The 576,716-nt window shown below is 40.4% G+C and overlaps 28 protein-coding genes across 30 annotated transcripts; 18 read left to right on the top strand and 10 right to left on the bottom strand.

Annotated features, from left to right (window-relative positions):
* The first annotated feature begins 20,409 nt into the window (after window positions 1-20,409).
* Window positions 20,410-23,019, top strand: LOC135712112 (luciferin 4-monooxygenase-like). The gene is made up of 3 exons (XM_065235087.1): window positions 20,410-20,834; window positions 20,915-21,236; window positions 21,290-23,019. Exons 1-3 carry the CDS (start codon window positions 20,480-20,482, stop codon window positions 22,248-22,250), a joined length of 1,638 nt encoding a protein of 545 aa, XP_065091159.1. The 5' UTR covers window positions 20,410-20,479; the 3' UTR covers window positions 22,251-23,019.
* A 34,066-nt stretch (window positions 23,020-57,085) lies between these two features.
* Window positions 57,086-59,252, top strand: LOC135712053 (uncharacterized). The gene is made up of 2 exons (XM_065235031.1): window positions 57,086-57,255; window positions 57,685-59,252. The coding sequence occupies exons 1-2, from the start codon at window positions 57,127-57,129 to the stop codon at window positions 59,185-59,187; spliced, it is 1,632 nt and encodes a 543-aa protein (XP_065091103.1). The 5' UTR covers window positions 57,086-57,126; the 3' UTR covers window positions 59,188-59,252.
* Window positions 59,253-81,253: 22,001 nt separating this feature from the next.
* On the top strand, window positions 81,254-83,117 carry LOC135712110 (luciferin 4-monooxygenase-like). Its single transcript, XM_065235086.1, has 3 exons — window positions 81,254-81,485; window positions 81,549-81,756; window positions 81,813-83,117. Exons 1-3 carry the CDS (start codon window positions 81,357-81,359, stop codon window positions 83,099-83,101), a joined length of 1,626 nt encoding a protein of 541 aa, XP_065091158.1. The 5' UTR covers window positions 81,254-81,356; the 3' UTR covers window positions 83,102-83,117.
* A 16,259-nt stretch (window positions 83,118-99,376) lies between these two features.
* LOC135712109 (uncharacterized) lies at window positions 99,377-101,151 on the top strand. The gene is made up of 2 exons (XM_065235085.1): window positions 99,377-99,573; window positions 99,640-101,151. The coding sequence occupies exons 1-2, from the start codon at window positions 99,448-99,450 to the stop codon at window positions 101,140-101,142; spliced, it is 1,629 nt and encodes a 542-aa protein (XP_065091157.1). The 5' UTR covers window positions 99,377-99,447; the 3' UTR covers window positions 101,143-101,151.
* A 41,119-nt stretch (window positions 101,152-142,270) lies between these two features.
* Window positions 142,271-143,545, top strand: LOC135712107 (integrator complex subunit 15). Its single transcript, XM_065235083.1, has 3 exons — window positions 142,271-142,393; window positions 142,458-142,753; window positions 142,812-143,545. The coding sequence occupies exons 1-3, from the start codon at window positions 142,318-142,320 to the stop codon at window positions 143,538-143,540; spliced, it is 1,101 nt and encodes a 366-aa protein (XP_065091155.1). The 5' UTR covers window positions 142,271-142,317; the 3' UTR covers window positions 143,541-143,545.
* A 102-nt stretch (window positions 143,546-143,647) lies between these two features.
* Window positions 143,648-144,587, bottom strand: LOC135712108 (ribosomal RNA-processing protein 7 homolog A). The gene is made up of 2 exons (XM_065235084.1): window positions 144,473-144,587; window positions 143,648-144,411 (listed from the first exon to the last, which is right to left on the bottom strand). The coding sequence occupies exons 1-2, from the start codon at window positions 144,528-144,530 to the stop codon at window positions 143,681-143,683; spliced, it is 789 nt and encodes a 262-aa protein (XP_065091156.1). The 5' UTR covers window positions 144,531-144,587; the 3' UTR covers window positions 143,648-143,680.
* A 5,748-nt stretch (window positions 144,588-150,335) lies between these two features.
* Window positions 150,336-151,788, top strand: Sap30 (SIN3-associated polypeptide 30). Its single transcript, XM_065235082.1, has 3 exons — window positions 150,336-150,780; window positions 151,297-151,512; window positions 151,575-151,788. The coding sequence occupies exons 1-3, from the start codon at window positions 150,604-150,606 to the stop codon at window positions 151,701-151,703; spliced, it is 522 nt and encodes a 173-aa protein (XP_065091154.1). The 5' UTR covers window positions 150,336-150,603; the 3' UTR covers window positions 151,704-151,788.
* An 11,393-nt stretch (window positions 151,789-163,181) lies between these two features.
* LOC135712034 (uncharacterized) lies at window positions 163,182-168,213 on the top strand. The gene is made up of 2 exons (XM_065234996.1): window positions 163,182-164,378; window positions 164,440-168,213. Exons 1-2 carry the CDS (start codon window positions 163,182-163,184, stop codon window positions 168,211-168,213), a joined length of 4,971 nt encoding a protein of 1,656 aa, XP_065091068.1.
* A 141-nt stretch (window positions 168,214-168,354) lies between these two features.
* Window positions 168,355-170,905, top strand: APC4 (anaphase-promoting complex subunit 4). The gene is made up of 4 exons (XM_065235081.1): window positions 168,355-168,535; window positions 168,602-168,718; window positions 168,786-168,931; window positions 168,992-170,905. The coding sequence occupies exons 1-4, from the start codon at window positions 168,403-168,405 to the stop codon at window positions 170,900-170,902; spliced, it is 2,307 nt and encodes a 768-aa protein (XP_065091153.1). The 5' UTR covers window positions 168,355-168,402; the 3' UTR covers window positions 170,903-170,905.
* Window positions 170,906-176,736: 5,831 nt separating this feature from the next.
* On the bottom strand, window positions 176,737-179,261 carry CPSF2 (cleavage and polyadenylation specificity factor subunit 2). Its single transcript, XM_065235080.1, has 2 exons — window positions 179,026-179,261; window positions 176,737-178,971 (listed from the first exon to the last, which is right to left on the bottom strand). The coding sequence occupies exons 1-2, from the start codon at window positions 179,172-179,174 to the stop codon at window positions 176,778-176,780; spliced, it is 2,343 nt and encodes a 780-aa protein (XP_065091152.1). The 5' UTR covers window positions 179,175-179,261; the 3' UTR covers window positions 176,737-176,777.
* Window positions 179,262-179,496: 235 nt separating this feature from the next.
* Window positions 179,497-190,580, top strand: Claspin (claspin). The gene is made up of 6 exons (XM_065235008.1): window positions 179,497-180,341; window positions 180,400-180,570; window positions 180,713-182,279; window positions 182,337-183,625; window positions 190,168-190,326; window positions 190,390-190,580. Exons 1-6 carry the CDS (start codon window positions 179,610-179,612, stop codon window positions 190,519-190,521), a joined length of 4,050 nt encoding a protein of 1,349 aa, XP_065091080.1. The 5' UTR covers window positions 179,497-179,609; the 3' UTR covers window positions 190,522-190,580.
* Window positions 188,222-190,004, bottom strand: LOC135712102 (cytosol aminopeptidase-like). Its single transcript, XM_065235079.1, has 2 exons — window positions 189,737-190,004; window positions 188,222-189,676 (listed from the first exon to the last, which is right to left on the bottom strand). Exons 1-2 carry the CDS (start codon window positions 189,965-189,967, stop codon window positions 188,267-188,269), a joined length of 1,641 nt encoding a protein of 546 aa, XP_065091151.1. The 5' UTR covers window positions 189,968-190,004; the 3' UTR covers window positions 188,222-188,266.
* A 4,876-nt stretch (window positions 190,581-195,456) lies between the features above and the next one.
* mtSSB (mitochondrial single stranded DNA-binding protein) lies at window positions 195,457-558,458 on the top strand. 2 transcript variants are annotated; one of them, XM_065235051.1, is made up of 3 exons: window positions 195,457-195,599; window positions 195,672-196,020; window positions 558,435-558,458. In XM_065235051.1, the coding sequence occupies exons 1-2, from the start codon at window positions 195,512-195,514 to the stop codon at window positions 196,001-196,003; spliced, it is 420 nt and encodes a 139-aa protein (XP_065091123.1). In that variant the 5' UTR covers window positions 195,457-195,511; the 3' UTR covers window positions 196,004-196,020; window positions 558,435-558,458. The 2 variants fall into 2 exon arrangements, with proteins under 2 accessions (XP_065091123.1, XP_065091122.1); XM_065235050.1 differs by lacking the exon at window positions 558,435-558,458 and having other exon boundaries at window positions 195,672-196,075.
* On the top strand, window positions 202,096-248,025 carry LOC135712068 (enolase-phosphatase E1-like). Its single transcript, XM_065235052.1, has 7 exons — window positions 202,096-202,508; window positions 224,405-224,560; window positions 232,181-232,317; window positions 232,424-232,680; window positions 232,812-233,149; window positions 235,580-236,159; window positions 244,713-248,025. Exons 1-7 carry the CDS (start codon window positions 202,416-202,418, stop codon window positions 246,704-246,706), a joined length of 3,555 nt encoding a protein of 1,184 aa, XP_065091124.1. The 5' UTR covers window positions 202,096-202,415; the 3' UTR covers window positions 246,707-248,025.
* tara (taranis) lies at window positions 262,436-328,356 on the bottom strand. The gene is made up of 2 exons (XM_065235013.1): window positions 327,619-328,356; window positions 262,436-266,980 (listed from the first exon to the last, which is right to left on the bottom strand). Exon 2 carries the CDS (start codon window positions 266,969-266,971, stop codon window positions 264,560-264,562), a length of 2,412 nt encoding a protein of 803 aa, XP_065091085.1. The 5' UTR covers window positions 266,972-266,980; window positions 327,619-328,356; the 3' UTR covers window positions 262,436-264,559.
* On the top strand, window positions 455,428-456,223 carry LOC135712101 (fatty acid hydroxylase domain-containing protein 2-like). The gene is made up of 2 exons (XM_065235078.1): window positions 455,428-455,691; window positions 455,759-456,223. The coding sequence occupies exons 1-2, from the start codon at window positions 455,464-455,466 to the stop codon at window positions 456,221-456,223; spliced, it is 693 nt and encodes a 230-aa protein (XP_065091150.1). The 5' UTR covers window positions 455,428-455,463.
* On the top strand, window positions 465,141-466,221 carry LOC135712100 (fatty acid hydroxylase domain-containing protein 2-like). The gene is made up of 3 exons (XM_065235077.1): window positions 465,141-465,408; window positions 465,473-465,933; window positions 466,014-466,221. The coding sequence occupies exons 1-3, from the start codon at window positions 465,181-465,183 to the stop codon at window positions 466,117-466,119; spliced, it is 795 nt and encodes a 264-aa protein (XP_065091149.1). The 5' UTR covers window positions 465,141-465,180; the 3' UTR covers window positions 466,120-466,221.
* Window positions 506,751-507,617, bottom strand: ND-B14 (NADH dehydrogenase (ubiquinone) B14 subunit). Its single transcript, XM_065235076.1, has 3 exons — window positions 507,389-507,617; window positions 507,169-507,284; window positions 506,751-506,955 (listed from the first exon to the last, which is right to left on the bottom strand). Exons 1-3 carry the CDS (start codon window positions 507,516-507,518, stop codon window positions 506,827-506,829), a joined length of 375 nt encoding a protein of 124 aa, XP_065091148.1. The 5' UTR covers window positions 507,519-507,617; the 3' UTR covers window positions 506,751-506,826.
* On the top strand, window positions 507,783-516,062 carry LOC135712072 (uncharacterized). Its single transcript, XM_065235056.1, has 6 exons — window positions 507,783-507,862; window positions 513,047-513,274; window positions 513,358-513,618; window positions 513,681-513,794; window positions 514,097-515,544; window positions 515,619-516,062. The coding sequence occupies exons 2-6, from the start codon at window positions 513,052-513,054 to the stop codon at window positions 516,060-516,062; spliced, it is 2,490 nt and encodes an 829-aa protein (XP_065091128.1). The 5' UTR covers window positions 507,783-507,862; window positions 513,047-513,051.
* On the bottom strand, window positions 516,801-519,098 carry LOC135712098 (zinc finger protein 665-like). Its single transcript, XM_065235075.1, has 3 exons — window positions 518,684-519,098; window positions 518,014-518,622; window positions 516,801-517,947 (listed from the first exon to the last, which is right to left on the bottom strand). The coding sequence occupies exons 1-3, from the start codon at window positions 518,986-518,988 to the stop codon at window positions 517,311-517,313; spliced, it is 1,551 nt and encodes a 516-aa protein (XP_065091147.1). The 5' UTR covers window positions 518,989-519,098; the 3' UTR covers window positions 516,801-517,310.
* LOC135712097 (uncharacterized) lies at window positions 519,346-521,654 on the top strand. Of its 2 annotated transcripts, none has more exons than XM_065235073.1 (3): window positions 519,346-519,630; window positions 519,699-520,054; window positions 520,118-521,654. In XM_065235073.1, exons 2-3 carry the CDS (start codon window positions 519,700-519,702, stop codon window positions 521,497-521,499), a joined length of 1,737 nt encoding a protein of 578 aa, XP_065091145.1. In that variant the 5' UTR covers window positions 519,346-519,630; window position 519,699; the 3' UTR covers window positions 521,500-521,654. The 2 variants fall into 2 exon arrangements, with proteins under 2 accessions (XP_065091145.1, XP_065091146.1); XM_065235074.1 differs by having other exon boundaries at window positions 519,680-520,054.
* LOC135712095 (zinc finger protein 28-like) lies at window positions 530,276-532,256 on the top strand. Its single transcript, XM_065235072.1, has 3 exons — window positions 530,276-530,644; window positions 530,706-531,392; window positions 531,456-532,256. Exons 1-3 carry the CDS (start codon window positions 530,352-530,354, stop codon window positions 532,093-532,095), a joined length of 1,620 nt encoding a protein of 539 aa, XP_065091144.1. The 5' UTR covers window positions 530,276-530,351; the 3' UTR covers window positions 532,096-532,256.
* Window positions 536,822-540,024, bottom strand: LOC135712043 (zinc finger protein 37-like). Its single transcript, XM_065235020.1, has 2 exons — window positions 539,629-540,024; window positions 536,822-538,743 (listed from the first exon to the last, which is right to left on the bottom strand). The coding sequence occupies exons 1-2, from the start codon at window positions 539,943-539,945 to the stop codon at window positions 536,826-536,828; spliced, it is 2,235 nt and encodes a 744-aa protein (XP_065091092.1). The 5' UTR covers window positions 539,946-540,024; the 3' UTR covers window positions 536,822-536,825.
* On the top strand, window positions 540,209-543,921 carry LOC135712045 (RUN domain-containing protein 1). Its single transcript, XM_065235021.1, has 3 exons — window positions 540,209-542,484; window positions 542,555-542,652; window positions 542,720-543,921. Exons 1-3 carry the CDS (start codon window positions 540,688-540,690, stop codon window positions 542,922-542,924), a joined length of 2,100 nt encoding a protein of 699 aa, XP_065091093.1. The 5' UTR covers window positions 540,209-540,687; the 3' UTR covers window positions 542,925-543,921.
* Window positions 548,811-550,588, bottom strand: LOC135712063 (zinc finger protein 91-like). Its single transcript, XM_065235047.1, has 2 exons — window positions 549,403-550,588; window positions 548,811-549,336 (listed from the first exon to the last, which is right to left on the bottom strand). The coding sequence occupies exons 1-2, from the start codon at window positions 550,488-550,490 to the stop codon at window positions 549,243-549,245; spliced, it is 1,182 nt and encodes a 393-aa protein (XP_065091119.1). The 5' UTR covers window positions 550,491-550,588; the 3' UTR covers window positions 548,811-549,242.
* LOC135712057 (uncharacterized) lies at window positions 553,470-555,245 on the top strand. Its single transcript, XM_065235035.1, has 3 exons — window positions 553,470-553,868; window positions 553,931-555,070; window positions 555,160-555,245. The coding sequence occupies exons 1-3, from the start codon at window positions 553,543-553,545 to the stop codon at window positions 555,233-555,235; spliced, it is 1,542 nt and encodes a 513-aa protein (XP_065091107.1). The 5' UTR covers window positions 553,470-553,542; the 3' UTR covers window positions 555,236-555,245.
* A 10,018-nt stretch (window positions 558,459-568,476) lies between the features above and the next one.
* On the bottom strand, window positions 568,477-570,690 carry LOC135712046 (zinc finger protein weckle-like). Its single transcript, XM_065235022.1, has 2 exons — window positions 569,095-570,690; window positions 568,477-569,019 (listed from the first exon to the last, which is right to left on the bottom strand). Exons 1-2 carry the CDS (start codon window positions 570,576-570,578, stop codon window positions 568,566-568,568), a joined length of 1,938 nt encoding a protein of 645 aa, XP_065091094.1. The 5' UTR covers window positions 570,579-570,690; the 3' UTR covers window positions 568,477-568,565.
* Window positions 570,691-572,754: 2,064 nt separating this feature from the next.
* On the bottom strand, window positions 572,755-574,984 carry LOC135712051 (zinc finger protein 260-like). The gene is made up of 3 exons (XM_065235029.1): window positions 574,819-574,984; window positions 574,306-574,508; window positions 572,755-574,250 (listed from the first exon to the last, which is right to left on the bottom strand). Exons 1-3 carry the CDS (start codon window positions 574,951-574,953, stop codon window positions 572,897-572,899), a joined length of 1,692 nt encoding a protein of 563 aa, XP_065091101.1. The 5' UTR covers window positions 574,954-574,984; the 3' UTR covers window positions 572,755-572,896.
* Between the last annotated feature and the right edge of the window lie 1,732 nt (window positions 574,985-576,716).

Genomic DNA, 576,716 nt, shown 5'->3' with positions numbered 1-576,716 from the left:
CCTCCGCACCTCTAATTTCGGCCATGCCGCACACGGGTCACTTTTCGTCGCTGCACGCCATTTCCGCAGCTTGATCGGCGCCATTCCGAGACCGCCACCATCATCACAGGTCGTCGGAAGGTCGACAGTCGCCATCGCCAGGACCTTGGTAAGGTCACCGGCCGCCATTACCGTTCCATCCGTTGCCATCACCGATTCGTCCGTCGCCATAATCGCATCGCTTCGCATCGAAAAAATCTGCGCAGGTATGTCCGTACTTTTTTTTATGGCCATGAATAGTTTGCTTTTTGAACCGAGTTTAGTCGAATGAATGTTAAGGAATGATGTGAATATAGATTGAAATTTGAAGTTTTTTCGTTGAGTTACTTATTTTTCTGTCACGGTTTTTTAGCTGATTCGCTCGCCATTGAGTTCTTGGATTCGCATCAGACACATTCGGTTTAGCTTGGTTCGTTTGGATTAATGATGGTAAATGGATCGGATAAAGGTGTTCTTTCGATAAAGATTAGTTTCCGTTAAAGTTTTGAATTTCATTGAGGAAGGGTTTTTAATCATACCGTTCGAGTGGTCCTCTGAGGATCAGTTTCTAAGTCGGGTAAAGAAAACACGACCGGTGGTCTCTCGTAAAGAGAGTGGCGCTTAAGCCACCGAGTTTCACTTGAACCTCGAGCATTCTTCGCGAACGGTTACAAGACCTTTTCATCGATTATGATGAATTGAGCTATATATTAATCGAATTTCACCTGCTAATGCTCAAAAGCATTTAATCAGCATTTTCAATGCTAGTAAGATCTGGGTAACTGTGAATAATGAAACCCTTAATGGCCCGCTCAGGGCTGCATTTTTTATTATAGTCACTATAACAATCTTGGGTCATTAGTGACTTAAAAGATGTTAACCACTACGCTGGCGCCATCTCTGACTCATAAGTGTTTTGACTAGGACCTAGGATTGCTCTCCTTCAGATTGCAGCTTCAGATTTGTGAGAGAAAAAACCTCCCAGCGGTGGTCCAAATCGAAGCGGACCGACAATATCGAACTACTAACTCACTAATTTGTCACATAAACCGTTAAAGAACTATTTTCCCGCTCCCCGTACTCTACTATAGTTCCACTGGGGCACATATCTATTTTTTTCCGGTCCTGCAGCAGCGTTTGTGCCAGCAAAAGTCAATAAGTACAGAAAAATATTATTGATTGTATTCCAAACGGTAACGAAGCAAGACGCTGAGCGGAAAACTTTGTTCCGTTACTGGTATCTACCGGAGTAAAATCCAATAGAGTATGAAAAAAAAAATGCGGAAAACGAGGGAAAAAGGCGGAGAAAAGTCAAATCGAATCGAATCATGCATACGAACGTAATCGACTTGCAGACTTCCGTTTTGCTGGATCTTCCGCCGGTATTTCCCGAATAGTATCAAAAGCTTCATGAATATATCTGCTCCCGCATTCTCCGTAGGTATATACCTATCTGTGTAAGAATAACAGGTGCCCTACCTCCCGGCCACAGCCACTGGACTGCAGCACTGGAGGGATAGGAAACGAGAAAAAGATGTTGTGATATTTCATACAAGAGCAGCAGCAGGAAGCGAGACGACATGGTGTTTCTTACTTATTTTTGCTTGTCTCTAGAAACCTCCCATTCCTCTGCCACGTTCTCGGTTGGCACACGGAGGAAAAATACTGACTTATTGAAGGCAGTTTATGATGTTATAAAGATCTATATCGGAAAAACCTTTTGTATACGTTTGAATCGTTTTCCGGATCTTCTTCCTCGCTGCTGTTACTCCTTCTGTCTCGGGAACGGGGACGAGTATAAAGACGACGACGACGACGAACATGGCACCGGCAATTCATCCTGGCGTAATCCTCTCTCTCTGTGATCTTGGTTCGATTTTTTATTCATGAGCTTCCCAGCGTAACCCGATGGATACGGCTAGAAAAACTGAATATTATTTCAATTGAGCCAGTTTATGAATATTTGTCGTCAATTTTCGTATTTACCGAGTCGATCCGGTGAGTACACTTTAAGGAAGTCGTCTTTGATGGGATTGTTTGTTCGAGGGGAATTCATCGTCGTAGTGTTCGGCTACTTCCCCTTATCTGTTTTCTGGTTGCTGCCATGGTGCCTCCGTATTTATGGTGAAAAAAAAATTGTATTTCAAGCAAGGAAATTAAAAACTGTCCTAATAATGCTAAAAACTTATGTTTTTCAAACAAGATTAAAATTTAAAACGGAAAAATAAATACGGCTCATCAGCAACAAAAATCTAGAACATTTTAGAGCTCTAACCTATCAAATACATTTTGTATACAAATAAATTTCCTACGTTAATAGAAATTACCATCAACATAGAATTCCTCCAGCATCTTACAGTACCAGTTGCTTCTCCGTGTCCAAGATTCCACGATTCCGAACTAGAAGTAATAATGAGGAAGCGAACATACCCACTGAAACCCCAAAATCTAACCACCGAACCCATAGAACTTCTAATCCACAAATCAATCCAAACAGGTGTATCATCACTGGCAGCAATTCCTCTGACCCATTAATCCTTTCCTAATCCAGAAGACGAACGCACAACCAATCCAATGAATTGACGAATGACCAACTTACTTACTTACCAATCATGTTGTCCTCTGCTGTCAGAAGAAGTCTTCTCCACTCTACTCAATCCATGGCCACGCTTCGCCAGCCTCGTAGTCTGCAAAGGGTCCGCAGGTCGCCTTCTAATTGGTCGATCCACCTTGCCTGCTGCGTGCCTCTTCTTCTTGTTCCTGTTGGGTCGCTTTCTAGAACCATTTTCACTGGGTCATCGTGCGACATTCTTATGACGTGCCCAGCCCACCGTAGTCGCCCATTTTTTTTGCAATGTGGATGATGGATGGTTCTCCCAGCAGCTGGTGCAATTCGTGATTCATTCGCCTCCTCCATGTTCCGTCATCCATCTGCACTCCACCGTAGATGGTACGCAACACCTTCCGTTCGAAAACACCAAGGGCGCGTTGGTCCTCCACGAGCATAGTCCAGGTCTCGTGGGCGTAGAGGACCACCGGCGTCTTGTAGACAGTCAACTTCGTGCGGTGGCGAATTTTATTCGACCGGAGCGTCCTCCGGAGTCCAAAGTAGGCACGATTCCCTGCCATAATGCGTCTTTGAATTTCTCTGCTGGTATCATTTTCGGCGGTCACCAGTGAGCCCAAATACACGAACTCATCGACCACCTCGATTTCGGCACCATCAATCTGAACTCGGGGTGGAATGCTAACATTGTCTTCCCTAGAACCTCTTCCTTTCATGTATTTTGTATTTGATACGTTGATGGCAAGTCCAATCCGCCTAGTTTTCAGTTTGATGTATGTTTCCGCCATCGTCTCAAAGTTCCGTGCCATGATGTCAATGTCATCGGCGAAGCCAAGAAGCTGGATGGACTTCCTGAAGATCGCGCCACTCGTGTCTATCCCAACTCTTCTGATCACACCTTCTAACGCGATGTTGAATAGCAGACACGTAACCTGCCGTAACTCCCTTCGAGATTCAAAGGGACTCGAGAGTGTCCCCGATACTCGAACAACGCTCATCACTCGATCCATCTTCGCCTTGACCAATCGCGTCAGTTCATCCGGAAATCCGTACTCGTGCATAATCTGCCATAGCTGATCTCGATCGATTGTGTCGTATGCGGATTTGAAATCAATGAACAAATGATGTGTGGGCACGTTGTATTCGCGGCATTTCTGCAAAACCTGCCGAATCGTGAAAATTTGGCCCGTGGTAGCGCGGGCACTCATGAATCCCGCCTGGTATTGCCCCACGAACAGTCTTGCAAATGGTGACAGGTGGCGGCATAGAATTTGGGAGAGTACCTCGTAGGCGGCGCTCAGCAGTGTGATCGTGCAGTAGTTGCACCAATCCAACTTGTCGCCCTTTTTGTAGATTGGGCATATGACACCTTCCATCCACTCCACTGGTATTATCTCCTTCTCCCAAATCTTGGCAATTACCCAGTGCAGCGCTCTAGCCAGTGTTTCACCACCGTATTTTAATAGTTCACTTGGTAGTTGATCTACCCAGTTGCTTTGTTGTTCTTCAGCCGACCGATCTCTTCCTCAACTTCTTGAAGATCAGGGGCCGGTAGCATGTCGTCTTCTGCGCGTGCTCCAAGGTCTGTTGCCGTGCCACCTTCGTTTTCTGCTGCTTCACCGTTGAGGTGCTCGTCATAGTACTGCTTCCACCTCTCAATCACCTCATAGTCGTTCGTGAGAAGGTTACCGTCCAAGTTCTTGTACATATCGGCTTGCGGCACGTAGCCTTTGCGCGAACTATTTAGCTTCTCGTAGAACTTCCGTCTGTCGTTTACGCCGTTCAGATTTTCCATCGCCTCGCGATCTCGGTCTTCGTGCTGACCTTTTTTCCTTCGGAAAACCGAGTTTTGTCTGTTCCGCGCTTGTCTGTATCGCTTCACATTCAATCTCGTGCGGTGTTGCAGCATTCTCGCCAGTGCTGCATTCTTCTCCTCTACTAACAGTTTGCATTCGCCGTCAAACCAGTAATTTCTTCGGTCCGGGATTGCAGTACCTAGTGCCGCTGCAGCAGTACTACTTATGGCGGAACGGATTTCCCTCCAGCCATCTTCAAGAGAAGCTGCGCCAAGCTGCTCTTCCGTGGGAAGTGCAACTTCCAGCTGCTGTGCGTAGTCCTGGGCAACTCCGGCGTCCCGTAGTTGCTCAATGTTGGGTCGCGGCGCTTGACTGCGATGGGTGTTATGAACCGTCGAGAGTTTTGAGCACATGCATACTGCAACTAGGTAGTGGTCCGCATCTATGTTCGCACTGCGGTTCATGCGGACGTTGATAATGTCGGAGAAGAATTTCCCGTCGATTAGAACGTGATCGATTTGGTTTTCTGTGTGTTGGTCAGGCGATCTACAGTTGGCTTTGTGGATACCCTTGCGGGGGAAAAAGGTACTTCGGACTACCATACCTCGAGAGACTGCAAAGTTCACGCATCGTTGGCCGTTGTCGTTCGATACAGCATGCAGGCTGTTTGACCCGATTGCCGGTCTGTACATTCGCTGAGCGTTCATGTCGCCGATGACGATTTTGACGTCCCGTTGTGAACAGCCGTCGTACACCTGCTCCAGCTTCGCATAGAACGCTTCTTTCTCGTCGTCGGGTCTCCCTTCGTGTGGGAAGTGCACGTTGATGATGCTGTAGTTGAAGAAACGGCCCTTAATCCTCAACTTGCACATCCTCGCGTTGATCGGCTGCCAACCAATCATGCGTTGGTGCATCTTACCCAGCACTACAAAGCCGGTTCCCAGCTCGTTGGTGGTGCCACAGCTCTGATAGAGAGTAGCCGCTCGATGCCCGCTTTTCCATACATTTTGTCCCGTCCAGCAAAGTTCCTGCAGTGCTACGACTTCGAAGTTGCGTGGTTGAAGTTCGTCATAGATTAACCTATCGCAGCCCGGGAAGCCGAGCGATTTGCAGTTCTATGTTCCGAGTTTCCAATAGTAGTCCTTATTTCGTCGCGTAGGTCTGTCGATTGTTCCGATCCGTATTTATTTCTTCAGTATTTGCAACTTTATGTTTTTTTCCAGAGCGGTTTGTTGGGTCTGCCCCAACCCCCTGCCTCGCCGGGGGACCATCGTGCATAGCTCTGTATAGAGTCCCACGCTGGCACTAGGACGGTGATCAGCCACTCCTAACATGGAGAACAGACGCCGTTTTGAGCCGCACCTCCATGGTGAACAGACGCTCAGGTTTGGTGAAGCATTTCCTCTATCACCGTACTATGGTTACCGCGCCAGTGTTTGCGTCGCACCTCTTCACTTTGCTATTGCCGGACTGGCAACATTGCCCAGGCTACGCCACCCAGCTGTGTCCTTGTTTCAGCTGGTAGTCTTTTGTTATCATATGACTCGGGGAGGCGTGAAGTAGAAACTTGTGAGGACCAGGGCTAGGTATTCCGCTGCAACAACCTCAAATTCAAACATCAATCCTTATAGTGAATTATTCGTAATGATTCTATAGAATGTTAACATTAAATATCAATTGCAACAAGAATAGTATAACTCAACTAAACGCATAATTAACGTAAGTCAGTTAGGCAAATTTTCATATCAGCAAAACGCGTGATAAAACTTGTTAACACATATGATTTAGCCAAATGACAAAATTAAGTTAAAGTATGAACGACTGAATATGTTTATCAATAGTACAAAGTAGGGTCAAAAAGGCACAGTAGGAGTAAGAACCATAGTAAGAAGATCCAGTAAAAAAATTAGCAAATATAGAATAGATACCAGCGCATATCCTTGAGAAGAATCTCTTCGATATTATCCTCAAGCTGGTTAAGTAAGAGGGGATGCAAAGGCCTCAAATTCCAATATCAATCTGAGTAAGAAATTAACCAGTAATAGACCCCCATACGGTAGGAGCAAATACACAACTTAACAGCAGCAGTGACAATGTCGCACACTTCCAGGGTCAGTTGTTTATAAACAGTTGCTACCGCGTCGTCAGCGATGCGCGCTGGCTTAACTAGGTGCTTCGAGAAAGGTCAAAGTAAACATTGGTGAGTAAGCATCATACATAGCCGTTCCTACCGCGAGGAGCATTAATTCTTGTTAAAAAAAACAGACACCGACTTTCCAAGAGAAAAACTATCTGTCTCGCTTTATATGTACATACTGGAGAAAAACTATTGTGTAGAGTTTAAGTAACAAATTCATGTATAAAAGGTTTCGAATAATAAAGAATCGGGGCAGTTGTTCTGATGAGTTTATTATCCGAGGTTTGTTAGGTGCGGACGAGCACAGTTCCAACCTCAGGATAACTGATTCATCAAAGAGCTTTTTCCATACAGTAGAAATGGAATTGCATTGTCTTTCATTTTACGGAAAAAGAAAGACCACGCGAGTTGTTGCTCTACGTTGGGCCATTCAACACGGGAGTGAAACATGGATGCGCAACGGAGTATGGGCGCTTCACCGCTACTTCCAGGTTATCAACTCACCATTTAGTAGCCCAAATGAATGACCAAACGAAAACGTTAAATAACCTTCAGATTCTTACTGAACCCGATTACCTTCGGGGACGGGAAAGTTCAGTAATTACATTTATTTAGTAAATTGCATACATGATTGTGAATTTGGCCGCCCTACCTCTGTTCCTCTAGCTTCCTATCTTGTGCGGTCGATACTACTCTTCGCCTATTCCGCCTGGACGATGTCTGTCCGTGCAAACGGTCTTGCATGCAAGTGGTGTTCGGTACTTACGGTTTGCTTCAAAGCAACACTTCCGCCCGGTCGATGCAACGACGGTGGTTGCTGTCTCCTACGGTGCTTGTGTTTACTATTCCTGCACGGACAAATTTAGTTCATGCACGTGGTGCCGTGAACCGGTCCTGGTGCCGGGCATAACGCTACAAAAATACTCTACAAGGGGAAGGGGGTCCAAAGTTGGTGCTTCTTCAAACGTAAACAAACGTTTAACGTTTGTTTACGTTTCATAAAGCACCAACTTTGGCCCTGTCCTCTTTGTTGCATTTTTTTTTCTACATTGTTAGTCACTTTTAAATGCTACGTCATCTATGGATCTTCTCCAATCATTTTAATCAAGCATGAGCTATCATAGTGTCAACTCAGTCTAATGAGTTAATAAGTAGCTTTATATGTGTTTGACTTAATACTACTTTCGACTATTAACTTTGTAGTTCTCTCTGTTTCACCTCAATACACGCATGATGAATCAATATCGTCCATTTTTGTCTAAGCTACGCCAGATCCATAATCATAATGTTCCACCACCCAAGCCGTTTGACAATTTCAAATCTTAATTCCAGTCACGTTTTCTCTAATTAGTCAGCAGTTAGGATCATCCTTTCTTGCTACTACGACCCAAATCCCTTCAGAACCCAAGAGCATCTTTGATACCTTCTTGCGAACACGTTGGCTGCAAGTTCTCACCTGCGTACCATATTCTGCAAACAAACCTCTTGTTCCCTCCACAGCCCAGCATCACCAGTAACCTTCAAGCAGCATGCAAACAAGTTTATTATCTTGCAAATTTTAAACTGAAAATTAACATCGTTAACACGTCACCATCGCAACCACCATCGGCAAGGGAGGAGAGGTTCATATGTTTCAACCCCGTTCAAAGCAGACGACCTTCCCCTGCCTGCGACTCTTGGGTTCTTTTACACTTCTATTGCCCGCATACGACAAGGACCCGACAGATACAGCTCGTAAAGATGAAAAAGCTTTTATTTTTACGGCTTTTCCACACCTTAAACTTTCTCAAAACACACCGGTGCGTACGTTTCCAAAGGAAGCTTATTATGCACTCCTCCGTCAAAGTGTCAAACCACGGTCGGTTGATGTGTTAGACTGCGTTGGCAGGAGAGACAATACGTCCTTTTCACCCACCCACACCGAAGTCAAACGTACTTGACTCCCTCGATTCTGCGAGCACTACATCGACAACTGACGACACAGCTGAATCAACACTGTCATTAATCATCGAACGAGCACTGCTCAACGGCTCATTCACTCAAAAGCGACTCTATGGCAAATGAATAATGTCTTTATTACGGGAAAGTTCTCCTCGTACGAGGCTGAAGGATCCTGCTGATGAGGGGAGGGAAGGAACAAACACACTGCACTTTATAGCCGCCGTCGATGCGTTCATAGGTCGGTGAGGGAAGAAGATGAAAGCATCGCACGCGCCAGAGCGTTTTAAGAAACGGCATATTTTTAAGATGGTGTGGTGTGATATTTGGGTGACATTAAATTTTCATTTAGCACCCAGCAGCAGAAGTAGCAAACGATGTTCGGGTGTAATGAAGCGTAAAATTGTGCGCTTCTGGGAGGGATGACTAAAGTATATAATTATGTGAGATCGGCCTTTGGGAGGGTGGCCTTGGTTTTTTTTCATTTATGTAGATCAAAATAAGTTATGTTTGGGTCGTTGCACAGTGATCGGGAAAATACGTATCACGGCCAAATTTGTTAGATAGTTCCAGATGAATCATTTACTATGGAAGAGAACAGAGGCAGCTGTAATTTTTCGTATACACTGCAAGCAATTTGCACCCGATTATTGTTGATTTTTTTCTTCCAAACTATATTAAATAAAACGATGCAATGATTTATCAAATTGCTAGGATTGAATCATTTATGCCTTTCTCATGTTCATTTTATTCATTTGTTTTCCGTCGTTCTTGTTTTCCGTACTGAGTGTCAATGCTATCGACCCATCAACTCATGGACTGGACATTGAAAACTTGTTATTGAAATACCAATTTTCAAACAGATTGTTTTCGAGAACTAGCTACATTCAGCAAACTTTTGATGTATACATATTTCGTAAGATCACAATTATGACTTTCAAGCACACTATCCAAAACTGCGGGGACAAGAGACGACAAGAATTGTTTGTATAAGACAAAATTATGAAAATTACCTTCATACTAGATATGGCCTATAGCGGACTCTGACACATAGAAGCCAGATATGGATGTACAACGTCATATGAGGATCCAAGATGGTGACTCCCGGTTTACTAGAAAACGGGAAAAACCCCACCTAACACCATACAATATGACTATTTGTGGAATCGGCATGACATGTAAAAGCCAGAAGTGAACGACCGTCAACATGTCGACTTTCGTTTTGCGCAAAAACTGAGAAAACTCACCAAATACCATACAATATGGGTATTTTCCGGTTTGAGGTAAAATGGGATTTCCGGTTTGAGGTAAAGCTTACACTAATTACGCCGTTGCCAAAAATACCCATATTGCAGGGTATTTTATTGGTTTTCCAATTGTCGAGCAAACCGTAAGTCGCCATTTTGGATTCCAAAATGTCGTCGGAAATCCATTTCTAGCTTCAACATGTCACGCCGATTCCAAAAATTGCTATATTGCATGGTATTGGTGAGTTTCCCCAGTTTATGTATATGTATGCAATGCATGTAAAGGACACCACTCATTGTTGCAGGGCACAGCCATTAGACAGTGGACTGTCTACCTCGTATGACTTGGTCAAGTAAGATACCTGGTTGTATTCAATTTACCACGGTATTAAGGGCCAAAAACGTCCGTAAGCAGAGACACTTAATGGCTGACTAAAAGTAAATTGGTACGCACAAAACGACCTGTAATTTTTTTCATGATGAGATAGAAAAAATATGTTTGCATGTAATTTTTGACAACAATCTAAGGAAGAAACTGATTTTGGATTTTTGATATTTTTTCCCAATATTTTTAGATAAATAAAAATGAACCGAAAATATTTTTTTTTTCGGGCCGGTAAGCTTCCCTTTAATTGTTGCTTTACAGTACTTTCATTAAAACTTCAAAGTTACAGCATTAGGTGGTTACATTTCTCTAGTTCGAACGAAATCTCGAACCGTCCACTTGCGCCCGCACAGTGGAAACGGACACGGAATCAGCGCCTTTCTTCCATTTTGCCCGCATTTTCTGGATGTCCTTGACTGCCCCGCCACTTCGTCGAAATCGCTGCTTAGAAATTGCCCAATATTTTTCCGATTGGTCGAAATTCCGGGTAATTTGGAGGATTCATTAGCTTGGGGATAAAATCGATCTTGTTGGCAGCATACCACTCCAGAACCTCCTTGGAGTAGTGGCAGCTGGCCAAATCGGGCCAAAAGATGACTTTGCCCCTATGCTTGTGGATGAATGACAACACACCCTTTTTCAGGTTCGGGTGTTGACTGACTTTGTACGACTTGTATCCTTCCCAGGCAAGGATGTTCCGCACCGTTTGAAAGTTGGCGTTGTACCTTCTGGCCACATCTCGGATTGAAAAACCGGGGTTGGCTGTAATGCACCTCAACACCATGCTGCGCAGCTGACAATCCCTGGTTCCAGTTTTTTCGTAGGTCCGCTGATTCCAGTCCACACTCAGGGTTTCCTTGTAGGTTTTGAGCACTCGACAAACTGTTGTTTTCAGCATCTTCAGCACTTTGGCCAGTTTGGAACCGGACCACTCCGTGTTTTCCAGGTGTTTGTGTACAACATTTTTTATTCTTTCGAGTTCCATTTGACGTTATTTCTGAACGATCGACTACTTTGATCAAACTTGCACCAATTGTTCTCAATAGAAATGTAAACAAACCACTGTCAACGATTTTCGATTCCCAACACTAGAGGCGTGCTAGTGGTGCGCGAGGGGCGTACCAATTCACTTTTAGTCAAGGTAGTCGTGTCACGCCAAGGCACATCTCGAAGCGCGTAGCGAACAAACTTTCTCTGTACACTCTCAAATCTGGCTATCCAGTATGCTTGGTATGGGCACCAGACGAAAGCACTATACTCTAAGATTGAACAAACTAACGAACAATACAGCGCCCGCAGGTAAAGCGGATCTCGAAAGTCTTCAGATATTTTGAACATAACCTTGTTAGATTTAGTCAGGGTGTCATTGTAGTGCGGTTTGAAGGTCAATTCACAGTCGAGTGTTACTCCCAAATCTTTGACCTGGCTCTCTAATGTTTGCCCGGAAATTGAATAATCAAATGTTATCGGGTTTTGTTTGCGGTGAAATGATATCACATTTCATTTATGATGCTGAGCGTCAAGAAATTACGGGAGCATACGATCAACAATCAGCTGCAATTCCTCACAATCAGCGATGCAATTGATAACTACATACATTTTTACATCGTCAACGTAAAATAGCTGGTATCCAGGTGGTAGTAGACACGAAAGCTCGTTGATGAAAAGCGAAAACAGAAGAGGTCCCAGATTACTTCCTTGGGGAACGCCGAAAACGTTCGTGAACACTTCAGAACGAGAAGCTCCAATCTTAACGCAAAGCGAACGGTTCGTAAGGTAATATTTGAACCACGAGATGAAGGATCCAAACACTCCGAATTTCTCAAGCTTGCTCAGAAGAATGTTGAGGTCTACTCGGTCAAATTCAGCCTTGAGGTCAGTGTAAACAGCGTCGATTTGTCCGCTAGAGTCCATGGTCCGAACGCAGAGTGACACAAATTCGGTCAAATTGGTTGTAACTGACCGTTTTGGTCCATGCTGAGCCGTGGAGATGTAATTTTTACAAGAGCTGAAGAGCGCCTCATTGATGATGATCTTGAATACTTAGGAGCAGCAACATAGTGATGTGACTTCAAAATGCTTTCCCTTGTCCTCCCTCCAAATGATCAATAAATGTAATCCCTAATCTCGAGTAAACCGCGAGTAATCGGTCCCCGTTCTACTAACATTAGTTGTAAGAAAATGATATTCACACACAATAATGTATAAAATATTCGGCTCCGCAAAGCTAATGCATTTGAGCCTTGATAAATAAATGGATTATTAAAAAAACAAAAATAGTGATGTGATGCCTTTGTAATTCTGGACATTCCTTTCATCGCCTTTCTTGTGGACCTGGAACATATACGAAAATTTCCACGCCTCAGGAAATTTACTCTCCTGAAGTGACAGATTACAGATTGGGCTATAAAATGGTGAGTTGACAACCTGGAAGGAGCGGAAAACCTAGCCCTGTTCCTCACAAGTTCCTACTTCACGCCTCCCCGAGTCATATGATAACAAAAGACTACCAGCTGAAACATGGACACAGCTGGGTGGCGTAGCCTGGGCAATGTTGCCAGTCCGGCAATAGCAAAGTGAAGAGGTGCGACGCGAACACTGGCGCGGTAACCATAGTATGTACGGTGATAAAGGAAATGCTTCACCAAACCTGAGCGTCTGTTCACCATAGAGGTGCGGCTCAAAACGGCGTCTGTTATCCGTGTTAGGAGCGGCTGATCACCGTCCTAGTGCCAGCGTGGGACTCTATACAGAGCTGTGGTCCCCAGGCGAGACAGGAGGTTGGTGCAGACCCAACAAGCCGCTCTGGAAAAAAACAAAGTTGCAAATACTGAAAAAAGAAATACGGATCGGAACAATCGGCACAGACCTACGCGACGAAATAAGGACTACGATTAGAAACTCGGAACATGGAACTGCCAATCGCTCGGCTTCCCGGGCTGCGATAGGTTAGTCTATGACGAACTTCAACCACGCAACTTCGAAGTCGTAGCACTGCAGGAACTTTGCTGGACGGGACAAAATGTATGGAAAAGCGGGCATCGACCGGCTACTCTCTACCAGAGCTGTGGCACCACCAACGAGCTGGGAACCGGCTTTGCAGTGCTGGGTAGGATGCGCCAACGCGTGATTGGTTGGCAGCCGATAAACGCGAGGATGTGCAAGTTGAGGATTAAGGGCCGTTTCTTCAACTACAGCATCATCAACGTGCACTGCCCACACGAAGGGAGACCCGACGACGAGGAAGAAGCGGTCTATGCGCAGCTGGAGCAGGTGTACGATGGAAAATCTGTAGCGCGTAAATTACACACGGAAGTTCTATGAGAAGCTAAATTGTTCGCACAAAGGCTACGTGCCGCAAGCCGATATGTGCAAGGACTTGGACGGTAGCTTTCTCACGAACGAGTGTGAGTTTATTGAGAGGTAGAAGCAGTACTATGACGAGCACCTCAACGGAAAAGCAGCAGAAAACGAAGGTGGCACGGCAAAAGACCTTGGAGAACGCGTAGAAGACGACAGGCTACCGGCCCCTGTTCTTCAAGAAGTTGAGGAGGAGATCGGTCGGCTGAAGAACAACAAAGCAACTGGTCGATTAACTACCAAGTGAGCTTTTAAAAAAGGGTGGTGAAGCACTGGCTGCAGCGCTCTCACTGGGTAATTGCCAGGATTTGGGAGGAGGAGATATTACCGGAGGAGTGGATGGAAGGTGTCGTATGTCGAAATCTACAACTACCGCGCGATCACACTGCTGAGCGCCGCCTACAAGGTACTCTCCCAAATTCTATGCCGCCGCTTGTCACCATTTGCAAGAGAGTTCGTGGGGCAATACCAGGCGGGATTCATAGGTGCCCGCGCTACCACGGCCCAAATTTTCGCGTGCTCACACATCATTTCAAGAACAACATGTGAAAAGGGCATACAAGCTTTTTGTAAACAAACTATCTAATGCCATTTTCTCACCACTCATATGACACCAACGCAAACCATCATCATCATCGGGTTGGGGAAACTTTACCCTTCCCGATGATGTTGTTGGTTTGAGTGGGTGGCCCTCGGTTGGCGAGAGAAGGGCCTACAAAGGTTTGTTTGCAAAATGCTTGTATGCCCTTTTCACATGTTGGTCTTGATTTGTTCATCGATTTCAAATCCGCATATGACACAATCGATCGAGATCAGCTATGGCAGATTATGCACGAGTACGGATTTCCAGATAAACTGACGCGATTGGTCAAGGCGACGATGGATCGAGTAATGTGCGTTGTTCGAGTATCGGGGACACACTCGAGTCCCTTTGAATCTCGAAGGGGGCTACGGCAAGGTGATGGACTTTCGTGTCTGCTATTCAACATCGCGTTAGAAGGTGTGATCAGAAGAGCTTGGATAGACACGAGTGGCACGATATTCAGGAAGTCCATCCAGCTTCTTGGCCTCGCGAAGACATTGACATTATGGCACGGAACTTTGAGCCGATGGCGAAAACGTACATCAGACTGAAGGCTGAAGCTAGGCGGATTGGACTTGCCATCAAAGCATCAAAGAAAAAATACATGAAAGGAAGAGGTTTTAAGGAAGACAATGTTAGCCTCCCACCCCGAGTTCAGATTGATGGTGATGAAATCAAGGTGGTCGATGAGTTCGTGTATTTGGGCTCACTGGTGACCGCCGAAAATGATACCAGCAGAGAAATTCAAAGACGCATTATGGCAGGGAATCGTGCCTACATTGGACTCCGGAGGACGCGAGAAAAACGCAGTGCAGGTGCAGCAACCAAAGAACCCGTCAAAATGTGGAGCGATAAAAACAGAAGCGAATGACAAGCTAGAATGTGAGAACTATCGAGCGATCACTATTCTCAACGCGGCCTACAAAGTGCTTTCGCAGATCATCTTTCGCCGTCTATCGCCGCTAACAAGCAGATTTGTGGGAAGCTATCAAGCCGGTTTTGTGGACGGGCGATCGACAACGGTCCAAATCTTTACGTTGCGGTAGTTCCTCCAAAAGTATCGTGAATATCAAGTCCCTACGCATCACATATCATCGATTTCAGGGCCACTCATGATACTATTGACCGTGAAGAGCTATGGGAGATTATGGACGAGAACGGTTTTCACGCGAAGCTGACCAGACTGATCAGGGCTATGATGGATGGTGTACAGTGCTGCGTGAAGATATCGGGTGCGTTATCAGACCCGTTTGAAACTCGCAAAGGACTTCGACAAGGCAAGGGGCAGAGTGTTCACTCGGCTGTCGACAGAAGCAGACCACTCTCAATGTGTGTTACGCGATCGTCTGTTTACTCGGCAGCAACCATTGTGTGGTCCTCCTCATTGTTCTTCATCAGCAGTTCTTTCGGTCGATGCGTCGTCGACTTTGGAAAGCAACCGTTTTGTGATGTGAGTGTGAGTGCTGACCACGTTTTGCGTCCATTGCTGCAATGGAAGCGCTCTGTCCCTCGTTGGCGTAACTGCCATATAATCAAATCACTGGAAGCGGCTCCCGTTCTGGTAGAGGAGGCTTATTGGATAGCGGAAGATAAAATGTTTATTGTGATGTACAGGCTCAATCGAATAAACTTTACAGAGCCGAGTTATTCTTTGCGTTATTCATTATTACTGTCTTAAATTTAAAGTTAAAGGAACTGGACCGAGTACTCGCGGTTGTCTCGAGGTTAGTGGAGATTTACAATTTTTTGGATGGGAAAAGGGAAGAAGGAGGTTTGAAATGTGGTTTACGATACAACTATTTAATTAATCCTAAAGCATGAAATTATTTCTATTCACCTTGAAAACAAACATTGAAAAAAAAACCCACACGTACAAAATACAAACTAAACACAAGGTTAATCAAACTTACAATCTAAGGTTAATATCCTTAAAGTAAACATATATGAGTTTCATAAACTCCAGATCGCGTCTAGCCAAAATATCCCGAACTGGAACATTAGGTTGTCTACCTCGAGCCCGAAGGGAATCATAAAAATGTGATCTGACTCCACGATACTCCGCACAAGACCAAAGGATGTGATCAGCGTCCTGGTAACCTTGTCCACATTCACAGAGATTGCTGTCTCCCAACCCCACACGGAACAAGTGAGCGTTTAGACAATAGTGATTGGACATGAGACGAGACATCACGCGTATGAAGTCTCGACTCAAGTCCAACCCTTTGAACCATGCAAACTTCGACACCTTAGGGATAATTGAATGTAGCCATCGTCCCAAGCTCCCTTCACTCCATTGATGTTGCCAGCTAACGAGCGACTGCTGACGATAAATAGAGAAAAATTCACTATAGGCGATTTGTCGATCATAAATGTCGCCTTCCATAGCGCCCACCTTCGCAAGTGAATCCGCCTTCTCATTGCCCAAAATTGAGCAATGCGAAGGGACCCACGCGAAGGTGATGATGAAAGAGCGCACGGATAAAGTACTAAGCAGTTCTCGTATTTTCAAGAGAAAATACGAGAAGTGCTTTACCGGCCTAATGGAACGGATAGCCTCGACAGAACTGAGACTATCCGTAAAAATAAAGTAGTGGTCTGGAAGAAGTGAAGCAATAGTTTCCAAAGTGTAGTGAATTGCTGCCAGTTCAGCCACATACACAGAACAAGGAGCTTCAAGTTTTCGAGAGGCGCTATGAAATTCATTAAATACACCAAAACCAGCGGACTCCTCTATTAGAGATCCATCTGTGAAAAACGTTCTTGCAGAATCAACATGGCCAAACTTTTAAGATGTATTGTATAGTGAACAAGAATACTCGGTTCTGGAAAGTTAATTCGGTTGAGCCTAATCAAATAAATTAATAATTAAAAAAAAAAAAAAAAAAAAAGGCGAGGGTCTTTCCTGCCTTCTGTTCAACATGGCGCTAGAAGGTGTTATGAAACGTGCGGGCTTTAACATGCGGGGCACGATCTTCAAAAATTTCAGCCAGTTCATCTGCTTCGCTGACGACGTCATTGTCGGAAGAACGTTTCGGGCCGTGGCGGAGCAATACACCAGGCTGAAACGTTGAGTAGAGAAGGTTGTATTAAAGGTGAATACGTCGAAGACAAAGAATCTGTTAGCTGGAGGAACTGACCGCGACAAGGGTCGCATAGGCAGAACCCGAGCAAAGTCCAGCATCAAAATTACAGCAAATTGGAATCAAGTTTTGATATCAACATCAAACTGAAATCCTAATTTGATTTCAGTTTATGCAATTCATAAATTTCGTTTTCATTTTGCTGTACATTTGCTCTACAAAAATATGTTGTTACGGGTTTGTTTTCATTGCCTTAGCATAACATCAAATTTATTACTTGTTTTGTTATCAACAGGAAAAATTGATATCAAATTGAGTTTTCAGTTTGCTCTCTCTAATAGCAGAAGTAGTTTTCAATGTGATATCACAGGAAGATTTTTTTGCTCTCAATTTTGATATTTTAACCGTTAAAACGACCAAAACGACAGCAACCTGAGTAATCGTTATCAGCGAAATCACAACATCAAATTTAGATTTCAATTTGATCTCAGGCTTTGCTCGGGAAGCGTGACAATCGACGGAGATGAGTTCGAGATGGTAGATGAATTTGTGTACCTCGGATCATTGGTGACTTCGGATAACAACTGCAGCAGAGAAATTCGTACACGCATAATTGCCGGAATTCGTGCTTACTACGGACTCCACAAGACCCTGAGGTCGGGTAAACTTCACCCCCGTACTAAATTTACCATGTACAAGACGCTGATAAAACCGGTAGTTCTCTACGGGGTGGACGACTGGGTGTTTTCGAACGACGAGTGCTTAGGACCATCTTTGGTGGGGTATGTGACAACGGTGTATGGAGAAGAAGGATGAAGCACGAGCTAGCGCAACTCTATGGCGAACCCAGTATCCAGAAAGTCGCGAAAGCTGGACGGGAACGATGGGCGGGACACGTTGTTAGAATTCCAGACAATAATCCCGCAAAAATGGTGTTTGCCTCGAATCCGGCCGGTGCAAGACGCAGGGGAGCACAGCGAGCAAGGTGATTAGACCAAGTGAAGCAAGATCTAGGAAGTGTGGGACGGTCAAGAAATTGGAGACAAGCAGCCTCGAACCGAGTTAGTTGGCGTAACATTGTGACGCAGGTGTAATCCTGAGGGACGTCGGACCAGGAAAAGTAAAGATTCCCTAATTTTCCTGGTCCCTGAATGCCCTGATAGAGGAAATGGCTCTAATGTTGGCCTATGGATCTTAGGTAGTCGACACCCACCCACATTGACAGCACTTTTTTCAAGGCAGCTGATAACGTTATGATCAGGAGTTTCATGAATTTCATATTTTTTTTAATTAAACCTTTTCCAAAAATTCTACAACGAGTACGAGTTTACCCTCGCGTTAGAGGCACGAAATTACCCGCCTTCACGTTATAAAGATTTTGTGTGTGAAATTATAATCACTCTTTATAGTTTCGATGAGATTCGTGCCATCAAAAATTAAAAGTGGCAAGGCAAAATAATCATATGGGCGGCCGTTTGTGGATTCCATCAACTTTCACCTTAATTGTGTCAAAGTAGTAAAAAGAAGTAGATATTAGCGACAATTTAAGAAGATATTAGAGGAATCGTGAAGATGATTTTGAAAATGTGCATCGCGTGATCGGTTCGAGTTGCTACATGATGCTAATGAACAGTCAGTTCTTCTAACAGTTAATCAATTTTTCCGTCATTTGAATCAGTAAGAATGGTCAGATCTCACAATAGGTGGATAAATTCAAGTTTATATTTTGGAATTCGAATATCAATACGACCATCATGCAATATTGCTCTCTTAACGGTCTAATGACCATTGATCTGATTTTAGTTCATGGACATGGGCATTATGCATTCTGAAATCATTCATTCAGATTTTTCTACGCAAAAGGTACATTGATCTCCGTGCAATTACTTATCCACTAGTTTTTTTTCTACCATAAAGAGGAAAATCAATAATAAATCGGGTAAAAAAATCCACTCACATGATGCTGCGGTGCACAGTTCCGATCACGCTCGGTCGATTGAGCATACGGTTTCGTCGGCGGAACCGCAAATCCATCACCGCCGTATCACGTCCCGTCGATAAAACGTGAATTTTGTGGAAAACGTTTGGACAACCTCCGGTGAGAAGTGAAATGTGTCGACGCAAATCACCTCCAATGTAGACAAAAATAATGGAACTTTTTTTTCTTCTTCCACATTAGGAAGTCACGTTCGATCGGAAAATTGTCATCACATCGTCCGTCGTCCTGATAAAGGTTGAAAATTGCTTCAACAGCTCGTACAAACTCTTAACTCCATTCGTGATGGATGAGACATTGCGGCAAGATGGGAAATGCTTCTGCAAGTTCTCCGTGCTCATCAAACTAAAAAATTCATGGCGACGGAACGTTCTGCCTCAGAATGTTGAGTCTCAATATTTGGTCGATTTTAACAGAATGTGCCTCGAGTGAGGCCAATGAAAACAAGTGAACCAACAAGTCGATACATCCAACGTGGCCGAATTGAAAAGTAAATATTGATTTGGCTCTGCCAATGAAGTCCGGTCTAATTGGTTTACTAGTCAACAACAGTGTATATACCGCACGTGTGGCTACGCCATTAATAACAAAACACCAAGGGGCAATTGAAATATGACATCCACAAGCTTTTTTTATTATTATTACCACACCTCCACCACCTCTCTGTGTTACGCTTTTGCCCATAATTATTACACGCATTGTTTCAAAATCTAGGACCCCCTCCTGATACATTTCCGTTTGATGTGGCTTGGAGTGAAGGTTAAACCAATCACTGGGAATTGAATTCAAATTTCAATTGAATAGTTAAAAAGATAAATTAATCATGGTCCGATACCAACCAACAATGCGTTTTAATATGTAACTTAATATGTGGGTTCATTCCCAGGAATAAAAGCTACAGCTTTTGAATGTTATCGTATTTAAAGTAGTGCAAATCAACTCTTTTTCGAAGTAAACTTCATTTTAAAATAATTATGTGGAGATAGTTACGTTGATGCCAAAGCATCAGAAAGTCTGAAGATGAATTTTAAGAAGTTCAGTTCATAGCAGTATTACAATCGCTTTAATCAGTAGTAATTTCATAAAGATATACCAACGTTTAGTCACCGTACCAAAATCCAAATGAATTGCATCAAATATATAGGTAGACAACTACATCCACTCACCGACTTGCCAGTCACTTTGAGCGACATTACCCCAATGAAGAAATGAGAAAGAGAACACGCAAACATCTATTTAAAAACCAGTTTATCTCTCACTTGGACTCGCTAGTTCAATCAACCTATTATAAAGCCGCATCTTATCATCCACAGCCAGCACCTACTTTAGTCTCTCATTGCACTCGCAGAGGAACAGTTTTCAGTTGTTATGTGATGGCTTCCAGTGCCAGTATTGATAATTCGAACGATCCAAATGTGATCTACGGTGGACCACTTCCAGCCAGCTTTAATCGCGGATGTCATTCGCTGGGAGAGCTGATCATTCAGGAACTATCTCGAGACCCCGGCAAGATAGCGCTCGTCAACGGGGTCACCTCGCTACAACTGAGCAATGGAGGCATTCTGGAGCAATCGTTGGCCATTGCAGGCTACCTGGATGAGCTGGGAGTCACCAAGAATGATGTCGTTGCGGTAGTTAGCGAAAATCGGTTTGAATATCCGATTGCGGTCTATGCTGCGCATTTCTTGGGAGCAGCTGCAGCATTATTCAATCCAGGCTATACGGAACGTACGTTTTATTATCTTATCTATCTGTCACGATAATAGGAGGAGATGAACTTAGTTTTGCTTGTTCTAATCTTTTGATAGGTGAGATGGAGCATGCTATCAGATTGGCGAAACCGAAAGTCATCTTTGTTTCGGCGCATGCTAATCTTACGGTACAGAAGGCATGCATCCGAGTTCGGAGACCGGTCAAATTTGTACATTTTGATAACGGCCCTAAAGGGCGAACCTGGCAGGAATGCTTGGAAAACTCCAATCGTCGTTTCAAGCTGGGTACATTTGTTCCTGAACCATTGAACGTGGAAGAACATGTAGCGCTGATCGTTATGTCTTCTGGGACAACAGGACTTCCGAAGGGTGTGCAGATTACGCAACGTAACATTTTCACTACATGCTACTTCATGGAGTAAGTATGCGAAATTTGAATTCGAGCATAATCTGATTTGTGGACTATTTCAGAACACTCTTGGAGAAAATCGGAGCCGGTCAAGAGGAATTGGTTGCAGTGGACATCCTACCATGGTTTCACGTTGCTGGCGGAGTCACTATGATGAACTGCATACTCAACGGAATGCGACTGGTATTCTTGACCAAGTTCATTCAACGAACCTACTTAGCCTGCATCGAACAGTACCGGCCCAACACGTTAAACATGGTTCCACCAATCGCCGTTTTTCTAGCCAAAAACCCCATGGTAGACGAGTACGATCTGTCCTCCGTCAAAACCATCATCAGCGGAGCAGCTCCCCTGAGTCGAGAGGTTGAAAACTTAATTCGATCACGTTTGAAGGTTTCATCGATTCGCCAGGCTTATGGCATGAGTGAAACTACATTGGCAATCTTGGCCCAAATTGACGCTGAAAACAAACCAGGAAGCGTTGGTAAGCTCCGCGAAGGACAGTGGGCCAAGGTGATCGATACGGATACGGGCCGCACTATGGGACCATACCAGAATGGTGAACTCTGCTTCAAAGGCACCTTGATCATGAAGGGTTACATTGGCCTAGAAGAAGCCATCGACCGAGACGGGTGGCTGCGAACCGGAGACATTGGATATTACGACAATGAACGGGACTTTTTCATCGTTGATAGACTGAAGGAGCTGATCAAGTACAAAGCATTCCAGGTTCCACCAGCCGAGTTGGAAGCAGTTTTGCTGTCACACCCGAAAGTGAAGGATGCAGCCGTAATCGGTATACCGGAGGAGAAGGTTGGAGAATTGGCCATGGCTTTCGTAGTGCCTGCCGATGAAGCACAAGTCAGCGAACAGGAGATCATCAAGTTCATGAACGAACAAGTATCGGTACAGAAGCGACTTCACGGAGGTGTTCGATTCATCAAGGAAATCCCCAAAACAGCTAGCGGAAAAATTTTGCGGCGAGCTCTCCGCGAATTAGCTAAAAGCAAATCAAAGCTCTAATCTTACCTCTAATACGGATTTTAACCATAAGCCACCAGAACCAAATATCCACTAATTTGCAAATTGAGCGCATTTGTCCTTTCCCAAAATTTGGAATTGCTTCCTTTCAGTAGAAAGTAAAGTAATTAACAGTCCTACGCAGAAACTGTGAAACTAACCACCGGCAATCATGGAAACGGAAATCTCCCTACAATTGCCACAAATTCCCCACGTCAAAACGGAGGCGGTACCACCCAAAGAAACATCTCGCCACACAAATGGACCGTAAAAATGCTTTCTTCTTGATGAAATTGTACGAAAACCATTTACCTACTTCTGCCAACTCAGACCACCACTCCTGCCAGTCAGCCAGTCAGTCAGTCATTCAGTCAGTCAACTGGCAAGAGAGTGTAAATGCGGTGACGTTGATGGCGATGATGATGATGATGATGATGATGATGATGACGGAGGGGATGATTGCCTTCGTAGTTTCCGGAAAATTCCAACATCATTTTGAAATAATTGTTCAGATGGATTCCTATCGTACCGGAGCGGGGAATAATGTTTTTGCTCGAGTTAATTATGCTCTTATGATAATAATGAATTCGTTGGTAGGTTGGAATGGATTGACTGCTGGAATGAACTTCCTGCCTTTTTATACTATACAATGTTGGTGGAAAACTAAAATTTTCCACATCCGATTGGTTATCGTTGCCTATTTCAATATCTTATGGATAAATTTTCAAACATCATGAAGTTTGACATCCATCGCAAACATGCTTTTATTCAGGCTAGAATCATATCACTTCAGCGTCTAAAACCAACGAGGTTCTCATGTTTTTGATGTAATTGATGAGTTTTAGTCCAGGCTTAAATAATGTTTCAAGGCAAATCATGAGATTTTAAACTCATCTTTATAAAGGGGTAGCCGAGTTGGAACCCGTTCCCTGGATAATCGTAATCTAAGTTCCATGACTTCAAATTGTCACCCAGGGATGCCAGATTTGAAGACATTTGAATATTTGTGAAAACATTTTGTTTTCGAAGACATTTTGAAGACATTTAATGTTATGTGAAGACTTTTGAAGACATATGCTGATATTTGAAAATTAAAGTATATTTTGGGACACACAATTCAAGCTTTTTTCTTACAACATAATATTTTTGTGGAGCATTTGAGCACTTTTATATATGCATGAAGATGCTCTTGTCTGAGCAAGTATCTCAGCGTCTCCCTTTTGCCTTGCACCATACACGCTCTCTGTATATAATATCAAGTATCTATGTACTTCACTCACCCAACCGAGCGACGAGCGATGTGGAACGAACACAATGGAACACACAACAGCTCGAGGTCACGCACTCTGCGCCAGCGATGCCATGTATCCTCATTTTTGTACCTTTTTCAAATATTATGTAACGCTAAAAAGTGGATTTTCTAATACCCACCCCCTCGTCGTGCACTTCCACCTAATACATAGCGTTTAAGCGAAGACATCATATCAAGAAGACTGGCAACTTTGCCAGAATCCAAGCGACAGATACAATAGCGCTGCGCTTGAGTGAAGGTGGAAGCAACGCATAGAAAAATGAGCAAATACACAAACCTTTCCTCTGAGGATGTAATCTTTGCTATCAAATTCGTTCGAAGCATTTACCTTTGAGCGGCAGATGACGCGATTGTACCTGACTCATAGCGTTCGTATGAGAAAATGGAAGAGTTGCCAGTCTTCTTGATTGGTTGTCTTCGGTTTAAGGCACTGCCGGAGTACTCCCAACCCCTCTTGCATTACATAATATTTGAATGGGCCCCAAGTTTGCTAGTGCAATAAATAGTAATTTTTTTTTTTTTTATTTGAGCGGTTCCATTTCGATTGACGATTTTTTTAACCGACCCTTACCGATTAAGTTGATATTTTGCAAAGTTGTTTGTTATTCCTCAATATGCAACTTTACACAATTGGTTCCTTAGTATTGCACGCGACAAACTTTTTAAACGGGCTTATGCAACTATGATAACCATTAATTAAAAAATACCTTTGCCCCTGCCCAGCCAGCATTTGATCAACCGTTCGAGAGTATTTAGTATCTGATGGAGGCTTCAGTAACCTGTTTCCTACCTAGCTCCTTCCAATAGAAATTGTTACCCATTAACCTCGAGTCCGCCACGAGTAATTGGTACCCAATACCCGAGCAAAGTCTGAGATCAAATTAAAATCTAAATTTGATACTGTGATTTCGTTGATAATGATTACTCAGGTTGCTGTCGTTTTGGTCGTTTTAATGGTTAAAATATCAAAATTGAGAGCAAAAAAATCTTCCTGTGACATCACATTGAAAACTTTTTCTGCTATCAGTGAGAGCAAACTGAAAACTCAATTTGTTATCAATTTTTCCTGTTGATAACAAAACAAGTATTCAATTTGATGTTATGCTAAGGCAATGAAAACAAACCCGCAACAACATATTTTTTAAGAGCAAATGTACAGCAAATTGACGAAACAAAATTTGTCAATTGCGTAAACTGAAATCAAATTAGGATTTCAGTTTGATGTTGATATCAAAACTTGATTTCAATTTGCTGTCATTTTGATGCTGGACTTTGCTCGGGTACTAACCTAGATTACTATTGTTTAAAATGTTAATTAAAAAATTATGGATTTTTGGCTCCGCAAAGTGTCACACACGACTGAGCCTATTAAATAAACGAACTAGTTAAAAACTAAAATTCAAAAATACCTCTTTCGAGAACGATTTGTTTGATCGAAATGGTGTCTTTGACGAAACTGTGGAACAGTATTGTGCCTTTATAGGAAAAAATATGCACTGAAAAATATAATTGTGTATTTTCTTGGTGCAGCTTTTTAAGTATGGGTTTTTGTTACCGAAACAAATATTCTCTACAAGCGGCTAAGTATGAACGTAGAATTAGATAGAAGCTTGCATATTTAGGTAGCAAACACCCAGTAACTTAGCTTTCAACGTTTATTTTCTCAAAACTCGCGAACCTGATTCAAAATCTATGAACTGTAAGGTTTAAGGAAAATATTTGTGCCTTTTTTTTAAATATTTTCAAGATTGGACACTCACGAATTATATTTCAAAAGGGCGTAAATTTCGTAAATTTTAAGAAACGAAATTCTCGAAAATAATAACAACGGGTGATTTAAGAAATCTAAACGTTTTTGTTTTAAATTAAATGTTTTTAATATTTACACTACTTCAACGATAATTGATACCAATAGCACAGACAAACCTATAGGTAGTAAAGTTCTGTCCAGTTAGAATCCGGAATCACTTATTGTGTTGCAGCGGCACGGAAAGTGTTGAATTGTTTAACAGCTGTTTGTTTACCTAGGCGCCCACTTTCTGTGGTATAAATTTCACGGTGTTTCGTGCAGTGAGTCAAAAATTATTCCAGATGGAAGCCTAGAGGAGAGAAAAAATTCTGCAAAAACGTTGAAAATTGCCAAAGTGTATGATGTGCTCAAACGTTTCAGGGAGCGAAAGAGCGTGGATCGAGTGCATCAAGGTAAGCGTCGTAGTGGAACATATGACCGCAAGCTGAACCAGAAGGTGTTGAGAACCGTCAGAGCAAACCCTGGATAATGAAGATAATGAAATCGCACAAAAATACGCTGCTGCTCGCAGTACCGTTCGAAGAATTCGTTTGCAAGCAGGATATCATTCTTATCGAGCCAGTAAGCAACCAAACAGAACGTTGAAGCAAAGTTTCGTCACCAAAACTCAAGCTCGGAAATTTTACCAGCAGGTTTTGACGAAGTACCAAGGATGCCTGCTCATCGACGATGAAACCTACGTCAAAATGGATTTCGGACAGCTTCCTGGCCGAAAATTCTACATGACGACAGAACGAGGAGATGTTCCTGCGAAGTTTAAGTTTGCTTTTATGGACCAATTTGTCAAAAAACTGATGATTTGGCAAGGGATATGCAGCTGCGGAGCAAAGACCAAAGTGTTCGTGACGAATAAGACGATGAACTCGATGCTATACAAGGAAGAATGACTCAAAAACCACGTACTACCTTTCATTAAAACCCATAAAGGTCCCGTGAAGTTTTGGCCAGATTTGGCGAGTTACCACTACAGCCGGGAAGTCATCCAGTGGTACCGCGATAATAACGTAGATTTCATCGATAAAAACAAAAATCCACCCAGCTGCCCGCAGTTCCGACCCATCGAGAGATTTTGGGCAATAATGAAGCGGAAGCTTAAGAAAAGTGGAAAGACGGCTCGGGACGCGATTCAGATGACCAAAATGTGGAACAAATGTGCCAAGGAAGTTGACTCCGGAGGTGTGCAGCGTTTGATGGGAGGAATAAAGAAGAAAGTACGAATTTTCATTAGAAACGAAGAGAAATGATTTGTATTGATATTTTTAAAAGTACAGTGAATTACCTTTGTTTTGATGTATTAACCTTATTTGTACGTCAATCCATTACCGAGATACAGATGATTTTATTATTCCAGATTCTAAATGGACATAGCTCTATTTTCAAAAATGCTACTGTTTTTAAAATACCATAACTTTTTCGTCCAACTTTAACATATTGTCAGTAGTTTACACGTTATATGAGCTTTATTTTTATAAAAAAAAATTATTTTAAATACAATTTGAGATTTTTTAAGTGATTATTTAAATTTCAATTTTTCTACCAAAATACACAATTTTTTTTCGGTGTATATTTTTTTCTAAAGGCATTATAATACTATGTAACTTTGTCGAGTACACCATCTCGATCAAACCAATTTGTTCTGGAGATATGTATTTTTTATTTATGCATGTCATGGAAACAAATGTGTATAATGATATTTTGGCCAGTAACAAACAACTGTGTAATATTACAAAGTCATTCTAAGAACATCGATCCGAAACGATTTGCGAGTCTGCGTGGAACTGCTCAACAAACTTGTTAAAGTACCTTACGGCATCAATAGAAACAAGAGGGTTGTAGTAAGCTGTCGTGTGGGCAGGATGTGTGTTGCGTATTCTTTTTCTTCTTATTTCTTCTTCTTCGCATTTCAAGCTTATCGCTTAGTGTTAGCGGCACCGGTGGTGTAGTGGTTAACGTGATTGCCTCTAACCCCAAAGAGCCTGGGTTCAAAACCAGTGGGCGCCGTCGGGATTTTCTGAGGCATACAATCTCTGATCGATCACGCCTTCCTTCGGAGAAGTAAAACAGTTGTTTCCCGGTCCACGAGTTTATGGATCGATAGGTAAGGCGTCGCACAGTGGTACACACCTGAATAATCATTAATGTAGTATTACAATAATTACACATGCAAATTCTAACTTTTTCAGTTACGAGCTAACGGGTCCATGTCTTCGATAAAGTTGCAGAGCAGTTGATTTTATGGACATTTTCTGAAGGCATCAAGTTCCTACATCTTAACTCTAGGAGATATATTTGATTTTCTTTAAGGACTATCTTAATATTGGATTTTTAAGCTAATTTGTGTTTTTTTATTTGATAAACTCACCATGTTCTAAGAAATTTTTGGCATCATGAAATACACAACTTTGCTGAACATATCAAAGTCTTATTCGACATCAATGTGATATACAGCCCAAACCTCGATACCCAACGCTTAAATTTTCAGGAGTACCAGTTCATACGGTAATCGTCCAAATACAATTCGTTTTAGACCCCACCAGTGCCCTATTACCCACTTTTAAGGGCCGTTGAATATGACGTCTAAAAAATTCTTGACATTCTGTATATCAATTGATTCAATAAAAAACATTGTTGTGTTCTGCAAAGTTTTGTATTTGAATGATGCCAAATATTTCTTAGAACATAATCTTTTAAAAAAAAAACTATTATATCTCCTTACATTTAAGATGTAGAAACTTGATGTCTTCGGCAAATGTTCATAAAACCAACTGCTCTGCAACTTTATCGAACACATGAACCCGTTAGCTCGTAACTGAAAAGTCAGAATTTGGATATATAATACTACCTTAATGATTATTAAGGTGTGCATTTCAAAAGTTGCGGGATATCATTTTGAGTAACTTTTCCGAAGACACTTAGTCTATAAAACGTCAAAAAGGGTAGAAAATGTTTTTGACCGTCTTTATTAACATTCGTGACGCTGTGCGTCGCTAACATTAGTACTCAGTATAGAAAACAAGATCGATGGACAACAAATCAAAAAGAATGTTACACGAGCGCCACCTGTTGAGTGAATTATGTGCTGAACTTTTTACCACAAAATAGGTCTTAAACAATTTTTCTGAAAACGTAAACTAAACCTTCTATTTGGTCCATCTGAAGGAAAACAATTTTAAATGAATGTCACACTACATAGCGCTACCTGGAGTGTGAGTTCTGATCTGAACAACTTTACCCAAGACAGGAATCTTCTATCTACATAGGCCATATGTTAGTTATGGCAAAAATTAAAAAAATATTGCCACAGTGGCACCGCCTGGTGAGTGAATGCTGAGCTGTACTCTTAACCATAAAATAGTTCTTGTTCATCTGAACAATTTTGCCCAAAGCGGGAACCTTCTATCTAGTCAAAATGCTAAGTTAGGACAAACAATTCAGAAATAAATGTCACACTGCCGCCGCCTGGTGAATGAATTCAGAATTAAACTCTTTACCTTAGGATAGGTCCTGTCCATCTAAACAAATTGACCCAAGACGTTAACGTCCATATGCTAAGTTAGGGTAATCAATGAAACATGAATGCCACACTAGCGCTGCCTGGTGAGTTAATTCTGAGCTTAACTCTTTACCATAAAATAGGTCTTGCTCTTCTGAACAATTTTGCCCAAAGCGGGAACCTTCTATCTAGTCAAGATGTTAATTTAGGGCAAACAATTCAAAATTAATGTCTCACTAGCGCCACCTGGTGGGTGAATTCTGAACTAATATATTTTCCTTAAGATAGGTCCTATCCACCTGAAAAACTGTGCTCAAGACGAAAACCATCCATATGAGCAGGATCTATAAATAGCGTTATATAATGTGTATATAAATAAGATGGCGCAATTTGATTATTTTCGATTTAGTGCCATCTAGTGAGTAAAATCTGTCATACACTATCCATACTTTCGACGACCGTATATTCTTGAATATCTTTGCAGAAGGAAGCAACATCCTATTTGGTTGGGAACTCATAATATAAACATCTCTATCATTTTTTTCTGTGATTTGTTTTCCGTCAATCTTGTTTTCCGTGCTGAGCACCAATGCTCCCACACCTGGACCCTACCTATCGACCCATCAACTCATGAACCGGGGACCAACGGCTTTACTTCTCTTCTGAAGGAAGGCGTGATCAGAGATGTTATGCCTCAGAACATCCCGGCGGCACCTACTGGGATTGAACACAGGCATGCTGGGGTGAGAGGTAATCACGCTTACCACTACACCACCGGCGCAGCTATCTCTATCATAAAAATATGCAACTTCATAGGTATAGTTTTGAAATGACCCCTCTCTATGAGAGATCCGCCCCTCCATAAAAAAAAAGTCTGATAATTTAAACATAAATTCAACTAAATTTACTTAGCAAATCATTTGAAATTTCAGAATTCCACATTGAAATTTCGTCAAGATACGGCAATTTGAAATAGTTAGTCAAATTCATCGACAAATAAAGAAGATGCTGCCTTTCAAAGTGGCCTGGGGTCAAATTGACCCCAAGGTACAGACAAAGGGTTAAGAATGGTGGTAAGGTTAGTTGAAAATTATGCCATCATTCAGCGCTAGCATGTATGTAAATGTCTATTATATCAGCCATTCCATAACAAAACAATATAGTAAATCGTTTTGCTATCGAATGACTGATATACTATATCTTAACATCCTGACCAGCTGAGAAGTTGCTGTCTTGTAAAGAGTTGTTCAAATAGCCAAAATCTTTCGATTTGTAAGAATATCAACTCGAAATTTTGCCACTATGTGGTACCAGTGAAATTTCAAAGTGTGCTATATCTCGAGATCCTGGCGATCTGTGAAATTGCTGTCTTGGACAAAGTTATTCACATAACCAATGTCTTTTGAATGGTGAGTAGATTAGTTTTGAGTTCTGCCACTATGTGGCACTAGTGTGCACGTGAAATTTAAAATTTTACTATATTTCGAGATTCGGACTATCTGGGAAATTGCTATCTTCGGGAAAGTTGTTCAGATAACCAAAACCTTTCGAATGGTGAGTAGATTAGTTCAGAATGCAGTAGTGTACATCTGATAAATCAAAATGTGCTATATTACCAAGGCCTTCTATGTGGTTAATTAAAAACTCACTCACGGACTTACTGTCACTGGCAACAATTACCTAGGTCTTTTGGATGTTGGATATGTAGGTTTAAAATTCTCCCGTGGGATGCACGTGAAATTACAGTTAGGGGTTGTCCATAAACTACGTAGACAGTTTATGGGGGGGTTGACAATTATCCACGGCCCATACAAATTTTAAAAATTTTGTATGGACAATTGTCTACGAAGGGGGAGGGGGGTCAAGAATCCCAAAAAACTGTCTACGTAGTTTATGAACGGGCCCTTAGTGTTGTGAAGTTTAAAATATTATTTTCAATCGTTGATAGTAACTTTACCAACGACAGTAGCTTTCCAGGTGTCTGAAATCTCTAGGTATAGCGAATTTTTGTAGTTCATATGAACAGTAGTGCCACATAGTGAGTGAATTCTTAACTAATTTGTCCACCATATAGAAGACCTTAGTTTCCTGAAGAACTTTGCCGAAGACAACAATTTCCCAGTCAGGATCTTGAGATATTGCACAAATTGGAACTTCATATGAACAACTTTTCCGATGATAGAAACTTTCCAGGTGCTCAGATTTTCGAGATATAGCACATTGGGGAAGTTCATATGCACACTAGCACCGCGTAGTGAGTAAATCTTTAAATATCCTGTACACCATGTACAAGACATTGGTTAGGTGTACAACTTTGCCTAAAACAATAACTTGCAACATTGTCAGGATCTTGAGATAAAGCGTATTTTTAAATTTCACATTCACACTAGTGCCACGTAGTGGCAGAATTATCAACTAACTTTCTCACCATTGGAAACGCTTTGGTTAGCTGATCAACTTCACTGAATTCAGCTACTTTCTAAAAGGCCGGAATCTCGAGATAAGCTAAATGTTCTCGCCTAACTTGGGGAATATTCAATGACGACAGCTGGTGGTGATGATGGGCGATAATCGCTATTGGATATGATCATGATGTGTAACAAAAATGATAATCGCATTAAGGTGATTCCCTGAAGAGCCCATTAATGGCAATAATGATGGCTGAGAAGCCGTCCCAAGTAACATTTTAAGTTTTATGAACTATTAAACAACATAAAAAACCCTGTTCAAGGCTACTTTGCCATTGATGCATCCACCAAAACCTCATTAAGACTAGAATCTGTCTAGTTGGCCCATTCTGGAGAAGGTTCTGAAGGATATATTTTCGAAGCTCATCAAGATTGAATTACTGCAAAAAGGTTGTATGACGAACGTGTTGAGAACCATTTGAAACCATATTTAAGCTACAATAAAAGCTATTTGGCAACAATAATAACCTTTTTCAAGCCATTTTCCCTAGCCGCTTGCTGAATCCACTAGAAAAATCATCAATCAAGATAGAAAAGGATTCAAAAATACCATCCGATCTTACCAATATAATTGAAATATAAACTGATCATATAAAAAGCCTATTTAATTTCCAAAATTATTAAAATTGTTCTCATAAAGTGACCAAGTTAAAGGTGCCATATTAAATCTTAGGTGAAATGTACTTGAAAACATTGAAAAAAATAAGCCCACCCTCGGAAAACGTTGATCTCACTTATTATTTTTAATCGAGAAGAAAAATTAATTATTCATCAGATTGATCATTAAGCTCAGCCGAGGTATGTTTTATGATTATCGTATTTCAAATATCTGCTCATTCCTAAACTGACCAAAATAAAGTTATATCCATGGAAATACACATTGAAAACGAAGTTTGTAAAAATCAAACTAAATAATTGTAATATGGCGGTTCATAAGGCTTTAAATGAAGAAAACTTCCTGACTGAATTGTATTTATCTAAAGCCATTTTGCTTGATCCTATCCCGTTCAGATTTATGGCAGCATTTATGGAGGCAAAGTTGCCTGCAAAAAGTTAAACGTCAAAGTTTGTTTATCTTTCGATAGTTTCGTTGTTCGATCATTGCAACGAGGTTTTACTTCAGCGTTCTTCCAGGGGATTTCCTCCCGCTGAATTGGAAGCAGTTACTAAGAAAGTGGGCCGAACTGTTTTGCAACATTTCGCATATATCGCAACAACAACAGCTGGAAGCTCAATCGTTCCCGTAAAATATCCCCTTCTTCCGCATGATTCCCGAAGTGCACCATCAAACGATGCAGTTGAAATTAAGTACGTTTGAATGGAATTTCGAACCTTTCGCTGAATAAAATTACTGCTATGAATCGGAAACCAGCCAATGGTTTGCTGTAGGTACAAATCCAAATTATTTCATTCGTCCGATCTGGAGAAGGTTGGTTTGTTTTTAGACTGTTTTATAAAGGAGACGGTCAACACCGGTCAGAACGTAATGCAAACGCCAGATGCTCAGCCGTTGCTGAAATTGACTTCCCTTCGGTCGTTAACATCGCTTGAATTTTTTATCCTACTTCGTCTACTCTTCGAGATTTCCTTGTCATAAGTATTGCTTTTATTCACAATGAGGATCCTACTTTTGAGTTCAATTTGGAAACATAGTAATTGGGGATTTTATGGTACACTTTAACAAGTCTAAACAACAACAATATATGCTTTTTGCTCTCATTTAAAACCTAATTGTTTTATGATTACTTTTATAATGACAGAACAACTTTATAGAGTATTTTATCTAGGCATTAATAAACAATAGCTAATGAAATTTATGACTGATTTACAGAAAAGTTTTATGGAGGTATTGAGAGCTGCTTTAAATTTATTTTTTAAACAACTTTCTCGACAGACTATAAAAGGTTTTTAAAACAGTATTAAGCTGAATTACTAACCAGAAATGTTTTACACTTTGAAATGCTGTATTTAAACTAAATGGATTGTTTATTTCCGTTATAAAACCATCATAAATCATAGTGGATGCCAAGTAGCAGCAGAATTGTTACTTGGGGTATCACTTCAAGTTTACCAAAGCACAAATTTCGAACATTGTTGAAACAACGCTCATTAAATTTGAACTCCTTGTTTGCTGCACTGTAACAAACGCGAAGTTCCAGTTTCGTTTGTTAAGTGAGAATCGATATTTGTGCTCTTGAAATTTCGAGGCGATAATGCGACCAATCATAAATAAGATATTATCAGCGATTTACGTTAAAATATTCAGAACTGTCCGTTGTGATTATTTGCTAAGTACTAATCAATGAGTTTAACAAAAAATAAAATTACATTATCTTTACATTAAATTTCCTGAGCACAATAGTTTCAATTCTGTTTACCCAGGTGTGCACATACGGGCTCCATACAACTTAAACCGAGCTGAACAAACCAGATCGCAGTACTGTGAACGTAGGCCGCAAGGATCTGATTTATTTAACAACAATGCTCACAAAATTATCCCTGATCGTCTAACAGAACTCCAAGGTCCTTCCTCTTCCGTGTGAAGGAGATTACACAACATTCTGATTCAACAGCCGATTCATCGCAAAACTCCAGTTCACAAATAGCTTGATGAGCCACTGTAGTACATTCGTAATTGATTTGACTATGCTAATAAACATCTAAAAATATTGTCAAAACTCAAAAGTATTGATGTAAATATTGATGAACGTATTAACCAAAAAATTAAAAAGTGTGATTTCATGTTTCAATATTTACCCTCATGTTCCCCTACACAGCAAAAAAATTATTTTGATATCACATCAAAGTGGATGCACTACAATCATGTCGAAAATTTCATGTAATTTTTATGACCACATAAATAAACAAATGCAGTAAAAGCAGCGTAATGTCAGTTCATGCATTGTATTAATGATAATTTTGTCCTTTTTAGCAAGTAATATTACACCATATTTTCGACATGATTGTAGTGCATCCACTTTGACGTGATATCAAAATTATTTTTTTGCTGTGTAGAGTAGCAGATTTGACCTGTTTCTTGGCCATTTATGTCAAGTTGGTTGTGATTTGACTCGGAATATTCCATCGGATACATAAAGAATTTGGACAGTAATCTACACAGCAAAAAAATAATTTCAATATCGCATCAAAGTGGATGCACTTCAATCGTGTCGAATATATGGTGTAATATTACTTGCCAAAAAGGACAAAATTATCATTAAAACAGTGCATGAACTGACATTACGCTGCTTTTACTGCATTTGTTTATTTTTGTGGCCATAAAAATTACATGAGATTTTCGACATGACTGAAGTGCATCCTCTTGGATGTAATATTAAAATTTATTTTTTCTGTGTACGATGATTCAACCTCGACAATAAGTCGTTTATTTACCAAATAAGGCTCTAATCAACCAGTCCGGACAGGATTAAGTATGATCTGCCTAAACAGCTACCGAATTCAGCAAATAAAAACGTCTGTTAAAATTGTTCAACCAATTTCTAGAACGGAATTTTATTCCTGACTATTGGAGAGAGGTTAGAGTTATTGCCATTCAAAAACCAGGCAAACCTGCTTCCGATCAAAATTCGTACCGTCCTATTTTCATCTTATCGTGTGTTCGTAAGTTGATGGAAAAAAATGATGCTTAATCGTATTGACAAATGGGCCGATGCAAATAAACTTCTTTTGGATACCCAGTTGGCTTCCGCAGAGGAAAGGGATTGCTTGCTACTGAGGGAAGTAAAACCGTTGGTCCCCGGTTCATGAGTTGATGGGTCGATAGGTAGGGTACAGGTGTGGGAGCTGCCTCCCTGGCGTCGGTAGCATTGGTGCTCAGCACGGAAAACAAGATCGATGGAAAACAAATCAAGGGAAAAAAAAGGCGCGTTCGACTCAGTGTCCATTGATGTTCTCTTTGAGAAACTATAGTACATAAAAGTGGACTTTCACGAATGCACATCAATTTTTTGATCAACCTTTTGAGAGAGAAAAGTATGCATTTTGTTAGTGGATCTGTCTCATCAAATCGTATCAGCTACATGAGCCACCCCAAGGCTCATGCCTCAGTCCACTCCTGTACAATATCTACGTCAGCGGTTCTTCAAGATACCTTAGATAATTTGTCCGCCTGGGAAATAGATCTTGGTATCGAATTCTCCCTAGAAAAGACCGAGATGGTAGTTTTTTTTTCAAGAAAACACAATCCAGCTAGGTTCGATCTCATACTTTCTGGGAAGACAATCACTGAGTCCATGTCTTTTAAATACATTGGCGTTTGGTTTGATTCTATGTGTACATGGAAGACACATGTGCAATATATGAAGGTTAAATGTCAGCAGGGAATCAATTTTCTTTGTTCAATCGGGAACTTGGAGGGGTGCCCAGTCCGAGGACTTAATCAGGATGTATAAAACAATAATTCGATCGGTGATCGAGTATGGAAGAATTTTCTTCTATACGGCTGCTCACACGCATAGTCTAGTATTAGAAAGGATACAATACAGGCTCGATGAAATCGAGTCATACAAAAAGCCTGGAAGCGTTACCAGGTGTTTCTCCTCTATTATTAAAGTTCTACTAGCTATCAAGTCGGTTCGCTGTGAAGTCATGAATCCCCTTGTCATAGAGAATTTCTAAAAACTTTTACAGTTGCTAGTACAATCGAAGCGTATGTCTTTATATCCCTGGTGCATGACTGAGGATTTGGTGTGATTAGATTATGTTGGGCTTCAATAAAGCAGGAAGTTGCTGGTATTCCAGATCACCTGCGACCAATTGTGGTACCTTCTATTTTCGCATCGAAATATAGACAAGTTTCTAATGATGAAATGTTCTTCACTGATGGATCTATCATGAATGGATGTATCGGCAATGGTGTTTTCAATGAAAATCTTAACATCTTTCGTCAGCTGAGGAAACCCTGTTCAGTGTATGTGACTGAGTTGGCTGCTATATACCATGCGTTAGTGGTCATTGAGGGCTTACAATCGGGCAACTACTTTATCTTCTCCGACTGCCTTAGCTCTATTGAAGTCCTGAAATTGATGAAGCATCCAAAGTATGCAGCGTACTTCCTTACAGAAATGAGAAGAACTCTACATGGTTTGGTGGAGCATTGTATTAGCATCACCTTTGTGTGGATCCCTTCTCATTGCTTAATAGATGGCAAAAGAGGTGCTAGGAAAGGTGAAGTCCTGGGACGAAAGATTGCCTTGATGATTTTTTTCAAATACACTCGTACAATGGCAAAAACCCTGGGATGAGGGTACCATTTACGGTTTAGGGTACGGTTTAGTACCCAAAATCTTGGTTCAAGGATCCTGATTTGACTCGGGACTTCGTTCGTGTTATTTCTCGGCTCATGTCAAATCAAGGCCCATCTTAAACGCATTGGTTTGAGTGAAACAAACCATTGCGATTGTGGAGACGGCTTCCATGTTATTGAACATATTGATCTTGATATCTTCTTTCCTTTTTAAAGATTTCTAAAATCATTAGCGTTCCTCATATAAATTTCTTGGCTAGTTATTTGTTTGTATTCCGTGTTTTTCTTTTCTTTTCTTTTCAGTTTTTCTTCAAAGACGACAAACCGACCGATCTTTGGACCGATCGTTCGACATCTTCGCCAAACCAGCGCCAGCTGTCAATTACCATAAATCATCAGTATCATCATGAAGTCACCAAGGCACCCTGCAGAATCGCTTTCGCAACCTCATAGTCACCATAACAGGAAGAGAAGCAGGAAAGAAACAGTCCGTTACTCCAAGATCACCGTTATCATCAGTCGTTGCACACCGAACATAGCCCCAACCTTTCAATCATAGCATCCTTGATACAAAAAAGCAGCTCACTTTGAACGTTATCTCATACAATTCAATATCTAATCAAATATTTACTCATCCTCCTTTCCTTTCTTAAAAAAAAAGAATTTCCCTAGTATCCCCGAGAAGCCTTGGTTAAACGGCTGCCCCCACTAACACTTAGGTTAAGTAAGTTTTAATTCCTTTTTCATTAACATTCTAAAAATGTTAATAACAAGAAAAATAATGGCCCCTACATACTTTAAAGTTAGGAGGACCTAAATAAAGAATCATAAATAAAGAAAAAAAACACTGTAAAGTGTGAAAAAACGCTATTCCCAATTCAATAGATAATTTAAAAAAAAAAACGAAAATTGATTGGAGGAATCGCTTGCTTAAAATTTCCAATCGCAAGATATTCGCGATCAATCATATAAATTCCTTAAACCTCTAAAACCTTACCTTAATTCGTAGTGTTTCTGGGTGATTGACAAGGTTATGTGGTATTCGGTCATTGCGATAATTTATATGTACCATTTCAATACTGTTACGCATTTGACCACAAACGTTTGGTTGCTGAGTACATTAGCAAAGGGTGTTGAGGCTGGCAGCAAGGTGAGCGAACGTTCAATGAAAATTAACTCTTAAGCAACAATAATTTATGGTGGTTTTGAAAAGAACCGTTTTGTCGTGATGGTTGAGTAATGTTGAGCTATTAGGGTGTTCAACACAGATGAGGCTGGCGAGCTGTATGTTGTTTAGAATGAGACTAACGCGCTTGGCATAGATGACCCACAGCGACTCACGAAGAGCTACTGAATCCGATCAGTAGCGGTGCGGCTTCTTCCTCCTTCTTCGGTGAATGGACGCTCATGTGGGCTGCAGCTCGCTGCTTGCGGGCAGCCTTTCGTTGTGTACTGGAGAACAAACGTTCAAAACTACGCGCCGAAAGCACTGCTGCTGCTGCTGATAATGACCAACCGGACACCACCACACACGGTGATTTAATAAGCACCGTTCGGTGATAATTTTGAGACATAGAGCTGCCTCATGTTCTATGTAAAATAATTATTATTTTCATTGCGGAATACCAGTTTTTTTATCCATATAAATGTATTTTCATTATTACGTATTTAAATGTTCTGATATATTTCATTTCTCCATTACATATGTTTACTATATATATAAATAAATACTGGGTTGGGAGGGAGCATCAGGGTATCATTTGAACTGGGACTGGGCGATTGGAGTGGTATGACAACCGGAGTCTAGGAGGGAATAAACACTATCATTTTCTTTATCCTACCGATTCGATTGTGGTGGTGTGAATTCTACTTCAACAGTTTCAGTGAGATTGACGCGCCCTTCTTTACAAACCATCCTGTAGAAAGCTTAATAAGTATTGCGAATTGCGTTATCCGATTTGTTGGATCGTATCGTTGGAAGGAGATTCTTAAATTCCTGTGGATTTCGCGTAAGTGTCTCTGCTTACGGGTCCGCACCTCCCTTTTTGGCCCTTCATACAGCGATATTGTGAATTCAGATCGGTAGCTCAAATTGATCTTGCTATTAAGTGGAGCTGCATACAAGACAAGATCTTTGAAGGGATGGTGGCTACCTTACATACATACATACAATCGGTGATAATTTTGATCACCATTGCAGCAGTTGGACATTTGTGTAATTTTCAATAGTGATCAATTTAAAAATAATAAAGTGTACATTTAAGCAGATTTGTAGAAAAATTTCCAATCAATTGGCTTGTTTAGAAGTAAAATCCATCCGCTATTGACAGAGTCATAAGTGGTCAAAACCTGACCACTTTTCGTAACGCGGTCGATTTTGGTTTTTTAATATTGCATCCCCAATATTTTACCGAAAGACGTAATCCTTCTTCAAAATGTTTTATGAAATTATGGAATAATAAGATATTATGATAATATTTTGTTTGTGTAAGCAACAAGAAAATATTGTGAAGTTTGTGTTTGACACATAATACCTGCCAATTTTGCTACATGAGAGTCGCAATAAGCGATTTTGTCATTTATCTCACCCACTCTTCGCTCTTTACTCTTCGCGAAGGGGCGATCAGAAAATCGCTCATTGTGACTCTGTCAAAGCTAAATTTGCAGGTGTCAAACACAAACTTTACAATCTTTTCTTGTTCTTACACTTACTTAATATTATCATAATATCTTATTTTTCCATAATTTCATAAAACATTTTTTTAGCCAACATGAATGGAAGGAACTTAACAGGAATTCTTAAGCATAAGATGGTTAAGGGGTAGTTAAGAGAACTTCTTGAAGAACTTAAGAGAAATTATCAAGGAACTTAAAATAAAACCTTAAGCAACAGATGAAGGGTGTGGTTATCAAATTATCTGATGCAGGATGCTCATTTATACCTGAACTGACAATTTTTAGGATAAGACACAAAGCATAGTCCAAAAAATGTAATTCGTCACCTTTGGACTTATTCCTTGATGTCACCGTAAATCCTATCCCTCGCCAAGCAACCATCATTATTCAGTCAAATATTTCTTCATCAAAACCAGCAAGAAGCGGAGGCTTCCGAAAACAGTTGAAGAGCCCTAAAATACCAGCAATTTTGAGCGAATTCCACGTTATGAATATATTTACAAGAAAAATTGATGAGGTAATTTATAAAATGGAATTCGTCTCCCATATATATTTGGCACATTTCTCTTCGTTCTTTTCTCTTTCTCGGCGAAGAAATTCGACAGACTTGGAGCACGTTTTCGGTTTCGCGTTCTTCATCCTCTTTGGAAGCCTTTTGGAACTGTGAGCAGCAGCGTCCGTCGTCGTCGTCTTCGATGGTGGGGCGGGGTAAGTTCACGCGTTGTTCGCTTATGTCAAATTTATATCAAAATATGCTATTGATCCTTCATACTCGGTTCGCTTGCCGAGGGACCATCTTCGCAAAAGTGTGAAAAAAATTCTGATCGAGATGATTTTTCATTCATTAGCAGCAGGGTTGCTTCGACTTACCTCGCTATATTGATTCATTGGATGCTATAATCATATTTTGTACTTTTAAGTTATGAGAAAATGTTGAACAGTATGTATTTAACACATAAATCCTGCCAAATCCGCTTTCAGAGAGTCATAAAATCACATACAAACATTTACTATGACATCTACAGATTTCAGAATTCCGAAAAACATTTTTATAGCAAAGTGAGTTGAAGCAATCTTGATTAGGAGACTGCAGATACCACTTGACTGAACTGCGGTACGTGACATCATCGAGAGCGATGGTTGATGGTAACTGGTTTTGCAAACAGCTTGAAACACCTAAGTAGGAAAAGCTGTATCAACGAAGCAATATAAGAAAGGATTTTTCCTTCAGAATCAACGATAAAAATTCCACACAAAAGAATAAATCTAAAATATCAGTTTAAAAATAACATTCCCATTCTCCCGGAAGCCGTCATCCTTTTGATGTCCTCTAGTGTTATTCACAGCGGGAATTAGTTTCTGCTTGGACAAACTCGAAACGTATGCTAATCGGTTCGTGTCAGCTGCGAGATGGCTACAAATTAAATTGTTGAACGAAAAATGTATATACCTCCACTTGTGAAAACACACCCCAACACATAGCTTTCTCGCTCGCAACTATAGTTCACTGTTGGATGGAAGTTGTTCAACCGCTGCTGGCTGTTCGAAAAGAAAAGTTGCAGATTGAATAATATATTTTATCTGAATACACGCTCCAAGGCAACAGCCGTAGCAGCAGCGGATGATGATAACAGACAACCGGATCCCTGGCCGGCTGGGTGGGACATCTCCGTATCAGAGGTTATATATATAGGACATGTGCCCGTCCACTTCGGAATCCTAGCAGGGCTATAAATGACCGCTATAGGGTGAGAGAAACATACCAGAGTGCCGAGGATCACAGAGAGGCTCTAATTCAATAAAGTCCCGAGATTAGAATAAATTCCATTTAAGCACAACTGCTTTCTATGCGAGGAGCAGGAGGACACACTATCATGACGACGTTCGAAGAGGAGAGTTTCGTCGTCGTGCTATGGAAGAATGAAAAACATTCCCTCTGGTGTCATGATTTAATCGCACACAGAACAAAGATATCGAAGTGGAAGTGGAAGTGGAGAGCGATTATTTATAATTCAGGAATGCAATAGGCACTGTGCATATTTTGCAAGAGGATACTCGAAACGGCTGGCTAGATGATCGCACAAATTAAGAAAAGACCCGCCAGCCGCATTGCTCTTCAAGCGTAACACTGATGCTACTTCTCCTGCTTCCTAGTTTTAGGTAAAAAAAAATGCATCAAAAGTGTAAAAAGTTGCACCTACTCTACAGCCATCGATAATTAATTAAAACTAACTCAACTTTGTGCTGATTGAATTATCATTCGGTTGAAACTTTACACTGTGTTGCCTCTAACCTCAATCACCAATCGCAAAGGCCAGGAGTGTATTGTTTGTTTCCCACATCCACACACGGTCAAAAAAGGATTCACTCAAAAGTGAGGAAATTTTTTGAGGATGAGAATGAGGATTTCACTCAAATATGAGGAAAATCCATGGAAATTTTACTCATTCTAGGAGTATACTAATCGACAGATTGAAACCGTCACCGATTATTCTCATATTCCGGAGTCCGGAAAATTCAACTCACTTTTGACGAAATTGAGTCTACTCGACTCAATTTTGAGTTGGTCTGATTGACCGTGAAGAATGGAAGCGATCATTCCCAGGCATTTTCCACGAACAAATGTGTCCCACTGCTAGCTGTCTGAAACAATCGTACACCGACCTACACCTTCATGCACCGAGTTGTCCGGTATTGTTAAAGAGACACAATAGACATCGGTTAGTTACGTGCTCTCAATTGGACATCGTCGCCGTTGCCTCCCAGCATCATCCAATCACACACATTTGCACAACTCATCACGATCTTGGAGGACGAACAATAAAAAGAAAGCGGGAAAACTTTCGCGTAACGAGAAAATTAAAGAAAAACTTTCTTTGTCATCCAAACCTGGTTTGTGTTTGTGTGTAGTTGTGTAGATGTGCTGCGCGCAATAATGGCCGAACTAGTTCGGACAGATCTGGGAGGGCTGTTGGAAGATAGAACAACACCGGCGATGAATCGAAGCGAATCGAATTGAGTGTTATTCAATTAAACAATTACCGAAACACTGTCAAGACAGAACCGAAGACGGTCGATGGCGACGACAATGAAGGTGTCGAGTTGGAGAATGAACTTTTATCAAGTGGTTTGGTGCTGTAATTGGGTTGGTTTTGTGAAAATGAATTCGCGGTAGGTTTTTCGTTTGCAAAAGTGCAAATAGCATCAGATAAAGATGTAAATACTTAAAGGAAGACGTAGGTTTTAGAGAGACTTTTGCCGTTTTTCTTCCTTTATTTAACGTCGGTCTCTGCTCCGCAATCTAGTGCCAATCACCGACGGACATCGATTGCCATCCATTGACGGCAATCGAATGTGCAGTAAGGCAGCTTCCACACCTGCGTAGGATATCGCACCCATTCACAACCAACATGGGCCGGGACCAACGGCTTTACTTCCCTTCCGAAGGAAGACGTGACCAGAGATTTGTATGCCTCAGAAAAATCCCACCGATCTCGGCTGGGATTGATCCCAGACCCATTTGGGTGAGAAAGCAGTCACGCTTACCTTTACACCGACGCCGGCGCCGGCGCCGACTTTTGCCATTCGAATTGGTTATTTATTTGTAATGGGTTTGCACATTTGTAGTCAAAATATTAATCTTTGAAACTGTCTTTAATTTGGCTAAAAAAAAATTTAACGACGAAAACAAGTTTGATTTTTTTCACCATATAAAAAATATGTGGTTTATTAGATGCGCTCGAGATTAGTAAGATGAAAAGAAGATTGATGATGATTCTGAAGATTTTCAGTAAAAAGATGGAATGTGACTCGAAAAATTAATTTACATAGGGGAAAGGGATGTAATGTCGGCCTAAATTCCCCTAATTTGGGCCCATACATAAATTCAGCAATCGACTAAATTTTAAATAGTGACTAAAAATATCTAGATGAAATTGATAAATAGCAAATTTTTATCGATGGGCCCAATCTTAGATCCATAGGCCAACATTAGATCCATTTCCCCTAAGTAATGAGAAAAAAGATTTATCGTAGATTGATTACCTATAGTGTGAGATTTTCGGGCATGTTATGATTGATGTATTGTCCTCCTAGATCTACAAATTTATTTCAAAATCCAAGATGGCGCCTTCGTAGTCAAAATAGGTTCGAATACACTATAATATTGGTATTTTCGGAACGGCGATAAAAAAAAACTGTTGGTAGCAGAATCAAAAACCAAAGCGACCAAATTAAAAGATTAGCATTACATGGTGGAAACATATCAAACTGCTATAACTTGCTATGTCGTTCACAGATTTTAGTCATTTTTTTCCAATTAATTCATTTGTTAGGCTCAAATGTCCTAAAGGACGCCACGGAGCCGATTGCCATTAAATAATTTTACAATTACAATAAAATGTTAAACAATGATCATGCATTTTCCTTGGAGGCGACTTGAGTTTAGCTTCGCTTTCATCCCTTTTTGTTCTCCCTCTGTTCGGGTCATAATCACTGCGACCAATACATTGATCTTTTATGATATGTCCGTGTTTTTTGTTTAGTGCATGTCGTAGTACCTCATTACTAAGAAAAAGTTACGAGGTATTCGTTTTAGATACAGTTAAATCATACATACTTGTTCTTCTCACAAGAAGCTTCATTCAATTGTGATGTTTTGGAATATTCGAAGCGTTCCAGGACCTTTCCAAAGACGCGCCCGCTCATCAATCAAAATAGATTTTACATGAATCCTCATTCAATTGTGATGTTCGGCATCATTTGAAAAATTCTGGAATCTCTTCAAATATGCAACTTCTCAGCAATCGAAATAGGTCTTCTTAGTGAGAAAAACAAGCGATGATACTGACATTTGGACCATGCATCGGAACCCCGATCCAAACCTCTTCTTGTATCCAATCTCAAAACCGAGGTTCATAACCGTCAACAAGAAGAGCTTCGAGCCTTCGAAAAGGTTATCTACCCACGCTACGGGGCCTCAACTACCTCACTTCTTCCAATTGTTTTTCCTTCAGCAGTGCCCACCGCTTGGCCTTCTCTTCGTCATTTATCCGCTCCTTCTCGGTATAGCCTACTACCCCGAATTTGTAGTAGTAATACGCATAATATATGTATTTGAAAACAGGCTGCTGCTGTTTCTCAGAAGTGTTTGCTTCCTCTCCATTGTAGTTTTCGGCGTTCGGGGACATAACATCTCTTTCTACACGCTAAGAAAAAATACTCAAAATTAAGTTAAAAAAAACTCAACGTTGGGTTCTATCATTTGAGGTCCGCCGTTGAGTGAATCAGAAAAGCGGCATTGGTTAAAATTTACTCAACTATTGAGTAATAATAAATGAACTCAAATATAAGTTTATTTTGATTGAGGTTGCTTTTATGCGCCTTTAACCATTTAATCTTCACAAGCGTTGATAGACGAGTGGTCAACACACGGGCCCCGTAAACTCAACGTCCATAGTTCGGTTCCAGTCTGCCCCGCTTTATTATTTTTTTGTCAACTTGGTCAACGCCAGGATTACTCAAAATTGAGTTTTCTTCTTTAACTTAATTTTACCTAGCCCCACGGAAGCCACGTGATGAGTGAAAGGAACTCAATTTTGGGTACTTTTTTCTTACCGTGTAGGACCTCAACGACTTCCTCGTTTGGTGATGCACCTCCAGTCACTACACCCTCATTCCGTCGTTGGTTGACTTACTCCGTTCGATGTTGTACTGACAGGTTCCGATCCTTCCGCTTGGGGCAGGAATTCATCCGATACCCCTACGTCTTACAAAGGAAACACAAATTTGTGCTCCCTTGATAGAATATGTTCTCCACTTCGATAGTTTGTGGGTAGGGTAACCAACTGCAGACACGATCTCTCAATGTGATAGTCCTGACCAAGGGCGTAGCCAGGTTTCAAGCAAGTGAGCGGCGAACAATAAATTGGCTATGGAAAATTTGACCGAATGCCATTTCACCGAACGCCATTTCACCGGGCCCGCTGCCCACCTCTGGCAGTGCCTATGGTCCTGACCGTATTCTACGATGATGTTGGAAGTGTTTTGGTAATCGCTGGCTCCATGATCTGCACCACGTCTGGCTTGGTTGTAACCGCGTATCCTAGCAACTTGTTGAGGTGTGTCAATTGTTCTTCCGCGAATGCGGTCGTCGATCGGTTTACAACCAAACCATCAATGGAGTGAACCCTCGCCGTCGTGGTGATGGTGATTGGGATCTGCTCACGCGTTCGGTATGTCACCCGTGTTCGTTGAGATTCTTGTCGTAGTCCATTTAGCTTCCTATCGTACAGCATCCATTTCCAATCCGATTCGCACTCTCCTGCTACCTTGGCCCTAGACAGAAACTCCTGGAATTTAATTGGATTTTTGGTCAATTTGAGATGAAGAGAATAACATTCCAAAGTCTTCATATCTAGTTTGATGCTATCCGATGCTCTTTATACAGAAATTGTAGTCATATCTTTTTCCTTTGTTGGGTACATTTTTCCACTGCGACCAGTTATTTGATCTACTGTGGCGAGCCCCGGTTTAATGTATGCCACATCAGAGTGTTGTATCACTATTTGTTTGAGTGATTTTCACTAGCTGACTATAGGCATTATCCCAGTAAGGTATTATAGAACGAATGAACTTTATTGCCTTACTGGGAGAAGTCATCCATACATCTGAGGGCTGTATTATACCCTCATCGAAAAATGTTTTCCTTTTATGAAAAAGTAATGAACAGTTACATAGTAAATGATCCGAGTTTTCACTCTCTAGGTTCCAGAATCGACACTTGTAATCTTCCAATTTTCAATTTTACTTGAACAGTAGCCCGTGTACTAAAAGTACATAGATCTTTTAGGGAGAGACTAATAAGTCTTTGAGTTGTTCCTTTATTAAGTGATATAAATCTTTTGGACTGTCGAGCTGTTTTAGTGTTTTTCCAAATGTTATCTATCATCGACAACGGCGCCGGTTGTAGGATCTGGAGCACGGTTAGGAAGAAGATGTAGATGAGGGTTTTGACAACACGCCGAAGGAGGTATGGAGGAGGAGGGAGGGAGAGAGAAGGAAGGTTTGGTTGGTGTACGGGATGAACACGCGAATAAAGTGAGCTCTGAATAGGAAACTAACTACCGGTGTCATATCCGATTAGTCCGAAGGGGCTTCACGACACTACACCGGTGGTGTAGTGGTAAGCGTGATAACCTCTCACCCCAGCAGGCCTGGGTTCAATCCCAGTCGGCGCCGCCGGGATGTTCTGAGACATAACATCTCTGATCACTCTGAGGGAAGTAAAGCCGTTGGTCCCCGGTACATGAATTGATGGGTCGATAGGTAGGGTCCAGGTGTGGAAGCTGCCTCCCTGGCGTCGGTAGCATTGGTACTCAGCACGGAAAACAAGATCGACGGAAAACAAACCAAAGGAAAAAAAATCTATCATCGATTTTTCCCAGTTCTTTAGTTCCATTCTGAGGCCACACAAAATGGTTCTGGACATAGGAATGGTTTTGATGCTCCCAATCTTACTTATAAATCTGCATTTTCATTACCTTCAACCCCACAATGCCCAGGTACTCAAAATAAGTTAACTGTACTAGTTTTAGCTACCTGCTGTAGTAATTGAATGCATTTCAAAACCAGTTTAGAAGAACATGTAACGGACCTCAATACTTTTAGGGCAGCTTGACTGTAAGAGAAAATTTATATATTTGTATGTTTGTAATTACGACGTAAACAAACCGTAGCACGTTCAACAATTGCCTGTATTTCTGCTTGAAATACGGCAGGCCACTTACTCATAGATATTGATATGTTGACACCAGGGCCCGTTACTCCAGCGCCAACTCTGTTGTTTAATTTGGAGCCATCTATGTAGAAAATTACTGATCCTGGTTGAATAATAGGTCTCCCTGATTCCCATCCAGTGCGACTAGGTTCAGTGACATTGAATAGTATTTCAAAGTTATACTGTCTATTCATCCAGTCTTCATGAGTTAATAAAGAATTTATCTTAAATTCCTTCAAAATACTGAGATGACCCCTAAGGTCCAAAAAACTGTTTTGTTCTTTTTAACCTTAGTGCGTTTCTTTCGGCTTCTAACTGCACATATATATGTAAGGGAAAAAGATTTAACATTGTATCTAGCGCTTTAGAGGACGTGGTACGAATTGCTCCTCTGATGGAAATTGTAGCAAGTCTTTGCAACTTTTCGAGTTTTTTTTTTTTTGAGCATATTTAACTTTTGAAAAAGTATAGTGTAAATTTCTGTTCAGTATAATTCACATAAATGGAGCGTCACATATCATATAAGTTTACATTATATATCATGTTCTGAAAAATTTCATGCAATGTAGCAAATATTGTATACAAAAGCCCATGGATGTAAACAACATTGTTTACAATGTGAAATGAAATACAAGTTTACGTGAATGAATGTTCACTATTAAAATTCAGAATTTTTATCTGTGTTGCTTTAGGAATAAAAACTACACAAATTTGTCGCCAAAGTTTTGGAATGTGATTTATCCTCAAACTGGCCCTAAACATTTCAGGTAAGCAGGGAATTAGCATTCATTGGCTTTTTTGAAACATCACAAGACGGATTTCGTCATTTCCTGGTTATTTTAATGGTTCAAACGGATTTACAGCCCATTCAACTCTTGGGTGAGTAAAAATACGGCTTGCTAGATCTTGCGTGTCCTGCCTGGCCATTTTTTGCCCAGTTATTTTTGCAATATCATGAGGTTCTTCGAAAACTTCTGTGCTGGTCTTCTCTGATCCAGTCAGTGTATCTAAGGAAGTCATATTTTCATTCAAGACCGGTAGAGATCCTGGAAAGTGTACTTGCATCATCAAATTTATAGTTTCTGATGCATTAGAAGTAAAACTTCCGTTATTCTTTTTAAGAGTACCTAGACCATTAGAATGATCGTTTGACAAGTTTATCCCACTGTAAAGTACGCTTTGCTTGATTGAACATTTTCTGAGCCTGTTTCCTTGGATTTTGTAATCTAGTCATAGCTCGCTTGGAATTCTCTTCAGAATTCTTTTAAAATTCTCCCTAAAATTCACCTGTAATTCTCGTCACAATTCCCTACGTTTTCACCTAAACTACCTGTAGAATCCTGTTTGAAATATTCGTTGATTTCTTCTCAGAACTCACTTTGAATGCTCTCAGAAATCCCATGGATTCCTTAGTAATTATGCTAAGATAATCATTTGATTTTTAATCAGGATTTGTTTCTTTTCTTAAAATTGAATTGTAGTTCTCTCATTTGGACTCTCCTCAGAAATACCCAGAAATTCTTCCCATAACTCCCTTCGAATTCTCCTGAGCATTTACCAGACATCAAGAGGTTCTTAGAATTACCTTAAAAGAATTCCTTAGATTTCTATTGAAGTTCTCCTCACATCTAAAATGGAATTCCTGATAGTAGTCTCTTAGAATACTCCTCATAATTCCTTTGGAAATATCCATAAGAATTCCCTTTATGTTCACCACAAATTTCTTCCAAAATCTTCATAGAGTTGGTTGGAAATGCTAACATGAAGCTTTAGTGTGATGATTTATTAGCTAGAGAATGATCTTTAGAAGAATGTAGGTGGATAGTTCCGTTAGAGTACGGCAGTATGAAAATTGAATAGAAGTTGAAAATGAGCGAAGGGCCATTAAAGCGACAGTTTTCAAGATGGACGCACATTTTTGCCTAGCCCGTACGATGTACGCGGGGACTTGAAGTATGTCTCCAAGTCCACAGGCAAACAACTCAAGGCGGGAGTAGCCGTCAACAATGCTGATGATGGTACAGCACGCAACAACCACCCTACTGCTTTCTCTCTGAGATGATCACGTTGGTCATGACGAGAGGAGCAACACAATAGTTGGGTAAAGAAGAACTGCATTATAACACACCATCGACTGGAAATGCTCTCGCGACGTGGGGCTTTAGGTAGTGATGAAAACGTCGCTAGAACTATTCCACAGCCGCAGTCAGTTTATGAGCAACAAGAGGGATTATTCTTTGTCCAGGATTTCGAAAATTTTCTAAGACCCAAAAACATTTTCGTGATTTAAAATCTCACTCATGATTTTGACATTTTTCTTAACTCCCTCAGTCTTGAAGATTCCTCTGAGTTAGAAATCACAAAAAAAATCTCATATCTTAATTAATTCAAATTCAAGATTTTCGGGGCAATTTCAAAGTCGACTCTTTCCAGAGCTTAAAATGATTTACTTGCTGAGTGTGAAGGCACAACTCAATTCAATTCATTGATCTATCCAGAACCGTGTGTACCAAACGGGAAAGAACGAGGCAATGAAAGTGCCATAAAAAACATGTAGTCACTCACTAAGAGCATAGAGGTAACTCTAAGACTAGAAGGTCCCAAAGAAACGTGCTCAACTTTATTTATTTGATCACCATCTTCGACTACGTCGTACAGACTCATTACTTAAAACCTAATTTAATCTAAACGCCTTATTCTAGCACTAAACACATGTTTGGTCAAAATAAAATCAAACTCGCTACAAACATCATTAAAGGAACGCAAACAAGAATTAAAACAATTATTGAATCCAAAGTTCGTTCTGTGAAATGGAATTGCAAGTAACGGGAAATTACGGAATCGTCGAGGAGGAGTATTCCATGGAATCAGTTCCAGAAGTTCAGGACAGTCCACGTTTCCTGTTATGAGGTCAAAGATAAACAGTCGTTGCAATTTGAGACGCCTGGCAGAGAGGGATTCCAAATCAATCAGCTTGCATCGGTCGGGATAACTTGGAAGATTGACTGGATCATTCCAGGGGAGCTGACGCAATGCAAACCTTATAAAACTTTTCTGAATCCTTTCAACCGCAAGGATATGCGTAACGTAAAATGGAGACCAAACCGGGGAAGCATATTCTAAAATGCTGCGAACCAGCGAGCAGAATAGCGTCTTGAGACAATAAACATCGGTGAAACCAGAAGCATGACGACGAATAAAACCAAGCACAGTATATGCTTTAGCAGTTACGATGTTTATGTGTTCGTTAAACCTTAGCTTCGAATCGATCGTAATGCCTAGATCACAGATTGAAATTGCACGTTCTAGAGAATCCGGCCCCATGTAATATTGATGGTGAATAACGTTGTTGCAGCGAGTGAAGGATATTATTTTGCACTTTTTGCTGTTTACGCGCATGCCGTTGTCACCGCACCAGACTATCACACGATGTATATCTTCTTGCAACGCGACACAGTCAGTGGGAGAAACAATCACACGGAAAAATTTTAGATCATCGCAAAAGAAAGTTTGGATGATGAGAGCATGTCACACAGGTCATTAACATAAATGATAAAAATAAGAGGACCGAGAACACTGCCTTGTTTTTTTTTTTTCCTTTGATTTGTTTTCCGTCGATCTTGTTTTCCGTGTTGAGCACCAATGCTACCGACGCGCCAGGAAGGCAGCTCCCACACCTGGACCCTACCTATCGACCCATCAACTCATGAACCGGGGACCAACGGCTTTACTTCCCTTCCGAAGGAAGGCGTGATCAGAGATGTTATGCCTCAGAACATCCCGGCAGCGCCGACTGGGATTCAACCCAGGCCTGCTGAAGTGAGAGGTAATCACGCTTACCACTACACCACCGGTGCCGTTGACACTGCCTTGTGGCACGCCAGATGGTATGTTGAAAGTCCTGGAGCGTGCGGAATTCACCATCACGAAAGCATTGCGATTAGACAGGTATGAATAGAGCCATTCAGTGATCCATGTCGGAAATCCAATGTGGTTCATTTTGGCAGCGATGAGATTGTGCGGTACTGTATCAAACGCTTTCGCAAAATCAACATAAACCGAATCCACTTGTTGCTTCGATTCTAAGCTACGGGATATCGCTGATAACACATTAAGTTCGATGTTGTTGAACGATGCTTCATAAAGCCGTGCTGACTATTGGAGATGATCGGTGCAGCAGCTCTGTACAAAACGGTGTGGATCAGTTTCTCAAATACCTTACTGAGACTACAAAGTATGGATACACCTCGATAATTGGTGACACACTTGTAGCTTCCGCATTTATGGATCGGTACTATGGACGCCATTTTCCATGCATTTGGGAACATTCTGTCTTGGAGCGAACGGTTGAAAACAGCAGCGATGGGCGTCGCCAGCGTAGCGGCGCAGTTCTTCAAAAACACAGGAGGCAAGCTGTCTGTTCCGGGTCCTTTCTTTGAATCAAGCTCATCGAGAACTTTCTGTACTTCGTCTGGAGAAAACTGTATACACGGTAGATTAATGTTATGGGACGGTATCTGTTCAAAACAGTTTTGACGTTGCACGGGTGATGCTTTACTAAACACGCTCTCGAAGAAAGTAGCAAAAAGATTGGCTGCCTCTGAGCTTGACCGAGAAGTACATAGTTCCATCGAAGTTGACTGAGCCAGGGATTCCATTTCCAGCTTTCCGTTTCTTGATGAAGTCCCAGAAGCGTGAAGGATTTTGCTTGACGGTTGACTGAATACTGAGAAAATAGTTTTCATGTGTTGCAGAAAGAATGACTTTGTACTCCAACTCAAGCTCACGGAGTCTAGCTTTGTCAGACCCAGTTTTTGTAAGGAAATATCGGTTGCGCATCTTACGTACATTGTTACGAAGGTTACGTAGCTCAGGAGTCCACCACGGTTGGTTGAAAACAGATATCGATTTGTGTCTTTTTCGAAATTTGAAATTTATGGCTCAGCTCTGGTACTCTCTTCGGTCCCAAGCTAATCGATTCACCCCTCGAAACATAGGAAAAAATCCACTAACCCCTAATTTTATCTGTCAAACTTTCATAGCGAATCAAAACAAACATTGTGTAGTACTAGAATTTCGACTAGAATGGGGTACGTTAATCGTTTGCTTGGGACCAATAGGCTAGTCAAGTAGTGAGCCAATTTAAAATCGTTAGTTTCGTATTGATTGTTGCTTATAGAGCTTCCATCCCGGGATGTCCCGGAATTTTGACATTTCTCGGAATTCCTGAATCCCAGGAAATAAATTTATAAATCCTGTGAGTTTATGAAATTTCATAGAAGTTTTGGAAACTTTGTATAACTTCACGAAACATTGCAGAAAATCATCGAAAACCCTAAAAGTATAAGAAACTTTATAATAGTGTAGTGAACTTTGTAGAAGTTCATTGCAGGGAATTTTGTAAAAGATCAGGAAACTTCCAAAAATTTCGGCAAACTTTGCAGAAGTTCGGCAAAATTTGTATAACTTCAGGAAATTTTGTAGAAGCTCAAGAAATTTCGTATCAGTTTAGGAAACTGTGTAACTTTGGGAGCTTTGTTTCATCAATATGTTCAGGAAAACTCCTAGAAAAGGTTAAGGTTCTTTCCGGAGGTCAGGAGAAGTTGATGGATGTTATGAGATTGAAAAAACAATTATGAATCTTAATAAGTTCAGGGAACTTTTTTTTAGAAGTTCATGAAAGTTTGTAGATGATTATGGAACATTGCATGAACTGTTTTAAATTCGTACTTTTTTAAGTTCAGCAAGTTGGGCAGTTGTAGCTATGGAAAAATTAAAAGTTGTAAGCTATGGCAAAATCTTTAAAGTACTGGGAACTTCGTAGAAGATTACGGAAAATCCCAAGAGTTCGTCGAACATTCCACATTTTCGGGAAACATCATAGAGACTTTGAGTGCATGGAACTGAGTTTAAGTTCAAGAAACTTCTTGAAAGTACAGGAATCTTCGTATAAGTTCAAGAAGCGTCTTGAAATGTTAAATAACTTTGTTGATATTCACGGATTTTTCGATGAGATATCAATAAAGTTCTCTGGATATTATTCAAGGTAATTTTTATACGATAGATGAGGAGATGAAAGTATAAAGTTGATAGTTCCGTTAGAGTACGGCAGTGTGAAAATTGTAATTAGAGAGTAGAAAGCGAGCAAGGACAACTTTAGGAAGGTACAATCCGGTTTGATCATCTCTCTTTACCAAACTCCCCCGTTGGAGAGGGATGCTGAGGGGTATTCCCTCCCGCCACCACTGGCAAAAAGAGATTATCGCCGACTCGCTCATGTTCCGACGATGTGTTTGAAACAGTTCTATCGATTTTTACCGCACTCAAGTTGTTATCTGAAGGAAGGCATCCAGTCGTAGGTTTGGAAAGTGCTGCTATTGTTACCTCTACCACGGAATGTGCTCCTGTCTTGTGCTTTAGTCTGTTATTTGAAATTAAAACTTCAGGCTGTTATTTGAAATTAGCATCTTCAACTATGTAAATCGTTGACTTCACGCAGAAGTAATACTAAACATATAGTCAAAGTACAATTATTATTCTTAAGATATTCAACTGTCCATAAAATTCAAATGACGTCTTCAGATAGTCTCTCAAGATTTCTGGTTGATCAGATATTAGTGAATTCAGGTTTGTTCGGGAAATCTGAAGATCTTAAAATAGTCAAACATTCAATAGGCTCTCTCAAGATGGCAGATCGGCCAGGAAGACCTTCAAAGCTCTCGAGCTGATCGAAGATTTCAATAAAGTCCCCTGAATATTTTTCAAGGCTGATAAACGAAGTATTATCAACAATCAATACGAAACTAACGATTTTAAATTGGCTCACCACTTGACTAGCCTATTGGTCCCAAGCAAACGATTAACGTACCTTATTCTAGTCGAAATTCTAGTACTACGCAATGTTTGTTTTGATTCACTATGAAAGTTTGACAGATAAAATGAGGGGTTATTGGTTTTCCCTATGTTTCGAGGGGTGAATCGATTAGCTTGGGACCGAAGAGAGTACCAGAGCTGAGCCAAAAAGTTGAGCACATTATTTCGGGACCTTCTAGTCTTAGAGTTACCTCTATGGTATTATTGTGAAGATATTCTATTTGCTTGAATTCTAGTAGGCCACTTAAAACAACTCAGATAGAGAGTCACTTCTACTCAGTTGTATGAGAAATTTATCAGCGCTAATTTCCTACAGTTTTTAGAATTTTTTTCCATACCTCTGAGTAGAAGTGACTCTCTCTCTCTCTGAGTTCTTCTCAGTGGCAGTGTAAACATGGATAATTTAAAAATTGCAAAATGTTTGAAGTTCAAAATTTTTGACATTATGAAAATTTATTCAGTTACTGCTGAGGGAAACATTCTCCCTGAATACCTCCTTTTTTAAGCTTTTTGAGTTTATTGATTTATTTCCTTTTAATTGCGTTATACTTGCTTATCTTTTGACAGATACGTGTATTTCGTCTACTACTTGCAGACTTCGGGCCTCCCTTAGCTCAGTCGGTAAAGACGCAGCTGCAAAGCAAGACCATGCTTAAGGTGGCTGGGTTCGATTTCGGGATGGAAAATTTCTCAACTTGCCTGGGCATAGAGTGTGATTGTACTTGCCACACAATTGTACTAATGCAAAAATGGTACAGGCATCGAAAGCTTTCAATTAATAACTGTGGAAGTGCATCTAGAAAACTATGTTGAGAGCACGTAATAAGCTAATATGCGATAAGCAATAAGCAATGCTCAAAGCCTACTTCAACTATTCATTTCATTTAAGTCTAACAAATACTTTTCTCTAGAGCAAATATTCGAAAAATGTTAGACTAGCTCAAAATGTCAGAATAAGATTTCTGAATCAGAAAATACGTGCTATCAGTAGTTTCTTATAACTTATCGTTGATTGAATCAATATCGTAGCTTTATAAATAGTCATTGGTTTCTTATGTGACACGATATTCTACTAGATTTTAATCTAAATTAAACATTTTCTTAACAAAATATTACTTAAGTCCATTCGGGGCAACATGAGCACCACTGATATTTCAACTTAAATTCTTCAATTTTGCATTATTCCTTTCAAAAATATGACTGTATCATGTGAAATCAGGTTTTAGAATAGCTGCTTTGGTAATAAATCAGTAATTCACAAGACTGACAAAATGTAGTATTAAATAGGCAGTATTTGAAATTTAAATTCTACAGAAAATAATCGTTTTTGTTAAAAAAAATATATTAAAACTGTTCATTGGTGACCCTTCATAAACCCTCAAGAGAACATAATAGTCTTACTCGTTGTTTACAAGGTCGCTCATACCACCCCGACCGGGTCCTAATTTTACCCCAACGGTTTAATTTCGAATACAAAACGAACATTTTTTTTAAATCTTCTTGCATAAGATTCAAAATTTGACTTTTAATATTCAATTTGTCTTCATTCCTTTATTTAACGTTGGTCTCGGTTCCGCAATCTAGTGCCAATAACCGACGGGCACCGATTGCCATCTATTGACGGCAATCGAATGTGCAGGGAGGCAGCTTCCACACCTGCGTAGAATATCACACCCATTCAACACACATGGGTCGGGACCAACGGCTGTTCACTTCCCTTCCGGAGGAAGACGTGACCAGAGATTTTTATACCTCAGAAAAATCCCACCGCCCTCGGCTGGGATTGAACCCGGCGCATTGGGGTGAGAAAGCAGTAACGCTTACCACTACACCACCGGCGCCGGCAATATTCAATTTGTATTCATGATGTTATTTGGGCTTGAAACTATCCATTTGGTTTAACATCATTCGAATTTTCCACTGAATCTTGTATGATTACTGATGATTTTCTTAAGGTGGCCAAACTGTCACACTTTCCCCTTCTTATTGATTAGTATATAAGTCGTAGATAAAAGGTGGATTCTTCAGTGGTGTTGAGTACTTAGCACTGATGAAGTCTGCAAGTAGTAGACGAAATACGCGTATCTGTCAAAAGATATGCAATTATAACGGAATTAAAAGGAATTAAATCAACACACTCAAAAAGCTCTTCATGAAGGGATTTTGTTAAGAGGATTGACACAATTAAAAAATTCCTTTATGATGTTATGATAATGAATAATGTCCTCAATTTTATAAAGTATGCATATTTAGACTGCCCCTCTCACCACACTCCAACTTGAAAAGAAGCGGTGATGACATGCAAAGACATTTTTTCGATCTCGTTTAAGACATTTCCTCAAAACATATGGCACCCCTGATACAATGATGATACAATTCAGTGTTCATCTCACTTGAACTGCGAAATGAACGACCAGAATGCTGGTTGATGTCGGACTTGCCGGACTTGTCGGACATTTCTTTGATAACCACGGAATACATCTCAGAAGTGTTCAATGTTGATGGGAATTTTACGCGATTTTTATATGTTACTAGCTGAGTGTGCCCGGCCTTGCTCGGGATTCAATATTAGCTTGAGTTTATGCACCGATTCAAAAAAGTATGCTATATTTTACTGTTTCATTTGTATGGGTACTCCCTTTACAGAGGGGGAGGGGTCTCGAACCATCATAAGAACCTTTCCGGCCCCAAAAATCTCTGCATACAAATTTTAACGGCGATCGGTTCAGTAGTTTCCGTGTCTATAAGGGTCAGACAGGCAGACAGATATTCCTTTTCATATATATAGATAGATTCATCTTCCATACCAAACATGGGTTTAAACGTGATCATAATTCCTATTAATTCTCATTTCTGAAATTCAAAAACCACACCAATTGCCTCGCAGTTTCGAATGGGGTAATCACGATGAGAGGACAAAAACAAGCTTGAAGTGAGAGACTTAAAACAACCGCGTCAATGCTAGCCGGTTATCTCTGTTTATACCCACTACATACAATCGTATTCTAGTCAATCAGCCAGCCAGTAGCAGTGAGAGCGCTGCGCAGTGCGCAACCATAGCCAGTGTATTTTTTTAGTAACGAAAAACATTTGCAAGTTACTAGATAACTTTCTTTATCAGCGTGCCAAATTGTAGCAAACAAAGCTAATCAATTGATTTAGTGCCAATTTAACTGTATCAGACACAGTATCACCTCCAGCAGAATGACAAACAATAAGGAACAGTATGTTTTTTACGGAGGATCAACTGAAGAAAGTGTCGAATCTGGTTGCCGTTCGCTGGGAGAACTTATCGTCAAGCGGTTGCGCGAGAATGGCGACGATATTGCGTGTGTGAGTATTCATATTCTATGTAGGGGAAATGGCTCTAATGTTGGCCTATGGATCTAAGAATGGGACCATCGCTAAAAATCTGCTATTTATTAATTTTATGTAGATGATCGCGGCATTGGGACGGTACTAATGGATATTTTTGGTCGCTATTGAAAATTTCGCTTGCTGAATTTATGTATGGGCCTAAATTAGGGGCATTTAGGCTGACATTACATCCATTTCCCCTATATACTTTGATATCAGCCTTGCTTTGGTTTTGAGTGATAGGTATTGAACATATAATATCAATAATTCTGAATCTAGAATTAATGTTCAACTGCATAATGCATAAAAATTCGAACCCTAATGACCTCTCTCTTTTAAGTATCCACTCTACACACTTCAACTAACGAAATGCATTGCCCCTCACTCACCCTCTCATTCTTGCAGATCGATGGCCTCACCAACGAATCCATCACATACAGTGACCTACTTGAGCAATCCGTCCGATTGGCGAACCGCCTGCATCGAATCGGCATCAAGAAAAACACACTGATTGCGATCATGTGTGAAAACCGCATCGAATTGCCGTTAGTTGCCTTTGCCGCAACCTACATGAACGCAATTCCAATTCTGCTGAACCCTGCCTACACACCTACCGAGCTGGAACACGTCCTCAAACTGACTCAACCGAAAGCCATTTTTGTTTCCTCAATTGCAGTGAAAACGCTTCTCTCCGTGGCAGACTCCATCCCATCGATTAAGATGATCACGTTGATCGGTTCCAAAGAACGTCCTCATAAACGTGTCGCCTTATTCAAAGAGCTGTTCGATCGCAACAAGCTAAAAACCGCACGATCCTTTACTCCTCAACCCGTCAATTTGAAGGACCAGGTTGCCCTCATGGTTCTCTCCTCGGGAACCACCGGTCTGCCGAAAGCTGTTCAACTGACCCACTACAACATTATGGCCGTAATGGCTTACATTCGCGACGATCTAAAGCTCTCGCCAATATCTCCTTCGGCCCTAAGTCTCGCTCTGCTGCCTTACTTCCATATCTACGGTTACATGATCCTGCTCAATACCTGCTGCAATAAACGCTCAATCGTTACACTTCCAAAATTTGAGCCTAATCTGTTCCTGTCTACAATTGAAAAGTACAAAATTGCCACCGTGACGCTGGTCCCACCGTTGGTAGTCTTCCTGGCAAAGCATCCACTTGTGGAAAAGTACGATCTTAGTTCATTGATAGCGATCAGTTGTGGAGCGGCTCCTTTGAGCAAGGAAATCGAGGAAATGGTTCACAAGCGACTTCCCAATTTGATGCTGATTCGTATTGGCTATGGAATGAGTGAAACTTCGCTTGGAGTTTTGACCAGAAACATTGGGAAAGCGGGCAGCGTTGGAAAGGTTAACCGGATGTTCTGGGTCAAGGTTGTAGACCCGGAGACGGGAAAAACGCTGGGTCCAAACCAGATTGGCGAGATATGCGCCAAGGGGCCTATGATTATGAAGGGATACCTGAAGAATGACGAGGAAACACAATCGATTATCGATAAGGATGGTTGGTTGCACACCGGAGATACGGGATACTTTGATGAAGATGAGGACTTTTACATCGTAGATCGGATTAAGGATCTGATCAAGTACCGGGGCTCCCAGGTGGCACCGGCTGAGGTTGAAGCGGTTCTGCTTACAAACCCGAAAATCAAGGATGCTGCAGTAGTTGGCATTAAGGATGAGGCTAACGGAGAGCTGCCGCTGGCATTCGTGGTTGCTCAACCGGGAATGGAGTTGAGTGAGGCGGAAGTCAAGACTTGGGTGGCGGACCACTTATCTAAAAGTAAGAATTTACACGGTGGCGTGCGAATAATTGCCGAGATACCGAAGACTGCCAGTGGAAAGATTTTAAGACGCGAGCTGCGAAAAATGATAACAAAGTCCAAGCTGTAAGATGAACTGCGAGCCAGCCTTTATCTTGTGTGATTTATGAGAGTCGTACCGGGGAGATGATAAGATGCAAGGTGCAATCGAGTTTATTAGTAGATAGTAGTAGAAGAATGTTTCTGTACTGGAAATAGCAATTGCATAAAATAAAGTGTAATTATCTACACAATGAACTGCCTATATATTCGGTTAATGTGCACAGAAACGTTTTTATTAGGATTTTAGAACCTTTCTCTACTAGGCAGTCTGAAAACCTTAGTTTGATTGTTTCCGTCATTATTCTAACAACGATTTATTAATAATACCGTTGCTCTCACTCAGCAACGACAGCGGCCGTTGAATCTGACTCAAATGTGGGTTTCGTTTGCTCAAATTCGCAAAAACGCAGCACTGCACAGTGGTCCAGAATGCAGATTTAGGTGGAAGGATATGTTTTGAGCAGGGAATTGAAACTTTAGACTAAAAGTCTCTTCTACAAAGTGTTTCTTATAGTTAGGTCCTAATTTTTATGACAATAAATTCTAGGATGGTTCTTATTATCATTGAAATCAAAGTTATAGCTGAACTAAAGACTGGAACGCCCTTAAATTGGTCGACAAAACAATCGTTTCTTTCAGTCAAAATTCATATCACAAAAATCTTCCTATTTTTCTTTTGGTAGTTCAATTCATATAGGGGAATTTACGTATTCTCGGCAACCTAAGCAGCGACCTTCTTTCTATAGCCTTTTTCTCTAAGGAACGCACACATATGCAGTATTGGTTTGTTTACAATCTTTTGCTGCCAGCTGCTCTAACAATTTCAGTCGAAAGAATTGTTAAAAACTGTTTTAAAACGCTTTTACAAAGCTCCAATCTTCTCTAGTGAGAGCAAGTATTGTCGGCAACCAGTTTTTCTTGGGCAACCGTTCCATTTGAACTGCATGTAAATCTGCTGTTCTATTATCGGCAACTCGAAATCAGCTACAATTTGTATTGCGTGTGTTGCATTTCAAGAAAACCTTGCTAGATTGCTTTTTCTCAGTGGTGAAAATATAGTTAAATTGAAGCTGAAAGCATAAAGAATCGTTGGCATGCATTCAGCGAAGTGTTTTCGTACGAAAATCCAGTGAAAATAGTGTTTCAATTTGGGTTACCGAAAATAGTCTGTCATGCCGAAGCCGTCATTTCCCCTATTTAAACGAAAAAAATGTTCGTTTATTATTTTGGTTTGCCAAATTCGAACTGCCGTGCGTTCCGCTTAACCTCTTCCATTAAATTTTGCACAGTGGTCTCATCGACCTTATTCGCCGCTGAACGCCAGTTAGATTTCCATGGATTGATTAGCTTTTTGGAGATTCCGTTTGACCAAGTCCAATACCGTTCGATTGGGCGGAGCTCTGGGCTGTTGGGAAGATTGTGGTCTTTGGGTATCACAACCACGTTGTTCGCATCGTTCCACTCGTTTGCCTTTTTTCCCATAGTTGCAGCTCGCCAAGTCCGTCCAGAACAGCACAGGTCTATTATGTTGCTTAAGGAATGGTAGCAGCCGGCACTCCTGGACGTAGATCTCTTGACTGATGGTTCCCGTAGTAACGAAAATACCGCTTTTTAGACCACACGTGAGCTGCCAGCCTAGATATTTTTTCGGGAACTTCGATAGTTTGATGGTTTTGAAAATTTCAGCCACCTTCCCGGAAGCTGCTTGAAATCCACTTTCACATAAGTTTCGTCGTCCATGGCGACACAGTCGAACTTTGTGAGCAGATTCGTATACAGCTTTCGGGACCGCTGCTTTGCCGACGTGTTTTGTTTGTAATCACGGTTCACCACCTTCACCTTCTTAAACGTCGACAACCCGGCTCGTTTCTTGGCCCGCTGCACAGTAGTATGGGAGACATTGAGCTTGCTAGCGACGTTCCGGATGAAGAGGTTAGGATTCTGCTTATATTTCACCGCCACCTGCTTCGTCGTCGCTGTCACGTCCGGATTACGATTGCTGCCAATTCAAGGCTCCCTGCTGGTCGACAGACGGTACCCAAACACTTTTAAAACGTTTGTCACGGTCGATTTGGCCACATCCAGCAATTTTGCCAACTTGGCGTGTGAGAACGTCGGATTCTCTTGCTGCGAGAGCAAAATTTTGACACACTGCTCCTCTTGCTTGGACGTTATTTTGAAAACTGGAGAGCAAACGGTGAAAACTCATCATAGCAACCATTGTAGATACACTCAACTTTCAAATGCAGCATTTATGGTTTTTTATGCATTTTTAACAGAAATACATCAATTTGAAATTGACCAATTTTTGCGCGTTCCAGACTTTAATTTCAAGCAACTCTTTTTATCTCTTAAATTGAACTTTTTAGAGCTATTTTTAATAACGTACGTTCTTTCATATGCCAATAAAAAATTTTTGTTTGCCCCAACCAGAGATATTAACATTTGAAAAGGCATATTTTTAAAAGAAAATCTGCAAAAGATATCGGCATGCTCTGTGTAGAAAAAATTTGCGCATAATAAGGAACAACTTCGTAGACGGAACGCTCAATCGCGTTAGCTTTACGGAGCCAATAATTCATTGTTCATTGTTTTTTTTTTACAAAATTCATTTATATCTAAGTCTAGTAGGAATTGGGCCCGAATACTCGAGGTTAGAGGGATACATTGTTGAATTATAGGATCAAGGGAGGAGCTTGGAGGTGAGGTTTCGTTGTCTCATCAGAGCGTTGTCGCCAGTATGAACGGTAGTGCGGCTCTAGATTCGTGTGGAGTTCGACCGGGTATAGAAGATTTTTTTTTGTTTTTAGTCTTTATCTTTTAAATTTTTAGCCGTAGGCTAGTTCATCTCGTACTTGGGTATAGAAGATACTTTTAGTCTAAAGTTTCAATTGCAGGCTCAAAACATATCCTTCCACCTAAATCTGCATTCTGGACCACTGTGCACCTGGTTCAATCCCAGTTGGCAGTAAAATGTTACTCGATTCTCCTCAAAAACCTGCTTGATTATTAGAAAAATCGAAGAAAATATAATTCAGTCTACGAGAACAGACGTTGAATCTCAAACAAAATGTCTATACATGCATGTGTAAATATTCACATTGCACTAAAGCACCGCCCACGCCGAGTGCCCAACATACAAACCCTTTTTGACAACTTGATGGCACTGGCGTTGCTCAAATCACACGTGCCTCCAGTGCACAGTGGGCCAGGAATTAAATCTAGCTGGGAAAATTTAATAACCCTCTGGTATTACATCCAATTAAGTTTTTCAATTGACGTCTTGAATCAGTAAGTACTATAATTTGGTGGATTAAAATAGTTCAAGTTTTTGCCGCATAGATGGTGCAGCAATGCAAACTTTGTTATTTCGCTCGCTAGAAGTTTACTGTTTTAGGCAAAGATGTTGAACGTAAAATTTTATAAAAAGTTGCTCAAGACATAAAAGCTGTTTATCTTCAAACAACAGAGAGTGGAATTTGGAATGGATTTTTTTTTTAGAGCAAATCAAAATATGCCAGCACCACGTAATGGCCATGTAACCAGATGTTTTTATAAAAGTTTACATAAGATTTTTTATTGAAGTTGGACGTCATTCTCTGTAGAAAAATTAAACTAATTTTCCAATTCTAGGAATAAGAAAATGTTTCTTCCAGAGTCATAAGCGTTTCACACAGTACGATATCTGGAAATTAATGCGAGTCCAGGAAAATCTTAGCTAGGTTTACTAAATCTCAATCTTGGCTGTTGTAGTAAGTCAGAGAAAATTTCCATATGGAGTATTTGAATAGCAACTCTTTGTTGATACCAGAACAATCGGGATATCGGGAAGGTCATTCTTGTGAAACTGCATTGAATTTGGTGTTAGCAAAGTGGAAAGACAACTTGGAGCGTAAAGATACGATTGCTGCTGTTTTTTTTGGATCTGAAACGCGCTTTTGAAACAATTTCTAGGGCCTTACTGTTAAGTACAATCAAGCGCTTTGGAATTACGAGTACTGCATATAAATGGTTTGAAAGCTATTTGCCTGACAGAACTCAACGGACTGTTTTTAATGATTCTGTTTCCAATCCCGTGGGGAATAACCTTGGAGTGCCCCAGGGAAGTGTATTAGGGCCCCTTTTATTTATTATGTATATTAATGACTTGCGACGTGTTTTACGGTTTTGCGACATTAACCTTTTTGCAGATGATACTGTGTTATTCATTGAAGCTAAAGATTTAGAAGTTGCCGTCTCACACTTGAATGAAGATTTGCAGTATCTAAGTAGATGGTTGAAGTGTAAGCAGTTAAAATTGAATACAAGTAAAACTAAATTTATGATAATTTCGCGGAATCGATTAAATGAGAACGTCTCTGTTGTAATTGATGATGAGACTATTGATCGCGTTCAGGAGATTAAATATCTTGGCGTGATTATTGATGACAAACTTAAGTTCAACTCTCACATTGACAATGTCATCAAGAAAATTGCCAAGAAGTATGGAATTCTATGTCGATTGAAAAACGATTTAACTATTGCGAGTAAAATACAGCTATACAAATCAATCATCTCTCCTCATCTAGACTTTTGCCCATCCATTTTATTTCTGTCCAATGCAACACAAATATCGAGATTACAGCGCTTGCAGAATAAAATAATGCGTTTGATTTTGAGATGTAATAGATTCACTTCCTCAACTTTGATGCTAAACGCCTTACAATGGTTGTCGGTGAAGCAAAGAATTGTATATTTGACTATGGTGTTCATTTTTAAAGTAGTTAACGGTTTGCTACCTCGATATTTGTGTGATCGAATTGAAAGAGGAAGTGACTATCATAGATATAATACTAGAAACGCAGATGAAATAAGAACACCACATTTCTTGACTTGTGCTTCACAGAATTCATTATTTTTTAAAGGAATAAATGTTTTCAATTCGATGCCTAGACACATTAAACGTTCAACAACATTAGCAGAATTTAAGAGACATTGCATTTCACACGTTAAAACTGTCTTTTGAACGGTTATCCAGTGATTTTTTTTTTATGAATTGACAAATTATGTATCTTGACGAAGTTATTTTTAACGGATTATTTTGTATGGATAGCTGTTATAACGACTTTTTAATAATTATTGTAGCACTGCAAAAACTATTTTGTTCGCCACGATGGTGATGATGGATTTTTGATATTTGATTTAATAGTAGTAGTAAAAAAAAAATAGTAGTCTACAAAGGTTTGAGCCTCGCGCGCGTATTACGGATATAGAGGACTGAATTTACCATTTGATAAAAAAATGCAATTTTGAAGCTTATTTGAAAGATACCTTGAGTTAGTAGTAAGTTTTCTGGCAAACGTTGGGGGTTCGTGAGCATTCCTGACATTGCTGAAAATTATGATAGCATCAGATTGCGGGGTTACTAGTGTAATAGGATGCTTTGTTGATTGTTCATTAACTCTTGATTGCTTGTAATACTTATGAATAGTTTAGGTGGACAAAAAGGCGAACTAAGAGGTGGACGCCTGAGCTTTTCCACATTTATATCGCTTTGAAGCAACTGTAAACTCTAGAGGGAATTTATATCTGTAACTGAAACCAGTTCGATTTTGTTTGCCAACCTGGTTAAAATGTCATATTTAATTATCTTAAAGATAAATCGTCCAGCTCAAACCTTTGTAGGGGTAAGAGGTGGGACCATCATCATCATCATCATGAATCCTTTCACGCAGGTTGTGTTGGTGCACAGCGAAATCATGAAGACATTCTTCGGACCTTCATGCTGCCTTTGTGCCAAGACTGCCAGGATAAGTTCATAAATGAACTTAATCTGAAGGAACTGTCTACAACATTGAATGGCATCAAAGAAAACATTGGCAATACTTTGGAAGCAAATCACAAATTGCTTACTAACTTCAAAAACCTCAGTGCGACGCATGACGCAGTGCTTGAACACATTGAAGAAATGCTTGACAATATTAAGCGTAGCATGTCGACCGTCACCAGCAGCAACAAACTTATTGCGGTTGAAATGAAAAATGCAATTTCATCAATTCTGGACACACCTTCGGCGGACACCTGCACAGCTGTAAAAGCGGCAGCCAAATCAGCGGCAACAGCAGCAGTAGCGGCAATAACAACAACAACAACGCACTCAATTAACCAACTACCTGCAATAATTTCCACACTCAAGAATGAGTTAGCGGACTCCCAAAGTACTCTAGCATGTGAAATAAAATCTCACATAGAAGAAATGGCAAAATCTCTTTCAACACCAGCCGTCATCATTTCCAAGAATTACACAATTGACGAACCAGCCCCCAGCTGGCGAATCTTGGGAAATAAAAAAGTATGGAAGCGTGACTGGACAGAATATGACGCCAAGCAACATTCCCGCCGTCTCCAGGAAAAAAACGAGGAAAAAGCCAGACTTAGGCGCAAAAAACGAGAAAAGAAACCAGGTAACAACCCCCACAACAATACCAACAAAAACAGCGGCAGTAACAACTACACTATTGGCAATAACAACAACAACAACAACAACAACAACAACAACAACAACAACAACAACAACAACAAAAACAACAACATCAACAACAACAGCAACAACAACAACTACAACTACAACAACAACAACAACAACAACAGCAATAACAACAACATCAACAACAACAGGACCCGAAGCAGCCATCTCTACAACAGCACTGCATTACCTTTGGATAAAGAACTTTTGGCTGCTGCACGAATACAATTTTCTCGGCCACCCAAAGAAAGCGGACTAAATTTCATTAATTTCGAAAAAGGGGAAACTATTAACCCTTATCGAACTGAAAAACCAACTGAGCGAGAACACCCTCCTCTTCTGGACCCCATGCGTCCGCCAATAGTGAGACTTACTGAACAGTCCGTAACTGGCGACCAACGCTTCCTGAAGGCGCGTCTAAGGGACCCGAAAATTATGGACATTGTTCGGACCTACCTCTCCTTCCTGCATGACCAGCCATCATCAACATGTATTCGCGGAATCACCAAAACCAGTGCTATTCTAATGCTAGCAGCTGAAGGACTACCAAAAGACAGAAATCTCCTGCACGAAATTTTCCTGGACGTCCATGAAGAACTTGGAATTACTCGAAACGACGCCTTGGCAGACCTGCAATCCTACCGTACATTCCTGTCCAGTGAACGCACGCAACGGCTACAATCTACTAGGGAGGCCGCCCTCAAATTTTACAATCCTGTAAATTTTCAACGCCGCTGACGCACCTTGAGGAAGACTCATTATTTCTATATAACGATGCTCGGCATGAGACTGAGGTAACTAATAATAACAATGACCATACTTTATCAACCGACGTATTTCCAACAATTTCTTCACACAGACAGAATGCGACTGAAATTTTGATTTACTGTCAAAATTTCAATCGCATGAAAAGCCCAGCTAAAATGAAGGAAATTTATCAACATTTATTATGCTCATCCTTTTCGGTCATTCTGGCAACTGAAACAAGCTGGGACGAAAGCGTAAAAAGTGAAGAAATCTTTGGAAATGCCTTTAATGTATTCAGAGACGACAGAAATTTTCATGCAACACAGAAGAAGTCAGGTGGTGGAGTTCTTATAGCTCTTTCGGCCAATTTTAACTCAGAAATTATCTTTACACCAAAATTTACAGAATTTGAGCATATTTGGGTGAAATCACACATAGCCGGTGAAACGCACGTGTTCGCCTCAGTGTATTTTCCACCAGACCATGCTCATAAAAGCACTTATGAAGCCTTCTTCCAAAGTGCTGAACAAATTCTATCTGACCTTCCTCCTGAGGTTAAAGTTCACATCTATGGAGACTTTAATCAACGCCATGCTGACTTCATTCTGGACTCTGAAAATGAATGTATCTTACTCCCAGTCGTTGGGGATAATGAAACATTGCAGTTCATTTTTGACAAAACTGCTAATTTAGGACTGAACCAAATTAACCACATCAAAAACCAACAAAATTGCTATTTGGACTTTTTACTAACGAATATTTATGAAGATTTCTGTGTGACCGAATCATTAAATCCACTGTGGAAAAATGAAGCGTTTCACACAGCAATCGAATATTCTTTATTTATGCATGAAAACCAAAGACCCAACGACTGCGAATACGAAGAAGTCTTTGAATACAAATTAGCAGACTACGAAAAAATAAAATTTAAATTAAACAGTGTCAATTGGCAATTAATTTTAAGGAATGTAGGAAATGTCGAAATTGGTATAGACGTGTTCTACAAAATTTTAACAGAAATAATTTCGGAAGAAATACCTTTGAAGAAAAAAAGACGTAACAGAAACACACAAAATCCAGTCTGGTTTAACAGACAAATAAAAAACTTGAAAAATCGGAAGCAAAAAGCACATAAAATTTATAAAAAACACAATAGTAGTAATAATTTATTAATTTATTTGGATCTATGCGATCAACTGAATTTAGCTATCAGTACTGCATTTGAAGAATATAATGCAAAAACTGAACGTGAAATAAAGTCCTGTCCGAAGAACTTCTTTAATTACGTAAAAACGAAATTAAAATCTGACAATTTTCCTTCAATAATGCATCTAGACGAAAATGTCGGTGATAGTTCGGAAAAAAACTGTAATCTATTCGCAAAATTTTTTCAAGAAATTTATACGACATTTTCTGAAGAAGATCGTGACCGCGATTATTTTGCATTTTATCCAGAATTTTCAAGGGACATTGGCCTCAATCAACTTCAAGTGCAGGACATTTTGCAGGCTTTAAAAAATTTAAATGCCTCAAAAGGTCCTGGACCTGACGGAATTCCTCCAGTATTTATTAAATGTCTAGCAATGGAACTCACTGCTCCATTGTTTTGGCTTTTTAATATGTCCCTAGAATCCGGAACCTTCCCTAAAATTTGGAAAAGCTCATTTCTAGTACCTATCTTTAAATCTGGTCGAAAATCTGACGTACGTAATTATCGTGGTATAGCCATTATCTCTTGCATTCCTAAGCTTTTCGAGTCAATTATCAACGAAAAATTATTTCTCCAAATCAAAAATAGAATTACTGACATGCAACACGGCTTTTTCAAGGGTCGTTCGACCTCGACCAACTTACTTGAATTTATAGACTATTCATTGAATGCAATGGATAATGGAAACCACGTAGAAGCTCTCTATACAGACTTTAGCAAGGCATTTGACCGCATTGACATACCAATGTTACTCTTTAAACTGCAAAAAATTGGAATTAAGTCAGGGCTCCTGAAATGGCTTGAATCATATTTAACTAACCGCCAACAAATAATTAAATTCAACGGAAAGAAATCGAGCCCAATTCAAGTCACTTCAGGCGTCCCCCAAGGCTCTCATTTGGGACCTCTCTTTTTTATTCTATACGTAAACGACGTATCTTACATTCTCAAAAAACTTAAATTGCTTATTTATGCCGACGACATGAAGCTCTTTTTGGAAGTAAGAAATGAAGAAGACATCAATATATTCCGGAATGAAATACACATATTCTACATATGGTGCAAAAAAAGTCTACTAGAATTGAATGTAAAAAATGTAACTTAATATCATTTAGTAGAAAAAGAACAACTTCAAATATTTCAATTGCATTAGGAAATCAAACTGTAGACAAATGTGAAAGAGTTAGGGATTTAGGAATTATCTTAGACTCTAAGCTAACTTTCATAGACCATTACAATACAATTATTCACAGGGCAAATAACATGCTAGGCTTTATCAAGCGCTTTTGCTATAACTTTCAGGACCCTTACACAATTAAAACACTATATATTGCCTATGTGAGGTCAATACTGGAATATTGCAGTATTGTATGGTCTCCATTTTCAATCACGCACGAAGAAAGATTAGAATCAGTACAAAAACAATTTCTATTATACGCTCTTCGTAAATTAGGTTGGACTTCATTTCCTCTTCCATCATATGAAGCACGCTGCATGCTTATAAACATACAAACATTAAAAGAGCGTCGTGAATGTGCAATGGTTTCATTTGTAAATGATATCGTTTCGCAGCGAATTGACTCAACAGAACTTTTATCAAAATTAAACTTCCATGCAACTCGGCAACTCCGAAATCGAAATTTATTTGCCATAAAACATCATCGCACAAATTATGCAAAATATGGGCCATTAAACCGCATGATGGCCTCTTACAATAAACACTGCGAAACCATTGACTTTACAATGTCTCGGCATAAACTAAAGCAATATTTTTATTCCATAAGAAATAACAACTCATAAAAGAAAAGACAAGAAAACTGACACTACTTTTTTATATAAATATATATTTAAGAAAACAAAACTGTATTAATTGTACTAGTCTACGTTGGTTGACGAAATAAATAAATAAATAAATCTAGAACCATGAAAATAGTATTTAGTATGGAAAGGTTTTTAAAAAAAAGTCAACTCTTGCAATTGAGTTACGGACCTTAACCTAGTCAGTTAAGGCACGGTATTACAAAATCGGAGGAGGTGGGTTAAATTCCCAGTCTGGTTTACGATTTTGTGACAAGCCTCGCATCAGGTATAGGAAAAACATGATGAAATGAGGGAGGAGGGGGGGGGGGGTTAATATCGCCATCATTAACCACGAAACACACTCTAGCTGCTCTAACTAGAGGGATCTCTCAGAGAAAAAAAAGGACTGCGTCCACTTTCCATCACCAATCACTTGCGACACAACGACTTCAGTTCACCAGTACACAATATGGAAGACGCACAGCCAGCTCCTCACCGGCCGAATCAACTCACTACTAACGTCGAAACCGGAACCGACAACTCCAGCATCCGAAAACGAACGTGTCTAATAGCGGCCACGGCACACTTCGATAGGATTTCTGAAACACAACCTCAACGCACAAACACGACGACGACAACCCTGTGTGCCTGTTCAAAACTATTCGAGATTATTTAAATGATGCTCACGTGCTGCAAAAATTACATCGATATGGATCAACCTACGAGTTCCGTGATCCGCTATGCCTCAGGTTACTTTACTGCTCACTCGTCCGGTCTCCATTGGAATCAAATTCTGATGTTTGATGCCCTTTCCAAGCCAACTGGATCGCCAGAATTGAATCCGTTCAACGACAGTTTGTAAGATACGCTCTTCGTTTTCTCAACTGGCGTGAATCAACGAATCTGCCACCGTACGAGGAGCGCTGCCGTTTCCTGAGCATTGAACCGTTAGAGGTGAGACGGATGGTCGTTCAAGCTATGTTCGCTGGAAAGATGCTCACGAGTGACATCGACTATCCTACATTGCTAGCACAGCTAAATCTGTATGCTACCGAGAGACCTCTTCGTCAACGTGACTTTCTGCGCTATATATTATGATTCTGCACTACATGAGCCAATTCGAGCAATCAGCCGGCAGTTCAACAACTTTTTTGGTGTGTTCGACTTCAATGTGTCAGCTGACATTTGTTGTAGCTTTGCGGAGCCGATATTCATTGCTTAGATCACAAAATTACTTTAAAAAAACGTTAGTAAAGCGGGGGCCAATTACTTGCGGTTATCTCGAGGTTAAGGGTAACCAATTGCAACAGATGTATGGAAGGGTAGGGATTGAGAACACAAGGTTTGGAGAGCAATGAGCTCTTGATCTCGAACTAAGCGACATACATATGAAAAAGACAGACGTGAGGGTACACCGATTGCAGCTAACAAGTTGGGAGAACACCAACTACTAAATCCTCAGATTTATCCTTTTTAAAATACATAAATTAAATTCAAATAGTCGAGATATCGACTCGCCAAGACATCTCTAACGGGTATCGCGGGTTTTTTGCTTCGGGCCCTGAGGGATGTGGATAACTCAGATCTGGCAACACGGCGTAAGGTACATGACAAAACAACATGCTCGATATCATGATTACCACCACCGACAAACCGACATGACACTTAATTCTGACTTATGCCCGAAAATCGTAAACGGCCGTTTTAAATGTACAGTGATCCGAACTGTCAAAACCATAGGATTTTTTGATCTAGATAAAAATAATTTGTCCAGAATAGATCAGACACGAACCAATTCATAACTTTTGCCTGCAGGTTCATGCCTTACTTAAATATTTCTCGCAAACACGGAGCCAGATTTTAGTAGTGTGCTTTGATCAGAAATTTTATTGTTTTTGCTATGAACATGCCAAAAGCACAAAATTGCTGCCTGAGATTCCAATTCGATAGAAATGGGAGTCTAACGAACAATGATTGGACATAAGGCGTATAAAGTCGTGGCCCATGTTCAACCCTTTGCACAACGGTTTGTTCTACACCTGTGGGAGAATAGTATATATGGTAACCATCTTCTCAAATCACCATCATTCCATTTTTGTTGCCAACTTAAGAGGACTTGCTGACGAGCAATGGAGAAAAAATCGTTGAAGGTAATTTGTCGCTCAAAAATATCGCCTACCATAGCACCCACCTTAGCCAATGAGTCCGCTTTCTTATTACCCGTAATTGAGCATTTATGGTTGACCCATCTGCGAAAAAGCTTTTATCGTTACTTACATGGTGGTGCTTGATTGCAAAAATTGAGGGAACAACCATCGACCGATGGTGATCTGGTATTCCATGGATATCTTGCATCATAGTCAGATCAAAATTCACAGAGGAACTATAGAAGGATTGAAAGCAACCATGATTGGAAATTAATGAAGAAGGACCAACCTCCAGCGTCATGTACTCATGGTACAAACTCATGAATCTTGTTTGAGAATTTCTGTCGAGAAGTTTCTCAAAGTTTTCTATTACCAATGGAAAGACAGTTCAGTGAAATGTTGGTGTAATTTTAGATTCCAATCAAAGGTTTCGTTCGCAGCTTGAATTTCGAAAGCAAACAAGCAGCTTGGATTAATCTTTACGTATTCCGTTACCCACTGTGCCTAAACTATCTGTGCTGTGCATTGGTCCTATCTATATTTGGAATCTGCTGCAGTTGTGTGGTGTCCATAAAATAGAGTTTGAGTGCGCCGTATTGAAGCGGTTCAAAGAAATTTCTTACGTTTATAGCTCTTCGGCATCCGCTATGGCGTGATAATATAAATGTACCACCGTACGAACATATATCTATTTCTCTTAGGAGAAATAGATACCTAATTTGCAAGCAGTTCTTGTAACAAAGATAGATGCTTCTGCTATTCATGCGGAACTCAACACCTTGATTTGTTTTGCTTCGATCTCTGTTTTCCGTGCTGAGCACCAATGCTACGGACGCCAGGGAGGCAGCTCCCACACCTGGACCCTACATATCGACCCATAAACTCATGAATCGGGGAACAACGGCTTTACTTCCCTTCCGAAGGAAGGCGTGATCAGAGATTTTATGCCTCAGAACATCCCGGCGGCGCCGACTGGGATGAGAGGTAATCACCATCGCTAGGCCTGTTGGTGTGAGAGGTAATCACGCTTACCACTGCACCATCGGTGCTGCTGCGGAACTCAACACATACATACCTGAACGAAGACGTCCATCATCGGAACTTCCTCGATCCACCCGCATTTCATAGTTGTGATCATCATATTACAGGGTAGTTGGCTGTGAGAAGGCTCGATTGTTAACTTAAAAACAACTTGTAAACGTTAAATCTGTATGTGGAAAATCATTGCTTTTATACAGGGTTGCTTCCACGCAATTATTTTTTTTTAATTATGGAAATCATAAGAAATTTTGTACTTCTCAGATACAATAAGAAGTTGAAAACTATGTGTTTATCAATTTCGCTTTCAGAGAGTTACAATCAGCGATTTCATGATTCCTGAGCGTTCACACTCATCCATTGTTAAATTTTAAAAATCCTTCGAATAAACCTCAAATCACAATGTCGCACAACGTCGTGTCAACACACCCACAGATTACATCTTGGAAATAAAACCCTTAAATTAAATCCACAAATTCAAACATCACGTACTGGCTTCCAGCGCAGCTCCTCATTAGCGCAAATGATATACCAGCCATTCAGATAAATGCGTTCTTTCCTGATTTCATCATCAGATTTTTTGCCAGCTCTTCCCAGAATCGATTTAGCTCGAATTCGTTTGCTTCCCGGTACTTTGCGAGATGGATTTCTCACATAAGGGCAAAAGCGTCTCACTTTTCCGCACATCGACGTCGAAGAAAACATTATGCCTGACTTTGGCTGCTTCCCGGTATTTAGCACGTTTTGGGATGACACGTGCTATTTTCCGCCACTCACACCAACCCCTTCTCCATTTCCCCCAAGAACATGACGAGATGTGGGGTTTCGGCACTTTAGGTTAGACTTTTCCCGGTAATCAATCAACCACCTCCGAACCGGGGCGAGAGGATCTGAGTAAGAGGGTTATTGATTTGGGGTCTTCGGAAGGGAAGTCACATGTACTAGGTAGGTACATGGAAGGATGCCTTTCACCTCATCATGTTGTGATTCCACGCCCGCAGGGCTCATCAGCGAGTGATGGAAGACACGCTGGCTGCATATGCGGTGTGACATGTTGGCCTAGAGTGGAGGAGAAATATGTCATCATGACAGCTCCGTATCAGCCGACCGTGTTGTGTGCTTGTGTGGGTTGTTGAGTTTGTGAGCATAGAACACAGAACTGCGGCCTGACAGCGACAAGTAGAGCCACTTTATTTATAAAGATGGATGTCTTGTCTGTTTTTTTTTGCTCCAGCTTCTCCGGAAACGATATGAAGCATAGGAAAGCTGTGAGAGAGACCCTGTGGTTTGTGTCGGTGGATGGATGTTTTTTCAGTCGTCAAACAAATGAAGTATGGATTCAGGCTACTTTATTAAACGTGATGGGTTGTCAAAAATTTCGATGGAAAATCAATTCCAGTCAACTCATTTCGATCCAAATATATAAAGATAGCTTGCAAATATGCTAATGAGCATTAAGTTTTGAAAAACGCAATATAATATAATAAAATAGTATCATTTAAAGTACATCAATACAGTAGTGACACGATTTTGTTAGCCCCCTTTTTGAAAATCTTTTCTAATGTTCTACGAAACCCATGCACTTTTTCCGTGGTATTATTGCACCAGACATCTACATTGAAGATGAATGAAAGACATTTGGAATTACGGTTGGAATTATTGAAAGATAAAACTCTGATGCGCGGTATTTTTTTCCTTGAATTGTTTTCCGTCGATCATGTTTTCCGTGCGTACCAATGCTACCGACGCCAGAGAACTTACCTGGACCCTACCTATCGACCCATCAACTCATGGACCGGGGACCAATGACTTTACTTCCCATCCAAAGGAAGGCGTGATCAGAGATGTTATGCCTCAGAAAACCCCGATGATGCCAACTGGAATTGAACCCAGACCCTTTGCAGTGAGAGGCAATCACGCTCACCATTACAACACCGGCGCTGCTGCGGAGGAGTATTACTGTATTACATTTTTTTTTAAGTGATTCTTTAAATGTGACGGATTAGGTCAATTCCTGTTCCTGTTGCGGAGGTTTAACTCGTGAACCGGTCTCCCGCGCGTGGTCATGGTTTAACTCCTGAAGTTGCCTGGAGTGGCAATGGTGCAAGTACCAAAGCAACAACAACGAAGATGGGATCCGAAATCGAAACCGTGCGTGTCAACTGGATTTGAGGAGGATACGAAACGATATCGTCTATATAATCCTATTTCGAAGAGCTTCATGAAAGGCAGAGCTGTGCTGGTGCATGCTTTCGAGTAGCAACGAACGATGGTTCTGGTGGATCTTGAGAATGTTCTAGCTCCAGAGGATCCCACAATTCCAGGAAACGATTATGCTGCGAACGAATATGAGCTAGCTGGTTCTGAAGACAATCTTCAGATCCGCCTCGGTCACAGGTGTTGATACGCAGCGGAAGGGAGCACGTACTTTCAGGCAAGTACAATGATTTTCATGTTCAATGCTAAGGTCTTCCCGCAAAACAATCTCCCAGCCAAGCCCAGACGATTCAAGCCATTTTGACGTGTTCAGTGATGCTGAAGATGGTTTCAAGCAGAGTTTGGCAATGAAATCGAGCAACACAATGGCGGCTAACGATCGATAATGAAGGATGCGATGAACTCATCGTACACAGAAAACTGGAAGAAGGTGGTTTGAGGCAGGTCGGAAAGCTGTGGGCTGCAAGTGGGTATACAATATCAAGCGAAGGCTCAACGAAGAAGATATCCGGTTCAAGGCTCGTCTCGTTGCACAAGGTTTCAGTCAACAGTACCGATCCGACTACGATGAGGTGTTTGCTCCAGCTGTACCGCAAACAACTTTCCGGACGTTGATGGCAGTTGCGGCAAAAAAAGGCATGACTATAAAGCATCGTATTGCTCAAGACCGTATTCTTGAATGGTAATCTCGAGGAGGAGATTTACAGGAGGACTGGTAATTTGTGTTACACCCGAAAGAAGGTGAAAGTAGACCACATTTGCAGCCAAAAATTTTATGGCAAGGTAGGTCGAAAAATCATTTCTTTAATTTTACATTGCCGAACAACACTACCACTTTTTGCTCGGGCACCCGCGAATATTATCCAAGCCCACCAGAGAGTAAGAATTGCTTGTCTAATATGATCAATCATTGTTTACTAACCACTCTATTTTGTTCGTTGAATCCTGATTCAGTTAGAAAGATTATGGGTCATTAGGCCGATAGGTCCTAAGGCCGGATGGTATTTAAGCCCAAAGGTCATTAGGCCTAATTTAAAAAAAATCCTAACACTTGCGAAGAACATTTGCTAGTCTGAAAACGAGAATAAGCTGCAAATAATAGTAGGATAAAAACAGGTAGTTCATATTTAACTACTATACTATAGAAATTCTTAGCCCACGTAAACAGTTTGCGTGTAATAGATTGGTGTAAGAAAATAATGATCAACTTTTAAAAAAGGAAAGATAATGTGATTGAATATTATGTTCATGGTGCCGAAAATCACCAAAAATGTTTCATTATGATTTCTTATCATATTGATACCTGAAAATGTCTTCAATAACGAAAAAAGGGCCTTATTACAGGTGTCACTACACGGTGATAAAAAAGAGATAGTCATAATAATGGCCATGATTGCCGTACAAATCAAATGGAAATCACTTCACATTCACCGTGATTGAAATAGATTGGAAGAAAAGAAACCGCAGTTTTTAAAAGAATGAAAATTAATGTAAATGCATATTTTATTCGTGTTTCCAAAAATCACGAAACCAGTAAAACTTTAAAAAACTGCTCATGTTTTAAAGAAGGAAAAATACTTCAAACCATTGCTTTTGAATTGATTTCCAAACTTGAGTTCACCGCAGTTCAAGACCCTTCAAACAGTTTTCTACTCCGAAAAAATATAAAAGTGTTGATAATCTTACGAACGTAACTGTGTAAGGAAGCTCGTCAAAATTTATTTTTGTTTAAGTAAGCTGGAAACCATTCGGCCTAATGAGCATTTGGTCTATTGGCCATTCGGAATCACCGAACATCAGCTAGAAAAGTCATAAAATGTATTAGAAATTCACATGATTTGGATTTGCGATTTCCACTGACCTTATAAAGAAATACATATGTGACCTTAGAATCTGAGTAATGGGGATTTTTTTTTATTAACGGACAAAATCGGCCGAAGGTTCTCAGAATGCTATGAAATTTCACCCACAGATAGAGTTTATAATCATATTAATTAAATAAAAATTAAAAAAAATGGAGTGGTAAATTTTCCCGGAAAAGTTTTCGGATCTTCCCGGACATCACGTACTGTAATGCACCAAAATCCGGACACTAGGTCCGAAAATCCGAAAACTTTAAAAAGTTTATTAATAAGCCCAAATACGATTCAAATGTTACGAAAATTTTATTTGGATCCTATAGTATCGTTCATGTTAATCTAACATAATTATTATGTTGCCAAGTGAGTCACAAATTTAATTAAAAATGGAACGTCCGGATTAAAAAACTGTCTGGTATTCGGTGCATTAAGGTACCTACTTTTAAAACTCATAACTCACAAACCAAGCATCGTAGAGCAAATGTTTTAAAATGATAAGTAAATTATCTCAGTAATTCATATAACCTGTAATTTGAAAAAAAAATCAATTTTCCAACTATTTTTTTTATGCTTAGAAAAAATATCTTTTACTGATGAACGTTTCAAATTGGATGTTCATGCCGTTTCTAAGCTATGAACAAAAAAACTAACTTACTGGAAAATTGTATTCATGGTAAAAGACACCCCAGGTATCAATTTGATGCATAACAACTCAAGTAAAAATTCCAGCTGAACAGTAAGAACAAAAGCTGATTAATGGTTGATTTAAGGTGTACGAAGCTGATTAATACCAGGCTGATTATATAGTTGATAAGTAGTGCATAAAGCAAATTTAATCCCATAATTCAACTTCAATATGTTAGCAGAACTAAAAACTGGACAAGACTTATTTAAGCTTAACACTACTCCACAAATCAGCAATGCGCTACAAATATTTTGATAGCCTGGAGAGAATAACTGCACAATATTGTTGAATGTGGTCAGTGTAACGCGTTGCATTTCCGGCATTTCTTCTAAATTCACTGCCTACCCAAGTAACAATTCCAGCTGAACAGTAAGAACAGAAGCTTATTATGGGTTGATTTAAGGTCTAGGGATCTAATAGGATTTTCGTTGCTCTTACGGGTGGTTAAAAGACCACAATGTGAGATGATTAAGAGCTGAATAAGCTATTTTTTAGCTGTCGAAGCAAAATTTTGCTTGAATTAGCTCTTATTCAGCTTTCAATGTTTGTTGGGGTAGGTTCCAATAAATTCAAAACTCATCCATCAACTTCTGGATAGTATCAGGAACGCCAAAGAAGTTCCGGAAATTTCAGAAATGTCCAGAGAACTTCGGAAAACATCAGTAATATTTCGGAAAATTCTCAGAAATCCAATAAATTTCAATAATGTTTAAAGGTTTTCAGGACAGACACATTTATGTTAAGACCGTACGAAAAACGTCAGGGAAACTCTGAGAACATCAGGACAGATAAGAGATTGATTGATGTATCTTTATTTAGGAGGCTTTCAGCCTGAGGCTGGTTCGCCTCCAAACACAGATAAGAGAACCAAAGAGCTGTTCAATTAATTTCAAGGAAATTGCAGGAGCTTTGAAAGTGTTCCGAAATTATCGAAAACTTCAACAACAGAAACGGAAGAGGGCTTTAATGTGAAAAACTTTCAAAGGAAGTTCTGCAAAATTTATGAAAATTTCCAGAACTTCATAAAATTTAATTCCATTATTTCCAAGAAAATTTCGAGAACTTTTAAAATGATCCTTAATCTTCATGAAAGTTCAGAGAACATAAAAAATATTAGAGTTTTTAAGGTAGTTTCAATATATTCATTGACAAGTACTTCGAGCATACGTTGAAAGCTTCAGAGCAGTCCCATTAGCTTAAATAAAACTGCAGGAGCTTTCAAGGAGTTCCAAGGAAATATGAGATATTCCGAGAGAAGGGTCTTCAGGGAAGTTTTATACATATCAGGAATATTTGAGGAACATTAGAAAATATGGACAACTTCTAAAAACTACCAAAAAATTCAGGGAAGTCAATAAACGGTCAGGTAAATTATGAGATTTCTGGGGAGTCTCTGCGAGTTTCAAAGAAGATTTCAAAACCTCAGGAAAAACACGGGATATTGCGGGAACTTATAAAAAATACTGCGAAATTCAGGTAAGTCTATAGAACTCAACGAAGTTCATAAATCTTTCCGTAAGGATATATTTAAGGAAAATGTATTTAAATAGTTACGTCTGTTTGCCTGTGAAAGCACGTTAAACATCCGAAAAGTCTAGAATTTTGGGAAAGTTTAAGGTGTTGAAGAATTAGTCTCGATAGTTTCAGGGCAGCTCCATGAACTTCAGAAAAATTTTGTATTCATGCAGGCGACAACTACTACCTCTACCCGTAACATATACTATTTACTGTACCAACCGATAGATGTCACCACTTAGTTATGTTGTATATTGTAACTATTCGTTATTGTTTCTCTGTCATGTGTTATCCCTTCTCCTTCTTCTTCGCATTTCAAGCTTAATGCTTATCGCATTTTTTAGCTTATTGCGTGCTCTCAACTTAATGTTCTATATGCACTTTCACAGTTATTAATTAAGAGCATTCGATGCCTGTACCATTTTTGCATTGTGTGGCAAGTCCAATCATACTTCTATGCCCAGGGAAGTCGAGAAATTTTCCAACCCGAAAAATTCATAGACCGAACCGGGAATCGAACCCAGCCACCTCCAGCATGGTCTTGCTTTGTAGCTGCGCCTTTACCGACTGAGCTAAGGGAGGCCCCTTGTGTTATCCCTGTGATATGAATATAGTTTAATGCCTCCGCCATGGCAGGACGCCCAATAAATCGGTCTCTTTTAATTAATGATAACACAACGTAGAAAATCGGGTCCTACCTAGTGAGATCATGTTGAGATCGTCATTGAAAATCAATGAACTACATAAATTATGTCGTTCTAATTTCAGGTAATTGGTGTGAACCTTCGGAAAGTCCCAGAAATTTCTGAGATGTCTAAATTACTCCAGATAAGTTATGAATTTTCAGGAGTCAAGAGAGCTCCAAGAAAACTTCGGGAACATCATAGAAGATCAGAAAATGTTAGAGAACATCTGAGAACTTCTGGAGAGTTTCATGAACATTAGGAAATGTGGAAGCATTTAAAATAAAGTGTTGTAAGCTTCATGGTACTTTTAAGGTATGGAGAACCTCAGGGAAGATCACTGCTGTTCCATTAATTTCAGGAAAATTGCGGAAGATTTTGAGAGGATCCCAAATTTTCAATAAATCTAGAGAACTTCAGAGATGTTTAGAAAAAATTTGAGAACCTCAAACATTTTGAGAACCTTAACGAAAATCAGGAATTTTCAAGAAAGTTATTTTATTTTTGAATTTTAGAGAAGTTTCGAGGACTTCAAGGAATATCAGAAAACCCCAGGTAGGTTCCATTAACATCAGATAAATTACAAATTTGTTGAAGAAGTTTCGAAAACTTCTGAGACGTTGTTAAAGCATTAGGAAATTCTTAGAATTTCAGAACTATTTTTGAGATTTCATTTATTTTTGAGCGGTAGGTCGTCTGACATGTTATCACTGTAATATTTAAGATTAAATTTTGAATTAGAATAAGAAACCTAGAAATCTTATTGAATTCTACAATTTCATGGCACCAGTTTTTGTCGTTTCCCATTTAAATCACACTGATGCCAAAACTGGAACAAATTTTCAGTAGTGCCATACCTGGTGCACTTCCCCTAGATCAGCGTTTCTCAATCTTCCTTTTCTTATTTTTTCTTTAATTGGAATTTAATAAGCTCCCAACCCATTAATAATTAGTGTATATAATGTACTGCTTTATGTGTACATATGATTACCTGAAACTTAAAAACAGATTGAAATTGAATCGGCTTGAAAAAGACAAAATTCTCACGATTGATCGCGAGATTGAGAAACGCTGCCGCTCATGGGAACGGGCCCGACTTAGTAGTTAGCATCCATGCTAAAAAGGTTAGGAGTTCAAATCTCATCCATGTGTTAAGTAACAATAAATGGGAAAAAACTGTTGCTCATGGGAAGTAATCCCCATGATAACACAAATCAATAAGCCGAGAAAAAAAATCATTTTATGTTTGATTATTTTGCACTATGGATCCTATATAATGGGACAATCCCATTTGACTGATTTCCCAAACTTTTTCTGAACAAAGTTGTAGAATTTATCTCGTAGCCCAAACGAGTTAACAAAGTTAATGATTACATCTACCCTATGCACTATATTGACATCGCACAAATACACTTTAGCTCCCGGCTTAGCTCCATCGACTGACATCCATAATGAACGCCTGTCCACAAACGAGCATTGTGTCCACCAAAACTTGCGTACGCGATGTCTCTCGCGATCGCGTCGTCTATCCTGTTATTAATTCCCTCGACGGAAAGTTTATGTTCTCTCTCTCTCTTTCTCATGCACATTTCACCACTAGCACCTCGTATGGACCTCACCTCACACGGTCATATCAGAACCAACCGGAACGCCAAACAAGCAAGTGTCGTCGTCATCGTCGTCAGTTAATTCTAAACATTAGCACTTTGATCGGTTGATTGAGTAATAAGCAACAGCGAAGAGGTGCGCTTCAAAGTTCAGTCCCTCCGGGTTACAAAATAGTACTCGAACATGACCCCGGTTGACAGCGAAACAGCGATCGTTTACGGAGGCCCAGACCCAGCGGATTTACTGCACGATGGTTCTCTGGGCGAGATGATGATCAAAGAGCTGAAGCTAAGACCGACCAACATCGGGCTGGTGAGCAAATTATCGTTAGATAGTTGACATACTTTAGATTGTATGTTCATTTTTGCATTTTAGATCGATCCGGTATCGGAGACGGAGCTATGTTATCAGCAAATTTTGGTCCAATCGGTGAAAGTGGCGAATAGTTTACTAAATCTTGGGGTGAAGAAGACGGATACGGTGGCTATCGTTAGCCATAATTGTCTGGATTATGCTTTTGCCATGTTTGGGACGATTTTTGTTGGGGCACCTTTGGCGCAGTTCAATCCTGGATATTTACAAAGTAATTGATTCTTAGTATAATCGTCGGATCAAAATACTCAAATGATAATATTTCAGCTGAATTGACACACGCTCTCAACATGACAAAACCGAAAGTAATCTTCGTCTCGCCAGAAGTAGCCCAGATGGTAATCACCGTTAACCAAAAGCTACAATGCGCTGAGAAGATCATCACATTCGGAAACAGCATTTATAACATGCCAGAAGTAATCCCTTTCAAAGATCTCCTAAGTCAAAAAGTTGAAACTGACACCATAAACCCAGAACCAGTCGACAAACAGAACCACGTAGCTTTGATCTTACTTTCCTCCGGTACGACCGGTCTACCGAAGGGTGTTCAACTGACACATGCCAACATAATGACAACGATCGCCCATTCAAAAGAAGCAGCCAAATTGCTCGATCTTCCCGATCAGCTAGTAGCTTTGGCAGTGACCCCTCTCTTCCACGTTCTGGCTAGCGTCGGACTGATCAACATGGTCACCAACAACTGTCGCTGCGTGCTGATGCCCAAATTCGATGCACATCTGTTTTTGAACAGCATTCAAAAGTATAAGGTCAATCTGATGTCGGTGGTTCCACCGTTGATGGTGTTCCTAGCGAAGCATCCCATGGTGGACAACTACGATCTGTCATCGCTGATGACGTTGTTCTGCGGAGCAGCTCCGTTGAGTAAGGAGATCGAAGATCAAGTGCGGGACAGGTTGGGTATTGCTTTTGTGCGACAGGGATATGGCATGACGGAGACTACCTATGTGATGCTGATGCAGACAGGATTCGAGAATAAACCCGGTTGTGTCGGGAAGGTGCGCATGGGCCAATGGGCGAAGGTGATCGATCCGGATAGTGGAAAAGTGCTGGGACCAAACCAAAGAGGCGAGCTGTGCTTCAAGGGATCGTTAATTATGAAGGGCTACGTCGGGAAGGAGGAAAGTGCCGTTGATCGAGATGGTTGGTTGCATACAGGGGACATTGGGTTCTACGATGAGGATGAAGATTTCTTCATCGTGGATCGAATTAAGGAGTTGATAAAGTACAAAGGATTCCAGGTTCCACCGGCTGAACTAGAAGCGGTACTGTTGAAACATCCCAAAGTGAAGGACGCCGCTGTCATTGGGATACCGGACGAACGTGTTGGTGAACTGGCGACGGCGTTCGTTGTAAAGGAGCCTGGTGAAGATGTTACTGAGGAAGAGGTAAGCTCATTTGTGGCAAAGGAAGTATCGCTGCAGAAACAACTTCACGGAGGTGTTAAATTTATCGACGAAGTGCCTAAGACAGCTACCGGTAAGATTCTGCGCAGAAAACTTAAGGATTTGGTACCTTCCGTTAAAGCAAAGCTTTAAACGGTTGGTGTTTCTATAGTTGTTTATAGTTCTTATAGGTTGTGTGTTGCTATGATAATTTATGATTGAATAAAGGTGTGCGGATGTTGAATCATTCATGTCTACTTATACGCATTAAATTTTCATTCATTACCTGGATGGAGGTTTACATATAACTACTTTGTTGAGGGTAATTCGAGTGTATCTTGAATTGAAACGAAAGCTGCAGCCATAAAAGTAAATTTTACTGTTTCATATTGCTAAAGCCGAATGAATGAAGCGGATAAAATTTGTGAAGTGGAGAGAACAAAAGGCAATGCAAATTATAGGGGCTCCCGATATTCAAGTCAGCAATTACGCGGCATGATATGCTGGAGGTGGGCACAGCCAGCCGTAATTGGAATATTTGTTCACGAAATAGTATTATTTTTTTTTTTTTGATTCTCAGAAAGATTTAAGCCTCGAATGCAAAATTTCAAGATAATCTGATTTTGCATAGCGGTAAAAATGAAAATTCGTTGGAAACCGGTAAATATTTTTTTAGGGATGTAAGATTCTTTGACAGATTTTGCAATCGTATATAATATATAATATATCGTATATAATCGAAAATCGTAATACTTTTAAAATTGATTTCTTTTATTAATGATTGATTTGTAAATAATTTCAGTTTGATATGCATAAACCATTTTTGTATGGTACATAAATTTACCGTTTTGACTCATATCTCGGACACTGAAGGCATTATTTGGTTTCGTTTCTTCGATAAGCTATTTAATGATATTCTAAAGTAAATATCAAAACTATTCGAAAAAATTGTTATTTAACTAAGGCTATCAAGATTCAAACTTCGGACACTTGTCTTTGAGGAGATTCAAATTTCAGACAGAAAAGATTCAAATTTCGACCACCCACTTTGTAAGCTACGTGTGATAGCAATCACTGTATAATATCATTTTTTTCATTTATTATATTTGAATTCATGTTTATTGTCGTTTAATGTTATGAAATTATTTAATAAATTAATTAAACCGTTTTGTCCGAGTCACATTTTCTCACATTTTATTTTTAAATAATGTTGGAAGCGCGTTAATGTTTTCGCGAGCAATTTTATCATTCAGGGTGATTCCTATAAAATATGGTTGTAAAACTGACTAAAGGAACAAGCGTGATATTTTAATATTTTGATATCGTACGGGTATTTCAAGATATAATTATAAAGTGTCCGAAACATGAAGGATTCTGAAATATGAATCAGAACGATAGGCATATTACAAAAACAGTATGCGAACAGTTCGCATCGTACTCTCTTGCCGTGTGGATCTATTTGCATTTTGCTAAAGGAAGTGTTCCCGAGCAAAGTCCAGCATCAAAATGACAGCAAATTGAAATCAAGTTTTGATATCAACATCAAACTGAAATCATAATTTGCTTTCAGTTTACACATTGACAAATTTGATACCAAATTTTGTTTTTATTTTGCTGTACATTTGCTCTTTAAAAATATGTTGTTACGGGTTTGTTTTCATTGCCTTAGCATAACATCAAATTGTATACTTGTTTTGTTATCAAAAGGAAAAATGGATAGCAAATTTGGTTTTCAGTTTGCTCTCACTGATAGCAGAAATAGTTTTCAATGTGATGTCACAGGAAGATATGTTTGCTCTCAATTTTGATATTTTAACCGTTAAAACGACCAAAACGACAACAACCTGAGTAATCATTAACAGCGAAATCACAACATCAAATTTAGATTTCAATTTGATCTCAGACTTTGCTCGGGTTACTACTACCTAAATCTACAGCAAACTTAAACAGCACTTTTCAGTGCTCAATATTACCCGCAAATTGTCTACCTTGATCGACTATTATTCATCTTCGATGACCCTACCCGAGGTAATTCTGCTTGGTTATCGATTTGGTAAATTCCTCTACGATCCTTCGGGTTCTTATAGTAATCTGCTTGCAAATCGAACTGGAGAAACTTGGTTCTGCCACCATGGCGAAAAAAGGAAAGGACAATCTCTTGATCCCCCTTCTGATGAAATTTATTTGACCAATCAATTTGATATGCTCACGGATGATGAGAATGATCCATCATTTAGGCAAAATTCCTCTAAACTTTCCCGGCTTAATGCCTAGAAGGAAAAGGTTCCCCCTATTGTGATTACCACTTCCGATTTCCATGCCCTTCGCACGGCACTTTTGAACTTCGTTAAATTCATGTTTTCATTTCAAATTGGCCACCGAGGTGAATGCCGTGTATTGGCTGAAACCTTGGACGGATTCAAATGTCTTCTCAAGTATCTTACTGAGAAGCAGCACATTTTGTTTACTAACGACACCAACACTGAACGTCTGTTCAAGGATGTCTTGAAAGATCTGCCTAGTGGTGAATCCCCGGATCAGAACAAAGATGAATTGACAATATTACTTGGAGTTGAGCCACTCCAAGTAATCAAAATGAAAAGGAAATCCCGTCCTGGAGATTCACGCAACGGGATTTCTAATTATTTGTATTTAGTTCACTTCAAGTCTAGAGGACTAAGCAACCTTAAGGCCTTAGAAAAAGCTAACTTTATGCTCCATGTCCGAGTGAAGTAAGAACACTTCAGGAAGACTGGAAGAAATTTCCCAAACCTCACCCAGTGCCTGGGATGGAGTCACGGGTCCAAAAAATGCTACATGCCAGCTAAATTCATGAATTGTGGAGATTCCTCTCACGCAAAGGATGTTCAAAATGTGGTGACAACCACACATCCAATTTTTCGGAACGTAAGACTTGCAAAGCGATCCTACAATCTCGTTCTTAGTGTCAGGTAGGAAATGATCCACGTTCCCAACCTGGTTCTAATTTCTCTGTTGTTAACAACGATCAGCGAGGAACCAATTCTACATTCATACCCGTAGGTACAAACAGCTCACAACCTTCTTCTTCATCTATACCTGCTGCTAGCAAAGTTCAGCAAGTGAATGAAGCTACCTATGCTGCTATTGCAACGGGTAGAAATCAAAATCAAAATTCTAGCCACCATAATTCTAACGGAAATTTTGATGATTTAGGTAGCATTCCTCCTCCTAAAATAGAATTTCTACAGAAGTCATATTAATCGACACGATTACTGATATGCTGAAAACTAACTCCATATTTGAAGCTATTCAAACTGGAGTTAAATTTGCGAACAATATCGTCATGACTTTGAAATTCAGTAATGTATTTTAAATAATTAAATATTTTGAATTGGAATGCTCGATCTATTAAAGATAATGAAGACGAGTTATTTAACTTTTTGGGAGTTGCATATCGCCTTTTTGTTTTATTTATCGAAATGATCCTCTAGATGGAGCCGGTGGTGGAGTTGCCATTATGGTTCGGTCGTCCATTACACAGCACTTTGATTTAGTGTATACATTTGCGAGCACATGTTATAGTCACAAAATTACATCTATCATCATCATCGTGATTTTGGGAAGTTCCGTTCCAGTTCCCGCACAGCTGTTGCTGATTTTTACAATACATCGTCGACTATGTACGGCGGTTAAGCATAACGCTTTTGAGTTTAGCCTGGCAAACAAGACTTCTCTGAAGGATATGCAGGCAGTCCATCGGATCGGACGCATTTTATGAGGTCCAATCTCCGTGCACGATAAATTATTCTGATTGTATTATTGTGGATTGCTGTTGAGGGCCATAATGGGTCATTTGGGCGAATTAGTAACTAGGCCAAATTTTACAAAGTGAAAGACTGAACTTAGAGCACCCAACAAACATTGGAAGCAGAAAGTGCTTATTCAGGCAAAAATATGTTTGTTCAGCTTAAAAAAAATGCTTACTAAGCCTTCGGAAGCCTTTGGGTATTCTTTGGAACAATTTTCAAACCCCTTAAACTTCGAAAATGTCCCAATATCTCTGTCTGAGAAGGGACATACATACCGTTCCGATTCAAATTTCGGACGATTCAAATTTCGGACACTTTCATTTTTAATTAAATATTACATCCAGTTAGAAACAAAGTAATAATGTTAGATGATCGTGGAGGGCACTAGTCAAAAAAATTTAAAATTTACAAGGCATGTGGATCATATTCGACCGAGATAATCAACTTTTAAAAGTGTCCAAAATTCGAGTTTAAGTGTCCGAAATTTGAATCGGCACGGTACATGAATTCAACATGATTTGTTAAAAAAAAATTGAATGGTTCAGGATCCTTGAAAACAAAATCAAAATCGCACGCTTAAAAAAGAAATCTCTCGGAACAATTTTCATTAGCCTGTGTCTTTGAACATTTTTAAACAAACTTTTTTTTTAAGCTAATCAAACTTTTTTCTTATTAGAAGATTGCCAATTGGGTTGTTTAGGGGTATGGAGGTAAATACATATTCGGTATCTGCATTAAAAACGGAACCGAAATCCAAAATTTCATCAATTTTGGTACACTGGAACTATTTTAAATAAGTACGATTACCTAGTACCTGAGTATCTGATGGGCGACGACTCGTTGAATTCAAATCTGCGCCAAACGAAGTAACCGTCTCCATTGGTCTCGGTCCTGAGCCAATCGCTTCCAGTCGCCTTGGACCTTCCGTTCAAGGACCTAATGTCCTCCTCAACTGCGCAAAGCCAACGCGTGCGTGGCCTACCCCGAAGCCAGCCGACGTCCTATTATTATAAGCTTCACAATATCCCTGCCGTTATATACTTGGTACAACTCGTGATTTATGCGACGCCGCCAGATGCCATTTTCCAGTTTACCGCCGAATATTGTTCGCAGCACTTTAAGCTCGAAGACACCGAAAGCTCTCCGATCGGCCTCTTTCAATGCCCACGATTCGTGGCCATAAAGGGCTACCGGCAGAATCAACGTCTTGTACAGCGCGAATTTCGTTTTCGTACGCAAGCTGCGGGACTTCAGCTGGCTACGCAACCTGTAGAAAGCCCTGTTCGCGGCTGCAATACGCCTTTTCACCTCACGGGTAACATCATTATCGCACGTCACTAAAGTACCAAGATAAACAAATTCGTCCACAACTTAAAATTTTTCGCCATCTAGCACCACTTCACTACCAACACCACTATTGCTCCCACGCTTTCTACCGGCGACCATGTACTTCGTTTTGGTAGAATTTATCGTGAGACCAATCCTCGCTGTCTCCCCCTTAAAAGGCGCGAACGCCTCTTCCACTGCTCTACGGTCGGTCGATTCCAATGATGTCGATGTCGTCCGCAAAACCAAGGAGCATGTGCGACTTTGTGATGATGGTACCGTTCCTCTGCACGCCAGCTCTCCTAATCGCTCCTTCGAGGGCGATGTTGAATAGCAAGTTCGAAAGAGCATCTCCCTGCTGAGCGGTTCCATATCATTAAAGCAACGAGTAATTTTCATCTTTTTTGATTTGCATGAAACCTTGCATACAAGTTTTTGGGGAAGAAAAACGCCGTTTTGCATACTTGGTTCGCCATTTTGAATCTAGCCTTACTTATGAGAAGGGCCTATGAAAAATGCACATGATATCTTCAAAAAATTGTATCTCGGAAACGGTTTGTCCGATTGGTTTGGTGTCTTGGGCGAAGTTTTAGACAATTGTTGGTGTTATATGGAGAAAATATGCACGGTAAAAAAAAAAGTTTGGTATTTGTGTTTTGAACTAAAATATAAATTTTCCTTTTAAAGTGCCATGTCAATAATTTTTTTATTATCCTTATGTTATAGCTGACTGAAAATGCTATCTAGTGCACAGTAGGTTGTTCTGGAGAAAAATAGAATACGATGAAAAAAATTGTTTTTTAAAAAAATACAATTTTCAAAAAAGCTATTAAGAAAAGTCAAAAAAGTTTGTCACCCTAATTTTATGAAAGTACATCAAATTTGCAAACAAAAAGTACTTCGGTAACATTTTTCTAAGATGCACCGTTTAGAAGATATTACTGATTTAATATTGTTTTTTTTTGATAACTTAATAAGTTTTGGCCCTTTTCGGATGTACTCCGTGTTTTTCCAGTTTCAAAAGTATTTTTTTCGAAAAGATTGGAAAATTTTGAGTTAAAATGACACTGACAGCTTAAAGATTCGAGTGAAATTATCTGCCTTAAAAGTATTTTGAAAAACAAGTTACAAAATCCCACTATCAGGAACAATGATTTCTTCAAGTGATTTTTGGTGCGTTGTGCTGAAAATGTGCATTCAACTCTTGCATATCGCCTAAAAGTTTAATCCATTTAAACTGGATGTGTTTATACTGTGCATATTTTCTCTCTATTGCCGAACATCGCCACAGACATCAAACCGATGAGACAACTCGATTTCGAGATACACCTTTTTGAGAACTGCAAATGTAAGCTCCTCAATTAGCAAGATTCAAAAGAGCGAATTAAGCTTATTTTTCAGGGATGGTGATTGTGCGCAATAAAAAATAACATTATATGTTGGATATCATCAGTTTATTTTTATTCCTGTATTTTTATAAAATTATTGTTTACACAACTTTCTTAACAATATTGAATATTTTGGCATCATTGTCATTACTCATTGTCATTGTCATTACTCAAAGCTTTTCCAGAGCTTGAACCTTGAGATGAATCAAATACATTATCTCTTTCCTTTCTTGCATCTGATGCCATATTTCTACTGGTTTTAAATTCGTCTACAATTTTTTGTACTGACCATGATTTTGGCAACAATGATAAAATTGATAGTTTTTCTTGCCTTGTGGCTGAATTTAAAAATTTAATTTTCATATTTTCTATGACTTCATCAAACTCGTTTGCTTTTTCTGTTTTAGCGTCTAATTTAAAAAGATTTCTTCGTACACCTTCGACGATTTCAGCGCACTTTTTTCCAGAATAGTGAACATTTTTAACCTTACCTAAATCTATAGGTGAAACACGAATAGCTGCTATTCCTCGGTTGAATATTTCGACGTCTACAGGCATCGTGAAGTCTTCATTTGATTTAATTGTGCTTAGCGTTGACTCTGATGGTATCGTGACCAAACTTTCATAGCTTTGCGAATCAGGTACATCAGGTATGGTCTGAACAGTTGGCATCCTTGAGCCGCCGGCTACGCTTTTTTCCTCGTTTTGGGTGAGGTGAGCTCTTGAATCAATATGTAGACGGCAAGACGAACAAACACGAAAATCCTTGGTGTTCAGTGTGGATACCTTGGAAAATCCAATTGATTTTAGTTTTTGGATGATACCATCCGTGAGATATCGCAGCTCTTTCGAACACTGAATGTCTTTGAATGGGCGAATACATCTTATTTTACTCATTTTGTAATCTGTAACATAGAAAATATTTTCCAATTGTTAGTTTTGTACGAAAATATCACAAAACATATAATTAAAATGTGTATTTAAAACTTACCTTTGCACCAAAACGTGTTACACTTTCCTTTACAATTATTATGTTATCAAACAACACTGGAGCTCGTTCAAAAACACAGGATTATGAGCTGAAATTACTATAATCACTATGCTACTAGCAACCTTTCTGCATTTACTGTTTGGTTTTCCCTAGTAGATACTGGATGAATTCAGAACCGAGTCAGACATTATTATACAGCTCACGGGTAGAAATCATAGAATGCTGGGTAAAGACTGTTGGAAGATAGGTAGAGTTGAACGCTCAGGTATCGTCGAACCTTCAGGTACGAGTTTGGAGAGTTGGAGCGAGGTAGATTTGCTGGCGTAGGTATATTGTTATTGAAGAAGATTGTAAATTGTATATACCTGGAATGAATAAAGAGTGCGGCGGTTGTTGATTGAGGTATCAGTCGGCAGCCCTCTAGTTTGATGGAAGGTGACTACTGCGTTCTTTTTATTTATTATTAAGGAACGGTCAACGAGCTAGCCTCGTTATGGCCAGCGTGGCCATGGTGGACTAGTTCCAACAAAGACCATGTTTACAATCACCAACTGTACGTAGTACAGCTAACTGGTATCTGATTACCTGTATCTAATACTTGTTAGCACGTTTTCAGCACAACGCACCAAAAATCATTTGAAGAAATCATTGTTCCTGATAGTGGGATTTTGTAACTTGTTTTTCAAAATACTTTTAAGGCAGAGAATTTCACTCGAATCTTTAAGCTGTTAGTGTCATTTTAACTCAAAATTTTCCAATCTTTCTGAAAAAAATACTTTTAAAACTGGAAAAACACGGAGTACATCCGAAAAGGGCCAAAACTTATTAAGTTATCAAAAGAAACAATATTAAATCAGTAATATCTTTTAAACGGTGCATCTTAGAAAAATGTTACTGAAGTACTTTTTGTTTGCAAATTTGATGTAATTTCATAAAATTAGGGTGACAAACTTTTTTGACTTTTCTTAATAGCTTTTTTGAAAATTGTATTTTTTTAAAAAACAATTTTTTTCATCGTAACCTATTTTTCTCCAGAACAACCTACTGTGCACTAGATAGCATTTTTAGTCAGCTATAACATAAGGATAATAAAAAAAAATATTGACATGTCACTTTAAAGGGAAAATTTATATTTTAGTTCAAAACACAAATACCAAACTTTTTTTGTACCGTGCATATTTTCTCCATATAACACCAACAATTGTCTAAAACTTCGCCCAAGACACCAAACCAATCGAACAAACCGTTTCCGAGATACAATTTTTTGAAGATATCATGTGCATTTTTCATAGGCCCTTCTCATAAGTAAGGCTAGATTCAAAATGGCGAACCAAGTATGCAAAACGGTGTTTTTCTTCCCCAAAAACTTGTATGCAAGGTTTCATGCAAATCAAAAAATACAAAAAATAAAAACTGGAAAAATTTCCCACTTGTTCGTGGAACCGCTCCATAGCTCGTTTCTCTTTACTGAATCGTACGCTGCCTTGAAATCTATGAACAGATGATGAGTCTGCAAGTTGTATTTCCGGAACTTCTCAAGGGTTTGACGCAGGGTAAACATTTGATCCGTCGTTGCTCGACCCTCACGAAAACCAGCCTGGTATTCGCCGACGAAGGATTCCTCAAGCGGTCTCAATCTGTTGAACAGAACACGTGATAATATTTTGTACGCCGAATTCAGAAGCGTAATTCAACGATTACATTAGCAAAAAACACCATCTTAGCGCCCCTTGGTGGAACTTTGTATGGGAGTGATCTGTCAACGAATAGATTTAGTGTCAACGATCAAAAATTTAAATCTTGATTTTAAAATCGAGATGAATGTCTACGGGATTGATAAAAATATCGTTGGGCTCAGAAAACGAAGCTTTATCAGATGATGTATAAAAATCGGTATATTTTTCGAAGTTAAACAACCCAATTTGGGATCCAAAAGAGTGAACCTTTGAATAATTTGAAGATCATAGGCGTAAAAAATGTTTTGAGAACCAAGACTTTGAAAATAGTTTAGAGATCTTGTAAATAGGAACATTTTCAGATGAGGATTTTTTAGCATTTATAGGGTTTCCCAGAAAGTATAAGCACACTTTAAACTCGCCGCCATTTCTACCCCGATGAAGTTTATCGGCTATTCATTGATTTGTTTTCCTTTATTTAACGTCGGTCTCTGTTCCACAATCTAGTGCCAATCACCGACGGACATCGATTGTCATTCATTGACGGCAACCGAATGTGCAAGGAAGGCAGCTTCCACACCTGCGTAGGATATCGCACCCATTCACAACATACATGGGCCGGGACCAATGGCTTTACTTCCGTTCCGAAGGAAGACGTGACCAGAGATTTTTATGCCTCAGAAAAATCCCACCGACCTCGGCTGGGATTGAACCCAGACCCATTGGGGTGTTAGAAAGTAGTCACGCTTACCACTACACCACCGGCGCCGGCCTGCTATTCGTTTATGTGTGTTATTGTTTACTTATTGCTCAACAAGTTTGTAATCAAAATAAGCAAAATGCGATGCACTTCCCCGGAAAAACGCAAACAGATCATGCACTATTCCCAATCTATCAGTTAGGAAGTTGGCGGAAATGGAGAAAGTAAGTTTCGGAGCAGTCCAAACCGCCATCCGGAAGTTCGGTGAAGAAGTTACCTTCGAGGACACATCGAAATCTGACCGTAAACCGGGACCGGTGGACCGAAAAGTGGATCAGAAACTTTCGTCAATAAGAAATGTGCATCTGTTCGAGATTTGGCAAAAAAAACTGAGAACATCGACGAGTAACGTCCAACGTGCCAAGGCAAGAAACGGGCTGAAAACGTTAAAAAAAACAGAAGAAGCCAAAACGGAGTCAGAAACAAGCCACATCTGTCAAACCGAGAGCTCGGAAGCTATATGATAGCCTGCTGTGTGGAAAATTGGTATGTATCATGGACGATGAAACGTACGTCAAATTTGACTACATGAACAAGACGCTTTCGGGAGACCAATACTACACAGTCCGTGAAACTGACGATGCCGATAAAACAATTTTTACCAAAAAAAAATGGTAATAAGGCCATGGTTTGGCAAGCGATATGTGCATGTGGCAAGCTGTCAAAACCATTTGTGACGAAGGAGACGATTAACAATGAAATTTACGTTCGGAGGTGTTTGAATCGGTGTCTGCGGCCCATGATCCGTCAACATGATGTGTAATACAAATGTGCAATACGTGCCAAAAGAGATGAATCCTCCCGGCCCGGTCAACCGGAAGTTTTTGGGCCCTTTCCAAGGGATATCTACGGAAACACTTTAAGGCATTGAATTCAATCGAAAAATTTGAAAAAAAAATGGATAAAGGTGGCTAAAATTATCGCCAAGGAATCCGTCCTGATGGGCAGCGTCAGATCGAAAGTTCGCTTCTTGGCATACGATTAAAGGAAATGCTGATTATTGTCATTCAATTGAAGGAGAATACTATCTGGAAAAATTTGAGTTCATTAACATAACGTTGTTTTATTACAATAATAAATTGTACTTATACTTTCTGGGACACCTGTAATGTTTCACAGTAGATTTCTCCTTCTTTTAAACATGAGCAATACTTCCGAGTTTCAATATTTTCATCTGATGATATTCCTAGATTTGGATTTTTCATAGTATATTTTTACTTCTTTGAAACATGAGCGGTTCCTTTGGAGCTTTTATACATTTTGGATGAACAATGCATCAACATAATGTTGCTTTTTTCTATTTGCTACTGATTCTTTTTTTAAAGTGAAGCTCTGTTAAGGCCTTATTTCTAATGAATCCCATCTGCACTTAGAAAAATTAAGAGCACAAATATCAGCTCAAACAATAACCATCCTAAGTAACAATTTGAATTGAAGGGTTCTGTAGACCATGATTTAGACTTGTTGACTGCTATAAAACCACGATTAAACTTGTAATGTTGCTTGGGATATGATTATGGATACCAATGTATGCTGAAAACCAGGCTTGCTTCCACTCACTTGCTATAAAAACATGATTTTCTGAATTTTGAAATCATTAGATGTTATAATCATATTTTGTACTTGTCAGATACAAGAAGAGGTTGAAATGCAGGTGTTTGACACATGAAACCTGTCAAATTCGTTTTAAGATAGTCACAATCAGCGATTTTACGACTCGCGAGCGCTCACTCTGAGTGAACGCTCACGAATCATAAAATCGCTTATTGTAACACTCTGGCAGCGAAATTGACAGGTTTTAAGAGTCAAACACTTGCCTTTCACCCTCTTCTTGTATCTAACAAGTACAAAACATCAAACATCGAATGATTTCAAAATTCAGAAAATCATTTTTTTATAGAAAGTGAGTGGAAGCAACCCTGCTGAAAACATGAAGATGCATTTTAAAATCGAGAAATTGGTGCAGTTTCCAAGATTTTCAGTGTAAGTCCGTCATCATGTTTCCTATATTTGGACTACATCAAGTATTTTCTAAAATTGAAATAACAGATGTCGTATGATAAAAAGTGAACTATAAATATGTCTGCATATTTAACCATTCGGTTTACTGACCCATTCTACCCAGTAGCTTTCGGCCTAATGGACCATCACCTGTTGCCGAAACGTTTGTGCTTGGCTAAGAGGAACAGGAGACAATACGGGGGCGAACACGAACCACTTTTCTGTCAAACGCGAACCAGCTCGTGATTGGCCGATTTGAAGTGCGTAAGATAGATGTATAGAGATAGATATAGATAGATATAGAGATATAGATAAAAGAGTAAGAAGCCAGTTGTCTCCTCTTCCTATTAGGTGCTTGGTGAAAGTGTCAGTCACGCAAAATTAAACGGAGCCCGTCTGCCTAATGCAGAATGCATACAATTTGTATAGGTTGGACGGATTCTGAGTCCATTTATGGGTGGAAAAGTTTCAACCCTGCAGAATTGAATTGCAAGGTTGCAAATGAAGGGTACGCGAACCGTCATCCATGTAAACGTGTTTGTCAGAGTTCATTGAAGTTAAGTTACGAGTTATAGAAACGTTTGTGCTTGGTAACAAAAGAGATGTGAGCTCTCGCATTGTTTTCGATCGAGCGTGATCTATTGTTTGGTTGGTGTGATGAGGCAGGCTTTTGGTTATTGTTCTTAAAAGAAAAGATACCGCGAATACGATCAAATGCAGTGCTTGGTATGGCAAATGGATTGAAGTGAATGACCGGAAGCGTTGATAAAAGTGCCAGTCACATATACAATTTGTACAGGTTGGAAGGATTCTGAGCCCGTTTATGGCTGAAAAAGCTTCAGTCCTGCAGAAATGTATTGCAAGGTTGCAAATGAAGGGTACGCAATCGTCATCCGTGTGGTTGTGAGTTCACGTCGATCGTGCTAGAACGTGTTTGTCAGAGTTCATTGAAGTTTAGAGCCGTTCAATCCCGTGTAGTGTAGCGACAGTAATATTGATAATAATTCAATGATAGAATTGTTATACCAAATTTATGAACTCGCACCATTGGACATCGATCATTAATATATTAAGTGAGTTAGTTCCAATTGAAAAAAAAACCTCACAGTATAAATCCGGAAATTTCCGTGTAGCTGTTTTTAAAGAAAACTTCTATGCTGGCACAATTTTAATGGATGAATTTCTAAGGTCTTGGCTGTGGATTGATCGGATGTTCTCGATATGTTGGTGTAGTTTTGGGTGTCATTCGCTGATTGTGTGTGAGGATTTAGCAATTTTAGGAAACCAGCTCTTGCTTAGGGGCATCTTACTCTAAACTTCGTGCCTAATATCAATTAAATATTTTTAAATCCCTCGTTAGTATTCTTAAGTATTTTTAATTATTTAAGACCTTGGCTAGATTTCCATCGCAGTAACACTTGATTTTTGTTATGACCGGTTGCTAGTACAATTGTTTATTGTTGACGTGTTGTAGTCGGTCGTCTTGTATTTATAAAAAAATGTATGAGTGTTCAAGGGTACGTATTTTTACTATGCGTGTAAAATAGTCTGATTTGAGATTGTCTATACAAATGATAGAGCTTAAATCGAACGAACAACAACAACAGACTCACATGACTTTGAGAATTTTGACTTTGACTTTGACGTTTAGTTTTCACCGGTAATGATCCAAGACACCTAGCTGTTCACGCTCTTTATCAAATGAGTGTTAGTTTCTTAACCAATTATCCAATATCCACGCAAAACACCTGCCACTGGATAAATAAGCAAATTAAAGTGGTATAACAACCAAGAAAATAAACTAAAATTAAATATTTCTGAAGTATTTTAAAGTATTTTTAGGTTTCATTGATATGACTAATATAACTTGTCAATAAAACTACAGTAAAAAAAATTCTTAAAATTTTACTTATTCGTATTCAGAACAAAGATCTTTTATATGCTGATTTTTAAACTAAAACCCGTTCACTACGAAAAAAAAAGATTCAACACGAGCATTATGCTAAGATTGTTCAGGTTTCTTGCGGGCTTAAATCATCGGATTTGAACAAACGTAGTAGTATTTTGTAATGCAGGAAGCTCTTAGACCTAGTGGTAACCGTTTTTGCTTAAGACATTGGGATCAATCCCAGGCGCTTCTTTAGTACAGAATTCTTTAACTGTACGAATATATTGATATTTTGGCATCGAGTTTTGACGTAGGATTACGTCTTTCGGTAACATATTGGGGGTGCAATTTCAAAAAACCAAAATCGACCGCTTTACGAAAAGTGGTCAGAATTTGACCACTTATAACTCTGCCAATAGCGGATGGATATTAATGCTAAACAAGTTAATCGATTGGAATGCCATCTACAAATCTGCTAAAATTAACACTTTATCAATTTTCAAAAGGTCACTTTTGATAATTGCACGAATGTGCAACTGTTGCTATAATAATGTAAATTATCACCGATTGACTGCGAAATGCGCTTTCCCTAACACAGATTTAAAAATCTTATTCACTCCGGTCACACCGAACGGTGTTTATTCAATCACCGCGTGTGGAGTGGTGGTGTCCAGTGGTCATCATCCGCAGCAACAGCAGTGCTTTCGGCGCGTGGCGTTGTAGGTTGTTCTCTAGTACACGACGAAAGGCTGCCCGCAAGCGCGAGCTGCTGCCCACTGAGCGGTCCATTCACCGAAGAAGGAGGTAGAAGTTGTACCGCTACTGATTGGATTTCAGTTGCCCGTCGTGAGCCGCTGTGGGCCAAGCGCGTCACCATTCCAAACAACATACAGCTCGTCAGCTTCACCTGTGTTGAACACCTTAGTAGATCAGCATTACTTAACCATCACGACAAAACGATCCTTTTCAGGACCATCATAAATTTGTTAAAGAGTATTTTCTGGACACTTGTCAATGTCATCAATCGGATTTCAGTTCCCATAAGTTTAAATCTAACATACCATGTATTTTTAAGGCAACATTGAGTGTGCAATTTCAAAAACCAAAGTCGGTCGTGGCATGAAAGTGGTCTGATTTTGATCCAGAGATGATGGATTTTAATTCTTAATATGCCAATCGATAGGAAATTTTTCTACAAATCTCTTAAAATTGAGGCTTTATCACTTTTCAAAATGTCTATTGCTAATTGCACGCATGTTCAACTGTTGCTATTATAGTTAAAATTATCACCCATTACCTGCTAAAAGCGCTTCCCCAACACAGATTTCAAAATTGAATTCCATCCGGTCTCACCGAACGGTGTACATTCAATCACCGCGTGTGGTGGTGTTCTCCAGTACGCAAAGAAAGGCTCCCCACAAGCAGCTGGCTATCAAGGCTGCCCTCAACCGCTGATCGAATTCAGTTGCTCGTCGTGAGCCGCTGTGGGCCATCTATGCCAAGCGCGTAACCCTTGTTCCAAACAACATACAGCTCGTCAGCCTCATCCGTGTTGAACAGCCAACACAATAGCTCAGCATTACTAAACCATCACGACAGAACGGTCCTTTACAGGATCACCATACATTATTGTTGTTCAAGAGTTAATTTGCATTGAACGTTCGCTCGGCTTGCTGCCAGCATCATCACCCCCAAAGCTCTTTGATAATGTACCCAGCAACCAAACGTTTATGGTAAAATGCATAACACTATTGAAGTGGTACATTTTTTCAGGACGCTGGACATTTTTTCCGGACGTTTTGTTCAGGACGCTGGAAAAAAAGCAAAAAATCGCGAATTTATATGATGGATCGCAAATATCTCGCGAATGGAAAATTTTAGCAAGAAATTCCTCCAATCAATGTTCGCTTTTTTTTATTATCTATGTATAATAATAATATATAATATTATAATGTATATAATTTAATATTGTCATCAGTAAACGAGGCGTTTCCGTCATGGGAAAAGTGGTTTCCCTAACACAGTCGTGTCTTTGATACACAACCTCTTACTTTTTCTTCATTAAAAGATTGATTGGGTCCTCACGTTCCTAAATCGGTTGATTTTACAATATTCTATCCGGGGAAATTTAAAGTATTCAATGTTATCATAATTTTCCATACAAATAATAGATTACGGCTCTGAAGAGCCAAAACCTCCAATGCACCAAAATTTTCACAGATAGAATTTTTTGAAACCAACCAAATTTGGAATATGAGGACCCAAACTATCTTTTGGTGAAGAAAAATTCGATGTACATGAATGTTAATAAATCCGTGACTTCAGAAACGGTGTGCTGGACAAAAAAGACGAAAACCATTCCCCAAAATTTCTCCATATATCGATAGAGTAAATTCAGAATGAAAGCTCAATTTCATCTTGCTATTAAGTGTACCCGCATACCATCTTCAAAGTGATGGCCACTACTTATCATATAAGCAAAACAGAAAAGAAGTCACTCCATTGTATTTTTAACCTGTTCAGAAGACAGCCAGCTCTCCTGATAAGCCTGCATAATAAAAAATACCGTTACCGTACATGATTATCATCATCTATCAAACAAACGCACTCGACTAAAGCTGCTAGTCACTGTTGTTGTCCATTTCACACAGTTCCATTTCAGCACCTCACAGTGAAAGATGCCATCAAACAAGGAGTACATTTTCTATGGTGGTCAGCTGAGATCCAACATTCATTGCGGTCATTCCTCCCTCGGAGCATTGATCATCCAACGTTTGAAAGAACATGGACACGATGTGGCTTTCGTAGGCATTGAAAATATCACGGTCGCATTTTGCGCATATGTAATAAATTGGCCTACTTTGTTTTAGATTGATGCATTATCCGGCCGAACGTTCACCTACCAGCAAGTGCTGGACAAGGCGTTAAGGGTTTCCGATAAGTTGAAGCAATATGGAATCAACAGAAGGTCCATCATTGCCATTATGAGCGAGAATCGTCTCGAATACCCTATCGTCGCATTTGCTGCCATATTTTTGGGAGCCATAATCATGCCGCTAAATCCAAACTATACTCCGACGGAGCTCCAGCATGTTCTGAAACTGACAAATCCTGAAATAATCTTCGCATCCCGCTCAGCTTTAGGCACACTTCGGAAGATCAAATCACAATATCCGTTTATTAAGCTACTGATTTCGCTTGATGACACCAGCTCCGATTCCGAGGGGATAAAACCCTTCCACGACTTTCAGAAGCATTCCACTAGTTCGTTGATCACTCCCGAGCCGGTGATCCTTAAGAACGACGTCACCTTGATGGTGCTCTCATCCGGAACCACTGGGCTACCGAAGGCCGTCCAGTTAACTCACTTCAACGTTATGACCGTGGTGGCCTACATGCGTGAAGATCCCCGCTACACCGATTTACCGGTTTCGATTCGGCTGCTAGGCCTCCTTCCGTTCTATCACGTCTACGGATTCATGCTAATGTTAAACGTGTGCTGTAATCGCTACTCGATGGTGGTACTTCCTCGCTTTGAACCGGAATTGTTCTTGCGAAGCATCCAAGACCACCGGGTTACGATGGCCAACCTGGTACCACCATTGGTAGTCTTCCTGGCCAAACATCCAGCTGTTGATCGGTACGATATGAGTTCGCTACGAGCGGTACTTTGCGGAGCAGCACCGCTTAGTAGGGACATCGAGTTACAAGTGATTCGTAGACTACCTCACATTAAGACAATCCGTGTCGCGTACGGGATGAGTGAGGCGTCCTTAGGAGTGATATCAAAGGTCAACGATAAAATCGGAACCGTGGGGCGGGTTCATAAAACTAGCTGGGTGAAGGTTGTTGACACTCAGAGCGGTCAAATCCTAGGGCCTTATCAGATCGGTGAAATCTGTATAAAGGGTCCATTGGTTATGAAAGGGTATTTTAGAAACAAACAAGCTACACAGGAGACAATCGATGCTGAGGGCTGGTTACACAGTGGAGATACCGGATACTTTGATGACGAAGGTGACTTCTTCATCGTTGATAGGATCAAGGATTTGATCAAGTATAAAGGTTTCCAGGTGGCACCGGCTGAAGTGGAAGACGTTCTGCTGAGTCACCCGAAGGTGCGAGATGCAGCCGTGGTAGGTATTCCTAGGGAGGATAGTGGAGAACTGCCAACCGCGTTCGTAGTTCTACAGGATGGAGAAAAGTTTTCTGAAATCGAAATCCAAGAACATGTAGCTTCCAAGTTGTCACCACAAAAGCACCTCCGAGGGGGTGTATACTTCGTAGAAGAGATACCGAAGACTGGAAGCGGTAAGATACTTCGCCGTGAGCTACGGGATCGCCTTTCTGGGAACGCAAAATCGAAACTGTGAACGATTATGATGTAACTACGACTTAATCGGTTGAAAAAGTAACGAATAAAACCTGTATACAAATGTTGAACCAACATACAAACACTTGCTCGGCTTTCACCTTTTTCAAAGGATCAACAACCATGTTGAAACCGCGCGAAACAAAAACAAACCCCCCTCCCCAGGCCGCTGCTCGGGATATCTCCGTATCTTAAAGTCCTCTCTCACCGCTTTTATTTTCTCGCTATAAAGGCCGCAAAAAACGCCACCAGCGACCGGAACGACTTACTCAAAAGACAAACTTTTTACCACCGGAGATTACCTACCTTCTTCGGAGGTGTCTTGTATGTGTGTATGTGTTGTTGCTGCCTGGCGAAAAAGGAAATGAAACGCTTATTGAGATGCTATCGATTGTTTATCTCCCTGCACTCATCTTCCGTCGGGTGGTGTGAATTGTATTCGAGGAAGTTGGGTAGTTTGGATCGAAGCTGGGGAAAATAAAGAAACGTGCTGAAAATGGTGTCAATTTGCCAGCTCAAGTTGACTATTATCATGGGGCTCTTATCGCTGCCACACTGATGGCTGCCATCAGTGGAGGTGTGATGTTGATACCGGGTGCTAGAAATTGAATAATTGTATAAATATTACAGAACTTTTCCGGCTATTATTGATGTTAAGCATAATTCTTCAAGAACATGATGCAGAGAAAAGCACCTTGACCGCTTTAATGTACTCGTGTTAAATGCAAATGCATCGTCATTCTCGTTGGGTCATCAAACTACAGCTATGTAGGTGTATGCATCAATTCTGCGTGTGTATTAACTTATCGTTAGAACGTGATGCTTTTGAAAATTGCAAACTTCTTTTTTATATATTAATTTATTTGTACAGGCTCAATCGAATAAACTTTACAGAGCCAAGTTATCATTTGCGTTATACATAATTAATTTCTTTAATCTAGGGTTTTGAGTCTGTACAAATAAAGTTATTGATAAAAAAAAATAAGATCTAGAGTTAAAGGAATTGAAGCGATTACTCGCGGTCGTCTTGAGTATAGTAGAGATTTACAGTTGGATGGGGAGGGAGAAGGTGGTTTGAGTTATGATGTACGATACAAATATTTCATTATTCCTAACACATGAACTTATTCCTATTCAATTTGGTATTAGCAGTATAATTATACAATTATTACAGAAACAAATATTAAAAAACACACGAACAAAACAAAAACTAAACACAATGTTAGTCAGAGAACAATATAAAATCAGATCCCAAAACGTTCTTTAACTTCGCGAACGAAAAAATGAAGTCATGTACATTCCCATCACGCATGCAGTTTGAAGAGTGTGATAGCACTGATAGTGAGGATATTTGTAACCTATTTGCTCGTTTTTTCCAAAACACATATAAGAAATCCAGTAATGCTCTCGATTTGAACTATTTTTCTTACCTACATGAAGGGGAAAATGACGTATCAGTTAAAAATATCACTGTTAAAGAAATTTTTATGACTTTTGAAAGTCTCGATGCTGACAAAGGACCTGGACCTCCATTTTTATTGAAAAAAATAGCAACAAGTTTTGTTAAACCATTGTTTTGGCTTTACAATTTATCTCTCAAAACAGGTGATTTTCCGAAAATTTGGAAGAAATCATTTTTAGTTCCAATATTTAAATCTGGCAAACGGTCAGATATTAAAAACTATAGAGGTATTGCAATTATGTCATGCATTCCTAAAATGTTTGAAGCAATTGTTAACCAGAAAATATTTAACCAGGTTAAGCATCGCATTTCAAATAATCAACATGGTTTTTTTAAAGGTCGGTCAACGTCTACTAATCTGTTGGAATTTGTAAACTTTTCTATTGAAGCAATGGATAGAGGTAATACCGTTGAAACCTTATACACTGACTTTAGTAAGGCCTTTGACAGAGTAGACATTCCCTTACTTCTTTTTAAATTAAAACGTTTAGGTATGACAAGTACACTTTTAAAATGGATTGGATCATACTTGACAGAAAGAACACAGATGGTCCGCTTTAAAGGAAAAATATCTTCGCCAGTTAATGTTACCTCGGGAGTTCCACAGGGATCTCATTTAGGTCCTTTATTATTTATTTTATTTGTGGATGACGTGAAGTTTGTGTTAAATCATTTAAACGTGCTCATATATGCTGACGATATGAAACTGTACATGGAAATCTTTGACAATTCTGATTTGCTACATTTAAAAAATGAAATTGATGTTTTCTACAACTGGTGCGTTAAAAGTCTGCTGGATATTAATGTTAAAAAATGCAATATTATATCATATTCCAGAAAAAACACTACTCTAGATTTTACATGTACTCTAGGTAACCAGCTGGTTGTAAGGTGCGATAAAATTAGGGACTTAGGAGTAATTCTTGACTCGAAGTTGACATTTGTAGATCATGTGAATACCACAATTCACAAAGCAAATAATATGTTGGGATTCATAAAAAGATTTAGTTATCATTTTAAAGACCCATATACCATCAAAACACTTTATATAGCTTACGTGAGATCAATTCTCGAATACTGCAGTGTGGTTTGGGCTCCATACCATGAAACTTATATAAATCGTATGGAATCAGTTCAAAAACAGTTTTTGTTATTTGCTCTTAGGAAACTAGGCTGGACCTCTTTTCCCCTTCCTTCTTATGAGTCCCGTTGCATGTTGATAAACATTGAAACACTTAAGAAACGAAGAGAAATTTCCATGATTTCCTTTGTCAATGATATTATCTCACAACGCGTAAATTCAGAAAAAATATTAGCAAGATTAAATTTTTACGTACCATCACGCATGTTAAGAACTCGAAATGTATTTCAACTGTCACCTCACAGAACGAATTATGGTAAAAATGGACCAATTAATAGAATGATGAGAGTGTATAATAATTATTGTGAGCATATAGATCTAACGATGTCTAAAGATACAGTAAGGAGAACACTAACTGCTAGGATTTCATCTCGTTAAGTTTAAAACAATTTTTATTTTTTTAGATATTTGTATATGCAGTCTACATTTGCTGACAATTTCAAATAAAACGTATGTTTTAAAATAGCATGTAAGGCAACAGCACTATTGTAACACGGTCTACAATGATTGACGACAAATAAATAAATAAATAAATAAATAAATAAACTAACAATCTAAAGGTAAATAATCTTCAAGAGAACATATGGGTCATTCCAGCTCAAGTGGGTACACCACCTGTGGTCGATGTCACCGATTGGAGCCAAACTTGGCCAACACGCTTATTTTGACATTCTGAACAAACGTCATTTTTGATTTTGCTCTACCGTATGCGTGATAATGTTTGCACCATTGAGCAATGTCAAAATTAAAAAAATTCTCAAAAATTTCGTTTTCGAGTTTTTTTTTATTTATTTAAAGGGGGGATATTCCTCTATGATTAACTATGTATGTTAATCATCGACAGAGTTTCCACTTGCTGCAATTACGGCCTCCACACGCTTCCGGAATGCACGGCAGGTTCTAATAATGTAGTCTGGATCCATTTCTCTCCAGGTACGGGTCAATGTTTGTCTGAGACTTGCTGTTCTCGGGTGGCGTTTAGAACAGGCCTTGGCCTTCATCACGCGCCATATTCAGTAATCCAGCGGATTAAGATCGGGGCTGGATGGTGGCCACATATCCTTCGCCCAGAACGGAAGATGTTCCTGCAACCACTTCTGCGTGCGGTTCGAGGTGTGGCACGGAGCCCCATCTTGTTGAAATACAACATTTGGCTTCGGATCGTACTGTTCTTTGATCCACGCAAGAACATACTTACTTAAAATCCCGATGTAGACCTCCGTGTTGACCTTGTCGCCTTCTGGAATGAACACCGGGTCCATTTTTTTTTTGCCATCGGAAGCCACCAATCCAAACACCATAACGCTAGCAGGATGCTTGGTTACATACACGTTCTTGTGCTCTTCGGCCACGTCTTTTACCGGAAGAGAACTAATATACCGGTCGGCTCTGGAATTTGATACGGGATCGACGGTAAACATGCTCTCGTCGGTGAACAGGATTACCGGATTTTTTTCGCTTAAGGAAGTTCAAGATTTCCTTGCATCGTTCGAATCGTAGCTCCCGGATGCGGTTGGTAATCATGTTAGTTTTTTCCGTACCCTCGACTTCGCCCCGCAATATTCCTTTACGATCTTCCGTGCCGTAAAGTCACTGATCCCGTGTTCCTTTGCCATTTTCCTTATTGAACGCACTGGATTCACCCGAATCTTCCTTTTGATAGCAGCGATAACCCTCGGAACCCGAGCTGACCTCGGACGACCTGTGGCCACCTTCACGGATACTTGTCCTTTCTTTTCTCGGTCTAAAACCCTTTTGACGGTCCACCGGGACACTCCCACGGCGATTGAAATGTCTTTTTGCGACATTTTCGCGTGGGACAAATCACGAATACGCTGCCACTTCGTCATGGTGCAACTGTCAAGCTAAGTTAATCATTTTCTTTTATACAAAGCCTACTACGGTATGAGCTATAGGCTACGTGCATGCACAGAAAACCAAGGCATTGTATGCACAGGTGAAACGGGGACCTTATTTATACGATGGTGCAAACATTATCACGCATACGGTAAAGTGCCTAGATCCCTCTCGGCTACAACCCTGGATTTTCGAGATTTTTTAAAATTTTATCTTTCAGAAGAAATTACTCCACAACCAAATAAGCTATTCGTGATCTTAGATCGTCCATTTGAAGTTTTTTTTAATGTAAATTCTTATAAATGTATCCACATTTTGTTTTTGTTGTAGTAGGTACAGTAAACAAACTGATTACCGGCAAAAAATAGCCTATTTTCACCATGGGCAGGATTTTTAATTTCTTAATATTTTGGGCTCTAATTTTCACCACACTTTGGAAAACTCTTCTACTTGATGTGTTTCCAAGGGCGAATGATTTGGAAAAAACAGTTTTTGAGATATGACCAGATGAACAATCAATACAAAACTAACGATTTTAAATTGGCTCACTACTTGATTAGCCTATTGGTCCCAAGCAAACGTTTAACGTACCCCATTCTAGTTGAAATTCTAGTACTACACAATGTTTATTTTGATTCGCTATGAAAGTTTGACAGATCAAATGAGGGGTTAGTGGATTTTCCTATGTTTCGAGGGGTGAATCGATTAGCTTGGGACCGAAGAGAGTACCAAAGCTGAGCCAAAAAGTTGAGCTCGTTTCTTCGAGACCTGCTGGTCTTATGGTGGTAGTTTTGAGCTTTTCTGGTGGAAAATCAATGCTATTTAATATTTTTTTTATTTTTCTTGAATTCCTTCGCCGATGGCACAATAATATTTTTCACATGTTCTAGGCCAGTTTCGCATTATATGAAATCATAACTAGCTCATTTATTTACTTCTGTCTATAATTTAATTGCGGTCCTAAAAGTGAAAAAATACGTTTCTATGGGATACAGCCAAAACGTTGTGCTTTAGAAGTACGATGAAGTCAGATAGATTAGCAGGTATACACAATTTCAGTTGTGGATGACAGCTGCTACTTGAATAATAACCTTTAATTTATGTTATTAGATACAATCTCACGAGCAAGAATGTTTTTTAATTAAATTTATAAAGAAAACGAACCTTTATTTTTCATTTGTTGAAAACACACTTTCCATTCATGAATGTAACTGTTCTTCTGCTACGCATTTGAAGCTTATTGCTTATCGCATATTAGCTTATTGTGTGCTCTCAACTTAGTTTTCTAGATACATTTCCACAGTTATTAATTGAGAGCTTTCGATGCCAACATCAATGCATGAGTTAACTGTTAACGTAACTGTCATGTATCGTCAGCAAAACCATAATTCAAAATCAGTTTGGTTCGTTCACTTGTATGGGTGCAAGCCTAAAAATGTATACTAATACATAGACATAAATATAAGTCTGCAACTGTTTCCTGTGCGTAGCTTCAAATGCGTAGAAGAAGAACATGACAGTTACGTTCATGAATGAAAAGTGTGTTTAATAATGAGAGAGAAAAGGATTAGTAATTTCCATTTAATTCCACTACCTTATTTGCTTATCCTTGACAGATACGCGTATTTCGTCTACAATGTGCAGACTTCTTCAGTGTCTTGTACTAATACTTGACTAGTCAAGGATAAGCAAATAAGGTGGTGGAATTAAATGGAAATTACTAATTCTTCTATCTCTCTCATTATACAGGTATTCCACTAAGACGCCCACATTCATCAGGAAAAGTGTGTTTTCAAAAAATGAAAAATAAAGATTTAACGTTTATTTTTATTTATAACTATAATAAAAAAGCATTTTTGCTCGTGCGATTGTATCTAATAAAATAAATTAAAGGATATTATTCTAGTAGCAGCTGTCATCCAAAACTGAAAATTTATGTAGGGGAAATGTTGGCTTCAGCAATACCTTAACCTATTATCGTCAGGGGGGTAAACAAAGTCCTAGAGCACTCAAATTTGGCCAATAGTTGCTCTGAAACACAATGTATCCACATTCCAAAATTGAGCTCTCAAGGACGTTGTTTACCCCCTGACGATAATAGGTTAAGATATTGCCGAAGCCAACTTTTCCCCTACCTGCTAATCTATCTGATTTCATCGTACTTAGCCCAACGTTTTGGCTGTATCCCATAGGAACGTATTTTTCACTTTTAGGACCACTATTAAATTATGGACAGAAGTAAATAAATGAGCTAGTTATGATTTCATATCATGAAAATCCTGCCCAGAACATGTGAAAAATATTATTGTGCCATCGGCGAAGGAATTCAAGAAAAAATAAAAAATATTAAATAGCTTTGATTTTCCACCAGAAAAGTTCAAAACTACCACTTACTCATCAGGTCATATCTCAAAAACTATTTGTCCAAATCATTTGCCCTTGGAAAAAACATCAAGTAGAAGAGTTTTACAAAGTGTGGTGAAAATTTGAGCCCAAAATATTAAAAAATAAAAAATCCCGCCCATGGTGAAAATAGACCAATGTTTTACAATTTGGATAACTGCTGGTAATCAGTCTGTTTACTGTAGTTACTATAACAAAAACAAAATGTGAGTACACCTATGTAAATCCAAATTAAAAAAAAAACCTTCAAATTCACGTTCTACTACCACGAATAGCTTATTTGGTTGTGGAGTAATCTCTCCTGAAAGTTTAAATTTTTGAAAATCTCGAAAATCCACGGTTGTAGCCCAGAAGGATCTAGGCACTTTAGAGCAAAATCAAAAATGGCGTTTGTTCAGAATGCCAAAATAAGCGTTTTGGCCATGTTTGGCTCAAATCGGTGACTTCGACCACAACTTTTCAAAATTCTGTACCCACTTGAGCTGGAATGACCCATATATGAGTTTCATAAACTCCAGATCGCGCCTAAATATCCCGAACTGGAACATTAGGTTGTCTACCTCGAGCCCAAAGGGAATCGTATAGCTCAGATCTGATTCCACGATGCTCAGCACAAGACCAAATAATGTGATCTGCGTCCTGGTAACCAAGGTTGCTGATCCTCACAGCGAGGCACAATTCGTTATATATTCCTCTCGCTGTTGCTGAAGTAGTACTGCAGGAGGCGGGCTCTCTTTTCGTGCAAGAGAGTTTATCTCCCACGAATGATGTTAAATAATTTTGTTTTGCGCTTCTTCTACATTCTCTCGTCGTTCTCTGAGTTACGGCTTTAGGCAAAGCAACAATCGCCACTCATCCGCTTGTTCGTTACTGGACGAGTTTAGCTGCGTTCATTCAATTCGATTGCTATTTGTTTCTGGGTAATCTTCACAAAGAATGCAAGATTCCACTCGCCACGAGTGTTCACGGCGATGCGATGTACTGCTGGACGCTTGAGTGGTAGCTTGACGCTGCGCTGGAGCGAAGCATTTTCAATCATTCAGCTATCGCACTACTGTGGGTGCAAATCAGGTGTATGCGCGAGAATAGTTGCTTTATGTTGGAAAAATAACATAATAAAAATACTTCATTAGCCTTTGCTCCTACAGTTTCGGCTTCAAAACATTGGGTGCCGTTGACCAAAGTCCATAGCGCGATTGACTCAATTAAATATGTGGTACAATTTTGCAATATGTAGTATAGAATGTCGAACTGGTACCCATTTATTTTGAGACGGACAGGCCTCTCTATGGATCAATAACGCCTTTCCTCAAGTGAGTGCAAAACTTTTTCTCAACCTTTTTCAGCGCATAATTATAAAAATAAATTCAACGAGTTAAATAACGTTCGATACAATTCCAAGTTTTAACGGCGAGGTTGGAATTAAAATAAAATCAGATCAAAAATGGTCTCTAGAGTTGACGGTATAACATTGTTTATATAATTCTTGGTTCATTATTTGTGAGTTTATAAAGTATGAGAGTTTAGACAAATTCGGAAAGTTGAACTCCATGCGATCCCTTGTAGCGTCCTTTTCTGCAGTTTTATAATCAAAAATAAACATTACGATTTATCAAGACTAGAATCTATGGGTAAGGTAAAATAATAGCATTCTGAAAGGAGGAATAGTTTATCTTCTTTTTTGGATGATGTTTTCAATGGGCCAGTAGAGAAATTCAAAGACGCATTATGGCAAGGAAACGTGCCTAGTTTAGATTCCGGAGAACGCTCGGTTCGAATAAAATTCGCCGCATCACGAAGTCGACTATCTACATTCTACAAGCCGTTGATCCTCTACGGCCACGAGACCTATACTATGCTCGTAGACGTGTTTTCCATGGTGTTTTCGAACGGACGATGTTGCGGACCACCTACGGCGGATAAGGCGAATGAACCACGAATTGCATCAGCTGCTGGGGGAACCATCTATTGTTCATACTGTCAAAAATGCACAACTACGGTGGACTGACACCACCTGAAGAAAATGGTTTTCAAAGGCAACCCAACTGGACCAAGTAGCAGGCGACTTGCGGATCGTTCGCAGACTACGAGACTGGTGACGTGTGGCTATGGATCGAGTGGAATGGAGACGACTTTTTGACTTTTTCGGACAGAGGCCACTTATTGGTAGGTAAGTAAGTAAATTCAACGGGTGATCCCTCAGAGACCATTGTTTATACTATTTATTGGTGAATTTAATAGAAAAAGTGCAAGCTACTGTACCATAGTTATTAGTAAGTGTTATTGTTTATTGAACTAAAAAATCATATTTTCTCGCAAAAATAAAAAAAAAAAGCAAATTAGGTCATCATTTAAAGGAAGGTCGACGAATGTCAACTCCGAAAAATATATGGTAATCTGAGTTTATAGCTCAGCTTCCAGCACCTTAATAACTTCCGGCCACAAAGATTTGTTCATCTTCAGGAGCATGATATCCTTTATCATTTTGTCCCCAAGTTTCGTTCGGGAATCGGTAATTACAAGTTTCAATTGACTAAATAATCTCTCTACTGTCACTTGTGTAGAGGGGATAGATAGCAGAGCCATGGCAATCCGATACAAGCGAGGATTGGAAACTTTTCTCTGTTTCCAATATCGTAATATGTCAAAATATTCTGGTGTTGGAAGTTTTGTACTAGTCGATGGCGTTTGCGAACTGGTTGATGAAGTTGCGATAGGAACAGTTCCCTCGTGTGATGTAGGTCCAGTAATCGGAATTTCGGGACGAGTTTCCAATTTCATTATTTCAGCCATAATCGAATCAGAGGAACTGCCGGTCGATGTGTTAAGACTCGGAGTGTCTTCTTGAAATAAGTTGGTGAGATACTCCTCAACAAAATCAGCAGAAGATGGTTCTTCATCGTAGTCTTCGCATTTTTCGTCATTCAGTCCTTCCAGGTCGTTCAGTCGAACATTGAGCGTTAAAATATATCTCTGAAAACATGAAAATATATCTTTAAATATCACTAAATATGCATTTTATGGATTATTCTAACCTGTATTTCATTTTTCTCTCCAGCGGTAAGACGATTTGATCCAATAAAGTTGAATCTTGGATCAATATACAGGCAAGCTTTGAACGGCATGCTGCTACGTAGTGTCTTCGATCGTTTGTCCATAGCAGCGTGGAGTTTTTTTGCCAGAATATTGTTCTTACAGCTGACTGCATTCAGCTGTGCCTGACACATAAGCCAGTCAGCGTAGAATTGCGATACTGGCACGTGGTCATGTTGAGATTTCAAAGTGAGAAAGAATAACGGCTCAAAGGCCTCACAGAATTTGCTTATAAATGTCCATTGACGAGAGAAGTCTGGAAAATATATTTTTTAGTACATGCAGATTTATAAAACAATTTGATTGAAAACTTTGAACGTTTCATAAATAAAAACATGTTCTTACCTATATCTGAATCATTGTTCTGAACAAGCGCTAAGAAAGGAGTACCTTCTAGTTCCTTGAGGTATCGCAACAACATGTACCACACGTTCCATCTGGTTTCGCATACTTTCGGTGGCAGAGCAATTTTATGGAACAAGAATGTTTGGCGATTGGCCTTGTTGTGCATTTTTAAACATTTTTTGTTGATATTCGAAAGTCGAGTCTTATACTCACGTAAGACGTCCCACACAGCCAACTGAGCTGTGTGAGCTCCACATCTTACACTCTCCATGATATCTAGATTTATCATCTGATCATCTTGATCATCTTCAAGAAGTATGTCATCGCATCTGGTTTCATTTGAAGGTTCTTCTACGAAATCATCATTCTCCTGAATCATTTGCAGCTCGCTTTCCGGTACGTCTTCCTCCTCATCACTTGAATTGATTTCAGTTTGTTCCGGTGTTTGGAAATTCTCCGAAGTACAAGAGTTCACAATCAGAGAGTATTCTTTGCGAAGAATACTCCCGAGGGAACCCTCTAGGGCATCACCCATCAGTCGTTTCATACATCGGACTGCAGCCAATATATTCTGGCCATTGTCACTTGTGATTGCCAAAATTTGCTTATAGTCAATTCCGAAAATCTTGATCTCTTCGTCAATTACACGTTGGAGATTCTCCTGAGTTTGTCTTTCAGGCATTTCGTGAGCAGCTAAATTAATTGAAATAGAAACAGTTGTTTGAATGAAATGACGAATCGGAAAATCACGGTCTTCTACGGTTTGCATGAATCTTTACATATTTTTTTGCTATGGGCATTGATTCGCATTTTTTTCTTTGTAATTTTCATTTGATTTTCTCCAGGATTTAAAAAATAGTTCCAGAAGCTTGCATTATACAAGAGCCTTTTAAAAGACAAATTAAACCATTAGGCAAGAATATTAAAAGATATTTGAGTTTTTATCAGATTTTTTTTAAATATATTTTTTTTAATCATCAAAACATTTGTTTGTTAATTTTAAAAGAAAGGCAATACCTCAATATTCACAAAGCACATCGTAAACGAATACACCCTCGTAAATACGTAAACTTCTATTACACGCTAATGGGCCCTGGTATTTTTACAACAATACAACAATATTACAATATTGCTTATGATGCACATATTATATTGCCTTATTATTTGTCTCTACAACTTTGTTTCAGATGTCATTTGGATCATAAGTGCCGTTGCCGTGCCATAATTTTTTGAAAAATTACAAAAAATGCCATTTTGAAATGATCCAAAATAGTCAAATTTCAATTAAAATTTGAATGAATGCCCGTACGAAACAATTATGTAAAGTTTCCTACACATCGGAAAAGATCGTACCTTTTTTTCACTATTTGACTTAGAACTGCTCTAAATTTTCTGTTGAATATGTTTAACTAGAAAGATTGGTGAACTCTGAGGAAAGACTCAACCTGGATACAAAGCAGTATTTTATTTATTAAATACATTTAACGTAAATATACAATCCTTTAGATTTGTCGAACTTCTTAACGGAGTGGTTTATTTCCTTTAAATTCCGTTATAAATACTTATCTTTTGACAGATACGCGTATTTCGTCTACTACTTGCAGACTTCATTAGTGCCAAGTACTCAACACCACAAGTAGTAGACAAAATACGCGTATCTGTCAAAAGATAAGCAATTATAACGGAATTTAAAGGAAATAAACCAACCCACTCAAAGCTCTTCGTAAATATACAGTTTTATGTGAAGTGGAGGTGTCAAAGTTTTGCCTATGACTACGCAGGCAAAGAAAAAATTGAGAATTTGTATGTGTTAATTGTCAGCAAAAAAATATATTTTCAGTAGATAAAAATAATGTGCATCAATAGATAAAAATAATGTGCTGTTCGTAAAACTCTTCTGTTTAAATAGGCCGAATCTTATTTTAGGAATTTAATTTTAATTGTTTTAAATACCGGACAGGTTTACCTACTTTGAAAATTCACAACTCATAAGCCATCAACCCCACTAATGTAAAAAGTGCAATAAAATACTGGTAAATAGCTTATATAAAAACATTTAAAGCCGTATCTCTGTCTTTTATTGCAGAAAGGGCCCTTTGTCGGGATTTTAACGGGCTTGTGGGTTACTTAGGATTTTAGGAATGTTATGTAACGACATGATAAGGAAATTATTGCAGCAATCCATATAAAATACATCATGAAAATCGTTTTCTATAATAATATTTACGGTTTGAGAAAATAGCAAAGATAAACAGGAAACATTATTTTCCGATTAGGGAAAATATTCTTTGATTAATTTCTCTTTCAATCTTATCTTATCTTTAAAGTTTCAGATTAATGTATCTTATTATTTTTAAGTTATTGAGTTCAGGAGCATTAAGTATGATAATTTTCTTATCATTTCATTATATGTATTAAATTTTTTCTACGATGCTTGGTTCATTAGTAATTAATTTTCAAAGTACCGTAAGACGGAGTGACATTGGGCCAACATTTAAATTGAGCCAAATGCCTTGAATATACAGAAAATGATGACTAGATGAGGGTTACACGATCTTTAGCCACACATATGAAGTACATTGTAATCATAATCAAGTGCATTTCGGAATAGTTAGGTTATATTAACATATTTTTAAGATATTTTAACCAAATTTGTGTTTTGGACCATCATTGATCTATTTTTTATTTAATTTTAGTAAAATGAGATATCACCCTCCAAAGACGCGCCCCTTTGTCAGTCAAAATTGGATTCCTTAGCATCAAAAATAAGCAATGACACCGATAATGACCATGCATCAGAACCCTAGTCTTAACCACTTCAAACTATGGAACAACGAATAGAAGATTAGGAATCACATAGCTGAAGACTAACTAACTCATTTTTTCCTTGTTTCAAGTTCATCCTCGGTGGACAAAGCCAACAAGGCATAAAAAGTAACAAGGACTAAGATGTGTTCCTTTGAATACTGAAAAATCCTGTTCCCCTACTTTGAAGTAGTCACGAATAGGAATCGGTGGTAGATCTTACATCCCGTAACGTACCACGAGAAGGTGATCCACCCACGTTACGGGGCGTTAAGTCTGGGAAAATCCAAAAACTTCAACTAAAATTACAGTTGGCCACCTCATTTTTTATTATATCATAAACCTTTGGGGGAATTTCATATCATTCTGAGAACCTTCAGCCGTTTTGTCTGATAGCAAAATAAATCTACCTTATAATTGAGCAAAATTCTTAGAAATCTGAAAGAGTGGAAGGGTAAGGGGTAATTTATTAACTACGTAGACAGTTAAGAAGTTATGCTTTTTTGGGAAAATCTAAAATTTTCAAAACAGTCGAAAATAAATAGATCCCAATCATCTTTTCGCACTTTTTCATTTTTTCCCTAAAATCACCTCTCTCTAAAGGGTTGCGCACAGCCCCTTATTGTGTCCGATAATTTAAAATAATCCCAAATGGCATTTGTGATATTGGCACGATAGGTTTATTAATTTACAATATACTTACCAAGATGCATTATTTGAACAATGCCATCCTCGTCCGTGAATGATATGTTTATTCCAAACACCGATTTCGAGTGCCTGGTGGCCGCATCAACCTTAAGGCAAACTACCTTCTGCCGAAATTTGGCAGACATAATTTGCCGCATAATTTCAGCGCTTCTGCGAATTAACGGAGGCAGAGTATTCCGGGAGATTTTTAAGCCGCATGCTTTCCACAAGGGGCCCAAAAGCAAATTGGCACCTTCCCATTCTGGATACCTTATGGGAAGGTTGTGCTCTGTTACCATTTGTAACGTACCCAGAAGCACATCGCCCCTAGTGGTGTCCACTTGCACTTTTGTTGATTTCACACGCTTTGCACTTTTTTGTTGCCGGTCAATAGTTTCCTCCACAATATCTAGCCTCTGGGCCACTTCCGGGTGGCAAGCATTTATGTGCCGTTTGAAATTCCCCGGATTAAACACTTTTTGAATGTAGACGCATTTGCGATCTGCGTCTATATCGGCGAGGCAACGATATTTGCACCCACCGCCATCTTTTATTTCTTCCACCGCGTCACTTATCTTCCGTTTTAAACTTCCACGGTTCGTCTTGCTCATATTGGCAACTGGTAGCACTCGCCGCGAGTAGTAAACTGACTCACCGTGAACGTTTATTGAGGTCTGCACTCTTATCCGATCACACCAGTTCGTAAAGAACGAGAGAATGGAACGAAAGAGAATGGAAGGCAGCAGGAATACTCTTCGCACACAGGTCACTCACGAAGACTCGCGATAATGGCATCGTTCGGTTCGTTCAGGATGTATGCTTTGCTTTCGTTATACCAAACACATTCAGAGACGGTAAGCGCTTTTGAGTCGTACGATGCGAGTATCAGTAACCTTGCTGGTAACCTTGTCTACATTCACAGAGATTGCTGACCCCAGCCCAACACGGAACAAGTGAGCGTTTAACGAGTAGTGATTGGACATGAGGCGAGACATCATACGAACGAAGTCTCTACCCACATCCAACCCCTTGAACCAATTGCAAACTTCTAAACTGTTTAAAGTTATGGACCCTTAAAAATATACAAAAATTATAGAACATGAACTTCTTGCTGCGACGTTCTTTCATTTAAATTATGCTTTGAAAATAATGTTTGAGACACCTTAAATCATTTTCTATAAAAAAAAACTGTATTAACAGAAAGTTCAATTTTTCCCAAAAGCTTTTGTTTTACGATTTTTGTCAGTTTAAAAGTGTCTATGGTTTTGAACACTCCAAAAGTTTTTAACATATAATTTTACGGTTTCAAAGTTTTCTCAGAAATACAATATTTTTCTACAACTTTGTCTCAGAGGTAATTTTGATCAGATATGCCGTTTCAGTGCAACATTTTGTTGACAAATTACAAGGATGCCATTTTAAAATTTTACAAGATCCAAAATGGCCTAATTTTAGCAAAAAGATTAATCATTGTCCATAACAAACAATTACGCAAAGTTTCATACGCATCGGAGAAGGCTGATAAAAAAATGTTTTTTTTTTTCGCTATTTTGACTGGAACCGCTCTATATTTAATAGAGTGGGTCATCGTTAAATGGAAAAACGCAAACTTTACCGCACCAATCGAGAACAACCCTTTTTTGGTTCCATTTGGAGTCCCAAACAACTGTGCAAAATTTGGGGACGATTGGTTGTAACTCGGCTTTCCGCATTCCGTTTGAAATTTATATGGAAATTAGTATGGGAAAACCAACTTTTTTGCATTTTTATCCCTAGAGACCACGTGCAACATAGCATGTACAATTATAGTCCATGAAGTGCCTAACAACTTTGCCAAAAGAAGTACGGTGCTAAACTGTATCTAAAAAAAATTATAGCTATTCAAATATGTATGGCTTGAATTAAACACCAAAAATCCCTTTTTCTGCCAACACTGCCGGTGTACCAATCGAAGTCAGATTCCAAACTGAAATAACGTCCCGTCCCGCCCCGTAACGTAGGTAGATCACCTTTCCGTGGTGCGTTACGGGCTGTAAGATCTACCACCGATTCCTAGTCTTGTTGATAGTGATAAGACCTCGATACAATACAATTGAACGAGAACCAGCGGCAGCAATAACCGTTCTCCTACTTATCCAATAAATTATCAATACGGGGCACGCGTAGGATCAATTCTACCGCGGCACAAGCAGAATTTCACACTTAAATTAATTCAATATTTATCACAACACTGCGAAATAAACTATAACCTTCTTCACCAGTTTCGTCTCAGACACAGGTACAGTCGGACTTCGCTTGTTGGGCTAACTTTAAAGTGGGCTATGTTTCAGTTGGGCTCCCAAGCCAAACGTCACTTCTAACAGTACTGATTCCTTTTCGAAATTTCGACCGGCTTCATGCAAAAACCGGCAAACGAGTGGATACAGATTATTTCAATGCGATACAACGAGTTGCTTCCTTGATGGTTGTCAACGATATGGCTGAATGAGGGGTGAAGCTAATTTCTGACTTATCAAGAAATCCACCCGAGACCTAGTTCAACAGCAATATTTGCTTCAAGGGATAGAACAGCATCGAAAAGAGTACCCTGAGAAATCGTAGAATATATTAAAATGAAACAGTTATAATCATTACAATCCATGACATTTGTGTGAATATATCTGGCGTATCTGTATATTGCACCAAAAGAGTAAGGAAGAGAATGGTAGTATTCGCTTTACAACTGCTCTTATGAGATTAAGCAAATGTTTTTGAATAACGCATGCGAACAACTCGAGAGATGGGAAACTCCGAAGTTATTTTAGTCTTTATCTTTACTTTCATTGATATAAGTGAGGGCCGGAAAGCATACAGTAAGACCCCCCCCCCCCTCTCCATATCTAACTACGCCTATTAAATGGAGCACATGTTTTTTAATACATCTGAACATACCAACTTGATCAGATCAGAAACACCGAAGTTATTGCAGTTTGAAGCCTTACTTCCATTTATATGGGTGAGGGGGTGGGGTATAGTTAGCCACTCCCCCCCCCCCCCATTATATCTTAATATGCCTATGAAATTGAAAAATTGATAAGAAACTCCGAAGTAATTTCAGTTTGAAACTTTACTTCTATTGATATGAGTGACCGCCCTCCCCCGTCTGACTACGCATATGAGATAGATCTATTGTTTTTGAACATTTAATCTGAACATACCAAAACGATAAAATAATTAACTTAGAATTTGGAGTCTGACTTTCACTGGTACACCGGCAGTGTTGGCAGAAAAAGGGATTTATGGTATTTAATTCGAAACATTGATCTTTGAACAGCTATAACTTGTTTTAAGGGCATTCTAGCACAGTACATTTTGAGCAAAGCTGTTAGGCACTTCCTGGGCTATACTTTAACGTATTTAGTTGCGTGGTTTGTGTAAAATTGTGGTCCCTAGTAATACAGATGCAAAAAATAGGTTTTCAAATTTCAAATGCAATGCGGAAAGCCAGGCTACAACCAATCGTCGCCAAATTTTGCACAGTTGTTTGTGACCCCAAATGGAACAAAAAAAAAACATTGTTCTGAAAAAAAAGACCCATCCTATTATTTATCTCATTTTCGACAGAATGCAAATGCATGCCTAATATTTTAGTTGCTTCATAGGACTGACCATTAGACTGATGCAAAATTTGACTTTTTCGCTCCACAGAGCTTAAATGGCTTCAAATCGGGTCCTGATTAGCCTCCCAAAGTTACAACTCATTTGGTTAGAAACAGACTTCGCACAAGCCATTTGAAGTTTACATGTAAATTACTATGGGAAATCTCAACTTTTTGTTCATTGCCTTCTAGTCTTTTTCCATATTGAGCTGCAAAACAGTTCGATAGCTATTCTTATAGAACATTTTCTCAGCTACAACTTTGCTGACGAGACAGGAAAAATTTATTAATTATTTAGAAGATTGGTAAACTTATGACATGATCAAGCAGCTGCTCTGTAGGCAACACTGTATTTTGCAGTGTGACATAGTAGCCATGATTTGTGTGTCCTACTCAACGCCACAGAAACACCAATGTTGCCTGCTGAGCAGTTGATTGAGCATGATCAATTCAAACATCAGCGCATTGAACCATTGATAACTTTCGATCCTTGCATTTAATTAAAAAGTGTCCTTCAGCAAAGTTGTAGCTGGGCAAATTTCCTAGAAGTACAGTTCAAAACTTTCAAAGCAGACTGATTAATTATTAGATAGACATGAACAAAAATCTTTGTTTTACCATAGTAATTCCCATACAAACTTCAAATGGTTTGTGCCATCTCAGTTTCTCACCAAATGGGTTCAAATTTTGAGAGGTTAGTCAGGATCCGATTTGTAATCGTTTAAGTATTGTGGAGCGAAAATTTCAAATTTTGCATCACTCTACTGACCGGACAGGATGGGTAGATATAATTGCCAGAAAATTTTAAGTTTTCTTTTGAACTATTTTCAATTTTGTATAATTGTTCTTCAAGCATAGCGTTGTAGGCATCTTCTGTAAGATTATAGAATGAATTATTTTCTGGTGAAAATAGCACAATTATATTCGAGTTCCGCTATCTTGCCCCACTTTCTCTTAGGTACTCACCAAAAGACGTATACCGAGCCACTTATTCTTTGCCACCAGGCACGTCTCGGTACGGTTTTCTAATTTCCATTGATCTTGGATTACACCACTTCTGAACAGCAGTGATAATCGCTTTTATACAGTCACCGTCTTTGCATCCCTTTCATTCGACTGTTCCCCTTAGCCGATCTTCGTCAACTATCCTCGTGGAATCAAAGCGACCGAAAACAATAGGTACCGTCTAGAAATCGATAGGATGCTGATGAACGTGTGGCACCCAATCGAGCCAAACATAGCCTCCAAGAATTTCCTTCCGTTGCGTTCTCCCTTTGGCGCGATGGTGTATTATACGATGGACCGGGACCTGGTCCTGTCTGCCGGAGATTAGAAATGAGCCATTTAAGTGGTGCTCGTGCGTAACTTCCATAAGTCGACAATAATAACGACTCTTCCTTACCGATGTAATCCTCTTAACTCTCGTCACTTACTCTCGCTGGTACTCTGCTCCGGGTTTCTATGCGGAGAAGGAAGTCCTGCGCTAATGGGATGCCCGATCCGGTAAGTTGTAAACAAATGGAACTGATGGCGAGCAGCAAGCGGGAGCTACGCTCAAAAGGTATTAGAAGTACTTGACTAGAGTGTCAATTTGCTGGTGGCCAGATGGAACGCTTCGGAGGGTTTCCGTGTTGAGCGGAGGGAAAAGGATCGAAAACACGCTTATATACATCTATAGATGGCTCATAACTTGAGCTGAGCAGTGAGAGCAAAGCTCGAGAATCAGGGGATTAGCTTTGAATACGTACTATTATCGGTGTTCGGCGGTAAGCTTTGGCAAACATGGTGTAAAGACATAATTTATCGACTGCTAAAAGCGGTACCCATTTTGCGGAGAACTGTCCTTCCACGACTGAGTGGTAGTTGATAGGAAGATTGAGCTAATTAGGCAAATGAATGGGATACTTTGAATAAGTATCGATTGTTTCAATGATTCGTGTTGCTCCGTCGATGCATGTGTTGATTTATAATCAATTTTCAACAGACGTGTTGCAGGCAGAACTGTTACAGTACACCCATACTATGTGGAAAATACATCGAATGTAAATAAAGTGTTGTACATGTGTATTTTTTTTTCTAGGCTCAGTTACAGAGTTCAGATACCTTGCTTACAAAACCGTAAGAGAATCTTACATTTCTCCAAACTGTATCGGTATCGTGCGTTTCAAAGCAGGCACCGCAGACAAGGCTTCCTAAGCGCAACGTGAATGCACCACACACTGTAGCCGAAGATTAGATTAGCTGGATCAATTTCATGTTCAGCCAAAAGCAATCCTCTAACCCATTCCGTTTGGATGTGAACATATGCCATCTGCTCATCGTCGTCTGTGAGTCGGCCTGCAGGGAAGAGCCTACACAGCTTACAGCTGGTTTATACTATGGTAGAATATGCAACATGCATCTACATAAGTAGACACTAACAGTGCCGAAGGGAGTAATTAAAGCTGGGAAATTGATACACAATTGGCACCAGAAAATGGTTTAATTGTATGATATCAATTGGAAATAAATACAAAGCCATGAACACATTTTCTAAGCCGGCACAAGGACTCTTATTCCAGCATCGTGCCTTGATGCACATCCTAATTAATTTTCAATGGGTAAAACAAATGTTCAGCGTGAATTGCCTGGAGACCGTTTGCAGTTCCATTACCAATTTGTAGAGTTGTTCAGAACCAGCTAACCAAGTGAAGGTTAATTATTTCCCCACGAATCACTGCACCTTCATAATTGGTGGTCCGCTTTAGTCCAACGGTAAATGCCCAATCTGTTTTGTTTTTGACAATTAGCACCCAAATTATTGCTAATTAATGAGTCATGACCAATCGACACCAGAATCAGAGAGAACTGGGGAGAGTGTCTACATTTCCTCGAATTTTACAGTGTATTATGATCGGAGGCAAATTATGTTCAAAATAATTGCAGCGTGGTTTCTATGGCACCCAGTGGCCTACTCAAATTAAATCTGAGTGGTAGCGGGAATAGTTGGCTTTGACACGAGTATTTAGCACACCTAAGTAAGCTGGTGACTATATGTCTAGTGCTATGGTTAAATGCAAAAGTGTCTGCATAGATAGTGGAAATTGCTCTAATGTTGGCCTATGTATCTAAGATTGGGCGCATCGCTAAAAATCTGCTATTTATCAATACTATCTAGATGAACGCGTCATTGGGACGGTACTAATGGATATTTTTGGTCGCAATTGAAAATTTAGTCGATTGCTGAATTTATGCATGGGCCCAAATTAGGGGCATTTAAGCCGACATTACATCCATTTCCCCTACATATCAGATCGACAATTCAAATTGTACTACTATTTACTACTATTTTTTTATAAGAGATATCAGCTGTTTCAAAAAATTGCTATTGTTGCGTGATTTTCTGCTAAAATAGGTTCTCAATTTAATAAATTTCTAACAGTATGTTGTTTCCATGCATATGCTTCATTTTACCGGTGCCGGTGGTGTAGTGGTAAGCGTGACTGCTTACAACTCCAAAGGGCCTGGGTTCAATTCCCAGTCGGCGCCATCGGGTTTTTTGCCGCCATTGTGAGCGGGGGCTAACCAAGACTTGCCTGCGCTGTGCAACTGCTGGAACGAGAAAGAGGCCGAAAAAGGATGATATGGTTTCACGTACCGCGGTCGTTCGTTGTTGGCGCGTACCCGAAGTCGGTTGGACACGGCGTTGGTTGATGGATGCCGAATCAAGAGCTGTCAAACAGAGATAGCAGCGAAGGGATAGGAGTCCTCGAACATCTTTGCAAGAAAAAGTTCAACTGTAAAAGAAGTGTTATTAAAATTTAAATTGAAGTATTTTCTTTTATGGTGACTGATTTCTGTGCTGATGGTTTGAAATTTTGTTTATTTATTCGATACCCCTGTAAAAATTTATTTAAACTTCGTCCATGTCGTGACTGAACCGAGGTTTCCAGCCTCGGACACGGCTACACGAATTAATAATGCAGCTCCCACGGCTGCGGCTACTTCTAATCCTGCTGCTATTGATGCTGCTGTTACTTCTACACGTCTGTCTCTTCCAAAAATCGTTACAAGAATGCCGTCAACGAGCTTAGATACCTCATATTTATGCCTACTAGCCTATCAACATTCTCGAACCAATGAGATTCCGTTCACATACGGTATATCACGCTATCGATTCAACTCATTCTTTATTCCACACTAACCCTAACAGTCCACTCTGTATATGTAATCTTGTAGATGACTGAGGGTCTTTTTCTCTCTGATTGGTCGCTGTGGACCTACGGTAGCATTAACAGGTTCCTCATGGCTCTGTCGAGACTGTTTAAATTGTTCCCCGTTAAAGGGGGGACCGTTGTCGGATTTAATAAAGCGGGGAAAACCTTCTCGATTGAAGCCTTCGTGGAGAACCCTTTTGACATACTCAAAACTGGTGGACTTAACTGGATGGCGATTATGTATCGTGATCTGTTATCGATATTCCCCCAAATTTTGAGTACGGTCCGTTAAAATCCATCGCAATCGTCTCCCATACAGTCTTTGGAGTTAGTAAAGTCTGGAACGCGTAAAAATTGGTCAACTTCAAATTGGCGTATTTCTGTTAAAAATACATAAACAAAAACCTGAAATGCTGCATTTGGAGGTTGACTTTATATACAATGGTTGCTATGGCGAGTTTTCACCGTTTACTCTCCAGTTTTTAAAATGACGTCCAAACAAGAGGTGCAGCGTCTCGCGCAGCAAGAGAATCCAAAATTGCTGGATGTGGCCAAATCGACCGTGACAAACGTTTTAAAAGTGTTCGGGGAGCGTCTGTCGACCGTCAGGAAGCCTGGAAGCGGCGCCAATGGTAATCCGGACGTGGCAGCGACGACGAAGAAACTGACGGTGAAATATAATCGGAATCCTAACCTCTCCCTCCGGGACGCAAGCTCAATGTCTCCCATACTGTTTTTCAAAACCATGAAACTATCGAAGTTCCCGAAAAAATATCTCGTCTGGCAGGCCATATACACGTGTGGTCTAAAAAGCGGCATTTTCATTACTACGGGAACCATCAATCAAGATATCTACGTCCAGGAGTGCCTGGAAAAGCAGCTGCTACCATTCCTAAAGCAACATAATAGACCTATGCTGTTCTGGCCAGACTTGGCAAGCTGCCGCTATGGGAAAAAGGCAATCGAGTGGTACGATGCGAACAACGTGGTTGTGGTAACAAAGACCACAACCCTCCCAACAGCCCAGAACTCCGCCCTATCGAACGGTATTGGGCCTTGGTCAAACGGAATCTCAAAAAAACTAATAAATCCATGGAAAACGAGCAGCAGTTTAAATCTAACTGGCGTTCGGCGGCGAATAAGGTCGATGAGACCACTGTGTAAAATGTGAAGGGCTTAAGCAGAAGGCACGGCAGTTCGGATTTGGCAAACCAAAAGAATAAACGAACATTTTTTTTCCTTTAAACATATGAATTGAACTACGAAAAGAAAATTAAGAAGATTTTTGTGGTATGAATTTTGACTGAAAGAAACGATTTTTTGTCGACCAATTTTTGCGCGTTCCAGTCTTTATTCGACGCATTGGGGTGGGTCTTTCCGGCATCCCATTCAGTGAAGACACTGAACAAGACTTCACCCAATTTTCGGCATCCCTAGCCATACCTGGCCACCGAACGCGCTCTCTCAAAATACTTTTCATTTTCGCCGCATGTGGATGTCCTTTATGGGTAACTTCTAAGGCTTCCGTTCGGAGCACAGTTGGTATTACGGTATTACCATAGAGGTAACTCTAAGACCACTGGGTCCCGAAGAAAATCATTATTATTTTTGGCTCACTCAGTACCAGAACAACGGTCCCAAGCAGTCCCAAGCTATTTCACTCACCCCTGCATGTTCTGCATGAATCCACACACCCCTGATGTTATCTGTCAAACTTTCATAGCGAATCAAAACAAACATAGTGTAGTAATAGAATTTCAACTAGAATAGGGTACGTTAATCGTTTGCTTGGGACCAATAGGCTACTAAAGTGGTGAGCCAATTTAAAATCGTTAGTTTCGTATTGATTGTTGGTATTACTGTACATCCCCTCTTTGTCCCTTTTACAAAGTTTAGGTCGTTCGCCTGATATCTCTTCAAATCAGTTGACCAATCACCGTCATCCAAAGCTTATGAAACTCTGAGCAACAAGTCGTCACGGGCTAATACGATGCGAACTTGTTGTTCTGTCAAGAATTCCACTGCGTTAGCCTCGAGACATGCAATTTCCCATGGACTCTTGACGTCATCTAAAGGAGCGTTACTACCTTCGTAGAGTAGCGATGATGGATCTGCGATATTCTCACTTCCCTTCACGTATTCTTTGTCGTAGCTGTATGGGCTAAGTCTCAAAGTCCAACCAGCAGCTCTGGTTAGAGCACGCTTTGAATCCTCCCTAGTTCTGTTCAATATGAACGCTACGCCTTTTGCATCCGTTTTCAACGTAAAGTACCCAGTTGATAGAAGGAGCTAAGTCTCAAAGTCCAACCAGCAGCTCTGGTTAGAGCACGCTTTGAATCCTCCCTAGTTCTGTTCAATATAAACGCTACGCCTTTTGCATCCGTTTTCAACGTAAAGTACCCAGTTGATAGAAGGAGTAGTAGTAGAGTAGTATTCCACCGCCCAGACTGCACTCAATGCCTCCCTCTGGTTTTACGGAGATCTTTTCTCTGTAGAAGTTAGTCCCTTGGAAGCGAAGCTAATATTCCTTGAAACTCTTTGACAGTCTTCTTGATCCAGAACTGCTCCTAATGCAGTGGGCGAAGCATCGGTAAAGATAATAGTCTTACCCGAATCCGAAAAGATTCCAAGCGATGAAGTGCACTGCGTTATAGTTGACTTGATACGTTCAAATGCCTTTGTTTGAGCATCACCCCAGTTCCACGACTTTGCTGCTGCTACGCTCCACAGAGGTCTTGCCATATTTGCTTAATCTTCGATGTAAGGGCTTACGAATGACCCTAACCCCAGAAAAGTTTGAAGCTCGGAATGCGTGGTAGGTTGGCGGAATTGTCTGATGTGTTTAACTTTGGACTCTTCGATGTGGAAGCCACGAGCATCCAATTCGTGACCCAAAAACGTGATCCGCTCTTGATCAAGCTGGAACTTCGATGGATTCAGCGTAAGGTTATTTCTCCTGAGAATCTGCATGATCCGAGCTACGGTAGATCAGCGAAAATAAGAACGTCATCCATTGTATATGATAACGTTCGGTATTTTTTCTAGTATACGACACATTTCACGCTGAAATATTTCAGGCGCGCAATTGATCCCAAACATAAGTCCGTTTTCAGCCATGTATGTTGTTAGCCCTCGGGATTCCTTACTTAACTCCAGATGGTAATATGCATTAGTGAGGTAAAGTTTCGAAAAATTTCTGGCACCGTGCAGCTTAACTTTCATCTCCTGCATAAGAGGGAATCTGTAAAGGGCCACCCACATTAGATCCGTTTGCGTTGCGTTGACAGTTGGACAATAGATTTAGCTGTCACTTTGCCGCAACGCGTCCGATCCGGATCTAATGTGCGTGGGCCTTAACACTCCCGTTTAATTGCTCTGTTGGGTGCCCTCATGTTTACAACCAAACGAAAATCGTTTCGCCCCTTAGAAACAGCAGACATTCCGCTAATCCACCTAGGGGCTTGTTGGACTCTTTCAATGATGCCCAGAGACTCCATTTCCCTGAGACGTTTCTTTGAAGCATCTCGGAAAGCCGCCGGAACATTATAATAAACATTTCTTACGGGGGTCACAATTAGATCGATGTAGAATTTCACCTTGACGCCAGGCATTTTAGGAAAAAGGATCTCTTTGTCAAATGCGTTGATAGAAAGACCTACGCGGACTAGACCTAGCTCACTAGCTGTTGACCTTCCCAAAATCGAACGTCGACCCTTGGGAACAACGATGAGCTGCGCCCAAACTGATGAAGTTCTTGAACCTAACGCCTCAATCCCTGACACGAATGAACATAGAACAGCCATAAGTGAATTTGCCGCATATGCTGTCAGTGTGCATCTTTCCTTGTTTTCGACTGGGTTCAAATTGACCAAGCCTTTCGACAACTCGGATTCGAGCATCATCCAACCGGCGCCACCTATGATATTGGCATCCGCACCAGAGTCAACCAAAAATCTGATGGGACTCGACCAACCCACGCTGCAGCTAATCAAGCCAAGGCGGCTACCACCTTCCATTTGTCCATTTGTCGAGAGCATACTTTTCGCTTCCAACCTTCCGAACCACAGTTAAGCGCTGGTCAAACGATCTGCACACACAAAACACGGTAGAATTCGGCAGTTTTAGTTTTTTGGCGAGATCGTGTACCGACAACGTTGGATTTTGCTGCCGTTCTTATAAAATGCGTTTACGTACTTCCTCTTGATTCTACGCCATTTACCAAACTGAACAAGAATGTAAACATGTTGTACCACGAAATAAGGTGGATACCTTCAGCTGTCATATAAGTGAGACGTTTCAGCGGTTCGAGAAATGTTTCAAAAAATACACTGAAAGAAAAGTGTCCAAAATTTAACGTGAACCGACGTGGACAGGCTTTATGCAATTTTTCTCGAAAGAATATTGTGCATTTCACACCATACTGGACTAACAAGCGCGTTTTCACTTATTAAAAAGTGTGATTAAAATGCGAACTTCCGTCTTATTGTCTTGGTGTCTTCGGTGCACTTATTTCTTATGATGCAAGCAATAAGTGCTCCGAAGACACCAAAACGATTTGACGCAAAGGTGCACTTTTATCACACTTTTTTGCATTTATGGGGCAGTCCAGTTTCAGATGCAATCAGCAATAAAGAAAACTATAACTATAACTAGATTATGGGGTTTATTCCATTATATTAGGTTGGTTATGCTACAATGAAACAATCAAATTGACATTAAATTAACTCAACTACAACGTTTGCTATTCTATGGATTTTTAAAAGTAAAGGTAAACTGAATTTAATACCCCGTTCACATTACAGTGTATATCACGTGATATCTTCTGTCTTGCAATGAGCACTTACTTACCTTACCAATCAGATTTAGGCCTTGTTGTCCTCTGCTGTCCGAAGAAGTCGTCTCCACTCTACTCGATCCATGGTCACACTTCGCCAACCTCATAGTCTGCGAAGGGTCCGCAAGTCGCCTTCTACTTGGTCGATCCACCTTGCCCGCTGCACGCCTCTTCTTCTTGTTCCTGTTGGGTCGCTTTCTAGAACCATTTACACTGGGTCGTCGTGCGGCATTCTTACGACGTGCCCAGCCCACCGTAGTCACTCATTTTTTGCAATGTGGACGATGGATGGTTCTCCCAGCAGCTGGTGCAATTCGTGGTTCATTCGCCTCCTCCACGTTCGATCATCCATCTGCACTCCACCGTAGATGGTACGCAACACCTTCCGTTCGAAAACACCAAGGGCGCGTTGGTCCTCCACGAGCATAGTCCAGGTCTCGTGGCCGTAGAGCACCACCGGTCTAATCAGCGTCTTGTAGACAGTCAACTTCGTGCGGCGGCGAATTTTATTCGACCGGAGCGTCCTCCGGAGTCCAAAGTAGGCACGATTCCCTGCCATAATGCGTCTTTGAATTTCTCTGCTGGTATCTTTTTCGGCGGTTACCAGTCAGCCCAAATACAGGAACTCATCGACCACCTCGATTTCGTCACCGTCAATCTGAAATCGGGGTGGGAGGCTAACATTATTTTCCCTAGAACCTCTTCCTTTCATGAATTTTGTCTTTGATGCGTTGATGGCAAGTCCAATCTTCAGTCTGATGAACGTTTCCGCCATCGTCTCAAAGTTCCTTGCCATGATGTCAATGTCATCGGCGAAGCCAAGAAGCTGGATGGACTTCCTGAAGATCGTGCCACTCGCGTCTATCCCAGCTCTTCTGATCACACCTTCTAACGCGATGTTGAATAGCAGACACGAAAGTCCATCACGTTGCCGTAGCCCCCTTCGAGATTCAAAGGGACTCGAGAGTGTCCCCGATACTCGAACAACGCACATCACTCGATCCATCGTCGCCTTGACCAATCGCGCCAGTTTATCCGGAAATCCGTACTCGTGCATAATGTGCCATAGCTGATCTCGATCGATGCGGATTTGAAATCGATGAACAAATGATGTGTGGGCACGTTGTATTCGCGGCATTTCTGCAGAACCTGCCGAATCACGAAAATTTAGTCCGTGGTAGCGCGGGCACCAATGAATCCCGCCTGGTATTGCCCCACGAACTCTCTTGCAAATGGTGACAGGCGGCGGCATAGAATTTGGGAGAGTACCTTGTAGGCGGCGCTCAGCAGTGTAATCGCGCGGTAGTTGTAGATTTGGGCATACGACACCTTCCATCCACTCCTCCGGTAATATCTTCTCCTCCCAAATCCTGGCAATTACCCAGTGCACCTTCGTTTTCTGCTCCTTCACCGTTGAGGTGCTCGTCATAGTACTGCTTCCACCTCTCAGTCACCTCACACTCGTTCGTGAGAAGGTTACCGTCCAAGTCCTTGCTCATATCGGCTTGCGGCACGTATCCTTTGCGCGAACTATTTAGCTTCTCGTAGAACTTCCGTGTGTCGTTTACGCGGTACAGATTTTCCATCGCCTCGCTATCTCGGTCTTCCTGCTGACGCTTCTTCTTCGGAAAACCGAGTTTTGTCTGTTCCGCGCTTGTCTGTATCGCTCCACATTCAATCTCGTGCGGTGTTGCAGCATTCTCGCCCGTGCTGCATTCTTCTTCTCTACTAACAGTTTGCATTCGCCGTCAAACCAGTCATTTCTTCGGTCCGGGATTGCAGTACCTGGTGCCGCTGCAGCAGTACTACCTATGGCGGAACGTATTTCCCTCCAGCCATCTTCAAGAGAAGCTGCGCCAAGCTGCTCTTCCGTGGGTAGTGCAACTTCCAGCTGCTGCGCGTAGTCCTGGGCAACTCCAGCGTCCCGTAGTTGCTCAATGTTGGGTCGCGGCGTTCGACTTCGACGGGTGTTATGAACCGTCGAGAGTTTTGAGAGCATGCATACTGCAACTAGGTAGTGATCCGAATCTATGTTCGCACTGCGGTACGTGCGGACGTTGATAATGTCGGAGAAGAATTTCCCGTCGATTAGAACGTGATCGATTTGGTTTTCTGTGTGTTGGTCAGGTGATCTCCAGGTGGCTTTGTGGATATCCTTGCGAGGGGAAAAGGTACTACGAACTACCATTCCTCGAGAGGCTGCAAAGTTCACGCATCGTTGGCCGTTGTCGTTCGATACGGCATGCAGGCTGTTTGTCTATACATTGCCTCCCGTCCTACCTGAGCGTTCATGTCGCCGATGACGATTTTGACGTCCCGTTGCGAACAGCCGTTGTACACCTGCTCCAGCTGCGCATAGAACGCTTCTTTCTCGTCGTCGGGTCTCCCTTCGTGTGGGCAGTGCACGTTGATGATGCTGTAGTTGAAAAAACGGCCCTTAATCCTCAACTTGCACATCCTCGCGTTGGTCGGCTGCCAACGAATCACGCGTTGGCGCATCTTACCTAGCACTACAAAGCCGGTTCCCAGCTCGTTGGTGGTGCCACAGCTCTGGTAGAAAGTAGCCACTCGATGCCCGCTTTTCCATACCTTTTGTCCCGTCCAGCAAAGTTCCTGCAGTGCTACGACTTCGAAGTTGCGTGGTTGAAGTTCGTCATAAATTAATCTATCGCAGCCCGGGAAGCCGAGCGATCCATGTTCCGAGTTTCCAATCGTAGTCCTTATTTCGTCGCGTAGGTCTGTGCCGATTGTTCCGATCCGTATTTCTTTCTTCAGTATTTACAACTTTTTTTTTCAGAGCGGCTTGTTGGGTCTGCACCAACCTCCTGTCTCGCCGGGGGACCACAGCTCTGTTTAGAGTCCCACGCTGCCACTAGGCCGGTGATCAGCCGCTCCTAACATGGAGAACAGACGCCGTTTTGAGCCGCACCTCCATGGTGAACAGACGCTCAGGTTTGATGAAGCATTTCCTCTATCATCGTATTATGGTTACCGCGCCAGTGTTCACGTCGCACCTCTTCACTTTGCTATTGCCGGACTGGCAACATTGCCCAGGCTACGCCACCCAACTGTGTCCATGTTTTAGCTGGTAGTCTTTTGTTATCATATGACTCGGATGTAATATTTACAGGAAATCCTATGTATGAGTGCTCATTGGAAGACAGCCTATATTACGTGATATAGGCTGTAATGTAAACGGGGTATAAGTTAACTTATATAAGTTTCAGTTGAAAGCCACTTGTTTGTCATAGTTCTGCTACATAGATTTGGGATGTCCGGTGCACTTTGATTTCTAAAGTTGTTTTGCCATGACTAAACCATGGCCCGCTTAGTAATGGAACAAACTCTTTTGGTTATTACAGTGCTCCTAATGGACGTTTTCGGAAGGATTTGACGTCTATTTGATGATAACATGCTATGCTTTGGAGGCAGTCTCCATGCAAGAGGAGCGTAGAAAAATATTGTGCACAGTCACCTGGAAAATCCATCCTGGTCCGCGTTGAATTTGGATTTTGTTGAATTTTCCTAGAAACACCGTATGACGCGTGACGCCTGCTCAAAACTTACAGGAAAATCTTGACCACGAATTGGAAGCCTCAAGGTAAACGCCGGAGTGGACTAGGACCCGTGCTCGAAATCTGTATGGCAACCTGCTGACCAAGTCCGATGGGTGCATATACTTATGGATGATGAAACCTATGTAAAGGCCGACTTCGGACAGCTTCCAGGACCAAAATTTTGCAAGGCGAAGGCTCGAGGAGGAGTCCCTGGCAGATTTTTGAAGGTGAATTCGCACACAAATATATGATCCGGCAAGGAATGTGCAGCTGCAGCCAGAAGACAAAGGTTTTCGTCACTGAGAAAATAATGAACTCGAAGGTTTGAATGCATCCAGAAGCGAATTCTGCCCTTCATCCAGCCACATGATGGTCGTCAAAACGGCACCTGAAATGAAAAATTGGTGGGATAGAATCGTCAAAAAGCGGAGCCGGTGGCTTAGTGGTAAGCGTGATTACCTCTCACCCCAGCAGGCCTAGGTTCAATCCCAGTCGGCGCCACCGGGATTTTCTGAGGCATAATATCTCTGAGCACGCCTTCCTTCGGAAGGGAAGTAAAGCCGTTGGTCCCCGGTTCATGAGTTGATGGGTCGATAGGTAGGGTCCAGGTGTGGGAGCTGCCTTTCTGGCGTCGGTAGTATTGGTGCTCAGCACGGAAAACAAGATCGACGGAAAACAAACCAAAATGAAAAAAAAAAGAATCGTCAAAACAGTGGACGAGACCGTTGTGCGCCGCTTGATGGGTCGTATTAAGGGAAATGTTCTAGAACCGCGAGGAATAATTCGTTTCGTATTTTTTTTAATATAAGAAAAAGAATGCACTTGAGTGAAAACCGTTTTCAAATGCGTTAATTCAATTCCTAAATAGATCCAAATGATGTTGTTCCATTACTAAGTTTCCGTATGCTGTGTAAACATGTTTGGAACCTAGTTGTGAATAATGAAGGAACTGATTTTATAATTTCAAAAACTTAATCTTAATTTTAGGATTTATTCAACAACCACCCAATGGAGCAGCAAAAATAATCTAAATAATTTCGTATTGCTAAGTCAAAAATACAGTTGTGCTTAATCAATATCAAACAGTAACGTATTTACACATCCTATCGCATCGTTACGATGAACGCCACTTGAGACTTTTTTTATAAACGGATTTTTTTTATATAATTCAATCATCAAATACTTTGTCGCAATATAACAAAGATAACCTCTTATAAAACCTGCCCCAACCCCATCCTCCTACCAATAAAAATATCAAAAGACGATAGAGCGTCTCAAGGAGGACTGTCGTTCGTTCGCACCGTTAGATCCTTTATTGCATTGCTATTCATGGTTTTATGGTTATTTTTATTTCACGCGAGCTGTGCCATTGATGTCCGTAGGTGACGTCTGTGAGTCTTCTGTGAGTTCCATCTATAGGTGATAGAATTCAAAAACTTCTCGAACGATAGAATCTGAAGCATCTTGTTCAGCATCTGCCAATATGCAAAAATAAAAACTAGCCATCCAAAAATGTGACCATCAATCGGTTTAGTTTCGCGAGATTTAACCTTAACGTAAAAAGCGCTCTCCACTAGTAGATTGAACAATAATCATTTCAATCAACTAATTCCAACTGTTGTGCGGTTCACCATCATCGCTTTTCACAAATTTTCAGAACCATTACCATTTCCCTTAATGAGTAGCTGCAGACTAAATTTTCGGTCGAATGGTCACACCATGTAAAACCATTTCGGGACGGAGAAGCGACTTAAAAATTAATTAACAAAATTGATTTCCTCGTGGATCAGACCACCACCCGGCCAGCATACATTTCCTAAATCTGCAAATCTCAACGGGCTCTTATGGCGAATGGACCGGATATTAGACAGGAGACCAATTGAGTGGACGTAGAGGAAGCGAGGAGGGGTTTCGGAACTTATTCATTTAGACACTCGCTGAATTAGGACAGGAAGAAGCACAAGCTGTGTGGGGTAGGGTAAAAAGTATCTACTTTTAATTACTGCCTGCCGCTTGAGTATGGATGATCCGAGAAGGAAGCAAAAAAAAATAAACGAAAATAAGGAAGGAAACAGGCATTGATTTTCAGCGGAAACGTGATAATCCCTGCTTCAGCTATGTCCTTGGGTAGGTTTCCCAAGGAACTTGATGGCGACTATTAGTTTTCAACAGTTTCGACAGGGATAAGCGGCACTAATTAAATTGTCACAAGCTTGGAAGAATAAAATGGAACGTTTGTTACGATGAAATCTTTTAAGGACTTAGATTCATGGGCGTGGGTTTTTAAATGTTGATGAAAGAAATAAAACAAACATACTAATATTGACGCGATTGGTAATTGTTGGCAATGTCTGCTAATCCCACGAATATGAGAACATACTTTAGTGCTTTACTACATTCATATGTCTGAATTATCCTAAATGTATTTATTGACATTTGTAAATATGAACCTTTAATTTATTGAGTAAAAAATAAAAATTAAAAAATACTCTTATAAGACCAGAGACATGAGACAATGAGACATGACTCACATAACATGTCATATGAGACAAGCTTTTACAGTTCTGCCTGTGAAAGAAATTATCGGTCGGTAAAAATAAACCAAATTTATAAAAAGCAATCAATAATTTCCGCTCAATTTCCCGCGATTGATTTTCACCGTGCTGCGCATATCTACTGCACTCGACAGACATCGAAAATAAACTCCACCCATCTGTTGCCGCGCGCACGGCTCATTAAACGATACCCTTTCGGTATTGCTCCAGGACTGCATCATTGCATCAAGTGCGGTGATAACGATAAAATTATAAAAAAAAATGTCCCGAACGGAAATTGGCATCGATACAGAATAGTGTTAATTTTTACCACAATTTGTCACATTATAATGCTCCGATAGCCTCCGGCCCGGTCCCCAACGCAATCAAATTGCATAAATTGTGGCGCAAGCTGGAAATACCACCAGAAAACAACCCTTCGGCAACTTGACTGGGGATTTTTTTTTATTTATTGATTCGCCCACGATCAAAAAGCACTTAATTAAATTCGAACGCAAAATGGGTCCTCGGAATTCCTTTTTATTTGTGGCTGCACATGAAACCCACTCAGGAATATGCTTGGTAAGCGGATGATTTAATTATGTCATGACCATTTTTGGAGAGGAATGCAACCGCTTGTTGCATCGTTGCACGAATGCCCATGAGTTCCTTTACTGGATACTACCTCAGAGCTCAGAATTCATCTCAGTATTTCTTTGCAGCGTGCCACCACTATATTTCGCTTAATAGACACTTTGATGAACCTTTTGGGGTTTAATGCTACCGTGGACCCCCGGTAATCTGACCAGGGATGGATCGCAGTTTTGGAACTTTTTCATTACTTTTTAATATGGATTTTTTAGGATAAATCCAATTGAATTTTACATTAATCCATCTTAAAATAAATAGTATAGTGCTATTAATTATATTATTAATTATAATTATTAATCATAAACTATACAAAAAAGAAAAAACTGAAACCAATTTACAAAACTATCACAACTTATGCAACCAATTAAATACAGCCATCAACTCTGCATATGAGGACTATAACCGCAAAGTCGAAAATGAAGTCAAATCATGTCCTAAGAACTTTTTTAATTATGTAAACACGAAATTAAAAAGCAGCAATTTTCCTTCGCGAATGAATTTGGATGCAAATGTAGGTGTGAATTCTTCTGAAATTAGCAATCTCTTTGCAAATTTCTTCCAAGAAGTATACACCACATTCTCCGAAGAAGATCGTGACCGCGATTTCTTTGCATTCATTCCTGAAATTTCTAAAAACATCTCTGTTAACCAACTTTCTCGACATGAAGTCCTCAATGCACTAAAAAACTTAAACGCGTCGAAAGGGTCTGGACCTGACGGCATCGCACCCATATTTTTGAAAAACCTTTCTGAAGAACTCGCATTTCCTCTAGAGCGTCTTTTCAACATGTCTCTGAAAAATGGTAAATTCCCTGAAATTTGGAAATCATCTTATTTGGTACCTATTTTCAAATCAGGTGCAAAATCAGACATTCGAAATTATCGTGGAATTGCTATTGTTTCTTGCATTCCAAAACTTTTTGAATCAATCGTTAACGGCAATATTTTTCAGCAGGTGAAAAATCTAATTACAAGTAAACAGCACGGCTTTTTTAAAGGTCGCTCAACTACCTCTAATCTTCTAGAATATGTATCTTTCATTATTAAAGCGTTGGACAGTGGCAAGCACGTTGAAGCGCTATACACCGACTTCAGTAAAGCATTTGACCGCATCGACATACCATTATTAATCCTCAAATTGCAGAAAATAGGAATGGAGCCTGGACTTTTGAATTGGCTTCAATCATACCTAACACATCGTAAACAAATAGTTCGCTTTCAAAATAAACTTTCAGACCCAATTTCAGTCACCTCTGGGGTACCCCAGGGTTCTCATTTAGGCCCACTTCTTTTTATTTTGTACATAAACGACATTTCCTACATACTAAAAAAAAAAAAAAATTCCTTGTATATGCAGACGACATGAAGCTCTTTATGGAAATAAGTAATTCTAGCGATGCAGAAGAATTCCAGAATGAAATCAATATATTCCACACCTGGTGTAGTAAAAGTCTACTTCAACTGAACGTAAAAAAAATGTACTGCAATAGCATTTAGCAGAAAAATTGAAACACCGCATATTGAAATATCATTAGGCAATCAAATAGTAGAAAAAAGCAAAATTGTAAGAGATCTAGGTGTAATCCTAGACTTCAAACTAACTTTTATAGAACATTATAATACTATCATTAGTAAAGCAAACAGAATGCTAGGCTTCATCAAAAGGTTCAGTCATAATTTCGAAGACCCATACACTATTAAGCTTTTATATACCACATATGTAAGGCCAATTCTGGAATACTGCCACCTAGTATGGAATCCATACATTTCCATACACGAAGAACGCATAGAATCTGTCCAAAAACAATTCCTTTTATATGCTTTACGTAAATTGAATTGGACTGCATTTCCATTACCATCTTATGAAGCGCGCTGCATGCTCATCAATATACAAACACTTAAGGAGCGCCGCCAATTTGCAATGCTTTTCTTCATGAACGACATTATTTCAATGCGGATAGATTCGGCAGAAATTCTCGCACAATTAAATTTTTACACACCTTGTCGATATCTTAGAACACGGAATTTATTTTCAGAAACATCGTACAGAACAAACTATGCAAAAAATAGCCCAATCAATCGAATGATGCGCCTATATAATTTGCATTGCGGACGAGGGGGGCGACACATCTAAATCTCAAGTTTAGATGCTCAACAAATCTCACACTAGCGAATCAATCTTCGAACAATCTTCTTTCATTTGTCGCATCTACTTGCATCGCTCATCAATTTTTTGCAGGAAATCTTCAGAATCGTCATCAATCTTCTTTCTATCTACTCAGCGTGCGCGCAGCTAGCCACAGCAAAACACAATCTTTTTTGCATCGTAGATAGAGTCGTCCCCCTCGATTGCGGAACTATTGACATCACTATGTCCAAGCAGCAAATACAAACTAAGCTAAAACAGAATAGAATTAATGCATAGTATGTAAGTAAACATTGTAATAATCATTGTATGTAGTCTACACTGGCTTGACGAAATGGAAATAAATAAATTGTTAGGTATCCAAATTATAGTCATTCGTAAATTTATTATTGAATATATGGATGAATTATCTATTATTGAAATCTCCTATCAAAATTCGGAAATTCTGCACCATAGAGGCACACTCTGTGTTTTCACTAGAGAGCGCTCTCGAGTGTATCTTCAAAATTTCGAATTTTGATAGGGAGATTAATATCTCTATCTATTTTAAGATGGGTTAACGGAAAATTCAACTGGATTTTAGAATAGCATTTTATAGTAAATAGTAATGAAAAAGTCCCAAAAGGGTGATCCATCACTGAATCTGACCGTTCTTAATCTGCACACTTTTTAGTTTGAACCCCGCTAATCTGCACGCTGAGCAAACTAAAAAAATGCTCAATCGTCATCTAGCACATGGTACAGAAAAAAATGAAATGAAACGTTGCGAAACGGTAGGCAGAATCAAAACAAATCATCAAATAAGACTACCAGAAACACGCTTTTTTTATGGTCGTTAGGTTACTAGAAGTTCAAATTAAAAATGAAACCCGTTAATATGCACGCTGTGTCGTTCAGATTAACGGGAGTACACGGTATTCTAATCTAAAAATTTACTATTTCTGATCACAATTAAATTATGCCTTTCGATGTAAGATTTGTTTAATGGTTTGAAAGAGTTTTCATAGGCATAAATAACAGCATTCCTAATATTTGATATATGAATCAACTTGCTACATTACCAGCTTCAGGATCTGTGTGAAAACAGAATGTTTCTCGATCATAAATAAGCATTTTTAATGTCCAAAATTCTGAGTTGAGGGTGTGAAATATGCGCCTCAACAGCCTAAATGTTTAAATTTATGTTATGAATTACGTAAAACAGGAGTTACAGATAGTGGGAACCTTATAAAAGTGTTTTAAATGCAACCAAAATGTATGCTTCCCGCAATAAATATGTGCGATAGCGCATTAATGTATGCAACCTATATAGTATCTAGCATAAAGCATAACATTAACAAGGCAGCGCATGTTCCCCAGTGAAAAATGATAAGATTTTTTGTAAAATATTTTCATTTCTCGATGCTGAATGCATATTTTCACATGATGCTTCCGGTTACATCAAGAAGATCATTCAGACTAATTGTAACTTTTCTTTCTCCGCGCTAAGCAAATTTACCAAAACCAACTAATTAAATTTCAAATCGACCCTTAGGTCAATTAAACGAAGGTTAATAATGCCTATGACTTAAGCGCCACTCTTGTGAAAGAAACCACAGACACAGATGAGTCCGGACAAAGACTATTCTGGAGTCCTTTTTGATTGGATCGTATGTTAACATTTGGTGATCAAAAAATTGTTTCTATTTTCAATGACAAGGATAATTCTTTCAAAATTCCCATTAACTAACATCTCAGGAGTGTTGCTATCAACTGAGTAAGGTATTGATAGCGTTCCTGTTGAAAATCAAACGTTTTTAACCAATCAATATTATACGACCTTTTGCATGCCGTGTTTTTACATTCGACCGTGCGCTTTTTAGCGGTTTAAAAATGTATTATTATGAGTAATTACTCACAAAAAAAGTAGTTATCTTTTTATAGACCACCCACAACCGTTTAACATTGAATATTTGCAAAATTTTCACTTTTATTAGGAAAAAACAACAGGTCTTATGTACAGTTTTTAAGCTTCTGTCATATTTGTAACATATGACGATTGACACCCCAACTAACATTTTCAGCTTTTTAAGCCAACTTTTCCAGCGTTGTACTGTAAAGTAGCTGAAAAGAAGCTGCAGATACAACTACAAGCAGAAGCTAGCAAAATAGTTTTGGAGAGCGTTTACTCAACTTTTTCACAAGAGTGGAGGCGAACCAGCCCCAGGCTGAAAGCCTCCCTAATAAAGATAAATCAATCAATCATCAACTTTTTCACAACCATTATTCAATTTGTCAGTCGCGCTGAATAACAGCAGCCGGTAAACGCTAATGTCACTTTTATACACATGCTAATCAACTTTTAACTTGTAGCTGCAAAACAAAGCTAATAAAGTGAATATATTACTCATTTGATGGCTTTTACACAACCAACCACTCTTGCTGAATAGCATAAACATCAAAAGTGCTTTTTCAACAACTAAATATCCTGTACTCAGCTAATAAACTGTGTTAGAGCTACTTCGGAAGCATTTTCACAGTCAACTAGGTTTATTTTTAGACGTGTGCAGTTTTACATCTTTTACTCTGCTCCTTTACAAAGCTGAAGTAACTAGTCGAGAAAAGTGATTAATGTGCACTATTATGAAGCATCTACTCAGTGATTTTGTTGTAGAAGGGCATGTTGATTTGTTTACATCAGTTCAAAGTGTTGGCGTAGTACAGTTGGTAGTGTCAAGGTTTGCCAATGCGGTCGTCTCGAGTTCGATTCCAGGTTCTCTCCGGTGCAGGTTAAAATAATTTGGTGATGACTTGTAACTAATTTCTATTAATTTGATTTGACAGCTAAATAAACTCAATAAATGCCTCCATAAAAAAAATTGTAAACAATATTTAATCCGGCTTCAAGAGAAAGCTGTGTAGTGATTATTGGATAACCGGGAAAAGGTTGAATAAGCGCCTTTCAAGTTGACACACAACTAAACAGCAGGATAACAGCTGTATAGAAGCACTAATGGACGCAATAAGAGCTTGTCCCAACTGTCCCAACAACCATAATTAGCTGACTAAGTTCGCCAGATTTGCTTGTATAGAGGTTGAATAAAGGTTTCCTCATATCCTATAACGTTTGAATACAGCTTGAGGCTGTATAAATGAAATGAGTAAAGCGTTTACATTGTGAAAATTGTTAGTTGGGACCCCCATAGAAGTTAGGTGTCGTATGTAAAATTGAGCTATGTTTTGGTCAGTTGGCACATTTGACGAATAGTTTGTTGACGATAAAATGAAACAGAAATGAGGTAGCGGGAGCCAATTTTACCCATGGTAAGAGTAAGCAGAGTAGTGTCTGGTAGCATTAAAATGTCAATTTGTTTACATTTGTTACATACGACCCAATCAAAAAGGACTCCAGTATTCTCCTTAGAGCGAGTGTGATTTTACCTATCTCACTCAACGAACACTTACCAGGTCCCAAAACCGGCAAGAGCTGAAAATATATTGGATAGGATCTAGACTAAATGGTAACGCTTATCTATTCTAATTATTTCAGAGCTCGAATGGTGTGCAGTGAAATGTTAATGGTTCATTAAATCTATCAATGCTCTCAACTGAGCTGAAAGGGTTAGTTCAACCTGAATGGAACGAGACAAAGTTTTAAGATTTTTCTACCTAAATCAGTTTTGGTGCCAACTAACTAGTCTGTTTCAATTTCAAAATTTGTTTCTAGAGCTATTTCAACTGTATGCAGTAAGTGGGGTTTTTCGCTAGCTTACGGTTTGCGCTCCCTCAACGGTCAACCAGGATCTACGACGGGCATTCAGCGGTTTCGGGGATTCAGCACTGTGTCCTATTACGTCTGGTGGTGGCACAGCGTGGCCCACGGAAAAAGAAGCCACTACACGCGTTTAACTTATACATTTTTACCAAAACATCAGCCTTATACATTCCATAAGATAACCCTAATAAAAATGGTATGGTTATTTTGCTTAAGGTTCAATTTACTTTGATGCATTTTTTAAAAATTCAAAAGCAGTTTTTTTCGACGCATTATTTTAGATTGCAAAAAGCTCGCGTCATTACACAAAATTTTTGTGTAAAATATCAAAAGGAATCGAATAGTGCGAGCTTTTTGCAATCTGAAATAATACGTCGGAAAAAACAGCTTTTGAAATTTTCCAAAAAGCATCAAAGTAAATTGAACCTTAACGACGTGTTCGGGGTATCATCCAAACCATTTGTTGAAAAGCTCGACTACTTAGGTTATCGTTCGTTTATGGTATTTGTTTATTTATAAAACAAACATTGTGTAGTACTAGAATTTCGACTAGAATTGGGTACGTTAAGGTGTTTCCTTGTAGAGTCCATTTTCCCATCACACCTCGCAATTTCGAGAGCACACAACTCAAGATCTACGCAGTTTATACATCTGCAAATTTCAGACATTTGTTGCTCCTCCGCAGCAAACAACAGGTAGTAGTTTCAGCTACGTGCATTCACAGAAACCTTAATATTTTTACTTGTGAAGTTGCGAAGTGTAACACGGAAAAGGACGCTACAGGGAATCACCTTAATCGATTTGCTTGGGACCAATAGGCTATTCAAGTAGTGAGCCAATTTCAAATCGATAGTTTCGTATTGATTGTTGGTAGTACCAACCTGTGGAAACTAACGATTTTAAATTGGCTCACTACTTGACTAGCTTATTGGTCCCAAGCAAATCGATTAACGTACCCAATTCCAGGCTTAGAATTGCTCATTACAGCTAAAATGCTATTTTTCGGTATTATGAAACAATGAAATACTATAATGATAATTTTTATTTGTAAGATGCAAGAAGAGGGTACAGGTTTGTACATGACATATAAAATTTGTCAATTTTGCTTTCAGAAGGTCACAACTAGCGATTTTATGATCGCTGATTGCTCGCTCATCGCGTTGCTCATCGTTACAGCTAATCGCTAGTTGTGACCTTCTGAAAGCAAAATTGACAAATTTTATAGGTCATATACAAACTTTACCACCTCTTCTTGCATCTTACAAATAAAAATTATCATTATAGTATCCCATTGATTCATAATATCGAAAAATAGCATTTTAGCTGTAATGAGCAATTGCAAGCCTGCCCAATTCTAGTCGAAATTCTAGTACTACACAATGTTTGTTTTGATTCGCAATGAAAGTTAGATTGATAAAATGAGGTGTTCGTGAATTTTCCTATGTTCAGAGGGGTGCATCGATCAGCTTGGGACCGAAGTTAGTACCAGAGCTGAGCCAAAAAGTTGAGCACGTTTCTTCGGGACCTACTAGTCTTAGAGTTACCTATATGATACAACCCACCGCAGAGGTAACTCTAAGACTAGAAGGTCCCGAACAAACGTGCTCAACTTTTTGACTCAGCTCTGGTACTCTCTTAGGTCCCAAGCTAATCGATTCACCCCTCGAATATCCACTAACCCCTCATATTATCTGTCAAACTTTCATAGCGAATCAAAACAAACATTGTGTAGTAGTAGAATTTCGACTAGAATGGAGTACGATGCTCGTTTCCTTGGGACCAATAGGCTAGTCAAGTAGTGAGCCAATTTAAAATCGTTAGTTTCGTATTTATTGTTGGTAGTACCCAGATTTGTATTAGGGTTGTTCGAAGTTATATCTTTTTTTTTGCTGTGTACTCTATATTCAGCTGCTTTCACACTACCGCATCGGTCTCTGGTCTTATCCTCACGTCCATGTCAAAATTATTCGATAATCAAAACAGATCAAAACCCTCTTAGATCAAAACAAGGTAGCAACAAAAAAATCTAATAAATTTAAATTTTCTTAAAACATCGTTTACAAACAGCGCAAAATGTCCAGTCAAGAGCGTCAAATTCTCCGCAAGATGGATTTCCCGGATATGGCACGGGAAGCACTGCCAATAATTGGTAAATGTCTTCTAATTTTTCATGAAACCAACTGGCTTCCTAGCAAATTTGCTTTTCTCGGCAGAAAATCTCATCCACCGCAATAATCACGACATCGCCATGGATCTGATCGGGGAGTTCGTCTTCCGGGAACGGCGGGACGAGCAACGCGGTCAGCAGTATCAAAAACAACCAATCGCTCCAAGGCTATCGTCGGTGGAGGAGTTTCAGCTGGTACTGGTTCTGTGTGATTTTTTCTCCCGCCCGGGACCAGATGCAACTCGGAATGCGATTTTCTTTTCCCTTTTTGGTGGTTCCATCGGAAGGAGTAGCGTTCTTAATAAGCTGATCAGTACCGCTGTTTCCGGATCTATAGCACCGGTTCGTTCTCGTGGGGTTTTTTTTTACTGCAACCGGATGTAACAAATATGTTTTTTAGCTATTATGTGCAGCAGGAACGTGGATGCAACAGCTCGGTTGTACCTCTCCTCCGAGTCTGGAACTGGCTCAGTGCATCGTTAAGGATTTTGTCATATTCTCCAACAAGTCATCCGAGCAGCTTAAATCCTTACCGATGGTTGCGCCTCGTTTTGCGGCCAATTTCATGACAGCCGTTACAGATCTTTACCTCAACGGGGGTAAAGGCCAGCTGGTAGCGCCGCCGGATCTCCTACTGGACGTCATTACCGAGTGGGTTGCGGAGAATCCTGCTTTGTGCCTAGCCTCACAGCAGCCCATGGCACTTCCCACGGGAGCAATCGCAATGCCTGTGGTCACTCCGCTAGCTGGACTAATTCGTTGGTGTGTTCTTTCTATGTTGATTACGAAACAGCAAGATTTGTACAGCAAACTGCATCTGGCCGTGTTACAAAGCTTGCTGGAAGCGACTCCCCCTGTTTCTGCGCCCCCGAGCGCATTGAATGCTCAGCATCTGGGACTTATTATCAATTCCCTGCAAGCAGAAATGGAGTCTCTGTTGAAGATGGGAAAGTCACTGGACGAACAGTACATCCACTGCTGCCTGGAACGGTTTGCCCAAGCTGTACAGGTGGGGCTAACTTCACGCTGTATCTTTGGAAACATTCCACAACTGGTGTGTCGATTAGAGACCCTTCCAAGCAAAAACAAGCTGCTGCAGATTGTTATCAACGCAAACAAGGCTGTGTAAGTGTAGATTCAAATTTTAAAGCATGTAAGTATTATTTACGCCGAAAGTATCCTTGTGCAAATCGTGTAAGTCATGAGACTGAAAATTTCTCTACAAAGCTGTTGAAACAATATTCAAAGTTAAATTTATTACTCGCACATTTAATAAGGTTTGAATCGCTTCGTTTTCTTGATCTGCTTCATCTTCTGCAGATCTCGATCATACTTTTTCCTCAAACTTACAATATCGTTCTTCTTCGACTCGCGGATCTGGAACGTATAGAAGTTTTTAAGTTCCTTCTGCTTGTGGTCCTTGCTAATCTTATCCTCCAGTTTGTTAACGGTCGCCTCCCGCTGAACGAAAGTATTTGCATTGGATTTGGTCACCGTGACCCAACCTTCGTCATCCGCTTCCGTTCCCGGTTGTTCCTTCTCATTGGCAACCTTGCGATCGTAACTGGCCATGTACGCATCTATCTCCCGCTGCATACTAACCGGATCGGGAATACATTCCAGGTAGGCTTTAGTCCATTTATCGATACCCGTTAGCAGTGTTCCGTCCGCGTTCAGTGCATTAAGTTTTCGTATTTTCAGCAGTTTCTTCATCGATGAAGGCTGCTCGTAAACAACGTAAGCAACCTTGAATTTGTTATCCAGTAGTTCATTCGTGGAATCATTTTCCTCAGCTGGTTTTTCCTGAAGAATCACCCTGTCCACCGCACCTGTTGAGCTAAATGCTTTTTGAAGAGCCTCTGACGTTACATACGGCGGAACGTTCAACACGTACAGTGTTCTTCCGGCAGGCTTCAGTTTGTGAACCACTTTGGAAATGTTTTCCTTCACCAGCACATGATGAAACGCAGTATCCTGGTCTTCGTATTTCAGCGGAATTTCTGTAACAATCATCAATTATAAGAGAGATCTGCGCTAGGACAAAAAAAACGGTGCAAAAACCTGTGAAATCCTCTGCTTGTAGACTCATTTTAATTTCCGGGTTCGGAATGATCCCCATTCAAAATTCGCCCCAGATTCTGCTATCAAATTACACGGATACTGATGTTTACTCACGGATTTTCGATATGCTGATGCCCTCGTGCGTTTGACAGCTACACATTTTCTTTTGATCTCAATTCGTAACAAAGTCCAAATATCTCCGAAAAATCAAAAAAATTATACATTCAGTGTGAATAGAGCTGACTTACGGCCGAGGAGGAACGCAGCGTTGCCAGACATACCGATTTATCGGTATTTATACCGATTTTCAAACTTGATACCGATATACAGATAAGGTTTCTCAGAATACCGATATTTGAGCTACAATACCGATTTATACCGATTTTTTTTACTAATAATCAAAATGATTACTGCCTGCCCGCACTGAATTTTCAGAGGAAACTATTGTGAGAGACTTTTATCTTTTTAAAAGTTACAATTTTTGAGCCTGCTCTAAAAAAATCATCTTCAAAAATGTCTTATGCTTTATACTCTTTCGACGAATGCTTCCATTTCCTCGCCGTTTTTGGTAACCAAAGAGTCGAAAAACAGCTGATGGCTCCATTCCAGTAATATCTGGAAATCGAGAAATACTTTTATTCAGTAGAAAAATAGGTCCAATAAAACGGTAATTTTTGAACTTCCTGAAATTTCTTTAATCTTCCCTTCGAAGTTTCTACCAACTTTCCCTAGGAATTTCCATCCACCTTACCCTGTAAATTATTTTCCGATTCCTTATGGAAAGCTATTTCGACTTCCCTTGGAAGCATCTTCTGGCTTCGCTCGAAAGGTTATTCCGTCTCCTCCCGTCAGTTTTTTCAACTTCTCCGGAACTTCAGAAATGCTTCCAGAGTTTTATTGTGGTTCCATTAGTTTCAGGAAAACTTCAGGAACTTTTCAGAAGTTCTGAAACTTCAGAATAGTTCGGACTTTTGGGTAGGTTCAGATAAATTAAAGACAGTTTCATTAACTTCTGTACAAATCCAAGAACCCGGGAATCTCAGGAAAGCCCAGAGAACTCCAATGAACTTAAGGAAATTGAAATATTTTGGAAACTTCACAAGTCCAAAGAACTTCAAAGAAATTTAATGGTTTTCAGGATAGTTCCATTTGTTTTAGGAGAATTGAGATAACGTTAGGGAAGCATTAGTACATATAAATTCAAGGAAATTTCCGAAAACTTCAGTTAAGATCCGAGAGGTTCATGAAAATTTTGGTAACGTAAGGGAAGTTATATGAACTTTAGAAAATTGTGAGAACATTTTAAGGAAAGTGCTGTGTTTTTACCGGCTGTTTCGAAAACTTAAAAAAAATAGCGGGTAGTTCAGAGAACTTAAATGATGATGTTCATTAATTTGAAAAATAAATAAATTGAAAGCCCTAAAGAAGATACAGGGACTTTTACAGAAGATAAGAGATTTTCCAGTAGTTCCATAATAATCAAGGAAGTTACGAGACCAGAGAACTTCAAAACAGCCCCATTAACTTTAGGAAAATTGTAAGAACTTTCAAGTAGTTCCTAGTATGAGTTATTCCGAAGTCCAAACATTCCTGAGTTCCGAAAACTTCAAGAACATTTTGAAATTTTCAGGGATGTTTTATAAATATCAGGAAAATTGCTGGATCAATAGAGCATGTGATAAACTTCAGAGAATATTCAGCTAACATCCCCCAGAAATCTATTTCTTTCCGATATTTTATCATCTTCCCCTTGAAGTAGTCGACTGTTCCGTAAGTCCTCTGGCGTCCGACTTTTTCCAGAATTTTCATACAATCTACCTTAGGAAGATTTTCCCAGATTCCCCTGGAAGTTTCTTCCATCTGCTCCAAGAAGTTCAATGAAAGTTCTACCGGATGTATCTATCGAGTTCTCCCAGAAGTTTATTTCGTCTTCCTCTGGAAGTTTCTCCATAAGTCACTCTCCGTAGGTTTTTTCTGCCTTATTGGAAGGTTTTTCCGAGCTTCTCCTAACTTCACCTAGAAATGGCTCCTCCGGGATTGCCTTCCGATTTCCAAACTTTTCTAGCTTCTGGATATTTTTTCCGCATGTTCCTAAAAAAATTTACCAGAAGTTTCTCAATATTTGTCTTGGAAGATCCCCATTGGATGTTTGTTAGACATATTTTAGAACTTCCTTCAAACTTCCTTCACAAGATCTTCTTTATTCTCCCTTTGGAAGTTTTGTTGGTACCATTAAGAGACTAATTCAAATATTTCCCAGAAGTTTCTTCCGACTTACATAGAAAGTACATCTTTCAATTTTAGTCAAAAAACAAAATAGTGAATACCGATAAATACCGATTTTTTAATAATTTGATACCGATAATCATGAAAACAAACTGGCAACGCTGGAGGAACGCAGCGTTGCCAGATTGTTTTCAAGCTTATCGCTGTCGAAGGTTTAAAAAAATCGGTATTTATCGGTATTTTATTTTTTTAAAGCGAATATTTAAACTTTTGGACTACGAACAGCCATCCCTAATAAAAAATAACCATAAACGAACGATAACCCAAATCATTGAACTATTCCACAAATGGTTTGGATGATACCCAGAACACGTCGTTAAGCAAATTAACCATACAATTTTTATTAGGGATTCCAGGTGAGTCGGAATAAATTTCCGGGGAATGTTTTACTCACCTACATGAATGCGAATCATTACTTGACTTTACCAAAAATGGTTGAAAATTGTTTATCCCTGATAAACTTCAACTAAAATGGTTATGGAACTTTACATGAACGTTTGAATGATAACTCAAATCATTTAATCAAACCAAAAATGGTTTGGACACGTCGTTAAGCAAGATAACCATCTGCCGAAGTTTCGGGCAGATTTCATCGTAGCCGTTATGAGTTTTTAAGATTGAGAAAGCCGTTAAACCAAAGAAGAATACTCAGGCTGTGTTCCATTTGGTGAATTTTCACTTAAATTTGACACTTCGAAAATAAATTAAGATGTTCGAAAATCCCACTGTTGTTGATCTTCCTACTTTGGAAAAGGTGTTTGTCAAAATTGATTCCTGGTCTGTCAGAAATAACGGATGAAACAGTCGGAAGAAAAATCTTTCAACTTTAGTGTCCTCTTTCACGGTCTCTTTCATTCAGTGAATACTCCGTAAGCAAGGTGTTGTTGTGCTTATGCTGTTTCCTCGGTAGTGTTGAAATTTTGCACTTTTTTTTATCAAACATTCACACTTAAAATCAGAGGTGTCTCATTTTGACGTCTGTGATTTCTATATGGGGGTACACTTTGTGAAAATGGAACATGTATACATTATAACAACATTATGAAAGATTTTGAACGTTAATAACTCAGCTGCCCCTGGACAAATTTCAATAATTTTTACACCAATCGATCAGAGATATTTCCACGCATATGTTAAATTCAAGTCTTCATCATTTTTCAAAATGTCACTATTGAAAATTGCACGAAATTATCACCGACAGCCTGCGAAAAGCGATTTCCCTAACACATTTCAAAATTGAATTCCATCAAGTCTCACCAAAGGGTGTTTATTCAATCACCGCGTGGTGAGTGGTGGTGTCTCTCAGAAAACATCAAAGGCTGTCTGGAAGGAGGAAGAAGCCGCACCGCTATTGATCGGAATCAGTAGCTCTTCGTGAATTGCTGTGAACCATCTATGTCAAGCGCGTCATACTAAAAAGTATAAACAGAGAGAACTCCGCTCAAATTCCTATTCCTACACAAAACACAAGCTCATGCTGCAGTTAACAAATAAGATTTATTATATAAGACCACAATATATGTAGGATCACAATAAATTATTGTTGTTTAAGAGTTAATTTTCATTGAACGTTCGCTCGCCTTTCTGCCATCCACATCACCCCCAAAGCTCTTTGATAATGTACCCAGCAACAAAACGTTTGTGGTCAAATGCGTTAAGTATTGAAATGGTACATACAAATTCTCGCAATGACCAAATACCACATGACCATGTCATCTAACCAGAGACACTTCGTAAGGTTTTCTGCAGGACACTAGGAAAAGCAAAAAAATCTCGAATTTATATGATTGATCGTGAATGTCTCACGATTGGACAAATTTGAGCAAGAAATTCCTCCAATCAATATTCGCCTTTTTTATTATCTATTGAATAAACCAAAAATTTCGTGCGTTTTTTGCACGTAAATGCGTAAATTTGTCATCAGAAAGCGAGGCGTTTCCATGTCGCCGAATATTGATACCAAGCTTCGAGCATACCAGACGGTACCGATCTTTATGCATTTTGGTGCAAATTGTAAGCCCCTCATATTAAGAGCATTACATAAAAAAAAACTTGCCTCTTAAAGAAGGGTCCGGTAGGCTCAGATTCTGTGATTGATGTGTTTTCCCTAATACATATTTCATTTCCGTACCGCTATCATCTCCAAGAACATCGAGGAAAAAATTCCACAGTGTTGTTCTTAACTAGCTTCCAACCCATCGATCCTTTTCAGGACCAAAAATGACTGATAAAAGAGTTAACTATAGAGTAAGAGCTTGAATCAAAGACATATCGTCCAGGATTGGCTTGTACTACATGGACATCGACAGAGCATCTCAAAAACAGAACTCTCAAATTACTTCCGGATTACAACCTATCGAAATTTTTCACTGATAACAAGTTAAGAAATCAATCTAATTTTACTATATTTTTGCTGTGACATCAAAACTACCTTTCGTAATCCTACGTAAATCTACGGTCGTGTCCTTGATACAACCTCTTACTTTTTGATCACATTTCCCGATTCCCAGGAATTACCGGGATCAGCCATCATCTGTTTCTCGATTCCAGGGTAGCCAAAAACGGCGAGGAAATGGAAATACTAGTTGAAAGAGTATCAAGCATCAGTAATTTTTAATGATGAATAATTTGTTGAGCATTTTCAGCAGGCTCTACAAATTTGACATATTAAAAAAATAAAAGTCACAATAGTTTTCTCTGATATTTGAGTGTGGGCATGTAATAATTAATCGGTATGACATCACAAAAATCGGTATTCTGAAGAACCTTATTATCTGCATATCGGTATCAAGTTCGAAAATCGGTATGAATACCGATCAATGTGTATATCTGGCAACGCTGGAGGAATGAAGGTCGATAACTCAAATCTCCACACACAAGTGCACACAAAACAGTAGAGGCCAATGAGTGTAAACAGGTGAGCCCAGCGAACTGGTCATCTCTTTTGCGCCTCCCCTGTTTAAATGGCTGACGGAGTATGACATCAAACTCCGTCATCCATTTAAACAGCGGAGGAACAAAAGAGACGACAAACTCTCTGGACCTCACCTGTATTTATTCATTGAACCAGAATCATTTGCGCTGTCGAGTGTGTTGATATTGTTTGAGGTTTTACGCGAGAAAGTGAAGACAGAAGATTGTTTGCTTTTTTACACACACGTTAAAGAGAAACAACGTTGGAGTAAAGATAGTCTCCTTGTTCAAAGACAGTCACAGGCACCGTCGAAAAATTTGCTCTTCCAGAAAATTTAGACAGTTTCATATGGGAATTTTCGCTGGAGTGAAAGGATAGTACAAAGTCCGCCATATTTCACGCACAGTCTGACGTTTGCTTATGGATTTTCTCATAGGAGTAAAGAGCTACAGAGTCGCCGTCAACGCCAATGCCAATGGTGGTCTCTGAGCCGGGACTCGGGATATTATCTTTACTCCAATGGTGTTTCTCATTAAAGTGTGTGTAAAAAAAAAGCGAAAAATCTTCTCTTTCACTTTCTCACGTAAAACCGCAAACAAAATCAACACACTCGTCAACGCCAGTATTCTGATGCTCACCAATCTGTCTGTTTTCTTATTTTGTGGTAGCCATTATTGCAAGTGTTTCACGGTGATTCCAATTTTAAAGTTGAAATTCTTTATGATTTTACGATTATCTAGTCAATCTTGAAAGCTAGTAAACTAGTATCCTCGGTGTGTGTTACAAATAACGTGTATAGCCAAAAGGAAGTGGCGTTTCGGAACCCTATGGTTTATTTTCGAATCGGAAACATTTTCGTGAAAAAGTGCTAATAATTAGTTACAAAATTTGTGCAACCCGTTTCTTCGCCTGGGCCAAGTTTGAATCCGTGATGAATAACAACGGCTTCAGTACCGGTGAGGAAGACTCCCGTGGTCCGGCGGATCAGGTCTGTTGCCTGCTAGACGATGGCGAACGCTGTCGAAACCAGGCCGGGAATGCCTCCTACAGCAAACGCATTCAGAAGACCGTGACACAGAGGCGGCTCAAGCTCAGTATCGATACAGCTGTAAGTACATTGTATGTAAAAGAGTGGTTCTCTGGTTATGTGATACTTTTTTTTTTGGCTTCCACTACCAGTGATGTTTGCTTTCGTTGCTCACGTTAGTTTACGTTTCATACACGCTTTGCAGTTGTGTATGTTTGGATTGTGGTACACTGGTCAGAAACGATTCAACAAAATTTATGTTGAGCAAAAAATGTTTATGAATTTTACAAATTATTGTAGCTACTAAACTCAAAACATTTTTAAGATTTGTCCCTGCCAACATTTCGAAGGGGCCTAATTGCTTTTGCAAACAATGGCTTTAGCCGTCAATTTCTCGCAACTTAAAGCTCATCCATCCAAATTAATAAAGCTAGCTGGTAGAGGAAACATCCCTCACCTGTTGATGTCATTAATTTTCATGAGTGAGCTTTTATTCGTGAGAAATCGACAACCAAAGCCATTGTTTACGCCCCTTTGAAATGTTGGCACTAAAATGTTTACATTAAAAATTCTAACAATATCCTTTTTCATTCCTAGGCGAGGCACATCTATATCTGTGACTTTCACAAGGGCCGTATCCAGTGTGCCCGCACGAAACGCCGCCGTCGCGATTCCGAAGACGACAGCAACGAGACGGATACAGATCTACCGGAAGTAGATCTGTACCAACTGCAGGTCAATACCCTCCGTAGGTACAAACGATTCTACAAGGTATCCACGCGCCCCGGTATCAACAAAGCACAACTGTCGGAGGTAACTGCTTTCTGCAATTAAATTTACAGTTCAGACTCAAACTGCTATCTTTTCCCACCCAGACAATCATGAAACACTTCAAAACCATTCCGATCAAGGAAAAGGAAATTCTCACCTATTTCATCTACATGGTTAAGTCCAACTCCAATAAGCTAGACCAGAAGAATAACGCCAGTAATGAAGCCACATGAAAGTAAACTCTAACCTTATCTCTCTGGTCACCACCGGACTTAAGTATAGTTCGTATTAATAACGATGTCGGAATGTGCAAAATATTTCAATTTTATTCATTGAAATATCACATATTGTTGCTTTTAATGTATTTTGATACAGAGCCGCCCGCAATGGGCGCTTTGTTTTATTCTACGCTAAAATCACCACACAAATCTACCATATCCGGAATAACTGGGACAAAAGGCCAATCTGCTATTACACTGGAGTCGCTTTTTACGCGGTTTTTTTTTACACGGTTTTTTTTACGCGGTTTTTTTTTACGCGGATTTCGGAATTTACGCGGTTTTTTTTTACGCGGATTCCGGAATTTACGCGGTTTTTTTTTACGCGGATTTTGGTTTTTTTTTACGCGGATTTCTGAATTTACGCGGTATATCGCTTTTTACGCGCTTTTTTCTTACACGGTCTTTTTTTACTCGGTTTTTTTTTACGCGGATTTCGGAATTTACGCGGTTTTTTTTTACGCGGATTCCGGAATTTACGCGGTTTTTTTTTACGCGGTTTTTTTTTACGCGGGACGTATCACCCGCGTAAAAAGCGACTCCAGTGTACTTTGTCAACGATACTCTGCTGAGTGTAGGTCGGGCCAAGGGAGCGTTTCTTCGCTATTCAAGCCATCATAGCGCTGGAGTCTTGGCCCATCATCTGAGCTCAGAAAAGAACAACAATGAAATACCAAGCCCTTTGCCTTATTTATTCTAGGAAAATCTATGATTAAATTATATCTTGACGTCGTTTTGTAGAAACGATAAACGAGCCAATTTGGCAACACGACGGTTACATACATTAGGTAGACATACGATTATTTTACTTCGAACTTTCCTTGCATTGGTTCTCAATTCCGAAACAGCTCCGATCCGATCCATCTTACTTATTCAAAGTCAACCAATATTGCTCAATGATTCAGGGAAAAGAAGAGACATAATTTACGAATGATAGGTATGTGCGAAAAGGCTTATGTTAAATATTATCATATTATGCATAGGAGGCGGCGGGGTAGGGTTCAACGCAACTGCTTCTTTCAGACTACTGGTAAACCGTTGCCGTTATGTCGCAAGTGATTGGTGATCGAAAGTGGACGCATTCCTTTTTTAATCTGCTGATATCTCTAGTTGGAGCAGCTAGAGTATGTTTCGTGGTTGATTGGGGTTTACTATGCTGTGTGAGGAACAAAAGGCGAGAGTGCTGTTTTTAACACCGGTTGAAGAAGTAGCGGCAGCAAATCTATGGTAGCTCATCGAGATCATCGTAATGTTATGGATTCCTTTGCAACATATCGAGTGAGATCTTTCTTTCTGTCTTTAACATTTCGTGAAAAGAGGGCGGGTCTTTCTCCCCACTCATTGGAGCATCCTCCTGTGGCCTGTTTATTACCGGTTGTATGATCCTGTTGTTGGAAGGAGATTCTCACCTATTCCGTGGATGCACGTGGGCGATGTTGCCCACGGATTCACCCAAACCGTTTTTGGCCCTTCGTACAATGGCAGGTTGAGTACCTTTAGATCTACCTTGATCAAGTCGAACAGCGAAGAGAGTTCGCAGTCTACCGACAGTTGTCTTGCTACAGTGAGTAAGTGATTCGCAATTCGGTAGAGCTTGCCAAAAGTTTTTCGAGCTTATGTAGTTTAGAATTTGTTCGGTACGGCCGCGATTTTTTTTTTTAAATAATTGATGCGTGCGATGAAATAACTAATTTGAAACAAAGCTCAATAGTCAAATAAGTAGAATATCTAGGGAGGAAATCAAAATTAATCAACTTGCCAACACAGGCTATCACATATATTTTGGTGGCACTCTTAAAGTGATAATGTCTCGCGCGGCCTTCGCATTTTGCGCGATTTTCATAATTTAGATTTGGTTGGAAATGCTAACATGAAGCTTTAGTGTGATAATTTATTAGCTAGAGAATGATCTTTTTTAGAAGAGAGTAGGTGGATAGTTCCGTTAGAGTACGGCAGTATGAAAATTGAATAGAAGTTGAAAATGAGCGAAGGGCCATTAGTGCGACAGTTTTTAAAGATAGACGCACATCTTTTGCCTAACCCGTACGATGTACGCGGAGACTTGAAGTATGTCTCCAAGTCTACAGGCAAAAAATGTGCGTCCCTCTTTTGCTCATAAACTGACTGCGGCTGAGGAATAGTTCTAGCGACGTTTTCATCACTACCTAAAGCCCCACGTTGCGAAAGCATTTCCAGTCGATGGTTTGTTATAATGCAATTCTTCTTTACCCAACTATTGTGTTGCTCCTCTCGTCATGACCAACGTGATCATCTCAGAGAGAAAGCAGTAGGGTGGTTGTTGCGTGCTGTACCATCATCAGCATTGTTGACGGCTACTCCCGCCTTGAGTTGTTACATTCAAAGTGTTTTTATGTTACTTCATACCATCGACTGGAAATGCTCTCGCAACGTGTTTGTGCTTATTGTGTTTCATGTGTGTTTTTGGGTGTCGGAAGGTGTTTCTGGGTGCTTCATCATATTTACGGAGTTGTCAAAACTTCAACAGAAAAAATAAATTTACTGGCAACCATATCCTCGATCATAACATAACGCTGAAAATGACAGACTCCCTGCGATTCCTTTGCTGTTGTTTGTTTAAAGAAATAGAACAACCGGCGGGAGGATTATTTGCAGCTAAAATGACCTTAGCCCCGAGCACCGGATATCATAGTAAGACATGGAAAAGACCGCTAGCTATACCACTGACTTGCTGCGTCAGAATCAGTAATAGAGTTCCATAAGCGTTTCGCAACTGTAGAGATCCAATTTTAATCAGCAGCCACTACCTAGGGGCATCCCACTCTAAACTTTGTATTTCTCGCGTTCTACACAGAAAGTCCTTACTGATATCTAAGATATCTGGAAATACTTAAAAATACTTAAGAAATATTTAGCGTTAGTTTATTTCCAGCTAGGTTACCACAGTTGCCATGCAAATTTAATTTGTTTGTTTATCTAATATCGTATATCATTTTTCAGCGAATATTTTTAAAGTACCTATCCTTTGCAAGAAATTCAATCATTATAATGCCTTGAAGTGGTGGAATGTTATCCCGATTATGGCTTCAATTTCGAGAGCAAATTGAATGATGCCACGCATTACGCTAGCACTCAAACATTTCACGCTATGGTCTAGCTCTGTCTAGCTGATAGTTGTGCGAATCTTCCACCCGTTCCTCGTTGATTTGAATTCCATCATTGTGTAATATGTGGAAATTAGGCTATTGACAGTGTGACACTAACTGAAGTAATTTGGGCTGATCGGAGCTGAATTAGCAGTTGTGGAGGCTTTCCACACCATTCGCACCTTACTTTAGCATCCCGAGAATCACATCTCATAGCCTCCAGCCGAATGTGTTTATCTAAAAGTGTAGAATAATTTATAGTATCCGGAACCTTCGACGCTCTTTTTCTAAACCATCGATTTTCAACCTGGAGTTCGCGAATCCCCACTGAACGAAAAGGAATTAGGCGATGTAGACCGAGCGGTGGGACAACGTTGAGAATTGATGTTCGAAACGATTATCAAGTCTGGACAAGATCTAAACGGCATATCCCCTTTTTCGATAATTTTGGAATAGTTTAATTACTGCTTCTCGTGTTTATCGTGTACCGCGTATATGAAATCAGCGAGCATGCTCCACGGTCTGAAAATACTGCTGTAAACATTCATAAACGGTTGTGGTATGTTAATCTTTTTATTGTGAGAATTGAATAAATTTTATTTCACAATATTAAAATGTGTATTCCCCCTTGACAAACCTGGGAGACGTCTTCTTACATCGTGTCGCACGAGTCATCTGGTTGCCTCTATAGAATATAAAGTTAACGAAGCGAGTGTTTTGCAATCCTTAATCATCATCCGAAACCTAAAAGCACGAAATATATGTAGAGTTTAAACAAAATAATTAACTTCTAGTAGGATACTATCTTAACTTTCTCGGCAGTACGGCGTAATCCAGCAATATATGCTCCTCAAATAGTGGCACTATGGGGAGGTCCACCATCCCCCGAATAGATCCTACTGCAGCAATTGTAAATGGTACGCTTCACTATCGTGGCTCACTAGCAAATGAGCAGCATAGCTTCGGTTGATTTGATCTGCTTGAGAATTGTCAAGAACTTATACAATTCTGAGGTGAAATAAAATGAAGGAAACTCTTGGTCTAAGACCTTGATGATTGTATTTGACAGGTTAGAATAATGCCAGTTTGACGTCCTTTAATGCCTTCGGAATCTAAATGTTTGGTAGCGCATAGAACAGTCAGTTAGAATAAATCAGTAATTCAAATCGGATGAATGTAAACAGTCCAATGAATATTCTGCCTGGTTAGCTGAAAAATTGTTTACTTTGTTACACTATTTCATAAATCAAATTATAATATTTACCCATTAATTAACATGATTACACATATAATCTAAATTAAAACATGGTAAAATTAGTATCAATTCCACTAAATTCGAGACGAAAAGTCATAAATCGTCCAAGTTAAAACAACAAACAACTATATTAGCAACCGGTCACTGCGATGAAAACTATCCAGGATTGAAAATACTTAAAAATACTTAAGAATACTTATGACAGATTTAAAAATATTTAATTGATATTAGAACTAAAGTTTAGAGTGGGATGCCCCTAGGCCACTACCGTTCAGGGTTATAACCACAAATTAGTTCTTGACACGGGCATTGGTCCTCTCGCTGCAGGAGGAAGACGAATGGGTACGTGCCACCCGAGAAGAAAGATCAAGCAAAGGATACATTTACAATTAATTGGAGGGGCCGTGATTGGGATGCCGCTGGTGAGAACCTAGGATTTACAATCAGAAACTTTTTCGTTGCGGTTGTAGTGGTTTTCTTGCAAGACATCTTTACATTTTTTAGCATCCTGATGCCGCTGCTTTCGTGGATCCTAACCGGTTTAGTATTTCCTTTTCTTTGGATTGGAGGTTTTCAATCCAGATCAAGAAATTTTTCCTTTCAAGGCAGAACGGTTCGACGTTTTTTTCAGGTTTTTTTTTCAAAACAAAATATCAATCGAATGTAAACATTATTTGCAGTGGTGCCAGAATTGATTAAAAAATTGCTTGTCATGCGGCGAAAGGGTGCTTGAAGTGTGTTTCTGTGGGTGTTAGCACAATGTGGCAGAGTGACTTACCCCCTGGAAAAACATAATTGATGGCATTTTTTTGAGTTTGTCGTGTTGGCGAAAATAGAGCAGAGATAGAAAAAAATAGATGGGAATAGATGAGGCAATTGATGTGATGTGAGGGGTGTTAAAAAAATTCTGAGGGATAGGAGCCTGAACGCGAAGAGAATAGGTGTAAAAAGAAAACAAAAATGCTGCAATGAAGCGTCCATGAATTATACAACGCTTATAGGGAAGAGGGGGTCACCTATATCGTTACGAATTATACATAGGGGAGGAGTAGTAAAGATTTGCGTTACGTAACAAAGAAAACATTTTGTTTTTTTTTTTCGTTTCTTGATGTAAAGTTTGAAAATACAGGTCTTTTTTGACGTTTTTGGCAACGACAATGAAGGCTGTCATCACTAAATCTTGCTTTGTAAAATGGATCTGTTTTAATTTTACAAATTGAGATTTTTGCTATCCTTGAACTTTAGAAAAGCAGGTACTCGATGATCTTTTGTTTTTATTTTGAATATTAATAATATAATTAATTACCTAAAAATAAAAAATACAAAACGAAATCAAAAAATAATTAAATGAAAAGGCGTGGGGGGGCGTTTATAGAGCATTACGTAATAAATAGAGGGGGGTCATTTTCAGAGTAACGTTTTGTTCCAAACGGGAGGGGGTTCAAAAATATTGATTTTTAGCGAAACGGAATTAATGGACACCGCTCGGAACACCGCCCAACTTTAATAACCAAAGCTCACAGCTCAAGTGCAGAAAAACGGTTCCGCACCGAATAGGTCGAAACTGCACAGTAGGAGGAACGGATGATGGTGATGGATTACAAGGTTCCGGTTAATATTCCCAGCTGTATTTGGACGGGAATTTGATTCGCAATATTCTCGCATAGAAATACATCAACCGGTGGGTGTCTTACTTCACCATTAGCTCTTTCTTATCCGAACCCTTGACCAGGAGCAGAGACAAGTAAAACTTGGGCCGAGTGGAAAAAAATGACCTGAATTCCTTTTCCACCTGCTTGTCGTAGGGGGTTTCATTGGTAAGGCTTTTCCCGGGGATGGAATCAGCAGTTCGAACGAAATCAACAGTTTCTTCGCGCCTGTTCGGCAACTTCCATGCTACAACACACAGAGAGAGGGCTCTTATCCGTCGAATTCGATCGGTTTGAGTCCGTGAAATGGATGTGCGTTGCCGTCTCCACTGTGAAGCACTTGATGTTTTTTGCCCCCGAGACCGATTATAGACAAATGGTCCGTCATCTTTTTTTAGTTTTCGCACCGATTTTTTACCGGCATGGCCAGCTGACATACGTGGTGTTTGTTGTGGAGAGTGTTGTAAACTGACAGTGAGTATGGCAGAATGGTCGGCCTGAAAACTTCGAGAAACTGCACGGCTTGCTTGACAATTTGTGTGCATGCAGAAGGAATAAGTTGGGAATAGAAAGACAAAGAATAGATAGGATGGATTGAAATTTTGTGCACGTTGAAAATTATATGAGAGGTTTGGGTAAAAAATGCGATAATCCTGAAGTGTCGTTCCCCCTGAAAAACATAAAGTTACCTTAAGTAACCACCAAGCGCATTATTAGCAACCGGTGGAAACTAACGACTAGCCTATTGGTTCCAAGCAAATCGATTAACGTATCCCATTCTAGTCAAAATTCTAGTACTACACAATGTTTGTTTTGATTCGCTATGAAACTTTGACAGATGAAATTAGGGGTTATTGGATTTTCCTATGTTTCGAGGGGTGAATCGATTAGCTTGGGACCGAAGATAGTACCAGAGCTGAGCCAAAAAGTTGAGCACGTTTCTTCGGAACCTACTAGTCTTAGAGTTACCTCTATGTTGATAGCCCTATATGGGCCCTTTTCGCAATATAAGCATAGAGGTAACTCTAAGACTAGAAGGTCCCGAAATAACGTGCTCAACTTTTTGGCTCAGCTCTTCGGTCCCAAGTTAATCGATTCACCCCTCGAAACATAGGAAAAACCAATAACCCCTCATTTTATCTGTCAAACTTTCATAGCGAATCAAAACAAACATTGCGTAGTACTAGAATTTCGACTAGAATAGGGTACGTTAATCGTTTGCTTGGGACCAATAGGCTACTAAAGTGGTGAGCCAATTTAAAATCGTTAGTTTCGAATTGATTGTTGATATGAGGGAGAAAAAATTAAACAACGCAGATAGCGTCAATTCTTCTGATGCTTGCAAACATGATGTATCGTGTTTTCTTTCTCGATTCTAAAACTTCTCGGAAAGCGAGAAAATCACCAATCACACACGTATAACTGTCAGGCAGAGTGCCAGCGCTGATCAGGCAAATGCAGCCAAAAACTATGAAAACGAACGCACGCACAAAACAGAGAGCAAACTTTAAACACCACCGTATCCGAAGGGGCTCGAAACTGCACTGGGGACCATTTTTTTTGGAATAGGGGAAATGTATGTAATGTCCCTAATTTGGGCCCATACATAAATTCAGCAATCGACTAAATTTTCAATAACGACCAAAAATATCCATTAGTACAGTCCCAATGACGCGTTCATCTAGATACAATTGATAAATAGCAGATTTTTAACGATGGGCCCAATCTTAGATCCATAGGCCAACATTAGAGCCTTTCCCCTATACGGCTTTCAATTTTTCTACTAGTCTTAAAGCAATTATATCAACAATCAATACGAAACTAACGATTTTAAATTGGCTCACCACTTTAGTAGCCTATTGGTCCCAAGCAAACGATTAACGTACCCTATTCTAGTTGAAATTCTATTACTACACTATGTTTGTTTTGATTCGCTATGAAAGTTTGACAGATAACATCAGGGGTGTGTGAATTCATGCAGAACATGCAGGGGTGAGTGAAATAGCTTAGGACTGCTTGGGACCGTTGCTCTGGTACTGAGTGAGCCAAAAATAATAATGATTTTCTTCGGGACCCATTGGTCTTAGAGTTACCTCTATGATTATATTGCACCGAGTATTGCATTTTTTACATTAGCGAACTTGATGGTTACTTGGGTACTTCCATAGAGGTAACTCTAAGACCACTGGGTCCCGAAGAAAATCATTATTATTTTTGGCTCACTCAGTACCAGAACAACGGTCCCAAGCAGTCCCAAGCTATTTCACTCACCCCTGCATGTTCTGCATGAATCCACACACCCCTGATGTTATCTGTCAAACTTTCATAGCGAATCAAAACAAACATAGTGTAGTAATAGAATTTCAACTAGAATAGGGTACGTTAATCGTTTGCTTGGGACCAATAGGCTACTAAAGTGGTGAGCCAATTTAAAATCGTTAGTTTCGTATTGATTGTTGGTACTTCTCAATTCGCGCAGGTGTTTTTTTTTTTTTTTTATTTATTTAAAAATTGTTTATTTAAAAATTCAACTGACAATTATTGTCTAAATGAATAAAACTTAAACTAAATAGTTACGGTCAACGGTACGGAAAAGGCCAAGTAGCCGATGATGAAACACGTCAGCTGATACATTGAAGTCGACCATATAAAAAAAAGTTGTTGAATTGCCGGCTGTGTATAATTCCGGCTCCGTGGTTTCAAAAACAGAAAGTCGCGTTGACGAAGAGAAGAGACCTCTCAGGAGCATACATATTTAGCTGTGACAGCAGTGTTGGACAGTCAATGTCAACTGTAAGCAGCTTTCCAGCGAACATAGCTTGAGCGACCGTCCGTCTCACCTCTAATGGCTCGATTCCTAGGAGACGGCAACGCTCCTCGTACGGTGGCAGGTTCGTTGGGTCACGCCAGTTGAGGAAACGAAGAGCATATCTCACAAACTTGCGTTGAACGGATTCAATTCTAGTGATCCAGCTAGCATGGAAAGGGCACCAAACAACTAAAATTCGACTCTAATAAGGATCGCACAAGCGAGCAGTAAAGTGACTTGAGGCATAGCGGGTCACGAAACTCGTCGGCAATTTTGAAAATAAAACCCAATTGTCGATTAGCTCTGGAGATGATGTGATTGTAGTGGATTCTGAAAGTGAGTCTGCAGTCCAAGGTAACGCCGAGATCCTTTATGTGCTCTACACGAGCAAGACAGCGTCCGTAGATAACATAATCAAACATGATTGGTTCGATTTTTCGGTGATAGGAAATAATGTTACATTTTTCTATGCTTAGACTCATCAAATTTCTTGAGCACCAGTCAGCAAAAATACTTAACATATTCTGGAGATCCCAGCAGTCCAAAAGGCTTTTAATAATTTTGTAGATTTTCGTATCGTCTGCATATAAAACGCGTATCCTGATGGTATCAGCAAGGCGACGTCGGTTAAAAAGATCGAAAATAGTAGCGGTCTTAGGTTACTGCCTTGCGGGACTCCCCAGTTTTTTGAGAGAACATCCGATTCCGACGCGCCAATCTTGACATGTACATAGCGATTCACCAAGTAAGATCTGAACCAATCCACAGCAGTTGACGAGATGCCAAGTATCCCCGCATAAGCGCGAACCATAAATTGACCTTACCTAAAATGATTAAAATTGTTTATAATCCCTGCTAAACTTCAACTGAAATGGTTATGGAACTTTACATGAACGTTTAATGATAAAGTTTTAACCTTAAGTATTATAGTTTTTTGGAAGTGGACCTTACAAATAATGGGTTGTTAAGAACCATTACCATTCAAAATTCTTGTTTTCTCCATACATTTTCGGAAAGAAAACTATACTAAAACCTTTTAACTTATGGTTTGAGAACATTAATGGTAATGGTTATGGTAACCAGTAAGGTCCATGAATGGTTTTGTAACATCGATCAACTTTATGTGGAATATATCGCGAATTGGTTGCCTGTAAATTACTGATTACCAATTCACGATATATTTCACGTAAAGTTGAGTGATAATACAAAACCATTAATGGACCTTACTGACTACCATAACCATAACCATTAATGTTCTCAAACCATAAGTAAAAACGTTCTAATAAAGTTTTCTTTCCGAAAATGTATGGAGAAAACAAGAATTTGGAATGGTAATGGTTCTTAACAACCCATTATTTGTAAGGTCCGCTTCCAAAAAACCATAATACATAAGGTTATAATTTATCACACAAACGTTCATGTAAAGTTCCATAAACATTTCAGTTGAAGTTTAGCAGGGATTATAAACAATTTATAACCATTATCGGTAAGGTCATGTGATGGTTCGCGTTTATGCGGGGAGCCAATTTAAAATCGTTAGTTTCGTATTGATTGTTGATATTATGGTCCACCGTAACGTGTTTCTCAAAGGGAATCGTTGCTTTTCTCGATTAGGGAACATGCATGGGGGGTTGGCTTCTGAAGCTGTGACCAGCCATATTAGGATTAGCAAAATAAGCTACGAGGGGGAGAGGGGGGTCTAAATTTCGTCAAAAATATGCTACGCCATTTATGGATGGTCCCTTATTACAAAATAAAAGTGAAAATCGCGTAATAAATAATTAGCACCTATAGTTCAATTTGTTGACAAGATTTTTGAAGATACTGGATTAGGTATACCTAATAATAATTCTTCGATATTGGTATCTATCTTTTTTCGGGACACTTATCAGCCCTTCAGAAATTACCGCCAAACAGTGAACAGAACAGAAGAAAACAGAGCAAAACAACTGCTTGATTTGTGTTTGGTAAACATTCCACCGGAGATTACTCGCAAAATCGTGAAGGAAGGGTGAATTTTATATTAGATTTTGTAGAGTGGTGTGCTCTGTTTCAGTTCAAATAAAATTTGAATCCTATGGAAATTTTATTAGGCAAAAGTGTTTGAAAAGTGGCTTAATTGAAGCATCGATTTGTTTCGGGTGTTTTGCGCATAAAATTTGCTGTTTTAACATTGAGTGAAATCGATTTCGGGAAAAATCTATGGCAGCCATTTGTGTTTGCTGGAAGTGTCCCGTGGTGTTCGATTTATAAGCCTGCGGCGTATCAGGCTACAAGTGCGATTTCCAGCTAGTAATCGTACCCGAATCGGACCAATTTTTCCGTCAATTTTCTTGAATTCAGTGAAGAAGGGGGATACCGGAAGGAAGGCAAGAATCGTCTGAGGAGAACCAAGGGAATTTCAAACCTAACCTCAACTCGTCGGCTCGAGGGTGCAGGGTTGTAAGTAGTAACAGAAGAGAAATTATAGTTGGTGTAGGCCATCGACTGCCCGATACGGGAATTTTCCGGGGAAATTCGGGAAGACGGAAATACGTAAGCCGTTGAATCAGGGAGTGAAACCTATCGACATAGCAAGCTCTCTCCGGACCTACCATGGCAGGATCAAGTGCGGAGGCCGCAGCAAGGATCAAGCGTATTGCTGACAGCAGGAAGACCGGGGCTGGACGGGTCACCAGACAGACGAAAAAAAAGGACCAGGAAGCTGCAAGTAACACACTGGAACAGCAAACGCAAGACGGGGCACACAACGAGGAAGCCCAACGCAAAACCGTAGTCCTCGAGATGATCGACATTGGAAAAGACTTCCCAAGTCATCCTACCCTCCTTGGAAAATACCTAAGGGACAAAGGGTTCCACGATTTCTCTGAAATCTCCAAGCTAGGGAAATTCAGGTTCAAGGTTGACACCGAGTTCGAAACCCAGCTGAGACAGTTAAAGCTGGCAGATGCCAACTTGAGACTGTACGAACCCAAGAGCAGGGATCATACCATCACCTTCATCAGGGGAGTCCCCACCAGCTTCAATGAGGAAGAGATGTTGGAGAACATAGAAGCAGAACACCGAGCGACCAAAGTTCAACGCATCAAGCGACGGAGCAGGAATGGAGAGCTTCTGGACACAACGAACATCAAGGTAACAGTTGAGGGTGCGCAAGTGCCAAAATGGGTAAAGATCTTCGGTTGTAACTTCAGGCCCGAATTGTACATTTTTCCCATCCGCCAGTGCAGGAACTGCTGGAGATTCGGACATGGAGCCAAGTTCTGCACCTCTCGTGCAAGATGCGCCAACTGTGGAGGCACGCACTCAACGGCAGACTGCAACATGGACGTTAAATGCCCAAACTGCAAACTCAGACATGGAGCAAGCGATATCGAGTGCCTAGAAAGGAAAAGACACGTGAAGATTCGAGAAACTATGAGGGAGAGGCAGATCACTTTCACCCAGGCAGAAACCCACTTCCCGAAGCTACAAAATCGATTCAATCTCCTGGACCAGCTGGGAGACGAGGGAAATGAAGGTGATTTCCCAAGGCTCGGAGGAAGTGATCAACCCAACTGGCCGTTCGCAGGACCTAGGCCCCAGAGAAGACAGTCTTCTCGCTCCCGAGACATGAGTCGGGAAAGGCAGGAACCCACCACACCCAACGAGGAAGGTGAGCGTGGGGGGCTAAGGAAACTCGCTTCGACCTGTCCCATATGCCAGGAGAACCCTTTCAAGGCAACGGACTTTGAACGCTTCATCACGTGGCTGCGGCAACAATTCTTCGCAGAGGTGCGACACAAACGCTGGGTAGGAGCACTGAGAGACCTGCAACAAAAGATCGGCTTAAGGGTACAACACGCGGAGTCAGAGTTGGACAGGGACCAACTACTCGTCGACATCGGACAAGACATCCAATCAATCATCGAGGGGCAACCGCTCCAAGGAGAAACCACGAGAACCAACACAAGCTTTCACAGTGGAGTGTAAAAAGCTGATAATCTTGCAGCACAACGTCCAAAGCCTTCGCCCTGTCGATACCCGCGAAGAGCTCAGCCAGTTCCTTTCGGAAAACTCGGTGGGCGTGGCACTGTTGCAGGAAATTTGGCTCAGGAAGGAAGAAAATTTTAGATTGGCTCACTTTAGACTGGAATCTGCCAGGCGAAATCAAGGATACGGGGGAGTCGGAATTCTAGTACACGAGACCCTGGACTACGAAACGGTACAGTTCGAGGACCTTCTACCGGTCGAAGTTGTAGGGGTCAAAATAACCAAGGGGTTTTTTCCGCTCACACTGGTTTCCGTATACGTTCCCTCTGGATATAGTCCTCTCAGTGAAATCAGAAGCAAGATACTGGAACTCTTCGAGAAGCTGGACAACATGGATGGTGAAATTCTTATCGGAGGCGACTTCAACAGTCACCATCGAAGCTGGGACCCCGGTGCGACCAACTGCTACAAAGGAAACCTGCTCAACAGCATCTTGGAACCCTCCAAGTTTATCCTCTTGAACGACGGTACGACAACATGTATGTCCACGGTCAACAGAAGCAGCACAGCGATCGACCTCTCTCTGGCAACCGCCGGTCTAGCAACCAAGGCTTCTTGGGAAGTGGTCCCACAAGAATTCGGAAGCAACCATCTATCGATAGTCATCGAAATCGCAAGTGAGATTCCGGTGGCACTAGGAAAAATGAAACGGGTCAACAAGGACAAAGCAGCGGAATTGATCAACCAGTTGAAGCCTCAATACATCTATAACCCCGACGAAATGCAGACAATATTCGAGGATAGCATAGAACAAGCCAGCTTCATAATCAAAGATAAAAAAGGAAATTACCTGAAGCGCTGGTGGTCCGAGGACATCAACGAATGCTATAAGACCAAACGAGAGAAGCTCCGAATCTACAACCGAAACAAGAGCATAACCAACCACCTAGAACTCCAAAAAGCACGGGCTATCCTCAAGAGGCTCATTCGGAAGGCAAAACGGGCTTATTGCCAGGAACTCGCTGAAACAGTTGACGAGGACACTCCCCCCAGACAGCTGTGGAACATCATCAAGGGTTTGGATACCGCGCTAACCCAGCCGGTAAGCAGAAAACCGGAAACCACGCTGGATGACGCAGTACAGTTCCTCGCATACTACTACGATGGGAAGTTAAAACCGGTTGGGAAACCCACATCCGTAACCCCCTCCCACTTAAAGGGCTACGAAATGGCGCTCCAGGTCGAGGAAATCTTGGAAGCCCTAAAAAAGAAAAAGTCCCACTCGGCCCCAGGAGAAGACGGCATGTCTTACGGCATCCTGAAGAACCTCAGGCTAGACATGCAAGTTAAGGTATGTGAGATGCTCAACGAAGTCTTCGTTTCGGAAGTAATTCCGGAAAGGTGGAGGACCACCCAAATAAAGCCAATTCCAAAAAACAAAGGTGACCCGCTCAACCCAGGATCGAACCGACCCATCGCTCTCATGAACATCAATCTCAAGCTGATCAACTCGGTGATCAACAGCAGACTGGCTGATATAGCAGAAATAGAGAATTTACACCCTCCTCGATCGTTTGGCTTTCGGAAACACCGTTCGGCACAGAGCTGCGTCAACTACGTCGTCAACAAGGTGAAGGACGCCCAGCTGGCAAAGAAGGACACCGTCGTCGTATTCCTCGATCTATCACAGGCTTTCGACTGCGTGAACCTGCAAACACTGCTCAACACCCTAAAAACCTTAAGCATCCCAAACAAGATCATCTCCTGGCTTCACACTTACCTCAGCGACCGACATCTTGTCCTCAAAACAAACGAAGGAGACGCTCACAGAGAGGTTAGCGAAGGCCTCCCCCAAGGATGCCCACTGTCACCCATCCTCTTCAACCTCTACACCAGTGGTCTGCACCGGATAGAACACGAAGGATGTGAACTCGTCCAGTTCGCGGATGACTTTGCGGTGGTGGCAACCGGCAGCAGTCCAGAAGATGCAGCAACAAAAGCCAACAACTATCTATCCCAACTCCAAACTGAGCTCACCAGACTGGAACTCAAAATCAACGTTTCCAAAAGCGCTGCAGTCGCTTTCACGAGAAAAGACACCAGCGTAGTAAGGATCAGGATAGGACGAGAGAACGTGGACCTGAACAACACTCATCGATACTTGGGATATACAGTCGACAGGACTCTCACACACAGAAAACACATCGAGGACATCCGAGACAAAGCAGCCGCAAAAGTAAAAATAATAAAGATGCTCGGGAAGCGCAGCAGCAGTGCCAACCCGAACACACTAGTCAAGATTGGGAACGCCATCATCCGCAGCCGACTAGAGTATGGAGCTCAAATATACGGAAATGCGGCCAAAACAAACCTTCAGAAGCTACAAACTGTACACAACTCGTACCTTCGCAGCGCTATGCGTTACCTAAAAACCACACCAATCCATGTGATCCACGCCGAAACCGGACAGACGCCGCTGGACATCAGAAGGGAGCTGCTCACTCTGAAGGAGCTCCTGAAAAGCACCTACCACACCAATCAGCTACAGCCTTTCTCCGATCGTTCAATCAGGAACAACTTGGGAAACGGATCCTACTGGACGGAAACGGCCGTCAAATTCAACTACATCATATGCCAAATGAACCCGAAAGACAGCGAAATAGCCTTCTTGAATAGACGGCAGTACTCGGACTACACACTGGAGAGGAACATCAAAGAGGACATGTTTGAGCACCAAAACAAAAAGGAAAACTACAGCCAGCAGTTCTGGAACCTAAAATTCCTGGAAATAAAGAATCTCTACTATGAAGACTTTCACCACCTCTATACGGATGCATCCAAAACGACGACGGGAACGGCACTGGCGGTGTACGACCACACAGACCAGCAAGTTTTGACGCAGAAAATCAACCCTAATTACACCATCACCAACGCCGAACTACTGGCTATTCGCTCGGCCATTGAACTCGCAAAGGAGAAAAAATATCACAAAGCAGTGATTTTCACCGACTCCAAGGGAGCCTGTCAAACCATCCGAAACAGAAGCAAGCAGAATGAAAACTTCCTGGCGTGGGAAATTGTCAAACTGCTGAAACAAGACAGGAACTACAAGATCAAGCTGCAATGGATTCCCAGCCACCAAGGGATTCCGGGTAACGAAAAGGCTGATGAAGAAGCGGTTCGAGCCACTCAAGGACCACAAACAAATTACAACTCCCTGACACTACCCGATGCCATCCTGCTGGCGAAAGCTGACATCTGGGACGACTGGATAACATCGTACAGAAAAATTTCCGAGGAGAAAGGAATATGGCACCTGGAAATAATGGAAACGCCGGGGGAAAAAATCTGGTTCCATGGATTAAACCTGAACACAGAAGAGAAAACTATCATCGGGCGGATACGCACAGGACACACAAACACAAAGGAGCGCAGATACAAGTGGGGGTGGGAAATAAACGATAGTTGCGAATTGTGCGACGAAACGGAAGACCTACAGCACCTACTATACTACTGCCCCAAGTTCAACATCGAAAGATCAGAGCATATCGTGCTAGAATACTGCAAACCGCTGACCACCATCCTAAAAGAGAACAACGAGACGGACCTGAAAGAAATTGTAGCTTTCATTAAACGAACAAAAATCCAAACATAAACTGAAACCGACGATACAACATCGAAGAAACCACCAAACACGAAACACGACAACCACAGTGGCGAGATGGACCGTGAGCGGTCTTAGCCGTCCTAAATAAGGACAACACAAAGAAAAAAAAAAACATTCCACCGGCCTTTTTGTGAGTTTTGTGGAATATTTTCAATTTTTCATTAACCATATCGCAAAATGAACTCGCTAAAGTACTCCAACAGCAGTAGAAATCCGATGAAGCAAACCGGCAACAAGAACGTTGGCTACCGTGTGGACATCCTCAAATGGAGCGACAAGATGGATCTGCTGGCCATCGGGAACGATAAGGGTATGTTGTGGAACAGTGTTTCTTCGGATAGGTCAACACATTTCATATGAATTATTCTTCATTTAGGCGAAGTAATACTACACCGGTTAAAGTGGCAGAAGGTTTGGCAATTGCCGGCTCCTGAAGAAGGATTGCGTGTACGCGGGATAGCTTGGAGACCACTGGAGAAGGTGATGGCAATCGGTAAGTACCTTTATACCATGGAAGCCTTTACATGGACAGATTGAAGATTTAAAATGATTTATTCAAGCTTACAGCAACGGAACTGTTCTGCTGATCAACATTGAGAACAAGGAAGAGATCTACAGTTTCAATATCAAGTCGGACATCAGCTGCATGAATTGGACAGAAAACGTCAAGGAAATTTCAGCGAATGATACAAGTGGAGATGCGATTGTAAGTAGAAGTTTGTCGCCTATCAGTTTGAATTCGATTATTACTAGGCTTCTTTTGCAGAACAACCATACCACCTTTCTTCCGCCACTGCCAAGTTTAAACTCGCTTTCTTCAACCGCCAAGTCCTGTGATTACAACTCGCTTAAGTTTTACTCGAAGCAGATTTTGAATCTTCTGATTATCGGATCATCCAGTGGACACGTGCATCTTTCCGTGTTCGGCATGCTGTCCTGTTGTGAACTGGATCTATTCCAATCGATGAACATTCGCCCCGATGAGGCCGTTATCCGGGAAGTCAAAATGAGCTCCAACTTCAAGCAGCTGTTCGTCGCCATCGAGCGGAGTGGTTCGTTGGATTTGGTTATCTTCGAGAACAACATCCTACAGCGCTACTCTACATCGCTTTTGAATTTGGCCATCAAACATGCACACATTCTGGGAACGATGGCTTACATCAATGATACTATCGAATGTATTATTGAGGCTTGGGAGACCGTTTTGCTGGAGATGGATAACAAGCTGACAAAGTACGCCAACAGTCAACCGCAGGGTTCGATTTCGGCAGACTTTCTGGAATTGCTAATGTTTGGAAGTACATCTCCCGCACTGGAGCAATTTTTGCTGAGGGATTTGACGGAAAAGGGTCTGAAGAAGCTGGGAAACAGCATTGAGCTGAGTTACTCTACCATTCAGAAGCTGGTGGTTAAACCACTTCATACGGCCATCTGCAGTGTGTTTTATCACCTGAATTCTCTTCAGGGTATGATAAGCAACGTTTACTATTACAAACCGTTGCTGGGGGATGTTACCAACGAAGCGCTGATTAACTGCGGTGCATTCTTGATTAAAGCCTATGAACTACAGCAAACGATAGACACATCAACGAGGGATTTCAAGATATTTTTCCGATGGCTGTACACTGTAATCGTCCGATTGATGGATGAAACGCTTCCGGAAGATAACTCTTCGGTGACACAGCAAGAGATCAACTATTTGGCAGAATTCCTCAACAACTTCGATGCCAACTATCACGAGTTGCCCGGAGATGACGAATCTAGCACGGAAGACAAGAAACGAAAGTTTAACCTGGAACGCGTTGGCCAATATTTGGAGGACAAGTCACTGTTATTCCCACCGAAGGCGGATATAGCCAACCAATGGATGAAATTGCTAGAAGAGAACGACTGCCTCAAGTCTTGTCCCCTGATCTTTCCGCATCACGAAAACAGTTCTCTAGTACAGCAGCATAATCTACTCAAGGCAAGCATTGAAAGGATTTTTGAGAAACCAGTTTCGGTAATCGGTCAGGATTTCAAGCAAAAAAGTATTCTCTCGCTGAGAAATTCCGATCCTACGGACGACTTCCAACGGACCGTAACTTATCTCAACATGGAAGATAACCAAGTATCGCTTTTCGCACTTCTCGAAACCGACAACAGTCTTATCATAACGGAATGCAACCATTTGTCGATGATCCGTTCGGTGCGGTTATGTTTCCAGGAGAAGCCCTTTTTTGAAACACGGCTATCAGCCATCGGTGATCTAACGTTTAAACATGTTCAGTTCTACAACGCCGAAACGCTATCGGTACTGCTACGAGCGCGAACAAGCGAAAGTCGCATAAATAGCTACTTCTTGCAGTTGACACTGGATCGTATCTGGGAACTGCTGGAATCGGTTCCGTTCGTTAACAATCAGATCATTGTCGAACAACAGGGTAGCGGTGGAAGCTGTTGTCGGGTGGTGAATGCCTACACATTAATAGAGGAATGTTCGCTGAGGCTGCTGGAGGGAATTGACGCTGGGAAGATTGCCGTGTCCGGCACGAGGAACGTCGCATCGGTGGTATCGGAATCGCAGAGAACCATCCGCATATATGAAATGGACGCTCAAGATGAGGAGGACGACCTGTTGGAAACGTCGCGGGACAATAGCAGTTTCGAGAACAGCAAGGAATCGATACAATCGTGAGAACTTTCCATTAACCATACACTCATCAAATAAATCACTAATTCGTGAATATTCGAGGTTTTTGCTTTAACTACATCGTTTTCTTTTTTTATTGCAAGGACTTTTATACAAGTTTGGGAAACTTTGTTGAGGTTATGGGAACTTTGGTTTAATTTAAGAAACTTCACAAAAGTTCTTCTTTTAGATTCAGGGTACTTCTTTAAACTTAAAATAACTTCTTAAGACTTAAGATCAGGATGGCCGTAGAAATTTAGAAGTTGTGCTAATGGCTAAGTGAGCGCTCAACTTCCGAGCCAAGCAGACGTACTTACGCTATCGCTATTTCTGGAAGTCGATCTCAAGCTATACATATATCGTTTGTCGCGCTGCGTTTTTCCATCGCCGAGCCGTAGCGTGTTCCCGCGTACTACGACTCCACGATGGCGCGTCGCGTGAACACATTCCGCATAGATTATGCGATGTTGCCGAAAAAACCGGACTATGCAAAAGTGCAAAACTTTGTTGGAACCATGTTGGGTTTAAAGCCCGGTGAAGTGCTGAGAATACAGTGTAGCAGAAGTCTCGGGTGTGCCTTCGTGAAGGTCGTCGACCTGGAGCTGGTACAAAAAGTGTGCGAAGAACACGACGGAAAACACGAAGTGCAAGTGAGTGAGGAGAAGATGGTTCCCCTGCGAATAACCATGGAAGACGGGGCAGTGGAGGTGAAGCTGTATGATCTGTCTGAGGACGTATCGGACGAAGCCATCATCAAATTCCTGTCCGCGTACGGTGACGTCATCTCAGTTCGCGAACACATGTGCGGAGGTGATTTGTACTTTCTGGGCATTTCCACTGGTGTTCGGATTGCCAAGATGATCGTGAAACACAACATCGAGTCGTGGGTTACTATCGACGGGGAATCGACGTTGCTATCCTATTTTGGTCAACGTCAAACTTGCCGACACTGCCGGGATTTCATCCACATCGGCGCCACCTGCGTGCAGAACAAAAAGCTGCTAGTGCAGAAGTCGTATGCGACAAAGCAGCCTGCACCAACACCAACCAAACCAAATGCGAAGCCACGGAGCCAAAAGCCAACGTTGCAGACAAAACCCCCACCGAAGAAGCCGAAACAGCAGTTGTTGTCGGTTACACAAAAACCAATTAACACGCAGTCGGAGACACAATTTCCTCCACTCACTCTCCCCATCATACCCGTATCGGGTCCAAAACCGCCGCCGGAGAAAAGGTCGCTGTCCAACACGTCCGGTCAACAGCCCCCTGATGGTGGAAAGTCCGATGGCAACGAGACAGACGACTCGGCAATGTCAACGCACAGCTCAAACTCTAGAGGACGCCCTAGAACCAGAAAGCGACGAGATGGTATCGATGACGAGCGGGATCTGGAAAACCAATCGTGAATCCAATCGCCAGCTACAACATCGCTACTATCAATATAAACACGATCACCAACGAAACAAAACTCAACGCCTTCCGAACTTTTATCAGAACTATGGAGCTTGACATCGTGTTTCTGCAAGAAGTGGAGAACGAGCAGCTCTCGATTCCTGGCTATAACGTTGTCGCAAATGTCGATCATTCGAGAAGGGGGACTGCTATAGCGCTAAAATAATACATTCGGTTTTCCCATATAGAAAAGAGTTTGGATGGCAGGCTCGTTGCTCTGCGGGTTGAAAACACCACATTGGCAAACGTATATGCACCGTCGGGCACAGCAATGCGTGCCGAGCGAGAACGCTTTTTTAATAATACCGTCGCCTTTTATCTTCGGCATAACACCGAACATCTAATACTTGCCGGATATTTTAACTGTGTGACGATGTTTGGGTTAAGTTGTACCCCACGACCCCCTCCTCCACATACGTAACGCACAACTCGGTCTCCAGGCTCGACCGCATATACGTCAGCAATGGTCTATGCACGTATCTCCGGAGTGCAGACACGCATGTATGCTCTTTTACGAACCACAAAGCGCTTACCGCAAGAATATGCCTCCCTAGCCTCGGACGCTAACCTGGCCGCGGTTACTGGTCCCTTCGTCCCCATATTCTCACTACAGAGAACATCGAAGAGTTCGAGATTAGATGGCAGTATGTAACCCAACAGCGACGGAACTTTCCAAACTGGATAACGTGGTGGATATCATGCGCTAAACCGAAAATTCTTTCTTTTTTTCGGTGGAAATCTCGCGAGGTGTACAGGGAATTTCATGCTGAACACCAACGTTTGTATTCGCAGCTTCGGCAAGCATATAACAACTACTATCAAAATCCCAACCGTGTGAAAGCGCAGATGCTTACTCACCAGCGAATGTTTTCCCAGCACTTTATGCGTATCAACGATACATTCATCGCAGGGGAAAATATCAGCACGTTCCAGCTTGGCGAGAGGCGAAGGAAAAAAACCGTCATAACAGAGCTGGGTATCGAGAACGGCGAGACTCTAAACAGCTCCGAAACAATTGAAAACCACCTGCTAAACTACTTCAGGGAGCTTTACACAGCGTCTGACGAGAGCGAGGAGGCACAATCTTCTTTCCACTGCGAACGAGTGATTCCAGAAAGTGACGAGCGAAACGAGGCGTGTATGGCTGAAATAACAACAGCAGAAATAATGTCATCTATTCGCACATCGGCTAAAAGGAAGGCTGCTGGCAGCGACGGGCTTCCCGTCGAATTTTACCAACGTACGTTCGATGTCATCCACCGAGAGTTAAATCTCGTTTTAAACGAAGCTATGACCACGGAACTCCCCGCTGAGTTCGTCAACAGAGTGATCGTGCTTGTACGAAAGAGAGGAACTGTAAACACGGCACGAGGATACCGACCGATCAGCCTTCTAAACGCAGACTACAAAATCCTCAGCCGTATACTCAAATCTCGTTTGGAGTTTGTGTTGAGGTCGTACCCGGTTTTGAGCGATGCGCAGAAGTGCCCTAACGAAGGGCACTCAATTTTTCAAGCAACTCTTTCTCTGAAGGATCGCATTGCAGAGCTGATAGTGAGGAAGCGGAGAGGGAAACTAATAAGCTACGATCTCGATCACGCTTTCGATCGAGTGTCCCACTCATTTCTCTATGGAACGATGCGGCAGGGGATAAACCCAGCCTTCGTCGGTTTACTGGCTCGTATTGCCGGACAATCTTCGTCTCGCCTGCTGATCAACGGGCATCTCTCGCAGAGCTTCGCCATCGAACGTTCGGTTCGCCAGGGGGACCCTTTGTCTATGATACTGTTCGTCATCTACCTCCATCCGTTTCTGCAACAACTGGAGCGACTCGTCGGCCCCGATCTCGTGGTGGCTTACGCAGATGATGTGTCTGTTATAGCTACCAATACACGCGTGATTGAGCGCATCAATAACCTGTTCGGACGTTTTGAACGTGCCTCCGGCACAAAGCTCAATAGATTGAAAACTGTTGCAATCAACGTCGGGCTCATTGATGGAGATCCACTGAATGTGCCATGGTTGCAAACAGTAGAAACGGTGAAGATTCTTGGCATTTATTTCACTAACTCAATCCGCGCAATGACTAAGATTAATTGGGATGCTCAAGTTACCAAATTTGCTCAACATTTGTGGCTGCACTCGATGAGGGGACTTAACCTTCAACAGAAGGTTATTTTGCTAAATACCTATATCACGGCAAGGATTTGGTACGTGGCATCAATCCTTCCACCATATTGTGTCCACACAGCGAAAATCACAGCAACCATGGGTTCCTTATTGTGGCGCGGCCAACCGGCGCGGGTTCCTATGGAACAATTGGCACGAGACAAAGCATCTGGCGGACTAAAGTTGCAGCTACCGGCACTCAAATGCAAAGCGCTTCTGGTGAACCGTCACTTACAGGATAGTGGCTCCCTTCCCTATTATCAGTCCCTTCTGAACCAAGCAATTCCTCCTCCCGCAGATCTTCCTTGCCTTAAACTATTAGCCCAACAAATTCCACTTCTCCTCCCACTTATCCGAGAACACCCCTCCAGCGACCAAATTCATCGTGTTCTTCTGGAGCGGACAGATACACCACGGGTCGAGAGAAAATATCCTGGATCAAACTGGAGACGTATTTGGACGAATATCGGGTCGAAACAACTGTCGTCAAGTCATCGGAGCAGCTTGTATATGCTGATCAACGAGAAGACGGAGCATAGAAGGCTGATGAAGATCATCCAACGGGCAGCCGGCGAGAGCTGCTTGCACTGCAACGCTACGGTTGAAACATTGCAGCACAAGTTCAGCGCCTGCCCCCGCGTGGCGCACGCATGGGCTTCCATACAGCAGAGGACTACGACGATACTCGGCGGCTGGCAAAGGCTGTCCATCGAGTATCTGCTTCGACCAGAACTTCTGAACATAGGGCTAAGAAAACGAAACGAAATTTTGAAAATCTTTGTATTGTACATCGACTATGTTAATTCTGTTAACGATAGAATAGAATAGTGCCCTAAATTTTTACATCGATTGTGAACAATAATACGTGTAAATTAATGTATTAACACAGAAATAAACAATACTTTTACAAAAAAAAATGGCCAAAACTGAAGAAGTTCAGGAAGTTTCGCAGAAGGTCAGGGCGTATTGAAGAAATTCAGCATACTTCTTAGAAATTCAGGGTTTGATTTGGAAACTTAGTTTCGTCCATATGTTTAGGAAAAAGGTTCAAGGTTTTTCCTGATGTTTGGCGAAGGTCATTCTGAGATCTTGGTTGAATTGAAAGAATTTGAAAAAAAATATTATGAAACTTGGAAGAAGTTGATGAAACTTCGTAGCTGTTCTAGAACTAAAGATTAGGGATCTTTGTAGATGTTCAGGGAACATTAGAGCAATTTTTGCGCCCTCAGGAATTTTTAGTGGCAAATGTTACTGGATACGGCCGGCGCCGGTGGTGTAGTGGCAAGCGACCCATCAACTCATGAACCGGGGACCAACGGCTTTACTTCCCTTCCGAAGGAAGGCGTGATCAGAGATGTTATGCCTCAGAACATCCCGGCGGCTATCGGTGGGATTTTTCTGAGGCATAAAAATCTCTGGTCACGTCTTCCTTCAGAAGGGAAGTTAAGCCGTTGGTCCCGGCCCATGTGTGTTGAATGGGTGCGATATCCTACGCAGGTGTGGAAGCTGCCTTCCTGCACATTCGATTGCCGTCAATGGATGGCAATCGATGTCCGTCGGTGATTGGCACTAGATTGTGGAACAGAGACCGACGTTAAATAATGGAATGAAGAAATGCTACTGGTCACCTACTGAATACGATGCAGCGAGATGGAAAAAAATGGACATAATGGAAACGCTTTCTTTTATCAGTGAAGTCCAGCTCGACCGCTTTCCACAAATCTTCTACTTCAAGCTACGTCTGGACAGCGAGAAAATCTGAGTGGTTGTCCAATTCTCCATATCAATAAGCCTTTCAATAATCAGATTTCTGTTTGGTCCCGTTTGAAACAAAAACCAAGTCTGGATTTGGCGATAGCTTGAAGAACAATGACCAATTATTGAAACAGTTTATAATGTGGTTGATGCGATCTAGTCTAGGCTACTATGCTCACTGTCGTTGAAACTCCAACAAAACTTAAAAACAACTGAGATTTTTTCCCATCTTTTGTTGTTTAAAGTTATACGGATCCAAGTTGCTTTTGTTAGGATTCCTTATCCTAATTTACATGATTTTGTTGATTAGGTTACTTTGCTTGTGATTCGTAACCGAAAAAATAAAGCATTTACACACTCCAGAATGAAAACTTCCTATGCTTCTACAATAATTTAGCCCAAACCACTTCCATTGCTATGATCACCAGTGGACTAAGGATTTCTCTGTTTAATAATGACCTCACTCATGATCCATCAGCTACCTTTATTCAACTGCGCTCGGATCTTACACAATAGCATACTGTTCGTATAACAATTCCCGAATCTTGTAATAATCCTCCGACAAGCATCCCTCCACGGTAACCTTACCGGTGTCGACTCGTCGCAAAGCTACCGTCCCGTTGCTGCACCATAGCACACCACCCGAAAATTCTGAAACGATGCTGGCCTTCATCAGCACCTGCTTGAAATCGATCAGCTTCAGCTCGTTGATAAACACCGAATTATGAGCCGGCAGCTCATCGTTCTTCATTGGTTCAAGCGTCAAAATCTGCCGATCGCTCTTGTCATCGCCGCCCTCCGCCATCTGATCAACGTCCATCGGAGTATCGGAGGCAGCAGCTGCTGCCGCAGCAATCGCATTGTTAGTAGTGGCATTATTTGTGGTGCCACTCAACGGACCACTGACGTCTCCCTCGCCCCCCTGCGTGCTGAACTGCTTGTTACGAATAACAATCTGCGCATCTACCCAAGCCACTTCGGCATCCTTGCCCTTCTGGAATTCCATTTGCGAAATCAGGGCCTCAGTAAGACGAACTTGATAGATATGAGTCTCAGTGGTGGCATCGATGATTTCCCCCCTGTTGGGTGTAAAAACCCGGGCTCCGATGTTCAGCTGACAATGCTCGGCAATCTGGGCAGTATTCTGAGGTGATCCACGAATGACGACCACTCTGCGTGGACGAAGTTGCGACAGAATCTTCAGCATGGATTCGCCATCTGACCTTCCTTCAAAATCGATGAACTGTACCTGTGCATTTACCTCAACCAACTTACGGCTGCTGATGCACTTGGTCGGTTTATCCAATACCGAAAGTTCGTCATCCTTCTCCTTCTTGATGTCCTCGGGCTTTATTTGATTTTCTTTGTTATCTTCAAAACCACCATCCGGACCCATATCAACCATTCGGTAGTCTTCGGGTTGAATAATCTCTCCATATTCGTCGAACTTGATCTTCTCCTCGTGGAATGGAAACATTGCGTACTGCTTTTTGCTGGATTTGAAAAAACCCGTGTGGGAACGACCCTCAGGACGTACGACTATATCGTGCTTTCCGGTGATGATACACATCTCCAGTTCATCTTCCGAATCTGAACTGCTGTCCAAATCCATGTCACTCTTGATAATCGAACGATTATGCTTCTCCCCTTCTGTGCGCATGTATTCTTCAAGTTCAGCTCCTTCTAACTCCACACGTCGTCTCACGTCCAATTCAATTTTTCGCCCGTTACCTCCGTTTTCAATCAGATCTCTAGCTAACGTTCCAGGAGACGATCTGCACGTGATGATAATACTATTGTTCACATTGCCTGCCCATTGAACGAACAGTTCTCTGGAGAATCCACTCTCCATATCGGCAGAGCTCGCCAAAACTACCTTGGGACTCGGAACCTTGGCCAAATCCGCCATGGTGTGGCACAATCGCAGGTGCTTGAACTGGAACGGATTGTTCCGTGCACCTTCGAAACTTTTCATCAGCTTATCGCTCATCCATTCGATTTGGCTCTTGGCGAATTCCACCACGTTGTAACTAACGTTGTTCAGCAATGCCAATGAGTACGCCATCAAACCTGATTCCTTGTTCTTCCACAGTTGATCCAGCATGTGTGCCAACTCAAGCACTCGTCCAGCCGTATCAACCGTAACAAGGACGTTTCCGTTATTCCTCAGTGTTTGTAGAATATTAGTCATAAACTTCTCGTCTCGAGCCCGACGGCGCGCTTGTTGGTATTTTGCATTGTATGCATCCGTAATCAGCAGTGATGGCCTTTGCAACTTCTCCAACTCGCAGCCATTCAGATGTCGCTCCTTTTTATGGTTGAAATCGGTAGCATACACAATATCCTCCTCGCCGACTTTCATCACCTTCCAAATGGTACCACCAATCAAGTGTCCAGCCGGAAGGGGTGTGATTGTTATACCGTATCCCTTTCCCTTCAACGACACGCTCTGGTTGTATTTTAGTTGAATGATTCGGTCGAATGCGGCATCGACGTCGTCCAGCGTGAACAGATCGAAGTCGTACATATTGTAGTGCGACATGAACAGATCGTACATGAACATTTGGCCCATCTTGTAGACCGGGATGGTGGCATAGATCGGGCAATTCAAACCCAGCTTGCCGACCAGGTAGGGCAGAGCACCCAGATGAAGACCATCCGGATATGAGAGCAGTACGGCGTCGATCGTGTGGACATATCTGAAAATTGATCGTTGGTAGAACACTTGAATACCTAAACAAACAAAAACTCACTTTTTCAATTCCTTGATAAAGTTTGGATCAAACTTCTCGTCCCACCCGCAATCCAGCAGGAAGCGAACCTCGTCCACTTGCAAAATGTAGCACGGGGGCGATTCGTCCATTGCGCCGGAAATGGCATGCAACTTGATGATCGATGTCATCTCCGCCGTCTATTATCGTACCGTACAGGTCAAATTTAATCGCTTTTACACGAATTTTGCGAATTTTCCAAAAAAAAATTTATAATGCTTCCAGCCAAGCCAAAACCGCGCTTTGTTTTGATCGCGCGCGGTTGCGAAGTTTTTGACGTTTGCGTCACACGTCACTTTTTTATGAAAATTCTGAAGGGCTTAAGTGAGGGAACTCTTTTCCGTGAGCTCCGTTTGTTATGGACACTCACTTCAGAAACTTGCCTTTTGTGGCGGGAAAAACGGCAAATCGTGGGTGATTAGTGCAGCAAATGTCGTGACAAAATATTGTAATATTGTTTTTCGTTTTAATTTTCCTTTTTTCGGAAAATTCCATTCGTATAAATCAAGTGAAATTCGTGTACATTTAAAGAATATTACGTGCGGTCAAAGCGTGAAGTGATCGTAATGGACGAAGATTCCAATCAGAGTTCTCGCAACAGCCAGCAACAAACTGATCCAATGACTGACGAATCAAAACATCGCGAATCGGATTCGCAAATGACTCTGACCTACGACTCGGACTCGGAACTGCATGGGGAAGATAAGCTGCGGATTGACGAGTCGGACGGTGAGCATCAAACGGATAAGGCACTTCCGGTAGGAATTTCGAGCTTGAGTAATGACCATCACTCGCTAGTGGCTTCTCCGTTCGAGTTTGAGTCTGCTGCTAAGGAACCTGAAGAACACCCCGGAAAATTATCAACAATCGAAGATGATAATTCCGAAGAAGAGTTAATATCCGTGGCTAGGAGCCGGAAGAAAATATCCCAGCTGATTGATACTGAATCGGAAGAAGAACAGAGCAAACAGAGTGAGGCAGTTCAGAAACTGACCAGGAAGGTTTCCAATATAATCGATAGTGATGATTCGGATGGTCCGGTGGAAAAGAAGCAACCGAATCTAGATTCGGACGAGCATCTTCTGAGCAAACAAAACGCGGAAGTCGATGCTATTGGCGAGAAGATTGAGAAGTCCATGAGCAGATTCAAGTCGTTGATCGACTCGGACTCGGCCAGTCCAGCTCACGATTCGGATGGTGAATCCAGAAAGAAGAAAAAAAAGCTTAAAACAAAAAAGGAACGCGGAAAAGGAAAGCGCAAGAACAAGACAGGTGACCCGAATGATCTGCTGGCAAGCGTAAGTCTGTACGAAAGAAGATTTTGGGAACTCGTACCTAAATGTCTCTAATTTTTAGTTGAACTTGGACTTCAGTGACGAAGATGGTCGTCCTGGATCAGGCAGTACTTTGAACTCTGATAAAGAGGGTAGTTCCGGAAGCACTGACAGTCAAAGCGGCAGCGATGGCGAATCCAGGAAGAAGCGAAACAAACAAGAAAGGAAGACGCCGGATGAGAAACCTCAACGAGTAAGTTTTAGTGGGGGTTATTCCGAGAGTCGAAATGACTTTCTCACTTCACTAGTGACAAGTCACTTCGACTCTCGGAATAACCCCTAGTATTTTACCTCATTACCATGCTTCCGTAATTTGAATCTCCACCATCTTCCAGATGTCTGCTAAGGCAGCAATGGAGCAGATGAAGGTCATCCAAAGTGAATCGCAGAGGATGGCCCGTGAAGCCGGCGTATCGGTTCCATACCATCGGCCCAAACAGCACACGTTACAGGAATTCCTCAACCGTAGGACGTTGCACAAATCTACTGTTGGGTCAGACGCGTCGGGAGGTTTAGCAATGGGTCGTAGGAAAGCAGCCGCTGCCATCAAAATGACTCCCGAACAGTTGGCAGCCTATGCCAAACAACTTGAGGAACGCGAAAAGGAAGCTATGGAATTTTTCAAAAGCGAAAGCGACGAAGATCCTACGGAGCCAGCGTCGGTGGTGGAAACAGAGGAAAAGACTGATGTCGAGGTAACACCTGCGGAAAATCAAATTTCCAACGAAATAATCTCTTATGAAGAAAGTAAGGCTGATGATCAGAACGATCCTCAAGCGCATGAAGGACACCCGGTGATCGATACTTCATCAAACGAAGTGGAAAATGAGGCCGTGGAGAGAAGTGCCCCTATGGACACCGAACTTGGCGAATCCCTCCGGGTGTCCGATACGGAGGAAGATGCTTTAGATGCCTTGGTCAACAAAACCAATGAAAACGTTGAACTTCTTCTGGCTTCTCAAGCGGAACCAGAACCAGCATCAATCATCGAAACAGAACCGGAACCCATTGCTGGACCGAGCAAGGAAACCCCCCGAATTGATTATGATATTTTCTCGGAACCAACACCCTCGAAGCTGGCACAGAAGAAAGCAGAGCTCCTATCGAATGGTTCCATAACAGCGTTCCCAAGTTTGAGGGGTAACCCGAACATGATTATCGATTTGGATTCGGATGATCAGGCACCCTCGGGACCGGACATACTATTCCAGCGCTTTGCCAAGTGCAGTGGAAAGAAGGCGAAAAGGGCCGCCAATTTGAATATCCTCAGTACCGACAAGGGTGTGGTGGAAATGAGCACCGTTTCGCTTGGGTTGGAACAGGAAGAACGGAACCCTAATGGAAAGGAACCCATTCCCGGTGCAGCCTACGCGAAACTGAAGCAGAGCTTGTGGGAAAAGATGGGACAGGCTCGAATGGAAACACTACGAAAGAGGCAAGAGGGAATCCGGCCGGCGAAGAAGATGGACGATGAGGAGGATGAAAATAATGAAGAGGATATTGAAGATGATGAAGAGGACGAAATCGTCGAAAATGACAAACATGTTGAGGACAACCAAGATGAAGGAGATGATAAGGATGAGGAAGAGGTCGGCGATGCGAAGCTTTGCGATCTGTTGAATGATGAAGCCGACGAGGACGATGAAGAAGCTGAGGAAACAGATCAAGTGCCACCGGAAGAAGAGGCAAATGATGATGATGAGGATGATGATGACGACGATGAAGAAGAGTCAAGTGAGGAAGAATCAATAGACAAACCAGCTATGGTTAATGGTGAGAAGAAGAAGAGTCGGATAATTACCGCATTCGAAGACTCAGATGAGGAAATTCAAGGAAAAGATGAGGCTGAACCCAAGGCAGTGCAAAAGACGACAACTGAAGAGCTATTCTCCATGTTGGACGGTAGGTTTCTTCGTTAAGCAAATTTCAACTCTTGTAACTTTACATCCATTCTTTCAGGCAACGACAAATTCACCCCCTCGGATCGTAACAACCTCGAAACGGGTGAGAACATGACTCTCCTCTGGAAGGACACGGAAGAACCGGATACCGCAAACACTCAAGCAGAAGATGATCTTCTCGCCCTATGTTCCGGTCGATTCGGTGAAACTCAAGCTCCTCCACCGTTGACCGGTGCCGAATCTCTTTCAACAACCCAACCAATGACCGCGACTCCTTCGGACTTCCTTGCCCTCACCGAAAGCGATCGTTTGACACCGGAAAGCGAAAAACCAACAACGGCTGCGGCGGCTCTTTTTACGCAGACCAGAGAACATCCGGTCGATGATAGCGAACTGATTGCCCTCTGTTCGGGAACGTTTGCTACACAGCAGCAAAATGTCAACCTGGACACTGAACCGTTCCAGCCATCGGAAGTGATTACCAAGGGCAAACTGGTAATTGTTTCTTCGGACGAGGAGGACCAAGAACGGGATGTCCAAAAGAAGAAACGAAGGAAACCTAAACGACGAAACGCAAACATTTCGGATGATGAGGAAAGTGAAGAAGATGCAGCCGAGCACGAGAAAGAAATGCTGATAGACGAGGAGGAAGCCGAACGATTTGTTGACTATGATTCGGAGGAAAATGAAATCGAAGTGGTGTTGACGAAGAAGGACAAACAGAAGGTGGCTAGTGCGTTTGTGGAGAACGAAGCCGAGCTGTCCGAATCGGAGTGGGGTAGTGCGGATGAGGATGAGAAGGATCTCGATCGGTATGACATCGAACTGGGAGATGAAGAAGAGTTTGATCAAGGCAAACTGCAGCACGAGCTTGAGAAGATTCATCTGCGTAGGATGCTGGAACAGGACAAAAAGGAGGTCAAATCGTTGCAGGATATATTCTTCGAAGATGAAGAAAAGGATGGTGTAGGCCGTGAGAGACAATTCCGTTGGCGGAATGCAGAAACGACGTTTAGTTTGGATTACGACAAAAAGGCGGCGGATGTTGAGCAGAGAGGAGAGGATGGAGAAGGTAGTGATGGGGAAGCGGAGGCCCAATGGCGCAAAATGCGATACGAACGGGAAATGCTGCTGAAAGAAAAGAAGATTGATTTGGATAAGGTAGATCTCACCGGGACTCTGTTGGATCGGTCTATGGATGAGGAAAATGAGGATAATGGAAGTGCTAACAATACAACGTTGTCGGCGATGAAGAGGAAGATCACCATTGTGCGAACGAAGCGGTGCTCTGGTGTGAATACGCCACAGGATTCACCGTTCTTGATTACGAAATCGTCGTTTGTGCAGGTAGGTTTAGTTTATGGCTACTTATTCCGTATGCCTAGAATTCAACCAGTGGTGGTTTTAACTTTAAAAGTTGCCCTTTTTAACTTCGATGCCTTGGCCAATTAATTGATGAACATATCGATCGTTGGAGGGCATGAAATGAACACGAAGGTGAAGCATAAGGTGTACTCTAGAGTAAAGCCAATGGACATTGTCTAGGATGGGAATTTATCAAGACAAAAGTTCTGGTGCTTTTGTTCTTAGTTTTTTTTTAATACCCTCCACTAACCCCCACACCAAGGAGCTCGCACAGAGAGCCCCCTGGTAATGGACACTTACTAAAAAAAAACAAAGAAAACGCGGAGAAAAAACTACAATTAAAAACAATGTAAATCCCAGTGGAACATAGTTCCTTTGAAGGGATTCACTTACTCAACAGAAAATTCTAAATAATTTAAAGAGTGATAACGTTTGTGGCTTAACATAAAAAATTGAACTTATTAAACTATACTATAATTACTGATGCAGGAAAAAAAAATAGCAGGAGCCAGAAAAAACCTACATATGCAAATGGTAGACACTTTTAGAGAATATATTCATTTACGTTCATAATTATATACTGCTTCAGCTTGCTTTTAAAGAGAATTTTGTTCATTATTGCTTTCAAGTCGATGGGAACTTTAATGGAGCGTAGTTTGTGATGCGACCTAGACCCAAGTTCGTGCATGCTCTGCTTCTCAGTAACTCATTTGCATGTCTAGTTCTCTGAGGGTTAACTCTAGTCGAAAAAAACAATGTTGTGATGGAAATTACGGTTATGTAACGTGTTGTGCACATACAAAATTGTTTGAGAATCGCGCAAGCCTAGAATGGCGATAATTCTGTGGCATGAACTAGTATAAAGCAAAACTGTTGAGAATAAGGGAGGTAAATTAAAGATTACTTTCACACATCTATTCTGCAACGTTTGATTTTTTTTAAGTTTTGATTTAGCAGCATGACCCCAAACGCAGATTAGGTATTGAATTATGGAATGAATACACGGTGTTCCTATTCCAATGATTGTCATTATTTGATCTACAAAACTTTTTGTACCATTTGTCCCTTTTCCGTTTAAGACGCAAAAGATCCAAATTGTACCAGCTGGTCGAGTTCTTCAAAGAAACAATCTTTTGCTCAACTAGTTGATTAGTACACGTTTTCAAAGTGTTATTAAGAACAGCTGTAGATTCATCTAAGTTACCGGCCCCGAATGGAAAATCCTCGCTCCTCTCAACAAAATTCGAAACAGCTTGCTTCGAATACACTTCAATTTTACAAAATTATCGTTATCGTTAACATGGTCTAAGACATTAATCACTAAGGTCTCATGATCTGTTATTTTCAAATCAGTATCCTTAACTGAACAAATGGAATCAAAATTGGAATAAACGTGGTCAATTAAAGTTCTACTGTGCCTGGAAATACGCGTATACTCATTTATCGTTTGCTTTAAATTAAAAAATTCAGCTAAACGCTTCAAATGATTTGAATTATGGTTATCACGTCAATTGATATTAATATCACCAGCCAATATATTTAATTTACTAGAATCAAGGAATGTTTCAAGCCAGTTCTCTAAAACTTTAACAAAACGCTGGTCACTAGAACTGGGAGAATGATACAAAACACCATAATTACCCATCTTCATGCCACGTACAACTGTAATGCCCAAGAACCAGTTGCCATCAATAACTTCGTTGGTACGAAGGTTGAATTGAACTGATTATTTGACATAAATAGCAACACCGCCAGTGTGTCTAGAATGTGATAAACAAGCAGCAACAATCCCCCTTATTCTGCGAGTCACGTGACTCTCTGTCACCGGTGAGGTGACAATTGTCACCTCACCGGTGAGAGAGAGTCACGTGACTCGCAGAATAAGGGGGAATATATCCCGGAATACTAAAGGGTGATACGGTCAAAATTTGGTCAATATCAACTTGACGTATTTCTTTCAATTTTGCATTTAAAAAAACCTGAACACCCCTCATTTTGAAGGTGCGTGTGTGTAGAATGTTGCTCCTATTTTGATTTTGGAATTCACTCTTCAGTTGTCAAAATGCCGTCCAAGCAAGAAGAGCAGCGTATCAAAATTTTGCTCGCGCATCGCGAAAATCCGAGCTACTCGCACGCAAAGTTGGCAAAATCGCTAAAAGTTGCCAAATCAACCGTTACAAATGTAATTAAAGTGTTTGGGGAACGTTTGTCGACAGCCAGGAAGTCTGGATCGGGGGGAAATCGAAAACCGGAAGCCGCTGAGACGACAAAGAGAGTTGCCGGTAGTTTCAAGCGAAACCCTAACCTCTCTCTCCGAGATGCCGCAAATAAGCTGGGTGTATCGTCTACAACCGTGCATCGAGCCAAAAAACGAGCCGGACTATCGACTTACAAGAAGGTAGTGACTCCAAATCGCGATGATAAACAAAATACGACGGCCAAAGCGCGATCCCGGAGGCTGTACACGACGATGCTGACGAAGTTTGACTGCGTGGTAATGGACGACGAAACCTACGTCAAAGCCGACTACAAGCAGCTTCCGGGACAGGAGTTTTATACGGCAAAAGGAAGGGGAAAGGTAGCAGATGTTTTCAAGCACATGAAACTGTCAAAGTTCGCAAAGAAATATCTGGTTTGGCAAGCCATCTGTACCTGTGGCTTGAAAAGCAGCATTTTCATAGCTTCCGGGCCTGTCAACCAAGAAATTTACGTGAAAGAGTGTTTGAATAAACGTCTGCTGCCTTTCCTGAAGAAACACGGTTGTTCCGTACTGTTTTGGCCGGATTTGGCATCTTGCCATTACGGTAAAAAGGCCATGGAGTGGTACGCCGCCAACAACGTGCAGGTGGTTCCCAAGGACAAGAACCCTCCCAACACGCCAGAGCTCCGCCCAATTGAGAAATACTGGGCTATTGTCAAGCGGAACCTAAAGAAGACCAAAAAAACTGCTAAGGGCGAACAGCAGTTCAAGGCAAACTGGCTTTCTGTGGCGAAGAAGGTGGACAAGGTGGCTGTACAAAATCTGATGGCAGGGGTCAAGCGTAAAGCCCGGCAATTCGGATTTGGAAAAGCGGAAGCCTAACTGAATATTTTTACTGAATTTTATACTAATTGAACTTGAAAAAGAAATTTAATTTGATTTTTTAAATAAACGATTTCACCGATTTACACGCGTTTTCCCTTGACCAAATTTTGACCGTATCACCCTTTATACTGATCAAAAGCTTCAGTTTCTGCAATATGAGTTTCAGATAAGAAAACTAAAAGAGGACGTTTTGCCTCAACAATCTGACGTAATGCTACGTAGTTTGTTGACAACCCCGCAATATTCAAATATAAAAATTCGAATTGATTCACATTCCTGGAACTTGGCTCCTATTTATTGAAACGCAAGCTGCTTTTCTTCTGATCAAAAAGTCTTTTATAGAGCAAACATTCCGATCTAAATGCGGCATGGTTGACGTCCAAGTTCATTTTTCGTTCTTTATTCATGTTCAAACAATTAATACATTTCAATACAGTTGACGTACACTCCGACGTTTTGTGTTGTTGCACCTAGAGCATCTCTCACAATTTTTGCAATCCATGCTCTTGTGCCCAAATTCTCCACATTTGAAGCATCTCAACACATTAATCGCGGGAACTATCGAGCACCGATCAAACCCTACCTTTACTTTTTTCGCACATAACAAACATCAACATTGACTTCAATTACAACACTAAACTTGTTATAATTGAAGCGTGGATTTTCAAACATGTTCACTACTTTTACATCATTAATAGCGATGTCTTCATTTTGACTTTTTAAGTAGTCAGTGAAGACATCGGAGGAAAACTGATCGCTCATGCCCACTATTTGCTAATGATCAATTTTTTATATGAACGTGTTATTGAGACGGTACTAATGGATATTTTTGGTCGCTATTGAAAATTTAGTCGATTGCTGAATTTATGTATAGGCCCAAATTACGGGCATTTAGGTCGACATTACATCCATATCCCCTATGTCTAACAGAAATCTGTGTGCCTTATTACGGGTGTCACTACACGTTTCCTTAACCTCAATCTACCTGTGCACTAACTCTCAAAACATAAACAATTATCAAAATATTGCTTACAATGGATAAATATCGAATAAACTAGAAGATATATGTATACCGATTCGAGTTTGAATATGGCATTGAATCTGGTTTTGAAAGTTGGTGCACAGGTAAAAAGTTAGGTTGCGGGATGCCACTGCTACACGGTGATAAGGAAGTGATACTCAGAATAAGAGCCGTGATTGCCGTACAAATCAAATGGGAATCACTTCACCGTGACGACAAGTGACAAGTTTCCACAGTGAAGTGACACCCGCCACTGTATGGTGTCTTTGCGATAGTGAACAGAATATGAAATAAAACATTTGATAAGAGAATGGTACTTGTTTTAATGTGGATTAGAGGGAAAACCGGATAATTTTTTAAATACTTGGAATAAAACATATACAGTCCACAAAATCTTTTCACTGAACTAACCGGAAACATAGAATAACAATCAATAATTTATTCGTCCAAATTAAGATAATTCATTGATAAATAGTTTCACCATACAAACATCGGGATCAACGGTTCTAAGTTTACCTTAATGTTGAGTCGTGCTAAATTTGTTTTTGCAACAAGCTTGCGCAATGAACTCAATCAATGTTCTGGTTGGTCGCCCGGCCATACCCCGCCGAAGGTACGGGTAGTCCTCTCCCTTGGTGGTCATAACATTGTACGCATCGATGTGCATCCATTGGCCGCACGGTAGAAATTCTTTCAACAAAGCCGCTGCTTTGCACGACTCTCCACCCGTTCCTTTGCCGTAGTTTTGCACATCTACGTGCTGAACCGAACACATCTGCTGTGTAAAGTATTCCCACAGAGGCAATCGCCAAACTCGATCGCCTGTGTGTATTCCAGCATTCTTGATCCTTTGCCACAAGTCCTCCGAATTGGTAAATACGGCACTGCAAACTTTACCGAAGGAATTCAGCACATGATCCGAGATCGTAGAAACGTCCACAATGTATTTGGGTCCAAAGCTTGCCGCATATAGTAGCGCATCAACCAGAACGAGTGGCCCTTCGTGATCGGTATCGACTACCTCAATGCTCTTCCCATTTTTCACCGGTATGACATCACCAGCCTTCATAGCGTTGCACCCAATCATGTGTTCACACAGTGGAATCAGTGCTCTTATGTTTACAGGAAGCTTCAATGCCGCGATCGCCCGACACGTGGCTACCACACAGGCCGCTCCCGCCATATCTCCCCGCATATCTCGTAAAGCGTGCAGCTTCTTGGCACAAATACCGCCACTATCGTATGTGTTTCCCTGTCCGATCAGTACAATCGGCCGTTCACTGAGTTTGGTTCCGTAATAGCTGAGCTCCAGGAATATCGGTGGTTCACAAGATCCTTTGGCCACCGTCAGAAACGAAGTCATGCCTTGACTTTCTGCCCAGCTACGCACCTTGACCTCTACGTTCACGCCCGAATTACACAATATTTGCACGACGTTCTGTGCAAAAGTCGTCGGAGTCATATGGTTAGCGGGAGCCTCCTGCAACTGGCGAGCCAGATTTTGTGCTTCAGCCTTTGCTAGCCCAATTTTCCATCCATTTGAATCGCATGGCATTTCCGGCTCGTAGTACAACTGAAGCTGGGGTATGAACAAACGACTCTCCGGGTTGCGCAGGTTCTGATTGATCCACATACCCATATGGGCACCTTCTGCAGCAGACTCCGCGTGACCAAAATCTTCCACATAGATACGGTTGGTTTCCAGTTTCTGGAGCTCACGGCATCCGCTCGCAGAAGCTACTCGAATTGCTTCCTTCGACAGGTCTAGTTTTTCCATCGGATCATATCCAAGACAGGTGCTACCGAGGCCACAAACAGCTACCGCCGAATAGGTTGGTTCAAGATTGAAGAAAATTCTCGTTTCACCACGTTTTGGCATCGGTCCGGCTATGCGAAGCATATCCATCAGTACCCCATTAGTGTAGGACTGAAAGGGGGCATGTTTGAAAGATTTTTTTTTTTGCATGGGTGCTCAAATTTAACCTACCTCGTTATACTTGGCCGCAGCCGGAGTCAGTAGACCGTTGTCGTCTCGATCGTGCTCATCGGCGTAAACCCCGAGCACTAGGCCACGCGACGGTGGTCGCGAACATTTTTCCGTACCGATCACCCCATGACTGTGGGAACTGCGCCTCGAAACAGTGGCAAACAGTTGCGCAAGCCACTGAACCTTAGAACGTTGAAACGTCTGCATCCGAAGCCAGGTGTGAACGGGCATCACGGTGGGGAATATTTCTTGCTTGGAAATTACCTTCCGGATAAGTTTTCGTTAAAAAACGAACCAGTTTGACGCGGGGAAAGACCAATTTTGACTACTGATAGTGGAGCGCTTGTTGATGGGAATGATATTTTTTCCTTGCATCAAAAGCACTGTTTGCTTGGTTTTTCGCAAATCTGACCTCGATTTCTCTATTTCAGGGCCACAAAGCATCATTCCTATCACGTGACGAGGATACATTAAACAAACTAGCTAGCTTGGTCAAAGTGAATCCGGATACCGAGGGAGTCAATACGGCTGTAGCAGGGAAAGGAAGGAATTTCGTATTCGCAGCCGTTAGTCCCGCTGTAGATAAGACGGTTAGTATCAGTACAACATATATATATATACCCAGTTTTATGACTCCAATGTACCCTTTCCAGAGATCGAAACGCTCGTTAGATACCGACATAGATGAGTCGGCTCAAGTCGCCAAGAAAACCAAGACCGCCAACTTAACAGCTAACGAGAATGGTAAAACCAAGAAACGGTTGCTACTGGGACATCTGATGTAGGCTTATGTAATCACTCGACTAAATAGTTATATTTATAAACAATAAACAATATCAGTATGGTGGGCGTTGGCCAGATTTGGATTTTTCAGATATAATCCTAAATAGGACCTAGATTATTTAATACTCTAGTAACCTCAAGTCCGTGCTCTGTCACAATGTTTCATTGTGATTAATCAACACTCAAAGGGGTAAAATATCAAATTTGGGGTGAATTTGAAAGAAAGGGAACTTGGAGTGTAGAGCGCACTGCCCACTGGACGATTCTGAAGCCTGGCCAAGTGAGTGGGGTATGGGTTTATTTGATTGAACGTCATTCCCAATGTATATATTGATACATTCAAACCATTGGCATTTGAGATAAGACAGAGATAGGATGCGGAGGGCCCGCTTAGGGGAAGCGTAACCCATGTTATGGTTTCCATTTATTAAATAGTTCAGATAGGCTGGAAATGACAGGTTCATGGTGAGAAAATGTATCATATGGGGCCCGTTCACTGATCAAAATCAGATTCACATCGTCAGACCCTGCCCAAGAATAAGGGGATTGACGATGTCTTGTCAAGTTTTATTTTGAATTTGCGTTTTGTATTTAATACTCTAGTAAATCCCGCGTCCGTGCTCATTCACAACAGTGTGAGGTGTCAATGCTCACTGGGTCATATGTCTTAGACCAGTTCCAGATTAGTTTGCTATTAATATCTTCTGCATCGCAGTTCGCGATAGATTCCTAAATATGGGTTCTCTTTTCCGACCATAATAGTGTGAGGGAAGGGGGTGAGTTCTGGATCAACAATGGAAGGGGGCCCATCGGTTTTTGTGGGCAGACCGTCCAGAGCCCATTCCTCACAGATCGGGGGCTGCTCGCGCGGGCCAACACCGTCTTCGTGTAGGTGGAAGTTTTCCCTATCCGATGATGGTGTTGGTTTGCGTGGGTGGCCTTCGCTTTGTGAGTGGGGGGCTTTGGAGCGGTTTGTTTGCGAATGCTGATGGGCCCTTTTCTATTGTTGATCCAGCGTTAAACGTTCGATTTGAGAGCGACTAGGGCAAATAAATAGGGAAGACAACACCATGACCCAAATAAGTAACCAATGCATGCGGCTCACACTTAACTTGTTCTATTTCTTTCTTTCTTCCTATCATGTACTAATATTAACTGCCTGAGGACAAATGGGAACACGACCAGAAACCAGAAACGAACAAGAAAAGAAGAATTAAACTTGCACCGGCAAGAGGAAACAGACAGAAAGGATCATGCCGGTTGGAGACAGCCAATGTATACTGGACGAAGCTTGTATCTAGGAAAAGTCGTATGTGCAGGAAACCGTAAGTAGGATAAGAATCGTAAAAGGTGTGTGCTTGCTTGATAAGATCCTAACTTTACTTTAAATACACAGTAGGAATCGAATATCCATTTATGATTAATGTTTTGCCCATTTTTCAGTGGGCGTGGCAATACTCATTGATGAGTGATTTATCGTACCCATTTATTAGTAACTGTTAGCAGCTAATGATTAATTGATTTACCTATTTTAGAATTACCTATACTTCACATCAGAACCTCATTTCCTTCAATTACTACTCCGTCGCAGCACACACCTTATATGGATCGCTAACCTTTATTTAGTTTCAGCATTTTCGACATTATAATCAAAAGGTGAGTTTTAAAAGTATAATTACCATGCATAAGTTAATGTACCAGAACCTGGACGGACACGAGCCTACCCAGGGGAGGACCCGGATACGACCACCCATGTGTGTCTAGAGTATCGCACGAGCTGACGAGTGCAACGGGAAGGACAGTAGGTGTATAGACTAGGGGGTTGGTCCCTAGATAAGCCTTCTTAGCGGAAGGCACAGCCTATGCACTGAACAATTACAATTACAATAAACAATATCAGTATGTATAGTCTCTTTTGATTAGATTAGATTTCTTTACTAAAGAGACTAGTCTCTTTTGGGCAGTATAAAAAATCTATGATTTAAAATTAACGCGCCTTCTTCATCTTCTTTGATGTGAGCTGGGCAGCTCAAGCCAAGCTGATCAAATGCATTAGGTCCTAAGGGTGTGGCCTAACAAGGTTTGTTTACAAAATGGAGTTGAGGCCATTTCAATTGTTGGTCTTGAAATGACGTGTTTGTTTACAAAAGCAATAACGCCCAAATCTCAAAGTTCTCCGGATATATTGTTGTTACAGCTGAAAACTGCAAAAAACACACTAGTGAAAATTGATTTTACTCTCATGTCTCATTATATACCTCGCTATACATAGTGTGCGAAGTAGCGCGTATTATAGCGCATCAAGGTGCGTTTACAGCGCATTCCTATAACGTATAGAACGAGAGAAAATCTATTTTCGCTAGTAGGTTTTCTCAGTTTTCAGCCATAAAGAAGTAAAAAGCAATCAGCATCATCGGATAGGGGAAACTTTTCTCAACCCAAGGATGGTATTAGTTTGCGTAGGCGTGCCTTGAGTTACGAGAAAAGGGTTTCCGAAGTTTTGTTCGCAATTGCAGATGTGCTCTTTTCTGTTGTTGTTCGTGATTTGCTCGATTGGTTCCGCTATTTGACAGCTCAATTGGTTCCCGAGATTCTATCCGCCAGACTATGAATATAGCGACTATAATCTGTGCTCGTTTTGAAGCAGTTGCTGCTTTGCTTGCTTATGTGAGTGTGTAGGTGAGTGAGCCCAACAGCTCCCGTTTAATTTTGCCAGCTTTGTTTGTAACTCACACTGTCGCGTGTGTCGAAACAAACTTGGAATGCGTAGACATTGTTTTCATTTTCTTCTGTCGTTTCACTTTTTATCGCTGCAGTCTTCACTGTTTTCGTTGTGTTTTACATCATCGGCAGTGAGTTTTACGTTTTGTCTGTGAGCAGCGATTATTAATGGTTATTGTTGTTTGCCATGGCTCTACCTCTCACTGCGTGACAAAACGTTCTGTCAGCGATAGTCGGTTGATGTGTTGACGAGTGCCGAGTGAGTGTCATGATGTTTTGCATCACTTACAAGAACTTTCCTTATATAATGAGAAATTTTCTCAATTGTATTTCGTAGCAGGTTTGGCTTTCTCAGAACTAGGTAAAAAGGAATCCTGCGGTCTCACACAAACTCTTGTGCATCTGGAGAACTCTATTCAAACACGTCCTTCAACAGTTTCAGGGTTTTAGTACTGGAACACCAGTGAGGATCTTGATAACCTATTCTGGATAGAGCTGGAATAAGGGTCAATGTCGCAATGAGCTTGAACTGAGAAAAATTATCCTGAAATTTTGAAGCCTGACACCCACCCCAACGGGTCCTCGCTTCCCGGACCAGGACCCCAATACCGACAGGTCACCCTAAATCGCACCCAAAAAAGAGCAGGAATTAAGATACCCTGCCCGAAGATCTTTTAATTCATTTCTTTGCAAACCGTTTTATTTTGCTTTACCCTGCACTCAACTACTAAAATAATTCCAAAATATGTATGTTTATTTTAAACATGAAAAAAAAAAACTTAAAATAAACATATTTATTAAACCAAACAAAAATAAATACGTTTATTTTCAACACAAATATTTTTGAAATAAACGTAACATTATTTTTATTTTAAACATTGAATTCACATGACTTCAAACATGGAATACGTTTGAAATCAACCTAATTTATGTTTGTGGCCAGAACAAACTGAGTTTACGTTTAAATTTACCTCAAATATTTTTGTTACGACAATAGTTTTTTCTGCGTGATAGCATTTAACTTCAGTTTCTTTACATTATTCCAGCTCTGTCTAGCATTATTTGTTCTTCTTCTTCTTTTCCTTTCTTTAACGTCGGTCTCTGTTCCGCAATCTAGTGCCAATCACCGACGGACATCGATTGCCATCCATTGACGGCAATCGAATGTGCAGGAAGGCAGCTTCCACACCTGCGTAGGATATCGCACCCATTCACAACAACACCTATGGGCCGGGACCAACGGCTTTACTTCCCTTCCGAAGGAAGACGTGACCAGAGAGTTCTATGCCTCAGAAAAATCCCACCGACCTCTGCTGGGATTGAACCCAGACCCATTGGGGTGAGAAAGCAGTCACGCTTACCACTACACCACCGGCGCCGGCTTGCATTATTTGTTAATGAATCGTGCACGATTCCATTGCCTGCGATCTATTCTTCTTCCTTTATTTAACGTCGGTCTCTGTTCTGGCTGTTCTGCAATCGAGTGCCAATCACCGATGGACATGGAATGCTATCCATTGAGGTAAATTGGAGGCAGCTTCCACACCTGTGTAGATTATAGTCGCTATATTAATAGTCTGGCGGATAGAATCTCGGGAACCAATTGAGCTGTCAAATAGCGGAACCAATCGAGCAAATCACGAACAACAACAGAAAAGAGCACATCTGCAATTGTGAACAAAACTTCGGAAACCCTTTTCTCGTAACTCAAGGCTCGCCTACGCAAACTAACACCATCTTTGGGTTGAGAAAAGTTTCCCCTATCCGATGATGCTGATAATTTGCGTTCGACTGGCGAGGAAAGAATAATCAACGTTTTGTTCATAAAAGTTGATAGTACCTTTTCAATTATTGGTTTAAAATATATTGAATTGGTTCCGCTTTTTGATGGATCGATATTCTATCCGCCAGACTATGAATATAGCGACTATAGTCTGTACAGCGTTCAACTCAGCAAATGGTTCACAGCCTTAATGAACGGTAAGCACATGGCAGGATAACCTAATATTTTCGAATTTCAATCTCATCGTTCCCGCGCTTCGGCATGGGGCGTCTGCATTACCAATCATCGACAAGTTTGGAATAATTTATTTTTCGCTGGACCCTTCACTTGACATACACAATTCGCTAAAGCTAAACGCACTCCGTCCGTCAAAACGTTGTTTACATATCCATGCCATATGTGTGATACCGGCTAAAATTCGCGTGATAAGCAGTAATTTTTATAAGCATTTATCAATCTCTACTTTAATTACCGTACAATAATTTACAATGTTTATCCGGCAACTTGCTCGAATAGTGAACAATCAGCCAAAGCTGGTTCGAACGTACTGCAGTGATCCTGGCCGCATCGAAAAAAGTAAGTAATTCAATGACGTAAATTTGACCTTTAAGGTAATGGTCTATACATCATCCAAATCAAACATTGTAGCGGTTAACAGCGTCACGCTGTTGGGACGCGTCGGAGCCGATCCGCAGAAGCGTGGCAACGATGCTCACCCAGTGGTAACGTTCTCACTGGCAACTCATTCCAACTATCGGTACGAATCCGGCGATTGGATGCAGAAAACCGACTGGCACCGAGTTGTGGTGTTCAAACCAGCTCTGCGAGACGCGGTGATGGCTTACCTGCGTAAGGGTCAACGAACGATGGTCACCGGAAAGATTTCCTACGGAGAGATAACTGATCAGGAAGGAAAACAGCGACCCACCACCAGTGTAATTGCGGATGATGTCATCTTTCTGCAGAACCAAAGTCAGTAGAATTTGTATTGGGTATAGTTCTTCTGCAATCGCCATAAGTACCTATATAAGAATAGTTTGATGCACATTAAGTAATTAGCGATAGTTCTCTATACTTTCAAAAATAAAGTGAAAAGTCGTAAAATAGCTATTGATCTTTCAACTATGTGTTCATTTAGGCCTATTCTGCGCGGCGTGTGAGGTGAGGTGACAGTGAAGTAATGGTGAAGTGACAATTGTCACCTCGGGTGAGGTGAGTCTCCGTGCAAATCAAATGGAGAGTCACCTCACGCGAGGTGACAATTGTCACTTCAAAAGTGACAGCGTGTCACCTCACCTCACACGCCGCGCAGAATAGGCCTAATTGTGAAGACTCCTCATTTTCGAAGAATAATTTAATCGCATCAATGGTATAATCACACGTTTTTAGTATTATAATAGTCGCTATATAGCGACTATTGTGGCTTTTAGCTGTTTTTAGCTATTACCCTACTAGAAGATATGATAATGGTTGCTTATGTTCGACATAAGGTTTGGTCCCGGAATAAAAATTTCAAATTTCTTCATAATGAAGACATGATTCTGGCATCCTCAAACCAATCGAATATTAGACCATGTGGGCAAGGTTGCAAATACTCATTTCAGCTAAAATAATGTTTTTCGGAATAATAAAACCAAAAGATGGTATGATGGCATGTTTTACTTGTAACTTACAAGAAGAGGTTACAAAGTATGCGTTTGAAACATAAAACCTGTAAATTTTACTTTCTATAAGTCACAATCGGCATTCAGTTGTCCCACAGCTGTCTACAGCAGCAGTCGAATTTTTATTTCGGTGTGAACCACGCGATAGCCTGTTTTTTTGTATACTCGCTATTGCTATTATATAGTTGCTCTTTGTTCGTTGCTATCAGTTTGTGCCTTTTGTTGCTACGGTGCAAGATATGTGAAGTAAAAAACACCATCAAGTTTAGCTTCAGCCATTATGATGCTAAACCAAACATCGGAGAGATTGTAAATTTCGCCAAAGCACTCGACGCGGATCCGGCTGAAATGGAAGCTGTTTATCGCATTGGTGAGGAAAGGGGAGTCTTCATAAAGTTCAAATCAGAGGAAGCGATGCTCCATGCTCTGACATACAATTCGGAGGATTTAATCTTCCATTATGCGAATGGAACGACGGCAAAGGTACGCATGTCGCATGCTGGTGAATTTATCCAGTATGTGCGTGTGTATGACTTGCCACCAGAGGTACCGGACAACGAGCTGGATAAAGTGCTGGGGAAATATGGAAAAATTAAACGCATCATCCGGGAGAAATTTCCATCTGGTCTGTGCTTTGAGGTTTATACAGGGATACGCGGTAGGTATATATATGGATGTGAAGAAGGAAATCCCCACGTCATTGTATTTCTTCAACCGCAAAGGAAATATATTTTATGATGGCAACAAAGATAAATGTTTTCTGTGCAAGGCGGACGGACACCGGAAGCTTTCCTGTCCCAAGCGGAAGGCTCGGAAGGAACCGGAGAAGCAACTAAAGGAAAAAGGAAAGCAAAGTGAAAGAAAACAAAACAGCAGCAGTACGTATGCTGGTGTAGTGGTGGAAGGTGCGTCGTTTGTCATTAGCGACCAGGAAACGGACACGGGGTTGGAGATGTTGAATGAAGATAACGAAATGGACGAGACGACCCCGACGACCGACGAGAGTAGCGGAGAGCATGCAACGGGAAACGATGTTCAGATGCAGCAGCAGCGATCACGTTTCGGGTTCAACGAAAATGAGGAACAAATTCGGGAAAGAAAGAAGTTGCGTGCACGGGAGAAGATCGCTTTGTCGCCGCTTCGATCGCCACCCAGGAAAATCCTTTAATAATATGCATTTGTATATCTTTTGTTTGTATTTTGAGTACCAAAATTGGTATTCCATGTTACTCGGCTCCGCTAAGTTATTCTTTTAACATCTGAGCCTGCCAAATAAACAAAATGAAAAAAAAAAGTCACAATCGCTGAGTGAGTGAGTGAATGAGTGTGTGAAAAATCGCTGATTGTGACTCTCATGAAATGAAATAAACAGGTTTAATATGTCAAACACATTCTTTGCAACCTCTTCTTGTATCCTACCAATTCAAAATATGATCATGGCATCTAATTATTTCATAATTAAAAAAAAAAAACATGGTTTTAGCTGAAATGAGTATTTGCAACCTTGCATGTGGGGCATGAACAGGGTGCTGCCGGGTTGACTGGTCTGTAATCATAATATTATTATTATTATGATTCATTAGGTTGTTTAATTTCGAAAAAAAAATCATCTCGGTTTTAAATCAAGATCTCTCGAGTACTTTTTCAAAAGGAAGTATCAGCTTTTGTAAACAATGCATTTGATCGTCTGTTTAGTGTCACTGGTAGCTCGCCCACGCCATACTAACACCACTAGGGGATTTTTTTTAATTTTTGATAATCTATTAGTTGACTCGCTCCCATACAAAGTCCCACAGAGGGGCGCTAAACGACGATTTTTGCTAATCGCACTTATTTAAAATAGTTCCAGTGTACCGGCATTGGTGAATGTAAGGGGGCTCCTAATAAAAACTAACCAAGCAAATGGAACCTAATTTGGCATGTGGAGGTATAAGTAGATGGTCATAGGGGGTAGTCCCTTAGATAAGAGGGGGGGGCTCCTTATAATATAGCATGCTTTTTTTTTAATCGACGCATAAACTCAAGCCAATATTGAATCCCGAGCAAGGGCGGGCACACTCAGCTAGTTACATATAAACTCCAATCATCCACTTGAGTGACATGACCTTCAAACCGAGCTTTAAGGTGTTTCGCTGTGAGATCCTTATTCTCGTAACCACTTTGAAAATTTAAGTGCACGAATATCAGCTTCCTCGAAACGTACCACATTGAAATTGTTACTTCACGTTTACTGTATTGCAGCATACATGAAGTAGCAATTTCAGGTGAAATGGGGCATTAATTTCCGAGATTTGTGTAATTGAACATTCGAAGTGGAAGTGCATGAATAGCCTACGGGGCGGCCATTTGTGGACTCTACGAGAAATCACCTTAAACACTATATATATATCAGCACAGACCTCATATAAATCATTAACCTTCATAAACTTTCAGTGAAATCCGAGGTAAAATCATCATAGTAGAAAAAGGTGAGTTTGGTAGTGATAGTAGTACCACAAACGAAGTGACAGACGACTAACTGGCGAAGAAATCGATTAAAATAATGTGGTTCACTGTAATAGAATTTTCTTAGAAGCTTGTGCTATCATCCACCAGGTGGGATATTATTTTTGTTTTGGTTTTGCACAAAGTTGATTTTGTGTACAATGATTCTTTGACAGTGTGCAAAGAGTGTATCATTTTATCATTTTTTTTATGCATTTCAGTTTTGAGTAGAGTGAAAGAGATAGAACCAAAACATTCTAGTAAATTTGGTGAAAATGCTAGTTCAATCGAATAGTAGTGTTGCCATATGGTACAATCCAGTAGTAGTGGTGTTGCCATGTGGTACACTGAAAAATTGCAATAGCAGGTTAGTCACCAAAGTTTTCGAGCCGCTCCGTCTGTCACTTCGTTTGTGGTAGTACCAACAATCAATACGAAACTAACGATTTTAAATTGGCTCACCACTTTAGTAGCCTATTGGTCCCAAGCAAACGATTAACGTACCCTATTCTAGTTGAAATTCTATTACTACACTATGTTTGTTTTGATTCGCTATGAAAGTTTGACAGATAACATCAGGGGTGTGTGGATTCATGCAGAACATGCAGGGGTGAGTGAAATAGCTTGGGACTGCTTGGGACCGTTGTTCTGGTACTGAGTGAGCCAAAAATAATAATGATTTTCTTCGGGACCCAGTGGTCTTAGAGTTACCTCTATGGTAGTACCATAGAGGTAACTCTAAGACCACTGGGTCCCGAAGAAAATCATTATTATTTTTGGCTCACTCAGTACCAGAACAACGGTCCCAAGCAGTCCCAAGCTATTTCACTCACCCCTGCATGTTCTGCATGAATCCACACACCCCTGATGTTATCTGTCAAACTTATCTGTTCTGGTACTGAGTGAGCCAAAAATAATAATGATTTTCTTCGGGACCCAGTGGTCTTAGAGTTACCTCTATGGTAGTACCATAGAGGTAACTCTAAGACCACTGGGTCCCGAAGAAAATCATTATTATTTTTGGCTCACTCAGTACCAGAACAACGGTCCCAAGCAGTCCCAAGCTATTTCACTCACCCCTGCATGTTCTGCATGAATCCACACACCCCTGATGTTATCTGTCAAACTTTCATAGCGAATCAAAACAAACATAGTGTAGTAATAGAATTTCAACTAGAATAGGGTACGTTAATCGTTTGCTTGGGACCAATAGGCTACTAAAGTGGTGAGCCAATTTAAAATCGTTAGTTTCGTATTGATTGTTGGTAGTACTTAAACCACAGACAAACAGACATAACACTCGAAAGTTGTTCATCGAACAAGCATTTAACGGTCAATTTAAAAGTATCGTAGTTGGTAGTACTGCCACCTGTGGCGCGCATAGTCTATTCCCTTGCGTTTGACGTTTACACACTACCGCCATCTGTTCAGCGTACTACCCACCACAGTGTACTCAACAGATGGCGGTAATGTTTAAGCGACGATGTTTTACAGTGAGAAATATTCAATGTGTTATGTCTGTTTGTCTGTGCTTAAACCATACATAGAGATAAGTTAATGTACCACAACCTGGACGGCCCTTTGCTCCTACCCGGGGGAGGACCCGGATATGATCACCCATGTGAGTCTAGAGTATCGCACGAGCTGACGAGTGCAACGATGGATAGTAGGTGTATAGACTAGGGGATTGGTCCCTAGATTAGACTTAGCGGAAGGCACGGCATATGTTCTGAAAAATTAACAATTCAAAATGTGGCCCTTTTCACATAACAACATGTGAAAAGGGCATACAAGCTTTTTGTAAACAATCATTTGTAGGCCCTTTTCTCGCCAACCGAGGGCCGCCCACGCAAACCAACGGAAAGGGGATGCTTCTCTGACCCGCTAATGTTGATGGTTTGTGTTGTTGTCATATGGGTGGCGAGAAAAGGGCATAAGAAGGCTTGTTTACAAAAAGCTTGTATGTCCTTTTCACATGTTGTTCTTGAATTATAAATACAAATACATCCCAAGTAACAATTTTGGTTTTATGAGGGTTCTGTAGACAATGATTTAGTCTTGTAGAATGCTATAAAACCCCGATAAAACCTGCAATGTTACTTGGGATATTAAACTAATTTTTCGGCATAGGTAGCTTTTTTACACATCTATGCCAAGTGGCAATATGCCAAATGGGGTACTCCTCTAAGACATTCCCCCGAACATCTTAACCTTGAATATATCTAAGAGGAAGAGGAGACAACTGGCTTCTTACTCTTTTATCTCTATCTTTCTATATCTATCTCTATATATACCTATCTCTATCTTACGCACTTCAAATCGGCCAATCACGAGCTGGTTCAAGTTTGACAGAAAAGTTGTTCGTTTTCGCCTAAGAGGAAGAGGAGACAAAACGGGGGAGTTCATACGGACATTTTATTTTTAATTAATTAGTACGTCTACTTTGCAACATAATGAACGCTATAGATCCTCTTTCCCTATAAAGGCTGTGAACCATTTGCCGAGTTAAATTTAACTCGTGGTTAAAAGTGACATTTCGAAAGTTATTTTCTATGTTCGAAAATCCCCGTGGTGTCGATCGACCGGTTTTTAACCAACGGTTGTCAAAATTTAACTTTTTGTCTGTCAGAAATAACAAAGCTCGGATAGCAGGGTTCATCGATAACTTTCCATCTGTCAAATTTTAACTAAAAGTTAAAATAATCCACCAAATGGTTCAGACCCAAAGTATACTTTATACCCACTTGCAAGCCCACTTGGCATACGAAAACCGTAAAAAAAAGTTCCAGTGAAAAAAATATGACTAGCAGCGCTCTCCCGCCTTTCTCTTATTTTACCGCTAAAAATTCCCTCTCACCAACCGGTAGATTCTCTCGCACTGATGTCTGGTAACCCGATGGCTTGCAGCTTCGTCAACCGCTTACGCCGCGTTCAGTCTGTAGAAAGCCATCGGCCGGTTAAGCGTCTAGTCTTCGCAAATCTCGTTCCGCTCAGTATTTCCTTTGAAGCTCCGTGGTGTGAGTGAATTTTGCTGCTTTGTGTTTAAGCAAACGAAAAATAACGGAAGAAAATAACATTTCTTGCCAATTTGAGATAAATTCGCCAAGCGAAAAGTAGCCTGGAGTATAGAAAAATCCGTCTCGAGTGCGACCGAGTATCGATTTTTGTCTCCCCCGGTGCAAGTGTGTGGTAGTGTTAAACGAGCCTTTTCCCCGTGAGTGCGTTAGCAAGCAAGAAAAAAAAGATGGCAGCCGTTAGTTTCGACGAGAAAGTCCTCGCCGCAAAGACGATCATTTGCGATATCGAGGGTACTACCTCTTCCATCAGCTTCGTCAAGGTAAGTGCAGCACTTCCGGTTTACTGGGGAAGGGATTTTAAAACACGGGTTTGCCAAAAGCTCATCTTCATGACGCTTTCCATATTTCCCCAAGTTTCCCTTACTTCTGGAGTCGCAGAAGGGCCGTCTTTTGTTCGATCGGTGCTCCCGGCTTATGAAAAATGTGCTGCATGTTCCGGGAAATTTGCACCGGATGTACCACTTAGCCCAAGAGTGCAGATATCTGAACATCGTGTGCATGTGGAGAGCCATGAACGTTGCAGGGAAAATGGTGGATACGTTGATTTTTCACTGGCAGCAGCTAGCTGCAGATTCCTCTCTTCAGTGCGGCTGTTGGGGTGTCATCGATCGGCTTGGGGCTCCGGCTCCGCCGCTTCTCTCTCGCACACACGTTAGCAATTTCATTTTCTTCTCAGTTCTTTTCTCGCTCGCTACATCACCCACTACCTGGATCGATAGCAGATCTTCAGCGTTCTCATTCAAATAGATTTACATCTTCCTCTAAATTGGCTGAAACGAACATGAGTATTCAGGTAAAAATTTGAATCCTGACGTTTGGACACGACCGGCTTTCTTCGAGAGCTTTCCTGAGCTCGTTAGCACTTCTCGCTGACACCTGCGGGGAATCAGTTCGACAGTGTTGCCAGTTTTCGTAATTTACCGTTATTTTGCCTCCCAAATTTCTCTCAAATAAAAACGCACTCAAATAAACAATGCAAGCTGGTAGAGAAAACATCCCTCTATCTGTTGATGTCGTTACTTTGAATGTTTCAACTTTTATTCGCGAGAAATAGATGGTCATTGCCATTGTTTACAAAATCACTTTCACGGATCTAAGATAGGGCCCATCGCTAAAACTCTACTATTTATCAATTTTATCTAGATGAACGCATTGGGACGAAGCTATTGGATATTTTTGGTCTCTATTGAAAATTTAGTCGATTTCTGAATTTATGTATGGGCCCAAATTAGGCACATTTAGGTCGACATTACATCGATTTCCCTTAAAGAATTGTTTTCCTGTTCAGTACATCGCGTTTGGAAATGTTCATCTTTTTCGTATAGTTGGCAACACTGATCAACAACTTTGGCTTCTGCCACGCATACAGGCAAACGTTTGTGAGTTCTGTATGAGTGACTCTTCCTACACCGGTACACACGGAATTCAAGTAGTTCATAAGAAAAACTTATGTTGTGTGTATGAACGTTTGAACAGAATGATTTTTTAGCGAACTCCTACACTAGAGGAATAATGAAGATTGATTTTGTAAATTTTATATATATATTTCAACGCAATGTTTAAGAAGACACTAGAGTTCAAGCAATTCTAATGTTTTACGTCTTATCTACGCCCCCTCAGGTTCATACATAACTTACTGGTCGTGTATGTTTGAGAGTCTATAAAGTCTTAATTTTGGAGCTCTTGGCTTTATGTTGTACATTCCACAAAAACGAACATGTTGCGGTATCGTTTCGCAAAATACCTAATCTTTGACGATGAATAAATGAAATTATGATGAAACTGAATTTCCTCTGCTCTCGTATGTGTTACCCAATGGCATCAAGAATACAAATGTAGATATTTACTTATTATTTTATTTAAAGGTATCTATCCTGTATTTTAAGAAAATCTAACTACATAGGAACTAAATTTTACGCCTAGCTAGCTCCTACAGAATTGCTTTTCATAAATAAAATATAACGCAAATTGTAATGTTACCGTTCTAAGGGCAAGGACATACATGCGTACATAATTTCTTCTCTTCCCTTTTGAATACCTACTACATCAGCACATCATGCTCTCCCGAAGGTTCTTCCCATCTTTCTGCAAAGCATTGAACCTCCAGTACAATAAAAACCGGTTCGTTGCTTTTCTCGTTCTCGTGGACTTGGCTCTTCTACTCTTGGTTCTTCTCCTCTCCGCAGTGCGCTTTAAAGTAGTTTTCATCTTCCAGTTCGTTGGTGGGGATTTGCCAACATTAACCATGATAGAAAGAACGACACACTCTGGCCTCTTCCGCTGCCCTCATCTCTGATTTCTACCCACACAGTAAGACTGGAGCAAGCTAACAGAAACAGCATAGAACTTTGTACTGCTGCTGATGGCTGTCGTTGATGGTTACCGGCCGGCCGGCCGGCAGGCAGCGCATCAATTCTGTGTCGTCGTGAAACCAGCTTGAATGGCTCTTCTTTTGGCGGCCCTTCGATGGTGGGTGATAGAAGCCAGGCGATGAAAATATAGGTATAGTCCATGAAGGAAGGTGCACAGCAAATTTCTGATATTGGTGGCGCTCGCGCTTGTTCTCCATGCGTCTGGTTCGTTCATCTGGATGTGTGTCTGTGTATGTGTTCGTCGATTGGTCGGGCTCATGATAAATAATGTATATGTGAACACGGTAATGTTAATTAACTTTCGAGTGGATGGTGGTTTGGAGTTTCTGTCGTTGTCCGTTGCGATAATGTTCTCTCATCCGCAGCCGTCACGGAATGTGTGGGCAAGCAAGCTACAGCATTGTTCATGTTTTTGTACTGTGCACATCAAGAACGTGTGGTTTTGCGACGCTAATTCTCGGAAGTGTGTTGTGTTGTTCGTTCTATGAAAACGACAGAGCTTTAATGTGCAAAACATGGCGAAAAGATGTCATCGGTGGGGTCATGATCGATCTTTATCACCGGTAAAAAAAAAGTAAAACCGGATCCTTTATTATGCTCGAAACATTTTTTTAAACTTTCATCAGAATTCGTTAAGTCTCGCGTAACATTTTGTCCATGTCCTTTCTCCAAAATGTAAACAAACCAGGAAATGAATTTATTGTAAATTTTTCCGCCGCTATTTAATTCGTATACACTGGAGTCGCTTTTTACGCGGATTTCGGAATTTACACGGTTTTTTTACTTGGATTTCGGAATTTACGCAGTTTTTTTTTTACGCGGTATATCGTTATACACTAAAGTCGCTTTTTACGCGGTTTTTTTACACGGTCTTTTTTACGCGGGACGTATCACCCGCGTAAAAAGCGACTCCAGTGTAGGTATAAGGAAATTGAAGTATTTTAGGCATTTATATTGATCAGAATAACAATAGGTTTGTTCCCGCACTTTCTTCTTTGCTTTTGCTGTATGTTGATTTAAGACAAGAATACATCTATAGGCCATTTTACGAGACGTTTTGATGACAGTTCCTGGCGGGCCGCTTGTGGCATTGTTATTGTTTACGTCTGATATTTTTGTTTTGTTTCTCTACACGGCCAACAAAAGTAACTCACGAGTGTATGGGCTTGCCACGGATTTACCCAAAAGTAAGCAAGCTAAACACACTCCGTGAGTCACTTTTGATGGCCGCCCTAATAAAAATAACCATAAAAGAGAGCTTAACGACGTGTTCGGGGTATCATCCAAACCATTTGTGGGATAGTTTACCCATCCGGGATACAGTTCGTTTATGGTATTTGTTTATTAGGGCGTGTAGTTGCGCATGAAGATATTCGGCCCGCCAGTAAATGTCAAAATTAGTAAACAGAATAAAATCAGCTGACTCGATCTGTCTCGTAAAATGCCTTATTGCCATCTACACGGTAAGAAAAAAGTATACAAAAGTAAATTCTTTTCACTCATCTCGCCACTATAGTGCAAACGCGAACCACGATTTGTAATCGTTAAAAATCGTTAACTTCGCGTATGAAGTAACATAAAAAACACTTTGAATGTAACAACTCAAGGCGGGAGTAGCCGTCAACAATGTTGATGATGGTACAGCACGCAACAACCACCCTACTGCTTTCTCTCTGAGATGATCACGTTGGTCATGACGAGAGGAGCAACACAATAGTTGGGTAAAGAAGAACTGCATTATAACACACCATCGACTGGAAATGCTCTCGCAACGTGGGGCTTTAGGTAGTGATGAAAACGTCGCTAGAACTATTCCACAGCCGCAGTCAGTTTATGAGCAACAAGAGGGACGCACATTTTTGCCTGTGGACTTGGAGACATACTTCAAGTCCCCGCGTACATCGTACGGGCTAGGCAAAAATGTGCGTCTATCTTGAAAACTGTCGCTTTAATGGCCCTTCGCTCATTTTCAACTTCTATTCAATTTTCATACTGCCGTACTCCAACGGAACTATCCACCTACCCTCTTCTAAAGATCATTCTCTAGCTAATAAATCATCACACTAAAGCTTCATGTTAGCATTTCCAACCAACTCTTAAAATTCATGTTTGGGCTTGTTTACATTTTAGACATCGGCCCTTTTCAAATGTTACGCGAGAAATCATCGGCCCAGCCCAAGCAGTAGGGCCTAGCTTTGATTTGAAAATTTCCAATCATCGGCCCTTTTTTGTCACTAAAAAAATTATGTTAGGCCGTTTTAGCATATAATATGAATAACTGGAAAAATTTCGTTGATCGGCCGTTTTGAAAATCAAGTTATTTTTATTGATAACTAGCTGAGTGTGCCCGGTCTTGCTCGGGATTCAATATTAGCTTGAGTTTATGCGCCGATTTAAAAAAAAGCATGCTATATTGTACGTAGCCCCCCCCCCCCCTATTATCTAAGGGCCTACCCTCTATGATTATCTCCTTATACCCCCACACTCGCCCCCACATGCCTAATTTGGTTCCATTTGCTTGATTAGTTCTCGAGTTATGCAGAAATTTCTGTTTCATTTGTATGGGAGCCCCCCCCCCCCTTACAGAAGGGGGAGGGGTCTCGAACCATCATAAGAACATTCCATGGCCCCAAAAACCCCTGTATACAAATTTTCACGCCAATCGGTTCAGTAGTTTCCGAGTCTATAAGGGTCAGACAGACAGAAATTCATTTTTATATATATAGATATATATATAGATGTGGAACATTCCTATACGACTGGTGGCACTAAGCGGTGCTATTTATAGAATGGTATCAAAAAACGATTTGTTTACATTTTGATCATAGGCTCTTTTTGTAGCCGAGAATCGATCAACAATGATAGGCCCTTTTCTCGTGTTGTGCGAGAATTCAAGCAGAACATTGCAACACTTTCGTTAATAACTTGAGCACATAACCGTTTCTTGTTGTGTTTGTCCTATTAGATCTAGACTAACATTTGAAAAGGGCGGATTCCAAAATCACCATATCGAGAAAATCGCTTCCGAATTGTGATGACCTCAAATTAATCCTATTTCACGACTTTCCATTTTCTGGATGATTTTATTAGCTTGGCATATAGTTAATAGTGTAGTCTATAATCATGCATCACTAAAAACTCAAAAAAAGTTTGTCGTGAAATCAAGACGAAAAAATTATACGCCCTGATAATTTCTTACATGATGTTACCGAATCTTCCACCCTTTGAACTGCCAACACTGGTGATTGTTTGTTTACACGTGAAATACCAATCGGATGCATTTCAAATAAATCGGGCGTGACTAGATACTACAGAATCAGTACGTTTAGCATATTAAAACAATATAATTCGTTGATGTTCACGCATCACATCTCTGATCACGCCTTCCTTCGGAAGGGAAGTAAATCCGTTGGTCCCCGGTTCATGAGCTGATTGGTAGATTGGTAGTGTCCAGGTGTGCTGCCTTCCTGGCGTCGGTAGCATTGGTGCTCAGCACGGAAAATAAATCAAGGGAAAAAAATAATTTGTTGTTCTGGTGCAAGGCGTAACTACCAGATGCATCATAGAGTTGATAATTGGAAATACGCCATGTAAAAGGAAACGTTTTTGATGATTTGAAATGATATTTTCTTCTACTTTTTTGTGTTTATCGAGTAGTTTGTGAACTGTTATCTCTATATGTTGCAAAATATGGTTTGTTTACATTTCTTTTCCGCCCCTATCAAATGTTAGTCTAGAGATACTTGATAAAAGCTTCTTTTATCGATCCGTGTACTGAAAATATCTGGGAATGTCTTCACATGGTCTGTCAATGTTACTTAGGACCTAATGCAATGTTCGGCTTGAATTGGTCTATTTGAAAAGTGACGCGAGAAATTAACATTGACATAGCAAAAGAGCCTGCGCCTTTAAAGCGAACCCCACACGTATCAATATATTGACGCGAAGGGGAATTATTGACAATAATATTGATGATGTGAATACAGTATGATTGTCAATACCGATGTATTGACAGTACGATTATTGTCAATAAAAGCAATCGTGTAGGGTCCACTTTACAGTTCTCAAACACCCAAGGCAAATAATATTAGGTGAGTTTGGGTGGTACGAAAATTGTACTGAAGCGATTACAGAAGTTTTGTTTTTTTTTTTAAAGTAGGGTAGGTGCACAGTTATGGCCATACGTGTTCCTATTACGGTGTGTTCAAATTATGGTCTATTGAATTTCCATAGGCCATGATTGGAACACATCATATTAGGAACGTATGTCCATGACTTTTACATATATCCTTTTACACTGGAGTCGCTTTTTACGCGGGGGATACGTGCCGCGTAAAAAAAACTACCGAAATTTTGATTTTTCACATGCTTAAATATTTTTTATAAATCGGATTTTGATGCCATTCGTTATTATAGCATGCTAATGGTCCATATAGACATATATTAAAAATTTCTGTATTTACACCAAAAATTGTGATTTTTTTTTAAAGTATGCCATTCGATTACCTATAGTTTGAAACGGATAATGTGATTGGAATCAAGTCGATAGGTCGTATCGTTGTCGAGAAATCGTTAAAAACGTACCGTGTAAATCGCAAAAAAAAAACCGTGTAAAAAAAGACTTCAGTGTGTATTGTCTTACTAGGGGAACAGGACTGTTTTCTAATCAAAGGAACACATCTTAGTCCTTTTTACTTTGTATGCCAAGGCTCGGCTTTGTCGACCGAGCATGATCTAGAAACAAGAAAAAATTAGTTCGATAGTTATTTTTTTATCTACGTGATTCCCAATATTTTATTCACTGTTTTCTAGTTTTAATCTTTTATCCACTGCTTGCTCCGCTACCGTAACGTGGGAAGGGTTTGTCCGTGTTGACATTGATGGTGAGACTCGCCGCAGAGGAGCATTTTGCAGGGTCGTTGAGCTTACTCTGCATATCATAGAATCCGTTGAGGTGCTCCATAGTGATAGGCTACCAAAGCAACCCACGGTTCGATAAACGGTAAATTGCACCTACACACTTAGTTTTTTTTTTCTACCGAGCTCAGCTGTGCAAATCTCAGCAAAAATAAGTTTCATTGAGATCTCAGCAAAATTGACATTTGATTGCTGAGTCTCGGATAATGCTTCGCTGAATCTCTGCAAACAAATGAAATGTTTGATGAGATCTCAGTAAAACTTGTTTTGTAGAGATTTACACAGCTAAATATAGAAAAATATTACATGCAATTTTAGAAAGCTCGTCCTCCATTTAATAGGAACACTGTTCCAGTAGTTGTGGCAGTTGCTAACTTTGGTTCATATAATAGTGGAATGCGTTGGTTTCTTATAGGTTCCACTGTAATAGGAACTTTACCGCAAGGTGCAAAGGAGTGAAAATCTTAAGGAAAATTAATTATTTACCGTCTTTTTTGGGTATATTTTAAGATTGAAATATGCAATATAGCTACCGATGAAAAATAATTTTATTCTGATCCTCCTGATTATTCCGGTACAACATCCATACCGCAACTATATCGGTACACCACTATTACTGGAACACCTACTCTACTGATATTTCAAACTTTTTAAATCAAGTTGCTATGAAAAATCTGAATTTTAAAGTTTACCTGTAAATACTGTATTTCAAGCGAGACTCGTCTTTTGCTTTTTTTATTTTGATTTGGATTCGGTCATTCGCTGATGCAAATTTTAACAAAATGGGCAAACATCTTGATTAGAACATTGCCGAAATCAAAAATTTCTGATTTTTCGTGTTTTTATTATACCTATTTCATATATTTATTTATAAGACACCCGGGTCTTATTTGCGTTGGAATACTTTAGCTCAAGGTCTACCTGAAGGTCGATTTTTGTGGTTTTTCTGTCTAAATTTGTGTCATGATGTCATAGATAAAATATTTTCTTTCACAAAGAACTGAAGCCCATTGCAGAAATCGAAACGAAGCATTTTTCCGATCATTTTTCGTAAGAGCGCTATAAGGGGCTTTTCATTAACTACGTAGGCAACTTAGTGTACCCACAATTATTTTAATTACATTGAAATTACTGAGTAATTTAAAATTCACTAATTATATTAATAATTTGTAGTAATTTATTACCGATCACCTTATAAGCTTGATAGAACAAGGCTCCGTTATGCAGGACTCTACATGGGAAAGCCTCGTTACTGCGCTTCGAAAAGGTTGACGATTTTATCCGAGACTCCTTTGTGTCTCAGGGTGTGCCATAGATTTTAATGATTTGAGTCGGTTGAAAACTTTTCCGTAGTCGATGAATACCAAATAAAGGGACTCTTGGACTTCGTTGACCTGCTCCATGATGATGCGGAGCGCAACAATATGATCCACACAAGATTTTCCGGCACCGCCGCCGGAGATTCGCGTTGATCTTCTCCTGTATCCGATTCAGGATAACTTTACACAGAACTTTGAGAGCAACGCACAGTAACATGATGCCTCGCCAGTTGTCGCACACAGTAAAATTCCCCTTGTTTAGGAACCTTCACTCGACAAGAAAAGTCGCGGTGTCCCAGATATTACAGATTAGGTAGTTGATGTAACATTTGTGCGGATAGCATTGGGCCGGCTTTGAACATCTCTGCTGATATGCGATCGACCCCGGGAGCATTATTGGATTTCATACACAATTCAAAAACAAGTGCACTGGTGCTTCTACTAAGCGCCCCAGGATCACATTTGCCTCATCTGGACATATTCCACATGACATGACCAAACACCAGTTCAATTGGGTTAGATCAAATGCCCAGAACTAAAGTTGACACATCTGGACATGTTCCTGGTGCACCTGCACGATTGTGAGGAGGATTCCTGCTCCTATTTCAATGAGTAGGGCAAGATATGGGTCAGCTAATATATTAATTAATGTGTTTCTCAAAATAACAGGTTTACTGCAATCATAATGATATTTTGCTTTTTCAAACAAACATTGAAGCTTTATTGAGCCTGTTGATGTTGACAATCAAAAAATAGTTGTTCAATGTTCACGCACCATGAACACATTTAAGGGGCTATGAAGAGCTTTGAGTGGGTTGGTTTATTTCCGTTAAATTCCGTTATAATTTGCTTATCTTTTGACAGATACGCGTATTTCGCCTACTACTTGCAGACTTCATCAGTGCCAAGTACTCAACACAACTGAAGAATCCATCTTCATCCATCCATCCATAATTTAAGGGGCTGTTCATAAACAACGAAGACCGTCTATGAAGTGTTTTTAGACGGCCCTTCCCCCTACTCACTCCGCGTAGACAATCGTCCCTATTTTTTTTTTACTTTTGTATGGACCGTTGATCACCCCTCTAAGGTGTCATCGTGGTTTGTGAAAAGCCCCAAAGTAATTGCGATCGGGATAATACAATCATCGCTTGAGGTTTTGGTTTTCAACATGAACACCACCCATTCTAATAACAATAAATAACTACCAAAAGTAATTCAAAACGTGTACGTGTTAGGTAAATCTTATAGGGTAGAGCGCTACTTGGTCGTAATAGCCCATTTCCGTTCTATCGAGTTGAAAACATCAATAAAATCAATGATTTCACCGTGCCCAAGCCTCGAGACAATCCCAACAAATCACTTTTATGCCTTCAGAAATGAAAACGACAAAACTAGAAAAGCCAATGGCGTTTTATGCGTTAGGACGGAATTGAAACTCATAGAACGAATTTGTAACCAAGAAGCAGTATCGCAACAATTCGTGACATTTTATCTAATTCAACGGTACGGTATAGTAAGGTTGATAAATTCGGAAGTCAGCTATAGTAGTAAAATCACCGTTTTTGGGTTTACATCCGTTCGAAAGAGAGAGGTCTTAACCTGAGATTTGTGCTTAGTAGGACGGACATTAGATCAAAAACACTGTGTATTTTCATTTAGTAATTTTCTATTTATTTATTTTTTTCGCTGGCGTCACGATGTGCAGATCCCTTGGTGTTTACGTGATTTTTGAACAGCCTGTAATGGCTTTCAAGTGGCCCACATAATTAAAAATTAAAGGTGTGATCATAGACGTGAGAAACATGAGGATGTTCTAACTCTAGCAGATCAGAACACGTGATCAAATCGGTGTATTATAAAAAAGCAAACGGAACATTTTCATTTTTTCTAAATTTTCTCATTCTCTACCTGCATTGAAATCGATACCCCCCGACATTAACATCCGCAGCGAACTAACGAAGGTACAGGCAGAGCAGGGTTCTCCATGACAATAATCATATGTAGCAGCCACCATGCTTGTTAGGCCGCTGGCGGCTTCAACATGCCGACATTTTTCATTATCTCTTATTAATCGTCTTCATTTGTGCTCAAACTGGTTTTTGGTATCTCTTATTCTAGCCCAGAGAGTATTCCTTTCTTTTGCTGATTTTCGCAGAAATAGCTGCAGCTTCCTTCTCGGCTTCCACTGTTCTTGAATCTCTACATTCATTTCTTTTGCTTATTAAATTCTTCATATCTCATTCCAATTTCCGACGACAGCACAATGAATGGAATTTTCTATGTTCCTTTTCTTTCATTAAATATGATGTGGGGTTTAGATCTAATTTTGGGCCTAGCACAACCCGAACTTTGACTCTTTTTCGAGCGGATGCTTTACACAAAATGGAATGTTTCCACTACAGATGTTTTCCAAATGTATTTACCATTCCATGTATATCGTTAGATTTGCTAAGGAGTAACAATCTTTCGAGATGTCAAGAATCTAACACCCTTTCTTGAATCCAAACTCGGCCTACGAATTTTGATTCCGTCCTAACGCATTGAAACATCGTTGAATTCACTTTGGCGTGCGGATGAAGTTAAAAATGAATAATGGAAAATGGATTCGGTCGGAGCGATTCTTTTGTTTTTGACATAAATGGATGAGGTTCGCACTGAAAAAAGGTTCGGTTTCGCACTGGGTTGAAACTTGTCCCAACCTCGATAATAAACGAATTCGCTATCAGAAAACATTAAAATTAAACATTGAATATAGATCTCAGCACAGACGTCAGGTCGTGTTTACGTTGTAAGGGAAATCTGCAGTGTATCATACACATTAAAATGTATTCACGAGTTTTAATATAATGTAGATTAGATGTCCATACATCATGGCAAAAACCAGTGGCGTTTCCTTAACCTCAATCTACCTGTGCACCAACTCTCAAAACATAAACAATTAACAAAATATTGATTGCAATGGATAGATATCGAGAAGATTAACGTGTATTTTTCAACCGATTCGAGTATGAATATGACATTAAATCTGGTTTTGAAAATTGGTGCACAGGTAAAAAGTGAGGTTACGGGACGCCACTGGCAAAAACCTATTTCGAGGCAATCTTACACTCCAATATCCATTGCCCATTCTATGTTAGGCATTATATTTTATTGCTAGCTTTTTGATAAAAATCCATTACTGTTTCGATGTGTTGGTTCAAAGCTTCAGAGCGATCAAAAAGGGCATCGCCGAAGCGAATCAACGACCGCAGCAATGTTAGCTCTGCTGTTCTATAAATAGACTGACCGCTCCAGAGAACCTGTTTTTCTCCTTCCTTCCTGCGTTTGGCAGTTCTTTTCCTGGCACGCTAAAGTTAACCCATAGCGGTTGAAGCCACCACGGGGTGGCATAATGGATCACTTCATAGAGAATAGAGGCTTCCACTACATTCAACTAGTAAAGGTTCCCAGATTTTATGAGCAAAATCCTAATAAAACATAGAGAAGGATTTTTTTTTTTGCATAATTCGATCAGCATGCATTACCGGCACGTACATATGAGCACTTTTAGGTCTTCTTGTTTTAGAGAGTAATATTCATGCTTACTTACATTCGTGGAAATATATCGATGCGGGTCGGTTAGTTCACACTATGGAGTTGAGTTACTCTTGAGAGTTCCTCTTGCTCAGTTCAATGATCGCAACCAGAAACTCGCATTTCTGTTATTCGTTTTCGGTGCGCGTGAAAAGGGATCCAATTTTAGCTAAACCATATCAAAAGCATTGTATATCATAAAATTTGAAAGTGTTACACCAAATCCACCAAACGCATCCTTCACAAAAATCGTTGAACGTATAATTGATTGTTGTGATGATATCTGGTGTCTGTGCATACTTAATCCTTTCTTTGCATTGCCAGCGGTGCGTGAAACAAGAATATAAAATAATCAGTTTGAATTTCTGTTACAAGACCACAAGTTTGGCTGGTAGCAGCGTTATGTGATATGACTGGAAGGTTGTTGCTCAAGCGAGGTCTTCTTTTTAACATTCATTTGTTTTTTTTTTTTTTAATTTTTAAGAAACAGTATGTGTCTGGTTAATATTCTCTAATCGAGATGTAAAATATATCACAACTTTCAAAACCAGATTTAATGCCATATTCATACTCCGAATCGGTTGAAAAATACACTTAATCTAGACTAACATTTGAAAAGGGCGGAACTCCAAAATTACCAACTCGAGAAAATCGCTTTCGAATTTTGATGACCTAAAAATTAATCCTATTTCACAACTTTCCATTTTCTGGATGATTTAATAAGCTCGACATATAGTTAATAGTGTAATCTATCATCATGCATCTCTAAAAACTAAAAAAAAAAGTTTTCTTTGTCTTGAAATTGAGAAGAAAACATCATACGCCCGATTACTTCTTACATGTTGTTACCCTCGGATCTTACACCCTTTGAACTGCCAACACTGGTGATACGCCGTGGAAGTACACCCTCGGGATTTTTTGTTTGTTGTTCCGCCTTGGTTCTTCGTTCGCAAATTTTGTGAGAGTGGAATTATTACGCCCGGAGTTTTTTTTTTTGGTCTTCCTTTTTGTTCTTTTTTTACACGTGAAATCTCGCGTAACACTTGAAAAGGGCCTATCCTCGTTGATCGATTCTCTTCATCGAGTTTCTCTTTGGTTTACCACGGCAACATAAACGAATTTCTTGCTAAGCTCGCAGCACAGTTCGACAGAAGATGATGTTAGCTTGCGTCTGAAACAACACACTGAATGGGAAATTTATTTGCAGTCGGGTTATTCGCGAAAGAGAAAATCGATGAAGAGAATCGATCAACAATGATTGGCCCTTTTCTCGTGTTGCGCGAGAAATATCAATCGGGTGCATTTCAAATGAATCGGGCGTGACTAGATACTACAGAATCAATACGTTTGGCATATTAAAACAATATAATTCGTAGTTCTGGTGCAAGGCGTAACAACCAGATGCATCATACAGTTGAAAGTTGGTAAGAAGAAACGTTTTTGATAATTTGAAGTTACATTTTCTTCTACTTTTTCGTGTTTATCGAGTAGTTTGTAAACTGTTCTCTCTATATATGGCAAAATATGGTTTGTTTACATTTTGGCTCTTCCGCCCCTTTCAAATGTTAGTCTAGTAATCTTCTACTTTACTCCATTGCAGGCAATATTTTGATAAATGTATGTTTTCTGAGTTGGTGCACAGGAAGATTGAGGTTAAGGAAACGCCGCTGCTCACAAGGTTTATGATCCATCGTCCCTTAGAAGGCTTACGAACTTTGATTTAAATTTTTCTTTAAACGAATTTTAAATATGCCAAAACGTTTATATTCGAGGAAATCAATATCTCATTCCTGGTGAGATTCCTAAAACTTCCACTGCAAGGGAAAATTAATTAATTTTCAAGTAGATTTTTTTTAATTTATTGACTTCGTCTTGGATTCTTAAACAAATGCCTCAGACAGTTCTTAAATACTTAATCCTACATTTAAAGACATATTTTGACACAATCCAGTAATGCTGGTAGATCACCTTTTCGTGGTGCGTTACAAGTATAAAATCTACCTCCGAACCCTAATCCTGACAACTTCAAACTGACGCCACGCGAAATTTAGGGCAACCACTGAATCAAATTGAACGCAACACCACCGATGTTAATGTTTTTGGAATCGGTCAATTCGTTCCGGAGATAAACTAGAACATGTTCCGGTGAATTACGGGTTGTGGGTCTATAATCGGTCTTCATCGGATGTAGCCATTTTCTGACTTGGACCAAAACCCATCATGCGACACCTCAAATCACATGAAAATGTGTTCCGGGTACGACTCTATGACAATACCATGAATTTTAAAGCAAATCACGATTACTTTTTCGAGGGACGGAAGAGCCAAAATTTAAACAAACCATATTTGTCCGCATATAGAGAGAAAATAGTTAACAAACTACTCAATAAACACAAAAAAGTAGAAGAAATATAATTTCAAATAAAAAAGTTTTCTTTTACATGGCGTAGGGGTAAGAGGGGCATAGTGATCATCCCGTACACCAGCTTGGACTTCCGGCCGTTCGGAACAAATTGGTTGGTGGTAGGATCAATATCATAATGATATTGAACCTACTACCAGTTGATTTGTTTCATGCAGCTGTAGATCCAGAGCCAAACTGCGGGATGCTCACTATGCCCCTCTCCCCCTAGGTATTTCCAATGTTCAACTCTGATCCATCTGGGACGCCGGCGCCGGTGGTGTAGTGGTAATCGTGACTGCTTTCTCATCGTAATAGGTCTGGGTTCAAGCCCAACCGAGGTCGATGGGATTTTTCTGAAGCATAAAAATCTTTGGTCACGTCTTCTTTCGGAAGGGAAGTAAAGCCGTTGGTCCCGGCCCATGTGTATTTGAATGGGTGCGATATCCTTCGCATGTGTGGTAGCTGCACAGAACAGAAGGGGAAGTGCAAACAAATCGGTGAATCAAAAAGTGCTCGTTTTTCTGCTCAACGAGCGATGTGTTGTGGTAGCGTTCCACACGGGCTTTCTATGTGCACTCACACTATCATAGCATGCTGCCTATCTTAACTGCAGGCCGAAGATGCCTTCTACCGCTAGGTGCGCTAGTGTTCGCAAATGACAAGTGGAGCCACTTTCTGATTCGATGTTCCACTCCTGTGGTAGCTGCCTTCCTGCACACTCGATTGCCGTCAATGGATGGCAATCGATGTCCGTCGGAGATTGGCACTAGATTGCGGAACAGAGACCGACGTTAAATAAAGGAAAAAATATGCATCTGGTTGTTAGGCCTTCTGCCATAACTACGAATTATGTTGTTTTAATATGCAGAACGTACTGATTATATAGTATCTAGTCACTCCCGATTTATTTGAAATGCATCCGATTGATATTTCACGTGTAAACAACAAACATAAAGAAGACCAAAAATCTCCGGGCGTAATTCGGTAATTCCACTCTCACAAAATTTGCGAACGATGAACCAACGCGGAACGACGAACAAAAAATCCCGAGGGTGTATTTCTACGGTGCATTCAAATATGACATATGGCAGTTCAAAGGGTGGAAAATCTTGGGGGTAACAACATGTCCGAGAACAACATGTGAAAAGTAGAAATGCTCAGAGGGAGAGATAGGCAGAGAAAACAAAATACAATTCGGCAGCAGGGATTTGTACCTAAATTATCTTGCAGTCCTTGCTAGAAGCGAAGACAACAGATCAATAAGACTGGCAACTCTTCCATTTTCTTAAACGAACGCTATGAGACAGGTACAATCGCGTCATCTGCCGCTCAAAGGAAAATGCTTCGAACGAATTTGATAGCAAAGATTACATCCTCATTTTTCTATGCCAAACGACATTCTCCCATTTTTCATCTATGTGTTACTCTGCGGGGTAACTTGCATCAGTTGATATGAGATCGTTCTGCTCTTTAAAAGCTGTTTATTTACTTCCAAGAATATTCAGCTTTCGGTAATAGGTTTTCTGTTACAACTGATTTTTTTCAATAATGTTACGATAAATTGTCATATGATTGTGTACATGATTTGCAGTGACCGCCTCTCACGGCAAGCACAACTGTTCTTTAAAGTATGACCAAACAAAATTTAATTGGGTAAATAACCATGAAAACCATAAATCCAAATTTTGGGAATACTTAATCGCAAACGGGTCTTTATATAATACCTAGTACCTATATGTAAAAAAAAAATCGGGATGAGGAGAGACCATCAGGAGAGTACACCTAATTGAAGCGATTTGGAAGGGGAGAGTGAAGATTTCTAGACTAACATTTGAAAAGGGCGTAATTCCAAAATGACCATATCGAGAAAATCGCTTCTGAATTTTGATGACCTAAAAATTAATCCTATTTCACGACTTTCCATTTTCTGGATGATTTTATAAGCTTGACATATAGTTAATAGTGTAATCTATCATCATGCATCACTAAAAAATAAAAATAAAAGTTTTCTTTGTCGTGAAATCGAGGAGAAAACATCATACGCCCTGATAATTTTATACATGTTGTTACCCCCCAGATCTTCCACCCTTTGAACTGCCAACACTGGTGATACGCCGTGGAAGTACACCCTCGGGATATTTTGTTTGTTGTTTTGCCTTGGCTCTTCGTTCGCAAATTTTGTGAGAGTGGAATTACGCCCGGAGATTTTTTGGTCTTCTTTTTGTTCGTTATTTACACGTGAACTATCAATCGGATGCATTTCAAATGAATCGGGCGTGACTAGATACTACAGACTCAATACGTTTGGCATATTAAAACGATATAATTCGTAGTTCTGGTGCAAGGCGTAACAACCAGATGCATCATAGAGTTGAAAGTTGGAAATACGCCATGTAAGAAGAAACGTTTTAGATGCTTTGAAGTGATATTTTCTTCTACGTTTTCGTGTTTATCGAGTAGTTTGTGAACTATTCTCTCTATATGTGGCAAAATATGGTTTGTTTACATTTTGGCTCTTCCGCCCCTTTCAAATGTTAGTCTAGATTTCAACTCCCTGTTTTATTTGTTTCAACATTTAGCAAAAATGTTGCTAACATTTCGTGGATAAGGGATCCCCATTCATTGGTTTTCTGATCAAGTTATTGGAAGGAGATTCTTAACTGTCCCAAGGAAAATGATTAGGCGAATTGACTATCACATGTTTCATCCATATCAGCTGGTAGCAATATTCAACATGGTTCCGGATCTAACAATGCAGACATGACAACTAGTAAAAAAAATAAACAGCTTTTGGAAATGGAGTTCGAGATAGAGTACTATTTCGGCTTATGGCGTTCGGGGTAGTGGCTTCGGGGTAATGTCAGGATCAAGAAGGGTCAGACCTCATCATAGGTGGATACATTCTGGTTTTACGTGGATTTCGGAATTTTCGCGGATGTCTATCTTCACTCAGATTTTGGGCTCTACCTAATACTGGGCAAGTTTTATTTTAAATAATCGATTCATTGCTCACCGATTACATCAATAAATTTTAATCAACAGAACAATACAAGAAAGATGTCAGTTTTCTCTTTGAGGTCAGATGTCTAATATTTCGAAGTGATGAGTAATCGACTAAAAAAATCGATTTTCGATTCAAAATCGCCCATTCCAAGCTTTACCCCATTGATTTCGCATAAATGTGGAAAAGATTTAGTTATACCGATAAATTAATATTTTACCACCTGGACACTTCAACGGAATAAGAAAGAGCAGCTACTAATAAAAATAATAATAATGGATGTTTCCCCTTATTTTGAACATGAGTCTTGCTTTCGATTGTGCTACATTACCTCGAATGAGCAGCAATCAAAATTCAAAAGAAAGTTTTTTTAATTTTTAATTGTTTTATTGTTTTAGTCTGTATTAGGGAGATTTTTATGATTGTATAACATTCCCCCGAAAGCCATTCCCCAGAACGGACTATTCCCAATAAAACCATTCCCCAAAATGTACCATTCCCCAGAAAAGTATGCCATGTATTAGATTGACTATTTTTGTTTATCATAGTCACTCCGAGTATATAAAAAAATCTTCTTAATGGATCAAGGCGTTTTCCTTTTTTTGAAAATATAAGAAAAGGAAATGATTAATTCTTTTCATAAACGATAAAGATGGGAATATTCCTTTTTTTAATCATGATTAATTCGTTAAATATATGATAAAGAAGGGAATATTGTATTCTTTGAAAATTTAAGAAAAGGAAATCATTAATTCTTTGAACCCTCCTGTCAAATAGACGAATCATGCAGGGTGTATGTAACAATCAAGGTGTGATACCGACGAATCAATCAGGGTGTATGTGAGTAGTACACAAATAAAAGGTGTATGATTTTGTTTTATCAAAAGTATTGTCCGTGTTTGCGGGGAGGATTACTTGGATTTGGCTGAAAAACAGTTGAACTTTGGAATTTTTTCTCAGGAGAATGAAAAGACATACGAACTTCCGGTTTCGATAATTATATTTGTCCACTATTCCTGAATACTTGGAAATTTTTTGAAGGTAAAAAAACAAAATGACGACTCAAAATGGCGGCTCGCGTGGAGGAGTGTCAGTCAGGTTTTGCTGCAGAACTTCGAGTGCACACCCTCTGGTGGTGAACTGAAATGAAATTTTTTTTTATTGTGGTTAAAGTTGATAATATTCCCTATGGCTTATACCTAACTAGAACGAAATCCGACAAAAATTGACCAAATTATGGACATTTGAAAATTTAGTGCTTTTTTACCCCTTTTTTCTCACTTTGACCTTGCTTAAAAAATAGTAACTAACAATTTTTTTTATAAGCCATACAAAAAATAGTATCCTTCAAAGCGCAATTTTCCGATTGTAAATCGGATCATTTGTTCAAGCCCTATGCTCTAAGTTGTTATAAAAAAATATGGTTTCGAGAAAAACGCGTTTTAAGTTTTTGTAGCGTCCCTCAGCGCGCATGACAAAGGTTCACTCAAAGCGCCATAACTCGCTAAATATGTTTCGGATCGTAAAATCCTTTTGGCCACATATTCTACCCACTTGTAGCTTTCATTTTATGCAAAAAAAATCAATTTTTTTTGAAAAAATCCAAGTAAACCTCCCCTTAAACGCAATCAATTTATTCAACTAATAGCACACATAGATTTAAAAAAATAGCATTTAATAATCTCATATAGACATTGCTATCCAATGTTTCTAATTTCCTATCCAATGTTACATACGTCCTTTTGAAAAGTTATGCTTGAAATATATGATAAAGAAGGGAATATTCCCTTCTTAGAAAATATAAGAAAAGGAAATAATTAATTCTTTAGATAAACGATAAAGAAGGGAATATTCCTTTCTTTGAATATATAAAAGAGAAAATAATTAATTCTTTGGATGTATGATAAAGAAGGGAATATTCCCTTCTTTTAATATATAAGGAAAATATATAATCAATAGCTTTTCGCAAGGGATTCGGGGTAATGACCATTTGGGATAATAACGAGTGGAATAATGTTACAAATTTGTAATCGGTAGTTCAACGTTCCATGCACCGATTTTTTAATCCATCACGAGAAATTCTTCAACTCAGGTCGAACAATTCTTCGATAAGGTCTATCAGTTTCCGACTGGTTGAATTGGATTGCATAATAGACCCTTTGACTTATTAAATGATGAACGAAGTACTCGAAAACTTGAAGGTTGTCATTTTATAAAGAGCTAAAAAATGGTTTGGAATTGATAAATACATAGTTCCATAAAAGTAAACATAGTGTATTATCAATAGTAAAAAGAAAAGTGAAAATTACTAATTTCATCATCTTTTCTGGGTAATGGTTCATTCTGGGAAATGGCATTCTGGGGAATGGCTTTCAGGGGAATGTCATACAATCGATTTTTATCCGTAGGCTACTTAATCTCCTGTTCGGAGAAATTCTAATACACTGGAGTCGCTTTTTACGCGGATTTCGGAATTTACGCGGCACGTATCACCCGCGTAAAAAGCGACTCCAGTGTATCTGAAAACATAAAATTTTCGACCTCAAAAAAGTAGGGTAGAGAACTACTTCGGCCTAATCACCCATTTTGGGCCTATCGAGCAGAAAACTTCAAATAAATCCATGATTTCAGAGTTAACAAGTCAATTATGCTTTTGGTACGATACTTTAGTTAATAAACTTCCGAATGAAGTCAATGAGAACGCGCGATATGAAGGTTTGCACCCATTATTCCCAAAAACGAAAGAAGCGCTCCGACCGAATCAATTTTTATCTTCATTCGATAGGCCGAAGTGAATTCATTGGCGTTTCAATGCGTTAGGCCGAGCTTAGGATCCGTAGGTCGAGTTTGGCGTCAAGAAGTAGTGTTAGACTTTTGACAATATCTCAACGATTGGTTTCTCTTTATCAAATCTTACGGTACGTACAGAAAGGTAAATAAATTTGGAAGCCATCAGTAATAATAACATTCCGTTTGGTGCTAAACTGCGGTAGATTAAGAAGGACTAAGTGCGGGTTGTGCTTAATAGGCCGGAAATGGGGCAGTTAACCCTATTTAAGTTAATATAAAATAAATAAATTGAATCTAGACCGCCATTATGAAATTTTTACCCTTGAAACTAAACATCAATCAATCATAAGTCAAGCATTGATTTTAATACAGGAATTTTCAAATTAACACACTCTACCGTAAGACACTTTTAGCCATTTAGCGCACTTTGCTGAAATCTTGAACTACTGGAAAATTAATTGAATATAACCATTAAACAGCCGCTTTCCTTTCCTGCGTCCATTATTGTCAAGCACGATTTTAGTTATCCGTATGTTTTCCATTAGGCAACCACTTCAAGACTAGGATACCACCCCAAGCTGCTTTTTCCGTTAATTTTGCATTCATATAACCCCTCATGTATACACAATTCCAGGAACATCTGCCCTTCCGAAAATCGTTAAATTAATATATGGATGAAACTGCCGGTAAAAGACGGAAAGCAGACAGAGGAAAAAAAGAACACAACTGCAAATGCAAAAAGCAGGTCGAAATGGAAATCTTTCGATTGTCGTCGTGTCCCAGTCCTTCTTTCTGTATTGATAGAGATATAATTTGGGAATAATTTTAATCATAATTTGCAAGCGTCTCCATCGGTACGAAACCGAGAAATGAGTGCAGAAGTGGTGATGAAAAAGTCTGTTAAGACACTTGAAATATTTGTTTGAATCTGCACAGATGCTTTCTAAGTGGTAATATTGATAAAGATGCTTGAGCTTAAAATATTCATTGAAAAATATTAGTGTCCTGTTGTTATCTCTAATCGGAAGGATTGCAATGACCATGCATTAGACAATCAACATGTTTGAGTTCTGCATACGCGTGAGTCTGAAAGTAGAACGCCGGCCGGCATGGCGCATGTATCAGCCGGTAACAGTAGTAGTTAATTTATTCTTTCCTATGCGAACCTACATTCAACCGCTATATTGCTGTAGCGCTGAAAGGTGGTGAGTGTAGTATGCGGAAAAGAAAGTGGTCACGAAAGTGTTCAGCCGTAAGAAGTGAAACGGGAATCCAGAAGTATAGCACACTTTTTTCCGTCTGGCTGGTCGGACTACCTCACAACCGCATCGCCGAGAGCAGAGACTGATATTGTTGATTCAAGTGCTGAAAGTTCCATTTTAAATACCGTTACAGTTGAATGTGCGACCAACTTTAAAACGGTGATGCTTTACATATTTACCTAGCAACGAGCATTTTTCTTGCATGCGTAATACGAGGGATGGTATTGAGGAAACGGCGACATCGGAGTTCGAGCGGGTTGCGATAAGGTAGCGAATAAGTAAATAAGTTTACAGTTGTCGGTTGTGACTGTTGCTTTTCCGGTTTCAGAATGGCGCCTATTCGTATTTTTACTTTACGAACCATCAAACAATACTGAATGGTAAAATACCTACCGAAAAAGGTAGATTATGTAAACTGTATAAATAATGCAGTTGCACCTGTTGATATTGTACACCTAGTTTGTCTTTTCATGCAATTAAAACGTTCATTTCTTTATTGTTGTTCTCCTTTGCAGGATGTTCTGTTTCCTTACGCGCTGAAGAACGTTGAGGAATACCTCAAGACTCACTGGAAAGAGGATGCGACGAAAACGGTGGTTGCTGCGCTGCGCGAACAAGCCGACGAAGATAAGAAGGCCGAGGTCGAAGGTGTTGTGACCATCCCTTCTGAGGTAAGTTCTTTGTCGTATGGTGTGTACTGTGTCGTGGATTGTGCACGCGGTTAATTCTATGTTGAACACGGCCGATGAGATTGACTCAAGATTGAGTAGGTTTTCACTCATTAGAAAAAAAAAAACAAGTAGGGTTACGGTATGTAATGTGGGTCTAGTCCTTTCATTCGGCCTATCACGCAAATAAATAATTAATTAAGGAATATTACACAAAAAATAAGGAAAATATTGATCACTGATGGTTGATAAATGTGTACCACACACAAATCAATTTATATCACAACATTTCAATACATTTTCAGCTCTCGTAAGTAATAAAACTGGTTGAGAATATCACAATGTTCGGAGTTTTTAGCCGCCATGACTTATAAGGTTAAGATGGGAAGGTTGACTGACGATCATCAAATGGCCTGATTATGGCATTTATTGATTGGAATTACCTGATAATACACACTAGACGTAAAACTTACAGTTGCTGTTTGAATATTTTATGTTTATTTTAATTGTTTAACAACGTTTTCACAAGTAAAACATGGACCCAACTTTAGGGACACATTTCTTTTCTATGTTCCTAACTATGGCCCATGAAATTCATTTGACAGCATATAGCAATAAGAGTAACGTCAACAATGTTGTTTTGCATTTGGATGATAAGGAACGAACAGGAAGGGAGATTTTTTCTGCCAAACCTGTATAATGAACATCACAATGTTCTGATTTAGATATTCTGCGGTCAAAAGACGATAAGCGAAATTTTTAATTTTTAATTTTTAAATTGAGTGATTTAATGTAGTTTTCGTAAAATTTTCTCTAAGAAATGTTTTGAGGAATGAAGAGCATTAAGTTAACAGTGATAGTGATAAAAAAAAATACATCAGAAAACGTTACCAAGAGCGTTTTTTTGAGGATCAAACAAGATAGGACGAAGTTGCATCCATAAATAGACCCAATTTGGGGACAATAGACCCATATTACATACATTTCCCTCGTGAGTTATTGTCTTAAAAAAAGTAAGTTTTTCAACTTTTCGTGGTTTCTGATAGCAAACGACATGATAAGCATATCTAAGCATACCATTTAGCAGTAGAATATCGTTTGCAGGTAAATTCATTGATGAGTTATGATTAAAAACGTAATCGATGGCTGCATATTAGACCGAGGTTAGGGACGTATACCCTATATCCTACTCATAAGTGAGAACTTTTATTTTTAATTTTCCTCAAAAATCTGTTCGACGTTGAATCTTACTCAGAGGAAAATTTTACTCAGTTTTTGAGTAGCCCACGTTTTTTTTTTCAATGTTGAGTGAAAACCGACTCAATTTTGGAACGATATCATCGGACGGGCACTAACGATTTATTTACGCACGTTTTACCACTCCATTTATAGGAATCATCAAAAACAATAAATCATACTAGACTATAAATTGATCTCCGGTGCATTACATGATAACCGCAAAATAACCAATAATGACTATAAAAAGACTCAATATTGACTTACAAAGTAAGCATTTTCGATGGAAACTGGGACTCCAACATTGTACCCATTTATGAGTAATTTGTTACTCATAAATGAATAATTACTACTCATTTTTATAGTTTTAATTACTCATAAATGGGTAGTCCCAGTTTCCCTAAAAAATACTTACTTTTTAGTTATTAGTGCGTATTTTGCGGTGGTCGTGTTAGCTTCGGTAGTTTCAAAGTGTCTTATTACATTATTGTTCTTCCCTCACTACATATCAGTGCTAACATTTGAAAACGGCACAAAAGCCATTTGTAAACAAATGGTTTGTGGGCCCTTTACTCACTACTTGAAGTACACCCACGCGACACAACAGCAACATCGGGTAGGGGAAATTTTCCCCTTCCTGACGATGCTGTTGGTTTGCGTGGGCGTTCTTCGGGTAGCGAGTAAAGGGCCCACAAACCATTTGTTTACAAATGGCTTTTGCGCCGTTTTCAAATGTTAGCACTGATATGTTCCAATGCCAAAGCCACGAAATTCGTTTTTACTATGGTTCTATGGTTTTTACTACACCTCGATATCGAGTTGTGGATAGAGTCGCTATATTAATAGTCTGGCGGATAGAATTTCGGGAACCAGTTGGTTGAGCTGGCAAATAGCGAAACCAATCGAGCATATCACGATCAACAACAGACAAGAGCATATCAGCTTTTACGAACAAAACCGTTTTCTCGTGACTCAAGGCTCAGCTACGCAAACCAACACCATCAGTGGGTTTTGTTTATAAAAATGTATGATACCTTTTTAAATATTAGCCTCCAATATAATGAATTGGTTCCGCTTCTTGATGAATCGAAATTCTATCCGCCAGACCATAAATATAAATATAGCGACTTTAATAGTTGTGAGAGTTGACTGTATTCTCTTTTTTTGTCGAAGTAAATTTTAAAATACATAGGGGAAATGGCTCTAATGTTGGCCTTTTGATCTAAGATTGTTTTTATTGTTTTTATTTGGTCCATCGCTAAAAATTTGCTATTAAATATCAATTTTATCTAGATGAACGCGTCATCTAGGGACGGTACTAATGAATATTTTTGGTCGCTATTGAAAATTTAGTCGATTGTTGAATTTATGTATGAGTCCAAATTAGGGGCATTTAGTTCTTTCCTCGCCAATCGAACGCAAATTAGTACGTAGACAATTTTTGGGATTCTTGGCCCTAAGTTGAGTGGCTGAATATTTTAGAGAAATTTCGTGAAACCTCGATTACTTTTTCGAAGTTACGTAGGAGAAATAACGGCTTCGGCATGCCAGACTATTTTCGGCAACCCAAATTGAAACACTATTTTCACTGGATTTTCTTACGAAAAAACTTCGCTGAATGCATGCAAACGATTCTTTATGCTTTCAGCTTCAATTTGACTATATTTTTACCACTGAGAAAAAGCAATCTAGCAAGGTTTTCTTGAAATGAAACACACGCACTACAAAATGTAGCTGATTTCGAGTTGCCGATAATAGAACAGCAGATTTACATGCAGTTCAAATGGAACGGTTGCCGAAGTAAAAACTGGTTGCCGACAATACTCGCTCTCACTAGAGAAGATTGGAGCTTTGTAAAAGCGTTTCAAAACAGTTTTTGACAATTCTTTCGACTGAAATTGTTAGAGCAGCTGGCAGCAAAAGATTGTAAACAAACCAATACTGCATATGTGTGCGTTCCTTAGAGAAAAAGGCTATAGAAAGAAGGTCGCTGCTTAGGTTGCCGAGAATACGTAAATTCCCCTATCAGCTTTTATAAACAATGCATTTGATCGTCGGTTTGGCGTAACTGGTAGCTCGTCCACTTTTACTAACAGCAATATTAGGTAGATTTTCCCATACTACAAATCTACACACTAATCCAGTCAGCACAATGCGGAAAAGTTTAAAAATTTTTGGTAAATTCAAAAAATGAGAAAATTTATTCCGAACTTATACATACTTAGTTCTGTTAAACCCATTTAATTATAGAACATACAATTCAGTCCCAACATTTCAAAAGGGGGTAATTGCATTTGTAAACAATGGATTTAGCGGTCGATTTTTCGTGAATAAAAGCTCGCTCATGAAAATTAATTACTTGCTTCCTCTACCAGCTAACATTGTTAATTTGAAGCGGTGACCTTTTATTTGCGAGAAATCGACGGCTAAAATCGTTGTTTATATAAGCAATTACGCCCCTTTGAAATGTTGACACTGAATTTGTCTTTTCCTTTATTTAACGTCGGTCTCTGTTCCGCAATCTAGTGCCAATCCATTGACGGCAACCGAATGTGCAGGAAGGCAGCTTCCACACCTGCGTAGGATATCGCACCCCATTCACAAACACACATGGGCCGGGACCAACGGCTTTACTTCCCTTCCGAAGGAAGACTAACCAGAGATTTTTATGCCTCAGAAAAATCCCACTGACCTCGGCTGGGATTGAACCCAGACCCATCGGGGTGTTAGAAAGCAGTCACGCTTACCACTACACCACCGGCGCCGGCACTGAATTTGTCGATATATTAGATTCCTTACGGATAACGGCAATTTTAATTTTTACCGGCTTTTTCAGCAATTCAAAAATCCAGTAAAAAAAATACAGTCTCCTGTTAAATAATCTAAGTATGTTTACAGCTGTGCTTATTTTAGTCATAGAAAAGAAGAAAACAACGTTGATTTAACTTAAATTTCTAAAGTCACACCTTAGCAAAACAACAAAAAATCATGACGTGTTTGACATTTAAAAATTATTACAGGAATAGCCTTGAAACTCTCGTAAGTATTTCTTTGATGTTTACCTCAAAACATTGTTGGAAATTTCCTTGAAACTTTCCTTAGAATTCCTTTGGAATACTTATTAGAATTCCTCGAAATTGTCCGTGAATTCTTTCCAATATTCCCTTGAGTTTCTTCTTCTTCTTTTGGAATTATACTCATAAGTACAGTTTCCCCCGCTAATCCAACAAATTTATGGCCGGATTAGCGGGGTTGACCCGATAATCAGACTTTCAAATCCATACAAATCAATTTTACCAACCTAACATCTAAAAAACTACAAGGGACAGCCCGATAGGGTTGTACGCAATGGTGACGTAGGGCTACGTGGTCTTATATAATAAATGTTATTTGTTAACTTTCGCAAGAGCTTGTGTTTTGTATAGGAATAGGAATTTGAGCGGGGTTCTCTCTATAAACAGTAGTAAACTCTTCAGTATGACGCGCTTGACATAGATGGCCCACAGTGACTCACGAAGAGCTACTGATTCCGATCAATAGCGGTGCGGCATCTTCCTCCTCTATGGATGCTCATGTGGGTTGCAGTTCGCTGCTTGCAGGCAGCCTTTCGCTGTGCACTGGAGAACACCACCACTCACCACGCGGTGATTGAATAAACATCGTAAGACATTGGTAAGACCGGATGGAATTCAACTTTGAAATCTGTGTTAGGGAAATCGCTTTTCGCAGACAATCTGTGATAATTTTAATTATCATAGCAACAGTTTCACATTCACGCAATTTTCAATAGTGATAAAGTCTTAAATTTAACAAATTCATAGAAATATTTCTAATCGATTGGTGATAAAATTATTGAAATAGGTCCAGGGGCAACTGAGTTTTTAACGTTCAAAATCTTTCATATTTGTTACATATTCCATTTTCGGTTTTCACAAAGTGGTCCCCCCATATAGAAATCACAGACGTAGTCCTACGTCAAAAACTCCATAAGAGACCGTGATGTCGGAGCTGGATTAGCCGAGGTCATACTGTACGATGTAGTTTGCCTTACAAATCCCTTAAACAGAACTCTATTGTAATTACCTTTGAATCCTACTCAAGATTCCCTTGGGAATATAGTCAGAACTACCTTGAAATTCCCCTAATGTTACACCTTGCTTTTCATCTGGATTTTAACAGAGCTAACATGAAAGGAATGCTCAGATTTCACTTAAAGTTTTCCCAACCATATTCCTCTGAATTCAAAAAGAGTGTGAATTAAACAAATATAATAGAAATCTTGAACTTAATGAAAATGAGATTGAGCCTAAATTTAAAAAAAAAATAGAGACCTCGGAGCAAGAAATTTATTTACCAGTATGTACTATAAATGGACTATAAATTTTGGGATTTATGAAAATTCCGAGATGCTCAGACTTGACACTTGTTTACAGTCTTAGATTATTTTTTTTTTCGAGATAGGGTAAATGTTGGCTTCGGCACCCATTGACTGAGTTGGTTGGAAATGCTAACATGAAGCTTCAGTGTGATGATTTATTAGCTAGAGAATGATCTTTGGAAGAGGGTAGGTGGATAGTTCCGTTAGAGTACGGCAGTATGAAAATTGAATAGAAGTTGAAAATGAGCGAAGGGCCATTAAAGCGACAGTTTACAAGATGGACGCACATTTTTGCCTAGCCCGTACGATGTACGCGGGGACTTGAAGTATGTCTCCAAGTCCACAGGCAAAAATGTGCGTCCCTCCTGTTGCTCATAAACTGACTGCGGCTGTGGAATAGTTCTAGCGACGTTTTCATCACTACCTAAAGCCCCACGTTTGCGAGAGCATTTCCAGAATGTAACAACCCATTGACTGTTTTCGGCAACCAAAATTTAAACGTTAATTTCACTATGTTTTCCCATCAACCCACTTCCCTGAATGTATCCAAACGATTGTTTAGCTTGTCAGCTTCAATCTGATTATATTTGTACGATCGAGCAATCCAGTAATGCCACATTTTTCTTCAAATGAAGCATACGCACTACAAAATGGGGTCGATTTCGAGTTGCCGATAATAGAACAGCTGGTTAACACGCAGTTCTAATGGGAACGTTGCCGAAGAAAAAGAGGCTGCCGACAATAGTCACACTCACCTGAGAAGTTTGGAGGGTTGTAAAAACGCTTTCAAAACGTTTTGAAAAATTCTGTCGATTGGAATGCATAGAGAAGCAAGCAGCAGATGAATGTAAACAAACAGACACGTCATATATGTGCGTGACGCTGAGAAAATGCTAATAGAAGTGCGGACGCTGCTTAGATTGACGAGAATACGTAAATTCCCCTATGTGACTAATAAAAATCTTCGATTAAGATTGAGAAAATCCAAATCAAAATCCGGGATTCATAAAAAATCCAAGATCCCAGTTTAAACATCATAATTACCTATGTGTCCTGAACATTTTGCATGGCTCTGGGACATGGCTGAATTCTTAGGGTTAACAATTTAAAGAACTTTATGTGGAATCCTGAGAAGGAATTTTAAGTAAAATTTAAAGGGAATTGAAATGTTAATACCAAAGAAGGTTCCTACAAAATTCTGCAAAAAAAAAAGTTTAAGAAGTTCTGACCAAAATGCAAAGATAATTCTGAGATGAACTCCAAGGATTTCTGAAGCGAAGAAAGGAAGTACATTTTAATCCTAGGTCATTCTTAACATAATTCCAAAAGAGTTGGGAAGAGATCTTTAAGGAGAATTCGGGATCGATAGGATAATGACATGAGAATTCCAAGAGATTTCTGATGAAAATTAAATAAAACCAACATTTGAAGAGTAAACTGAGCAGAGTTCCTGCCCATCTCACACGCACCATCGTCATAAACTGATGATGGAAATAACGCTTTGCACATTCTAACAATACGATAGGCGAACCTCCATAAAGTTTGAGCTAATAGCAGATACGTCCTTTTGAAATTTCATCCTTGATTTCATTTTTAATTAAATCCATATTACGCTAATTGTGCGTCCAACTTAATACAAATGTGTAATAATGATTCATAACGATACTTACAAAATCAGCATACAATGTAGGTGCGTGCTATGTTAAGTATTTTAGGCATTGATGACCAACTTTTAGATGTGTCCGGAGTATGATGCTGTACGGTACAAATTATTTCATATTTCCAAAAATTATCTCCGTAATTGAATATCCTCCCTAACTCCCTTCAATACCAGGTTAGGGAGTGTTGACCGCATCTTAAATTTTACGAGTTTACCAGAAATTGGAACTGCCTAGTGTTGATCATTTTAAGAAGGGAAATTAATGACCGAGTTATGACGTTGTTGCAAAAACAACACACACCGCTCAGCAAAAACTAATCATGTAATTTTTCTTTCTCGATTCCGCCAGGACTCCGAAGATATCATACCCGACGTTGTCAAGAACGTCGAATGGCAAATGTCACTGGACCGCAAGACCGGTGCGCTGAAAACTCTGCAGGGTCTGGTTTGGGCCAAGGGTTATAAAGATGGCTCCATCAAGGGACAGTAAGTACCGAATGTTTCTCTGCAAATTATCTCATGCATCAACGCTTGTGTATATCAGTGTATAATACCCACTATTCCAATATCAATTCAAAAATTCAAACCATAGTGTCTACGAGGATGTCAAAAAGGCCTTGGAACAGTGGAACGAAGGAGGTCGCAAAGTCTACATCTACTCGAGTGGCAGCGTCGATGCACAGAAGATGCTGTTCGAGCACAGCGAGCAGGGCGATCTGGTCAAGTATCTGTCCGGTTATTACGACACAAAGATCGGCGCCAAGCAGGAGAAGGACAGCTATAATGCTATCCTGAAGAAAGTCGAAGTCACCGGCGAAGAAGCTCTCTTCTTGACCGACGTCGTTGCCGGTAAGTTACGTGGTGATTTGTTTCAGCTACTGAATGGTCCTTCAAAATCTGTTATAACTGTAGAGCTAAGTGATTGTTTCATAATACGTGGTTCTAATGGTTGTTTCTATTTTTGTCTTCTTTGCGAACAGAGGCTAAAGCCGCAAAGGAAGCCGGTTTGAACGTAGTGCTCCTGGACAGACCCGGCAATGCCAAACTGTCCGAGGATGACCGCAAGGAATTCACCGTTATCTCATCCTTCTCCGATCTCCCGCTCGAATCGGTCAAATCGACCGAATCGAAGAACGGAACCGAAACTGAGGAAAAGGAAAAACCCGAATCGGAAAAGGCAGCCGAAACAGAAAAGGCTACTGAGTCGGAAAAAGTGGCCGAATCGGAAAAGGCAACTGAACCCGAAAATGGAGCCGAAACGGAGAACGGAACCAGCAAGCGCAAAATTGACGAAACTGCCCAAGACGACGAAGCTCAGGTATATCCTAATAAGCGTTAATTCTCTTACTTTTTTTTCTTTCCATTTTTCTATCACACATTTTACACACCTACAAAATCGTAATCATACACAAGAAAAAGGAAAAGATAGACAAACACACACTTAACTTGAATAATGTATGTGGTACTAGTAATTTTACTGCAGTAGATGGTAGTGGTATCTGAAGGAAGTTTTGACGCAATTAACTCGGTCATCAGAAAGTGATTTTTTTAGTAACAGAGTAAGATCCCCCATACAACATGAATCATCTCTATAGAAGATAAGACGCTGAACAACATTTGACATTGAACTGGACTGAAGAACACACAGAGAAAGAATTTGATATTCGTTTTTGAGTGTCAATATCGAATCCACCTGATTACTATGCTTAGTTTTTTTTTCATGCTTATTTTTGTGATAACGAATCTTGCTACACCGTTTTTACAACGATCATTTTAAGAGTATAACAGTACGATATCTGTCCAGTATCAGAATCAAAGCAAAAGTGAATTATTCCTATTAGAGATCAAAATTAACGTTTAGTGAAATTAAGGGGATCCATGTCCCAACCTAGTACAACTACATTTAATGTTACAATTAGACGTGTGAAATGAAGAGAAACAAATAAAACAAAAGTATTGTCACTGGATAACAATAAAACCGATTACACAAATATGCAGCAATTGATTGTACTTAGTATTACACAGATTTGACGGATTGATGTTACTTGAGCTTCTCGTAATGTCTGCTCTGGAAAATCGTAAAGGCCAAGAAGTGAGTGTTTGGAAGCCTTTTGAAAGTATTTGTTCACTCCTGGATAACTTAAAACAATGAAGAGAAAAGAGAAAATAAAAGATCAAACTTCCGATGGATCGACTGAGGATGCTCTGCTTGTGACGATAAATAAAGTAACCTCTAAGATGATGATGATGCAAGATAGAAGGAAGCTAAAGAGCATCCCAATCGATGCATCGGAAACAATGTAAAACAAAACAATACAATCGGTCGTGTTTATTCAAAATTTCGGTTGCCCAATCCTCGTTCTTCTATTGCTACTCGTATTCACTATTGCTTCCTTGTGCGCACGAAACCTCTTTCGGTGTCGTTTGTCAAAATTTGCGGTGGATATCTCCTACGTCTCTAGCACTATCGGTCTCTTTTTCGTGTGTGTATGTGTGTATGCGCCCACGTCGTTCTGCGATTTGTGAACTTCTCATCACATTGATGTTGCGTAGAAAGGCTTTGTCAAACGATGTACTTTTTGGTTCTTTATCTTATAACATTAGGTAGTAAACGGAAAATCAAGCATATCAGAACTGAAAATGTAACATTGTTTATATGTTCGTAGCCATTCGTATATTGCTATCATTCGTTGCTATCACTATTAATTTCATATGTTGCTTTTATTTCGGGTCTTGTACCGCCGTTATCTTCTTACATAAACAAACATATTGATGGAACACCTAAATTGATTTGCACCGGTGTGGTGTTTGTAAGAATTCGGTCGTCGGCAGGGGAGGCTATTATTGATTAAGTATAAATTCAATCTTAAGTTATATGACTAGGTTTACCACTGCACAGGCTCTATCCAATCGATCCACATACATCAACTAGCTCGAAATATGCAGACCGTGGTGAAATGAGGGTCTAATAGTTTGAGCTAGTTCGATCTCGATCGTTGGATACGACTTTTCTTTGTCACCCTCGGTTTGTACTACTGCACTCAAGCACGTGAGTGTCTACAATGGACCGAAATTTATGCGATTCAAACTCAACAGACTCGAACTACAAAAATACAAGACTGGATATTTAAGCTGACACATTACTTTGTTAGATAACTTTTAACTAACTACTTCGAAACTCTCCGCAAGGAAAAAATAGCTCATAAGATTATGTATGTTGATGGGGGATATCAGAATCTTTGCTCTAGCCAAAGTTATTACAGCTAAAATGCCACGCCTTGTTATTATTGTAATCGTTGTATCAAATGTGTTTCCACACATTTGTGTGGCTTCAAATAACTGATCCATAATCATTTATCTACTTAAGCAAATAATAATCTAGAGAACTGCATTTCGAATAATCCGTTCCCAAGTCCCACCTTTTTGAGCGCTCTGTTTCTCCCCAATCCTATCCTCTCGCTCTTCCATCTAGATTGCTCTCTTTTTTCTTGTTTTTCTCTACTCTGTGGGGGTGGTTTTTGTCTTGGCTAAGCTAAAGAGACCGAAACCATCTATCGTCAATTCGAGAAGCTTTGAAGAGCCAAGATATGAACCCAATGTGTCGGTTATAACGCCATCTATCATGTAATCTTACGATAAGTGAGAAGTATTGTAATTCAATTTTAATTTTTAATCAAATATTTTCTAACGTATCTATTTTGTTTGCGTTCTTATATTAACCATTTTCTTTTCTCAAATTTCGGAACAGCCTCCGCCAAAGGTCGTCAAAGTTGACAAGAATGGCAGCAATGATGCTGCTGCGAAGCAGAATGGAGAAGCACCAGCGGCGGAACCAGCTGCTGAATGTAACGGTAAATCAGCTGGCGAAGCGATGGACGTTGATGCCGAGATGACCGATGTCCAACCTGCGTCAACTACTACTAAAACTGAGAAAGTAACCGATAAGACTGAAACTGAAGAATCTCCTAAGGAGAAGGATACGAAGAAGGAGGAGGAAGTCAGCAAGACTGAAGTAAAAGAGGATGCCAAACAGAAGGTGGAAACAGTAACGGGTGTGCAGGAGAAAAAGGAAGAGGAAAAGAAGAAAAAGGTTGAAGACGTTAAGGAAGAGGAAAAGGAGAAAAAGGTTGAAGACGCTAAGGTAGAGGAAGAGAAGACCAAGGATGAAACAGCTCCACCCGCTAAGAAGGCAAAGATCGACGAAGAGAAGATGGACGTGGACGAGGAGGATGGTGGTGCGGTTGAGAAGAAGGAACCGGTTCCGGAAGAGAAGGTTGCCGAATCTAGCGAGAAGGAGGTCGTACCGAAAGCTAAGGATGCAACACCAGGTATGGTATTGTTCTGATACATAAAATTTGCGATAACAAATGGTTCAATCTGTATTAAATAATTATCTTCGTCTGTAATAACATTCTTGGATATGCCTGATGCGGGTGTTAGATGATAACCTTCGTTTATCATCAACAACCCGAAATGTGTCTGCAGGGTCAAGGTAATCCATAGAGGAAACCGTGGATTGGATCTTTTACATTGTTCAATTAGAAATCTTGCTAAAGTTCTCCCTCTAATATGGTTGTGCTACATCGTAAAGAATGCCTTCTCTTGATTGCTGCTCGTTCTTGGTTATTCCTGGACATGTTTCCCCTGGGGATTGATCTAAACACTACCCCGAATGTTCCTTAACCATGGAATGCTATATAGCGAAGCGCGCAAAAATGGTACAGGCATCGACAGCTCTCAATTAATAGCTGTGGAAGTGCATCTAGAACACTAAGTTAAGAGCACGCAATAAGCTAATATGCTATAAGCAATAAGCTTGAAATGCGACGAAAAAGAAATAGGGGCATAATGAACATACGGGAGCACCTTCTTTTGTCTAATATTATACATTATTTGAGAAAAATTACTAGACATTATGATCCAACTAAGCAATTTTCAAAATATGGAAAACAATATTTGCTTCTTTTTCAATCATCTGACCAACAAATCTGCGGCTAATAATATTTTATATTTTAAATAGGGTAACGGAGGTATTTTGGACCACTTTAGGAAGTCATTTAGCCACCTCACATCACACGCTGCGCAGAATTGGCCTAAATGATTTAGGCCAATTCTGCGCAGCGTCTGATGTGAAGTGACAGTAAAGTGACAATTGTCACCTCGGTTGAGGTGAGTTTCCGTGAAAATCAAATGGAGAGTCACCTCACACGATGTGGCAATTGTCACTTCACTAGTGACAGCGAGTCACCTCACCTCACCTCATACGCCGCGCAGAATAGGCGTAATTATACAATTTCTCGAAACATGATTTTGTTAGAATAAATGAGTTCATCAGCTGTGAAATCAGCACAAACAGTTAAATGTTTTTATCGTTGTACGATGCAATTTGACAAACAAATAAGCAAATATCACAAATAATGATGACGCTTTTTATTTTATTTTGGCCCACCTTTTCTACTTCAAGCCGCTTGTTGAAACATATTTTGGACCAGGTTTGGGACATATTTAGGACCACCTCAATGTGCAAATAATTTTATCTTATTTTTGAGTTAATATAGTGAATCTTTAAATATTACCTGTGATTGACTCAGTAGCTGCTCTGCTCAGGGTGGAGTATATGAATGGTAATCAAAGAGATCATAAAAAAATTATCACATATCTAATGGATGAAATCCATGTGGAATTCACATAGCTTTCCTGTAATCACATAGCAGCAATTCCCACCACAAAATCATATGAATATTATAAGGCCGATGAAATTAATTTGCAAGATCACATAAATTTAATGAGATCGCATAAATGTTATGTGAAATTCAGCTGAATTCCATTAATTTTGATTATGGATGAAATCATGTGCATTTCCAATGAAAGCTACATGCAAACTTTTTCCGGTGTAGTTGGTTAGCGGGCATGGCGAAAATATGTTTTCTCTAGATATTGACGAACATGCCTCAGATCACTATTTTAACACATAAAATGATTCTTCGAGCTAAGAAACGGGTTCAATCGGATTTAATTGACGCAAAACCACATAACTCTTAAAAGTTGGGTTCAATTATGCCACCTTTTTTTAGTTTGGACCGATTGAAAATGCGTGAGTATTCAGACATTTGTTTATTTGGTTCTACATCAGTTGACTGGGTTTAGTTCTAATGATGGATTAAGCAATACTAGGAAATACAATATAGTCAAGAAGTAACAAGCTGCAAGGTCCGTAAAGTCCAACTTAATTCCTAATTCAGTGTCAACATTTCAAAGGGGCGTAATTGCTTTTGTAAACATTGGCTTTAACCGTCGATTTCGCGCGAATTAAAGCTCACCCCTCCAACTTAACAATGCTAGCTGGTAGAGGAAACATTTCTCTACTTATTGGTTTCATTAATTTTCATGTGTGAGCTTTTATTCGGGAGAAATCGACGGCTAAAGCCATTGTTTACAAAAGCAATTACGCCCCTTTGAAATGTTGACACTGAATTCTTAAAAATGTATCACGGAATCTCTAACGCAGCGTCTCGCGTGCCAAGTGAAAATCAAATAAGGAAGCAACACGATTAAAAACCCTTTGTAGCTCATTGATAGTTTGTACGAGGAAAAGGTATCTTCAGCATTGCGTTGTTACGGAGTGCTCGTGGTTGAACGTTAACGTCGATTTGTTGTAGAATAGAAGGACAATCGATTCTGCCCTGTAGAATATCTGCCACGAACAGGGCCCTTGTCGTATCTCTTCGACTCCACAAAGGATCCAGGTGAATTAACTGGCACCGACTAGCTTGGAAGGCGATGAGGATCCTTCCAAAGGCAGGCAATCGTCGAAGGGCAAACCAGATGAATCGTCGTTGAATAGACTCTACTCTTTGTACACTGTTTTGGTAATTGGGATTCCATACAGGGCAGCAGTATTCTAACACCAACCGGACGAGGGAGCAGTAAAGCGACTGCAAACAGTAGATGTCCGTGAAACTTTTAGCTATCCTGAAAATGAAGCCGAGCGTTCTGGATGCCTTGTCGATCACGCACGAGATATGCTGGCTGTATGTGAGTTAACAAACTAAGATGACTCCCAGATCCTTAATGTGATTCACACGATGTACGTCAACGCCTTCTAGGATATAACTGAATGTTTCTTCCGTGAGAACGTGATTACTGAACATTTTGTTGGATTTACAACCATGCGGTTCAGTTGGCACCAATTAGCAAAAGTTGGAGTTGGAGAAGGCGGCAGTCAGCGATGGCTCGCGTTTGGAGATAGATTTTCATGTCGTCTGCGAACGACAGTTGTGGACCGTCGAGGACGAAATTGACGTCGTTGAAATACACAAGAAATATCAACGGGCCGAGGTGGCTACCTTGCGGAATACCCGAAGTGGCAGGGAACGGAGGAGATCGGCAGTCGTCGATTGCAACTTCCAACTGACGATCAGATAGATAGGATGCGAACCATCCTAGGAGCCTGCCGTTTATACCGAGCCTATCCAGTTTGGCGATCGCTATAGGATGGTTCAACTTGTCGAAGGCGGCTGATAGGTCAGTCTGCCGGTCTTCGCATGTCGGTCCCATGGCAAAAATCAGCAAGCCGAGAAAATCGCATTTTAAGCTTGATTCGTACCATTGCTTCTTATGTGATGAGACAACCAATTTGGCTGTCTTTCCAAACTTTTTCAGAACAAAGTTTATGAGTTCATCCAGTATTATGAAAATATGGGTGATCAGCTACCATTTGCATTGTAAAACTCAGTTTTGATAAAAATTGCTTTAGGACCGACATGCGAAGAGCGGCAGTGTAGATGACATCTGTTTGCATATGGTCTGTCATACTCTCCGTAATGTACGAGGTGAGAACAGAAAGGTGGGAAGTAGTCGACCGCCCTGCCATGAAACCATGCTGGTCTTCGCTCAAGTGCTGCTTGAAGTGAGAGACTAATGGTTCCATAACGAACAACTCGAACAGTTTAGATATGGCACACAACGATGTGATGCCGCGATAGTTGTCGATGTTTCTTTTGCATCCCCTTCTTATGCACTGGAAACATCTCAGCTGATTTCCAGCATGAAGGAAACACCCCACTGAAGAGGGACATTTCGAACAGAAGGCAGAGAGGAGCCACCAAGCTATCGATGTGTTGCTTGAGAAAGGCGGAAGGAACTCCGTTCAGGTCCAGGCTTAAATGAAGACTTCAGTTGCGAAGTCGCCCTAGTTATCGTAGCGAGGTCGATGTTGATAGCTGCCAAAGATTGACCAGACATTGGAACATTACTGTCTGCTAGAGAAACGTGCTCGTCCTTCCACATTCGAGAATACACTCGTAAACTTGGTTGAGAACAGACGGCAAATGTCCTGAGGGGATGAAGTCGTCGTTAAGTATCATAGTCGATGGAAGGCCAGACTCCTTTCGTTGCTCATTCACATAATTCCAACATGTTTTCGGGTGAGATCGAAGCTTCCGTTGAACATCTCGTTGATAACACCGATAACATTGGCGACTGGTTCGTTGATACGCATGATTGATCCTCGCATAATGGTCCTTGAGTTGTAGGGTGTGCTACTTGGTGTAATTTCTTAGCGCGGCTCTTTTGGAAGACTTAAACATACGGAGTTCACTTGTTTGCCAAGGATGATGATTACCTTGTTTAGGAACTTTTTGACGTAAGCCAAAATATGCGAGAGCGTTTGGGCAGCTGCATTGACATCGGCAGGGACGAGTATCCTGTGCCAGTCCAAATTCGAACGAAGTTTCCCGATACTGTCGTGGTCAGCATTATTTTCAGTTTATTTACCACTAGTGAAATATTTTACTGAAAACAAAAGTGGAAGTAGTGTAATTATTTTCATATAACTTTCACAATTATCTAAAATTTTATTAATTTTATGTGATGCAATGTTCAAAATATAGCCATGGGCCAAAAAACATCAATTATTCTACTATGAGTAGTTAAGAATATTTTTTTCTAGACGGTGTGAAAATGGCACATTTGTTCCATGATCCACTTTGCGATTCCTGCGGTAGTTGTTCCATATACTTCAATGGTGAAAAGGGTTGCTGGAACCAGTGCAAATTATGTAGTGTCTAGTCATACCCGCTTCATTTGAAATGCATCATGTGTAGAAAACAACAACAAATCCTGGCGTAATTCCACTCTCACAATGTAAAAATAATTTTCAAAGAGAGTTCCAAGGAAATCTTACGATCGAATTTTAAAGTTACAATTCCAATGGAATTTTGAGAATTTTTTTTTTGAGAATTCCGAGAATAAAGGGCACGTGAAGAATTCTAAGGAGTATTCCAAGTGAATTTACAGAAGAATTTAGAACACAGAGCGCCACGATAATTATGAGCAGAATTTTTAGACAATTCTGAGGTGAATTACATGGAAATTTTATGGAGAATTAATTTTAAAAAGCATTATGGAAGGAAAGTTCAGTGAATGCTTTCTAAGCGAAGCTTAGGATGAATTACTCAATTTTTTTTGGACATGTGATGAAACGGTTTACATTTATTACTACACTCGCTTTGTTCTCGTGCGCGACAGTCTGTTTGTATTCGTTCACTCATGCTCAACTGTCGTCTTCAAATATCTATCACAAATAGGTCCAATGCTAGTTTATTAACATCTACATATGATGAAAAAAACATAGCTGATGAAATGTTTACTAGTTCTAAGGTAGAATGGGCCATAAATGCATTTGAACCATTCAAATCTCCTGGCAGGGATGGAATATTTCCTGCCTTTCTTCAAAAAAGTAATGGGATACTTACTTCATCTCTTACTAATATGTTTAAAGCAAGTCTTATGCTTGGGTATATACCGTCATCATGGCGAAAAGTACGTGTTGTATTTATTCCGAAAGCTAACAAGAAAGATAAAACTTCACCTAAATCGTTTAGACCAATAAGCTTATCATCCGTAATGCTAAAAATCATGGAAAAGCTTATAGATCAACACATAAAATCAAAATTTTTGAAAAGTAATCCTTTGAGCAGCCATCAATTTGCTTATCAATCAGGAAAATCAACTATAACAGCGTTACACACACTTGTTTCAAAAATAGAAAAATCGTTTGAAGCAAAAGAAATTTTGCTTGCAACATTTCTCGATATTGAGGGAGCGTTTGACAACGCATCACACACTTCTATGGCAAAGACAATGTCAAAGCGTGGCTTTGACATACGTATCATAAGCTGGATTAGTGAAATGCTTTCAAAACGTGAAATTTCGGCTGAGCTCGGTAGCTCAAATATTTCAGTAAGAGCTGTTAAAGGTTGCCCACAAGGGGGTGTTTTGTCTCCACTTCTGTGGTCATTAGTAGTAGACGATTTACTAACAAATCTAGAATCACAGGGTTTTGAAATAATTGGGTTTGCAGATGATATTGTAATAATTGTTCGGGGAAAATATGACGATGTTATTACAAACAGGATGCAACAAGCCATAAATTACACCATTGCTTGGTGCAAGTCAGAAGGATTGAGCATAAATCCTCAAAAAACACATATTATCCCTTTCACAAAAAGAAGAAACATAAAAATAACTGGTCTTCACATGGAAAGGACATCAATGAAACTTTCACTTGAAGTCAAATATCTAGGAGTTACAATTGATTATAAACTTAACTGGAACCAACACTTAAACCAAATCATAGGTAAAGCAACAAATGCACTATGGACCTTTGGAAATAAATGGGGACTGAGGCCAGCAATGATCCATTGGATATACACGGCTATAATACGACCCAGAATTACATATGCCTCATTAGTATGGTGACCAAAAACTAAGGAAAAGTGTGCAATAAACAAACTAGAAAAGTTGCAACGACTGGCTACGGTATCTACAACAGGTGCGATGCGTAGCACACCTACGAAAGCCTTAGATGCGATACTAAATCTTCTTCCACTACACCAATTTGTGCAATTAGATGCTGAAAAGAGCGCACTAAGACTTAAGCGAACTAAAACCTTGTTTGAAGGGAACATTAAGGGACACTTACATATATTAAAACTAATTCGAATCAATCCTTAGTTACAGTCAGGAATGATTGGATGGAGACAAAATTCAATTTTAGTCGACTGTTCAATGTGGTACAACCAGACCGCTCTCTCTGGAGTGCGGGAGGACCACAAATCCGCCCAGGATCAGTTGTATTCTTTACTGATGGATCAAAACAAAATGATAAAGTGGGAGCTGGTGTGACAGGTCCTGGTGTTAATATTTCAGTTTCCATGGGTGGATGGCCAACCGTTTTTCAGGCTGAAATTCAAGCCATATTAGAATGCACTATTGTGTGTTTAAAGCGAAAATATAAACATGCAAATCTATGCATCTTTTCTGATAGCCAAGCAGCTTTGAATGCTTTAAAATCATTTACATGTACTTCCAAGTTAGTATGGGAATGCATTCAGTTACTTCAACAGTTGTCTAATAACAATGCAGTAAATCTCTACTGGGTGCCAGGACACTGTGGAGTAGAAGGTAATGAAAAGGCTGATGAACTGGCCAGGCAAGGATCATCTAAACAATTTCTAGGACCTGAACCATTCTGTGGGGTCTCTCCAAGCTCCATCAAGATGGAATTAAGGAACTGGAAAAAGATGATGATAGATTGTAATTGGAATAATACTGTCACAGCCCGACAATCAAGAAAGTTTGTGATGCCAAATGCATCAAACACCCAAAAACTCCTTAGCCTCTCAAAGAAAGACCTATGTACTTACATAGGACTAATTACAGGGCACTGTCCAGCCAAATATCATCTAAGACTAATTAAAAAAGTTGATGATGATATTTGTCGGTTTTGTAACGAGGAAACAGAAACCTCCGAACATTTATTGTGCAACTGTGCAGCACTTCTTAACAGAAGGGAAAAGTTCTTTGATAAGGGACTACTACAGCCCTTTGAAATATGGTGTTCATCTCCTAGTAAGGTAGTGCGTTTCATACGACACATAATTCCTTGCTGGGAATATACCTAAAGTTAGGCGTTGATGGTTACTTCTAATAGTAGTTTTTCACCCTAATAAGGTTAACAAAAAACCGGGGAATATACTACAATAGATCAAATAAATGGTCGCAGTGGTAATGTACCCAACAAAAAAAAAAAAAAAATCTATCATATGACCCAAATTCCTCAATTTTGTGTAAATTAAACCATTTGTGATCATAAATTTTATGAGTACTACTTATTACTGGAGATGTTCTAGGTTCTGAAAAGAAGTTTAGAGCAGTACATGGCCTTAAGAACAAGATTGAATCTGAGGGGGTAATCATAACATCCAGAAGCCGCAAAATTTAAAGGAATTTGTAATAGGAAAAAGTCTCAGCTTTCAAATGGCGTTCTTAGTTTTTAAATTAGTGGGAGGTATGCTTTTTCGAAAAAAAATCAATTTGGCGACTAAGTTTAATATGGCCGCCAAAAATTCTAAATATGCCAAATGAAATTGTTTCACTTTCAAATGGTATGCAAAGAGGAAACATTAGGGTTTTTGTAAGATTTTTGCAGAGATATATTGATTTCAAAGAATTCACAAAAAAAATTCTTTAACTGTTCGAGTCCCCAATACCTAGTGTATACTATAGACAGATGTTTCTGTATTCATAACTACGTAAGAAATGGTTTTTAGAATCTCGAACAAAAAGTTGTCTCTTTCAGCTAGAATTTCCTGGGACCTCAGAATGTTTAGTTCAACAAAGTACTTAGGGGAGGTACACTTTAAAAAATGTCCCGTTGAAATACTTCACTAAATCATTCAGCACTATATTCATGATCATCAACCGCTACCAGTCCTGATCTGCTCTAATTATTCAAAATCTTAAGTTCGATTTTTAGTATGATAGCCATCAAAATCTGTGGTTGAACTAACTTATACTTGTTTCTCCTTCCATTTTAGTCGAAAAACCAGTAGAAACCCCTGTAAAAACTGCCGAAGCCGAAGTTACCTCAACGAAGAGCACAGAAAAGGTCGAGGAAAAACAACCAGCTGAGCCTGCAACGGAGGAAAAGCCGGAAACGGAAACGAAGACTGACGAACTCAAATTAGAAAAGGTGAAGGAACCTGTTGTTGCTCAGAAGACGAATGAAACAGTTCCCGATAAAGAAGAAGCGAAGCCTGAAGAACCGATGCAACAAGAGGTTAAGGAACCTGTTTCTGATAAGAAGGCAGAGGAAAAGCCGGCAGAGAAGAAGGCGGTAAGTAAAGAAGAGCCTAAGAAGGAAGAAGAAGTGAAGGAACCCGTTGCTGATAAGAAAGAGGAAAAGTCAGTCGAAAAGAAGGAAGCTGAGAAAGAAGAGGTGGAAAAGAAATCAGTCGAGAAGGAAAAGAGTGAAGCGCCTAAGAAAGAAGAGGAGGTAAAGAAATCAGTCGAGAAGGAGAAGACTGAAGAGCCTAAGAACGTAGCGGAGGATAAGAAATCGACCGAAAAGGAGAAGACTGAAGAGCCTAAGAAAGAACAGGAGGAAAAGAAATTAGTCGAGACGGAGAAGACTGAAGAGCCTAAGAAAGCAGAGGAGGAAAAGAAACCGGCCGAGAAGGAGAAGACTGAAGAGGCTAAGAAAAAGGAGGAGGAAAAGAAACCGGTGGAAAAGGAGAAGACTGAAGAGCCGAAGAAAGAGGAGGAAGAAACAAAACCAGTCGAAATAGAGAAGACTGAAGAGCCGAAGAAAGAAGAGAAGGAAGTGAAACCGGTCGGAAAGGAGAAGACTGAAGAGCCGAAGAAAGAAGAGGAGGAAAAGAAACCGGTCGAAAAGACGAAGACTCAAGAGCCGAAGAAAGAAGAAGTAAAGGAAGCGATTGCTAAAGTTGCAGTTGAGAAGGCAGAAGAGAAACCCGTCGAGAAGGAAGTTCAACCAGTGGCGGAAGCTGAGACGATGGAAACGGATGAAGCTCCTGCCAAAGAAGTGAAACCAGAAGCTAAAACTGACGATGCTTCAAAGGAGAAAGTAGAAAGCAAGACGAAGGAAACTGAGACGGAAACTAAAACTGAAGAACCGGAAGCTAAAAAAGACGACGCCAAACCGGTCGATGAGCCCATGGAGACAGAAGTAAAGAAACCGACACCGACTGTAGGATCGAAAGTAGAAGAGCAGACCAAAGCAGAGAAGAAGACGACAACTGAGAAAGCGAATAGTTCAGAAGGTAAAACTGAAGAAACGATGAACGTGGACGAAGTAGAACCAGAAACTGCCAAGCCTGTTGCGACCGAATCCGTTGACAAAACGAAAACCGAAGAAAAGTCAGAGGAGAAAATGGAAACCTCGGAAGAAGTCCCAGAAACCAAAGGTGAAGAAGCGACTACGGCTGGACCGGTAGAAGAAGTCGCCATTGAAGCCAAGGAAGATATTGCTATGGAAGCCGAGTCATCTGATGTCCCTAAATTAGAAACAAAGCCGGAAGAGGAGGTAAAATTAAAAGTAGAGGCGCCAGCCACTGAAGCGATGGAGGTTGATTCTGCATCTACCAGCCAGTCAGAGACTAAGAATGACAAAAAAACACCCGCTGAATCTGCTGCTACCGAAGCGAAGAAATCAGAATCAGAAGAAGTCTCAACCACCACCACCACCTGCCCGACAGAAGTGAAAGAAAATGGAACGTCTGAAAAGGTCAACGGTAAAGAAGAATCACGTGTTCCAGAGAATGGTGAAGCAGAATCCAAAGTAACCACAAATGGCGACCACGACGAGAAGGCCGACAGTGACAAAGAAAACGACACATCCGCCAGCAACGTCGAAGAGGCCACTCCGGCAACCACCACCACAAATGGTAACAGCACTGAAAACGATAGCAGCACCGCCTCCTCGTCCGATGTTGTGGCTGAAATCAAGTCCAAGAAAGTGATCGATGTTTCCGCGGACACCCCGACGCCTCCAGTCCAAGCAGAGTCGTAAATCTCTTGCTTTCTAGATTGTAGACCCCTTCCGTTGATAAGTAGGTAAAAAAGTGCGTATCAATGCTCCACTCATGAGCAGAAGACCACGTTTAACATGCTTAAGAAATTTTTATATAAATATTTATATTAGCAGGACAAACAACAAAACTAACACTCTTCAAATGCTCCAACAATGATTGTATCCCATTTCCGTTGCAAAGTCCAATATAAAGGGAATGACGTTTGATTGTAAGAGAAAAAGTGAACAACGCAGAAACAACAACTCAAATCTGACTAAATGAGCAGATTTGACATTTATTACCATACATTTACACAGAAGACAACAATCTCGAAACTGTAGTCGTAGAGAATCATTCACGCTAACCTTTTAGTTCTTGACGTGATATACGAAACACAATGCGTAACTTTCTAGTTGTGATGCCGTTTTTTATTGAAAGTACCATTTTTTGTAATTGACCTTATTCGTACCAAATAAAAAAATAATAATTTGCACTGTATGACGATAATGGATTCACTATAATACAGCAAACGAGGAAATTGATAGCTAATTTCAAAGACACGTCGGAATGACTTTTCAGGAAGGGGGCAAAGAAACACCTTACTGCATTTATATATGTCTTCCCACGGAACGGAGCAGAAGGCACACAACCGAAAAAGACTAACAAGAAATTATAGTTCCTCAAATTAGTTTTAGAGACTAACTGTGTAGTACCTTTGCTACTTTGGAGGTCTAGTCTTGACCGTGTTCTTCGTTATAACATCAATTTCCTTCCACGATCACAATCGCAACAACAAAACAAACAAAAAAAAACCTACCGCATCCAACGGATAGACTGCCAAACAATTATTATTGTTAATTCGATTTGTTTTCGTTTGCCAAGCCAACCCCCGGTGGATCATTCCGCGTCGAGCGACAAATCCTGTTAGAGAAAACAATTCAGTATTATCTTGTCGCTTTATGGAAAAGTAACGTTGTGATGCGTTAGTCTGTCTCACTTGTAATCATTGTTTTCAATTGTCTAATGTTCTCATTTTATTATCGTGTTAGACTGGGAAGAATGAACATGTGTCCAAAAGATTCTCGAGCGTGAATAAATATCAAAAACGTAATTAAATGGAAAGCATTTATGTAAGCTCTTAGTGTTTTCCAATTACGAAAAGAGAAACTATAAAGCCGGCTTCGAAGTTCGAAGTTGGCACGTAAATGGTAAAACTTTAAGAGAATAAAGATATTCAAGTGAAAAATAGAAGATGGCATGAATAATAAACGTAAGAACGGAAATAAACTAACCAATAATATTTTAGGAATTATTTAAATACGAGGTTAGTTGCTGTGAAAGAAATTCCTTCAAAAATCAATCATTGAGTTGCTTGTTTGAGAAACCACGTAAGTTACAAAAACGACACTTTCACATACTTGATCCTATAGAATCAGCTCAGTGGGTGATTAGCATCGATTGTAAATAAATTGCATCCGAACTGAACTGCGCCCATTAAATACTCTTTACACTATTTTGACGCAGACTGTCTTACGGGAAGGTACCGGGGGTAAATCGAAATTCTAAAATTGTGACCGTCACGAAAAGGTGATAGGTTTTGAACGCTTATAACTTTGTCATTTATAGATGGAATTAGAATCCAAATACACCAACCGATAGAAAATAACTGTACGAACCTGTTAAAATAAAAATACTCTTCCATTTTTTCCTCTGAAAAATGTTCAAATAAAGACTGATCATTTTGTCACTGTTTTCATGAAATAAACGTTTTTCCTAACCTAGATGTCATAATCGAGCACCACTTGGTTGCGTGTCAATCTGCTTGAACCTGAAAAGTTTTAAAAGAGCGCTGCTGTCGCCAAAACATTTAACAGGGTGAGAGTCTGTATACGAGCTTTTGCTCTTATTTTGAAATTGAATAACTGATTCACCCTATTTTTCAATTAATGTTATACTAAGCGAGGGGGGCGACACATCTAAATCTCAATTCTAGATGCTCAAAAAATCAATCTTCGAAAAATCATCTTTCATTTCTCGCATCTACTTACATCGCGCTTTATCTTTTTGTAGGAAATCAAAATCGACATCCTTCTATCTACTCAGCGTGCGTGCAGCTTGCCACAGCAAAACACAATCTTTTCTGCATCGTAGATAGAGTCGTCCCCCTCGATACTAAGCACCTTTTTATTTGATTTGAGAAAAGTCAGTCACTTATACTTCTATGTATTTTAATACTTCGAACACGATGTCTCCGATGAAATGTGTAACGGCAAACATAATGTTAGCTCAGCAATTTATTGACAAATTACATTCCATACCATTTGAAACTACATACTTTGAAGATTTATTCTATTATAATAGATTTAAAATCTATCGATACATTAAATTGTTGAGCAATGATTTTTCAAACATTGCCAATTTTCCGTTACACATTTTACCGGAGGCATCTATAGTCACTATATTCATAGTCTGGCGGATAGAATCTCGGGAGCCAATTGAGCTGTCAAATAGCGGAACCAATCGAGCAAATCATTACCAACAACAGAGCACATCAGCTATTGTGAAAAAAAAACTTCGGAAACCCTTTTCTCGTGACTCAAGGCTCGCCTACGCAAACTAACACCATCTTTGGGTTGAGGAAAGCTTCCCCAATCCGATGATGCCGGTAATTTGCGTTCGATTGGCGAGGAAAGAATAATCAACGTTTTGTTTTTTAAAGTTGATAGTACCTTTTCAATTGTTGGTCTACAATATATTGAATTGGTTTCGCTTTTTCGATAGATCGAAATTCTATCCGCCAGACTATGAATATAGCGACTATAGTGTTTAATCAATCAACGATATTCTCGTTTTCGTTCGACCCGTTTTTCCAAATAAAAAAAATCTAGAAATATGCACTAAACAGCTTAACGTAGTCCACGTCAACCATGCGGTCGTGCTTTGTACCCGTATAGAGACCGGCAGTCGATGGCTGACGCCATTTTAAAATCCAATATGGTGGCTTCCAGTTGTAGAAAACTGGAATATACTGTCAAATAACCTTCAATATGGGTATTTTCGGAATCGGAATCGGGATGACGTATAGAGACCAGAAATATATGTCCAAAGCTATCTTAATAAAAACTATGAAATACTGTCAAATACCCTTCTATGTGGATATTTCCGGAATCGGGGTTATGTATACACTGAGACTATTATTCCATCAAATTTCATAGTAATATCAACAATCAATACGAAACTAACGATTTTAAATTGGCTCACCACTTTAGTAGCCTATTGGTCCCAAGCAAACGATTAACGTATCCTATTCTAGTTGAAATTCTATTACTACACTATGTTTGTTTTGATTCGCTATGAAAGTTTGACAGATAACATCAGGGGTGTGTGGATTCATGCTGAACATGCAGGGGTGAGTGAAATAGCTTGGGACTGCTTGGGACCGTTGTTCTGGTACTGAGTGAGCCAAAAATAATAATGATTTTCTTCGGGACCCAGTGGTCTTAGAGTTACCTCTATGGTAATATCGCATGATTTTATTGCGACAAGATTTTATGTTGAATTCCATGCGATAGGACTATGGAGCACTGTCAAATTGATGCATACAGCCATCGTATGGTTTTTCTCGTATACAACTATGAATTTGAATCCAAACAAATTATGGATATCACGGGATATCATGGAACTCAATAATTACTCAGGGTTATTCTGCGCGGCGTGTGAGGTGAAGTGACAGTGAAGTGATGGTGAAGTGACAATTGTCACCTCGGGTGAGGTGACTCTCCATTTGATTTGCACGGAGAGTCACCTCACCCGAGGTGACAATTGTCACTTCACAAGTGAGAGCGTGTCACCTCACCTCACACGCCGCGCAGAATAGGCCTAACTTTTTGTACGTCATTTAGTTTTGAGATTATTTTTAATTTCTTAGTTTATATTGACTCGTATTTCAATTAGTATTTTATTAAGTTTACTTACAATTTCAATCGAAACTATATAGAGTTTGCTCCTGATGCAATCGATGTACATCAGACGATGCAGCTTTGAGCTGAGTCGTTGGATCCTAAGAACTTTTCGTTCCGTTGGCGTTCGATTATCAAGTAATTGGGTCTACTCGGTTAGCCGGTGCAGCGATGTACAATGTAGATCCGGAAGCAGCAGAAGCTAATCTGCAAATGCAAAACAATAGTTTACAATACATAAATTAATGTTTTGATTCGACAATTTACAGATTTACGAAGTCTAGTGCTGTCACACAACTGGTTGCGCCATATTCGTTGTTGTTGTTGTAATTTGCACTGACCTAGGATCGTCTTATGAATTTTTGACATATTTTGCGTCAACACAATTCATACGATGGGTTTATGGAATTCACTTGATTTTCGAACACCTTTTATTGTATAAAACTATATATGCTATAGATACCTACGAAATTGGATGGAGCTCGTATTTTCATGTGTTCATAGCAGCTTGAAAATTGAAGGTACAGTTTGTTCAGTGTAGAGATTGTAAATCCATGTACAACGCCATCTTAAAATCCAAGATGGCGACTTTTGTTTGCAGGAAAACTAAGAAATACTGTCAAATACCCATCAATATTACTATTTTTGAAATCGGGATGCCGTCTAGAGACAGGAAATCGATAGCCGATGCCATTTTGAAATCCAAGATGGTGGCTTCCGGTTATAAAAAAAAACTGAGAAATAGTCAAATACCCTTAAATATGGGTATTTTCAGAATCGGGACGGCGTATCGAGCCCGCAAATCGATGCCTGACGCCACCTTGAAATTGAATTTCTAGATGGCGTCGGTCATCATTTTCTGTCTCTTTACGTCATCCCGATTCTGGAAATACCCACATTTTATAATACTTCATTTGAATTCTCAGTTCTTCTGTATTCAAAAACCGCCATTTCGATTTGTCATTGCATAAATTAATTCATCAAATACAAAGTATGTTTAATTATGGCAGTTAATTACTGGAAATTTTGAATAATGCGCACCACGCACATACACTACAATAGCACCGGATCTGTTCTTGAATTCAGAACATCATCTTTGTGAACACGAAATACGGTTCTCGAAAACCAGAACCGCACCGTGTGCAGCGAACTAGTGAACACGGTGCGATTTTGCTTGCATCAACAAAACCGAACCGACAACTATACCATAGAGATAACTCTAAGACCAGAAGGTCCCGAAGAAACGTGCTCAACTTTTTGGCTCAGCTCTAGTACCTCTATGGTATAGTCAACCCGTGGAAACTAACGATTTCAACTTGGCTCACTACTTTTTCTTAATATTTTTTTCCAAAACCTCAGGTTAATCAAGTTCTGAGGATCTCCAATAGACTGGCCCACAAAAATAAAAGTTCTAATTTTTCACGGGTCAACCTCTAGATTTGTGCCTTTAGGTGAGAAAACCATTCCCAAAAAGTTTTAGCTCATTTGGTTGTATCACAGACAAACAGACGTAACTCTTTGAAAAGCTGTTCTTGAAAACATAGTATCTCAAAACATAGGACCTAAGTAACGACAACTCTCGGGCTTCTCGCGGAAAACAAGCTTGCTCGCTAACTCGTAAACAATATTGCATAAAAGTTCTATAGAATGTATAGAAACGTCAAAATGATCCGATGTCAGCGCTGCGGCGAGTAGTTCGCGGAACCGATAATATTCAAATCAACCGTTAAATGCGTGAATGAAGATACACAATGAAGAGTTACGTCTGTTTGTCTGTGGTTGTATGATGAGCTGGCGCTTTTAGTTTGAATTTTGTATGGGGATTTTGGATAAAATTCATGAAAAATGACACTCCTACACTCTATCGATCATAAAAAAGTTTCCTTATTCTCGATTTGATTCAGATTTTCAAAACTTGTAGTTCTTACAATGAGTAACAACTTTACTGAAGACTGCATTATGAATACGGTTAGTTTTTTTTTCAGAAAGGGTAGATAAGTACTTCGGCTTAATCGCCCATTTTGGGCCTATCGAGCAGAAAACTTCAAATAAATACTTGACTTCAGAGTTAACAGGTAAATTGTGCGTTTGGTACGATACTTTAGTTTATAAGCTACGGAACGAAGTCAATGAGAACGCGTGATATGAAGGTTTGCACCCATTATTCCCAAAAACAAAAGAAGCGCTCCGACCGAATCACTTTTTATCTTCATCCGATAGGCCGAAGTGATTTCTGGATCAACAATAGAAAAGGGCCCATCAGCATTTGTAAACAAACCGTTCCAAAGCCCTTCACTCACAAAGCAAAGGCCACCCACACAAACCAACACCATCATCGGATAGGGGAAACTTCTACCTACACGATGATGGTGTTGGTTTGTGTGAGCGGCCTTCGATTTGTGAGGAATGGGCTTTGGAACGGTTTGTTTACAAATGCTGATAGGCCCTTCTCTATTGTTGATCCAGATGTCATTGGCGTTTCAATGCGTTAGGCCGAGTTTAGAATCCGTAGGCCGAGTTTGGCGTCAAGAAGCAGTGTTAGACTTTTGACAATATCCCAACGATTGGTTTCTCTTTATCAAATCTTACGGTACATACCGAAAGGTAAATACATTTGGAAGCCATCAGTAATAATAACATTCCGTTTGGTGCTAAACTGCGCTAGATTAAGAAAGACTAAGTGCGGGTTGTGCTTAATAGGCCGGAAATGGGGTAGTTAACCCTACTCGCTTTTGACTGATGTATATGAGCATTTTATATATGTAAATTTCAACCAAATCCCCTATATAAACATTAAACCAAAATCGCCAGCTCGTGTTACGTCAAAAATAGCTGAAACATTCAAAGAGTAGTTATCTCACCTACTGACACGAGTCTGGATGTGGCCTGTGGAAAATATGAACTTTTATTTTTTAAGTGGTAATCTAGTTGATACGTTGTATAAGCTTCCTGCATTTTGTTGCAATATAAGAACATTTGTAGAACATATAAATTCAAGAATTATTGGGGTTTATTACGGATGTCACTTCACGGTGAAAATTTGTCACTTGTCGTCAAGGTGAAGTGATTCCCATTTGATTTGTACGGCAATCACGGCTCTTATTCTAAGTATCACTTCCTTATCACCGTGTAGTGACACCCGTAATAAGACCCATTATCTCCGTAATACCAACAATCAATACGAAACTAACGATTTTAAATTGGCTCACCACTTTAGTAGCCTATTGGTCCCAAGCAAACGATTAACGTACCCTATTCTAGTCGAAATTCTAGTACTACGCAATGTTTGTTTTGATTCGCTATGAAAGTTTGACAGATAAAATAAGGGGTTATTGGTTTTACCTATGTTTCGAGGGGTGATTCGACAAGCTTGGGACCGAAGATAGTACCAGAGGTGAGCCAAAAAGTTGAGCACGTTTCTTCGGGACCTACTTGTCTTAGAGTTACCTCTATGGTAATACTAACTTGAATCAAGATACTGTATTTAGCAAAGTTGTTTCTTATGTATTACATGTGCTGAAATTCTGAGCTTAAAAGAATTAGCAGAACCAGTTTTATGCACGAAAGAGTAAAGGGATGTTATTTCTCCATACATTTCAACCAAAATCTCCATATGAACTTTAAGCCAAAAGCGCCAGCTCGTGTTACATCCGAATTTGCTGACATTTTCAGAGAGTTGTTTTCCCACCTAATGGCACAAATCTGTGGGTTGGCCCGTTGAAACAAATGATAAAAAATCTCCCATATAAATGTGGGCCAGTCTAATCTCCAACTGTTTAAAAATTCAATGTTCTTTCAAGACTGCAGGTTGTTCATGAAGTACCGTAATCCGGAGGCAAATTGATCATTATGCATTGCATTTTTAATTGTCACGTGTACAGGGCTGGCAAATGTCATTTTCAATGAAAGATCGCACGCGATATTTACAGATATACTTCTATCACTATCATTGGATGAGAAAACGATGACAGAGATTTTCGTCAAAATCTCATCGATTTTTTTGTCATGACAGAACTTGAAAGTGTTGTGATCATCGTGATTATCACGCTCATTTATTGCTATTAAAATTACTTGTACCGAGGAAATCTTATAAATATATTCACTCTACCGATTAGATACGGTTGCTTGCTTAATTTCATCTAAATCAGTTAGAAATGTTGATGTTTTGACCGCATAACAATTATTCTCATTAGTGCTTGATCATTGAAACATGACAAGAAAGCTAATTATAGGTAGTTTCGTCTCGTGATAGTGAGAGGATCTATTTTCTCATTGTCACATGACTGTCGTGATATTTACCAGCTCTGGTCACGTATAACATTGTCGGTGATAGATATCAAGATAAATCTTAAAAGTATATCATAATGAGACTCCAATGATTGCCTTGATGTATTTTTCATAACAAAAAAAAATTGCATTAATTTCAATTTTATAGAGCTGACGTTAAGTACACGAAACGAAAATCAATTATTTAATTCATGTGTTTCACTTATACATTTTTGCCAAAGCATCAGCCTTATACATTCCATAAGACAAACCACATAGGTCCTATTAGAATGCTTAAAAGGTATGTGTGATCGCTTATACATTTCATTTGACACATGATCTTTATTAACTTTTTGCAAGGCGTTTGCTTATTAGTCGACTTATACAATTTATGAATAATCAGCAATGGAAATTTGCCAAAAGGTATAAGGAGATTTCTATCCGTGTAGCATACAATATCAACATCCAAACAAACGGACTGCACCGATTGATGTCAAGTTTCAATGAATTCGAATTATTTAATAAATTGCGGTAGAAAGTTTCAAATATTAAGAAATCCAGGGTTTTTCGCAAAATTACCAGTAATTTTGAATGAAATTGCCTACACTTAGGCGCAACCGAAGGGCGCGCCCTTCCAGATATAAGTGCGTGATATTTAAAATGCATCGTGGTAATTTACATATTTTGAAGACAGCCATAATTTGAAGTTAAATACTTTTCGCGGTATTGTAAAGTAATTAACAAATAATTAACGATAATTTATGTAATGACAAATAATTTAACTAGGGTAAATATCTACTTCGTCGTAATCGCGCATTTCCGTTCTATCGATCAGAAAAGATCATTAATATCAATGATTTCACCGTGCACAAATCAATATAATAAGTTTGTTCCTATGCGTTAGTTCATTAGCTACAACATAAATCCTATTAGAGCGCATTGTGAATATTTACGCTCATTGTCAAAACAAAACAAAAGAAGCGCTTCTACGTTTATCCGTAGGACGAAGAAAATCTTATGGCGTTTCAATGCGTTAGGACGGAATTGAAACTCGTAGAACGAATTTAGAGTCAAGAAGCAGTATTAGATTTTAAACAATATCTCAACAATTTGTGACTCTTTATCAAATCCAACAGTACGTATGGAATGATGAATCAATTTAGAAGCTATCTTTGACAAACATATTCCATTTTTTTTGTTCAAACTCGTTCAGAAAAGAGAGGTAAAGCGCGGGTTGTGCTTAGTAGGACGGATATTACGTCAAAAACCCTATATTTAAAAAAATAAACATAAAATTTTGTGAGTAATTAAAGTATTTATTGAAATTAAGAATGTATTTAAAGTATATATCGGGCGCAACTGTACATTTAAGACATCTTTTTTGGCGTTTCTGCTAAACATACTTTTCACACAAGGGTTTAAAAGACTGGAACGAGCAAAAATTGGTCGACAAAAGAATCGTTTCTTTCAGTCAAAATTCATATCACGAAATCTTCTTATTTTTCTTTTGGTAGTTCAATTCATATATTTAAAGGAAAACATGTTTGTTTATTCTTTTGGTTTGCCAAATCCGAACTGCCGTGCCTTCCGCTTAACCCCTTCCATTAAATTTTGCACATTGGTCTTGTCGACCTTATTCGCCGCCGAACGCCAGTTAGATTTAAACTGCTGCTCGTTTTCCATGGATTTATTAGTTTTTTTTTTTGAGATTCCATTTGACCAAGGCCCAATACCGTTTCGATAGGGTGGAGTTCTGGGCTGTTGGGAGGGTTGTGGTCTTTGGTACCACAACCACGTTGTTCGCATCGTACGACTCGATTGCCTTTTTCCCATAGTGGCAGCTCGCCAAGTCCGGCCAGCACAGGTCTATTATCTCTAATAAACAAATACCTTAAACGAACTGTATTCCGGATGGGTAAACTATCCCACAAATGGTTTGGATGATACCCCGAACACGTCGTTAAGGTCTCTTTTATGGTTATTTTTATTAGGGATGTTGCTTTAGGAATGGTAGCAGCCGCTTTTCCAGGCACTCCTGGACGTATATCTCTTGATTGATCGTTCCCGTAGTAATGAAAATGCCGCTTTTTAGACCACACGTGCATATGGCCTGCCAGACGAGATATTTTTTCGGGAACTTCGATAGGTTGATGGTTTTGAAAATTTCAGCCACCTTCCCTTTCACTGATGCGGTATAAAACTCCTGTCCCGGAAGCTGCTTGAAATCCGCTTTCACATAAGTTTCGTCGTCCATGAAGACACAGTCGAAGTTTGTGAGCAGATTCGTATACAGGGTGCGTGACGAATTTTTGCAGTAAATGGCATATTTGAGAAAAAATACACCAGTTAGTTATTCTAGCAATGAATTTTCTCTGTGTTTTAACTAAACAAGCTAAATATTTATTACAGTTAACCCCCAACATATGCGGATAATAGAGAAAATGTAAATGGAAACCGCGTAAATGGTGTCCATACTACGAGGGTTCTGACTTAATTGGTTACAACATGGAATATCTCGAGATCCTGACCAGATAGAAAGTTACTGTCTTTACCAAAGTAGTTCTAGAGATCATAACCTTTTTGCTGGTGGACAGTAGTTCAAAATTTACTCACTACATAGCGCTAGTATACATGTGAAGTTCTCGCATGTGATATATCTCGAAATCCTGACCAGATAGAAAGTTACTGTCTTCGAAAAAGTTGTTCAGGAGTTCAAAGCCTATAGTTCAGACTCTTTTCACTATATGGTGCTAGTATATACGTGAAATCCTCATATAAAATATCTCGAAATCCTGATCATATAAAAAGTTACTGTCTTCGGCAAAGTTGTTCAGGAAGTCAAGGCCTTTTTGCTGGTGGACTTAAGTTCAGAGTTTTCTCACTTTACAACGCTAGTATACATGAAGAATTCTCGCATATAAAATATCTCTAGATCCTGACCAGACAGAAAGTTACTGTCTTCGGCAAAGTTGTTCAGGATGTTAGGATCTTTTCGTTGGTGTACAGTAATTCATAATTTTCCCTTTACGTGGCACTAGTATGCGGGTCATTCAGAGATATTTTATATGCAAGGATTTCACGTGTCTTTCAACGTCACCTAGTGAGAATATTATGTACTTTCCACCAACGATAGGGTTTGATCTCCTGGACAACTTTGCCGATTACAGTACATTTTTAGCAGGTCTTGAGATATATCATATGCGAGAATTGCACGTATATACTAGTACCATGAAGTGAAATATTCTGAACTACCGTCCACTAGCCAAAAGGCCTTGATCCCCTGAACAACTTTGCCCAAGACAGTAACATTCTATCTTGTCATGCTCTCTAGATATTTTATATGAGAGAATTTATCGTGTATACTAGAACTACATAGTGAGAAAATTCTGAACTATTCTACACCAAGCAATAGGCTTTGACCTCCTGAACAACTTTTTCAAAGACAGTAACTTTCTATTTGGTCAGGATCTCGAGATATATCATATGCGAGAAGTGTATATGTATACAAACGCCACGTGGTGAGAAAATTCTGAACTACTGTCTACCAGTCGAAAAGTCTTGACCCCCTGAACAAGTTTGCCCAGTACAGTAACTTTCTAGCTGGTCAAGAACTCGAGCTATTGTATATGCGAGAATTACACGTATATACTAGCGCCTCGTAGTGTGAAATTTCTGAACTACTCCACCAACGAAAAGAGCTTGACTTCCTGAACAACTTTGCTGAAGGCATTTACTTTCTATCTGGTAGCACCACGAAGTGAGATAATTCTGAACTATTGTACACTAAGAAATAGGCTTTGACCTCCTGAACAACAAACATTGCGTAGTACTAGAATTTCGACTAGAATAGGGTACGTTAATCGTTTGCTTGGGACCAATAGGCTACTAAAGTGGTGAGCCAATTTAAAATCGTTAGTTTCGTATTGATTGTTGGTACAACAGCGCGAGTAACGGGGGGTTAACTTTTATGCATACCGTAAAACGGGGTGTAATTGATCAGCGGGGCAAAATTGATCGCTGAAATTTCTCGTGATATTTTTTCATGTGTAACATGTTTTTCGTTACTAAGCGTACGAATGTATCTTTGTATACATTGTAAAAATATTATGCATAAGTACAATAATGGGTATACTCAGCGATCAAATTCACCCCGCTGATCAATTTCACCCCATTTTACGGCACCTTCTTTGAAAATTTTCCCACCTAGACGGACCTAACAAATGCGAGATAGGAAGAAGTGACCGTCGTAATTAATTTTAGGCTCATAGGTTGAAAGAACTTCAGCATGTCCAAAATATATTCGTTCCCATTCAGTGTGTCCAAAATATATTATGGACACTGTCCAAAATCAAGTGGAAGGGTCCAAAATATGTGAATATCATGATGTGAAAAGAATTATTTTTCGAGTATATATCAATAAATAAAACATCTAGTGACATTTTACATCCAAGATGAGTAGCTTTCGAACACAACCGCATGTAAATTGCATAATAATAATAAACAAATAATATTATTTTGACATAAACGTGATCTCACTTCCTCTAGGGGTCCAAAATCAGTTGGTTACCCTATGTCAAGACTATGTTTCTTCATCCTTCCCCGTGACATCCGGCGTTCCCCAAGGTAGTCATCTTGGGCTATTTCTGTTTCTGTTGTACATGAATGACGTCAATACCATCCTGAAATGCCTTCAACTATCGTATGCGGACGACTTGAAACTCTACTTCGTGATAAAAGAATCTAGTGATGCAATTTTCTTGCAGCAACAATTGGAAGTCTTCGCTGAGTGGTGTCGTATTAAACGCATGTCGCTGAATGTCTCGAAATGCTCTGTAATTTCCTTTGGCCGCAAGCGTTCGCTTCTTCACCATGACTACACCCTGACTGGCAAAACTTTGAAACGTGAATCGACTATCAAGGATCTGTCGACGTTGTTGGACGTTGAAATGATGGCCTGGTGTTCAAATTGCAGCAGTATGGTCATCCAATCTTCTTAGTGAAGATAATTAACAACTATCTATCGAACAGGACGTTCCGAGTCTCTCTGAATAGCATCACATCGGATGCTTTCAACATCGGTACCGGGGTTCCACAAGGAAGCATCCTTGGCCCCATTCTATTCAACCTGTTCACCTCCGATGGTGGATCGTTGTCTCTGTTCGCAGGTGACACATCCATCGTCTACAAGGGTAGAGTCATCGGAGCTCTGACTGCCAAACTTCAGAGAGGCCTGGACGTCCTGTCTGAATATTTCAACAGCTGGAAGATCCGTATCAACGTGGCAAAGACCCAGGTCATCATCTTTCCATACTCAAAATCTCCCAGACTTGTTCCGTCGGTGAATATTAAATGATCTGTCTGAACGGCACAGTGGTGGAATGGTCGAAAGAGGTAGTCTACCTCGGCTTAACACTAGACAGCAAGCTGATTTTCAGGGAGCACGTTGACAAAACCAAAACCAAGTGTAACATCTTGATAAGATCACTGTATCCACTCATCAACAAGAGGTCTACTCTATCCCTAAAAAATAAGCTTGCTGTCTACAAACAAATCATCCTTCTCGTAATAGAATACGGGATGCCAATTTGGGAGAGTAGCGCCAAATGCCATCACCTTAAACTCTAAATGATCCAGAACAAGATCCTTAGGATGGTCCTAAACAGTCCCCGCGGACTAGAAATTCTGAGATCCACCTCCTGGCTGGAATTCAGACATTAGAAGAACGGAGAATATTTATCCTGGAAAGGTATCTCAGACAGGTGTCTCATCATCAGATCATATTATGTGATCTAGCACGTTAGGTTAATTTATACTCGTAGTTAGGTAGGTTTTCACTTTTTTTAATTCAATCAAAACACACCCCAAAGGGGTATTCTGTTAACTAGTTGAAAAACGCAAATATTAAATAAGAATATGAAATTAAACAAAGATGAAAATAAGGTAGGATAATCAATTAAAATGCTAAATCAATGTACTACCATAATAAACAGAAATAAACACAATTTTACTACTACCGGATGAAATTCAACTTTGAAAGTGTTGGAGGCGAACCAGCCCAAGGCTGAAAGCCTCCCTAATAAAGTTAAATTAATTAATTAACTTTGAAATCTGTGTTAGGGAAATCGCTTTTCGCAGGCAATCAGTGATAATTTTAACTATCAAAGCAACAGTTGCACATTCGTGCAATTTTCAATAGTGTCATTAAAAAAATGATAAAGTCTTGAATTTAACATTTGTGTAGAAATATATCTGATCGATTGGTGATAAAATTATTGAAATTAGTCCAGGGGCAGCTGAGTTATTAACGTTCAAAATCTTTCATAATGTTGTTACATGTTCCATTTTCGGTTTTCACAAAGTGTACCCCCATATAGAAATCATAGACGTAGTCCTACGTCAAAAATAGTTTCATTAACATATCCTTATCCTAAGAACATTACTAAATTCCGTCAATAATGATGAAATTCCCTGAGACTTCCAGATATTTTCAGGAAAAATTAAATTCCCTGAGGATTTGCGGTTTTCTGGATTTGCCAGTTTGTAGACACCATGGCTAAAATCATCTAATAATGTGGGTTTGGTGATAAATTTTCTCTTGAATCTTGCCTTTAAAGCTTCGTATCGTGCATAATTGTTTATGATATACTAATTGAATAAGTCTAATGTGCGACTTACCTTTTGAAGAGCCGGTCCGAAAGTGAGTGGAGAGTTGCCCGTGTATGTTTATGAAGCGTTGCCATAGAGACCTCCGTTCACCGGCATTGAACTGTTGCGCTTAAAACGCGGGCAGCACACACGGCTTGCTGACTCGTTAAGCGTCAAGTTAAGACCTGCTTACACTAGCGCTAATATATGCCACACATCTAGAACATCAAACATTTATTTCGTGTGCCATCAGAACAACTACTTTTCGTCTCTTAGGTCACTTTGTTACAACTATAAGTCACTATTTGGTCACTTATATCTTCAACATGGTCACTAAAATCACTATTTTGACAGCATTGATCGCTACCAGCCCTGTCGATGTCATCAGAAGCCGAATATCAACAGAAATTCTAGTACGGAAAGTGCAAGTGAGTCAAGCGGAAAGGTAGGAAAGGAAACCTTCTAGCATATGCACTAGATTGAAGTACGGCAGGGCATTTGATCGAGGCGGAGGCATACCCAGGGTCAGGAACCCAACAGGTTAACCGGTGATTACTTACCGTTCTTCACTTATTTTTCAAGCTAGGACCACTGTGATACCTTTCCATAGCAACGAAACACCAATGATGTTTAAATTTTCAATTTTCATTTATTTTCATTTTTTTAGTCATTTTCTTTGCTTTTCTTTTCTCATATTTACATGTATATAATAAATTTAATAAATTATTCTTATTTTCAAATATAATAACTCTAAACAATTTAGTTTTTTTTTTATTTACTTGCCATTTTGCTCACATTTTTTCTTAATAATTCGTAAAATGAACTACATTCATGTATTTCTTCTTACATTTTCCTCGTTTGTTTTTATTTTGTTTTGTTTTACCAATCATCATCATCAAGTTAAAATGTACAGCTTTGATATAATATGTACTTTTTGTTCACCACCGCCGACACCGCCGCCGGAGGGTGGAGGAGGGGTCCAAGAATGGCTTACTAATTGTTTTTTTGTTTGTCTTGTTTGCCCTTAATTGTTTTTTTTTTCTTTTGTCACTTCCAATATATTAGATAGATATATATAATCTCTTAAAGTACAATTTTGTTCTGTTTTTCTGCTCGAATAACATCAAGGTTCTTCTTTTTTTGCTTGCTAGAAAATCCAAATCTGCGTCCAGTATAGCTGAATCGGTTTTGGTTATTTACACAATCAGTTGATTTTTAAGTTTAGAAGTGTTTTTTTTTCTCAAATGATAGAAGAAGATTGATACAATTAGCAAATTAGATCATATTTAAAGAAATAAAAAATACCCTTGTAAACAATTTGATTTAAAGATTGACAAAGGACTAGATTTGGTTGAATTAACTCGCTCTACTGCCTTTTTTTTGGGCTTGTAGGAAAGATAGCTGCTGTCCCTCCAAGAAATTTTGCTTTTAGGAAAATCAGGATTTTTTATGCTGCCAAATTAGAGAACGGGATTTTTTTTCTACTGTCGAGTATGTACAGGATTTAGCTGCTGTAGAAAATGTTGCTACTGAATTGACTTTTCCTGGTCTCATTTCAAGTGACGGGAAAATACCGCGAAAGCACACCGTGAAACACTGAAACAAAAGACCCTCATCGTCTGATTGGCGATTGGCAAGACAAATCGTCCAGTTTCGAATTCTTCAACGAAATAACTGTATAGGATAGTGTATGGAATGTATTCGAAGATTTCTGCCTACCGTGATCAGGAGCAGGAGTGTGGGAAAAAGGTCTCTTGTCAAACAAACAAAAAACTAGTACTGAGATTGAGTTGAGTTGAGATAGAACCGTTTGCCGCTAGGTCAGATGCCTCCGGTAGTGTTTTAAGGTGTGGATATTCTTCCCTCCGCTAGAAAGTGAGAGTTTGGTTTTGTGGAGGCCGTTGAAGTGAGGTCGTTTAGTTTGGGAATTTTGTTCTCTAATGGTACATTTTTTTTTAATTCTTTATGGCACTCGTGGTCAATTCCACGTTTGTATTTCTGTTGTTGATGGGAACAAGGTGAATATGGACGAAATCACTTCGCTATTTTGAAACAGAAATTCGAAATTATCTTTAACTTCAAAGGGATGAACTTTTCAAGGATTGCTCAGAAGGAGCGAATAAAAGATTCACCCATAGGAGTTGGTACAAGTTGAGTTACGGATTCGGTTCATTTTCACCTTAGGCAAAAAAAATTACATCGCTCCAACAGATCCACTTTTAAATTTGCAATACAATGTTGTTTGTTGTTGTTGTTGTTGTTGTTGTTGTACAATTCCTTGTTTCTGTTTTTGCATTCATTTGTTCGCTGCTACTACGTCACGTTTATTACAACTACCATTATCATATGTACTGCGTGTTTTGTAAACCTAATTTGTTCATCCACTTTTAGTTGTGTCCGTTCTTCACTTTGTCGTATGTATGTGTGTGTGTTTGTTTGTTTGTTTGTTGCTCTAATCCTAATAAGGAACCAATAGTGACAGAAGCAGTTTCGTTTTGCAACATTTGTAGCGTTTTGCATTTGTTTGTTTGTTTGTTTGTCATTTGTACGCTTGTGATTTGAACTGGTATATTCCTCCAGAGCTGGAATCGGGATTTTTGCATTGTTCTGGACAGAGAGGGAAACCAGAGAAGGGCACGAGTTAACTCATCGGTTTTTCACCGGTGGAACATAAGAACACAAAATTGAACTAAAGGAGAAAAGCTATTCGTTTTGTTTCTTGGATATTAACCTTGGTTGCCCTTTAATACACTAACGTAACGAAAACTAATGAGTATAACACAGCCTTCACAACCTGAGAATGGACGTGGCGCGACACTTACAAACTTGATTCTAGTGGAGGAGGTTTGGATTTGTGGGTGGTGGTTGGTGTGGTGGGATCAGGTTTTGAGCGAGAGAGCGCGCCTTGCCAAACTTTCTCCCATTCCGGACGGGATGGGGGAGAAAATTTGGCAACCCTACTGCTGCGGTGGGGGCTTAATACTAACTCCCGACCATTATGTGGGTCGTAAAGGAATCCATATCGTTATCACAGACCACTTTGCTCGGTTCCAGCATGGGAGATTTCAGACCCAGCATGTCGACATCCGAGTTGAACGAGGTTATCTTGTAACAGTTGGGAAACATTTCGTCCATGTCCATGTCCAGATAGGCTAGATCCCAGTTGGAACCGTTGGTACTGGAGTGGTACTGCAGGGCCGACGCACAGGACGAGAGCAGTGGGGATGGGGAGGTGGTTAGAGTAGTAAGATTAAGATCACAATGGCTGCTCGTTGTCAGGGTGGTCAGGGAGGTTAGGGTGGTTGTACTGGAGGAATTAGCACCCGAGGAGCTGCTGGCAGGGTTGGTACTGTCTGTCGTATGATTGTTGTCGCTGCTGCTATCACTATTGCTAACACTGCTTACGGTGCTACCGTCGCTGCCTGCCAGGCAGGACGAGGACGACCCGGATTGACTTAATGCTAAACTAGTGCTACTATCACAATTATCGTTACTCGCTAGTACCGTCACGTTGGCTGTGTGATGGCTATCGTTGACAACGCTAACCGCGACGCTCGGCGACGTTACGAAGAGGTCGTTGTTGTTTAGTGGATCGAGCGCCGATTGCGAGGATAGGCTCAGCACCGAACCCCAGTTGATTGGGCGCGTACAGTCGTCGTCACCGAAGCCGGAATCACCGTCGTGATAACCATTGGTAAGGGAACTGCTGCCGCTGCCGGCGACACTGGACGGGAATGGTGTCGCCCGGCCTGATTGTGGATCTTTCAGCGGATGATTGTGATGAGGACTGATGGACGCCGGGCCCGTCGTCGTCGATGCGGTCGTCATGGGGCTGAGGTGATGTTGCTGCTGCTGCTGCTGCTGCGGTGGCGGTTGCTGATCGTAGGGCGATAATTGCGTAGTAATCGTCGTAGGTTGCTGCTCGGTTGCACTTGGACCGTAGCCAGGAGACGACTGAGTCGTTGTATTGCTGCCTTGAAGTCTACTGTAGTTACTGCTGCCACTATTGCTAATATCACTAAACTTAGGAGCTTGCTGCTTGTCGGATGCACCTATCCGGCCGTTGTACAGGGGGCCATACTCGTTCTGACCTTGCTGCGGGGGAGTTTGTGGTGGTGGCGGCGGCGGCGGATGTGGATGATGCAGGTGATGCGGAGGAGGAGGAGGTGCATGATAGAGATGCGGATGTTGCTGCTGCTGCAGGTGCTGCTGATGGCTAAACTCCTTGTTCTCGTTGTCAATTTCTCGTTCAATCGATTTGAGTGTATTGCAGATCAGTACCGATCGGTACAGCGATTGATCCGAAGCCTGACGGAATCGGGCCAGTTTGAACATTGACAGGTTCATCATCTTCAGGCGCCGTTCCTTGTAGCATTGTTTGTTATTGCACGACATATTGCGTCCGTCGCAGCATCGCTTCAGATGCCGCCCTTGAGCACCAAACTGGTTTACGTTGCTGTAGTTTGCACTGCCCAGTTCGAAGTAGGACTTGCCATTCTCCGCGCACCGTATCGTCTGCTGCGAGGATGGTGCTTCGTACGGGGGCGAATAGTACCCATGCTGGCTCCAGCCGTATCCCCGATTGGCATACTGTTGTGCTCCGTTGTTCGCTCCATTCATTCGGGAACAGTTCTGATACGGTTCTGGGAAGTAGCCGGGCTTCGGGTATGCCGGAATGTAAGCACGGTTCGGAGAGCAAGGATACCGAATCGGTGAATAGCTGGGCAGTATCGTTTCATCATCATCAAAGTCATCCTCGAAATCATCGTCATCGTCATCGAGATCGTCCGCGGCCAACAGAGTTGTGGCCAGCGTCGACCGGGTACTGTCCGATCCCCACGTTTCCCCGGGTACGGCAACTGCCTGAAGCTTACTGATGGGATCTACGATCGGTTCACAGTTCCATCCGGTCTCGCCGGGGACAGCCACCGCTTCCAGCTTGGCTATGCTATCTTCGGCAGGTGGCGCTGGAGGCAGCAGCAACGGGCTATTGATCGGAATCGTGGTCGGAGCTCCGGCGATCAACGGGGAAGCTACTACGCTGGTTGTCGTTATACTGCTGCTGGTCGAACTACTACTAATTGGCATCGCGGTCGTTGGCGATGACTCCTTCGCTTCTCTCGTGGACTGTTCGGTCTGCTCTACTGCGATCGGTTCTTCCAATCGTGGATTCTTACACGGACTTGCTCCGTCCTCCGCCGGGGATGCCGACTGCCCGTTGGGGTATTGATTTTCTACTGCTGGGGATGATGAGCATTGCCCACTGACTTCTTCTGGGATGGTTCTGCTGCTGCTGCAGGTGGTGCTGGTGCCATTATCATCAGTCGAGGTGGCACTCGTATCCTCGTACTTGCGTTTGTTATTGCTACTAGCTGCCGCTTGGAGACCCATCATTGCAAAGTTCTGTAAGAAAGTGGATAGAGGAAAAAGGCGATTATTAGTTTGAGGAGGTCAAGCGTTGTTCTACTGCTAATGAGTGCGCGTTCATGTTCATCTACTTTGAATGTACCTGATAAGGTAAGGATTTCAGCTGAAACACAAACCAATCGCTTCCATCCACTGCTGGCTGTCGTTTACTTTTCAGCACTGCTAGGTTGGATTTTTATGCCATTCAAACTAGTACCCATGTTTGTGCTGATCTATACCTGTCTTAAGGAATTTTTGGAAGCAGAGTTGAGCAGCAGGTAAAATACAGGCGGTGTTTTTTTTTTGCATTATTGAAATTAAACATCGCAGGTGAAAAAAATGGCAGCACCACACTATTGTTCAACGCCATGACTAAATTCACGATGAAAGTTTGTTGCAGTGTAGATGGAAACGTCAGTTCGGTGACAAAGATGACGATTACACGCTTCAAAACTATCCCAAATTAGTTTACCCATTTTTGGGTAGGTTCAGTTTTGACCGGTCTGGGTGGTTCCTACTCAAATTTGAGTAGTTTTGAAATAGCATGTATAATTTTTTGATCTAGTTACTTTATAGTGCACTCAGATCAATCATAGAAATATGCTCAGTTGCCAGCTTGAAATGTAACGCCAAGCGCTGGCCACGTTCCGTCAGAAATGTGCACCAAAAAGTTAGTCATTTTACACGCAACTTTTGCAACAGTTTGCTTACTGCTCTGCTCTATCAACCTTTGTTGGTTCTCCACGTGACGTGAAGCTCTCCATCAGGCAAAAAATAACCTGCAACCGTGGACCAACCAAACAAGGCGATGCGAGCGAGAGGCAGCGAAAGCTTAAGCTTTTTTTGTTTTTCCTCCAGCCAATCTCCAATCTTCGTCGGCATTATTCGAAACTCTATCCCATCCGTCTGCGTCCGTTGATTGCACGCATTTTATTTTTACCAAATCATCGTCTTTTTTTTTGTAGAAACTGGGCGGCGCGCAAATCGCCTTTCCTCACACACACACACAAAAGGTGATGGGCAACCAAGGAGCCCCTTGTAGCCGTAAGTCATCTGCTTTTGTGTGCTCCATGGTCACAACGAAGTCGCCTACCATGACGATCTTCATTTTTCTTCGAAATCAACTTTACAGTATCCAGGCTGCAACTTTGTAGTGATGCATTCGCCACCACCACCACCGGTGGTGGAAGCAAATATTTTCCTCCCAAGAGTTTATTTTCGCTCGTTAAGAATTACACGCATTTTATGCGCCTCTCATAAAGCTTCCTGGCAGTAAAAATAGGCTTAATTTTAAAACCTCTTCTCCCGGTTCGGGTTGGAATTCCGTGTCACAACGTCGGCCTACTGTTTGACGGCAGGTCATTTCACCGATAGCACAGTTTATCGAACGCCGCGGGACCCAAAGGTGGAAAACAACAACGACCAGCCAGTCATTCCTCCGCGGAGGAAAACTCGATGCGAGCTGGAGTACAGAATAATAAAAATGAGCGGAAGATAAATCTTTTATTACTGCGACGGCAGCAGCATCTTCATCGTGTCGCCACGTTCTACACCACCGGCAGCACCAGAAAGCGCACGCGGAGGAACAAAGAACGCCTCTTCCTTCTCAAGAAATGCCACCGCCCGTCGCGTCGTTCGTAATCGGAAATATAGGCAGTAAAGTTGGTGTGCCGTTGCCCGTCTTTTATAACCTTGCTCCGCAGTTTTCCTGCGAGGGTTTGTTCGCTGGTTGGTATGCAATGCGTAGAGTGTGAGCCGATGGGAACCGAAGGTATCCTGAAGTCATGAACCTGATTTGACTGGACGACCAATGTCCAACCGGATCATGCAACTTTAAGTTCCACAATTTTTGGGACGCTCGTGGAAAGCGCTCGAGCGAGGGCACTCGAGGTGCGAAATCAGTCTATCGATTTAATTTTCGATATATTCTATATATTGCGGTGGCGGGGCACAATATGTGCAGCACTGCTCTTTGTTGTCCTGTTACATAATAGTTTATATAAATATCTCGTGGATCACCGCCGAAAAGAGAAACGCGCGCGGTTTACGGGGCTCAACCGCAGCAGCAGTGGCGGCGGCGGTGCATATAACCTCTCACGCAATGTGCGTGTGCTGCCGGTGCCATCAGGACGATGAGGTCGAGGAAAAAAAAACTCACTACCTCCGCCTAGGCACCAGGCCCGGTAGCATTTTCCGTTCCTATTTGCCTCATTCCAACCAACCCACACACGTTCGCTAGCGTTGACTTCTTCTACATCGAGCCCTGAGGTAATGTGTACATAAGATGCTTCCTTTCCTTACCAAGACTCCTTGGCACTCATCTTCTCCATCCGCGGCGGCAACCTTGTTTCTATGTACCAATCCCCCCGTCCTTCACCACGACAACGCTATCCGTCGCCTACTGTTTTCCATGAGCCATGGCAAAAGCTCGCCTACTCTGTGTGCCAGCAATTGATCAAACAAAGCACACTTCCGTTTGGAGCTACTGACTGGCGCAAATGTTGCCAAGACGCGCGCGAAAAACTTCTGTGCCTTGGAAAAGAACCAATTTTCCGGGCGCAAAACAACGCAGCATCCCTCGTTCGAAGTAATTATCGAAGAAAGAGAAAGTTGAGATATGCTTCGTGTGCCTTTTTTTTACTTCTGAGTTCCCGTACCACCCACTTTCGAAGACGAATCCTGCGCGGTGGTTGGGGTGAGGGCAAACCATTCTGCCCATGCTTGTCGAAAAGTGAGCGTACAGGAACGAAGAAGAAGGATGTTTATCACAACTTTTATGAATGAACTTTTTTTTTCGCACGCAAGAACAGATCTTGCAAAACTCCTTTCAGTGTACCGTAAATAGTATACAGTAGTTGCTCGTCTGCTCGTGATTCCAATTGGAGGAAAGGGGGTGGCACTCTCAGCATATTTTAATGCACACGACTTCTTCCGTTCCGCATATTCATCGAAGAATGCACTTGTAGCTGAGCTGAGCCAAAAGAGAAGCAAAAAGAAAGGTCAATCACTCCGCATCCTTTTTTTTTATAATGGCAGAGAGGTTGTAATTCGATTTTTCATGAATGAACACTCGTCTCAATCAAAGCAGGCCGGGCCTCCCGTCTGCCTGCGAAGCGACAGGGACGGGCAGCTGAAGGGGCAGGTGGACTTAGTTGTAAACACAAACCATATGATTTTTATGATCGTTTATCGCTGCTACTCTCTGCGGCTGCCTCCTTTTAATTTATGTATTATTGTTTGTCATTCATTCAATTCGCTTTGGCTCTCGCTCTCCCTCCCTCCTTTCAAACCGTCGTAATCGCCATCAGTTGGTGGTATTATTTTTTTCTTCTATTCTTAAACAGTAGGTACTTTTCATGACCTGTGCGTTGCCATTACCAACCAACCAACCTGTAAAAGGTCCGGCTCCTTCTTGCCACTGCTGTAGGTTACATAATTCCGCTCCCGTTTTGTTGTTTGGCAAAAGTTTTCAAGTACACCGCCGTGTGCCTCTAGTTACCCCGATTTTCTTTTTCATTATTTACGACTACATTCCTTGCGGTTTTCCGCATCCTTTTGTTTGTCTCGTAAAACATCGACAATAACAGTGAAGTGACGGTTCGCTGATGCTCCATGTGACACAATTTTTGGTTTTTGTTTTCGGGGTCTTTTCCCATTTCGTTCATCCGTTTGTATGTGTGTTGTTTGTTTGGGTGACAGACAGAATTTATTGCACTTGCACTTGTCGAGCAGCGCGTATATGACGCCCCTATCTACGCTGTCTAGCGCCAACATGTCTGTCAAGTGCGGAATGGTTAGGCTTGCTGCCGCCGCCAACGTCGCTGACCGTCGCCATTGTCGGTTTGGTCGAAATTCAGGAGCTGTTAACTCTGAGGTGCTTGGGATTCTCGTTCTGAGAAGGGCCGGATGTCTACAGTTTATACCGACTAAGTTCCTTGGCTAATAGCCCAAGTGCTAATATAAAGCTCGGAAGCTCTATATTAGCGGTATGTTCGCCTTATATTGAAGAATAGCTGATTTGCGGACATGATGGTTGGGAGTATTGGTCAGATGCATGCTGATGAATTTGAACAGTTCATCATAACATCCCGACTTTGGAATGTCCTTTGCAACGTGGAACAACAAGAGATTAATCCTCATTTTTTTTAAAGTTCAGAGAGTATACTGAAATAATTCTTGCAGCCCTCACGCTTCAATCCAGATCATTCTTAGAAAACAAACATTCGCAACGAAACCATCGAAAAACTTGAACGTTTAAGTAAACAAATTAAACTGTCAAAACAGTCAGGCCTCCCAAGGTTTTATTGTACTCTTGTAGACCATATGTTATATATACTACTTATGTATACTACTTTAGAACCCTGATACGAAACTTGTTGTTGCTTGGGCTATATCTTCGTCATTAGTGAGGATGAGGAGACTCTCTCTTTGATTTGTATGGCGATTGAGTCACCACAACCCACAAAGTGTGTCGCGAGTCCCCACAACTTCCTTGGAATTCTGCCCAGAATCATCTTGAAACTCACCTTTATATTCTACTGAAAATCCACATAGAATAGCTAATTACTCTCTGTTTGATCGCACCATTATCGGCGCCGCGTTCTAACGCATTTGAAAGTAGAAAGCGGCAACGACAATTGACACCAGCACGTTACGCGATCAATCCGCAGTAGTAGGACAGTGTTACCAACAATCACTACGAAACTAACGATTTTAAATTGGCTCACTACTTGACTAGCCTATTGGTCCCAAGCAAACGATTAACGTACCCCATTCTAGTCGTTTTGATTCGCTATGAAAGTTTGACAGATAAAATGAGGGATTAGTGAATTTTCCTATGTTTCGAGGGGTGAATCGATTAGCTTGGGACCGAAGAGAGTACCAGAGCAGAGCCAAAAAGTTGAGCACGTTATTTCGGGACCTTCTGGTCTTAGAGTTACCTCTTACCCTTGTTTGTACAGTGCCATTTTTGCGAAATCATTTTGTGTGTGGTGGTCAAATTTCGCCTACTTAGTGAAAGGCTTTCGTTAGTTGTTTGTTAGTTGGGCTGAGCTGTCAAAACTGTAAATTGGTTAAGGCCCCTCGAAAAGGAATCAGCACTGTTAGAAATGATGTTTGACTTCGATTTAGGTGGGCTACAGCCCAATTAACGGGAGCCCAACTAAAACGTAGCCAACTTAAAGATAGCCCATCGTGCGAAATTCGACCCTTCTTCTACCCAACTACTTTAGAAATCTTCTCAGTTTTCCCTGTGTATTTGCCTCAAAATTTCCTTGTAATTTCGCCCAGAATTCCACGTGCATTTCCATAGAATGCTTCCAGCAGCTACTTTGAAATCTTCTCCAGCATTTCCTTGGATTTCTCCATTGAATTTCATTGGAACTTTGCTCGGAATTACCTAGGCATTGAAACTTACCTAAGAATCACTAGGGAATCCTCTTTTGGCTACTTTTCTCATGATTCTAGCAAGCATGGGAAAATTCATTCACTCGCGCGAGCACCACAGAATCAAAATAGTCATCCTCGCCTACAAACAGATTGCCGAACGAGTGTAAATTCTTCCTACCAAGTGACTCTGCAGCTCAACTCAGAACTGACAGCAGTAGAAGGAAATAAAGATAAACTGAAAGGCAGCCGAACAATTTTCTATAGCGAGGGAGAACCAGATTGAATGCGTAAAATCCGAATGCTAACGATTTAAATAGCCGAGTCGGATAGTTTTTGGCTCACTGATTTAAATCAGTTGAATTGGCCACAGCAGTTTTAAGTTATTTGCGTGACGCTTATGTTAATGTGTTACAGTATAACAGTTTTTTCGATATTAATAGCGATTTAAATGTGTCAATGTATGTTTAAAGCTAGAAAATAAAAAGTGATTCTTTCTGCAAAATTTTCATTCAGCTCACTCAGCAGAATGCAATCGTAAAAGGCTCAGCATGGAAAAAATAATAAGAGAGGAATCATCCACACTACTACACTCAGAATCATTCATGTTACGCTCAGCTGTCTGTTTTGCTCAATTCTGCATTCATCGAAGAAAATAGAAGCAATGCGAATACGAACTAAATCAGTTCGGCTCGCACAAGCTGCTGTTCGTTTCTGATGTTGTATGCGTGTGAGTGAGTTGAGAATGCAAAATGGAACGATTTTTCCCATGCTTGGATTCTAGAAGACAAAATCTTAAAATATTGTTTCATTTTGAAGTTAGAGTGATGGGAAACATCATTTTCAACTGACTCGAATGAAATGGTTAATTTGAGTAACCGAACACGACCGTTCAATCCAACTCAAAGACGCAGGGACTGAGTAAAATTGTTCTCGTTTTTGCTCCATATTGGAGCAGATATTTTAGCAAAATCGAGGAAAACTTACTCAATCTGTGAGTGTTATTAGACGAATTAGTTTGGTATTGATCGGCAATCAATTAAATCAAATAATTTGTAGTATATGCAGTGACCTGCGTTATTGAATTAAAGTAAACTGATCTCAAATTCGAGTTGAATTCAATAGCCGTGTATATGAATATGTTATTTATTGCCAACATTTAGGCGCATTTTCGACTAGTTTCAACAAAATATGGCAAAATCAAGGACAAGATTGAAGATATCCTATCACTTCGCCTTTTTGGGGGCACTGATCTCAACAACCAGAAGTCAAGCAGGTCTAAAAATTAAATTCGGTGCTTGATTCTCTGCAGCAAACACTTAAGATACAGTTTTCAGTGGTAAAACAAGTTTTACGCAAAAAGGATTCCGTCAATCGTATCCTTAAATTGATCGAACTTGCTTGGGATTATTTGTCAACAAAAGGCTATCAAATTACTTCGATCTGCTTGCCTCAATAGACTTCTCTGACGTTTGTCGTGACGTATGTGACCATGTACTTACACGAAGTGCAAAGTGGGAGTCTACACATTTTCTCTAAAACCATAGCTACTCATAGACAAAGTCTGCTCGAATTTAAGCAAATCGTCAAAAATAGAGTTGGTAAACGGCAAATGAGAACGACCAACGTTTAGAACATCAATTTGACTTCAATAGCATAGAATTTTTACGTAGTTTGATTTTTTCAGTGTAGGGCTAACTACCCCATTTCCGGCATATTAAACACAACCCGCACTTAGTCTTTCTTAATCTAGCGCAGTTTTGCATCAAACGGAATGTTATTATAACTGATGGCTTCCAAATTTATTGACCTTTCCGTATGTACCGTAAGATTTGATAAAGAGAAACCAATTGTTGAGATATTGTCAAAAGTCTAACACTGCTTCTTGACGCCAAAATCGGCCTACGGATTCTAAACTCGGCCTAACGCATTGAAACGCCAATGAATTCAATTCGGCCTATCGGATGAAGATACAAATTGATTCGGTCGGAGCGCTTCTTTTGTTTTTGGGAATAATGGTTCGCCTTCTCATTGACTTCGTTCCGTAGCTTATTTACTAAAGTATCGTACCAAACGCCTAATTGACTTGTTAACTCTGAAATCATGGATTTATTTGAAGTTTTCTCTCGATTTTCAGCTCGCTAGGCTCAAAATGGGCGACTAGGCCGAAAAAGTTGTCTACCCTATTCAGATCTATCCAGATTTAATATTTTAACTGGACCAGATTTTCCGGAAAATTACCTGGCAACGCTGGTTTTGAGCTTTCCTTGAACAAAGCCATTGTAGAGGTACTGAGACCACGGGCCGCACTTTTGGCTCACCTGTGCTTAGAACTTGCACGAAATATGGTCCGACTTCGTGTTAGTGATACCAACAAGGACAATAAAACTAGAGAAGTTTCTCCGGGTAGGTTAGATGACCAACAACTCCAAGCAACTTGGAGCAGCTCCAATCGGTTGAATGAAGCCCAAAAACGATCTCGAAAGTGGTTGCAGCATTTCAAGCTCTCATTGAACAGTGCTTATGAAATAAACCTCCGATATTCCCTTAGCAACTATCTTATAGCTTCTCCTAACTCCTAACGATGACAACATGGTTGCTTCTCTACAGTGCAATTCCAATGGATCAATGAAGATGGTTGACAGAACAGGCCACAACAGCAAGCCATGGAAGATCAGAGCATTTGAATCCTTGGTACATCGACGCCACCAGCTTGCTATGATGGGTTCGACAGTTACGCCACAACCCTCACAACTTTACCACAACAATAGAGAATAGCAGAACCAGCCTATGCAACCAAACGCAGCCAAACCAACCAAACGGCGGCACGCTGCGGCGCACACACCAGCGGAGAACCGTTTCATAACCTAAATGTTTTGTTTCTCTCTCGTCGGTTGCCGCTTTCGAAACCGAATTTTGGGAGGTACCTATCCACTCCGTTCCGAAGCTACGCATGTGCGTAGCGTCCGTGCGATCAAGATTGCACGATTTTCGCCTTAGGCCTGCACAAACAAAGCAGTTAAATCTGTCGCCATGAACGCGGTGAACTGTCAGAATCGAATTCTTTTGCGAGCGCGAGCTCTGCAGTTCTGTTGCTAGTCGGAACATCTCGGGGGCAGCAGCAAGACAAGATCTTCGGGATCACGACGAAGATGATGATCGCGGAGGCGGAATGCACAAGTGGCGCGCGAGCGCGCGGATATCAAGCCGGCAGCAAAACTTGAATTTTTAATGAACTTTTTTCCTCGCTTTGCTTCTCACAAACCGAGTGCTGATGATGGTGGCTGCTTGATCGCAAAGCTGCACAACAATATTCTGCCACTCTCTGCGCGGATACCGGTTTTGCTGCTGCTGGTGGTGAAGGCCAGTCTCTCCTCCGACCAGCCAGCCGGATCGTGCGTTGGTCGTTTCGCGTTCATAAACAAGCTCCGGCCATCATCATCATCATTGCATACATATAGCAGTAGCACGGCACAGCGTTCCATGATCTTCTTAGGCTTGGTGTGGTGTGGATAGAGGAAATTGAAGAACATTCCTTTCTTGTGCTTTTTTTATTATTGGACATAAAGGGAATAACCGTGAGGGGAAGGTGCACCATCATGCAGGCAAGCTGCAGCATTTTATGTATGCTCGGTGCACAAAACTGCATGCATGGAGGGAGGGCAGAATGCGTCAAGTGCTTTTTAATCCAGAAGAAAAACGTCCAACCCCACAGGCTTTTGACAGGTCGCTCTCCAAGCGGAGGACACGGATAGTGTAGGTACATCCGGAACTTGCACACGCGCGCACGCTGAGCCCTCTCTGTGCAGTCTCAGGGACGCGCAGAGCCGGTAATCTTCCACTTTTCATCTCTCGAGCACACATTGCGCAGAGCACCGTTCGTTGGTTGCTGCGATCAAGCACCACCACGTTGTCCGTTGTTGTTGGAAATAGTTTCATCAGCGTTATTATTCGTTTCTCCACTTTTATCATGACGACCAAGACGGCGACGGCTGCAGAGGCGGCAAAATATTACAGAGAGCTTTCTTGCGCGGGGTTCCACCACCGACACTGTCCGTCGTGAATGGAGACCGAGGTATACGATGGGAAGATTATTAACTCTCGAGAGGAAAATAGTTAACGGTTTATATTTTTTTTTATAAATTAACTCTTGATACAAGAAAGGCCCCGGCGCGGTTGCGCGGCGCAATCGACGATGGAGTGGAATGGAGTTTGAAGTCGTTGGAACCGGTGACGACTATCATGCGGAAGTCACGTTGGAGAACTTGACTTTTTTGGCATTCTGAAAATCCTGTAAGGTGTTGCTCATAAAACAATTTCCAAGCGGAAGATTCCTCTAAAGCAGAAGGACTGTATCATAAGCGAAACGGAGATAATCCCTCAAAAAAAAAAGGTTCTCATCCTTTATACCTGGATCGTACCTGAAGGATTCGAGCAGGTAGGTCTGCCGGTGGTTCCGCCGTCATTCCGAGAGTTACTTGATTGTTCGATCGTTCCGGGAAACGGAAAGCTACTTGGAAACTCTTATCACCGCAGCCTGAACGGGCCTGTCTGAAGTCTTATCAGTGTGCCGGCATTCGTTCATGACAAGCGTCACGGAGCGAAAGCGGTGGGACGCTTATCAGCGCGCGAGCGCGCTCGTCACTCGTTCCTATTTCCAAGCAAACGCTAAAATTCAAGACCGCTCAGTTCGCGCTAAAGCAAACCCCGAAAATTTCCGTAAACCGAGCACCGCACCGGTGAGGATGACGTCAAGTACTCCTACGACGATCCCACGCCGCTAAAATACATCGTAAAGCTCTTTGATTCTACTCCGTTCCCCGCCAGTTATCTGCTTCCCATGAAACGGGCACAAGGACTTGGCCATTCTAGCCCCACTACCTCGAAAAATACTGCGAAAATCGTATTTCCCTGCACATCCTTGGTGCTAAAACCAAGGCGAGATATATTTTCCTAATGCCCCCTACCCCCATCGAACGACCCCACCCGTCCGACTTCGAATCCGGTCGATCCGAGATAGCACACCCAATGTGAGACTTGAAACCCTAAGCCCAGGGTGAGTTTCGGTGCGGTTTCACAGAGACTCCGGCTTTATGTTTCTCGGACTCTTGGCCCGTACATTTTTATGCGCTATTCAGCAGAATATAATACTCTTTCTTCTGACTAACGACGACGACGGCGACGACGACCCTGTGTGTCTCCTCCGTTCGGATGGTTGGTTGGTTGAGGTTGGGGTGCTTGAAAATGTTCGTTTTCTCGATATTCCCAACAACCAAGCAAACCATGGGTGAGGAGGTTTCTGCAACACAGCTCCTCGAAAGAGGGCGCTGCTTACGTCGTCAGGCAGGCAGCTTGAAGCAAGAAAAAAGATTCCACACTGTGCTCTTTCTCGTATACGCCAAACACGAACAAATACGTATGAAGCAACCCAAATAAAATAAAGCATATAATGTTTTTCCTCCTTTGCTCATTCGTTGGCGGCGACTCTGGTGCTCGGTGCGTCTGAGATATGACAGAACGGCACCGAGATAGGGTTGCCAGCGAGCGCCCAATCGCGAAATTTCGGCAAAAGGCCTCCTTCGACCCCCGGCGGAGGTCACGAGCCTTTCTGAGGTCGCTGCCAAGGACCTCGATTGCTGGTAACCCTATCGAGAGCAGCACCGAACACCGGGCGACCATGGCTCTCTATGCACAACACCGCAGCGCACATTGGAAAAAAGACACCGACGACGACGTCGACGGCCAAGAGACCGTGTGCTGCTTCACCGATATGATGATGATGATGGGAAGAAGGCAGAAGGGAAATATAAAGGTGAATTCAGATCTGAGCGTACATTAGCGGAGCGGAGCAAAATTTGCGTTGGAATGAAAGAGACGACTAGTACTTTTCTCCCTCTCGTACCTTCGCAAAATCTCTCTCCGCGCGTGAAATATCGCTCAGATCTGAATACACCTTAATATAGGGGACGAATAGCATTTGGGTTGCCAGCCAGCCATCAGGCCGTCGTCGTCGTCTCCAACAACTCCGCCGTCGTCGTTGTTCACTGCTCCGTAGGTTGAGATTGCCGTGCTCTATAGAGGAAGGAAAAATACACACGTATAGAGCGTCGCTGAGGAGGAAGCATTTGGACGAATAACGAGAAAGGCTGACTCTGATGGCAAGGCGAAAAAAAACGCTCCCTACCCGACTCTCCTCTATAAAACTAGTAGAACCAAACGGAACGGAAAGAACGGCGGCAGCAGTAGGCATGCAGGTCGTAGTCGTTGGCGCAGGCAGAGAGATAGGGAAAAGCGGAAAATCCTAACCCTCATCATTCTTTCAGCTCTCCGGCACTCGCATTAAACTGTACACCAATCCTCTAGCAGGCCAGAATACGAAATTCGGGTGACGTTCCTTTTTGCCTAGCGTTTGCGTTTTTCCCCGATCCCGACCCACTGTCTCTGGATGCGGCGGCGGCCGTCGAGGTGCTCTCATTCTCTTGTGCTTTATTTTTTTTGCTACTCGCTTGATTCGGGTAGAAATTCCTCCCTGGAAAATGGGATTACATTGCCTGGTCGAGGAAAAATATTAACTTGATTACATCGGGGCAGAGTGGAAAACTACTCGCGCCGATCGGGATTTGAACCGCGGTATTAAACGTCAAAAAATGTGTGATTGTCAAAATCGCCTTTTTCGTAACCATAGCACATCAATTAAAGCTTTCGCTAGACGATAAATTATAATCTCGCCATATGATTGCCGCCGATTGTGAATTGCTGCGGAGAGGGAAAGACGGAAGGTCGTTTGCGTAGAAAGGATCAAAACAAATGCAACGAAAAGTGAGGTTTGCCAATTTTTTTATTTTTATTTAATTTATGATTGCGTTCCGAGAACGCCGTTGATGAATGGATTTTGCGACTGCAACCCGACCGATGGAGGTGGTTGTTTTGATATGCGGGGATCTTCAATTTTGGGCGAGTATAATTGGCGGGAACTTTCTCTGCTCATAATGAGACGATTGATTCCAGCTGGTGCCACTGTCGGAAAACCGCGCTGTCACTTTGAATTAGTAAGCCAGTCCGTAAAAGTTTGGACGTGTATCAAAATTCGTGACAATCGTACTGTCAAAATGCATTGCTTCTTTGTTGGATTGAAACGGATTTTTTTTCAATTGACAGCCTAGAGACTAGAATTATACATTGAACCCTGTGAAAACAAATCATCTAGCAACCAAGGTAACCAATGCGCGCAACACTGTCATTGTTCAAAGCTTGACATTCAGAGCTAATTTTTTCCGTTGATTCGATTTAGAGTTGGTAATCAATTTAAATCAAACGAATGTATCTTTTCATTGCGTTTCGTTTAAGAGATTGCACCCGTGAACACCTGAAAAGCCTAATGAAGCAGATAGCAATACTTCTCCAATCAACACCAATAACAGTAACATTATTGTTTTGGTTTGACAAGAATGACTATCTACGATGCAGGCAAGATAATGTTTTGGTGTGGTTAGCTGCGCGCACGTTAAGCAGATAGAAAGAAGATTGATGGCGATTCTCGAGATTTCCTGCAAAAAGATGATGCACGATGCACGAAGTAAGTAGATGCGAGAAATCAAAGAATATTTTTCGTAGATTGATTTGCTAGCGTGGGATTTTTGAGCATCTAGAATTGAGATTTAGATGTGACCAGGCATGGAAAATCATTTGCATTCATTTCATACATTCATTTACATTCATTTGCCTCTAACTTTTTTCATCAACAGCATTCCGCAAAAAGATGCATAGAGCTTTTGTGGGTTTTGTTATAAGCTACAAGTTTTGTTCATAACTCAAATCTGTATCTCTTATGCATCATGAACTAGAGCGGGCAGAACTTGTTACTGTTTTCCAGTGAATGTAAAATACATTCACTTAAAAACAGTAGTGGATTCTGTTCGCTCTGCTTCGTCATACATAAGAGATACGGATTTGACTTGTTAACAAAAGTTGTAGCTAATAACAAAACCTACAAAAGCTCTATACATCGCTTTGCGCAATGCTTTTGAAGAAAAAAGTTAGAGGCAAATGAATGTAAATGAATGCACGAAATGAATGCAAATGATTTTCCATGCCAGGATGTGACACCCCCCATCGGGAATGACACTGACAGATAAATTGGAATTCTTAACGGAACATGGCGTCTCTTTCTATTCTCTAGTCTCTTTAGTTCAAAATTATACTTGAGGGATTTAGTTAGAATGCGTAAAGAATTGTCAAAATAACAGAGTTGTAATTTTTACGCAAAATAAACGCTGACAACTGTTTGAAATGAATTTCATTAATCGATTGTCACGGTCGGTAGGGAATAAGAACGTTGATGTTTTTTAAAGGTTTAGTGAATTGACGAATTTCATGATAATTTTTCGATATTTATTTGAAAATTTATAAGTTTATGCTTTGCATAGGGGACGAAAGAAATATAAGCAGCTCCATAACTCGAATTTAATAAATTTGAAAATGAAAATTGATCGAAATAGCCTGTATTAAAATACTAATACCTTAATATCACATTTAAGACGTAGGGGAAATGGTTCTAATGTTGGCCTATGGATCTAAGATTGGGCCCATCGCTAAAAAGCTGCTATTTATCCATTTTATCTAGGTCATTGGGACCGTACTAATGGATATTTTTGGTCGCTATTGAAAATTTAGTCGATTGCTGAATTTATATATGGGCCCAAATTAGGGACATTTATGCCGACATTACATCAATTTCCCCTACGTTCTGTAACTCACTGCATGATTTCAAGATTTACTTAAAATTAAAAAAAATACTATTCTCATTCTTATAAAATTCGCAACATGTTTGTAAACTAGAGGGAAGCAACTTGCGGGATTTGCAAGCTATGGTATATTCAAAATCTATATTAAAATTTAGCTTAAATCCAAAACTGCACTGAAAAAAAACAAGCTTGAAAACACATTAACAAAGTTCATCATCTATGCGCCCCTCGTCAGTTTGTAATGATAAAAATACCTTTTAAGGCCCAAATGCAAGGTTGTTGGAAGCGGAACGGCAACGGTAAGTTTGACAGTGTCACAAATGTCAGATCGGAACTTTCCGTTGCCGCTGCCGTTCCGCTTCCGTTATCATTGCGCTCGGGCCTTTAGTGTAGCCTATAGCCTATAAAGAATTCATAATCTTAAAAAAAGATCACCAGAATGACTTTAAAAAAAAACTCAAAAATTACATTAAAATCAGGTGTTTTTATCATAGAGGAGTTGAGTTCTGCAACATAGGTGGCGCAGTTGAGGTAATGCGGATTACTCCTAGCAATAATGATTTAGCGTGTATTGGCATGCAGTCGTCCTTGCTGTTGTTACCATAAATTTAATTTAAGAAATCTACAAAGCTCAAGTGGCTCAGATTTTGAGTACATATTTTCTGAATTAGAATCGATTGACCGAGTAGCTCGCTAGGTGTCGCTGCTGAAATGTTGATTGAAATCTTGCATTTTTTTTCTGATAATAATGGGGTTTTGGTAAGCTAACTTAATCAACTTAAATCTTATCTCGCTGGTTGGGCTTCCATTTAGTTGGGCTACAGCCTAATTTATAAGAAGGCACCGGTGACATCTTAATATCAGGTTAATTCTGATAGCGTACGTTTATAAAAATATAAACGTTTTATATTTGGCAGCCCTGGATTTTTATATACTCTAGAGTTTGTTCACTCCCATCCAGCAATATTCGACTTTCTTTGTATCCCATTGACATTTCAAGCTTGAAATTGTATCCTTTGAAAACTCCAAGGGCTTCTGAGAACCTCAATTGACCTCAATTTTTCGAATACTAATCAGTGTAGGGTTAATGTCGCTAATGTCGCCCAAGTGTCCCCAATATTGGGCCCATGCATAAATTTGTTTGACAATGTTTCACTAGCAACCACAAACATCCATCCGTATTGTCCAGATGACGCAATGTTCCATGAGTAATTGAAGGACAGGAGTTTTGTAGATCTTAGATCAATAAGCCAACATTAGAGTCATTTCCCCTATCTATTCGATTCCTTGACCATTCCTTGTTAAGCATCCTGTTAAATCATTCAAGTTATTCAAATTTCCCGAACTATTCCCCTCAAATTAAACTCCTAAACATTAATTTCCCATCAACCTGAACGTTGAACCTGGTTGCTATCAGAGCAAATAGGCTCTGAACGAAAATTCTTGCCATCCCGCGTTCCTACACTGCTCCGTCAACACGCTTAAGCAGAAAAACCATCTTTTCACCATTTGAACTTTTTCCCGTCGCCGAGTGAGCTCCGGATCGCTTCGATTGGTAGTCATCAAGCGGGTGGGTGGATAGCAGCAGCAGGTTAGAGTTTCCGGACGCTTTAGCCCCCCGCCCCCTCCTCGCTTCCTTTAACATTGAAGCTCAACTCCCACTTGCCGTCGTCGTCATTATCCATCTCTCGATGTGTAGGACGACGACGACGACAACAACGGCGAACGGAAGGCACTGGCATTTTCCACGATAACAATAATGCTAAAACTCTTGGAGCACCGAACCGAGATCCGTAAGGACGACGACGACGACGATGGTGGACCCCTGAAAGGCGCACAAAGCGAAGCGAACGCGCGGTTGTTGACGACAGTCGTCGAAACCTTGGTTCACCGCGCGTTCTCCTTACGGCTCCCTGCCGCGCTTCGGCATAAGAAGCACACATCAAGGTATGCCGTGCCGTTCACATGGACAGGGTCTCGCGATGGCATGGAAACCGGCTCGGCTCCACTCGAGTCGTTCCAACAGTGCGGCAAGACACTGTACTTTGCTGCGGAGTCATCAGAGAGCACTCGGTGCCAGCGGCACCGTTTCTCGACTCTTCAACGTAAACGAGCTTTTGGCTTTGGCCGTAATAGCACCAGCACCAGCAGCACCGCAGTGCAGCCGTAGCTCCCCACCCCTCCCCGAATTCTCCGGCAAAAAATACGCGCTCCTAGCGAGCATATCGAGTGCTGGCTGGGCTGGTGTGTGCTTTGCGAAGCTTCAGCACACAGCACAGCACCGACCGACCGACCGGCTTGGAACGCTCCGGTGTTATACACTTTCTTTTCGTTTTTCCCCACACTGGGCTCCATCTACTCGAAAATGTGGAGCCCTGTCTTGCTTCTTTCTTTCGTTGGCCGTAGCAATCGTAGTAGTCCTCGTCGTCGTTGCCGCCGTCGTCATCATCATCATAATCAAGCGCCCTCACACCACGCACCGCACACCGCCCATCGTGTACCGCTGCTCCGATTTCAGCAGCAGTAGCAATATTCGCCTTCGTTTGGTTCGTTTTGCTGTGCACTGCTGTTGGGTTGGCTCACTGAGAAAGATTTCGCTACGATAAGTCCAACGATGGCGCGGCGATGACGACGTTGGGACCCGGCACACTGGGATGCCATGGCCAAAAGTTTCCCGATCCAATATGGCCGACGGCGTTCGTCAATTCGCAACTTTAACAGTGCAGATGACCAATTGTAAGAGACATTCAAGAGTAGATAGCTTCATGTAATGATTCGTTGCGAGTGAGCAAGCAGTCTGAGTAACTTTCGTTATTGTTGGGTGGTTGCTAAATGAAAGAAAAACATGTTTTTCGCTCAAATTCGGCAATGCTTGCGGGAGTTCATAATTGATAAAACCAACATCGTCGTCTGTCAAAAGCTGGCGCAGCTGTCAGTGGATACTTTTACCAATTGGAATCGGTTTTATCCAACAGTGCCGCCGCTCGAACCAGTTCACTCTGATGGTTCCAAGCACTCTGGTAGCAGCACCGAGGGGTCTTCGAAGCAATTTAAGTTCCTACACCGCGCGGTCGGCCCTGTGTACAGCTCTACATAGAGTAGAGAAGGCACCACAGAGCTAAATGTAAAGCCAGCAGCAATAACAACAACAACACCAACAACTACAACAACAACAACGGCAACGACGAAACAGTGGGTATAGAGGAAAAAGCCGAGACCAACAACCATCCAGCCATCCGGCAGGCGGGCAGGCAGGCAACGAACGGCTTAGCTTAGGGATGGAGTGGCACGAAGCATGTGTATATATATAGCATCATAGCATAAGCATAAGGCAAGCACATTTTCGAAGGAAGGTACACTGACTCATTCGTTCGGTTCGTTCCATCTGCAATATCAACCGCACACCGGTTTCCCCTTGGTCGTATTCTCTGGTGCTGCTGCTGCTGTTTCCTGCCTGCTGCAGCCGTCGTAGTACCAGGACCAGCAGCAGAGTGGCACCGTTCGCATGTGCGACCCTTCTCTCCTTTTCGCTTGCTCTCTCTGTTTTATTTTATTTTTTTTTCCAACCAGTGTATTCCGACATATTTCCACTGGCTTTGGAACACCCGTCCACTCGCAGTGGAATATCATTTGTTGTGGGGTCCGAAGAGCAACGAAGAAGGGTAGAAGAAACGTCCGTAAAGCCATGACACAGAATGTGTGTAGCGTAGCTCCCTCTGCTCTTGGCTATGACTCTGCTGGGTGTCCTCCTTCTCCACCTCCTCCACCATACTAACTAACTAACATAGCTCAACTGACGTTTGGGAACGTTTTCTTCGAGACATTGGCTCTTTCTCTTTAGGGACAGCAGGGCAACCCAATGGCATATAGAACGAGGGCGTTGGAATATTTCGAATGGAATTACATTAACCGAGAGATGAGTCAAGGACCAGCGAAAAGGACTTTTTGCGTAGAGTAACACAGTAAGCCACGACCGACCGAACTCTGAACCCAGTCAGTTGATATGCTTTGCAACGCAAAGCGACTTCTTCGACCATGCATGGCGTCAGTGAAATTCCGCAGATCGATCCCCAATTGAGGCAAACAAAGCGCACTCGCCCACCTTTAAATCTACATCGTCGTCGTCGTCGTCATCGTCGTCGTCGCGACCACCGTGGGATATTGACGATGAAAGTTGCGCTATTTTTAAGCGCTGAACGCGAGAGTTCAAAACAGACAAAGATTGTTTTCCTCGCGACGGGCCGGAGGAGATCGCCAACGGCAGAGCAGAATATCCCAGAATAGATTTCTTGACACGACTGCGACGACGACGACGATGAGGACGACGGAAGAAAATGCGCTCGTCGTCGTTGTTGTTGGTTGGGAAACTTGTAATGAAAAAGTGGAAAACAAGCAAAGGTTGTTGGATAGGAAAAACACCGAAAAAATGACATCCGGATCAAAGATGAACGAGACCGGAATGAGTCACACTTGCAGGTTGTATCGCCCGAACGAACGTGCTAACGAGTTGCATAATGAAACTGTCGCTTTGAATTAAGCGAACGTGGAGATGGCCGCTGCCGGTTGAAGGAAGGAATGTGCATTGCAAAAGGGAATACCAAAAAAGCGAGGGAGATTCATTCTTCGTTTTTGGAGGTGGTGGGATTATCTTTGTCCAGGGACTGACTTCCCGAAAATGAATGAAAATTAAAATGAAGACGATTTGGGCTCTCGGTCGTGCCCAAAACATATGAAAGACACTTTGTAGTGGTTTTTGGCAACTTGTTGTTAACCCCGTAGGGGGATGATAAGGATGTGACGAGCGATGACAGTTGGCTGTCGTCAAAGACAAAAGACGCGTACAACTCATGTTCGCTTTAGTGCAAATAGTGAAAATTCAAATTGTTTGTCGTTGATTACAGATGATATTTCAAGTCTCAGAGTATCTTTGGACTAGATTGTCGATCTAGGAGGCACTGAATTTGCATTCCAAATCACCATAATGATCGCTTTGAAACGTTAAATTGTCCAAAATAGCACGCAAAAAGCTAAATTGGATTCAGAACTGCTGAAAACGCCTGACAATAAACCTTAAAACACGCAAATGGTCTGAAAAGGCCTTAATGACCTTAAAACACCAAAACAGTTTGTCAAGTTTCATGAAAACTTCAAACGACTGCAGAAAGACTTAACTTTTCAATCGCCTTATAAACAACAAAAATGGCCTAAAAACGTCAAGATCGCCAAAAATGACCTTAAAATCAACAAAAGTGCTTTAAACACTATAATTTCCTAAATAGCCCGAAAATAACTGACTTCAAAACTACTGACAACTCTTCAAAATAAACCTTAATCACGAAAAAATAAATAATTAAAAACAAGGAAATCATCTTAAAAAGACAAGATAAAGGCCTTAAAACGCAAAAAAAAACCTGAAGCACGCTAAAGTGCTGTCCATAAGCCAGGTGAACAATTTTAGAGTGTAGACAAGCGTCCTCAGTCGAATGGATTATTGTCTTTGGAGGCTCTAAAAACTCTTAAAAACTGTCCACGTTCAAAACACCAAAATGTCTTTAAATAGGCTTCCAAAATTGCCTTAAATCGTTAAAATGGTCTTTATTCCAAAAATCCTTTGAAACGTCACACTCGCTCTAAAAATCCAAGAGATGTTCTGAAATTCTAGCGTGAATTAAAAATGCACCAAAGCGACCCTAGAAATATCAAAATCACGTTTAAATGAAAAACAAATAGGTCAAAGTAGCGTTAAAATAGTCTTCAACCTTTAACACTCCAATGTGGATTTCGAAACGCCAAAATGAACTCGCGTGATGAACACAAGAACCAATGTTGAAGCGACAACATTTTATGTAAAATACATTAGCAATCAAAATGCAAAGCTTTCATCAACTAACAGCGCCAAAACTGCTTAAAAGCGCCAAAAAAATTGGCGCTAAAATAACTAGAAAACCGCTAAAATGACCATACAACGCCAAAATCTTTCTGAAAAGTTTATCATAACTTTAAAAACATCTTTCAAAGCACCATAGTGGGCCTTCCTTAGCTAAGTCGGTAAAGGCGCAGCTACAAAGCAAGACCATGCTGGAGGTGGCTGGGTTCAATTCTCGACTTCCCTGGGCATAGAAGTATGATTGGACTTGCCAATTATACCAATGCAAAAATGGTACAGGCATCGAAAGCTCTCAATTAATAACTGTGGAAGTGCATCTATAGAACACTAAGTTGGGAGTACGCAATAAGCTAATGTGCGATAAGCAATAAGCTTGAAATGCGAAGAAGAAGAAGAAAGCACCATAATGACCTTAAAGCGTCAAAAAAGCAAAATGTAAAAATTAGATATGGGCAATCCGTTCAGGAATGGTTCTAAAGAACTAGTTCTTCCAAATGAGCGAATGGTTACTATAGAAATGAACTAGTAAGAGAGCCATACGGGATTGAAATAATGCCCAAGAAAGTGATATGTAAGAAGTATTCCACAATTGTTTCTTATCATTATCGGTGCAATCTATACAAGTAGAGTGGAGTGAGATTGTAGTTTAGTAAGAAACCCCAAGCAGCCACCTTCAAGTGCCTGAAAAAGTCTGTTTTATAAAAGAACGGCAACACTCTTCCAAAGCACTAGTTCTTTTCAGTGAACTGAACGACTCTAAACCGTTCAGTGAAAAGAACTATTTTGTCCATCTCTAGTTAAATTGTCCACGAAAACGCCAAAAAGGTTCCAAAAAGGCCTTAAAACGTATAAAATGTAAAGCAAACAGTTCATAACAGCACCAAAATATGCTTCAAAACGGCAACATAGCTAATAAAATGGCCTTAATAACTCCTAAACTGCTAAATGAACACCAAAACTAACATTGAAACGCCAAAAAATACCGTAAATCAAATTGAAAAACTGGCATATTCAACGCCAAAACTAGTTGAAAACGTCAAAAAATGTCTTACACTAAAAATCCTAAGATGGCTTTAAAAACACCAAACTGAGCTTTGAGAGACCATTATACTCTTAAAACGCCAAAAACGGCCTTATAAGAAGTGCCAAGACAGCCAAAAACGGCAAATTTTCTTTAGAATATCCAGAATCGCCGGAAAAACATCTCTTAAGACTGGTCTAAAAACGTCAAGCAACCAAAAACGGCAAATTTTCTTTAGAATATCCAGAATCTTCTGAAAAACATCCCTTAATACTGGTCTAAAAAAGTCAAACAACCATTTAATGGGGCTGTCCACCAACACCGATTCGGTACATCTCGCTACGGAAGTACTTTAACTTATCATTGTGTATCGCAATCTGCTTCCAGCTGAACTCAATGTTCTACCTGAATCCAGCGATAATTTGATTGCTCTTTATTGGAAAGACCAGCCTGAGGTAGTCCGATGGTCTGGCGGGTCCTCCCAACTGTCCACTTTAATTTTTCGTATGAATAAGCCCTTGCATCGGAACCAGTCCGATGAGCTGGAGCTGAATTTGATCTTAGGTAGAGTTTGATATATTTGGTCGGAACATCTCGGTGGTTATCAAATCAATCGATCTGATTTTTTGTAGGAAAAATGGTGCTAAGGAAGATCTCCGTTTAATCTACAAAATGAATGGATATTTAAGTGTAATACTATTTGTTCGATTAGGCGGTGGATAGAATTTCCAAAGTACCCAATAAGCCCGCTAATTGTGCTATTTGCAATACAAGGCTGGGCTAATACACCGTTCGGAAACCCTACTGAAGTGGAAGTGTGAACGAATCAGTGTATTAAATAGTGGTACAAATTGTTGTTCGCCATGCTTGTGGATGCGCTTCACTCGGGTTTCCCGAGCAAAGTCGGTTAACAAAATGAAAGCAAATCGATATTAAAGTGTGCAGTTCCTATCATAATGAAAACTCATTTTGATTTCAAATGTTGCGACATAAGTCTGATATCATATTGTGCTTTCATTATGCAGTCAAGACTTTTTAAATGAAAGCAACTTAACTTGATGTTCTGCTGTTTACGTTTTGTTTAAAATTTAATTGAAATTCATCTGTCGTTGAACTAATGATTATTGTTTATTTGATTTGTTTAACACATTTTAGATCATTCGTGACTTGCCCGGGTAAGATTGGAGCCCAAGTCTCTAAACTTGAGAAACATGAATGGTAACCATTTACTCCAGGCCCGTATTCAGTTAATCATTATGAATGCAAAATCAGTAATCAAATTGATTTCATTGAAAGCAGGATTAGTTTTCCGTTTGCTTCAACAGTGTAAAATTTTGCTCTCATTTTTGCTGTGTTAACCGTTAAGTCAACCAAAATGAGATCAACTGGAGTATTCAAAATAAGTTACATCATAACAGCAAATTTTGATTTCAATTTGATCTTCAGCTTTGCTCGGGTTTCTATGGACATTCAAACCATCCAAGCATGCTGCCCATATAAACTGCAGGCAAAACTTGTCTTCTAGGTGCGTTTACAAAAATAATATGCAGCCACTTTTGGATCCGAAGTTCCATTTCCGTTCTGTACCTACAGTCAACTCTGCCGAACTAGATATGGAAGGGACCAACATCGAGTCGGATCTGTATTCTAATGTATCACCAAAGCACTGGTCAAGTTTTGTCCCTTTAAATTGGCTTCCACAAGGTTTGATCCATTCCCCTCCTCACCGCGCTTCTTTTGCCTACAAGATGAGTATGTACACTAACCTGAAGTTGTGCAAATATTGGTCTTGAGTCTAATTTAGAATAACAAAGCAGTTAAATCGCATCTGAGAATTACATAAATTCACAGTACACCTTAAGGTCTGAGGTTACGTGCCCCCATTTTTCAATTTACCACCTCTGGACTCATGGTAATGTCTTAGGACGATTGGCGCGTAATTAGCGGGAAATTGTTGGTTACTTAAAGTATTACCTACCAGGCTCTTCGGGAATCAGGACTCGAATTTGAAAAAAATCATTTGAATCGTATCGGAGAATTACAAACAATTCACTTCAAGCAATCCAATCAATCTTCCATATCAAGCCAACCAATCCAACGGGACCATCCAACTCGTAAAGATCCCAACATGCGACGATGTGCCTGTATCGGGAGGAATTCCTTCCGCAAGCTTCGGAAAAAAAACCAACCTCCATTCATAAAGAAAAAGCTGATGTGTATAATTGCAACAAGTTCCGACGTCACCGAATTTGTCGTCGCTATCGTCGTCGTCGTCGTCGTCGTGCCGATCCAATCGCACGCGACTTGGCAATGACTCGGCAATGAGAGGCAGCCAGCCGGCTCTTAACAGCAGCGATGAGATGATGATAAAGTCGTTAATGACGTATGTGTGTTAAATCGCGACCAGACAGCCAGACAGAATAGGGGCCACCCAGCCATAGTTGGCTGGTGACAAACGCGGAAAAAGTACGGAAAAGAGAGCAAGGGAATGCGGCGGTGGCGGCGAACGTGTGACTAATACGGGCGAAAGAATGTGTGATGTTGGTTCGGGTGCTGGTGGTGACAGAATTACATAATGTCAACAACTATGGCAAATCGGTGCTGCGGCGATGGTAAGCGCCGGCTCGCTCTCTCTCTCTCTGTTTCAAGTGCCCCCTACCGTGGACGAGGATGACGTACGTGAGCGTGCCGGTCGCAAAAGTTGGTTTGTAAATAATCATATCGTGAGTAAACGGTGCTGTGCTGTGGCTTTTTTTTACGACCAATTTGAAGTCATACCACAAACAAGCATGGCATGCAGCTCTTTTAAATGCACCACTCTATGTAGGGACGTCGTCGCACTCTACTCGAGGAGCAGCGTGTGCGGCTCCTTCCTTGTTCCTTATGGCCAACCGCCGGTCGGAACAAGTTTCGGAAAGCAACAATAGCACAAAAGTAACAAACAAAAACACCAGAACAAGTGCATTATGTACATGGTTGCAGTGAATAGTGTAAGACGGTCGGTGCATGCCGTTAAGACGTTGGTAGGTACCACATAATGGCAAAGTGTTAGAAAGGAAAAAGTAGACTACGACGACGCTACAATGAATGCAGAAAAGGAAAAGAAAATCGGTACATATACGACGACGACGAAGAACTGTGCCGGCAGACAACTACGAAAATGGCAACGCACGTGAGTGAATGAATAAATAAATATATGTATCATTAATTAATATGAGCACACAAAACCAAAATAAAAGACCGAATCGAAAGGAACCGGAGGGGTGGAAGGCATGCGGCAGTGAGAAGGTAAGTATAGAGTGCTACGCGCTCGGCCTTAACCGATTAACTCTCGTATACACTCCGCGCCGACTGTCTATGGTGGTGCGGTGGTTAACCCTTCCTCTTCTCATCCGACTACGGGTCAACGATGATGGTGCGCTAGGATTCCCCCGTCCAAACAGCCTCGGATGACCTTCATAAATTTCTTATTTTTATTACACTTGTTTCCGCCAGCGAGTTGACGAAATCAGCATCGGCCAGGGTGACGAGCGCGGAAGCGAGGGGGAATGAGTAATTGGATACGAAAATGACAACGTCCGTATCGTAGTAGACTGAATTTGCTCGCGGTGCGGTAGCGGGACACACCTCCCTCCTTCCTATAATCTCAACTACCGACGTTCCGTTCCGTTCCGAATCGAATCGACTCCGTCTGCAATCTTGTGAGACGCACCAGCCCCGGCAAACACGTGCTTACTCGAGGAATAATGTGTACACACATTAGCATACCCGTCGTCTGCGCCGAGATGCGGCCAGAGATGCAACGGAGCAATTCCCCATGCGACTGCATCATATGTATCATTGAAATGCAAACATGGCACACTATGATCGAAGACGTCGTCGTCGTCGTCGCCGTCGTCGCCGCCGTCTGCGGTAGGGTATCAATCACTTTTCGACTGCTGTGTGCCTTTGGTGTGCCATCTCACCGTCGATTGTGAGGTTGACAAACTTGATTGGCACAGCTGACGGGAAGGATACAACTGTGTGTGGGGCGAAATCGGCATACATATAATAAAAAGGGATTCCTCCTCCATCACTGTCAGAGCAGCAGCAGAAGAGAGGGTCCTTTCGTCATCATCGTTCGCGCTGCGAGCTGTCGTCATCGTATCGTCAACATGAGACACGCGAGTATGTTGTCCTCTTGTCGGCGAGCTCCGTCGTCGTAGACGGAGTGGAACAAAATCAGTGAAAGTTAGACGTGGAGCGAGGAAAGGACCGGGACGCACGCGGAGATGATGGCCTTGAATCCTTTTTATTTATTATTTTTATGACTACCTTCGCTTCCCCCTTCGGATGTTAGTCAGTGCGCTCGACTACTGCAAGCGAAGAGTGGGGTGGGGTGCTGCCCATTTATGATTGTTTTGTTTTCGCTTTCGTCTGCTCCGACCAACGACGACCCAACAACGTGCACTGCTGTTTTTTGGAAAACTCATCAATTGCGCTCGAGGGGGAAATCCCTCTGCAACGGCGAGCCATGTAACAGGTGAGCAAAAACCTGCTTAAAGCCGGTATAATCTCTTCCAATTTTGCAGGTACAGTCGCTTCCTCGTCGGCGTCGTCGTGATTGGCCTACATTTTAACAGAGTGAAGCCATCCGTCCGAGGAGCGAGAGAGGCACGGAAAAGGTAAACAATCGATCTAGTAGGCTCATAAATATTGCAGAGTCTGACTGGCTGCTGACGACTATGGCGCGTGGAACGTGGCGTATAAGGCGCCGGGGTAACCACCGTATGATTCATTCATTGACCATGCTGCTGCTGCTGCTGCATATGAGCGCTCTAGTCCCGACGACGATGACGACGAGGACCGCCGCCACAGACGAGATCGTTCCGTACGGTGCGCGGCAACGGCCTGTATTTATAATAATAAAAGGAACTCATTCACCTCACATATGTGCGAACCATGTGTGTATGCTACTCTCTCCGATCTCGGCTCGTTCGTAACCTTGTCTCGTGCCGACTGTGGCCGCCGCCGCAGTGCTATGCTAAAGTTAGCATTAATTAAGTGATATCGAGCAACAGGAGAAGCGTTGATTATACCCCCATAGCCATCGCTCTTTCTCTCGCAGCATTCTTCCAATATGGTACCGGTGGTGTAGCGCTGACTGGGAGGTTCCATCCCAGGCTCGACGGAATGTGTGATGACGCAGCCGTTCCCTGCCTTCGTCTGTGCGTACACATGTACATCAGCCGGACGTTGTTAGCATACTCTGGTTTTGGCCAGACCGTCTAGCACCACCGTCATTAATGATTCTAATATGTGCGTGTAAGAGATCTCGCGTACCGCGTACGACCCGGACCTAGGAGACTAACCCATTGACCGTCGCTCGCTCTACAGCTGCTGCAATCCTTGTCTTTAAAATATTCCCAACTCATACGGCTCGAACTCGGCTGTTTACCACCACGTGGCCAAAAGGGGGATAGAACTCTTCCGCCGTTGTTGGAAGCACGTGGTCAAAGATGACAATGACTCTCGCTCTCGCGTCGCGTGCACTCGTCGTCGTCGAGTTCAAAGTCACGCGGCTTTAGCCGGTAGCTGGTGGCTTGGGAGGAAAGGAGCACCGCAATAAAAACAATACCACACAAATTAAAAGTGAGCACCTACTTCTTTGCATAGCACAGCGAGCAGAGCAGACAGAGTGCCGATCGTCATTCGGTACTATCGGCTTTCCATCCAAAAGCCAGCAGGAAGCTGGCGTGGAAGGGGGAGGGGGTGGTCGAGCATGGTTTAAATTTCCGATTACCCGCTCGATTGGCTGCTGGCCTTTGTTTTGGTTTTGAATTTGTTTTGTTTCCCATCTTCTTGCTTGGCTGGCCGCATTCATTATCATCAACTGCACGGCGACTCCGAAGAGAGTAGGTATAGTTTTATTGCTCCTTTGGGTTGGTAGGTACTTGTTGTAGTTGAGGAAATGGGCGGAGGCTCGGCGGTTGTAGAGCAGCAGGAAAACTATCGAAATCATTGAGTAGCGGATCGGTTGGTACTGATGTCTTGTTAGTTTTCGAGGGAAGCGTTTGGCATCCTACTCGCATGTGGGTGGGATGTCATACAGATGCCAGATGTCTTGTAGGCAACGGGTAATCAAGAGCTTGAAAGCTTTGATATTGTCTGGATGATTTCCTGCATCGTGAGAATTATCTACAAATGGTTGACGAAAGATCATGAGGCAAACAAATTTGTTCAAAGCATAACAGAACTCGGAATCATCGCTTGTATTTATTTTTTCCCAGTGAACTCTCCCTTATTCGATCTCTCCTGAGCTCTATGGAATTTCAGGCAACATCGACAACTTTTCCCATACAAATTTCAAAAATGTATCTGCATAACTCGAATTTCTCCCTAGCTTGATTGTCTCATCTATTATCAAGTTAGGGAGAGGTCACAGTAGTATACACTATCGTTGCTTGTGACAAACTTTGAGAAATAACTTAGACCAAAATCACCTTTAACATGCTTAAATGGCCTACAAACGTCAAAATCAAAGTCTTTAAAGCGTATCTGAAACCCGCAAAAAAAAGCATCAACAGGTCGAAATAGGCCAAAATGGCAAAAAACCTTAGATGACTTTAAAAACGCCAAAAAAGCTACGAGATGAACAAGCCATTGTGAGTTCAAAGTTCTATCTTTTCAAAATTCCGCTTGATGGATTTCGACCCAATTACGCATTCGGCCTAATAACCCTACACTGTAAAACACCGAAAACCTTCAAAATTACCTTGACAGCGCCAAAATTATCTACAAAACGTCCAAATGGACCAAAACAGCCAAAAATGCCCTTAAAGGCGACAAATTGACTTCAAAATGGCTTTAAAACCCTAAAACGACTTGATCATTACCATCGCCAAAACCATCAAAATGGTCAAAATGGTGCTCAAAACGTAAAAAATGGCTTTTTAAAACGTCAAAAATGGCCTGAAATACCATCATAAACATAAAACTTTGTTAAAATGTTCCATAAATCAGTACAAATATTGGCAAAATGGCTTAGAATCTCCGAAATGGTTTTAAAAACGTCAAAATTATCTTGCAACTTAAAATCATAAAAATAGCTAAAAATAAACGCCAAAACGGCTTGAAAATTTCCAAAACACCAAAACGATTTATAATACGTCTAAAATGGTTCTGGCTTAAAACGGCAAAATGTCTAAGGATCACCAAAATTTCATTTAAAATGTCAAAACGATTTGGTCACCACCAAAATAACTACACAAAATGGTGCAAAAACATAAAAAATGGCCTTTGGAATTGCCAAAATACCTTTCAATTCATAAAAATGGCCTGAACCATTAACAATGAAAACACCAAAATGGCCCTTGAAACCGCCAAAAATAGCCTTAATATCTTAAAAATAGCTTTAAGAACGCTTTGAAACGAAAAAAACCTAAACAGCTTAAACACCCGCAAAAAAACTTCAAAAAATGACCTTTAATTACCTTTCTTAGCAATCGCCGATATGGTTGAAAATCACCAAAATGGATTTAAAAATTCCAAAAATGGACTAAAACATAACCATGAAAACACAAAAATGGCTCCTTAAACCACCAAAGGAATGAACCTTAAAACTTAAAAACAACATCCAAAAGTAACTATTTTTACGCGATTTTTCGTCTATATTTTTTGAAGTGTGACCTCAAATTTCAACTTTTTTTAAAATAATAAAAATAAATCTGCATGATGGCAAATTTGAGAAAATGTAAATTGCGTTAAAAACATAATTGAGTGTATAACCAAAACGGATTTAACAGCCTCGAAATAACTACGTCAGAAATGGTCCTAAAAACCAAAACCAATGGCCTTAAAAACATCCAAATGGCTTCTAATTGGCTTTAAAAACGCCAAAAAATGCGCCTGAAACCCATCAACCATTAACACGCTAAATTGCTTTAACAACCCCAAAATAGACCCAAACCTAAATGAGTAAACTAATGAGTAAAAAACAACATCAAACTAGCCCAGAAATCACGAAAAAAATGGCGCAGAAATTCCGGAATGGTTTTGAAACAACAACAAAGCGAATTGAAAATAAATTATCCAACATACCCCCGAAATCTCCTCAAGACGTCTGATTTATTAAAAGATTTTTTTTTTCTATCATTCTGACTTCGTTTTTACTAACTGAATTTTCGATTATCCTATTTAAATCAATTAAACATGAAATTAAAAACATATATGACAAATCATCATTATTCCTGCGACCCATCCAAGAGACAGCTCACCTGACTCACCTGTCAGTCGCAACCCATAGATTGGAAAACTCTGATATAGAATATTGTTTTGAAATAGGGCACTCTAGGACAGTTCAACTGACCTTTTTAAGCAGCTTTGTCAGAAACCTAATTTGATATTGAACACTAATACATTAATTGATTCACTAACAAAATTGATAGTCAACTCACAGCCAGCTTAATAGCAGCTCAGTAGTTTTTGTCCGCTTTAAAATTTAAAGACTGGAAAATCTAAAATTTATTTGAAAACTAATTGAATTTGGAAATCATCATTCTAGGTAACAACAAAATGATTTCAACTAAAACTGCGCTAATTTTAATTTTAATCAAAATTAATTCTACTAATTTTTCAAACGTTACTTTCGTTTATAAAAAAAATCGGTATCACTTAAACCATGACCCGAGTGGTAAAGATATAAATGTTAGGAATTCTACTGATTGTAGATAATATTGCGACATTTGATTGAATTTGCATGGTCCATTTACGTAAATATTCAGAACCCAAATCTCAAACTCGATTTAACGCAAAAAACCCTCAGCCTATCAACTCCATTAAAGAGCTCCAGTTTCCCATCGTTCCCGAACCATGACAACGCACCGATCCGAATTCAATAGTCCTGTGGGAACAAAACTCACCTTGGTAATCGGGCATTAAAACAACAGCGCACAAAAAAGCTACGCCTGTTTAATTGGAAAACAGTGAAAACCAGTACCGTACCTGGAAATTAAAAAAAAAACGAGAAAAAATAACATTAATTTTTATGCCACATTTTTCCATCGCCGGAGCTTCAACAAAAATATAATAAAACAAGGCAATTCCGGGATATTGCCACCCGAAAGTGCGTGTGTGTCGCAACACAACACAGGACAGAACACAACACGCGCGGGGATGCTGTTCAAAAAGCCACCCTCCCGGAAACGCTGTCGATCCCCCTCCCGCGTCCAATCATCGTACGATCACCGTAAAACCTTGTTATATATATAATAATTATTTTGTTATAATAAAAAAAAAAATCATTTTTCGAAAATCCATTACCTAAATGAGAGGAACACTTTGTGACGCACACAGACGCACAGGATGGCAGCAACCCAGGGGGATGACAGGATCGAAAAATAACGTTTATACGGGTGACTATAACAATAAGCCGTGGCGCACATGCGCACATACATCCTGGTGTCATCAGAATACCACCCCATCCGCCAGCCCTTGCTACATAGACGACCCGGCACGGTACGGCGGGCGGTGGCACAAGAGCTCGCAGGGCTTATGTATGGCCGTCGTCGTCGTCGTTGTTGCTGGAAAATTTCCACTTCTATAATGCCATGTAACACACAACGGTGTGTAGGTGGCGAACGGGCTAATTGGCAACACTGGCGGCACTGTGATGGTCGGTCACATAGCTAGTTGACAGAGAGGGGCCAAAATCAATAAATTGGCAAGTTTCGGCTGGCAGCAGTATAGCTGACCGTTGTCTAAAAGTTTCAGACTCCGTGTCAAACTACATGGTGTAGTTAACCCGTAGTAGCCCGAGAGATTACATCGTCACATAGACTGGCGCGCACATGTTGACACATGGCAAAAGAAATGACGTTTCTTGAAACCCACATATGGCACAGATGTAAGCCACCCACTCGGAATCAGCAACAAATGTGACATCGGCGGAGGAAGCATCAGACTCCGCCGATGTGATGGGTGATGACAACAGTGAGAGAGTCTATCACCACGGCGATATGCAAGCATCTCAAAAAACGCGAGCTCATATCATTCCAACAAGTCATTTGGCGCGGAGTTCTACTTTGCTTTGGGAAGAGAGCTCGCATGAAATCAAATTTATACGAAAGTATTTTCCAACTACTCAAAGCCAGTCAGTGTGCTCTGCTGGTTGATGTCTAGAGACGACGGGGATCGATAGCACTAGAAAGCGGATTCAACCCGAGGTCGGCCGATCGGGAGCCGAAGCTCGGCACTATGGTCGAATTCCTCGCTGGCTGTTGGCATGATGTTATTAATATGATTTCAGAGAGAACGAAACGGCCAAACGGCAAGCAGCAATATATGGGGATGAAGTAAGCTAGCAGAAAACACATCACAAGCAGCGGGCCAGGCAATGAACGAACGAACGAACGAACGAGCAAGCGAAGCGCGAACGAAACGAGTGAAGGAGTGACGCGAGCAGAGCAGGCAAAGGGAAACGAAATGCGAACGATCAAGGCAGGCCGCGCGCGTGGTTGGGTTGGGAAATGTGTGTTGTACGGGGTGTACAGGGAGCGGTGGTGTAGGGGTGGGATGGGAAAGCGAAGGGAGAGGGTGGTAACCTCGTCGCCGTTCATTCGCGTTGATGTTGTGTGTTGCGCGCTTCTCTGTGTACGACCACGTAATCTGATGAAGCACCGACACACCGAATGCTGGTGCTGTGCTGTGTGCTGCTCTGTGAGACTTTTCATCGGGACGGACGGGCCCGGCCGGGCAAACGAGCGCACACGGCACGGCAAAGTTTCACCACCTTCAGGGGCTTTTTGTACGCTGACGCTGACTGAGAGCTTCGTTGGTTGGGTGGAATGGATTTTTTTACCCCCTGCTCGCCGTACGGTTGTGTAGATTACGAAAAAGAAACTCACTGCCAACGACAAACGGCAAGCAAGCAAGCTATAGAGTGGAGGCGATCGAATAAAGCAAAGCGCTGCACTACTGCTTGCTGCTATGTGGTATGTACAAGCTGGTGCGTGACTTGGCCGATGACGGAGGCGTGCTCGAGAAGTACGGGCGGCGGTCAGGGAATGGTAACCTCTTTTGCTGTGCTGTTATGGGGCTATATCGTACGAGCTCTCAGTAAATGACACATCGTTGGGTGTCTGAGAAGGGTTCAATGGGCTTTTCTTGATGGCGAGGAATTTAGCGAATAGGGTTACCGACGACGGGGTGCGATCGAACCCTTGATCACCAGGGGGAACACAAATTGTTTGAATAAATCATAACATCCACAACGAAATCACACGAGAATCGATTTTGGATGTAAAATAATGTAAATGAAATGTTTGATTTACTTCTTTCGGTTGTTAATTGAATTGTATTTGAATACTTACAAATTCACTTGAAATATTTCAATTGCTTAAAGCTAAACGATATCAAAGTTTGATGTTTAATAAATTTTGACAAATTTAGTTAGATTTAGAAGACGAAGTTTTCTGCAAATATTCAAAAATTATTACAATTCCAATAAATTTATAACAGAATACGTAACGGGTGTTCAATAAAAATGAGAATGATTTCAGTGCCGTCCATGTGAGAGCATCGCGACTAAGTTGCGTCGTACGGCTGACCAGGACCCTTTTTCCAATATTCATTGACGTTTTTTTTTGAAGAATAAACATTATGTTTTTAATAAAAAATACTGAATTCGTTGAAAAAAATTTTTTTTTTTTCACTAGCTGTCTGATTGAAAAAGTTCTCATTTTTTATTGAACACCCGCTATATACAACATTCACAAACTACGTCACGTTTTAGACAAGCGATATGTGCATTATGGTCCGAAACAACAATTTTGCAGACAAACTAACATATACAAACTTATTTATATAGTTTGGCGGTTCCAAAAATTTATTTTAAATTAAATTGTCCTTCTTTTGTTGTAATAGTTGATTAGGGTGTTCTCCATTCAAAATTGAATGCAGAATCTAATGTTTCTAATATGAGGTTTGAGATGGCTGCTTGCTTCGACAAAGTTGCAAAAAATATAATTTAAAGCTACTTTGCCCAAGGCACTATTTGCTTCCATTTGACCATGTTAGCACAATCCTTTAGTTATTAATTAGGGTGTCCCTAAAAAAATTCGGTTGCTAGCTTTTCGTTTCAAATTTTCCGAGAAAGTGATCTTTAAAAGACTTACAAAGCAAATAATGGCGCACATTTTTGCCGAGCAAAATGCGTTGATATATCTTGACATTGAAAAGATATGGGTTATTTTTACCCAAAAAACATGTAGATAAAAGCCAGACTTCAAATGATAACATCCCATGACTAGGAACACATTTCCTTTTTCTTGAAATGACATCCAAAAAAAAAACATATGAAGCAACATTGGAGGATAAATAAGGGTAATTTTGTAATTGTAAATACTGTGCCTTCACGCCTTTTTGGCAACCAATGAATTTTTGCCTTGATTTTTTTATAAATTCCATCCAACACTGCATTTCCTTTCTGATTTCACTAGAGCATTCTTTGGGGAAGCTCTCTGCTTGATATTCCATGAAAACTTGTAAGATCGTTAGAGTTGATTTATGTGACTTCTAATGTTTCCACAAGGCCTTTGGAGTTAAACTTTCTGTAAACTTCTATAAGATATCTGAAGTTGACGTAAGGCCTTTAAACTCATCCCATAAGTCCTCCATTCCTATACATATGATCTCTCTAAAGTTGTAGAGTTGGCCCAAAAAAATCTGGAGATATTTGGAGTCCATAAAGCCTTTGGAGATGATCCAAGAGATTACTGGAATTTAACTGGAAACACCGCTGAAATTGACTCCTTATACAGGCTAACCCAAGCAACATTATCTTATCGAGGTTTTAAAGCATTCTACAAGTCTAAATCATAGTAAACAGAACCTCATAAAACCAAAATTGTTACTTGGGAAGCCTAGAGCCCATCAAGCCTGAGATCAATCCGTATGACCACTAGACGGACGCAAAATTTTAAATTTTCCGTCCACGGTGCTCACACGATTCCAAATCGGGTCCTGATTAGCCTCAGAAAAATTTGAACTCATTTGGTAAAAAACTGAATTGACACAAACCACTTGAAGTTTATACGTAAATTGCTATGGGAAAGCTATACTTTTTGTGGTAAGCGTGACTGTTTCTCACTCCAAAGGGCCTGGGTTCAATCCCAGTCGGCGCCGTCAGGATTTTCTGAGGCATAAAATCTCTGATCAAATGAATTTTTTTGACAATCTTCAGGGAAGTGAAGCCCTTGGTCCTCGGTCCATGAGTTGATGGGTCGATAGGTAGAGTCCAGGTGTGAGAGCTGCCTCCCTGACGTTGATAGCATTGTGGTACTCAAGATCGACAGAAAACAAATCAAGTAAAAAAACATGTGTTTTCTTCAGCTTAATTTATCTAATATTTATCATTTCAGAACTCTTAAATAATTAATTGATTGCCTGAAAACTGAACTAAAATGAACGTCTAGTGTTCCTACCTCTAAAAGGACATTCCGGTACACTCACGTTTCAGCTTTGCTGGCAATCAGCACGCATGGTACCAAAAACCCTACACACACGCAACTGATAAGAACCCACGGAGATGCTGAGAGACCCACCACAAAAGTCACCGGAGACCCGCCCGCTCCAAGGATGTTACAGACGTGATAAGTGGACCTCATACGCATCAATATATTGCTACGAAGGGGAATTATTGACCACAATATTGATGGTGTAAGGTACAGTATTGTCAATATCAATATATTGATGTGATTGACGGAAGTATTGACAATACAATTATTATCAATAATATTGATACGTGTAAGGTCCACTTTAGACGCATTCACGGCAAACGATCATCAGAAAGCAAAGGAGAAAAAAGGGGAGAGACCAAAGAAGACGGCGAAAAACTTATTTATAAGACTTATATAAAAGTTGTATTATTTTTTGTGTCCCTTTCGCTCATCAGCAGCACGTTGCTACCGCTCGCCACCACCACCACACCCTACCGCTACCCGAAGCGCGTAATCATATTCTCTGTTTTGTAAATTGATGTTTTTCGTTTTCCTCTCATTCTCTCCGTGCTTTGTGTGTTGCTTCAGCAGCTTCTCTTTTGCTGTTTATTGCTGCTGCCCAACTGCCGTGGTACTGTGCTGCAGCAGAGCGCTTCTCCTAATTTTTCACCTTCTGCTTTGTGCACTGTTTCGCTTTGCGTCGTCGTATGAGAAACTTGGCATAACTTCAAACCATTATACCGCAACGACTGATGACGGCGGGGCATAGCACCTCCACGACCGTCGCCGCCCATGATTGTCGTCATCCTCATCCATCCAAGTGTGCTGTGCTGAGTGTGCAGCACCAAGAGCACCGAAGGCTCCGGGTACCGCGCGAGCACCGGACACCTATAGTGGTTTGGACTCGCGGAAAGAGGCAGCAAATGGGGAGGGAAAAAATGACCCATCGTCGCTGCTTTTGCTGCCACACGGGCTTCTTGATTGTGTTTTGTAGTTTGGTTGGGCTCAATCATTTTTGTAGGTTGAGGTGCTGCTGTGGACGTTGGAACGAAACGGATGGAGGACGGTTGCGGTAGCAGAGGAGATGACGATAATTTCCTTCACAACAGCAATCCGCGCGCGAAGGTTGAACCACCACTGGTCGGTTGAATTGTGTCTTGTGCTGGACGGACGGACGTACCGCTACGGCGACGACGACGACGACGACGACGATGACGGTGATGGCATTTCCGTCGACTCATTTTTCTGCGAAGCTTAAGCGACGCAGCGCAGAGTCACTTTAGGAGTGGTTGGACTAAATATCTGGTCACAATTGATTGTTTCAGGCGGAGGAAGGTGTTGAAATTTGGCGAAAAGTGGTTTATTTTCTGTTTAATTCTTCAGATCGTCTTTTTTTTTCATTCTATTGGGGAAAATAGATCATAGTTGCAAAGTAGATTGCAACGCTCCATTCTATAGAGGGAAACACTCTAGTGCGAGAATGGAATGGAGCGATTTGCTCCCCGTTTTGATGAGGCCAATCGACACCCGGTCGAAGATCAGCCGATGTCGAAGCCTGTGTTAACTATCTGGCGACAACTCACTGATTAGTCAACGAAACCTCATTCCCAAGTTTCCCCATGATACTTTTCTTAAAGAATGTCAACCCTCTAACCGCGAATAATCGGTCCCATCCACACTAGACGTAGATTTAGGTAAAATTTGCAATTTTTGCGAAAATGAATTATCGGCTCCGTAAAGCTAATGCGATTGAGCCTTTCAAATAAACGAACTAGAAAAAACAGGCGATTTTGTCCACTTCACTACTATGATCCACTGTCCCTAATAGAACGGAGTGGAATGCTCCAAAAAATCGCATTGCCAAGTTTTAGCATACAAACGCAACAAGTTTGACCAAATTTTCGCGCTTCATTGTCCTAATGTGTGTTCGCATCGTAAAGTTCAAGCAAAGTGACGGGGATTTTTCGACTTATGCCCACTTTGTGTGTCTCGAGTGTGAATGACTTTGTAGACGGATGAAGTTTGCGCTCGACTGATTGGGGATTTCGGGGGAAGGCCTCCGCGAGCTGAGGCCATGACGGTGTTGCGCGACTATCTTTATGCAGTTTAGGTTCTGGTTCCACGATTCTCGTAAACATTTTCCACGCGGAACATCCTTCTAGGAGCAGAGGGCACCTGTTGCATGCGCGATTATGCTTTTAAAAAGCGCGCTCTTTGGACTCGAACATGTACACACATTTACCCAAGATAACAGCGAAACAACAACACAGACTACAGTAGATACGCGCAGAACTTGCTTCCCCCAGGTACAACAGTCGCTCTCTCCAAAATAACGACACACGGCGCGCGGGAAGCAGCTGGATATCTTGGCACACTGGACGGGACTTACTCGCACGCGGTTTTTCGTTCGTTTATTATTTATGTTATTTAAATTTAATTCCACCCGACGTCGTCTTCGTCATCATCCTAGTCGGCGTTTAGTTGAGAGAAGTCGTCGTTACCGTTATCGTCCCTTTCCTGCGAAACGAGAGTGAAAGGATTGTTGTTACTCTCGCGGCTCTCGAGAGTCTCGAGAAGCATGCACAACCGCTGACGATACCGCCGCCGCTGCCACTACCGCCTATTCTAATTCATCGATAACGGGCAAATCAATTCGTATCGTGAAAAGAGAAGATCAAAGAAGGTGGACGGCGACGGCAGTCGGAATGGGTTTGTTTTGCTTGTTGTTTCTAATGGAGGTCACGAGCAAGGACGCGACTTCGGAGCTAGGCTGCGTGCTTCGCAGAGAGAGATAGAGAGAGAGAGTCTACGCAGGTTTAATGACTTGGGACGTTTATGCATTCTTCAAATTGATACGTGGATTGACACAAAATATATCAAGATGGGGGGGAGGGGGTCGACAACGGGGAAACCCATCAACCCCCTTTTCGGAGTCATGTTGGTTGACTGCTAGGCACACACACAAAAAGCACATCCAGTTGGGATGAGGCAAAAAAAACAGCAACGATAACTAAATTCAGAACACTTACGAGAAGAGGTTTGGCAGCAAGCAGAGGCGTTGCGGTAGTAGCAGAACAAGATCCAAGCCAGCCACACATAAAGCTCTTCTCCCGGCAGCAGTGCTGCTGCTGCTCATCTATCGACATCATGTTGCCATGGCTACGGTCAGAATTGTACAATATCCGTGAGTGAGAGTTCATGTACACAAAACGAGCACATAAACGAGCTTCCTCCGAGGGAAAACCGCATGGACGACGGGCGGGCGCTCTCGTTCTCTCGCTTTCCGAACCGAGACCTCATCGTACTATGTAGGTAGATAGAGGTAGCTTCTAGGTGGTACCTACATATAGCGGTAAATGAAAAGCTATGTGTGCAAGAACAAAACATTTCAACATCACCGGAGGACGGGGACTGGGAAATGGAGCCCGAAGTGGCACAAGGACGGAAGGGAGAATTGCCGTGCTGTGCTGTGCGAGCTTTATGTGCCGCTACATAGAGAAACAGGTCGCACATCGGTGCCCAATATGTATCGGGAGATTTCCATTTACCACCCCCTTTCGCAGCGTATAAAATCAGAGAACAACAAGGGTGGAAAAGGACAAAGTATCCGAGCTATGTGTGTCTGTGTGGGTAAGTACATGGGTTGGGGGGAGTTATATGTATATGAGGACGACCGAGGCTTTCAGACTGATAAAACCCGCGCGCGTGGTCGTCGGTATGGGGGACCTGGTGGGTGGAAGCTTTCCTGACTTTCCTGTGACCGAAAGTGGGTGGTGGGTGGATGGCTTTTACACAGTACAATCACTTCTCGCACCACCGTAGGACGACCGTTGACAGGCACCGTAGCAGCTTCTACGAACCGTGATCGGTTGAGTGTTGTACATATAGGTAGAGGTAGTAGGTTCAGTGAAACGTAGATAAGGACGAGCGCGTAGGATTCGCACGGACGTCACCATGGGCGCCATGGGCGTGCGAGTTGACGGGAAAAGGGGCGCGAGGTTTATATGAGGTACTTCAAACTGCTTGCAAAAGGACTTTCCCGAAAATCTCCATCGGTTTGTCGGCTTGTCCCGTGACCGTATTAACGGCTTAGGAAACACATATTTCCGAGGGTATTTGTTATCACCGCAGGTAGCTCCATCCGAAACATCAGTTGTCATGAAGACTCACTTAAAAAAGGGTGGCAATCAGTTGCGACCTCCGAGGATTAGATTGGTTCTACTCAAGCATATTAAACCAGTTAAAACGGCGTTTCTAAATCTTTGCAAGTTTTGGAAAAGTTGCAAAAATTTAAAACAACATTTCAACCAATTGTATGGGCGTTTTTTTTAGTTCAATTTGACTTGAGCCATTTTGGCGTTTTTAGGGCGAGGAGTAGACCGGGAGGAGGTTCTAAATTGAATTCCTAGGTGATTCTGATGAGAATTTTATGGGAATCGTGATGAGATTAGCAGCTGAATTTTAAGGAGTATTCCAAGAGAAATCTAATGAGCGTTAAAAAAAGTAAGTAAAATTTAAAGGGTGTTCTATGGGTAATTTCACAGGAATACTGAAAAAGATTCAAAAAAGAACTTTAAGTAAAAAAAACGTATTCTGAGGAAAATTAAAAAAAATGAAGGATATGTTGAGAGAAAATTTAAAAGAAACATCCAAGGAATTTCAGAGAACAATTCCGAAGGAGATTTTCGCGATCAAAGAAAACATTTAGAAGAATATCAAAGGAATCTAATTCTAAAAAAAGTTGCAAAATAATACTAAGAAGGATTGCTAGGAAGTGCTAGGAAGTGGAAATTCTGAGAATTTCAAGATAATTAGCAGGAGATTTTCAAGGAAATGCTTTGGTAAGTTTCAGGAGAATTCCGATATATTCTGAAAATCACAACAGAATAAACTGCCATCGTTAATGCCAAAAGTTGAATTGTATAAACCATGAATTTCGGAAAGGGTGTATGCGTGATCCAGTTGGAAGACTGGCGGCTTTATGGAACGTAGCATCTTTGAGTAGCTTTTTGTTGAGTCTGTCGTAGATTGCGGTAATGTAAGGGCACGGTGACTCTTTAGAGCAACCGTTTTTGCTTATTAAGTGGAAGATCTCAAGTCTCGTTACATTACGGAGTTGATCTGTGCAGGACTCTATTGCAGAAAATCGTTAATAATAGAAAACGGTGGATTCGGAAAAGTAATACGTATATTTAGACAAATGTAAAAGAAGTAATATTTGAGTTTTAGGAAAGACATGTTGATTGGAAATCCAAATTCTGAGCGTAATTGTTTAGTGATATAAGGAGCTCGGTGGCCTAGTGGCGACCGATTTTGCTTACTGAGCAGAAAACCGTGGGTTCAAATAGAAACTCCTTCACGCTATTGAATCGTTAGGACATCAATTCAGCATATCGTTTACCAAAACGAATCCTGCTGCAATTCCCATTTTAACGTCGATTGGGAGTTTTTTTTAAAGTCGATTGGAAGTTTTCAGCCCCGTTGTTATTTTATGATCATTCATGCAGTTTGATTGACTTTTTGTGTGTTTTCGAACCATTATTATCATCTTTAGACATATTTTAGCTATGTTAACGTGCTGAAGGTATTATTTTAAGCCCAATACGGTGTTTTTGGCCAATATCCGTTTCCAATATTGTGGGTCCGGAATTTATGGAATTTATCAAAGTGGGTCTCAATCAACAAAAGTTTGAGAACCCCTGGTTTTGCAACACCTTCCCGAAACTTATTCAAAGTATGTCGTTACAAGTAAGCATGGAGTTTTATTTTAGATTTCATGAGACATCAATGAATTTTTCCTAAATTGTATGACCTATTACGATGCTCGCAAGATACACGGTAGAACACATTTATTTCACAACCTGCACACGCCCCCGATCTCTCCCATTACCGCGATGAGGAGGACCCACCGGCGCAGAACAAGTCTTGGGGAAAATACACACTCACACACACACATACCACAGCGAGCATTGGCAGAGCTGGGCTAGAGCAAAGCTGCTGTGCCCTTTTGAATGATTTATTGTTAATGCCCTGGCGGTGTTTCCATTAACCTCGAGAGCCGGTGTGTAGCGGCAACGCAAGTCTTTGTCCTACCTAGCTCCAGCAGCTAGGATAACAGCACACACCGATTCAGGAATTAAATTCCTCACCCATCAGAAGGATGACAGCAGTGAGAGCAAGGCGAAGAGCGTGCTCAATTGGTTCTCTAATTGTGTTGGGTCAAACTCTAACTGACTGACTGACTGGACGGAACGGAACGAAACCGTCGAATTCGACGGTGGTGCATTTCAAGCGCAACAAACTTGAAAGTTTTCCAAGAGAGAGCGAGCGCTAAAAAGAACTCCAAGTTCCCAGCACAGGAGGCTTGACCGACCACGTGTTATTATTTATTTCTCTCAGTTAAATTTTTCCGCCTTTTACTTCCTCTATTTACCCTCAATTACGCACGCATAATGATGCCGAGAAGGATGAGATGAAGATTTCTAGTGGGTGGGTGGTGGCAATGCGTTTTGGACGCAGAGAGGACGGCAGCGGAGGTTCGGAGGGAAAAGTTCGAATGCTGACCCAATTCTTGGTGCAGTTAGTTTGCGAGACCACCGGTGCATCGAACTTGCACAGGCAGCTGCGAATGCATCTTGCATCTGTGGTTTGGTTATGCACACTTCTCAGTCAGCCAGGTATGGGGGGGGGACTGGTATGTTTCTTGCTGTGTACACACATGTACGGCGAGAATAATGCGCGTACTTGTGCATAACTAGTATATGACATTATGTATAGAAAGCTGCTTTTTTATTTCGGGAGAAAAGTGTGGAAACAGGACGCGCACTGCACACAAAAGGGGTCGCAAAATTTTATACATAAAATCTAAGTTTTCGCTCTCGTTTTTCTTTATAGTAGGAGAATCCCCACACGCGATAGGACACGACAACCGAAATAACAAAAAAAAACAGAACTCTATAAAGCATGAGAGAGCGAACGACGTCTACGTCGAAGAGGACGACGACGACAACGACGACGATAACGACGAGAGAATCATGTTTTCGTAATATTTTATTTTATTGTGGTATTTATTTTATAAATCAACAGGTTCCTTATACTCAATCGGAGCGCACAACCGCACGTCATCCGAAAAAGGGAACCGTCGAAAACTCTCGTCTCGGATTAGAGCAGCCAGCTGATGACTGCTGTTGCTGTTGTTGTTGCTGCCGTCGTCATCCTCAAAAACAGGACAGTGATGATATCGGAAAAGTTCAGTTATTCCTCATCCCATTGAACAGTCTTGCTCATTTTCATCGATGATGGCAACCTGGAAAGTTATGCTAGTTGGTTGGAGCCGTAAAGTGCTCGTTAATCGACCTTCTCACTGGTTGCTTTTCGGAAAAGGAACCCGGTTCTCCGGAGTGTTAAACTTCGTGACAATTAAGATAGTCTTACTGGAAGCAACGGAGTACCAACAGTACAACTTTATCCATTTAGAATACTTTTCCTGGGAGGGGAAAACAATCAAACATGATCGTTGATTTTCTCCGGTGGGTGTTATCCGATTGAACCGGGAGTAACAAGCGGTGGAAAGGTTCGAAAGTTAAAATGAACTTTTAGACACTGATTGTCAGACTCGGTTGGCGCAATCGGTTCGGCATTGTAAATCGGTCGAAGACCGCAAATGAATTTGACCTGTGCTCCGATTCAAATTTTAACGGCTTGGAAAAGTGGTCATTACAGACATGCGAAATCTGAGTCCAAATCGCCAAACATTCCTAAACAGCGAGAATCTTCAGCAATATGTCAGCAGACTGGCTATGGGGAGATTGGGAAGCTCCAGTTAAATGTTGGTGATAGGAAAGTAGCAATACAATCAGTAAAAACAGCGGCTGAACTAAGGAGTGAAAACTGATTAACAACAGCCAACTTTCTCACCCTTATTCAACCTCGATAACAGAGCTGACCAACAGACTAAAGGCGATTTGTTGAAACCGAACACGATTCCACAAATTAAATATTTCAAAATTGAACTTCTGAACTCTCGAAATATGTTTAACAGATTTGGTGAAATTTGAGTTGAATTTTTAGCAAGCAAATGAATAGGTTAGTTTCTTTTCCCATACATTTTCCCAAAAGAAATTTAAAATTCTCCCGCAAATCCCGATCATAACCGAATTCGTTCAAAATTGACACCGTGTTTGGGGACCTCAATACACATCGGAAGAGCAGTGGGGAACAGGGGTTGTGATCCAGGTTGTGTATAATGAGTTTCGTTCGTTCCCAAAAAGGAATCAATTATTTCGAAAATGCTAGGAAAGTTTTACGAAAATATTATAACACCAGCCACTTTGTCGGAACTTCCGAAAAGTTCAAGGAATCTTAGAGAAGTTCAGGGAACTTTTGAAAGTTCCCTAAAGTTTCGAAAAGCCCTGAGGAAATTTAAGAACCTCAAGTCATCTCAAAGGATCTTAAGCATTGATGACGGTACAATTTGTAGTTGCTACTCCGCGTTTGAATAGATCCAGTGAAATTTGCACAAAGATTCAAATGATTGGAGTTTGGTATTAGCAATCCATTCCCCGGTGAATCAGTACTTTCAAAGTAAATAAAGGCGCTGCATGTTCTTCCAATCATAGGGGAGGTCGTTACTAGCGACCGAATTCTGCATTTGCACGGCTGTCAACTGAAGAACCTATTTGAAAGTGGGAAGGGTAAATTAAACATGAATTTAAACTTTAAACTTTGGAAAATGATGCGATCTTTTGAATCCTGATAACGGTCACCATTAGGCCACCGAGCCTCGTACATTACCGCAAACCACTGCGATCAACGATCAGTTATGCTCAGCGATATAAAGCTATTCAAATAAAATGATGTCCCCGAAAGGAGTAAAGTATGTTTTCGAACTTGGATCGAGCATGCGTCACTTTTTTCAGCACTGTTCCGACCAAATTCTGTCTGTAGCGATAGCGATTCACCACATTATTTTTTGGGATCTAACCCTCGATCTTCTGTTCAGAACGCAAAAACGATCGCTACTAGGCCGCTCAGCTACTTACATCAAAAGCAATCACTATGAACGACATTCGTTTAAATCTGGCAACAAATAGAATCGATTTGATAAATCCTGTGACCGTCAACTAGATAAGTGGTCGTGTTTAGCAAGAAAAGCAGAAAAAAAAAACTCTAGAAAACAATGTTCTTCTAGCTGCAATGTGAAGAAGCCTGGTAAGCAAAGACGGTAGCCATTAGGCCTCCGAGTCCTTCACCTCACTACAAACTACTACTCCCCAAAACCGAGGATGACGCGAAGGATACAACTAACGGTGTAAAAAACAACACATTCTTGAACTGCTGTTGCCCGCGAAAAAGCGGGAAAAGCTCAGAAACATTCACCAACCCATGGTGCTTCCGAGGTATCTCTCCAGAGAGCGTCAAGAGAACGACAGTTTGTAAAGACTTTGGAATCGCTCGTGGAAGAAAAGTAGGTATATTACTAACTGTTCTCCACTATCCGGAATCGGTTGTTAATATTTGAAGCGATTCCATTTCAGCTCAGTTCAATTCCAGGGAATGGATCATCCGCATCAACCACCAATGCGGCCCCTCGGGTCTCCATCACCATGAGCGGGATGACCAGGAGGCTGTAAGAAGGGTACAAACCACCACCGGACACTCGGATACTTCCATATGCACATGCAAGTGTATATGCAAAACTAAAGCTCTGCCACATAAGCTGCACATTTTTTTAGGATCTCTCTCTCGCGTTCACCGGTAGATAGTAGTACATGATGTGACCTGGCTGCCTACACTACTCTGTTGTGATCGTAAGTGTGTGTGTGTGTGGATGCATATTCCGATGCACAATTTTGCAGCAGAATGTGGTTCTTCTGAGCTCTCATCGGGGCACAAAAGAGCACAGGAAAATACATAAATAAATTCCTTCATCCATTTTCGCCCCTTCGTTCGTGTATGTACATACGACGGAACGTATATGTGCTCTGTGCTGCATACAGCACAAAAGCCTGAATGACAGATCGGCTGACAGTCAGACCCGGGGACCCGCCACACCACACACAGCACCGTCCGGTTCGTCGTTGCAGTGCCTACCGTATGATGCCGCAGCAGCTTTATTATTTATGTACACACAGCAAAAGTTTAAAATTAAACGTTTCCATAGTGACCGCATTCACTCACCCTGCCCGCCAGCGATAGCCGGCAGGCAGCATGCGGGGCCGAAAATTGGCACTGATAGCGAGGCGACAACGATGATGCCACCCACTTTCCCGGTGGGTGGTGGTGGTTGGGTGATTTAATCGAGCATACGCGCTTTGTACATACGCAGCGACAGCATGTTTGATCATGATATAAGTTATTCAAACAATTGCACCCTATGTGCATCCCTGCCCTGGCAGAGATGTACATATAGGTGCACAAAGCACACGAGAGCTTTATGACAAAAGCTCAACGTACATAGTTATGAGCCGAATAAAACATGATTATATTACATGTGTGTACAACTCGCATGTGTCAGAATGTTGATCTTGGACCGATCCCGGATAAGCCCCGTCCGCTTCGGGGTTCTACAGTTTCCGAACTTTCAGCTGACTCAAGATTGCTTTGAGTCAGAGTCGTGGGACTCAATTTGCACCGCCACGGATGACGTCAGTTGTTGTTTACGTGCGCCGACGACGGCGATGGCGGAACACTGTGTGTCACGGTGACTGAGTCACCCCCTGCATGTATGCATATGCGAATCCACACTCGGGTGGCATGATTCAAGCATTCTACTGACCGTTGTTCCTTGTTCTGAATTCAACGACGACTCTGTCGAGGTCCGGACGCGAAGATAAGCTACCAACGACGTCGACGACAACGACGTAGCAATCGTTCAACCTTGTAGACAAAATTCCGTTCATAAAGTGTGAATTAAGATCGCCGCCGATGAGGACGACGACGGCGACGCGGGCGTTATCATCTCAGTTGTCGCTCGATTGGGCAACGCAAAGTGCGCCGAGTAGGACATTTTCATAGCACCACGGTGAGCGCAACTCGGAGCGAAACACTGCGCGCTGAGGAGCTGCGAACTGTGTTGAAACTCCTCATCGAGTTGGCGCTGAGCCGAGCTGCTGCTGCTTCGTGTGTGAAATAGCATTGAACGCGGGCGCGAGGGGAGCCAAATGAAAAATTTCTACACACTACTATGCCAAGTGCTCTGCGTCGCCACCGACGCCGCTGCTGCCTCGAGATATAGCGATATACAACGCAGTTGGAATCACGCGTCATACCAGTTTGGTGTGGCTAGAGCGTATTGTTGTTGTTGTGAGGAGGTGGAATGAAACCTCGAAAGTTGGTGTTCGAGCTAGTAGCAGCAGCAGCGAGCGTAGGAAAAATAGAGAAACACATTCAGAAACTAGTTTCGTTTGAGTGCCGCTGAACGGGGCATAGTAGGGTAGGATGGTGCAAAACGCACCGTTTAAGCAAAATCGTCAATTGCTGGCGTATGGAAGCTAAAATCAAGAAGAAAGTAATGGTGTTTGGTTCATTACCATGTTTTCTACGAAGATCAAGTGATTTCGAACTATAGAACGATGCATTTTCATGATTTTCAAGGTATTTTATAAATTGGTTCCAACATGATAGCGGGGCAAAACGCCTGATTCATGGTGATCTGACGCCTGATGATTATTCCTTTATGTTACATCAGAAATAAGGTCGCAAGAGTGTTAAGCTGTGATGCATTAAGTAAAACATCTAAAAAATATACGAAAAGTGAATTAGTTCAATTTTTTGCGATATATGCTGTTAAAAGCTTAATTTGAAGTCGACGATTTTAACAACTGTATCATATTTTGCACAAAATGCTATTTTCTAAGGGAATCAGTAGGTCAAAATATGATTTTATGATCAAGAATCAACTGTGAAACCTCTAGTTGAAAACAAACACAATCTGTTACCCGGAAAATGCATCTGAGAAAAAGTTATCGCTGTTTTTCTATAAGTGGGCATTTTACCCCAGGGGTGCATTATGGACTGTTCTCCCTTACACGGACGCGCTGCGGCGCGGCTCGAAGAAATCAACGTCATCGCACTGCTCCAAGCTGGCGAAGCAAGCGAGGAGAAATAATGAAAAAAATGTATATCTTTCGATATTACATTCGAACGAACGATTGCTTCAGTAGCAGCAAGGCGCGCTTTCCTTCCTCCATATAGGTGGAACAGAAGACAAGGGAGTGAGCGCACGGTCGTTCGTTCGTTCGATGGCCCTCTACATGATGGAGCGCGTGTGGTGATTACCTAAGCTCCTTTAAGTATAGAGCAGAGAGAAACACACACATCACCCAGCACGCTGTAACGGTCAATTCAAATGGATTGCGCTCCGGCACATACACAAGAAGGGCGGGCAGGGTTTTGATCGATCAAACGTCGAGCGATGTTTCTCAGTTCGTAACCTCATTTGGGTGCCGCTCACTGTTGTTTGTTCCCTATAGAGCAGTGTGAAGGGAAACCGGGAATGTGTAGTCAGGTTGCGATTTGGTATTTATGATGCAGGAATTGTGAATCTGGGAAATAATCAACATACGTCACAATAAGATTTGATATTCCCCTGGAAGCCGATGGAATACTCGACGGGCTTTCAATTAGAAGAGGATCGAAATGCCACTGGGAACATTGCAAGTCTTGTTGTGGTTTTCAAGCGCTCATCAAGTCTAAATCATGGTCTACAAGAGTGTGATAAAACCGATATTGTTATTTGAGCCGATGACTCTAACGGACACTCGCAGGAAGTCAGACAATTTGAAGATAAATTTTTAAATTTTTATGGATGCTTAATTTGAATTTATAATCATATTGGATTAATCAAAACTGAACTAGAATAAGACGTAGTTATTTTTTTTGCTAAAAGTGCAGCGATTTTGCAATCAAATTGAAAGGTTGCTGGCAAACAAATTATCAACTAAATTAATAGAAAACACTTGAATTTTATTATAAATTTGGCCTTCCAAAACCATTGAGAAACCTCAATGTCATGTTTGGCGCAATATTGGCGTTTTTGGTGGATTTTGGCGCTTCCATGGCTGTTGTGTCATTCAATGTTGGAGGATAAGTCATTTTTGGGCAGTTTTGATTATTTTTGACCATTTTGGCGACGTGGGGTTAGGTCAAATCGGCATTGTTCAGATCTTTTTGGAATATTTTAAAGTTGCAATTTTGGTGTTTTCAATGGTATATTTTCAGATAGTTTTGATGCTTTTCAGCTATATTTGCTTCAGATGATTTAAGCGTTATTTTTAGGACACTTTCACGCTTTTCAATTGCGTTCATAAGATGGGTTTTTAAGTTATATCAGTGTTTATTTTGATCCTCTTCATCTTTTATGACACTATTTTGGTTTTGAATTTCTCACATATAATTCAAAAATATGTTGGTCTAATTTGGCGTTTTAGAGTCATTTTTGTTTTGCTTTCTAAATCTCTTCGGGACTTCTGACTTATGCAAGTTTCAGGCCATTATGCATCTTGAAGGTTTTACGGGAATTTACTTAACACCAATTTGTCCATTCTCGACCACTTTGAAGCAATTTTTGCGATACTTGGTCAGTTTTAGTGTTTTATTTTAGCATTTTTAAAATATTTCTCTGACTATTTTGGTGTTCTAAGATTGGCGTACCAAGATGGCCCGAACATTTATGCTATTTCAGTGTTTAATTTTAACCACCACGCCAACTGACGAATCGATTTTATTTTTATCTCTCCGAAATCCATGAAACTTGGCATAATTGTTAAACCAAGTTTGTGCCGGAATTCAGCGTGATTTGAGCCTAATTTTTCAAAATGCTGTATTCGATATGTTCAATAAATCATAGCATGGAAACGGCGGTTTTAGGAAACTTGATCGCCTTTTCAGAAAAAATAAAATAAATAAAAATAAAAGCTCCAATAACAGAAAAGTAAATTTTTAAGAAAGTTTATTAAAAACCCTTTTCTGCAAGGAACACAATGAACACTTCAAAATTGTCCAACATCGTAGAAAATCAACTATTAGTACAAATTAAAAAAAAAGGAATGTATAACCCATTTTCACGTTACATTGGCTTTCTAAGATTGACGGCTCATGATGGCCCACACTAATAAGCTATTTGGCACTTGTTTCATCCCTTTCATCGTTTTTAAGGTCATTTAGCTAATTATAAGTGATTTTAAAGCTTCTTCGTTGTTTTACTGCCATTCAAGCAGCTTTGAAGATGAGTAATTTTTTGCATGATTTGACGTTCGTTCACCTTTTTGGCGTTTCAATGCTCTTTTAAGGCTACTATAGTGGTACCATTTTTCGTATTCTATGCGTTTCGAAGCTCATTTTCAGCTTCAATTTGTCGATTTTTGGCTGTTTTGACGGTGTTAAGCTATTTCGCCGATTTAAGGTTAGTTTTTCGGGTTCAGGCCGTTATGAATATTGGGCGTTTTTGTTTGACGTGTTTAGGTCATGATAATAAATTTGAGGTAATTTTGACCTTGCCGAAATAGTATTAAATATTGATGGCAGTTTATGGAATTCGTCAAAGTGGATCAAAATCAAGAATTTGCATTTTTAGGTCAGATTCACCACATTTTTAAGGCTATTTTGGCGTTCTAATATAGACGTTCCAAGATGGCTCGGAGTTTCAATCTATTTTGGTGATCATCGTTTTTCAGATCATTTATTGCCATTTACGCGGATTGATGATTCTATAAGTGTTTTCGGGCTTTCAAAGTAATTTTTGGCCTTATATGAAACCTTTCTTTTTGGCGGATTTTAAGGCTGAAATGGTAAGACTATCCCGCATTTTGTATGATTTTCTGTAGTTCATCTTAAGCTTTTATTTGTCAATGTTTAACTATTTTGACAATGTTAAGCTACTTTCACGATTGAAGGCTATTTTTGCGGATTTCAGGCCATTATGTATATTGGCGTTTTTGCGCCATTTTAACGGTTTAAAGCTTACTACCTTCCCAAGTAACACACATTCATAGAACTATGTTGAGCAATCTACTATACAACCAAAACCAGGCATAACAAGGTTACATACACTGATATAGAAGATGTATGTTGCAGAATCAGTATTCAATATTGTTGGAGGTTCATGCAATTTCTCAAAGAGGATCGCAATCAAAGAAAGTTTGAGAACCACTACTATAAACAATAACTTCTGCAGGATCATCCTCATGTCCTTCCGTCTGGCATTTGAATGGAATTTGTAAGTGGATTTTAGAAAAAAAAGTTTTAATCCGTGGAAAACTATGGCCATCATTGGAATGACTCAAGACTTTCCAAGGTATTAGACTTAACAATACTCCGGAGTTCCAGATTTTCATGATTTGGGAAACATGCTCAAAGGGAAGCATTCAACCAGATTGGAGCGTTCTAAAGGATTTAAGACCCTAATAGACTGAGGATACACAAGACACAAGAGAAAGGAGTCACCGTGCCGATAGTCCGATTCCTCTGATCATTCAACAGACTGCAATCATCAACGTCTTTGTGCAAATGTCATCGCTATTTTCTCAGGGTGGAGTAAATTTCCACCCTTCTGCGATAGAGCCGAGTGTTTCGGGCGAGGGATGGATTGTTGGTAGCAAAAATCGCACACGTGTGCTGATTTCTCATATCCTTTTTCCAGTCTCGCTCCAAGAAGGAGGAGGCCAACGACGTCTCGTAGTCGGTGGCCGTCGTCATCGCACTAGACGACGTCGTCGTCGTCAGATGCCGTTGAGGGGTCGATGTGTCTTATTTTGGTACATTCAAGCAACCCCACAGAAGATGGAACGAAAGTGGAACAAAATCTCATTTCGCATGGATAACGGACGACGCGACGGCTTGTATTACACACTAGGATTCTGCGGGAAAAGCAGAAATGATTCGTGGAATCATTTTTCCCGCCACCGCCGTTGGTGGTCCCACGCAAAAACCAAGCTGCATGGGTTTTAATTTTTCATTTTATTTGTCCAACGAACCTGACAAATGGAAAAACGAAAGCATTATCACTCTATTGTAGCGTTAAAACATACAACATTTTTCGGGTTTTAAAGTTTCAAGCATGCTTGCTATTCTATTTTTCACGGAAAACAACCACGGTATGTACCTCCCCACAGACAGTGTGCACCGAATAAATGATGATCGCATCCACCCCCGAGTCCGTGATGGGCTTTCAGGTCACACCGAACGAACGAATGCTCATCATCAGGCTCTCAAATACATATCAATTCCCGAGGATCAGGCGGGTGATCGGGAAAATGCTCCTCCTTATGTGCTCCCGGCCAGCTAGCGCACAAAGGGACTCCTCTATTGCTCCGTTGCGTTGGGTTGGCAAAATGTGAAAAGCAGGCCACCTACCTACCAGCGACCGACCCGGTGTGCGAGAGGCGAGGTGTGAGATAATGATTCCTCCCTCTATCCTTCCACAGTCGTCACCGTCGTCGTCGCCCCTGCGATATGGCTTTGTTTTTCGCCAACAACAGCAACATGCCAAAAAGAACACAGAATCCCATTTATGTGCGAAGCAGCAGCAGCAGCATAGTGCTCTGAAATGGAACAAATGGAAAGCGCCTGCGCACTTGTCACGGTTTGGAATCCTTGCTTCCTTTCAGGGGGGTGTTTCGGGTCGGCCGGTCGTCAGTGTGGGGTGGTTTATTCCAGCATACAACCTACTCACTCCGGTGATATTCAACACAAAACGACGAACCACAGTGGAACGCGAGAGAGACAGAGAGTGAGCTGCACTGAGCTAGAAGCGAAATGGAAAGACTTGAATATTGTTCTATTCCGAAAATAGAATCACCCTAGAGTCAAGAGAATGAGACGTCATACATCCCTCCGCCGAATGGCAACAACGAACGATAGCCAACGACTGGGACGACGGTAGGACGGTAGGTGTTTGCAGGAAACGAGGAGCTACCATACCCCACATTCCATTCCACTCCCATCGAATAACGTCGATTTAGCAGTGTAGCACACAGCTCTGATGACGATCATTCCAAACGGTCGAGAAGGAGAGGTGGTGGTGGCGTTTGGACGGGTGATTCATCCTCTGCACACTCACTCGCCATAATTCCTTCCATGTCTCTTTGGTTGATTAAAATTTCAGAAACAACCAGTCAGGACTCTCGGTCGACTCGACTCAACCGGTCCCGAGCGTTTGGTAGCATCGGAGAAGCCTTCCGAGAGGGATGTTTGTCACATCGTCGTTGTCCTCGTCGTCGTGCTCGAGTTTTCGGTAGTTAGTATAGATTGCAATCTAGTTTCCACTACTGTAGAGAGGAGTTGCATAATGTATGGATTGTTTACTAATTTTCCAAGGTGTGAGATTCGATCGCTCTCAGCAGCAGCAGCAGCAGGCAGAGAGGAGATCGTAATCGATCCCATACAGTTCGCATTCGGTTGGGAGACGAATCTGAATTGATTATCGCTCCAGTTGTTCCACCACCCTCTCCGTCGCCCGAGAAAGTTTGGGGTCAGTTTAATTAAGCAAATGGTACCGACTACTCTCCGGGACGACAACCAGTCAGCCGGATGGGAATAGTTAGTGGGAACTGTTCTGAAGAAGAAGTGCACTTGTTTTTACTACCGCAGCTTTCCAGGGGCTTGAACAGGTGCTAGCGTATGAGATTGTTTTGGAACTTAGTCTTTTTAGATTGCATACGACTGAAGGCAAAAGAGATTGAATTACAGACTTCGGTAGCTTGATAATTAATATGCTATCATCAACAGGTTACTAATTCGGAACTTCTTCTGGCTGTATAATTCTAAAAATCTTCTGATATTAAACTGCACTGAAGTCTCCCAAAGGACTGTCAGACTTGCCTTCCCAAGTAACAATTTTGGTTTTATGAAGGTTCTGTAAACCATGATTTAGAATTGTAGAATGCTCTGAACTGCTCGATAAAACTTACAATGTTACTTGGGTTTGGAGTGATCTGAGCTTGTCTTGAGAATCGATCTAGTCATAGAAGTTCTCTGTGCCTTCAATTAATGTAGTATTGAATTTAGGATGTCTGGGTTTACCATTGACGTCTTCTAGCTAAATTATTGTTCACTGATCAGATCCGATATACCGCTTGAGTAAGGTCACTCAGAGAGGGCTCAGCGGAGTTTAACTGCTAGCTACCAGACAAACAGCGGGAGCTGTTCATGGACCACAATATCCGAAAACAGTCTCCCGTCAAACGAGTTGGTACTGCTGTAAGTACATGAGCCTTCTTCACCTCACCGAGCGTCTATCCACCATGGAGATGCGACTCAAACTGCGTCTGATTGGCATCTAGCGGCTGGATTTGAAATGTTTATCCTGGAAGCTACTCCTAGAATGGCAGCCCCTTCACGGGTATAGGAGATCTTAAACCAACCACTTTCTTCTTCTTCTTCTTCTTATTTTTCTAGGATTTTTACGCTTCTGTAGCGGCTCTCAACTTAGTGGTCTAGATGCACTTGCACAGTTTAGAATTGAGAGCTTTCTATGTCAAGCAAATTGTGGCAAAGCATATGTTCATAACCAAATTTGCTCAAATTTTGCACAGCTGTTGTGGACCTCAATACCTAGGGGTTGTGATTCACGGTATAAACTTGACCCACCCTAGTGTTCACTGTATTTTACTTAACAATCGGAACACAGTGAACAAAATTTCATTATCAGAACTTTGGTTTAAAATGAAAAAAAGCCGTTTTTGAATTTTACAAAAACGATTTTTGTCCTCTGTCCCCTTAACCACAGCCAATGCAGATATCACTGGTTTATTGCAAAAATAAGCATATCCTTTCCAATGTCCATCCGTTTGCTAACAATTACAATACTGCCCACCGGCAAACAGTTTCCTCTTCCCACATTTCGTTCGAGAGGAAAGAAACTGTAAGCGCTGCTGCAGAAAGATCATCATTTCACCCGAAGGAAGAGAGCTTCATACTTCAGAAAGGCAGTGAAAGAAGCAATAACAAAAAAAAAAAACCAACCTAACAAACAAAGTCGAAACGGACGACTCCAAAGAGAAAGGAACGAGAAAAGTTTCCACATGAGAAGCGACCGAAGAGGGCAGCAGCAAGCGCAAAAACGGCAAACGCTTCGGCGTCTCCTCATCCGCTTCTTTCATCCGCATACAGCAATCAGGGTGGTGCCGATGAAGCGGAGGGAGGAGAAAAGACAGCGGGGCATAACTGACAAGCAGCAGCCGCATCAGCGCACAAAACATTCCTTCGTCGTCCATGAGATGTGAGTATCAAAGCTAATGCAATGGAGAAACGAGCGAATGAAGAAAGGGAAAAAACCCAAAGGAAATGAGAAACCCTCAACTCACTCGACTCGAGTCGAGGAACGCATCGTTCATATGCTGATCAGGCAAATATGTTCTGACAAAGCAAGGAGAAGCAACGGACAAAAATCCAACTAAGGAACCGATCGAACACGAACGAATCTCAAGCCCAAAGAGGAAATCGAAAAGAGGAACTCGAATGCCGAAACCAGTCTTTTGGGTTCAGCAATGCTCTATAACAACTATCGCACCCAAAGCGCGTCATCTCGGCAGAATCATGTTTATCCACTCCTCGAGAAGGCTGAGAATGAGGAGAAGGAAATTGGGAAAATTGAGAGAGATGGCGACAATCAAGCATTTTTCATTCCTTTTATTTTCGACCCGAAACAGACTCTTATGATAACGACGGCATAAAAGGGAAGGGAGGAGGAGGTGGGGACCGGGCGCTGGGTGGGTTCTTCTCGGAAGATGCACTTGGTCCAGCGGATATAATAATAACAAAGTGTAGCGTAACATCGTGCCATGCGAGCCGGATTGAATGAGGAGAAGAGCATTTTTGTGCTACTTGGAGAGTATGGAAAGAGCGATTGACCGAAAGAAATGATGTAGAATACAACAATTGCAGCAAGCAGCAGCAACACCAAACAGGAAAGTGCACACACACACTTTTTCGCTCTCTTTTCCTCACTCTCTCTCTCGTTAAAGAGTGCAACTAACTAAAATTGGCGAACGCAACGAACGACCAGGTAGGGTAACCAGTCGAGAAGGATTGTTTTTAATTGCTTGTGGCTCGAAGGATAGCGGAAATCCTATTGGATTAACTATTGACGCTTGATATCATCGAAATCGGATGGGTAGTCACTGAGAAGCTTGTAACTCAGCCAACGCGTTGAATTTTAAGGCAACTCAACGATATCTCAGAAACCAAGCATTCGATTTGCATCCACCTCAAAGCGAGAAAAACGATGGTAGCCCTAGTCTTCCAAGTGCCAGCAAACTTTTCACGACCAATAAGATGCGGAATGGCATAGGTTTGGGAGCGTGTACCTACTAGCAGCGAGAAGTTCCCAATCCGGGAAAAGCTGAATGAATGAAAATGAATTTGCCTCTGGTTGCGTGTGCGTTCCGGTTGTGCCGTGCCGGCCTTGCCTCCTCTCCCGAAAACATTCTAATGGGAAAATATTAAAATATATACGAACAAGACCCTGCTCCGTCCGTCCGTTTGTTCGTTCGAGTTTTCGACACTTTCTGTCGGTGCTTCACTAAAATTTTGCGTCACGAATTTAGGCCAATCGCAATCGTCCCCTAGTGGTTGGACGGTAGGCCTAGTCTGGCTGAACCCGGTGCAGAGGGCGGGTGGCAGGAAGTGTGGAGGGACGGGTTTGATTCGGGATGTTTAGCATATACAACACACGCCAGTTCATGCGATATACATTAGGAGAATCGGAAGAGAGCGTAGACACACACGCATCGCACTGCACAGAGGTCCGCATCGCACACCGCCGGTCCTGTCCGTCCTGGCTGGAGTAGGCATATTTAAGGGGTTACAGACAGCGGTGGAGGTCCGCCGAGAGAAAATGAGAAAAGACTCTTACGCACATGCAGCACACGTCCTCCTGTGCTGATCTGATATATGAGTAGTAAGTGAATATTCCTCGTAAAAGCGCGCGTATCGGAGAAATATTGCACGAATGCTGGAGGTGGAAAACGGAAGTAGTCTGCCAGTGCGAGTGACCGCACGTCTCATCGGGTTGTACTATAGGCGCATAGGCAGGCAGCCAGCCATATGCCGGTAGTCATGAATGAGAAACCCCCCGCCCATTCCATGCAAAGACTCCGAACTGGCCGGGGAAGGAGGACAGAAATTTGTTTATTGTTATACATTTGCAAAACAAGAAACGCACACGTGCTTCCGCACATGTGAGCGAGCAAATGCTAATCAAATAACCCGACGACCCGGCGAATGGGGACGAAGGAGCGACGGCATGAGCGCGATCAGCTGTCGAATCAAAAAGTGCGGGATGATCGTTCGCACGTGAGCACCATTTTCAGAGTAAAAAAATAAATAAGTCGATATAAAAGCCGAGAGCGCATCTAACGATAATTGTTTTAGATCGCGGTAAACACAGATGCTGATGATATCACTCTCCCGGTTGTCGGTCGATGATCGTGTACGGAAGGCGAAGGAGTTTCAATCAAGCGCGAGAGATCGCTGATCGCTCGCTCTCGAGCGAAAATCAATACGGCGGCGACGAGGAAAGGCCATTAAGAACAAAACAAAAAAAAAGCATAGTAAATAAATGAACGATGAAGTGCATCACATTCGGTGATATCCGGATAGGGATTACGAGGAGATCCGAACGAATGAGAGAAAAAGCAAAGCAGGCGCGGAGAGAGAAAGAGCATACTAGCGGGTCGAATCGAAGTGGGCCGAAGGGGTTCATTGACGACGACGACGACGACGACGAACTTCTATTGAAGTTAATTACGGTTAATTATTCATTTAAGGGTGCTTAGGCATGCGCGCGCGAAACTAGCGTCGAGAGAAAGAGAGTTATGTTGTGCTGCTTTTGGGTGATGGTAATCGGAGAGAATGGAGAGAATTTTTTGTTTGTTTTCGCGATTATCTGCGATGAGCGACTAGAGGGACAACAATGAAGGATCCGACGTGCAAGTGTTGATAACAGCACCGAGGTGGGTTGTAAACAAAACATACTGTTTTCGGTATGTATCTCGGGCCTTTTTTTTTGTTTTGTTTTGTTTGAGTAGGTATGCGGTGTACGCAATGCAGCGTAAACAGAACGTGAGTGCCAACTCGGTTCGGAGTGGCATTACGGGGTGTAAATGATAGCATTGCAAAGCGTGTGAGGGACGCCTATGTAAGGGTGACATGTTTGGAATAGTTTTCAGGTCCAGAAACTGATCGACTCGATCGGGATTTCAATGCGCGATTGAGCTCAGTTTAGCGACGAACCACGATTTTTTTGTGATAGGGAGAAATCAACATTTTTAGAAGCATGGCATTCTGATTTAAGAATGTTTTATCTCAATCACCTGAGAAGCATTTCTCAAATGTGTATGATTTGACGAGTAGCCTACTGACACCTAAATCGATTGTTAGCCACATTGAGGTCCACATGAAGTCTTGCAACCTCATTAATTTGGGGATCTTCGCTGATGAGTTTTAAAAGCAACCAAATGGTCAATTCTAGACAGTCTTCATCGAAGACGAAACACAGCTACTATTTTCCATGAATTTTAAAATGAAAACGCTCCATCACTTGGCAACAAGTCGGAGTTATTGCATCGTTATCGTTAAATTTTGCTAGTTTTTCAATGTAATTATTGCTCCGTAACTTACTTAAAAAAATTCACATTTAAGTAGCTTGGATTATGCTGCAATCTTTTCTTTTATGATAGTAGTAGAATCCAGTTTTGGCTTTTCTCTGTTGCAAAAAACTTAGCCAAATTAAATTGAATATTGCTTGTCCCAATCAATGTGATCATAGGACAGTAATCAATAGTACGTTTGATTGATCAGAAATGCGCGGCTCTTATGACTCTATTTTATGTCAAAATTGACGCTCGTATATGTTAATATCAGAGCACCTAAATTTACATGAATTTGTAAATGTTAAAACACATGTTTTATCTAATACAATCAATTCTGTTTGTACGCGATTTTCATTATTTCTATTTTCACGGCATGCAGGATAGGAACAGCATTTTTCTAAAACACCAGATTTTTCTTTGGTTTTATTGTGATTTTTTTTAAACAAGTTGCATTAAATTTGGCTGTCACATGATCAAAAATAGAGACGAAAAACATCGCGCAAAAACAGAATTGAGAGTGGTTATTTGACTTTGCAAAGAATTCGAATCATACATACCGCTTGGAAAATACCATGTCAGTGTCATACACCATGTGACTCAGCTTGACGAGATCGAGATGGCATACCGGGGTTCCATATAACGCAATATCAACGAATATTTGTGGAATCAGTCGGTGTCACAATATGTCACACATTAATATGTTCTGGATGCCCCTGGGGAAGTGACCATAATCTTTTTCTTCCATGGCTTTATATCGTCCCTACTGGAACTTTACGTCGGCTTTCAACTTAGTGTTCTAGATGCACTTCCAAATCATTAGTTGAGAGCTTTATAAGCCTGTACCATTGTTTGCATTAGTATAATTGTGTGGCAAGTCACACTATATATACAGGGAAATCGAGCTGCGTTTTTATCGAATGAGCTATCCATAATCTTTTTCGAGTTAAAACTCAGAAGCGATATTTCAAATGAAGGGTCATAGGAGAATAGTTTCTGAGAAAATATTCAAATCGACGTAAGTACTTTTGTGACGTCGATTTATCGAAAATGGCCACCAGTTCACGGTGAACGAGCAATTAGTTACGTCGTTTTTCTACAATCTCAAAATGGATAGTAATTTTTTATATATAAATTGTAGATTCTATCGAAAAGATAATTTATATGGAGGAAAAAGCGAATGGGCTTTTCAGGATCAAATATACATAATTCCCATTTTATTAAGACCTTCCGGTATATTATCTTCAAAGTGAGTTTAGTTGAGTCTATGAACTTTTGAGTCTGTTTGTAAATTTATCATTAATTGATATAAATCAGGAAACAACCTCGGTTCAAGTTAGGGACATAGATGGAAATCAAATTCGTTCTGTGAGGATTTTCAGATTTCCTCACCAGGAGAATTTTGCATTGGTATTAGTCACTGAATTTCATGAGCGAGATGTCGATACTGAATGCACAAATCAGTCTCCCTGAAAACCTTCTGAATCAATGTGCCGATTATGAAATCCTTTGAAACCACATTTCAAATCTGCAGGGTAGAAATTACATTTCAAGGTCTTATTTGGTACATTTTTATCCGACATTCGAATTCCCTCTAGAATGGGAACACATAATCTCACGACTCACAGACATTTGTTGAAATCTTTATTATGCAACTGACCTGAGTACCTGTCGCATCATTACCACAGATTTCGCCTACGAAAACCTTAAAATAAAGACCTAACTTCATCGTCCTGTCGTATCTAAAGCATTCGTCCGTCAGTAACGGTTCAATTTGACTATCCCATTCTAAGTTAAAACGTTTCGCACATAAATGCAAATCACGCAATTTCCATTGGCCATTAGAACTGCGGCCAACCACCATCTCTAAGAAATCTAGCTAGCCGATTTGAATAATTCTTCCCAGAACGAGCCGCGTGTTCCCTCACCTCACGCCACCCCAAAAGGGCAGATTTTAAAACGGCAGTAATCCATCTGGAATCACCTGTAAACAAACTACCGTAAAACGAAAACAACCACCTTTCTGACGATGGCGCTTAAAAACTCCCCATTAAAACAAGCCATAATTCCTGTTCCTGTGAACCTTGCTGGTTGCACACGATAGATGCAAACCCCGAAGTACATGCTACATAGCATACATACATACGTGAACGAAAATCATTCCATCATTCTTGGTATTCATGCTTCTTCCTCTGCATGCGACCTTTGATTGCTGCTTCTCCTTCCTGGCTGAGTTTTATGCTCCTCCGTGCAGCACCCTAATAAATATGGAATGCTCGCACGCGCTCTCACCGCGCACCATAATCATAAATCTCGTACACACTAGGCCAGGCTAGGACGAGGCACATAGAACCGAAAAGCGCGCGCGAAAAAGAAATTCTGACGTTTCATTCACTGCGCGGCCTATCAGTCAAACGTCCTTCCAATCTTCGTATCCTTCCCTGTTGTTCCGCGTTCATTCTTATATCGGCCAAATGCAAATAAATATTCATTCATTCATTCACTCGAGCTCGTCCGGCTCCCTCCAGGCGTCTATGTCTGCTATGCTATGTGCATAGGAAAAAACAAACAAAGAGTAATGAGATAATTTTGAGTCCAACCACCCACTTGGGCTGGTTGGACTCAAGAAACCAAGCGGAAAAGGACACGGAAGAAAAAGTAAATAAACAATAAGAATGCGCTTCTTTTATAGGTTTAGACGAAACATGTGACGTCTTTGCGGATTCCAGGAACATTTCGTAGACAATCGTGGTTTCCAATAGGAAGTATTATCGACTGATCTTGTATATATATTTCTGAAAGAAAACAAACTTCAGCTAATTTTAACTTGATTCAACAAGGAAAAAATGATGAAATCAAAGTTTCATAGAATTTAAGCAAAGGAGTGAAATATCACATTTAAAATGTTCTATCAGCCATGGGCAAAACTGATGAATTCAAAAATGTTATAACATTTAAGCAAAGGAGTTACAAACAACGTTCTTACACCCATGGTAGGAAAATACTACAGTACACATTTCGTATAAAGCTGCACTATCGGCACAGTTTGACAGCGAGTCCGTTGTTGTGTGTGCGTTTTCCGTTAATTCTTGTACCGAGCCAATTACTCGCGAGGCTGTAAACAACAAAAAATGAACTGCTTTGGCTGGTTTCCTCCTTCGCATTGCATAGGTACCAAGTTGTTGCGCTCTTGCTGCTAATGTGTACCTACAATATTCTCTCTCTCACGCGCGCGAAATTACACCTCTACCCTGTGTGCACTACTTGAGCCGATCGAATGTCATTTCCATCCTCTTCTATTGCCAGCCACCCAATAAGCACGCGATCGAAACTCTCAAAGCACTCAAACTTTATCGGAATCGGTTTCACCATGCACACACTATCACTAGACAGGGACGGCGGCGCGGCGAGGGTGAGAGTCAGTGGCCATGCCGAGGGGTGGTAAGAAAGTTTGTTTACAAACGATTTTTGTGCGACAGTTTATTGCAGCATGCTGCGATTTTTTGTGCTGCCGGGAAATGCGAGGTAACGTACCTGTTCATGCGACTTTTTTACGGAACCAAAGGATTAGAATACTGCTGCGATCATTGCCGGGAACATCACACTGAATTGTACTGTCGACGGATCAACCGGATCTCCTCCTGGGACCTCCTTCTTGATAGATTCACTTCTCACACTACGCACTGTTATTTTACGAATTTTCTTGTGTAAAACCGTTTTTTTTTTAAATTTGCACCAATTTCCTAGATTTTCAATCTAGTCTTCACTTAGGTGACGGGAACAATTCACATGCTATTTTGGACCTTTTTCCACCGACACTTTACAAAACATCTCTTGTCGCACTATGGCAAACCAATCCAGGTATTTGAACAGTTGAACACTTTTCACCAATTCGGTACTTTTCATTCAACAATTTTCCGGGGAAAAAAATCTTCCAATCAAACCTCTGGCTCAGCGTACGCGAAATAGTCTACGGCTCCTTGGATGCCTGTTTTGACGTTACGTACGATGTTCGCTCGCTCGCTCGTAAAAATGCTGTGTGCTATGTTTAGGGAATAGAAAAAGCGCCTCGTACAGTCTCTCGGTGTAGTCAGCCTATATCATGCAGCGCACAAAATGTTACTAATCTACCATTCGCTTCAGTCTTGCAGTCAGACCCATCCGTCGGTCGCTCGTTCGGTCGGTTGCCTTGTCGTTCATTTTATTTTTCCTTCATCATCAACCCGCGCGTATACCTACTATACACCACATACAGCTTCGCACAGTGTGCTGCTCTGTTCGAACACAACACACAACACTCGGTGCTCGGTGCCTCTACTACGGGTATAAAGAGAGCGAACGCTATTGCTATATCCATCAGAGCTCAGTTTTATGTACTCGTTCTTCTACCTGGTCTGTGCGAATGTGTCTGTGCCCCGGCTTAGATGTATAGGTTTCCTCTACACCGACTGTTTTCCGCATTTGAACATTGCCAACCATTCGTTCATATCCACATTCAAACGAGCCTGTACCGAAACCTTCAAACCACCTTCCCAACAACTAGCAGTCGACTACCACCCGAAATCGTAACTCGGTTTGCTCAAAACCCAACATTGCCTTCCCCGAAACAAACAGTCCAATACCTTTCCAGCAAGCAGAAATTCCCAATCCAAACGTAATCCCACCCTGTTTTTTGCCGCTCTGGTATGCCTGCTGCCACCTCTCTCTCTGTGTCTTCTACCTTGTATTCCAACCGCACCGCACCGTAGCACTGCAAAGCTGAGCCGTGTACAACCCCTGAGAGATCATTTCGAACCGCTTGCTTGCTTTGTGCTCTGTGCGCGCCCGTTCCGTCCCCCATTATTCATGTCCTCCTCACCCGGCCGAACACCACCGGCCGCCGCCACCAACCACCATCCCAACCCCCACCCAGCATCATCCACAAACCATCTTTCTCCTCTGTGCTGTGCGCTGTGTCTGTGTCTCTTTGCAACATACGACTCTGGCACTGGCTCTGATCGGGGCCTCTCGACGACTTGGCGGTGTTCGGTGCTGTTTCACAAAACTCTGGTGCTTGCCTGTGCTCTACCTATAAAGCCAAAGCTATCAGCCAGAGCCAGTGTACGGCGGCGACCGACGACGACGACGACGGCCTTCTGCCTGTGCACATTTCTGTGAAAATATGTATTATAATATTATATTTAGTTTTCTATACACAGTATTTTTCTCTGCTATAATCGAATATATTTCTACCTCCCTTTCTCGGGTAAGCTTCGCTCTCTTATATAAGCCGGCCCTGTACAACAGAGTCGGGTAGCGAGTATTGTGATCGCTTGGATCGTTTGGGACTATTGTGGCAGCAGGAACACGGAATTGGGATAAGAAGTAATTTAACCTCATTTAGGCTCCGTCGGTAAAGGCACAACTATGAAGCAAGACAACGCAGAAGGTGGGTCGGTTCGATTCCCGGTCCGGTCTAGAAATTTTACGGGATGGAATTTGTCATTAGAGTGTTGCACTTTATTAGACCCCAATTAAATAGGTTTCCTTCTTTTAAACATGAGCAGTTTTTTAGTTATTCTTATTATTTTTTGACGTTGGATAACGTCTTTCGGCAACATACGGGGGTACAAAATTGAAAACAGTAATTTTGGATGCGTTACGAAAAATTGAAAGATTTTGAACGATAATAACTCAACCGTCTCTCGATAGATTTACGAAATAGTGGCATCAATCGATTGGAAATATTTCTAGCAATTTGCTGAATGTTTCAAAACTATTGATTTCATTCTGTAAACTATTGAAAAATGGTTAAAAGTAAACCATTGTCTAAAGATGGTGAAAATCGATTGATTTTTTTTATATTCTTATACTTTCTCCAACCGAGAGATCAGATGCGAGTATCTGACACCTCTGATATTTTCTGTTCTACTCTATAAGCGTCCAACAAGGTCGCCCGTTCCATTATTGTCTATCCGATCGTCGACCCAGCAGCAAAGCAGCAGAGCAGCAGTACCAGAGCAGCGGAAGCAGAGCAACGGCAGCAGAGCAGCGGCAGCAGAGCAGCGGCAGCAGAGCCTAGGGGCGAAAGAGCAACTACGCCGAGTGCGTTGGTGCCAGTGCTCCGGTATACTGGGCCGCCGTCATGGAATGCCCAGCTGCTGCAGTTTTCAGTCGGTCGTATTCACCGTCTGCTCCGCAAGGGCAACTACGCCGAGCGCGTTGCAAAAATGGCCCTTTTCAGGGCCACAACATTATCAAGAAAAACCAAAACGGCCCTTTTCAGGGCCACCAATAATTCGACAAAGAGTTAGTTTTGAAGACAATTTCTTTCCAGAATATCACAGTTACACTTAAATTTGGGGACTATACTGGGGTGTGGGAACGCTGGAAGGGGAGATGCTGTCTGTCTTCGAACTACCAACATCATTCCAAAACTCCTCCAGGGCGACAGAGTAGAGCAAATCCAACAACATCAGCCCAACAAAACGGCCCTGTTCAGGGCCACCAAACTTTCGCAAAAGAGTTATTAAGGAATATTCCTAAAATATAATATACACAATTAAGTACAACACATAACAGACGTTATCCAACGCCAACCCTGCGGTCGTATCTAGTATACAACCCTTCCAACTTTTTTAATTTTCTTGGCTTGTTTTGAAAGGATTTTGTTCTTTTCTCACAATTTAATAATTCAAGGAAACATTTTCTTTTCAAAACCAGAGTAACCACTGGATTTTATAATTTAAATTCCCGGTTTTTGGCTGTGGCTTAGCATATTTTTCCTGGTTGACTGATTTCAGCAGTAGATGTCACTAGTGGAGTTTTTTTTTAGTATCGAGTAGGTTTTGGCCGTAGGGTCTCCGAATTTAATGAAATTTTGCACATATTTACAGTTTATGATTATGTGAACAAAAAAAAAACTTTTTATCTTTCACTGGTGAAAATTTCAGAGTGACCAGAGTGACAGATATGACCGAAATATTAATGAATTCATAGAAACGTTACAAAAATTATCGTTTTCTTGTGTGTTTTATGATATTCTTGGAATTTCGGCCATGTGCTTTTCGGTAAATACTCAAAATTATCTGAAATTATCACCAGTGAAATAAGAGAAAAGTTATTGATAAAAAATCATCGCTCGGAAAATGGTTTTCGTTGCAATTTTCCTCCAACGTGAAAATCTTCTTGTAAACATTTTTCGGTTTATATTTTATATGGTTTGGATGATGTATTGAATTGATTGCTGAAATAATTTCCTTATCGTTTCACTATAACAGTCTTTTTTCTATGATACTTGGTTCATGAGTTATGGATTTTCAAAGTATTATAGTAATTTCGGAAAAACCAGCGAAGTTGAAACTAAATGTTCCAGGACGTTAGTTTTGTGGTCATAGCTCTAATCCGTTAAGAAGCACCACTTTTAAATTTGGATTAGAAAAAGATAAGAAGTATTGAAGAAGGTAAAAAATCCATAGAAAATTTTCATTGGTTCATGAGTTAGGAATTTTCAAAGTACGTGATGTTCCAGAAAATACTAAACCTTCAATTAAAATTTTCCGGAAAATTTAAACACGCGATTTTTTTTTTCTATTTTTTGTCTTCTAAAGTTTTGTAAGTTCAAAAATTACCGAACAGCGGATGCTTGGAGTAACGTGAAAAACACTTTACGTAGCTTACGTTCGATCAATTCTCATTGTAGTGTAGTTTGGGCTCCATTCAAATAGTCGTATAGAATCAGATCAAAAACAATTGTTGTTATTCGCTCTTAGGAAACGAGGTTGCACCTCTTTTTCCCTCCATTCTTATGAATCCCGTTGCATGTTGATCAACATTGAAATACTTAGAAACGAAGAGAAATTGCCATGATCTCTTTTGTCAATGATGTAATCTCACAGCGCGTAAATTAATAAAATTTATTGGCAAGTTTAAATTGTTTTGCACCATCAAGCGTGTTGAAAATTATCACCTCATAGGACATAGGTTATGGAAAAAATGGTACAATCATGACTGTCTATAATAAATACTGTGAGATTATTGATGTAACTATGCATAAAGCTACATTAAGAGAAACATTAACTGCTAGAGGTTTATCTCTAAGAGCTAGAAAAGTGTGTGTTAGTATATGTAGTCTACATTTGTTTGACGAAATAAATTAACAATTGACTTGGAATTTAAGTCAAACATATTTTAGAGTTCATCCCAAAACTCCCTAGGACATTTTCTCTGAAATACCTTGGTGTTATCTCTAGAGTTCATTGCAAATCTGCTCTAAATTGCATTGGAAACAAAATTCTCTTGGTCACCCTGATTTATCATGAACCGTATGAAGTTTGTATGGAATTGACTATGGGAAAACCAAACTGTATGTCCATACATTCCTAGTGTAGCATTGTCTACCTCGGACATCCCGGGAAGCCGGTTTCAAAAATGCGTAACGATACCTGATTCCGGAAAATCTGACTAGGTTCCTGAAATCGAGCTAATTTATTTTACAAAAGGCCAGCTAAATATTATTTTAATAAAAAATAGATCACACCATACGGGAACCCGTTTCCAGGAAATTGCCTTAAGATTTATTGCATCTGCTGCAATAACGCCATCTGCTGCAACACTGCTGCACCCAGGGCTCTACATTTTCGTAGTTCTAAAATGAGCCCAAGTTTTGTCTCTTTCATACAACGTGTTCAATAGACTGATGCAAAATTTGAAATTTTCGCTCCACAGTGCTCAAACGGTTTCAAATCAGGTCCTGATTAGCCTCCCAAAATTTAAACTCATTTGGTAAGAAACTGACTTGGCACAAACTATTCAAAGTTTATATGGAAATTACTTTACCAAACTTTTTGTTCATTGTCTTCTACCCATTTTCCATATTGCTTTTCTATGACTATTCTTACGGGAAATTTTCTAAGCTACAACTTTGCGGAATATCGTTTTTCAGCCAAATGTCAAATTAAATTGTTACTAATTGTTTAAGAGATTGATAATCTTTTGGCATGATCAAGCAGCTGTTCTGTAGGCAACACTGTATTCTGCAGTGTGACATAGTAGCCATGATATTTGTGCTCTATTCTTCGCACCAGAATCACCAATGTTGCCTGCTGAATAGTTGAATGAGCATAATCATAAGACATTAGTGACTTGAATCATTAATAACTTTTGTTCCTTGCATTTGATTGAAAAGTGGTTTTCAACAAAGTTGAAGCTGGAAAAATTTGCTACAATCACTGCTATCATTTCTAAAAGCATAGTGATGTGGTCAATTGTTAGATAGATATGAACAAAACATAAGTTTTCCCATAGTAATTCCCATATAAACTTTAAATGGTTTGTGCCAAGTCAGTTTCTTACTAAAGTAGAGGCTAAACAGGACCCAATTTAGAACCGTTTAAGCACTGTGGAGCGAAAATTTCAAATTTTGCATCAGTCTAGTGTTCAACGTATCATTTCTATAACACCTAGCTAGACTATCAGATCGAAACGAAAATGAAAAAGAAGTACGCTATGGATTTTCTCGTCGTTGCTATGCTCATCACTTTCAATGAAAGTATCGTCGATTATCGAGATGAAACGAAACCTCCTTATGGCTTTCAATCCCTTTCACCGACACTAGAATCGCTTCATTTTGTGCAGTATACGTTATGTCCCGTTTTCGTTATTTTTTTTAGATAAATATGTTGATGGAAGATAAATTAAACATATTACGTCTAATCTTCAAGTGCTTTCACGTGAGAAATGTTTTAAATATTTATTTTCACTGCAGAACCGGTTTCGAATATTCCTGATTACGGTTCCATGTGGTCAAATATGATATCTCTGATATCCATATCAAGCGACATATCCATTCACAACTACTCGACGAAATATGACCAATGGCACTCAAAACAACAATCATAGAGCCATATGGTCACAGTAGAACCAACCGGTGGAAACGTATAATTTTTTATTGGCTCACTACTTGACTAGCCTATTGGTCCCAAGCAAATCGATTAACGTGCCGCATTCTAGTCAAAATTCTAGTACTACACAATGTTTGTTTTGATTCGCTGTGAAAGTTTGACAGATAAAATGAGGGGTTCGTGGATTTTCCTATGCTTCGTGGGGTGCATCGATTAGCTTGGGACCGAAGATATTACCAGAGTTGAGCCAAAAAGTTCAGCACGTTTCTTCGGAACCTACTAGTCTTAGAGTTACCTCTATGGTAGAACCGGTTCAGGATATATCAAACCACATCTATTATATTGAATATGACCAATGTAACTCAGAACTACAACCATAGAGCCATATGGCCACCATAGAACCAGTGGCAGGGTAATCGCATGAAAAATCGCTAAAATCAGTCCATTTTTTAATGCATACATTATCTCATAACAACGGCGCCGGTGGTGTAGTGGTAAACGTGACACCCCACAGGCCTGGGTTCAATCCCAGTCGGCGCCGCCGGGATGTACTGAGGCATAACATCTCTGATCACGCCTTTCTTCGGAAGGGAACTAAAGCCGTTGGTCCCCGGTTCATGAGTTGATGGGTCGATAGGTAGGGTCCAGGTGTGGGAGCTGCATTCCTGGTGCCTCGGTAGCACTGGTGCTCAGCACGGAAAACAAGATCGACGGAAAACAAAATATCTCATAACCATATCGAGAATCCGTAGAACTGGTTCTGGATATTCCGGATCATGGTTCTACATGGTCAACCATCTCTCATAGCCACTTTAGAAACGGCTCTGGATATTCCGGATTGTTGTTCCATATGGTCGAAATGATTGTCTCTCATGCTTATGACAAGTGAAATATCTAATCACATCTTCATGAAACAAAATCAGTTTGAATATTTTTGTTTATGGTGGCAGTGGAAACATGAATAGAGCTTTCTGATGATCCAGGTAATGGGTTTACATACTGCAAATTCATTATTAATCAGTATCAGAATCAGTATCTTATCATCATAACATCTCTGATCACGCCTCCCTGGCATCGGTAGCATTGGTGCTCAGCACGGAAAACAAGATCGACGGAAAACAAACCTAAGGAAAAAAATATCATCGACGAATTATTTATCACCACTTGTTTTTGACTGTTACGTCCCCTCTGGACTCAACGCCAGTTCTCAACTTAGTGTTCTTCCAAATTTTTTCCAACCGGAAAAAAAATCATAAACAGGACTGGGCATCGAATCCAGCCACCTTCAGCATGGTCTTGCTTTATAGCTGTGGCTTAACCGACTGAGCACAATCGACATTCGAATTAAAAATCATTAAACAAAATGGGCACCCTGTGGACTGTTCGGATTACTACTTAAAGATTGCACTAACTTTTTATAGCAGCTGATTTACGCAGCTTTAACTGCAAAGTTTAATCCTACATTAGTTTCACATAATCAAATCCATCAATTAACTTACAATAGATAGTTTTCCTTATTATCTCGTCCTACGAGTGGTGCGTTGAAGCTTTTACTTTTGTTCCAACACTAGTCTGGATATCATTATATAATTAGTCCCAATCGCACATAATTCAAATCTTGCGATAAATTCATGGATTACTTACTTTTCTAGTCGGGATCTTTGTCCACCTTTCTAGTCACTAGTTTACGGTATCTGTAATTTTAGATTCAGTTTTGTCTTCCAGTGCTATCCAACCTAGATAAAGTAGTAATTTTATATCATCGTTTTTCATAACTGTAACTCAACAAATTTACCCTCAATTACTGGTAGTGCAATTTTCTAACTGAACAATTACACTTCTATCAACACTATTTTAATTACATTAGTAATTCCGCTATAATAAAAGTTTTTAATTTACTCGCTTATAAACATTCCATATACTTTAGGTCTCGATTTGTTTTTATTTACTGTTCTTCTTTCAATTCCTCCGTTTACCTAACAGCGATATGGCGTTATCGCTAGACTGGTATTTGGCCCAAACCGTGTGGCCAGTTTTCTTCACAGGACGGTTTCAGATGTTCTAAAAAACGTTTGGATACAAGAAAATCCGTTATCTATTATTGTTTGGTTCTAAGATTCCAAATATTTGGTATCAATAGTCCTTATTCAGGGGTTGGCAAACACTTTAAAAATGTATTAAAGAATGTCTTCACGTCTAAATTCTCTATAAAACGATCTGCGTCGAGTTTAGGGACAGACTCCAATGGAATCAGTCTATCAGCCAGTTTCATATAACCGATTAGAGGAAACATTCATGTACCTAATGTGATGTTAGGCACTATCTACACTCCACAAGACCAGTTTTTTAGAGCGTTTAAACCTCACCTCCCCCTCCATAAACAATCATTCATACAAATATATTACATTTTGTATGTACTGTGAATATTCGTCAACCTCCCTTCCCCCTTAATTTGCCAACTTCCCTTCCTTGTTAATTCGCCAACTTCCCTTCCCCCTTAAAACATGAAAGATTTCCATGCTGGGTGGCTGATTGTTTTTATTTTGACCTGGTCTCTGGTCGAACTCCTATCGACTAGCTTGATGTTCTTGTTGAGGCTCTGCTCCCAGCTCCACTGCCATGACTGCTGCCTCTGCTGCAATATCTTGCCTGGATCTAATCCAGCACTTGCTTTCGTGTCCGCCGCTCCATAATGTATCGTCGATTCACCTTCACTCATGTTTCTGATATTCTGTTGACATCGACTTCAGATCTGCCGGATTCAGTTTAGCCATATTAAATTCGGATCATCTTAAATCGGCTATATGATGTGATTTTATACGTTCTACGGTGGCCATAAGGCTCTGTTATTAATTGCTAGAGCTATTGAACATATTTTGTCGAGTAGATGTGATTTGACATATAGTTTGATATACTGTAACAAATTTAACCATTTAGAACCATAATCCTGAATAACTGGAACTTGTTATATGGTGACCATATGGCTCTATGGTTGTTGTTTTGAGTGCCATTGACCATATTTCGTCTAGTATATGTAATATGTCGCTTGATATGGTTTATGGTTATGAGAAATATCAAATTTAATTATGTGGAACCATAATCAGGAACATCCTAAACTGATTGTACTCTGACAATATGGCTCTATGGATGTCGTTTTGCATGCCATTGATCATATTTCGTTGAGTAGATGTGACTTGATATGTCGCTTGAAATGGTTATTGGAGATATCAAATTTGACCATGTGGAACCATGATCCGGAATTTCTAGAATTTTTTCTACGGTGACCATACGGTTGTTTTGAGTGTCATTGACCATATTTCGTTGAGTAGATGTGATTTGATATGTCGCTTGATATGGTTATCAGAGATATCAAATATGACCATACCGAATCCGGAATAATCCGGAATATCTGGAACCGGTTCTACGGTGGCCTTGTGGCTCTATGGTTGTCGTTTTGAGGGCCATTGGTCATATTTCGTCGAGTAGATGTGATTTGATGTGTCGCATTCTATGGTTATGGTAGATAATAAGTTTAACCATATGGAACATCCGGAACCGATTCCAAGGTAGACATCCCAACTAACATTTTTAGTTTTATAAGCCAACTTTTCCAGCGTTGTGCTGTAAAGTAGCTGAAACAAAGCTGCAGATACAGCTACAAGCAGAAGCCTGCAAAATGGTTTTGGAGAGCGTTTACTCAACTTTTTCACAACCATTATTCAATTTGTCAGTCGCACTGAATAACATCACCCAATAAACGCTAATGTCACTTCTATGCAAATATTAATCAACTAAAATGTATTCATCAAAAATGTAATTTGTTTATAATAATTACAATTTTTTATAAATAAATGCAATTTTTTTGGTGTTCCCCGCGCGATACAAGATTGCTTTTTTTTTAGAATTGTTCCCTGACTTTTTTCCCATACAGAACCGTTTCAACATTTTTGTCACCAGTATTGGGAGCCGAGTTATAGCAATTTTTGTAACGCGCTGCACCAAGCGCACGGCGCCGCGTCGCGCCGCTCGCGCGTTCACGCATCGGGAAAGACACGGGAAAGACGAAACGAGGAAACGAGTTCGGACCAAGAGCGCGTAGCGACTCGCTTCGCGCGCGAGCGGCGCGTCGCGGCGCCGCGCACTTGGTGCGGCGCGTTACAAAAATTGCTATAACTCGGCTCCCAATACTGGTGACAAAAATGTTGAAACGGTTCTGTATGGGAAAAAAGTCAGGGAACAATTCTAAAAAAAAGCAATCTTGTATCGCGCGGGGAACACCAAAAAAATTGCATTTGTTTATAAAAAATTGTAATTATTATAAACAAATTACATTTTTGATGAATAAATTTTAGTGATTTTGGAAGAAACATGTCTTCTTGTGATTATATCAAAACTGGAGAAAAATTCATTGGCCCGATCTAGAGATAAGATTTTTTTTCGAAAAAGGGTCAAAAAAACTTAATTGTTTATAACTTTTGTTTAAATGCGAATTTTGCCGAAATATTTTGGGTTATTGTTTGTCGTGGTAAGAGAAATATATAGACGTATTTTGAATGGAATCCAATGATTTGTGAAAAATCAGTGGTCCACTTCAGGAATTTTGACTCTATAAATGAAATGAGTAAAGCGTTTACATTGCGAAAATTGTTAGTTGGGATGGGGTCTTAAGACTGATCTCTATCATTTTCGGGAGATTCACGAAAAAAATCAATATGTTGTCGCAATGATTGGTAAGAATATGATAAAGATTGAGAAAAACACCCCCGTGCCAACACATTCTTGAATATATAACAAAGAGGGAGGAGCCTGGCAGAGAGTACCACACTGCAGATGTAAGAACAACTCACCGGAATGATGCTAAAAAATCAATTTAATCAGTCATGGCATCTTTTTGATACAAATGTTTGAAAATAAAAAGTTTGTCCCGGAATTTCACGGATTAAAGTTCTGCGTCTTGAAAGATGTTCCAGATCTTCCAAAAAGCCAGTTTAGGGTTATTTTGTAGTCCACATTCAGAAAACAAAATCATTAATTCACGAGTACAATATAGGGTAGAGAACATCTTCGGCTTAATCGTCCATTTTGGGACTATCGAGAAGAAAACATTAAATAAATCCATGATTTCGGCGTTAACAGGTCAATTATGCGTTGGGTACGATTCTTTAGCTCAAAAGCTACCGAACGAAGTCAATAAAAACGCATGATATCAAGGTTTGCACCCATTATTCTCAAAAACAAAAGAAGCGCTCCGAACGAATCAATTTGTATCTTCTTCCGATAGGCCAAAGTGAATTCAATCGCGATTCATTGGCATTTTAATGCGTTAAACCTTAAAGCTTTCATAGTTCAATTTCGCAATATGGCAGGAATGTTTCTGACACGAATGTTCCAGATCTTCCGAAAGGCCAGATAATGGTCGTCATGGGTCTGTATATTGTATATAATTCATTTTCTATGGTTCTAATTAATTTAAAATAAATAAATAATGAAATAATTCCTTGCTTCGATTTTACGTACAATACGGTTTTACGCAAATTAGAATCAGAATCGAAAATGTGCATACAATCGAGGTATACCTGTTTTTGTTAAGGGAATTTGCTAAGGATGCCAACTAAAATCTATATTTTTAGTTAATACAAAGAAACCATATCCAAAGCAAAAGCTCTCCAGCTCTCGACCAGCCTCAAATCATCTGAGAAATGGTGATTTTCCTGGAATCGGTTCTGATGGAACGTTCGGAATGCGGTTAATTGTTTTACACAATTAATTAAAAGTTCTGAAAAAAGGCTATTTAAGTTTTATTTCGATTTTATTTTATTGAATGCTATTTATTTATTTATGACTAAACATCAACAGGCGTCATTGGCCCCAATGATGTAACCTAAACTAAACATAAAAAGTACTAAAAATTTAAAGAGCTTGGTTGAAGTTGATCTATAGAATTCTAACCAGCCTTATTTCTAATCCGCTTTAAGAACTTGAAAGTTCCGGTACCATATATGAATACCATTCTAAGCAGCTTTTGGCGGAATCCAAACGGCACTTTTAGAATATAAGTAAAAAAAAGGTGTTTGTCCTCCACATCAATTTTATATTTAGTTCGCAGTTTTATGAAAGTTGTTTCTAGTGTCATTTATGATTGTGTTAAAGATTTATTAGTATTACTATTGGAGCTGTTTGAAGAATGAAATGCAGTCTTTCTGCGTGAGAGCTCCAGCACGATCTGCTACGCTAAATATCTGAAATATATTAAAGTGAGCTGTTGTACCGACTACTGTTGGAGTTTTCAGTGCCGGCTGACTGACTTAAACACGGAACACAAAACCTTGATAAATTTCAAATTGGTGTTTTCCAGAATAGTATCCCAGCACACTTGTGACACAGTGGTTAGCGTTCGAAGTTTGTTGTGGACATATTTGCAGCCTGAAGTTCCTAAGATGTGCATTGCGGTGCTTTTTGGATCTTTTTTTGAACTTCATGTTGCTAGGATTACGCATCTGCACTTTTTGGAGCCTGAAGTTCTTCGTGTGCTTTCTTTACAGCCAGAAAGTTCTTGTTTGAACTTTATATGAATTTTATGGAACTTGTTTCCCTTTAATTTGTTTTCCGTCGATCTTGTTATCCGTGCTACCGACGCCAGAGAGGCAGCTCCCACACCTGGACCCTACCTATCGACCCATCAACTCATGAACCGGGGACCAACAGCTTTACTTCCCTTCCGAAGAAAGGCGTGATCAGAGATGTTATGCCTCAGTACATCCCGGCAGCACCGACTGGGATTGAATCCAGGCCTGCTGGGGTGACAGGTAATCACGCTTACCACTACACCACCGGCTCCGCTGTTTATGGAACTTGAAAGTGGATTTTATCGTGAAATGCAGAAATTTTGGTTGCTAGGGTATTTACCAAAATATGTCTTTCGATAGCCCTTTTCTTCGTTGTAATAGTATGTAGTGCTGTGTATTAAAGAGCCAGGACTTATTACTCAGCCGCTTATCATTGACTATATTGGCTGCTCTTGGATTCATCAGGATGCCCCCGGGGGAACTTGTTGCAGAAGGCAATTGAATTTTACACAAAAACAGGCCGTTCGACAGCTCTTTCTTATTTTTTTTTCTATTAATAGGCTCTATGGACTTGTAATGGACCATTGATCATATTGGCCGCTCTTGGAATCACTGGGATGCTCCTGCAGCAGGAGACATCTGCATTTTTGCACAAAACATACCGTTCGACAGATCTATCTTAATGTTTTTTTTTAATGAATAGACACTGTATAGACTTGTAATTGATCATTGACCACATTGACCGCTCTCAGAACCGCTGAAATACCAGTAGCAAAGAATAAATGCATTTTTACATCAAAACATGCCGTCCGATAGCTCTTAATTCAAGTTCTTTTTTTAGAGTAGGCTCTCTATAGACATGTAATGGATCATTGATGATATTGGTCACTTTCGGAACCACGAATGTCGAGGAACCTGTAGTATAGGAAAATTGCATTTTTAAACCAATACATTTTCATGTTTTCCAGTCGAATGCTTCTCGAAGAATTAACAGCGGACAATATTTGACGAAGTTAGGAACAGTGCTAAAAATCTCAACAATACACGGTGATATTGACAATTCTGCTTTGGTCACTCATTTGAGCTAACAGTCATCGTCAAGGCAAACCATGTCAATTGTCGATGACAATGCTGTCCGTGATGAAAATGTGTATATTTTTGTATTAACTAAATTTGTAACGCAGTTAAATGATTTGAACAACACGTAAAAAAGAACAAGCATCAACGTCCTGAACTGCTTGGATAACAATAATGTGACACAGAATTCACGAAATTTCACTTTTTGTTACCAGATCACGAAAAAATTAATGAGATTTCGACGAAGGTTTTTTTTTTTTTGAGGATCATGTCTGTCGGTGACTATGTGAAAAACAATTTTGTCAATATCGTGCGAAAGTCTGTCAATGACAATGACAAATCTCAGCACTGGTTAGGACATTCCAAAATTTACGCATATTCGAAGACTAAAGCCTATTTGTTACATAGCTATGATTTGTGCAAATTTTAGTAAACGGAACTCAAATTTGATTGAGATTCAAAAGCCGTGTCACTATAGTTGGATTATTTGCACCATCATAAAGCTGAAATTTTGAGAAAATAACCATTCTGAAATATTGCATCCGCACAGACACAGATAAATAGCTCCTGTAATAAGTCCTCGGACTCACATCAGTAGTCGACAAATGCCAGGGTCGATCATTGTGCACCGTTGATGAATCCTGGAGTTTCCCAATCGAAGCTAATTGATCCCATTCTCCAATGTAACGCACCCAAACCTGCCAAAAATCAGAATCATCCAAATTGGACACAAACATTTCGGCGTCGTTCGTCATAATCGGGGTCGCACACACAGCATGGCTGCAGCCTCGACCAGAGTTCACCCGAGAGATGAAGCGTAATCATTCTTCCACAGAAACAAAGCCATTCGCAGGTATGAACATTTTGAACGGTGGAATGGTAGAAAACAAGGAGAAGAAAAAACAGTCATTTTCTGTATGGTTTCGAAAAACTGACGCGGACTCGATTCTCGTCCGTACGGCAGCAGTTTTGTGTTGTTGCCAGCCAGCCAGAGCCAAGCTTCATCCAGCCAACCAGCCAGCCTTTGCGGTGTGGCACACTCAACTCGGTCGATCGTTCGGTCCGTCGGTCGGTGCTATGTGCTTGTGCTCAGCGCTGCTGCTGCCTGCTACTTCGAACCAACTAACAGCAGCGCGGTCCGGTCCCGGTGCTCGATGTGTCTGCTCACACAGAGTGCTACGGGCTGACGGCACCGACTGTGGATAGTGGCTTTGTATGCTGAACCAAATCGGACAAAAAGGAAGGATGTGTAGAATTCTTATGGCAATTGCATTTAGCGTATTATGCGAGATATCATATCACATAAGAACTCAAAATTACGATCATTGGTATTCATATTGAGTTCCCAGAACCACATTGGTCACATCCTAATGTTTGGGGTGCCCCCGGGAAGTGGCCAACTTCTATTTCGAGCAGAAAACCTATCACGTGACACACCAAATCATATGAGAACTTACAAAAAATGTCAATGATGGTCATATTGAGTGCCCAGGACCACACCCATACGTGTTTCGGGTGACGCCGGGCAAATGGGCAGTAACTAACTTAGCCTTAACCGGTCATGTGACACATCAAAAAACATGAAAATTCAATAGCTATGATCATATTGAGTGCCCAATGCAACATTGGCCACTATTGGCTATGTTCCGGATGCCCCGAGGAGGTGGCTAGCTTTTTATTTATTTTGACGTCACATTAAATCACATGATAATTCACAAATATGTTCAATGCTTGACATATTGAGTCCCCGGGACTATTTTGGTCACACCCCTGGGAGTAGCCAGAATCTGAGTCAAAACCCATCATGGAACACATACAATCATATGAAAATTCAACAATAAGATCATTAGTGGTCATTTTGATTGGCCAGGGCCACATTTGAACATGCATCCCTTTCGAAAAGTGGCCATTAAGGTGGGTAAACTTTACAACCTCCTGTTCCCTACTGCTCTTTAGATCTGTATTGAGGTTCCTAACAACTGGGCCAAATTTGAACGAATTTGGTTATGTTCTGAATTTGTGAGAGAACTTTAAATTTTGAATGGGAAAATGTATGGTACACGGAACGAAAACATTTAACATGTCAAAATTTTTGAGCAGAATTGATATGCGATCTTCGACAAACTTGTACTGCATAGTTTCCCCATTTTCCATTCATTTTCCCAGGCAAACTTCAAAGTTCTCCCGTAACCAAATTCGTTCAAATTTGATAGTTGTTGGGAACCTCCATACAGATCAAAATAGCAGTGGGAAAGGGATGATTGATCCGCCATACAAACTTGAACCACTGACTAGATCCCAAATACATTTTGCGGCGCATTTATTAATTATGTATATTAATGACTTGCGACGTGTTTTACGTTTTGCGAAATTAATCTTTTTGCAGATACCTTGTTATTCAGTGATCAGTGCAGCTAAGGATTTAAATGATGCCGTTTTACACATGAATCGGCGTTGCCAGATTGTTTTCAAGCTTATCGTCATCGAACGTTTAAAAAAATCGGTATTTACCGGTATTGACTACTTTAAATAATTTTATATTTTTCTCGTTTTTGATGGCGAAAATTTAAACTTTTGGACTAAGAACGAAAAATTTACTACTTTAGTCAGAAGAAATTTCCGGGAAATGAATCAACTTCTGAAATAAAACGAAAAATCTTTCAGATAGCGAATAAAGAAGCTCTTCTGGAGGGAGTTTGAAGAATGTTGTAAGACAAGTCAGAAAAATATTCTGGGAACTTCCAAGAAAAATATTGAAACTTTCAAGAAATCCATTCAAATCCAATTGTTCAATTCCCGGTTTTTTTCCCGGTTATTTAATAATAAACCCAACTCAAACATCACCCCTGCCTTAAAAAGAAAAGGTGTTACAAAATAACCGTTTAGAGATAATCATATAATTTTTTGAACAGAGTTGCTCTACAATACGTCTACTTTGTAGAAAAAAAATGAGATGAGATCTCCAAAATCTCATGGAAGCATGAATTCGAATAAAATCGAAGTCTCATTGCAAACAATCTTGTTTTGGTGCGTCGGAAAAAGCATATATCAATACAAGATACCAGAGCAGGAGAAACGCAGTATTAAAAGATCTTCAAATCTTCCTGGAGTTTCGATCTTGAAGTTCTATAAGCCAAATAACATTTTGTGAAATACAAAGATGTGTTACCAAAGTATGTGTCATTCTCCAAACTGTCCTGGAGACATTTTACAGGTTCATTGCAATCATGTTCGATGCCCACTTAGAATTTTGGAGCAGTTTGTACTTCACGGGGTCTCATAACATCATTTAAAATATTTAATTGTGTTAAAAAATAACGATGTTGGATCATCCAAAATATCCCGCATATCTGATCTTGAAGTTCTGCATACTCAACAAGATATAAGATGATTCGACTTAATGATAGAATGGGTAAACCTTCGTGAAACCCCATAATATAATTAGTTTGGTTTATTAGATTTTCCAAAATGCCTGGAGTTCAGATCTTTTTTTTTTTAATTATATTCGCACCAACAGAGATTCTACAAATTTACTCTGTAAGTTATCGTTGTAGGAATAACGTCAGAATAGTCGTTTGCCCCGTGCACGAACAGATTGTGAGTTAGAGAAAGATGATTTATTTATACTTTACCACAGTGAAAGACATAATATGAAAGTTGCAAACAAGAGAATGTAATGGTGTATGTGATATAAAATTCATTGATTCCAAGTAATATTGCAAGTTTTATAAAGGTTCAAAGAATTCTTAAAGACCATAATTGTTACTTGGAATGAGTACATATGATCTTTCCCGCTACCATTTGGGTTATCCTGCATTTTTTCCGGCAAATCCGAATTCCCGTTTTTCTTGGATTTCTTGGTTTTAGACACCCTGGATGACACATCCAGAGGAAGCCAGAAAGATTTTAAAATCGAAGCAAATTCCAGGAGTAGCCATTTCCAGGGAAAACCAGAAGAAGTTCGGAAAAATCTGCGGAGAAGCGTTTATGGAAAAACTTCCAGCGGACGACGAAAGAAACTTCTGGGAGAATTCAATATATCCGAAAAAATATATAATAGAACGTCCTAAGGTAGATTGGAAGAAACTTCTAGAGAAAGTCGGAAGCCGGAGAGCTTATTTAACAATCGAAATAAACTTCAAGAAGAAATTGGGAAAAAGGAGAGTGATTTCTGGGGGATGTTAGCAAAATATTCCCTGAAGTTCTTTACATGTTCTAATGATCCAGAAATTTTTTCTGATATTAACCTTTGCTTGCCCAACGTCTAAATTTGCATAGATTTCATAATTCAATTTCAATTTCTCAATCTTTTTCTGCACAATAAGTTGCATTTTGTTGGGAGTTTATTCAAATTTTTAAATCGATCAGAACAATAAAAAATCAATGTATGGTTCCGAAGTTATTCCGGTTTTCGTTGGGGTCACTTTGGGTCGGCATTCAGTTTTACTATTCTGTTATAAATACACACGGTGAACATAATATTTTCTCACTTAAACTATGTAATTGAACCATTCATGGCTATACCAATGCTCCATGGTCACATTGGGCATCCCGGGGAAAATTTCGGTGCCCTCGGGGATGTGGCCAACTCTCAACAAAAACCAAAACCCGTCGTGCAACATATCAAAATTCATTATTTTACAAAACTCGACCGGTAATGGCCTTATTGACAGTCCACGGTCACACTAGCCCACAGTCCCATTTTCCATCCCGGAAAAATTCTGGTGCTCTCGGGGAAGTGTCATTACTGGCCAGGTTCTGTAATATAATTATGTTTGATATGTCACACGATGGGTTTTGGTTCGTTACGAGAATTGGCCACTTCCCCGGAGGCTACAGAACATACCCGGGTGGGCTAGTGTGACCGTGGACTGTCAGTAAGCCCATTAACGGCCAGGTTTTGTAAAACCAAGAAGTTTGATATATCGCGCGACGGGATTAGTTCTTGTTGAGAATTGGCCATTTTGCCGGGGCACCGGAACTTCGGTATAGGTTCATAGTTCATCGGTATAGACGTAAAAGGTCCAATTACATCATTTAAGGGAGAAAATATTATGTTCACCGTGTGTATAATTATTACCGAACATTAAACCGAATGCCGACCCAGAGTGACCCAAACGGAAACCGGAATAACTCCGGAACCATGTTTTGATCCAATTTTGTCGGGAATCTATTCAAGTTTTTTAATCTGTCAGGACAGATTAAAAACTTGAATAGATTCCCGACAAAATTCAACTTGTCGTACAGAAAAATATTGAGAAATCATGTTTTTATAGCTAATTGAATTTTCAAATCTATGCAAATTTAGACGTTAGGCACGCAATGGTTAATATAACATTCCTGAATACCCGCAATGTCCATGAAGTTTACGGAACATTCCTAAAATGCACTTTGGAATATCCCATAATTTCTCGGAACTTCTTGAAAGTTCTTGCAATTTTCCTGAAGTCAATGGGGTTGATTTGCAGTTCTCTCATCATTCTCGAAGTACTCGGAATTGACCACTTTGTCAAGAAGTTTTGGCGTGACTTTTTACCAGCGATTTCACAAAACTGGACCAACTAATTTCTATTTTTTTTTATGAAACGCACAAACGTTGGCTACTTTTCTCGAGATTCTAGAAGAAAAAATCTGAAAGTAATATTTTATTTCAATGTTCGAGTGGTAGTAAACGTCATTTTAACTGCTCGAATGAAGTGGTTAATTACCCTGATTATAATGAAACTACCGGAAAATCTCTAATCATCTTTGAAGATCTCTGAACTTTCTTTAAGATTTCGGAACTTTTTATGTGCTCTCACATTTTTGTTTGGAATTAAATGGAACATCGACATTGAAATTCTTTGAACTTCCCAATTTTCATATTTTTTAAAAGTTCTCGAAAAAAAAAATGTTAAAATGTTCTCACAATATTCTGATGGTCATGTCACTTCCCTAACGATTTCAGCTGAAAATTTCGGAAATTCTCGAAGTTTCTCGGAGTTTCTTTAAAGATTTAGAAATTTCCTATAAAACTAATTGATCTGTTCTAATGTTGTCAGAGCTTCCCTAACGTTATCTTAATTTATTTATTTATTTATTTCGTCAACCAACGTAGACTAGTACAATTAATACAGTTTTGTTTTCTTAAATATATATTTATATAAAAAAGTAGTGTCAGCTTTCTTGTCTTTTCTTTTATGAGTTGTTATTTCTTATGGAATAAAAATATTGCTTTAGTTTATGCCGAGACATTGTAAAGTCAATGGTTTCGCAGTGTTTATTGTAAGAGGCCATCATGCGGTTTAATGGCCCATATTTTGCATAATTTGTGCGATGATGTTTTATGGCAAATAAATTTCGATTTCGGAGTTGCCGAGTGGGTGCATGGAAGTTTAATTTTGATAAAAGTTCTGTTGAGTCAATTCGCTGCGAAACGATATCATTTACAAATGAAACCATTGCATATTCACGACGCTCTTTTAATGTTTGTATGTTTATAAGCATGCAGCGTGCTTCATATGATGGATGAGGAAATGAAGTCCAACCTAATTTACGAAGAGCGTATAATAGAAATTGTTTTTGTACTGATTCTAATCTTTCTTCGTGCGTGATTGAAAATGGAGACCATACAATACTGCAATATTCCAGTATTGACCTCACATAGGCAATATAAAGTGTTTTAATTGTGTAAGGGTCCTGAAAGTTATAGCAAAAGCGCTTGATAAAGCCTAGCATGTTATTTGCCCTGTGAATAATTGTATTGTAATGGTCTATGAAAGTTAGCTTAGAGTCTAAGATAATTCCTAAATCCCTAACTCTTTCACATTTGTCTACAGTTTGATTTCCTAATGCAATTGAAATATTTGAAGTTGTTCTTTTTCTACTAAATGATATTAAGTTACATTTTTTTACATTCAATTCTAGTAGACTTTTTTTGCACCATATGTAGAATATGTGTATTTCATTCCGGAATATATTGATGTCTTCTTCATTTCTTATTTCCAAAAAGAGCTTCATGTCGTCGGCATAAATAAGCAATTTAAGTTTTTTGAGAATGTAAGATATGTCGTTTACGTATAGAAACAAATCTGTCCTGAAACAAATGGAAATTAAATTTCCCCGAAGTTTCCAAAATATTTCTGTTGTTTCTTTGAGTTCTGAAGTTCTCTGGACGAAATTCCCGGGTTCTCGAATTTTAACAAAAGTTAATGAAACTGCCTTTAATTTATTGAAACTTACCCTTACAGATATTTCAGCTTACTCAATAGTCTGGACGTTTCTGAAGTTTTTGCAGTTTTCCGGAACCGCAATAAATCTCTGGAAGCATCCCTTAAAATTCGGGGAAGTTGAAAAAAAAAACTGGCGTGAGAAGACGGAAGAACCTTTCATGCGAAGCCAAAAGAAGCTTTCAAGTCGGAATAAATTTCCGGGATGAATCGTAAAACAACTTACGGGGTAAGGTGGAAGACAATTCTAAGGGGAAGATGGTTGAAATTTCCAAGGGAAGATTAAATAAACTTAAGGAAGTTAAAAAAGAACATTTGTTCATTGAATAAAAGTAATTTCAGATTCCCAGGAACTACCAAGATGGGTCATAAGCTGTTTTTCGATTCTTGGGTAACCAAAAAGGACAAGCGGGAAACATTAGTCGAAAAAATTATCAAGGATAAGCAATTTTTAAATATGAATAATAATAATACTGATTATTCAAAAAAAAAAAATCGGTGTAAAATCTAATAAATCGGGCAACTTAAGTTCATCTCACATATTGAAAAAGTCGTCAGAAAAATTGCCAAGAAGTATGGAATTCAATAGAGATTGGAAAACGATTTAACTATTGTCAGTCAAATACAGCTATACAATGAAGACCGCAACTCAGTGAATCATGGTTGGAGCTGGATACTGAATGTAGAATTACCCTTTAAGCCCTTGTAGGAAATAAAGACAAATAATGTTTATTTTCAATAACTGGTTACCTTGGAAAGTCACCAGTTCTAACCACCATGACAACCCAAGTAGCATTGCAAGTTTTATTGAGGTTTTAAAGCACTCTACAACTCTAAACCAAGGTCTACAGAACCCTTATAAAAAATAAATTGTTACTTGGGAATACTGAACATTTAACTTAAAATAGTAGAAAGTGAGGTTACTCACTGACTTTACACAAAAATCTGGACGAATATGACGAAAATCGATAAAAAATTTACCGATAAAAGTAACTCAGTACCTGAGTCGAACTCAAAATACAATTGAATGGAAACTCGTTAAACAGATTCAAAGTGAGCCCATTTAAATGCAATTTCAGCTATTCAACTGGGTCCTATATTCTACAATTTTTTCCTAGAAAATGGCGGAATGTCGGTGGTTTGTGAGCATACCTGACGTTGCTGAAAATTACGATAGCATCAGATAATGCTTTGTTGATTATTCATGAACTGGGAATGGGCTTGTGAATATTTGAGGTGGACAAAAGAGTGAACAAAGAGGTGAACGCCTATGCTTTTTCACATTTATATCGCTCTGAAGCAACTGAAAAGTGTTGAGGGAATTTATATCTGTAACTGTAACGAGTTCGCTTTTATTTACTAATATTGTTAAATGTTATGCTTAATTAACTTTTTAGGGGTAGCGGTGAGACCATCATCATCGTCATAAATATAATAAGAATTTAAAATCATGACAATGGACTGGACATGTATTGGGTTCCCCAGCGAAGTGACAAGAATCTCACATCAAATCACATGAAATTTCAAAAATAAGATCAATGCAGTCATATACATCTTTTTAATAGAAACTAAGCGATCTGGTGGTGAATAGCAGAACGTCAAAAAGAGTGTGGTATTCAAAAATTTTTGGCTTGAGACATAGGAAATGGAACACTTTTTCACTTACCCTGGTGAATTGATTTATCTGAGATGCTCTAAAACTTGATCTACAGTTGAAAAATTTAGTTCTGTATCATTTTTGCAAGGATCCTGCAGGTGTTCAGGGATATGTTTGTTGGGAAAAATGGAGAATTAGTGCCTTGGTGGTAATGTCTTCCAGATTTCCAGATGCAATTCAGCTCAGATCTGTGGAAAATCGTAATATAAAAGAATTATTGATGGAAACTGGTAAGATGTACAATGAAAAATGCTTTAATTTGCGTTGTGAAAAATTCATATTCTGACGTTTGAGTTTCGTCTCGAAATCGCCTGGCGCACTCTACACAGGTTGTGCGCATTTAACCTAAACCGTGTTTTGAAAAACATTGGTCTGGGAATACCACGTGGCTTCGCCAACCGCGGTTTTCGTGAACCGGTGCTGTTCATCACGTTTTTTTAGGCATGGTTCGGACATGTTTCTAGTGCCGCCGGGGAAAGTGATCAGAAAATGAAAAGAATTATATGATATTTTTGAAATCGGTCAACTGGTTCCATATATATGGCCAGAAAAATTTCCGGTGAGTACGAGCCGGAGATGACCAATAAATACACATCACATCACATGAGAATTTGAAAATTAGATCAATAGGGTTCATAATGAATACCTTGTAGTCCAGAGCTGATAAATATCCCGGACGCCATGTGACAATGAGAAAACAGGTCCTCTCACTGTCACGAGACGAAACCACCTATCATGAGCTTTCTTTTCATTTTTCAACGAGCACGGACTCATGAGAATAATTCTCATTGACATCAAAATTTCTAGCTGATTTAGATGAATTTAGGCAATGCTTAGAGTGAATATATTGTTATGATTTCCACGGTACAAGTAACACTAATATCAATAAATGAGCGAGTAATTCCGATGTTCACAACACTGTCACGTTCTGTAATGACAAAAAATCGGTGTGATTTTGAAGAAAATCTCTATCATCTTTTTCTCTTCCGATAATAGTGACAGAAGTCTCTCTGTATTATGAAGTTTCACGCTAAATGACGACTTTGAAATTTTTCAAAAAAAAAGTTTCTTTGAAACGGTTGATCGAAATGACGAGACAAAGTTGTAGATATTTTTTTGTTTCTGGGAAAACTATAAAAAAAATATTCTAAGTAATTTCTTTAAAAATTAAAAAATTAAATATATTAAAAATGTTCGATGCACGATTGTTTTTAGAGCGCATGAAAAATGCAAACTTTTGGAATGTTTCAAACAACGGACCCTTATAAACTGAATTTTTTTAAACTTTTTGTTTAAATGTTTTTTTCATGTAATCAATGCTCAGAAAACAATGTGAGACACTTGAACTAATTTTTTACGAAAAATTTATTTGAAAATTTGAAAAGCTTACATTTTTCATAAGCTTTTTTATTGAAAAAAAAAATCAAGGAGGGGGCAAGGAAATTTTGAGAGATGAGTTTTAATTTTTTTTTGCTTAAAATAAATTAAAAGAAAAACCATTTCTATAAATTTTTCCCTGAAAGTCGTTTTTTTTCTCTATAACTTTGTCTCAAGCGTCAATCAGAAATACCGTTTTCGTGATACAATTTTTGAAAAAAACAAGGGCGCAATTTAGACAATTTTACAAGATTCAAAATGGCTGAAGTTTAGCAAAAATGTGAATCATTGCCCATAACAAACAATTACACAAATTACATTTGCCAGTCCTGCCTTGGACCACATTAGCCACACTCGGATAATATGTTCCGGGTACCCCTGAGGAAGTTATCAGAATCTGAATCAAGCGAAAGTAAATATGTTCTTGAGCCGAGTTTGGCAAATTTTGACCATCCTCATCCCCACACGACAGAAGCTCCGTCGATATTTCCAGAAATGTCAATATTTTCAACAATATTTTCGGGGGGCCATCAATATAGGGTCGCTCCTCACTAACATTGTTGTATCCGATGGAATATTCGGAGTCAATTCACAACCACCTTGACAAAAGGTACTGAGGAACAGGCCCCATCTGCTGCTGTAGTAAAACAGAAGGGGAAAATGAGGGGAAATATTGAAACATTTTGTGATTTTGCGTCAATATGCTTATCAATATATTCGTCGTCAATATTTGCATCAATATGATTGTCCATACTTTTGAGTATTGACAATATTTTTGCCCGTGTGGTGCTTGCTATAGAACCACTGTGCCAGGCCACTAGTATGCTGGTGTGTCCGCAGCACTGACATTCGGTGCTCGGGTGCTATGCCATCTAGCAGATAGCGAGGTACAGCGGCAGATTATCGGCACCAAACTGGTGTACGTCATCGAGCACAATCACGATCGACGAATCTACCCTAGCTGAAAAAGCAGCGGGGTGAGCACATCGTCGATTTACCAGATATAGCCAGAAGAGAAGTACGGCGTTCGTCCGTCAAAGCGCTGTTGCTGTTGCTGTTGTTGCCGCTGCTTCTTCTACTGCGCTCTTTCTCTCTCTTTCTGTATATCCTCCGTCCACATCAACGAACTGAAAACGCGTTTTCAGCTTTTGCTATGAAAATTTCAAACCGTACTATACACATGTAGACACACACGGGAAACGTCAGAGTGGAGAGAATGAACTTAGCCACAAATGAAGTTTTATTTTTTGCTGCTGTTGGGCCCCGTGAGTGTGTGTGTCTCTATCTCTCTCTCTCTCTCTCTTTCAGGGCAATCCTAGGCACCTACGTGCATGGCGAGAGTTGCGCTATCTCCACCAGGCGGCGCGCATTGGTGTGGCTGGTTGGATGACTGGCGACCTACTATTCTTTTTCCAACGAAAATTCAGTTATTCGGCTCATATCTGTGGGCCTTCGCTCTAAGTACCTTTGCCGCAGAAGTACTGTAGTGCCTCTTTGCAAACAACAACGACGGCGGCGGCGACGCCGATACGACGTACCTACATAGGGAATGAATCTCGAACATGCATTATTGTGTGCTCGCAAACACGAAAGCAAAAGGCGCAATTTTTTAAAAAATAATCGTTATTCTTAGCGCTCTAAATGCTGATAGTGTGCCAACCGAACCGACGACAGCGTGTTCTCTATGCCTTTGATCAATCGGGGTTTTAGAACTGTTTGGTTGCTTGCTTGAATGTGATTTGTGTTGAGCTCCGTTAGATTTCGTTGACCAGTTTTTCAAATATTCCTGTTTGTATGCGCTTGATTCGTGATCTGAACGTACCAAACGACAATGTAGGGAATTTCCGTCATGCAGTGTATTGTCTACCAGTCAGGAAATGCAAGATTCTCTTACGCCCTTGTACCAAAGATATGCGAAGTCTGTAATGAATCACCACACATGTAGCTTCTAAAAGGGGTCATCGGAAGCAGTTTCAACGAATTTTGTGATTTTTTGTAAATAAATTTATCTATTAAGTTGATTTCTATCCATGCTTTCGACCCGGAAAGTTTTCCTGTAAAGGATTTGTAGAAAATTATTGAAGAGCGTTTGGAGGTTTCTTTTAATTCCGTTATAATTGCTTATATTTTGACTGATGTTCGTAATTCTTGTAGATTTCCAAAGTACTCAAAACACCACTAGGTATTTTAGGAATTTAGACAAATATTGAAACTCGTATTTTACATTTCACATTAAAAAATATATCCGGTCATCCTCCTATCAGAGCGGTTTCGAATTATGTCAGTTACTATAGAGCAGATCCAGGCCAAACAGCGAAAAAAAATGAATGTGTCTCGACCATCTCCGATTTGTATGAAACTTTGCACAATTTTGGAGCAACAATAGAAAAGGGCCCATTAGCATTTGTAAACAAACCGTTCTAAAGCCCATTCTTCATAGAGCAAAGGCAGGCCACAAAAATCAACAGTAAATAGGGGAAACGTCTCTAATGTTGGCTTATGGATCTAATATTGGGCCCATCGCTAAAAATCTGCTATTTATCAATTTTATCTAGATGAACGCGTTATTGGGACGTTACTAATGGATATTTTTGGTTGCTATTGAAAATTTAGTCGATTGCTGAATTTATGTATGGGCTCAAATTAGGGACACTTAGGCCGACATTACCTGCATTTCCCCTATCATCGTGTAGGGAAAGCTTTCCTTTGTGAGGAAACGGCTTTAGAACGGTTTGTTTATAAATGCTGATGAGCCCTTTTCTATTGTTGCTCCAGAATGATTTGCTATGGACAATCATTCACGCATTTTCTAAAATTCGACCATTTTGGATCTTGTATTTGTTTTTCAAAATGGCGTCAACTCCAAAAGAAAAACGATTTGCGATTATTTAAATTTAAATATAAAAAAATGTCGGTATATCGGTGATATAAAGAAGGAGACAACTCTTTCTTCTTCTTCTTCTTCTTCTTCTTCTTCTTCTTCTTCTTCTTCTTCTTCTTCACATTTCAAGATTATTGCATATCGCATATTAGGTTATTGCGTGCTCTCAACTTAGTGTTCTAGATGCACTTCCACAGTTATTAATTGAGAGCTTTCGATGCCTGTACCATTTTTGCATTGATATGATTATGTGGCAAGTCCAATCATACTTCTATGCCCAGGGAAGTCGAGAAATTTTCCAACCCGAAAAATTCCTAGACCGAACCGGGAATCGAACCCAACCACCTCCAGCATGGTCTAGCTTTGTAGCTGTGCCTCTACCGACTGGGCTAAGGGAGACTGAATTTCGCATAAACAAAATATATGTTATAGTACAGCTCATTATAGTTGTAAGGACTCAATTGCAAGGGAGAAATGATTTGTGAGCATTTCAATTGAATTTTTCAAAAATAAGTCAAATCAGTCAAAGAACAGCATGATACAAAGAAGGAGTCAGTTCCGAAATAAAAATTATTTGTGAACATTTTGATTGAGTTTTCCAAAAAGCTTTTATCTGTCAAAGAATAGCTCATGATACAAAGGAGTCAACTCAAAGAGAGAAATGATTTGTGAGCATTTCAATCGAATTTTTGAAACTAATTTAACTGTCAAAGATAGCTCAATATATAAAGTAGGAGTCAGCATGTCAACAGCTCATGATATAAAGAAGGAGTCAACACCAAGAAAAACATAATTTGTGAGCATTTTCAGTTATAATTTTCAAAAGATTTTATCCGTTTAAGAACAGCTTATGTTATGAAGCTTATGTTATGAAGAAGGGGTCAACTCTTAGAAAGAAATTATTTATGAGAATATCGATTGAATTTTTCATGGATATTTTATTTGTCTAAAAATAGCACATGACAACTACTATTTCAACTAAAAGCATACGTCAACTTCAAGAGAAAAATTATTTGTGAGTATTTTAGTTGGATTTAAAAAAGAGTTGTATCCAAAGCACGACCGCATTGTTGACGTAGGATTACAAGATTATTTAAACTCCAAAATTAATAATTCATTATTATTTTTTTAAATTGTGCAGTTATTTAATGAATCCTAGAATTAAGATTAAATTTTTGAAATTATAAAATCAGTTCCTTTATTATTCATAATTTGGTTTCAAACATGTTAATCAACTATAGGAAACATACTAATGTTAGTCACGGCCAGGCATAGAAAATCATTTACATTCATTTCGTGCATTCATTTTCATTCATTTGCGTCTAACTTTTTGCATGAATAGAATTACGTAAAATAATGTATGAAATTTTTGTAGGTTTCATGATTAACTACTACTTTTGTGATAAGCTCAAATCTGTATCTCTCATGCATGATGAACTAGAGCGGGCAGAACTTGTTACTGTTTTTCAGTGAATGTAATTTACATTCACTGAAAAACAAAGGTGGGTTCTTTTTGCTCTGATTCATCATGCATAAGAAATAAAGATTTGAATTATTGACAAAAGTTGTAGCTAATTATAGAACCTACAAAAGCGTCATGTAACATTTTACGGAATCTGATGATGCAAAAAGTTATAGGCAAATTAATGTAAACGAATGCACGAAATGAATGTAAATGATTTTCCATGCCTGGTCATGGCAAAACAATTTTAGAAATCAAAGTGCACCTGAATCACAAATAACTATGTTCAGAACTAGGACAGACAAGTAGCTTTCAACTAAAACTTATTTAAGTTAACTTAAATTAATTTTATCTTTACCAGTGCTCAATTAAAAATCTATAAAATATTAAGCAAACGTTATAATTGAATAAATGAAATATCAATTTGATTGTTTTGTTGCAGCATATTAAGCCCCCAATAGAATGGATCAAACCTCATATAAGCACTGTATCGAAGATAAGTTGTTAGCAATTTTTTCTTTCCAAATCCATAAAAAATATTTTAAAATGAAAAAAGGTTCTTCAAGTATTTATGTCATGTCTTTCTTAAGAAGTTAAGTTCACAAACACAAATGAAAAACTATTCTTTAGGTACTTTTATGAACTTTGATTGTGGCCTTCTTTTTTTTTTATATATATAATTCGTTTATTTTTCCAGGCTCATTTGCTGTAGCTTTGCGGAGCCGATATTCATTGTTTAGATAACAAAATTACTTAAAACTAACGTTAGTAAAGCGGGGGCCGATTACTCGCGGCTATCTCGAGGTTAAGGGTAACAAATTGTAACAAATGGATGGCAGGGTAGGGATTGTGAACACAAGGTTTGGAGAGCAATGTGCTCTTGCTCTCGAACTAGGCGACACTCTGATGAAAAAGACAAACATGGGGGTACACCGATGGGTAGCTAACAACTTGGGAGAATACAAGATGACACTAACTTCTAAATCCTCAAATCTATCCGCTTTAAAAACACATAAATTAAATTCAAATAGTCAAGGTCTCGGCTCGCCAAGACATCTTTAACGGGTATCACGGGTTGTTTTCCTCGGGCCCTGAGGGATGTGGATAACTCAGATCTGGCAACACGGTGTAAGGTACACGACCAAACAACATGCTCGATATCGTGATAACCACTGCCACACGCACATAAATTGCTGCCTGAGAGCCCAATTCGATAGAAGTGCGAGTCTAACGAGCAGTGATTGGACATAAGCCTTGATATAACGCGTATAAAGTCGCGGCTCATGTCCAACCCTTTGAACCATGGTTTGTTCGACACCTGTGGGAGAATAGAATGTAACCATCTTCCCAATTCACCATCATTCCATTTTTGTTGCCAACTGATGAGGACTTGCTGGCGAGCAATGGAGAAAAATACGTTGAAGGCGATTTGTCGCTCAAAAATATCGCCTTCCATAGCGCCCACCTTAGCCAATGAGTCCACTTTCTCATTACCCGGAATTGAGCAATGAGATGGGACCCAAGCTAGGGTGATAGTATAGGAGCAGTTAGATAAAGCACTCAGTTTAGTTCGTATTTCAGGCAGGAAATACGAGGAGTGCTTCATCGGCCTCATTGAACGAATAGCCTCCAATGAGCTAAGACTATCCGTAAAAATGAAATAATGGTCAGAAGGTAGTGAGGCAATTCGCTCTACTGCGTAAAATATAGCTGCGAGTTCCGCAACGTATACGGAGCATGGTTTCTGCAGTTTATAGGAGGCGCTATGAAATTGATTAAATACACCAAATCCAGTGGAAGCATTTATGGTTGACCCATCTGTGAAAAATCTTTTATCGTTACTTACATGGTGGTACTTGATTGCAAAAATTGAGGGAACAACCATCGACCGATGGTGATCTGGTATTCCATGGATTTCTTGCATCATGGTCAGATCAAAATTTACAGAGGAACCATAGAAGGCTTGAAAGCAATCACGATTGGAGATTAATGAAGAAGGACCAACCTCCAGCGTCATGTACTCATAGTACAAACTCATGAATCTTGTTTGAGGATTTTGGTCGAGCAGCTTCTCAAAGTTTTCTATTACCAAAGGATTCAATACTTCACAACGGATGAGAAACCGGAAAGGATTGTGGCCTTCTTATGAGCAGTGTTTCAATGCAGTGTAGCTCGGCATTTTTTTTTGCTGGGTCTGAGTAAAAAACATGCAGAGATTCTACTAATAAATGAGAGCAGAGCTGGTAAATGACATATAAATTATATGGAGAAAAAAATTTCACGACCCCCATAAATTGTCATAGTGATACGTTTTTTGAAAAAAAAAAAAATCTTGTTACCACCTCTGAACGAGAGGATTGCTGAGATCTCCGTAAACATAAATACACTGGAATCGAACCTAACTAGGAGAGTGAGTCACTTTTATTCTTTCGTATGGAGAAATTTATAAACGCGTAGGCCACTCAGCGCATGAGTAACGTACGCATTTAGAAATGTATCCATACGAATGAGTAAAAGTGACTCACTCTTTAAGTAAGATTCGTTTTCAGTGTGCCTAGCTAGTCAGCAATGCCAATCTCGTCAATACAATCTAAGTCCTGACGAATGTGGGCGTCTTAGTGGAATACCTGTATAATGAGAGAGAGAAGGATTAGTATTTTCCATTTAATTCCACTGCAAATAAAGTAGTGGAATTAAATGGAAAATACTAATCCTTCTCGCTCTCATTATACAATCTAAGTGTGTACAGCGTTTAAATTCTACCGATTTAACGGAAAATGGAGTATTATGAGTTGTGTCAATATTGCATGAAACCGACGAATTATCCATCTGAGCCAATTTGCCAAAGGCCACAATCTTCTATCTAATGAAGATGTTGATTTAAAACAAACAATAGGTAGCCAAATGGTACTGTTGTGCCACTCAACTGAACTGTCCTCCATTTAATAAACCTTGTCCATCGGAACATCTTTGCTGTTATCCTTCCATTTGGTGGGAATGTCGATATTGGAACAAAACTTTCATGTCCACCTGCAATCGTATCTAACGGTGTGTCGAGTGTCCTCCGTCACATCCGCAGACGAACTGAAACAAAACATACTGGTACGCTCTTTTATGACCTCGCGCAATCTCTCTCTGTTCTCTCGATAGTCATAGCGAGCGAGCACGTGATTGGTTGATTACGGCTATACAATTTGATCAGATTTTAATAGTTAACCATTGATAAACAACTATCATCTTTATACCAAACAAATCTTACATCCAATCTGAATGAAATTGTGTCTTAAAAATTAAATTTCATTCATAAATGACCATGTTATAAGTGTTTAAAACCTGACACTATCTCGTCACACATTCTTTTTTATTTGCACCCCAGTATAGTCCTCAAAGACCTAGTTATACGTCAAAAATCCAATACAGCAACGTCTATTACGGATACGGTCTATTATGGCAATCATCTTTATGTCAATCGTACGTATGGCAACCATCCGTATGGCTAACATATTCATGGTTATAGTCTGATAAACTACCATGAAAATTTGCTCAGAACTCACGATTTGTTTGGAAGGTTCTCAAGAATTTCTTTTAGAATTATTCCCACAGAGTTATTTTCATAATTCCATTAAAATATGTTTGAGATTTTCTCTGGGAGTCACTTGAAAATATTTTTATAACATAATAGAAATTTTCTGCAGAACCCTGCAAAAATGCAATGGAATTCATTCAAATATTCTCATCGAATTTTTAATGATTCTTCCAATAATTTGCTAAAGTTCTCCATTCACTTCATCTGAAATTTCACATTGAATTCTCCTTCGAATTTTATAGAAATTATTCCCAAGATGCCTGGAATCTCTTTAAAACTCTTCTATTTTTTTAATTGCACCCTCAAAATTTCGATTTCTTTGGTATTTTTCACGGAATTCCATTAGAACTCTCTTTAGAATTCACTTTAAATTATCGTTCGTTATTCCTCAAAATTAAATAACCTCGGTAGGGAAAATGGCTCTAATGTTGACCTATGGATCTAAGATTGGGCCCATCGCTAAAAATCTGCTAAAGAACAATTTTATCTAGATGAACGCGTCATTGGGACGGTACTAATAGATATTTTTGGTCGCTATTGAAAATTTAGTCGATTGCAGAATTTATTTATGGACCCAAATTAGGGGCATTTAGGCCGAAATGACATCCATTTCCCCTATTTCTTTGGAATCTCATCAGAACTCTCTTGAAATTCTTTTCAGAACTTATTTAGTTTCAAAATCCTCTTCACAATCGTTATTGTATTGCTCACAAAAGCACTGTGAAATCACACTTTTTAGTTAGTTCTCTCGTAGAGTTCTTCCCAAAACTCTATTAGAAGTTTTCACTGCAATACCTTGGTATTATCCACTCAATACCTTCTAAAATCTCCTCAAAATTCCATCTAACTGTTATTTCGAATTTCCGGCTTTTTGCCAGTTTTCCGAATTCCCCGTTCACCTGTAACCCTACTACTTCTTGTAGTAGTTTCAGCGACTCCATATATTAGCGATCATTGACGGCAAAGGTCACTTACTTGCAGTCAGGTTGGAATGGGATAGGAACATTAGAGTGTCCTTTGTTGTTTTAGGGACCATGTTTACCTTTACGTATCCACAAGGGTCACAGGAAAGAAGATTTTGTTATTAGGTAAGGTTTATTGGATCACGATTCACCATGATAAGTGATGTGATCGTAGTTTTATTTTTTTTTCATTAAAGTCACTTAAACACTTTTGGGTCATTCGTGACTTGTCCGGGGGTAAGATTTGAACTCGTGACTTTGGCGTGAGAGGTATGGATGCTAACCACTACGTCGGGGTCGCCCTCCAGTTTTAATTTGATAACAATGTATTGTTTGTGCAAACATCGAGTACATATGCAGCTACCCTATGAGCTCAAGAGGCATCTACACACAGATGTCCCTTGAGTAGTATCTGCAAGTGTGTTTTCTGTAGTGTACTGTTTTGAATTGTACCTAGTTATTCAATGACAAACAACAAGATAAACTTTGTATGCCTCCACCTGCCATGGGAGGACCGCCAGTTTAACGATCGTGTTTTTTTTGTATATATCTATCCGTAAAAAAATACGATGAAAGGGTCCAGTCCACACGCGAACATGTATTGTTTTCCGTCATTTACGCATATTTATAAGATTTGCGATATTTTAAGGCCTGATAAGAAAATGGTGCGATCCTTTCAAATCAATAATGCAAAGGAGCCTGAGATAAAACCCGCGATATTCTGATCCGTTAACAAAAACGGTCATCCCTAGGCCAATGAGCCCAATTGCAGTACAACAGACCAAAACGCGGATCGTTCAAAGAAAGTAACATGAAGCTATTCAAATGGAATGATGTTGAACCTGGATAAAGCATACGTTATATATTACTAAGAACAATCTCTTTTTCCCGCGCAAATTCGACCGAGTTCCATCAAAAGCCATTTTCTACATTCTCTGCTTAAAAAAAATCTTTTAAAAAACAGCCTGAGATTCACGTCTTTCTTCGGAAGGGAAGTAAAACCGTTGGTCCCGGCCCATATGTTGATGGGTTCAACAGGCTCCCATGTTCGGAAGTTGTCTCTCTGGTACTCGATCGTCGCTTGTCGGTGATTGGCACTCGATTGCGGAACAAAGACAAAATAAAAATATCTGAGATTTGACCTACGATCTTCTGATCGGTGAGCAAACTGGATGCACCTAGCCCACCGAGCTTCTCACATTACAACGAATCATTACGATCGGTGATCGTTCAACCACGATGAAAGTAAGCTATTAAAATAGAATTGATCTGTTCAATCATGTGGTCGTGTTTCGAAACAGAAACCGAAGCACCTCTTTGATGCGAAGGAGCCTGGGATTGAACCCATGATCCTCTGCTCAATAAGCAAAACGGATGAAATTAGACCACCGAACCTCTCATACCACTACATACCACTGTTCCGTCTCTTGTTCTCACAGCTTTCACTCGACCTTCTCCGATTTACATAACACAATGCATAATTGTTGGGCAATCTTATGGGCAATCATTTACAAATTTGCAAAAATTCATTAAAAAAAACTTATTAAAAATTAAATCATGGAATATTGAAAACCTTGGACGCTTAATAATTTACTCAAATCGTAGAACAACAACTTAGTAAAATTTATTTATTTATTTACTTTTTGAAGCAGAAAACGATTCAAAAGGTCACTAATGTTGTTTTCTGTTAAAAAACTACACACAAATTTGACTGAAAGTTTACAATTTTTAAAATTTCAAAAGTTTACAGATTTTTAAAAGATTAAAAAAATGAAAATATTGTGCGTTAATTAATTTTTGATCACTTTTTTATTTTGTTCTCAAAATTAAAAAAAAATAACTATGTATATTTTTCCTAGAACGACTATATTTTAACTACAACTTTGTATTATGGTAAATGACGGCTTCGGCAATACCTTATTCTATTATCGTCAGGAAGGTAAACAACATCCTTGAGAGCTCAATTTTGGCATGTGGATACATTGTGTTTCAGAGCATCTATTGGCCAAATATGAGTGCTCTAGGATTTTGTTTACCCCCTGACGATAATAGGTTAAGGTATTGCCGAAGCCAACATTTCCCCTATACGTCATTTCGATAAGAAGTTACTTTTCGTATTGCAACCGCTGCGTCAGTTTGAAACACTCGCTTTTAAAATTAAACCGAGGTGGTTTCCGTAGCCAAGGTGTCGAATTCAGGAACAAAACTGACAAACAAGAACATGTCGCTTTCTGATGGGGAGGTCTGCGACCGGGAAAGTCGTTGACACAAACTCCCCTAACACAGACATCAAAATTAAGATTTTCCAATGGTAATCCTCTATTTAATTTGAACGGTTTAGAAAAGGTTACATTGTCTATACTCACGTCAAACTTGCTTTACATCGAGTTAATGTAAAACTGCATGTACATGATTGATGTTTATCCTTCCGCTTTTACAGAATATGCTTTACTTTGTTACCCATCCAAAGCTGCCAGGTGATTTTTTAAATAGTCTCTATAAGTGGAGTACAAAAACCTGTATTTTCTATATCTAACATCGGAGATGTCTTCATTGTTAATTTACAAAGTGGAGAGCGGTGGATGGGGGTGGGTTTGAGATAAAGTTGTTAATGAAAAAAATACTTCAATTCAAAAACCCATATTTCATCTGTATTATATTTTGTGGGGCGAAAGGTTAATCAATAAAGTACTGCATGAACTTTGCTGAACGGGACAAAAGGCATGGAAAAACGGACATCGAGCGGTTATTTTCTACCAGAGCTGCGGCACTACCAACGAGTTGGGAACCGGCTGTGTAGTGCTGGGTAAGATGGAACAAACCCGTGATTGGTTGGCCCGATCAACGCGAGGATGTGCAAGCAGAGGATAAAGGATCGTTTCTTCAACTATAGCATCATCAACGAAGGGAGACCCGACGACGAGAAAGAAGCGTTACATGCGCAGCTGGAGCAGGTGTACGACGGCTGTTCGCCAAAATCGTCAACGGCGACATGAACGCTAAGGTAGGACGGGAGGCAATGTACAGACCGCCAATCGGGCCAAACAGCCTGCATGCCGTATCGAACGACAACGGGCAACGTTGCGTGAACTTTGCAGCCTCCCGTGGTATGGTAGTTCGAAGTACCTTTTTCCCCCGCAAGGATATCCACAAAGCCACCTGGAGATCACCTGACCAACACACAGAAAACCAAATCGATCACGTTCTAATCGACGGGAAATTCTTCTCCGACATTATCAACGTCCGCACGTACCGCAGTGCGAACATAGATTCGGACCACTACCTAGTTGCAGTATGCATGCGCTCAAAATTCTCGACGGTGCATAACACACGTCGAAGTCGAACGCCGCGACCCAACATTGAGCAACTACGGGACGCCGGAGTTGCCCAGGACTACGCGCAGCAGCTGGAAGTTGCACTACCCACGGAAGAGTAGCTTGGCGCAGCTTCTCTTGAAGATGGCTGGAGGGACATCCGTTCAGCCATAGGTAGTACTGCTGCAGCGGCACTAGGTACTTCAATCCCGGCCCGAAGAAATGACTGGTTTGACGGCGAATGCAAACTGTTAGTAGAGGAGAAGAATGCAGCACGGGCGAGAATGCTGCAACACCACACGAGATTGAATGTGGAGCGATACAGACAAGCACGGAACAGACAAAACTTGGGTTTTCAAAGGAAGAAGCGTCAGCAGCAATACCGAGATCGCGAGGCGATGGAAAAGCTGTACCCCGTAAACGACACACGGAAGTTCTACGAGAAGCTATTAAAGTTCACGCAAAGTCTACGTGCCGCAAGCCGAGATGTGCAAGGACTTGGACGGTAAACTTCTCACAAACGAGTGTGAGGTGATTGAGAGGTGGAAGCAGTACTATAACGAGCACGCGCAGAAGACGACAGTCTACCGGCCCCTAATCTCCTAGAAGTTGAGGAGGAGATCGGTCGGTTGAAAAACAACAAAGCAACTGGTGTAGATCAACTACCAAGTGAGCTATTAAAATACGGTGGTCAAGCACTGACTAGAGCGTTGCACTGGATAATTGCCAAGATTTCGGAGGAGGAAAAATTACCGGAGGAGTTTATGGAAGGTCATTCTACAAAAATGGCGACAAGTTGGATTGCTGCAACTACCGCGCGATCACACTGCTGAGCGCCGCCTATAAGGTACTCTCCCAAATTCTATGCCGCCACCTGTCACCATTTGCAAGAGAGTTCGTGCGGCAATACTAGGCGGGAATCATGGGTGCCCGCTATCACGGACCAAATTTTCGCGATTCGGCAGGTTCTGCAGAAATGCCGCGAATACAACGTGCTCACACATCATTTTTCATCGATTTTAAACCAGCATACGACACAAACGATCGAGATCAGCTATGGCAGATTATGCACGAATACGGATTTCCGGATAAACAGACGCGATTGGTTAAGGCGACGATGAATCGAGTGATGTGCGTAGTTCGAGTATCGAGGCCACTCTCAAGTCCCTTTGAATCTCGAAGGGGGTTACGACAAGGTGATCGACTTTCGTGTCTGCTGTTGAACATCGCGTTAGAAGGTGTGATAAAAAGAGCTGGGATAGACACGAGTGGCACGATCTTCAGGAAGTTCATCCAGCTTCTTGGCTTCGCCGATAATATCGACATCATGGCACGTAACTTTGAGACGATGGCGGAAACGTACATCAGACTAAAGGCTGATTGAGGTGGATGATGGACAGATTGGACTTGCCATCAACGCATCGAAGACTAAATACATAAAAGGAAGAGGTTCTAGGGAAGACAATGTTAGCCTCCCACCCCTAGTTCAGTTTGACAAAATTGAGGTGGTCGACGAGTTCGTGTATTTGGGTCCTTTGGTGACCGTTGAAAATGATACCAGCAGAGAAATTCAAAGACGCACTATGGCAGGGAATCATGCCTACTTTGGACTCCGGAGGATGCTTCGGTCGAATAAAACGCACGAAGTTGACTATCTACAAGACGGTGATTAGACTTGTGGTCCTCTACCCGGACGACCAACGGAAGGTTTTGCGTACCATCTACGGTAGAGTGCAGATGGATCACGGAAAATGGAGGAGGCGAATGAACCAAGAATTGCACCATTGGGAGAACCATCCATCGTCCACATCCATCGGCTGGCGACGTGTGGCCATGGATCGAGTAGAGTGGAGACAATTTCTTCAAGACATCAAGGCCTTAACCTGATTGGCAAGGCAAGTATATTTTGAAAACCTGGACATTTTCTGTATTCTGTACCATTTCTGAATTGGTTTTTCTAAATCTGGATTGAATTTTGAACATTTGTATTAAATCTGTATAATACACAAATCTGTACATCTGGCAGCTCTGTACTTACGTGATCTGGCCATCATTACTGGTAACGTTAGCATAGTTTGCACGGAAAAGTTTCCATCGTTATCAAGAATTCTCTGTGGAGAAGAATAAAACAAAATATGTAATTCAATTAATTTTAAGAAATAAATTAACTAGGGGAAATGCAGGTAATGTCGGCCTAAGTGTCCCTAATTTGGGCCCATACATAAATTCAGCAATCGACAAAATGTTCAATAGCAACCAAAAATATCCATTAGTAACGTCCCAATAACGCGCTCATCTAGATAAAATTGATAAAGGGTGTCCACGATGAAATTGCCACACTATGAAATTGCTCTAACTTTTTAACCGTTGGGTAGAATTTAATGAAAATTTGGGTGGATTTAGTTCATAGTGCATTATTTACATCCTGCAAGTTTTAAAGTCCTGTGATCAAAACTCGCGGAAATGGAGTCGAAAGAACAGCTCGTGCGTGATAAAATTTTGCGCATTCATCACGAGAACAAGGATCTCTCGCATCGTTCCATCGCTAAAACGTTGGGAATCGCGAATTCCACGGTGTCGCGAGTGATTAAGCGGTTCGAGGAACGGTTGACCACCGATCGGAAGCCCAGAAGTGAAGGAAAAAGTATTCCGTACAACACCAAAAATCACAACCGCGTAGTTGGGGCCTTCAACCGAAATCCGAACGCCTCCGTTAGGGATGTGGCTAAGAAGCTGCACCTAAGCCGAAGTTTTGTCCAGAAGGCCAAAACTAAGGCTGGGCTTCGAACGTTCAAGGTACAAAAGGCCGAAGCAGAACAAGTCCGCCAAAACCCGTGCCAGGAAGTTGTACCTCAACATGCTGACGAAAGTTGAATGCTGCATCATGGACAACGAAACATATGTGAAGGCCGACTTCAAACAGATCCCCGGCAACCTGTTTTTCACGGCCAAGGATAAGTTCAGCGTTCCGGAGCATGTCCGCACTCAGAAGATGTCCAAATTTGCGAAGAAATTCCTGGTTTGGCAAGCCATCTGCACGTGCGGGAAGCGGAGTACACCTTTCGTGACCCAGGACACGATGAACGGACAGGTGTACATAAAAGAGTGCCTCCAGAAGCGGCTGCTTCCTCTCCTGAAGGCCCACAACGTCCCAACAATCTTCTGGCCGGATTTGGCCTCATGCCACTACTCCAAGGACGTGCTGAAGTGGTATGCGGACAATAAGGTCAATTTCGTGCCGAAAATGTTTAACCCTCCCAACACTTCGGAGCTCCGCCCCATCGAGAAGTACTGGGCGATTATGAAGCAGCACCTTCTTAAACGACCTAAGGTAGTGAAGACAGTCGAGGAACTGAAGAAAGTATGGGTTTACATGCAAAAAACGGTTGATTCACAGGTTGTGCAGAATCTTATGGCCGGGGTTAAGGCCAAGGTGCGGGCATTTGCGTATGGACTGTAAATAAAATACGAGTAAAATGGTAAAATGAAGTTTAATAGTTATTTCTCAATCCCTGAAAATTTGATGGCAATCGGATGAAAACTCGAATTTTGCGAATCAATTTTGTGTGTGGAAATTTCATCGTGGACACCCTTTAAATAGCAGGTTTTTAGCGATGGGCCCAATCTTAGATCAATAGGCCAACATAAGAGACATTCCCCCTATATCTCTTAATTTGGGCTAACATTAATTGACCATGGTTAAAATTACCGGTTGTGTCCCACATACCGTAATCGATTCTATATCAGGTTCTGATCATCCTCCCCAAAAGTGAGCTCATTTGGTTGCAATCTTCGACCGTACTGGTCTTTGTACTTTATTTGACGCATCTTACGCAAGCATTATGTCTGTTCTCAACTCAGTGTTCTTTGAAGCACTTCATACTTACCTTAGCATTCAGCACAGAACAGAAGGAGAAGTGCAAACAAATCGGTGAATCAAAAAGTGTTTCGTTTTTCTGCTCAACAAGCGATGTATTGTGGTAGCGTTCCACACGGGCTTTCTATGTGCACTCACACTATCATAGCATGCTGCCTATCTTAACTGAAGGCAGAAGATGCCTTCTACCGCTAGGTGCGCTAGTGTTCGCAAATGACAAGTGGAGCCACTTTCTGATTCGAAGTTCCACTCCTGTGCATTCAGGCTAAGGCCTGGGTATCCTTTATCTGTACACAGAAGTATTCTCCATTCCACTCCATCCATACTGCACGTCGCCAGCCACATCGTCTGCGAAAGCTACACAGGTCGCCTTCCACCTGGTCGATCCACCCAGTCCGCAGCACACCTCTTCGTCTTGTTCCAGTTTTTGGATCGTTATCAAGAAGCATTTTATACACGTTGTCGTCTGATATTCTTACGACGTGTCCATCCCAACGTACTTGCCCGGTTTTAGCGGTGTGGACGATGGGTGATTCTCCCAGCAGCTGATGCAAATCGTCCACGTTCCATTTATTCTCTGCACCGTAGATGGTACGAAACACCAAAACACCAAGGGCACGTTGGTCCTCCTCTAAAATCCATGTCTCGTGGCCGTAGAGGACTACCAGTCTAATCAGCATATTGCAGGATTCCCAGCAATAATGCGTTTTTGAATTTTTCTGCTGGTGTCATTACCGGCGGTTACCAGTGATCCTAAATACACAATCTCATTGAACACCTTATATTGTCTTCGATGCATTGATGACAAGTTTGCTCTACGTTTCCACCATCGTCTCAAAGTGTATATGTCATGATGCTGATGTTATCGGCGGCCTTCCTAAAGATCGTACCACGTGTGTCTAATCCAAAGATCGGCGATTACATGTTCACGAAAGGCTATCATTTTGCCGTACCCTATTCGAGATTCTAAGGAACCGGAAGAGTGTCACCGAAACTCGGAGAACACGAACTACGTATCACGAAACCCTCTAGCTATTTTTAAGATAGCTCCGCCAAGCTGTTCTTCCGTTGTCAATGCTGCGCGTATCCCTAGGCAACTCCGGCGTCCCGCAATTGCCTATTGGTGGATAACGGCGTTCGATTTCGATGCGTGTTACACATTGAGAGTTTCGAGCGCATACACATACCGCAACTAAGTAGTGGTCTGAATCTTTATTCGCACTACGTACCAACGTTGATAATTTGATTTGGTTTTTGTTTGTTGGATCAGGTGTTCTCCAAATGGTCAAAGGTTGAACTAAATTGAAAGGGACAAAATATTGATTGTAAAAGGTCAAAATGGACAAAAGGTCGGAAGGAACCAATCACCGGGGGTGTAATGGATCAAAAAATAAAAATAAAGATTTTTTTAAATGCAATATTCTGAGTAAAGCAAATAAAATCCAGCATGGGATTTGATTAACCTACACAGCTAAAAAAAAAGTAGTGTAAATTTCCGTTACTATGATGCACATAAATGGAGCGTCATATATCATACAAGTTTAGATTATAGATCGTGTAAATTTATGATACATGTCATGCAATATTCCATATATTGTATGCAACTGTCCGCTTTTGTTTGCAACATTTCTTGCAAGATGCTAGTTTACGTGAAAAGGAAGTTTACATGCATGAATGTTTGCATGCATGGATGTTTACATCGCCAGTAAAATTCAGAATTTTTTGGTGTGTAACGGAAATAATCGGGGCCTCCCTTAGCTCAGTCGGTATAAAAAGGCGCAGCTACAAAGCAAGACCATGTTAGTGGTGGCTGAGTTCAATTCTCGGTCCGGTCTAGGAATTTTTCGGGTTGGAAACTTTCTCGACTTCTCTGGGCATAGAAGTATGATTGGACTTGCCACACAATTATACCAATGCAAAAATGGTACAGGCATCGAAAGCTCTCAATTAATAACTGTGGAAGTGCATCTTGAACACTAAGTTGAGAGCACGCAATAAGCTAATATGCGATATACAATAAGCTGCGAAGAAGAAGAAGAAGAAGAACGGAAATATTCGAAAGTTATTTATCTCTAACTCCTAACTCCTTCTAACTCCTTCTAACTCCTTCTAACTCCTTCTTTAAAACATGAGCAGTTCTTTGCCGGATAAAAGCCACTGAACTCTGGAACTCAAATTGCTTGAAAGGTATTTCAATCCTTTTGTCCATTTCGTCACTTAGTCCATTCGACCTTTTGTCCATTTGATTTCCCTTTAAATTACATTCGAAATTTATGTTGTCCTTCGATCTTTTGCCATAGATTCCCTGAAAGAGGCGTGAGGAGCCGAGATACAAATTGTCTTTAATGTTACAATTATTGAGTTCTTGATTATTTGTTCTTCTAATTCTTCTTCTTCTGTATCGCTTCGTATGCCACCAGATCCACCCAATGTTTTTGTAGTTACTGGCACTAGGTTAATACTGGTGACTGGGCGGTTGGACTTTGTTTTCGATCTCCGGTTCGATCTCTAGTACTTCCTCTGTTTCCTTCAGCCACAACACTAACGTATGTACTGATATCCGACAAGCTGTCTTCGCTCTGTTCTTTCTCCTGGCCTTATTTTTTTCGATCTGTCTTTTTTCCTCTTCCGGTTGCTTGCGTGCCTCCCGCTTGGAACAAGAATTCATCAGATGACCCACCACCTTGCAAAGAAAGCATTTATCCTTATTTCCAGAATAGAATTCCACTTCCGATTGAGAAAATTACGTGAGGAAGGAATCTCTTTTCCCAAAATCATGTATACACCTCGCACCCCTGTGTATATGTGAACCTCCAATTCCGCAGGGAATTTCTCCCGGATTACACGTTTCACTTCTTCATATTTTCCCAACACAAAAATTAGATCATTATCTGGCACCTCCGATGATACATCGTACACTCGTAAGTATTGGAAGTTAACATCCACAAACGACATTCGTACCTCCACTTCCTTTCCATTAGAATAATGGAAAGTTAAATGCTCCGGGTTAAGCATCACAGCATGATGCATACTTGGATCTGATTGGAATTTAATGAAGATCGCCTTCTCCTTCGCAATCCGATATGTAGTGTAGTGATTTCACGAAATTTTCAATCTCACCAATGCATGGTGGGCTTCGCACTACCATTTGGATAGACATAACAAAAAGTATGCTTTATTTCGACCATACCGAAATGTTAGCTTCCAACGATACAACGGCTTTGGCCGAGCTGCAAAGAACAAAGCGCACCAAAAGATTTTTTTTTATATCTTTATTAAGGAGACTTTCAGCCGTTGGCTGGCTTGTCTCCGAAAACGCACCAAAAGAAGTAAACAACTGTCGATAGTGTGATCGACTGAAAAACAACTACTCTTCGACAGCTGAGAGAACTTTTTCCCTTGATTTAAATTGTTCAAGTCTAATTCTTCTAAAATAACTCATAGTTGCACTTTCTCACATGATTTGTGAAATCATTATAGTTTTTAATGCAGTAGTTAATAAGGATTGAGAAATACTTCCCTGAATCTAAAGAAAATTTCCTGAGTTTCCAGGTTATACATATAGTTCCCTGAGATTCAAGTTTTTTTTCCAGCGGCACCGGTGGTGTAGTGGTAAACGTGACTGCCTCTCACTACGAAGGGCCTGAGTACAATCCCAGTCGGCGCCGTCGGGATTTTGATGGGTCTATAGGCTGGATCCAGGATTGCGAGGAGGCATCCCTGGTAAATCAAGGAAAAAAAAACTCGATTTTTATAAATCGTATTATAGAACCATAATAAAACTTTATTTTCTGGGAAATATCCGTCATTCTGAACGCGATGCTTTGTTAAAGAATTTTGAATAATCTCATGTAATAACTATATCAACTTATAATACAACATTCTTTATCAAGTCATTAATCGACATTAGTTATGTTGTTGTTGTTGTTATGTCCTTGATGAGCTCTTTGAATTCAATTGAAACAATCAAATTCATTCTCTATTGATAATTATTACACTGTATCGATGCCAAATAGAGTAAACTAAGAGTATCAATTAGTTACATAAAATGAAGCAGTAATTCTTCGATTACAATCCAACCAAAAGGACACTAGCCAGCGCATATTCCATACCATACAGCCACCAAGTGTGAATCATACAATCAAACGATGAACTTCGGTTGCCATGATCCTACTCATCCGCTGGTTCGAATCTAACTCAACCATGGTTCAAAGATGCAAAGTCGTCCAAACTCGGAACGGTTTCTGGTTTCAATTGCACGTTGCAGCAGCATTCAACGGCAACAAACACGCATTTGCTGCCGCTGCTGCTGCTGTCGATTGCAATAGTTTATTCTATCATTCTAAGGTTGTCTCATTCACATTGTACACGGATATATCCGACACCGTTGCTCGGCATCCCATCAAAGGCTGCTGGCTCCACTGCCTGGTGGTTTTAATTTCGCTGGTGTACAAGTTGGATATAAGGAAACAAGGTACTCCAGGTGCTGGCCGAAGAAGACGAAACAGAGCAGAAACTGGTTTCGTCGCTAGAGGAAACACCGCCCGTGGAGGGACGTTAGCTACGGTCGGAACCCGATCTTGGTGTGGGGCGTTTGATGATGGCATATATGCTATAGCAGGAAAGACGTTGGCATCACTGCTGAATAGCATGCCGGAGGATTTCGAATGAACTTATCTTGGCAGTTCAAAAGGGAAATATGGTACGGGGTTGAATGTTGGTCAGTGTGGACGGTATCGTTAAGTTTTGCTTTTGACGTCATACTTTCGGCATAGATCCGAAATATATTATCATTAATATATAACGAAGATCGCGAAATTGAAACCGATTTTACGAGCGTCCCGAGTACGTAACTGCACCCTAAATGGAGGGAAGATGGAAAGAAGACCGACCCCGCAAAAGAAGTGTAGGCAGGCACCAAACTGATGGTGAATGTGCTCTGCAGCACCATCGGCGGCTGCGACGATGGGAAGAAGGGTCTGATGGGAAGTTTGTGCGAGCGGAAAGGCATATATAGCCTCTTTAGCCGCGTCGGTACGAACAACAACAACACCAATAGCAACTGGATTAGGCTGGGAAAGTTTGGTGGAATGGTGTGCAAATTTAGCCGAAAACACCGGGGAACGGACCCGGCGTAGTAGTGACCACACATAAAAATATATTGAATTTCTGGATGACGGTACAGCGTGGTTAAAAAGAGAGTTTCATACTAATTGAAACATGTTAAAACAGAAGAACATGGAAGAACTTGTAGAATTTGGAGTTCTTGCACAAAACTCTAGGGGATTTTCTGCATTTTCGCAACGCCTCAACTGCCATTTGGAAATTTTAAGACATGCTTGGATGTTGTCCAAATTCAATTACAAATACTTTCAAGATGAGCTTAGAGCTTTTTTCTTGACTAGTTTTTTAAGCAACACCCAAGACATCTTTTTAAATTGGACCACCTTCCCGAGTAGACGAGAATATCAAATCAATAGCAAACTTTACTATCAAAATTTGGGCACAGAGCATCACAAATTGCTGTTAGTTTGATTGATATAAGAGGTAAAATATAAAAAATAATATAAAAAAAAAATCTATGGGACCATAACTGAGTAATAGCAAAGTCAGCTGTTGCCATATCTAAAATCATATAAAATTAATATCACATTTTGCTATTATATCTCATCAAGCTATTGTTAAGATGTTTAAATTAATTAATTTAATGGCATATTAATTGATAATTCTACTATCAAATCAAAATTAACTCCTGATTTCATGATACCAAAATAATAAGCTATTATTTTAATATAACGCACAACTGATTAATAACATAATAAGATACTATATTGTTTTTGCCATTCCCCTTTACCCGGGTTGATATGAAAATGCACGATAGTAAAGCACAAAATATGCACTTTTTTCACTCTACGAAGCCGAGTGACATTAAATTATTTGAAGAAAAAAAGAAGAAAAATCATTCTAGGCGTTCATTATGAGTTCTTCTCATTTTTCCTCGGTGTCGATTTGGTTTTTGCTTCTGATGCTATTCGATGTCCACAAGGTCCTTTATTCTTGCATTGATGTTTGCTTTGCCAATGTCAGCCGCTTGACTTCCTCTTCGTCTCTTATGGGGTTCTTCTCCTCACAGTTATACGCGTTATTCAGATGCTTGAATGCAAGAAACTGCTGTATCTATGCATCGTTTGCTTTCTCTACACAGTTCTCTTTGGCTTGCAGTTCCTGTTCCTGTGAATATATTCTCCTTCCGATTGAGGAAATAAGGTGAGGTGGGAGTTTTCTTTAAATGTCCATATACAGCCATTCCATATAGCAAAACGATATAGTGTTTCTCAGAATTTCGTTAAAATTGGTGGTTTTGTTCCTTATCGCAAAATATTAGACCCGTGCGGGGGCGACCCCGGCGTAGTGGTTAGAATCCATACCTCTCAAGCCAAAGTCACGAGTTCAAATCTCACTCCCGGACAAGTCACGAATGACCCAAGAGCGTTACAAAAAACCCAATTATTTATTTTTTTTGTCATTAGAGTGACCTTATGACTCAGAAAATCCCGACGGTACCGAGTGGGATTGAACTCAAGCCCTTTGGAGTGAGAGGCAGTCACGCTTATTTATACACCACCGGCGCTGCTATCAAACTAACTTGATCTAAGTTTAAAAAATCTGGAATTTAAGTTTATTGAAACTAATTCATGTGAATCTGGTGTCGACAAACAATATATAAAGTTGAATGTTTTCAGAATCTTGGCAATCAACTAGCATCAGACTGTGGGACCAAGCATAGGGGGCATAGGTGCACGAATGAGGAAAACTAGGACTACCTTAACGCATTTGCGAAATATATGAAGTTCAAACCATATTGGTAAAGCAACACTATCAGAATGTTCAATTCTAACGTAAAATGGTAGTCATGATTGCTGAGCTCCATGATCGATGCCATCAGAAGCCGATATGAACAGAAATTCAAGAACGTAAGTAGAGGTGGATCAACCCACAGCCCCACCGTACGAAGGAACGGAAACAAAATCCACCAAACTATCGCAGAAATAGAAACCAGTGGAACAACGCTGTAGAAGTAAACCAAGCAACCTCAAAAAGGAAATCAGGCAAGTCAACAGAAATTTAAGCAGGGCCCAAGTCAAGGCGAAAACAGGCAGTCAACCAATGTGGAAATCTTCCACGTTGGCCTATGTACCACTGGAGATGCTAAGGATACTTGAGTGAGTGAGTGGTATGGACCTTCGGGCACTTCATGATATCAACTTTTTTTTATGTGTTTGTACTTTCCTAAAAGTTGTCCTAAGCTCGCTGTCTACTCTCTATTTGCAATTTTCACACTGCCGTACTCTAAACGGAACTATCAATTCTATACTTTCTCCTCTTAATCTATCGTATAAAGAATACCACTTTAGTCTGTTATTTGAAATTAGCATCTTCAACTATCAACTATTGCTTCTGATGATTAAAAAAAATACACGCAGACACGTTAGACCTTCTAGGGACTTTCAACAACCGTGGTAGAATTCTCAAGTCTGCCATGCAACTAGCAGTAGCTGAGTACAATAGTTTGCATGAAGCTCGCTTTCGTGATTATATCGATAACCTCCGGAGTGGCTGCCAAGAAAATCTATCGTCGTTGTGTTCTTTTGTCCTTCAAAAAGATCAGCTGGTATTCCGGTTGAAGTTACCGACTTTAGTCGAAACATAACCACAAATACAACTTCTGCAAATCTGCAACCTTTTCACTGGTTTTTTCTTAAGCATTATAGAGCTCGGTTAAACTCCTTAACCACAGCAGTCAGTTACCGAGCTACGTCATTCGTTTGCAGCAGATTAACTTCAATCATGGCGGTATTTAAAAAAAAAACCTTTGATCGGCCGACGCATCGAAAAGCCCAGCTTCGGATCATATTCTATCGACTTATATCAAGAACTGTGTCGCACCGTTTGCCGCTCTTATCATGTCGTTCTTAAATCATTCACTTCTTTCAAATTTCAGCATGAGTTCATGGGCATTCGTCTCTCTTATTGGTACTATCGAGAAGCTTTAGCAAGAAGATTGCCTTCGACAAAGTTAATCCGCCTTGGTCTTCCACCGTAGATCATTCGCTGGTTGAACTTATCATATTTATTTATCATCCAGGGTTCGTTATAGTTCATGGTGTCAGATCCGTTGTGTTCGAAGACGCTCTCTGGTTCGTAGTGGTCTGAATTGGGAGTACAAATTTGGGCTCCGTGTCATGCTGTTCACGTATCGCGCATCGAGAGAATCCGAATAAGTTTGGTCAAATTTGTATAGCAACGGCTTCCATGAACCAATTCTGATAACCTACTTCGTACGAACAGCGATGTCCATTTATTAGACTACAAACACTATCGAGCCGTAGAATCTTCCTGCAGAGGCTGTTTATTTTTGACATGATTAGAAATCATATTGATTGCTTGGAAACGTCAATTTCCACGCTCAAAGCTGTCATCTCGAAAAATCTTATTTCCATTGGACTAATGGGCACCACACTTCTTACGGTTATATGATTTCTACCTCACGTACGGGGAAAGATGATGAGTAAATAAATCAATTATTTATGATAAGCTCAGGGTAAACACCGAGAAATTAAATTCCCGGATGCCTAGCATATTTTTCCCGCTATTTTAGAAAATAATGAGATCTACGGAATAACATTTGAATTTTTCAACTAAGAAATTGTTAGAAAATTATATGAGTATAAAGAAAAAGAGAAAGATTAGTAATTTACATTTAATTCCACTACCTTATTTGTTTATCCTTGACAGATACCCGTATGTCGTCTACAATGTGCAGACTTCTTCAGTGACTTGTACCAATACTCGATAAGACACTGAATGAATCTGCATTTTTTAGACGAAATACGCGTTCCTATAATTGTGTGGCAAGTACAATCATACTCTATGCCCAGGGAAGTCGAGAAATTTTCCAATCCGAAAAATTCCTAGACCTGACCCAGCCACCTCCAGCATGGTCTTGTTTTGTAGCTACGCCTTTACCGACTGAGCTAAGGGAGCCCCTACAGCTCTAAAGCTAATCACAAGGCATTTTAGGGAGCATTCTAAGGGAATTCAGAGAACGGTTCAATGAGAATTAACCTTACGGCAAAATTAATGATGATAGTAAAATTCTGAAACTACGGCTGAAAATCTTTCAATCAATTATTTAAAGAGAAATTCTGAGTAGAGCTGCATGGAAATGTAGATATCAGTTCAAAACATTCTTTGTAGAATTTCAAGCGAATGTGATAATAGTTTCAAAAAAATTTATTAGAGAATTAATAAGATTCTTGAAGGATTTTTACAGAGTTTCCGTAAAGGTTTGACAGGAAATTTTGAGCATATTTCCAAAGTTTTTCTGAGTAGTGTTCCGGGAGATTTTGATGAAATCACTAAGGAACTCAGATGCGAGTTTCAAGATACTTAAAAGAAAATTCCAAGAGATCCTCTCAAAAGGATTTTTAATAGAATTTCAATGAAATTCAGAGGTAATTCTCATGGAATTCTGAGGTGAAATCCATGCAAATGTTGGGAGAATACTGTTCTAAACTATTGATGACATACCAAGAGATTTTCGAAGAATATTCCAAGCGAATTGTACAGAAAACTATTGAGAAATTAAAGAAAATTCTCACGAGAATTATTACGAATAGAAAGATAAATGTGGACTGAACTTCAAGATTTTTTTTTTTTTTTTGTCTTTATTTTAGAGATTTTTAGCCTGAGGCTAGTTCATCTCTTGAAACTTCAAGAGCATTTTGGAGGAAATTCCTTAAAAGTTCTGCACTGACTTCCGTGACTGTTATTTAGCAAATTTCTATGGAATACCGGACAGAATTATAAGACTATTGATGAAAATCCTTGAGACATTTGCAAAGATATCCTGAGATAAGTTCAAAAGAAAAAATGAGTAAAATTAAAAATTGGAAAAGGAAAATCCAGGTGCCGTACATAGAAATACAAGATCTAGGATTAACGCAAATTCACAAGACTCTGAGACTTTGATTGAGAACAAATTCCAAGAACCAGGTCTTAAAAAACTTTTCAAGGTTTTGGGGCTAGCTATTTCATAAAATTAACAATAAGAAATCTGTAATCTCAAGCTTGAAAATATCTGGACGTGTATTCCCAGATTTGGAGAAATTTTCCAATTGCCAACGTTCTAAAATTAATAAAAATAATTTTAAATGTATTCTTACTCTTCTTCTTAGCATTTCAAGCTTATTGCTTATCTCTTATTAGGTTATTGTGCGCACTCAACTTAGTGTTCTAGATGCACTCCAACAGTTATTAATTGAAAGCTTTCGATGCCTGTACCATTTTTGCATTAGTATATGTAATTGTGTGGCAAGTACCATCATACAATATGACCACGGAAGTCGAGAAATTTTCCAACCCGAAAAATTCCTAGACCGAACCGGGAATCGAACCCACCCACTTCCAACATGGTCTTGCTTTGTAGCTGCGGCTTTACCGACTGAGCCAAGAGAGGCCCCCAAAATGTCAGAGTCTGACAAATGGCTATTTTTTAGATCTCCGGTTTAATGTTTGGTATCCTGTCCTTTGGATATATATTCAAAATTCTAAGAGAATAATTTTTAACATAATTCGATTAAGGTAAAAAATCATATTTTAGGATCCAATCAAATTCTTGGTTTTGCCCAGTTATTTTCGATTTCCCGTTTAATTCCCGGTGATCTCAGTTTTCCCGGTCCAGTGGCCCCCTGTTAGCTGTGTTGCTATAGTTTAGAGGCCAATTTAACTCTCCAATTACATAACCACCACCTCCAAGTTATTATTTTGAAATGAAACTATTACAAGGTTCAGAAAGAAGAATTCAATATGCGACAAGTTCGGACAGTTCAGTCTGTAAAACAGACTCCAACAATGTTCTATAAATTTTTAATTTTACGTTGTATCCGTATTGTTTATTGAGAGTATATGTAATTTCTAATGAATAATCAATTACTTATTTTATTTGGATCATTAGACATGATGTTTGGTTCCTTAGTGCAAATACTTTAAGAGGCGATAGAAGATCATGTTTAAAGTAAAAAATTGTTCTACGCATATGATCAAATCTCAAAGATTACTGAGTTATTGAACTTGTTCTGTTTTGGTATATGCTTGCCATAAATTGGCACTAGCTCGAAAAAAAAATTAGCACAGAATTCTTGCATTCATTGGACAGCTTGGTAAATTTCCTACTTTATAGTGTCATTTCTACATTAAGTAAGCTGCATTTAGACACATTTTAGGGATAAACGAGTCTAAAACTTGTGTTTTCCTACGGGTTTTCCCTTATTATTTAAAAAATACGTAATAAAGTGTGTTGTTTTGTCTATCCAAAAGATGCCTCTCAATGCGTTCTACAACTCTCTCTTTGGCATCAATTTTATATCTTGTTTAGTTTTGAAGCCATTTCGTACTAAACACATCATGTTGGGTCGATACTTAACGGTTGCGTAAAACACGAATTCAAGCCCACCGGCGTTGCTGTTGACGTCTGTTTGCAGCGCGCACGGCACACTTGATCACCACGCAGTTAGAGCCAATTTATGGCAAGCATAGACCAAAACAGAAAAAGTTCAATAACTCAGTAATCTTTGAGATTTGATCATATGCGTAGAACAATTTTTTACTTCAAATATGATCTTCTATCGCCCCTTAATTTATTTGCACTAAGGAACCGAACACCCTGTCCTGGGTGGGTCATCATGATCATTTTTTCAGAACATTGTTTTTAGGGTCCCAAAAAATGCATTTGGGGTTCCAAACATCTCTGCAGATTGGAGGTAATTCAGCTTTCCGCTTTGTATTTGAAATTAGTATGGAAATTAGTAAGGGAAAACCTACTTTTTTGCATTTTCAGTCCTAGTTGTTTGAATCGTGCATCTAATGATTTTTTTCCTTGATTTGTTGTCCATCGATCTTGTTTTCCGTACTGAGTACCAATTCTACCGACGCCAAGGAGGCAGCTTCCACACCTGGACCCTAATTATTGATCCATCAACTCATAGCCCGGGGACCAATGAGATTTTATGCCTAAGAAAATCCCGGCGGCGCCGACTGGGATTGAACCCAGGCCTTTTGGGGTGAGAGGCAATCACGCTTACCACTACATGCAACTAATCATGTAAAAGTATTGTCCCGGAAGTACCTAACAACTTTTTCGAAATATATATATGTTGCTAGCACAGACAAACAGACATAATCCATTGAATATTTCTCACTGTAAAACATCGTCTTTAAAACATTACCGCCATCTGTTGAGTACACTGTGGTGGGTAGTACGCTGAACAGATGGCGGTAGTGTGTAAACGTCAAACGCAAAGGAATTGACTGTGCGCGCCGCAGGTGGCGGTACTACCAACTAAGATACTTTTAAATTGACCGTTAAATGCGTGTTCGATGAACAACTTGCGAGTGTTGTGTCTGCTTGTCGGTGGTGATAGAATGCCTCTAAAAAAAGTTATAACTATTCAAAGATCGATGTTTCGAATTAATTGCCCAACACTGCCCGTGTACCAATGGAAATCAGATTCCAAACTGAAATAATTTAGGAGTTGATTATTTTATCAATTTGGTATGTTTAGACGAATTATTCAACAACAATAGATCTATCTCATATTCGTAGTTGGAGATGGGGGGCCTACTACATCCTCCCACGCCCCTCGCTCATATCAATGGAAGTAAAGTTTCAAACTGAAATAACTTCGGAGTTTCTAATCTTGTCGGTTTGAAATGTTCAGATGAATAATTCAAAAGTAATTTCTCAATCTAAACATACCAAACCCATAAAATGAGAAACTTCGAAATTATTTCAGTTTGGAATCTGACTTCCATTGGTACAGTTGGCAGTGTTGGCAGAAAAAAGTAATTTTTGGAAATTAATGCAACCCATAAATATTTGAACAGCTATAACTTTTTTTAGAGACATTCTAGCACCGTAATTAGACGCTTTCTGGACTCTACTAGTACATGGTTAGTTGCATGGTTCAAGGAAACTTTTGGTCTCTAGGGATAAAAATGCAAAAAGTAGGTTTTCCCATACTAATTTCAAACGCAATGCGGAAAGTCGGCTTACAACCAATCGTCCCTACATTTGACACAGTTGTTTGGGACCCAAAATGGAACCGAAAAATAGTTGTTCTGCGTTTTTCCATATAACGGTGACCCACCCTATTATATACTTATGGTAGAACCCCGTTAGTTTGCATAGCTAAAATTGAAGTCAAACGGCATTCATTTTGAATTTGTTAACTGGTAGCCCTACACAGGTGCCCAATAGCATTATGCATCTATGAAGGAGTACCAGTTAAATCAATTTTAAATGAGCGCCCTCAAATTGCCAAACTAATGGGTTTCTACGGCATATGTATATGATCAAATTAAATTAATGATAGTTAAACGTGTATCTTTAGAACAAACAATCCAAGCAAAACTTCGTAAAAAATGCATTCATAAAATACCAAAAAATAATATGCTATATTTCTATATGGGATCCTTTATATACATATACGTGGGAGCCTTTAGGCAAACAACCTTATCTTTTAAACTTATCATATCAACTAATTAGAACAAAATGTGAAAAGTTGTGTGTTGAATGAGTCCATAGTTAGCACGAAATTTGTATTACACGTTACAAATTTGTATTTACAATTCAAATTTAATGAAAACTGCTATTGAATAGCTTTAAATTACAAGATTGGAAAGTATCAAAATCATTGAGACTTAATAGTTAGTTGTATGTTGTAGGTGTTGTGATGTTGTAGGTGTTGTTATGTTGTGATAAGACAAAAAATAACACGACAATTATGCAAAATCCTAGATAGACTTTGTTCTACGAAATTAATATTTTTTAGTTGGTGTGAAACATTATTTACAAGCATTGAAATAAAACTTATTTGGATTTACACAATTGTTAAATTAATTCAAAAGTTCTAGTTAGGATAAAAAATGCATTTCAGAGCAGATGTGATTAAAAATGTCGTAGAAATTACTGGTTGCTTCTAATATATTGATCATTATTTTTCTATGTTGTTTATAAGCAGAGCTTTATGCCTTGTTCAGACTGGAGAGTTATAACATGTTATAACGGTTGTCAAATAATTGCAACAGAGAAACCACCATCAAGATAGCGCTATAACATGTTATAACTCTGTAGTCTGAACGTACTATTATACATGCTCAAGAAAGCATCAAGTAGACACACACAAAAGTTGTGACTGAAAGTGTTTGTCCGTTTCATAAACTGAACAGTCCTTACACACTTAATTTTTTTCGCCGAGATTCCAACAGCCGAGCAGTTTTGCAATTTATTTTGCTGAGATTCAGTAAAACAATTGCCGAGACTCAGCTAACAAATAACATTTTGCTGAGATATCAGATAACAAACAGATATTTTGCAGAGATATCAGCAAAAGTAAATACCGAGGTAATCGGCTGTTGGAGATTTTACCGAGCTAAATTAAGTGTGTACTCCAAACTGCTTTGGGATTTGCTTCTGAACTGAACATCTTCTCAAAATTACTAAATAAATACTTCGCCATCCTTAGAAGTCCACCATAAAAGAACCAAGTTTGTGCTGGAATTCGGCAATTTTGACTTTTACCTAATTTTTCAAAATGGTGAGTTCGACATTTTTCAGTAAATCATAACACAACGGCTTATCTAATCAAAAATGTCTTAGACAAAATTGTAGCAAAATGGATAGGATTTGCTCAATTGGAAGTTTAACAAAATCCGCATCTGAATCATCACCAGCCATACGTCTCCATAATTCTCACTAAAAGTAATGGAGACGCATTGTAGTTCGATTTTAATTGAAGAAAAGCTTCTGAGTCAGTGCTAATTCAGTATCGCTTAGAAACATGATTCAATCCTAACAAATTCCCGTTTCACCCGCCCTAGCCGGGTGGTTTTAGCTGATGAACGTACCGAAAAGCGGGCTACGGGGTGCGGCAACGATAGTGGTGGCGGCCGGTCGGTGGTGTGTGAAGGTTGTTAGGCAAGGGAGCGTAAAGGCAAAATGATCTCGAGAGTTGATAGACACGCAGAACGAACGAACGAACGAAGGAATGAGCGCGAGAAAGAGCGATGAATATGCGGTGTGTGGTGCGCGGCACACGGCAGCCAGTATACGGATGGAGTGTGCATACCACCCGCCATCACCATCATCATCCATTCCAACTTCCAACCACCCAGCCAGCCAGCCAACCATCGAGCGAGCTATGTGTCAGAGTGACAGAGCAACAACACACAGTCAGCAGAGGCACCGGCAGAGTGAGCTGGTGTTCACAGTGCTGGTCTGCTGTTGTGCTATCATCAGGCAACCGAGCAGGGGCTACCAATACAGTCGTACCGGGGCCGTACTAATACCTACACTAGCACACAAGGCACAACCGCTCGACTCGAAATAGGAATATCGAAATGGGAAAAACACAATGGCTAGCGGGTGTGCATCACCCGAGAGGTTGGACGGTTTCGGAGCGATAAAGTTAAAGTTGGATTCGATTTCTCAAACGGAGAAAGATGCGCATTCGTTGTGAACGGCGGTGCATGGTTGCTCATAAACGAAGAAGGGTAGCTATTTTTGTTCCATTTGTATAGCTCAAATGCTCCCTAAACCAATTTTAAACGATTTAGTATTCCGTCCACGTTTCTTTTAAGTTAGAGGAGCGTAGCGTCTAAAATAAGCTTCCCGTTGCTACGCTTCCTGATAAAAAATAACGTGGGTTGCTTCAACTCACTTTGTTATAAAAAATGATTTTGAATATAAATATAATTATGGTATAATTCTGAAAAAAAAACATGTTTTATAGCTAATTGAGCATTCATGAATGATTCAGGGAGCATTTTCTATATAAAAATCAGTAACCATGCACAAATTGAGCGTTTGTCAAAGAATTAGGCAGCAATTTTCAAATAAAGGTGCAATTATATTTTACCTTGGAAAGGTTTTTGAAGTTGCTTTAGCAGACCCACATTACATCGGTAATTTGATATTCCTGTAGTTATTATTTAAAGTGAGTCGTAATATAACTCGTGAGGCAAAAGTTTGATGCAAAAATGGTGGAAGCTGATTGTGTTTGAGGCGTATGATCAAAATGAATCCTGTATGACGAAGTAGTGCTCCGCCCTATTGGTTATCGAGTATGTACGTACACACTTACATTTTCAACAACTAAGTAGTTCTACATTGTATTTTGCTGAGATTCAGTGAAACAAGTTCCGAGACTCAGCTAACAAATTTATTTTTGCAGAGATCTCAGCTAACAAACAGATATTCTGCAGAGATATAACCAAAAGTAAATGCCGATTTAATCGGCTGTTGGAGGTTTTACCGAGCTAGATTAAGTATGTATGATTTAAAAAAAAATACTACGACTTATTACACTTTAACGTGCGATGCATTTGAACCAATATGATTGAGGATCCCCAGTTGACTGAGGAGATGAAAGTTACCTAAGGATAAGAATTGTAATATACTGACATGGCTATTGGGAAGCTTTCTTGTGGTATGAACTTGAATACATACATTTTATTATCACTTTATTAGATGGTGCCATAATCATTTTGGTTCTTATTCTTGAAAATGTATTCAACCGTATGTTAACAATGTACGTTCTATATGATAACGTCAGTCTTAATAACATTCCAAAAATCAATCAGAGTTTAGCTTTCATCATGTCATTTTAACATAGTTCATTCACTTATTAGCCAATGCCGTTAAATCAGTCGGAGACAGTATGAATCTAACTTAAGACTGACTTTAAGAGTCTGGTTGAAGGGGCTCCCATCTTGAGTATAGCTAATAAGCATTTTTTTTATCAACGCTCTAATAAATGAGTACCGTAAAACGGGGTATCTTTGATAATGCGGGTAACTTTGATAGTATAGTATAAAGAATAAATTTACTCGCTGTGCTTTTTCCAAATAAGAAAAAATGGTTCGATATTGTAGCTTAGGTTATTTCCGTTGATATGGTATACAGTTTTTATATAGTATGTGTTACATATTTTACAAAAATATTAAAACACCATTTTCGAGTTTTTCACCTTTTAAAAAAAAAACGCTCAAACCATCACTTATGAAAAGTATTTCCGATACAGCCATCACAAATTCAATGTTGTATTCTTAATGCTTATGAAGTTTTCTGATAATATACTCCTTCAAAGTTTCATATTTAAAGACCTAATTGTTTGAGTTTCACTCATTTTTTTTTCTTAATTCATCGAGCATTATCAGAGTAACCCCAAATCAAAATACTGAAGTTCGGTCACAAAACTAAAAAAATAATGCAAATGCTTTAATTTTCGTTCAACATATTACAAACGAATTGACTCTTGGATCCTCAGTACTTGTTTTTAAAAAATATAAAATTTGAAAAACAGTCATTGCTGTAAAAAATATTTAGAATATAGTTTAAAAACTATCAATGTTACCCCGTTTTACGGTACCATTCAAGAACGATATGAGTAATTATGCTACCCTATTATATAGAGTTTTTTTTTTGTAATTACTTTATTTGTACAGGCTCAATCGAATAAACTTTACAGAGCCGAGTTATCCTTTGCGTTATACATTGTTACTGTCTTATATTTAAAGTTAAAGGAACTGGACCGAGTACTCGCGGTCGTCTCGAGGTTAGTGGAGATTTACAATTTTTTGGATGGGAAAAGGGAAGAAGGAGGTTTTAAATGTGGTTTACGATATAACTATTTAATTAATCCTAAAGCATGAAATTATTTCTATTCATCTTGAAAACAAACATTGAAAAAAAAAACCCCTCAGACGTACAAAACACAAATTAAACACAAGGTTAATCAAACTTACAATCTAAGGTTAATATCCCTAAAGTAAACATATATGAGTTTCATAAACTCCAGATCGCGTCTAGCCAAAATATCCCGAACTGGAACATTAGGTTGTCTACCTCGAGCCCGAAGGGAATCATAAAAATGTGATCTGACTCCACGATACTCCGCACAAGACCAAAGGATGTGATCAGCGTCCTGGTAACCTTGTCCACATTCACAGAGATTGCTGTCTCCCAACCCCACACGGAACAAGTGAGCGTTTAGACAATAGTGATTGGACATGAGACGAGACATCACGCGTATGAAGTCTCGACTCAAGTCCAACCCTTTGAACCATGCAAACTTCGACACCTTAGGGATAATTGAATGTAGCCATCGTCCCAAGCTCCCTTCACTCCATTGATGTTGCCAGCTAACGAGCGACTGCTGACGATAAATAGAGAAAAATTCACTATAGGCGATCTGTCGATCATAAATGTCGCCTTCCATAGCGCCCACCTTCGCAAGTGAATCCGCCTTCTCATTGCCCAAAATTGAGCAATGCGAAGGGACCCACGCGAAGGTGATGATGAAAGAGCGCACGGATAAAGTACTAAGCAGTTCTCGTATTTTCAAGAGAAAATACGAGAAGTGCTTTACCGGCCTAATGGAACGGATAGCCTCGACAGAACTGAGACTATCCGTAAAAATAAAGTAGTGGTGTGGAAGAAGTGAAGCAATAGTTTCCAAAGTGTAGTGAATTGCTGCCAGTTCAGCCACATACACAGAACAAGGAGCTTCAAGTTTTCGAGAGGCGCTATGAAATTCATTAAATACACCAAAACCAGCGGACTCCTCTATTAGAGATCCATCTGTGAAAAACGTTCTTGCAGAATCAACATGGCCAAACTTTGCAGCGTATAATGACGGAGCAATCATAGGACGATGATGCTCTGGAATTCCGCGGATTTCCTGCGTCATAGATAAATCAAAATTCACTGAATTGCCGAAATCGGAGAAGACTACACGATTGGGAATATTTCTTGAAGGGCTGACATCCTGTGTTAAATATAGGTAGTACAAAGTCATAAAACATGTTTGAGGATTTAGCTCCAGAAGCTTCTCAAAATTTGCAATCACCAGTGGGTTCATTATTTCGCAACGGGTGAGGAGCCTCAGAGATAACTCTGAAAAACGGACGGATAGTGGCAACATGCCCGCCAGCACTTCGAGACTCATAGTATGAGTCGAGTGCATGCATCCTAACGCGATACGAAGACAACGATACTGGATCCGTTCCAGCTTGATGATGTGCGTTTTAGCTGCCGACTGGAAGCAAAAACTGCCGTACTCTAAAACCGATAAAATCGTTGTCCGGTACAACGTCAGAAGATCTTGTGGATGGGCTCCCCACCACGTTCCGGTAATTGATCGAAGGAAATTGATCCTTAGTTGGCATTTTCTTCTCAGATACTCAATGTGGGATCTCCAGGTGCATTTGGAATCGAACCAGACCCCGAGATATTTAAAAGACATGGAATGAGTGATCGGTTTACCCAAAAGTTGAAGCTTCGGTTGTGCTGGGCTATGCTTCCTAGAAAAAACGACCAACTCAGTTTTCTCCGTGGAGAATTCGATACCTAGCTGAATAGCCCAAGTAGACAAATTGTCCAAGGTATCCTGTAAGGGTCCTTGCAGGTCAACCTCTTTTGGCCCTGTGATAGACACTACGCCATCATCTGCAAGTTGTCTCAACGTGCAATTGTCACTAAGACAATTGTCAATTTCTCTAACGTAGAAATTGTACAAAAGGGGGCTTAAACATGAGCCTTGGGGGAGACCCATGTAGCTAAATCGAAAAGCTGTAGAGTTTCCATGAGAAAAGCTCATATGTTTTTCTGACAGCAAATTGTACAAAAAATTATTCATTAATGGAGACAATCCACAAGCGTGGAGTTTCTCTGAAAGAACTTCAACGGATACTGAATCAAAAGCCCCCTTGATATCCAAGAACACAGAAGCCATTTGCTCTTTCTTAGCAAAAGCCAACTGAATTTCCGAGGAAAGCAACGCGAGACAACAACGTTCCCTTACCCCTACGGAAACCAAATTGAGTATCTGAAAGAAGGTGGTTCGTCTCAACCCATTTGTCGAGGCGAAAAAGGATCATTTTCTCCATAAATTTCCGAATACACGACAGCATCGCGATGGGCCGATACGAATTGTGATCCGACGCGGGTTTATCAGGCTTTTTAATGGCTATCACCCTCACTCGTCTCCAATCGTCGGGAACAATATTGAGCTCCAAGAACTGATTGTACAAGTTCAACATGCGCCTCTTAGCGACGTCTGGGAGGTTTTTCAGCAAGTTGAACTTGATTCTATCAGATCCCGGGGCAGAATTGCCACACGAAAGGAGAGCGAGTGAAAGTTCGACCATTGAAAAAGGCTGACTGATTTCGTCTACCGAATTCGCGGTTTCGTGAGGAATCAACTGCGACGGCACGGAATCTGGACACACTTTTCGCGCGAATTTAAGAATCCATTGATCCGAGCATTCCTCGCTTTCGTTGTTAGTAGACCGGTTACGCATTCTTCGCGCCGTACTCCAAAGCGTATTCATAGACGTTTCGCGCGACAATCCGTCTACAAACTGCCGCCAGTAACCCCGTTTTTTGGCCTTGATGAGGCTCTTGAGTTCGCGTTCAAGAGATGTGTATGCGTCGAAATGCTCGCGTGTTCCGCGTTTCCGAAAAAGTTTAAACGCGTCGGACTTTTTACGGTAAACCTCCGTGCATTGTTGATCCCACCAGAGCGATGGTGTTTTCTTACGAATAGACGATCGCGGCACCGGTCGTGTTTGAGCTTGAAGTGCGCTGTCGACGATGAGATTAGAGAGGAAATTATATTCCTCCAACGGCGGAAGCTCTTCCACTGACGATACTGTATCGTCTATCACGGATTGGAACTTAGTCCAATCGATGTTACGGGTTAGATCATACGCGACGTTAACGGATTCTGACGAGTTGAACCCACTGGCAATCGAAATTTTGATCGGCAAATGATCACTACCGTGCGGATCCTGGATTACATGCCAAGTGCAATCCAACGATAGTGAATTGGAGCAAAAGGTGAGGTCTAATCTGCTACCATTCGAGGATGGACCAGCCAAACGTGTTACTTCTCCATTGTTAAGGATTGTCATATTGAAGTTGTCGCAGAGATCATAAATCAAAGTAGAACGGTTATCATCGTACAGTTCCCCCCAGCGTGTACCGTGGGAGTTAAAATCTCCAATGATCAACCATGGAGCGGGAAGTACCGCACATATGTCGAAAAGTTGTTTGCGATTAACAGAGACTCTAGGAGCAATATATACAGAAGCAATACAAAGGCTCTTACCTTTAATGGTAGCCTGACATGCGACAACTTCAATACCGGGGAATTCGGGAAGATTCACTCTATAGAAGGAATGGCACTTTTTGATCCCCAAAAGTACCCCTCCTCCACGTGAATCCTCACGATCCAATCGAATAATGTTAAAATCGTAAAAAGGGAGATCAATTTTTGAAGAGAGCCATGTTTCACAGAGAGCAAATGCATCGCAATTATTGTTATGGACTAAATACTTGAACGAATCTAATTTCGGAATAAGACTTCGACAATTCCACTGTAGAACAGTGATCAAATCCCCGACCTCGTTTGGAAAATTATCCATCGAAGGAGATGATAGCTGCAAGAAGGGGCCATTTTGAAGTCAATTGCTTCAAGAAGGATTTCACAGTGGGAAGCAATGTGAGGACAATGCTTTTCAGAGGATCAGAAATGTTGAGGTATTTGAGAATACCGTCCACAATGTCATCAAATGAGAACAACCCAGATGAAGAAGGGGTTTCTGTTCTTAAAATTGGGGCATCAGGGGTTTTGGATGTCCCCGGAAGTGGTGGAAAATCCTGGGTATAGTCAGTTCTGCGGAATCCAGGAGGAGTAGAAGTCTCCTTTTTTCCACCACTCCTTGATTTAGGCAAGCTGATTTGGGGTTCTTTATTTGCAACAATCCGCGAACGGATGCGCTTTCGTTTCCGTGCAGAACCTTCCGGAAAACTGAAAGAAGTTCCCTCCTCAGCCAAGTCAGAGTCAGTCTCGTCATCTGACAAAAGAGAAAAGGGATTTTTGTCATTGGTCGATGGCGTGGCTGTCTTAAGCATTTCTGCAAAAGACCGCCTGGAACGTTCCTTAAGGGAGCGTTTCATTTTGTCCCCGAGCTGTTTGTACGCCGGGCACGACGAGAGAGCATGAGGAGGAGTTCCGTTGCAGTACACGCATTTTGGTGCAGTAGCTGCGCAGGCGCCATCCTCATGCTTCTCCCCGCATGTGGAGCAGCGTGCCTTGTTGCCGCAGTGGGAGGCCGTATGTCCCAACCGCTTACAATGCTGGCAGTTCATGACCCGAGGTACAAACAACCGCACAGGAAGACGAAGTTTTCCCAGCTCGATGTATTGAGGAAGGGCAGATCCAGAAAAGGTCACCCGAAACGAGTCTGTGGGGGTAAAACTCTTTTTACCCTCGCTGAGCGATACTGACTTCATTCTATGAACGGCCAGTATCTTTACCGGAGGAAGCAAGGGGTTCTTGAATCGGCCAACCGCTTGCTTCTCCAGTATCTCGGGGTTCAGACTCGCCTCAGTGACCACGCCTTCGATCTCCACATCAGAGGCTGGAATGTACACCCTATATTCCAGTGTGAAAAATTGGGAAACAGCAATTTCATTGGCCTGTTTCAGGTTAGCGACGGTCACACGAAGTTTGTTGTGCCTAACCTTCGTTATTTCGGTCACGGCAGAGAATCGCTTTGTCAGATCATCAGATATCTGAACAACATTCAAGGGTTTGTTTTTGGGCTGAAAATAGACAACCCATGGGCCAGTCGAGTCATTCGGGTAGGCCCGCAATCTGGTGCTTTTCTCAGCCTGCCCATCGACAGACTGAGACGACGAACCAGGGATGACATCATCATTCTTCTGAGATGAATGGTCATCCATGTCGTCTTCTGACAAAACATCCATTTTGTTCAACTAGTGGGAGCGCAAAACGCTCTCCCACTGAACGCACAGACACAATACACAGAAAACACTACAAACACAGAAATACAAAATGAAAATTTAACTAATGGGGGAGTAAAAGAAACAAGAAAAAAACAAAAACTTATCTGATAATCCTATACTACTACCACCGAGCGTTATATGTGTAGGCGTTTACACAGATGGCTGGGAAGCGACGCGCAGCGTGGATGACCTTCGCTGTGGTGCACTTGATCGAGGCGCGGCACTCAGCGCACACAGGCGCACGATGATTGATGAACGATGTAGATGTAGAAACGGGTGCTCACACTCGATGATGATGATACGTGAGCGGGTATTCGTAAGCGCGTATGCGTGACCACGCAACGATGATGCCCAAATTTGTTTGCGAATTTCCAATAGCACGGATTAATCTTTCCGAAAATGACACTTTCTACTAAAAAAAACTCACTTTTCGATCAATTTACCGGGAACTATGCCAGGAGTCACTTAGTGAGAAAAAAAACTGATAAATTATATCAAGCGAATACCGAAAAAACTTCCAAAACAACGGAGCGCGAAACAAGTCGACCGTACTTCTTGCTAGGACGCAGTGGGATGTGCTATTATATAGAGTTAATATGATAATTCGAATATATGGTTGAGCACATCTTATGGTTATTGCATATACTGACCTGTCAGGCACTTCTTGAAGCAAACCTCCATGTTGGACAGACGCTCGGTGACCAACTCGCTTGACGGATACTGTTTTCGGATATTTTAGTATGTCGAAGAAACTTCACGGAGCCCACTGTTATAGCTACTGACTAGTAGAAAAGATCTCAGATATGTCCCCGAGCAGGAAAGAATATCTCGATACCGTAATTTGTTGTGGATTAGCCTGAAATAAGAGGTAAAATACTAGATACTAAGTAAAAAGATAATCGATACTAAAAGAATTTCTGTGTGGCATTGAGAAAGCTGAGTGAAAAAGTCAGACTCATCAACACCACATTTTGGTATCAGGAACAGCATTAGGTATTCATACGTTATTTTTCCCAGCTCGGGTAGACTTCCTATAAGCAGATAGACACACCGTTGGTTTCTGAACAAAACTTAGGTCTAAGATATTCTGTTCATCATCATAAGTGGACCCTACACGACAGTTTGTATTGACAATAATCGTATTGTCAATACATTTTATATTGACGTCAATACATCGGTATTGACAATATTTCTATATTCACATCATGAATATTATTGTCAATACTTGTAAGTATTGACAATATTTCATACCGTGTGGCGTTCGCTATAGGAAAAGCTTCCGCGAATCAGCGTTTCTTATTCAGCCACTGGATGCTAGTCAAACCTCCCTTAGAGCACTCGGTAAAACCACCTTAGCTCAATCAGGCATCCCTTGGCTCAGCCGGTAAGGGCGCAGCTATAAAGCAAGACCATGCTGGAGTCTGCTGGGTTTGATTCTCGGTACGGACTAGGAATTTTTTAGCTATTAAGCAGTTTTTCTGTAGTAATAAAATTTCAAAGATTGTTTTAATGCGTCCCTCACATGAATTTTTGCAATGTGATCAACAAATGATATCTATTATAATTATAATTAACCATTTCTTTACATGCGCATCAAAATAGACGAGTGGTCAAGACGCAGACCTGATAATCACAAGATTCATGATACGAGTCTTTCCAGTCTGTTTCGTTTTTTTTTTGTTATAATTTTATAATTTTGATCCATGCACAAACCCGTGTACAAACATCTGCAATTACACTTGTGAAAATTGATACACCCGAGTGTACCTGTGTACAAGATTGCACGTAAGTTCAAGCTGAACATGCGCTTTGATTTGTGTACAAATGCTAAACATGGTACATGTTTTCGTGAAGACTGCCCGGGACCAAAAATAACCGTGGCGGAATGGGCGGATGAAAGTAAGTAAAATGCTTACGGAACTGGAAGATCGACATGATTACATGTACGGTTTCGATAGTCCCTTACCTGTACGAGTTTTGTGGGTGGATACAAATTGATATTTAGATTTTATTAAATTTATTTAAAGTGCCTGTCTTACAATAAAGTTTTTTGCATGTTTTAATTGAAGCAGGTTTATATCTCAATTGGTCTTATTTTCTCCCCGCAAGTTTGAGATAACTTATTCGGCTAAGGCATGCATATCTTTTCAATAACATTGGTTCTAAACCCAAAATCAATACAAAAACATTTCATCATGCGAATGGCAACAATCATCAATATTTTTGTTTACTTTTGACTCAGCCCATGTCGATAAAACCGAACATGCAATTACTTTTGCTCGGTTTAACATTTCATTTCAAGCCTATCAGCATTCTGAAAAGCTTTCTATTGAGTAGCTTTTTACTGGTCAATTATTTCGCCTATTTCGTGCTTATATCAGCATTGCAAAGTTTCATTAGGTTGTTCGATTGTAAATGATAGAAATTACAAGTTTATAATGCTGAAGGAGTGAAACCTATAAATACTTACTGGTTACTTGGATAGGGCATACAGTACTAAGCGCATCGTTGAGCATCGTCATCAACCGTCACATTTTCTAAAAACTAACGTGATTTCCATCATGACGGTCAGTATGACATATCAGAGAAATGCAACTGGAAAAATGATTTCATGTGCGACGATTTTTTGTTGAGCATAAGCATTAGCATGATTGATCGCCCGCGGATGCTACTTCGTTATTTTCAGATCAGCTGTAATTACACAGATAACCAACAGACGATGCCTGGGACTAGCGTTCACCCTCATTTTGTAAAAACGGGTGATATCAAACTAGCCAATACCAGTGCCGACCGCATCCGAATGCAGGTCAGGAAAGGAATGGGTAGGAATGTGTTAACGTGACACTCGCTTTGATGGAAGCAGAGAAATAATGTGCACAGGAATCAGTGAGACGTTGGATAAAAGGATTGGGTTTGCAGCCGGATTCGTTTTCGTAAACGATAAGCTGAATTGATGTTCTTACGATCATATAACGCGAAGTAGCTTAGGTCAGTGGTGCAGGTGGTTAGTGGTAAGCGTGATTACCTCTCACCCCAAAAGGCCTGGGTTCAATCCCAGTCGGCGCCGCCTGATCACGCCTTTCTTTGGAAGGGTAGTAAAGCCACGCCGTTGGTCAACGGTTCATGAGTTGATGGGTCGATAGGTAGGATCCAGGTGTGGAAGCTGCCTCCCTGGCGTCGGTAGCATTGGTGCTCAGCACGGAAAACAAGATCGACGGAAACAAACCAAAGTAAAAAAAAGAAGCTTAGGTTGTCACTCTTCTTTTGCACTAGTTCGTCTCTAAAGGACCTGGTGCGATGGGTGGCCTTGCTCAATATCGAAAGTACATGACGCATGACGACACTAAGTAATTTGCTGTTCGGCATCCCATGGGCGTGCAAATGAACAACAACAATCACAGGGTACCGTTGAACTGCAGATGCGATGTTTATCTGGATCGTGCACCATTTCCAAGATATGACAGATATGAAGTGGGGGAAAATTTGATGGTTTTCACTGGTGGTACATTGACCACTGGTTTTGATTGGTGATACCTTGTGGAAGGTATCACATCTGCAAAAGATCGTGAACTTAATATGCTTGAACGTATGTAATTAGGTGATGACATCATGATACGATAGGCTTGGTTTTGTTTTCGAGGTTGCGTAGTATTGAGTCGATCAGAATTGTTTCGAGGATGTTGTTTCTAGGGTGGGAGTGAACTTTCGTACGTTCGTGTGTTTGATTTTGTCGGGGAGCATTTTACTGGCAGCTGGTGAACATTTCGTCCACCGTCCGTTTCTTGTGGACGGGTAGTATAAGTTGTATTGCTTCCAGTTCCTCTTCCACTGCCCAATCCGATCTCATTCTATGAGGATGAAGCTTACTTCACTACGAACCACCTTTGAGTTCGGACGCGCGTTCACAGCGTTCTTGTATATATTTTACCATTCAAACTTTATTTTATTTTTCATACCTTTTAATAACTAACCCGTGCGCGAGCCCCGCGTTAGCATTTTCAAGTACCAAATTTTTACTTTTTTTTATCACCCGACGCGAGTGCAATGAAGTGCGGTATCGTGAATTGCGTGCAAAATGACAATCGTTTTCTATGGCGCTGCCATGGTGCCTGCAATCGGACTTTCCACGCAGCTTGCGTAGGCGCACAGCGGAATCATGAAGAAATTTTGCGGACCTTCATGCTGCCTCTTTGCCAAGACTGTCAGGAAAAGTTCACCGCTGAACTTAACATGAAGGAACTGTCCAAGTCTTTCCAAAATATCACGGAAAACATCGGACATACATTGGCAGCAAACCACAAACTCCTCATAAATTTCAAAAGCCTAAGCGCGACTCATGACGAAACGCTCGACCACATTGAGAAAATGCTTGTCGACGTAAAACAAGCCATTTCAAACCTCGCCAGCAGCAGCAAGACTAGTTCCACTGAAATAAAAAGTAAACTGTCAGCACTTTTGGACACACCTCCAGCAGACGCCTGTATCGCTGTAGAAAAGGCGGTCAACTCGGCAGCAACAGCAGCAGTAGAAGCCATCACATCAACAACAACAGCAACAGTGCACTCAATTGACCTAATTCCACAATTAATTATGGAAATTAAGAACGACTTAGCGGACTCAAATGCTATTCTTGCTTCCGATGTAAAAGCACATATGGAAGAAATGGCAAAAACCTTTTCTGAAGCAGCACATACTTGCAATCCAATTGCATGTAACAACATAGAAATTGAACTGCAGAACGTCGGTGACGAACCAGCCCCCAGCTGGCGAATGCTAGGAAATAAAAAAATATGGAAACGCGACTGGACTGCATTTGACACCAAACAGCGCTCCCGTCGCCTTCAGGAAAAAGAAAAGGAAAAAGCCAGACGTAGGCGAAAGCAACGAAAGGAACATCACCAGGAAAATTCATATCAGTACAACAACAAGAACAAAACAGACAACTACAACAATAACAACAACAGCAATAATAACACCACCAACAACAACAACAACAACAACAACAAAAACAACAACAACAACAACAACAACAACAACAACAACAACAACAACAGCAATACCAACAATCATAGCAATGGAATAAGAACGTCGACACTTATTAACTCCACACATGCACATACGGCATTACCTCTGGACAAAGAGCTTTTGGCTGCTGCACGTATACAATTTTCTCGTCCACCAAGCACAGACAATGGACTAAAATTCATTAACTTCGAAAAAGGGGAAACTATTCACCCTTATCGCGCCGAAAGGCCAACCGGACATGAACACCCTCCAATCCTGGACCCAATGCGTCCGCCTATAGTCAGACTCACGGAACAGTCTGCAATTGGCGACCGACGCTTTTTGAAGGCACGGCTGCGGGACCCCAAAATTATGGACATTGTGCGGACTTATCTTTCATACTTGCACGACCAGCCACCTTCAGTATGCATTCGCGGAATCACTAAAACTAGTGCAACTTTAATGCTGGCAGCAGAAGGACTACCAACGGAAACAGCCCTTTTACGCGAAATTTTCCTGGACGTTCACGAAGAACTCGGAATTCCACGCACCGACGCTTTGGCAGACCTGAATTCACACCGCGCGTTCCTACTTAGTGAACGCACACAACGACTGCAGCAAACTAGGGAGGCCGCTCGCAAATTTTACAGTCCTCCGAATTTTCAACGGCACTGACGCACTCAACTAAAGGAAGTAACGACGACTATTCCCATGCAAGGGAATTATTATTATTGAATGACGACACTCTACATGAGGTAGACCCTACTAATGTAAGTAATACTGACCCTCCAAAAATCTCTTCACTTCCTCAACAGAATGCGACTGAAATTTTGGTGTATTGCCAAAATTTCAATCGCATGAAAAGCCCAGCTAAAATGAAAGAAATCCACCAGAACATTCTATCTTCTTCTTTTCAAATAATTCTTGGAACTGAAACAAGCTGGGACGAAAGCGTCAGAAGCGAAGAAATTTTTGGAAACAATTTTAATGTATTCCGGCACGACAGGAATTTTCAACTCTGTAATAAAAAGTCTGGTGGTGAAGTGCTCATTGCCATCAATGCTGACTTTACTTCTGAAGAAATCATAACAAATAAGCACAAGGAATTTGAAAATGTCTGGGTCAAAGCACTTATTGCCGGTGAAATACACATTTTTTCTTCTGTGTATTTTCCACCTAAACATGCCCACAAGCAGTCTTTTGAACTATTTTTTCAAATTGTTGAAACTATAATGTCAAATATGGAACCAGAAGTAAAACTGCATATTTATGGCGACTTCAATCAACGAAACGCAGACTTTATTACAGACATTGAAAATGAATCATTTTTACTCCCGGTCGTAGGTGAAGACGAAACATTACAATTATTATTCGACAAAATATCTTATTTTGGTCTTAATCAAATAAACCATGTAAAAAATCAACAAAACTCATATTTAGACCTTTTATTTACAAATTGTACTGAAGACTTCTGTGTGGATACATCATTAGCACCTTTATGGAAAAATGAAGTGTTTCACACAGCAATTGAATACTCAATCTTCGTACAAAATTCTTCTTCCTCCAGCGACTGGGAATACGAGGAAGTGCCGGAATACCATAAAGCAAATTACGAAGAAGCCAAACGTAGACTATGTACAATAAATTGGCAAAATTTAATAAGTATTGAAGGAAATGTCGATACTGAAGTAGAAAAATTTCACTCAATTCTTCAAAGCCTAATTTTAGAAACTGTACCATCAAAAAAAAGAAGACGAACACAAAACAATAAACTACCCGCATGGTTCAATCCACAACTGAAAAATTTAAAGAATAAAAAACAGAAAGCTCATAAACTATACAAAAAAGAAAAAACTGAAACCAATTTGCGAAACTATCACAACTTATGCAACCAATTAAGTACAGCCATCAACTCTGCATATGAGGACTATAACCGCAAAGTCGAAAATGAAGTCAAATCATGTCCTAAGAACTTTTTTAATTATGTAAACACGAAATTAAAAAGCAGCAATTTTCCTTCGCGAATGAATTTGGATGCAAATGTAGGTGAGAATTCTTCTGAAATTTGCAATCTCTTTGCAAATTTCTTCCAAGAAGTATACACCACATTTTCCGAAGAAGATCGTGACCGCGATTTCTTTGCATTCATTCCTGAAATTTCTAAAAACATCTCTGTCAACCAACTTTCTCAACATGAAGTCCTCAATGCACTAAAAAAACTTAAACGCGTCGAAAGGGTCTGGACCTGACGGCATCGCACCCATATTTTTGAAAAACCTTTCTGAAGAACTCGCATTTCCTCTAGAGCGTCTTTTCAACATGTCTCTGAAAAATGGAAAATTCCCTGAAATTTGGAAATCATCTTATTTGGTACCTATTTTCAAATCAGGTGCAAAATCAGACATTCGAAATTATCGTGGAATTGCTATTATTTCTTGCGTTCCAAAACTTTTTGAATCAATCGTAAACGGCAATATTTTTCAGCAGGTGAAAAATCTAATTACAAGTAAACAGCACGGCTTTTTTAAAGGTCGCTCAACTACCTCTAATCTTCTAGAATATGTATCTTTCATTATTAAAGCGTTGGACAGTGGCAAGCACGTTGAAGCGCTATACACCGACTTCAGTAAAGCATTTGACCGCATCGACATACCATTATTAATCCTCAAATTGCAGAAAATAGGAATGGAGCCTGGACTTTTGAATTGGCTTCAATCATACCTAACACATCGTAAACAAATAGTTCGCTTTCAAAATAAACTTTCAGAACCAATTTCAGTCACCTCTGGGGTACCCCAGGGTTCTCATTTAGGACCACTTCTTTTTATTTTGTACATAAACGACATTTCCTACATACTTAAAAAAATAAAATTGCTTGTATATGCAGACGACATGAAGCTCTTTATGGAAATAAGTAATTCTAGCGATGCAGAAGAATTCCAGAATGAAATCAATATATTCCACACCTGGTGTAGTAAAAGTCTACTTCAACTGAACGTAAAAAAATGTACTGCAATAGCATTTAGCAGAAAAATTGAAACACCGCATATTGAATTATCATTAGGCAACCAAATAGTAGAAAAAAGCAAAATTGTAAGAGATCTAGGTGTAATCCTAGACTCCAAACTAACTTTTATAGAACATTATAATACTATCATTAGTAAAGCAAACAGAATGCTAGGCTTCATCAAAAGGTTCAGTCATAATTTCGAAGACCCATACACTATTAAGCTTTTATATACCACATATATAAGGCCAATTCTGGAATACTGCCACCTAGTATGGAATCCATACATTTCCATACACGAAGAACGCATAGAATCTGTCCAAAAACAATTCCTTTTATATGCTTTACGTAAATTGAATTGGACTGCATTTCCATTACCATCTTATGAAGCGCGCTGCATGCTCATCAATATACAAACACTTAAGGAGCGCCGCCAATTTGCAATGCTTTTCTTCATCAACGACATTATTTCAATGCGCATAGATTCGGCAGAAATTCTCGCACAATTAAATTTTTACACACCTTGTCGATATCTTAGAACACGGAATTTATTTTCAGAAACATCGTACAGAACAAACTATGCAAAAAATAGCCCAATCAATCGAATGATGCGCCTATATAATTTGCATTGCGGAACTATTGACATCACTATGTCCAAGCAGCAAATAAAAACTAAGCTAAAACAGAATAGAATTAATGCATAGTATGTAAGTAAACATTGTAATTATCATTGTATGTAGTCTACACTGGCTTGACGAAATGGAAATAAATTAATATTTGCCATGAACCATGGTCACGAATTAGAGAAATTGAAAATGTTAACACAATCACAAAAGTCTAACTTCAGGGTTGCCAAACTCATGGGATGTTGACACCTTGATTTATACACTTTGGTCTACTTCGAAATGATCAGCACAACGCTTGGCACAACTTTCGGCACTGCCAAAACTCTTGGCACAGATTAAGGTGTGCTGAGTTGAATACCCCTTGACCCTACCAGAATTTTGATTTTTCACATGTTAAAATTAAAAAAAAAAATGATTTTGATGCTATTCGTAATTATAGCATGCTATGATCCATATATAAACATTTTATAAATTTCTGTATTTACACCACAAATTGTGATTTTTTAAAAGTATTCCATTCAATTATCTATGACTTGGAACGCATAATATGATTCGAGTCAAGTAGATTGGTTGCATTGAGAAATCGTTAAAAATGTACCGTGTAAATTGCAACTCAACAGCACCAACCGTGTAAAAAAAATACATGAGTATGTGTAGCTTTTGTAGGTCTAGATATCAGCCACATCTGTTGTGAATAGCTCAAATCGGTATCTCTTATGCATGACGAATGAAAGCGAACAGATCTTATTGTTTTTCAGTGAATGTAAATTACATTCACTGAAAAACAATAATAAGTTCGCTCTAGCTCGTCATGCTTAAGCGATAGTTATGGTGAATTTGTTCAGTTTGATAATTCCCATTAGTTCACAATAATTACAATGTACCAAGCATCAACATGAACTGGAATAACTCAATGTGGACATTTAATCGTGAAGAAAATCAGTGGAAATGCAGAGTACACTAAGAGGACATCAAAATGAAGAACTTGAGTATTCCTCTAAGCGTTTTCGTGTTCGTATTCATGTTGAAGCAATATTGAACAGGAGGCAGGAAATACCATTGCCTTGCCGATACCCTTTTCGTGATTTAAACGAGTCCGATTGGCCAGAAGATTTCTTCACAAAGCACTGTACACCATCCATCGTAGAAAACGGGACATAACGCATATTAAACAAATTGAAAGAGCAGTGACAGTGTCGGTGAAAGGGATTGAAAGCCATAATAAGGTTTCCTTTCACTCGAAAATCGACGATACTATCATTGAAAGGGGTAAGCATAACAACGACGAGAAAATTCACAGCCAGCCTTTCGTTTTAAGAGTGCTTCTTTTTCATTTTCGTTTCGTGCTGATAGTCTAGCTAGGCGTTATAAAAATGATGCGTTAAACACGTTTTATGAAAGAAATAAAATTCGAGTTCATTTTAGAGACTCGAAAATGTAGAACCCTAATGAGCAGAGTATGATCCCGCATCAGTAATCGGTCGGGATAGATACCGATTGAAAATGTATGAACATTATCGCATTTTTTTTATAGTGCATACTGAATATTGATCGATGCGGGAGTTTCAAGCACATCGAAACTTGTTCGAGCCACTCACAGTCAACCAAAAGTATTCTACCACCTATCGTAAGGATGCTCGTGTACTCACTATGAGCACAGCGAAATTTAAAGTAGTCTGATGTCAGTTCAGAGTCACCTATATCGGGACGAAGCCACGTCTCCGTCGGAATGGCTACATCGTAGTGGCAATTTGTTAACGCTAGCTTGAGTTCAATTGTGTTAGCCCGTAGAGACATCTGACATTTTGGAGTAGATGAACAAAAAAAGATATTCTGCCGAAGATCTGCTGTCACTACTATAATAGCTGTCATAATACTCGTCGCAGATCTGTTGTGGAAACTTCTAAACGGCAGTTTTTTGTGACCGAAGTGCGCTACTCAGGTGTTTACCGAAGTCATAGAGCTTTTTTGGTGATGTGTCTTCTTCTTCTTTTTTGCTTTATTACATCTACACTAGGACTTCGGCTCTCAACTTAAAATTCTGTGAGCACTTCCACAGCTGTTAATTTGAGAGCTTCCTAACTCTGTCCAATGTTGCATTAGTATATATTGTGTGTCGACTTGCCACGGGTAAGTACCATAGATCTATGTTTTTGCACGTCAAAAATAAAGAGACGTCAGATGAGCTAATGAAAAAAAATGTGTGCTCATGCAGAATATGTGCTTTTGTTCTAAAATTTAACAATTTTTTATAGTTTGAGTGAAGAACAATATTGTTAAATGCTACTGAACTAACATCCAAAATGTTGTTTATGTTAACATTAATTTTGGTACTTTTTCTAATGGAATGAGCTTGTGCTTATTTTGTGCGCTCTTACTCATATCGCACGTCTCCCAAACGTTTTTGCGTGCCCTATCTGGTCTCTTGCTCTTGACAAAACGAGTGTAGGAGACTAATATCAGCGCACAGCACAACATTTTTTAATGTGCACGTGTTTCCAAACGATCCCTGTCAAGTACATCCATAGTACATACTTACTCTATGTTCAGGGAAGTCTACAATTTTTTCCATCCAAAAAATGTCTAGACCAGATAAGGAATTGAACCCAGCCGCCTCCAGTATGTTGTTGCTTGATAGCTGCGACTTTACTGACTGAGCTAAGGGATGCCTTATGTGTAAGGTTCTCTATATGTGACGATAAGTAATGGTATCCCAAACGAATTCAATAACGGCCCATAATTTGAAAACAGGGGTCAGCATTCTGAAAAAAGTAAGAGGTTTTATCCAAGACACGACCGTAGGATTACGTGCTCGGTATCAGCGGCTCATGACGAGCAACTGAATTCTATCAGTAGCGATGCGGCTTCTTCCTCCTTCTTCGGTGAATGGACGCTTAAGTTAGCTGCAGCTCTCTGCATGCGGGCAGCCTTTCGTTGTGTACTGGAGAACAATGTTCAACGTCACGTTCCGAAAGCACTGCTACTGCTGCTGCTGATGACGACCGACCGGACACCACCACACATGGTGATTGAATAGGCACCGTTCGGCGAGATAGAATGGAATTCGATTTTGAAACCTGTGTTAGGAAAAGCGCTTTTTGCAGGAAATCGGTAATAGTTTTGATAACTATTGCTACAGTTGAACATTTGTGTAATTTTCGATAGTGACCTATTGAAAATTGATAAAGCGATAATTTTAGCAGATTCGTTGAAACATTTCCATTCGATTGGCTTGTTTAGAATTAAAATCTTTTCCACTATTGACAGAGTTTTAAGTGGTCAAAACCTAACTACTTTTCGTAACGCGGTGGATTTTGTTTTGTTTTTTAATTGCAGTATAAAGTATAAAAATTCAGCAAGAATTAACTCGTTTAAAATGAATTCATCAGAAGTGTGATATAAATGAACACCCAGAATGCCTAGCAACTTGGATAGCTTTCTCGATCACGTACCCATCGTTTTGACTAGAAACCACTGCTAACCGTAGACACTGCGCGATGACGCATATCTCCACCGAGTAAACCGTCCAGTATCTCAGCGGTGCACACTCTCCGTCTGAATAAATACTTTTATGAGGAGAAACGTATATATTTTGTACGAGGAAAAAAGAGACTCCATCGTGGTTGTATATACACATACCAACGGTGTATAGTGTACCATATAGACAGGAGATAGAAAATTCAATGTTTTTAGTTTTTCGATTCACCAACAAAGTGGAGAGCCTTGTGCCATGCCATGCCATGGTTTGGCTCGAATGGACCGAACAAAACGAACATACAGATGAACGGACTTATGGTGTGTCAGCAGCGCCATCTAGCTAGAGCCAGTGCCAAAGAGTTTTGCGATCCCAAAGAGCTCCACTGTAACCGCTACTGCTGCCCTGGCTTTATGGAAAAGCAAAAGAGATGAGCCAAATAAGACCGAATCCCGTGTCCCGTTCGGTACTTCTAGACAACGACGAACGAAACGGAACAACCAACGTCGACAACGACATCGACGATGATGATGACGCTCTGGCGTAACCTTCCGTTCAACCAGCCAACTAACTCTAACGAACATTGATAAATATAAAATAAAAATCCAAGAAAAAGAGCCACAAGAAAAAAAAACGGCGACTCAGACAACAAAAATGTTCCTCCCTTTTGCTCTGTTGGTACATCTAGAGCTTGCTGGATATGACGCTTTTTCTTCCAACGACACTCGGAACTGGCTCCTGGATGGTTGGGTTCTCGGTACAATGCCGTTAGGTTGTTGGAGAGAAAATAAATAGGGAAAATTTTTGCTCGAAAACGAAATTTACTACGCTATTTCCATCGAGCGCCATCAAGGCAGAAGCAGATCTTCAATAGTTGTTGGACGTTCAGAATGAAGAGGGCTTTTTCGGGAGAAAACAGACAGAACGTGCTGCCCGACGACCGAACGTCGCATTGCGCGCGTAATTTAACCACATGCTTTTCCGTTTTTTGAAATTTTCAAACTTTCCTTTCAACTTCAACTAAACCACGCTGCAGCTAGGGGGACTTTCTCGCGCGCGCTCATTTCACCACCACCGATCGAGTTGAGCTCGAGCTTGTCGAAGGCAATCGATGTGCTCGATAGTCGAACAAATAAACACAATCGGCGAACGAGATCCGCCGCTGCGAAATGAATCGATAAATCGATGAGTCAGTGCTGTTGGCAATGAGCAACAACGGGCAATTGAGTCAGCGAATAGCGATTTACCGACTTCTAGGTTTTGGGTTTTGCGATTCTTTTGGAAAACGTAAAATACCATGCGTCCGCTCGGTCTCCTCTAGGAGTAAATAGAGAGCCTTTTGGGTGGACACAAAAGGGAGCAGTGCAGCAGCGTATAAATCGATGTTGTTCGTTTTGCCTGCGAGGCATTCATTCTGTCAAAGCGTGATTGAGGTTATGTGAGTTGTTTGGTGCGGCGCGAGTTGGATACAGAACGATGATGGTGAGCGACGGCGACGGCGACGACGACGGATGACTACGCTGGATACCTACAATGCCACGCAGTTAACAAACGGAATGGGAACTCTGTGCTACGGTTTGTAGCATAACTATGGCAATATTAGGATTAATCTATGAATTACTTTCAACGCTTTTTTTAGTAGTCACTGTACGATGTAGGCACCTCTGTGTGGGCCTCGGATATTAGGGAAGCCCGAAGATCATAAAATCCCTAAAAACATGTTCCGTTTTACTGAATTCGAACTTATCTGGTTTAAAGGGTGATACGGTCAAAATTTGGTCAAGGGAAAACGCGTGTAAATCGGTGAAATCGTTTATTTAAAAAATCAAATTAAATTTCTTTTTCAAGTTCAATTAGTATAAAATTCAGGAAAAATATTCAGTTAGGCTTCCGCTTTTCCAAATCCGAATTGCCGGGCCTTACGCTTGACCCCTGCCATCAGATTTTGTACAGCCACCTTGTCCACCTTCTTCGCCGCAGAAAGCCAGTTTGCCTTGAACTGCTGCTCGCCCTTAGCAGTTTTTTTGGTCTTCTTTAGGTTCCGCTTGACAATAGCCCAGTATTTCTCAATTGGGCGGAGCTCTGGCGTGTTGGGAGGGTTCTTGTCCTTGGGAACCACCTGCACGTTGTTGGCGGCGTACCACTCCATGGCCTTTTTACCTTAATGGCAAGATGCCAAATCCGGCCAAAACAGTACGGAACAACCGTGTTTCTTCAGGAAAGGCAGCAGACGTTTATTCAAACACTCTTTCACGTAAATTTCTTGGTTGACAGTCCCGGAAGCTATGAAAATGCTGCTTTTCAAGCCACAGGTACAGATGGCTTGCCAAACCAGATATTTCTTTGCGAACTTTGACAGTTTCATGTGCTTGAAAACATCTGCTACCTTTCCCCTTCCTTTTGCCGTATAAAACTCCTGTCCCGGAAGCTGCTTGTAGTCGGCTTTGACGTAGGTTTCGTCGTCCATTACCACGCAGTCAAACTTCGTCAGCATCGTCGTGTACAGCCTCCGGGATCGCGCTTTGGCCATCGTATTTTGTTTATCATCGCGATTTGGAGTCACTTCCTTCTTGTAAGTCGATAGTCCGGCTCGTTTTTTGGCTCGATGCACGGTTGTAGACGATACACCCAGCTTATTTGCGGCATCTCGGAGAGAGAGGTTAGGGTTTCGCTTGAAACTACCGGCAACTCTCTTTGTCGTCTCAGCGGCTTCCGGTTTTCGATTTCCCCCCGATCCAGACTTCCTGGCTGTCGACAAACGTTCCCCAAACACTTTAATTACATTTGTAACGGTTGATTTGGCAACTTTTAGCGATTTTGCCAACTTTGCGTGCGAGTAGCTCGGATTTTCGCGATGCGCGAGCAAAATTTTGATACGCTGCTCTTCTTGCTTGGACGGCATTTTGACAACTGAAGAGTGAATTCCAAAATCAAAATAGGAGCAACATTCTACACACACACACCTTCAAAATGAGGGGTGTTCAGGTTTTTTAAATGCAAAATTGAAAGAAATACGTCAAGTTGATATTGACCAAATTTTGACCGTATCACCCTTTACACATTTTTAGTAAGCCACACGGTGAATAAGAACGACCCAAATTTGAGTTTAGTTTACTCATAATCGTCAAAAGTGTAGGTACTCAGCGATGAGTAAATTTGCCTCATGTTTTTCTGTGGAAAAACTCAAAAATCTGCCGGAAAATGATTAAATTTGACGAATATTTTACTCGGTCTAGGAGTACTACCAATAGTCCAATATTTACTAATATTCGGGAATTTGCTTCTAGACAAACCTGGAAAAACATGAGGCAAATTTACTCATCACTGAGTTCCTGCACTTTATGTGATTTATGAGTAAGCTAATCTTAAATTTGGGTTGTTCTCATTCGCCGTACAGCTGAATTTAAGTTTCATAGCATTTCTATGAGTCGTAATTGTTCCAATTTATAATATTTTTAAAGTCAATTTATCAAATACCAAAACCGTTAAATTGCCTGGAAAGTTGTTATTCATTTTAAAATGAAAGCAAATCATTGCAGTTGTGCCTTTAAACTTGGGATTTGAAAACTATTCAATGCTTTTCTGTTGCATCTCACTTATTAAAAACAGAACCAACATATATACAGTAATGACCCGATTTTGACAACACCCTTTTTGAAAATATTTTCTAATGTTCTGTGAAACCATCCGCGTTTTTAGTGATGTTATTCCGCCAAAGTATACCTTAAACATCCATGTTAAAGATGCACGAGGAAATTGGAATTACGATTATGTGAAATTATTGAAAGATAAAAGTCTGATGTGCGGGAGGGGGTGACAAAATTGGGTCATTACTGTAGTTATATAAAACAATTCCATAATCCAGAAGCGAACCAGCCTTTAAGCTAAAAACCTCTTAAATAATGCAAAGAATCCATAATTGACAGTTTACTTGAACCAATTTGAAATGTATCGTAGATCAGTTATGCAATCATAAACATTAGGAAAAGTTTATTCAAAATATCCGTTCCATACTATCTTGGTTTATAAGTCTGAGCCTTCTCATTTTCCCTGCAAAAACTTTCACGGACAAATGTAGCGTAGGTTCTGCACGGTGATGGCTGATTAGGTCGAATGCCATTATGTCGAAGGTCATTATTCCGAATCGGTTATCGATGTCGACATTTTGTTAGTTGATCATTTTGCCTCGAACGGTAACTGTTTTGTTCTCGTTTAAGAAAATAATGACCATAGTATTTGTAAGGCTCAATCACGTTAGCTTTACGGAGCCGATAATTCATTGTTCATTGTTTTTAACAAAATTCACTTATTTCTATGTCTAATAGGAGTTGGGCCGAATACTCGCGGCTTACTCGAGATTGAAGGGCATTGTCTAAATATAGGATTAGGGGAGAAGCTTGGGAGTGGGGTCTCGCTGTCTCATCAGAGCGTTGTTGCCAGTATGAACGGTAGTGCGGTTCTAGCTTCGTCTGGAGTTCATCCAGCTATGGTGACCAGTGCGCGACGATGTGACTTATCGAGACGGGGGGACAAGATAAATAAAAACTGATAAATAGGGATGAAAAACAAAGAAATTAAATTCTTATACTAGACATTTGCAGAAACGCATAAATCGATTGCATAAATCAGAGATCGCGGGTTTCCAACACGTCTCTGATAGGGATATAGGGTTGTATTCCTTGGACCTCGAGGTTATTCGAAAGTCGCTCTCTGACTGCGTCATTATCCGTACATTTTCAAACTGCGTGATCGATGTCATCGTAACTGTTTCCACACGGACAGATGTTGCTGTCCACGAGGTTTATTCTATGGAGATGCGCATCTAGCGAGGACATAAGTCTACTCATCACGAGAATGAAGTCACGACTTACGCCCAAGCCTTTAAACCACGCTCTCGAAGAAACATTAGGAATAATTGATTGTAACCCTCCGTCCAGGATTTCCAATGTCCCAATCGGTTTGCCAACTTGAAAGGCTGGCGCTCTAAATGGTAAAATTCATAGTGTGAAATTTGCTTGTCATAAAATTCGCCTTCCTGCGCACCCAGCTTTGCGAGAGAGTTCGACCAGCACACTCATCTGCTCCCTTACCTTTGAAAGGAGATAAGATGAGTGCCTAACTGGTTTCATCGACCGAATAGCCTCAATCGAACTGAGACTATCCGAGAAGACGAAATAATGGTCTGCGGGCATGTTGAAAATCAATGCGCAGTTGATTGCTGTCAGCTCAGCAACAAAAACGGAACAAGGTTCCTGAAGTTTGCGGAAGGCGCTAGAGTTTTTATTGAAGACACCGAAACCAGTGGATCCCACAATCCTACCCATTCCTCTCTTGACCATTGAGATCATCAGTTTTTACACATTGATGATGATTGCTAGTCCCAAGCATCAGGATTTTCCAGTAATCAAAGGATCACATTTTAGTCCTTGTTACTTTTTAAGACTTGATAATAGTGGCAAGACTCGGGTAGTAGCCACCGCGCCGTTATGAATTTCTAAATTGTATATTTCAAATCAAAAATACTGTTTATGTTCATAGATTTCACATAATCCTTTTCTCTTTGTCCCGTTTCTCTTTTCAGAAAGCTAGTAATTGCGCTATAGCCATAAGTCATAAAAGGCTAGGACAAGAGTTAGTGCTCATGCCCCAACCGTCAGAAGAAAATGGAGCATCACTTAACCTTTCTAGCTTTGATGCTTCCAACGACCAGCCAATCATATAATGTCCACGTTTCATCCATTTATTGGATTCTGAAGCATCGTGTTTAAATCTTCGATTTAAACAGGCCCGATGTTTTCTGAATCATCTTGCCCCTTAAATGCTGCACAGTAGGCCTGGCCGTTTTGATATCTGTGACGCATCTTCGATGTCGATTTAATGAGATATTGAACAACGGTGGTGAAGCATTGAGTAATTACCAAGAATTTGTGAGACATAAACATTATTATACCAAAATTAGTGTCGCTGAAACACCCGCCAAACGAAATCTTAGGTGACACTCTTTTGTTTGTGGCTAGTTTAAAAAAATTCTATAGGGGTTATATTTTCATACTTTGTTTGGGCTTCAATTGTCGAGAGAGAGAATTTTTGGACATTTTTGGATTTCATGGGTGCCTGGATTTTCACGAATCGGTAAGTTTTGCTGAGATTCCGCGAATTCAAAGTGCCCCCACATAATTTACATACATATTTGCATACATTTACATATTTACATACTAATGTGTAAAATCAAGCAAAAATGGTCGAATTCGGTTCGTATTAGTAAACACGTGTTAGTATTAGTATTCGTTGACCGAATTTTGTTGAAAATGTATACTTGGATGCCCTGAAAACAAGTTAAAAAAATATTTGAATTTGTGTGCACGAATCCGGATTTCCAGATAAACTGACGCAATTGGTAAGGACGACAATTAATCGATTGATGCGCGTTGTCCGAGTTTCGAGGAAACTCTCGAGTCGCCTTCGAATCTCGATTCGGTAAAAACGGTGATAGGCTTTCATGCCTGCTGTGTAATATCACTTTGGATGGTGTAATCCGAAGAGCGGGAATAGGCACGATTGGCAGAATTTTCAGGAAATCCACCCAGCTTCTTGGATTTGCCGATTACATCGATATCATGGCACGAGACGAATCAAACACACGTACTAGAGGAGTCAAACCGTCTTTTTTATGTATGCAGTAGCACCATAAGTGATACTATTGGGTACATGGAATAGTGTACCATAACTGGTACACTTATCCTATATTCGTATGCAAAATAGTTATTTAATATGAAGAAAGCGAGAAGGATTAGTCATTTCCAGAGAATGAAAAATATTGCAAAATGACAAAACAACAAACGATGATTATAACATATTGTCAGTAACGGCAACGATTATGACAATATCCCCCTTGCATTTTTCAAGAAAACTCCGTCTCCAACATAGCTCGATCGGAACGGTGAACATAAAAAGCAAAATTGTTTGCTAGCTCCTTCATAACATACGCGTAAGTAAATCGGGGCTGTCATTTCATCCTTCCGATCAAACTATGTCGTCAACCGCAATTTCTGCAACAAAGCTTTCAAGCAATCCTATCGTTTCCTTCCACCGTTACGATCGAGCTATATTACAGAGAGACTTTGTCGTGGTAGTCGTCGGAAGAATTATGTCTTTACTGTTGGTTGCTCTCACTTGATTCCCTGGTAATTTCCATTTAATTACACTACCTACAATGTGCAGACTTCTTCAGCGTCTTGTCTCAAAACTCGTCACTAGTACTAGTATAAGACACTGAAGAAGTCTGTACATTGTTGACGAAATAAACTTATCAGTCAAGGATAAGCGATTAATGTAGTGGAATTAAATGGAAATTACCACTGATTGTATGACAAAAGGTCGAAAGAAAAAAGTAGAATGACAAAACATCGAATGACAAAAGGTCAAATGATGAAATGGGGAACAAAAGATTTAATGATGAGAGGGAATCTATGCCTAAAGATCTAAAGATAAAAGGCCAAAGGACAAAAGGTCAAATGGACAAAAGGTCGAATTGAACTTAGAGGGACAAAAGGTCTTGAACCATTTCAACAAAAGTTTAAATGACCCAAAGAGGAACGAAAAGTTGAATAGACTAAACGTCAAATGGTGAATGTCAGTAACTAAACGTCAAATGGTCGAATGATCCAAAGACTGACAAAAGGTCGAATGGACAAATCAGGCATAACATTTGATACGGCACAAAAGCATTTGTAAACAAACTTTCTAAGGCCCTTTAAACACGAACCAAAGTACGCCCACGCAAACCAACAACATCATCGGATAGGGGCAACTATCACCTTTCCGAAAGTGGTATTGGTTTGCGTGGGCATACTTTGGTTCGCGTGTAAAGGGCCTTAGAAAGTTTGTTTATAAATGCTTTTGTGCCGTTTTCAAATGTTATGCCTGAAATAATCTAATAATTATAAGGGAGAAAAAAAGGTCGAATGATAAAAAGTGAAATGCTGAATCAATCGGTTTGCAAGTTCATTGCAGATTTATAGATTTTTTTTGATATCCTAATTTGTAGTTACACTGACACTGAAGGAGAAATTATATTAGGGAAGATGCATAAACGACGTAGCATTTTATGGTGACCAGCCATGTCCCGCACCTGGACCCTGGTGTGATCAGAGATTTTATGCCTTAGAAAGAACCGGCGGCGCCGACTAGGATTGAACCCAGGCCTTTTGAGGTGAGTGGCAATCACGCTTACCACTACACCACCTCGCTAGTAATACGTTTAACGGAAATCATTGCAATTGTTCTATTTTTGTTGTTGTCTTGTGATCGAATATCATTTTTATTTTATTTTGGGGCTACTTTGATAATACTCGATGAATATAGAAAAACATGCGTGAATCTCAAATAATTTAGTTGAAGAAATATGAAACTTCACATGAGTATACAATCAGAAACATTATAACTTATGCTTATGAGACAACATTGAAATTGTGATGGCTATATCGAAAATACATTTAATGAGTCATTGTCAGGTGAAAAACAAACAAAAAATGTATAGTTGAAGATGCCAAGCGTCAAATAACAGACTTAAAGTGATCGTTTTATACGATAGATGAGGAGATGAAAGTATAGAGTTGATAGTTTCGTTAGAGTACGGTAGTGTGAAAATTGTATACAAAGTAGAAAGCGAGCAAGGATAACATTAAGGAAGGTACGAATCGGGTTGACCATCTCTATTTACCAAACTCTCCGGTTTTTGAGGGGACATGTTTTGAGTACCCTCGGGGAAGTGGTCAAAATCATATTGAATCAAAACACATCATGTGACACGTCAGATCACATGATAATTCAAAAACATTGTCATTTATGGTTATATTATTATTATTATTTAGCTTTATTTAGGAGGCTTTCAGCCTTAGGCTGGTTCGCCTCCAACTTTATGGTTATATAGGGTGTCCTAGAAAGTATAAGTACACTTTCAACTCGCCGCCATTTCCACCCCGATGAAGTTTATCAGCTGTTCATCGATGTGTATTGTTGTTTACTTATTGCTCAACAAATTTGTGTGCGCAAAGTGTATTATTTTTTTACTAAATAATCAAAATGCAAGGCATTTCCCCGGAAAAACACAAACAGATCGTGCACTATTCCCAACCTATCAGTAAAGAAGTTGGCGAAAATGGAAGTATTAAGTATCGGAGCAGTCCAAACCACCATCCGGGAGTTTGGCGAAGAAGTTACCTTCGAGGACACACCGTAATCTTACCGTAAACCGGGACCGGTGGACCGAAAATTGGACCGGAAGATATCTCCAGGCTTTTGTCAACAACATCGAGAACATCGAAGAGTAACGTCCAACGTGCGAAGGCAAGAAACGGGCTGAAAACGTTCAAGAAGCAGAAGAAGCCGAAACGGAGTAAGAAACAAGCCACATCCGTCAAACCGAGGACTCGGAAGCTATTTGATAGCCTGCTGTGTGGAAAATTGGCGTGTGTTTTCATGGACGATGAAACATACGTCAAATTTGTTGACGATGCCGATGAGTCAATTTTTACAGCAAAATTGGGTAAGAAGGCCATGATTTGGCAAGCGATATGTGAGTATGGCAATTTGTCAAGGCCATTTGTGTCGAAGGAGACGATGAACACTGAAATTTACGTTCGGGAGTGTTTGAATCGACATCTGCGGCCCATGATCCGTCAACATGATGGTCCAGTACTATTGTGGCCCGATTTGGCGTCAAAGCACTACTCGAAAGACATGGGAGCTTGGTACAAAGCAAACAATGTGCAATACGTGACAAAATAGATGAATCCTCCGAATTGGCCCGTAGGCCCGGTAAATCGAAACTTTTGGTGCCCTTTCCAAGGTATATCTACGAGAACACTTTAAGGCAGCGAATTCAATCGAAGAATTTGAAAAAGACTGGACAAGTGGCCAAAATTATCGCCATCTGTGCTGAAGCTCATGGGCAGCGTCAGATCAAAAGTTCGCTCCTTGACATATGTTTAATGGAACTGCGGTTTATTTTCATCGAATTGAAAGAGAATACTATAGAGCAGGGCTGGAAAGCACCTCAGAGCGTTAGCAATTAAACTTTGTGCATGCATCTCACAACACTCGACAAAGAGTGTGTGGTTCTCCCATTTACTTCGAACACTCTTTTCCAACTAATCTGTGAGAAAGCGATCCACACAATGAGCGGTACACTCCGTGCGGCACAGGGAGCGAATATAAAACAACAAGCGCTAATGTCTTCTTTGAATTATTTGCAGACTTTCCTTGCCACGACTGCATGCATAGGAGATCAAGAATAACGAAGAAGAATTTTGTCTTTTTGCTGGGTTTTCCATTTGCAACCCTACACTGAGTGGCGCTCTTTGCGTCGGAGCCGTCGAAGCGATGGTTACACATTGAGCTTTCGTTATTTCTGGGGGGTGTGTATATCTTCTCTTCTCCGCTGCTTTACACTTGCGCATGGTAAAAGACAAGCAAACTTTGTGTTTGCTTGATTCTCATTTTGTTTAATTCAGAAAATCAGAACATTGCGCACATTGAGTGATCAGATGACAGCCCTGCTATAGAAAACTTTTTTTTTATTACAGTCACTTTAACACTCTTGGTTCGTGACTTGCCCGGGGGTAAGATTTGAACCCGTGACTTTAGCGTGACAGGTATGGATGTTAACCACTACGCCGGGGTCGCCCCCTGCTATAGAGAACTTATATGATATAAAAATTTCAGTTCATTAACATATCGTTGTTTTATTGCAATAATAAACTGTGCTTATACTTTCTGGGACACCCTATATTATGTACGGTGGACCACATTGACTACAGACGGACATGCTCGGGATACTTTTCGGAGCGTACAAAACAAAATTCTTCGGAATATAAATAATAATAATGGTCACATCTCACCATAGGTGGATGAATCCTGGTTTTTATTCTTGATTATAGCAAAAATAAATTAATATCACTTAAAATTTGGTTTCGAAAAACATCATTTCTAGAGTAACATTTGAAATGGGCCTATGTCCAAAACGTAAACAAACCAGAAAATGAATTTAAAATTTTTCCGCCACTATTCAATTCATATTTAAGAAAACTGAAGTATTTTAGGCATTTATATTGTTCGCAATAACAATAGTAACTGTATCTTAGTATACAACATCCAAAATATGCGAAAAGCTTTCAAAAATATAAGAAATTCGATAACAATTTAATTTCATAAATTAATAAGCCTTTTTGTGAATCTTTCAATGGATAGGCACTTTTTGTTAAACCGTTGTGCTTGTCATCAGAAATGGTACGCCCTTTGCTAAGCCTTTTGGCAACGTCAAATAAATTCAAAACAAATCATCGACCCTGCATTAAGCAGTAGGGCCTAGCTTTGGTTTGAAATTTTTCAATCATCGGCCCTTCTACGTCACTAGGCTTATCAATAAAATAAAATAAATGAATGGTTGGCCGTTTTAGCGTGCGGGCCTATTAATGAATTGAAAAATTTCGATTCACAATTCGAAAATTGAGTTATTTTTAATGATTTTTCACGATTATGCGAATCGTGTAGGAACACGATTAGTAGCTATCAAGCGGTGCTAAAGAATGGTATCAAAACCCGTTTTTGTTAACGTTTTGGACATAGGTCCATTTCAAATGTTACGCGAGATTTCAGTTTCAATCAAGAGCACTACGCAATAAGGGTGGTGCTTTTACCCCGTCAAATGTGATCCGTCTTACCCCCTGTTTATATTTTTACTGTATTGTATATTTTCATATGTTCAATAAATTTTTACATCAACAGTAACAGAGGAAGTACAGCTTAATGAAAGGTACCGATATCTACAAATGTCAGACACACACTTTATTCACCAACAATCCTGAGATTATTTGCTTTCAGGAGCTACAAGGTGTTTGAGAATGATAAATACCTATTTATAATCTACATATTCTATTCTATTATGGTCCGTCTTACTCCCCGGGCGTTCTTACTCCGTATTTCCCTATGTTATTACTTTTATTGAACCGGTCGCAGCAGCTGTTATATATGAACCTTTTGCATACCTTTGAGCGTCTGAATAAAGGGTGTGCCACATCAAATTGTATCACGGAAAAAAACGCTGTAGAAAATTACCTAGTTGACCGATCCTTTTCAAACTTTCAAACAATAAAATATAACCCATTAGTAAGCTTTTGGCATATTTATTTCATTCAACTTCAATACCATAACCGTACGCTCGCACCTTACGCTTAACTCTACTCATTAGGTTCTGTACAACATCCGGCTGCAGCTTCTTCTGTACGGAAACCCACTTTTTCTTCATGTCTTCCTCAGATTTGACCTCCTTGGGATGCTTCCGTAGTGCCTGCCTGCCCAGTATTTTTCGATGGGCCTTAGTTCCGGTGCATTGGGGGGAGGGGGTTCATGTCCTTGGGTACGAAAGTGACCCCGTTGGCTTCGTACCACTCCAGGACAACATTTGTATAGTGGCACGAAGCTAGATCCGGCCAGAAGATCGTAGGGCACTCGTGTTACTTCAACAGAGGAAGCAGACGCTTCTGTAGACACTCCTTGAAGTAGATCTCCCTGTTAAACGTCCCGGTAGTCACGAACGGCGCACTCCGTTTGCCACATGAGCAGATCGCTTGCCAAATCATGTATTTCTTGGCAAACTTTTTAAATTTATGCTTCCTTACTTCCTCCGGAAAATCAAACTTGTGCTGTGCGGTGAAGAACAGTAGACCCGGAAGCTACCGGAAGTCGGCCTTGACGTAAGTCTCATCATCCATGAGGCATCTGGGTGCACAGTTTCCGATCCCGTGACTTTCCCACCGTATTTTGCCGTTCGTCACGATTTGGAGCCTTCTGCACTTTGTACGTATGCAGTCCCTCGCGGTCCTTGGCTCGCTAAACAAAAGACTTGGACAGATTCAACTATTTGGCCACATCCCTAAACGACGCATTGAGATTCCGCTTAAACGCTTTCACGACACGCTTGTGATCCTGATCACTAATAGAACATCCATTCTGACCGCATTTCTCCTTACTTTCGATGCTCAGAGTTTCGTAGTAACGTTCAATCACACGACTCACCGTTGACTGCACGATTCAGAGTTGTTTTTCGATGTCCCGATGAGAGAGTTGAGGATTTTCCAGGTGCTTGCTCAACATCAATTAGCGCGTTGCTTTTCGGGTGACGCCATGTTTTTCCAACTTTCGAAAAACTGACAGCGATAAAAAACAGTGTAAACAATACACTCTAAACTACTTCTACCCAAATTTTCTACAGCTTTTTTTCCGTGATACAATTTGATGTGGGACACCCTTTACGATCAAATTGTAAATGTTACTCAAGTTAATAGAATTTCAAGCAAGTAATAGCTTATTTTGCAACTGAACATTATTAACTGAAAAATTAAGAAATCGCCTGAAATCATATGTAAAATGCCAACTATATATAAAACAAGTTTAAACACAATACAGTACCCGTTCGAATTTGACAACAAGTCCGAAAATTTAGTGTTGCCCAAATCTTACCGATCCAAAATCGAACGAATTTATTTAGAAATTAAATTTATGATTTCGTTGATTTTGGACCACTGCGAGTCATCTTTATGACATAGACGTTGTTAATAATTAATCTTTTAATACAAATTGTAATCACAAGGAGCAAAACTACATTATATTCCAAATCCGTTCGATTTTGGAACGGTGCTCCGTGCCAAAAACGAACGGTTTTGTGGTTTTGTTGCCAAAATTGAACGGGTACTGTATTTCCAATACTGAATATCAAAATAACATTTTTGCTATCATTCAGCAATTGATCAATGATTAGCATGTCACCATGATCGGTAAACGTCATAGTCATAGATAAATGCTACACAGTAAACAATGTGAAGTGTGCAACAATTGGCAACTTTCCCTAACTACGGTTAAAGTGCTCAAAGAACACTAAGTTGCGGGCTGACGTAAAGTCCAACTAGGGACTTAGTAAAGCCAAAGAAGAAGAAAGTCAGACTACTGATATGTAACTTGGTCCACGGATTTAATAAACGAACCGAATTATACACGCACATCGCTTAAGACGGCAACAGATAAACGTGAATGCTTCCATATAAGCTTTGTAGATGTAGATTCCGTTCTTCGATTTCAGGTATTTAATTGTCCGCAATTGATAATAGCAAAATATTGAAGAAATTACCCACTGTACTCTTCGTAATGAATTTTACTTTAGCGTGTACGTGCCTTGTAAAACCCAACGTTATCTAAAAAAAAACTGGAATTAAGACTAATTCAGCCTTCAAATAGCTTCATAATTTGCCTATGAACCACATCATTTCTAAGCAATTCTACGAAACGATCCAACAGGTCGGATTACACCTGTAGTACGGATATCACCCAGCTCCAAACTAAAGTGGAAACAAATACATTCAGCAAAACATTAACCTTTGCTTGCAACACTTTCGCAGCATACGCTTCTCGGCAATAGTTCATTCATATCTACAAATTTCGTATAAATCCAAAAAGGAAAAAGGAGCCTTCCCTTATACTATATCAAACCAATGCCAAAGAAGCAGAATACTAGAACAGTCTATTTTCCAGCATCAACGAAAGCAGGGGGAAAACACGACACCCTGAACGCCCTGACTGAACCTTCGAGTACACACGTGGGACACAAGGGGGCACAAACACTCAAGGAATTGTGTGTATAGATTTTCCCTCCACCGGTTTTCCGCCTTTGGTTCCGAAGCTCGACCGACATCGCTGATGTTGCTGCTGCTTCGAAGGAAGAAGGAAAGTCTCTTTTTCTCGTCGATTTTCTGGCTCCCACACACAGGGTCCGGGCCGGTCGTCGGTGCGATTCTTCTGCATCAGCGTCTGGCATTTGCAGTGAATGACGTAATGGGCAATATGTCATATTTGCGAAACGGGCGCCCTTTGACTGGTGATGATTGGTGTAGCTGGAATTGGCCGCTCCCGATTCGCGTGCAACTTCCGGTCTGCGTTTATGGATGCGCCCTGCTGCTGCCAACCGGAGTGGGATGAAACTTGTACAGTCGCACACTCACTCACTCTCTCGCTCCCCCATTTCACTACCAATATATTCCAGTTTAATTTTCTCCTCCAGTCGATGGGTGCTCGGTGCTAGGTCGTTCGGAGGCGGGAAGATAATTCCGGACATAGTGCTGGATATTTTACGTTGTCAGGAAAAGATGAAGACTGAAGAACTGCTTGCTGCATGCTGCCGTTGCCGTCGTAGCTGAATGGCGCGAACGCACATGCTTCGGTGACACAATCAGAATCCGTGTGGAAGGTTTTGTGGACACATGCGTTAAATAGATGGATGCGCATGTTTTCATGGATTGCATGTACCTATCTTGAATTGACGGGAATACGGTTAGATTTGAAATATCAGTTGAGAATTCCGGCTCGTGGATCCTTTTTGTTTCTTGTTGGTAGCGGACCAGCCAGAAGCAGATAAGGCTAACATTTTCCAGGAAATGCGAAGTTTGAGTCGCAGATGCTAACGAATATTGCGCAGCTAGAAAACGGTTTGGTCGATTTGGTGTTTTCGACTGTCTTGCGCTTTTGCTATGATCGACCTCCTTCAAAACTGGAATGCTCACTTAGCGCCTGCTAAATTATTAACACCTGTATTTTGCCTTTCCGATATCCATTAGTAATGTCGCCAACCAAAGGTGCCGCCAAGTAGGAAGATTCCAAAATCAAACACAGCAGCATTATTCTTTCTTAAAGCTTTCGAAACAGAATTTACGTTTAGTAAACCCCTGACGTCTTCATGCCTGGGGTGATATGCATCATCATGAGATTCTCGTATCGAGTGTGATAACCGTGCTTGCACAGTAGAAATACATATCATTCTAGTGGTATAGGGTATGATTCGCGGTCCGATCGAGGATCTATGTGGGTTGAACAATGTGTCGGGTTCCTCATTGCTGCTCATTGGGCTTGACATACAATGGACGAATGCTTAAATGATGAAAGCATGAAAAACTCTTCTCAAATAAATGTAAAATTTCTGAAAACACTAAGATGAGTATTTTTAAATTTTATGAAAAAGATAACATCTATGGTTTGGATTCAAATTAAACCCCGATAAAAACAAATTTCGAAGGTACACAATAGGATTCTAAGCAAACATTTGGTAGACGCTTCACCATTCAGGTTCTACATTAAATATTAAACCAAATTGGAGCTTACGACCATTTTCAGTCATGGCGATATTGGGGTGAAAGGGGTATTTCCCTTTACCTGTCAATGATGCCTTGTGCAATCGATTCTTCCTAACTCGCCGATGGCAATGGGCAGTCTTATCTAACTCAACATTTTGGCCTCTTAGGTGCCGTATTACGAGTTTCTCATTGTTTTTGTTCAGATATAATACTTTTTAAGGGGAAGCTACAACCAGAAAAATATTTTTTTTTCAGGCACGTTTTGATTTTTTAAGAATTATTGGAAAAATACATCAACGATACATACAACAGTACATGTTCGAGTTTGGCACAGTTCGATGTTAGAAACAAAACCACACAACCGTACGTATTTGGCACTGGGTTCGATTTTAACACCGTGCCAAATCGAACCGATTTGGAAAATAATTGAAATTTTTAATAAAAGAGTAATTACACAGTGTTATAAATAAAAAAAAATATAAATAACTTTTAAAGTAACCTATTGTAGGTTGTTATTCTAAGCGAGTACACCATGAAATCACAATTTAAATTGTAAAAAAAATATTTTGAGTTAGTGATAACTCAATCACTTCTCAACCGATATTTGATTTTTAAACGGGTTTGGAATGAAAAAAATCAGAGCTTTCAAAATATATACACATTTATGGTTATTTTATTGAAATAAGTTGAGATTTTAATATTAAATTAGAGTTTTTTTTACTGTTGAAGGCATTCAAGTAAATCTTCACTCGGCAGTCGACAGAAGCAGGCCACTCTCGATGTGTGTCACGCGATCGTCTGCTTACTCGGCAACAATTATTGTGTGTTCCTGCTCATTGTTCTTCATCAGCAGTTCTTTCAGTCGATGCGACGTCGACTTTGGAAAGCAACCGTTTCGTGATGAGTGTGTGTCCATTGCATTGTCAATTGAAGCGCTCTGCCCCTCGTTGGCGATACTGCCATACAATGAAACCACCTGAAGCGGATCCCGTTCTGATGGAGGAGGCTTACTGGACAGCGAAGGATAAAGTGTTTATAGTGTTGTACCTTTTGGCTATAGTTTTACGCAAGGTTGCAAAGACTCATTTCAGCTAAAATAATGTTTTTCGGAATAATAAAACCAAAAGATGGTATGATGACATGTTTTATTTGTAACTTACAAGAAGAGGTTACAAAGTATGCGTTGGAAACATAAAACCTGTAAATTTTGCTTTCTATGAGTCACAATCAGCGATTTGCTGATCGCTGAGTGAGTGAGTGAGTGAGTTTGTGAAAAATCGCTGATTGTGACTCTCATGAAGTGAAATAAACAGGTTTAATATGTCAAACACATTCTTTGCAACCTCTTCTTGTATCCTATCAATTCAAAATTTTATCATGGCATCTAATTATTTCATAATTTAGAAAAACATTGTTTTAGCTGAAATGAGTCTTTGCAACCTTGGTTTTACGATGTTTTGTGTAGTGAATAAGAATCCTCGGCTCTGATAAATTAATTCGATTGAGCCTTATCAAATAAACTAATAAGCAAAAAAAAGGCTTTAAAGTGACTAAAACATGCTACTCCTCCTCGCCATATTACCATTTTTACTATGTAATCTTGAGGCTTTTCCAAATTTGAGCCATATCGGTCAACATTTACCCATTTGAAGCTATTTTTTCCGAGTTGAAGTTTAAAATGTATAAAGTTTTGGACACGCAATCCAATCAGAGTAGCATTTGAATTAAGTATTTGTCATCTGATGATTGATTCCAAATTTGACTTCCAATAAAGATAGACTTGTTACAACCACTAATTTGATTCAGGAAGTACCGGACATAACAATTAGCGACGAGGATTCAAGAACCAGAAGCGATGGCAGATCTTCAGGAATCAATTCTCCAGATGGCGGCGCTCCTACAGAAGCTAGCGGAACCAGCTCAAACTGTTAGTAACCGGGAGCAAACACCAATGCCTTGGCAACGAATATCAGTGAGAAGTGGTACAGCCGATACGCAGATGCCAAGAACCTGGAAGATGCGGCCAAAGTACGACTGCTCCTGAGGAAGTTGGATACACCGTCACACATCCGATACACCAATTACAGTCTGCCGAAGCGAAGACGTCGAATTCGCTGATACAGTCCAAACCCTCAAGAAGATATTCGGATCACAAACCTCGGTCTTCAACAAGCGATATCAGTGCCTGTAGCTGGTGACATCTGAAGCAGAAGACATTTCCAGCTACGAAGGTAAAGTCAACCGTGCTTGCGAGGATTTCGATTTCAAGAACGTAAAGATTGACCAATTCAAATGATGTTCGTCTGCGGTCTCAAAAGCCGTTGCTACGGGTACATACGAGCCAGGTTACTCTCCCGGATCGAAGCTGAAACATCAGAAGTTCCCGTTACTCTCCAAAATTTGATCGACGGCTGTCAACGGCTCGTTAATCTCAAGGCGGACACATCCATGATCGAGCGTCAATCAAGCACGAAGTACAGTTACAGTGATGGGTGAGTTCCAGTACGAAGTGAGCATGAACGGCAAAATTGCTCACGGAAGATGTTTCGTCACAACGGTTGCCATCCTCAACCTACTAGGCATCGACTGATTCGAACTGTTTGAGCTGTGGTCAGTTCCTAACGATACGGTCTGCAATCAAGTGAAGACGAAATCGATCGATCCGCATGTTCGTGAATTCCAAGCGAAACACGCGTACGTTTTCAAAGATTCATTAGGACACTAAGAAAATGAAAATAAAGCTTTTTCTGAAACCCAATCCCAAACCTGTTTTCTGTCCCAAACGGCCAGGTCCCTTCAATACAATTCCATTGGTCGATGCCGAACTCACACGGTTGGAAATGCTGAACATCATCGAGCCAGTCGACTTCTCCGAATGGGATGCTCCTATCGTGGCGGTACGAAAGCCGAACGGCCGAGCTCGCTTCTGGGCGGATTACTTGACAGGACTCAACGAGGCATTGGAACCTAACCATTATCCATTTCCTACACCGAAGGAAATTTTCACTCAACTCAATGGCAGCACCATTTTCAGCATAATCGACCTTTCCGATGCATATCTGCAGGTCGAGGTTGATGACTATTCTAAAAAGCTTCTAACGATCAACACTCATTGTGGCTTGTTCCGGTTCAATCATCTTGCTCCAGGAGTGAAGTCAGCACCGGGCACGTTCCAACGCCTGGTGGATGGAATGATTGCGGACATACCTGGCATTCGTTATTTCATCGACGATGCCATCGTGTTCGGAAAGGACATGGAGTCGCATGCAGCCTCACTCAATCAACTTTTCCAATGACTCAAGGAGTATGGTTTCCACGTTAAAGCTGAGAAGTGCCGTTTTTACCAAATACAACTCTGCTACTTGGGTCACATCGTGGACGCACAAGGCATCTTTCCAGATCCCGAAAAAGTGAAGACCATAACTGCAATTCCACTTCCAAGTAACATCTCCGAATTACGGTTGTACCTAGGCGCATTTTTATGCAAGATACGTGCGCAACTTACACGAATTGCTTAATCCGATGGACCAAATGCTGAAGAAAGCAACAAAGTGGCGATGGACTTTCGAGTGTCAGAAGGCTTTCGACCACTTTAAGGCAACACTTCAATTAAATTTACTCCTGACGCATTACTAATCTAATCTAATCTAATACAAACGCAACCAGTACGAGCAAGCATCCTGCAAAATGATTAGGTTAGATGAGGTCTAATCATTTTTCTTGTCTAATTGATGTTTACAGCATATCTGAGATATGATATAAATATCAATACGGCCAGGCCTACTGCGTTGTATTTGCCGCAAAGATGATTCTTGGAAATGAATGGGAACATTTCTTGAATCTACATGGGTGGAAGGACGCGTGGACATACCGTACCAAACGCTCTGAGTTACTGTGTGTAGTTATGTGTAAATATTTGTACAATATTGAAGAATCATAAAATAATGCAATGGAAGGATCCGAAATCCGTCCTGGACACGTGCTGGCCCATTACGGTCACTTCTTGATTGCTTGGGAAATACTCCCCATACTGCTTCACGTAGAATAGCGAAGACGCTCAAAAGTAAAAGTACACCGCACCAGCTGCAGTATCGATGATACTGACCTGGAATTATCCTTAGCTCCGCCATAAAAGTCTGCTTTCGCGAACTTCTTTAGAAAAAAACGCAACGAAAAAACATAGACGAACAATTTGACAACCGGAAAATTTTCACGTCCGTGTAGAAGCAGGGCACACTTCGATCTACTCCTGACGCATTACGAGCAAAAACTGCCTATCATTGTGGCAGCAGACGCATCAGTTTTCCGATGGCTGTGCAACACGCTTCAAAAACGCTCGCACCTGCAGAACGCAATTGTGGACAACCTGAAAAGGACGCACTTGCGTTAGTCTATGCGGTGACGAAATTCCACAAATATTTGCTCGGACGTCATTTCACGCTGCTGAACGACCACAAGTCACTGCTGTCCATCTTCGGTTCTAAGAAGGGCATGCCGCTACACACTGCAAACAGACTGCAACGCTGGGCTCTTACAATGCTTAACTACGACTTCGACATTCAGCATGTATCTACGAACGATTTCGGATGTGCAGATTTGTTGTCCCGGCTGATCGACCAAACCAACCAACTACAGGGCCAAATTTTGTAATCGTAGCACTCACCCTGGAAGAGGATTTATCAAGCGTTCTTTCCGATGCAACAGAATAGGTTCCGATTTCTTTCGCAGTACTACAGAAGGCTACATCTACAAACACCATTTTCCAAATTGTCGCTAAGCACATCCGTGACGGTTGGCCTGTCTGTATCAAGAAACTCTCCGCAGTAGTTCAACCCTACTACCACAGACGTGAATCGCTCAGTCTAGTTGACGAGTGCGTAATGTTCGGCGACAGAAGCGTGGCTACCGACATGCTTCGACGACGGATTTTGCAACAATTCCATCGAGGTCATCCGGGTATGGTTACTGGCCTGGTATCGATAACGAAATTAAGGATTACGTCAAACGCTGCACACCGTGTTCAACTGCTTTCAAGAAACCAACCAAGACGACGATGGAATCGTGACCCATTCCTTCTAAACCATGGTCCAGGATTCACATTGACTACGCAGGTCCAGTAGATGGAATCGACTTCTTGGTAATGGTAGACCCTTACTCCAAATAGGCTGAGGTGCACACAACCAAATCAACGACATCGAAAACCACAATCCAGCGGCTAAATAAATCATTCGCAACGTTCGGCGTTTCAGAGGTAATCGTGTGTGACAACGGCACCCAATTTTAAAGTCATGAATTTTAAGATTTCTGCACCAGTCAAGGGATCCGCATTGCTCCGTATCATCCACAATCTAACGGGCTTGCCGAAAGATTCGTGGACACATTGAAGAGAAGCCTCCGGAATATTCGTGCGGGAGGAGAAATACTTCCCTGCAAGTATATCGCTCTACACCAAATGGCGATCTGGATGGCAAATCTCAAGCAGAGATTATGTTTGGAAGACCACTTCGTACCATATCATCAATGTTCAAACCGTCCGAACGTGGCACCATATCCAGCGACAGGAAGAAACAGAATGACGCTTTCAACCAAAATCACGGCGCAGTCCAGAGAGGTTGTTTTCCGCACGGTGATTTCTTATATGTCAAGGTACATCGAGCGAATTCTTGGCAGTGGGAACCAGCAACCGTAATCGAGAAGATAGGAACCGTCAATTACAATGTGTTACTTAAAGATCAACATCGTCTGATAAGGTCGCACGCCAACCAGCTGAAGACTCGTGTTCTAGAAAGCAGTCCAACAGTCCATCCGACACCGCTTTCGATATTCTTCGATGGCTTCGTACTAACAACTCAAATAGTGGTTCCAACTTACGCTATACCTCATGAGGATCCTACAGTTTTGCATGAAGAAGCACTGCAGATTGATGAACCATTTCCGAACAATCCAGATAATTCCAACCTGACGGATGACTTGTCGGAAAATGAAGGTACCAATAATGAGGTAGCCGAAGATGAACAGGAACCAACGACAACTCAAGTAGAGGACCCAGTCCAAATGGCTATACCAGTCCTAGAAAGAGGTTGACGTATGATCCAACCTCCGGCCCGGTTCAAGCCCTATTGGATGATGAAACCTTAAGGGGGGAAATGTTGGATCCCAGCAATCATTGGACACGCAATCCGAAAAGCGTAGAGAGTAGCCTTTGAATTAAATAATTGTCACCTGACGATTGATTCCGAATTAGACTTCCAATAAAAATAGACAATCACCCAAGATCATTTTATTTAGGAAGTACCGGACATAACATAAAGAAACACCATTTTCAAAGTTTTGTCGCTAGGTGGCGTTGCAAACCAAATACAATATCAAATATAACAATTTGGGTTTTATTAGGGTTCTGAAGACCATTATTTAGACTTGTAGAATGCTATAAAACCACGATAAAACTTGCAATGCTACTTGGGATGCTATGTTAAACACCTTTGTCGAAGACTGAAAGACGATACGAGTTGATCCTGAAAAGTTATTAGCATTTTATCGAAGACAACAAATCAAGAAGACTGGCAAACTCTTCCATTTTCTCATACGAACGCTATGAGACAGGTACAATCGCGTCATCTGCCGCTCAAAGGGTAAATGCTTCGAACGATTTTAATAGCAAAGATTACATCCTCAGAAGAAAGGTTTGTGAATTTGCTCATTTTTCTATGCATTGCTCCACCTTCACTCAAGCGCAGCGCTTGGATTCTGGCAAAGTTGCCAGTCTTCTTGATATAATGTCTTCGATTTTATTGAAGCGATGTCAAATATGATGGGAGACGCCACGTTGTATAGAACGTTGTGGACCAGTCTTTCAAACACTTTGCTGAGACAGCAAAATATATAGATACGTCGCGATAGTTTGTCACCTGACTACATTTGCCTGACTTGAGATTGGGAACGACGTTAGCAGCTTTCCAAGCCGTCGGAAAGGATCTTTCATGATCACGATCGGTTGAATAAGCGAGCAATTAGGTTCGATAGTTCTCTGGAACAGCTTTTCAGCAATAGGGGTGATATACCGTCCGCCCAGGGCCTTTTTTGATATCAAGTTCATCGATGACTTCTGCTACTTCTTTTGCGGAAAACTGAATAACGGGTAGGTTGATGTTGTGCGAAGGAATGTTAGCAAAATAGTCGCGCCTTGGTACAGGTAACACTTTGCTAAATACGCTCTCGAAGAACATGGCGAAAAGGTTTGCAGCATGCGTGCGTGTGTAACGGAGTAATTCGTAGATTGCATACTGGCAACTGTCATGTATCAACTTTAACTTTCTTATTCTGATTGCTTAAGGAAAACTATTTGGGAGTAAATAGTTCTCCAATCAAAGTTCAGAACAGGAAAAGCATGACAATTACCATTGCCGGCCACGCCCATCTTCTCCGTTATGGGGAAAGGAATGATATTGTTGTAGCATCTCCTTTACGGGAGGCCAGCGACTCACCGACGCCCCCATAGATGCTACGGAGTTGGATAGTTTGGTAGGAGATGGGTCAGGATTCGCTTAAGCAGGCGATGCGACCATAGTAATTGTTTTGTTCTCGAGGAGCTTGGGAGTAAACCCACGATCTTCTACTCAGTAGGCAAAAGCGGCAGCTAGCCGAGCTCCTACATTTAAATTCTAATCCTGTTTAAAATAAAATTAGGGTGATACTCTAAGGAAGCCTTAGCGTGAAACTTCAAAGGCACAAATATCAGCTTCCACAAAACATACAAATTTGAAATTGCTACTCTCTGTTTGTAGTAGCACAGCAAACAAGAAGTAGCAATTTCAAATTTGTATGTTTTGTGGAAGCTGACATTTGTGCCTTTAAAGTTTCACGCTAAGGCTTCCTTAAAGTATCACCTTAAACAAACAAAAAGGAATCGTCTCACCCGAACGATCCAATTTACTCCAGCCATGTGTGATAAAAACACTGATGCCCTTTGTGGGGCCACTTCTGAGGACGGTCGATAGTCGTGGAGATTAATTCGCACTCGCTGACACAACACTATTCAAAACTCTTTTCACGTTAATTACAATATCACTAAAAAAAAAATCTAGAACGTGATAGATCTTAATTTACACTTATCCACACGCGAAAACTTATATTTTTGACTTGTTACAATTAAAAAATATGCGGAAACACATAAAATCAGCGCCAGTAAAAACAAAACCCCAACATCATCACCGCGTAAATAAGCTGAAATTCCATGGCGAAAAGGTTTGTAGCATCAATTCTTACGCGAGAAATGAAAGTGACATCCACAATGTGGTTACGTACGGATGATAAGGAGTGAAAAAAGCGCGATTTCACATGCAGAACCTTTGTAGATCGAAGCTCATCTTCGATAGGATCAAGTTGCATCCATTTAAAGACTCAATTTGAGTACAGTAGACCGACATTACATCCACATACCTGGAAAGTTTTCTTGTTAAAATGGTGCGTTTCAAAATTTTCAGTCGTGCCTAATTAATATCCAAATAATAAGAATATCTAAACTTACATGTTGACAGTGAAATATCATCTGCAGCTCAATTATTACATAAGATACGGCATAAAATGTAATTGAAGGCTTCATATTAGACCGAGGTAAGGGACATATACCCTACTATGCGGTCACTTTCCAAAAATCAGTTTTTAACAATAACTTAACATTTGGTGGGTGTTAGAACAATTTCAAATGTGATTTCATGGTTCGATGATGCCATGGTTCCACTAGACTAACAACCTACAATAGATAGATCACTTTAATTTTTTTTTACGTGTGAAATCGTGTCTATGGCATAAAAATGACTCACGGACAAAATCAATCAAATGGTAGATTATATTTCAAAATAAAAGTGTTACCAAAATCGAACGGGTACTGTATTCAGGAAAAATACGAAAGTATTAAATGATAGCATGCTAGTATTATTCGAAAATTATTTAATTTTTCTCAAATATTCGGCCAAACGGCATTCAGCCAAATGATCAATTCGACGAAATGGCATGCGACCATACGGCACTCGGTCAAACGGCCAGACACCGTTTCCCTCATAGTAATAGACGTTTTAATTTTAATCTGACGTATCCCAAAGAACTGTTATCGTTGTATCCAAAACGGCGATCAATGAAGAATTGAAAATTTAATCTTTATTATTATCCTCAGTAATCGATTGTAATCAATAGGATCACATTTTAAATAAAAATGATTGTATTATGCATACAAATGAAAAGTTAAAAACAAACATTGAACGCTATTGTTAACAATTTAGGTTTTCATAACTCCCACATTCCACAGGGTTAGTTGCGCAAATGAACATGCTGTGGTATTCTCGAGGGTTTCCATACAATAACAAAATTTATCACTTTGCATCTAAGTCACTCGAAAGAGCATATAACTAAAAAAGATTCCCGAACGGATGAAAAAGAGAACCTACCGTTGACTTACAACCGTGTAGATATTAAATACGTCAACAATTTAACAGAGTCGGCCAATCTGGAAAGTTATTCAAAGTTATTCTACCTACTCAACCTGCCTCCTCTTTATTTCCGGTAAATTTATTGAAGCTCGAGATCTTTGGTTTTAAAGTTCTAGAAGTTGGTTGTCTAGGACTTTCTTGGTACATTGTTCTTACCACGGGGAAGTGATCTGAAATAGTTCAGAGTACTTGCCAGAATGCCAGAATGCAAGAAACCTTCAACGTTGTTCCTATGAACATAATAACATTCAACTCGCGATTCAACGAAAAAATTATTAATTTTTAAAATCCAAAGAGTGAAAATCAGTTTTAAAAAATCAACAAAGACAGTGTAAAATGCTTCACGATTATTTTTTTCGTCAGTAATACACAAGCAGCATAAGAGTTCCTAGCCGTCCGTGAAGGCATTTCTATGCTGATCGGCATCACTAGAATCACCAATTGCTACCGGCGCAGCGGTCCAGCTCTTGTCTCTCATGCTGTCTGTATATAGCGATATTCATTCAACACTGTGATCTCCGCTTATATCTATCTCCCAGTCTGGCTTATATTGCTGCTGCTGCTGGTTTGTGATTTAGCAGTGCATAGTATAGTACACCACAACCACCGTCATCGTCGCCACTGTTCCGCATTCGACCTTAATACACTCACTTGACTGTACGCGTGCTCCACCATTGCACCACCTCCCCCCGTTTCACCTCTCTCGTCTGATTCCATCACCACCTGCCCTCAGAAAATGTTGTGCTATTGTTGCTGCTGCTGGACCCCGCCAAACTCGCAATCATCGGAATCGCTCGCTGTCGTGTGATGTTGTGTCCATCGCCGTCGTCGTCAGAGTGCACTTTCCGCGCGATGTCTTCTATCTTTCTGCGCCATTGTCGGAGGAATAGTCGTTATTCAAAAAATAAAACGAACGGCACCATCCAGCATGGTATCCTGATGCGTCTGATCGGAACTTTGTCGTTGGCGGATCGAACCGTTTCAAAATCCATGACAGTTGGCTTTGCAATGTTTGAAATATTAATTCCACACTAGAGGCAACTAGTGAAAAGTATTCTGTAATTTCGATATAAATTAAAAAATTATGTAATAGTAACATTGTTAGGGTGGTTTAAATATCGATTTTGTTCCACCAAGCTCAACCGATTCCAAATCAGTCCTTGATGATGCTCGCAAAATTCGAACTCATTCGTAGCCCTTTGTAGTTTATATGGGATATATGGGACGCCATAATGATTTATGTACATATTTTATATCTGTACTTACAGGAAATTTTCTCAGCTACAATTTTGCTAGGAAAAACCAAAATTGATTCTTAGAATTTCGCAACAATTTGTTCCTCATCCAAAACATCACGCCCGTATTTTTTTTTATTTCGCCTTTAGGGTTGCGCCTTCCGTGTTAGGGTGGTCAGAAAAATCAGCATTTTTGCTAGCTATTTTATTAAATCACATCTTCTGAACCACTGGACCGGTTTTTTGTATCAAAAGGTCAAATGAAATACAGTGCTTTTCCAATTTTGTCAGCCCCTTCTCAAATTTTAGACTGACAAAATCGGGGTTTTTCCCCCATTATTTTTGCGATCAAAATTATTACAGAATGTTGTAATTGTTATAGGGTAAGGTGGGGTAATACGCACCGTGAGGTAATATGAACAACAGTGCATATTTACGTGATTTCAAAACAAATTTGGCGGGTTTTCACCCAGAATCACTGGAAGAGCTGCTGAACTATCATCTGGGAAACTGTTTATATCAATTAGTATTTGAATAGTACGAGAAAAAATGTTGTTGGTCATATTACCCTGGGACGCGTTACACCCCATTTTACCCTACCTATGATTATTGTTTTTAAAAACTCTTGAATTATTGAATCAATTTTCACGAAATAGAGGAAATGGTTCTAATGTCGCAGGATCTAAGATTGGGCCCATCACTAAAAATCTGCTATTTATCAATTTAATCTAGATTGAACGCGTCATTGGGACGGTACTAATGAATATTTTTCTGAATATATTATATTTCTGGTTTCAATTTTTTTGAAAATCATGGAAAAAGATATAAAAAATCCAAGAATTTTTTTTTTTCTGGATTTCTGCAAAAATTACATGTTATATTATGTTTTCTATCTCATCATGAAAAGAAAAATTAGACTCTAAACAAAATCGAAAGGTCGATTGCAACGTGATTTTTTTTTTCGAGGCATAAGCTTCTCCTCAATAGATCGTCAGGCGTCGATGAAATGTTGAATGGTGGAACAACCATTTATTATAACATGCAAACGTTGATTGAAGTGTCAAAACTCTCGACTAATGGGGGGAGGGGCACGTGCCCCCCCCCCCCCTATTTTACTTCATGAGCCGCCCGTGGCAATTGGGAATAAATGAAGGGGGCAACAATCAAGAATGTCTTCATAGCTCACATCAACGTGATGAATATAGGGAAAATTAGGATGACTGCATCACACTACTCTTTCTATAATGCAGCACTGCGATGCAAGTGTGAAAGAGTAAGATGTATTGTTCTGTCATACGTCGGTCAGTTTTACCGCTGTAAGTTTGCCCAAATGTGTCAAAATCGTGTGAACTACGGTGCATTTATATGTGGTTGACAGGGACAGGAACCCTGGAATAAAGCACTAAAGGGCCACCCACATTAGATCCGTTTGCGTTGCGTTGACGTAAATTTGACAGTTAGAAAATAGATTTAGCTGTCACTTTGCCGCAACGCGTCCGATCCGGATCTACTGTGCGTGGGCCTTGGATAGACATTAGGTAGATTAATTTCCTTGAGCCACAAAATAAACCACGGTGAACATACATGCTTGAGAACCCTTATTCTTTCTTTTATTTAACGTCGGTCTCTGTTCCGCAATCTAGTGCCAATCACCGACGGACATCGATTGCCATCCACTGACGGCAATCGAATGTGCAGGAAGGCAGCTTCCACACCTGCGTAGGATATCGCACCCATTCACAACACACATGGGCCGGGACCAACGGCTTTACTTCCCTTCCGAAGGAAGACGTGACCAGAGATTTTTATGCCTCAGAAAAATCCCACCGCCCTTAAGAACCCTTATATCCGGTTTGATTTGAAATTTGGGCATAACTGTTTTTGTGATTTCAATCACCGATTTCTCGCGACTAAAAGCTCAATATCTAAAACTAACAACACAAACAGGTAAGGGAGTTATTTCTGTAGCAGTAAGTATAGTTTGTTTGTATTAGTAATAGTTGTATTGCAAAAGAAACCTAGAGACAATTATCGACCACCAATTGAAAAGAGTCTATCGGCTTTTGTGAGTAAATGGTAATGGTTCTTTGGTCGCAAATCAAAGGCAGACAACGTAAACAAACAGTACTGTCGAGTAGGGGAAAGTTACTGTGAATGCTGCGTGGGCGGCCAAAACAAAAGCTGATAGGGCTTGATTTGCTCACGGATGATGAGAATGAGCCATCTTCCAGGAAAAATTCTAGTAAACTTTCCCGGCTTAATGCCAAGAAGGAAAAGATTCCCCCTATTGTGATAACCACTTCCGATTTCCATGCTCTTCACACGGAACTTTTGAACTTCGTGAAATTCAAATTTTCACTACAAATTGGCCCTCGGGGTGACTGCCGTGTATTGGCTGAAACCTTAGACGGATTCAAACGTCTTCTCAAGTATCTTACTGAGAAGCAGCATCAATTTTTTACTTACGACACCAAAACTTAACGTGTGTTCAAGATTGTCATGAAAGGACTGCCCAGTAGTGAATCCCTGGATCAGATCAAAGATGAACTGGCAAAATTACATGGAGTTGTGCCAGTCCAAGTAATCAAAATGAAAATGAAATCCCGTCCTGGCGATTCGTGCAATGGGATTTCTAATGATTTATGTTTAGTTCACTTCAAGTCTAGTGAACTAAACAACCTTAATGCCTTATGTCCGAGTGCTTTCATGCTTCATGTCCGAGTGAAGTGGGAACACTTCAGGAAGACTGGAGGAAATTTCCAAAACCTCACCTCGTGCCGTAAGTGCCAGGGATGGGGTCATGGAACTAAAAATTGCTACATACCAGATAAATGCATGAATTGTGGTAATTCCTCTCACGCAAAGGACGACTGTCCTGTGAAGGAAGATCCTAAAAAAATTAAATGTTTAAATTGTGGTGAAAACCACAAATCCAATTTTTGTGAATGTAAGACTCGCAAAGTGATTCTACAATCTTGTTCTAAGCGACAGATAGGAAACGCTCCACGTTCCCGACAATGTACAAATTCCTCTGCTGTTAACAACGGTAAGCAACCAATGAACAAAGGAACATGATTACCCAAGTAACAATTCAGTAACCATTTGGCATCTACTCTGATTTATAATGGTTTTATAATGGCAATGAACAATCCATTTAGTTTAAATACAGCATTTCAAAGTGTAAGCATTCCTGCTTAGCGATTCAGCTTTTTGCTGTTTAAAAACCTTTTATAGAAAGTCAAAAACTGTCTTGTTTTAAAAATAAATTTAAAGCAGTTCTCAATCCCTCCTTAAAACTGTTCCATAATTCAAGCATAAACTTCATTAGCAATTGTTTATTAATGTCTTGATATATTAATTTATAAACGTGTTCTATCATTATAAAAGCAACCATGAAACATTTAGGTTTTGCATTAGAGCAAAAAGCATTTATTGTTGCTTTTTAGGCTTTTTAAAGTGTATCATAAATTCCTAATAGTTAAAGTGGATAAAAAATGCTATGAGGAACCATTAAATAAAAGCCAAATTTATGACAAGGAAATCTCGAAGGATAGATGAAGCAGGATGAAAAATTTAAGTCGATTTCAGCTAAATTTACTTCTTTAGAAGAACCAGCTGGCGGAGAATAGTAAAGTGAGCGTGGCAAGTTTAAAAACATACCAGCCTTCTCCTGATCATGCGAATAGATGACAACTGACAACAAACCACTAAAACTGTTAGTTAGCGGAGATTAGCTGGTTTCCGATCCATAGCAGCGATTTTATTCGACGAAAGAATCAACTCTTCGAAAATTTCATTCAAGCGTACCTCCATGCACCGTTGGATGGTGCCCTTATGTAACCATCCGGAAGAAGGGGGTCTTTTTTCGGGAACGATTGCGCTTTCAGCTGTTTGAAATACGAAATGTTGTAAAACAGTATCGCAAACTATCTAAGTAACTGCTCACAATCCATCGGGAGAAAACCGCCTGGAAGATGGGTACCACAGCGCAACTATCGAAAGCTAAACAAACTTTGACGATTAACTTTTTGCAGGCAACTTTGCCTCCATAAATGCTGCCATAAATCTGAACGGGTTAGGATCAAGCAAAATGGTTTTAGATAAATACAATTCAGTCTGCAAGTTTTCCTCATAAAAGCCCTTTTAAAACCTCATGAATTTGTTGAGGATTTCTTGAAAGCAAAACAACTTTTTCAAAATGACCCATGAAAATCAGTTTTTATGCCACCGCACAGAGGAGTAACTGGAACAAAAACCTGGCCAAAATCACTGGTTTTGAGCAATTTTCTGCTAATATATATTTTAATATTTAATAATAATAGGTTTTTAGACTTCTGTTAACTTTAACTTTTAAAATCCATCTACTTAGCAGTGGCCTTTCATCATCCATACGAATAAAAAAAGTAATGGGTTTTGAAAGCAGGATTTTTTTATTCTTCTGCTTAATATAAGGATTATTTAACAAAAAAGAGTAAAGAAATTATCCAAGAATCATTGCCCTGAAATAAAAAAATGATAAAAAATAACGAAAGTTTTAATAACATAACTTGCGATTTCTTACGTTTGATTAGTTAAAATCTTCGTCTGAGTCGCTGCGAACTTTGTCCTCTGCAGTATTTTGTCCACCTACGATGGCATCCACTTTGAGCATTTGCTGGGTTTCAATGCTGAACGGTTGCTTTTTCTGATAGGATTCTTACGACTTGAACTCTTAAAGGGATACGAACTTAGTAACAACCTATTCAGAATGTCTCGTTTTTCAAGCGTTACACTCATTTATGCTAGTACATCAATTGAGGTACTAGATTTAAAAACTTAGCAACATTAGTAAAATGATGCTGGTCAAGGGTATGAAACCGGAAGTAGTTTACTGAAGTGTAATTTTAATCTAGTACCACAATTTATGTAATAGATTAAAGGACAGAAGTAGTACTCGGTAAGTTTGTCATAGGTATCTGCAAAAAACCGTTGTGTTACGGAAGTTTTCTGGAAGTATGAGTTAAAGAGTTAAAATTTTGCCACGAAATGATGCAAAACATGCCATTTTCAAATGGCTCGCAATCGCCAATCCGGACGGCTCCGGACGAGATTACAATGCCAATGTGTTCATAATAACGTGAACTTTCATTCGTCCATAGATTATATGATCTGATCGCGCAAGATTCTACAACTTTTTCATATCTGAAGCAGCACAAAAAAAAATATAAAAAATACATTTTTTTCATATTGTTGAAAAAATAAGAGGTTATTTAAATTTAAAGGTTTTATCTCATAACGTGTTAGAAAAGAGCCCAAAGTACCCATTTTATTATAACACTTGTCTCTTGATCAAATTGTTTATATCTGGTAGGCATAATTATTACATGGTTACTTTTTAGAAAACAAGAAGCTTCGAATTTCTTCAGTTTTTGAACACGTCTCAAAATTTGTAAACAAGATGTAACGTTTTTATCCCGTTGCCACTTTATGCTGCATATATTGAAATATATAAAAAAAAATAGAACCATGAGAAATCAAGAAAATCTTGTTTTCTTATTTTGGCCAGGTTTTTGTTCCAGTTACTCCTCTGTGCACCGCCATGTTACAAATAGTTTGCTTGCTATATTTTGGAAAAATTTAGCAATAAGCAAACATTTAAATGCGAAATTCATAAAAAAAATCTCGGCCAAGCTCGATCTGAAGATTTTTTTTTCGATGTAAAATAATTAGTTAAATCGAAGTTTTACGAGGGTGGACTTGTTTTTTTCGATGTTTTCACGTAAATTTCACATAAAATTTAATAAGGCGCATAAAACTAGGCCACTTAAAGAGAACTATTGTAATAAATTTAGATATTCAACAAAATTTTTATACCATGAGTTTCTATTTTAATTATTTTGATCAGATCGGATTCATAAATCCTTTTCTATCTTGATTGATGCTTTCCTAGTGGATTTAGCAAGCGGCTAGGGGAAATGGCTTGGAAAGGGTTTTTATTGTTACTAAATAGATTTTATTGTAGCTTTAAAATAGTTCTCAATGCGTTCGTCATACAACCTTTTGCAGTAAATCAATCTTGAAGAGCTTCGAGAATACACCCTTCAGAACCTTCTCCAGGGTGGGCCAACTAGACATATTCTAGCCTTAATGAGGTTTTGGTTGATGCATTAATGACAAAATAGCCTTGATCAAGGTTTTATGAATGTTGTTTTATAGTTGCTTTGAAGTATTTCATAAAACTTAAAATGTTACTTGGGTACTGATATGCTTAAATCTAACTCCATGTTTGATGCTATTGAAACTGGAGTAAAATTTGAGAACAATATAGTCAAGACTTTGAAATTCAGTAATGGATTTTAAATCATTAAATATTTTGAATTGGAATGCTCGATCACTTAAAGATAATGAAGACGAGCTATTTAACTTTTTGGGAGTTCATAACGTGCATATTGCCGTTATAACTGAAATGTTCCTTAAACGTGAAGTTCCTTAAAGGTGAGGTAAAAGGGACGCAAATTATTTCATTTATAGAAATGATCGTCTTGATGGAGCCTGTGGTGGCGTTGCCATCATTATATATAGACGAATCAAACATAAAATTCTTTCTTCATTTGAAACCAAATTTTTTGAAACTTTGGGAGTTTCTGTTGAAAAAAAAATTTAGGCAACTTATAGCTGCCTATCTGCCATTCCAATGCGTAGGCCAGCAAAAGAATTTTCTCAAAGGTGACCTTCAGAAACTTACCCGTCATAGGTCTAACTTCTTCATTATTCTCAAAAAAATTCCAATGGTAATATTCTGTTTGATGATTGTTCTGCAAGTTATTACACTGTTCAATATCTAACAGCCCAACATGCTTTTCTTCAGTAAGAAATCCAAGTAAGTTGACATGAATCAGTTAAGACCAAATCAATAGTTGAGATTTGGTCTTAACTGATTCATGTCAACTTTGTAGCCAATTAGTTACCCATGCTGACTTCGGTTCTGATCACCTTCTAGTAACTTTTGAAATATCCCAAGAAATAATGTCTAATCCCAACAGCTCTACTTTCAATTACCATAGAGCTGATTGGGATCAATATCGAACATTTATGGAATATAGCTTCGATCCAAACATTCCGTTGCAAACCAAAGATTAAATTAATTATGCTCTTGAATCTCTGACTACTTCTATAGTTGAAGCAAGAGCTGCCTCAGTACCAAAATGCGAGGTTAAATTCGATTCAATTATAAAAGACGACGATCTTCAGCACTTGATCCGTCTTAAAAATGTCCGCAGGAGACAACCCAAGTAGCAATTGTGGTTTTATGAGGGTTCTGTAGACCACAATTTAGACTTGTAGCATGCTTTAAAACCTCGATAAAACTTCCAATGTTACCTGGGAGTATCAAAGAACACGCGATCTTGCCATGAAAGTTATCTGGAAGGATTTGCAAAAACAAATTAAAAAACCATTCTCTGCTCTGAGGAACAAAACTTTTGAAAATAATGTTTCAAAATTAGACCCGAGGTCCAAACCCTTTTGGAAACTCAAAGTTTTTTTTTTTAAACCTCAAAAGCCTATTCCAGCGCTTAAAGAAGGTGGTAAAATTTTGATCACAAATTCGGAAAAAGCTCAGTAACTTGCTAAGCAATTCGAGAGTTCCCATAATTTCAGGTTGGGTCTTACTAGTTCTATTGAGAATCATATTGCTCGGGATCATCTGAATATTTTCTCTCGGGAAAATATTTTTGATGATTCCTGGGGGACTCATTTGGACGAAATAACGTCTATAACTAAAAAGTTTCATAATATGAAAGCTCCAGGTGATGATGGAATTTTCTATATCCTCATCAAAAAACTCCCAGAGAGTACCTTGTCTTTCTTGGTAAAATTATTTAACAGATGTTTCCATTTGGCATACTTTCCTGATAAATGGAAAAATGCAAAAGTTGTTCCAATTTTGAAGCCGGATAAATATCCAGCTGAACTAGCTAGCTTTAAATTAGTATACTAGTTATATTGGCTAGATTATATTAGCTAGATTTGGCTAGATTAGATTATATTAGCTAACTAGCTAGCAAGAGCATACCGTCAAATAAGTTTGCTTTCTTCAATAAGCTTCGGGGGCGACCCCGGCGTAGTGGTTAACATCCATACCTCTCACGCCAAAGTCACGAGTTCAAATCTCATCCCCGGACAAGTCACGAATGACCCAAGAGTGTTAAAGTGACTATGATAAAATATAAAAAAAAAAGAATGATGCTTTACATCAATACGAACTCAATTTTTGCAGATGAGCAATTTGGATTTCGCTTTGGGCATTCAACTGCTCATCAACTCTTAAGAGTTACAAATTTAATTCTTTCAAACAAATCTGAAGGCTGCTCAACTGGAGTTGCTCTTCTAGACATAGAAAAAGCATTCGACAGTGTTTGGCATGAAGGTTTGATTGCTAAATTTAAAAAGTTTAATTTTAATGATGAAATTAGTTCAAAATTATTTAACTAACAGAACTCTGCAGGTGAATTATCAAAATTCCAAATCTGAACGACTACCTGTTAGATCAGGAGTTCCTCAGGATAGCATTTTTGGGCCTATATTGTATGATTTTTTCACTTCGGACCTCCCTAATTTGCCCCAGGGTTGCCACCAATCTTTGTTCGCCGATGACATAGGCATTTCTGTTAAAGGAAGAAGTCTTCGTGTTATTTGCAGCAGACTGCAGAAAAGTTTAGATATTTTCTCTTCTTATTTATCTCAAGCGCTTCCAAAACTCAACTTATAATATTTCCACATAAGCCTAGAGCTTTCTTTTTGAAACCTAGTAGTAGTCACATAGTCACTATAAACGGAGTTCCGATTTCCTGGTCAAACCAAGTGAAATATCTTGGATTAGTATTAGACCAAAAATTAACTTTTAAAGATCACATTAGGGGCATTTAAGCCAAATGTAACAAGTATATACAAATTTAGTATCCTCAAATAAACAGGAAATCCAAACTTTGTCTGACGAATAAACTTCTAATATTTAAAAAAGTTTTTTAGACCGGCCATGCTTTACACTGTGCCAATATGGTCTAGTTATTGCACTACCAGGAAAAAAGCACTTCAAAGAATTCAGAACAAAGTTCTGAAGATGATTTTGAAGTTGCCTCCCTGGAACAGTACTACCGAGGTACATAGAATTTCGAATGTTGGGACTATAGAACAAATGTCCAACAAAATAATTAATAATTTCAAGCAAAAATCATTGTAATCCACAATTATAATGATTCATACCCTTTATGCTTAAATAAGATTTAGTTTTAGTTTTTAGTTTTAAGATGTCAATTGTTTTACTGATATACAGGTTTAAAATACTGAATTGCCAAGGCACTTAGATATATATCATAACAATTAAGGCTGGTAATTTACTGTAGTAGCTGGAACACCTAGCGTGCTTGGTGGCCTCACAACTGGATCTCGAATGCCGAGCGAATGAACGAAATCCAGGGGCTCATGGCGGCAAAGCCCCAACAAAGAAATCAATCAAGTCGACAGAAATTCGACCTGGGCCCAAGTCAAGGCAAAAGCAAGCAGCCGCAAAGGATGGAAATCTTTCATGCTCGAGATACATGCGTGAGTTAATGATTGTATGCCTCCTAAATCGTCTAGATTTATTTAAAAACTACTATAAACTTGCATTACAAATCTGTAAAAAAAAATAAACGGTTTCCAACGGTTCCAATGATTGCAAGCAAGGCAACTACACTTCTTTGCTTGCCCATTTCAAACCATGGAGGTACATGGTACCTAATGGAAAATTGAAATATTATAAGCTTGTGTTTCTCGAAGCTTACGAGAATCAGAAATAACGGCATAAACTTATTTACGCAACACGCAATAGGAAGAAGTAAACAACTCCGGATCTCAACGTAACATTCAAATTGTAAGATAAAATTATTGCGCCGTTCTCTTCGCTGTTTGTTACGTCGCATTTTTTCTCCCTTCTCCGTGAAAGGTCTAAGGACAAACCTGACGACGGCACACCGCTGCACGGCCCCCGTATACTAACGACTAATGTTCAAGACAGGACGCTAAGCTCAACCCAACTTTTCCGACCGTTACGAACGCCCAAACTCAAATAAGAGAATAACAGCACTGGCATTGCTCAAAATCATTATTGCAAGATCCTTCGTACGGTGGATCCTGAGACCTGCCGTTCTCGTAGCTCGATTTTTCGTACCAAAAGGCTGCACAGTTTGCCAGCCCAAAACCAACCTATCGACCGGGGAGAAAATCGATTCAATTTACACGTAGCGATTCCACTATACACAAAACTGATCCATCCAATATAGGCAAGGCACAACCTAGGCCAGGCCAACCACCACCATGGACGACCGGTGAAAAGCGGGTGAAACAACGTGCTCTAATGTATGTGCTCTTTTTGTGTTCATACACATAAAATGCTTTCAAAATTGAGCAATTGATTTGAAAACATTTTTCAAATGATTAATTTGATCAAATGTATCAACAAAATTTTAAATTTTATATTTTAAAACGGAAAATATGTCGAACATTTCGCATCTTTAAACTTTAAAGTGTAGCAAAAAAGCTAATCGAATCGGAGCCAACCAAGCTATCTCCAGCCGTACTTCAGCGATATCCAGCTATATAACCCAACGTAACCGCGCCACAGCCGAGAGCTTGGTTGTGCACACCGAGCGATACACGGGGACAGAGGAGAGCGCATTTTCCTTCCATCATCGTATTACCAACCCACCTACCTACCTACACTCGTCGACCAACGAACAACAACCTGGGTCCAACACAAAACGAACGAACCACTCTGATGATGATGAGCGAAGAGTGTGCGCAGTGAACACATTTCCAAAGCACGTGAAGTATTGTCCGTTGCAGGGGAATTGTACTCCGAAGCGGTTCCACCATCGAGCGAACATTTCGAACGAGAAACGCAATAAAGCTGGTTATTATTGTTATTTTCTGCTTCGTTCTGCTTTTCCAACTCTGATGTAGGACCCAACTGGTATAGGGCCAGAAGAGCCAGCCAGCTGAATGCTGCTCGTTCAACCTCGATCCGAACTGCTTGACTGCTTGCTTGCGTTGCGATGGTTGAAATTGTTCACTTGTGGCGGCGCCACCAGCCGGATCGATTCAGATTAGGCGGGAAGTTTTCCATCGGACGGAGCTAATTTCAAATTTACGGTTTGAAATGGTTGGCACCGCGCAATGGTTCGAGAGCATGGTGTTCGAGAATGCACATTTGCTATCAGCGGATGTAGTGGATGATGTGGTACATGGACGCATAGTTCATCCGTTTAATGGCGTCAACGAAAAATTGTAAAGCCAAATCGAACGCATTTGGTACTGGCAATAACGTCCAAAATTGTGTACTGCAATGGATCGAAATACGGACATTATATATCACGAGTTCTAGGTTCTATGAACTTTTTGTCTGTATAGATTGATTATTAATTTTCTGTAGACTGATTTGTTGGGGGCCTCACATAGCCTAGTCAATTGAGGCACCTATCCAGAGGCGGCTGGTTCGATTCCCAATTCGGTGTAGGAAATCTGACGTGTTGGAAATTTTCACGACTTCTCCATTTGAACAGTTTTGCCAAAGACAACAACCTTCTATTTGATCGATCAGTTAATATAGTTAAACGGTACACTAAGCGCTCGCTAGTGAATGATTTCTAAGCATTTCTTGTCCATCTGAACACCTTATCAAAGGAAACAACCTTCTATCTGGTCGAGCTGCCAAGTTAAAGCTTGCAATTATAAACGTCTGGTGAGAGGATTCAGATCTACACTGTTAAGCAACCAAGACGAATCATTTGCAATCTTAGACATAGTTGTTCTGCATAGTTCTGCAATCTATTTCCGAGATTTGGTGAAATTTGAGCAAGCAAGCAAATGAATAGCTTCGTTTCGTTTCCCATACAAGATTTAAAATTCTCCCACAAATCTAGATCATAAACAAAATCATTCAAATTTGACACCGTTGTTGGGAAGCTCAATACACATCGAAAGAGCAGTGGGGTTGTGATCCACCATACAAACTTGACTCACCCAAATGTACATCCTTATACAACAAAACGTAACAAAACCACCGACAAACCGACATGAATGATCATGCAAAATACAAAAAAAAAAAAATCTGATCAAAGCACAAAACTGACATCTGCCGCCGTGTTTGAAGAAAATATTTATCCTAGCCCACGAACTTGCGTACAAAATTTATGAATTGTTTCGTGTCGAATCTATTTCGGACAAATTATTTTTATCCTGATAAAACTTTTCTATGGTTTTGACAGATGAGATCGTTGTACATTTGAATCGGCCGTTATGGATTCTCGACCAAGAGTTAAGTTTAAGTTTCATGTCAGTATGTCTGTTCGGATTTCTTCCAAACCAACTCTATGAAAGATCAGCCAAAGTTTTTGGACTGATCAAAGCTGAAATATATTCATATTTGATAACTTCTTCTTAACACTTTTTAACCTCAATTAGCTACATTCAAATTTGATTTTCAATCCGAGTTTTAATCCTCTTGCAGATCGGATTTCGTTCGGTACTAGCAGCCACTAACTAGCCTGTACATGTTTAAATAGAACTTATAAAATTAACATAGATTTAGATTTAGCAAAGTACTTACTTTAGAGATTTTTCCAACAAATTGTGTTTGCTAGTATTTTTAAGAGCAAATTCTACCACTACTTATAACCTTCATGTAAATTCTTATTTTAGGTAGGGGAAATGACGGCTTCGGCATGACAGACTATTTTCGGCAACCCAAATTGAAACACTATTTTCACTGGATTTTCTTACGAAAACACTTCGCTGAATGCATGCAAACGATTCTTTATGCTTTCAGCTTCAATTTGACTATATTTTTACCACTGAGAAAAAGCAATCTAGCAGGGTTTTCTTGAAATGAAACACACGCACTACAAATTGTAGCTGATTTCGAGTTGCCGATAATAGAACAGCAGATTTACATGCAGTTCAAATGGAACGGTTGCCGAAGAAAAACTGGTTGCCGACAATACTCGCTCTCACTAGAGAAGATTGGAGCTTTGTAAAAGCGTTTCAAAACAGTTTTCGACTATTCTTTCGACTGAAATTGTTAGAGCAGCTGGCAGCAAAAGATTGTAAACAAACCAATACTGCATATGTGTGCGTTCCATAGAGAAAAAGGCTATAGAAAGAAGGTCGCTGCTTAGGTTGCCGAGAATACGCAAATTCCCCTATTTTAGTTAGGAAAATTTAGTAGTTCACTTTTCAAACTTACATCAGTTTTATATTAGGTAGGTAGAAATCAATTAAAATCCTCAAATAGAAAATTAGATTACAATAACTAAGATTTGTCTTTGCAAATAACTATAAACGTGCCAACTACTAGCTGATTCACTTTGGGTTTTGTTTATGTTTTGGCATTTACATCGATTTCCTTCACTCACCAGGTTGCTAAAATCTACTGACTGCCCCGTGCGTATTTTGCGACAGGGATTGTGTTGCCTGCCCTGCGGTTTAGGCCGCAATAATGTCGGTGACAAAAAATTGATTTACTATAAAACAAAAAAAAAAGGTTAGCTTCCATTTAATTCCACTTAATTAATGTTGGTATCCATGACAGATACGTATTCCGACTACAATATGCATTCTTCATCAGTGTCATTCCCTCTAAAGACTTATCAAAAACCTAACCCCCTTAAGTACTCATCCCCAAGGTGACCTGTGATATAAAAATGGCCTGTGATATAAAAATGAAAGTACAACGTGTAGAATCGGAACCTACGTAATTAATAATAACCAAAGATTTAAGTAAAGTAAAGGAGAAAAATCTATTCAAACCTCTAATAAGGAAAAATTCCCAAAGGCTTGGTAGCCATCATAATGGAGTAATTTAATTCTTGAAGATCATCGTCTATTAAAATTGAATCGAATTTAACCTCGCATTTTGGTACTGAGGCAGCTCTTGCTTCAACTATAGAAGTAGTCAGAGATTCACAATTCTTTTATTTCGTCTTGTGTGGCGTTAATGTCTTCAATGTGAACTTGCATTGAAGACGTCAACGGACGACCCTGATGAGATGTCAAGTAAAACATGGCCATTATTAACATGCATGATACCCTATTAAAATCGAGGTTTTAAAGTATTCTACAAGTCTAAGTCATGGTCTACAGAATCATGATCTACAGTTTAGAGGTCTCGCAAATGATTTGAAGTTTGTATAGAGAAAGCGGTGAATTAGTATTGGAAATTACTGATTTTCACTTACATTACTGTAACTTTGATTGTAGTTGTTCAAACATTGAAAAAAGTAGAAGGGTCTGTGCCTAAGGGAAATGGATGTAATATCGACCTACCTAAATGCCGCTAATTTGGGCCCATACATAAATTCAGTAATCGACTCAATTTTCAATAGCGACCAAAAATATCCATTAGTACCGTCCCAATGACGCGTTCTTCTAGATAAAATTGAAAAATAGCAGATTTTTAGCGATGGGCCCAATCTTAGATCCATAGGCCAACATTAGAGCCATTTCCTCTAGTTCTTTTAATTGATCGATCATTGGTGTGGTCGTTTGGGGCGTGTGGTTCTGAATGTGGACAAACAGGCACAGATACATTCTATTCCAACTATTTACTGTAATAAGTTTGATGGCCCTGAAAAGGGCCGTTTTGTTGCCAAAGTTGGTGACGATTTAACCTCCGAAACTTTCCGAAACCGCTTCAAAGCGTGTTTTCTCCTGGGGAGGGACGTGCTGTCAAATCGGCCTACTGATCATTCTTGTATGAAATTGGTTCCAAACGTAAACAAACCCTGTAGGTTTATTATGGCTTGTTTACGTTTGGAACCAGTTATGCGAGGTAGGCGACGACGATTGTTCGTGTTTGACAGCCCTTGGTTTTCTCGTAGAGCCGACCTGAGATACGTTTGACACCACCACGGCGAGCCAGACGACGGATGGCGGTTATCACGAAGAACCTTGCGATGACGCTTGGCGCCTACTTTACCAAGACCTTTTCCTCCTTTGCCACGACCAGTCATTGATGCTTGTTGGGTAGAAGAGTGGACTACCTAACCTGCCACCACCTCCCTACTGCTGCTATTGCTGCTTCTGCTGTCTTCTCACCACGCTGTCCGAAGCGAAAATGAGTTGAGGCTAGACAGCAGCCCTCATTTATATCTTTTCAGGTTAAAGCATAATGATGTGCAACCAAGTGGTACTCGATTATGACGACTGGGTTTGGGAAGAACGTTTATTTCATGAAAACGGATATAATATTATCACTTTTATTTTTACATAGGACAATGCTTGACATTACCCCCTTTTCAATAGTTTCTTGTTAAAAATTATTAGTCGAAGGCATTGTTTTTGATGCGTAGAAATATTTCTGATCGATTGGTGATAAAATTATTGAAATGGGTCCAGGGGCCGCAGAGTTTTTAATGTTCAAAATCTTTCATAATTATGTTACATGCTCCATTTTTGGTTTTCACAAAGTGTACCTTCATCTAGAATCATAGACGTAGTCCTACGTCAAAAAACTTATTGTGTCTAGACCCTGGGGTCAATTTGACCCTAAATTCAAAATCTCAGCAATGCTTTGCAAAGTAAACTTATCGCAGTTGAGATTAAAACTATTCAAAAATTAGGGGGCGGATCACTCGAGGGAGGTAGACATTGTAAAAATGTGTTCTTGAAATGGTATATTTCGATGTTAGAGATGGTTACACAAATGTTTACAGAAAGAGTTAAACTCTTGTGATAAATTGGCAGTATTGACTGATTTTCAGTTAGACTACAATATTATTTCCCACTTGGGTCCCGTTCAAATATTACGCATAAAATTTAATTTTTATAAAACACCCACCCCCTATAACGAATCGTAATAATTTTCACTCACCCTCCCACCCCTTCCTTCATAACCTGTAACAGGAGAATTTTCACCTATGAAAAATGTTGATTGTTTTCCTATTTATCAGAGTTACGTAACAACCAATTTTAACACCCCCCACCCCTAGTAACTAAATTCTGAACTACCCCCTATATACTATTACCAATTACATGGTGACAGCAAATTCCGATTAGCAATTTCCAGATTTTTTCCCGAAATTTTGGTACCCAGGTTTTTTGTCCAGGAAAAAATCTTAAGTATCGCATTCGATTATATACGGGAAAAGTTGGCTTCGGCAATACCTTAACCTATTATCGTCAACAACGTCCTTGAGAGCTCAATTTTGGCATGTGGATACATTGTGTTTCAGAGTAACTGTTGGCCAAATTTGAGTGCTCTAGGACTTTGTTTACCCCCCCTGACGATAATAGGTTAAGGTATTGCCGAAGCCAACTTTTCCCCTAGCTAATTTAAATGAAGATCGCACAACCGGGAAAATAATTAAAATTCTGGGGAAAAAAAAAACATTTGTTCCTGCGTTCAAAGTCGTCAAAAATTTTCAATGTTTTAAACTACATCGAAAAAGTTTGCTCAGAATTCTGTGCAGGATTTTTATGGAATGTTCTGAAATTTCCTTTACAATTATTTTGACAGTTGCTCTAAAGTAAATTTGATATCCTCTCTGAGAGTCCCTTGAACATTATTCCTTTTACAATTTCAGAACATTCCACAAATTTTGAGGAATTCGTCCTAAGATTCACTTCGAAAGAATTTAAATCAGCCTAAGTTCTCCTTAGAATTTCAATGCAGTTTACCTCAGAATTGTCCAGCAATTCTGCCCATAATTATCCTGGAGCTCCCCTCTAAATTCACTTAGAATTATCTAGAAATTCTTAACGATATGCCAATGGAATTATTCTCGGAATTCTCATAAAACTCTTCTCAGAATACCTTTGGAATTCAATCTCATTGGTATTTATCGCTGGATTTACTTGTAACTCTTTTTAGAATTAACTTTAAATTATCTTTCAAATTCAATACTCTGAGAATTTCTTAGGAGTTGTCATTATAACTCTTTAAAAAATCTTCTCATAACTAATTTGAAATGTTATGATAAAACGAAATTTTGATAAAATTATCATAGATTGGATTTTTGAAATGTTGCAAAAACGAGAAATAACATGCAGTCATGGTAGTTCAATGATCACGGTAAGGACCGTGAAGGGCTGCCCACAAGGAGGGGTTCTTTCACCTTTGCTGTGGTCACTGGTAGCCGACGAACTACTATTACATGTTGAAGCGCAAGGATTTGAAATAATTGGTTTTGCCGATGACATAGTAATCATTATTCGTGGGATATATGAGCACGTTATCAGAGATAGGTTACAATATGCTCTTAATTTAACGATGGCGTGGTGTAAAGATGAGGGGTTGTCCATAAACCCTCATAAGACTATTATTATACCATTTACACATAAAAGGAAAATAAATTTAACAGATTTGCACTTGGAGGATACTAAATTAGTCCTTTCTCAAAAGGTTAAGTATCTGGGAGTAATTCTTGATAGCAAACTCAATTGGACCTTACATTTGAATAAAATAATAAGTAAGGCTACAAATACCCTATGGATAAGCAAAAAAACATTTAGTAATAAATGGGGACTGAAACCTAAAATGATCGATTGGATCTATAAGGCTACAATAAGACCCAGAATAACATATGCATCATTAATTTGGTGGCCAAAAACAAAAGTTAAATATGCTCAAAAAAAACTCGAAAAGTTGCAAAGACTTGCTACAATTTCCATCACAGGAACAATTCGTAACACGCCATCTAAAGCGCTAGATACAATGCTAAATCTTCTTCCCTTACATATATTTGTGCAGTTAGAAGCCGAAAGCAACGCACTAAGGTTAAAAAGAACAAAACAGTTTTTTGATGGGGACCTTAGGGGGATCTCAGTATTTTGAAGGAATTTAAAATTAATTCTATATTAACTCATGAAGACTGGATGAATAGACAGTATAACTTTGAAAGACTATTCAACGTCACTGAGCCTAGTCGCACTGAATGGGAATCAGGGGGACCTAATATTCAACCAGGATCAGTAATTTTCTACACTGATGGCTCCAAATTAAACAACAGAGTTGGCGCTGGGGTAAAGGGTCCTGGTGTCAACATATCAATATCTATGGGTAAGTGGCCAACCGTATTTCAATCATAAATACAGGCAATGCATTCAATTACTACAGCAGGTGGCTAAAAATAGTACAGTTAACTTATTTTGGGTACCTGGGCACTGTTGGGTTGAAGGTAATGAAAAGGCAGATTTACTAGCAAGATTGGGATCATCAAAACCATTCCTAGGTCCAGAACCATTTTGCGGGGCCTCAGAATGTACCCTCAAAATGGAATTTAAAAACTGGGAAAAATCGATGATAGATAACATTTGGAAAAACACTAAAACAGCTCCACAGTCCAAAAGATTTATATCACCTTATAAAAAAGCAACTCAAAGACTTCTTAGTCTCTCCAAAAAAGATCTATGTACTTTTAACGGCCTAGTTACGGGCCACTGTTCAAGTAAATATTATTTAAACAGCTAGGCAAATTGGAAGACGACAAGTGTCGATTCTGCAACCTAGAGAGTGAAAACTCGGAACATCAGCACTTTTTCATAAAAGGAAAACATTTTTCGATAAGGGTTTAATGCAGCCCTCAGATGTATGGATGACTTCTCCCAGTAAGGCAATAAAGTTGATTCGTTCTATAATACCTTACTGGGACAACGCCTATAGTCAGCTGGTGGAAATCACTCAAATAAATAGTGATACAACATCCTGATGTGGCACACATTAAACCGGGGTCCACCACAATAGATCAAATAACTGGTCGCAGTGGAGAAATGTACCCAACATAGGAAAACAAAATTGAAATGTTCATTACAAATGGACCAGGAATCCTCTTCACAAGATTCTACTCTGAACTCACACCACTCCCTAGGTTTTTTTTCTATGAAATACATTGTTGTTAACTACAGATTTCTTTCAAAAATTCCTTCGAAATTATCTTAATATTTAGATTTAGGTTAGCGACTGAAAGTCAATTTTTATTTGTTATATGCGACAGTTAGAAGATACTGAGAGGTTAGCACATATCATCGGCAAGAGACGTGCGTGTGAGAAAATTTGCGAAAAAATCCAAGGGCACCGGTGGGATTCGAACCCACAATTCCCATTCAGTACACGGGTGCATTGCCAATTATACAACGGTGGACCTATGGTCTACGGATGTATTTGGCTAATGACATATGAGTTTCGAATCCGTTTCCCTCCCTTAGTCTTTTTGCGCAAGCGTTCTCAATACACAACAATCGTCTATTACCGACGATATGTGCTTGTACCGCAACCACTCAGTATCGGTCGATGTGAACAAACACAACTCGTCTCTGTTCTACATCACACATGTTGGATACGGGATGTCCAATGCAGTATGAATAGAGCAATGAGCTGCTGGCCTCACCTCCGACCACCGGGCCATAGTGATGATATATCATCAAATTAATTTTCGATTTAGGTTAGCGACTGAAAGTCAATTTTTATTTGTTATATGCGACAGTTAGAAGATACTGAGAGGTTAGCACATATCATCGGCAAGAGACGTGCGTGTGAGAAAATTTGCGAAAAAAATCAGTATCTTCTAACTGTCGCATATAACAAAAAAAAACTTAATATTTAGTTCACCATAGTGAGTGTATCCTGAAAATTCAGTCCTAGGGTCTTTAAATTGGTCCAGAATATTTTTTTCCCGATTTGTCATCGAAATTCACGGGCTTTTCCCGATTTTCCCTATTTCTCGGTTTACTGGTCACCCTGCAATAAGTGCAATATTTATATTACTGATTTCCCTATCACAAATTTCAATACTGAAATTATCAGACGGTACCTCTATTTATGCTTTTAGATTAGCATTGTACTGCCTATAATCGCATATCAGTCCCATATGGATAGAAAATCAAGCAAATATGGGACTGATATGCGATTATGGGTAGCGTAGGTCCCTTCTACTTGAAGAATTATGCTATGGAACGGCTTGCTATGCCCCGCCTCAATTTTATTTTCCCGGATTTTTGCATAGGCAAAGCGTTCCTTCGAATAGTTGTTCTCCATGTAGGAGGAACATACAATGTTAATCTAAAAGCATAAATAGATATACCGTCCTGGTTTTTTTTCCGGTGCAAGGTATTGAAATTTGTAATCTGTGATAGGGAAATCACTTTTTTCTAACCACAGAAACGCACCGTTTTGTTATAATATGCATCCAAATATGTGCGTCCGCAAAACGCACGTAATCTTTAAATACAGCAACATTTATTCATTTGTTTTCGCTCAAGAGATTTATGACGGTATTACCAAGATTCTCGGTTCACTCTAGGATTTTTTCTGGTTGGAAAATTCCTAGACTTCCCTGGGCATATTATGCTTGCCACACGATATACAATTTCATGCATTTGAAAGCTCACAATTAATAACTATGGAAGTGCTTCAAAGTGTTCTGTTAATTGAAACCTTATTTCATAATCATCCCTTCAGTAATCAATCCTAAATTTAGATGAGGAATTTGTTTATGTTTCGTCATATGTTCCTATTTTAATATTTATATCTGATTGCTATTTAGGAACCAAATGTAACAGAATATGTATTAGAATTTTAAGTCCTGAATTTGCCCAAGTTTGACTAAGTATGAAATGTAAAATGACGAAAATAATGGATTACTTCTACTGTATTTTAAATCAATATCAAGAAAAATTTACTAAACAGCTTAACGTCGTCTACGTCAACCATGCGTGGCTTGGATACAACCCCACAATTTTTTTTTTTCGTTTGCGTTCATTGTAAACTGCTTTTTATAAGTTTGGAAAAAAATAAACAAATTGTTAACAATTGGGAACAATTTTGATTGAGATTGTGACCATTTTCATTCAATCAACATTATGATTTTATTTAGAAATTGTGACAATCATATTCAATATTTTGTTCATTTTCGTTAAAAATTAAAAATGTAGTAAACATTTCCGGTACAATGGTCAAATGTTGCGCCAATTTTTCGTTTAAAATTGTGGCATTCTTCATTAGGAGTAACAGAAATGCTTGTTTAAATGTCTGCCCATTTTTATTTGTAAATGAAAAATTAATCTCTTTAACAGTTGAAGTCAAGATGAACTACCCCCTTTTTTATGGAGAATTAGGTTAGACGCCGATTAGCTGAACACCATTATACCGAACGCTATTATATCGTATGGATTACTAGGTCGATCGTCGTTTAACCGGAACTGAATTTTCAGTCATACTTCGGCATATGTCACCGGTATTTTATGAATTTGTATAAAAATACAACATGTTTATAAATAATGTATACAGAGTGCCAGAACCTTTCAAAACTATAGCGATTGTCTTCAAGTTTCAAGTTTTTTCTAGTCGTATTAAAATCAAGTTAGTTTTAAGCCTTACAATCCTCTGATTTTCCACTCCCCTATCTTTTAAATTTCCCTAAAAACCCCTAACAGCATTTTTTTTAAATGTTCCCAAGCATTTTCTTAGTAACAAGTTTCAAGTTATCTCATTCAAATTATTGATAAAGATGACGGAAATCATGCTCAATAACATTAGGAAGAAAACCAGAATTAATAATTAACCAGGGTTGAAAAGCGATAAATTGGGTTTACGAATTGTTTAACTAATCTAAAGCTAGCAAGAAATTAAGATCCAAAGAATAGATTTTTTTAAGGTTACGAACACATGTTTTGCTATTTTCACAAGACAATGACAGTTTTTAAAATTCTGAGTCTAATATAATTTTAACTTTTTTCCTACTTCGGTTGAGGCTTCGGTAAATGTAGAACATTTCGAACATATTTTTTTTAAACGACGTATTAAAGGAAGATCCGTCGGCTGAAAGACTCTTTAATAAAGAAAGATAAGATAAGTTATAAAAGGATCATAACCTTGGAATAATAGTCCTTTCAATAATGTCCATATAGTCAACTCTAAACGATTAGCATTTAGAAAATATTACATTATTGTCCCAAAAACTCCGATAATTAAGCAAAGCAAAATGATCAAACATCTTTAGTATCCCTAATTTATTAAAATGTTCAATAAACGTATAATTATAAAAATGTAGCGCGTTTTTTTTACCATGAAATTGATTTTAATATTCTACAATTTGGTGAACGTTCAATACTTAAAGGTTTCTTATTTTATCGAAGACATTCCCAATTCCTCATCTCATCTCATCTATTTATCTTTAACAACTTGCAAAATTATGTTTGAAAACTTAGTATTGGTAGAGATCTACCATAAAATATTGGCACTCATGATTATTTTTAGACCATCTTGAAATAAAGTTCAGAGAAGTTGCAAAAATCGACAATTTTATTTTGTTTTCCACCCGATATTCACAAGTAAAATTTCTGACACACTAGAAACAATTTGGATTCTAATTGGAATTCCCTTCAAACTTTCACAATCTACTTGAAAATTCATGAAACCTCGCACTTCAGTTTATTCTATGTATAAAATACTCTTGTTATATTTATTACAGCTCCTTTGGTAATTTCTTTAGATTTGCCTATAAGCATTTTTCAGAAACCTTTTGAAATTCACCTCCGATCTGCTATTGAAGTTTGCTTATCATTTTCTTGAAATTTTCCTCAGAAAGCTCCTGAAAATGTCCTTAAGACTTAGTTAAAATTCTTCTTAGAATGTTGCAAGGGCTCTTCTTAAAACTCCCTAATATTTATTAAGAACCCATTGAAATTATCTCTCGAGCTAAAAATTTCTTTAGAATTCTAGCCAACATTATCAATCTTTGAAGTGCCAGACTGTTGAAAAACAAGCTAATTATAAGAACTTTGAAAATATTTCAATATGTCAGATTCTTGAGAAAGTTTTAGAGCCATTGGAGTTTCATGGAAGTTCAAAGTTACAAATTGGATTTAAAGAATTTTAAAATCTTAATAATAATTATCAGTCCTTCAGCAAAAACCAAAGGATTTTCGTAGTCTGTAATCACCAAGAAAAACAATACAGTTGAATTTTTTTTTAGTTTACTGAAATAATAATGAATCTAACTTCAATCTTCGGAAACTCAAACAAATGTGGAAGATAAACATTAAAAAAAGCTGACAAAAGCTAGTTAAACTTTAGTTGACAAAAGCTAGTTAAATGGATTGGTTCAAAAAATTTTACAATATGAAAATAAATTTCAATTTTCAAAGCATTACAATTTAATAAATATTTTACCCAAATTTATTCTTAAGATTTCGCAAAATACGTAGCAAGATTTACTGTATTGATATTCAATTCGGCCTCCCTTAGGTCAGTCGGTAAAGGCGCAGCTATAAAGCAAAACCATGCTGGAGGCGGCTGGGTTCAATTCCCGGTCTAATCTAGGAATGTTTAGGGTTGAAAAATTTCTCGATTTCCCTGGGCATAGAGTATGATTGTACTTGCGTTATACTAATGCAAACACGGTACAGGCTTAAAAATTTCTCCGTTAACAACTAAAGAAGTGCTCAAAAAACCGGTAACATGACGGCCGGCGTAAAGTCGCAGTAGGAACGTAATAAATCCAAAAGAAGAAGATATTCAATTTGATTATTAAATACATTTCCATACAGTAAATATTTTAATCAGTGAACAAGGCCCAAGCAACAATTCTGGTTTTATAACGTTTTTGGAGACCATGGTTTAGGCCTGAAGAGTTCTTTAAAAGCTCGATAAAACTTTCAAAAAATCAATCAATCAATTTGCTAGCCATGTATGTTTATGTTATGAATATTTTTTCTTAAATTTTCAATCTTTTCTTAAATACTTAATCAACCAAAATTTGATGAAGTACATTTCTATTGTATTCTGTTCCAATTGGAGTTAGAGTCAGAGTCAGAGTCGTGGAGTCGGAGTCGGTGTTGGTTATTTTGAAATCAGAGGAATCGTAGTCGAAATCGGTCGATTTAGATCCGACTCCATAGACCTGGATTATACCATGTGGGATATCAATTTCTTCGGCAAAGATGTTCAGGAAAAAAATATTCATATTTTTTTAATAGTTTAACATAAAGTGCTTTAAATTACATTATAAAACATTCAATTTAAACATCACTGAGATACGGCCAGGGTACAGACAACGTGAGTTTTTCAAGAAAATGTACGCAAGAGATATTTTTTCGAATACTTAAGAACAAATCTTATCTAGTAGGGTTAAATACCCCATTTCCGGCCTATTAAGCACAACCCGCACTTAGTCTTTCTTAATCTAGATCAGTTTAGCACCAAACAGAATGTTATTATCACTGATGGCTTCCAAATTTATTTACCTTTCCGTACGTACCATAAGATTTGAAAACGAGAAACCAATCGTTGAGATATTGTCAAAAGTCTAACACTGCTTCTTGACGCCAAACTCGGCCTACGGATTTTAAACTCGGCCTAACGCATTGAAATGCAATTGAAACGCCAATGAATTCACTTCGGCCTATCGGATGAAGATAAAAATGGATTCGGTCGGAGCGCTTCTTTTGTTTTTGGGAATAATGGGTGCAAACTTTCATACCACGCGTTCTCATTGACTTCGTTCGGTAGCTTATTAACTAAAGTATCGTACCAAACGCATAATTGACTTGTTAACTCTGAAATCATGGAGTTATTTGAAGTTTTCTGCTCGATAGGCCCAAAATGGGCGATTAGGTCGAAGTAGTTCTCTACCCTATGACAGAATCCAAGAGGACATACCTAATCAAGAAAGACCCCGAGGTACAGACAAATGATTTACGGAATTCGATCAATAGACGTTATAAAACATATCATTTTAAGGTCGCCATCAAATTCCCGTTTATGTCTCGGTCTTACATGATTGTTTACGATTCGCGGTTTTCCCAGCTTGATGGCCACCCTGTTTTATCACATCAAAACCAGTTGGCAGAGTGAGATTTCTAAAACTATGCATACAGCAAATATTTGCAATTTTTGTTTGTGAATAAATAGATTGATAGATAACATCGTATTGACAACGAAAATTAACACATAGACGAAATATATTTTATTTTTGAACGAATGGTATTGGTTTTAAAGGAAAAAGGCACATGCTTTTAACCCTATCATTGACCCACTAAGGACAGTTCAAACATTGACCAGCACGTACTAGCAATCACTCGACCAAATTCTCTTTCAAGTTCCTGCAGAACGTCTCCATTCATTCTCAGTTACAATAACATCAATAACAAAACCCCGGAGGATCATCAAGATACCACTTGAATTTCTCGCTGTCATCAAACGAGAAATAGGTAAACAATACGCAAACCCCACATAGGTGTAGGTATAGCGTAATTATCCCAAATCTACGTCAGACCACTCGGTAGCGCAACAGCATCACGGTCAGTCGGTGATGTACCAACTACCGCTGAGCAAGAATAATATACGACTGAACAAAAACCCTCCCAAAATTCAACTGTACGGTGTGTGTACCTGTACATATACGAGTCATACGGTCATATAAGAAACTAAAAAAGCGTCTATTTGTGCTACATCACTCTGTCGGTCAATCATAGTTTTATTTATTTTTTTAGTTCTAGGTACATCTATTCGACTACGAGGAAGCTGATTTCAGCTGAAAATTCGATTAGTATCGCGAGTACTCTCGAAGTATCCAGCATGAGTTGTGAATTGTGTCAAAGGCAGTGGGAACGCTTCCTGGATGCCTACGATCCTAATCCACACGTGTGGTGGACCATCGGAACAATAATCTACACGACCGTAGTGGCGGCAATTATATCTGGATCGTTCATGCTCATGGACATAACCGGCGCTCCGAAAAGATTGCGAAAATATAAGCTACAACCGGGAACCAATGAGCCACTCACCTGGGCTCAGCTGAGGAAGGTAGGATGATGTGGAAAATAGTGTTAGTTTTTACAACCGGTACACAGCAGCTTTGATTCGATTACAGTTGCTCAAGACCGCATTCGTCAACATGATCCTGGTGGGAACTCCAACCTTGACTGTGTTTCACGCAACAACCGTTGCGTTAGGACGCACTGCAGATTTCAGAACACTACCCTCCTTGCTGGAGATACTGTACACGATTCCAATCGGTATGGTGTCATCCGAGATTGTATTCTACTACAGCCACCGATTGTTACATTCAAAGTTGCTGTACAAAACCGTCCACAAGAAACACCACGAATGGACCGCTCCGGTATCATTGGCCGCCGTCTACGCGCACCCGCTAGAGCACATCGTAAGCAATATGGCACCGTTCTACGCGCCAGTCATGCTGGTCAAGACGCATCTGCTAACGGCATGGATTTGGGTAACGATAGTGTTGATGGGAACCCTGCACGATCACTCCGGGTATCATTTGCCGTACCTATGGGGCACGCCGGACTTCCACGATTTTCATCACCAGAAGTAAGTAGGACTTGTTCATATGTTAAATTAGACGAGGTATACTTTCTCGCGTATATTCATTACGATTGCCAGCAACGCTGACTGGGCGTATACTATGGCTTACCATTCCTACTATTAACATTACACATTTCCCGTGACATGTATAAGGGTTTACTATCTAACTAACGGATAGAAGTGAGTCTTCTCCTTAGCAACAGTTTGGAGCTCGTACCACCTACGATATTGTGCAACTTGGATATGCTATATTGATATAATCAAAACTGAGATTGATCTCGAACCTCTTTTTAAAAAGTGGTTGAAAATCAAAACAACAGTTCAAGCAACTATTAAAAAAATTGAATTGTCAAAAATACTTACAGCATTCTTCATGTAGAGCTTTTAGAATGTGGTTTCGTCGCGATGTTTCGGTTTGCTCCGCCGTATCTTTTGTTTGCTTTTCTTCAATTTCTTCTCTCTTCTTTACACCTTCTATTTGCTCCTTATTCTTTCTTTCTCCGATACTTCTTCTGCTTCGCCTTCTTCATCCATATCTTTGCTTTTTTTTGCTTTCTTCATTGATTTTCGCACATTTCCATTTTCCATTAATTTTCTTCTGTTTCCTCTCCATCATCTTCTTAGTGTCTGCATTTTGTTTTAGTATCTTCTTTTTTAGTTTCCATTCCGTTATCCTCTTCATATTCATCCGCCTTCTTCACCACGTTTCATCCGTTTCGTCTCGTCTGTTTCCTCTTCATCATCTTCTCGCTTCCTGTTTTCTTCTATATAATTTTCTCACTCTTCTCTCTTGTCACAATTTCCTATATATTGACTTTCTGTAGAAACTTTAGCAACTGCTTTTCCATGTCATCGTCGTTGCATAACGGCGCATGTAGGCTGGTTGAATCAATATCGGATTTCACTCTGGCTGTTTCAAACTTTCTGCAGTGCAAAATCACGTGGTGGTCTGGTCGGCGGAACTTTGCTGGTCGGTTCACTTTTTGGTTCCGCATTTAACCTCCTTCAACTTGAATTGCGTTAATTGCGCCCAGTGTTCTTCCCCATAGCAGACGAATGGCATGGTTCATTGCCGTGATGGCATCCTTTCTCGGGATGGTGACGTTGAGTGGCGGACTGTTACGCGCTTTGCCGGTAAGTCGATCTGCTTCTTCGTTGCCACGTGGCCGGTAATCCAACATATTTGTACCGGACAATTGAACTGGTTTGCTGAAGTGGGCACAAATGTTCATAATGAGCCAGAATACAGTCATGGTTCCTACATACGGATCCTGGAGACAACGGAACGGTCCTCCGGAAGATTCGGAACATCCGTAAAATTGGTTGTTTTTTGAAAACATTAGGAACTGTGATATAAGAAAGAATTTGGCTTCATGACATATACACGGACCTGGATGGCCATGGGAGCGTGCTCAGGAAGATCCGAAACATCTGTAAAAGTGGTCAATCCATGAAACTGATCCTAGAGCTCCACGGTTTTTTCGAAAACACTTGGAACTGTGATATAAGAAAGAATTTGGGGTCGTGACATAAACATGGTCCCAGATGGCTATGGGGCCGACCTAAGCAAAATCTAAAACATCCGTAATAGTGGTCCATTCATGAAACTGATCCTAGAGCACCGCGGTTTTTTCGAAAACACGTGGAACTGTGATATAAGAAAGAATTTTGGGTCGTGACATAAAAATGGACCCGGATGACCATGGGGTCATCCTCCGAAAGATCCGAAAAATCCGTAAAAGTGATTCATCCATGAAACTGATTCTAGAGCTCCGCGGTTCTTTAGAAAACACAAGTAAGTGTGATATAACAAATAATTTAGTGTCGTGAAATAAACATGGTCCCGGATGGCAATGAGACCGTCCTCCGGAAGATCCACAAGATTCTTAAAAGTGGTCCATCCATGAAAATGGTCCTAGAGCTCCACGTTTTTTTCAAAAACAAGGAACTGTGATATAAGAAAGAATTTGGGATCATGATATAAACCTGGACCTGGATGGCCATAGGACCATCCTCCGAAACATCTTAGAGCTCCGCAGTTTTTCGAAAACACGTGGAACTGTAATATAAGAAAAAAATGGGGTCGTGACATAAACATGGACCCGGATGGCTATGGAACCGTCCTTCGGAAGATTTGGAGCATCGGTCAAATTGGTTCATACATGAAAATGATTCTAGAGCTCAGCAGTTTTTTTAATCGTTTTGAACTGTGATATAAGAAAAAAATTAGGTCGTGACGTAAACATAGGCCTGTATGGACATGGAACCGTCCTCTGGAAGATCTGGAACATCTTTAAAAGTGGTAAATCCATGAAACTGGTCCTAGAGCTCCGCAGTTTATTTCAAAAAAATATTAGGAACTGTGTTATAAGAATGAATTTGGGGTCGTGACATAAACATGAACCTGGATGGCCATTGGACCGTCATTCGGAAGATCCTGAACATCCGTAAAAGTGTTTCATACATATATTTTTTCGAAAACTTCACAGTTCGAAGTGTTTTCGAGAAAACCGCAAAGTTCTAGAATCAGTATCATCGATGCACCACTTTTACGGATCTTCCGTAAGACGGTTTCATGGTCATTCGGGTTCATGTTTATGTTACGACCCCAAATTATTTCTTATATCACAGTTCCACGTGTTTTCGACAAAACCGTGAAACTCATGGATCAGTTTTATGGATTGGCCATTTTTAAGGATGTTTCAGATCTTCCGGAGGACGGTCCGGCCTTCTAGGTACATGTTTATGTCATAACCCGTTATTAATTTATATATGACAGTGTTTTCGAAAAAAAAACCGTGGAGCTCTAGGATCAGTCTCATATATTGAACACTTTTACGGGTGTTCTGGATCTTCCGGAAGACGGTCCGATGGCCATCCGAGTCCATGTTATGTCATGAACCCAAATTCTTTCTTATATCATAGTTCCTAATGTTTTTGAAAAAAAACGCGGAGTTCTAGGATCAGGTTTATGCATATACCACTTTTACGGAGGTTCCGGATCTTTCGAGGACCGTTCCGTTCTCTCCAGGTTCCATATATAGGAACCATGACTGTATTCTGACTAATTATGAACATTTGCGCCCATTAATCTAAATTATGGATCTTAAGCCACTTGCAAAACCCATAAACACACCTTAAAAAAGTGTAACGACTCTTTTCGCTTTTAAAAAATTAGACGACCCTATTTTCAATCTTTATACAATTAAAATAATCTACAGAGCCTAGGAATTCAAGAGGTAGGGGAAAAGTTGTCTTCGGCAATACCTTAACCTATTATCGTCAGGGGGGTAAACAAAGTTCTAGAGCACTCAAATTTGACCAATAGTTGCTCTGAAACACAATGTATCCACATGTCAAAATTGAGCTCTCAAGGACGTTGTTTATCCCCCTGACGATAATAGGTTAAGGTATTGCCGAAACCAACTTTTCCCTTACCATAATTCTTGAAATTCATCAAGAAATGGCTAAGTTATGTCATTGCAAACTTGCTGTTACACGTTTTTCTGAGGCTTCGTAATCGGCGTAAAGTATTTTACCCACCGTATTCGGAGTGTTAATCGCTGTTAAAAACTTACCTCGGACCTGCCAGGGGAGCCTAGATAAATCAGAAGGGGGCCTACTCTCTAGACATCCACATTAGCTACACCAATGGTCTCTATGGAGCATGGAGAAACTTTGGTGAGGTCTAATTACCCACCGGAGATCCGAAGGGACCAGAGAAAGATTGAAAAGGACCAGAGAAAGTCGTTAGGTTCATATTTTACTGGCTTCGTAATTTTCACCTACACACTTAGAAAAATTGATGTTAATTTAGGTGCTCTGAGACTGACATATACGAGCGTCAATCCTAACATAACATTGAGTCATAATAGACGCGAAATTCAGCTCAATCAAACGTACTTTCGAACTTTTCGGTCTCGGAGCACTTACTTTTACATGACATGTTTGTTTACGTCTCATCCTTTATGTCAAAGATGTATTCCGTCACGTGTAAGATTAGGTATTTCTAAGTGTTTAGGTTAGTATAGTGATTTAATTTGTCGCTCAACAATTTGGGAAATCCCGATTACGTCCGTAATGTGGCTTTGTGAGTACATAAGAGGTTTATGTCTACCTTACATTAGCGGACGGCTCATTTCACATAAAGACGTTTGACTGAATGGACATTTCGCATAATGGACGTTTCACATAAAAGTATACAAAGTGACCAAATGTGTTGTAAAAATGGGACCAGTCCCAAATTTATGTTGAAAGTTTGAACTGTCAAAGCAAACTGAGCAAACTCGAAGCGGATTCGAAATGAAAGACCGGGGTTTTCTAGACTCTGAATGGTAGCATTCTTTCTCGATAATATATTAACCAAGGATTTACATAAGGGAGGATTTTATAAATAGCTTGGCCTTCTCCAGATAGAACAACTCATGTGAAAGAAGATAAGAATCTCTATATTGAAGAAACCATATTTAATCATTATATATAAAACATGTGGGTTAATAGGTGCAAAGAATGTGAATGATTTTCCATTTAACACTTGAATTCAGGAACTACATTTTGTTGACTCTATGACACTACCCGGAATGGTGCTCGGTCATTTGGCCGAAATACGTTATGACTAACAACGTTTGGTCGAATGGGTAATAAGTATTAATGGCACTAAAGGGCCACCCACATTAGATCCGTTTGCGTTGCGCTAACGTAAATTTGACAGTTAGACAATAGATTTAGCTGTCACTTTGCCGCAACGTGTCCGATCCGGATCGAATGTGCGTGGGCCTTAAGAGGGAGCCACAACTGCCGCTCTCATCCCACTGTTGCTGTCACCCAACCGGCGAATCCGTTCCTTTTGGGGCTCCCCCACCTCCCTGTAGCTTCCGTTCCACAAGCGCTCCTGCACTACAGGCGTTCCCGCCCCAATGGCACTCGAAAGAACACACTATGAAAAAGTCGTGTAAATCCGGTTCCCTGAGACCGACATATGTAAGCGGCCCTTTTGACTTACGAATCAGTTGAAAGAAACGAGAAAATCAAAAATTCAATCAAACGATCTCTTCGACGAGTTGCTTATGTTTCGGTTTGAGAACACTTAATTTTACATGAAATGTTTGTTTACGAACTATGATTTACGTCCAATATGGATTACGTCTCGTGTAAAAAAATAGTTATTTCTAACTGCGAACTGCTCATGTTGAAAAGCAGGAAAAACTCCTAGAAATGATGCATAAAAATTAAAAACCGTAAGTGTCAAAAATCAAAAGAACAGAATCCTTGCAAGGAACTACTTATTTTTTAAAGGGAGAAAATCTTCTGCATAATGATCCATTCGGTCTAACTTACTTCAGCCTGTCGACCTAATGATCTTACACCACCCCGAATAACCCATTGCCTACACACTTAGAAAAATCAAATCTTACATAAAGGATGAGACGTAAACAAACATGTCATGTAAAATTAAGTGCTACGAGACTGAAAAGTTCGAAAGTACGTTTGATTGAGCTGAATTTCACGTCTATTATGACTCAATTTTATATCAAAATTGACGCTCGTATTCAGTCTCAGAGCACCTAAATTTACATCAACTTTTCTAAGTGATGACCTTCTCTAACGGTGCACAGTTCGAAAAAGTAGTGTAAATTTGTGTTCAATATAATGCACATAAATGGAGCGTCACATATCATATACGTTTACATTTTATATGATGTAAAGTTCTGACACATTTCATGCAATGTATCAAATATTGTATACAAAAGTCCATCCTTGCAAACAACATTGTTTGCAAGTTGCTCAGTTGCGTGAAATGAAATACAAGTTTACGTGAATGAATGTTTACATCACAATTACAATTCAGAATTTTAATCTGTGTGGTAAGCTTCAAACGATACTATCCTCGGACTAAATACCGATCAACAATTTTCCGGCTGATATTTTAAGAAAACAAATGGAATAATAACAATATGGCGATAGCACACACATTAATTATCCATAAGGCATTTGTGAAAGAGCTGTTCTACTTTCATGAAATCGCAAACAAATGCAAAACGTTTTAATGCGGTTTTAATAATAACGTTTAATGCGTTTTAATTCAGACTGAATTGTTTTTATCTGAAGCCATTACGCTTGATCCTATTGGCAAATCAAAGTTGGCACTCGTGGAGAATAGAAGAACTATGAAAGTGATGATGGTTTCAAAATTTTACACGGTGAGGTATACGAGTTCAATCTTAAAATGCTTTTATTTTGCAAATGGAGCATTTTATTTAAATCTGGTAAGTTGGCACTTTGATTTGCCAATTCCGTTTAATTTTATGGCGGCATTAATGGTGGCAAAGTTGCCTGAAAATGTTAAACGTCAAAATTTGTTTATCATTCGATAGATTTGTTGTGCGATTCAGGTTCTACTCCAGTGTTGGGTTAACGAATTGCATGGCATCCTTGACAAGGACGATTTTCATCCATTTCAAGCAGTTACTCTGGAAGTGTGTCTACATCGAGGGGGAATAACGTTGCTGTTTTGATACAAAATAAATGGGGCTAGGGGGCGTCTGTGGGGGTTTGGTGGAATAGTTTGTACGCTTGTATTTTCCTGTTCTAGCAATCGAGACCCTCACAGGATTCATCCTCCAGCACATGTCCCCACCGGAGCTGGTAGCCGGAAGGGAATATCCATTCGCTTGCTCTAAGCATCTGGATGCCCAGTACTACGTTAGCAAGATCCTGGTCAATTTCATTACCATTGCAAAGATAAAAGTGCCCTGCAGAAATCCATCATCAGAGTGATTTAAGAAAATAGCCAAAACTTCCATGAACTGGTAGAAAACGAGATCATTTCCTTATTGCATCCAATTATTTTCTTCATTCATTGCTTTCGTTTCGTTATCGAACTGACATTTGGATGGTCAGATTCCAAAACTATATGCCCTACTAATTCTGTTTTCGTCACAAATTAGATCAGATCCCAGAGCAAACCAGAGTAGCTCGGAGCAACTCTGAGTGAAAGAGGTACTCAAATGAAAGCCGTCTTCCCCCTCGGTCTACATAACTTGGAATAGCTGGGTTTTTAAAACAGCATAAAGCCGAACTACTAACCAAGAATGTTTTGCACTATTAAATACTGTATTTAAACTAAAAAGATTGATTATTGCAATTATAAAACCACAATAAATCAGAGAGAAATAAAAAAGGCTGTTAAATTGTTACTTGCGTCATAGGGTATCCGGAGAAAGCGCGAAAGATCTCTGATTTAATCTATATCATCTGTAGGGATTATATTTCTTACAAAAGGCTTCCACAGATGACGTACTTACCTAACCAATCAGGCTAAGGCCTTGTTGTCCTCCGTGTCCGAAGCACTCTACTCGATCCATGGCCACACTTCGCCAGCCTCGTAGTCTGCGAAGGGTCCACAGGTCGCCTTCTACTTGGTCGATCCACCGTAGTCGCCCAATTTTTGCAATGTGGACGATGGATGGTTCTCCCAGCAGCTGGTGCAATTCATCCGCCATCCATCTGCACTCCACCGTAGATGGTACGCAACACCTTCCGTTCGAAAACACCAAGGGCGCGTTACTCTTCCACGAGCATAGTCCAGGTCTCGTGGCCGTAGAGGACCACACCGGTCTAATCAGGGTCTAGACAGTCAACTTCGTGCGGCGGCGAATTTTATTCGACCGGAGCGTCCTCCATGGGCACGATTCCCTGCCATAATGCGTCTTTGAATTTCTCTGCTGGTATCATTTTCGACGGTCACCAGTGAGCCAAAATACACGAACTCATCGACCACCTCGATTTCGTCACCGTCAATCTGAACTCGGGGTGGGAGGCTAATATTGTCTTCCCTAGAACCTCTTCCTTTCATGTATTTTGTCTTCGATGCGTTGATGGCAAGTCCAATCCGCCTAGCTTCAGCCTTCAGTCCGATGTACGTTTCCACCATCGTCTCAAAGTTCCGTGCCATGATGTCAATGTCATTGGCGAATCCAAGAAGCTGGATGGACTTCCTGAAGATCGTGCCACTCGTGTCTATCCCAGCTTTTCTGATCACACCTCCTAACGCGATTTTGAATAGCAGACACGAAAGTCCATCACCTTGCCGTAACCCCATTCGAGATTCAAAGGGACTCGAGAGTGTCCCCGATACTCGTACAACGCACATCACTCGATCCATCGTCGTCTTGACCAATCGCGTCAGTTTATCCGGAAATCCGTACTCGTGCATAATCTGCCATAGCTGATCTCGATCGATTGTGTCGTATGCGGATTTGAAATCCACAGATGACGTACGGCCTACAATATTAACTCAAAAGAGCTGGCTATAAATAAGCTCTACAATTTATCCTCAAAGTCTTGAAAGTTGACTCAAAACCTCAAAGTCTTCTATGTTGACTAATGTAGTCTAGACTTAATTGATAAGGTTCCCTAAACTAACTGATTCAAGTCTTTTGGAGTTATCTCAAGAACTTTTATAACTTGACTTTCAAGAATTCCCTATACTTGATACCTCGATACTTGATATTTTATTACATTTGCATCCATAATGGTGACCTGACCATAATTTTGACAAAATGCGAATTTATACGTGATTCAATCAAAATTACACGATATTTTGGTGCAGACACATCAATAGCGAAAATAAAGAATCCACTGTACTTCAGGCGCCACTATCGCCACAAACCAACCACGCATTAACGCCATTTAAGAAAGGTACGCATTTTTGGTAAATTTTAAAACCCCGCTTAGCCTGATTATTTATGTGAACCGTAAGTACTATCAGGCATCGACTTTGTGTTTGTTTTCAATTCCATTGCTTTACTTTCGTTGGATTCCCTTATCAGGGGTTGGGTACCACTTCACCTTTATTCTTGGGGTGATTCGCACAAGTTCAAGATAACTATTACTTACACACAGTATGTTGACCGTTAGACGAAGCACGCCCCTTATTAGTATCAACCAGCTATTGAACTCGACAACATGAGCTGTGAAGTGTGTCAAAGGCAGTGGGAACGATTTTTGGATATCTATAATCCGAATCATTCAGCGCTATGGATTTTCGGAACTACGGTCTATACGGTTCTGGTGGTAACGATCGTGTCCGGTCTGTTTATGTGGATGGATTTCACCGGTCTACCGAAGGGACTAAGAAAGTACAAGATACAACCGGGAACTAATGAACCGTTAACATGGCCACAACTCAGAACGGTAGCTGCTTTTTGTTGAAGTTATGTTTTTTTTTAAGATTTGATTAGAAGGAAATTTATTACAGTTGATCAAAACAGCTTTCATCAACATGGTTGTGGTAGGAATACCGACCTTAGCCGTGTTCCATATTATTTCGGTTAAAATGGATCGTTTGTCGGACCTTAGGCAGCTACCTTCAGTGGGAGAAATCCTGTATACCATTCCGATATCGATGTTACTAACTGAGGTCGCTTTCTACTACAGTCACCGAATGTTGCACTCCAAGCATTTGTACAAAATAATCCACAAGAAACATCACGAATGGACCGCTCCGGTATCGCTGGCCGCAGTCTACGCACATCCCGTTGAGCATATTGTAAGCAATATGGCACCACTCTATCTAGGCATCCTGCTTACCAAGGCACATTTGATTACAACGTGGGTTTGGGCAACGATTGCACTACTAGGAACGTTGCATGACCATTCTGGGTATCATCTGCCGTATTTACTAGGAAGCCCCGATGTACACGATTTTCATCATCAGAAGTATTTTTTATCCTTTATTTTCTTATAGAAGTGACACAATCCATAACCTTACCACATTTCCCTTAATCCCATCATTCCAGGTTCAATCAATGCTACGGAGCGATCGGCATCTTGGACTGGCTGCACGGAACCGACGTTCAATTTCGACGTCACAAGGCCAAACAACGGGCAGCTCTCCAGGACTGAGACCGATAAACGTCCTTCAAGGTCGTTTAAGGGAAACAATAACATTGTCAAATCCTGAATAAAAACAATCTTGTACACAAGTTTTTTCTGCTAATATAAAAACAGGTTATTTTACCTCAACATGTATAGCAATAACATCCCGATTAAAAATATACATTCATATCAACAAATTGGTTTCAAGAGGACATAAATTCTGAAAAAAAATTGAGAATGACTAATTGGCACATTTTATAGATGAATGTATTTCAATTGTATGTAAACAGATATTAAGTTTGGGCTCGGGTGTATATAGCCTATAGTTAGATTATTTGATTAGTGTTGCACCGCGTACATAAGTTTTTATCGAAACAGCGTAATACTGTTAACGGACATTTCAACTTTTTATCCGGGATACCCAAAAATCTCTCCTTCATTACTTCCGTCTGCAAACCGACGCAGCGAAGCTACAAATCACCAACCTGTCAGATGGTGACAGTTGGACCGTGGGCACCACACCTAACCTTATTCTTCAAATGCCGACCATAGAAAAGGATGAACGAAGAGAGAGAAAGGGTATAAACACCAGCAAAATAATACATCCTCCCAAGATCTCAGCGTTAAACAAGATAAACATATACCAGCATACACGCTTTCAACAACAATTTAAACCCTGCTCCAAAAGGCCGATAATCCAAAGGTTGTAAGTAGCATCCGTCTAGCAGCAGTAGCCACAAAGGAGTGCATATTTTCCCTCGATCCTGACAATTATCTTCAGCTCATATTTCGTTCGGTATCTGAGTCTCGTTTCGCTTTTTTGCCTCGCGGTTGTATCTACTAGGTATGTACTAGGAGCTGCAACGCATATTCGGTTGAGATTTAGATTTTTTTTTATTATTTTAGATTTAGGAGCCATAGGGGCAATGTGGCCACCCACCTAAACATCAACTTATTGGACATATTTTACAAAAATCTCTTGCAGGCTTAATGCTTCAAGCATACTTTAACAAACTCTTTCATTTTAGTCTAAAATTAAAATCACTGGGATGTTGAATAAAAGGGTTGAGGTTTGCAGCAGGGTTCGTATTGGTAAACGATATTGATGTCCTAACCAGTGCTGAGATTTGTCATTGTCATTGACAGACTTTTGCGCGATATTGACAAAATTGTTTTTCACATAGTCAATGATAGACTTGATCCTCAAAAAAATCTTTGTCAAAACCTCATTCATTTTTTCGTCAATGACAAAGATTCACCTGGTAACAGAAAGTGTAATTTCTTGCATTCTGAGTCACATTATTGTTATCCAAGCCATTCAGGACGTAGATGCTTATTCACTTTAATGGCTCCATGTAATTGTTTTGCTCTTGCCATTTAATTTCATTTCAAATTTAGCTAATAAACAAATCAGCACATGTTCGTCACTGATAAAAATGCTACTGACAATTGACATGGTTTGCCTTGACGATGACTGTTAGCTCAAACAAGTGACCAAAGCAGAATTTTGAGTATCACCGTGAATTGTCGAAATTTTGCAGCACTGGTCCTAACGATCATATAATGGATGGATTGGCTGGAACGATGGAACTCAATTCTGCTTTTTAAAATCTTATTTTCAGAGCACTGGCTACTAAGACTGAAGCATGTCCAAAGGCATATTTTTTGGGAATTTAGTAAGTATTAAGCATCTTGAATTTTTCCCGCGATCCCGGGATTTCCAGGGTTTCGAAAAATAAAATCCCAAATCGCGGGATTTTGACGTAGGACTACGTCTTTGATTTCTATATGGGGGTACACTTTGTGAAAACCGAAAATGAAACATGTAACAAATTAAGAAAGATTTTGAACGTTAATAACTCAGCTGCCCCTGGTCCAATTTCAATAATTTTATCACCAATCGATCAGAAATATGGCTATGCATCGATAACAATGCTTCTGAATGTTGATTTTCAACAAGAAACTATTGAAAACTGGTAAATGTCCATCATTGTCCAAAAGCGTGAATTAACTAACAAATCCACCAATTACCTACATGCATATGCTGCTTCCCCAGCACAGTCGTCAGAGAGTAGTAAGTAGATGAAACAAGTCGAAGTGACATTCGCCTCCGATCCTCGGGCGCGTGCGAATAAGGAGGATAGAATTGCGTAATATTTTGCACACTCATCGCCATATTCAGAACCAAACGCAAATTCTTCGAGATAACTACCATCTGGCGTCTGGCTCGCCGTGGCGGTGTCTGACGTATCTCCGGTCTGATTTACGAGGTGTTCTGAAGGTGTTCCTAAAAAATGAGATCCGTGATGCTGTAACCTACACTAAACACGCCAAGCGTAAGTGGCCATGGATGTCATCTACGTTTTGAAGTGACAGAGACGCACTCTGTTTGGTTTCGGAGGTTAAATCATCACAAACTTTGGTAACAAAACGGCTCTTTTCAGGGCCACCAAGCTTATTACAGTAAGAGTAGGAATAGAAATCATCTGCCTGTTTGTCCATATTCAGAACCAACGATCACACAAAATGCTCATGTAATCAAACTGGAAGCAGGGGTACACATTATTTTGATCAACCTTGATCAACTTTGAATCGCCACGGCCGGATATTTTCGATGGAAGAAGCAACAATCTAGCATCTAATTCGACGAAGACGGCAGGAAACATTTGTGAAACCGAGTTATTTACGAAAGAGAGTGTCGATGAAGAGAATCGATCAATGTAGATAGGACCTATTGAAAACTGATGCGAGATTTGTTTTCCGTACTGAGCTCCAATGCTACCGACGCCAGGGAGGCAGCTCCCACACCTGGACCCTACCAATCGACCCATCAACTCAACCGGGGACCAACGGCTTTACTTCCCGAAGGAAGGCGTGATCAGAGATGTTATGCCTTAGAACATGCCGGTGGCGCCGACTGAGATTGGACCCAGGCCTGCTGGGGTGAGAGGTAATCACGCTAACCACCGGCGCCGATATCTTTCAAGGTGATATCACGGCGAATGAGAACGACCCAAACTTAAGTTTAGTTATCTCAGAAATAAGAAACTCAGCGATGAGTAGATTTGCCTAATGTTTTCCCAGGATTTTCCAGGGAAAAAATCCCGAATTTGAGAAAAGTAAAGATTGGATTCACTCAGTCTATTGGTACTACTCCAAGACTGAATAAAATTTTCGTCAATTTCCTCATTATCCGGCAGATTTTGTAGGTTTTCCACAGGAAACCATGAGACAAATTTACTCATCGCTGAGTTCCTGCACTTTTGGCGATTATGAGTGAACTAAACTTCAATTTGGGTCGTTCTCATTCGCCGTGTACGCAAAAGGAAAAGAGCCAGTGTCGCTACTTGATAGCAAACTACTCATAATGGGAGGAGTCTGTGTAGCTTTTATACCACTTGGTTGCACATCATTCTGCTTTAACCTGAAAAGATATAAAAGAGCGCTGCTGTATGGCATTAGCTCATGATTCTCTGCTTGTTCGTCAAGCAGTACAGTCCGGTATTTGCTCGCTCTGTCGAGTTGTTCGATAGTTATTCCAAACGTTTATTCGCGTCGTCAGTAGTGTCGGTCGCATCGTGTGATGGGAAGACAGCGCTCCCGGAGCAGGCTCCGTGAGAAAGCGGAAAAGAACAGTGGTGAGTGTAGCACGAGTGTACCTATTTCAAATAGGTACGCTACTCTTCCCACCGATGTTGGGAATACCACCTCCGCCACGGTGAAGCGATCCAAGAAGAGGAAGAAAAACCAAGGCCAGTCCGATGGTGCGAGTGGACGTGATGACGTCACAGCAACGAACGCCAGCGACATCGGTGATTTCGGCGACACCATCGACAACGGCAAAAGTGAAGCTACCTCCATTGGTAGTTAAAAATGCTCATCTTAATGAGCTCATCGCGGATCTAGCGACGCTGGGCGTTAAAGCCGAATACAAGTTGGGCAGAGTCGGCACCAAGGTGGTGCTCCGTACCAAAGCGGAGTATGACTTGGTCGTCGCCCACCTGAGGACTTCCAAGGTGGAATTCTTCACCCACGACATTTCCGGTGAGAAACCATTCAAGGTCGTCATCAGGGGCCTACCAAACTTCGACCCGAAGTTTATCGAAGCTGAAATCAGGGACCGGTACAAGCTGGCCCCAAGTGCCGTCTATCGGATGACAAGAAGAGACGAGAATATGAAGGCGTATCCGGATTGCCTTTTCCTGGTACATTTCCAGAAGGGAACGGTGACGCTCAACGCGCTGAAAGCCATCCACTCCATCAATTGCATCATCGTCCGCTGGGAGCCATACCGTGGCGGCCATCGCGATGTGACTCAGTGCCAACGGTGTCTAAACTTTGGACACGGCACCCGCAACTGTAACATTAAGCCACGCTGCGGCAATTGCGCTCAAGACCACGCCACTTCCGACTGCCCTGCGGATGAAGCCGTGGCGTTAAAATGCGCCAACTGTGGTGGTGCTCACCAAGGTTCCGACAGACAGTGCTCCAAACGCGAGGACTTCAAACGCATCCGAAAACAGGCGGCAGTTAACAACCAACCAGGACGCAAGAAGGACAAAGTCCCGGCATTTCGGACGGAGTATTTCCCGCCTCTTCGTGCTCCTCAGCAAAGGCAAGCGAATTCGCGGGTGCATTCCGCTCAAGCAACTTCTGGTGATTCTACTGGCCAAAGCTCTCCATCCCCCCCTGGATTCTGGAGACAACCACCAGCGCAAAACAACAACCCCGATCTGTTTTCAGCGGATGAACTGATGGAAATTTTTGTCAACATGACCGGTGCTCTACGTAAGTGCCGCAATAAGCCCGAACAGATCCAAGTGCTCGGTAAGTTCATCATCCAGTATGGTGTCTAAACCGCTAACCATCGCTACTTGGAACGCTTGCTCTGTAAGAGCAAAACAGATTGAGCTTGCCGACTTCCTCCGCAAGCATAGCATCGACGTGGTTCTTCTAACCGAGACCCACCTAAAGTCCGGTGACAGCTTCTGGTTGCCTGACCACAACATTATCCGGCTTGATCGCACCAGCTCCAGGGGGGGTGGTGTAGCGGTCATCGTCAGAAAGGGAATCAAGTTTTGCACTCTGCCCCACATCCGCACTTCTATCATCGAGGTCGTTAGTGTGGAGGTGGAATCACCAACTGGAAACGTCCGGTTTATCGCTGTTTACTGCCCACGCCAGTGTACCGCAAGCAATGGACTAGGAATCCAATTCAAAAAGGACCTGACCGCTATCACCCGTACTAGCTCCCGATTCATCGTTGGGGGCGACCTGAACGCCCGCCATGAAGCTTGGAGGAACTACCAGAGGAACCGGAACGGATGTCTATTGTTCGACCACGCACAACATGGTCTGTACACTGTGCAATTTCCGGACGAACCAACTTTCATCTCTCCGGCGGGAAATCCCTCCACGCTGGACTTTTTCCTGTCAAATATCGGACTATCCAAGCCGGAGGCGCACAACGATCTCAGCTCCGACCACCAACCGGTGGTGACTGAAGTCGGTGTCAATGTGGTTCCTGCTAGAAGCTGCCTGCGTAAAGACTTACACCATGTCAACTGGGTGCAGTACGGACGAATGGTGGACAGCAATATCGATGAAAATCCACTACTCAACACCGTAGATGACATCGACCGGACGTTGGAAGGGCTCCAACAGGCGATATCCATGGCTGACGAGGCATACGTTCGACAAGTTCCTGTGAGGGGTAAGTTTGTTGCTATTGATTCCCACACCCAATTACTGATTCGGTTGAGAAATGTTCGTAGACGCCAGTTTCAGAGGACTGGAGATCTGGGCAAAAAACGTGAAATGGCCGATCTGAATAGGCAGATTGCTTCCAGAATGGACTCACTCCGAAATGAAAGTTTCGGGCGTGTTGTCCAGAATCTGGATGACCGCTCCAGACCATTCTGGAAGGTAGCCAAGGTCCTGAAAAATCATCCCAAACCCGTTCCACCTCTCAAAGTTGAAAATGATGACGATCGGCTTTTAATTACCCCACAGGAGAAAGCAAATGCGATCGGCGAGCATGTCGCTTCATCGCATTTGCTTGGCTCGACTATCCAAAGTCCGCTCGATGATCAGGTTGCGCAATGCGTTCAAAACCTAGATACCTCCCCTTGTGTCGTGCCTCCGGCGGATATGATTACAGTACAACAAATTTGCTCAGCGGTGAAATGCACCAAGAACATGAAGGCTCCCGGGTTTGACGGTATATTCAACTTGATCTTGAAGAGACTCAGCATGAAAGTGCAGTCTCTTCTAACCGCTATCTTCAACAGATGTTTGGAACTGCACTACTTTCCAAGCATCTGGAAAGTAGCAAAAATCATACCGATCCGCAAACCCGGTAAGGATCCAACATTGTCTTCAAGCTACAGACCAATCAGCCTCCTTTCAGCACTGAGCAAATTGTTCGAGAAACTCATTCTCAATCGTTTGCTCAAGTTTGTCGAGGAAAGCAACATTCTCCTTCCGGAACAGTTTGGATTCAGAAAGGGGCACTCCACCAATCATCAGCTAGTACGGGTGATGAATAACATCCGAAGTAACAAAGCTGTATCCAAGTCCACAGCCATGGCCTTGTTAGACGTTGAAAAGGCGTTTGACAATGTTTGGCATGATGGACTTGTGTACAAGCTTTGTAACTTCAACTTTCCTTTACATCTTATTAAAATCACCCGTAACTACCTCCAGCAAAGGTCGTTTAAGGTATCGTTGAATGGTTGTCTCTCAGACACGTTTTCGATCCCAGCAGGAGTCCCGCAAAGTAGTCTGCTGGGCCCCTTGCTTTACAGCATTTACACTTCCGACATTCCTCCCCTCGGTGACGGTTGCGTGTTTTTCCTGTTCGCAGATGATACCGCAATAGCCGTCAAAGGAAGGATGCCTCGCGAAATAACGAACAAACTTCAACGATGCCTTAACGCCTTTGCTGATTATGCCACCACGTGGAAAATCAAAATCAATGCCACCAAAACACAAGCGATCATGTTCCTCCATCGGCAATCGCCCAAACTGAAACCGGCTCCATCTTGTACTGTAATCATGGATGGCACAAGGGTTGAGTGGTCCGCCGAAGTAACCTATCTCGGGATGTTGTTCGATGAAAAGCTCCTCTTCCGTTCGCATGTAGAGAAAACAGTAGTCAAGTGTTCTGCCTTGGTTAGGTGTCTGTATCCGCTGATTTGCCGCAGATCTCGCCTCTCAAGGGTGAACAAACTGGCCGTCTACAAACAAATCATAGCACCTGCGATCCTCTACGCAGCTCCGGTGTGGGAATCATGTGCACAGACTCACAGGAACAAAATTCAGGTCGCACAGAATAGAGTGCTGAGGATGGTTCTTGATCGTCCTTTCGACACTAGAATAACAAATTTACACGAAGAGGCAGGAATTGCCAAAATAGATTCAAGAATTAACGAAATTAAGACTAAATTTGCAGAAAAATGTAATTTATCAGAACATGCTTTGATAAGCAATTTGTATATAGTAGGTTAGGTGTATATAGTAGTTGTAGGTTAGTTTTAGTTGTAAATAGTAGTTATAAGTAGTCTCCTTTTTTTCCAATTCAAATCAAACCAATCCCACCAAGGTGGTCATACTTTAAAATAGGCCTGATAGGACTAGTAACTGTAAATAATAATTAAAATCTCAAATGAACTAAAGTTGAAAAGACGCATCTGTGTCACTTGAAAAATTCATAAAATGTAAACCACACAAACACAAGAAATAAAGATCATTTTAAGTCTAAGTCTAGGCATTAGCTCATTTTCACTTTGGACGGCGTGGTGAACAGCAATAGCAGCAGTAGGAAGGTGGTGGCTAGTCCACTCCTTCACACCTAACAAGCAACAATTGACTGGTCGTGGCAAAGGAGGAAAAGGTCTGGTAAAGGAGGTGCCAAGCGTCATCGCAAAGTTCTTCAAGATAACCGCCATCGGTCGTCTGGCTCGCCGTGGTGGTGTCAAACGTATCTCCGGTCTAATCTACGAGGTGTGCTGAAGGTGTTCCTGGCAAATTAGGTCCGTGATACTGTCACCAACACTAAACACGCCAAGCGTAAGTGGCCGTGGATGTTCTCTTTAATAAAACGGACCTTTTCAGGGCCATCAAGCTTACATCAGTAAAGAGTTGGAATAGAATTTATCTGTGCTTGTTTGTCCATTTTCAGAACCACAAGCCCCCAACGACTACACAAAATACTCTCCAGAGTTGTAATCTTTTTTTTTTCCTTTGGTTTGTTTTTTTCCGTCGATCTTGTTTTCCGTGCTGAGCACCAATGCTACCGACGTTCCAGAAAGGCAGCTCTGAGCTCCCACACCTGGACCCTACCTATCGACCCATCAACTCATGAACCGGGGACCAACGGCTTTACTTCCCATCCGAAGGAAGGCGTGATCAGAGATGTTATGCCTCAGAACATCCCGGCGGCGCCGACTGGGATTGAACCCAGGCCTGCTGGGGTGATAGGTAATCACGCTTACCACTACACCACCGGCGCCGTTAGTTGTAATCTTGTAACCAAACTTGGAAGCAGGGGTGCAAGTGATTTTGATTGATTCTTTTATTCAACTTTCTCTTTGAAAAAAATTACTACAAATTTGGTACGCTTACAATTCAAATACGGAAAGAGTTGAGATAATAGATAATTGATCAATTAAAAGAACTAAATGCTCTTCACATTTATTCCGTCCACTAGCGGTTCTACGTCAAGCTTCCGTTCGTGCCCCTAGGCACAGACCCTTCTACTTTTTTAAACCCGGGAAACAATTTACATTTTCTTTTATTTTGTGTTTTGTTCAACTGAGTACCTGGATTAGACGAGCTCCAGTCCCATTGCCAAGCTTCCCAACTTTTTCTTTTTATAAATCGATTATCATCGAATGTAGGAAGTTTCTCATACACCATGCACCGAGGATCTTCCTTCGTTTGCTAATAAGTCCGCTGCTTAATTTCCTGGAATTCCTATATGTCCTTGAGCCCACACCAAACTGTGCATTTTTACAGGCTTGTATCCTTAGATTTTTTGAAGATCCTGTTTCAAGCGCCTTAAGACTGCTTGCACAATCGGAGAATGTAACTGTCTTCTTGTGTTCTGGGGCCTTACGAATTGCTGTGCAAACTGAACATTCATCGTTGATTCTGCCGCGTATTTCGAAAGACTCCGTATACACACCAAATCCAACCATTCCATCATTTTTTTTTTAACCGTCGGTATACATTTTAAAATACTCTTTATATTTTTCATAAAGTTTCTCTAAGCAAAATAACAAGTCTACCTAAATTCTTCGATTTTGCATTATTCCTTTTAGAAATATTACTGCATCATTTGAAATCACGTTTTGAAGAAACTGCTTTGTTAAAAAAAAAATCAATCATGAAAAAATATAACCTTAAATATGGGAACCTACGTATTCTCACGCTTCTATGGACTTTTATCTATGTTATATAACGCACACATTTGCCGTGTTTGGTTGTGTACATTTTGCTGCTGCCCGCTGCTTTATCCATTCCGTTCGATAGAATTGTCTAAAACAGCTTTAAAACACTTCAACGCTCCTAACTTCTCAGGTGATTGTGACTATTGTCGGCAGCCTCGTTCTCTTCGGCACCCTTTCCATTTGATCCGCTTGTGAATCTGCTGTTCTATTATCGGCAACTCGAAATCAGCAGCATTTTGTGAAGCGTGTGTTTCATTTCAAGAATAAACTGTAAAAAATGCGTTTGCTCAGCAACATATTGGGGGTGCAATATCAAAAAATCAAAATCGACCGCATTACGAAAAGTGGTCAGATTTTGACCACTTATAACTAGCGCTAACACTCAATAGCGGATGGATTTTAATTCTAAACAAGCCAATCGATTGGCCATTTTCTACGAATCTACTAAAATGCACACTTAACCAATTTTCAATAGGTCACTCTTTAAAATAACACGAATGTCCAACTGTTGCCATGGTGATCAAAAAGCGCAGATTTCAAAATCTAATTCCATCCGGTCTCGCCGGGGCTTATTCAATCACCATGTGTGGTGGTGTCCGGTCGGTCATCATCAGCAACAGCAGTGCTTTAGGCGCTCGGCGTTGAACAGTACACAACGAAAGGCTGCCTGCAAGCAGCGAGCTGCAGCCCACATGAGCGTCCATTCACCGAAGAAGGAGGAAGAAGCCGCACCGCTACCGATCGGATTCAGTAGCTTTTCGTGAGTCACTGTGGGCCATCTATGCCAAGCGCGTCACCCTCGTTCCAAACAACATACAGCTCACCAGCCTCATCTGTGTTGAACACCCTAATAGCTCAGCATTACTCAACCATCACGACAAAACGCTCCTTTTCAGGACCACATTAATTAGGTAAAAAATGTTTTCTGGACATTTGTCAATGTCATCAATCGGATGTCAGTTCCCATAAGTTTAAATCTAACATACCATGTATTTTTAAGGCAACATTGGGGGTGCAATTTCAAAAACCCAAGGTGGTCGCGGCATGAAAATGTTCTGATTTTGATCCAGAGATGATGGATTTTAATTGTTAATACGCCAATCGATAGTAAATCTTTCTACGAATCTGTTAAAATTAAGACATTATCAATTTCCAAAAGGTCACTATTAAAAATTGCAGGAATGTACAACTGTTGCTATGATCATTAAAATTATCACCGATTGCCTACGAAAAACGCTTTCCCTAACACAGATTTCAAAATCGAATTTCATCTGGTCTCGCCGACGGTGTTTATTTAATCACCACGTGTAGTGAGTGGTGGTGGTGTCCGGTTGTTATCAGTAGCTCCCGCCAGCGGCTAGCTATCAAGGCTGCCCTCAAGAGCCCTCGATTCATCGAAGAAGGAGGAAGAAGCCGCACTCTGATTCAGTTGCTCGTCGTAAGCCACTGTGGGCCAACTATGCCAAGCCCTCGATCCAAACAACATACACCTCGCCAGCGTCATCTGTGTTGAACACCCTAATATCTCAGCATTACTCAACCATCACGACAAAACGGTCCTTTTCAGGACCACCACCGACAAGACAGTTCTTTCCAGGACCACCATAAATTATTGTTATTTAAGATTTAATTTTCATTGAACTCACCACCCCCCCCCCCCCCAAAGCTCTTTGATAATGTACTCAGTAGCCAAACGTTTGTGGTCAAATGCGTAACATTATTGAAGTGGTACATAAAAACTCTCGCAATGACCGAATACCACATGAACTTGTCAATTAACCAGAAACACTTCGAATTAAGGTAAGATTTTCTCCAGGACACTAGTAAAAAGCAAAAAAAAATCTCGAATTTATATGATTGATCGCGAATATCTCGCGATTGGAAAATTTTAGCAAGAAATTTCTCCAATAATGTTTTGCTTTTTTTATTACTTATTAAATAAACCAAAAATTCTGTGCGTTTTGTGTGCGAAAATTCGAAATTTTGTCATCAGAAAACGAGCGATTGATAGCGAGCACGTAATCCTACGTCAAATCTACGGTCGTGTTTTGGATACAACCTCTTATTTATGTAAAAAAAAACTTATGTTTTGGCAGGGTTGGTTCACAGAACGTCAACAACTTTATCTCAGATGTAATTTCGATCAGAAGTGACATTTTCGTACTACAATGGATCAATGAAAATGCTGAGGTTTTGACAGAACTACGCTGTGGCTACCACAGTATTTTACACTTGATCGTCCATATACAGTAGCGCCAAAAGCATGCTGTGGTGGGTTCAAAACTTGACCATCTAAAATGATCAATTTTATATTGAAAAAGGTCCAACACGCCATTTTGAAAAAAAATTTACAAGTTCCAAAATGGTCGAATTTTTGCAAAAGTGTCAATGATTGCCCATAACAAATAATTTTGCAAAGTTTTATGCTAATCGGAGAAGGTCGAATCAAAAAATTGTTTTTCTATTTGGCCTGGAACTGCCTATTACCAACTTCAGTAATAATTTTTCAACTATACCAGATCGAAAGATTCAGTCTTCAGAAAAGTTATCCAGCAGGACCATACTCGTCTGGAAGTGAATAATTGATTCATTAGATGGCGGCAAAATACAAATAAAGTACTCAGGATCAAGACTTGATACAAGTTTTGTGTCTGCAGAAAAGTTCTTCAAATGGACGTGACCCGTTCAGTAGTGAACATTGTGGCTGGGAATTGACTCACTAGGTGGCGTCAGAGTATAAATAAAGTGTTTCTATTGATTACGTAGGACCATGGCCAGATAGAAGTTTCCTGTCTTCTGCAAAGTGGTTCGACAAGTTGTTCGAAATTCATTGAAATCAATCTCGGGGATTCACTGAACCCGCTCTTGGAATTCTTCAAAATCGCTCTTAGATTGATATTCTACAAAAGTTTTCTTTGGATTCATCGGATTTACATTGGGATTATTCGGAATCTTCATTGGTATTTTTTATAATCTGTGTCTGAATGAGATTCTCCTATTTTTTTTATTTTCTAGATTCACTCTTTGCTGCTGATCATGAGAACATGATTGACCGCCCGTAGATGCTACTCCGATATTGCCAGATCAGCTGTAATTACACAGAGTACTAATAGACGATGCCTGGGACTAGCATTAATCTTAAATGTGTAAAAACTGGTGATCTCATACTAGGCACTATCATCACCGGCCGCGTCCGAATGCATTTCAGGAAAGGAATGAGTAGGAGTGTTTTGACATGACACTCACTTTAATAGATGCCGAGAAATACTTCCACGAGGAATCACAGGGGTGTTGGATAAAAGGGTTGGGTTTGCAGCAGGATTTGTTAAACGATAAGCTGAATTGATGTCCTAACAACGATCCTAAAACGCAAAGGAGTTTGGGATTGAACCCACGGTTTTCTGCTTATATTACAACACACCACTCGAGTTGTTTTTTCCCTTGATTTGATTCTGTCGACCTTGTTTTCCGTACTGAGTACCAATGTTACCGACGCCAGGGAGGCTCCTATATATACCCTACCTATCCGACCCGTCAACTCATGAACCGGGGACTAACGGCTTCCCTTACGTGTCAGAGATTAGATGTTATGCCTCAGAAAATACCGACGGCTTCGACTGGGATTGAACCCAGGCCCTTTGGAGTGAGAGGTAATCACGCTTACCATTACACCACAGGCGCCATTTGTTCGAGTTGTTGTTATTACCATGTATTCATATTAACAAATAAGGCTAATCTTGAATGTGGAGGGGTTTAAGATTAAACTCATGATGTTCTGCTCAGTAACCAAAAGCGGTTGCTCTAAGGCCACCGAGCCCCTCATATCACATCATACCATCTATGAACAAGTTGTCAAACCCGGTACCGACAGCGACGATGACGACAATGACGATGATGACAAGCTCCTTAATGTGAAAGGACCTGGGATTCCTCTGCTCAGTAAGCAAACGGTTGTCTAAGGCAGCCGAGTCCGTTATATCATAACTCACCTTTTATGAACATGTTGATGCTATAATCATTCAAACCCGACGGTGTTGCTCCTTCTATGTACCAGAACCGACGATCTTTCAAACCCGATACAAAGCGCTACGAAAAGGCACATAGGCCTTCATTAAGTACTACTTTTACGAGACGTTAAACCTCCACATTTTCAGACTACCATGCGCCTTACATCACAACAAACTACGATCGCCACGAAGATTGTTCAAGCTCTGGTAAAAGAAGCTATTCAAATGAAATTACGTTCCCGAAAGCAGTCAACAATGTGTTCCAAACTAGATCAAGCGCACTTTTCATACTTTTCCTAACATATTAATCTTCCCGAATCGTTCCGCCCGAGTTCCGTCAGTTATGATTTACTACAATTCGGTTGCATTGGTGCTATATGTGAGAGCGTGTTAGTGAAAATCATAACAAATCGCTGTCAAACTCATTTTGACAGATCTAATTTCATACATTTTTTTAGGTTAGCCAGAGGGAAAATAATAAACAACCTTACACGGCGATGAACCTCTATAGTGGCCTGGGATAGATCTCATTGTCTTTTCTCAGCAAAGTTCTACTTTGTTTCTGAATTCGATTATTTTTCTTTTGAGAAACGCTTCAGATTTTGACAGTTTTGGGTTGGATAATCAAGCACTGGTGAATATCAACAAACGCGTATTCGTTGATGTATAATGAACTCGTTTGTTTATTTCGCTCGTACGAGACTGCGAAGATTTTCAAAACAAACGTAATTCTTTTACACTGGGTTGAAGTGCTACTCTTTGCTTGTGATGGTAAATGATTTTTTTTCCCTTGATTTGTTTTCCGTCGATTTTGTTTTCCGTGCTGAGCACCAATGCTACCGACGCCAGGGAGGCAGCTCTCACACCTGGACCCTACCTATCGACCCATCAACTCATGAACCGGGGACCAACGGCTTTACTTCCCGGCGTGATCAGATATGTTATACCATAGAACATCCCGGCGGCGCTGACTGGGGGTTGAACCCAGACCTGCTGGGGTGAGAGATAATCACGCTTACCACTACACCACCGGCGCCGCTAATGCCAAATGATAAAAACAGACACTGGAGTCAATAATCAAAATCCAAATCCAAATCGTTTTCTTATTTCTGTTGTATCAAAATGTAATCAAGCAATTGAAGAAAAAAATTAACAAATCGACAGTGACGACTATACGCGATGATCGATTCTCTTCGTTGATTTTCTCTTTTGTTAATAACTCGCTAGATTAAACGTGTCTCGGTGCGTTTGCTGTTGCTTTTGATAGTCAATACAACCTGTTACTACTCTGCATTGAACAAATTCTAGAAAATTGTTTCGCTTAGCTGTAGCAATGCAAAGAGAAAATCGATGAAGAGAATCGATCATCGCATATTCGCCCTTATGAATGCCGAATGTCGAAATAATAACAACTTTAACAGTTTTTCTTTAGTTGAAGTATTGTCAAGCACAGGAGCATTAGACCCCCCCCCCCCTCCTCTCCTACATACAGAAGCCATTGGTCGGATGGCGTGTGTACACAGTCCACATAATATTTTTTTAACTTCATATGGATAATTTTCCACGGAGGAAGGACGGTTGTCTTAAATCTCTCAAAAACCATCCACTTGGTTTTGGACAACGCCTAAGTTCGATAGTGGACAGTTAGTTTTGTAGTTTTCTTACTTAAGGTTGGACACGAAAAAACCAGACACATTTAAAACGCTGCAATTAAGGGTTTTTTTTTTTTTGATTTCACTGAATCAAACTAAGAGTGTATAGAATCATAGTAGGCATTGGTTGTCGGGATAAGTTCATTTGTTTACGTCATGGCTTCACCATGGCACGCGACGATCCTGCACGCTCGAAACGAAAATCCCGGTCTATTCGCTCCTGGCAGTTTTCGATCAATTTCCTGCGCCGGAATTTTATATCTCGGGTGACCGGACGAGTGCCCGGAAGAATGTAAAATGAAAAAGAAGTCGAAATTTCACCGAAAATCCCTTGTCTGGCAAGCAATCTGCAGTTGTGGGCTGAAAAGGGAAGCTTTCGTTACTTCTAGGACCATGAACCTGCAAATTTACCAAAAAGAATGCCTACTAGCAATGGGCGATCTTGGATCAAAACACAAAAGATCGATTCTTTTGGTTCGATTAATCGATTTTTTTGATCGATCTCAACACGTCAAATATCGACTGGATCGATCCTTTTCATTCGATTTTTGTTTCGAACCAAATTTTTTTTTAATTGTGCAATTTACCAGTGTGACAGTTCAGTAGAAACATTCACTTCTTATGACATATTTCTGGTTCATCAGTCCTCTGCTATGTCAGAACTGGATCGCCATAGGAGCATATCGGCAAAATTACATAATTTCTTGTATCAGCCTGTTTTCCCACGATTTGTCTATCCTTTTCAAGTAGTGGAGCAAAACCGGAGTGTATATCCCCTTGTATAACCCATTGTTCGAGACTATTTCAAGCTGAACATTGCATTAGGTCCTAAGTAACATTGAGAGATTCTCTTAGTCGACTTTCTCTTTGTATCCCCACGGCCATGTAAAAACATTCCCAGGTATTTTCAGCACACAGATTGATAAAAGAAGCTTTTATCTAGCATCTAATACGACAATAACAACAAGAAACGGGTATGTGCTCAAGTTATTAACGAAAGAGAAAGTCGACGAAGAGAATCGATCAATGTTACTTAGGACCTAATGCAATGTTCAGCTTGATTTATCAAGCATGATAACAAGTCAAGCTGAACATTGCATTAGGTACTAAGTAACATGGACAGATTCTCTTCGTCGACTTTCTCTTTGCATCCCCATGGCCATGTAAAGACATGCCTGGGTATCTTCAGCACACAGATCGATTAAAGAAGCTTCAATCTAGCATCTAATACGACAAACACAACAAGAAACGTTTATGTGCTCAAGTTATTAACGAAAGAGAAAGTCGACGAAGAGAATTGATCAATGTTACTTAGGACCTAATGCAATGTTCAACTTGATTTATCAAGCATGATAACAAGTGTTCAGAAAGGCTTTTCTCTGAAACTGGTGAAACCACACAGAATCAATATCGGCTCAATGCAAAACGCATGTCTCAATTAGCTTTATTGGGATCCCTCTCTCGGATGAGTTTTGGGATATCTGAATTAACTACTTTCCGTACTTACCTGCTTTTACACTCCAACAATGTTTCGTTCATTTAATACCAATAAAACGAATATTATAACTTGTTAAATCACTCACCTAATCTTTCTTTTTTTTTAATCTTTATTTAAGAGATGTTTAGCCATAGGCTAGTTCATCTCTCACTCACCTAATCAAGTATCCTGAGCAAAAACTTCCATATGTCAAATGGAATCAAATTAAAGGGCGAACACGAAATTATTGCGACACCGAAAATGTCATGCCAATTTTCTTATAATGTTTAGAATCAAACCAAAATTTTAGGGTAGTTTTATACATATATTTACTTCAAAAATCAAAAGAAAAGTGAGTGTAAAATTGAACGCATTTTCGCTTGATGCCCTCCATCAAAGTCTTTACAGTGTCATCCGGTACCAGTTTCTCAGTTTTTTTTTCCATTTTCTTAACATGTCCTTCTCGTCTTTGACTGTCTTCTTGCTCTTCCGAAGTTCCCGCTTCATTATTGCCCAGTACTGCTCCACCGGGCGCAGCTTCGGACAGTTTGGCGGATTCATGTCCTTTGGAACAAAATGGACAGAATTGGCCTCATACCACTCCAGGACACTTTTAGAATAGTGGCATGATGCCAAATCTGGCCAAAATAGCGGAGCTTCGTCGTGCTGCTGCAAGAACGGCAAAAGGCGCTTCTCGAGGCACTCAGATTTGTAGATCTCGCCATTTACTGTGCCCTTTGTCACGAAAGGCTCCCTCCTCAGTCCGCAAGAGCAGATGGCCTGCCAAATGAGATATTTGGAGGCGAACTTCGACATTTTCTTCTTCTTAAATTTGTCGTCCACATCGAACTTGCTCTTGCCGGTGAAAAACTCCAACCCCAGAATTTGCTTAAAATCGGCTTTTATATACGTTTCGTCGTCCATCACACAGCAGCCATATTTTGTCAGCATCTTCTCGTAGAGCTTCCGTGCCCGAGTTTTAGCCGTCGATTGCTGCCGCTCATCGCGGTTTGGGAAGTTCTGTACCTTGTATGTATGTAGTTCAGCTATCTTCTTTGCATTCTGGACGTAGCTCTGCGACATGCCGATCTTTTTAGCCAAATCACGGCTTGAGACGTTGGGATTTGCTTTAATCATTCGCTTCACCTTTCCCTCCGTCTTTTTGTTCTCCGGTCCCGGTTTTCTTCCAGCTCCTTTGCCGTGGTCCAACGTCAACCGCTCCTGGAACCGCTTCAACACTCTGGAGACGGTTGAATGGTGAATGTTCAACATTTTTCCCAACTGCCGGTGCGACAGGTCAGGAAATTCCAGGTGTTTGGAAAGAATTTGTTCTCTCAACTCGCGTTGGTTCACCTCCATTTTCGTTGAATCGAAAAACACGACTTCGAGTTTGACAGAATGTACACAATACACATCAATGAGAAAGTGTGCAAAATTTGGTTGATTTTTACCCAATGGTAAAAAAGTTATGCCCTGTTGAATGTGTCGCAATAATTTCGTGTTCGCCCTTTAGTCATTTATTATATTCTCATCATGTATGTTACACTCACAACTTTTACTGCGTACGTACTACACAATTTATTTCTAAATGATATCAATCTTCACACTAAATGGCTAGTATAAGTGAAATATCATAACAAGATAGCTTATGTAACGTAATATCTATATAATATAGCCTAGACTGATCTTGGCGTTAATCTGCATCAACTTTCCTATGATCCGTTATATTTGAAACATTTTTGTGCCATTTTACAAAATGAATCGATTCAAAAGATCGATTCAAAATGGTTGACTAAATCGGTGAATCGATTCTTGCCTCAAGATCGCCCAATGCTAGTGCCTACGGAAGAGACTACTGCCTTTTCTGGAGCAGCATAAGGTGGATTGTCTATTCTGGCCGGAATTGGTAAGCTGCAACTACTCAAATTCCACCAAACAGTGGTACGGCAAAAATGGCGTCAAAGTGGTTCACAAGGAGATGAATCCGGCAAATACTCTGGAATTTGCAATTGAGAAATAAAACGCATTTTAAACCATTTTTTAATGTTCAACCTTTAGGTGGTACAAATGAACAAATTAACTTCCTGTACAATGTTTTTTACATCTTAAGGGCCCAACCAAAGTACATTTTTAATATGCCGTGAAAATAGGTTTCTTAGTTGAAAATATACACCTTCATTTAAGTAACAGAATGACACGGTCATTTGACATTTCACAAGTATTGATACAATTAGAAATAAATCTTAAAAAGGTTTCATTCATATCTAAGAATTATTGAACTACTTTCGTCGTTGAACCGCTTCTTCCAAAATTATTTCCAAACCTGTAACATCCATCTGACTGCTAAACTTAAGTCCAACATCAAATCCAACCTACTAACGTTGATTCAAAACGACGGTGTCCCCCCGGTTTCCGTTGACTTATGTTATAAGCATAAACTAGACAGTAGAAGTAGAAAAAGGGAACCGAACGAACAACCTCCGATGAAAATAAGCTAAAAATCTTCTCCCCTACACCATCGTGATCAGAAAAGTGTAGCATCGCACGGACCATCAGGGAACACCGACCCAACACAAAAGTAGATTCCGAGATGAAGCACCCGGAGAGTGCCAAGGGGACTTGGCTTGCTACTCGCTCACACCCTCCCCGTGTACCTATTCCCGTGCCGTCGCATCGCCGTCGTCGTCGTCATTTCTTGGCTGTCTTTCAGTCCGGTCGGTTTATGGTGGTGTGTGCTGAATCAAAAACTCGACCCGACGCAGAGAACGACCTGATCCGGAGAAACACATCGCTGACACTGCTGTTGTTGCTGCTGCTGCTGCTGCTGTGCCGTTTGTCGAGCTCGTTGCCTGCCAGCTACTCTGTTGTGCAAATTTATTGCAACAGCTGAAATTTTCTGGCCACTCAAAATTATTTCCCAGGAACACTAACACTCATCTGTAAGCAAAACTTTTGTAACAATTTGTTAGCATTGGGAAACAACGGTTTGAAACGGGATGCCTGTAGTTGGGATTAAAATTAATTTTTGTGTAGAGGATTTTCTGCATCTCCCAAAAAACAAAATCGCGCGATCATGCATGATCAAAATGTTCGCAAATTAAATATTAACCTCTGTGCAATTGACACCAAATTGTGCCAGTATTCATAAGGACTAGTAACACACAAGCGAGTAGCAATGTGCTACATTTAATTTGTACAAGCATGTACTAGTAGCAGCAATAGTTACAGAGAGGAGGGCTAAATAGAAGATAGAGAAACTAGGGGAAAGCAACATACCAGGCCGGGCAGATTGGGAAAGAGAGAACTGAGTGAGGGTACCACACCCTCCCACTCATTTCTGGAATTGGAGTGTGTTTTTCCCGGCAGCTATTGCGGAGTTCGAAGGGGAAAGGTTGCAGCGGACGCTACCATCGCTTTTTCTCCAGCTATGCGGCACGGAAGCATGGCATCATCGGTGACCGTGCCGTTTCTTTGTGAGAAATAGCTCTATGTAGAAGGCAAGGGAAAAATAGAAATGATGGGAGATCCCACAATCTACGCAGAAGTTCCTCCGTTGCCACCGCCTTTCCTCTTGGACTTGTCTTGTCGCATTGCTTCGTTAGTACTGCTACCTACTATGCTTTGGCTCCAGTTCGTCAGGTCATAGTAAAAGACCTAGGAGCTGCGTCTGTTGCTATATCACCATAGTAGGGAATCTTCCGAAAGATGTTGGTAGCAACTTCAACTGAAACTCAGTATGCCTCATATTTCCAATTGAATATATTTAGGACTAGAATTGTCCTGATACTGCCTGTGTGTTTCTCGAAGGAAGTCGCTCGGAACTTACCTAACCTAAATAGATCAGAGCTTGGCAACCTAGGATCTGACAGCTACACACTATTTCAAAGCTACCCAAATTTGGGTAGAATCCACCCGGATCGGTCAAAACTGAAACTATCCATAAATGGGTAAACTATGGTGGGAGTGACAAGTTGACAAATGTACAACGTCGATCGGATAGGATGGGCTTTTGGGCGAATCAGACGAGAAACTGGAATAAGTGCAAAGTCGAGCATTATAGATTAAGGACTGAACTGAACTGATGGTCGGATTGAAGGTATAAAATCAGCGAGACATCGTTTTTGGCTTTGATTCTCCTCAAATGGATTAATTTAATTTGAAAAACGTAGCGAAAATAGTTTTAAGCTAGGAAGCACATAATGTATCAGCTCTACCAAGCGACTGCTTACCTGTTACAAATAAATATACTTGCTTGGGAAGTACCCCAAGCGCATCAGGTCTGATCGGGGAGGGGAGTATTCGAGCGAAGTACTGCTGGAGTTCTACCGCAAGCATGGAATCCAACCCGAGTTTACTGCCGGATATTCGCCACAGCAGAACGGAGTGGCGGAGAGACGAAATGTGTCGGTGCATGCTAATGGACGCCAGGAATTCTGCACGATCCAGAGATTGACGAAGAAAATGACGATGGAAGGTCGGACGTAATCGACACGGACTTCGATCCTTGCAACGAGTCTCTTCATGAAAATTTGGATGAAACCATCGTACGAAGATCAGAGCGGTCTAACAAAGGTGTCGCCCCACAGCGGTACCATGAAGCAAGCATCGTGGCAGCAGCTACTGAACCGAGGACGTATGAAGAAGTAGTAAACGGACAACAAAACGAATCGTGGATAGCTGCGATGGAAGAAGAGATCCAGTCCCTTCAAGATAACTCGATACGGACGGTAGAGGCCCTTCCAGATGGACGAAAGACGATTGGCTGCAAATGGCTGTACAAGCAGAAATTGGACGAGCATGGAAACGTGACACGCTACAAGGCGAGACTGGTCGCACAAGGTTTTAGTCAGAAGTTCGGCACTGACTACGACCAGGTGTTCGCTCCGGTGGCAAAACAGGTAACATTTCGTTCTTTGCTAACCATTGGCACCCGTCGTCAACTTCTAGTGAAACACGTCGATGTCAAGACGGCCTACCTGTATGGGACGCTTACCGAGGCTGTCAACCGAAAGGATACGAGACTGGGAATCCCGCAGAAGTTTGCCATTTGAAGAAAAGCCTCTACGGTCTGAAGCAATCCGGTCGAATTTGGAACCAGGCGATTGACGATTGCTTCAAGAAGCTGGGATTTCTACAATCAACTGCTGATGCGTGCCTATACGTAAGTACCAAGGGTGAGAATCAAGCGTTCATCCTTCTGTACGTCGACGATATGCTCATCGTGTGAGAGATCGAGGCGGAATATGAAGCGATCCAGAAAGCATTATCGAGGAAGTTCAAAACCACTTCCCTTGGCGATGTGCTGCAGTACCTGGACATACAGGTGAAGCGGAAAAATGATGGAAGGTTTCTGCTTAACCAACAGTGCTACATCCAGTGGCTGGCGTCGCAATTCGGACTCGAGACGGCAAAGCCATCACTTATCCCGATGGACACTGGCTATCTTCAAGCAAAGGAGGAGGAGTCCAGCAAGCTATCAAACAATACTTCGTACTCCAGGTTGGTTGGTGGTTTGCTCTACATAGTGATCAATACGAGGCCAGATGTAGCGATCAGCGTTTCGTTACTTGGGCGAAAGGTGCCCCGAATGCAGCAGTTTGGACTGAAGCAAAGCGCACTATGTGGTAGGGTTAACTACCCCATTTCCGGCCTATTAAGCACAACCCGCATATAGTCTTTCTTAATCTAGCGCAGTTTAGCACCAAACGGAATGTTATTATCACTGATGGCTTTCAAATTTATTTACCTTTCCGTACGTACCGTAAGATTTAATAAAGATAAACCAATCGTTGAGATATTGTCAAAAGTCTAACACTGCTTCTTGACGCCAAACTCGGCCTACGGATTCTAAACTCGGCCTAACGCATTGAAACGCAATTGTAACGCCAGTGAATTCACTTCAGCCTATCGGATGAAGATAAAAATTGATTCGGTCGGAGCGCTTCTTTTGTTTTTGGGAATAATTGGTGCCAGGCATGGAAAATCATTTGCATTCATTTCATACATTCATTTACATTCATTTGCCTCTAACTTTTTTCTTAAACAGCATTCCGCAAAATGATGTATAGAACTTTTATATGTTTTGTTATTAACTACATACAACTTTTGCTCATAACTCAAATCTGTATCTCTTATGCATCACGAACTAGAGCGGGCAGAACTTGTTACTGTTTTTCAGTGAATGTAAAATACATTCACTGAAAAACAGTAGTGGCTTCTGTTCGCTCTGGTTCGTCATGCATAAGAGATACGAATTTGACTTGTTTACACAAGTTGTAGTTAATTAAAAAACACACACAAGAGCTTCATACATCGTTTTGCGGAATGCTGTTCAAGAAAAAAAGTTAGAGGCAAATGAATGTAAATGAATGCACGAAATGAATGCAAATGATTTTCCATGCCTGATTGGTGCAAACCTTCATATCACGTGTTCTCATTGACTTCGTTCGGTAGCTTATTAACTAAAGTATCGTACCAAATGCATAATTGACTTGTTAACTATGAAATCATGGATTTATTGGAAGTTTTCTGCTCGATAGGCCCGAAATGGGCGATTAGGCCGAAGTAGTTCTCTACCCTATCTCCTAGCGACAAAGCATTTTCGATTGCATTTGGGCGGCAAGAATGTTGACCTGAAAGCTTACGCGGATGCAGATTGGGCAGGCAATCATCGGGACCGTAAATCCAATAGCGGTTTTCTGACTATGTTCGGTGGAGGTGTGATCAGTTGGGCGACAAGGAAGCAAACCTGTGTTGCCCTATCTTCAACGGAGGCTGAGTTTATTGCTGCTGCAGAGGCATGTCACGAACTTCTCTGAATTCGAAAGCTGATGAAGGATTTCCACGAGCCGGAAACTCAAATCCTGCTACTCGAGGACAACCAGAGTGCCATCCGACAGTTGGAGTCGGAGAAACTGGAACGCCGATCCAAACACGTTGACACCAAGTTCCAGTTCACCAATGATCTTGTTCAACAAGGCATGCTGTCCGTGATCTACTGTCCAATGGAGCATATGGTTGCGGACATGCTCACCACATGAATGAACAAACTCAACAACTTTCCCTGCAACTTTGTCTCAGACGTCATTTTAATTAGAAGTGACGTTTTTGTGCTGCGATTTACTGAAAAATTTCTTATGCGCCATTTTGATTTTTTTTTTGGCCGAAATATAATTTTATTTTATTTTTTGCTACTTGGCATGGAACCCTAAGTAACAATTTTGGTTTTATTAGGGTTCTCTGGATCATGATTTAAACTTGTACCATGCTTTAAAACCAGTATAAAACTTGCAATGTTATTTGGGACTGCTCTATTTCGTTAAATTTCTTATAATTTTACACGATCTAAAATTTAAACTTTTAGGGTGGCCACTCAATCTACGAAGTTAAATTCCCGGTTTTTCCGAGTTGCCCAAAATATGTTTCCCGGTTTCATATAAACAGCTCAATGTTGTAAAAAAAAACAATATCGGCATGATTGATTTCAGCAATTTATGTCACTGGCAAAAAGGTTGCAGAATTTTATTATAGAAGGAAACACAAAACAAATTTTCAGAATTTGAAAAATTCACCAGGCGGATCGCAATAAATTGTCAAGTTACGCTTTGCAATGTTACATGTAAGAAGCATGTAAATTATTCAAATGGCACTATAATACCATAAAAACAAAATCGAGTGTAATCGGACTGGGATTTTTTTTTTAATATGAATTTTGAAGAATGCGAAATTTGCGAGATTTTTAAATTCAAATAATGCGAATCAATATCGAAGATCTCAGATTTCAACTAAAAACCATGGCTCTTGATTGATAAGTATATAATTACAAAAGAATGCTAAATAACTTTATTTGCAAGGATATCTTTAGATAAGTTCCTTCCTATGAAATAATTCAGTAAATTCAAACATTGAACATTTTCAAGATTCCATGCACAGAAATTCAAGGTTAAGGGGGTATTCCCGATCTTTTTTTTTTCAAAAAATCATTTTTTTTCACGTTTTTTTGTACTTTAGACTATATACTTTCATCCCCCCAAGCCGTTTTCCGATCAGCAAATTCGGTGTCCAGGCATAGCTGACTAATGGTAAGAACCCCCAAAATGGTTTTAACTAAAGTCAAAACTTTAAACGCGTTTTTCTCGAAACCACATTTTTTATCGGGCGAAGATTTTTCTCAGAAACTATAAGAGATATTGACTTGAATCTTTGCGCATTTTGTTCTTTATTAAATTCTTTGGAGCTTCTCCCACTTTCAGCCAAAAATATTAACATTTAACATTGTTTGAAGCACCTTAAAGCTGCAAAAAAGCGGCCTAAAAATCGCCTGTTTTTTCATATGGCCGCCATTTTGTTAATTTGCAAGATTTTTTGCTGCCAACGGGAGAAGCTCCAGAGAATCTTATGCAGATTATTAATTTCATCACGAAATCTGTTTCAGATGAAGCCGTTCCAGAGAAAAGTCTTCGCCCGTCCAGGCGTTTGCGGCGTCAATAATGTCTTTTTTATGTCGAAAAAAATTTATTTGTAAACTTTAATGTTCAATAAACAAGAATCCCAAAGAGTTAGGCGCATTACTATTCATTTTCCTTGAAAAAAAATTAATTGAAAAACAGGCCGAAAAAGGCAAAAGATTGGGAATACCCCCTTAAGGATCATAAAAAAACTTAAAATTCTGATACAATAAATGAAAACCAATGTTAAGATACTTGATCTTAGAAAACTGTTCAAGAATATTGTGAGTAGTGTGAGATCTCAAGCTTGGAAAAATCCTCTACGAACGTGCATTCATTATTCCAGAAATGGGGACAATTTCTAGGATGTGTTACATGTTATATTTTTAAGGATCTAAAATCATATTAAAAACCCTAGACTCTGGAATGTTGCTATTTGTTAGGTCTAAGCCTGAATTTTTGGTGCTATGAAAACGTTACAGAAAATCTACACTTAAACAAATAATCGAAACATCGAACTTAAAATATTCATTAACAGAACTCCATAAACATAGGTACGAAACATATTGAAAAATTTCGATCGGTCTTACCGGTTCAGTGGCACCCTGCTGGTTTTACCACACGGTAGTGGAACGTTGAGAATCGTTGATATAGTTAATTCAGAAATCGAAGAAATCAAGATTTCAATCTTACAACACAAGATTGAAGATTCTGGTCTAGTCGAATCAAATCCCGTTATAAGTCTGGTCGGTGAACCCACCTAAGATTTTTTTTTTAAATTAATAAATCCAAGTCCAATGAAAATTATGAATAACAGATGAAAAAAACTGAAACGTAAATATAACAGAGAAAACAGTGCATTTGCTAAACACATTAACAGAAATCGAGCAAAATATATGCTAACATATTTTGAGATTAGGCCGGCGTCGGTGGTGTAGTGGTAAGCGTGACTGCTTTCTAACACCCCGATGGGTCTGGGTTCAATCCCAGCCGAGGTCGGTGGGATTTTTCTGAGACATAAAAATCGCTGGTCACGTCTTCCTTCGGAAGGGAAGTAAAGCCGTTGGTCCCGGCCCATCCCAAGTAACAAATCTAGAGCTGCTTGGCTATATTCCAAATTTATAAAGGTTTTATTGCAGCTGCAACCATTACCTACAGCTTTATGACGGTCATATACAATGCAAGTCATGAAACATTCTTATAGCTATCTACAAAACCCCTATAAAGCTAATTAAAAAACCAACTGATGCTTATGCTATTTTCACTTATGAAAGGTTTTATGATTGCTTTGAAGTATACAAAAAAGTAATATAAATTGCCCTTATAAAACCAAAAAATTAATCCTTTCGTTGCTTTATAAATAAGCGCAATAAAACTAGTTGGCCATGAAACAGTTATTTTAAAACAATTATAAGCATTCAGTTGCGACTTGTCAGAAATGTAAATAGGTGGTTTATTTTTACAACATAGAAAAGAATCAAAACTTTCCGGTACTTCCAAGCGGAGCGCAAAGAAAATCAACAAAATTGTTAGCATGAGCATGAAAACATTTCGTGTATACGTCTCGCTCGCATATACATGGGGTGACACGGTCGAATATTGGTCGAAATGGTGACAGTCCTAGGGCAAAAAGGTTGAAATCACGCATAACTTTTCATAAAGGTTAATATACCATTCAAAACTTTTCTAAATGTTTGTAAAATTCATCGGTTGCACCCGTAGAATAGGAATATACATTTGACCTCAAATAAAAAAATGAATTCAAGCTGAACATTGCATTAGGTTCTAAGTAATATTGACAGATTCGCTTCGTCAACTTTCTCTTTGCATCCCCACGGTCATGTAAAGACATTCCCAGATATTTTCAGCACATAAATCGATAAAAGAAACTTTTATCTAGCATCCAATACGACAAACACATCAAGAAACGGTTCTGTGAATAAGTTATCAACGAAAGAGAAAGTTGCGATTTTTTGCGCTTTGGGAGATATTAATGTTCAAAAATTTCAATTTTTTTTTCAACAATATCTTTGAAATTTGAAGCTTAATCCAGTATGTTTCTTCACAAAAGCTATTTATTTAGTGTATTTGCATAAGAGAATAATAAAACATTATAAAGCTGTAAGCAAAAAAAAACCGAAACAGAAAAAAACCATATTTTCGACTTTTTTTTCTTTAACTCCATATAACTTGGAACCAGTAGACAGTGGAAATTTAACGTCTTTGAAATAGCTGTTTATTTTGTCAAGATAAACAACTTTGCCCAAAACATCAAGTCTCCAAAACGTCAGTGAAAGAAGTTAGATTGTGGCACCATCTTTGCGGAAGAGTTTTGAACTATTTGTTTATGTCAATAGATGGTCCTTATTATGACGGAAATTTTGCCGAAGACACCAAGTCGCGGAAATTCTTCGTTTCGGAGTTATTAATTTTGATCCGCTAGGTTGCATTCCTGACCCAGTGTACAATGTAAGAATTAGACATTTTAAGAAATTGCGCTTGGTGTTTTTCTTGCCTGCTGTCCTCTGTCGCCATATTGTCATTATGAAAATGCCATTAGCCTTGGAATAAAATCCAAGAAATTTCAATAAAATAATGGCTAAATAAGAGATCCGAAATGATTTCCAGTGTGCATTGGTATGAATTTATGTATTGAGATCAATTTTCTGTAAAATTAAGGTAATTCCATCAAATTCATTTGATTTCTGAAACAATCTTTTTTGTTAACTTGAATTATTTTGGAGGCGCATTTATTTAACGCTCATATTATCTCAATATACACGATAAAATTTCAAGCGCATATGTTTTGGAACTTCTTAAAAGTCATATATTTTCTTTAAAATTTTCACTAATGTCGCCATGAAACAAAATTGATGGCATGGTGATCTTGACACCAACACTCAAACATATTTTTACCGCTAAAGATTTCCATTTGGAAAAAAAGTTTCAGCAGAACAGAACAACAACAAGCTAATTTATGGCGGTTGCTTTGAAGCCAATAAAAATTAAATTGGCTTTATAACTGATTTTCACCAAAGCGTAATAAAACTGCTTGGATACAATATTACTCTTATAGAGGCTATGAGAACCTTTTGTAGAGTATGATGCTTCCTGACAAAAGGTTTTAAGACAGCTTTATTGTGATTCTCAAACATGCTTTATAAACCTTATCAAGAGTGGTCCACTAAGCTGTATGACGATCTTATAGCGGTTATCAAAAGGTTGTGCTGGAGCTATTAATTTTATTGGCGGTTTTATGAAATTGATCTCAATAACCACTAATAGAGTGCAATAAAACAAGAAATGCTACTTGGGATGTGTGTTGAATGGGTGCGATATCCTACGCAGGTGTGGAAGCTGCCTTCCTGCACATTCGATTGCCGTCAATGGATGGCAATCGATGTCCGTCGGTAATTGGCACTAGATTGCGGAACAGAGACCGACGTTAAATAAAGGAAAGAAAATATTTTGAGATTGAAATCATTTTCCCGGTTTTGTCCTGGTTATTTCACGTTTCTCCTAGTTTCCCCGACAGCGTGGCCTTACTTACCTTACCAATCAGGCTAATGCTTTGTTGTTCTCTGCTGTCCGAAGAAGTCGTGTCCACTCTACTCGATCCATGGCCACACTTCGCCAGCCTCGTAGTCTGAGAAAGGTCCGCAGGTCGCCTTCTACTAGGTCGATCCACCTTGCCGCTGGTCCTCCACGAGCCGTAGAGGACCACCGGTCTAATCAGCGTCTTGTACATAGTCAACTTCGTGCGGCGGCGAATTTTATTCGACCGGAGCGTCCTCCAGATTCCAAAGTAGGCACGATTCCCTGCCATAATGCGTCTTTGATTTTCTCTGCTGGTATCAATTTCAACGGTCACCAGTGAGCCCAAATACACGAACTCATCGACCACCTCGATTTCATCACCGTTAATCTGAACTCGGGGTGGTAGGCGAACATTATCTTCGCTAGAACTTCTTCCTTTCATGTATTTTGTCTTTGATGCGTTGATGGCAAGTCCAATCCGCCTAGCTTCAGCCTTCAGTCTGATGTACGTTTCCGCCATCGTCCCAAAGTTCCGTGCCATGATGTCGATGTCATCGGCGAAGCCAAGAAGCTGGATGGACTTCCAGAAGATCGTGCCACTCGTATCTATCCCAGTTCTTCTGATCACACCTTCTAACGCGATGTTGAATAGCAGACACGAAAGTCCATCACCTTGCCGTAGCCCCCTTCGAGATTCAAAGGGACTCGAGAGTGTTCCCGATACTCGAACAACGCACATAACTCGATCCATTGTCGCCTTGACCAATCGCGTCAGTTTATCCGGAAATCCGTACTCGTGCTCGGATTTGAAATCGATGAACAAATGATGTGTGAACTCGTTGTATTTGCGGCAATTCTGCAGAACCTGGGTGGCCACTAGACTGATGCAAAATTTGACTTTTTCGCTCCACAGTGCTTAAATGGTTTCAAATCGGGTCGTGATTAACCTCCAAAAGTTACAACTCATTTGGTTAGAAACAGACTTCACACAAGCCATTTGAAGTTTACATGTAAATTACTATGGGAAATCTCAACTTTTTGTTCATTGCCTTCTAGTCTTTTTCCATATTGAGCTGCAAAACAGCTCGATAGCTATTCTTATAGAAAATTCGTTTCTATGTAAAACGAGACAGGAAATAGTTATTAATTATTTAAGAGATTGGTAAACTTATGACATGATCAAGCAGCTGCTCTGTAGGCAACACTGTATTTTGCAATGTGACATAGTAGCCATAATTTGTGTGTCCTATTCAACGCCCCAGAAACACCAATGTTGCCTGCTGAGCAGTTGATTGAGCATGATCATAAGACATCAGTGCATTGAACCATTAATAACTTTCGATCCTTGCATTTAATCAAAAAGTAGTCTTCAGCAAAGTTGTAGCTGGGAAAATTTCCTACAAGTTAAGTTGAAAGTTTTTGAAGCAGACCGATATGGTGAATTATTAGATAGACATGAACAAAAATCTTGGTTTTACCATAGTAATTCCCATACAAACTTCAAATGGTTTGTGCCATCTCAGTTTCTCACCAAATGGGTTAAAATTTTGAGAGGTTAGTCAGGATCCGATTTGGAATCGGTTAAGTATTGTGGACCGAAAATTTCAAATTTTGCATCACTCTAGTGGCCACCCTAGATATATGACGCTCGATTTATGTGCATCATATTGAATAGAAATTTATACTACTTTGTAGAATATACGTATATAACTCTTCACAGGATTTCTTTGCGATGTTCTCATGAATTTTCTATAAAAGCATTTCCCTTGAAATTTCCTTTATAACATTCCAGAAATTCAATGCAGAATATTCCCAAAAAAAATCATGAAAATAATCATAGATTTATTTAGATTTTTTAATGATGATTCCTTTTATAATTATTTGTATTTGTATGTGTAGTTGTTTATTAATAATTGAATTATTAAATGAATAAAACATAAACTAATTAGTTACGGCCAACGGTACGAAAGAGGCCAAGTCAAGACCAACAATTGAAATGGCCTTAACTCCATTTTGTAAACAAACCTTGAAAGGCCATTTTCTCGCGAACCGAAACCTTCATTCGCAAACCTAAACCACAATCGGGTAGAGGAAAATTTCCCCTACCTGTTCTTTATGTTGGTTTGCCTTTGCGGACTTCGGTTCGCGAGAAAATGGCCTTACAAGGTTTGTTTACAAAATGGAGTTAAGGCCATTTCAATTGTTGGTCTTGAAGTAGCCGATGCCAAAACACTTCAGCTGATGAATTGAAGTCAAACACACCGAAGAAGTTGTTGAACTTCCGGCTTATTGATCGAATTGGCTCATATAGTGCATAATTTCTGCTCCGTGGTTCTAAAAACAGAAAGTCGCGAAGAGGTCTCTCGGGGGTGTACAGATTAAGCTGTGCCAGCAATGTTGAACGGTCGCTGTCACCTAGAAGCAGCTTTCCAGCGAACATAGCTTGAACGACCGTCCGTCTCACCTCTAATTTTTCGATGCTCAGGAAACAGCAACACTCCTCGTACTGTGGCAGGTTCCTTGAGTCACGCCAAGCTGAGAAAACGAAGAGCATATCTTACAAACTTCCGGTGAACGGATTCAATTCTAGCGATCCAGCTGGCATGGAAAGGACACCATACAACAGAAATTGACTCTAAGAAAGACCGCACAAGTGGGCAGTAAACTGACCTGAAACATAGCGGGCCATGGAACTCGAGCCCAATTGATGGTTAGCTAGGGCAATAATATCATTGTAGTGGATTTTGAATGTGAGTCCGCAATCCAGGATAACACCGAGGACCTTTATGTGCTGTACACGAGCAAGACAACGTCAAAAAAGGACATAGTCAAAGATGATTGATCCGTTTTTTCGACGATACGAAATTATGTTACATTTTTCGATGCTTGACTCATCAGATTTCTTGAGCATCACTAGCTGAGTGTGCCCGGCCTTGCTCAGGATTCAATATTAGCTTGAGTTCCTAATTCTTCAATTTTAATACAATCAATTTTAAAGATCTCGAATATAGAGACTTCTGTAAAACGTCAAACATAGAAAGAAATCATATCTTTGGAACCTAGGCAAGTGTTCTGGATCGTATCAATAATTATCATTATTCTGGAACGAGGAAAATTTTCTCGAAAAATCTCGATCTTCAAAAAAGTTGTAAGATTCTGGTATACATTGTAGAGATATTGGATTTTTTTTGTTTGATGCTGGTACTTAGTAATCCGCGATCTTCAATTCAAACAAATTAAGAAAGCGTAGAATAACTTACGATATGTTAGAATGTAAGTTCAAAGTCCGAGAAAAATTTAATGTTTCTAAAATATAGAAAATATTTCATGATTTTAAAAATAGAATTTATCTAAAATCTGGGATTGGTAATTTGCTGATTCCGGACTTGTAGAGAATACAATTTGATGGGCTTGGGAAAGAACTTCTGAAAAAAAGAAGATTCTACTAGGAGAATGTATGTAATGTCGGCCTAAATGCCCCTAATTTGGCCCCTTACATAAATTCAGCAATCGACTAAATTTTCAATAGCGACAAAAAATATCCTTTACTACCGTCCCAATGACGCGTTCATCTAGATACAATTGATAAATAGCAGATTATTAGCGATGGGCGCAATCTTAGATCCATAGGTCAACATTAGAGCCATTTCCCCTACATGATTTTTCGATGTTTGCCGATACTAATGCTTCCGGCCTTCGGAATTCATGCTTCCGGATTTATCGAAATTCATGTCTTTGAAAAAATCTCTAGCGCTTGGAAAGTTTCCTATCCCTTTTTTCAACATATTAGACTTGGAAAACTTTCAAGATGTCGGAACCAGAGTTTATTTTTTTCGAAACTTCAGAAAATTTGTGATATCTCGAGATCATAGACAATGGAATTGTATATCCTAATTTTCTTGAAGATAACGGACTTAAAACAAATGCACTCTTGCCATTATATTTAAGAATTTAAAAGCCTGTTTTTTCGGTTTTTTTTCCAGTTGTTCAACCTAGTTTTCCCAGTTTAATCGAAACAGTTAAATATGGTAAAATACCCCAAGTACCATCACAAGTTTTATCGCATGATAAAACCCAAATCCTTACTTGAAGCATAGATTATTATTTCGCTTAGGGTCAATAGCCTAAAGAATACAGTATGTAATATGTAGTACGGTCAAAATATGTTATTCTAAATTGGGGATTGGAATTGAGAAGGGAAATGCAAGAAAATTCCAATGATGATTTTTGAAATAATCTTAAAATAATCCTAACAGGATTCCAAGAGGATGATTTGAGAATGCTTAGCAAAATTTCAAGGAAAGTATTTTTTATTAATAGTAATTTTCACACTCTCGGATCATTCGTGCTTTATCCGGGTGAGATTTGATCTCATGATTTTGGAGTGAGAGGTATGGATTCAGATCTTTATGTTTTACAAACTAACCTCGGTATTCAAAGATGTCCTAATCTTGTATCTCTATGTCCGGTGTCGAACATGTGCATGCCAACCATGATGAGAGTTTGCAAGGAGTTTGAGACGGCATGAATCTGCTTCTCTATCTTGAAGTAGCTTCGGATTCAGGATATGTCTCGCTCAGCCTTTATACTAGAACTACTTCACTCGGAAAACTGTAGCATAAGAATTCAAGCAATGACACCATATGAAATTCTATAAATTTAGCTATCGTAGTAGGAACAACAACAAAATCACCGCTTGATCCGGGCGTGAACAGATTGCGAGTGAGAGAAAAGAATTATATGAAAGTTGTAAGCAAGAGAATATAATGAAGAATGTGCTATAAAGTTGATTGATTCCAAGTACCGTTACAAGTTTAAAGGTTTAAAGGATTCTTCAAGACCAAATTATGGCCTACAAGACTAATATAAAATCAGAATTGTTACTTTGGATGAGTATAAACACACTTATCCAGTCAGTAATTTTTACCGAGTTTTTGAATTGCAGAACTGTTCGGTCAAATTTAAAAAATCTGTGAAAAATTCAAAAATGCGAAAATGTGTTACGAAAATTTACAGACTTACTTCTGTTAACCCCGTTTAATGATGAAAAATAAAATTTGTCGATTTTATCGAATCTTTACGAATAATGGTCATTTGAATTTTAACCGAGTTTTTCAGTAATTTAAAAACCCAGTAAAAAATACTGATTCCTGTAAAAAAATCTAAGTGTGTATGATCTTTCCCGGTGCAATTTGGGTTTTCCCGCATTTTTCCCGGTTTTTTCCCGGTAAATCTGAATTTCCGGTTTTTTCCCGTATTTCCCGGTTTTCCCGGTTGGATGGACACCCTGTATGTATGGGCCCAAATTAGAGGCAATTAGGCTGACATTTCATCCATTTCCCCTATATAGATATTCTGCAGATCCGAATATTGTAGATTTTTGTACCATCTGCGTAGAAGAGGTGGCAACCGGATGGAAGCAGTGGTTATATTTAAAGTTAGATTGAACTCTTCGTGTAATTGTAATTCAATTCTCGTCATAAAGGCCCAAACATTCTGCTGACTTTTCTGTATTATTCTCGAAATGCTGTTGGAATTATCCCGGATTTCCATTAAAAATATTCTGATTTTTTTTTTAAATTGTTTCCTCGATTCTCATGGCATTCAGCTTAAAATTCGCTTGAAATTATTTTCAGAATTACCTTGGAATTTGCTCTAGAGTAATTTCTAACTATCCTCTAACTTTAATATGTACCTTGAAAATTTCCTTGAAATTGTCATCAAAACTATCTGGAAATTCTTCTCAGAACTTTTTGGGAATACTCATTAGTAACGGATCCTTTTCACAATCGTCATGGAATTATCCTCAGAACAACAACAAAAATCAACTCTTAACTTACTGAAAATGCACATGGATGTCTTCTTACAACTACCATTTAAATTTTCCCACAATTTACTTGAGTTGATAATTAAATTAAAATCCAAAAGTACATTGGAATTTTTCTCCGAAATACGTTGGAATTATTCCTAGAATTTTCTCTAAAATCTTTTTAGAATTATGTATCCAAGGTCTTCTTAAATTCTGTGCAAAGATCCAGACATTTTTTTTATCTGGAGAGATAATGAAGTTTATTTTCTGCCTGTGTCATCAGCGAACAAAGATTTGTGGCAACCCTGAGGCAAATCAGGGAGGTCCGAAGTGAGAATAATATACAATATAGGCCCAAGAATGCTACCCCGAGGAACTCCTCCTCTAATAGGTAGTCGATCAGATTTGAAATTTTGATAATTTACCTGCAGAGTTCTGTCAGTTAAATAATTTTGAACTAATTTCATAATATAAAGTGGAAAATTAAACTTTTTCAATTTAGCAATCAAACCTTCATGCCAAACACTGTCGAATGCTTTTTCTATGTCTAGAAGAGCAACTCCAGTTGGGTGGCCTTCAGATTTGTTTGAACGAACTAAATTGGTAACTCTTAAGAGTTGATGAGTAGTTGAATGCCCATGGCGAAATCCAAACTGCTCATCTGCAAAAATTTAGAGATGAACTAGCCTAAGGCTAAAAATCTCTTAAATAAAGAATTAAAAAAAAAATCTGCAAAAATTGAGTTCGTATTGATGTGAAGCACCATTCTATTTAAAATTATCTTTTCAAAAAGTTTACTTATTGAATGCAGCAAACTTATTGGACGGTAGCTAGAAGCTTCAGCTGGATTTTTATCCGGCTTCAAAATTGGAACAACTTTTGCATTTTTCCATTTATCAGGAAAGTATGTCAAAGACAAGGAAGGTACTTTCTAGGAGTTTTTTGATGAGGATATAGAAAATTCCATCATCACCTCGAGATTTTATATTATGAAACTTTTTAGTTATAGATCTTACTTCGTCCAAATCAATCCCCCAGGAATCATCAAAAATACTTTCCCGAGAAAAAATATTCAGATAATCCCGAGCAACCTGATTCTCAATAGGACTAGTAAGACCCAAACTGAAATTATGGGAACTCTCGAAATGCTTAGCAAGTTTCTGAGATTTTTCCGAATTTGTGATCAATATTTTACCAACATTATTTAAGCACTGGAATAGGCTTTTGAGGTTTTTTTTTCAAAATTTGTATGAGTTTCCAAAAGGGTTTGGAACTTGGGTCTAATGTATAAACATTATTTTCAAAAGTGTTGTTCCTCAGGGCAGAGAATCGATTTTTAATTTGTTTTTGCAAATCCCGCCAGATAACTTTCATGGCAGGATTGCGTGTTCTTTGATATTGTCTCCTACGGATATTTTTAAGACGGATCAAGAGCTTAAGATCGTCGTCTATTATAATTGAATCGAATTTAACCTCGCATTTTGGTACTGAGGCAGCTCTTGCTTCAACTATAGAAATAGTCAGAGATTCAAGTATGCTCTTAATTTCTTCTTTGGTTTGCAAAGGTATGTTTGGATCAAAGCTATATTCCATAAATGTTCGATATTGCTCCCAATCAGCTCTATGGTAATTGAAAGTAGAGCTGTTGGGATTAGAACTGGAAGGTGATCAGAACCGAAGTCAGCATGGGTAACCAATTGTCTACAAAGTTGACATGAATCAGTTAAGACCAAATCAATAGTTAGGGATTTCTTGCTGAAGAAAAATACGTTGGGCTATTTGGATATTGAATAGTGCAACCTGCAGAACAATCATCAAACAGAATATTACCATTGGAATTGCTTTGAGCATTATTCCATGAGCGGTGTTTTGCATTAAAATCACCAATAATGAAGACGTTCGGTCTCAACAAACCTTCCTCCTTTCATTTCCCTATGCCACAGGTGGACGTCGTATATACGGATCTCATGGTTGCTTTCGACCGGGTTGATCATGCCATTCTACTTGCCGAACTCGAGAAGCTCGGGTACCTATCAAGGACTCACTCGTTGGTTTGAATCGTATCTTACCAATCGATTGCAATCGAGAGCTTTGTGTAAAAATCGGATCTGATAAATCAGAATATTTTCCAAACAACTCAGGCGTTCATCAAGGCAGCAATTTGGGATCGCTGCTATATTCATTAACGAAATTGCTTAGATACTCCCAACTGGTTGCCGGTCATTCTATGCAGACGATTGCTTTCGGTTGCAGCATAGTTTCGAAGACTGGTGCTCTAGAATTTTTTCACGTTGAGTGTTCAAAAATGCAATATCATCACTTTCCATCGCAAGCTAAATCCTATTCCATTCAATTATACGATCGATAACCATCCTCTGCAGCGTGCAGACAACGTTCGTGATCTAGGAATTACCCTTGATTCTGCTTTTGACATTTAAGCTACATTACACGGATATCGTAGGATCTAACAGGCAACTCGGATTCGATCTCTGATGAGTTTCGGGATTCTACCTGCCTGATAGCGCTATATTGTTCTCTAGTGCGATCGATCTTGGAATTTGGTGTAGTAGTATGGTGTCCGTATGAAACAATTTGGATAGCTCGGTCCTGTCTGTTCAAGGGAAAATCGTTCGTTACGCTCTTCGACACCTTCCTTGGAATGATTCAATCCTACGAAGATCTTTGCCAACTTCTGGTTATTGAAACTCTTGAACGTAGGAGAAAGATTAACCAGATAGTTTTTACAGCAAAAGTACTGATAAGTGAAATCCACTCTCCCGGGATTTTTGGTCAATTCGAAATCTATGCACCTGGACGAGTTCTACGATCGAGGAGTTTCCTGCCTTTCGGACCCAGAGCAGCTAATTACGAATTACATGATCCAATACGGTTCATGTCTGCACTTTTCAAAGAACTCTATGCATTTTTCGACTTCAACTGCACAGCGGAAACCTTTCTTCACAGGATTCAACGTAATCTGCTGGATAGGTTACGATACGGTTCGACACATGCAACTGCTTTCAATCAGCAAATTGTTGCAAGACGGTGAGTAGCTGTCCATTTGATGTACATCAGATGAATTTGGCTACCTATATCTTCAAGAAATCTACGATTGCGATTCATGAAACATTGCCAGAGCTCATTTGAAATCTATATTCGGTAAAACTATCCTCATAATAAATCTTTTGAATGTGTCTCAAACCCCAATTGTTGCACACTTCATTTGCATTGAAATTCTATTGTTGCACACCCATAGCATATGGCTAAATGCATCTTAGAATGCAACTTTTTAGCAAGAAGAATCCTGCACTCGTTTTGATAGATTATTGAACGTAACCTTTTGTACTCACGATATCAATTATTTTATTTATTGTATTAAAACGGTCAACCATGGGAGTAAAATATACGCAGCAGCTGTTCTATATGAACCGTTGCATACCTTTAGGCGTTATCCCCATAGAAATAGTCCAGGTCCAAGTGTCTAAATACGATCCAATTGAACATTAATGTTTATCTTTGAAATTTTACATGGTTGCTGGATGTATTGCAGTACATCGTTAGATTCAAGAATAATGAACATTTTTCTTTACAGATTACTTAAGTTAATTGAATGTTAAGCTAGTAATAGCGTAGCACCTGAAGAAGATTATTAGTTGAAAAATAAAGAAATCGCCTAAAATCATATGTAAATGCCAACATTATTTAAAACAAGTTTAAACACAATATTTCCAATACTAAATACAAAAAAATAATTGATCAATCTCTTATTAGAGACATATATTGGTGTTTTGAAGCTTGTTTCGCAATGAACTTAGCTTTATGTTTGAGGTACAGTAACAGATAAAGACTCACGTTCATAGGTACTTTCATGTAATTTAAACTTATCTACGGAACGTGAACACCAAGTCTTTCGGTTTAAATGTAGGCATGTATTCACTCACCTGACTCTCAACTAATGGAAACCGCTAAACAGCCCGAGTTGCAATCTAAAAGAAAGTTATGTTATCAACTGATATTTTATATTACAAAATAACCCAATACGATTCCACAGTAACTAACCTTTTCAGGATTCGCAACATCATTTCAACGGTTCTGGTTCCGATTCCGGTTCCAGTAAATGGTCGTTCATTACACATCACCCACTTCCTTCCACAATCTTGTTTATACCAAGGACAAACCGGATCAATGTTTTCCTCTTCCGATGCTCGAATGCCATGGCTGATGTTTGGCAATTTGGCATCTCAAATTCACAAGAAAAATACCTACAAGTTGTAGGCTACAACCTGATCACAGAACGATTCACGATTTTAATGCAGAACCAAATAAGTTCAAGAAAGTTTGTTTTGTCCTTTTTGTTTTGGTTGCGGTTTTCATATTCTTCGTTGTCTTGTTTCGCATCGCACGCGGAAGCTGCTTAGTCAAGACGCACTATCGGCTATTCACTGCCACCTAGTGGAGGAAATTGTGGCAAAGCTTTCAGTGGATTCATATCTGAAACGAAAATACATGCGCAAGCTGTAGTGTGACTTTTTTATAAATAATATTTGATGAAAATATATATAAGCAACTTCTAGCGTATACAGAATCATCTTTATCGACTTTCTTTTTGAATTACTACCACCCCTATTCTGTATTTCGTTTCGAGCGAAATTCTCATACAAAAAAAATTTTTTTTTGTGTGAGAATTTCGTTTGAAACGAAATACAGAATAGGGGTGTACAGTTTCGTGAACGAATTTTTAAGATTTTTTTCAGTATAGTGCATTACAAGGTTGTATTTGCTAGCAAAAGCAACAGCAAATGCATCGAGAAATCAAGCCAAACAATGCATAAGGTGCTACGTAGCATTGATCGATTATCTTCGCCGATTTAAAACCAATGAAAGACATTTCCGGCTTTTTTCAACGCAGCTCGATAAAGAAGCTTATCTGGCATACGAAAAACATGATAGGAAACTTTTTGGTAGTTATTTTTCAATCAATTTCACACAATCTCTTAACCGACACTAACGTGAAAAAATATTGTCAATTGATATATAAAGAAATAAATGTCAAAGATGAACAGCAACTAGCCCTAACCACTTGAAATGTAATAACAAATGTAACATCATAATTAAAGGAAATAAATTCTGAAAACGTAGAGGAATTAACGGAAGCGAAAGTCGATGAAGTAGGGTTCAATCCCAAAATATGCCGTTGAGATTTTTCTGAGACGAAAAAATCTCTGGTCACGTCTTCCTTTGGAAGGGAAGTAAAGCCGTTGATTGCGACCCACGTGTTGATGGGTTCCAGGTGTGGAAGTCGTCTCCATGGCTATCGATTGCAGTGTTGCAGTCAGCGATTAATTGCCAATTGACAATCGACGCTTGTCAGTTTTAGCAAAAATAGTTTTTATAGCAAAAAGCCTTTCGATTTCATTCTAATGCATTTCTACAACTACCTGTCATTTAATTTGATCGATCCTCTTTAGGCTACCTTTTTCATTAATAATTCGGCACCAAAAACATTCCCTGCCGCGTTTGTCGTTTAAGGTGCTATATAATTCCTTATTTTAACTGGGTCCCATGGCCCATAAGGATTGCATTCAACATGGGACAGTTATGCGTATAATTGCAGATATGGTATCAAGATAGGGTTAGCTTATTTTCAGGCAAACGTTAGTTTGATCATTTGCTTTTGTAACCTACCTCAGGTCGAAAGTTCGATCTGACAAAAAGTTTGGTTCCAACCCGGATCAAACGCAAATTTGCTATTACAGCATAAAAGTGTGTAAATAATGCTATGTTACCATTTTAAATCGCAGTTTGAAAATATAGACGTTTTTGCTATCAGGATGGACTATATTTTCTTTCGGCTATTCTAAATAATGTATTCTACACGCAGATAAATGATTTTTAAATTCAAATGGATATATTTTTGGCTCAGGGCCTAATATATTTGTGGTATTGATTCAAATATATTATTCGGTTAATTCATAGAAAAATATTTTTGAATCAACAAACCGGTTGTAGAGTCAATATTCTGTTTGTTGATTCTAAAAATGGTGATTCAAAAATATGTTTTGTTAAAATAATGATACAATATGTTTGAATCAATAACAAAATACATTAGGCCCTGAAACAAAAATTCATTTTTCAGCGTGTACGCAGATGCTCTTAGCGATTCACAATTTTCCCCATTTTCTCTACTGCCGTTATGTGCATAACTGATGAACCGTGAGATGCCTGTGCGTATAACGACTGACACAATAAATAACAAAGTCATTACGATTCGCCGTATTCTTTATTCCAACTACTTACAACGCATAGCATTAAAACCCTCATTCTTTTTAGCCCGTGTTCTGCCTGCAGGTCGTTCAGTTATTTCCCGACAAAAATTTCGACAGGAAATCGGTTGGCTTGGGCTCCTCGCTTTCCTTCCAGTAGCGCATGATGTGTCCCTTCTGCTTCCAGATCGAAACAGACTCCTTCAGCTCCATTTGGCCCTACGAGTAGTGTATGGTCAGTTCCCTCAGTGCATTTTCTGTCGCGATTTTTAATCATGACAATTTTGAAACGCTCTATGAGCCATTCCTAGATCTACTCAAATAAGTCTATCACGTTAATGCAAGTGGATTTTTTTTTAATGTTATTAAATTATTAAAACAATTGCCAACTTCAAATAATAAATATGTTTAAATCATAGTAGGAACACTTACCTTAATCACAAGCATATCGATCACCCGAATGTCCGTCACATTCTTGTGCTTGAGGAATTCCTCCCGAAGTTTATCGCGGCACTGTTCCACCGATTTGGGAATATCGTAGTCCATCACTGAAAACAAACAAAACTCATTTACCCACGGCTATACAACAGCTTCCAACCTATACCGACGACCCGTGCTATGACATAACACACTTGCAATGAGAACCACTTACCAATGTAGGGAACCTGGCGGTACCAGGCCTTGTACAGATTGAGCACACGTTTCCGGGCTTCCTCCCGATCTACGGACAGAATCGGCCGGACATTCTGTACGGCCCGGCGAACGGCTTCACGGCTGGCCATATTTTCTTCGATTCGTGTCTCGTTCAGAGGGGAACTTTTTGCACACACAAAAATGAGCTAAAAGCGAGCGCGGAGCGACCAGATGTTTTGACACAATCTCGTCTGCTGTCAAGCGTTGAGGGATGTTCAAATAAGAAGCGATGAATTTCGATACTTTTAAATGGAACTCACTCGGGAACTCACCGAATCTCTCTTTTGAAGCTTGCTGCTTGCTCAAACATCATTCGTTTGTTGGTAAATAAACTAAAGATATTTTTTGCAAGTTGTGATCTCTTCAGAAATCGATTGTTGTTCATTAGTTATATTGGTTATTAGTTTAACTATAATTTACGCGTAATAATCAGGTAAGCAAATATGTTCATAGTTTATTTAAAATGTATTCCTTATAAATGATTCATCGTCCAAAACAGAAATCGCATTAATCTCGCAGACACGATCTAACAGCAGTTTAAAAAGTTAGGGAATAGTGGGGCAGTTCCGCCATATAAAAATGGGGAGATATTGCCACATTTTTCGTATGAACGCTTGTATGACTTGGTTCCATAATGTTAGGTCCTGATCATTCTCCCAAAATTTGAGCTCATTTGGTTGCGATCTCATACTGCATCGATTTTCAACCTGGGGTTCGCGAAACCCACAAAAGCGAAAAGCACATGAACCCTCATAAATGCGAACCATTACGTGACCTTACCAACAATGGTTAAAAATTGTTTATAATCCCTGCTAATTTTTAACTGAAATGGTTATGGAACTTTACATGAATATTTGTGTGATAAAGTTTTAGCCTTATGTATTAAGGTTTTTTGGAAGTGAACCTTACAAAGAATGGGTTGTTAAGAGCCATTACAATTCTAAAAAAAATTACATACATATTTGAGAAAGGTATTATATTGGAACCATTTTATTCATGATTTGAGAACTTCAATGGTAATGGTTATGGTAGTCGGTAAGGTTTATAGATGGTTTTGTAACATCGATCAACTTTATTTTTTGAATATATCTCGAATTGGTTGCCTGTAAATTACTGATTACCAATTCGCGATATATTCCACGTAAAGTTGACCGATAATACAAACCCATTAATGAACCTTACTGGCTACTATAACCATAATAATATTAGAGTTCTCAAACCATAAGTAAAAAGATTCTACTACAGTCCTCTCTCCAAAAATGTATGGAGAAAACAACTATTTTGAATGGTAATGGTTCTTAACAACCCATTATTTGTAAGGTTCACATCCAAAGAACCATAATACATAAGGTTAAAACTTTATCACATAAACGTTCATGTAAAGTTCCATAACCATTTCAGTTAAAGTTTAGCAGGGATTATAAACAATTTTTAACAATTTTCGGTAAGGTAAAGTTATGGTTCGAGTTTATGCTGGAAAAGAAGAGATGTAGAGCCAGCTTGACCGCACGGAAGGACAACGCGAGGGACAACGTTGAGAATCAATATCATACTGCACTGGCCCTTAGAAGTTTATATAATATTTCCTCAGTGTAGGAATGGTGAACTCCTCATCCTAACCTTTCACCATAATGATTGATGGATTAGCTATCTGTGCTTAAAGAATTTTTTCAGTTACATATGTTTACCGATCGTTTACTAAGGTGTTCAAACTACCCCGAAGGGATGCTCATTTTACCCCAACTCAACTCTTTCGGTTACCTACAAAAAGAACTTTTTTTAATGTTTTATCATAAAAGTTAAAAGTACCTATACATTTGATATTGCATCTAAATACATGATGGGGCTTATAACCAGTTGATTGGAAATCATTCGAATTTTTCGCTGAAATTGGCATCATAAGTGATGATTTTCTTAGGATTCAAAATCTTGGTCTTTGCATTTTTTTTATTATAGTCACTTTAACGGTACTACTTTCCGTCATCAAATCCCACAGATGTCGCACAGAATCCAATTAGAAGTACACATGAAATTTATGAGTCAAATTAATAGTATGTGTGGTGGCTTTTATGTTTATGTGTGTATGGCAACTGCCCCCCTAGACTCAGCAAAACTAAGGCTTCGAGGAAATGGCGTTCGGTGAAATGGCATTCGGCCAAATTTTCCATGCTTATTTTTTTTTGCCCCTCCCTAACTCGAAACCTAGCTAAGCTCTTGGTTTTAATTAACAGTGAATTTTACCATACGCAGGTTGGTTATTCACCAGCCCATACGGTTGAAGGCGGCTCGCCCTCTGGTGGTGAATGCACCCTATTGAAATGCAATATTGCAATTGATCAATTTAGATCAGGCCTGCCCAACCTTTCAAAACTTGCTTTTTCAAATGGTTGCACGTGTATCTATTTTCGATGAACATGTTTCAAGCTGCATTTTGTTTCTTTCTCATTCATGTTGGGCTGAAATTTATAATGATGAATAAAATTAGACTAGAATGATGCTATTGCTGAGATCCAGAGAAAAAGTCCGGACGCGAGCCGCACGTTGGGCAGCGGTGATTTAGATGAACCCACCACAGCATGCTTTTGGCGCTACTGTATATGGACGATCAAATGTAAAATACTGTGGTAGCCACCAGGGCTGAACATATTCATTGTGTGTGTATTCCCTCGAACCCCCACTGGCCGGCAGTGCTATTTTGGAAGAACTCTCTCTACAATATCTCATGTATGGTCATTGTAGACAGCTTTAGTCCGGGAGTTAGAAGGTGATAGCTCTATTGCAGATCCAGCAACCCATTTCAGAATATCTGGAGACTCACGCCCATTCCGAGGTTACTTTCACTCACAATAAGCCCCGCATGTATGCATCACCGTTATCAAATGGATATTGGTTATATATACACTTCCAGGTTCGAAATTTTTTTTATGAAACCTGGCATGTATTTAGTATAATTTTGATATTTATTTTTTTTTTATAATTGGAAAGCTCTCACCATATTCTGCTCTTCCATCGTCGTTAATTGATTCTTTTGGAATCTCTTGTACTTTTTCTCTAACGGTTCGTATTTCATTCCGTGCTTCACCGGCAGTTTCCTTTCGTAGATCGTCCTTGGTTGGTTCTAATATGATTCCGCTTTTTTTTTTGTCGGTTTCATGTCCACCATCTGTCATTGAATTGCCATGGTGATCTGGGACGAGGCTCACGTCCAAAGTCGCTGGTCCACTGAGCGCTCCCGTTTGCGAAAAGAGAATGAAAGAAATACGAAAGGAAGTGACAGTTTCATCAGATTCCCCAACTAACCAACCACACTCAAGCAAAGTAAGAATATACAAGCTATATTGAACATTTATCATTGTAAACCCTACCGCCATCTGTCGTATATACTTCGATGGGCAATAGACGGTTGTAGTCAAGGTTGCAAATACTCATTTTAGCTAAAATAATGTTTTTCGGAATAATAAAACCAAAAGATGGTATGCTGACATGTTCTTGTAACTTACAAGAAGAGGTTACACTTTGAAGGTTGCGTTTGAAACATAAAACCTGTAAATTTTGCTTTCTGCTAGTCACAATCAGCGATTTGCTGATCGCTGAGTGAGTGAGTGAGTGTGTGAAAAATCGCTGCTTGTGACTCTCATGAAGTGAAATAAACAGGTTTGATATGTCAAACACATTCTTTGCAACATCTTCTTGTATCTTACCTATACAAAATATGTTCATAGCATCTAATTATTTCATAATTAAAAAAAAACATTGTTTTAGCTGAAATGAGTATTTGCAACCTTGGTTGTAGTGTGTAAACGTCAAACGCTAGGGAATTGATTATGTGCACCACAAGTGGCGGTAACTTAGAGGTAACTCTAAGACAAGAAGGTCCCGAAGAAACGAGCTCAACTTTTGGGCTCAGCTCTGGTACTATCTTCGGTCCCAAGCTAATCGATTCACCCCTCGAAACATAGTCAATTTTCTTGGGACCAATAGGCTAGTCAAGTAGTGAGCCAATTTAAAATCGTTAGTTTCGTATTGATTGTTGGTACTACCAACTAAGAAATATTTAAATTGACTGTTAAAAACGATTTCGATTAACGTTTTAAGAGAGTTTTAACGTGCTCAACTTTTTGGCTCAGCTCTTTTACTATCTTCGGTTCCAAGCTAATCGATTCACCCCTCGAACAAACATTGTGTAGTACTAGAATTTTGACTAGAATGGGGTACGTTAATCGATTTGCTTGGAACCAATAGGCTAGTCAAGTAGTGAGCCAATTTAAAATCGTTAGTTTCCACCGGTTGGTGTTATGTCTGCTTGTCTGCGACCATACCTTCACTATCGCAACTTCGGGTAATCTGCGAAAGTACTTGTAATTTTCTCAGGCACTTTTGATCTAACTGCAATTACTCTCTCATACCCGAAATGTGCCACGACCAAATTGGCACAACGACGCTCTATACGCTCTCTGACCGAAGCGCAAGGCACCAGGCTGAACTTATTCATTACTAAAATACTACTTTTCGAAATTATGAAAGCATGAGGTATTATAATAATAATTTGTATATGTAAAATGCAAGTAGAGGAGGTAAAGTTGGTGTATGACACATAAAATCTGCCAATCTCGCTTTCAGAGTGTCACACGCTGACGCTAACATTAACGCTAAATCGGATTTGTTTCTTAATATGAGAAATTCGGTTGAAGGAACGAGTACTTAAAAGCAATAATATTCGAGTTTTAGGAAAGACGTGTTGATGGGAAATCTATAACAAATCCTTCGCAAGAGTAGTTGTTATTGTCGTCAGTGAGGTCACCGCCGGGATCGAAATCTAGTAGCAGCAAGTCGAAATCTAGTCGTTTTTATTTTTGCGAAATGAGGAGCTCGGTGGCCTTGTGTCGATCGATTTTGCTTGTGGGTTCAACCCCAAGCTCCTTTATATTATAGAGTTATAATTTAAATCGGCATCAAATTCAATTGAAGGGACGAGTATCTGAAAGAGGTAATATTTGAGTTTTAGAAAAGACGTGTTGATCGGAAATCCATGTAAAATCCTTTTTTCAAGAGCAGTTGTTGTCGTCGTCGTCGGGATCAAAACCTAGTAGCAATAAGTTAAACGGTAACTTGATCGTAGTAGTTTTGTGATATGGGGAGCTCGGTCGCCGATTTTGCTTACTGAGCAGGAGACCGTGGGTTCAAACCCAAGCTCCTTCGCAAAATAGAATCGTTAGGACACCAATTCAGCATATCGTTTACAAAAAGAAACCTGCTGCAAGCCCCCCCCCCCCCTTGAAAGTGCAGAGGTGTTCTCGGGTTTCATTAAAGCGAGTATTACGTCAACATATTCCTACCCATTCCTTTCTCGACCAGCATTCGGACGTGGCCGGCGCTGGTATTTACTGCTAGTCCCAAGCAACGTCTATTGGTTCTCTGTGTAATTACAGTTGATCTGGCAGTAACGGAGTTGCATCCTCAGGCGGTCAATCATGCTTATGCTCATGCTCATAATGCATACTTCCATATACCTCGTACGGAAGTTAATCTAAAACAACAATAAACATAATAAATTGCTATTATTTGTTTCATATTCCACCATCAATATTGATTTATGATAATTATCTACTGCCCCTAGAGAAGATGAAACCGAAGAAATCATTCGCTGGTATCACCTCCTTGCAAAAGTGCATTATCCCGCCCTGTCAAAATCGCTGCGGATACCCGAAGCAAGCGATTTCGTTTTTCACTGTCCCTCCAACGGCCAATAAGGTGTACACTAAATGGAGCAATATCGTCAATTTGTCCGGAAAGCGAACAGAGAAAATATGCGAAGAACACTTCCGGGACTGTGATTTTATCAAATGTGAGTCGGAAAGGCGCAGCTCTTTATTCCTTAAATTTGGGAACGGCAGATAAAACGAAAAAAAAAATCCTTTATCTTTACAGTCGAACGGGTTAAACTCAATGCCAACGCAGTACCCAGCCTCCGCATTCCCGCCTATTGCCTTCAGAAAATTCTTTTCTACTACAATGGGCTGTGCTGTGTTAAAGACTGCTCGGCACGAAGTCGCAAGGGTTTGGCACGTTTTCCACGTAAGCCGGTCCTCGTGCGAAAATGGAAGGAAGTCTTCGGGCTGGAAGAGCACGTGAATACCGCAAAGCTGTTCGTTTGTCCCCGTCACTTTGCGGAAAAGGATTTTTTCAAAGGTATTTGAATATTGGACTTTGAAGTGAATGTAACAATAATGTCTCGTTACGTGCTATTTCAGCGTCGTCAATGTATCTGAAAACAAACGCTGTTCCATCGAAGAAGTTAACTGACCAAGTCAGACCGCCGAAGCAAGATCCCATAGCGCAAATCGCGGATCATAACTACATATGCCGTATGTATTTATATATGACATGTGTTTTCTCTTTCTCGAGTCAAGTTTCTAACCCCTCGAGAAATCCTTACTTTATTTATGGATATTTATGAGCCTAGCATGAAATTTGCTTTTATATTTAATAGAGTTTTTATTTTCTGAGAAACTTCGTTATCGAGATTTCGATGAAACCTGCTCGTAGTAGGTTGACCCCTATTGCTATTGTTGCTAAAGATCAATTTCTGCATCCTATCAGTATTATCGATAGTTAGAGTAATATGAAAACAAAAAAAAGATTGAATCAAACTTTGTTCTTCTTGCAGCTCCCGCAGAGATGCCTCGCGGCTGTTTCATTTCCGGATGTCGTACGCACAAGGACTATTATGAACGAGGTGTGGCCATGTTCTCGTACCCTCGGGACCCTGACCTGATAATAGCCTGGAACATAGCATGTTCACGGGAGCAAGGCTTCCGGCCACCCCGATATGCGTGCGTCTGTGAGAAGCACTTCAATCCCAGTGAGATTCACGAAAAGCTCTCCGGGCGGTGCAAGCTGCAGAGAGGTGCCGTTCCTACTCGCTTTCTCGATGGCTGGAAACGGGGAGATACAGACGCGATGCTAGATAGGAACGACGACTTTGGCGATGATCATTTGATGCCGACAGTGAACGAAGAACTGAATCCAAAAAATGAACACGAACCACCGAACGTTGAAGAGGTGTTCATCAGCGAAGGGAACATTAAGGATACTATCTCGGAAGTAGTATCCATAGTGGCAGACATGTTCTGTCGTATGTGTGGCATTAAACACGAGAAGGACAATAACTACAGCTTCAAAGACCTACGAAGCGATCACAAGGCGGATGCTTTGATAAACGTCTGCCTCATGGATTGCGAAGGATTGGAGGCAGCAGAAGCGATATGTCCAAACTGTTACCATGAAGTCTGCACAATCCTAGATTTCCTTCAAAAGTGTCACGAAGGACAGCAAAGATTGTTGGAACAGCTGAGTGAGCAAACCCAAATTGCTATACCCGAACCACCTCAAGACGATCTAGGGGACATCTCAGATCCCAGCGAAGGTAAGTCGGACGGAGAGGAAGACAATGAAGCAAAGCTATCCGATGGGGAAGACGATGATACGGAGGAGATGAAAAATTGTCGTATGGATCGATACATTGATAGGCTGATTGCTAAACTCAAATCTGGAGGAAGAAAATCTCGCACGTTGATAAAAAACTGGGAATGCCTAGACTGTCGGGAAGTGTTTCAGCATCGAACTCATCTGACGAAACATCGTCACACGTGTCCGCTGGTCGGTAGCAAACTTTCTAAACGGCGTGGACCGTTTGTCTGCGAGCTGTGCGATAAAGTGCTGAACACTTTACCGGGCTATCGATACCATCTGATGAAGATGCACGACAAAGAGAAGATCAGTAGCGGCGGCGACGTTGTAGATGAGGCTCCGAAGGAATTGCAAATGCTGAAATCTAACAAGATCTTGGCTTGTCCTATATGTACGCATACTTTCCGAACTGCCGGTGAGTTACGGTACCATCTGCCCAGCCACAAGAGTACCAACCAGGACAAATCTAGAACTTTGACACGTGATCTTGGCAGCGGCGAACCAATCAGGACGGTTGGCCAGTACATGTGCAGCTTTTGCGGTAAGATGGAACGAAGCAATGCAGCCCTGGAGACACACATGAAGTTCCACCTGAAGCAAAAGGATTGGCCATGTGATCAATGTGATAAGCAGTATTACACTAAGGTTTGGGCAGATTTTGTTTTTGTTTTAATATGATTTGTTCAGTTAACTAATTGCCATTTCCCAACAACCAACAGGCGGATCTGAAGCAACACGTAATGATAGCTCATGACAAAATAACCTACACCTGTCAGGACTGCGGTACAGTGCTCAGCTCGAAAGCCACATTCACTCGGCACAAACGACTGCACAACGAGTCACTGCTGAAGAGGTGCACGTATTGTCCGAAGAAATTCACCACCGCCAACGCTCTGAACAAGCATGTCCACAGTCGACACCAGGGTTTGCAAAGACCTCGGCTGCATGAAATCGAGCTGCCGGAGAAGCTTGACGAGACTGAGGAAGAACAGGACACTCAATGGGAAGAACTGGGTGATGACCGAGATGGCGATGCGTTTGAGGAGATTATTGAAGAAGTCATAATGAGCGAGGGGTTATTGGATTTGGAGCCAAAGGAAGAGATCAAGGAGGATGAATATCTCTTCTATGAAGAAGATGCCGAGGAAGATGCATTTGTGTAAGATGAGGAAAATAAAATAGAATGATTTTTTCTGGAATTGGTAAAGTTAATTTTATTCACTCTGAAAAATCTTCACGTCCGATTTACGTGAAACATCACGTAACTGATTAGTATTTGGAAAACTTCAAATGTTACGTGACGTTAGTAACTTTGACCTGCAATACACTTCATGCTCACTCAAATTGTTGGTAAAATCGACCGTATAATATTCACGTAAACCGAATGAGTGTGTTTGCAACTTTAAAATTTCCACGAAACGTGATTTAAGTGATTTTCAGGTATGCAAATAAAAAGCAATATGGCGTCAACGAGTCGCAATTCCAATTCTTTAAACCAATTTATTGCCGTAAATAAGGCCCTTAATCGCGATTGAGAGATGTTTGGGTCTTCCAAACCCGTTTATCTCCGCCTAATTCGCGATTTGAGAGGTTTTTTTTGGATTTCTAAACTTTTTAAATCTATCAAAATCTGTAAGCAAGCGCAAGACGGGAATTTGGTAGTACATCGCAGCAGAAGAAGACACAAAAGCTCATGGTAGCGGAGCCTCAACTATGAATTTAAAGCAGTCGACAGCAATTTAAGTTGGTTCGACGACGGTCCTATTTACCATTGGGGGATGCTCAGTTTAAGTAGGTACATGAGAGAGTGACAGATCGGATTAGCTTCACCTTAGAATGAGTCTACTCATGTGGCAATTTCTTTCATAAAATAGCTGACTCGTTGACGTACAGTTAAGTCATTAGGTAGCTCTATTGTTCAAACAAACCTTTCCGATATCAAGTAGGTAGATGACCACAGAAATCGTGTATAAATCACGTAACGCAAAATTTTGGAGAACGTCTATAAACACATGGTCCTGCAATGTTTAATTCCTTTCCAATCAGTTCTGAACAGAAGCGATTCTTCCTGGAGGGCACACATTCGTTGTGCATGACGGTTCGCTTGGTGTTGCATACCTATACTGCAACAATTTGGTGATGAGTGTTGAAAAGCACGCAATTTATTTTCCCAGTTGAAGACTGATGCTTTCTTGGGCCGAGCAGGCCCACTTCATAGAAGCACTGGATAGAGATGGCTTACAGGTTGGCAGATGGAAAACGGGTTCTTAAGGAAATTAAGGTTACGGCATAGATTATCAAAATCGACTACATAATTCTGTTTTATATAAGCCATGGACTGCCACAACCATCGAAGCATTACGTAATTTATGGACGACATCCCATAGGATTTTCTTAAACCATATTATCATCTAAGAAGCATTTCGATCGTTTGCCTGTGCTATTGCCTTCTTGCGGTTAGCAGCCACGGCCCTTTCGGCCTCCCTTTCCGCTGGGTGTGCCTGTTTGATGTGGTGCCGCATATGCGAATCATACATAAAGTCCTTCTCGCAGTAGTTGCACTTGAAGTTTCGTTCCCGCGTGTGCACCACATAGTGAGCCTTCAGCTGGTTTATAAATGTAAACTTCAAATCGCACTGATCACACTGTACTTCCTTGAAATGAAGTCTCACGTGGCTGATGATCGTGTTAATGATCCCGGTGGCGGTCTTTCCGCACAAATTGCACGTAAAATGCTTGACACCGTCTGGGGTGTAGGAAACGGTATAGTGACTGGTCCAGTTCTTTTTCGGCTTGTAGTTGACATTTTTCTGGTGGACTCTTTTGTGGGTTCTTAGATTTGCTGCGGTGTAAAATTTCAGCGGACACAGATCGCAACCGTAGTTTTTCTCCTCATTGTGCATTTTAAGGTGGGCATTGTAACTATCCAGCGAGTGTAGGACTTTGTTGCAAATGTTGCACAGATGAATTTCTGCGTGTTGGTGCACACGCGTCACGTGCTCGCGCAGTTTATGCATTTTATGGAAGACCTTACCGCAATGGTCACATCTAAATGATAAAGTAGGATCGTTATCCAACAGAAAATTCAAACATTGCTTGAATCTGGAACCTTACCTCACATCCAGCTTATGATTCCGCATGTGACTTTTCAGCGCCGCTGCTGAATTGCACACTTTATTGCACTGCTGGCAAATGGAAGGACACGGAGCACCCTGGCCCAGATGGTGTACCTTTACGTGCTCATCGCGTGCATAGAAGTCACCGTACCGTCGGTCGCAGTAGTCACACTTGATCGGTTGGGCATGCATTTTCCTGTGAACGTTCAACGACCGAACATCCCTCAGTACAATCATTTCCGTCACACATTCGGGGCAGGTTTGTGGCACCAAGCCCGAGTGAACTGATAAATGATCCAGCAGTGCCTTAGCCGAACCCATGGATTCGCTCTTGCATATGTAACATTTGTAATCGTTCAGCTTGGGTCGATTAGGATCGTGCAGGAACGGGCGACTCAACTGGCCTTGTCCTATAGTTGCCGATGTAACTCCTTCAGATGCGGTCCCTTCGCAGTCAGTGTCATCGTCAGAGCTTGATTCTTTTTGTTCAAATGATCCTTGTTTTAGCAAAGCCGCAAACGATAGCGGACCGTCATCTTGGGGGGATGTTACGCATGTTGCGATTCTTTCTATCGTTCCAACTTCGTTGAATACCAGCTCCGATTTGCTGAAAAGATTGAATGTTTCATAACAATTCAAACCTAGAGGATTGCGTAGCTTTGGTTTACATTGCTGCATCAATATCGAACGACGCCTTGTTGTAGTTACAATTCGCAGGGATTCCACCTCCGAAGATCCTCTGCCTCAGCGCTCGCTCATTTGCACGGAACTGCTCGATCAGATGCCTCATTTTGGTCAGAATGCCTACGCACGGATCGCAGATATTGGACGGCAGACCGTCCGCGAATCTAATCTCCAGTCGTAGGACATCGGTAATAATTTCCGCCAGCCGCAGTTCGTTGTAATCGTAGAATATCGACTTGAGTGGGCCGACTTCGGATGAACACATGCGGCAGATTTTGCTCAGATCCATGGTGGGATTAAGGTTCCGAAGGATACCTTTCCAGGATGAATTTTCCGCAGATCAAAACTTTCTACTTCTACAAAATCGAGATTCCAAATTTTTTATGTTGTTCTGTCAAAAGTGACACTGCACTGGAGCTCACCGCAGGCACTCCGATGCACTTGTGCAAGAGTGCATCCGCATGAGAGAAGGAGCTCACAACCCTCAAAACAAGAACTCAAACAACGTTTCTTCTTATTTCTTCCTGGCTTTTGTGTTCTTATACGCGAGCTTTTTGCCTGCTCTCAAGCTACTGGTTCTTGAAGCACTTCCACAGTTATTAATTAAACGCTTTCTATGCGCTTCTATTCTACCAATACAGTGTGATTACTCTATGCCCAAGGAAGTCGGGAAAATTTCCAATCCGAAATATGTTTTCCAGCCCGGGCCAGAAATCGAACCCGCCTTGGTTATTCCGTGCCTTAACTGACTAGGCTACCTGAGACCCGAAACACTCACCGACGAATATGACAGAAAAATCTTTACGAAAGTGCAGATGCACAATAATCTACATTGGTGCATCTGTTTACACAGGGCCGTTTCATTTGTTCTAAGAATTTTCCGAGAATATCTCGTAGTTGCGGCTTGATTCGCGCCGTTAAAACTTCCAAGGTATGTTAAAATCATGTGTCCCAAATTATTCTGTTATAACGTAAAAAAGGCTTTTCTTGAACCCACAGAATGGACAAGTCGTCGTCCGGCAAGCGATCGCAGGCTAAGCTATACTCCGAGGAAACCATTAAAACATGCATCCAGAACATCAAAACAGGCAAAATGTCCGCGTATGGGGCCAGCAAAGCATTCGGCATTCCAATGTCTACCATCCGCTACCGGATGAGCAATCGTTGGAAGCAGTCAACCAGACCGGGGCCGTCGACTGTGCTCTCGACCGCTGAAGAGCAGGAAATAGTCAGCTGGATGATCGGAATGAAAGAGCGAGGCTTTCCTGTTTCGCGTGAAAATGTGCTGTCTAAGGTTTCCGAATTTCTGTCGTCGAATCCAGACAGAGAGAAATGGTTCAAGAATAACCGACCAGGTAATAAATGTTAAATCGCTATCCTATTAGCACTGGATAACTGTAGAACTCATATTAATTTAGGTCGAAAATGGGTTGAATTATTCATGCGAAGAAACCCCGACTGTCATTGCCTTATGAAGGCGTTCGATCCAGTATTAGCAGCGAGTGAAGGACATATCCGAGGATGGTTCCAGTCAGTGGAAAGCTGGCTTACCAAGAATGGTATGCGCGACTTACTGGAAGATCCAACGAGAGTTTTCATTGGCGACGAATTGTCGTTCAGTTTTCCACCGGAAACTAAGGAAATTTGCCCACGGTCTTGTTCCTCAAAGACTCAAGAAATCGAGCGAACCGCAGACGTTGAAAACATAGCGATTATGTTTTCTTTCTGCGCATCTGGTGTTGCCGTTCCACCCAATGTCGTTCTTCCCGAACAACGTAGCCGCACTGAGCTGACGAAAGATATTCCTTTCGGTTGGGGACTAGACGTGAGCAGACACGGATGGATGAATCCAAATAGTTTCCGTCAGTACATTCTTAAAGTACTTCATCCGTTCTTGGTAAAACAAGGCGTTAAATTTCCAATCGTTTACTTTGTCAATGCACACGCTTTGCACAAAGCGGTCGAAGTGGACGATCTTTGCCAATCATTAGGAATTGTACTTGTATCTCTGTATATTGTATCCAACACATCACTGCTTATGCAGCCGGCAAATATCGGCGTTGTTGAGCTACTTAGAAGTAAATGGCAAAACGTCACAGATGAGTGGCATTTGGAACATCCAGGTGAAGCACTTACGTTGCCGTATATGTTTCCGCTTCTGGACAAAACTTTGAAACGAGGAATCCACACAAGCGCCATTCAAAATGGGTTTCGTGCTTGTGGACTGCACCCCTTCAACGTTAACGCCGTAGACTACTCTTCCACGTGTGTAGTACAAAAAACCTATTCTCAACCCTTAAACATGTCGCTCCCAGATGAATCAGAAGTTCCACACGATGAATGGGAACAGATGGAAATGCCGGAAGCGGAAGCATCATTGCCACCTGAGCATGTGGCCATACCCATTGACAAAATTTACGAAGCCTATGACTTAATCGGTGGCAGCACAATTAATAGAATCGAAGGTGATATTAGCAGTCTTACTCGCGAAGAGCGAATCATACGATTTTTCTACCGCGAGTTCGTTCGACCTCATGTTCATTTTAACGGGCATTTTATGTCGAACGACAGTAACGCCACACAGGTCAGCGCAGACGATGGGGAACATTTTCCTGCCTCTAGAGTTATCGATACCAACGACTATAAAATTATAAAAATGGAAAAACAGGATTCATGCGACGATGATAGCGCATCACCACCAGATGGCGATTCGAAGGCTAGCATAATTCAACCCACGAGGAACACCAACGAGGCTCCACCCTTCGATATTAATTCAGACTTCGGTCATTTTTTCACATGATCTCATCGATAAGCTTCTATAATACAAGCTTTCCAGAGAATGGACCTAAGCTCTATTCCTCTTTTTTTTTTGTTCATTGTACTGGGACTTGTAAAAATGTTTATCGAACTCGAATGTCGAAATCTATACAAAAAATTTCAATAATCGAATTTCTTTCTGCAAGTAAACCGATTTTATATTTATAAACCTGAATTAATTTAATTATCGATGACATGTCTTTTTCGTGCAATGTTGGGAAAACTGAACGTTCCGTGCATGGCTTGAGATTTTTTTCCTGACTGCTGTTGTGTCCAAGTACGATGCAGTATAGATTTGTTTTCCGTTTTCGAACTCGTTCGAATCGAGTCGTTCGTACGAACGAACGATTCGTACGAAAACGGGAATAGAGGTGAATAGTTTTGATTACAGTCGCTATATTCATAGTCTGGCGGATAGTCTAGCGGAACCAATCGAGCAAATCACGAACAACAACAGAAAATAGCACATCTGCAATTGCGAACAAAACTTCGGAAACCCTTTTCTCGTAACTCAAGGCTCGCCTACGCAAACTAACACCATCTTTGGGTTGAGGAAAGCTTCCCCTATCGGATGATGCCGGTAATTTGCGTTCGATTGGCGAGGAAAGAATAATCAACGTTTTGTTTTTAAAAGTTGATAGTACCTTTTCAATTGTTGGTCTACAATATATTGAATTGGTTCCGGTTTTTGATAGATCGAAATTCTATCCGCCAGACTATGCATATAGCGACTATAGTTTTGATCACTCGCGTGCACAGCAGCCTGGGGGCAGACGCTCTCTAGATTTTTATTAGACAAATTTTCATCAATATCAATATTTCAAAAGGGGGAATTTTTTTTTTTATAATATGTTTGATAGTTTGCATGTGCGAGCTATTATTAACAACGTCGTCAAGATGTTAATAATAGCTCACACATGCAAACTAACAACACAATCAAGTATAGAGGAATGTTTCCTCTACCAGCTGTTATGGCTATTGAAATCATTGTTTTCAAAAGCAGTTTCGCCCTGATGAACTGTTGGCATCGAAATAGAAGTCATCTCATGGGTGCCCCAAAGACCCAAAACACCTCTTAAATGAACAAAAATGCCTGAAGTTATTCATCGCAATGAACGTAGCCGCTTGAATATGTAAGTAGTAGCAACAATCAATACTAAACATACGAGTTTAAATTGGCTCGAACAATATTTATTTTATTGTTGTTTTACATCAACAGGCTGGATGAAGCCCCAATGATGTTAACCTTATCAACTATGGTAAAAAATACATTCAAGCATGGTCATAACATAAAAAAAAAAACATTAAAAAACATATATCTTATAGTCAGTTACTCCTGCCGGCGACAGAAGAAAACTTTCGACGAAGTGCATCACGGGAGAGATGAAAGTCGAAAACAGATGCAACTCTGTTGAATGTTCTCTGCAGTCCGCAAATCGCACCGTATGCTCCATAATTTGTGCGACGTAGAGACAGTCTTAGCATAAGGTTATTACGAAGCGGTCGGGGTTCAACATTCAGGTCAATTTGCCTCAGGATAGTCTCGCAATCTGTCCTTCCTTGCGGCCACGGTTAGGACTCTGCTTGTGTCTCTTCTAAAGGGTGATACGGTCAAAATTTGGTCAATATCAACTTGACGTATTTCTTTCAATTTTGCATTTAAAAAACCTGAACACCCCTCATTTTGAAGGTGTGTGTGTGTAGAATGTTGCTCCTATTTTGATTTTGGAATTCACTCTTCAGTTGTCAAAATGCCGTCCAAGCAAGAAGAGCAGCGTATCAAAATTTTGCTCGCGCATCGCGAAAATCCGAGCTACTCGCACGCAAAGTTGGCAAAATCGCTAAAAGTTGCCAAATCAACCGTTACAAATGTAATTAAAGTGTTTGGGGAACGTTTGTCGACAGCCAGGAAGTCTGGATCGGGGGGAAATCGAAAACCAGAAGCCGCTGAGACGACAAAGAGAGTTGCCGGTAGTTTCAAGCGAAACCCTAACCTCTCTCTCCGAGATGCCGCAAATAAGCTGGGTGTATCGTCTACAACCGTGCATCGAGCCAAAAAAACGAGCCGGACTATCGACTTACAAGAAGGTAGTGACTCCAAATCGCGATGATAAACAAAATACGACGGCCAAAGCGCGATCCCGGAGGCTGTACACGACGATGCTGACGAAGTTTGACTGCGTGGTAATGGACGACGAAACCTACGTCAAAGCCGACTACAAGCAGCTTCCGGGACAGAAGTTTTATACGGCAAAAGGAAGGGGAAAGGTAGCAGATGTTTTCAAGCACATGAAACTGTCAAAGTTCGCAAAGAAATATCTGGTTTGGCAAGCCATCTGTACCTGTGGCTTGAAAAGCAGCGTTTTCATAGCTTCCGGGACTGTCAACCAAGAAATTTACGTGAAAGAGTGTTTGAATAAACGTCTGCTGCCTTTCCTGAAGAAACACGGTTGTTCCGTATTGTTTTGGCCGGATTTGGCATCTTGCCATTACGGTAAAAAGGCCATGGAGTGGTACGCCGCCAACAACGTGCAGGTGGTTCCCAAGAACAAGAACCCTCCCAATACGCCAGAGCTCCGCCCAATTGAGAAATACTGGGCTATTGTCAAGCGGAACCTAAAGAAGACCAAAAAAACTGGTAAGGGCGAGCAGCAGTTCAAGGCAAACTGGCTTTCTGCGGCGAAGAAGGTGGACAAGGTGGCTGTACAAAATCTGATGGCAGGGGTCAAGCGTAAGGCCCGGAAATTCGGATTTGGAAAAGCGGAAGCCTAACTGAATATTTTTCTTGAATTTTATACTAATTGAACTTGAAAAAGAAATTTAATTTGATTTTTAAATAAACGATTTCACCGATTTACACGCGTTTTCCCTTGACCAAATTTTGACCGTATCACCCTTTAGTCCGGAGAAGTTCTAGGCAGGGTGCCTTCCATTCATTTTGACTAAGAAAATGTTTTATGAAATTATGGAATAATAAGATTATATGATAATATTTTGTTTGTGTACGCAACAAGAAAATATTGTGAAGTTTGTGTATAACGCATAATACCTGCCAATTTTGCTACATTAGCGTCGCAATGAGCGATTTTGTCATTTATCTCACCCACTCTTCGCTCTTCACTCTTCGCGAAGAGGCGATCAGAAAATCGCTCATTGTGACTCTTTTGAAGCTAAATTTGCATGTTTTGTGTGTCAAACATAAACTTTATAATCTTTTCTTGTTACTTACACATACAAAATATTATCATAATATCTTATTATTCCGTAATTTCATAAAACATGTTTTTCGCCAAAATGAATGGAAGGCACCCTGGTTCTAGGTCGATAAGTTGACAACGGCTTTCGTAACTGGGTAATCGAAACCGATCATTCCAAGGCAATCTACGCAACGCAAAACGAAAAAATCGACGTTGAACAGATTCAATTATCTCGGCACCGTTGTTGTAGTTTGGGTTTCAAACCGCTGAACAATACTCAAGCGTCGATCGAACAAGCGAACAATAGAGAGATTTTAGACATTAGATATCAGAGAAGTTTTTAGCTATCCTAAAAATAAACCCTAAAGTTCTTGACGCCTTATCAACAACATATGCAATGTGTTGCTTGAGTGAAAGCTGCGAATCCAAGATCACACCCAAGCCTTTCACCTGATTTACGCGTTCGATTGTCGAGCCAAGCAGGTCGTAGCTAAATGTTATCGGTTGTTGTTTTTGTGAGAACGTAATAGCGGAGCATTTGGCTGGGTTCACTACCATTCTGTTTAACCTGCACCAACTAGCGAATACATTCAGCTGACATTGAACAAAGTGAGAGTCAGCAATGGAGCAGATTCGTAGGAAGATTTTGAGGTCATCTGCATATGATAACCGAGGAGCTTCGATGACCAGATGCACGTCGTTGAAGAACAGTATAAAAATTAACGGTCCCATGTGGCTTCCCTGATGTGGCGAAGAAGCTAGCTCATCTGCAATCTCCTATGGCAACCTTTAGTTGCCGACCGGTAAGATATGATCGAAACCAACTCAGAAGATTACCGCATACACCGAGCCTACCGAGTTTAGCAATCGCAATAGCATGGTTCAACTTGTCGAATGCTGCGGATAGGTCTGAATAAATAACGTCCGTTTGAACCCGATCCGATATGCTTTCGGTTATATACGATGTGAGACACAGCAGATTGGTAGTTGTAGAGCGGCCGACAGTAAACCCATGTTGATCAGCACTCAAATACTGCTTGCAATGGGACAGCAACGGTTCCATAATCACTAGCTCGAATAGCTTCGAAACGGCACTTAACGATGTAATTCCTCGATAGTTATCCACAGCTCGTTTCCTTCCTTTTTTGTAGACGGGAAACAGCAAGATGGAAATATGCCACTGGAGAGAGACTTTCGGAACATGCGAAGAAGCCGCATTAACAAGCTAGCAATATGTCTCTTCAAAAATACAGATGGAAATCTGTTAGAGTATCCGAATCGAAGCAACCAGTGATTCCCTGTTCTAGTATATAAGTGATACCTGTAATAAAGAAAATTTAGTCATTTGTCTACCGCTGAACCGTTCAGTCGAACTTCTTTGCCCTTCCGAATAGTCCAATAAAATCCATCAGGTCCAGGATTGAAGAATGAGTAGAGCAGAGTCGCGGCCTTAGAAATCATCTCAGCATTAACATCAATTGCACCCAGCGTTTGATCATTTACTGGAACGTTCCTGGCAGCCAGGTTAATATGGTCGTCAGTTAGTATCTCATTAGTGAATACACTGGCAAACTTTTCGGAAAAAAAGGTGGCATAAAGGGTGATACGGTCAAAATTTGGTCAAGGGAAAACGCGTGTAAATCGGTGAAATCGTTTATTTAAAAAATCAAATTAAATTTCTTTTTCAAGTTCAATTAGTATAAAATTCACGAAAAATATTCAGTTAGGCTTCCGCTTTTCCAAATCCGAATTGCCGGGCCTTACGCTTGACCCCTGCCATCAGATTTTGTACAGCCACCTTGTCCACCTTCTTCGCCGCAGAAAGCCAGTTTGCCTTGAACTGCTGCTCGCCCTTAGCAGTTTTTTTGGTCTTCTTTAGGTTCCGCTTGACAATAGCCCAGTATTTCTCAATTGGGCGGAGCTCTGGCGTGTTGGGAGGGTTCTTGTCCTTGGGAACCACCTGCACGTTGTTGGCGGCGTACCACTCCATGGCCTTTTTACCGTAATGGCAAGATGCCAAATACGGAACAACCGTGTTTCTTCAGGAAAGGCAGCAGACGTTTATTCAAACACTCTTTCACGTAAATTTCTTGGTTGACAGTCCCGGAAGCTATGAAAATGCTGCTTTTCAAGCCACAGGTACAGATGGCTTGCCAAACCAGATATTTCTTTGCGAACTTTGACAGTTTCATGTGCTTGAAAACATCTGCTACCTTTCCCCTTCCTTTTGCCGTATAAAACTCCTGTCCCGGAAGCTGCTTGTAGTCGGCTTTGACGTAGGTTTCGTCGTCCATTACCACGCAGTCAAACTTCGTCAGCATCGTCGTGTACAGCCTCCGGGATCGCGCTTTGGCCGTCGTATTTTGTTTATCATCGCGATTTGGAGTCACTACCTTCTTGTAAGTCGATAGTCCGGCTCGTTTTTTTGGCTCGATGCACGGTTGTAGACGATACACCCAGCTTATTTGCGGCATCTCGGAGAGAGAGGTTAGGGTTTCGCTTGAAACTACCGGCAACTCTCTTTGTCGTCTCAGCGGCTTCCGGTTTTCGATTTCCCCCCGATCCAGACTTCCTGGCTGTCGACAAACGTTCCCCAAACACTTTAATTACATTTGTAACGGTTGATTTGGCAACTTTTAGCGATTTTGCCAACTTTGCGTGCGAGTAGCTCGGATTTTCGCGATGCGCGAGCAAAATTTTGATACGCTGCTCTTCTTGCTTGGACGGCATTTTGACAACTGAAGAGTGAATTCCAAAATCAAAATAGGAGCAACATTCTACACACACACACCTTCAAAATGAGGGGTGTTCAGGTTTTTTAAATGCAAAATTGAAAGAAATACGTCAAGTTGATATTGACCAAATTTTGACCGTATCACCCTTTAGTGCACAAGTAGCCGAGGAAATTAATGGAGCCCTGTCCTGTGTGCTCACGAAGCAGAGGTCCAAATTACGATCATTTCCGTTAACTACATGGTTAATTTGAGAAAGCGTCACTGCGCTGTAGTTGTCGAGAAGGCTAATAGCTCCTGCGTGAAATGTAGAGCTATCAGGATCTGGGTACAGGAATCCGCTATGAAATGGACACCACGAAACGCCTGGCAGATTGAAGTCACCAAAAATGAATCTCTCATCAACTGTGACACTTTCGATAACTGTGAAAACTGACCGACAGTGAGTATCGATGAGTTCATTGTCGCGGACTCGATCAGGTGGAATGTACAGAGCGCATAGAAATGTGTGCGATCACCCAGATTGATGGCTGTCCAAACCTGCTCCACATAGTTCCATGAATCGTTCTCAACAGCTACAAGGACACCTCCACCAGTAGATTTACGGCTGTTGTTAGGATTCCGATCGCAACGAAAGACCTCGTAGTCAGGACCGAAGACTGGAAAGCGTTCGATAATCGAGTCACGTTTCGCACAGGACAATTATATCGTAGCAACTATCCGATTAAGCTAGGTGGTACTCTTCAACATCAGAATTCATTCCACCGGCGTTTTGGTAGAAGATCACGACGTCCTGCTTGCGGCAAGGAATCGAACGACTGCTCTCCCTGGAAATCACAGATACATCAGGCAATAACTGACCATCATCATTGGATACTCGCCATAGTGAGTGGGTTGGAAGACCCATTGGCTCATTCATATGCGTAGCCAAAAGAGGGCAATGGGGAGCCACTGGCCCTCTAACATTGATTTTAATTTTTTAAAAGAGTTAGTTCAAAATGTTTGACAAAATTGATCAGAGATCAAAGTCTCATTTCCATTTTTTTTCAAGGTCTCCGAACCTCGGAATTTTGTCGTTGTTGCGGAAACATTACGTTGTATGAAGACCATTAGATTGAACAATTATTAAGCTTCTTTGGCTATGGACCCAAATATTAACTAATGAAGATTGTTCTGCAAATTTTTGAATCATTTAATTAAAAAATAGTTCCAAGCACTTTGAGATCGCGGTTCGATTATTACAAACAATATCTTCAAAATTTTGGCACTTATTGAAAATTTCAAGATTCGAAGGCCATGCAAATCCCGATTAGCAATTTCCCGGTTTTCCCGAATATTTCTCGTAATTTAGGAAATTTTCCCGGTTGTGCGATTTACATTTATATTAAGCATAATACCAACCAGTGGAGACTAACGATTTTAAATTGGCTCACTACTTGACTAGCCAATTGGTCCCAAGCAAATCGATTAACGTACCCCATTCTAGTCAAAATTCTAGTACTAAGTTTGTTTTGATTCGCTATGAAAGTTTGACAGATAAAATGAGGGGTTAGTGGATTTTCCTATGTTTCGAGGGGTGAATCGATTAGCTTGGGTCCGAAGATAGTACCAGAGCTAAACCAAACAGTTGAGCTCGTTTCTTCGGGACCTTATATGATACAACTGCTAGCACAACCCACCGTTGTAGAACAATTCAACGGCTTCGTTAGTCAAAGTTGGTGAAGCGGTTAGAAATACTCCCCGAAATGTGTTCATCTTTGATAGCTTTACGAATAACTGTAAAATAATGTCGAATCTGCCACGTTGAAGCCGAAAATCTCCAATACTTTTTCCACCCGGACGGAATCCCTTCTTGTTTCTTGAATAGAATCTCTACAGTGTTTACCCATCAGCCAGTACCGAAGTTGTTCAATATTTCCTAACAGCAAGCTGTATTTCAAAAGCATAATGTTGTAAATTACCAGGGAATCGCTCCGCTGAGTACCTACTTTAGTCTTCGAGATCATTATTAACGATGCATTATTTGCTAGCTGCAGAAACTATATTTCTCCTGATCAACTGAATTCTATCCCAAGAAATCGGTCTCAACTACAATATCGAAGCATCGTCAATCTTCACACTGCCGTACTCTAGCGGAACTATCAACCTATCCTCTTCAAATCATTGGAAGTTGAACTATTTCCATCTAAGAGACAGTGATTAATCCCAAAATGTTACCTATGAGGTAACGGATGGACGCCTACATTATTCGGACGCCTACAATAATCTAGGAGTTGCACCATCTACGAATGTGTGCAACTTGGTTAATACCAATGCGTGTGCGAATATCTAATAGTTCACTACATTAGTAGCAAACACTGAAGAAATGTGTTCATTACAAACGAAATACGCGTATCTGTTGAGGATATCCGTTTGTGCAATTAAATGGTAATTGCTGACTCTTCTCTCTATCTTATCATTGAACGTTCCTGAATTTTACTGTATTACTATTTTTAGGAAGTTAGCTGAATTTTCAGGTGAAATTTACGTTAAATAGAGTTAGTGTAGAATTTACCCCGATCGGATTGGTTGGTTCAGGAGATAATCAGCACAAACCAACATTTCAAATCAAAACTCACCTGCGCAAGGAGGATTCCATTTTTTCATATCACTCGGGATTCGGTAGCTCATGAGAGACAAACAGAAAATGCAGAAAACATTAGCTTGGAGAGTGCCCAGCAGTACCAAAAATACTGTGTGCTGCATTTTTTTTCCAGAAGGCTAACTTTTGACAGATGTTTGTATTATAAACATTACAACTTGTGTAGTAAATATCGATCTCGGTTGTTACTGGAGCTGTTCCAGCGGATCGAGCTGGAAAAGATGTTTAAAAAGTTCAACCTAGCTCAGGATTCACATGTCTGATAATGGACGTGAACCGAATCTGCCGGATGTGCTCCTCGGCTAAGGGTCGCTTGAAATCGATCTTCGAGGACTACGTTGAGGAGAACCTTGTTCAAACAATTGGGAACGTTCTACAGCTTTCGATCAGCGCCGATGACGGACTGCCATCTAATGTTTGCAAACCTTGCGTGAATATCCTCATCAAAATGCGACAAAACGTCCAGCAGTTCCGAGAGAATGATAGATCCCTGCGGAATATTATTTTCGGGTCCGGCGAAACAGATATCAAAGTGGAGGATGATTTACCGACAGAAGTGTAAAAAGATTGATACGTTTATACTTTGAATTTCAAATTTACATCTTTTACACGTTTGCAGCTATCCTGATTGTACATTCCGAAATAAATCGGAGTTACCGGTTCAACGTGAACCTATTATTCCATTACCAATTGTGATGAAACAAGAACCATCTGATGACGACATCACATTCGAAGAAAAGACTCCGGAAGATGACGACGAGTACAAAGCAACTACAACCGATTCAAGTGATAGCAGTGAGATTAATTCTGATTCAGATGATGCTCCTCTGCAGCCCAAGAGAAAAGTTCGAAAGAAACCTAGCCAACGAACTACGAAATACAGCAAATCCGAACGTTCTAGCCGGAAGCGACAGAAGAAGATTGATCTCGACCGACCCAAGCTCAACGATCACAAGTGCTATATCTGTGGCAGTAGTGAATCGATGGGCTCGGCAAAGGCACTGCTGGAACATTTGACCGTTCATTTGGATATGATGCCACATACCTGCACCGAATGTGTGATGGAACCGGTTGTGCTGAAAAACGTTCGATCCTTGAACGTGCACAAAAAGATGCATGCCCAACCGATTAAATGTGAGTACTGTGATCGAAGGTACAGCGATTACTATGCCCGCGATGGACACGTTAAAACCTATCACCTGGGCGAAAGTGCCCCATGCCCGTCAACCTGTGAGCAATGCGGTAAGGTCTGCAAGTCGATTGCAGCGCTGAAGAGCCACATGCGGGATCATAAGCTGGATGTCAAGTAAGATTCATATTGATTGGTGCACTTTTTACCGAATAATTTACTCTGTTCATTCCTCACTAGGTGCGATCACTGTGGCAAGGTCTTTCATAGGATGAGCAAACTGCGTGAACACGTGACACGGGTACACGAGAAAGCCGAGAAGTACGACTGTAACCTCTGTAACCACGTGCTGCACTCGTTGGAAAGTTACAACTCTCATTTGAAGATGCATAATGCGGAGAAAACATACGTCTGTGACCTTTGTCCGATGAAGTTCTACACGGCGGGCAACCTGGGTTTGCACAAGAAGGTGCATGCCAAAAATGTAAACTACAAACCCCACAAGGACTGGACCAGCCACTATACCGTTGCGCAAGATGTGGACCGAGGGAAGATCTACGCCTGCAATCACTGTGGGAATACCTACAGCGGCACGGTGAACACAATCATCAGTCACGTGAAGCATCACTTCAAGGACATCCAGTGCGATCGGTGCGACTTGAAGTTCACAAATATGCACAAGCTGAAGATTCATTATGTGGTTCATACGCGAGAACGGAACTATCGGTGTGAGCATTGTGGGAAGGACTTCATGTATAGAACCCACTTGAACTATCACATCAAGAACAAACATGGGCGCACAGGCAACAACGGTGGGGATGCGTTGACGTTGACTGAACCTGTGGATCCGAAGACGATGAGTGAAGGAGATGTAACTTAATCGTAGTAAGATTTGGTTTTGTTTAGAATAAGCGAATTATTTCCCAATAAATGTCAGTAGTAGTCAATCACATTTACATGAGAGTTTAATAAATTCTCGTGGGTGATACTTTTGACCAGAGGTGGTAAATGAGCAAATCCACGCCAAATAGCGAAAAAGTAAGAGGTTGTATCCAAGACGACCGTAGATTTGACGAAGGATTACGAAAGGTAGTTTCGATGTCACAGCAAAAGTATAGTAAATATTAAATTGTCTCAATCGACTCGTTATGTCGTTGTCCATGTCGTCAATTCTAGACGATGTGTCTTGGTTACAAGGTCTAACTTGAAGTAGTTAACTCTTTTATCAGTTATTTGTGGTCCTGAAAAGGACCGATGGGTTGTAAACATGGAATCCAGTTTTGAACAATGCTGTGGAATTCTTTCTTTGTTGCAAATTTTAAATAAATTCATTCAATAAAGAAAAAAATAAGCAAAACTCGATTAACAAAATATCAAAATTTGAGAGAGGTAGGGTAGAGAACTACTTCGGCCTAATCCCCCATTTTGGGCCTATCGAGCAGAAAATTTCAAATTAATCCATGATTTCAGAGTTAACAAGTCAATTATGCGTTTGGTACGATACTTTAGTTAATAAGCTACCGAACGAAGTCAATGAGAACGCGTGGTATGGAAGTTTGCACCCATTATTCCCAAAAACAAAAGAAGCGGTCCGACTGAATCAATTTTTATCTTCATACGATAGGCCGAAGTGTATTCATTAGCGTTTCAATGGCGTTTCAATGCGTTAGGCCGAGTTTAGAATCCGTAGGCGGAGTTTGGCGTCAAGAAGCAGTGTTAGACTTTTGACAATATCTCAACGATTGGTTTATCTTTATCAAATATTATGGTACGTACGGAAAGGTAAACAAATTTGGAAGCCATCAGTGATAATAACATTCCGTTTGGTGCTAAACTGTGCTAGATTAAGAAAGACTAAGTGCGGGTTGTGCTTAATAGGCCGGAAATGCGGTAGTTAACCCTATATTTTGGTGTTTTTGAGATTTCTTTATTTTAGTGGAACATGTTTTTTTTCAATAACTTTTTTTTAATGCATTGAAATGGCGTTTTACAGACTTGACGACTTTGGCAACGTTGTTTATCTTGATAAAATAAACAACTCTTCTGAAGACGTCAATACTCAACAGCCTACTTTCGACATCAAGTCTCCAAAACGTCAGATGCCTTCGATAAGCTGAACCACGAAATTGCGATCGCTAAGCTTGATAGGCTAGGGATCGGTGGAAATCTTTTTAGATGGTTTCGTTCATAGCTCACGGAGCGCCAATTGACAGTAACTTTGGGTACTTGTCGCTCAGCAAGCTTCTGTGCAAAGTCCGGTATACCTCAGGGTATCCATCTGGGACCATTGGTATTTCTCCTTTACTTCGACGACGTTCACCATGTTTTTCTGTGCATCCGCTCACTCGCCGACTACCGTTCTCTCCAAAATCAGATTGACATCTTTGCTGACTGACTGGTGTAGTCTAAACCGACTGGTGGTCAAGCCAGCTAAGTGTACAGTTATTACTTTCTCACGCAAGAAACAACCGATTATTTTCAACTACAAACTACTAGGCACGACTATCAAACGGGTGCATTGCGTGAAAGACTTAGGCGTTTTTCTAGACTCAAAGCTGACATACTCACACCATATATCGAATGTCGTCGAGAAAGCGTCCAGAACGCTTGGCTTTGTCTTCAACATTACTAAGAACTTCACAGACATTTACTGCTTGAAATCGCTCTATTGCTCTCTCGTACGATCTACGTTGGAATACTGCTGCCGAACTACAATAATGGGGCCGAGCTAATTGAATCTGTTCAACGACGTTTTCTTCGCTTCGCGCTCCGTAAGCTGCCTTGGAGATACCCACTTCGTCTTCCAAGCTACGAGAATCGCTGCCAATTGATCAATGTCGAGCCCTTACGTATCCGAAGAGATGTTTTCAGAGCCTTAACCGTCGCGGATACTCTGCAAGGAAGAATCGACTGCGAAGCAATTCTACAACAAGTGAACATTAATGTTCAACCTCGATCACTACGCAACAGTCTTATGCTGAGACTTCCACTTCTTCGAACTAATTATAGCTTACCCGCATAAACGTGAACCATAAATTGACCTTACCTAAAATGGTTAAAAATTGTTTATAATACCTGCTAAACTTTAACTGAAATGGTTATGGAACTTTACATGAACGTTTAATGATAAAGTTTCAACCTTATGTATTATGGTTTTTTGGAACTGGACCTTACAAATAATGGGTTGTTAAGAACCATTACCATTCCAAATTCTTGTTTTCTCCATACATTTTCAGAAAGAGAACTATATAAGAACGTTTTTACTTATGATTTGAGAACATTAATGGTAATGGTTATGGTAGTCAGTAAGGTCCATTAATGGTTTTGTATTATCGCTCAACTTTACGTGGAATATATCGTGAATTGGTAATCAGTAAATTACAGGCAACCAATTCGCGATATATTCCACATAAAGTTGATTGATGTTACAAAACCATTCGTGGACCTTACTGACTACCATAACCATTACCATTAAAGTTCTCAAACCATAAGTTAAAAGGTTCTAATATAGTTCTCTTTCCGAAAATGTATGGAGAAAACAAGAATTTGGAACGGTAATGGTTCTTAACAACCCATTATTTGTAAGGTCCAGTTCCAAAAAACCATAATACATAAGGTTGAAACTTTATCATTAAACGTTCATGTAAAGTTCCATAACCATTTCAGTTAAAGTTTAGCAGGGATTATAAACAATTTTTAACCATTTTAGGTAAGGTCAATTTATGGTTCGCGTTTATGCGGGTAGGGACGCTATTTACGGCTTGCGTCGAGTGTTCAACCAACAATCAATTAGAAACTAACGATTTTAAATTGGCTCACTACTTGACTAGCCTATTGGTCCCAAGCAAACGATTAACGTACCCAATTCTAGTCGAAATTCTAGCACTACACAATGTTTGTTTTGATTCGCTATGAAAGTTTGACAGATAAAATGAGGGGTTAGTGGATTTTCCTATGTTTCGAGGGGTGAATCGATTAGCTTGGGACCGAAGAGAGTACCAGAGCTGAGCCAAAAAGTTGAACACGTTTCTTCGGGACGTACTAGTCTTAGAGTTACCTCTATGGTTCAACCGAGTAGCGTCGATGTTCGATTTCCACTTGACACGGAATGTGCTTCGCCGAAGATTCTCTGCCTTTGTTGCTGACAGAAGACGCTTGATGCCCAACAGCTAAGTGTAAAATTTAAGACTTATAAATTTTTAGTAACTTGACAATGCTTTCCTAGTTATTTTCGTTTGTAACTGTAGTAACTGTAGTATATGTAGTCTGTATAACCTGTACTTTTTTTACAACACATCATTGGGACTATTTCTAGTCTGTTGATGCAAACATAACAAATAAACAAATGTCAATAGATGGTCCTTATTATGATGAGATACTTTGCCGAAGACACTAAGTCGCGGAAATGCTTCGTTTCGGAGTTATTAATTTTGCTCCGCTAGATTGCATTCCTGGTCCAGTGTGCATTTACAAGTCTCGCGTCACTTTTCAAATAGGCCAATCTACATTGATCGATTCCCTTCACACAGCAAAAAAATAATTTTAATATCAATGCATTAACTGACATTACGCTGCTTTTACTGCGTTTGTTTATTTTTGCGAAGTGCATTCTTTTGGATGTAATATTAAAATTATTTTTTTGCTTTGCATCGACTCTCTCTTTCGTTGATAATTTGGCTGCATTCTTATTTCGTTTGCGCTTGCGGGTAGCCTTTCGTCGTGTACTGTAGAACAATCTACAACGCCACGCGCCGAAAGCACTGCTGCTGCTGCTGATGATGATGATGATGACCACTGGACACCACCACTCACCAAACGCGGTGATTGAATAAACACCGTTCGGTGAGACCGAAGTAAATTCGATTTGGGAGAAAGCGCTTTTCGCAGTCAATCAGTAAACATTTTCATTATTATGGCAACAGTTGCACTCATGCAATTTTCAATAGTAACGTTTTGAAAATTGATAAAGTGTCCATTTTAGCAGATTCGTAGATGACATTCCAATTGATTGACTTGTTTAGAATTAATATCCATCCGCTATTGACAGAGTTATTAGTGGTCAAATCGTGACCACTTTTCGTAACACAGTCGATTTTGTTTTTTTTTTCATTGCACCCCCAATCCTACGTCAAAAATAAACAAATTTTAGATTTTACCTCAGAATTCCATGAAACTTCGCACAATCGTTCGCTAGGGGCAATGAACAAAGTTTGTGCTGGAATTCGGCCATTTTTTTTATATCTTTATTAGGGAAACTTTCAGTTCGGCCATTTTGACTCTCGCCTAATTTTACAAAATTGCGTATTTGATCTTTGTCAATAAATCATAGCACGAAAACGACTCATCTAATCGAAACGACGTCTGGGATAAAGTTTCAGGGAAATGGATTGACCTTAAAAAAATAAAAATAAATTGTCAAAAATGGAAATCTCCACACTTGAATTACCCAGTCACACATTGGCCTCATTTAGAAATTGTCAGACTTCTTTTCCCGAAGATAGATTTCAGAATTTGTGTCGATCAGATCACACCATATAGATGAAACAGTATCACAATCCAGGAATTTCTCACTAATGAAAGGGACCGAATCACTGAATTTAGTTTTGTTTATTAATTTCTTCCTATGGCTTCAAAATTAGGCACCTGCGGCACAGATACGGTTCCCATTAGCGGTGGTGGACCAAGATCAATCTGCACTGGCGGAGGTTCGTGTTCTGCTGTGATATGGCGCTCCAGTGAAGCATTGTCCACGAACTTTTTCCGGCAGCGAGTGCACTTGTACGGGCTATCTCTCAGGTGGTGATTTCGGATGTGAGCCTTCATTCCCTCCTTGTAGGTGAATAGCTTTCCACAGAACTCGCAAGCATAGTCTCGTTCGGTTCGATGTATTTTCAGATGCTGTGTGAGGTTGTTTTTATGCAAGAAGTCTTTTCCACAGTGGTCGCATTTATGCTGCCGTATGCCCGTGTGAACCACGTAGTGGACCTTCAACTGAGAATCGTTAACGAACATCAAATCACAACGATCGCACTTGATATCCTTAAAATGACTCTTGAGATGGTTGTTGATTTTCATGACCGTTTTGGTGTACGATTTTCCACACAGTTTGCACTTGTATATTTTGTCTGCTCCAGGTTCTTGACTTACAGTGTAATGTCCACTCCAATCCTTGTGCGGTTTGTAGTTTGCATTGGACGAATGAATCTTCTTATGAAGACCTAAATTGCCAGCCGTGTAGAACTTCATAGGGCAGATATCGCATTCATAGGTCTTTTCGCTCATGTGCATTTTCAAATGTGAATTGTAGCTATCCAACGAATGTACTACTCGTTTGCACAGGTTGCACTCGTACTTCTGGGCCTTTTCGTGCACTCTGGCTATGTGATCCTTCAGCTTACCCCGACGATGAAAAATCTTTTCGCAATGCTCACATTGAAGATTCAACCTATGATCACGCATATGAGCTTTTAGAGCAGAAATTGATTTGCACACTTTCCCACACTCGTTACATGTCGATGGGCAGGGAGCACTTTCACCCAAATGATACGTCTTGACGTGATAGTCCCGGGCCCGTTCGTCACAGTACCGGCGATCGCAGTATTGGCACTTCATTGGTTGCGCGTGCATTTTCATGTGGTAGTTCAGCGACCGTACGCTTTTTACGACCACCGTTTCCATCTTACATTCCGAACACGTGTACGGAGTTCGATCCAGGTGAGTCGTCAAATGTTCCAGCAAGGCTTTAGCCGAACCTAGCGACTCGCTGCGGCACACATAGCACTTGTGATCGTTCATTTTCGGACGATTAGGATCATCGCCGTCGTACTTTGGTGGACGGCCACGTTTCTTCTTGCCAGCAGCCAATACTCTGGCTCGAGCCGCACGCTGCCTCTGACTAGCACGAATGGGTTTTAACTTTGGTTTCGATTTATTTCCATCCGGTTCGTAGTCAGAATCAGTGCCGGTTTCTTCCGAGTCTGGATGATTTTGGGAACCAACATGATCTGAATCGTTTGCGTCGGCTTCATCGTAGACTGCTACTTTGAAAACCTGCGCAGTTCGGACTATATTAGATGTGTTCTCGTCTGGCTCATCGGCGACATTAGTGTTGTTTTCGTCGTAAGCAAGGTTGTCATCGAGTTCGTCCTTTGCTACCATGACTTCTGCTATGGAAATATGCTCGATTTGATCATTATGGGCATTTGAGATCGAATGATTCTGGGTCATCGTCATTTCAATTTCGTTGAACTGCAATTCATTTTCAACGGGTTCGTCGTCATTCGTTACCAGTTTTGATATTTTCTCGTGTGATTCATCGGCAAAATTAGAATTGTTTTCGCCGTAATCTAGTTGGTTTTGCGATTCAATGCTATCATCGAAGTTTTCCCTTGTGACCATGGGTTCTGCTATGGAAATATGTTCAATTTGATCATTGTGGGCATTCGAGATAGAATCAACCACTATTTCAATCTTGTGGAGCTCAGAACGCTTTCCGTTCGGGTCCTCGTTTGCTGCTGACTGGTGATCACTGCAGACATTGTAATGGAGAAGGAGCTTTAGCCCATTTGTTTGTCTCGTTAAATTTTAAATCGTGTAATTTAATAATACATGCATTTTGTGAAATTTTATTAAGATTCTCTTCATCGATTTTCTATTTGAATTACTACATTACTACTTAATATCCGATTTTATTTTCAAAACTGATGCAAAAATGGTTGTATTGACTGTAATGGTTGTAATTGGTTGCAATCACCATATTGGATTTTGACCGCACGCCGCCATTTTAGATAAGGATTCGCCATCTTGAATTTTATAGTGGGGGTTTGATACATTTTCAAGAATACACTCTAAAATATCTTTAATTCTACACGGACGATGAGATTGACTCAAAGTTTAGTTGAATTCGACTGAATTTTGCAAAAAGTGGATTTGCTCACAAAGTGAGTCAAATTTTCCGAGCTATTCAGAAAAAAAAACTTCTCGAATATAAGGAAAATCGACGAAAATTTTACTCAGTGGTGTAGCTATGTACTAAGAGATTGAGTGAAACCTCTCTCGATTTGCTTTATATTCGAGAAGTCTTTCCTGGAAAAGCTCGGAAAATTTTACTCTGTGAGGAAATCCACGTTTTGCTAAATTCAGTTGAATTCTACTCAATTTTGAGTCGATCTTATCGTCCGTGTATGTCATCAATTCAATTTACCGTTTTTGACAATAATATTTGAACTAGCGTATTTTACAGCCTTTATTTTCAATAATCGTAAGATCAAGGCGGGAGAATTTTAAGAATTCCGAAGAGTCCTAATTTGTTGCACTTATCTGGTTTATAATTTTGAAAATATCATCAAGAATAAAACATATTTGTAATGTTCAATAGCATACCAATCCGATAACAAATCAAATTACTACTTACCCTTCAACCGGGTCCAGCTCCTCGACCGAATCTTGCGAATGTGCTTCAACTTTGACATCCAGTTTATCACCATCCAGAATTCTGCTTCGCAGTTCTCCATCATTGTGCCTAAATTCCTCCAGATTTTCCTGTATTCTTATCAGGGTAGTGGCACAGGGTTTGCAAATGTTCGATGGAAGCCCATCACCTTCGCTGACATCAATCCGAACGACATCCTTTATGATCACAAGCAGCCGCTCGCGTTTGTACGCCTTGAAGATCGGTCTAACGCGCAGCTTCTCCGACGAACACATACGGCAAATTTTCTCCAACTTCATAGTTTCATTCGCAATGTTTTACTTCATTAAAATTCGATCAAACAACTTTTGTTTTCCAAACTGAAACGAATGCCGCAGACGCGAGTCTTATTTACTGTCACCAAGAGTTTGTAAACACGCCATGGGACGACCTCACCCGGAGAGAAGGCCGAGATGCACCTAGAGTCACTCACAAGCCACTCATCACGAACATGCGAGCACTCACGCTGTTCACCAAATGCACTTTTTCCTATAAGGCACACAGGCATGGTAAATTGCACCGAAAGGAAAACCGTGGAAAACGTCAATAATTCGTGAGTTTTCCATTTTCACCAGTGTTGTTTTCATGGTGGAAAATTTTCTCTTTGAAATTAGCAGTAAAAGCGAGCGCTTTTCCTGATTTTTTTGGACCTATTGCTAAATTTATCTTGAGCCTCGCTGCTTAGTGTTGCAGTAACGTACCGGAAGTGGACAAAGGGCGCGAAATTCGATTACATATGGACACGTATTTCAAGCTAAATTAACTGTACAAGCGAGAAAAATTTCTTCTCTTGACAGTTTTCACTTCCCACCCCCATAAATTTAGCTGGTACTCGTATTACGAGTCGCATACAAATAGGAAACCCAGACTGCGTGGGACGATGACGACGTCGTCCTGAACGGGATAACGAACTGTTTTGCCACGGTCACAGCCTATCAGTATGCCTGTTGGGTTCGCTAAAGATTTCATTGTTTGAGAAACTTGTTATCTAATTTGATAAAAATGTCCATCGAAATCGAGGTCAGTGAGTGTAGCGATAATCTCTCCCAGAACATGGACGACTATTGCGAAGAAAAGATTGAAGAACCGTGTGGAACATCCCGAGGTCTATTTGTAGAGAATGACCAGATGTTGCGAAAGGCTGTATCCGACGATGAATTTGATTTCGATTCAGCATTCAGTTCCGAGTCGAACAACATGTTAACGGATGAGAGCACCAATGAAAGTGGTGCAATTGGAAACGATGAAGCCTTCGAGGAAAATGAACGACTCCGATCGTTAGAGGACGAACACGAAGCACTATCCTCTAATTTGATCGCCCTCACGTCACACTTTGCTCAGGTCCAGTTAAGACTACGCCAGATTGTAGAATCTGCACCGGAAGAGCGGGACAACCTTCTGAAGAACTTGGAAGAATTTGCCTTTCTGGGAATACCGGAAATGCAACAGAATCCAGTCAAGAAAAACATTCCGGGAATAGTAGCAGACTTGGACAGGAGCCCAGAGTCAGCCGAACATCTGCGTGAGAAACAACATGCCTTGATCGATCAGTTGAAAAACCAACTAATTGACTTGGAACGGTACGCCTATGAATCTGGAGCGGGAATTCTCCCTCATACGATGCTGCTCGAGAAGCAGAAAGTCATTATCGATGAAATCAAGAACAAAATCAACCTTAACCTGAACGAGCTGGATTTACCGCAGCTTACTACGGAAGACCTGCGAAACCAGGTGGACACTGCGTTAGATGAACAGCTGGTTAATCCACTCAAAATGAAGGAACAACTAGTATCACAGCTCAAAACGCAAATTCAAGACTTGGAACGCTTTATCAGTTTCCTGCAGACGAACGAAAAGGAAGAAATCAAGAAACGATTCTACCAGCAACAAGAACTGGCCAAAGCCGAAGCAGCTGAACGCACCGAGGCCCAAGAACGTGCCAAGACTCGCTCGATTGCTTCCCATAGTAAGCCGGAAGTGAAAGCTAGCAAAAGTTTCGAGGAAAGAGACACGGCTAAGCGGGAGACGCTAAACAGTAAGGCGTTTGGCCTGATGGACAAAGCCAGTACGATTCTGCAGATGTTCGCTCTGTCGCAGTTCAACTGCGGTAGCGACCGCAATCGGGAACAATTCCAACGAAACATGATGAAACGCTCCAAAGAGAACTGTTGGGGAGATGTCCGGGCAAAGTTGGAGATTGACGTGCAGGAAGTGGTTTCGCTAGCAATGGACATGCAAGAAGATTTTCAGCTATCGGAAACGGCAAGTGAGTGTGGAGAGCCACGAACAGTGAACAGTCGTAAAAATTACGAGCTTACAATGGTTGTACGAAAACAACTGGCTAAAACAATCCAAGGACTGATGCAACATGGGCTGAGAGGAATAACGGACAGCAGTGGAAGCCTAGTGCCATTCATATCCGGTTGCTTTTCCGGGGGTGGATATCACAGTCAGAACCAAGCGAAGGCCAGTGAAGAGCGATTCTACAATGGAGACACGAGAAGGAGAAGTACAGGAGGAATAGCTAAGGCAGCAACAACCCCACCGAAGCGTCATTCAAACTCGGTGGAAGAAGAGGAAGAACCCATAGAGATGAATCTGTTTACGCAGTTGGACGACAATGAAGACGAGGAGGTGACTTACTCTAGTTCAGACGAATCAGAGATGCATGCATGGGAACTGTTACTAATGTACTACAATATCAAAAATGGTGATAGATATAATTCTACACCAGCAAGAAAGCTTTCCGAAAGCTTCAATCTAGATTTAGTGGAAGGAAGGCCACAATCTAACAAGCAGGTGAGATATTGGGCTTTAAAATTACTTAGAAGTTATTTACGCGAAATGTTAATTTGAATTTAAATTTCAGAGTCTGCTGAGCACTATTGGTACGATCATTGCTTTACACAGCCCCTACAAAAGAAGCTACAACTCGCAGTTCAAAGCTTTTATCTGTGCTGCACTGAAGTAAGTCAACATCAAAGTTTTGAACTGAATTTCCTATAACCAATCGGTCACTCACGTTCTTTTCCAGCGCCCAAAAGTTGACTCAATGGCTCCATCTGATCTACCAATGCAAGGAACTTGTTAGTTCGTATTACACCTGCTGGAGCTACGTAGCCAATACAGGATTTCGCGATGCGCTGAAGACTCTAGATCGCCTCACGCAGTATCGATTCGATCTACCGGTGGATCTTTCCATACGACAATTTAAAAACATCAAAGACGTTTTCATGTAGAATATCTCTCCTTCGAGACGCTTTCTCTTTCTTCTAATCTAGTCTTCTGAATCAACAACAAATATTTAGGAAAAACTCGCAACATTCCAAAACACTGCTAAAGAAACCCGTAAACATTCCGTTCAATAACATTGCCTGAAAGTCTATTGTCTAGTCGAAAGCAACACGAGAACCCTGTTAGGCGATTACCAATTTGAACACATTCCAAATAGGATCGTCTTTATTTTTCCTTTGAATTAACTAAACACCTGAGCTTAATACCATCAGACACAACCAGCACAACTATCAAATACTTATCAATCAACAATCATTCGAAAACAACTTCTTTAGATGTACCAATAACAGCTTAAAAATGCACTGAACATAACCCAAAGTCTAATAAGAATAATTTGTTGAAAACAGTATGTGAAGATCAATATAGGGCCCTATTATATAACACGAGTCGAGCGTCACAGGTTGACTCGACTTACATAATAAGGCCCATAGAAGATCGCAGTTAAAATGTAGATTGTTACAGCTGAGAAGGGACGGAGCAGATGTAGTTGTGTTTTGCGTATATTAAGCTTTATAATACTAACCCAAAGAACTATATCAATATTGAACAATAATGACATAACGATCAAAACTTAAGCAACGTTAGAACGAGAGAAAAAAAACGTGAAACTGTTAACTACAACTGAATTGCATTGAGTTTGGAAAAGATGACATTATACCGGGCCGAAGGGACGTGTTAGTAAATGAACAGCTAGAGTTGCCGAATAATAAAAGTACCAATGAGAAACACACATACATGACATTTTTCTAATTCGTTTTTAGGTAAGGCTCAACATTCTTAATAAAACTATACGAAGCCGAAGGTTTTAGAAAACAATTAATGAAAGCACTTTTTCGAAGCTTGTGTGGAGTGCTACAGAATTTTTCATTCGCTTTCTATCCAAAAGTATGTTATAGTTGTACCCAACATTAGGTGAATATGATTATACTCAACGTTAGGTTCTTAAACTTTACTACCGTAAAACGGGGTATCTTTGATTATGCGGGTAACTTTGATAGTATAATATAAAGAATAAATTTACTAGCTGTGCTTTTTCCAAATAAGAAACATTGGTTCCATATTGTAGCTTAGGATATTTCCGTTGATATGGTATATAGTTTTTATATAGTATGTGTTACATGTTTTACAAAAATATTAAAAAAACATTTTCGTGTTTTTCACTTTTTTGAAAAAGCACTCAAACCATAAATTATGAAATGTATTTCCGATACAGCCATCACAAATTCAATGTTGTATTCTTATTGCTTATGAAGTTTTCTGATTATATACTCATTCAAAGTTTCATATTTAAAGAACTAAGTTGTTTAAGTTTCACTGATTTTTTTCCAACATTCATCGAGCATTATCAAAGTAATCCCAAATCAAAATACTGAAGTTCGGGCACAAAACTAAAAAAATAGTGCAAATGCTTTAATTTTCGTTCAACATATTACTAACGAATTAACTCTTGGATCCTCAGTACTTGTGTTAAAAATATAAAATTTGAAAAACAGCCATTGCTGTAAAAAATATTTAGAATATACTTTAAAAAATTATCAATGTTACCCCGTTTTACGGTACCCCTATTTTTTTTTACCGTGTAGAGAGGATCTAGTATAAGAGAGGTCCGGACTCAAAACAAACTGCTTTGGCAACCTATGCCTAGGTGATTTCTAGCAACACTGCCAATGTAACCAAGATAGGCACTGCTCGATTGGCTCTTGCTTTGACAGTTTGTTTGGCTCATCTCTTATACTAGACCCTCCCTAACTGTTATTCCTTTATCAGTACCAGCTGCATGGCATCCTCTGCGACCCTTTTTCGCTTCCTCTCCAGCAGTGTTGGCAAAATCATCAATCAAATGATATTTTCCCCCTCTCATACGCTTTCAATATCATGTGTGACATTGGAACAAAATATCATGCTTGATATTGATTTTACAAGCTCCTTTGATATTTTGAGACTATTTACAATGTGCAAAAATCAAACTGAGAGTTGACTCGACACAAAAATGATTCTGTTGCACATCGTTTTCTTTGAAAGGGAAAGCTTTCTATTTTTACTCTTCGGTGATGGCAGACACGAGGCTACCATGTAGTAGCAACAATCAATACGAAACTAACCATTTTAAATTGGCTCACTACTTGACTAGCCTATTGGTCCCAAGCAAATCGACTAACGTAGCGAACAAATTCCAGTACTACATTATGTTTGTTTTAATTCGCTATGAAAGTTTGACAGATAAAATGAGGGGTTAATGGATTTTCCTAAGTTTCGAGGGGTGAATCGATTAGCTAGGGACTAGTAGGTCCCGAAGAAACGAGCTCAACTTTTTGGCTCAGCTCTGGTACTCTCTTCGGTCCCAAGCTAATCAATACACCCCTCGAAACATAGGAACATCCTCGAGCCCCTCATTTTGTGTCAAACTTCCATAGCGAATCAAAACAAACATTGTGTAGTACTAGAATTTCGACTAGAATGGAGTATGTCAATCGATTTGCTTGGGACCAATAGGCTAGTCAAGTAGTGAGCCAATTTAAACTCGTTATAGTTTCCACCGGTTGCTAATCTAATACCCTGATGTTCTGCAGGCCACTTTTTAGACTACAGACCCAGTCTTGGGTAATTACCTCGGTAATGACCTTCTGCTACTTCAAAGTCATCCAAAAAATCATCAAATTTCTAAAGACACGGTTAATATTTTAGTATCTTATACTTATATTGGAGAAAACCGGGACTTTGCGGAGCAAAATAAAAAAAACTACTTCGTTTGATGTTTCAGACTGGAATGATCTTCCTCTTTATTTTTCATACGATCAGACCTTGTCGACCTGATCCAACTGTCATACGTAACATCGTATGGTGTTTTCGTTTAACGACATTTATCGTTTGCACTCTAAATTAGAACACATCAGCTCTTCTCTCTTCAGAAAGCATTTACAATTCAATTCACTACTACAACAATTTCTTATAATCTTCTTTTTCAAAGCTTCATACAATGCAAATCAGAACGTAAAAAATTATTACAAATTAATATACAAATTCTTCATCAATGTTAACCTTTCTTATTCTTTTAGAACGCCTAGGGGCGAAATCTGTTGACTTTTCAACCTCACTTTTCAAATTCTCGAACACGTATTTACGTTTCCTGCCTCTTCTAACTTCTTCTTCAGTAAAACCATGGAATGCCTCGTTGCTGTCACTTGACTCGGGTTGCAATTGTCGTCGACTTAACAACACATTTGGCTTCCCAGAGAAGTCCCGATCCTTACATATGCGAAGCTGTCCTCGATGCGCCATTGTTGGCACGTTTCCAATTCGAATCTGGAAAGTATTGCGAGAATGCCTTTTAATATAACTTGCCTTAAGCCATCTAGCAGTATGATGGGGGCTGTGGTTTTTATACCACAACTCATCCCCTTCCATCAGATATTCGAAAGGATCTTTTATAGCTTTCGGGACATTCCCGCAATCCTTTGAGTTGACATCATCATGCATAGGTACGAGTTGTTTGTTATTAGTAATATTCTTATCATGCGAGGTTTCCATATGCAAGTGTCTTTTATAATGGTTCTTTGGATTTAGCAAATCTAAAATTGTTTTTGGTTTGTATGAAAATATGATTTGCGATGGAAAATTCCCATCCATTGTTAGGCAGTTGTTTCTATAATTAATTAAGAAAAGATTAATCTGGACCTCCAAGTCTAAATGCGAAAAGTCCGGATCTAGAAGGAACTTCTTTAATACATCTTTTACGGTTCTCACCAACCTTTCACCTTGATGGCAACCTTCCACAAAATGGCCAAATGTCCTTGTAAAGGACAAACACTTTTGTAACAGCGAGATTTACGGCAAAACTGAGCCGGCAAGGAAACAACTGCAGCGAGCAGTAAATTGGTTGCGAACTTCCCGTCGGCTTTGTATCAGGCGTCCTTTGATGCCACCGCTATATGCTACGGGTAGCTTTATCACCGACGAAGCTTTATTCCACCGCATAAAGTGGAAAACGAGAAAACGGCCGTATTCACCACTAACTTCACTTTATCACTCGTCGTCAACTTTAGTATCTTATACTTATATTGGAGAAAACCGGGACTTTGCGGAGCAAAATAAAAAAAACTCTACTTCGTTTGATGTTTCAGACTGGAATGATCTTCCTCTTTATTTTTCATACGATCAGACCTTGTCGACCTGATCCAACTGTCATACGTAACATCGTATGGTGTTTTCGTTTAACGACATTTATCGTTTGCACTCTAAATTAGAACACATCAAATATCATGAAAGTATAAAAACAAATCTTTGAAGATTTTTTGGAATTTATTGAAGATATCGTTTTTTTTTAATAAATTGAACTGTCTAGAAGATCTAGAAAGTCCCATGATAATCATATCAAATTCTTAATATACTCTTACATTTTCCTGATGTTAGTATAACTTCCCATACGTTCTAGAAATTCTCTCGGAGCTTTGATGAAGATTCCGGAATTTCTCGAAATTTCTGTAAACTTTCTGCAATTTCCTTGAAATTATTTGAACTAAAGACGAGAGAAGCTTCCCTGTGGCTCACGATTCAGAAATGTCTTGGTTCTAGTCTAAAATAAATGGAACTCTCCTAAATACTTTTAAATATTTCTGGAGCTTTCTGGACCTCTGTGAAGACTTCCAAATATTTCAGAAGCTTTTATAAGTTCTCTGAGGGTCTCAATACTTCCCTGAAATTCTCAGCACGTCTTAGCGATTCCCGTATTTTGTTTTCCTGAAGAACATGGAGCTGTCCTGCATTTATCTAATCTTAAACTCCTCCAAAAGTCTGGATTGCAGTTACGGGAACTGCCCTTAATATCTCTGAAATTCACTAACGATCTCTAGATCAAGCTTTTCTAAGGTACTTGGGACTTCTTAATAGCTCGGTTAAAGCCTGGAAAACCTGCCTCGAGTGATTAGCTTGTTCAACCTGCTTATCTCAATGAACACCCGTTTGATCCGGTTGACTATCTTCTACATTTTTGAGACAAAATATCCAATTGTAGAAAATTTGTGTTCACCAAGCGATGCTTGTAGATGTGCTTCACATGAGTTTTCTATGGGCACTCACACCATCAAAGCATGCTGCTCATGTAAAATACAGACAAAGCTTGCCTTCTACCGCTAGGAGCGCTAATATGGAGCCACTTTTGGATCTGAAGTTCCATTTCTGTTCTGTGACTCAAAGTAAGTTGGATCGACTGAATGAACGCAAACAATAAAATTTATAGCAAGTTTCGACCATCAAAGGCAAAGGCACAGAGCTCGAAGAATATTTCTGTAAAAACTTGTGTAAAGATTCCTATTCAACCGGCGACTCACCCACTTAAAAATTCTTTTTGACAACCTGAAGGCGCTGGTGTTGCACAAATTACACTAGACACTAAGTGCTGGTAGCGACAATTTTCAACAGAAAATGTATCGATACTAGCGCTTAATTGGTCGAAAGTGGAAAATTTATAGAGGAAATCAGGAGATGCTAGCGCCACGTAACGGCGATGTTCCCACTTGTTTTACACAAGTTTCTGACCGACGTTGGATGTCTGTTCTCTGTGGCAAAGATAAAGATATGCAAAACCAAAATGGGTCATGCATGGATGATGCACTAAAACAAAAATCATGCAATTTGATCGATATCAAAACGTCTTTACCATTTTCATCCACTCGCCATCTGTGAGCCAATCGTCACTTTGATTCTTCAATATTGATGCAGGCATCGAAATTCAACGTCAACATTTTTGTTCGAGTAGGATCAGGATCCATCGGATTAATAAAAGGCGGTTCACTTCAATGTCAATTATATTTTATTGATGGCAGTCACGAAAATCTAATCTTAACTCACACGTTCAGTTGACGGTGATACAATGTTCACCAAAAGTACACTGGACGTTCGCTATCTGAAAGACTTTTAGCTGAAAGAAGTTTCAGTTAAAGGACTTTTATCTTTAAAATACATTTCAAACAAACATTTCAAGAGGATGAACATTGATGCATTTAAAATGGCTTTAACAGCTGGTTTGACACGTGGAATGCATTTCAGTTAGCAAATACCGTTCGCTAAATGGAAAGTAAACATGTTTCAGTTAGCGAACGTCTAATATACATGCGTTTAATTTAAAGCATTTAATGAGATTTCGCTCTACTTAAGAAATGATAATATGTATAATAGGTTGAAAATGGTGCACACTCAGTAAGAATCATAGAAATACAGTATACTGGGCTACGTATGAGCGATTTCTCAACTTGCCAAGATAGTCTTTACCAAAATTCCGCTTGCTGTGCATAAGTCTTAGCCGTTTCCTGATCCATTCGATGTGCCTTCATCAAATGTTCTCCCAACTTGTAGCTATCCCTGCGAAAATAAGAGGCTTCTATACAAACAACGCTCCTTTCAAGAAAAATTCGCACTTCAACATACCGATATCCATTCTTACACATTGGACAACGAACTTTCTGTCCAGTGTGCTTAGTCATGTGCAACCGCAGATGACTGGGTCGACTAAACGCCTTATCGCACAGTTCACACTTGTGCTTTTGATAGTTCTCTTCGTGACTTTTCATATGCCGCTGCAGGGTTTTTCTCCAACCCATACTTTTGCCACAAATTGGACATGTAAATGTCCTTCCTTCATGGACAGATTCCATATGCGCCTTGAGGGCGCGCTTACGATTGAACGTACGGTCGCAAATAGTGCATCTGATGTCGTCCTGCTCTTCACCTCTGGCGTTACTACGCTTAGGAGCTCCGACTGTTACACGGCTCACGGCCTCGACGTATTGTTCTTCGTTTAGTGGATCTTGAGTACCAACTTCTAGAAACTCAATAGTATCTTCGGAATCTCCCAGTGATTCTTCTTTTAGCGATATAATCGCCTCTGGCATTTCGAATGAGTCTTCCTGGTTCTGGTCGTCCTCGTCCTCTTCTACCAAGGAATCCACAATTTGCTGGGATGTGCCGAAAAATATTTTCTGCAGCTTTTCCTGGGCTTGCTCGCAATGCTTAATGAAACTGGTTGTAACTTTTATAATCTGAAGACAATGATCACATACTCCATTGGGAAACCCCTCCAGAAAGCGACCCCTTCCAAGACATAGTTGCAGTAGGTCTTCGGACTCTACCAAGTCTTCCAGATGATTTTTGATGGGGTGTTTCTGTTTCTTACCACAGAAGCGGCAGTAAATTACAAGCAAATTGCTACAATCTGTTTGTGGAATCGGTTCCGTATAGTTCTCATGTACCGCAGAGATCACGAAAGATCCCGGTAGGTTAACGGATGGCACTACGTTACTCATGAGACGTAGATCTGGATGACTATTGTCAAGCTGATCCTTATGGAAATGTAGAAAACAGATCTTAAGGTCCCGCGACATTGAAGCATCTTTTGCTTCATCATACCAGGGCGTTGTTGTCCACCATTGAGCTAGGCTGGAGTTTTTAGCGACGCTGAACATCACACTGTTGCGAAGCTGCGAACGACAACCAGGTATGGCACAACACTTGGACATGATGACTTTCTCTCTGATGAAACTTAGTAATTTCACAAAACAATTAAATAATACGGGGATTTTATGAACTTTAGCTCCACAAATTATTTCCACCTGCGAGAAACAAACGCTAATAAAGGTGTTTATTTCTCAACCACTGTTGATCACTGTCAAATCGTAATGAAGCAAAAGTTGGTTCGACCAACAATTGAAAAGGGTCTATCAGGTTATGTTTACAAAAATTTGTAACCCTTATAAATATCCTCTTTAAAACCGAAGGCCACCCACGCAAATCAATGGCATCATCTTCAAAGTCTCCCCTATCCAATTATGTCGTTGGTTTGCTTTTGTGGCCTACGATTAGCGAGTATAAAGAAAGGTTGCTACCCATTGGATGCGACAAGTTTTGTTTACAAAAGCTGATAGGCCCTTTTCAATTATTGGTCCAGATATGTTTCAGCCGTTTAGTTTTTACGCGAGCAAGGTTTAGGATTTTCAAGATGCTTGAGTGTGTTGTGATGACGTCACTGGGGAGTTCGTCGTATCTTTGAGAGCGGGGCAATGTTCATGAAAATTAATGACACCAACAGGTAGAGGAATGTTTTCTCTACCAGCATTGTTGATTTGGAGGAGTGAGCTTTTATTTGCGAGAAATCGACGGCTAAAGTCATTGTTTACAAAATCAATTACGCCCCTTTGAAATGTTGGTACTGAAATGTTAATTTTAGTGTCAATTTTTAGTAAACATTGCCCCAAATTTTCGTCAGTGCCTAAGAGAAAGAGGAGACTAAAGAGTCTGAATTCATAAATCCAGGCTCTTTAGAGGAGACAATACGAAGGCGAAAACGAACCACTTTTCTGTCAAACGCGAACTAGCTCGTGATTGACCGATTTGAAGTGCGTAAAATAGAGATAGAGATAGATATTCCCCCTATTCTGCGAGTCACGTGACTCTCTCTCACCGGTGAGGTGACAATAGTCACCTCACCGGTGACAGAGAGTCACGTGACTCGCAGAATAAGGGGGATTGAGAAATCCAACTTAAACTCATGCGCGCCTGGTGGCAAGAATAAGCACTAACCGACGGTGATAAGTCTGTGACAGCCCTTGAAAATTTCATTGATTGTTTGCAAAATTATTTAATTTCAATGTAATTTCATGAAAATTTCTTGTCAGCATGGATGAATCTTGTACAAAATGCATAAAACTATTTTGTAATGCATTGTCCTTAAATAAAAAGCTACTTCAAGACTTATAAATTACTGAAAACATGTTAAGGTTTGAAATCATCTGCCGATTAAACAACAGACAAAGTTGGCCGACTAAATCAATCGACGAAAAACTATTAAATAGGCCGATTGCTCGGTGTAGCACCAGACGAAAAACGATTTAATCTGCTGATTAATACACCGACTGAAATTAATTACAAGTGGCAATAGATTTAGTCGGTTGATGAATCGGGTGATTTGGATGATGTTTGTTTATTTGGAAGATATTTTCGAAATCAAACACTTTAAAATTCAGCATTTCATACCATTATTAAGAGCACTACTTTTTTGCTCGGATCATGCTTTGACTTCCACAGAAACTCGCTAGAATAAATAGAAAATAATAGTTTTTTGGTTGAAATTTCAAAAATGTATTCAGTTTGACACATTATTTCGAACTTATCACCGCTGCGATTGCAGCGTCACGGTGGTCGATTGAAACATGGATTTGTCAATAGGTAGATATAAAAGAGTAAGAAGCCAGTTGTCTCCTCTTCCTCTTAGGTCAGTACATGAACTCAAATTCATCGATGCACGCCGTGCACTCGTCCATAGGGGCCGTTCATACATAATGAGACAATTTGGAAGGTAGCGGGGCTAATTACAAATTACGTCCCCACGGTAACTGAAAAAAAAACACGAGTGCTGACCGGTTGATACTATTTCCGCAGTCCAATTCATCTCGGCTTGTCCCACTTCGTATATTAAAACTCCACCTTGATAGTACCATACTGCCATTGAATGATCGAGTTAAGTAGTCTACGTTGGTCTCACCTTTGATAGCAAGTTACTGTTCCGTTCCCATGAACCAAACATTCAGAAATGGTGGTAAGCTACAACCGGTATTATCCTCGGATTAAATCCCGATCAAGAATGTCCAGCTGTTTTGAAGTCGACATCAGTGTTAATTAACACGACTCAAAGCAAACACTGCAGGTTATCCAAACAGGGACGGTATTGAAAGTTAATCCGACTTGGAGCTTACCGCCACAAGTGTTACATTTTGATTAGGTTGCTCTATCCACTTATCAACAGAAAGTCCACCCTTTCCCTTTAAAACAAGCTTGCTCAGCTGCGCTAAGTGCCATCAACTCAAACTCATAAGGATCCAGAACAAGATCCTTACCGGATTCGAATTTCTGAGATTCATCACCTGGCTGGTCCTCAGACGCTGGAGGAGCAGAATACCGTCATCCCCGAAAAGTTCAGAGACGCCTGTCTAAGATCATACGCGATCTTTTTAATTACGTTATGTAGATTAATCATCATCAAATTCTTTTTTTCAATTCGATCAAAACCATTTAAATATGCCTTCACGGGGGAAAAATTTAAACTGTCCGGCTAATTCAATTATTGATATGTAACACCTTAATCATTGGAAATAAGTTATTTTACTAGTACTTTACCATGGATTTGATTGAGTTGAAGTTCTCCAGATGCATAAGAATGTGCGTGAGACCACAGGAATCATGTTTAAGTAGTTATTATATCGCGGGGTTCCTTCTTAATATTTTCTTCCTCCTTTTCGACATTAGACTGTAATTTCGTGAGATTGATTTGGAGATTGTGGGTGGCACTTCACTCAAGGCACTCACTTACACAAACTCCTTTTGATTCACCTATCTAGCTATGATCCATCCTTGGTTCAAGCCGAAAAGGACACTCACGAGTTGTTTACATCGCGTCTTTTCTTATACTTTTAAGTTTTTGTTTATGGCAGACGAAACTTTAAAAAAATAATTTTGTTGCTAAAATCAGTTTTAAATAGTTCAGTTTTCTTTATTATTTCTGTTGATATTCTAAGTATGGAAACACCAACGAATGAAGGTTCTGAAGAATCTGATAGCTCAATCCCGGAGGGCAGCAAAGAACAGTTACATAGTGACAGTGCCAGCACTGAAACCGGTGAGCATTCTCAAACCGGCGCAGATTCAAAAACAGGCAAACGACCCGTTCGCTCCCGGAAAACAACGACCACCGCCGATCTGATTCAAGCTTTCAGTGTCGCCAACATACCGCTGACTTCACTGAAAATTCGTGGACTAGTACAATACTTGCAAGCCAACATCAGTGATCCGGCGGCACCTTCTTCGAGCGATCAGCTGAAGCGTTGCTATCAGAAGTATATGAGGTAAGATCGACGAACCGCCCGGAGTTCAGTATAGTCCTGGAATGATATATTTTGTTTTCTAGTTTAAATAAGGACCTGGTTTCGCCAACGTTTTGCGCGGTGCAAGGTTGCAGTACCTGGTCCCACAAAAACCACAATTATACGATTTTTCCGTTCCCCGACTGTAAGGAATCCGTCAAACTGTGGAAACAGGCTCTGAATTTGACCAAGGCTCGTAAAATGCAAGGTGTATGTGAGTTGCATTTCGATGAAGATTTCCTGATTCGGGAAAGTGAGGATCACCATGTTACACTGATGCCCGGTGCGATACCGAAGAATTTTCAAGGACCTATCAAACCATTGCCGTCCACTAACCATTGCCGAATGTGTGGCTTATCGGTGAAGTGTCCCATGACAAACACCGTTTCAGAGCTGCAGTTGGACCACCGTCTGCGGCCAGTATTGGACATGTGCCTAGAGCTGAACGATTCTAAACATAGCTTACTACCGGATACCGTTTGCGACGGGTGCACAAAGATGGTACGGTTCGTGGGTAAATTCGCCGAGACCTGCTGGGATGCTCAGCAGCAACTATTAGGTCTCTATGCCGGTGGAATGGGGGGTAAGAAAGTTCAACCGTGGAAGCGGCTCTATCAATACGTGGAGGATACGGAGGAAAGAGGTGTTATCCAAACAGAATCACCATACCCGTCACTATCAGAACAGGTGGTGTTGTTAACAACAGAAGAACAAGTCAGCGAAGTAGAATCTAAAGAAGCTCCACAAGATCTATCAGTTAAATTCGATCCCGATAATGATGCACCAAGGCTCATATCAGTAAAAGCGGAACCCTTGGATAGCTGCAATTCTATCAACGATGAAAACGTACCCGAAACAAGCAACCAGGAACCTCCGCGGAAGAAGTTCAAATCTAGAGTCCAACAGATCGACATGAGCAGTGGTCGGTATAAGAAATACGAGTGTGAAACTTGCTGGCAGCGATTGGCTAGCCAAGCGGAGCTGAACACGCATACCCGGAAACATGAACGCGAGCGGAGCGAGGGTAAATCGATGGCGGATGCAGTGCTCACCGGCTGGTCTATGGACACTATCAAGTGCTTGCAATGTAGGAAAAAGTTTAAAACCACAGAGGAACTGAAGGCGCACACCGCCCAAGAGCACAAGTTCGAAGTATACTGTCCGGTGTGTGGAATAAGATTCAGGTATGAGTTTTCCTAACGGATACGAAAATAATTATTACTATTAGTTATTATTACCAACAGCAGAATGTTATTGCCGTATGTATTTTCAGAAACAAAGAAGTTTTGGAGCAACACAGGAAGCGAGCTCGCCGCTGTATTCTATATGATGCAGGAAGAATCCAATGAAATTGAATTATTGTTACTGTATCCATTCCAAAAGTGGCCCTTAAGATTACTAATTAAAATAATTAATTCAGATTTAAACAATGCGTTTGTTTATTAACGTCCGGGAAAATGCGGAAACCCATCTTAACAGGGCTGTTAGCAGTGTTAAACGATACAAATAGTGAATTGATGACCTAAATCAAATAAAAAATTGACTAAAATGTGGCTTGAAATCATCGACAAACCGACATGACACTTAATTCTGACTTATGCCCGAAAATCGTAAACGGCCGATTTAAATGTGCAGTGATCCAAACTGTCAAAACCATAGGATTTTTTGATCTAGATAAAAATAATTTGTCCAGAATAGATCAGACACAAACCAATTCATAACTTTTGTATACGGGTTCATGGCTTAGCTAAATATTTCCCGTGAATACGGAACCAGATGTCAGTAGTGTGCTTTGGTCAGAAATTTTATTGTTTTTGCTATGGTCATTCACGTCGGTTTGTCGGTGTTAAAATTACCATAAAAATTTGGAAAATAAAATCATGAAAACTGAATTTGTTCAAATCAGGGGGTTAAATACCGATTTTTTTCTCTGTACACATTTATAAAAAAAGGTTATTTTGCTACTAGATATTCAAAATACAACGTACATCGGCTCACCCCTCGTCCCACTGGCATCCCTGAACTTGCCGAATTAGTCGAGAAGTTTCCGTAACCATGTTGTTACAATTAGAGATAAGCTTTTTCATTCGTGAACTTTTAAACTACGCGGTCTCAATAAAAGAAGTTCTTTAGTTTTTGCTAAAACTGTGTTTAATTTCGTTGGTGTGGCCAACACTAGATGCCACTAGATAAACAACTAACAGCACTGTGTGACTTTCCTTTCTAAAACAGAGAAGTTTAACCACCGACAAACCGACATGACACTTAATTCTGACTTATGCCCGAAAATAGTAAACGGCCGATTTAAATGTGCAGTGATCCGAACTGTCAAAACCATAGGATTTTGTAATCTAGATAAAAATAATTTGCCCAGAATAGATCAAACACGAACCAATTCATAACTTTTGCATGCGGGTTCATGGCTTATAGCTAAATATTTTCCGCGAACACAGGGCCAGATGTCAGTAGTGTGCTTTCGTCAGAAATTGTATTGTTTTGGCTATGGTCATTCATGTCGGTTTGTCGGTGGTTTAACCATATTGGACTAGTTTTATGGTCTACTGAATTAATGTCTAGCATACATATATGTTTGCCGTAACACGTCACGTTTTTAAGATATCACTCTCTTTAAGATGCTGTACCACTTTACAGGCGTATATGCGATCAGCGAGCTTGCAACACGGATGAGCTTGGCGTATTGAAGACACCTCCTAATTGTTAGAATAACATATTATCACCGAAACGAGGGATGGAAATCAAGATAACGTTGAGAAATTAACCAAAAGTAACGTTTTCCTGTTCTCGGGTGCTACAGCGAGGCAATTAATATAAAATCAAAGCCATACGCTAATCCACATAGTTGCGCAAGTTGCTGATGTAAATACCAGATTCAAGAATATTATATGAAAAGCAGGTAAAAAGGAGCGATCGCTTGTTTACATAATCTGCCTGCACTTTTTATCTAGGATTATATAATGCGTTCAAGTTTAGTTAAACACATAAGTGGTTTAGTTTTTTCTCTCTGTTTATCCTTAAGGAAGGATATGATTTCATATTTAAACGTTAAAAATGTTCGTCATTTTAGCTTGTAAACCTCTTCAGATCCGAGTAGAAGAATTTAATAAATTTACAAAATAACCGAAAAATCCCAGATCTGAGAGGGCATAGTATATAAAAACACAAATTTACTTATAGAATAGGCAAAATAAGGCCAAAGTCCAACATTGATAGGGATATGAAAAATCCTGGACGAAACAAGTAAAAATTTTACATTAGACGTAAGATAACTTTGTACAAATTTTTGGAATAAAATCAAGTTCGAAGTACACTCCGAAGCAAATCCGAAAAGACTCTCGATATCTAGAAGTGAACACTTCTCTCCTTGACCGGAGAAAAAAGTAGCTACTAGACGTGTTTTTTTGGTAAAGTGTCGCAAAAGTGAAAAACTCTCTAAACCAGAGGAGCTTTTGGCAGCGACATTCATGCTGGCTCCAGAGAGGAATCTTGGAGGACGGCAGTGAGTCGTTTAGAAGTTTTGAGCTTCCAGTCAGGCGAAATCTGACAGTTAGAATTGTAAGTAGGCTTTGGTCGAAAATACCTTTCCGACATAAGGCTAGTTAAGCCAAGTGGGCTTTTGAGCCAGATACGCGTTAAGTTATAGTAAATAGCAGTTAGTCGAAATCTGACTGCAAAGAACTGCAAGTTGGCAGCTCAAGTGGGCCGTTGCGCCGAAACGTGAACTCTGACGAAGGTCAGGCAAAAAAACAGTTCAAGTGGGCCTATGACCGAAAGAGGGTCAGAAGATTAACAGAAGTCAGATCAGAATTGGCAGTTAAAAAGAAAGGAATATAAAAATACGGGCTCCGGCCTTAATTAGAGATAGAAACAGAGCGATGCGTGAATTATTGGAAGAAATTAACGAGCTGGTAGAATATGTTTAGAGAGATCAACGCTCATGTTAATAAAGTAAAGAAAGGAGATTTGTTCGAAAAAATGTTAAAAGAACCAGTTCCAAAAGGAAACTATTGTGTATCTAAAGAGTTTCCAGTGGTATTGTGGTGTGGTACTGCCAAGGAGGAATTATTCTGGCAGTGTATTAGCAAATTTCCTCTGCATCACGCCACAAAGAACTAAGTGAGTAGTTTACCAAGAAGAAGACAGCTAGTCGTAATACAAGCGACCATAAGAGAACCAGCATCATCAACATCATCACCATCATCATAATCATAATCATCATCATCATAATCATCATCATCATCGTCATCATCGTCATCATCATCATAGCTACATTAGAATCCAGCCTTCACCGACCGGTGGCCGACATATCACAACAGCTATACGCCAACCACCCACAAACTTTTAGTTCATTGCGTGCTCCCCAACGGTAATTTCTGACCGCTGCAGCGCATTAAAGTTACTCATCAATACCACCTCGCTTTTGTTGAGGGCTATCTGCAGCTTCGCTCCATGCATTAGGTTCCCAATCATGTCGACCGCCTCGGTCGCCAACATTTCCATCTATTCCAGCGTTTTGCCTGTTACCTTAAGACCGCCGACAAACCGACATGAAACCTAAACTTAACTCTTGATCGAGAATCCATAACGCCCGATTCAATCGATCTCTGTCCCATATTTGGCTCGTAGATCAGAACCCGGTTCTGGAATTAGCGTCGGCCTCCCAGCTGGAGCTGTTGAACGCATTCTTAACGTCGATCGTTGTTCCGTGCGAAACAAGCTATAGTAGCTTTCAAAACACAACGCAAACGATCGTCATTCAAACCACCCATCGTGGCAACAACGCACTCCAGGTAGAATTTTAAGGACACCGAACGAGAAGGGAGAAGCACTATATACTTCTCTTCAACATGCTGCTGCCTGCTGCTCGCCGTAGCGCACGGCAGGCAAGTATATAGGACCAAAAGTAGCAAAATACGATAGGACGACTGCTATAAAAGCGACACAGCCAGCCAGCGTTTTTTTTGAGTATTATTCCGACCACCATCCAAGTTACATCCAGTGAAGTAAGAAAGCAATCTGTAGAGAAATAGTGAACTAGTTAGAATAACAGTAGTGTTAAGGTGATAATTTGATTAGTGTGTTGAATCTTTCAATCCGAACGAAATACAGTCCACTTCCAACCCACCGGAGTTGGCCACGGTAAACGCGCCAACATAGTGGTCCTTCGAGCCGGATCCAGCGCCGCCCGTAGGAAAGGATTCGAAACCATCGCCACTCGACCGAGTGTATTCCGACACGCTTCCGTGGTGTGCCAACCACAACGTGTACCGCCAGGAGAGGAATCAATTATTGATCACCGCCGCTTCCGAATCCGATTCGCAAGTTTCAACCCGCCCGCCGAAGGATTTTTCTACAGAACCGAAACCATACGTACTCGTGCTGTGTGTAACGTACGACGTGACAACGAGTTCATTATGCCAGTGGATCGAACCCCGAAAGGTAAGCCTGCTGCTAAGGAAGCAGCTGAGGGCACAGGCAAGGAGAAGCAGCACGACGAGTCAGCAATATTCGAAGGATTTGCAGAATGGGAAATCAGTGCTGATTCCGAAACCGTGAAGGAAATAACGTCGCTTTCCCGCCAGCGAGACCAGGTCACCATGAAAGTAGTGCGTGTGCAAAGGGCGCTTGTTGCCGCTCGAAACTTGGTGAGCCTCTCACAACTCAGGACGTACATGAAGAATATCGATGTGGCCTACAACGAATACAGCGCAGTGCATAGCAAACTGGTTGCTATCATTCCCCAAGAAAGTTTTCAACAGCAGGAGGAAGTTTATGTCGCAATACAACCGATACAACTTCGTCCGCACGACCATCGATGAGCTAATCATGGCTCACGAAAATGCAAGTGTTCGTGCTCAAGCCCCGCAACAACAAATCATCGTCCAACAGCAACCGTTGAAGGCTCCTCCCACCTTCGATGGTGATTATGCCAACTGGCCGAAGTTCAAGGCCATATTCCAAGACTTGATGGCCAACTCAGGAGACTCGAACGCGATCAAGCTGTATCATCTGGACAAGGCTCTGGTTGGTGCAGCAACAGGTGCTCTGGATGCCAAAGTAATCAGCGAAGGTAATTACCAGCAAGCGTGGACCATTCTCACCGATCGCTATGAAAACAAAAGGATCATAGTCGAGACGCACGTTCGTGGTCTGTTCAACTTGCAAGGAATGTCATCCGGATCCCACAAGGAGATGCGACGTCTGCTCGATGAGTGCACCCGCCACGTCGAGAGCCTGAAGTATCTGGAACAGGAATTCCTCGGTATTTCCGATTTGTTTCTGGTTCATATGCTGACGACCGCCATGGACAACACGACCAGGATGGCATGGGAAGGCACACAGAAGAAGGGCGTGCTACCCAAGTGTGCGCAAACCATTACGTTCCTGCAGTCGAGATGTGAAATGTTGGAGAACTGCGAAACAGCTTTCCAGAAGGTTAATGCGCAGCCCGCTTCCAAATCGACCCCGAAGGTACAAGCATTCCAACCGAAAGCAAGCAACCCGAAGGTCCATGCCGCCGCAACCACACCAATCAGCAAGGAGGTTTGTGATTTCTGCCAAGGTGCACATCGCAACTACCAATGCAATGCGCTTGGTAACATGTCCTTTGACAAACGGATGGAGAAGGTACGCACAACTGGTGTGTGTTTCAACTGTCTACGCAAGGGGCACAGCTCCAAGGAGTGTTCATCACCGAGGTGCTGCCAAAAGTGTCAAAAACGGCATCATACACAACTCCACAACGACGAGGTAAACCGAGAACCGAAAGCCAACGTGTCCGTTCCGAAAGAAGAGTCCCGCACAGTTCAACCGAACAGCACGGTAGCAAACCCACCATCCGGAAGAGATATACCGAGCACATCCTGCTCGTGTAACTACGCCGATTCCACGAAAACTGTGTTCCTGCTGACAGCGGTTGTGTTTGGTTACGCCCAATGTGACAGGTGTCATCCCGCCAACAAGAATCGACGTGTCATCTTGGAACATTCCCTTCGGCGTCCAACTAGCCGATCCGGAATTCTACAAACCGGACAAGATCGATATGCTTCTTGGTGCAGAGTTATTCTTCAAGTTGATGCGACCAGGACATATCAAACTCGACGACAGCCTTCCCGATCTCCGTGAAACCTGCCTTGGATGGGTTTTAGGCGGTGTATTCACTAACACGATCAACGCCAATCAACCACAACATTCGCTCATCGTATCGTTGGATGACATCGAGGAATCCATTCAACGATTTTGGAGGCTCGAAGAGGTGCCAGATTCGAGTCCTCTGACGAAGGAAGAACAGGAGTGTGAAGCCCATTTCGTCGCCACCCACCAGCGTGATGAAAATGGACAATACCAAGTGAGGCTACCGTTCAAGGATAACGTGCACGAGCTTAGTGACTGCCGAGCGGTTGCTTTGAAGCGATTCCAGATGCTGCAGAGGAGGCTGCAGCGGAACCCCGATTTGAACGAGCAGTATGTTCAGTTCATGAGTGAGTATGAAGAGCTGAGACACTGCCACGAAGTACGAGAAGAAGACGATCCACCGCACCAGCAAAACTACTACCTGCCGCACCATGCGGTACTTCGCCCATCAAGTTCGACCACCAAGTGCAGGGTGGTATTTGATGCCAGCGCCAAACCAACAGTGAACCACCGTTCACTCAATGAGGTTCTACAAGTCGGTGCAGTGGTACAGAAAGAACTCTATGACGTCATACTCAGGTTCTGCAAGTACCCAGTTGCATTCACAGCCGACGTGCCGAAGATGTATCGACAAATCAAGATGCATCCAAGGGACACACACTATCTCCGTGTTTTTTGGTGTGAGCAGCCGTCAGAGCCACTCCGAGTCTTGGAGCTCACGACGGTTACATATGGAACAGCATCGGCTCCGTTCCAAGCTACCAGGTGCTTGCAGCAGCTCGCCGATGATGAATCAACCGATTTTCCGATCGGTGCGCAAATCACCAAGGAGGATTTTTACGTCGACGATGCACTTTCCGGTGCAAATTCACTTCCGGAGGCCCTCGAAGCAGCAAGACAGCTGGAAGGCTTACTGAAGAGAGGAGGGTTTTCGCTGCACAAGTGCTGTTCCAACTCAAACGAGTTTTTGGACCACATTCCAAACGATCGACTGGAACAGCCCGTTCCATTGGAAGAATATGGACCGAATGGAGTAATCAAAGTGCTAGGCTTGCTTTGGGATCCAAAAGCCGATCATTTCCTCATCGCAAGGCCGCCACAATGTGATTTGAATCAACGATCAACGAAGCGTATCATCTACTCCGAGGTGGCCAAGCTTTTTGACCCGTTAGGACTTGTGTCACCAGTGATTGTCGTCGCCAAGCTACTAGTGCAACAGCTGTGGAAGCACAAGATTGGCTGGGATGAGCCCGTCAACGACTCGATACAGGAGCGATGGGTTGAATTTGCAAATACCTTGCCAGCACTCGACAAAATCGCCATACCAAGAAGAGTTACGTTCCACGACGCCGTGTCCTACGAAATCCACGGTTTTGCCGACGCATCATCATTGGCGTATGGTGCATGTGTTTATGTTCGAAGCCTGTTCTCCAACGGTTCCGCCAAGATGAAGTTGCTGAGTAGCAAGTCCAAGGTTGCTCCGCTACATGACCTTTCAACGCCTCGAAAGGAATTGTGTGCCGCATTGCTACTAACTCGACTCATTCAGAGGATTATCCCAGCCATGCAAATGGAATTCCATGACGTGGTCCTCTGGTCGGACAGTCAAATCGTTCTGGCGTGGATGAAACGATCAGTCAATCGCCTCAAGATTTTTGTCCGAAACCGAATTCACGAAATCAATACCTCCACTGCAGGATATCGCTGGTGCTACATCCGATCTGGTGATAATCCAGCAGACATCGTGTCCAGAGGTCAGCTACCAAACAATTTGCAAACATCCGCACCAAGAACAGGTCACAACGTATCTTCAACCGGTACGTTACTATTTCCGAACTCCGTCGATCGAATTTCACCATTATGAGGATGGTTCAACAGTCAGAGCTAGCTGACGAAATACGTCGTGTCCAAACCAACAAACCGTGCCGCAAGCTAGGAGGCTTGAATCCAGTGTTCGTCGATGGATTGCTTCGAGTTGGTGGTCGGCTGCAACATTCGAATCTACGAGCCGAGACGAAGAATCCGATTATCCTTCCGAACAGACATCCACTGACGAAGCAGCTAATCCGCACAATGCACATCGAGCATTTGCACCTTGGGCAAAATGGCTTGATTGCTGCTATGCGCCAGAGGTATTGGTTGCTGAGCGCCCGTTTAACCTTCCGGCAAGTGACCCGCAATTGTGTAAGATGTTTCCGCACAAATCCAAATATGTCAACGCAGCTGATGGGCAATCTTCCTCAACCGAGGATAAATCCAGCACCTCCGTTTGCAGCGACTGGTGTCGACTACGCCGGCCCATTTTGGATCAAGATGGGAAATTACCGATCCAGGCTCATCAAGGCTTACGTGGCAGTATTTGTTTGCATGGTAACAAAAGCAGTGCATCTCGAGGTCGTGTCTGATCTCACATCCAACGCCTTTTTAGCTGCGCTACAACGGTTCATCAGCCGAAGAGGAATGGTGCAACAGTTGCATTCTGACAATGCCACCAACTTCCGAGGAGCACAACACGAGTTGCACCAGCTATATCAACATAATCGAGTGGCATTTCATACCGCCGAACGCACCCGAGTTCGGTGGCTTGTGGGAGGCCGCTGTAAAATCGACAAAGAGACATTTAGTCAGAGTGGTTGGCTATTCCAAATTGTCATTTGAAGAGCTAACAACCATACTCACCGAAATCGAAGCAGTTCTCAACTCTAGGCCACTGTTTTCGATTTCCTCCGATCCAGCCGACATAGAGGTAATTACGCCAGCTCATTACTTGATTGGTAGACCACTTACAGCCGTTCCGGAACCATCCCTTGAAGACATCCAAATTAATCGTCTGAAAAGATGGGAACATCTACAGAAGATGCGTGAGGATTTTTGGAAATCTTGGTCCAGAGATTATTTGTGCAGCCTTCAACCGAGGTCAAAAAATACCAAGACGACATCCAACCTTCGCCCAGGAATGGTAGTTCTACTGGAGGACAAAAATCAACCACCGCTTAACTGGAAGCTAGGCCGCATCATGCAGGTATTCCCAGGGCCAGATGGATTGGTCCGAGCCATCGATGTGTCGTCTAACGGAGCTACCTACCGACGACCGATCAACCGGATCGCAGTTTTGCCGATTGAGGACAACGAGCCACCAACCCTGAGTGATGTTGAATCTACGAGTCAACCGGGCGGAGTATGTTCCGTGCGAAACAAGCTATAGTAGCTTCCAAAACACAACGCAAACGATCGTCATTCAAACCACCCATCGTGGCAACAACGCACTCCAGGTAGAATTTTAAGGACACCGAACGAGAAGGGAAAAGCACTATATACTTCTCTTCAACATGCTGCTGCATGCTGCTCGCCGTAGCGCACGGCAGGCAAGTATATTGGCGTTGACGGCGACTCTGTAGCTCTTTACTCCTATGAGAAAATCCATAAGCAAACGTCAGACTGTGCGTGAAACATGGCGGACTTTGTACTATCCTTTCACTCCACCGAAAACTCCCATAAGAAACTGTCTAAATTTGCTGGAAGAGCAAATTTTTCGACGGTGCCGTCAACGCCAATAGGACCAAAAGTAGCAAAATACGATAGGACGACTGCTATAAAAGCGACACAGCCACCCAGCGTTTTTTTTTTTGAGTATTATTCCGACCACCATCCAAGTTACATCCAGTGAAGTAAGAAAGCAATCTGTAGAGAAATAGTGAACTAGTTAGAATAAAAGTAGTGTTAAGGTGATAATTTGATTAGTGCGTTGAATCTTTCAATCCGAACGAAATACAGTCCACTTCCAACCCACCGGAGTTGGCCACGGTAAACGCGCCAACAATCGTAATCACGGCGTAATATCGATCTCCTCTCCACTTTTGTTTCGACGCCTTCTCGGCTCTCTCGACAACTGTCCTAATTGCATCCACTTTTGCTCTTATTTTTCGAAATCCGAACTGCCTCTCCGACAATCCTTACTCACTATCCGTGCATTTCATCAGCCTGTTTAGGATGATCCTTTCCTAGAGTTTTTCGAGTGTATCCAGCAGGCACGAGTTGCTCGTTGGTGACTTCGTCGTTATCTCCCTCTACGTCTCCTTACGATGTAGGTGGCAAAGGTCATTGGATCGTGCTTCGAGAAAAGTCCTTCCACGATGACTTTCAGGTTCTCTAAGCACATTTCAGCGGGCATGACTTGACATCTGATTTTTGTTATCAAGACACTGTATGCGTCGTTTGCAGCAGTGTCTCGACCCAGTTCCAGTTGACAGTTTGACTTGCTCTGCTTTATCTATTGTTTATGTGCTCGGAACATTCCTCTACGTTCCTCTCTGTCTGCTTCTGTTCTTGCTCTCTGAACACGTCTTCTGGCTCTGAGACAACTAGCGCGGAGATTGCTAATTTCCTCGTTGCAGCAGTAAGCTGGAGGCCGTCTGTTATTTAACTCCAGTTTCCTCGGCATGGTCGTGTCACATGTACTCCCTGACGATTCTGTCAACTCGTCTTCCACTTCAGGTCACAAGTTCTCGTCATCTGTACTGCCACAGGATTCCGCTGCAGTCCGCATAAAGTGACGTCGATAATGGATTCCCGGCCATCAGCTCTTCGGTAAGTCCAACCAGCGTCTCGTGGAACTGCTCCATCGTCCATCGGGTGCATAGCAACAGCATATGAATATTCCGTTAATTTTGACGATCACGAAACCTTCTTCTTGAATGGTGTATCCACCCATTGGGTTTTTGATCTAATTTCCGTCCTACTAAGCACAACCCGCGCTTTATTTTTCTTTTCTGAACGAGTTTAAACAAAAAATGGAATATTTATATCAAAGATGACTTGCAAATTTATTCACCTTTCCATACGTACCGTTGGATTTGATAAAGAGTCACAAATTGTTGAGATATTGTCTAAAATCTAACACTGCTTCTTGATTCTAAATTCGTTCTACGAGTTTCAATTCCGTCCTAACGCATTGAAACGCCATTAGATTTTCTTCGTCCTACGGATAAACGTAGAAAAAGGGGATTCGCTAGGAGCGCTTCTTTTGTTTTGAGAATAATGAGCATAAATATTCATATAATGCGCTCTAACAGGATTTATGTTGTAGTTAATGAACTAACGCATCGGAACAAACCCATTATTGATTTGTGCACGGTGAAATCATTGATATTATTGATCTTTTCTGATCGATAGAACGGAAATGGGCGATTACGACGAAGTAGCGCTCTACCCTACCTTGCAGCCATCCCAGCTCTATCCGTCACCTAGTTACCTTTATCGGAAGGGACTCGATACAGCTGTGCAGTGTCGCAATAATTGAGTTTTATTTGAGTTACCTCCAGGCATGGAAAATCATTTGCATTCATTTCGTGCATTCAGTTACATTCATTTGCCTCTAACTTTTTTCTTCAACAGCGTTCCGCAAAATGATGTATAAAGCTTTTATAGGTTTTATTATTAGCTACAACTTTTGTCAACAAGTCAAATTCATATCTCTTATGCATGACGAACCAGAGCGAACAGAAGCCACTACTGCTTTTCAGTGAATGTATTTTACATTCACTGAAAAACAGTAACAAGTTCTGCCCGCTCTAGTTCGTGATGCATAAGAGATACAGTTTTGAGTAATGAGCAAAAATTGTAGCTAATAACAAAACCTACAAAAGTTCCATACATTATTTGGCAGAATGCTGTTGATGAAAAAAGTTAGAGGCAAATGAATGTAAATGAATGTATGAAATGAATGCAAATGATTTTCCATGCCTGGTTACCTCTGTTATTGTTGCGACAAAACAATTAAGTGTCATTTGGAGTGAAATGCTTGAGAATTCATGCTCAAAACTAAAAAGTTCAGCAAAATCTTCAGGCTGACAAAAGCTGGCAAAATCGGGGGAAGACAAAATCGGGAGCTGACCAAATCGGGAAAGCACTGTAAATAAAAATGGACACTGTCGTCTTTGTTTTGAGAAGGACGATAGCGATGAAAGCGGTCGCTGGTTCCACCTATCATGTGTACTGCCCTTTTCAGTATAGTTGTTCCATTCGTTAAAACAGCAAGCTGAGAAAAACGCTGTTAAAGATTTGTTTTTTCTTCATGGGCTCTTCTGGATGGGACAACATAGGTTTGGTATTTTTCCCGACATTTTCTGAACAAATTACGAAAGTTTTCGTATACATTGTAAAGTGATGGTACTTGACAATCGATTCCAATAATTCCCATGTATCACTCATTTTCGCCAAAAATGATAATGGGACAGTTATGCCGCACCTTCTTAAACGTCGACCACCCGGCTCGTTTTTGCGCGTTCCAGACTTTACCATAGCGTAGCGTATTTTTCTAAACCAAATACTTGGTCGGTCACAACTTCTAAACCCTCAAATTCTAGGTCCGGACTCGGCAGCGACGACGAAGAAGGTGGCGTTGAAATATAAGCGAAATCCTAACCTCTGCATCCCGGACGTCGCTGGCAAACTCAATGTCCCCCATACTACTGTGCAGCGGGCCAAGAAACGAGCCGGGTTGTCGACGTTTAAGAAGGTGAAGGTGGCGAACCGAGATTACAAACAAAACACGTCGGCAAAGCAGCGGTCCCGAAAGCTGTATTCGAATCTGCTCACAAAGTTCGACTGTGTCGTCATGGACGACGAAACTTATGTGAAGGCGGATTTCAAGCAGCTTCCGGGACAGGAGATTCATACCGCATCAGGAAAAGGGAAAGCGGCTGAAATTTTAAAAACCATCAAACGATCGAATTGCAAAAATTGCCTCCTAGAAGGTGAATGATAATTTGAATATAACGTATCCAAAACAGTTTGTAAGCAAAGAATTACAATTTTTATAATGTTTTGTAGGAATTATTTTAAATCCAAGATGAGAATGTTAAAATTTTGAAATAAATATATGTTTATCGCTTTAGAATTTTAGAATGACCTCATTCCTACGGTAAGTAAACATATAGTCACGCCGTTTTGGGCCGTCTTTTTACCATGAATTTGAAGGCATTGACGTAATATTTTTTTTTTAAATCTAGGCCTAGCGTAAATAAAATAAATATTGTTCAATGGTCAAATTCTAGTGGTAGGAAACGTTACCTTAACCATCTCGAATAATGTGATCCAATGTTCGACAGAAACTATCTGTTATTCCAAACAATTAACCATTTCATTTGAGCAGTTGCAAATGACGTTTTCTACCACTCGAAGTTCGAAATAAAACAATATTTTGAGATTTTTTTCTTCTAGAGAAAAGTAGCCAAAAGTGGTGCGTTCCATAATAAAATAGTAATTAATTGGTCCAGTTTTGTGAAATCACTGGTACACTGGTGGTAGCTAAAACTGCTTGACGAAGTGGTACATTCCAGCGCTTCGTCATTGGTGTAAAATGATCTCCGGAACCTCTACCGATAACATGGCCAATTTCTCATTTTTTCCATCACATTCAACAGCTAACGTCATGGTCTACATTAGCGCAAGAATGTTTATATTAGCAAATAAATCCGAAAAGTCTTTTACTCACCTTGTACCTAGATCCTCTCGGTTTAGCCATTACTAACCGTTGTACCCGCCCGGAGGTAGCATCATGGCAGGTGTAGCCCCTCCGGCGTAAACGAATCCCGGCGGATAATGGACACGTTCCAGCTGAGAAGCAGTGGGATGTTGATATTGCAATGGATGCTGCTGGTGTTGTTGTGGTAGCTGCTGCTGCTGTTGATGCTGAATTTGAAGCGACTGGGACGATTCGGAAGAGAGGATTGAGTCATGGCTAGGTTCCAGCACATGTGAGAGTCCACCGATCGGAGGAGCTGAACTGGGATGAGGCTGTTGCACTGGGGTGCTTGCCGTTGCCGGTGTAGTTATGGAAGCTACAGCCACACCTGCATCATCCTCTTCTTGTTTGGTTACGGTGGTCTTGCGTGATCGGCTGCTTGTTTTGTACAGCTTGACTCCCTTAAACTCCATGCCATGCTCGCGTATTTTGTGCTGGGTGAGCATGTAGTTGAACCTAATAGTTTAAAATTCAAAAGCAAATGTGATGGGTACCTAATAAAATGCAATACAAATCATCCACAGCTCTTACCTATAACCAGCTCCGCAAATCTCACAGGTAATCCTATCACCAGTGTGCTTCATCACGTGCAATCTGAGCTGGTTCGGCAGCAGGAATGCTTTACCACAGTATGTACACTTGTGCTTCAGCGAACTCTCGTCGGAATGCTTGTTCTTCATGTGCCTCTGGAGTCCCTTCCGCCAAGCACACTTGATTCCGCAAATATTGCACACAAACGTTTTCTTTTCATGCAACGATTCAATGTGCATTTGTAGTTCCCTCCGGATGTAGTATTGCTTTCCACAAATGTTGCAAACATAGTCTTTCTTATCGCTATGAATTTTCAGATGGGAGGTAAAATTTCCCTTATGGACCAAAATCTTCCCACAAATCGGACAGATACGACTAGTCTCGCCAGGGCCTGACGAAGATTTTCGTGTTTTTTTCTGGGAAGATGCTTTCATTTTTTGCTTCTTTTCCGCTGCCGGGAACTCATCCACTACATCCAGTATTCCCAAATCTTCTCTGATTTTGATTGTCCTTTTCGGCTTAGGACCAGGTTTTTTCTTCGGAGGTTTTCTTTTAATAAGTGGTTCATCATCAGAATCCATCTCCGAATCACTATCAGAGCTTATGCTAGAACGAATATCGCGTTTCAAATCAGCAGTTCCCTCGTCGTCCTGTCTACAATCTTCTTCATCCGAATGTGACGAGTCGGAACTAGCTCGGTCATCATCCATCAGGATGAAATCATCTTGATCATTTTCCTCAATCTCAACAATAAACTCTTCAGACTTAATATCGGATATCTTTTGATCACTCTCCAATCTTTCGTCTAGAAAATCTGTTTCATAGTGATCCGAGAGCTCATCTTCCTTCTCCTGTTTCAAATTGATGTTTTCCAACAGTTGGCAGTCTGGCTCCAACTTCATATCTTCATTTTGAACGAACATCTCATCCAATTTACGTTGCGTTTCCTCGCATGTTTTCACAAAATCAACAAACGATTCAACCGTTTCCATACAATTTACGCAAACACCTTTCGGAAGATCCTCTCTCGAAAAATATTGTCCCAAGCAGAACTTCATAACATCTTCTCCATCCTTCAGGTGGTCCAATTGATCATCCAGGGGACGCTTTTCTTTCCGTCCACAAAGCCGACAGTACACCTTGGGATTAAACTCCGGCTTGGCTTCCCGCGGCCGCCCTCTTCCATCGATCTTCTGGTTCGCCAGCTCCTCCGGCGTCGGTTCAATCAGGTGCATGGTGGGCCAGGCGTCCGGAAACAACCGCGGCATCTTATAGCTCCGATCGATATACTTCTCCTCAAAGTGTTTTTCGCAGACCCGCGTATTCTTGGGAATGGTTTTATTTTTCCGTCGCTGCGCCCAAAGCGACTCGCTCCACCAGCGCTGCAGCCCATCGGATTTGTAGGCGCTCAGGAACACCACTTGTCCGACCTGGGAATGGCAGCCCGGTATGAAGCAATCCCGGCGGGAGTTTTTCTTTTCCATTTGCGAGTAGCCAATACACAGTCGGTCAAACACGAAAAGTTGTTTTGCACAAAAATTTACACAAGAAAAAACAAAAACTGTATCGAATTAAATATTTTGGCTTGTTTTCGCGACGAAAGCTTTTTTCTTCGTCGACGTTCAGCTGTCAAAACCAAATTGTCATTAAATGACTCCACCAACAATTGAAAAGGGCCAATCAGTTTTTCTCCTCCATGTTTGACAAAATTATACACTCAAAAAATATTGGAAGCTAAATAGTATGAAAGTTATTGTCGCTAGACTTGAAAACCGAAATGACCAACTCACGACAATCGATTTTACTCTTGTTGTGTACGTTAAAGATAACGTCGCATCTAGTGCGCACTATAGCGCATCATTTGACGAATACAGCGCACTAGATGCGACGTTATGTTTAACGTACATAACGAGAGTAAAATCGATTGTCGCGAGTTGGTCATTTCGGTTTTCAAGTCTAGCGACAATACGCTAAATCGCAACTCTCCCTGCCAAGGGGGGGAGGTGGCTGTCAAATACGAACAATCGTCGCCTACCTCGCATAGCTGGTTCCAAACGTAAACAAGCCATAAGAAAACTACAAACCGGCACCAGTGGGGTAGTGGTAAGCGTGACTGCTTTTCTCACCCCAATGGGTCTGGGTTCAATCCCAGCCGAGGTCGGTGGGATTTTTCTGAGGCATAAAAATCTTCCTTCGGAAGGGAAGTAAAGCCGTTGGTCCCGCCCCATGTGTCATGTGTGTTGAATGGGTGCGATATCCTACGCAGGTGTGGAAGCTCCCTTCCTGCACATTCGATTGCCGTCAATGGATGGCAATCGATGTCCGGTGGTGATTGGCACTAGATTGCGGAACAGAGACCGACGTTAAATAAAGGAAAAAAAAGAGACCGACGTTAAATAAAGGAAATAAGACGAAGAAGAAGAAACCTACAGGGATTGTTTACGTTTGGAACCAATTTCATACAAGAATGATCAGTCGAGTGATCAGTAGACTGATTTGACAGCACGTCCCACCCCAGATTCAAACAGCTAACAAAAAAAATCATCTCACTAAACAAGCAAATCGCACCACCAATCCGAACCCGACTGGAGAGGGGGGACGCCCTAATAAAAATTGTATGGTTAATTTGCTTAACGACGTGTTCTGGGTATCATCCAAACCATTTATGGAATAGTTCAATGATTTGGGTTATCGTTCGTTTATGGTTATTTTTTATTAGGGCGTGCTGTCAAATCAGCCTACTGATCATCTTGTATGAAACTGGTTCCAAACGTAAACAAACGCTGTAGGTTTCTTATGGCTTATTTACGTTTGGAACCAGTTATGCGAGGTAAAGAGCCTGAATTTATAAAGAGACGACATGTCAAAATTGGAACAATCGACTATCTGTCAAAGTCATACGAAAAGTCATTCCAATCGAGCAGAAGACCTGTCAAATGGATAAGATGTCGTCTCTTTATAAATTCAGGCTCTTTAATGCGAGGTAGTCGACGATTGTTCGTATTTGACAGCCACCTCCCCCCCTTGGAGAGGACTCATTGAATCACAGACAAACAGACACAGCACACGTATGAGTTTAAAATTGGATTTCTCTCTATATATATATATAAAATACTATTTACATAAATCCAAAATCCGAAGCAACTCATTGCACAGCCGCTTAAATCAACTCAAATTTATGTTTCGTTCAATCAAATTCGCGCAAAAACGCAAAAACGTAGGTAACTCAGACTGAGTTTTCTAGGAAAAACTTTTCGAATATGAGGAAAATCGAGAGAGGTTTCACTCAGTCTATTAATTCTATATTAGTATAGACCGATGGCTATTGGCTGCTTGGTAGTAATAAATCAATACCAAATTAGAGAGAGAACCGTCCTACGCGGACGTAAAAAATAACTCACAGGCTGAGTCAAGTTTACTCAAAAGTTGATTTACTCAAAGTTGCGAGCTACTTTTTATGTCCGTGTACAGTCATCGATTTATTTGGTTAATTTCTAGCGTTCAGAATCATAAGGGTCTAACAGTGATGACCGATTCTCTTCATCGATTTTCTCATTAAGTGAACATATTTTCCTACAGTGCAGTGAAAAGTTGTATTTTTGCTAGCATTTCACTAGCAATTTGCTAACGTACCGAAAAATGTTAATCCAACCAAGCTATTAACAAAATCTGTGAAAAGAATCGATCATTGCCTTCAGGCTCTTATGATTCTGAACCCTAGAATTATTTATATACATTCGCAATTACTCGATGCATGGAAATGGAAACATACAATAAATGTATTGAAACATTCGAAATTTGACTACAAACTATCAGCATTCAGCTCTCGATCTTCGATCTGTGCGCCGTCCTGTGCATCATCATTTACTTCCATGGGCTTCCGTGGTTTTGACTTGACGGCACTAATCCCCAGCCAATCCAGTGACTGAGCTAGTGGATGATCCTGATGCTTCTTCGCCCGAAGATGGGCTATAAGATTCTTCCTAAGGGAAAATTTGCGCTCACAGATCGGGCATTGGTGTGCTTTTCCATATTCGTGCTCCAGTACATGGATATCGTAGGTTTGCTTACGTTTGAAAATGTCACCGCAGATTGTACAACGGTACTCGGTCGGAAAATGCGCCGAAGATAAATGGAAGAACATTGCTGTGGTAACCGTTCCACAAAGGTGGCATTTTTTCTTTTTAGCACCTTGCTTTTCTTCTTGTCCCTCGACAATGCTGTAGTACTCTGTCCAATCCTTCTTAACAACATATTCCGGATTTTCGATATGTTTCTTCTCGTGGGATCGGTGTGATGACTCTGATCCATACGTCTTTGGACAGTAACTACATTTGAACACCTGGTTCGAATGATACGTTTTTATGTGCATTTGGACACTGTCCAATGATGCAAGTTTCTTATTACAAATAGAGCACTCATGTTTTTTTAGCTTTTCGTGCTTGCGTTGTATGTGCAATCGTAGTTTCCGCCGCTCCTTAAAAACTTTACCACAAATCTCGCAGCTCGCTGCAGTGGTATGCAGTTTCATATGATGCAGAAGTGAGGCCTTGGAAGCATACACTTCGCCACAGTATTCACACGTCGACTGGCATTGGGCATCGCCATCCATATGATACGTCTGCACGTGTTGCGCAAGACTTCGTTTGTCGCTAAACCGCTTGTCACAATATGCACACTTTTCCGGATTCAAATGTTGTCTCATATGAGCATTCAGTCCTTGAACGCCTTTAATAACAACCGTCTCCATAACACACTCTGGGCAAGTGTAAGGCACTTTATCCGTATGACTACTGTTCAGATGCGCAATTAGAGCTTCGGGCGATCCGTGCGACTCACTTTTGCAAATATAACATTTGTAATCGTGTAATCGAGGTCGATCTACAACCTTCTTGCGTGGGCGTCCAAGTTTCCGCTTACCTTTAGCATCCTTCTCTTGCTTTGTTCTACGACGATATTTTTTTACCGGTGGATCCTTATCTTCATTATCATGCTCTGTTGGCTTCCATGCATCGTCCTCCTTGGCAATGTCTTCTTCAATTTCAATATTAACAACGCTCTCATCATTTTTACCATTGACTTCGTTTTCTTCGCACAGTTCCTCATCTAGGTATTCCTCCATAACTTCCTGTTTAACGCAGATATCATCAACTTTCCTAAAAGCAGAACATAATTCCTAAATATATTCAACATAAGTTAACGCACACTTACAAATCATGCGTAAGGACCTTCTCCAGCAATTCCATGTCCATCTCTTCTTCTTCTTGTTTGATTTCGATCAGCAACGTTCCGGCCAGCTGATTTCTTAGCTTTAGATCATTTTTCCGGATGAGCTCGATTGATTCGTGAATCTTCAGCAGGTTGGTGACACACCATTTGCAAATCTTCTGTGGCATTCCGTCCTCGGGTTCGATCTTTAGGAAAAATACATTCAGCATTACGGCTCTGCTAAACATCGTTCTTCGCATAAATGATTGTGGCCAAAGTAGTGTTCAGAATCATAAGGGCTCATTGATTTTCGCTTTTGTTAATAACTTGTTGGACTAACATTACAAAACTAGGTCCTAGGCCATGTTAGGACATTCCCATATATTTTCAGCAGACGAATCGATGAAAGAAACTATTATCTATCTTCTAATACAACAAACACGACACGAAACGATTATGATTATGTTTCAAGTCATTGGCCATTAATATACTTCTATGTGCGAGGTTTCCACTTACCTCTAGCCGTGATACATCGAAAATTATCTGCTGCAAGGAGAGTGGGTACTCTTGGCGTTGCTCAAACAGGGAACGCATACGGCTTTTTTTCTCGCAACAGAGACGACATATTTTCTCCACGTCCAGATTGCTCATTTTTTAATATTATTACTCTTAATAATACGGAATAATAATAAATTATTTTAAACTTTCCTTCTGCGAATTTTCACGTACTTCTCTACACTATAGATATTTGCGAACGGGTTGAAGAGCGACTAGTTGACAAATAAACAACATCGGCATGAATCCGATCGACTTTGTTCATTTGTCAACTTGTCACTCCCAACATAGTTTACCCTTTTTTGGGTATGTTCACTGATCTGGGTGGATTCTACCCAAATTTGAGTAGTTTTGAAATAGCGTGTACACTACCGGCGCCGCTTTGCAGCTTTTTTTCCAAAATGAGTAAATTTCGTGGAAAGTAAATGCTTTGAGTCAATTGAATTCAGTCACTGACTGTTGGAATTGGCCGCCCGCATAAACGCGAACCATCACATGACCTTACCGATAATGGTTATAAATTGTTTATAATCCCTGCTAAACTTCAACTGAAATGGTTATGGTACTTTACATGAACGTTTGTGTGATAAAGTTTTAACCTTATGTATTATGGTTTTTTGGAAGCGGACCTTACAAATAATGGGTTGTTAAGAACCATTACCATTCCAAATTCTTGTTTTCTCCATAGATTTTCGGAAAGAGAACTATATTAGAACGTTTTTACTTATGGTTTGAGAACATGAATGGTTATGGTTATGGTAGTCAGTAAGGTCCATTAATGGTTTTGTATTATCGCTCAACTTTACGTGAAATATATCGTGAATTGGTAATCAGTAATTTACAGGCAACCAATTCGCGATATATTCCGAGATATATTCCACATAAAGTTGATCGATGTTACAAAACCATTCATGGACCTTACTGGTTACCATAACCATTACCATTAATGTTCTTAAACCATAAGTTAAAAGGTTTTAGTATAGTTTTCTTTCCGAAAATGTATGGAGAAAACAAGAATTTTGAATGGCAATGGTTCTTAACAACCCATTATTTGTAAGGTCCACTTCCAAAAAACTATAATACTTAAGGTTAAAACTTTATCATTAAACGTTCATGTAAAGTTCCATAACCATTTCAGTTGAAGTTTACCAGGGATTATAAACAATTTTAACCATTTTAGGTAAGGTCAATTTATGGTTCGCGCTTATGCGGGCGTGTATCCACCGACAAACCGACGTGAATGACCATAGCAAAAACAATAAAATTTCTGGCCAAAGCACACTACTGACATCTGGCTCCGTATTCACGGGAAATATTTAGCTAAGCCATGAACCTGTATACAAAAGTTATGAATTGGTTTGTGTCTGATCTATTCTGGACAAATTATTTTTATCTAGATCAAAAAATCCTATGGTTTTGACAGTTCGGATCACTGCACATTTAAATCGGCCGTTGACGATTTTCGGGCATAAGTCAGAATTAAGTGTCATGTCGGTTTGTCGGTGGTGAAGCCATTGGTCTCCGGTTCATGAGTTGATGGGTCGATAGGTAGGGCCCAGGTATGGGAGCTTCCTCCCTGGCGTCGGTAGCATTGGTGCTCAGGACGGAAAACAAATCAAGGGAAGAAAAACAAAAATCAGTATATGAAGTATATAAACTAAACTAAAACTAAAAGCAATGAAAAAGGTATAAATCACCTACCCTCTAGCATGTCCATCGTTGCGCACTGTCCAGTAGTTCCTCCATTTCTTGCTGTTCTTCACTGAAAATTTAGCAAATGGCGTGCGTCAACAAAGCAGGATGCAGCAAAGTTTGAAGCTTTTTTTAACCCAATAATGAGTATAAAAATACACATTTTT

Source organism: Ochlerotatus camptorhynchus, unplaced genomic scaffold (genome assembly GCF_037179485.1).
Source record: "Ochlerotatus camptorhynchus isolate MF236.1 unplaced genomic scaffold, CSIRO-AGI_Acam_v1.1 ptg000457l, whole genome shotgun sequence".
NCBI classification, from domain to species: domain Eukaryota; kingdom Metazoa; phylum Arthropoda; class Insecta; order Diptera; family Culicidae; genus Ochlerotatus; species Ochlerotatus camptorhynchus.
This window is presented reverse-complemented; position numbering and strand designations above follow the sequence as displayed.

What these genes read in the sequence shown, in the direction of transcription:
- LOC135712097 (XM_065235073.1), top strand. Translation starts at nt 519,700, where the DNA reads ATGGACAAGTCGTCGTCCGGCAAGCGATCGCAGGCTAAGCTATACTCC. An exon ending in GTTCAAGAATAACCGACCAG is followed by an intron (nt 520,055 to 520,117) that starts GTAATAAATGTT and finishes ATATTAATTTAG; the next exon opens with GTCGAAAATGGGTTGAATTA.
- CPSF2 (XM_065235080.1), bottom strand. Translation starts at nt 179,174, where the DNA reads ATGACATCGATCATCAAGTTGCATGCCATTTCCGGCGCAATGGACGAA. An exon ending in TTTATCAAGGAATTGAAAAA is followed by an intron (nt 178,972 to 179,025) that starts GTGAGTTTTTGT and finishes ATCAATTTTCAG; the next exon opens with ATATGTCCACACGATCGACG.
- Claspin (XM_065235008.1), top strand. Translation starts at nt 179,610, where the DNA reads ATGGACGAAGATTCCAATCAGAGTTCTCGCAACAGCCAGCAACAAACT. An exon ending in CGGATGAGAAACCTCAACGA is followed by an intron (nt 180,571 to 180,712) that starts GTAAGTTTTAGT and finishes ACCATCTTCCAG; the next exon opens with ATGTCTGCTAAGGCAGCAAT. An exon ending in GTCCCGCTGTAGATAAGACG is followed by an intron (nt 190,327 to 190,389) that starts GTTAGTATCAGT and finishes TACCCTTTCCAG; the next exon opens with AGATCGAAACGCTCGTTAGA.
- LOC135712053 (XM_065235031.1), top strand. Translation starts at nt 57,127, where the DNA reads ATGACAAACAATAAGGAACAGTATGTTTTTTACGGAGGATCAACTGAA. An exon ending in ATGGCGACGATATTGCGTGT is followed by an intron (nt 57,256 to 57,684) that starts GTGAGTATTCAT and finishes TCATTCTTGCAG; the next exon opens with ATCGATGGCCTCACCAACGA.
- LOC135712051 (XM_065235029.1), bottom strand. Translation starts at nt 574,953, where the DNA reads ATGAGCAATCTGGACGTGGAGAAAATATGTCGTCTCTGTTGCGAGAAA. An exon ending in TCGATGTATCACGGCTAGAG is followed by an intron (nt 574,509 to 574,818) that starts GTAAGTGGAAAC and finishes TTTTTCCTAAAG; the next exon opens with ATCGAACCCGAGGACGGAAT. An exon ending in AAGGTCCTTACGCATGATTT is followed by an intron (nt 574,251 to 574,305) that starts GTAAGTGTGCGT and finishes TTCTGCTTTTAG; the next exon opens with GAAAGTTGATGATATCTGCG.
- LOC135712100 (XM_065235077.1), top strand. Translation starts at nt 465,181, where the DNA reads ATGAGCTGTGAAGTGTGTCAAAGGCAGTGGGAACGATTTTTGGATATC. An exon ending in CATGGCCACAACTCAGAACG is followed by an intron (nt 465,409 to 465,472) that starts GTAGCTGCTTTT and finishes AATTTATTACAG; the next exon opens with TTGATCAAAACAGCTTTCAT. An exon ending in CACGATTTTCATCATCAGAA is followed by an intron (nt 465,934 to 466,013) that starts GTATTTTTTATC and finishes CCATCATTCCAG; the next exon opens with GTTCAATCAATGCTACGGAG.
- LOC135712102 (XM_065235079.1), bottom strand. Translation starts at nt 189,967, where the DNA reads ATGCCCGTTCACACCTGGCTTCGGATGCAGACGTTTCAACGTTCTAAG. An exon ending in CTGCGGCCAAGTATAACGAG is followed by an intron (nt 189,677 to 189,736) that starts GTAGGTTAAATT and finishes GCCCCCTTTCAG; the next exon opens with TCCTACACTAATGGGGTACT.
- LOC135712110 (XM_065235086.1), top strand. Translation starts at nt 81,357, where the DNA reads ATGACCCCGGTTGACAGCGAAACAGCGATCGTTTACGGAGGCCCAGAC. An exon ending in GACCGACCAACATCGGGCTG is followed by an intron (nt 81,486 to 81,548) that starts GTGAGCAAATTA and finishes TTTGCATTTTAG; the next exon opens with ATCGATCCGGTATCGGAGAC. An exon ending in CAATCCTGGATATTTACAAA is followed by an intron (nt 81,757 to 81,812) that starts GTAATTGATTCT and finishes ATAATATTTCAG; the next exon opens with CTGAATTGACACACGCTCTC.
- LOC135712098 (XM_065235075.1), bottom strand. Translation starts at nt 518,988, where the DNA reads ATGGATCTGAGCAAAATCTGCCGCATGTGTTCATCCGAAGTCGGCCCA. An exon ending in TTCGATATTGATGCAGCAAT is followed by an intron (nt 518,623 to 518,683) that starts GTAAACCAAAGC and finishes CAATCTTTTCAG; the next exon opens with CAAATCGGAGCTGGTATTCA. An exon ending in AATCATAAGCTGGATGTGAG is followed by an intron (nt 517,948 to 518,013) that starts GTAAGGTTCCAG and finishes TTTATCATTTAG; the next exon opens with ATGTGACCATTGCGGTAAGG.
- LOC135712101 (XM_065235078.1), top strand. Translation starts at nt 455,464, where the DNA reads ATGAGTTGTGAATTGTGTCAAAGGCAGTGGGAACGCTTCCTGGATGCC. An exon ending in CCTGGGCTCAGCTGAGGAAG is followed by an intron (nt 455,692 to 455,758) that starts GTAGGATGATGT and finishes ATTCGATTACAG; the next exon opens with TTGCTCAAGACCGCATTCGT.
- APC4 (XM_065235081.1), top strand. Translation starts at nt 168,403, where the DNA reads ATGAACTCGCTAAAGTACTCCAACAGCAGTAGAAATCCGATGAAGCAA. An exon ending in GGAGAAGGTGATGGCAATCG is followed by an intron (nt 168,719 to 168,785) that starts GTAAGTACCTTT and finishes GATTTATTCAAG; the next exon opens with CTTACAGCAACGGAACTGTT. An exon ending in ATACAAGTGGAGATGCGATT is followed by an intron (nt 168,932 to 168,991) that starts GTAAGTAGAAGT and finishes CTTCTTTTGCAG; the next exon opens with AACAACCATACCACCTTTCT.
- Sap30 (XM_065235082.1), top strand. Translation starts at nt 150,604, where the DNA reads ATGAATAACAACGGCTTCAGTACCGGTGAGGAAGACTCCCGTGGTCCG. An exon ending in AGCTCAGTATCGATACAGCT is followed by an intron (nt 150,781 to 151,296) that starts GTAAGTACATTG and finishes TTTCATTCCTAG; the next exon opens with GCGAGGCACATCTATATCTG. An exon ending in ACAAAGCACAACTGTCGGAG is followed by an intron (nt 151,513 to 151,574) that starts GTAACTGCTTTC and finishes TTTCCCACCCAG; the next exon opens with ACAATCATGAAACACTTCAA.
- LOC135712057 (XM_065235035.1), top strand. Translation starts at nt 553,543, where the DNA reads ATGGAAACACCAACGAATGAAGGTTCTGAAGAATCTGATAGCTCAATC. An exon ending in TGCTATCAGAAGTATATGAG is followed by an intron (nt 553,869 to 553,930) that starts GTAAGATCGACG and finishes TTTGTTTTCTAG; the next exon opens with TTTAAATAAGGACCTGGTTT. An exon ending in GTGTGTGGAATAAGATTCAG is followed by an intron (nt 555,071 to 555,159) that starts GTATGAGTTTTC and finishes ATGTATTTTCAG; the next exon opens with AAACAAAGAAGTTTTGGAGC.
- LOC135712095 (XM_065235072.1), top strand. Translation starts at nt 530,352, where the DNA reads ATGGACGTGAACCGAATCTGCCGGATGTGCTCCTCGGCTAAGGGTCGC. An exon ending in GATGATTTACCGACAGAAGT is followed by an intron (nt 530,645 to 530,705) that starts GTAAAAAGATTG and finishes ACACGTTTGCAG; the next exon opens with CTATCCTGATTGTACATTCC. An exon ending in GATCATAAGCTGGATGTCAA is followed by an intron (nt 531,393 to 531,455) that starts GTAAGATTCATA and finishes ATTCCTCACTAG; the next exon opens with GTGCGATCACTGTGGCAAGG.
- LOC135712108 (XM_065235084.1), bottom strand. Translation starts at nt 144,530, where the DNA reads ATGGGGATCATTCCGAACCCGGAAATTAAAATGAGTCTACAAGCAGAG. An exon ending in ACAAGCAGAGGATTTCACAG is followed by an intron (nt 144,412 to 144,472) that starts GTTTTTGCACCG and finishes TGATTGTTACAG; the next exon opens with AAATTCCGCTGAAATACGAA.
- LOC135712068 (XM_065235052.1), top strand. Translation starts at nt 202,416, where the DNA reads ATGGCAGCCGTTAGTTTCGACGAGAAAGTCCTCGCCGCAAAGACGATC. An exon ending in CTTCCATCAGCTTCGTCAAG is followed by an intron (nt 202,509 to 224,404) that starts GTAAGTGCAGCA and finishes TCTCCTTTGCAG; the next exon opens with GATGTTCTGTTTCCTTACGC. An exon ending in GATGGCTCCATCAAGGGACA is followed by an intron (nt 232,318 to 232,423) that starts GTAAGTACCGAA and finishes TTCAAACCATAG; the next exon opens with TGTCTACGAGGATGTCAAAA.
- LOC135712046 (XM_065235022.1), bottom strand. Translation starts at nt 570,578, where the DNA reads ATGGAAAAGAAAAACTCCCGCCGGGATTGCTTCATACCGGGCTGCCAT. An exon ending in ATTTGCGGAGCTGGTTATAG is followed by an intron (nt 569,020 to 569,094) that starts GTAAGAGCTGTG and finishes TTAAACTATTAG; the next exon opens with GTTCAACTACATGCTCACCC.
- LOC135712107 (XM_065235083.1), top strand. Translation starts at nt 142,318, where the DNA reads ATGTCCAGTCAAGAGCGTCAAATTCTCCGCAAGATGGATTTCCCGGAT. An exon ending in GGAAGCACTGCCAATAATTG is followed by an intron (nt 142,394 to 142,457) that starts GTAAATGTCTTC and finishes TTTTCTCGGCAG; the next exon opens with AAAATCTCATCCACCGCAAT. An exon ending in TTTCCGGATCTATAGCACCG is followed by an intron (nt 142,754 to 142,811) that starts GTTCGTTCTCGT and finishes TATGTTTTTTAG; the next exon opens with CTATTATGTGCAGCAGGAAC.
- LOC135712109 (XM_065235085.1), top strand. Translation starts at nt 99,448, where the DNA reads ATGCCATCAAACAAGGAGTACATTTTCTATGGTGGTCAGCTGAGATCC. An exon ending in ATGGACACGATGTGGCTTTC is followed by an intron (nt 99,574 to 99,639) that starts GTAGGCATTGAA and finishes ACTTTGTTTTAG; the next exon opens with ATTGATGCATTATCCGGCCG.
- LOC135712045 (XM_065235021.1), top strand. Translation starts at nt 540,688, where the DNA reads ATGTCCATCGAAATCGAGGTCAGTGAGTGTAGCGATAATCTCTCCCAG. An exon ending in GGCCACAATCTAACAAGCAG is followed by an intron (nt 542,485 to 542,554) that starts GTGAGATATTGG and finishes TTTAAATTTCAG; the next exon opens with AGTCTGCTGAGCACTATTGG. An exon ending in TTTATCTGTGCTGCACTGAA is followed by an intron (nt 542,653 to 542,719) that starts GTAAGTCAACAT and finishes GTTCTTTTCCAG; the next exon opens with CGCCCAAAAGTTGACTCAAT.
- LOC135712072 (XM_065235056.1), top strand. Translation starts at nt 513,052, where the DNA reads ATGAAACCGAAGAAATCATTCGCTGGTATCACCTCCTTGCAAAAGTGC. An exon ending in GGAAAAGGATTTTTTCAAAG is followed by an intron (nt 513,619 to 513,680) that starts GTATTTGAATAT and finishes GTGCTATTTCAG; the next exon opens with CGTCGTCAATGTATCTGAAA. An exon ending in GGATCATAACTACATATGCC is followed by an intron (nt 513,795 to 514,096) that starts GTATGTATTTAT and finishes TTCTTCTTGCAG; the next exon opens with CTCCCGCAGAGATGCCTCGC.
- tara (XM_065235013.1), bottom strand. Translation starts at nt 266,971, where the DNA reads ATGATGGGTCTCCAAGCGGCAGCTAGTAGCAATAACAAACGCAAGTAC.
- LOC135712063 (XM_065235047.1), bottom strand. Translation starts at nt 550,490, where the DNA reads ATGTCCAAGTGTTGTGCCATACCTGGTTGTCGTTCGCAGCTTCGCAAC. An exon ending in ATGTGTAAGAATGGATATCG is followed by an intron (nt 549,337 to 549,402) that starts GTATGTTGAAGT and finishes TTATTTTCGCAG; the next exon opens with GGATAGCTACAAGTTGGGAG.
- ND-B14 (XM_065235076.1), bottom strand. Translation starts at nt 507,518, where the DNA reads ATGGCCAGCCGTGAAGCCGTTCGCCGGGCCGTACAGAATGTCCGGCCG. An exon ending in CCGCCAGGTTCCCTACATTG is followed by an intron (nt 507,285 to 507,388) that starts GTAAGTGGTTCT and finishes GTTTGTTTTCAG; the next exon opens with TGATGGACTACGATATTCCC. An exon ending in TCGATATGCTTGTGATTAAG is followed by an intron (nt 506,956 to 507,168) that starts GTAAGTGTTCCT and finishes CACTACTCGTAG; the next exon opens with GGCCAAATGGAGCTGAAGGA.
- LOC135712043 (XM_065235020.1), bottom strand. Translation starts at nt 539,945, where the DNA reads ATGAAGTTGGAGAAAATTTGCCGTATGTGTTCGTCGGAGAAGCTGCGC. An exon ending in GAGCTGGACCCGGTTGAAGG is followed by an intron (nt 538,744 to 539,628) that starts GTAAGTAGTAAT and finishes CAATGTCTGCAG; the next exon opens with TGATCACCAGTCAGCAGCAA.
- LOC135712112 (XM_065235087.1), top strand. Translation starts at nt 20,480, where the DNA reads ATGGCTTCCAGTGCCAGTATTGATAATTCGAACGATCCAAATGTGATC. An exon ending in CAATCCAGGCTATACGGAAC is followed by an intron (nt 20,835 to 20,914) that starts GTACGTTTTATT and finishes ATCTTTTGATAG; the next exon opens with GTGAGATGGAGCATGCTATC. An exon ending in ACTACATGCTACTTCATGGA is followed by an intron (nt 21,237 to 21,289) that starts GTAAGTATGCGA and finishes GGACTATTTCAG; the next exon opens with AACACTCTTGGAGAAAATCG.
- LOC135712034 (XM_065234996.1), top strand. Translation starts at nt 163,182, where the DNA reads ATGGCAGGATCAAGTGCGGAGGCCGCAGCAAGGATCAAGCGTATTGCT. An exon ending in AGGTGCGACACAAACGCTGG is followed by an intron (nt 164,379 to 164,439) that starts GTAGGAGCACTG and finishes ACGCGGAGTCAG; the next exon opens with AGTTGGACAGGGACCAACTA.
- mtSSB (XM_065235051.1), top strand. Translation starts at nt 195,512, where the DNA reads ATGTTTATCCGGCAACTTGCTCGAATAGTGAACAATCAGCCAAAGCTG. An exon ending in TCCTGGCCGCATCGAAAAAA is followed by an intron (nt 195,600 to 195,671) that starts GTAAGTAATTCA and finishes CAAACATTGTAG; the next exon opens with CGGTTAACAGCGTCACGCTG.